Raw genomic sequence first — 557,233 nt, forward strand, 5'->3', positions numbered from 1 at the left:
AAAATTCCTCAATTGTTATCTGTCTGGAAGTAGAAAATGCGACCTGACATGGCAACGAAAACTCTCCAAATCGATTGTGACCGCTCAGCAGTCAATGGGGCCCACCATTATAATGAAAATTCCCAACTCGTTTGCGAATGGCAATAGACAAGTGGATTTACCTTTATCGTCACAACTCCGCAACTCGCACTTTACATTGGAATCAACGTATGTGGACCTCCCTATGGAATTAAAAAATCTTATTCACTGCATGTACAGTAATTTACTTCGATATCCGTATACAATATAGAATACCGTAGCGAAGCACGGGTACATTTGCTAGTATTTTGCATACAAATTGCATCTTTAAAAAATTAATATCTTTGGTTCCTTTGTATCTTATTTCTGCTTCAGGACACATTGGTAGTATACAAAAGTCAGCTGTAAAAATTTAAGAGTCTTATCTTCATTGGTCCCAAACATAAAAGAACATAAACTTGGCTTATTTAACACTGTCCGGATAGGCCTTTCAATCTCCCCATAATTCACATTTTCCAGGGAAGGGCCCACCAATCCCACCTTTCTTGGGCGCTACACCAGCCCCTCCCCCTCTATCCACCGCCCTGTTGGGGTAGCCAGCACGCCCGTGCCCTTGTCGCAGGGTCGCCTCAAAATTGATAGCTGCCGTTCATTGAGGATCTTTACAAGAATGTCACCAAGTAATTTCAAGCTACTCTTACAACTGAACAGATAATACTTAAAAAAAAAAAATTAAAAAAAAAAAAGAACACGACAGAAACTGTTTGAACACGAATGTGTTTATCTGTGACTGCTATTTTTACTCTCTGATCCTGGCACTTATGCACATGTTTAAGGTATCACTCTCCATATTTAGTGAAATAAAACGTGTTAAATATAAGTGCATTTTTTACTCTTTACACTGTAAGTCCAATCAAAAGAAAAGATGCGTAACTTCAATCACAAACAAAGAACTTGTTGCACAAAATAACCGCATGCTTCAGTCCATTCCTCCCTGCAAGTCTCTTTAGCAGGGCCTCTCAAACGCCCAAAGTCTCACGCGTGCAAACAGCGGCGCAGAGTTCCTGTGCACAGTGCATCGGTCCCGCTCGGCACGGACCAACGCTTTGTCTCTGGGCTACTCGGCTAAGCTCGGCTCAACTCAGCTCGGATTTGGAGCGCTACGGAGCAAGTGAGGAAAAGGGAGACAGTGGGGGAGCGAGCGAGACAGGCGTGGGGAAAGAGAGAGACGGCGCTATTGCTCCAAATCGAGGAGTGGGGGTCTGCACTCTGGTCAACCAAGCGAAGTCGTCTTTTGCACCGTGCACAGTGCATGCACCAGGCGCATGCACCCTGAGAGGCCCTGTTCTATAGCAGCGAGAAAAGATGCACCATCTAAGTGTAGCACAAGGAGTATTACATTTTTACACTCTTTGTGACAATCCTTTTCTTTTGCCGCTAAATTCGTTTCTTCGAAGGGTTTCTCGTAATTTAGTTGAATAAACCCTTTTAAAAAACCTCTGGGCAGGGGCGGTAGAGTACAGCCACGATATTACCTGCGTATTGGAAGGGGCGACTAAAAGGGGCCCCGGGGGCGGTTAACTTGGCAGTGTGGGTTGGTAAGCACGAGGTCCTTACCTGAGTCCTGGCATTGCTTCCACTTACTAGGCAGACTCCTCATTTTCATCTATCCCATCCGACCTCCCTTGGTCAACTGTTGCTCTTTTCTGACTCCGACGATGTCAAGATTGTGAGTCCTAGGGAGTCTTTCATTTCCACGCCCTTCTTTTCCCCTGTCTTTCTTTGGCCGATACCTTCATTTTTCGAAGTGTCGGCCCCTTTCCACTTCTACCTAAGATTACAGAAGTGTTGACAGAATATGGTTGCCCAGTTGTACTTCCTCTTAAAACAATAATCGCCACCACCTCACCTTAAAACAATAATGAACGGCTAAGTGGTTCAGATGGCAGCAACACTGCCGGGCTCGATTCCCGCTCAGTCCGGTGGCATTCGAAGATCAGGGGCGTAACGCCTGCCAAAATAAAATTCGGGCGCCCTCAAATAAAATGTAAAACCTACGAACAACCAACATAAATTTCATTACAGCAGGTTAGGGATTATTCACAATTATAAGATTATTAAAAATTAATGTGTAATAGGCTTTGTTCGACGGCCTCCGTGGTTTAACCGCTAAGCTGCTGAACCATAAACACTTAGTTGTTCCTACTAAAAATTTGTTTCTATTTTAGTAACTGCGGAAATACAGAGTTTCAGTTATAATAGTTGATTCGATTACAACATAGAAAAATATACGAACAAAATTAAATCAAAAAGTGTTCAAAAAAGTTTTAAAAATATAAAACAGACAACTGATAAACTTATTATTACCTTCGAGCGAAAAGAGCTCGTTCGAATCGAAACTGAATTGACTGAGTGTTGTTGCTACACCTACTTCTTATTGGAATTATACATTCTTGTCCAATAAATGTGTGATAAAAGTTAAATGTTCAGCAAAACTTGTGCGTAATACGACCTTAGATGGATTACCATCATAAAAGTATCATTTTATAACTAACATACTATATTTTGCTATCAATTTTCATTGCTGTAATAATTTTTATATAATTTGGTGCAGATCTTTTGTGAGAAGCGTGTCGGAAAGTTGCGAGAGACTGCAAAGGCAAGCAAGCATTGTGTTCACCTCTGCTGTATTACACTCAACATAGTTATAATACATGCTGTTAGTTGCAACCAAATGACAATTCCTCTACGTACAAATATTGTATTACAAATTATTTAGACTGATTCTACAAAACTGTCCTAACCAACTCCGTGCAGAGTGGTAATGTTCATTCTTTTCTGCGAGCAGTCTGCGGGGCCCCTAAAGGCTCGGGCCCATCTCCATTACAGGTCCTGCAGGCCTTTACGTTACGCCCCTGTCGAAGGTGTTCAAATTCACCAGCCTTGCTTCAGTAGGTTTACGGTACCATCCGTAAAAGAACTAATGTGGGGCAACATTCCGGCACCTCGGTGTCTCCAAAATCGTAAAAATAGTTAATGGGATGTAAAGCCAATAATAAACATTAATGACTACCACCACCACCACCACAATAATATTGCAACTGTTCCAGGATATGCTTCCAATCCGTCTCCAGATGGGGGTACGGGTGACGCCCTCTCTTTGGCCAGGGAATATGTTGCATTGATATGAGGTGTGGAGAAGGTCAGGTCGATTTAAGCCACAGCCTAAAATAAGAACTGTCCCGGCATTCATTCTCAGTGCAGCCACCTGTGGCTGTGGGGACCAGCCTCTCCACTTCCCGAGTGGTCGGGTGAGGGGAGAAGTTTTGTTTCAGTACCCGGGGAGGGTATGATGGTCCTCCTAGGTGGTAACACCGTCTCTCAAGCAAGGGAGATTTAAACTGGTAATGTAATTTGTGGAGAATGAGATAAGGCTTTTTGCGGACGATGTTATTCTGTATAGAGTAATAAACACGTTACAAGATTGTGAGCAACTGCTAAAAGACCTCGACAATGATGTGAGATGGACAGTAGGTAATGGTATGATGATAAACGGGGTTAAAAGTCAGGTTGTGAGTTTCACTAATAGGAAAAATCCTCTCTATTTTAATTACTGCGTTGATGGGGTGAAACTTCCTTATAAGAATCACTGTCCCTAAGTACTTAGGTGTTAATATAAGGAAATATCTTCATTGGGACAATCACATAACTGAAATTGCAAATAAAGGGTACATGATTATGAGGGTATTTAGGTATTGTAGTAAGTATGTAAAGGGCAGGGCATATAAGTCTCTGGTAAGACCCCAATTAGAGTATGGCTCCAGTGTATGGGACCCTCACCAGGGTTTCTTGATTCGAGAACGGGAAAAAATCCGAAGAAAATCAGCTCGATTTATTCTGGATGATTTTCGACAAAAGAGTAGCGTTACGAAAATGCTGCCAAGTTTTGGCTGGAAAGACTTGAGTGAAAGGAGACGAGTTGCTCGTCTGAGTGGTTTGTTCCGTGCTGTGAGTGGAGAGATGGCGTGAATGGCATTCGCAAACGAATAAGTTTGAAAAGTGTTTTTAAAAGTAGGAAATATCACAATGTGAAGATAAAGTTGGAATTCAAGAGGACAAATTGGGGTAAATATTCGTTTATAGGAAGAAGATTAGGGACTGAAATTACTTACTAAGGGAGATGTTCAATACATTTTCAAATTCTTTGCAATTATTTAAGAAAAGGCTAGGAAAACAATAGACATAGTATCTGCCACCTGGGCGACTGCCCTAAATGCAGATCAATGTTGATTGATTGATTGATTGATTGATTGATTGATTGATTGATTGATTGATTGATTGATCGTGAGGTGGGTGTGACCGTGGCCTATAATAGGATCTGTACCGGCATTCGCCTTAGTGAAGGAGAATGGAAACCCACGGAAAACCATTCTCAGTACAGCCGAAGATGGGGACCAGCCCCTCCACCTCCCGAATACTGAGCTGCCAAGCTGTAAAACTAGCCGCTATTAAGTCGAAGCATATTCTGCTCGATGTGGTGGTTCAAGAGTAGAAGCTAACGATAGTCACACTGGGAGGCGTCGACTACGAGGGTGCTACGGTGCCCCAGCATCCCCTAAAATATGTGTTGAGGTGTTCAAAAACTGGGAAAGAAGGATTTAGAAAGAGATTAGAAAGAAAGAAAGAAAGAAAGAAAGAAAGGGGAATCTTAATTTTTTCTCGTGATCACTGCTATACCAAAGTATTTTTGTTCCGTGCACTACCAACGGCGGGGTCTGAGGAGCCCACTAACAAATGTGTGTTTACTTTATTCTCAATCACAAGTGAAGCATACTGTATTTGCCGATCTATCGGCAGCATATGACACTGTGAACCACCAGCTTCTAACCGTCAAGATCTATATGAAAATTCGACCGGGTCAGGAATGAAATGAATGAAGCCCCCATCTAGCGGCGAGGACAGGAATTGTGCCGGCTGCCGAAGCTTGTCGCCCTCCTCTGGAGCAGTGATTAATGAATGACAGATGAAATGAAATGTAATTGGAGAGTTTTGCTGGAATGAAATATGACAGGGAAAACCGGAGTACCCGGAGAGAAACCTCTCCCGCCTCCGCTTTGTCTAGCACAAATCTCATATGGAATGACCGGGATTTGAACCACGGAACCCAGCGGTGAGAGGCCGGCGCGCTGTCACCCGAGCCACGGAGGCTCTTTTAAGATCTATAACCTGACCAGTAATTTTAGCCTAACCAGTCTCATCGCCACTCTTTTCTTTTTTTAAAAAAAATGCAGGTAATTTGTCGAATTCCAACAACATTTTTCTCGATGGAGACTACAGGAGAAGTGAAGTGTACTGGCTCCTATCCTTTTCAATACATATACGAACGACCAACCCGCAGCTCCTAATAGCAGGAGTTTCATGGATGCTGATGACCTTGCTCTAGCAACGCTAAGACTGCAAATCAGTGGAGAATACCCTAACGAATACCCTTGGATATCTCTCCAGATACTGCATTATAAACGAGCTTAAACCAAACCCCTCAAAGAAGCAAGTATGCGCTTTTCATCTGAGAAACAGGGAAGCTCTCGTAAGTTGAAGAGTATGGTCAGGGGTCGAACTGGAACACTGCGACACTCCAAAATGTCTAGGAGTGACGCTCGACAGATACCTTACTTTTAAGAAGCACTGCATGAACTGCAAGTCAAAGGTGTCCACCAGGAAAAATCTCCTCAAGAAATTGGTCGGATGGCTTTTAGTGGCGGGAGTGTCCGAGGACATGTTCGGCTCGCCAGGTGCAGGTCTTTTGATGTGACTCCCGTAGGCGACCTGCGCGTCGTGATGAGGATGAAATGATGACGAAGACAACACATACACCCAGCCCCCGTGCCAGCGAAATTAACCAATGATGGTTAAAACTCCCGACCCTGCCGGGAATCGAACCCGGGGCCCTTGTGGCCAAAGACCAGCACGCTAACCATTTAGCCATGGAGCCGGACATTGGTCGGATCACAGTTAGGAAGTCATCCTGACACCATCCGTGCCTCTGCAATAGCGCTTGAAATCCACTCCTGTTGAATGGCTTTACCACCTCGCAGTAATAGCACCACCTCCTATTCGAAGAGAAATAGTTGCCAATAAGGAAAGAAGGAAATAAAGAAAGAAAGTAAGCGGAGCAGGAAAGAACCCATCTTTTGCATGGGTATGAACCACATCCGTAACGAATGAAATCAAGGAAGAGATTCCTTAGAACAACGAAGGAACTTAGAGCCACCGCCGAAAATGCTAGGCTACAGCTATGGAAGACTACGATCTACTTTCCCCCTGGTTGGAGAAGAATTTCGGAAACTTTGTCTCCTGGCCATGACGAGGAATGGCTGACTTGGGAGTCCCTGAATAGATTGAGATCTTGAGTGGGTAGATCAAAGGTTAATTCAGCCAGATGGGGATACTCTGATAAGAATGGTATTCAGTGTGAATGTGGAGCAGTCCAGAATGTACAACATTTGCTGCGTCCAGCCTCCTGTACTCAAGAAGAGCTTCTTTACTCCACAGCAAATGCACCGGAAGTAGACAAGTTCTGGTCACAAATAATACAATATTTGAACTGTGCCTTATATGTATATCTTTCTGACACCATAATAAATACATACATTTTATTAATTAGATCTGATTCATCCAAAACTTCATCAAGATATTAATTTTAGAGATAGAAGTTACTAAAGTCCGCCTCTGTGGTGTAGTGGTTAGTGTGATTAGCTGCCAACCCCGAAGGACCGGGTTCGATTCCCGGCTCTGCCACGAAATTTGAAAAGTGGTACGAAAGCTGCAACGGCGTCCACTCAGCCTTGGGAGGTCAACTGAGTAGAGGTGGGTTCGATTCCCACATCAGCCATCCTGGAACTGGTTTACCGTGGTTTCCCCCTTCTCCTCCAGGCAAATGCCGGGATGGTTCCTAACTTAAGGCCACGGCCGCTTCCTTTCCTCTTCCTTGTCTATCCCTTCCAATCTTCCCATCCCCCTGCAAGGCCCCTGTTCAACATAGCAGGTGAGGCCGCTTGGGCGAGATATTGGTCATCCTCCCCAGTTGTATCCCCGACCCAGAGTCTGAAGCTCCAGGACACTGCCCTTGAGGCGGGTAGAGGTGGGATCCCTCGCTGAGTCCGAGGGAAAAAACCGACCCTGGAGGTTAAACAGGTAAAGAAGACGAAGAAGATGAAGTTACGAAATATCGTTCAACTACACGTTCTTTTACATGTGCATCAGAACGTCGTTTCTCCGCCCTGAGAAGATCTAATAATAATAATAATAATAATAATAATAATAATAATAATAATAATAATAATAATGTTATTGGCTTTACGTCCTACTAACTACTTTAACGGTTTTCGGAGACGCCGTGGTGCCGGAATTCAGTCCAGCAGCAGTCTTTTACGTGCTAGTAAATCTACCGACACGAGGCTGACGTATTTGAGCATCTTCAAATACCATCGGACTGAACCAGGGTCGAACCTGCCAACTGGGGTCAGAAAGCCAGCGCCTCAACCGTCTGAGCCACTTTAAAAACATTGTTTAGACTATTTACTGATATTTTTCGTTCTTGCTTCTTTCTTTGTTATCGTTTTATTTTCTATTTACGGACGACACGCACACCCAGTCCCCGAGTCAGTGGAAATAACCAATTAAGTTTTAAATCCCCGACCCGGCCTGGAATCGAACCCGGGGCCCCTTGAACCAAAGACCAGCACGCTAAGTTTAGGTATGGAGCCGGACGCCACTCAGCCCGGCTGAGAAGATCTTACCTGCGCAGTGCCACGACGCAAGGAAAATTCAACAACACATTCATGGTCATAAAGTTTCCCTTTTATTACACTAACAATAAGCGCCAAATTTGAGGCAATTCACTTTTTCTTGAACTCAGTTCGGCATCATTCTAAGAGAAAACTAAACTACTATGTTTCTTTACCTTAAGATTTGAGAGACACAGTTTGTCTTTAGCTTCTGTCTTTCTACTTGTCTGATTCCATGGCTAAATGGTTAGCGTACTGGCCGTTGGTCACAGGGGTCCCGAGTTCGATTGCGTGCAGGCTCCGGAATTTGAACCATAATTGGTTAATTCCGCTGGCATTGGGACTGGGTGTAAGTATCGTCTTTATCATAATTTCTTCATCATCACTTCGCGCAGGTCGCCTACGGGAGTCAATTCAAAGGACATGCACTTGGTAAGCCGAACATATCCTCGGACACTCCCGGCACTAAAAACCATACGCCATTTCATTTATTCTTGTAACTATTATTAAATTATTCATTATGCGAAATGTACAAATCTCTCACTTTTTCATTATGAAGGTAAGGTAAGGTAAGGGTGTATTCTGCCCGAAGGAAGGTCCGAACCTCCGCAGAGGTGTGCCTAAGCCGGAGTTTACGTATGGTAGGGTGGCCAGTTCCTTTCTGCTCCTCCATTCCCTTACCCCCCTCGCCCCTCACCAACAGCGCGTGGCAACCCATCCAAATCTTGACCACGCCCAATGTTGCTTAACTTCGGAGATCTCACGGGATCCGGTGTTTCAACACGGCTACGGCCGTTGGTTTCATTATGAAAACACACCTTTACTTTTTATGTGAATTAATGTGGGCTTGTGTTTGTACTCATTCATTATTGTTGAAACAGTGACTAATAACTGTTTTCTGGCAAGTATTATTCCTCATTTAAGCCTCTGTGGTGTAGTGGTTAGCGTGATTAGCTGCCACCCCCGGAGGTCCGGGTTCGATTCCCGGCTCTGCCACGAAATTTGAAAAGTGGTACGAGGGCTGGAACGGGGTCCACTCAGCCTCGAGAGGTCAACTGAGTAGAGGTGGGTTCGATTCCCACCTCAGCCATCCTGGAAGTGGTTTTCCGTGGTTTCCCACTTCTCCTCCAGGCGAATGCCGGGATGGTACCTAACTTAAGGCCACGGCCGCTTCCTTCCCTCTTCCTTGCCTATCCCTTCCAATCTTCCCATCCCTCCACAAGGCCCCTGTTCAGCATAGCAGGTGAGGCCGCCTGGGCGAGGTACTGGTCATACTCCCCAGTTGTATCCCCCGACCAAGAGTCTGAAGCTCCAGGACACTGCCCTTGAGGCGGTAGAGGTGGGATCCCTCGCTAAGTCCGAGGGAAAAACCGAACCTGGAGGGTAAACAGATGATGATGATGATTATTCCTCATTTAAAACACATAAAACTGATTTTTCATGAGGGTTAAATTTCGACATTTGTTCGGGACCTTCTATCCCCCTTTTTGGACTGTGGGTTAGAGCACCCCCACTAATTTTCAAAACCCGGCGCCATTGGACAAGAATCTCGAGTTTCCAGTGTTAGCACTCGAGGTTCTCTACGGAGAGGAGTCAGGTAGGAACATTCTCCACACAGCTCAAGTCTTGTGGGCGTACCGCAGAGCGCAACATATCTGGAGTTCATCACGGGATTATGTCGTCTATTTTAGTCCGGCCGAGTGAGTAAGTGCTTAGCGAGTCCTCTGGCGGCCGGGACGGGAACTGACCGACGGATAAAACCTGCTGTACGGAGTGGCGGGCGTCAGTAGGGAATTTGAATAACGAAAGCGTGTGACATGGGCAAGGTACCGGCTGTGGGAATCGATCTCGGGACCACGTACTCGTGCGTGGGTGTGTGGCAGCATGGTAAAGTGGAGATCATCGCAAATGACCAGGGAAACCGCACCACGCCCAGCTACGTGGCCTTTACGGACACGGAGCGACTTATTGGAGACGCCGCCAAAAGTCAGGTACGCTTCCTTGTGTGCTCCTAGAACCAGATGGCATTTTCAGGAAAATAACATGTTTAAAGAAAATACCAACATAAACGTAATTCCATGAATATTTTTCAATTTGCTTTACGTGGTACCGACACAGATAGGTCTTAGGCGACGATGGGATAGAAAAGGGCTAGGAGTGGAAAGGGAGCGGCCATGGTCTTAATTAAGGTACAGCACCAGGATTTGCCAGGTGTGAAAATGGGGAAGTATGGAAAACCACTTTCAAAGCTGCCGACAGTGGAGTTCGAACCCATTATCTCCCGAATGCAAGTTCACAGCTGCGCGACCCTAACCGCACGGTCACTTGCTCGATATATATATTTTGTCTTCCTCTGTGGTGGAGTGGTTAGCATGATTAGCTATTACCCCCGGAGGACCGGGTTCTATTCCCGGCTCTGCCACGAAATTTAAAAAGTAGTACGAGGACTGGAAGGAGGTCCGCTCAGCCTCGAAGTGATTTTCCGTGGTTTCCCACCCTCTTCTCCAGGCAAATATCGGGATGGTACCTAACTTAAGGCCACGGCCGCTTCCTTCCCTCTTCCTTGTCTGTCCCTTCCAATCTTCCCATCCCACACAAGGCCGCTGTTCAGCATAGCAGGTGAGGCCGCCTGGGCGAGGTACTTATTCTCTTCTCCAGTTGTATCCCCGACCCGAAGTTTCACGCTCTATGACACTGCCCTTTAGGCGGTAGAGGTGGGATCCCTCGCTGAGTCCGGGGGAAAAACGAACCCTGCAGGGAAAATGGCTCAAATAAAAATAAAATAAATATGATTTTGTAATTATCAGGAATTCTCAATGTGTTTCTAGTCGACTAGGTGAGGTCGGGTTTTAATTTTTTTGTTTCAAAAGCTAGTTTTAGTAGAAGAAGCTAACATCTTACATGTGCGATATTGTGAGAAATAGTGTTTGTATATTGTATTCATTCCTCCTTATTGCCAACCATTACGGCTCTATGTCTAAATCGTTAGCGTGCTGCACTTTGGTCCAGGGAGTGCCAGGTTCATTTCCTCATCGGGTTGGGTATGTTTAACCTTGACTGATTAATTCTCATGGCTCGGGGCTGAGTGTCTTCAATATTAGAATTCATCTTCACAGACGCGCCGGTCGTTATACGGCGTCAACTCGTAAGACCTGCACCAGGCCTCTCCGGAGGCCACACGCCATTATTAGAGTGGGTGAGAGGAGAGCTGTTATATTTCTTGAAAAATGGCTCGGTATTTGTTTTAAAAAATATTTCTTTCCTTCTTTCTTTCTTAATCTGACCCTCCAGGGTTGGTTTTTCTCCCGAACTCAGCGAAGGATCCCAACTCTACCGTCTCAAGGGCAGTGCCCTGGAGTGTGAGACTTTGGGTCGGAGATACAACTGAGAAGGAGGACCAGCACCTCGCCCAGGTGGCTTCGCCGACTATGCTGAACAGTGGCCTTTTGGGGAGGATGGGAAGATTGGAATGGATTGATAAGGAGGAGGGAAGGAAGCGGCCGTAGCCTTTTGTTAGGTGCCATCTCGGCATTTGCCTGGAAGAGAAGTGGGAAATCACGGAAAACCACTTCGAGGATGGATGAGGTGGGAATCGAACCTACCTCTACTCAGTTGACCTCCCGAGGCTGAGTGAACCCCGTTTCAGCCCTCGTACCACTTTTCAAATTTCGTGGCAGATCCGGGAATAGAACCCGAGCCTCTGCGGGTGGCAGCTAATCACGCTAACCACTACTCCACAGAGGCGGATTGTTTTAAAAAATACGGAGAGTAATACCAAAATACATGGGCCCCAAAAGATGGAAGGGGAAGGCTCCCGAAAATGTCGAAGTTTAACTCTCATGAAAATGCCGTTTCAGATGTTTTTGAATGAGCAATATTTGTCGGAAAACACAAACAATTGTTTTATTAGCCGCTTTAAAAATAATAATGAATGAGTGCAAATGGAAATCCAGATAAATCCACATAAAATCCAGACAAAAGTTAAAGGTGTGTTTTAATCATGAAAGAGTAAAAGGTTTCTATGTTTTAAACATATGTCAATTAAAAAGAATGGAAGCTAAAGAAATACAACTTGTGTTCTCAAATATTGAGGTAAAACATATAATAGCCTAGTTTTCTCTTAGAATGATGCCAAACTGAGTTTAAATTGCTTCAAACTTGGTGCTTATTGTTAGTATAATAATAAAAAGAGAGAAACTGAAAGCCTTAAGTATTCAATACAAAAATTAAATTCTTTGCGAATTTCTAATTCTCACTCATAAAGAGTGTTCCTGCGAACAGTGGATCGTTTGATGAAAATGTTCGCCAAAGTTTCGAACTTTAATTTACTTTTTATTTCTTGATTTTTGGACATGCATGATTGCGTTGTCGTTCAGTTTTCTTTGCGTCATGTTTTAAGAGGAAGTACAAGTACTTCGCAGGTAAGAGGGCTGAAAAAGAATGTTAATGCAATCTTTAGCAACTTAACTACCTCTAGAATCAATTAACTTTGATGAAGTTTTGGATGAATCAGATCCAATTAATAAAATACCCATATATCACACTTGTCACTCAGAATAAAGTAACAACTTTTTTAACTGGCTCCTCAGTCCCGCCGTTGGTAATGCACGAGACAGAAAGTACCATGGTATTGCTAGGGTTAAGAACGTCAACGAAAAATTAAGATTCCTCCTTTTTTCTTTCTTTATCTTGTTTCTTTCTTCTTTCTTAATCCATTTGTTCTCCAGGGTTAGTTTTTCCCTGGGACTCGGCGTGCGATCCCACCTCTACCGTCTCAAAAGCAATGTCCTGGAGCGTGGAACTTTTGCGTCGGGGAATGAAACTGGGGAGGACGACCAGTATCCCGCCGAGGCTAACTCACCTGCTATGCTGAACAGGGGCGTTGTCTGGGATGGAAAGATCGGAACGGATAGACAGGAAGAGGAAAGGAAGCAGCCGTGGCCTTAAGTTAGGTACCATCCCAGCATTTGCCTGGAGAAAAAGTAGGAAACCACGAAAACCACTTTGAGGATGGCTGAGGAGGGAATCGAATCTCCCTGTACTCAAATGACCTCCCGAGGCTGAGTGTATCCCGTTGCAGCCTTCGTACCACTTTTTAAATTTCGTGGAAGAGCCGGCAATGGAACCCGAGCCTCCCAGGTTGGCAGCTAATCACACCAACAACTACAAAATGTCGGCGGGGTTGAAGATTCGCTATCATTTGTAATCAAAGTAAATATAGATAGTGAATCTGCTACCTAGGCGACAGCCCTAAATGCAGATCAGCGGTTGACTGATTGATTTATTGATTGATTGATCGATCGATCGATTGATTTATTGATTGATTGATTGACTGATTGGTCCATCGACCTATCGATCGATTGATTGATCGATTGATTGATTGACTGATTGGTCGATCGACCGATCGATCAATTTATTTATTTATTTATTTATTTATTTATTTATTGATCGATTGATTGATCGATCGATTGATTGATTGATTGATTGATTGATTGATTGATTGATTGATTGACCAGTCTTTTTTAATGATTTCAAAGAACTTGAAAATATGTCCATCATCTCCCTTGATAAATTATGATTCTAATTCCTCTTCCTATTTCCTCCAATTCGTCCTCCTGAATTTCAACTCTATCTACACTTAACCTTATTCGTCATACCACACAGTCTTTCTACTGACAGCTCGGAACATACCGCTTAGTCGAGCAGCTCATCTCCTTACTTCCAAGTCTTTCCAGCCCAAAGTTTGCAACCTTTTCGTAACACTACTCCTTTGTCGGAAATCACCAAGAACCAATCGTACTGTTTTCCTTTGGATCTTTTCCAGTTCTCGTATCAAGTAGTCCTGGTGAGAGTCCCATACACTGGAACCTTACTTTAATTGGGGTCTTACTAAGACGCTTAAATACTTCAAGAATAATATTATTGGTTTTACGCCGCACTAACAACTTTCACGGTTTTCAGAGACGCCAAAGTGCCGGAATTTTGTCCCGCAGAATTTTTTTTACGTTGCGGTAAATATACCAACACCTGGCTGGCGTATTCGAGCACCTTCAAATATCACCGTACTGAGCCACGATAGAACCTGCGAACTTGGAGCCAGAAGGCCAGCGCTTTTTCGTCTGAGCTACTCAGCCTGGCCCTAAATACCCTCTTAACCATATTAGTGTTAATAGAGGATGATAGACCCTGTTGTGCTTCCTCTAAAGGACACATCGCCCAGTTAGGAATAGAACTAAGCACAGCAATACATGTTTCGCAGAATGTGGCCCAGAGAGAGCAACTAAACTTCACAGACATACAAATATTAAACTTGAACCATCATATTTTGATATATTATTTTTTTATTTAATATTTGTTGTGATCAACATTATACTTATTTTCAAGATATATATCTTACCTATTATATAGCTACTAAGCCTTTGGAGACCATCAACAAATATTACTTCAGTTGGTCTAGTGGTTTTAGAGAAGTGTACCTTTAGAGAAAAACAATATTTTACGCATAAAAATATTTTTTGGAAATGAATGCATAAATCACGCCATATTTTCTTCTGGGTCAAAGAAGAACTATGTAATGAATGTATAAAATTTGAGTATTTTATGTGTAATAGGATGGGAATAAGATGGCATCATCTATCTAGCTATCTATATATTAAAGAAGTTTACTAAAAACAACTTAGACATTGTCTATCGAGGGATAACCTAGCTACACTAGAAAGAGTTAAGGCTATATATCTTAAAAAAGTTCTCTGTCTGGCAAAAACACTCCTTCGAGACTAACTTATGAGCTCAAGACAACCGTTCTATATAGAAGAAATGCGATTAAAATCTACGAAACAATACCAAACTTTACATCAAGAACTGTAGGCTAGACAAGCGAATATATGGATAGATTTTTACCAAACAGACGGCATGGTGACGTCAGAATGGATGAATTCTGGGTACGAACTGTGGCATACCGCACTTCTTATTAAATACTCATAAAACTACTGAAAAGGGCAGACAAAACAATATGACTACGACAGGCATATCAAGACGAGATATCTGACCTACTTATAATGAATGCTGCGGAGCAACGCGGGTCCTCTGGTAGAAACATGCTTTATTGTGGTCAGCTCTATTCCGAACTCTACCGCGTGTCCTTAAAACAATTATCGCCAGCACAGTCTGATCATCCTACCATGCTAGGTATGAGACCTGTCTGAGTCAGTTCGACGTAAAACGTAGATAGGATTATGTAATATAAGAATTAACTGGCACGGAAGGAGGTGGGTTCAATTCTCCGTCAGGAAGTCGTAAATTTAATAAACGAGATTTCTACTTCCAGAGGTTCATATGGCCCCGAAGTTCATTCGGCCTTCAAATAGCAGATTTCCACTTCCAGAGGTTCATATGGCCCTGAGGTTCACTCGGCCTTCAAATAGCAGCTTGATTCCTGGAGGCAAAGGCGGCTGGGCGCAGAGCTAGCCACTCTACCTCACCAAGTGCCGAGGTTACGGATAATGGAAGCCTTTACCTTCCACCCGTTCCAGGGGCTTCATGGCCTTGCTTTGCTTTTATGAGACAGGGCAGTTCATCAGGTATCGTATCGTCTGACGGGCTTTCTCGAAAGAAATACCATTCCTTCAGGTTTTCCTTGGATCTTCCGATCCTAGTCGTAGTGTACATGTCATCAAAGGGTAGGTCTTCTTCGATTTTCACAACTCGCGTGCTTGGGGAATTTAGGATTCCATACATCAGCCTCGATTTTCTTTATTCAAGACATTGAAGAGTGTAGGAAACCACTTCTGAGCTTTCATCGAATTGTCCTGAAATAATAATAATAATAATAATAATAATAATAATAATAATAATAATAATAATAATAATAATAATAATAATAATAATAATAATAATAATAATAATAATAATAATAATAATAATAATAATAATTTCGTCTGGCTATTTCTAGCCGAGTGCAGCCCTTGTAAGGCAGACCCTCCGATGAAGGTGGGCGGCATCTGCAATGTGTAGATAACTGCGTGTTATTGTGGTGAAGGATAGTGTTATGTGTGGTGTGTGTGTTGCGGGGATGTTGGGGACAGCACCAACACCCAGCCCCCGGGCCATTGGAATTAACCAATGTAGGTTAAAATCCCCAACCCGACCGGGAATCGAACCCGGGACCCTCTGAACCGAAGGGCAGTATGCTGACCATTCAGCCAACGAGTCGGACATCTTGAAATCAAAATAAGGTTTTCTTGAATTCCTTGGCTGATTCTATCCTGCGCCTACTAGTCTGAGATTTACAGTAGCTAAATTCCGTACAATTCTGTAGGGAACCTTCAAAGCTCGGAACGATGAAATGCAAGAGGTGGGTTATCTTTTTTCAGTGCTTGAACGGAACAATTCGTCGTCAGAGTGAAGGTTAAAATCTGATTTCATTTTTCTCAGCAGGCACAACGAAATTGCAGAGAGAAGGATGCTCAGATGAAAGGTTTCAGAACACACTCTTCAAACTATGCCTTATCATCACAGCTAACAAAGAGTAGGTTCACCAGCATGGCTAATGCAAGGCTCTTCTAGCGCCAGATATTTGAAGATGTTTTAGTGTACAACAGACGACTAATACATGCTCTCGCCAAAAGTAACACTGAATGGCTGCGCTGGTGATTATCGTCTTAAGAACTGGCAACCAACCTCTGTTAACACTGGTAAGAGGGACGAACTCTTCTCCTGTCCGCTTTCAAGAATGGCGGTATACGCAGAATCATCACAGAACCACATGTTAGATAGAAGGAGCTTGGTGAATTATGGTTGAGAACCCTAGAGAAAAGAGCACTCTCCATCGAGGAGGATATTGAGCGATGTGTTTACCTCGGCTGAAGTCTTGCGGACAGAACCACTTTGAGGTAGAAATCCAAGGTTGGTTGGAAGATGGAGTCGACATCAACATATCCACAAGGATATGCAAGTTAAACTTCCATTGTGGATCTCAACAATCACTGATCTGCATTTACAGCTGTCTCCCAGGTGGCAGATTTCCCATCAACTGTCTACCTAATCTTTTCTTGAATGACTTCAAACGACCTGGAAATGTATCGAGCATGTTCTCGTGCTGAATGGCGCAAACGTAATTCATATCACTACAGCTGAGGATGGAGAGATTCACCAACTGTGTCAGCGGTGAGGTGGCGCAGACAATTCTGTTGTGCAAGAATACTCACGGCCTGCCTTATCTGGGCCCTTGGAGCCTTTACAGGAAGCTTGCCCCGAAGCTGTGTTTTGGATACAAAACCTGGCCATTGATCTATAGGCTTTCTTACATCTACTTTATTAGTTCTGTTTTCATAGATTTCTCTTTTCGAGAACTGGAAAAATCCAAAGAAAAGCAGCTCGATTTGTTCTGTGTGATTTCCGGCAAAAGAGTAGCGTTACGAAAATGTTGCAAAGTTTGGACTTAGAAGACCTGGGAGAAATGAGAAGAGCTGCTCGACTAAGTGGTATGTTCCGAGCTGACAGTCGAGAGATGGGCGAAGAATGACATTAGTAGATGAATAAATATGAGTGGTGCTTTTAAAAGTAGGAAAGATCACAATATGAAGATGAAGCTGAAATTCAAGAGGAGGGGAAAATTTTCGTTTATAGAAAGAGGAGTAGTCCGCCCCTGTGGTATAGTGGTTAGTGTTATTAGCTGCCACCTCCGGTGGCCCGGGTTCGATTCCCGGCTCTGCCACGAAATTTGAAATGTGGTACGAGGGCTGGAACGGGGTCTGTTCAGCCTCGGAGGTCAACTGAATAGAGGTGGGTTCGATTCCCACTTCAGCCATCCTGGAAGTGGTTTTCCGTGGTTTCCTACTTCTCCAGGCAAATGCCGGGATGGTACCTAACTTAAAGCCACGGCCGCTTCCTTCCCTCTTCATTGCCTATTCCTTTCAATCTTACCATCCCCTATAAGGTCCTTGTTCAGCATAGCAGGTGAGGCCACCTGGGCGAGGTACTGGTCATCCTCCCCAGTTGTATCCCCGGCCCAATGTCTCACGCTGCAGGACACTGCCCTTGAGGCGGTAGAGGTGGGATTCCTCGCCGAGTCCGAGGGAAAACCAACCCTGGAGTGTAAACAGATAAAGAAGAAGAAAGGAAGAGGAGTAAGGGATTCGAATAATTTACCAAGGGAGATGTTCAAAATATTTCCAAATTCTTTGAATGTATTTAAGAAAATTCTAGGTAAACAACAGATAGGGAGTCTGCCACCTGGGCGACTGTCCTAAGTCCAGGTCAGTGGTGACTGATGGATTGATTGAGGAAACACTTCCTAATTCGAGGGAGTGACGAGCTACTCTCGCCATGGGTGTAAAGCAGGCTACACATTCCAGCACTTCAAATGATCTGCACCTCACTATACAGTCGGTCCTTGAAATCGAACCCCACCATGAGGAAAACGCTGGAACATCATCTGCCCTGAGGAGATGCACTAAGTATCAAGTGTTCGAAATAAATGTTCTCATTGCTGTCAACACTATTGTTTCTGTGCCTTTAGACAGTGCCCTGCATTGTTTCTTAGTGATAATTAATATAGAGTGTGATTCAGCAGTTCCAATATCGTTTGCTGCAGCCCAACTAACATGCATATATTTATAGGGGTGCTATTCCCCTGGAGGCGCACTGTATGGTACTAATGTTCAATTGGCACATTTTGCACACGGTTCTGAACCCTAGCGAAATATTATATCATCCGTTCGCAAAACATGACGACTTGAAATCATGTAGCAACGTCCTTTCACCAAGTAACTATGTTAATGTGTCGTGCCTCGTGACCGGGTGTAACGAAGAGGTGAATCAATGCATAAAACTAGGTAAGAGTGCAGTAATTAAAGTCTGAAGTACCGAACCGGATGGCGCATGTAGTCTGCTCTGGTCGTTCTAGCAACAAGTTTCCAGCAGTGAAGCGTAGCGGATGTGGTTGCGGCTGTTCGAATCTTGCATGGTTCAATTATTTTCCATCGGTATGATATTTGTATACGTAAACACAGGCTGACGTTTGCCACATTCAAACAGTAGAATGGCGCTGTTATTCATCTTGTTCCCTGCGCATACTCCACTGGTTGGGGCCTGAATGTACTGTAATTTCTGCTGTAATTCGGCATGTTTTCCACAGAGGAATACGTTGACATGCTTCTCGTTTATGGGGAAGCAAGACAACACGCGTGCGAGGCACTACGTCTATACCAGGAACGGTATCCCGACAGGCGACACCCGGCTGCTACGACATTCCGCCATGTTTAAAGACGCCTAAGGACAACAGGCGTGATTTCCAACCAGCCACCAGTCCACGATAGGCCCGTTACATCGGGTGAAACAGAAGAGGCCATTCTGGAGGCAGCTCGTAATAATCCACACGTCAGTACAAGGGCGATTGCATGACAGGTAAACACCAGCCAGCCGTCCGTCTGACGACTACTGCATTAACATAAATTTCACCCATACCATCTTGAGCTACACAAGAGCTTCATGGGCTGGGTTTCGAAACTCAAATGAAGTTCTGTCGGTGGCTTTTAGGCAGGCTGGACAATGATGCAACATTTGTATCGCATATATTGTTCTCGTACGAATAGCGCTTCCACAATAATGGGAACGTCAATCGCTACAACATGCACTATTGGAGTCCGGACAATCCTCACTGGGTGCGACAGGCGACCCATCAAGTACGATGGGGAGTGAATGTTTGCTGTGGAATATTGGGGAATCGCCTGATTAGACCTTATTGCTTTGAGGGCCATTGGACGGGCCCACGCTATCTGCATTTTCTGCGTCAGGAACTCCCACTGCTGCTGGAGGATGTGCCCTTGCACGATCGTTTGACGACGTAGTTGCAACAGGATGAAGCTCCACCACATTCGACTTTGACCGTTCGTAACCATCTGAACGAGGAACTGCCAGGGAAATGGATAGGACGAGGAGGCCCTGTTTCTTGGCCTGCCAGATCACTGGATTTAATGTCGTTAGACTTCGTCTTGTGGGGAAATTAGAAGAACGTCGTTTACACTCAAGCACCGGAAAACTCCGACCAGCTCTGGCAACTCATCACGGACGCCTGCCGAGCAGTTACACCTGGAATACTTCAGCGCGCGAGACGGTCTATTGGACACCGGGCCCGAATGTGCATAAACCAAACCGGTCATCACATCGAGCATTTGCTGTGATAAAACATTGTCAGGGCAGTTGTGTTCCTATTATTTCCGGTCTGTATGTGTCCGACCTGCTAACTAATCGGCCCTTCTTAGGGCCACAAACACATTCATTCACACGCAGTTTGCATGAAAGCGGGTATTGAACTTACACTGTGTGCGGTACGTACTAAAGAAATATTTCAAAAATTTGTAATCTTCGCCCCGGACTCGAACCTCCCACGCCTCCGCAACGCCTTTACCTACTACACTACGGTACCGAACGGCACACTGGGCAGCTTATAGCAAGTATTAGGTTTACTGCGGCCACAATATCAATTTAGTGTTTGCCGGTGTGTCAGGTTCATATGATCTAGGAGGCACACGTATGTCTTCCAGTGTTTAATACAAGTATAACATTACGGCGTCCTATCATGGTGAGGCGGCAAATACCAAGATATCCGGTTGTGTTGTCTGAGCATAACGGCAGGGCAGATGTTTTCAGGACGGAATGAATATTGTGGGTTGCATAAAACTACATTGCAAGGGGCGGCTGAATCACGCTGTACAGTAAAACGTCGTTGCCAAATTTTCCTTACTTTTGTCATGTAAAAATAACGAACGTTTGTGAAATGAGATAATTGAAGAAGGTTTGTTAAACATGCCCAGGGAAAGTCATATTAAGTTGTAAAAGTAATCATCCATTTATAAACAAGTGATTTAGTGAGTGCAGTCATTATTAGCTTAACTGTATTTTTCTGAATATTGTCTTCCTTAAAACACTTCCCCCTGTAGGTGGGGGCGGTAGAATAACACCCACGGTATCCCCTGCCTGTCGTAAGAGGCGAATGAAAGGGGCCTCAGGGGCTCTGAACTTTGGAGCGTGGGTTGGCGACCACAGAGCCCTTAGCTGAGTCCTGGCATTGCATCCACTTACTTGTGCCAGGCTCCTCACTTTCATCTATCCTATCCGACCTCTCTTGGTCAACTCTTGTTCTTTTCCGACCCCGACGCTATTAGTTTTGCGAGGGCTAGAGAGTTTTACAATTCCACGCCCTTCGTGGCCCTAGTCTTCCTTTGGCCGATATCTTCATTTTTCGAAGTGTCGGACCCCTTCCATTTTTTCCCTCTGATTAGTGTTAAATAGAGGATGGTTGCCTAGCTGTACTTCCTCTTAAAACAATAATCACCACCACCACCACCACAACCACCACCTTAAAACACTTTGTTGACTTTAGAATAGATGGATTTTTTTTTACAATTTTGCTTTACGTCACTTCGACACAAATGGGTTATATGGCGACGATGGGATATAAAAGGGGTAGGAGTTGAAAGGAAGCGACCGTGGCCTTAATTAAGGTACAGCTGGTGTGAAAATGGGAAACCACGGAAAATCATATTCAGGGCTGTCGACAGTGGGGTTCGATCCTACTATTTCCCGAATGAAAACTGGTAGCTACATGACCCAAACCGCGCGGCCGCTTGCTCGGTATATACTTCTGAAAATTCCTCCCGCTCGCCGGACAGAAGGTTACAATGTAGGGAATGTCCGGGAAAAGGAGGACATCTAGTCGCTCTCACAGGAAACAAATATCTCCCTGCACGGCCGACTGGATCCCTCGTTGCGCTCCTTATACCGGCCTTGACAATCGCTTGTGAAGCCCAGAATAAAGCTGTAATTGGAAAGTTTCACCGTAATGCCGCTGGAGCGCTGGCCTACTACCTACTGACAGGAAGCCATATACCGCAAATTGCCGCATTTCCAGTTTTATTTATATGGTTTTGCTGTCCTAAATGTTGGCAATGTGTTCGCAATGAGGTGCTTGTTGGCTTGATATGCGCTAGTGAGTTTATTTGTTATTGTGTAGTGTGGTGATTATATTTTTTAAATTGTGTTTACAAATCTTGGAATTTGTGACATTCTTGTGCACCTTTTCGTACTTCGAGCAGAAATTTTATGGAAACAAGAACAAAGTGATTTCTCGCTGTAACTTCGTCCTAAACAAGGATTTATGCGCTAAATCGTTTTTTAATGGTGTGGTGATTTGCTTTTCTTTAACTGTGTTAGGAAATATTCGAATATATATTGCTGTGTGCCTTTCTTGTATTCCGAACAGGGAAAAAAAAGCAAAGGGACACTATCATTTCACGAATTCTCTGTAGACCAGGACAAAACTACGGAGTGGCTAAAAGCAGGTAGCACCCTCATGTTGGTTTTCCGTTGCTGTTTCGGGTATTTACCTTCGTACTTTCTTTCTTTCTTACTCTGTTTACCCCTCCAGGGTTGGCTTTTCTTTCGGACTCAGTGAGGGATCCCACCTCTACCACCTCAAGGGTAGTGTCCTGGAGCGTGAGACTGCGGGTCGGGGTATACAACTGGGAAGGATGACCAGTACCTCGCCCAAGCGGCCGCAACTTCTATGCTGAACAGGGGCCTTGTGTTGGGGATGGGAAGATTGGAAGGCATAGACAAGGAAGAGGGAAGGAAGCAGCCGTGGCCTTAAGTTAGTTAAGTTAGTTACAATCCCGGCATTTGCTTGGAAGAGAAATGGGGAAACAATGGAAAACCACTTCGAGGATGTCTGAGGTGGGAATCGATACCACCCTCTACACAGTTGACCTCCCAAGGCTGAGTGGACCCCGGTCCAGCCTTCGTACCAATTTTGAAATTTCGTGACAGGGCCAGGAATCGAACCCGGGCCTCTGGGAGTGGCAGCTAATCACGCTAATCAGGTATTTTTACCCATGAATTTTCTTTAATAGAATAATACTTTAGGCTGTGTCGTATTTGCAACACAACACATTTTTATCCAAGATAATCTGAACTTGGCAAGTAAGAATCACTACTGCTATCACGGTAAGGCCAACGTATGAAGTGTTGTTACCTGAGCAATGGGGCCGATGACCTAGATGTTAGGCCCCTTTAGACAACAAGCATAATCATTAACGAGCAGAGAACAGTTTACAATTTATTTACTCAAAATACTTTTCTCTCACTGAATTTTTATTTAAAATTGTCCTGCTTCTTCTTATTCTTATTCTTTTTTCGCTATTTGTTTTACGTCGCACAGACACAGATAGGTCTTATGACACCGGTGGAATAGGAAAGGGCTAGCAGTGGGAAGGAACCGGCCGTGGTCTTAATTAAGGTACAACCTGATGTGAAAATGGGAAACCACGGAAAACCATCTCCAGGGCTGCCGACAGTGGGGTTCGAACCCACTATCTCCCGGATGCAAGCTCACAACTCACAGCTGCACGCCGCTCGGCCAACTTGTTCCACCCTACTGCATTTCAAGTAAAAATTATTGTCTGAATTTAGCACGGCCAACTTGCCCGGTATTTAATATTCTAGTGAAAGGTATGAATGAAATGTAATCTGAAACTATATATATTGAAATTTAAATTTAAACATGTTTGGGTCAAAATATTTATGTTATGCATAGGCCTACAACGAATATGGAAAAAGTAAGACTTTTATGTTTTGTCCAACGCCGTTCCTGAGAGCAGCGCTTAAAAAATTTTAAAACTCTAATTAAACAATGACTCTTAATCTCAATATTAACATCAGCAGACAGGCGTATTGTGGTAAGTTCTGCTCAGGGGCATAGCCAGGGGGGGGTTACTGGGGGTTAGAACCCCCTCCCCCCATTGAACTTTCACAAAAATAAAATAAATAGAAACTGACAGTAAACAATAAACTTCTTTTATGTGATCAAGATAAACTCCCTGCAATCTACTGCTTGTTGAGAGTGTTTGCCACCCTACCTGTCACCACTGCAGCCAGTGAGAGATCATTTTCAACATTAAGACGCCTTAAAACCTACCTCAGAAATACCACAAGTGAAAGTCGACTCAACGGGTTGGCTCCCTTGAACATTCACAGAGACACAGTTGTAAAACCAACAGATGTGTTAAATTTATTTTCTAGGAAGCCTCGAAAATTAGATTTTAGATTGTAAACTGAACATACCGTTTGAGATAAAACTGCTGACCTCGATCATATTGTTCTTGTTCTGTATTTTAAAGTAAGAATTTTGTAGTGTATTGCAATCTGAATATCACATACAGTAATTCACTCTTGTATCAGTATCCTTATGACAGTCATGCATGCGCGTACCAGACACGCACAAGCACAAGCACTTTCATTATGTTATATCTTAATTTTGTAACTGTAACCCCCCCCCCCCCCCCCCATTGGCCGATCCTGGCTACGCTACTGGTTCTGCTATGTATCTAAATGCCATGATAATGAAAACGATTGCTGTTATTCCTCACAGTTAAAGAACGTCAGTTGGACTACAGTTTCATTTCACGACATTATTTTGGCACATATCAATGAATGTAGCCTTTAGGATTAATCATTTTAACAATATTAGTCAATGTAACATTCTCCATAAATCTAAATTACGATAAATCGGCAATCAAAGTTAATATATTTTCAATAAAGAAGTATGCAGTTCTACCGCAAATAGGTCGGCCGCCAGCGCCCCGTGTCGAGCTGTGTAACTACTCCGATTACAGTGCGTGGACCCGATTGTCAAGGCCGGTAAGGAGCTAGCTAGAGCGACGCATCAAGTCGGCCGTGCTCCCTGTTTAAATACCACTACATGGCGACAATGCCATCTTCACTTGACGAGGTCATTATTGAAAACGAGTGGAAAGTGTCTTGTAGAAGAGATCGTATCGCTTTGGTTTGCAGCAAAGCTACCTTAATATCGCGCATCGCAGAGATCATGCGATTAATATCTTATTTTCCTGGTGAGCAGGCTGAAGTGTCCAAACTCTTTTGTGCAGCTCCCTGTTGTTTCTCCGCGAGCTCAGCGGCTGCGCTGGTCGAGAAGGGAATTATCATTTTACACTGGTATATTTAAAGAAATGCTAAAAGTCAGACGGATTCAAAAGAAATATTTAGAGTAAGCTGGACCGGAAGACAGGCGTGGTGACGCAAGCCATAGTCCTGGCAGCGAGCCTGCTGTGGTGTAACATGTTCTCCATCTCATGTCCACTTACTGAAGAAAAGTTCAATCCTGTCGACAAGCGCTAGTTGCAGGAAACAGTACAGAACTGTTAACCTGGAAACAAGTTCCCCGTTTTGGTGATGTCAAGTGTTCGAGGTGGACCACTTCAAAAAGTTAAGTTTTGTGTTCTAACACAATAAAGGCATATTTTCAAAATATGACTCAGTGTGTAGAAACTACAAGGTAGGTTTTAAACGAATGTCCTGTGAGCTTGCATCCGGGAGATAGTGGGTTCGAACCCCACTGTCGGCAGCACTGAGGATGGTTTTCCATAGTTTCCCATTTTCAAACCATGCAAATTAAGGCCACGACCGCTTCCTTCCCACTCCTAGTCGTTTCCTATCCCATCGTCACCATAAGACCTATCTGTGTCGGTGCGACGTAAAACAAATTGTTATAAAAAAGAAAAATATAGAATATCCCTAGTATTATTTATTTTTATTTAGGCCGCCTGATGGCCATGATCGTTAAGGCGTGAAGTCTATACGGTCTGACACCGTGGTTTGCCGGTTCGAGTCCCATTGGTCGAAAAAAATGTAACCATCAGAATGTATTTAAATAGGAAATGCAGTGCTGAGACTTTTCTTCCTTTTCCTCCACCGCTTTTACCACTTGCTGCTAGGTAATGTAACTTTAAAGCTATTCTGTCGACACTACAAAGTGTTGAAAATGAAAATCCACAGCCTGTTTCCAGTTAGTCCACCGGGTCAAGAATGGAATGAATGAAGCCCCATCTAGTAGCTAGGATTGCGCCGGCTGCCGAAGCCTGTTACACTCCTCTGGGGCAATGATTAATGACTGACAGATGAAATGAAATGGCATTTGAGACTGTTGCTGAAATGAAAGATGACAGAGAAAACCGGAGTACTCGGAGAAAAACCTGTTCCGCCTCGCTTTGTCCAGCACAAATCTCACATTGAGGGATCGGGATTTGAACCACGGAACCAAGCGGTCATAGCCCAGCGCGCTGCCACCCGAGCCACGGAAGCTCTGCCAGGAAGTACGTGTGGGTTGTACGCGTGGACAGCGCGTACCTTTCTTATGTGCAGGGGTGTGTTCGCTGTGGTAATGTTGTGAGAATGAGGAAACACAAACACCCAGTCTCTGAGACAGGGGAATTATATAAGGAATGGACCAGACGTGGTAAAATGAACAAACCAGCCAAGAATCGAACTGAGGACCCTCTGAACCAACGGACGCCACGTTTACAATTCAGCCAATTGTTACTGAGACAATACATGTTTCTAGCTGTTTCCCTTGTTAAATTGGGATTTTCTCAATTTATTTTACGTTCGCACTTAGTTCTAGTGTATTTATAGAGATCAATCAATCAATCAATCAATCAATCAATCAATCAATCAATCAATCAATCAATCAATCAATCAATCAATCAATCAATCAATCAATCAATCAATCAATCAATCAATCAATCAATCAATCAATCAATCAATCACAACTGATCTACATTTAGGGCAGTCGCCCCAGTGGCAGATTCCGTATCAATTGCTTACCTTTTCTTCTCTTAAATAATATCATTTCCCTTGGTAAATTATTCCAATCCATTACTCACCTTGCTACAAACGAAACGAAACCAAACCAAACCCAACCCCATGCCACTACAGCCCTTGAAGGGCCTTGGCCTACCAAGCGACCGCTGCTCAGTCCGAAGGCCTGCAGATTATGAGGTGTCGTGGGATCAGTACGACGAATCCTCTCAGTCGTTATTCTTGGCTTTCTTTAGGCCGAGGCCGCTATCTCACCGTCAGATAGCTCCTCAATTCTAATCACGTAGGCTGAGTGGACCTCGAACCAGTCCTCAGGTCCAGGTAAATATCCCTGACCTGGCCGGGAATCGAACCCGGGGCCTCCAGGTAAGAGGCAATCACGCTACCCCTACACCACGGGGCCGGCTTCCTACAAAAGAATGAAAATCCACAGACTGTTTTCAATAATTCGACCGGGTCAGGAATGGAATGAATGAATATTTGTCCAAATTCCTCCTCTTGAATTACAACTTTACTTTCAAATAAATGCGATCTTTATTATACATTATTATACATCTTAATTTTAAACTGTCGTGGTTTCCCATTTTCACACCAGGCAAATGCTGGGGCTGTACCTTAATTAAGGCCACGGCCGCTTCCTTCCAACTCCTAGGCTTTTCCTATCCCATCGTCGCCATAAGACCTATCTGTGTCGATGCGACGTAAAGCCCCTAGCAAAAAAAAAAAAAAAAAAAGAGAGACTGTTAAGCCTTTCACCATTCAGCCTCTGTGAATTTACTAAACGCCTCCACAATCCTCCATTTGTAACTAGCTCTGTGGCCACGTTTAATTTATATCTTATATTGAAATGATTTGAATCTGAGTCTGCGTCTGTAGTTTAGTGGTTTCCCATTTTCACACCAGGCAAATGCTGGGGCTGTACCTTAATTAAGACCACGGCCGCTTCCTTCCAACTCCTATGCCTTTCCTATCCCATCGTCGCCATAAGACCTATCTGTGTCGGTGCGACGTAAAGCCCCTAGCAAAAAAAAAAAAGTTTAGTGGTTAGTGTGATTAGCTGCCACCCCTGGAGGCCCGGCTTCAATTCCCGGCTCTGCCACGAAATTTGAAAAGTGGTATGAGGGCTGGAACGGGATTCACTCAGCCTCGGGAAGTCAACTGAGTAGAGGGGGTTTCGATTCCCTCCTCAGCCATCCCCGAAGTGGTTTTCCATGGTTTCCCATTTCTCCTCCAGGCAAACTTAAGGCCATGGCTGCTTCCTTCCCTCTTCCTTGTATATCCCTTCCAATCTTCCCATCCCCCTGCAAGACCCCTGTTCAGCATAGCAGATGAGGGCGCCTGGACGAGATACTGGTCCTCCTCTCCAGTCTTATTCCCCGACCCAAAGTCTCACGCTCCAGGACACTGCTCTTGAGGCGGTAAAGGTGGGATCTCTCGCTGAGTCCGAGGCAAAAACCAACCCTGGAGGGTAAACGGATTAAGAGGAGGAAGAAGAAGAAGAACCCGAGTCTAACCATTATCATCTTGGTATCTATTTGTCTCATCCTCCACGACCGACTCCATTCTTCTCCTAGATAACCTATCCTCCTCCATGACCTGACATGACACAACCACCAAAGCCGATTTATGCGTACAGCCTCATCGATAGAGTTAATTCCTAACTTAACCTTCATCTCCTCATTCCTGTCATTATTCCCACCTGTCTGTACCAGCGATCATTCTCGATACTTTCGTGTCTGTTACTTCTAACTTATGAATACGATATCCTGAGTCCACCCAGCTTTCACTTTCGTACAGCAAAGTTTGTCTGAAAACAGATCGGTGTAAAGATAGTTTCGTCTGGAGTTGACTTCCTTCGTACAAAATACTGTTGATCGGAACTGCGAGCTCAGTTCTTCTTCTTATCATCATCACCATCATCCGAAGGCAATTTTCCCAATGTGTTGGGCCGACGATGCTTGTTATAAAATATATTACTTAGTTCATAGGCAGTCCTGTTTGGATCTTAGAACCTTAAACTGTAATACTGAACACTTGAACTTACCGTTCCATCGTCGGTCGTCTGCCTCGGCTACTTCGGTAGAACAATATTGATTCTTAGATCTTGAGGTCGCGTCGGATTCTTTTCAGTCACATCATTGATCGACCGACAGGGTTCAGAGGAGAGCATGACTACTTCAAATGTGGCGCAAAAATGTGCTTACTAAAAAGTTATTGAACAAAATCACGATAATCATATTTACTGAATAACCCAAGGGGAAAAAAATTACATTTGTCATAAAATGTTATAACGCAGTCACATTGCACAACGTGAATGGTGAAGGTATCCGGAAATTATTTACTTTAGTGTCTTCCAAACATGCATCACCCCAAACAGATGTTCGGAATGAACCAACAACACTTGATCCGAGGGACTTTTACGTTACATCGTTCTGAAGGAACAAAACTACGAAATGCAGGGAGCATTAATTCACTACGCGTTTAGAAGAAACGCCAAACACTGAAGTTAAATAAAAGTGATAAATCACTCGAAAAGTCTTCTTACAAAACCAACTTTCATTTTATGAAACAGGTAGGTCGTTAAATTAGTTAAAGTACAAGTCCAAAATATAAAACAACATGAAATCTTTCCAATTCTACATAACTACAACTACAATCACAAATCTGTCTACCTACACTTGTCCCCTTAAACTAAACTACAAAGTGATCGGTAGACAACGTCTTACCTAAGTAATGTAAATATAACGTAAAATAAAATATTATAACAGCTTACGAATCGAAACAACATTCGTGTAAATTCCTCAATACAAAACAAAATTAACTGAGTGTCAACGCACTGCACTACCGTAACATACCGTACACCCAACAATAAATCTCGAAGTGAAAGTAAAACAATATCAAATAGAAACGAAAGTTCATCGAACTTGAACGCACGCGGTTAAATAGTAGGGACCAGTCTCTATTAGCCAGGTTTCCACGTGGGAGAACCCTTACATTTAAGCCACTACTGATACAACGCTATTATCGGAGCATCTTCCAGCCAGTAAAGGTTATGCCGAAACGTAGCCTAAATTGTACCTGCTAATATCTTCCATATTTGCATCCACTACTGCAGACACTATCATCGTTCAAGTCGATTCAAAAAAATACCTAACCTATGACTTGGCTATGTACAAACGGCGTCCTGATCCTATCGTTGAGCCAACGCTACAGTGTCTACACACCTCTAACAATAATAATGTACATGCGGCATCCCGAACTTATCGTTGAGCTAGCGCTAAAGCGTATGCACATCACTAACAGTGATCTTTTACATGCGGCATCCCGAACCTTTCGTTGAGCCAACGCTAAAGCGTATACACGTCACTAACAGTAATCATGTACGTGCGGCATCCCGAACCTAACGTTGAGCCAACGCTATGGTATCTACACATCACTGATACTGTTGGGCGAAATCGAAAATTGAAAATAATGTCCGGATATTTTAATCTAATTCTCATTGAAATTCAAACACGTGAAGTAAAATCCGCTACCGAAATTGAACTCGAATCTATATATATATAAAATAAGAGTTTTGTCTGTACATTGCTCAGAATTTGAAAATAACGGTATTTCTGTATCGGTCATGTCCATAGTAACAAGAAAATGCACTTTTTACTTTTCCGTAATTTCTGTCTGTCTGTCTGTCTGTCTGTCTGTCTGTCTGTCTGTCTGTCTGTCTGTATGTATGTATGTACATGCATCACGAGAAAACGGTTGAAGAGAATTTAATGAAAATCAGTATGTGAAGTCAGGGTATGAGCCTCTACAATCTAGGCTATAAATCATTTTACTCGCGCTGAGTGAAATGGTAGTTTAGGGGAAGGCCTAAAATTGAATTCTCAACTATTTATGCTATTAGTGGTCTAATGAAAATCGGTATGTGAAGTCGGGGGATGAGCCTCTACAATCTAGGCTATAAAACATTTTACTCACGCTGACTGAAATGGTAGTTTAGGGGAAGGCCTAAAATTGAATTCTCAACTATTTATGCTATTAGTGGTCGTATTTTAAAGAAAATGGGTATGCAAAGTTGGGGACTAAATTGCTACAATCTAGGCTGTCAATGATTGTATTCACGCTTAGAAAAATGGTAGTTTAGGGGAAGGCCTAAAATTTAATTCTCAAATATTGTTGTTATTAGTAGTCCTATCGTGACGAAAATCGGTATGCAAAGTCAGGAAATAAGTCGCTATAGTCTAGGCTGTAAATTATTTTATTCACGCTGAGTGTAATGGTAGTTTAGGGGAAGGCCTAAAATGTAATTCTCAAATATTTCTTATTAGAGGTGTAATCGATGAATGCTACATAACTAAGGTTATACAGTATTAAATTTCCTATTATTCATGTCTCATACATTGTTACCGTACTGGCTACGATCATAAAGATATTCATGAATTTGGAGTTTTGTTACTACAGTAAGTCCATATCAGCGTCGAGTAACGAGAAAATGGGTAAACCGTATTTAATGAAAATCGGTATGTAAAGTCGGAGAATAAGAAACTACAGTTTATGGTATAAAATATTTTACAAATCAGAGTCGAAAGAAAACTAAATGTGTAGGCCTACAATATAGAAAACTCATAACATTGATCAACAATAACATTACATTGATCATTGTTTGTCGTGATGTGCTTTGTGTCTTCTGTTGCCCCTCATCTCCAGTAGATAGGATTACTGCTGCGTACAGAGTATTTTTATTTGATTTACGTCGCACCGACATAGATTGGTTTTATGGCGACGATGGGTTAGGAAAGGACTAGGAGTGCCTTAGGCCTTAATTAAGGTATAGGCCCAGCATTTGACTGGTGTGAAAGTGGGAAACCACTGAATACCATCTTCAGCGCTCCCGACAATGGGGTTCGAATGCACTATCTCTCGGATGCAAGCTCACAGCTGCGCACCGCTAACCACACGGTCAACTCGCCCAGTCATACAGAGTGTAACAGCCTGCCTGAATATTGATGGAAAGTAACTGGGGAGTTAGATAACGTTCTTCTTTAGCATGCCATTCCCCTGGTTTATAAATTTTCTGATACTACTGGTATGTAACACACTGGATCATCATAGCATTTGGGCTATTCAATCCCTACTCTGAGGCACTGATTGGAATGAACAGTGTGCATATTTAGCGGAATAATGGCAGATGAGTGTTCATGGCAATCTGCGACCTGGTCATCCCAGCTCTGGAAATTTGGACTATTAGATTGGCACCGCAATCTAACCGCAGCACTGTTCGTTAAAAGTGATAAAACGTGCGGCTTTCCATTTGATCGAGTATTTTATATGATAGCATTGCTTTTAATCGCTACATTCATACTTACGTTTTTGTAATGACCTATGTTGATTTCAGTTAGGAAAACCACAAAGTCAGTCTTTCTGAGAATCCCGTAGCGAAGCACGGGTACATCAGCTAGTCTGGAATAATATTACTATGCCCATTTTCTATGATAAAGTGTGAAATCGAAATTAAATAACGGATTTGAATAGTTCAATCTATCATTCATTAAAATTTAATCAAAGGCAGTGAATTTCGCTAAATAAAAGTAAACTCAAATCTCGTATGATATTACGTGATATTACTAAAAACGATAATCACAACCACCACGATATTCGCGGCATAGCTTAGAGTGTGAGACTCCAAATAACCTGCAATATCAACACTCCAAGCATGTGTCATTGTAAACTATCCAGTGGAGTAAACTCTCATCAACATACGCAGGATAAACTCTCAGTCTGATAAATTCATTCTCTCACCCGCAACGTTTCCAATTCGCGATGTTTTTCGCCTCGTAAAGACACAGAATAAAATTAAATCTCCAATAAGACCGTGTACGAGAATGTATTTTGTTCGTGAGGTCGGCTATAACAAAAATCCACTTCGCTGGTATCAAATAGAATCATCAACTTGACTTAACTGACGTTATCTACAGTCGTACGTAAAATAATAATCATGGGAGACTTCTCTTGTACTTAAAATATGCGTTACAACGTACTCACTTGGATTTGACAACCCTTAAACTTTTCAATCGCTCTGGATCGCTACAGGATGTCGCTTCTCTTGTACAGCCTGTCTCGGAAATGTAACATATCAACATATACACCCTGTCACAAAAATTCCTTTCCATCAAACTACAGGGCTTTTTCTTCCCACTCATAAAATACAGGGCTTACTCTACCTCAAACTTTCTTCCTAACTATTCTCATAAATATTTCCTTTCTCATTCCGATACATATCTGCTTGCTTGATCAAATTTTAGTACAAGATATCTCATAACCAAACAACTTCATAATGATTTCAAAGTAGCTTCTCTAAATTTTTCCAGACCTCAGGAGCAAAATAACACGCCGAGATTAAATCTCTCCAATACACGGTGTCATAAAATTAAATTTCCAAATGCCAAAATTATCTTGATTCACTGGATTTCGATATAAAACTGTGAACATCGCTCAGACAACTGCTGAATATATTATTATTAGTATCATCTCAATTTACTCCTAACGCGAATATTATTATCATTGTTATTATTTGACTTTATTACACTTATAAGTATCGTCTTTACTTTATTATTATTATTATTTTAACTTTTACCGGCACGAACATATTTTAACTGATTATCATTGTAATATTTAACTTCACATTTTAAGAAACACAGTTTAACGCCTCGCGACAAAAATAACAGACAATCGCACCTCCATTGTTTCCTGGAATACCGACATGACACAAAATCATCATTGCAACACACTTAATTCTACACACGCCACATATATAAAGCAGCGTCATGTTTTACCAACTAATTTAAAGGGACAAGCATTTGCATTTCTAACTACAAAGACATAATATTGGAATTAGACAGACCGATAATTGTGCTGATGGATGTGGTGACATTTTAGCTGCATTCAGCAAGCCAGCAACCTCCGACTTAGCCCCTCATAATGATATGTGGCATTCTTCATTTAAATACTACCTTATCAAATACACTGACTCTGCACTTGTCTTGACGCAACACGAACATGTTTTCTTGACCATGAACTAATAGAATAACAAATTTTATTATGCACATAACACAAAATGAACCACACCGCTCCATTATAGGCCAGTCAACTGACGAAATCATGGAAAACTCCTACCTCCTTTTGCCAGGTGTTCACCAAACGTGAATGTTCGTGGGACAATGATGCTTTCTCTCACAAGAAACCAACTGTTATCCCTTACAGATTGTCAGAATAACCGTATTAATAATAATTTCAAAGAACTCTCTAGGACTTCATTGTCTTCCTCGCAGAATTTCATAAATTTACATATAGCCACTATGATTATTTCCACTTACCAGGATGAATTGTCGTAACTAAAATGTTTAAAAATCAGAGTCGTCTCTATTCCTCGTTAATACTTTACACATTTCCTGTCTCTCAAGCCAACTGCCTTTTGAGATTTCCAAGTCTAGCTTCTAACACTTAATTTCGGTAAGTCCTCTTCTTGATGTCGACCGCTGCAGATTTGTCCTCCCGGAACGATACCAAGTGAGTGAGTCTCTCGTTTTGAGAATGGGTATTTATACGCATTCTAGAGACGCGGTACAACGGATTATCTATTATTGTGTAATCATTCCATCCGTTAACCGCTGGACCGATTTATCTGATACTTACACCAGAGATTCCACCAATTTTTTTAATCATAATGGTGTTGTTCGGTGAATTCTCCTGCTTCTTTCACGGGCGTAATTAGTTAATTAATTAATTAATTAATTCCATGAACGATATTCACGCGTATTTTGGTTGGATGGCCTTGACACGTGTAAATTCCACTCTGTCGATAGACAGGCGAACTTCTATATGGGCATAATTAAACATATTTCTCCCTGTAAAGCGAGCTTCATCAAATCATTCCACAATTCTTAATTAATTACTTCCTCGCTAATGACAGTGCGGACATCTCTCATGCCAGAATTGTATTATTAATTTCCCTAGGTCTCCCGAAATGTTGTGATCTCGCTCTTGATGTGATTAACAAGCCACGGACATGAGGCTAGCCAAATTACAAGGATAGATGCGCATTTGTTTCCTCTCGCAGTCGGCCCTACATATCCGTGCGGCGGTTCTTGCAACAATGTAAAATATGGGCTCAATACGATTTCAGAATCCGTTTACCGTCCAGGGTTGGCTTTTCCCTCGGACTCAGCGACGGATCGCACCTCTGCCACCTCAAGGGCAGTGTCCTGGAGCGTGAGACTTTGGGTCGGGAGGATACAACTGGGAATGAGGACCAGTACCTCGCTCAAGTGGCCTCATCTGCAATGCTGAGCTGGGACCTTGTGGGGAGATGTGAAGATCGGAAGAACTCCGGTGTGATTCCCGGCCAGGTAAGAGAATTTTACCTGGATCTGAGGGCTGGCTCCAGGTCCACTCAGCCTACATGAGAACAACCGAGGAGCTATCTGATAGTAAGATATTATCGGCACACTTTATCTTGGTGCATTTACACCCTAGTGCTGAATCGGTCGATCTCGGCAATCTTCGAGATTCGTACTGGCAACCTTTGAAACACAAACTATGAATCGCTTAAGCATCGTTGTGCGACATCTGGCGTACACTTTACGTACTAGTACTGTTGTTGTTTACACAGCAAAGCCAAACTATAGAATTCATGCTAGGAACAAAATTCGCATCGAGAAATGTTATATAATGTTATATAGTATGTATGTGACATAGTTGTTGGCTTAAGATAATAGCGGTTTAGCAACTTCATATCGATTGATCATATTCTCGATTCAATTCAGATTTCATTTTCATTCAGTTGGCAGCACTATCGGAACGGGGACAGCTCCCTCCTTACTCCTCACCCCCGTACACAAATGCACCAAGATAAAGTGTGCCGATAATACATGCTCGGGTCTAGAGAGGATTCTTCGCAGTATCCATGCAGGCCTTCGCGATGAGCAGCGGTCGCTTCGTTCGCCTAGGCCTGTAAGGGCTATAGCACCACAGGCAATGGGTTTATTTATAGCAGAGAAGTAATACATACAATTAAACAAATAACGAGATCTTATTCAGGCCACATGCGAAATGCTTCAACTCCTCATAATGGAACTACTACTACTCAAAACTTTTAATTCCCCACCCTGAAGGAGTGAGGCGGGCTACCTAGAGGATTACGCCCTCTCTCTGGCCAAGATATGCGGGTGGGTTAAGGAGTTGTGATGGAGAAGGAAAGGAAGTGACAAATGAAGTAGATGGAGGGGGGATTTTGCCCCTTGGGTGGAGGGTTTTTTGACTTTATTTATTTCTTACGGTAACAATAGGGATGATAGAGATTAGTATTATACATAGTTTGTAATATTATGGACATTTTTGTCAATATATAATATATCAACAACATATTTTTGGGCTGGTTTGTAAGTTTTTTAAGTATGGGAGTAATGAATGCGAATATATACCAACACAGATCTACACATATACTACACTAAAAAAAATGAGGTTTGGAAAGATCTTCGGTAGTTTGTACTCTGGTGAATTATTCAGGTCCCACTCAATAATCTTGATGTGAATTGTCCATTCTCGTAGACGCTATTTGCGGAAAGTGTAGCACTGTCTCACGCACTGAGGAGTTGAAGTCTGTGAGGGAGGTAGGTCAATCTGCATTATACTTGAGTTTCTAAATGATGAAGGTGGAAATGTGCGTTTAATCCTGTGTGAATGACCTGAAAATGAAGATTGTTTGCCTGATTGGCCGCTGTTTTGAGGTCGGATAAGGGGCGATGGTATGGAAAGAAGTTCATCAAGGATAGTGTTAAAAACCAGAAAAGTTCCTCTATGGTTGGTGCTGAGCAGATAGAATCTGACTGAGATGTGGGGATATCTAGTGTTCGGATATCGTAGTGGAAGTGGCTAAGTCGTTGTTTAATTCGAGGGCGAACGTATCAACGCATGAAGGAGAGAAACTCTTGACCAGGTGCTGACTTCACATCGATGTTCAAGTGTAAATGGTACTCGTACTCATTTCTTTTGAGGGCGAGTTCCTGAGAGTCCCGGGGTGAATATGGGTTACTCATGTGTTTCCGAGAAATGCCGATGAGTCGCAAAAGTCTCTGGTTCTAACTGGCGGAGAAAAACGATCTAGCTGAGAGGCGGTATTTGCCTCTCGTGAGAGAAGAAAGAATTAAATTTGGTGTCGGAGAGCTCCGAGGTGGGGGGTGAACTTCCCTTCTTAATAAACGGCCCCTTACAGTTATTTAGTGAGAGAAATGTTCAAAAATTTGGAAAAGTCCGAAACAGATTCCTATTTCATGTTGAACAGGTCGTAAGTGAGCCAAGAGCCGCGGTGTTTGAAACGTGTGTTCGGTTTCTTGGTTCTTACGACCTGTTTTAGGAGTAGGATGCCATGGTCGGTTGAATAGCTAGCTAGGATTCTAGACTTGATCATCTTCAATATTTTGTTTATCTGAGATCTAACAGTCAGAATACGAAGTTCTGTTCGTATCTTCCTGTTAGATTTCAGTATTGGTGCTTTAGTCATCATACTGAGTGTCTTATTTGGGAAAACTTGTAATTTAGAAAGCGGAGTTTTAGCAATGTAGCCTCACAACCACACAGCAGGATGGGCCTGTTACATGCCAGGTAAATATTTATCTTAATCAGATTTATTTATTTCCCAACAGAGGTCTCCAGGATTTCACTGGTGCCGTGGAATGCTGTAAGGCTTGTTTTATATAATAATAATAATAATAATAATAATAATAATAATAATAATAATAATAATAATAATCGTATGGCCTGAACTACCGTGTGCAGACATTTCAATTTGACGTCGTCTGGCTGTCTGCTCATCAATTTCGACGTTCTCCTTTGCTCTAGGCCTACTAGATTGTTCTATATTGTATCTCCAGGACATACTTCTGTCCATAGTTAGGCTGATGTATTTAATTTTGTTTGTCCAAGAAAAGGGGACATTATTTATAGTAAGTTGACGAAATCTAGACCGACGCTTGGTGGAAACAATTCTTGCCTGAGTTTTGGTAGGATTTATTTTCACCTTGTTTCGAACGTACCACTCCCAGAAGGATAGATTCTTTGTTGCAGCGCGCGGACAGCATAGTAATTTTTCTTCATACTACACGAAGCCTACGTTCTTATAACAGCGTACAGATGACGCTACTGACCTAGAATACGTATTCGTAGTTGACGAACACTGGTTGCCATAGTAACAATGGGACACTGATGACGCAAAAACATATCCATGTTCACAATCACGATCATCATTATCCGGTCAGCTCAGTGAGGTCAACTCCACATACGGACCGTATTAGTCAGTCACTCGCTGTTCAGAGTGACTCATCCCGCACGGCCTTCACCTTCCTGCCTCATATGTTAAAATTTGGGGCGATGCACTCTTTATAATTTGGAGATAAAATGAGCAATAGACGGCAGTGAAGTTTTCGAGTGCAATTATCAATTTACAAGCGATACGGCTTCTCGGCTAGATGATCAGCGTACTGGGGTTCGACTCCTCGCCACGCTGGAAAGCTCAACTTCCTTTGGTTGATTCCTGCAAGCTCGGGGGCTGGGTTTTTGTGTTTGTCTTCATTTAAATACAATGTCCGTCTTAACTCAAATGCTTTCATAATGCTGAATGGGCCGGACTGAGTGGCTCAGACCCCAACTTGGCAGCTTCTAACCTGGCTCAGTCCGGTGGTATTTGAAGGTGCTCAAATACGTCAGCCTCGTGTCGGTAGTTTTACTGGCACGTACAAGAACTCCTGCGGGACTAAATTCGAGCACCTCGGCGTCCGAAAAACGTAAAAGTACTTAGTAGGACGTAAAGCATATAATATAATATAATATAATATAATATAATATAATATAATATAATATAATATAATATAATATAATATAATATAATATAATATAATATAATATAATATAATATAATATAATATAATATAATATAATATAATATAATATAATATAATATAATATAATATAATTATTATTATTATTATTATTATATTGTTAATGCTGAATGGAGAAGTTACATAGGTTTTTTCTTTACTATTTGCTTTACGTCGCACCGACACAGATAAGTCTTATGGCGATGATGGGATAGGAAAGGCCTAGGAATAGGAAGGAAGCGGCCTGGCCTTAATTACTGTAAGGTTCAGCCCCAGCATTTTTCTGATGTGAAAATCGGAAATCACGGGAAACCATCTTTAGGGCTGCCGACAGTGGGTGGGGTTCGAACCCACTATCTCCCGGATGGAAGCTCCCAGCTTCGTACCCTTAAACTCGGCCGGTGTTATATAGGTTTGAATCCAAGCGTAGGCATTCTTAATAAGTAGGCATATCTGTAGTATTCCATTTGCAATAACAGAAAATTTTCCCAAAGCAACAGGTACTTCCTTCCCAACCCTGGCTCAAATCATCTCTCCCATACAGACAGCACAATAGCACGGCTTCCAAACATTGCGTGCCAACAAGGACAGAGTCATTCTGCTGTAGAAAACGCACAATAACTGCATCTCAGTCTTCTGTTTCCAATATACAGTATTCTAATTCCATCGCGTCTGTGATCACAGACATTCAGCGATGTTTAGCCTCCCTGCGGGTGGGAGCAGTCGTCCTAATAGGCCACTGAAAGGGAAACACTCTGAGTGTTTTATCTCGAGAAACCGAGTGAGTTCATCATGCGGTTAGGGTCGCATGCATTTGTGAGATAGTGAGTTAAAATACCACCGTCGACAGTCCTGAAAATGATGTACCTTAAGTAAGTCCCAGCCGTTTCTCTTCTTTGATTTGCCATAAGACCTACCTGTGTTAGCGACGTAAAGCAATTTGTAAAACAAAAACAAAAGAAAGACAATATGAAGTAATATTGCTCACACATGCAAATAGGCATATTAGACAACCATCAACTAGGTATGTATATACAAGATAAACACTCACAGAACCGATGACCTAGATGTTAGTCCTCTTTATGCAATAAGCGAACACTCCCAGTCCTTCGCCATTCACACACTCAGCTGTAGAGTGGAGCACGCGTCATTTGGTAGCTTTGAACGGGTGATCTCGGCAAGATCTCTTGAATTTAGTTAACGAATAAGTGTCCCTAACACTGACTGGTAGATAAGAAGTTCCAAAGTCTGGAACCGGGCACAGTAGATCGAATGGTGAAGAGGAATTGCAAGGATAGAGCCAGCGCGAGTATTACAGTTAGGAAAGAAGGAAAGTGAAATTGTTATTATTATTATTATTACCAGTGGCGTATCCTGGAATCTCCACTGAGGCATGCAACTAGTAACCATGCAGTTAACACAATGTATTAAGTAAATTTCAATTCTACTCACCCTAATTACATGTAGGTGAACTCGAGCCAAACAGTTTTACTGTAAGTTTCTGGATTGAACGTGCGTACACAATTCTTGTTTTCTCTTTTTAAATTTACGAGGGTCCGCCTCTGTGGTGTAGTAGTTAATGTAATTAGCTGCCACCCCCGGAGGCCCGGGTTCGCTTCCCGGCTCTGCCACGAAGTTTGAAAAGTGGTACGAGGGCTGGAACGGCGTCCACTCAGCCTCGGGAGGTCAACTGAGTAGAGGTGGGTTCGATTCCCACCTCAGCCATCCTCGAAGTGGTTTTCCGTGGTTTCCCACTTCTCCTCCAGGCAAATGCCGGGATGGTACCTAACTTCAGGCCACGGCCGCTTCCTTCCCTCTTCCTTGTCTATCCCTTCCAATCTTCCCATCCCCCGCAAGGCCCCTGTTCAGCATAGCAGGTGAGGCAGCCTGGGCGAGGTACTGGTCATCCTCCCCAGTTGTATCCCCCGACCCAGAGTCTGAAGCTCCAGGACACTGCCCTTGAGGCGGTAGAGGAGGGATCCCTCGCTGAGTCCGAGGGAAAAGCCAACCCTGGAGGATAAACATGTTAAGAAGAAGAAGAAGACATTTACGAGGGAAGGTAGAGGTCTCGCGGCTTTAACTATTTGCATCTTTTCATCAAACGAACGGCCAGTAAATGGCTTTTCAAACTGATTTACAATTATATCCGTTTTAGACTCATCCATCGTTAATACCACATTGCGCAAAATATAATAAAACTCCGAAAACGACGAATAGCACAGGAACAGCACACACAGAATGAACTCACTAATCAGCAAAACACACAATGAATTAACTCACTAGTTAGCCACAACTCAAGCACTGGAAATAAGTCACCCCAGTGGCATTGGTCAGTTTCGTCACGTTGGGTTCTCGCTAGGGGGTAATCTGTGTGTCCCGTTCGCTGTAAACATGTCGACTTTCTCCAAGTTGCTAACAGATGGCAGAGGGTAGCACGGGTATGGGGTGACAAATTCTGACCAAGTTTCAATTGCAGCGACATCGTTCGGAGGGTTTCAGAACTACGTCTGCCACTGAATGCAATTTTAAGATTGAATGCCTTACGCCGTTAACTCCTCCATTTGCTGTCTCTTTCTTCCGAGAGTGGAGTAGACGGCGAGACTACACCAGCACCACACGTAATCAAGCAACGGAACTAGTACAGTTGCGCGGACCTTTTGAACTTCTGAGAGATGAAATCGTTAATATTTGACCTGAAAAACCTAAAATCATAAATCAGACAGTTCTTTGTGTTATCATAACACATGCAATGAATGCCTTGCGTTCAAGGAGAATACGCCCCTGATTATTACTATTTTTATTAGCGAATTTTCCCAATATTGGAAGACGTTAAGCAAATAACTCAATCAATTTTTCTGTGGGTTCTTCTTCTTCTTGTTCCAATAGGCTTTCATTCTTTCCCAGAAGGCTTGTTTATGTTCTGCCAACCACTTTGGTCTGTACTGTCTTTGTTGTGCTTGCTCTGATGAAGCTTACCAGTTGTTTACTTTGTGTATAAAGAAGCCTCTTTTTCTAGGCCCTTTCGAGGTTCGTTAAGCCAGGGTGTTCAGTTATTAAGCGATGTTTCATAACCTATTATCCTTTTTGTCAGTTGATTTTCTGGTAATCTAGTGAGATGACCGAAGAATTTCATTTGTCTTTTCCTAACGTCAATTTCCATGTTTGAGAACTTTCCTGTTGTTTTGATTGATTGTAACCTGTAGTCGTCTTTGATGTATCTTGCTGCTAAGAGTTTCCTATTGATCTTCCTCTCTTCATTTTTGATTTCAAGTTCTTGCTTTCTGTTGAGTGCCAGTGGTTCACTTGCGTCAAGGACTGTTGGTTTTATGACTGTGTTGTAATGCCGAATGTTTGTATGTTTTGACATGGATTTTTTGTTTGTTTTGGACTAATCATAATGTTATTTTAATTTTTTGAAGACGAGCTTATTATGAGACCTTTACAAGGCTTGTCGGTTCGATAAATTCTCCGAGGTATTTAAAGAAAGGGACCCTGTCAATTGTACCATATTTTGTTCTCAGGCTCTTGATATGTATTTGAACACAATAATTTACTTTTCTCGAACGATAACTGTAGTCCCAACTTTGCACTTTCTTTAAGTATCTGAGCTGTTTAACGGCAGTCTCCTCATCCTCTGGTAGTATAGCCGGATCATCTGCAAAAGCAAGGTATGGTATGTAGAGGTTATCTTTGGGAAAGCCCAGTGGGATTGGCTTCCAAAACTCAGATTTCTTAAGTTCTTTCTCCCATTCTTCCACAACCTTGTCTAGAACGACGTTGAACAGAATAGGAGAGAGTCCATCACCTTGTCATTCTTCTTCTGCTTCTTCTTCGAATAACCCTTTTGAGGGTACGATAAATCAACTTTGGTTACTTTTCTTTGCATTTAACTTTCTTCGTTTCCAAACTTCATTCATTTTCTGAGATTGTTGTTCCTTTTCCTCTTGAGTCCATTTTCTTCCAGTTGTTATTTGCTTTCTCTCCTGAAATCCTGCCTTTTGTGTTACTTCTCTGAAACGTGTTCTGTTTTCTATCGTATCTATTTTAATTCCAGCGTTTTTCATATCCTTTTCAATTTCATTGAACCACGTTGACTTGGATTAGTAACTGTTCAATAAGTTGAAGATTTGTTTAGTTATTGTTATTCATGCTATAAATGTGTCCAAAAAACTGGAGTCTTCTTTTCCTCTTTAGAGTTGTCAGTCTTCAGCTTTTAAATATAGCTCTCTGATCGTAGTCTAAAATTCGGCATTGTTGTTTCTTATAGGTTCCAGTATTTTTCTCAAAATTCTTCTTTCAACTTTTTCTAATTTCTCAAGATCCCCAGTTGTTGTAAGTTTAAGAGTTTCTGCTGCATATAAAATTTCTGACCGGGCCACTGTTTGATAATGTCTTAATTTCAAGTTGCAGGATAGAGATTTCTTATTGTAGATATTTTTTGTCTTATGAAACATCCTTTCCATTTTGTTTACTCTTTTATCAATAGCTACCATTTCTTTTGTGTTGTTTGTTATCCATTCTCCCAGCTATTTAAAGCAATCTGTCCGAGATATTATGTTATTGTTAATTGTGATATTTTGAGGGACATTGACGATGTTTGTCATGAACTTGGTTTTCTCAAATGATATTTGCAATGCTATTTTGGCCGCTTGTTTCTGTAATTCTCCTATTTGTTCTTGAGCATTACCTAATGAGTCTGTAATTAGCGCCATGTCATCTGCGAAAGGCTTTCCTCCATTCTCGAACTACCTTCTCCGATGCACAGTTGAAGAGTACAGGTGAAAAACTATCTCCCTGTCGTACACCTGATCTTAATCAAATGGTTTTGAGAGTTCTTATTCTTATTCACTATATTATTATTATTATTATTATTATTATTATTATTATTATTATTATTATTATTATTATTATAGCTCGCGTGGTAGCCGTGATCATTTAGGCGTCAAGTGTATATAGTGTGATAGCATCGTTAGCCTGTTCGAGTCATATTGGTGGGGAAAACAAGTCACCATCAGAATATTGGCTGGCAGGATAGGGGAGGTGGTAGTATACAATTTATAATCACTAGGTTGCATGCCAAGAGCCTGGATTAAATTCCAAACCTCTCCGCGGTGTTCATATGGAGTCAGGCTGTCGATGGTGCTATTCGACAGGAGTAGGCTATGTGCCGATACCGCGTTTCACCCTCTCTGTATCTCATTATTATTATCATCATGTCTAGGGCTAGGATGTTGATGACATGCCATCTTTTTATTGATTGTTCAGGTCCAATGCTCCAATGTATACAAACTGTGTTCATGACACTTCGATTACAAATATTTACCTTTTATTTTGCATTATTTGTATTTATTTTGCATTGTTGGAATTTTTATATTTTAAGAGCATTTTCTTTGATTTTGGAGAAAACTTCGGTCATATTTTGGAGATTTTTGTCTCTTTAAGTCATTTTGTCTCTTTTTTCAAGTTACTATATTATTTTGTGAAATTACGTCTGAAAGCCTTATACAAAAATTTAAATAAAATATTTCAGTATAATATTAAGTAGTCTTATTCTTGTTTTTTCTAGTCTTTGTTTCTGAATCATATTTATATTTTGTGGTAATTAATTTCTCGAGTTGTTTCTTGTAAATTTTAAATTTCACAAATCGTGATTTATTATTTCGAGTTCTTTTCAAACTGTTTCTTTCTCAACCAATATTCATTGTGTTGTATGTGTTTTATCTTCAAGCAGCTTCCAGATAAAAGGCCTATATTATGTACTTTCTAATTTTGTGTCCAACCTATTATTTTCTGAAGGGTTTTTAAACATCCATTTTTAACATAATGTTTTTACATTTTATAGTGCATTTTCTTTATTCTTTACGTCATCATCTGGGTCTTAATCATCACTATCCTATATCCAGACGCGCAGGTCGCCCATGAGCGTCAAACAGAAAGACCTGCACCAGAATAAGTTAATAAATACATACATTCGTAAATAAATACATAAATAGACCGCTTCTGTGGTGTAGTGGTTAGCGTGATTAGGCCCGGGTTCGATTCCCGGCTCTGCCACGAAATTTGAAAACTGGAACGAAGGCTGGAACGGGGTCCACTCAGTCTCGGGAAGTCAACTGAGTAGGGGGGGATTAATTCCCACCTCAGCCATCCTCGAAGTGGTTTTCCCCACTTTTCTTCCAAGAAAATGCTGGGATGGTATCTAACTTAAGGCCACGACAGCTTTCTTACTTATCTGGGCAAGTTACTGGTCCTACTTCCCAGTTGTATCCTCATATCCAAAGTCTTACGCTCCAAGACACTGCCCTTGAGGCGGTAGAGGTGGAATACCTCGCTGAGTCTGAGGGAAAAACCAACCCTGGAGGATAAACAGATTAAGAAAGAAAGAAAGAAAGCAATCATTAAATAAATAAATAAATAAATAAATAAATAAATAAATAAATAAATAAATAAATAAATAAATACGTAAATAAATAAATAAATAAATAAATAATTCATTTGTTTTGCTACTGGTTTAACGTCGCTGTAGCACATCGAAGATTTTCGGCGACGGAAGGACAGGAAAGGGGTGGGATTGTGAAGTTAGCGGCCGTGGTCTTAATTAAGGTACAGCCCCAGCATTTGCCTAGTGTGAAAATGGAAAACCATGCAAAACATTTTCAGGACTGCTGATACTGGGGTTCGATCTCACTACCTGCGGAGTGCAAGTTCACAGCAACGTTACGCCGTATGGGCAGCTAACTCGCTCCCTCCTGAGTTAAGTGAGGATGGTGCCTAGTTGTACCGAGATCTAACATGACCTGGTTACTCTGGTGACCGCTGTGTGCTGCACACGTCATCAGCCGGTCGGTCACGCCGCCAAACATTTATGGAAGTGAAGTATTGGTGCCAAGGTGTACGATCTGCGTACTGATGTTGCCTGTAGTGCTTCAAGCACTCACCATCTATGGACAAGAGCAATTCCTCTCGATCACGGTTTAAAGCTACTTAATGGGTAAGGTAACTTCAGGTCATTTGTCTCAATGGAATTTGATTAATTAGTCATCCAAAGCCTTCGAACTAGTTCCAACTTATTGAATTCCAAACCTCTCCGCACTGCTCATATGGACTGAGGGCGTATGACGTTGTTGATGGTGATTCATCCATCGGATTGGGCGGCAGAATAACATCCACGGTATCCCCTGCCTGTCGTAAGAGGCGACTAAAACGGGCCCCAGTGGCTCTTAAATTGGGAGCGTGGTTTGGCGAGCACAGGGCACTTAACTGAGTCCTGATATTACTTCTAATTTTCATCTATCCTATCCGACCTCCCTTGGTCAACTCGTGTTCTTTTCTGTCCCCAACGGTATTAGGTTTTCATTTTCACTCCCTTCGTGTCTCTTGTCTTTCTTTGGCCGATACCTTCATTTTTTCGAAGCGTCAGTCCCCTTTCCGCTTGTGGGTGAGGGCGGTAGAATAACACCCTGTCGTAAGAGGCGGCTAAAAAAGGACTCTGGGACTCTTAACTTCGAAGCGTAAATTGGCGACCACGGGGCCTTTAGCTGAGTCCTGGCATTGCTTCCACTCCTCACTTTCATCTATTCTATCCTACCTCCCTTGATCAACTCTTGTTCTTTTCCGACCCCAATGTTATTAGATTACGAGGGCTAGGGAGTCTTTCATTTTCACGCCCTTCGTGTCTTTCTTTGACCGATACCTTCATTTTTCGAAGTGTCCTTTTCAATTTTTTTCTCTGATTAGTGTTAATAGAGGACGATTGCTCAGTTGTATTTCCTATTACAACAATAATCACCACCACCATCTTCTCGTTTATTCTGCTTGACAGGCCAGCTGCGAGGGACGGCCATGTTCTTCCTAACCAACAGGAAAGGTAAGGAAGAGATGATGGTTTGAGTACCGCAGCATTCTATGTGTCAATATTATTTGTAAATCAGTTGCTCGCCTGGTGAGATCCTTAAAGAGTAAACTATATATGGTTTGACACCATGGTTAACTGGTTTGACTCCTGTTGGTGAAAAAGAAAAAAAAGAAAAGAAAAGAATTCACCGGCAGGGTAGGAGAGGTGGTGGTATACAACAGTGGCGACTGGTGGTATCTGAAGCTGGGTGTTGCATCAAAATTTTCAGTATCATATTTTTATAGCTTACAGAAGTAACAAGAAACTTTATTATCGTTAAGTAATGAACTACAACCCTCCTAAAACTGAAATATATCTGGCAATTATAACTCAGGAAATAAGAGTCTTATTATATACTATAACTACAGTCACACTCAGCCTCGCACAGTTACTGTTGCCTCACATGAATTGAAAATTTGCCGTACTGTTTTTCATTGAAGCTAGATGTTGGTAATATTGTGGGTGGTCTGGTATGGCGTGGATAAGAAATTACCCAGCAAGTTGGCCGTGCGGTTAGGGTCGCGTAGCTGTGATAGTGGGTTCGAACACCACTGCCGGAATCCCTGAAGATGGTTTCCTGCGGTTTCCTATTTTCACACCAGGCAAATGCTGTGGCTGTGCCTTAATTAAAGCCAAGGTCGCTTCCTTCCAACTCCTAGCCCTTTTCTATCCCATCGTCGCCGTAAGACCTATCTTTGTCGGTGCAAGGTAAAGCAAAAATTGTAAATTAAAAAAAAAAAATGGAAATGAATTACCTTTGCGAGATGAAAGTAGGAATTAAGTAATCTCCGCAGAGTGGTGCAATCTAACGGGGACATTTAGAACTGTTTCTCGATAGGGGCCTTGTTAGTCTCGTGCAACTCCCTGAGACCGATACTGGCGAGCATGCTACCTGATGCTATGCAGAGGTACATTGCGCCGCGCTGTCCGCTAGGGAGTTGCCGTAGAAAAGCAAACCCCCTGAATTTGATTCGAAGCCAGCAGCGTTACGAAGCATTAGTACAGCGAACGACCAAAGATGGTTGATTTTAACATGTTTTCAAATATATGTCAGGTTTATTAAACTAAAACATCAGAAGAAAAGGCGGCAAATGAAATGTAAAATTATTGGGAGTTGTGCACCCGTGCAGCAATACCACGCATCGCCCCTGGTATACAATTTCCAATTACTGGATTGCGTGCGAAAAGCCTGTATTCACTTCCAAACCTTTCCGTAGTGTTCATATCGAGTGAGGGCATATGACGTTGTTGATGGTGATTCGTCCGTCGGATGGAGACGTTGAGCCTTGAGCAGACAACTTCATGTTATACGGCAGGAGTATGCTACGTGTCGACACCTAGGTTCATCCTCTCCCTGCGTCATCATCATCATCATCATCATCATCATCCACATCCAGATGCGCAGGTCACCCATGGAAGTCAAATAAAAAGACGAGCCGAACATGTCCTCGGACACTCCTGCACTAATGCCTAGTTTAGACGATGTCAGTTGATGACACACTTGTCCCCTAATTATTGCGGGACAATCGCTGGCCAGTCCAGTCGAACGCGCTATTGTCACACCAGTAGATGACGAGAAATGGCTGAGTGCGCAGCGTTTGTAGTGTCCAGTGAGGAATTACATTTATATGAGTCGGGAATTCATTGCTCAGTCATGCAAAGTTTTGAGCTCAGTCACACTGAATCATTGAATTAATTTTACTGATAATCTCAGAACGTGCCGCTTGATGAGCATTTTTGTCTTTGTACAGGTCTTCGTGCTGGTCCCACAAAAATCATTGTTCCCTATACAGTTCAACGAATTTTACGTTAGTATCGTCACCCTGGTTCAAGGGAGGAAATTTTGTTTAGAGAAATCAAGAAATCGAATTTTGAGTAATGGAGAAATAAATACACGTGAAGAGTAGGACAAGCGACTGGGAAATTTAGGTTACTTCGAGATCCTGAAAAGTCCAGTCAAGACCAACTACAATATTTCAGACCTTAACCGACCTATCGAAACTGTCCATAATGGCGGCAGCTGGAGTGCTAGCATGCGTTTGTTTTGATTTGTGTAAGCCATGTTACCAAATATTTACGGAAATTTGAATATTATTAATCGTACATTATATTTATTTATGGTCTTAAGAAGATTATAGATCCTCTTTCAGTGCCGTAAGAAGCTGTTTGTTTTCAAAGAACTTATTTATTCCAACAATGTCGGTGGTGATTAGGTTAATTTTGATTCTCGTGTTCTTCTCCGAAAGTACTTTCTTTATTTTTAGTTACCTATGCAATATGTTTATAGTTCAATGTGCTGTGTGCCTGGATGTAAGAAAGAGCTCAGTGTTCCCGTTTCCAATAGACCTAGTATTAAGGCAAAATTGGGTTAAGAGCATTCGTAAGGAAAACTTTGAAACGAATCTCAGGACTAATAATGTTGTGTGCATTAATGATTTTATCATTTTTGAAATCAAATGTATTCTGAGGGAAGACATATACCTATAGAAGGTGGTGATCTAATTCCAGTGCCGCGCAAACTTCTGAAGTTAAAACTAATGATGCCTATCCTAGCATTTACCCTATCAGCTAACGTACCTTACTACAAAGAAAATTAAATCAGTCCCAGAAAGATCCGGAAAATCATGACCAAGATTTATGATTTAGAGACTAAATTAATCTTAAACGGTGGTGCAAGAATGGTGTAACACGTTTTACAGTGAACATAAGTAAACTAAACCTAACCCCATTTCCCGTGAGTTAACGTGAGGATTATGTTCTTTTTTTTATATAAAATATAATTATGCCATCAATTCTCATAAGTCTTAAGGTGACTAGTGCTTTAGACGGTCAAGTTTATCATACAAATATCGCTTGTACCTACTCAACAATACAGGTGGATTTTGGAGGGTTGAAATTTTGTTGGGGAAATTTGTTTGCGTGTTTTACACAATGGGCTGTGGTTAATGGTGGCGTTACATAGTATTTCATGGAAGGTTAATGATGTACTTTGTTGACATCTACATATCGTATTTGCTGACCGGAGATTCATATGTGAAATATTTTTATACTCTGTGTTTCAACCTGACGTTGATACAATAATTCTCCCTTCGTTTTTTCCCCTCTGAAATTTCCTTTAGACTTACAATACGCGATAACGCTACGTATGGTGTTTAATTATTCATATTTTGAGTTAGTGAGTTGCATTTCATGAGGTTTGACTTGTGATATTTTCTTTAGGTTACTCGGAATAAACATGCATAACCTTTCCCTCAACCTCTCATGTCGCACGCCGATGTCCGCCATGTTTTTTTCTGCATTAGGGTCTGATGTAATTGTAGTTGGTCTTGGTCCAGTAATGGAGGTTCGAGCTATCGAGGTTCGACTGTAATATACTGCATATGTACTCTGCCCGGAAACACATTTTTCTTTAAAATTTGTGCATAGAGGAATTGCCACTTGATTGCATCTAGCAGAAGTTTATTGTGTTGAGCGTAACACAGCTCAGTTGTAAACAAAATAAACTGTTTTCAACTGAAACAGACAGAGCTGGAAACACTGCAAATATTTGACAGGGCAGCCAAGAAACAGACAGACATTAGTACTACTGCATTGCATAGTTTGGTGTTTGTATAGAAACAGCGTAGTAGAACGTGGTCAGTCTCAGATAACTTATGCGGCAGCTAAGAAGAAGAAATAGTTGAATTTGGTAATGGATAAAGCCTAAATAAGTACAACATGGAGTGATGCAATTCTTGTACAAAGAAAGTGCTTCAACAATGCTTACACTATGTTAATGCAACAATGGACAATATGCACCTATTTTCCTGCAGTCTTCAGGATCACCTGGCTTAGAGCTAAGTTCTGTACCCTGACGACTATCACATATTTACTCCGCTGAAGAAGGTCCTGAAGATCAAGCATTTTCCCACCCATCAAGCAGTTCATGATGCTGTTGAAGTGTGTTTCAACCTGCAACCAGCATCATCCTTTGTGGAGGGTATAAAGAAACTTGTTCAACATTGGGACAGTCATATGAATGGTGGGGGCGATTATCTGTAGACTCTCGCACTGTCATCGGTATGCTGCCATTGTGATACAGTTTATGCTGACTAATACAATACACCATACGTTTCTAGACATCAGTCGTTGCCGTCTCTTGCAACACCGCGACACGATCCTCTGAAAAGACCTGAACCAAATTATTGAACAGTAACTGAAGCAGAGAAAATTGATACCAAAATATAATACGTTAGTTAGAAAATGATACTTTCTTGATGTGTGGTGCACCTGAGATCGTATTACGCATATATTTTGCAGAGCATTTAACTGTTGTCACATATTTATTCGATAACAGTGTCTAATACCAATAAGAAGCAGGTGTAGTAACAATCGTTCAACTCCGTTTCGAACGCGCATTCTTTGCGCGAAGGCTTATCAGTTGTGCGGTCTGATATTTTTCAAAACTATTTAAGCAAATTATGTTGTTGCTTGAAAGGATGATCCGTTCACACGGAAAGAACGAAATAGTCAACTACAGGGAAGAATATTCTGGATGTGGTGCTTGTAAAACCAGATGAGCTCTATAGAGAAACCGGAGTAATAGATGGCATTAGTGATCACGAAGCTCTTTTTGTGGTAATTAAAAATAAATCTGAAAGGAAGAGATTAAAATTAGGACTGTGAGGCAGTACCATATGGCTGATGAAACAGGCATGAGGGAGTTTTTAATAAGTAACTATGATCGGTGGAAAACGGTAAATAAGAATGTAAACAGACTCTGGGATGGGTTTAAAGCAATTGTTGAGGAATGTGAAAATAGGTTTGTACCTTTGAAGGTGGCAAGGAATGGTAAAAATCCACTATATTATAACAGGGAAGTAAAGAGACTAACAAGGAGGTGCAGGCTGGAAGGAAATAGAGTTAGAAATGGCTGTGGAAGTAAGGAGAAATTGAAGGAACTTACTAGGAAATTGAATCTAGCAAAGAAGTAAGCTAAGGATAACATGATGGCAAGCATAATTGGTGACCACACTAATTTTAGTGAAAAATGGAAGGTACTTTAAAGCAGAAACATGTTCCAAGGAGGACATTCCAGAAATCATTAATGAACAAGGGGAGTGTGTATGCGAGGATCTTCAAAAGGCAGAAGTATTCAGTCAGCAGTATGTAAAGATTGTTGGTTACAAGGATAATGTCCAGATAGTGGAGGTGAGTAATACTAAAGAAGTATTCAAATTTACCTATGACAGCAATGACATTTACAGTAAGATACAAAAGTTGAAAACCAGAAAAGCAGCTGGAATTGATAAGGTTTCGGGGGATATACTAAAGACAATGGGTTGGGATATAGTACCATATCTGAAGTACTTGTTTGATTATTGTTTGCATGAAGGAACTTTACCAAATGAATGCAGAGTATATAAAGGAGAGGGTGATAGACATAAAGCTGAAAATTACAGGCCAATCATTTTGACATGCATTGTGTGTAAGCTTTGGGAAAGCATTCTTTCTTATTATACCGGTATAAGACATGTTTTTAAAATCAATAACTGATTTGATAGAAGGCAGTTTGGGTTTAGGAAAGGTTATTCCACTGAAGCCCAACTTGTAGGATTCCAGCAAGATATAGCAGATATCCTGGATTCAGGAGGTCAATTGGACTATATCGCGATTACCTGTCTATGGCATTTGATAAGGTAGATCATGGGAGTCTACTGGCAAAAATGAGTGCAAATGGACTTGACAAAAGAGTGACTGAATGGGTGGCTCTGTTTCTAGAAAATATAACTCAGAGAATTAGAGTAGGTGAAGCTTTATCTGTCCCTGTAAAAATTAAGAGGAGAATTTCTCAAGGCAGTATTATTGGACATGTATGTTTTCTTATATATATATATATATATATATATATCAATGATATGTGTAAAGAAGTGGAATCAGAGATAAGGCTTTTCGCAGATGATGTAATTCTGTACAGAGTACTAAATAAGTTACAAGATTGTGAGCAACTGCAAAATGACCTCGATAATGTTGTGAGGTGGACAGTAGGCAATGGTATGATGATAAACGGGGATAAAAGTCAGGTTGTGAGTTTCACCAATAGGAAAAGTCCTCTCAGTTTTAATTACTGCGTTGATGGGGTGAAATTACCGTTTGGAGATCATTGTAAATACCTAGGTATTAATATAAGGAAAGATCTTGATTGAGGTAATCACATAAATATGATTGTAAATAAAGGGTACAGATCTCTACACATGGTTATGAGAGTATTTAGGGGTTGTAGTAAGGATGTAAAGGAGAGAGCATATGTCTCTGGTGATATCCCAACTAGAGTATGCTTCCAGTGTATGGGACCCTTACCAGGATTACTTGATTCAGGAACTGGAAGAAATCCAAAGAAAAGCAGCTCGATTTGTTCTGGGCGATTTCCGACAAAGGAGTAGCGTTACAAAAATGTTGCAAAGTTTGGGCTGGGAAGACGAGAGAAAGGAGACGAGCTGCTCGACTAAGTGGTATGTTCCGAGCTGTCAGTGGAGAGATGCCGTGGGAAATTTAAGAGGACAAATTGGGGCAAATATTCGTTTATAGGAAGGGGAGTTAGGGATTGGAATTACTTACCAAGGGAGATGTTCAATAAATTTCCAATTTCTTTGCAATCATTTAAGTAAAGGCTAGGAAAACAACAGATAGGGAATCTGCCACCTGGGTGACTGCCCTAAATGCAGATCAATAGTGATTGATTGATTAGATTACCATGGAATCTGTCGAGATGTGGCCATGGACGAGTTAGTTGCTGAAGGATGATTGGTTATGTGTTCAGTTTTAGCGAATGAAGTTTTCCGTATCCTGCAGCGAAGAAAAAGCAGTCGAAGGAGATGATGGGTAAGGCAGTGGATATTGCAGTGTGAGTGAGTTTCCCTCTGTTGTACGTAACGTCGAATGAAAATAGTTCATTTTCATAAACCAAACAACTTTAGGGTTGTAGATTTCATCGGTAGACTTTCCTGATCTTTCGCTATTGTAAATTTTCTTCAGTTCCTGTCAAAAAGAACTTAACTTTTTATATTTCACTATCACTTCCTTTGGTCCAAACCCTGATATGCTTAGGGTATCATATAATCGTTTAGCCACTGCTGCCCGCTTATCACGATCTCGATACTCTTCTAATGGTGGATTGTAGAGAACAGTTTCTTTTTGGTACATTTTCAAAAATCGTACAGTGTCATTGTTACTAAATCTAAAAATAAGCTTACTAGACATCTTGCTTCACCGAAGCCAGGTGGCTCACGACTGAAAATCAAACATGTTTGATTCCTTCACGACTGAATCGTGAGATGTTTGACGTCATAGGCAAGCTTACTAGACCCAGTTCACACGGGTAGTGGCTTACGAAAGCGTAATCCACTCAAGCGTGTCACGCCCAGTGGAAATGCTGCGTTAGTATCGTCATCCTACTTAGGAGCCTACAAATAATTTTAAAATTAAAGTATTTAAAATATCAAGTCGACGCAGGCGGCTGCACCTCCCGGTTGACACAAGCGAACTGGCACAAAATAAAATCTGGCCTGTCGCGTTCACACGGCGCCAACTGTCCCGATAATACTGAGCTGGGTGGTGTTGGTTGTCCTCAGTGTACTCCTGGAGGCAACTGATTGCCTGGAAAGTTGTGAGGACAATTGCCTAGACAACTGGACCGAAATGTTCACACGTAGCCAGTCAACTGTCTCCTAACAATTGTGTCATCAATTAGCATCGTGTAACCTAGGCATAAAAGCAATACGATGAATAACTTGTAAATCTGTTCAATGCTTAGATATTAGATAGCAAATGAGCTGTCCAACGAAGGGTAAAATATATAACTTAGTGGTTAGACCAGCAATGCTGCATAGCTCAGAGATATAACCAATTATAAAGCCTCAGAAATGGACAGCTGAAGTTGCGGAAATGAGGATGCCGAGTTGGATTGCTGGGCCCTGTTTCATAAAACATTTTGTCTTTTTTTGCGATTTGTTTTACGTCGCACCGACACAGATATGTCTTATGGCGACGATGAGATAAGAAAGGCCTAGGAATGGGAAGGAAGCGGCCGTGGCCTTAATTAAGGTACAGCCCAGCATTTGCCTGATGTGAAAATGGGAAACCACGGAAAACTATCTTCAGGGCTGCTGACAGTGGGGTTTGAACCCACTATCTCCCGGATGCAAGCTCACAGCTGCGCGCTCCTAACCGCACGGCCAACTCGCCCGGTCATAAAACATCTTTCACTAATATTTCCGACACTGACGGTATTAGGTTGTGAGGCCTAGAGTGTCTTTCATTTTCACGCCTTCGTGGCCCTTCTCTTTCTTTGGCCGATACTTGCATTTTTCGAAGAGTCAGATTCCTTCCATTTTTCCATCTGATTAGTTATTAGAGGATGGTTGCCTATTTGTACTTCCTCTTAAAATAATCATCACCACCATCTTGGCATACTGTTATAAGCCAAGATTTTAAAGGATGGCTGGAGTCTCCAAGCAGAACTGCACTAGGGAAACACAAAGATTCTGTGTATCACTATCAACCTTGGAGTGCAATGTGAAGCTGCTGTTTTGAGGTTATGCTTCATTCCTTCCAGTGGAACATTCTATTACCAATCCTATCAAGCAAATACTCAAAAGTTATGTAATCTAACCTAAATTTCTCATTGTATTCATATGTTTGTTACGTACCAGTACAGGCTGTTTTTGGTCTAACATTTATTGAACGGTGAATACCTACACTCGTTCCTTATCACTATTTGAATCAGAGTCGACTATTTCAGTAATCTTAACGATTATGCCAAAATATTAAAATACCACTCATTTTGGGTTCGCTAATTATATGGATTATGAGTCAAAATAGACTCATGGAAATAATCTCAATAATATGAGTAAATTTTATTAGTTATATTGTCTATGAAACAATTTACTAATATTATTAGGAATATTTACTAATAATTTTGACTCATAAACTAATTACTAATATTATTAGCTAATAATTCTATGAAACATAATACTAATATTATTAGTTAATATTATTGGTTTCTTAGACCTCAGTCACACCGAATCATTGAATGTTAATTTTATTGGTAATCTCAGAAAGTGCCGCTTTCGCGAGGAGCCGCATTGCAGGCCCTAAGGTTTGTAATTAAATCCAGGCTTTTAGTATACGATCTAGGGATTAGGAATTGTATACCGCCACCTCTCGTATCCTCCTCACCAATATTCTGATTGTGAACATTTTCCCACCAACAGGACTCGACCACGGTGTCAGGCCAGATAGAATTGCAGGCGGGCCCGGGCCTTTAAGGGGCCCCGCAGACCCCTCGCAAAACGATAAACATAAAATTGATTTCGTCTAATGTCACTCTGCACGGAAATGATTTGGGCGGTTTTGTAGAATCAGTCGAAATCCCCCCCCCCCCTTTTACGTGGATGAATTGCCACTTATTAGTTGCACCTAGCAGGAATTTATTGTGTTGTGAGTGTAACACAGTGGAACTGTAAATAACGCTTGCCCTTGCCAACTCTCTCCACAAAAGGCCTGTAACAAAGCACTGAACTGTTATTACAACAATGAAAATGATATCGACATATCATATTTTAATTGGAAAATGATACTTTGTTGATGAGTAGTAGATCGTATTTTGCACAAATCTTGCTGAACATTTAACTTTTGTCACAATGCAAACATAACGTAACGTAAACTTAAAATTACCGTTAACTTATAAGTTTGCGGCCATGTTGTCTGATGGAACCATTCACAATGCGCCGACGTAAACTTAACTGCGAGTCTGTAAAATTAAGGGATTGCAAACTTTAAGCACTTGCGGTTGATTTTACGTTAAGTTGAAGAACCAGTTAATCTGAGCAGACGTAAACATTGTATTTTGTGCGCGATAAATTACTTCTTTCGACGAAATACTTGTAATTCTATTTCAAAAATCCTTGTTTGTATGTATGATAAGAGGAAATAGAATTACGAAGTTACTGTACCGAAAGATAATGCGTGGAAATAAATATGCTGTAGCAATGAAATCTGACGGTAAATGGCGAGAGACAAGTTCGCAGCGATGGCGACCGGGCGAGTGACAATCCCCGTCATAGATAAAACAGTGTCCTTGTATATTTCTTAACATTATGGCAGATTACTAATTTACAAAAACGATATCATACGAAAACATCTCAACGGAGTGTGATAGCTAGGCCATAGATGTCGGTAAAGAAGACCTTACACTTCTTTTTTTTATTAGAAAAGGGGGCTCAAATCGTAAGATAGTGTCAAGCAGTTCAGGTTTCATCCGCGTGTACAAAACGAACTGATGATCATTCCTTGCAGTAGACCACTGAAATCGCTCTGGGATAACCTTTTCTGATTCAAGGGATGAATCCATTTTCTGCACCGTTATTTACTTCGCCTTCAGGTACACAGATCCTAGGAGCAAAGCAAGAGATGTTTAGAGTAATATGAATTCCGCTACCACGTTGTTTGGTTCCATTGAGGTATTAAAATATAAAACTGCGAGATAGCTTAAAATCCGACTTCCGTGTAAATAACTTGGCAATGTTTTGATCGGCTGCTGTGTACTCTTTACGTTCATGTTACGTTCTGTCACTGTGAATACCACAGATTTTACGTTAATTTACCGTTACGTTACGTCGTTAAGTTTACGGTTACGTTTAGATAGTGAACAATGTATAATGCCAATAACAATTTAGTGTAGTAGGAATCACTCAACGCAGTTTCTAACGAGCGTACTCTGCGTGAAGTTAATGTGCCCTGCACTATGCGAACCTGCAGTTTACAACAAAGATTACTATATGTAATCTGTACTATCCGGCAGATCTGGGCACGATGGGCACCGAGGAATAAATATCCGGAAAAAGCACAACACATATATAGGCAGAAAGATAATCAAAGATGAAAACAATAAAAAAACATCAGTGGAAGCTCAAATCAACCAGAGGTAACGGGGCGGTACATAAATACTTCCCTATGATGTTCACATGGACCGGGTGGAAAATGACTAGAGAGGAAGTCATGAACTGAACTCGAGCCTATTAAATTAAAAGGGTAAAATTTAAAAATCTACCCCTCCTATTCCAACAATAATAACGCCGATTAAAAAGGCAAAAGGGGTTTATTAAATAATAATTAAATAATAGTTCGAGAAGAAGCCAAACAACATGGAGATCACCTAACAAATTATTGGGTGAATTCCAGATTGACCATGTTGCGATCAGCTATGACAATTCCAGGGAAATTCAAGATCTACATGTGGCCCGAGGGGCCATCTTCGAGTCTGACCACTACCTAACAAAAGTTAAGGTGAAACTAACACCAGAAAAGAGAAAAAATGGTGGAACAAGAATTGCAAGATACATAATAGAGGATCTGAAGCTCAATCAGCAGATCTTGGACGAATACCAAAGCAAAATAAACAGGATTCAAAGCCACAGTTGGTCTGACATGGCAACATCAATACAAGAAGCCGCGGAACAAACGATCTTACTGAGTAAAAAGAAGAAACATCCGTGGTGGAACGAAGTTTGCGAGGAAACACTACAAAAAAGAGTTCAAACATGGAAGAAATGGAATGCAACAAAAAAGACAGAAGACTGGGAGGCATTCAAAGCACAAAGGAAAACAACGTCCACAATCATAGGACGCGAAAAGAAATACTACGATACACAACAGCTAAAGAAAATAGAAGACGATTTCATGAAAAATAATACACGTAATTTCTACCAAACATTCAGGAACCAATTAACGAAATACAAACCACCAGCTCTATGCTTCAAATATGACAAAGGGAATCTAATCATTGGAAATGAAGAGAATTGTCAGCACGTTGAAAATTATTTCCAGAAACATCTGAATTGTAAAAAAACCTGAAGAAACTCTGACATTTGAGAAACCCAAGAACAAAATATTGGACTCAAAACCACCCAACAAAGATGAAATCAGGGGAATAATAAAAGGACTGAAAAACAACAAGACGTCAGGTGATGATTCAACAGTCGCAGAGTTATTTAAGTATACTGGAGAACACATAGTGACTCATCTAGAAGCACTGTTTGAGGAAATTTGACGGACAGAGAGTATCCCAAATGAATGGAAAACGGCGTTAATACACCAGCTGCACAAAAAAGGAGACAGAACAACTGTTAATAATTACAGAGGAATATCATTACCACCAGTCGCTTCAAAGATCATATCTAAGGCATTAAAATAGGATTGAGGAGATAATCGAAAAAGAACTGGGCGAATACCAGATAGGATTCCGGAAAGAAAGATCATGCAGTGAACAAATACTTTATTTGAACTCCATAATGCAACTGCGCGCACTCACAGCCAAGAACTTAGTGATTGTTTTTGTTGACATCAAGAAAGCGTATGATTCGGCCGACAGAACAACCTTGATAAGCACTTTGGGGTAGATGAAAAACTAAAAATTTAATCAAGGAAACCATCACTGACACTACATTAAAAGTAAAGTTTATGGGTACGTTGTCAAAACCGTTTAAAATTGAAACAGGTGTCCGACAAGGGGACGGGATTTCACCACTCTTGTTCAATGTTATACTTGAAAAAGTGGTCAGAGTGACAGAATTAGGGGTGAAAATGGAATAATACTGAGGAGATCTGGATTCAAAATTGACTGTCTAGCCTTAGCAGATGATATGGCAATTCTGGCAGAAGGCGCAGAAACTGCTAAGGTACAGATTGAAACGCTTCAAAAGATTGCTGTAAGGAAAGAACTTCAGATATCGTTTAAAAAAACAGAACTAATGATTCAAAGCAAAAATGACCCGACAAAGTATGGAACAGTTAAAAGAGTGCAGAAGTTTAAATACCTAGGAGAGCGGATAACCCCAACAGGACTACCAGGAATAGCGTTACAGAACAGGGCAAGAAAGATGGAAAAAGCATACCATTTATGTCGAAATGTCTATAACAAAAAAATCAATCTCAATCACTGTGAAACTCAGACATTACAACACTGTGATAAAGCCAGAAATTTTGTATGCAATCGAATGCATTCCACTGAACAGGAAAGGAGTACTAGAGAACATTGAGAAAAAGAGAGAAAAATCTTGAGGAGGATACTAGGACCAAATGAGGAACTATACAAAAGGACTGGGAAAATCACAACATCCTTTAAAAAGAGAAGACTTTACTTCTATGGACACATTAAAAGAATGCCAACAGAGAAGACAGCCAAGAGAATTCTGGGGTACATGGAGAGCAGGAAGACGCAAACTAACTGGCTTAAAGGAGTCAAGGAGGGCCTGGAAGAAAAGAACATAACACAGGAGGCAGTATACAATAGACAAGAATACAGGATGGTATTCGACGAAATTAAGGGATTCCAAGATAGAATGAGCAGAAAACGGACCGGCAACACCTGGTCGCTAGAACGCAAAGCAGCCCATTCCGAAAGGATGAAGAAGTACTGGGCTGATCGGAGGAAGAAGAACCGGAAATGAACGATGCTTAACGTGATCCATAGTAGACCTATCTGAATACAAGAAGAAGAAAATAATAGATGGCCACAAGAAAAACAGAAAAAGATAAAATAATTAAAGGCAAAACAGGCCCAGATGGAAACAATACATAAGCTCAAAAGGGTAATCAATATCCTCATGGCATCGCGCCGCCTCATAACTTGAATCAGCCAACAGGATCAATCACACATAGAATACAATATTAATTAGAAAATAATAAAATAAATTGTTACCTGGGAACAAAATACAATGAATGTGTTACCGCATAGCTCAGCGCAAAGTAATAAATCATTATTGTACGCGAACCTTTTCTTGAGGCCTGAACTCCATAGTGCTGACTGGAAACTAGGGCTCAAGAAAAAGTTCGCGTACTATACTTATCTCCATATCAACAGGATGAGTCTTTTAACGGTCGCGATACACGGCCATTCAATGGGATGCCACTCAACATCGTTTCCAACGAATACAAAAAGAAGAAAGTTCAAATATGGCCGAACCAAATATCAAGGGGAAAAGAAGGCGCGCGCAGACATAGCGACCGGGATCAGTTATAAACAAAGCGTAACAAAGGGAACATACACACACCAAAAATGCCAGGGGCCCCAAAAGCAAAATTAAGAATAAACTACACAACTAGACAATATGCGCCCTACAGACCTCACATTCGAACACTTGCACAATAGGTTAAAGGAGTCCAAGAAACAGGGAGCACATAAAAGATAACAGTGGTTAGTAGGACCCAAATGTAGAAGTACGGATCATAAATAACGTCTCATGCGGATATTCAAGGCCAAACCCACATAAGTTCGGAGGCCCACATCACTATCAATACGTCTCTCATGTTTGAGTTGTTGTTGTTTGAGTCATCAGTCCATAGACTGGTTTGATGCAGCTCTCCATGCCACCCTATCCTGTGCTAACCTTTTCATTTCTACGTAACTATTGCATCCTACATCTGCTCTAATCTGTTTGTCATATTCATACCTTGGTCTACCCCTACCGTTCTTGCCACCTACACTTCCTTCAAAAACCAACTGAACAAGTCCTGGGTGTCTTAAGATGTGTCCTATCATTCTATCTCTTCTTCTCGTCAAATTTAGCCAAATCGATCTCCTCTCACCAATTCGATTCAGTATCTCTTCATTCGTGATTCGATCTATCCATCTCACCTTCAGCATTCTTCTATAACACCACATTTCAAAAGCTTCTATTCTCTTTCTTTCTGAGCTAGTTATCGTCCATGTTTCACTTCCATACAATGCCACGCTCCACACAAAAGTCTTCAATAACATCTTTCTAATTCCGATATCAATGTTTGAAGTGAGCAAATTTCTTTTCTTAAGAAAGCTCTTCCTTGCTTGTGCTAGTCTGCATTTTATATCCTCCTTACTTCTGCCATCGTTGGTTATTTTACTACCCAAGTAACAATATTCATCTACTTCCTTTAAGACTTCGTTTCCTAATCTAATATTTCCTATATCACCTGCCTTCGTTCGACTGCACTCCATTACTTTTGTTTTGGACTTATTTATTTTCATCTTGTACTCCTTACCTAAGACTTCATCCATACCATTCAGCAACTTCTCGAGATCTTCTGCAGTCTCAGATAAAATAACAATATCATCGGCAAATCTCAAGGTTTTGATTTCCTCTCCTTGGACTGTGATTCCCTTTCCAAATTTCTCTTTGATTTCCTTTACTGCCTGTTCTATGTAAACATTGAAAAGGAGAGGGGACAAACTGCAGCCTTGCCTCACTCCTTTCTGGATTGCTGCTTCTTTTTCAAAGCCCTCGATTCTTATCACTGCAGACTGATTTTTATACAGGTTGTAGATAATTCTTCGTTCTCGGTATCTGATCCCTATCATCTTCAGAATCATAAATAGCCTGGTCCAATCAACATTATCGAATGCCTTTTCTAGATCTACGAATGCCATGTACGTGGGCTTGTCCTTCTTGATTCGATCCTCTAAGATCAGACGTAAAGTCAGGATTGCTTCACGTGTTCCTACATTTCTTCTGAAGCCAAATTGATCTTCCCCCAACTCAGCTTCAACTTGTTTTTCCATTCTTCTGTAAATAATACGTGTTAAAATTTTGCAGGGATGAGATACTAAACTAATAGTGCGGTAGTTTTCACACCTGTCAGCACCGGCTTTCTTGGGAATAGGTATAACAACATTCTGCCGAAAATCGGATGGGACTTCTCCTGTCTCATACATCTTGCACACTAAATGAAGTAACCTTACCATGCTGGTTTCTCCTAAGGCAGTCAGTAATTCAGAGGGAATATCATCAATTCCAGGTGCCTTGTTCCTATTTAGGTCACTCACAGCTCTGTCAAACTCTGACCTCAAAATTGGGTCTCCCATTTCATCAGCATCAACAGCCTCTTCATGTTCCAGAACGAAATTATCTACATCGTTACCTTGATACAACTGTTGGATATGCTCCTGCCATCTTTCTGCTTTGTCTTCTTTCCCTAGAAGTGGCTTTCCATCTGAGCTCTTAATATTCATGCACCTAGATTTCCTTTCTCCAAAGGTTTCCTTGATTTACCTTGTATGCAGCATCTACCTTTCCCAGGACCATACAGCCTTCGACATCCTTGCACTTCTCCTTCAGCCATTCTTCCTTAGCTACCTTGCACTTTCTATCCACTTGATTCTTTAATCGCCTGTATTCTTTTCTGCCCTCTTCATTTCTAGCATTCTTGTATTTTCGTCGTTCATCAATCAGGTCTAGTATCTCCTGAGTTATCCACTGATTCTTAGTTGATCTTTTCTTCCTTCCTAACATTTCTTCAGCAGCCCTACTGACTTCATTTTTTCATGACTCTCCACTCTTCCTCTACTGTGTTTCTTTCGGCCTTTTCATTTAGTCCTTGTGCAACATGTTCCTTGAAACGATCCATCACACTCTTTTCTTTCAACTTGTCTAGATCCCATCTTTTTGCATTCTTTCCTTTCTTCAATTTCTTCAACTTCAGATGGCATTTCATGACCAACAAGTTGTGGTCAGAGTCCACGTCTGCTCCTGGGAAAGTTTTGCAATCCAACACCTGGTTTCTGAATCTCTGCCTAATCATAATGAAGTCTATTTGATACCTTCCAGTGTCTCCAGGTCTCGTCCACGTATACAGCCGTCGTTTGTGGTGTTTGAACCAAGTATTGGCGAGGACTAAATTATGGTCAGTGCAGAATTCAACCAGCCGACTTCCTCTTTCGTTCCTTTGTCCCAATCCAAATTCTCCTACTGTGCTACCTTCTCTTCCTTGGCCTACCACTGCGTTCCAGTCTCCCATCACAATTAGATTCTCGTCACCTTTGACATATTGTATTAAATCTTCTATCTCCTCATATATTCTTTCAATTTCTTCATCATCCGCTGAACTAGTAGGCATATAGACCTGCACTATTGTGGTGGGCATTGGTTTGGTGTCTATCTGGCGACAATAATTCTTTCACTATGCTGGTCGTAGTAGCTTATCCGCTGCCCTATTTTCTTATTCATTATTAAACCAACTCCTGCATTACCCCTGTTTGATTTCGTGTTGATAATTCGGTAGTCGCCTGACCAAAAATCCTGTTCTTCCTGCCAACGTACTTCACTTATACCAACTACATCTAACTTTAGCCTATCCATCTCCCTTTTCAGATTCTCTAACCTACCACAACGATTCAAACTCCTAACATTCCACGCTCCGACTCGCAGAATGTCAGTATCCATCTTCCTGATGATCGCCCCCTCTCGTGTAGTCCCCACCCGGAGATCCGAATGGGGGACTAGTTTACCTCCGGAATATTTTACCCGGGAGGAAGCCATCATCAGTACATCTTTCATACAGAGAGAGCTGCATATCCTCGGGAGGTGGTTACGGCTGTAGTTTCCCGTTGCTTTCAGCCGTGTAGCAGTATCAACACAGCTAAGCCATGTTGAGTATTATTACAAGGCCGTATCAGTCAATCATCTAGATTGCCGCCCTTGCAACAACCGAAAGGCTGCTACCCCCCTTTCGATGAACCATTCGTTAGTCTGGTCTCTCAACAGATACCCATCCGATATGGTTGCACCTGCGGCTCGGCTATCTGCATCATTGGGACACGCAAGCCTCCCCACCGCGGCAAGGTCACATGGTTCGCAGAGGAGGACGTCTCTCATATACAATTCAAATGCCAAAACAGCACAAACCATCCATGTACAGGCCCTTCCGATACACGGTAACATAGTGGGGAAACCGGAGAGCAATTTAGTACATAAATAATAATAATACAGAGACTTCCACACATGAACCGTAGAATACAATCGACTTAAAACAAATCCAAGGTACAACATAGCTCATTCACGCAATACAGGCACTCAATTATAGTAAGACGCAACTCAATGTACCGAATTGTAACACGAAGAAAAAATAGTTGATATGAATAACTTTATATGGGCAACAAGAGAAAGAGAAAAACGACCCACCAAATAAATAAATAAATAAATAAATAAATAAATAAATAAATAAATAAATAAATAAATAAATAAATAAATAAATAAATAAATACCACATTCTAATTTCTAATTTATATGAAATCTCTAATTTTAATTTGACTTTCGAATCCAAAATTATTTGGGAAAATATGGAATACATTACCTACACGTGGTTACATGAAAGGTGGTTACATTACCTTAATCAGGCCATACATATATGTGCCAAGGCAAGTTAGAAACCTCTGAGACAAAATGCATATTCTTAAAGCGTTTAAAATAACGCTTGTAAAAACAAGCGTTTACGAACATTGTGTCGCCCGTCATAACCCTTCACCAATGAAGATTTTGAAAAAGACCCATGGAGAAAACTAGATAGACAAGATCAGGAACAAACGTCGTAAAGTCACAGGACGACAAAGGCGACATCTGTGATCACCTTGGGCTAAGTTTGCGTGTACAATAAATTTCATAGAGTCGGCCATGATACCGAAATAAATTACACAAGTAGTTCGTCCGTAAACCGAACCAGATAAAGACAGAAGTGGCCACGATATGGCACATTAATAATAGACTATTCTTATCAGTTACGCGGTTTGATATTTTTGAAATTTCATTTGAACAATTCTTGATGTAATTTTGTTCCTTTTTAATTTTTGGTAATTGAATACATTGTTATAACCGAGACTTCGGTAGGGGTTATTAGTTACAGAGTATAGTTCAGTAGTTCCTGAAAAAAGAAACCAATTAAAGTTAAGTGCGAAGATCTAAGTGGTTCATGGTTGGCAGCTCAGCCATTAAACCGCGGAGGCAGTGAATAAAACCTATTAAACATTACTTTTCATAATCGCGCAATAACGAATAATTCCTTTGTTTATATGACTTGGCAATATATTACATTACTTCTACCTGCTGTAATTTATATTAGAGGGAATCGTGTAATATGGAATAGTCGGTCAATAAGGAATACCATAATACCTTGCCTGTGAGGTACTGCTCTTAGGTGGAAAGTCGTAGAATCACTGTATATGCTCCCATAATGCTTTGTAGTCAGTTTGGACATGCTCGTGAGTACGGTTAATGCATGGCGCAAGAATATTCGTTTTTCATCTTTGAAACGTTTTTGCAGGTAATTCTTTTTAAGCCTGGATTAATTACCATAACTAAGTTTAGTGCTCTGAAATCCAATGTTATAAATTGTACAAGAGTTGCTTTATTGCCATACCAGTGTAACTTCCTTGTTGTGCTAAGTTTATGGCATGACGAATCCTTTAATTCAAACATGGCGTGTCGTGATATGGATATCCTCCAACGTGTAGGTAATGTATTCCATATTTTCCCAAATAATTTTGGATTCGAAAGTCAAAGAGATTTCATATAAATTAGAAATTAGAATGTCATATAAATTAGAAATTGCTAAGCATTTTTTATTTAAGTGGCAGATGTTACGTGATGAGTGATTTTGTTTCAGTGGGAAATATTGTTTTATTTTCAGAGTAAAGTGAAATTTAAATTAATTAAAATTTAAAATTAATTGCATTAAGCCTAGTGTATAAAATTTAATTATGGATCTCAGTTTCTGCATCTGTGACTTTTATTGCTGAATGAACAAGTGGCTGTAAAAAGTGAACTCATTTGATTAATTAGTGAATACAGATTATCATTTAATTACCAATTTTATTCTTTCAATTTTTAAATTTCTGTACGTCCATCTGTAAGAATGTTCCTTAAATATAGCTGAAAGAAGTTCCTGAAGTTTTATTTTACTTTACATATTATTTACCCTACTATTTCATTTTACCCGACTATTCCGTATTACCCGCCAAGTGCAACTTATAGAAAGATACAGTTTTGACGAGTTGATATGAACAATTTATAATTTAAAAAATATAGAGAATTTTGGCTAATTATTTGTAGTTTCAAACCATATTTATTTATATTGCATAACTGATTTCGGTAAGAAGTTATACTGCCACAATTAAGTGGTATTCCGTATCATACGATTCTCCTCTACTTATGCATAGGTTTTCACGTTTTATTTGACGCGGGCCCGTACCGCATTACGCCCCTGTAGACTTGACACCTTAACGACCTTGGCTATTAGGCGGGCGGTTGCCCAGTAGCACCTCCACCACCGCCACAAAATGAGTAGGAGATTGTTGTGGGACATCTGACGTAAAATAGAAGAGTCTGTCAAGTATCCGACTACAAACCTCGTGGTTTTCATTCTCGACTCACAGACTGTTACTTCCGAGGATGCAGGAGTATGGATGTATATCAGGTTTTCAGCAATTTCGTCAGCTTTTGCTAAAATTTAAAACTGGCTGTGAGGCGGAAAGTTCATGCCGTCTATGCGAGCCGCTAGATGACGCCCTCTGTGGGTGTAACCGATTCTATATATAGTTCATATGATGCAGCACTTTATATTGTGAGTAGTGCATTCTTAAAACCCACGAGCAGCCTTAACAGGAGAAGGCTCTTTGTGACATCACGCGCACTGCTAAACAGGACTATTGTAGACTACTGTAGACTCTCACACTGAAAATACGCTATCCATGTCTAACACGAAAGCGATATTAGCTAGGAAGAAGAATGTCAGGTGTAACACGCAGACCATTTCTTCTTGCACGGTAGTGTACAGTGAGTTATAGACTCAAGGGATGAGTCTACATGAAGTTATTTTTACAATTAGTTTTACGTCGCATCGACACAGATAGGTCTTATGGCTACGACGAGGTAGGAAAGGCCTAGGAGTGGGAAGGAAGCGGCCGTGGCCTTAATTAAGGTACAGCCCCAGCATTTGCCTGGTGTGAAAATGGGAAAGCACGGAAAGCCATCTTCAGGGCTGTCGACAGTGGCGCTCGAACCCACATCTCCCGGATGCAAACTCACAGCTACGCACCCCTAAGCGCACGGCCAACTCGCCCGGTCATGAGGTTATTTAAGAAGGTAACGAGTAGAGGCAGGAAATTAGGCAAAATGCCTTTTTCTTATATCCGGGTGGATATATCGAAGTGTCACGTAGAAACGAACATGTTTCTGTACGTTTAGGAAACTTAGGGCCAGTTATTATTTTGCCTTTATTTTTGCCTATTTTAGCTTCCGTGGCCTATTTGATAGTTTAATGCTTTTTTGTCTTTTTAAGTTGTTGTGGATATTTTCTGCTGCTGTTATTTATGTATTAAAGTTAATCAATGGAAAGCAGACATATAATTCCAATGGTGTTCTGTATTAATAATGAAGAAACATTTGTTTTAACTTAATAGATAAAAATAACACATGAACGATATTTCCATATTACACAAATCTCTACTGTAAACTCCAGAAGCAAAATGGTTGAGAGGGTTGGCAGGTCTCGTCCTTGCTACGTAAAATTAAGTGCTGGTGGTGATTATAGTCTTAAGAGGCAGAACAACTTGGTAAACATCCTCTATTAACACTAATCAGAAGGAAAACGGAAGAGGTTCGATACTTCGAACAATGAAGGTATCTCCAAAAGAAAGAGAAGGGCCACGAAGAGCGTGAAAATGAAAGACTCCGCAGGCCTCGCAAATCTACTACTATCGGGGTCGGAAAAAACAAGAGTTGACCAAGAGAGGTCGGACAGGAAAGGTAAGAGCGAGGAACCTGATACAAGTAAGTGGAAGCAACGCCAGACTCAGCTGAGGTAACCGTCGTCGCCAGCCCACATTCCCATGTTGAGAGGCTCATGTCCCCCTTTTAGTCGCCTCATCTTATGACAGACAGGGGATATCGTTGACGTTATTCAGTCATTCCCATCGACAGGGGGATGTAACACTGAGTACTAAAATGTGATGCAGATATGTGTTACATAACTTACATTAAAGCATGTTTAACATTTTAGTGCTGATTTTTGTCATTATAAAGGGCTATTTTAATTATTGCTATTGGTTTTAGCAAAGTTAAATGGCTGAACTTCCGGGCTCTAGTAATGAGTCTGGAGACAGAGGTAACAGAGATGCAAGTTGCTAGAATCACTGATCTGCTATTATGCATGTCGCCCAGATGGCAGATTCCCTATGAATTGTTTATGTCGTCTTTTCTTAAATGCTTTCAAAGAACTTTGTATCTATCGAGCGTCTCCCTTAATAAATCATTCCAGTCCCCAATTCCTCCTCCTAGATCGAATATTTGCCCCCAACTTGTCATCTTGAATTCCAGCATTGTCATATTATGATCCTTCCTAGTTTTAAAAACCCATTCAAGTTTATTCACCTAATAATGTCATTCCACGCCATCTCTCCACTGACAGCTCGGAACACACCGCTTAGTCCATCAGCTCGTCTCCTTACTCCCAAGACTTCCCAACCCGAAGTTTTCAACATTTTCCTCACACTACTGTTTTGTCGGAAATGGCCCGGAATAAATCGTGCTGCTTTCCTTTGAAGTAATCCTGGTGTGGTCCGGCCCAGCGGAGTAGGAGGCAACGCGTCCGCCTGTCACCCGGTGGCCCCGGGTTCTATTCCCGGCCGGGCCAGGTGTTTTTAATTGTAATGATTAATATCCCTGGCCTGGGGACTGGGTGTTTGTGACGTCCTTAATCTTCCTTTCCTCACACACAACAATCCACACTACCGCCATTCCAATTACACGCAGGTTCATACAATGTGGTGCCAGTAGGGGCAAAAGATCCACATGGGTCGACTCCCCGAACAAATAGAATTTAAAAAAAAAATCCTGGTGTGAATCACATACACTGTAGCCACACTCTAATTGGAGTGTTACCAGTGACTTACCCGCCCTCTGCTTTACATCCTTACTACAACCCCTAAATACCCTCATAACTACAGTACATGAAGAGATATCTGTAAGAATTTTTTACATCTTCGTTAACGTGATTACCCCCAATGAAGATTCCTCCTTGGTACTTAGTACCCCATGAGGTACTTTTACCCCAACAGCACAGCAATTAAAAGTGAGAGAACTTCTCCCCTTGGTAAAACGTACAACCGGACGTTTCATCCAGTTTACTATCATACCACTATTATTTTACTGTCCACCTCACAACATTGTTTTTATTTATGTTTTACATTTTCCTTAAAATGTTTATTAAAAGCAATCAAAAGCATTTATGTTGACAATTGGGCTGCAGTGAGAACTTATGGTAGAATGAGTTCTTGGTTCTGGGTACCTACAGGGGTTAGACAAGACTGTAATCTTTCACCTTTCTTGTTGGGAGTTTTCATGGATCATCGGCTGAAATGTATAACGTGGCAGGGAGGGATTCAATTAGGTGAAAATGTAGTAAGCAGTCTGGCCTATGCTGACGACTTGGTCTTAATGGCAGTTTGTGCCGAAAGCCTGCAGTTTAATTAATCTTGGAACTTGAAAATGGGTGCAATGAGTATAGTATGAAAATCAGCCTTTCGAAGACTAGATTGATGTCAGTAGGTAAGAAATCCAAGAGATCTGAAGGTCAGATTGGTAATACAAAGCTGGAACAGGCATATATTTCAAGTATTTAGGATGTGTATCCTTCCAGGATAGCAAAACAGTAAGTGAGATTGAATCAAGGAGTAGTAAGCTCGCAGTTGCGATCAACAGTTTTCTGTAAAAAGGAAGTCAGCTTCCGGGCGAAACTATCTTTACATCAGTCTGTTTTCAGACCAACTTTGCTTTATGGGAGTGAAAGCTGGGTGGACTCAGGATATCTTATTCATACGTTAGAAGTAACAGACATGAAAGTAGCGAGAATGATTGCTGGTACAAACGGGTGGGAACAATGGCAGGAAGGTACTCGGAATGAGGAGATAAAGGCTAATTTAGGAATGAACTCGATGGATGAAGCTGTACGCATAAACCGGCTTCGGTGGTGGGGTCATGTGAGGCGAATGGAGGAGGATAGGTTACCTAGGAGAATAATGGACTCTTATGGAGGGTAGGAGAAACAGAGGGAGACCAAGACGACGATGATTGCACTCAGTTTCTAACGATTTATAGATAACAGGTATAGAACTAAAAATTTTGCTTTCCATTTAGTCGTGACTATTAACACTGTTAAAATTATGATTACGGTTATCATAACTATATTATTATTATTATTATTATTATTAAATTCGCATTACAGGTATCTTTATGAAATGAGTTAGTTCTTAAAATTATTCCTAGTCAGTTCAATTGCATATAGTGAGTACTTCAGATATGGTACTATTTCCGAACCCTTTGCATTTAGCATATCCCAGCTTCTTTTCTGGCTTCCAATTTTTGCATATTAAAAATATATATATATCATAGGTAAATTTCAGTACTTCGCCAGTATTAGTCACCTCGTCTACCAGGACATTATCCTTATATCCAACTACCTTGACATACTGCTCGTTGAATACGTTTCCCTTCTATAAGGCCTCACACATGCATTCCCCTTGTCCATTAATGATCCCTGGATTGTCCTTCCTAAAACCTGTTTATGCCTAAAAATATACTACCTATAGGCCTACATACCGTTCCATTTTCACTAAAATTCATATGATTGCCAATTAAGTTTACCATTATGTTGAGAATGATTGGTAATACGAAACATGGGACTTAGGAAAGATTTTGTTGGATAATCTTGTGCATGTGAACTACCTACGATGTTGGGCCATGTCATGCGGATGGCGAACCTGTGACACACGTGTCCTAAGTGACATGCGAAGACGACTTCTGTCGCAAGCCGCACAACATACCAAAATATTTTAATGTTTTTAATGTGTAATAAACTGGTCGAAAATCTATCAATATAGCTTATTTTAATATTACGCTTTAATAGAGAAGTATGTCACAATTCTATGTCCATATTTTTTACAAATGTTATTAGGTTAAAGCAAAAAAATACTGTATCGTGTATCTTACTCTTAAAATTTCCCTGTTTTGTTGAAATGTAATTTTCAGTGATATTTGCAAAATAAATCATGAAACATCCAGTCGAATGGATTTATATATAATGTAATCTAATACCTAAATCAGGACCTCTCAAACGCCCAAAATCTCACGCGTGCAAACCGAAGCGCAGAGGGTCTGTTCACAGTGCATAGGTCCGACTCGGCTCGGTTCGGACCAGCGTTTTGTCTCGTGGCGACTCGGCTAAGCTCAGCTCAACTCTTCTCGGATGGTGGAGCGCTGCCGAGCAAGTGATGAAGTGGGAGATAGGCGGAGCGAGCGAGACAGGCGTAGCGAAAGAGTGAGACAGCGCTATTGCTTAAATTCCTGGAATGGGATCTGCACTCTGGTCAAGCTAGCGAAGTCATTTTATACACCGGTGCGTTGCGCGGTGCATGCACCCTGAGAGGAGCTGACCTAAATGAGAGGGGTTTCAGGATATTTTAGAAAGAAAATAACTGATGAAAGACTAGATAGTAAAAACCAATAAACAAAACCTTAATTGACACACTAGTTGATAAATGTTTAATGGAGGTGTGAGAGCTTGCAGTGGGCCCGGTGTTCAGTGATCTTTGGATAGGTACTGTTGCTGTTGGTTGTTGTTGATGTGAGGGGAAATAGTACAGGTAACCATCCAACCTTCCGGCCAACATTCTGGTGGTGAATTTTCCCACCAATCCAACCGCTTAGCCAACTCGCTCTGTGCATTTCCCCCTCTGATTAGCAGTAAGAGAGGATGGTGGAATGTGGCGCTCCACCCACTGCAGTTCAACCTGTGCCAGCGGTCTCTTTCTCTCTCTCTGCACCTCTTAAAATAACTTCCCTGAATGAAGCACCGCGTTATGAAATAGTAGGGAGAACTAGAATAGCTGCACTTTCCAGAATGTGCCCACTGGTCATCTCTCACACTCACACGACTCGTAAAGCCCCTCATACTTCAAACGTTTGTCTCACACTTCTCGAATTAGGTATGCAAAAGTCGAAAGTTGATTCAGTGGACAAACATGAATTATGCCCCAAACCATGGCTGCTGGAAAGGATCATAAAGAGAATGTCAGTCCTCGAGTATGAATTCAGCCCCGACCCCAACAACTAGTTTCAGAAGGTCAAATGGACTGTATCTCTATAGACCTATCCAAGGCTTTTGATAGGGTAGATCATGGGAGATTACTGAAGAAATTGAGGGCTATTGGACTAGACAAAAGAGTGGTTGAATGGGTGGCTACATTTCTAGAAAATTGAACTCAGAGAATTACAGTAGTGAAGCGTTATCTGATCCTGTAATGATTCAGAGGGGGTTGCGCAGGGCAGTACTATTGGACCTTTATGTTTTCTTATATACGTGAACTGGGTATATGAGCGTTAGGGCGTTCATCATAACGATGAGTCATTTGAAAAAGTACGTGGTTATCTCGCGCCATTGTCAGTTTATCAGGTGCCCAAGTTAGCCAATCAGATCGCTTCGCGGGCGAATTCAAATGGGCTTTGAGAGGTGGTGTTGCTAAATCTGTACGTGGCTTATGACCGGCTTGATAGCGCCAATAGAAGAAATGAACTTCTCCAGGGGAGGGACTTGAATAAGGACCTCCCTGCTGATAGACTCGGCCCATAGCAAGCACACTGTGGTGACATTGGCTGTTAGTGTTTGATGCTCATCTCTCGGCATGACTCTCAAACCGACCACGCTGCGTCTCGAAACACCGCTATGTGACAATGTTGAGGGGAGAAATACTGACCCGCAGCAAATGTCACTCAACGAAAATTCCTCGATACAGTTCATGCACTACTGAACCCTCTTGGTCAGAGTTCTAAGCTGAAATAGTATCATACATAGCGGTTGTTCTAGGCGCAATGACGATATAAATGATATGAGTAAAGAACTGGAATCACAGATAAGGCTATTTGCGGATGATGTTATACTGTATAGAGTAGTAAATGAGTTGCAGGATTGTAAGCGACTGCAGGGGGCTTAAATAATGTAGTGAGATGGACAGCAGACAATGGAATGATCGTAAATGGGATGATTATTGTTTTAAGAGGAAGTACAACAGGGCAACCATCCTCTATATCACACTAATCACAGAGAAAAAATGGAAGGGATCCGATACTTCGAAAAATGAAGGTATCGGCCAAAGAAAGACAAGAGCCACGAAGGGCTTGAAAATGAAAGACACCCTAGCCTCGGAAACCTAATACCGTCAGGGTCGGAAAACAACAAGAGTTGACCAAGGAAGGTCGGATAGGATAGATGAAAGTGAGGAGTTGGCACAAGTAAGTGGAAGCATTGCCAGGACCCAGCTGAGGGCCTCGTGGTCGCCAACCAACGCTCCCAAGTTGAGATCCCCTGGGGTTCCTCTTAGTTGCCTCTTAAGACAGGCAGGGGATACCGTGGGTGTTATTCTACCGCTCCCACCCACAGGGGTAAATAGGACAAAAAGTCAGGTTGTAAGTTTCAGCAAGAGGGAAAGTCCTCACAGTTTTAATTATTGTTGATGGGGTGACAGTACCTCATGGCGAATACTGCAAGTACCTAGGTATTAAAATAAACAATGATCTTTATTGGGGTAATCGTATTAAGCAGATTATTAAGAAAGGTTAGAGGTCTCCTCACATCGTTATGAGAGTATTTAACGGTTGTAGTAAGGATGTAAAGGAGAGGACGTATAAGTCTCTAGTAAGAGCGCAGTTAGAGTATGGCTCCAGTGTATGGGACTCCCACCAGGACTACTTGATACGATAACTGGAAAAAAAAAAAAAATCAAAGTAAAGCAGCACGATTTGTTCTGGGTAATTTTCGATAAACGAGTAGCGTTACGAAAATGTTGCAAACTTTGGGCTGGGAGGACTTGGGAATAAGGAGACGAGATGCTAGACTATGTGGTATGATTCGAGCTGTCAGTGGTCAGTTGGCGTGGAATGACATAAGTAGAAGAATAAGCTTGAATGGAACTTTTAAAAGTGGAAAACATCATGAAGATAAAGTTGGAATTCAAGAGGACAGATTGAGACAAATATTCATTTATAGGACGAAGAACAATGGATTAGAATAAACTATCAAGGAAAATGTTCCATACTTTTCCAAGTTTGAAAATGTTTAAGAAAAAGCTAGGTAAACAATTGACAGGGAAGCTGCCATCTGGGCGACGACCATAAATGCAGATGATTGATTGATTGATTGATTGATTGATTGATTGATTGATTGATTGATTGAGGAAAGGTCTATTGTATACTTGGGGACAAAACATGACGGCTTCAGTTCCTGGAAGCGAGCCGTCAATCACACCTCGCACCTTGCTGAGTTAATGAGTTCTAAGTGATCCTTGTTTGGTGTGCAGAGGTTGCCAAACCACTTCCTTTCACATTCTCGTCAGTCTTTACCTTTTCTTCGTGTCGAGTGCAGTAGACGATTTGGCAATTCCGGCTACTGTAGAGGCAGTAAATCCTATAAGCCGCTAATAGACACAGGACTGCCGCTGAAGACTAGTGGTGTGAGACGAGGTCGTCATGTTTTGTTCCCAAGTATACAATATTTTACAGTACGATGTATGGGAAATTGGAGTGTAGATGTTGTGTATCGGTTATTTCTGTCTTGGATGGTGTTCATTAATCAGAGTAGGTTATAGAGATAACATGGGAACTTATTATAAAATATCTTGTGCAATAGTGAGCTGCGTACGTTGTGAATTTCTTTTTTTTTTTTCTACAATTGGTTTTCACGTCATACCTGACACATTGACCATTGCAGAGAGTTCAGATGTCCGTGTTTCTTACATTTTGGATGTTAGATGCGGTGAACACATTACACTTTATATACGTACAGCTCCAGCAACTAAAACTTCGACCGAGCGAACTGGCCGTGCGGTTAGGGGCGCGCAGCTGTGAGCTTGCATTCGGGAGACAGTGGGTTCGAACCCCACAGTCGGCAGCATTGAAGGTGGTTTTTCCGTCGTTTCCCATTTTTACACTAGGCTGTTGCGCCGTGCGATTTTTACAAATTTATGGGACATAGTAGCAATTTAATGTTGCCACATGTCAGTACTTTTAAAAGAGTAGGCTCCGGTCTGAATGGTAGTCCAATATTAGGACAGAAACTTACATACTTTCTGGAATACATAGAACATAAAGTTCAAGGTTTCGAACAGAATGACAAATTTGTAACATCGATGGTAGGTGAAATTCTCATTAAACCATACATGAACTTCAAGGGAGGAAACATTGTAGGCTCATGTGCAAATACTGCCAGTGATGCTACGTCAGCTTAGATGTTAGGCCTATGCTAATATTATACGTGCTAGTTTTCTTTTAAGATCATGTAATGCCTATTTAAATTGAAATATATTTGTAACATCCTGTTGTGCTGTTAGCAATTCGGCCTAAGTAAGTTAACATTGCAAGATGCTGTCGTGTTTTACAATTGTTTGCTGTTTATCTTTAATGGCAGAGTCGCTAAAATACGGCGATAACGACAGTATAATTCAGCATACTTTAAAATTTAAACGCTATTTGTTAGTAAATAAATTATTCCATTGGCAAAAAATATTAAAATCATGTCCGTGTTTAACCATGTTCCGCGTTTCTCTGCATTGCCATCGCCTCCGTAGCGTGACGTCACCACGCTGTTGTTAGGCCTTATTATCTAGGAGGTGTTGGTCTACAGCGATATAGTCGCCGTAGTTACGTACCTATACTTTTCTCTAGTAATAATGGTATTTAGTAATTTACCGCAAATGCTACTGTTGATTTGTCTGAAAGCAGTTATTATCCTCAATTTAGGACAAAAATTACAATGAAATTTCGTGGATACGATTCGTTCACATAACCCTATACGTGGTTACAATCCCCGACCGGGGACTTCTGAACCGCTGACCGTTCAGCAAGAAACCGGTCATTCTCAAAATGCACCATAATATAGCCCAGTCTCCCCTATAGAGCACCACTTCCTCCCTCTGAGGAAAGCTGGCATTATTAATTGTAATTAGTTTACGTACAGGTCCAGACACTGGGTCGATGAACTCCATGATAACGTCTTTCAAAACGAATTATTAACTGAAGATAGAAAGGGATGTCTGATGGAAGAATCTACAGCCCCGATCTTATGCAAACAAGTAGGGTATCCCATTTGGCACGTATGACCGAGCGATGACCTCAGGAAAATTTATGAACGCAGTTCATCATGAAGACGCTCATGTATGTAATTGGCGACATGAGGAGATGAAGAGTCAGATAGAAGTGAGTAATAGAGTGGCTTACTGTATGGTCTAGAAGTGGAACGTACAGAACAAGACCTCATTAGATAACTCACATACTGCTGAGTTATCCCAATCCCTAACTTTATCTTCATATTGTGACCTTTTATACTTTTAAAGACATCACTCAAACTTATTCGTCTTATGTGAAGACTCCACTTCCAAAACTTCCTACATCCTTAATAGACGACATATTTGTTCACAACGTGTACACTACCTAGCCTAGAATTCTGTATACAATATAGACTTCTGTAGCGAAGCACGGGTACATCAGCTAGTATCAAAATAAAGGCAGAAATGTTTAACATTAAACTGAGTGAGGATGAGAATATGTGTTTCTTTCCTTAATTTTTCATTGAGCTCCAAAACAAACTTGATTATGAAAATCTATTTATATATTAAGGCCCCACTTCCACTTTTTTTAAAAAAAATCAGTGAGGTAATGGCGGTTTCAAACTCTCAATAAACTCTTCTAACAAACCTGTTACCCACTGCATGGCTAAACTTGTTCTTTCCCTGCGTAACTTAGCTTCAAAGATGAGGTAATTTTTAAAAACTCTTTCCTTCCACCACGTGTACTCCTCCAAAACTCTCTCGTTCCCTACATGTATTATTTCCTGAACTTCTTCAGTCCAAAGCAAGCAAGATTTCTATTATTTGTTTGGGTTCCAAAATTCTCTCCATCCTTCTTTTACATTTTCCTACAAGGTCAATTGAAATTCATGTTTTCAACACTGGCGGCGGAAAAGTCTATCTGACTTGGAGGCAAATTTTTACTCCAAACCATTTGGAATAATTTGGAATAAAATGAATATAGAATTTAATAAAAGTGAACAGGAAGAAACTTTTCTTAAGAAACGGCTCTTTTCAGGGGTGAATTTTGAGTCATTTAGTGAAGTGTAGTGCTATAATTTGGAATAGGCCTAAATTGTAATTCTAGACCAGGTCATACTACCATTACTAAGTGAGCCTCTGCCAAACCTGAACACTGCTCATTCAAAACAGCGCGTCAGAGTAGGGAACGAATAGCTGGAATACTGATGAACCAGTGTGTTACGTACCAGCAGTATGTATGTATGAACCAGAGGAATGGCATGCTAAAGAAAAAAGTTTTCTAACTCCCCAGCTCTTTCCCGCCAATATTGAGTGAGGCTGTTATACTCGGCACGCAGCAGTAATCCCATCTATTGGAGATGAGTGGCAGCAGAAGACACAACGCACATCACAAAAATCAATGGTCAATGTAATGTTATTGTTGATCAATTTTATGAGCTTTATATATTGTAGGCTTTCATATTTAGTTTTCTTCCGACTCTGTGATATGAAGCCATCTAATGTAAAGTGAATCATCCTTTCTTTCGTGACTCCCTCTTGTCTTATTATTCAAGCGATCGTTCCTCTACGGTGTTTTCACATTTTTGTGAACATCTTCACAATTTCCCTTGTTCATGAGTCCTGGAAATGCTTCCACTACTTGTGCCAGGTCCCTCACTTTCATCTGTCCTATCCGACCTCCCTCGGTCAACGCTTGTCCTTTTCTGACCCCGACAGTATTACGTATGGAGGCCTAGGGAGTCCTTCATTTTCACGCCCTTCGCGGCCCTTGTCTTCTTAGGTCGATACATTCGTTCTTCGAAGTGTCGGACCCCTTCCATTTGTTCTCTCTGATCAGTGTTATATGATCGGAAATTGTATTCTCTATAAAATTCGTTATGTAGTACTTTTCAATAGGACCAATATTATAGGTAAATCTATATACATAAAATAAGAGTTTTGTCTGTACATTGCTCAGAATTTGAAAATAATGGTATTTCTGTAGCGGTCATGTCCATAGTAACAAGAAAATGCACTTTTTACTTTTCCGTAATTTCTGTCTGTCTGTCTGTCTGTCTGTCTGTCTGTCTGTCTGTCTGTCTGTCTGTCTGTCTGTCTGTCTGTCTGTATGTATGTATGTACACGCATCACGAGAAAACGGTTGAAGAGAATTTAATGAAAATCGGTATGTGAAGTCGGGGGATGAGCCTCTACAATCTAGGCTATAAATCATTTTACTCACGCTGAGTGAAATGGTAGTTTAGGGGAAGGCCTAAAATTGAATTCTCAACTATTCATGTTATTAGTGGTCTAATGAAAATCGGTATGTGAAGTCGGGGGATGAGCCTCTACAATTTAAGCTATAAATCATTTTACTCACACTGAGTGAAATGGTAGTTTAGGGGAAGGCCTAAAATTGAATTCTCAAATATTTATGTTATTATTGGTCGTATTTTAAAGAAAATGGGTATGCAAAGTCGGGGAATAAATTGCTACAATCTAGGCTGTCAATAATTGTATTTACACTGAAAAAATGGTAGTTTAGGGAAGGCCTAAAATTTAATTCTCAAATATTGTTGTTATTAGTAGTCCTATCTTGATGAAAATCGGTATACAAAGTCAGGAAATAAGTCGCTATAGTATAGGCTGTAAATTATTTTATTCACGCTCAGTGAAATGGTAGTTTAGGGGGAGGCGTAAAATGTAATTCTCAAATATTTCTTATTAGAGGTGTAATCGATGAATGCTACATAACTAAGGTTATATAGTATTAAATTTCCTATTATTCATGTCTTATACATTGTTACCGTACTGGCTATGATCACCAAGATATTCATGAATTTGGATTTTTGTTACTAAGTCCATATCAGCGCCGAGTAACGAGAAAATGGGTAAACAGTATTTAATGAAAATCGATATGTAAAGTCGGAGAATAAGAAACTACAGTTTACGGTGTAAAATATTTTACAAATCACAGAGTCGAAAGAAAACTAAATGTGTAGGCCTACAATATAGAAAGCTCATAACATTGATCAACCATAACATTACATTGACCATTGTTTGTCGTGATGTGCTTTGTGTCTTCTGTTGCCCCTCATCTCCGGTAGATAGGATTACTGCTGCGTACAGAATATTTTTTATTTGATTTACGCCGCACCGACATAGATATATTTTTTATGGCGACGATGGGATAGGAAAGGGCTAGGAGTGCCTTAGGCCTTAATTAAGGTACAGGCCCAGCATTTGACTGGTGTGAAAGTGAGAAACCATGGAATACCATCTTCAGCGCTGCCGACAATGGGGGTTCGAATCCACTATCTCTCGGATGCAAGCTCGCTGCTGCGCATCGCTAACCATACGGTCAACTCGCCCAGTCGTACAGAGTGTAACAGCCTGCCTGAATATTGATGGGAAGTAGCTGGGGAGTTAGATAACTGTCTTCTTTTGCCATTCCCCTGGTTTATAAATTTTCTGATACTACTGGTACGTAACACACTGGATCATCATAGCATTCGGGCTATTCAATCCCTACTCTGAGGCACTGATTGGAATGAACAGTGTGCATATTTAGCGGAATAATGACAGATGAGTGTTCATGGCAATCTGCGGCCTGGTCATCCCAGTTCTGGAACTTTGGACTATTAGATTGGCACCGCAATCTAACCGCAGCACTGTTCGTTAAAAGTGATAAAACGTGCGGCTTTCCACTTGATCGGGTATTTTATATGATAGCATTGCTTTTAATCGCTACATTCATACTTACGTTTTTGTAATGACCTATGTTGATTTCAGTAAGGAAAACCACAAAGTCAGTCTTTCTGAGAATCCCGTAGCGAAGCACGGGTACATCAGCTAGTAAAAATTAAATGTTAAGCGCCTTCCCCTAAACTACCATTTAAACCAGGCTGAATAATATTATTTATAGCGTAGACTATAGTTCCATATTGCCCGACTTTACATACCGATTTCCATTAAATTCTGTTTACCTATTTTCTCGTGGCTCGGCGTTGATATGGACTTAGGAACAAACATGAACATTCATGAATATCTCTGTTATCATAGCCGGTACGGTAAAAATATATATTTCTCTATAATTTAAGTTATGTAGTATGTATCACTAGAGCCACTAATAACACAAATATTTCAGAACTAAACATTAGGCCTTCCCCTAAAGTACCATTTCACTCAGCGTCAATAACATTATTTATAGCCTAAATTGTAGTGGCTCATTCCCAGACTCTTAATACCGATTTTCATTAAAATCTCTTCAGCCGTTTTCTCGTGATGCGCGTACATACATACATACATACATACATACATACATACATACATACATACATACATACATACATACATACATACATACATATAACCGAGCTCGATAGCTGCAGTCGCTTAAGTGCGGCCAGTATCCAGTAATCGGGAGATAGTGGGTTCGAGCCCCACTATCGGCAGCCTGAAGATGGTTTTCCGTAGTTTCCCATTTTCACACCAAGCAAATGCCGGGGCTGTACCTTAATTAAGGCCACGGCCGCTTCCTTCCACTTCTTAGGCCTTTCCTATCCCATCATCGTCATAAAACATATCTGTGTCGGTGCGACATAAAGCAAATAGCAAAAAAGTAGCATACATACATCCATCATACATACAGAAATTACGGAAAAGTAAAAAGTGCATTTCCATGTTACTGTGAACATGACCGATACATAAATACCATTATTTTTTTAAAATTCTGAGCAATGTACAGACAAAACTCTTATTTTATATTGGCCTATATATAGATTTACTACTACATAGATAGACGATAGTGGTGGTGATAATTGCGCAATGAACAGTACTTCACAACTTTTGGATACTGTTTGCAAGCTCTTTTACTCCTACTATGTGTTATGCACTATGGATCACCTTAAACAAACTGTGTACTAATATCAAGACCTGCCTCTGGATGACGTGGTTCGCAAGCAGCATCTGGGAGATCATCTTGTACATTTCCTATCTCTCCATCCACCACACATTTGTAATATGACAAATCAGGGGCATCACTCCATGAATCCCCAAATTTTTTTATTTTTTTCAGTAGCACCTTGACGTCCTCGATTTTTGCTGCTGAAACAGAAATTCCAATGCGGGATCTCTTCGACGACATGCACGTAAAATTCTCTCCTTTCTTAAACATTTTGCGCTACCTCGAGATGGCCATGATAGGTGCTTTCCGCTCTGACAAGAATGGATTTTCTTTCTCGCGCGAATAATATTATTTTGCACTTAGATAATCGGAAAGACAAAGCTGAAGGATTTTTGATGACATTGTTTCTGCCCTCCAATCATAAGGAAACCATCCCTTGGCCATTTCTCGTACAGTTCCAAAACGTTTTATCACATCTGTATAGTCTTCAGGCTTTATTATTTCATCCATCTTCTGTACTTCCTTCTCTATATTCCCAAGAAACCTATCAGGTGGACTATAGGAGTGTAAATGTTGAGCAGTGCTTTAATTTAGGCCATGGTCGCTACCTTCCCATTCCTCGCCCTTTCCCATCCTTACGTCGTGGAAAACCTCCGATGTGTCAGTGCGATGGTAAATAGCCAACAACAACAACAAAAAAGAACATCTTTCTATCATGGCCTGTTCCTAATTGGGTGGGCCCACCATTAATGTGGATTAAGCGGTTTTACGATGAGATTCCCTTCCTATGTGGAGGGACATGTTTCTGCGATGGTTTGTCATATGATGGCTGACAATCTCGGCCTGGCAAGGAATCGAACCCGGGGCCTAATAGGAGATCACCACGCCGATTATTCGGTCACAGAGCCATGAATGAGCTGTTGTTCTCACAACCTACACAAATGGGAGAACTCTACATGATCCTGATAAAGCAAAAGGCTAGTGAAATACTGAGAGTTAAGATCCTTTCTTCTTGACATTCCTCAGTTCGACCTAATTAAAACTACACAATTTAGTATATGGAAGACGTAAAGCCAACATGATGTGTAACTGTAATAGCAGTGCTCATCGTGACGAAATTTATTGCTGCCTAACAGCGTTCTTGATCGTAAACCAGAGGAAAGTAATTTTTGGCTGTGATGTCACAGATAATTTTAGTATCTCACATCCGCTTGTCGGAAGAAATGGTCAGGGCTTGATGCCATGCATGAGCATTTATTGGTTCTTGACTGTCGAGCAAACTACATCTCGTACGTCCCGTTTTAATTGATTTTACAGAAGCCCAAACATTTTTTTTTTTTTACATTTCCAAGTCTCTCAATAGGTTTATTGATAATTATGCTGCAGATATCACATAATTGCAACTGTACATTCACTGCTGACTGGATTACATCTTAGAAACAAGAGAAACATTAAATTTAGTTCTCGAATCAGTAAACAACCGGGCAGTAAAGCACGGGCTGTTTCTAAACCCTGACTCCTCATAGCCAACCCGCGACTATTATCGGAAGCAAATTGAGCAACTCTTCCAGTGATACCGATACAGAACAAAGTCATACCTGTAAAGAATCTTGGAATCACACTAGATGAACACCTATCCTAGTCCGCGCATTCGGTATCAACTTGCAGGCGAGTATTTGCGTCACTGCACACCCTCAGCAAGTTCAAATTTACATTTTCCTTTAAAATCAAGAAAATGTTAAATGAAATTATGCCAATTTTTTAAGGTTCGATATGGCCTACTAGGAAGAAGTCTCCGTGGTTCAGGCACCAGCACGTCGGCCTCTCACCTCTGGGTTCCGTGGTTCAAATCCCGGTCACTCCATGTGAGATTTGTGCTAGACAAAGCGGAGGCGGGACAGGTTTCTCCCCGCGTACTCCGTTTTTTCCTCTCATCTTCCATTCCAGCAACACTCTCGAGTATCATTTCATTTCATCTGTCAGTCATTAATCATTTGCCCCAGAGGAGTGCGACAGGCTTCGGCAGCCGGCACAATTCCTATCCTCGCCGCAAGATGGGGACTTCATTCATTCCATCCCTGACCCAGTCAATGACTGGAAAACAGGTTGTAGGTCTTCATTTGGCCTCTTAGGGACCACGGGGCTCGTATTAACTCTTAGCTGTGGTCTTCTGCTTTTCCTTGGTCCACTACATTTTCATTTTCTGGCTGTGTGTCCGCTTCCTCCCATCCGTCCACTTAGGTCTGGTTGTCCCTGTACTCTTTTCTGCTTCTGAGGGACAGTGGGAAGACTCCATGTAGGATGGCCTGTCGGTACTGAGATCGGTTCTCTATGGTTTCTAATGGGATCTGTAGTTCCTCTAGATCTGATTTTACTGAAGTGATCCACTTGGTCTTGGAAGAAGCCTTTCCCCTACTTGTCACAGTGAGGGTTCTGTAGGTGAGCCTGCAGGGTTTCAGGCGGGTCATATGCCCGTGGAAGCTCAGTCGCCTTTTCCTCATACATGTGACTATGTCTCCCCGATGTTCGTATAGCTCGTTCTTGTGCCTAATCCTGTAGGTACCATCCTCCTCTCTTATGGGTCCTAGTATGCTCCTCAGGATATTCCTCTATTTAATTTCTAGTTTCGTGAGTGGACCGTTTCGATTCATCAAGAGGCACTCAGAGGCGTAGAGAACAGAGAGTCCTACAACTGAGTTGTAGTGCTTCAGCTTTAGGTTCTTGGACAGGTACTTGGAGGTGTAGATGCGTTTGCAGGAATGATAGGTCCTCTGTAACTTGCTGCACCTGGTGTCTATGGCCAAAGTTTCACTCTCGCTTGCTGAGATTCATTCTCCTAAATACTTGAATGCAGTAACTTTACTTATGGTGTTGTTTCCTAGTGGGATTGTAGAAGAAGCTTGCTTTATATTCGTGATATACTCCGTCATCTGTAAGTTGACCCTCAAGCCAATTATTTACTTAAATGCACAAATCATGACGTGACATTGTCCTTCACCAAACTTGGCTGACTCCGGCTACAAGACAGACGTAATCTTCACTGCGTTACCTTATTGCAACGAACTATGAATCTCAATTATCCTTCGTAACTTACCTTAATCTCTCTACACCACGGAAAAAGAAATCAAAAGAGCACAGAACATCCATATTCTTACCACACCAATCGCAAGTTCTCAGTATATGGGAATTCCTTCACAATTGCTGCAATTAATGAATGGAACAATCTGCCGCAAGACGTCAGAGGAATATCAGAGTCCAAGAAATTTAAACGAGCATGCACAAAATATCTGACGGAAAGACACAAATCGCAAAGCAGCAAGATATTAATACTTCCCAACTCCCTCGTCCTCTTCTATACGTGAAGCAAGAGTGAACGCACAACGCCTGTACCTCGAGAGACGGCACTCAACCGCAAATACGTTTAGGCGTGGAGCGAGGTTTGTGTACAACAGCGACACTTTCCTGAATACTTCCTGTTAGAGAGGCGCCATTAATACTGCCGAGATTGTTTCTGACGCTATTCAACGGAATTCTCACACGAGTATCACATTCTGTAATGATTAAGAGGGGGGTCCCACAGGGCAATAGTAATGAACCTTTATGTTGTTTTTTACGTATTTAAGTGATATGACCAAAGAACTGGAATCATAGACAAGGCTCTTTGCGGATGATGTTATAGAGTAGTAAATGACTACAAAAGAACCTGGACAATGTTGTGAGTTGGACAGCGGACAATGATATGATGATAAGTCAGCGCTTTAGGAACAAGTTTACCGCGTACGAGCTCAGGCTGGAGTGATTTTATGCACAGTTGATTTACATTACCATCTTTATTTGAACTATCTCCATTGACACGTCATATTCACTTGTCCCGATATATCCTAACCCTATTATTATTATTATTATTATTATTATTATTATTATTCTTTTATCGATTTTGGCCATCTGTGGACCACGTAAATAACTCCTCATGATTTAAACTTTCTTTGGCGCCAGTACTCCTTCATCCTCCTGCTTGTTGCTTCTTTGCTTTCAGCCGTCCATTGTTGTTTCTTCTTGGTCGCTGTTTCTGGCTCTAGGAAACCCTTAAATGAGTGTAGCTTTTTTCTGAAGGTGGTTCTATTGCGGATGTCTTAATGTGTGATGTTCATTTCTTGCAAATCCTTCTTCGTATTAACAAACCATTTTTCATAAGAGCTGCCTTTCCTATTGGGCTTATTGAAGTGGTTAAAGATTTTCTTGGCAAGTCTGTCATCAGGCATTCTTGAAATATGTCCGAAAAATTTAACTCTTCGCTTTCGAATGACATCTGAGATCCTACTGCATGTTTTATATATTTCTTTGTTACTGCGTAATCAATATTATTATTATTATTATGTTTTTGGCTTTTCGTCCCCCAAATTGCATTTACGGTTTTCGGAGACGCCGAGGTACAGGAATTTTTTCCCGCAGTTCTTTTAAGTGCCAGTAAATCTACCGACACGAGGCTGACGTATTTGAGCACCTTCAAATAACACCGGACTGAGCCAGGATCGAACCTAGTTATTCCAATTCATTCAAAGAGCGCGTTTGAACTTGTTCATTGGCTTGATGATTTTCACTTTCTTATCCTCCCAAAATCTCTCCATGAATGCACTTAGTTGCATCTTGCGTTCTGTGGACCACTCCCTACCAGTTTTCTTCTCCACGAATTTTTGTTTGGCGACTATTGTACTAAAGGCTCCACGATCTTCTATGATGTCCGTGATATTCATTTCTTGGAGGTCCGCCTTAGTTCCTTCCAGCCAGTTTATTTTGACCGTTCTTAAGTTGATTACTTTAAATAATATGTTGGTGAGTCTGTCTCTGTCCATGCTATAGATATGGCTATAGAATTTCAGGCGTCTCTTGCGTACGGCATCAGTGAACCTCCCAGCTAATGAGTGGAGGTCCGCTGTTCTCCTCTTAATCCATATTTCATTTTCTTTCGTGGGACCATACGTTTTCCGGACAATTTTCCTTTCTTGCTTTTCAATTTCCATCATTTTAGGGTGACCTCCAACGGATATGGTTTATGAGGCGTATAAAGTTTCCGGCAAAACAACTGTCTTGTAGGGTCGTAATTTTGCATTACGTGATAATTATGACTCTTTTGTTGTAGTAATTCCACGTTAGTCTGCATACCTTATAGTGTTTGGTGGCTCTTTCTACGTTGGCCCTACTGTCTAGACCCGATGATGGTATGATTCTCCAAGGTATTTGAAGGAGGACACCTGTGAAATTGTGTCCTTTTCCACCTCTAGCGGAGTTTTTTTGCTATGTTGATGTAAACTTTCCATGGACTGGTTTTTTCGTACAGTATCTGGAGGCCTGCCTTTGATGCTATAGGCCTATTGTGTATTCTCTGTACAGCGTATCTGGTTTCATCTCTGGTCTTAGTAATGATTGCTAGATCATCAGCAAAGGCTAAACATTTCACCTTGACTTTGCTTCCTAAATTTCCGATGCTCACGCCTTTGACGTCGCTTTCCCATTCTGTAATAATTTCGTCTAGAGCTAAGTTAAACAGAATAGGGGAGATGCCATCACCTTCAACGTCCGTGCGTATTTCAAAAGGCTGAGAAATTTCCTCCAGGAATTTCACTTTAGATGTTGTACTGGTGAGAGTTTTCTTGATTAGTTCTCTGGTCTTCCTGTCCACTCAGAGTTTTTCTAGACTATCAAAAAACGGTCTGTCTGCCTTCTTAAAGTCCACAAAAGTGAGGATCGTGCTGGTACCTCGGTGGATCCTTAATATCGTCTACAAATTCTCTATTTGTTTAGCATATGATCGACCTTTCCTGATTATTATTATTATTATTATTATTATTATTATTATTATTATTATTATTGTTCCGAGGTATCTGTGGAACAGCAGAGGTGAAAGAAGGTGCGGGGGTGAACGGGCCTCAAAATACGAAATTAAAGTTAAGATAAAATTTAACAAGGTTATATTTTCTTTTCAAAATCAAGAAACAACAAGCATGGCAGGTACAGAGTAGCAAGGCAACAAAAGTACAATTACAGTATTTACAGGATTTGGGCTTCGAGCCCCGAACTCGCAATTCTTGGGCAACTAGCCCAACTTTACCCCAAAACAAGTTTTAACAGAGGGGCAGAAAACCCCATTCATGCCCAGGAGCACTTGCTCCAAATTACACAGTAAAACCTCCTTGAGGCGCGCAGAAAACAAAATTTTCAAGAAAGAGCAACTCGCTCTCAAAATTTAAGCCTGTCAAAGGCCACACCAAATTCCACCTTCAAGCTGTCCTCTAAGGACATAAACACAGGGGTAAAATACCCAACCTACTGAGGCCTATTAAGTGAAAAAAGGTTAATTACATGGCCTCTAAAATACCAATTTGAGAGGAGGCGATCTGCACTCCTAATACATTTTGTTTAAAATCTAATCTGGCTCTAGGCCGCTAATGCAAGGGCTAATCCCATACTAAAGAGGTGACTTATAGAAGGAAACAATTTACATTACGTTAAGGAAGAAAAGGTTGTGAAAATAAGTTCACCTCAATGCAATATGAGTGGGAGCTCGAGAGGGTTAAGCACTCTCTATCCCGATTTGTAATTTAAAAAGATAGAATAGATACCAAGTGTTTTTACATTTTAAGGGAAGTTACATGGTAAAAGGCTTCGGACCTGCCCCGAGAGTTAAACTGCTGAGCTAGCAAGAAAAGAAGTTATTAAACGGCCATTACCTTGTGGATGAACTTCTGCCCGAAGAAAGAGGCGCTTCCCGCCCCCTGCTACGTACTTTACACACTGAAAGATGTTACTGAAGTGGCGCGGAGACCCGAAAATCAGCAGTTTATATACTCTCGCGGAAAGTTCGAGGCGTTTCAGGAATGAGTACACCCGCCCACAATCATTTTATTGGCTAGGGTTAAGCAACATATCCCCTTTGGGGAAGATACACCTGATTGGTCATAAATTAACTAAAGAAATTCGGGATTGGCTAAATTCAAAACAAGGGGAAAGAAAGGGTTAATATTGCCAACTTAAACCATGACTGCAAGAAATTTAACAAAGAACAAACTTATGAATTCAAATTTTCTCCAAAAAACAGTTCTTTCACTTCGCACTAGGGTGCACCATTGTAGTTCTTCAGTAGTGTCCTCTAGAAGAGAAAGTTCACACTTCTTACTACAGGTAAAACAAAAATACATCGAAAACGACCCATTTCAGAAACTTCAAAATTTCCAAGTAGTGACATCTTCTGAGAAACTTGAAAATTAACACCTTAGATAAAGTTCAGACTTCCTCCAGTAGGGGAGTTTCAACTGGCGCAAAGTTTGAATTAGCGACGTGGAGGTGTACCGCCCGGTACAATTATTATTATTATTATTATTATTATTATTATTATTATTATTATTATTATTATTATTATTATTATTATTATTATTATTATTATTATTATTATTATTATTGGGCGTTGTAGCCTGTAAACATAGAACCGGCTCCGTTCTCTCCTTCATAATCACATGTCCAACAATAGACTATTGTTACTCCATGTTACACTGGTACCAGGAAGTTGGTGCAATCAGTTTCGGATGAGCTCTCCTTGTGGGAAATGATACCAAGTCATGAGCTGTGATGTCATCTCAAACATTACTTATTGGCAACCAAGTAATTATATAGATTTACAGATAGATTGTGCAGTATATCTGCAGATAAATATTTGATGTGGAGAGATAAGATGATGTCAAGCGCTACGTTTCTAGACGCTCTGAACCTACCGAGATCAATCCCTCGCACAGCCCAAAACCGACGTCAAGCACAGTGGCGTCACACACTCCAATATAATGAGAACTGCGGCAGAAGGCTTCAATAGGAAATACTTCCTTAAATATATTCTAAATGATGAATCTGCAAATCTTTTATAGGAAGTAATCAGTCTTAAGACTTCCCACCTGGTGGCCATAACCGTTAAGGCACCAAGTCTGTATGATCTGACACCGTAGTTATCCGGTTCGAGTTCTGTGGGTGGGTAATGTTGACCGCCAATCAGTAGATTGTGTGACAAAAGTCTGGATTCAATTGCAAACCTCTCCGCAGTCTTCACATCAGGTGCAAGAAAAACAAAACAAAACAAAAAACCAGATAGGTCTAAGTCACCTTCCTGTCGTAATCAAGTTAGCGGTGATACAGGCTTAAATCAGTTTACTACCAGTCTTACTAATAAAATACAAGGTTTATACACTGTTTATGTGCAATTTGTTACTAATAAACCGTGTATAAGGCTCCTGTGTATGCATCTGTTATAGTTATTCACTGAATTGCTTATACAGACCAGGACTCTTGTATAAGCGTTGTATAGCAGCTAGTGATGAAAAAGAAACAACGAGCGATCAGTTTATTTTAGTGGTATTTACTGTCTGCAGTCCGACTCGTTGGCTGAATGGTCAGCGTACTGGCCTTCGGTTCAGAGGGTCCCGGGTTCGATTCCCGGCCGGTTCGGGGATTTTAACCTTCATTGGTTAATTCGAATGTCTCGGGGGCTGGGTGTTTGTGCTGTCCCCAACATCCCTGCAACTTACATACCACACATAACACTATCCTCCACCACAATAACACGCAGTTACTTACACATGGCAGATGCCGCGCACCCTCATTGGAGGGTCTGCCTTACAAGGGCTGCACTCGGCTAGAAATAGCCACACGAAATTATTATTATTATTATTATTATTATTATTATTATTATTATTATTATTATTATTATTATTATTATTATTATTATTATTATTATTGTCTGCAGTAATATAATCGTGTTAAAACATCCGACTCACCCACATTAAAGGAATGGAAAATAACGTTGATGATCTTCACGATATTTGTAACACAGAAGGCATAGAACATTTAGAAGTTCTTTTTCCTTTTTTTTTTCTTTTCCTGCTAATTGCTTTACGTCGCACCGACACACATAGGTCTTATGGCGACGATGGGACAGGAAAGGGCTAGGAGTGGGAAGGAAGCGGCCGTGGCCTTAATTAAGCTACAGCCCCAGCATTTGCCTGGTGTGAAAATGGGAAACCACGGAAAAACATTTTCAGGGCTGCCGACAGTGGGGTTCGAACCTACTATCTCCCGAATACTATATACTGGCCGCACTTAAGCGACTGCAGCTATCGAGCTTGGTATATTCAGAAGTTATGGAGGATGGACGTGTTCGTAAAATAAAACGTATATAAGAGGTAGCTCTATATCTTGCGAACTCCATGTTCTCACAGCACGACGGAGATGAACGCGCGAACTCCATGTTCTCACAGCACGACGGAGATGAACGCGGTTATGTGGTTAGTAATTATTAACAGTGACATATTTATTACTAGCGAGAATAAGATACCGCTGAAATATATGTATTACTGTTTTGTTCTTGTTTATTCGAGCAATCTATTCTATTCTATTCGTGCTACCACGCGGCTCCTTGAAAGATTTTGTTCCTTGATAACCAGGAAAAGCTATTATAAAGGCGGTGAAGGTGAATAAATACGCCAGTGAAATGGAGGAAGGGATTCCTACGGCTTGATAGATAGATAATGCCTTTATTGGTGGCGAAGTTAGGGCTCAAGGCCCTCTCTTACACTTAACCACTAGATGAGTATACATATACATAACTTATAATTTCGAATACAAATAAAACAAATAATACTAATAGCAATAATAATAATAATAATAATAATAATAATAATAATAATAATAATAATAATAATAATAATAATAATGAAAGAATCCTTAATTTTAAAATACACAAAATAACGTACACTTAAATTATTTAACTGCAGTAATCCATTCATTCATCCCATTCATTTCTTCATTCACTCAACAATTATCCAGCAAGTCAGCGGGATCTACCCAGCAAATGATCCCGGCAAGCCACTTTAAACTTGCGATGAGAAGGATTTTCTCTAATGTTCGCAGGTAGCGAATTCCATGACCTAGACACAGAGATTATGAAGGAGCGGTTGTACACAGCAGTACGGTTTATAGGTATGGCAAGAGAGGAACCAGATCTTGTATTGTGTTCATGATAGGACGAGAGGTAAGAAAAAGATGAAGACAGATAGTGGGGAGTATTAGTGGAAAGAACTTTGTGCAGAAGCGATAGCATGTGAAGTTCACGGCGCTGGTGCACTCGAAGCCACGACAGCTCCTTATAATAAGGTGATATATGAGCATCATATCGCAGATTAAAGATATATCTTATGCAGCTGTTCAGGGTCCGGTCCAGTTTCTTGTTACTGTCCCAGGTTATTCCAGTCAACACAGTGTCACAGTAGTCAAATATAGGTAGTATAAGAGAGCGAATTATTTGTACTTTAAGTCGAACAGAGAATATATTAGCGAACCGTTTCAGGGGATATAAGCTTTTATGTACTTTATTGCATGTGCTTATCACCTGTTGAGTCCAGTTTAGAGTCTCAGTCATGATAATTCCTAAGTTGGTCACTGAAGTAGAGTAGGGTATGATTTTATTGTTTAAAATTATTGGGGGGAATGTTCTGTTGCTTTAGGGAATAAAGGTTTTTACTGGTACCGATAATAATAACTTGAGTCTTATTTGGATTCATTAATAAACTGTTTTTATTTGCATAGTCACTAAGATGTTGAAGGTCAGAATTTATTTTAGTAATTGCAGTATCAATATCACTCGGTTTTGAATGATAGTAAATCTGTATATCATCCGCGTACACTTGCAATTTGCAGAATTTAAGAGCTTTTGATATATCATTAATTTGGATGATAAATAGCAGTGGTCCAAGAACCGACCCCTGAGGGACGCCGAGGGTCTTCCTTTGCCATCCTGAACTCAAATTTCCAACTGTTACACGTTGCCGGCGATTTTCAAGATAAGATAAAAAGAAACGAAGTGATACACTGTCAAAATTTAGCTCTCGAAGTTTCTGCAGTAGTAACTGAGGATTAACAGTGTCGAAGGCACTACTGAGATCTAATAATGTCAATACAATCACGTCCCGTTGGTCCATTGCACGTCTGATATCATCTGTCACTCGTAGTAAAGCTGTCGCAGTGCTATGTCCTTTCCTGAAGCCGGATTGAAAGGGATTCAAGAGGGAATGCTTGGTAAGGTATTCAGTAACTTGTGTATGAACTAGACGTTCAAGCACCTTGGATAAGGGTGGTAGAATGGATACTGGACGATAATCTGAAGGAGAATCCAACTTGGAGCTCTTCGGGATGGGTCTAATTAGTGCATCTTTCCAAACATCTGGGAAAACTCCGTTTGTCAGGCAGTAGTTAAATATATGAGTTAGTATTGGCAGAACAGCTCCTAAAATATCCTTAATAAGCGATATAGGAATGTCATCATTACCTGTGGCATTAGATGTTATAGCGTATATCACACGTTTAACTTCATTCGAGCTGACATTTCTAAAAGAGAATTGCTCATACACAGGCTGCTCTTGTAACAAGGGTAGTGAATTTTCTGGGAAGGAGGTAGAGGCTATTCTTGGCCGTGCGAAATGATCATTTAAAACATCTAGCGATATGCTTGGCACATGTTGCTCTACGGCTTTACCTATACCTAACGTGCGTAATTTATTCCATTTTTGTCTCGGGCTGTTATTGTTCATCAGTTCCTGAAAGTATTTATATTTAGCATTCCTAATTAACTGCTTTGTTCTGTTTCTCAGAATCTTGTATTGCTGGAAATCATCTGTGTCATGCGTCTGTCTGTATTGTCTGTACAGTTTGTCACGACTGGTCATAGCAGATCTTATCTCGGCCGTTAGCCAAGCGGAAGAATGGCGGGTGATTCTTACCTGTTTCTTTGGTGCGTGCTTGTCAAATATTTCCAGTACCAGTGAATTGAATTTGTTTACTTTAGAGTTAATGTTCTGAAAATTACGTATACTATCCCAAGGCAAGTTATATGCATCGTAGCGTAGTTTATTCCGGTCCATATGTCGTAAGTCCCGTATTGTAATGTAGCGTGGTTTGTATAGTACGCGCACTTTTTCTTGAGCCCTAGTTCCCATTCGTTACTATGGAGATCCGGGCTCAAGATAAAGTGCGCGTATAGTACTTAGGTATTCGAGTAGAATAACACACGTACAGTAGGTCATGTAAAGAGATGCCAGGAGCAGGGATCTGTCCGTGCTTAATTACTTTTTGAGGTTGATTTGTCACAAGAAGATCAATTAAGGTATGACTTGTGCGGTCAGAGTAATGAACATGATTAGTAGCGTTGAGGGGTAAAATTGTCATGTTTGTAGCGATAAATAAATTCAGTAGATTGTTCGCGTCACTAGTCTGCTTCGAAAGGTCAGTGTTAAAGTCGCCCATGATTATAATGTCATCGTATGCCGAGATAAGATTTGCTAATGCCTCTTCAAAATCATCAGTCTGTCTTATTTTAGGCGGCTTGTATACAATCCCTATCAATATCTTTTTATGTCAGTCTAATTCTACAAACATAAATTCCGGTCGCAGTGTAAGTCGTGGGTCAGAAGTGGAAATTATCTTACATTTCAGGTCATTTCTGTAATAAAGTAGAAGTCCACCGCCTATTTTGTCAGTGCGGTCATGGCGTAATATTGAGTATCTGTCAAGGTTAGCTGCCGATGACGGCATGTCTGTACGCATCCAGCTTTCACTGATTCCAATAATATGTACATTGTTCACTTCAAAAATAGCCTGTACCTCCTCCATATGAGCTAATAATGACTGGCCATTTAGGTGGCAACAATGTAACGATCGCGGGTGGCTACTGAGCTGCTCTTGCAACACAAGTCCTGTTGAAGGTGGTAGGGACGAAAGAGAAGGGGAGGGTGAGGGCTGTGGAGAGGAATGCAGGTCAAGTGTATTACCGTTATACTGGTCAACAATCAGCAGTATGAAAAACAAAAGTTAAGTAAGATGTAAAATAAGCTTACCCCAGCAACCTGGTGAGTAGATTCACTGACTTTCACAAGCACACACATACACACACACAAATATAAATTAATTATCGGTACTACACACATAATTTCTTTCTCTTAATTTCACGAGTTCATCCTACTCCCTGCAATGTTTTTTAACTGTGCCATCGTGGATATCTGAGATTTGGTTCCATCTTCTCTTAATACACAAATGCGTCCATCTTGAGTCCAGCATTTCTGCAGTCCCCATAAATCCCTTGCCTGATTAAGTATATGTTTTCTCGCACTTGTGAGGGACTCAGCATGAGCCCACTGCCCTTCAAAGCTCGCTTTGCACGCCACACTCGATCACGATCATGGTATCGTAGGAACTTTATAATGATAGGCCGATTTCCCTGTGAGACCACTTCAGCAGACGTTCTATTTCGGCGGCCTAGCCTGTGGCAGCGATCCACATCAAGAATTGAAAGTTCAACCGAAAGTTTATTTTTCAGTGTGTCCAGCATTTTAATGTAGACGTCCTCGGACGGCTGTTCCGGGACACCATGCAATAATAGGCAGTTCCGGCGACTGTACTGTTCGGCCTCGTCGAACGCGTCGTCTTGTTTCTGGATCCGATCTTCAAGAGCCTTCAACTCCCCTTTAAGCATGGAGATGTCCTCGCTGGCCTGTTTCTTGAATTCCTGGAACTCGGCACCAAGCGCTTGAAGCACGTTCGGTGGGTTAGCGGCACTGACTGCTGAGTCTAGGCGAGCTTGAAAGTCTTTCATGCTATCTTCGAAAGCCGATATCTTCTTAGCTACTTCCTTTACCGACATGATGATTATTTTTTTTAAGAAGAAGGCACTTAAATATATCACTTTTTTAACACGGATTAGCACTTTCAGCTGATTAACTTGCAATTTAAACAGGGTATAGCAAGAGCAACTTTACTCTACCGTCTCATTCGGCGCCATCTTATTGCTTGGAATGAGTGTATACGTGCAGTATAGTAATACAATACGTATACCATGTTTATTATTAAGAATTTTTTTTTGTTAGTTGTTTTACGTCGCACCAACACAGATAGGTCTTATGGCGACGATGGGACAGGGAAGAGCTAGGAATGAGAAGGAAGCGGCCGTGGCCTAAATTAAGGTACAGCCCCAGCATTTGCCTGGTGTGAAAATGGGAATCCACGGAAAACCATTTTCAGGGCTGCCGACAGTGAGGTTCGAACCTACTATCTCCCGAATACTGGACACTGGCCGCACTTAAGCGACTGCAGCTATCGAGCTCGGTTTATTAGTACGAAAAATATGCAACGCTTATACGAGGTTTGTTCAATGTATAACTATACAAGTGTTAAACAACTGTATAAGGATTTGTTATTAGTAATGCTGTCCGCTTCCATGGCTAAATAGTTAGCGTGCTGGCCTTTGGTTACAGGGGTCCCGGGTTCGATTGCCGGCAGGGTCGGTAATTTTAACCATCATTGGTTACTTTCGCTGCCCCGGGGGCTGGGTGTATGTGTTGTCTTCATCATCATTTCATCATCATCATCATCACGACGCGCAGGTCGCCTACGGGAATCAAATAGAAAGACCTACACCTGGCGAGCCGAACTTGTCCTCGGACACTTCCGGCACTAAAAGCCATACGCCATTTCATATCAGTACCTCTATTTTACTAAATAAATTGGTACACTGTCTGAGCTTAATAGCCGTTTCGCGTAATATAAGAACTAACGTGGGGAGGTTAAGTTCCCTTAATAAAGACAAAATTTCTCGTATACCGGAGAGTTCACTTATCGTCCCTCCTCGAGCCCTTAATAGGTAAGGGTTATTCTGCCCGAAGGCAGGTCCGGACCTCCGCAGAGGTGTTCCTGAACCGGAGTTTACGTGCGGTAGGGTGGCCAGTTCCTTTCCGCTCCTCCATTCCCTTACCCCCACCAACAGCGCGTGGCAACCCATCCAACTCCTGACCACCCCCAATGTTGCTTAACTTCGGAGATCTCACGGGATCGGGTGTTTCAACACGGCTACGGCCGTTGAGCCCTTAATAAAGACAAAATTTCTCGTATACCGGAGAGTTCACTTATCGTCCCTCCTCGAGCAGAGAAGGCAGGAGGGACGTCTCCTCCTGCAGCATTCGCAAAAGAAAAGTCACTAGTGACCTGTCCAGCTTGCTGGATAATCGTGCGCTTTTGCGCAGGTGATTTCCGTTTCTTAGCCTCCATCTGCTTAACAAATAACTGACATCCTTTCCAGGAGGCAGGATGATCGCCAGCACAGTTTACACAGTGTGCCTTTTCCTCGGGTTTAAGGGGACACTGATTTGGAACATGTGCGCAACCACACTTTACACACCTCAAAGGCATGTAGCAGTAGTTAGCAGATTGACCTAACCGCTGGCACTTATGATATTGTACTGGGATGTTACTACTTCGGGACTAACATATCTAAATACAGTCGAAAGTTGTGTTCTGTTGGAAATGTCTGTATTTTCATTCACAATAACGGAAATAAAATTTGCTTTCTTAACATCGTCTTTAATTTCGCTGGTCATGAAAGTAGTTATGGCTTCAATAATATAATTTTGTATATCAGATTAAAGTCCTGAGAAAACTGTAGATGTTTCTAAGTGGCACCGAAATACGTCATCTTTCTTAGAATTAACGCTGGTAACTCCCTGTAATTACCTCTGTTATCGGATTCTTCAGTTTCTCGATAACTCCTGAAAGGTAATCCTTGCTTTGAAACGAAACACACAGTAGCCTATATATTAAAGTGCTAACAATATACCTGTTATTTTTACTAGGTTATTATGCTCGTCAATTTTCTTTCTGTAAGCTGTACTCTAACAGAACTCTATTCTGGATCTTCCGAACTGAATCATATCGGCAACAACGTTGATGTGTACTTGAGACACCTCACGGCGTCTCTTTAAAACTCTGAAACTATCTAAATTATCCACACCATCTTTATTCCAAGCATTATTTTCTGAGGAAAATAGAATACATGGCCAACAGTACAGTTTATTCATTTTTGCACAACCACATAATCAGTCCAGATCTATGTACGATGAATCATGAAAATATCGTACTGTTCGTACTAAAGGCGTGGGTCTACCTTTTTCAATTATGTTTTTCTTTTCTTCAAAAGTTCTTAACGAAAATGGCGTGTTCATTAAGCTTTCTATTATACCCGAACATTCTGGGCCAGCCAACTCACTTATTTTCGAGGTAGAATCGACAGCAATCATTTTAATGTTTAATAATGTTATTTGCTTTACGTCCCACTAACTACTTTTACGGTTTTCGGAGACGCTGAGGTGCCAGAATTTTGTCCCGCAGGAGTTCTTTTACGTGTCAGTAAACCTACCGACACGAGGCTGACGTATTTGAGCACCTTCAAATACCACCGGGCTGAGCCAGGATCGAACCTGACAAGTTGGGGTCAGAAAGCCAGCGCCTCAAACGTCTGAGCCACTCAACCCGGCATTTTTTTAAAATGTTTAATGCGTTGTGCAGTCCTATAGGCTATCCTTACCCATAGGCGCCCATATGAAAGTTTGTAGGGGAAGGGGGGGGGGGGGTAGACCTTGGGGTATGTAGTATTTTTAATATTTTGGAAGATGAATGGAAATTTGTATTCCGCGCTAGAATAACACCCACAGTATCGCCTGCCTATTGGTCGGGGCGATACTGCCACTTCTATGTAATACTGATTTTTAAATCATTTTCTTGAAAGAAAAATACCTGGCTACATTATACACATTATATTTCTGCCTTTCCCTGAGAGCGAGAGGGGGGCCACGGCCCTCCCCCTCCCCTTGCTCCCGGGCATGGGTACCCTTGTCCTTACCTAACATAAATTAAATATAAATTCACAATTTAACAAGATAAGTCATATCGTATTATAATAGAAAACAATAACTACAGGTACGGTACTACGACTGGTATACTGTTGAGCGCGGCGGTAATATTGTCTGACCATCCACCCATACCTTACATCACAGCCTGCATGGTTGCTAGGTAACATTGTCTGATCATCCACCCATACCTTACACCACATCCTGCACGGTTGCTAGGTAACATTGTCTGATCATCCACCCATACCTTACATCACAGCCTGCACGGTTGCTAGGTAATATTGTCTGACCATCCACCCATACGTTACATCACAGCCTGCACGGTTGCTAGGTAACACTGTCTGATCATCCACCCACACCTTACATCACAGCCTGCACGGTTGCTAGGTAACATTGTCTGATCATCCACCCATACCTTACATCACAGCCTGCACGGTTGCTAGGTAACACTGTCTGACCATCCACCCATACCTTACATCATAGCCTGCACGGTTGCTAGGTAACATTGTCTGATCATCCACCCATACCTTACATCACAGCCTGCACGGTTGCTGGGTAACATTGTCTGACCATCCACCCATACCTTACATCACAGCCTGCACGGTTGCTAGGTAACATTGTCTGATCATCCACCCACACCTTACATCACAGCCTGCACGGTTGCTGGGTAACATTGTCTGACCATCCACCCATACCTTACATCACAGCCTGCACGGTTGCTAGGTAACATTGTCTGATCATCCACCCACACCTTACATCACAGCCTGCACGGTTGCTAGGTAACATTGTCTGATCATCCACCCATACCTTACATCATAGCCTGCACGGTTGCTAGGTAACATTGTCTGATCATCCACCCACACCTTACATCACAGCCTGCACGGTTGCTAGGTAACATTGTCTGATCATCCACCCATACCTTACATCACAGCCTGCACGGTTGCTAGGTAACATTGTCTGACCATCCACCCATACCTTACATCATAGCCTGCACGGTTGCTATGGTTACACTTCCGTCACACATTTTTTCGCGTCACGTTACACAAATTTTCGGATGACCCCCGGCCATAAGACATATTTATATCAACAAGATTATTGTATTATAGGTCAAATATTACTTAACGATAAAATATAGTGAAATATGGATTTATATGACCAACAGAAACCAAGCCATCGTGTTGTAAACAGCAAGATGTGATTAATTTATTTTGTGTTAAAAGAGACCTGGTTAAAATATAACATGGGCCCTAGCAATAAGAGTGTTTAATAAACTCACCACTGGGCGAGTTGGCAGAGTGGTTAAGCTGTGAGCTTGCATTCGGGAGATAGTGGGTTCGAGCTCCACTGTCAGCAGCCCTGAATATGGTTTCCCATTTTCACACTAGGAAAATGCTGGAGTTGTATCTTAATTAAGGCCACGGCCGCTTCCTTCCCACTCCTAGGCCTCTCCTATTTCATCATCGCCATAAGACCCATTTGTGTCGGTGCGACGTAAAGCAAATTGCAATAAATAAATAAATAAATAAATAAATAAATAAATAAATAAATAAATAAATAAATAAATAAATAAATAAATAAATAAATAAATAAATAAACTCGCCTCTCGCTCTGTTGTAGTAGTGCGAGTGAAGTTGAAGCTTCGCTACTTTTTGTCCCTATGCGCTAGTTTTACTATGTTGTAGTAATGTCAATCTTAGCGTGTTCTATTGGATGCAAAATCTCCACTAAACCAGTTCACGCGGAAATTCTTCTTCTTGCCTTTGCACATCGAAAGGATTTGGAAAAAATAAATCAAGAACGCTGGGTAAGAAAAGGAGGCAAAAATGTTGCTTCCAATACTTTACGAAAGAGTAAAAAGACTGTATTACGGCTGGCATTGTACGTCTGTCGGATTAAGAGAGAAGTAGGATAACCCAGAATATGCATGTTCGATGACACACCTAACATTTGGGCCCGTATGTCTCCATCAAGACGTTCATCAACACAATAAATCCAGAAACTGGGCCGTGTTTGTCGTCTTTCTCTTTGGTACAACGCCAGATAGAAAAATAAAACAGCGGTTCATTGACCCAAAATGTTCCCGTTTCGTTCTGCGGTCAGTCATTGAGAAAAATGGAGGGATTTTCCCCAGAAGAATGTTCGTAATGGATCCTTGTCATCAGACCTCCTTAGGAGTAGTCTCCTAACCTGTAATGTAAACTCTGTAATAGCTGTATAGAGAGAACCTCCTTGTCTGTGCACTCCAAATTATACTTCTTTGAAGGCCATTTAAGAAAAGACAAAGTAAACAACAAATCAATCAATCAATCAATCAATCAATCAATCAATCAATCAATCAATCAATCAATCAATCAATCAATCAATCAATCAATCAATCAATCAATCAATCAATCAATCAGTGATCCGCATTTACGGCAGTTTCCCAAGTGGCAGATTCCCTATCAATTGTTTACCTCATATTTACATTTATTGTTTACCTAGATTATCCTGAAATATTTTCAACGAACTTTGAAATTTATCGAACATTTCCCTTGATAATTTATTCCAATCCCTTAATCCTCGTCCTATAAATGAATATTTGCCTCAATTTTTCCTCTTGAATTCCAACTTTATCATATTATGATCTGTCCTACTTTTAAAGGCTCCACTCAAGGTTATTCTTCTACTTAAGTCATTCCACGCCAACTCAACAGTATTATTTATTATTATTATTATTTAGCGCATGGCATACAAATACATTATTACAAATGAACAACAATAACCAATGAACAAAACTACAAACAAATATCTAGATCTTGTATGTACTCAACAGTGACAGCTCGAAATATACCACATAGTCAAGTGTCTCATCTCCTTACTCCCAGCCCAAAGTTTGCAACATTTTCGTAACACTACTCCTTTGTCGGAAATCACCAAGAACAAATCGTGCTGCCTTCCTTTGATTTTTTTCCAGTTCTCGTATAACGTAGTTTTGGTGACGGCCCCAAACACTGGAGCCATACTCTAACTGAGGTCTTACCAGAGACTTATACGCCCTCTCCTTTACATCCTTACCAAACTCTCCTAACCATGTGGAGAGATCTGTAACCTTTCTTAACTACTTCGTTGATATGATCACCCCAATGAAGATCAGTCGTTATATTAACACCTAGCTAGTTACAGTATTCGCCATGAGGTACCATTACCCCATCAACACAATAATTAAAACTGAGAAGACTTTTTTTTCTTGGTGAAACTTACACTTTGACTTTTCATCCCATTAACATTCACACCATTGTCTGTTGTCCACCTCATTACATTGTTTTAAGTACCCCTGCAGTTGCTCATAATCTTGAAACTCATTTACTACTCTCTACAGTATAACACCATCCGCAAATAGCCTTATCTGTGATTCCAGATCTGTACTCGTATCTTTTATACATATAAGAAAACATGAAAGTCCAATAACACTGCCCTGCGGGATCCCAGATGGGGACATACCACCTGGGGGCCATCCTGAAATACAGATCGGTGGTCATTGACTGACTGACAATAATTACGGTTGGTGTAGCGTTATTTTGAGTCTTAATCCTTGGTATCTTTAGTTCGGACTGACGATCCTGCGAGAGAATAATGATATTACTTTGGCACAACACTTGGCAAAACGTGAAGCTGCTCTTGTTTATCAAGAGTATTTATTAATATATGACGGCCTATTTGGCTGCACGAAAGGTTCTAATTTCATCAACGCTTGTCGAAAATAACCCTTACGGAATGACATAAACTTGACACAGTTTAGGAAGAAGTTGGAAAAAATTCACTTGCAGCCATTCCACTGATTATTCACTAGTTTTTCTTTCTTCACAGAGCTCTTTGCTATTCCTTTCATCCTTGGTCTCTTGCAACTCCGACGATATGCGAGGTCTAGTGAGTTTTTCATGTTCATGCCCTTCATCAGTCACCACTGATATGCATTTAGGGCAGTCGCTCAGGTGACAGATTCCCTGTCTGTTGTTTACCTAATCTTTTCTTAAATAATTGCGAATAATTTGGAAATTTATTGAACATCTTCCTCAGTAAATTATTTCATTACCTAACTCTTCTTCCTCTGCCCCAATTTTTCCTCTTGAATTCCAATTTTATCTTCATAATATGATCTTTCCTACCTTTAAAAACACCACTAATAATTATTTGTCTACTAATGTCATTCCACGCCAACTCTCCACTGACAGCTCGGAAGATACCACCTAGTCGAGCAGCTCGTCTCTTTTCTCCCAAGTCTTCCCAGCCCAGGCCCTTTCCTTTCTTTTGTCGAAAGCGAAGGGTTAGACTTCTTCCATTTTTCCCTATCATTCTATTCATCTATTAATAGAGGAATTGTCAGCATTGAGGCCTTCGGATCGATGGATCAGGCTTCGATTCTCGACCAGGTCTTGGATGTTTTTAACTGCTTCTGGTTAATATCCCTGCCTTGGTGACTGAGTGGTTGAGTTTCTCCCCGTACACTTATTTTCGAATACACACAACACAACTCACTACCGACCACCTCAGAAACCCACAATAGTGAATACCTACGTACCTCCACACACACACACACACACACACACACACACACACACACACACACACACACACACACACACACAGAGAGAGAGAGAGAGAGAGAGAGAGAGAGAGAGAGAGAGAGAGAGAGAGAGAGAGAGAGAGAGAGAGAGAGATGGCGTCAGGAAGGGCATCCGGCCATAAAACAGGGCCAAGTCAGCGTATGGCATCAATAAGAATTTTTACAAGTAATTCTTATATAAACATCTTAAAATAAGGCAATAGAATACAGTGGTTACAGTAGAATGTCTTTACACAAGTGACAGTCTAGTTTAGATAGAGTGGAAGTACTAGAAAAAAGAATCATGACAAAAATCTTAGGTCCAATGAAAATATCAGAACAATGGAAATTAAGAAGTAATAAGGAAATATTCCAGAACATAGAAAATATGATGGAAACAATAAGAGAAAAGGAGAGATGTATATAGAAAGGATTATAACAGATTGGCAAAACGGATATTGGGAGAAAAAGTCAACAACAAGCTGGATACAAGAAGTCAATGAAGATTTAGGAAGATTTAAAATAAGAAAAGAGGAAACTATAGAAAGAGAGATTTTGAAAAGTAAGTTTCAAGAATAGAAGTATTCCAAGGAAGAATGAAAAGGAAACACGGTCCAAAGTGGTCTAAGGAGAGAAGAATAGAGTATAGTGCAATGACGAAGGAATACTGGGAAGAACAGGAGACGAAGCAACAAGGAAGGATGAATTGAAATTTACATGTGGTTTCCAGCAGGTCTCATCGTAAATAATATATATATATATATATATATTTTTTGCCAGTTGCTTTACGTCGCACCGACACAGATAGGTCTTGTGGCGACGATGGGACAGGAAAGGGCTAGGAATGGGAAGGAAGCGACAGTGGCCTTAATTAAGGTACAACCCCATTTGCCTGGTGTTAAAATGGGAAACCACGGAAAACCATCTTCAGTGCTGCCGACAGTGGGGTTTGAACCTACTATCTCCCGAATACTGGACACTGGCCACACTTAAGCGACTGCAGCTATCGAGCTCGGTAATAATAATAATAATAATAATAATAATAATAATAATAATAATAATAATAATAATAATAATAATAATCTTCCACCGCTTTTCCCACATATGTGAGTTTTTGGGTGTGAACTGTGTCGCACGTATGGATTTGTCCCTGTCGTATGGCCAGATACTCTTCCTGACGCCTATCCGCTATGTGGAGGGATGCAACCATTATCGCGTGTTTCTATGGTGTGTTGTCTGAATATGAAGAGGAGAGTATCGGGACAAATACCCAGTCTCCGAGTCAGAAGAATTAATCACACGCGATTAAAATCCCGACCTGGCAGAGAATCTAACCCGGGACCCTGTGGACTGAAGGTCTCAAAGCTGACTATTCAGCCAAGGAGTCAGATAATAATAATAATAATAATAATAATAATAATAATAATAATAATAATAATAATAATAATAATAATAAGGAATGGCTGCCCAGAGTAATCCGTGCCACCACTGTCAGTTATCCTCACAGTTGTATGTCACTTCTCAAGTATACTCATTCAGCTGGTGGGGATTGCTTGAAACAGTGCGCGCAGTTTATTTCGTACCATGAAGAACTGTACTTGGTAGTAGCTGATGTTTACAAGCACACAGCAACCGACAGCCTCCAACACAAAATAAAGAACAAAGAAATGAGCACAATACGCTTTAAAACACACACACCATACAAAAGCGGGGAGGGAACTACAGTACATTGCCTCATCTCAGTAAATTACAGCTTCAGGCAGGTTCTACAGCAACATTGATACCACACAAGAACACGAAGCTGATCGCCAAAGATGTCCTAGGCTTCTAAAAATGAACGAGCAACTTCGTGTAATGCCTGTATTCAGTAATGTTTGATATACAAAGATGAGGTTAGGATGGAATGCAATTTTCGCATGAATATTATTATCTTAATACTGTAATAATAAATAAACACATTTGAGTGTCATTTTAACTCAAGCGTTAGCCCATCGAGGTGAGGTTCAACGTAGTCATCATGTTATCGGAATATGAAAGTTGCAGTAGGCTATGTAGGGGACACGACTGCAAGTTAAAAAAAAAAAAAAAAGAAAATACAGCAGGCACTTTCCTTTGAATCGACCGACAGAATTTCATTGCTTTTCTTACTTAACAAATATCTACAAAGTAGGGGAGGGGAAAAGCATACATAAACCTTAAAAATATGAACTTTAAACAAAACATGAATAATATGTCTTACGGCTGGGGCTCATCCGAAAATTAGTGTAACGTGACAAAATGTGTGTCGGAATTGGCGTCGCATTAGTCGTTACCGTAAGTGTTGGTTGCCAAAGATGCTGCGGCTGTGGATTTGTATAAATAGACTGTGTTAAAGTACAAAGTGCACCGTCAGTGACGTCACATTAATCGCGACCATAGGCCTTCGTTCCCGGTCTAGAGAGCCAAGAATAACGGCCATAAGGATTCCTCGTGCTGACCACACGACACCTCGTAATCTGCAGGCCTTCGGGCTGAGCAGCGGTCGCTTGGTAGGCCATGGGGTGTGTATAGGCCTTGGTTGCGAAAGATGCTGCAGCTATCGTCACCAATATTTGAGTTTCATTTATTGAAAGACGTATTCATGATCATTAGTTTTTCGCAAAGTGAAAAGTTTCTTCTTTTTACATTAAAGAGCTATTGCGTCATACAAAGTTATGTAACTTACCAAAAAAATGTAGAAAAAGATTTTAATAAATCAGCATAGCTTTCACAGTTTCTACAGATAACCTATTATTTTAGTTTGTCCGTAAGGAGGTAATTTAGGAAAACAACATTTCACTGCTAGCCTTTCTGCCAGGAATGCAGCAGCAGAACTCAAGAACCTTCTTTAAATTTAAGAATTCATTAATTCCAACATTACTGAATAATTCGAACCAAATTTCTCCTGTAGATTTTGTTTTTATTTCCCAATAATTGCTTTTCTAACATCAGTACCTCATCAGATATTTCAATGCTCCTAATAGTAGTCTACTGATTCATTGTTTCCTGTGTTGGGGTAGACCTCTTCAATAGTTGTTATACTTCTTTGCACATTTTCTCAAGTGAGGTTGGAAGTACAACTGCACAACCATCCTCTATATAACACTAGTCAGAGAGAAAAAAGCTGGAAAGGATCCGACACTTCGAAAAATGAAGGTATCGGTCAAAGAAAGAAAATGGCCACAAAGGGCGTGAAAATGAGACTCCTAGGTCTCGAGTGCTCTAATACCGTCGGGGTCGAAAAAGAGTCAGTGGCTTTAGGGAATACATGAAAGTGTATGTTTCGTTCCTTTGCGTGCCTGATCTGTCATGTCAGTTTCCTTTTCTCTGTTATTTTGATTTCGGTCAGCTATGTCGATTTCTTCTTGCGTGTATGTATTTTCATTTTGTTGGATACGATTGACTGGTTCAATTTCACCACAGAATTGGAATTCATTGATTTATCATTATCTTCTTTCATCTTCTTCCAAACCAGAAACAACGAAATGTGAGCTGGTCTGTCCCCCACACATCACATCTCCAGAAGAGGAAGGCATTGGCGATGGCCAGATGTACCAGGAAGTAGAAAATTCTATGCCACCATTTCTCTGACCTACCTACCATAATACCGTTCTCTTCGTTGATCGAAACGATCAACTCCACCCATGACCTTGGTATACCCCGGTACAACAATTGGACAATATACTTCCGATTGGGAACAGTCTTTATTCTTCCTCTTCACTGTTGTTACTTCCTTTGGGTTATGAGCAGAACTTAGCATTGTCGCAGTCCTATTGTAATGCCATTTGATAGCTGACACACTCTGCCTTGTCGCAAAGGTGAACTCTCACCTCTTCAACTTATCTTTCTTTTTTAGCATCTGCGGAAGTTCTTTTCGACAAGGACGAACTGTTCCACAGCTATATATTTCTTCTCGCAGTAATGTTTTCACTAATTTGAAAGTAGTGAAAAAATTATTAAACGCCACTAAACAAGACTTCACTGCCAGAACTTTGCTCAAATCGAGAACTACCCTTTCAGAAAGTGAAAAGTTGTCGCTGGGTGAAACACTTTCACACTTACCAGTGTATATATCAAACTTTACACTATAGTCTATACCTACTTTATATCCACGTTTTACAGGTTTCATGGGCATGTACTGTTTTATGCTTGATTTTCCTTTGAAGGAAATCATTGACTCGTCCACTACAAAATTTGAACTTGGCTCATATGCATCAATAATTGATTTATTCAGTGAGTCGAAAAGAGGGCGAACTCTGTGAAGTTTGTCGTAACCAGGCTGCCCTTTAGGAATCGTGGTCTGGTTAACACTGCAGTGTAAATACTCTGTGATTTGCTTGAATCTTGTTCTAGTCATGATATCTGCAACAACTTCCACTCTAAAATTGGATCAGAACTCCAGTAATTTTCCACTTGTGGAACTGATGAATGCCCATAATAATCAGTATACCATGCCAAGCTTTGAGTTCTTCCATAGTTAAATATTTCCAGTTATTGATGGTTGTGGTAACCCACTTCCCTTCCCTTTTAACTTTCCTTTCCTGATAGGCATACCTATTCGTTTCTATAACCTTTTTAACAATATCTTCCTCTTTGAATATTTGTGAAAAGTAGGCTAATTCATTGTTATTATCAAGGAATAGTTTCTTGGACTTCGGAGTGATATCATTGAGCGATATCGACTCGAACACTGCGACATTACCCCCATTCCTATTCTTCCTCTTCCTATTCACTTTATTCATCTTCATTATTACAGTCATGACCTGAGGACAGAGGCACATCGGTTTCAGCAGTGTCGTTGGTGCCAATTTCCTCTTGAAACACTTCACTGACGTTCATGGAAGATGCTGATGACCTTCGAGTTGAGCTGCAATCCATAGCACTAAACTGCTCCGTAGCCCCTTCGTCTACCTCTGCTTCAGAATCTTCATCAGATAATCCGTACAAAGCCTCCAATATTTCTTCAGGTGAAAGATCTTCCATTGGTATAGACTACAAAAAAAGTGTATAAACAAATTGTAGGGTGGCTTGTGTATGCATAACTCAAATATGATATGTTCGAACTTGTCTGTAATATTCATAACAACACTAGTAATAACTGTGTAATATAATAAAATTACAAAAATTATGCTCAATCTATGTCTGAAGCACTACAGAATAATTTGTGATAACGTAAATAGCTTAGAATTACATACATTCATCTTTCTGGTGCAAAAAATCAATCCACTTCCCAAAAATGCGCGTTCTTGGCAGCCATTACACTACACACATGTAAACAAACATGTTCACCAACCTAGAAACTTAAAATATACCGGAGCAGAATTTTTTCTAGATTTTCTAATGTCCACACCAGGTAGCAGGGTGGGAATCGGGTTACCCAATGGCCCAATAGCGGAAGAAAGTTAGTGGGAATTATATCACTCACTGGCCACGAAAAGGTTCAAGGGCTCAAAAATCATGGTCGTAAAGGTACCATTTGGCTTCACACGACATAGACAAGCCGCCGAGACAGGTCGCTTTTGATCTGCTCCCCGTTGAACTATATGAAGTACATCTGAGAGCGTGAGACAAAGCACAGGAGACCGCTCTCAGACCAGTAGTTTTTCGCGACAATCTGACACAGCATGTGCTTTCTGAAGCGATACATTGTCGAAAATTAAATTTAGTGCTGAAAAAGGCAGGCTATTAGAATAATTAGTTGGAGAAAAACCACCGCTGTTCGATCCTGAATTTGAGTCGTACAAAGATGGGAATGTTCGTAATAACATCTGGAAGGATAATGCCGGTAAATTAAAAAAAGTGTTAAGTTGTGTACGTTTGTCGCGTTTGTCTTAATACGTTATAATATTCATAATACATTGATTACACATATTGGAACAAATGGAATATTACTAGCTCTATTGGTTAGTTTCTTTTGTTTATGCGATCTGCTTGCCAGAAAACTGTACCGTACTGAAATGAAATGAAATGTCGTATGGCTTTTAGTGCCGGGATATCCCAGGACGGGTTCGGCTCGCCAGGTGCAGGTCTTTCTATTTGGCGCCCGTAGGCGACCTGCGCGTCGTGATGAGGATGAAATGATGATGAAGACAACACATACACCCAGCCCCCGGGCCATTGGAATTAACCAATCAAGGTTAAAATCCCCGACCCGGCCGGGAATCGAACCCGAGACCCTCTGAACCGAAGGCCAGTACGCTGACCGTTCAGCTACCGAGTCGGACTGTACCGTACTGATATCTGTCATGAAATATTCTCAAGTACCTAGCCTTTTTATTAGAATAATTTTAGTAGTTATTCTTCAAAAAAATTTGTGCACGCACATCTAGACAAACACCTATGTCTAGGATGTCGTCTGTCTCGGTCGTCATCAAAAAGTGTGTGGCGATATGTCGCCGTCATCTGTCTCCGTCGCTTGTCTCTGTCGTGCGCAGTCAAATGGTACCTTAAGAGATTCATTGTATTTTTCTTGTAAACGGGAGGCAATACACTATACCTGGTGGCACTTTCAACTACAAAAACGTTATCGTTTTCTCAATCTCACTGTGAAAGACAGACACAAGTAAGGATTTTAAATGCAGAAAATAGATACGGTAATTTTCATTCGGTAATCTCGTGTCGACTGATGATCGTGATAATGCCATTAAATCCTTCATTCTCTTTCTGTTGCAGGTGGCCATGAACCCGAAGAACACGGTGTTTGACGCTAAGCGGCTGATCGGCCGCCGCTTTGACGACCCCAAGATCCAGCAGGACATGAAGCACTGGCCGTTCACGGTGGTGAACGAGGCGGGAAAGCCCAAGATCCAGGTAGAATACAAGGGTGAGCTGAAGAAGTTCGCCCCAGAGGAGATCAGCTCCATGGTCCTCACCAAGATGCGCGAGATCGCGGAGATGTACCTGGGCGGCAAGGTGAGCGACGCCGTCATCACGGTACCCGCCTACTTCAACGACTCTCAGCGCCAGGCCACCAAGGACGCCGGCGCCATCGCAGGGATGAACGTGCTGCGTATCATTAATGAACCGACCGCCGCGGCGCTGGCGTACGGGCTGGACAAGAACCTCAAAGGGGAGAAGAACGTACTCATCTTTGATCTGGGTGGCGGCACGTTCGACGTGTCGATCCTCTCCATCGACGAGGGATCACTCTTTGAGGTGAAGTCCACAGCAGGAGACACTCACCTGGGCGGCGAGGACTTCGACAACAGACTCGTAACATTCTTTGCGGACGAGTTCCAGCGCAAGTACAAGAAAGATCTGCGGGCTAACTCCCGAGCCCTGCGGAGGCTCAGGACTGCGTGCGAGCGTGCAAAGAGGACGCTGTCGTCTAGCACAGAGGCGAGTCTCGAGATCGACGCTCTCCACGAGGGGGTCGACTTCTACTCTAAGATCACCCGCGCTCGCTTTGAGGAGCTCTGTATGGACCTGTTCCGGTCCACCCTGGCCCCAGTGGAGCGCGCTCTCACGGACGCTAAACTCGACAAGGGCAGCATCCATGATGTTGTCCTTGTCGGAGGATCTATTCGCATCCCCAAGATCCAGAAAATGCTCCAGGTAAGAGACTAATTGTATTTACAATTTTAAAGGGCCGATATGAATATATACATAGTGCACTTAACATGGCGATCCTGTCTTGAGCAGTTCAGTCAAACATCATGAATAAGCATGACGAAAATCAAATACTGAAAAGGAGTCGAGATATTAATTTGTAAATTTCTGTCTGGTGGACTGGATGGTAGTGATCTTGCCATATACTAGTGACTGGAAGAGCTGTGCTTTCATGCACACATCAGTGATGGTCAGATGATGGCTCATCCACCCCTCTTCCTTTGAGGGTATCATAGGATGATTATAGATTTTCTAATTATTATGAATGTTATTTTACCACCTCTGCTGTGTCCAGCACAAATCTAACATGGAGTGACCGGGGACCCAAGGGGTGAGGTGATGACTGAGATGTGGAGAGACAAAAGAGGAGGGAACAGGAAGGTCCACAAAGTGTGTGACAATGGAAGATACCCTAGTCTCGTAAACCTAATACCATTGGGATCGGAAAAGAACAAGAGTTACCCAAGGGTGGTCAGATAGGAAAGGTAAAAGCGAGAAGCCTGACACAAGTAAGTGGAAGCAATGCCAGAATCAGCTAGGGGCTTTGTTTTCGCCAGAATACACTAACAAACCTAAAAGTCCATGATTATCAACCCCTGTTAGCAAAGCAAAGAGGAAAGAAAAAAGTATGAAAGCAAACCACTATTGAATTTGAAAGATACAAATAAGAAATATAATATCAATTTAATACTGAATTTCAGGTAAACACGCCAAGAGAACACTTAAAGCCAATGCAGTATTCTTGTCATCAGCCGGTATGAGATCTAGTGTTTCCACCAGGCCAAGGTTTTGTCTTATGTCAGAAAGATTCACACACTCAGTGAGGAAGAGGGCCGCAGTGAAACTGACTACAGGCACTGAGAGGTCTTTCCTTGCAATGAGGTAAGAGTTGGCACACAACAGACTCAGCTTTGATGATCCCAAGATCCAGCAGGACATGAAGCACTGGCCCTTCACGGAAGTTAATGACACTATTCATAAGCACATAAAATAAACTCCAGAAATGTTAGCAATTCTGGTAAGTAAAGGTAACTCTGTTGCCAATTTATATTGCCATAATGAAACAGGGAAAAATCCATTGCAAAATGCCCAGGTAATTACATTACAAATAGAGGAAGATTTATTTCTGTCAATAATATGAGTTTTAAAAATATCATCGGGTATCTATTTTAATACAAGAGATCTAAGAATACCATGTAACTAAAATATATATAATAGTCTTCAGGTACTAGTGACAAAATTGCTATATTGGTGACGCTGGGTGTTGTCTACATTGTGCTTGCCATATGCTGTACTGTAGTGGTAGAAATATAAAGCAGTTTTGATTCGTGCTTGCTACATACTACACTCTAGTGGATGAAATTGAAGCGCTGCTTCATGCGGCCACTGGCACTCCCTCAGCCCTTAAGAACACAAACAAACCCAAGCCAAATACTCTTTCGTACAGTCTTATGCTCGGAAACGGTGCCCTTGAAATCTGGCACACACATTCTGGCAAGCACCACCAGAGCAAATGTTGTTGTGATGGTGGTGGTGGTGATTATTGTTTTAAGAGGAAGTACAAGTAGGCAACCATCCTCTATATAACACTAATCAGAGAGAAAAAATGGAAGGGATCCGACACTTTGAAAACTGAATGTATCGGCCAAAGGAAGACAAGGGCCATGAAAGGCATGAAAATGAAAGATTCCTTAGGCCTTGAGTGCTTTAATATCGTTGGGTTCGGAAAAAACAAGAGTTGACCAAGGGAGGTCAGATAAGATAAGTTAGGAGCCTGGCTCAAGTAAGTGGAAGCAGTGTCAAGATTCAGCTGAGGGCCGCGTGGTCGCCAACCCACTCTCCCAAGTTAAGACCCCCTGAGGCCTCTTTCAGTCACCTCTTACGACAGGCAGTGGATACCGTGGGTGTTATTCTAGCACCCACACCTACAGAGGGAGAGCACATGTCAATTTGCGTGCTCATTGAAATGAAGGTAGAATACAATATGTGCACATTTTGTTGAAATTTAATATAAATTGTTCCAGAGAGGAAAAAGTCTCATATTCTTTCTTCATTATATTGATGGTTCCATGGTATAACAGCATTACCTTACGAGCCACCCCTGGTATATCATTGTTTTATTAGAAGAGGTAGAAGAAGTAGAAGAGATAATTCATTCTCAACTCCCAGTCTTAAACTTCCTTAACATCTGGGCTAAAAGAGACACTCTTACTCGCCAGGCATGTTGCAGCAGGGCTCAAGGGCATAATGTCAGGGCCTGCAGGGACTGAAATGCAGGCAGGCTCAGGCCTACAAGACTCCTCGCAAAATATATGTGTATAGCCTAATGCCACTCTGCACGGAAATGGTCAGAGGATCACATCACGACGAAATGGTTTGTGTTTACAATTTATACATAGAGGATTTGCCACTTGGTTACATCTAGCAACAATTTATTGTGTTGAGTGGAACACAGTATAGCTGTCTCTCGCAACACAGCGACAGGCTCCCCATAAAAGTCCTGCATCAAATTATTCAAAAATAATTACAGAAATGAAAATTGATACCAAAATCTACCTTAGTTAGAAGATACTTTCTTGATGTGTACTGCATCTGAGAGTGTATTATGGACAAAATTTGCATGAAGATAATAACATGGTGAACTTACACCAGCTTTTCAGTTGTGGGGTTTGATATTTTTCAAACTTTATTTGAACAGTTTTTGATTTTATTTTCTTCATTTAATTTTTTCTGGGTTTTAATTGAATAAATGATTATAACTGTAACTTCAGCATCGGTTACGGAGTATAGTTATGTAGTTACTAAAAAATGAAACCAATTTTGAGTACAAACACTAAACTAACTGGTGTATGGTTCAGCAGCTTAATCATTAAACCACAGAAGCAGTGAAATAAAACCTGTTAAAATCCCTTTGTTCATACAATTTTACAATCTACTTATTGCATTAGTTCTCCTTGTAATTACACTTATATTAGTTACTCTTTTAGTTTTTACAATTGAAGCGATGCGCCAAAAAGGGATCTAACCAACCTTTATTTTCCGAAAGTGAGGTTTCATCGGAATAAGGATCTATATGGACATTCCTGCATAGTGGCGTAGTTATGTGGAAGAATTCAGAACTTGTTGCTGTGCTAGAGGGTGGGGAACCTCTGTCTTGCGCAGAAAAGGGATCTAACTCCAGTCCAAGAAGGTGTTTTTTGCAATTAACTCATAATAGAGATTTTGGTGGTTAGACCCCTATTCAGCACATTGCTTCAATTCATTTGAGGGGGCCCGAAGTTTTATTTCACCAAATGGGCTCGTATCACATTGGTTACACTCCTGCCAGGGCTCTAGGTTACCTGTCTCAAGATGAACGTACATTGTGAATAAACATAGTGAAGGCTAGTTCAGAATGAGAGGATGTTAGCCCTAATATCAGACAATTTACCTTCTAATCTAGATAAGGATAACCAGAAAGCTCATTCGTTCATGTAATATACATAACATTACAGTTCATTTGGAATTAAGATATAAAACATTTTTAGCTTCCTTTAAGGGTCTCCTCCTATCTTTCATGCATCATCAGCCATTTATGATTTTACTGCCCTCTTTGGCTTATAGCTGTGCCTAACAAGAAGTCCACAGCTCGGTTCAGTGACATAATCACGTGTATCTGTTTTTCTAGGACTTCTTCTGCGGCAAGGCTCTGAACCTGTCTATCAACCCTGATGAGGCTGTGGCGTACGGTGCTGCGGTGCAGGCAGCTATCCTGAGTGGAGATACCAGCTCTCAGATTCAGGATGTCCTGCTTGTAGATGTTGCACCACTGTCTCTGGGCATCGAGACAGCAGGTGGCGTTATGACCAAGATCGTGGAACGCAATTCGCGCATCCCTTGTAAACAGACACAGACCTTCACTACGTACTCGGACAATCAGCCGGCTGTAACCATTCAGGTAAGTAAGTAAAAAAAGAGAAACCATGAAAACTATCTTCAAGGCTACCAACAGTGGGATTCACACCCAGCATCTCTTGAATGAAAGCCATGTGATTGTAACCATAAAAACCATTATCAAACCAACATTTTGATGAGAGGTGGGGGAATGTTGAGTGTTGAGACCAGAGTGGGATTGAAAATGCATGTTGAGGGTCTGATTAGCAGCCGCTTAGAGTTGGTTAAGGACCAAGGGACAATGATCGTGGTGGATATTGACAATAAAATTGTGATAAATCAAATTATGTCCTCAAGAGTCAGAGGTGGAAGAGGAAGTTGATGGGTTGGGTGGAGATATCGGCAGTACAGTTGGGCGTTATGTGTTCTGGTTGTTCTCAGGAGAAGTGGCACATGGCTTACGATGACAATAGTAGGTTGCAAGTGATTTCCCACAGTTGTACCATTTAGGGGGACATTGAACATTGGGACAGCAGGAGATGAGATTTGGTTCAGAGCAGTGACCGCACACCGGATTTTTGGCAGTGCAGTGCGTGGTGGTGTGCTAGTTATAAACGAGACACCCTTTGCAGCTGATAGGCTGAAAGTCTGGAACACGGGAAGGTTCCACCTTATGGTGGTGACAGCAGATTGAAATGCTACTATTAAGGATGTGATCCATATCATCAGTGGTGGGAAGGAGGATCCTCACTATGAAGGTAGATCTACTAGCGTTCGTGATTAGAACACCTTCCACATTCAGTTTGGCGATGATGGCTTCCTCCGGGATGTCTGTGTCAGCTCTGCAGATAACATAGCTTAAGAGGCTGTGACGGAGGGAGGAGAAGGAGTTTGTAGTGGGGAAAAAAGGGGTTTGAGGGGCGAGGATGATCCTAGCTGTGCAGCACCAATAGAGTGAGTCGGTGTGCAGTGTCCTTCCCATTTATCTTAATTCTTATCCCGTTAGCAGTGGGATGAATATCAGCTATTTCATGTTGTTGCAACTTGAACCTGAGTATGGTATTCAAGATGTTGCTAGGTGAATGGAATTCAGATCTGGGGTTTAGGAGAAGGTAACTGTGAGTGTCGATTGGGGGTTTCTGGAGGGTAGAGAGGTTGGTGAGAGGACGACATGCTTTGGAGATGGGGAAATTCAGTGGTTGAATTGGTGTTCGGGGGTGAAGGGATTGTATCCATATCGGTGATTTCATGGTCGGCGGCCCGTTTTCTAGAAGAGTAATAGCTGGATTCGAATAAGAGTGCTTGACTGCTATCCTGGAAGTTGTTCTTTGTGGTGCTGGAGATCGCAGGAGGTGATGTTAAATAGTTGGTACTGGGGTAGGGGATGCCCGTGATGTGTGCTGGAGTGGTGATTATGAGCTGGTCGATGAGGCTGATACAATGGTGGTGGTGTTAGTTGTGGCAGTTTATGACATTGTGGGTATTTACACCAAAACACAAACACACACTCTTTTTTGAGGGAAAGTAAATGAGAGTCCAAGGACAAAGACTATGCCCTTTTAGTCATCTGTTTCCAAGAATACCTGATTAAAGTAATAAGCTAAAACTTGAATACCAAAAACACTTTATTATAGAACTTTGAGCCAATATTGTCTAGGATGAACAACAACAACAACAACAACAACAACAACAACACCTGCTACTGATAACATGCTTGTGATTATTGCTCTCTTTTGCTAAGAGAAAAAAAGACATCAAGATAATAAAAAGAATTGAATGATGGTGCTGTCTTGGAGAACTTGACTAAACACTTAAAACTAGATACTTTAACACTTTCCATTGTTAAATAAAAATTCAAATAAAATACAAACTCCAATTAAATACCTAAAAGAAAATAATAAAACTAAAAAAACACACTCTATATAAGTACCATTTTGTCACACAAAATCTGCAAAATCTGCAAATGAGTGGCTTGGTTATGCTATCTGCAACTTGATGCTCTGAAGTAACTTTAGCAACAGCCAATCTACACTCTGCTACATGCTCTCAAATGAAGAAGTGCTTCTTTGGATTTGCTTGGTTCTGCAATGATTTTCTGGATTTTCTGCAAGTCTAACAGCCGAATATGCAGATTTTGTGTGACAAAATTGGACTTATATAGAGTGTGTTCTTTTAGTTTTATTATTTTCTTTTAGGTATTTAATTAGAGTTTGTATTTTATTTGAATTTTTTTTAACAAGTTTTAAGTGTTTACGGTAGTAAAATTCTCCAAGATAGCGCCATCATACAATTCTTTTTACTATCTCGATGTCTTTTTTCTCTTAGCAAAAGAGAGCAATAACCTCAAGCGTGTTATCAGTAGCAATTAGTCCATCTGTAGAATTGGAACTTCTTTCAATTTGCTCATTTGGCTCAATAAACAACTAAGACAAATTATTTCTTTTGAGGCTTCACTTGTATTGACAACTACTCCTTCTGCAGTAGAAACAATAACTGATCCCTGACATTGACTGAGCCATGACACAGCAGCACCTGCATAAGTTATTACAACACCTGTTGTTGATCTGCCTGGAGAGCAACTTTAGGGAAAGAAGGAAGGTACAAAGATGGCAGGGACATATCCAACAGTTGTATCAAGGTAAAGACATAAATCATATGGTTCTGGAAAAAGAAGAGGCTGTTGATGCTGTTGAAATGATAAACCCAATTTTGAGGTCAGAATTTGACAGAGCTTCAAGTGACCTAAGTACAGTAGGAACAAGGCACCTGGAATTGATGACATTCCCTCTGAATTACTGACTGCCTTAGGAAAAACCAGCATGGTGAGGTTATTCCATTTAGTGCGTAAGATGTATGATACAGGAGAAGTGCCATCGAGTTTTGGCCGAATGTTGTTATGCCTATTCCCAAGAAAACCGATTCTGACAAGTGTGATAACTACTGCATCATTAGTTTAGTATTCTCGTGCCTGCAAAATTTTAACACGTATTATTAACAGAAAAATGGAAAGACAAGGTGAAACTGAGTTGGTAGAAGATCAATTTGGCTTCAGAAGAAATGTAGGAACATGTGAAATAATCCTGACTATACATTTGATATTAGAGGACCGAATTAAGAAGGACCAGCCCATGTACATGGTGTTCATAGATCTAGAAAAGGCATTTGATAATGTTGATTGGACAAAGATATTTGAGATCCTGAAGGTGACTGGGATCAGATACCAAGAACGAAGAATTATCTACAATCTGTATAAAAAGCAGTCTGTGATGATAAGAATAGAGGGCTTTGAGAAAGAAGCAGCAATCCAGAAAGGATTGAGCAAAGCTGCAGTTTGTCCCCCCTCCTTTTCGATGTCTATATAGAACAGGTGGTAAAGGAAATCAAAGAGGAATTTGGTAAAGGAAATCAAAGAGAAATTTGGAAAGGGAATGACAATCCAAGGAGAGGAAATCAAAACTCTGAGATTTGCCAATGATATTGTTATTTTATCTGAGACTGCAGAAAATTTGGAGAACTTGCTAAATGGTATGGGCATTCTATATAAGGAGCATGCTGATTCCCAATAATTATTTAAAGCTCTGACATTTAATAAATCATTGTTGGAAATGGTTGGAGCACCCAAGATTGAAGGGTTTTAAGAAGTTCCAATGTTTGATTATGAATTTAAAATTATTTTAGTGAATGGCACAGTAACTGGGAGAAATATTAATTTATGAATAGGAAAGGAATATAATGTGACAGCTAATAAAGATACATATATATATTATTTCAAAGGTAGACTGAGGTCATGGCAGCAAAAAGTAAGGGTACAGCAGGATGCAATAGCGTGAGAAATTTTAGATTTATGTCATGGTTTATCCAAATACGTACTAGCAAATGTTCCTTGCTTCACTGCAATATTCTACATTTTATATGGATTTCTATACAAATTACTGTACACACACTGAATAAGATTTTATTAAATTGAATGTCTCTTAGCTTTACCAGAGAAACACCACAGAGAGATCTCCATATGTTGTTTCTCATGTAAAGTGTGATTTGGGAAGTTAGCAGGGCCCCTTTCCTACTGCCAGTAGTGGACAAGTTTGAGAGTTTTGATTTCAGTGCCAGGACCCCTTGCCTACTGCCATTCACTATCGAGTTCAGGAATTTCTACTGTAATGGCAGACTTGCTTGCCTACTGCCAGTCACAATTGATTTGGGGAGTTTTCATTACAATGGCAGGCTCCCATTCCTACTTCCAGACACATTCCAGTGAGGAGTTTTCATTATAATGGCAGGCCTCTTCCCCTACTGCCAGTCAAATTTGAGTTGTGGTGTTATTATTTTAATGGCAAGTCCACTTAATGCCAGTCACAGTCAAGATGGGGAGTTTTGTTTATAATGGCAGCCTCCTTTCCTACTGCCAGTCACAATCAAATTGGGGTGTCTTCATTATAATGACAGGGCATCTTCCCTTCTGCCACTCACAGTCGAGTTGCATACTTGTGTGGCAGCAAGAATCATCAAATTTGGCTTTCATATGGCCACTGGTCATGCCAATGTACATGTCGAATTTGATGATTCCATCTTTCCTATAAATGTGTCAAACTATAAATTATACATCTAAAATGTACAAAATTTACCTAAAATCGATAAATACATTCCATCTAATGTAGGGTAGTGGCACTATATATCGAACACTTAAGGTTATGTCTATGAATTATTGATCAGTATTTTTTTCCAGTGAAGAAAGGACCTCTGAAATAGTTATAGAACCTTAACGGAACATCCCCTGGTTGCAACTGGCTTGTTCAGACTTTTAAAATGTACAATTTGTAGGCTCCAGGTGCCTTTAAATGCAACGGTTGTATTCCTTCATATATCGAACGGTTTGCATTATATATCGATCAGCGAGGTCTTATTTATCGAACACGATTTTTATATATCGAACAGTAAGGTTTTAAATACCGAACAGAAATATTTATTTTAAATAACTTTATTTTAGACATTATATGATTGTAATAACATGAGCAAAATAGAATGATTCTTAAATATAAATCACAAAAGTAGAGGAAGCAATATTAATACACATTAAAATATCCCGAGAAACACAAAAAACAGTTTCTTATCTCTATCATTCCACAGAGAGCAGAACATGTCTTTAGACTTCCTTGTTTCTTTTCTTTCTTCTCAATTCTTCCCGGTACTCCTTTGAAGATATCGCGTATGTTTTCCTTAATCTAAACTGATGAGGTTTTTCTGGTACTTGAAGAACTTTGAGAAAATCTTTGAAAGAATCTTCGCTACTACTTGAGGTGGGTGAGCAAGCGAGTTCTGAAGCAATTTCATGCTCATTCAATATTTTCGGCTTGTGAACTTTTACTCCACTCTTCAAAATGACGGCACCAGGAAGATCTTTCTTGGGAGAAGGTACATACACCTCTAAACATTCATCATTCCACGTGAAATCATCTCTTCGCTGATCACCATCATCTTCTGATGAACTGTCTGTCATCGTTTCATTCTGATTAGTCGATATTGTTTCACATGTTGCATTGTACCGAGTTGTAACACTTTTCCAATAAGCATACAAATTTGGTTCACCATCATTCTGTTTTTCTCCAACACGTCTTAGTTTGTCATTGAAGTTGTCGGGAATGCGAGAAGGCAAGAATTCCTCCAGGTCATCAAGAACAAACTTTAACTTCTGATTGGAAGTGGAAAGGGATGATGGGCTGCCTTCATCACTCTTTTGCTATTGCCTTCCCACTGAGAATTTCAAAATATCTGAAACACATTTTGTGTAGTCCACAGCGTTGGGATCTAGTGGATAGATACCACACTTACGAGAGGCGCTTTTCACTATATCTGGCCGAACAGCATCATCCCAAACTTTCTTTAACATGGGTGCAAAATTTACCTTGGTAACTGATGCACCGAGAGTTTGTATTTTCTTGTCTTGAAGAGCATTTTCTCATGCTCTCTTTAAAGGTGCAAATACCCCCCCATCTGCTGGTTGCAGGAGATGGGTGGCGTTACGGAAAAGGCAGTACAATATTATTCCATTGTCATGACAATATTCACTGACTTGAAGGGATAAGTGACTCCTGTGTCCATCAAGAAATAAAATGACAGGAAGTGTAATTTTCTCTACCTCTAGCCATTACCTAAAGTGTTGAAGGTAGTTCAGAAACATTGGGGCCTTCATCCAGCCACTTTCAGTTCTCTTGTAGATCCAAGGCTCTGGTACACTATCTTTGATAATTTGCTGAAGTCGTATGTTGCTGTAGACGATCATTGTTGGGGCACAATGCCCGTCGGTACAGAAATTTCCGAGCACTGTTATGCCTTCTTTCTCTTTAGAGTTTGCCGTAATTTGAAGCTGTTCCCCTCTGACTCCAAGGTACTTTCCTGAAACCTTATGGAACAGAAATGTCTTATCTGTATTGAAGATCCTGCTTGGGTCTTCCATAATTGAACTTACATCCTCAGATTCAAGGTAGCACGACAGTCCAGCAAACCAACCACGTATTCTCTCTTCAGACACAGCAGCCCTGCCCTTGCTAATGGTTTCAGCCTTCTTCTGAGACAGAGAAGGATGCCGTCCCATAAAACATTTGAACCAGGTTTTACCAGGTCTTCCATACTTAAACGGTGTGCTCCTTCCTGATGACTGCACAATTTGCTGAACAGTGTCAAGTAAATTCTTTTTCTTCAACGGGAATCCTCTCTTAGCCATGTTGATTACCCATTCACTAATGCCCTCTTCTTCTCGTGGACTCAGGAACAGCTTCCGCCCAAGGGCAGTCTGAATCTTCTGACGTCCAGATAGTTTATCGTTTAACGTTGTTAAAGGGACCTGGTATGTTTTAGATACCTGCCTTTGCGACATCATACCGGACTTAACCTGTTGAACAGCTTCAGTCAAGGCAGATAGTGAATACTGACACCGCTTCATTTTTTCAACAGGTTTAACTTTGGCTTTTGGGACAGTTCCCCCACTGGGCACTAGTTAAGGAAATTAGCAAGAACTGCTAAAATAATTATTTTCTGCTTTCTAGTTTTAAATAGCTAAAAAATATTAATTTTTTTGCAAAGAGTACGGGGTAACTGCCAGCACACACTCCCTCTTGTCGACGCCACTTTCTTTGCCGACGATGAGAAACCTTGGATAGTGACAGGATTGTTAAATAAAGTGATTAAAACAACGTACGGCATCAGACAGACACAAGACATCGTAAAGAAAATCTAATTATACCCGATGAAGTTCAAAATTCAGGCCCTCTCAAATTACAGATAGACGCCTCAGCAGTTACGATCACAGAAATCCGGACTTTGGCGCCAAATAAAACAATACTACAAATTAAAATCATAAACAGCCCATTCATTTTCAGTGGTGTTCAATATTAAGGGTTGTTTTTGTATTAAATGAACCTCATTTATCGAACGTCCTTTCGATATGGGAGTCAAATATCGAACAGTATTTTATTTTAGAAATAAATATGAAGATAGGTGAAAACTCACAATACAAGAAACATGTATATATGTTAATACAACCTATTATTTAAAGGATACCTTCTGAAGACACTATTTTACTGACAAAAACAGATAATCACAGGGACACTGCACCTTAGTAACAATACAACAATCTCATCAAAATCCCGCCAGCTCCAAAGTTCTGAGACTTTCCCGCGCTCGCCAATACGGTAACGACTTCGACTTATCAATTGACATAAAGCTAAGTTTGGAAGGGTGAATTTAGAAATCTCACATGTTATGTAAACTTTTCCAAATCCTTATTTTGCAACGGGATGTATAAACTGTTCGATATTTAAAGGGTGTTCGATATATAGTACCATTATCCTATAAGGGATCAAGATATGAATAAAAGTCATAGGACTATAGATCTCTCCAAACTGGGCGAGATTGTGTTATCTATTTTGTGATATGACTAACCATTAAGCCACCAAATACCTTGAAACAAAGGTCTGCAATGTCATTAAAATTGCCTCTATATTTGATATTTTTGAGGGGTAAACATTTTTAAAACATTTGAACATCTTGGTATATTTCTATCGATTGCAGGCTATAACTTTGCCAAATTTCAATTTTTTAGCTCATCTGGCAGAGATTGTGTCCACCATCTTGACCTGGAGGGAGAGCAGGGTAAAAATAAGGTCTTTCAGAAAACTTTCAAGCCTATGAAAACTATTATTTATTTATTTAGCGTATGGCTTATACAGACATAATCAGTAATATATATACATTTTTACAGCTGAGAAACAAAGTAATTTGTGCTTCACAATTGAATATCTAATTCTTCAATCCAGCGTGCAGCATCTGGAGTTAGCAGCAGGAAGTCATCTTCATTACCATGATAGGCTCGAATCTTACATTCCCTGACGATATGACGAACAGTCTGGTGTGGAGCTCCGCAGTCACAGTCTGGATTAGGTAGCTTTTTCCACTTATGGAGAGTGGCTCTGAAAACTATAGGTCATTCCTTTAGAAAATATATCCCACTGGGTGAAAGAAATGCTTACCATAGTGTTCTTGCGCTGAGCCCTAATATTGAAAACCCCTAGCCCGGCCTCTTGGGAAATTTTGGAACTTTTTGATTTTTCTAGGAATTCTGAGGTCATCAGCTTCTCTGGTAGTGAGTTTTAAGTTTCTAAGATGCCTCAAAGTGCCTCATTAATTCATGTCTATTTTTCTTTTTATATCTTTATAGATAGCTCCAAATTGACTTCCATTTCACACACACACACACACACACACACACACACACACACACACACACACACACACACACACACACACACACACACACACACACACACACACACACACACACACACACACACACACACACACACACACACACACACACACACACACACACACACACACACACACACACACACACACACACACACACACACACACACACACACACACACACACACACACACACACACACACACACACACACACACACACACACACACACACACACACACACACACACACACACACACACACACACACACACACACACACACACACACACACACACACACACACACACACACACACACACACACACACACACACACACACACACACACACACACACACACACACACACACACACACACACACACACACACACACACACACACACACACACACACACACACACACACACACACACACACACACACACACACACACACACACACACACACACACACACACACACACACACACACACACACACACACACACACACACACACACACACACACACACACACACACACACACACACACACACACACACACACACACACACACACACACACACACACACACACACACACACACACACACACACACACACACACACACACACACACACACACACACACACACACACACACACACACACACACACACACACACACACACACACACACACACACACACACACACACACACACACACACACACACACACACACACACACACACACACACACACACACACACACACACACACACACACACACACACACACACACACACACACACACTCTCTCTCTCTCTCTCTCTGTCATTATTTGTTTGCAATTTCTTATGATTTTATTACCAAGGAAAATACCAAATTGAAAAACATGTATTTTATTTAATTCCAAATCTCTTCAATTCCAAACGTTGGTGTTTGCAGGTGTTTGAGGGCGAACGTGCTATGACTCGTGACAACAACCTGTTGGGGACCTTCAACCTCACGGGGATCCCACCAGCACCTCGTGGAGTACCCAAGATCGAGGTGACATTTGACCTGGATGCAAATGGCATCCTGAATGTCTCAGCGAAGGAGGGCAGCACTGGCAAGTCCGAGCGCATCACGATCCAGAACGACAAAGGACGGCTCTCAAAGGAGGAGATAGACCGCATGCTGGCGGAGGCTGAAAAGTACCGGGAGGAAGACGAGAAACAGAAGGAGAAGGTGTCGGCTAGAAATCAGCTCGAGGCTTACACCTTCGGTGTGAAGCAGGCGGTCGAGGACGCTGCCGCGGGCAAACTGACCGAGGAGGACAAGAAGTTGGTGCAAGAGAAGTGTGCAGCCACTCTGTCCTGGCTTGACAGCAACACGCTAGCAGAGAAGGAGGAATACGAGGACAAGCTGAAGGCTCTGCAGAAAGGGTGCGGACCTATCATGATGAAACTACATGGAGGAGCACAGCAGGGAGCCAGCGGTGGCAAGGGACCCACAGTCGAAGAGGTCGACTAAGTACCACTCACTTGCAGGGGACTGTGGACATGTGCATCACCCACTCACAGAAATATAGTCTCACAAGTTATTACCTGCCCAGTGTTAGTGCTAGAAGAGGAAGTGTTACCTGCTCTACCAGTGCCATAATGTCTTCCCCTTGCACCCCTCAGCTCGTTATTTCCACCATGTCTCTGAATATAAGCACTCTGATGGAATTTCAAAGTAATTTCATATATATATTTTTTCATGGCTGGTGGTCTATCTCCTTTCACTGAAAGCTGTATTTGGCATTTGTTTCTTTACAAAGGTCAGCACTCGAAAAGTGTACAATAGAGAAGGAACTCAAAGAGAACAAATGCGGCAAAGCTGGACAGTGCTTCTATAGAGCATTCCAGAGGAAATACAATATATTAGCCATTAATTTACAATAAATGTAAAGCAGGGGATTTAGTAAAGATAATGGTCACAGTAAACAAAATGGGGAATGTGAGGAAGTTTAAGCTGGATGATTTCTTTCATTGTAGGAATATAAAGAAGGTTTGAAGGAAATGTTGAAGAACTTTCATAACTACAACAAATACAGGACCTTCTTTTCTTGTATTGTACACTAATCTTGGTGTTACAAGTATAATTTTAACAGATCAAACATCATTCCAATCAAATTGCAACAATACTAGAGTCACTGGTACAGCAGAATGAGATGAGACTCATTTTCTGAAGTGGGTGAACACAATAATTTCCGTGGAGAGTTCTAGAATACAAGGCCTACGAGGAGAGGATTTTCATTTTGGTCCGCACAGCTTTTCTACAACAAGCTTGTTCTGTTGTGTACTGTGCCCAGTCTGGCTGGCTAACCATCAAAGCATTTGTTCAACACTGGCTATGAACTTGAGGAAGGACTGCTATGAAGTTTCCTCTTCATATCATAGTTTGGCCTTAGCTTCATTTAGTTTTGAAGTGGAGGAATTTCTTATTTGAAACTGTTGTGTTACAAAGTGCCATTCAGGTATTTCCAACATATATATAGTGCTTACTCTACTAAGGCTACAATCATTGTCTGTCCCTCATTAAATTTCCTTCCTTTGATGTCTTTGTTTGCTTGTAAGAAATACTGGAGTGGCACTGATAGTAAGTTAGTAGGGATAGGATTTATGTCTACTGAGAGATTAAATTGCAATATTCTTGAGTGAGACCTTGAAGGCCTGTTGCCTGCACAACAGTTCTGTAGGGTGAGTTTCATAGACTGCAGGGTTTATTCCATCAAAAACCATGTTGTTTATGGAAATTTCCTTGCAGCAAGTGAGAGTTCTTGAAGAAGATTGTAATCCAATCTAACAGTGAAGAAAAATACTCTTCCTACTGATTATTTAAGATATGTTGTGATATATTATGCTCTTAATTAACCTTCAGTCATTTTATACACTTAGGGGTGCTTTATCATGCTTAACATCTTTCAGTTTTAGCTGCTTGCATATGGATAAGTGTGTGATAACTCCCCGATCAGGGCGCACATGTTTAGGACTAAGTGACGTGTTGTGTTGCAAGAAATGTTCATTTCTATGAACTGCTGGCCAACTGTAGCATCAATTGACCTTCACTTCGTTCACCTCCTGCTGAAGGGGAAGTTTAACTCTTTATTCATCTCAACTTACTTTCATTGTACAGACGTGTAGTTTGAGATAAAAAGCCAATGCTCTTCAGCTCACTCTTCTGATCCAGTGGACCACATTAAACCAATGGGATCAATCAATCAATCAATCAATCAATCAATCAATCAATCAATCAATCAATCAATCAATCAATCAATCAATCAATCAATCAATCAATCAATCAATCAATCAATCAATCAATCAATCAATCAATCAATCAATCAATCAATCAATCAATCAATCAATCAATCAATCAATCAATCAATCAATCAATGCCACTGATTTGCATTTACTGCCACCACCCAGGTGGCAGATTCCCTATCTGTTGTTTACCTAGTATTTTCTTAAATAATCGCAAAGAAGTTGGAAATTTATTGAACATCTCCCTGGGTAAATTATTATAATACCTAATTTCTCTTCCTATAAACCAATATTTATCCCAGTTTGTCCTCTACTTTTAAAATCTCCACTCAAGCTTATTTGTCTACTAATGTCATTCCACGCCACCTCTACTCTGACAGATCGAAACATACCACATAGTTGAGCATCTCGTCTCCTTACTCTGAAGTCTTTCCAACCCAAAGTTTGCGATATTTTCATATTTTGTTGGAAATCACCCAGAATAAATCATGCTGCTTTTCTCTGGATTTATTCAGTTCTCAAATCACGTAATCCTGGTGTGGGTCCCATGTACTGGAACCATACTCTAGTTGGGGTCTTACCAGAGACTTGTACGCTCTCTCCTTTACATCCTTACTACAACCCATAAATACTCCAATAACCGCGTGCAGAGATCTGTACCCTTTATTTACAAACCCGTTTATGTGATTACCCCAGTGAAGATCTTTCCTTACCCTTTATTTACAAACCTGTTTATGTTAATACCCCAATACAGATCTTTCCTTACATTAACATCTAAGTACTTACATTGATTCCCATGAGGTAATTTCACTCCATCTTCCACACATGTTAGTAATGTTTATATCATATTCCATTATGTTGATTCACAAGGAAAACTAAGTTCTTTCAATAATGTGTCATTTACAACAATTTACCTTCCTGATCTAACATTTTGCAAAGGATACAATAAATACACTACTTGTCTTGTTTGGCAATAAATAGCAACATGTATGTGCTACACATGGTACCTAACACACTACAACTACAGACTAAAAACAGGACACGGAAATAACAAAAGCAACACTGACTTCAGTTTGAGTAATTTAAAATGTTGTAGAAGCTCCATGATCACAGTTTTATCACAGTTTAGTGGAGAAATACATAAACTACTAACAGTTCTGTCTGATATCTATTGACACAAATGTTTTTCTGCATTACTATGATAAGCATCTCCAACTTAAATGGCAAAAATTTTTAAAGAAATCACATTTGAAAATTTCAGAAATTATGAGTTTGTGGACTTCTCCCAGGAAAGAGGGACATGTGGTAACATTACATTAAGTCCAGGAATCATCCTACCATAGGGCAAGTTGCACAGTAGCATCCACACTCAGTCATTCACAGGGGTCAATCACAAAGCAACATGAAGATAGAGTTGGAGAGCACTGGTTAGCTGTTTGATATGTCTTGTATTATAACACTGTAAAGATTCTATATGTAAACTATGTATTTATTTTTAAAATATACAATGTATTACTGTACGACACAGTGTTCTCTGCTTGATGTTATGAGATAAGAATACCAGAAAGAACACTAGGGGCTAGTGCAGAAGAATATTATATTTCTGTATAGTCTTCATTATAGTTTTCTGTCGGTAAAGGAAAGGAAAAAGCAGGTGATAAAGCAAGTAATATATTGACGCTTCAGAGCAATACTATCATAACTAGCATTTCTCACATCGGCAAAACTTGTGTATCGGCTGATCAGCATTAACCCTCAATTACTCGCACAGGGTCACAGAGACTCGAGTGAATTCGATATATGGTAATATAAATTATCACCAGCACCATGCAATTTCATCTTCTGTTGACTTATTTGACATAGTGCAGTAGAGGTCATTGTTGACAATAATTCCTAGAGTATCTGCTATTGTTATGAGATTTGATCCAACGCGAATGTGTGTGTTCCGCTAGAAGATATACTGTACGTAGAAATGATTCGAAAATTAGTGAGCGGCTAAACAAATTTCTTATTTTATGAGTAAGTGTTATGTTATAGTGTGGCTCCATGGTTGAACCGGTTAGCATGCTGGCCTTTAGTGCAAGAGTTCTTGGGTTTAATTCTTGGCTGGGTCGGAGATTTTGACCTTAATTGGTTATTGCCTCCAGCTTGGGACTGGGTGTTTGTGCCCCCTTCAAGATTAAATTTCATTGGTTATTGCCTCCAGCTTGAGACTGGGTGTTTGTGCCCCCTTCAACATTAAATTTCATTGGTTTTTGCCTCCAGCTTGGGACTGGGTGTTCATGCCCCCTTCAAGATTAAATTTCATTGGTTATTGCCTCCAGCTCGGGACTGGATGTTTGTGCCCCCTTCAAGATTAAATTTCATTGGTTATTGCCTCCAGCTTGGGACTGGGTGTTTGTGCCCCCTTCAACATTAAATTTCTTTGATTATTGCCTCCAGCTTGGGACTGGTCATTTGTACCTCCTTCAAGATTAAATTTCATTGGTTATTGCCTCCAGCTTGGGACTGGATGTTTGTGTCCCCTTCAACATTAAATTTTATTGGATATTTCCTCCAGCTTGGGATGGGTGTTTTTGCTCGCTTCAACATTAAATTTCATTGGATATTTCCTCCAGCTTGGGTCTGGGTGTTTGTGCCCCCTTCAAAATTAAATTTTAATGCATGTATTGCTGCATTCTCACAAGTGTAGTGTGTGTTAAGACAGACATCCAGTCCCCGATTAAAAGGAATCAACCATACGAATTTAACATCCTAAGCCCGGCCAAGAATCAAACCAGGCCCTTTGAACTGAAGGCCACTACGGCGATCATTCAGCCAAGGATCAAGACTACATACTTTTTATAAGAATTTATAGTTTCCCTCATATTACACTTATACTTTTTCATTTGCAATTGTGGGTCTAAAAGGCCTGATGCGAGTGTTTATGTACCTCTCTGTCACGCAAGTACTTAAGGGTTAACGCTAGTATTCACCACTTGTATGTATGGAAGAGCACATTGTTAGGTTCCTTGTGTCTGTTGTTTATTCATTACCTCTGTTGGAGCTCCTTTTTTTTGGTGTGGTCATGTTAGCAATTTAACAATTAACCCATATGCATCCAGCAGCCATGTTCATTGACACTGATAGGAATCTGCCAACTTTCTAGTGTGCAGCATTGTTGTTATAGACTGGAGTGAAAATGCCTTCAGCAGGACTGTTCGGAAATGCCACGAACAAGTCTGTAATTGCATTAAATGCAACAAATTAGGTACTGCAATAATAATAATAATAATCATAATAAGAAAATAAGAAAAAGAAGAAGCCATATTTGATCAAGTAAGCTATCAGCAACTGTTCTTTTTCTGTCCCTCCACCAATTTTCCTAAAAAAGAAGCAGAAGAAAGAAAAAGTAATAGGTCATATTTGATTCAGTAATCCCTCAGCCATTGCTCTTTTCCTTCCCCCTCGCTTTTCTTAAAAGAGAAGAACTGGAAGAAGAAGGGAAGAAGGATCGAGTAAGCCCTCAGCAACTGTTATATTTCTTTCTTTCTCCACAGCTTTCTCTAAGGGAGATTATGAAGTATACGAAGGAAAGAAAAAGAAAAATGAGAGGAGGAAAAGAAGAAACCATATTTGATCAAGTAAGCCATCAGTAATTGTTTTCTCTTTCTTTCTCCACTGCTTCACCTAAAGGAGAGGGAAAGAAGAAGAAGAAAATAAGGAGGAAAAAAGAAAATGATCAGTAACTGTTACCTTTCTTTGCTTTTCAACTCCTTTTTCCCAATGAAGAAGAAGAAAACAAGAGAAAGTAGAAGAGGATGAGAAAAGAAGAAAAAAGAAGCCATATTTGATCAAGTAAGGCCTCAGCCATTGTTGTTTTTCTTCCTTTCTCCACAGCTTTTCCAGTACTTTAATGGGGTTACTGTTGCGGACCAGTACATTTATGGATGTTTACCTCGTAAGACAGAGTGTGTACCAGTCTGCTTACAGGTGTGTTTGGGTTAATTTTATTAGTTTTATCAATGTCATGAGTTGATTTAAATAGGTTACCCGAGCTTGTGAAAGGTGCATAGTGTAAAATTAAGTTTGAACAATAATCTCATAGTTTTTACTTGTTATCACCAAGTTGAAGGTGGTGGTCAATGCCACTGGTATGTCAGTGACAAAAAACATTGGTCTGGATAGGTTAGGTCTAGTAAGTGACAAGACCATTGGGTTAGGGGCAAGCAAAGGGGGTCTGGGGGCTTGTAATAAAGTAATTAACAGGGAAATCACTAACGTTATCACACAAAAAAAGGAAACCAACAGCGCAATAACCAACAGAGGTAATGGATAAACAGCAGACACAGGAGAATTAAAAATATGCTGCTCTATACATACAAGAGGTGAATACTGGTGTTAATGCTGATCAACTGATACAGAAGTTTTGCTGATGCGAGAAATGATAGTTACGATAATATTGCTCTGAAACGTCATATAAGGTTCTTTCCAACAGAGTCGCTGTATTAGTATATGGTCTCTTTGATCATACGCAACATGAAAAATCCTCTCCAACACTGTCAAAATTGCATTAGCATATTTGCCTGTGTACAAATGTCCAACTTATCAACTAACACATTGGCATCTATCATTGAAGACTTTTACCCACTGTTCCTTGGCAATGCAGATTCACGTCATGCCTCACGAAGACCTAAAAATAGGTGAAACAGCAGCACTTCATGGCCAGGGCACATTATATCTTTATCCAGCTGCACTGTTCCTCTTTTGAGAACATCGTGACTACTCATCTTTAGACCATCAACTCATAGGTGAGACTCCTCTTTGCAGCATGGCACACACAAGGAACACTGGATGGGAGAGTCCATGTGCTGTGAGGTAAGTTATGTAATGACCAAATGCATGTATAGGATTAATTTCCTGGTGTACATACAAAATTATTGCCATTATTAAAGTACCGGCTGCCATGGGAAGACAGGAACATGAAAATAAACATTATAATAGAACAAGCACAATGACAGTGAGCATGGGAGAGGGAGCCACAGAAAGAAGAGACAAAGACAAACAGGAAATCACGACAATAATAATAATAATAATAATAATAATAATAATAATAATAATAATAATAATAATAATAATAATAATAATAATAATAATAATAATAATAATAATAATAATAATAATAATAATAATAATAATAATAATAATAACCTGTGTGGGGATTTACCGGTTACCTCCATCGGGCGCGTCCCATTGGAACTGGGGAAGCTTGCTGGCTCTGCCGCCAGCAGAGTCAGAGGTTAGTAGGGAAATAAAATACCACCCTGAAAAAAAAACTGGTCCCTTGCCAGGGTTACAGCGAAGACTGGTAAATGACCAGAAGCCAGAAAACATCTTGAGGCAACCTCTAGGGCTAAGGATGGGTACCCGTCCAAAGCAAAGTCAAGTCAAAAAGCATGATGGCACAACATTTCAAGAAACATACCCCAGAGGGTAAATCTTCGGATAAATCCCTCGCCGTGAACGCCACGGCGCACGAGTCTCGTTCGGATTCTGGGGGAGACTCGACATCATGCAAGAGACGAGTCGGAGCATCTTGGTGTACACCGAAGAGTCAAAACCTCAGGCCAAAATCTAAAACCTTTCTAGCAACTTTCAACATAAATTCACTTACACAAACTGGCAAGCTGAAAACCCTCACCAAAGCTCTTCACGAAAATCAGATATCCATAATGGCCCTACAGGAAACAAGGTACCCAGATGAAGAGATTTTTGAATCCGAAGGCTACCGATTTTTCAAGAGCAAAGCGCAAAGAGGAATCCTCAAGGGAGCTGTGATGCTTGGAACCACGTTTGCTGTTAGAACCAAGATCCTTAAATCGGTTGCAAATTTCGAACCTGTGAATGACAGATTGTCTATACTCACAATTAAATGCGCGAACAAAACCTACGCCCTAGTTAACGCACATGCTCCTACAAACGATAAGAACAAGTCTGATCCAGACAAAGTTGATAATTTCTGGGACCTACTGGATGAAAAATTAAACAAAATCCCCAAACACCATGTCAAGCTTCTTTTGGGTGATTTCAATGCCCAACTAGGTCGTGAACAGAAGTACAAGAAAGTTATAGGAAATTACCCTGCTCACAAAAGAACCAATCCCAACGTCAAAAGAATGGTGTCCATTTGCGAAAATCACAACCTGCAGGTCATGTCGACCCACTTTCACCATCTACCCAGAAAGCAAATGACTTGGCGTTCTCCCGTCCAAGCTCTTGGAGAGTTCCAAATTGATCATGTTGCAATCTCCAGGAGAAACAGCCCTGAGATTATGAATGTCAAGGTAAAGAAAGGCATCAAATGGCCTCAGATCATTATATGTCTCTTATCAAATTCAAACCAATTCCCGCAAACACAAGGAAGACAACCAAACAGATCACATGCTTCGACAATGATAAACTTCGGCAAAGGGTCAAGGAGTTCCAGGAGAAGGCTAGACCAAATGACTGTGACTTTAACAACGCCAAAAGTCTCCTTGTTGAGGCCGCCAAAGACGTTGCAGAAATCAAGAGAAGCAAAAAGCATGCCTGGTGGAATAGTACCTGCGAATCAGTCCTCCAAGAAAGACTCAATGCGTGGAAACAGTACTACTCTATGAAATCAGAAAATGATTGGGAAACCTACAAAATCCAGCGTGCCCAAGCAGCTAGGGTGTTCAGAACTGAGTAACGTAAATATGAAAAATCTCTCATTGAAAAGATAGAACAAAACTTTAGGAAGAATGAAAGCAGAGAGTACTACAGAGCCTTCAAACGCAAACTCACTGGCTATAAACCACCATCTCTATGCTTTGAGCGAAAGGACGGCACACTGGCGATGTCAAATGAAGAAAATTGCAGCATTCTGGCAGATTACTTCAAGAATTTACTTAATTGCTCTAAACCGCAAAGCCTCGTTGAGACCAAGGAACCCTTACTCAGGTACCCAGATTCCAGACCACCCGACAGAGATGAAATCAAGCACCACATTGCCCGTCTCAAAAATAACAAAGCACCGGGGGAAGACTCAGTAGTAGCAGAACTATGGAAATATGCCCCAGAGGAATCACTTGATATCTTGCAAAAGCAAATAGAAGAAATTTGGAACCAGGAGACCCTACCCGAAGATTGGAAAATAGCTTTGATCCATCCATTACACAAAAAAGGCAACATGAAGAACATCAACAACTACAGAGGAATATATTTGCTACCCATGACTTACAAAATTCTATCACTTGCCATCCTGGAGCGTTTGGAAGCACAAGTCGAACATCAAATAGGTGAATACCAAGGAGGGTTCAGAAAAGGTCGCTCAACAGCTGAACAGATCCAAAATCTCAAAACGATCATCAAATATTGTACACTAAGGTCCAAGCAGTATGTGTCTGTCTTTGTGGACTTTAAGAAAGCATATGACTCCATTGACCAGGAAGTCCTGCTAAACATCTTAAATGAATTTGGAGTTGATTTGAAACTGCTGGCATTAATTAGAGCCACCCTGACCGATACAAAATCAAAGGTGAAGTTCCACGGATGTCTCTCGCATTCTTTTGACATCAAAACAGGAGTCCGACAAGGTGATGGGCTATCCCCGATACTCTTCAACTGTGTTCTTGAAAAGATCATCAGAACCTGGCGGCTGAAATTACAGGAAACCAACTACAGTCCATTGAGAATAGGAACCAAATCCAAGGGGATCGCAACAGACTGCTTAGCATTTGCCGATGATATTGCTGTTCTCTCAAATGACATAGAAACCGCTAGAGCTCAAGTTGAAATTTTAAAGGAAATTGCCGAACAAACTGGTTTGCAGATATCATTTGAGAAAACAGAAGTAATGACTAACATCAAAGAGGCTCCACCAAAACTCCATACAAAATGCGGGGACATCATCTGAGTAGACAAATTAAAATACTTGGGTGAGATCATCATGAAAAATGGACTGGACAAAGAAGCACTTCAGGAGCGAGTACGCAAACTGGAAATAGCCTACCAAACATCCCACAATCTACAACAAAAAATGCCTTTCCCAAAACACCAAGATACGTCACTATGAAACAGTTCTAAAGCCAGTAGTTCTATATGCAGCCGAAATCCTGTCTCTAAATGTCAACAAAGGACTCCTTGAAGAACTGGAGAAAAGAGAACGCAAAATTGTGAGAGGAATCTTGGGATCAAAGTACAGAAATGGAATCCATCAAAAGAGATCCAACAAGGAAGTCTACAGCAAAATAGAGAAAATTACCGACACAATCAGAAAAAGACGGGCACGATTTTACGGTCGTCTGAAAAGAATGGACGGAAGAAAGTTAACTAAAGAAATCTTTCACTTTTTTGATTCAAACCCCAAAACCACAATTCCCTGGTTTAGAAATACCAAAGAAGACCTGCAAATGCTACATATCTCAGCTGAAGACGCCCTTAACAGAGATCTCTTCCGCAAGAAAATATTGACGAACAGGCTAAACCGAGACGAGCAACCGAAGAGAAGACACGGTGCCCCTTGGACAGAGGAGCGTAAGCAGGCCCACTCACAAAGAATGAGAGAAATTTGGGCTCTAAAGAAGGCCAAGTTCAGTGTCAAATGCAACAAGACTTAACGTGGTCCTTGATGGCCCCAGCGAATTATATATATATATATAATAATAATAATAATAATAATAATAATAATAATAATAATAATAATAATAATATGGTACTTTAGTATGGTGACAAAAAAAATAGCTTAGAAATTCAAGTACCTAGATGAGATTTTGACTCCAAACATCAATGAAAAGGCAGCAATTGAAGAACGGGCGAGGTGGATGCAGAGTGGGTTTTGGCCCACAAGGCTGGTCTGTGGTCCAACAGCTCTGCACCCCGACTAGCCAACCGAGCAGAGGAGGGGTGGCCGCGGCACTACTGTGGCTGTACACCTTCGTATTCGGGAGATGGAGAGGGCCTGGTCCCCACCGTTGGCTGTGCTGAGAATGGTTTTCCATGGTTTTCCATTCTTCTGCACTAAGGCAAATGCCGAGAGAGTTCCTAGTATAGGTCACGGCCGCCAACTCTCTCACCTTCTCTGATACAAAGTTCTTGGCCTGAGAGACGGCGTCACCGTCTAGGAGGCCCGTCTCTCCCTTCAGGGAAGGAATGAACACATTTAGTAGTAGTAGAAGAATGGGCGAGAAAGATGAAGGTGGCATTCAGGCCATGTCAGAACACATACAAATCAAAATCACTCTCCTGTCAGGTCAAATTCAGGCATTACTGTACTGTAGTCAAACCTTAATGCTTATAGGCAGCTGAGACAATAGCCAGCAAGGGATCCTCAGATGTACAAAAGAAAGAAAGGAAGCTCGTTAGAAAGATTCTTGGGCCCAGGAAACCAAAAGATGAATATACTTCCTGCTTAAGGACAAACAAAGAACTATACCAAAGATCTGAAAATACTGCAACCAAAATGAAAGAAAAAAAATTTTTAAAAAATAGGAAATTGGCTTTCTACGTACATATTAAAAGGATGGAACCAGAAAGAGTTACTAGCAGGATTCTCACTTTCCAGGAGAATTGGAAAATTCAGGTTCCATGGGTGAAAGAATTCTATCAGGATATAAAACGTGTGGAAATGAGGCAGAAGGCATATGAAACAAAGAAGTCTTCAGGTTGCGGAGGTGAAGGATCTGTCTGATGAGAAAATGAGAAAGACAGAGTATTCTAGGCAGAAGAATGAGCATGAGTAAGCCAACGGATGTCCGGCCCCGGGGTGTAGGAGGCAACACGTCCGCTTGTCACCCGGCGGCTCTGGGTTCGATTCCCGTCCGGGTCAGGGGTTTTAAATTGTAAATGATTAATATCCCTGGCCCGGGGACTGGGTGTTTGCATTGTCCTTGATGTTCCTTTCCTCACATTCAACACTTTACACTTCTGCCTTTTACATAACACACACGCAGGTTCCTTACATACGGTGCAGGTAGGAGCAAAAGATCTTCATAGGTCAACACCCCAAACAAATAGCATTTTAAAGAAGAAAAAAGTGCCAACGGATGAAGGAGAACTGGCGAAAGAGGAAAGAGACAGAGAATTTGAGAAAATGATGGAAGTTGAGTAATCGCAACCCATAGCTGGTCGAAACGAAACTAATAATAATAATAATAGTAATGCCTCAGCTTCTGTAGTACCTTCTGACACAGTGCCATTTAGGCAGGCTGTGTACTAATTTTGACATTCTGATTGTGTTGCTATCTAGCTATTAAAGTGGAATTCTACTGGAAGGTTCCTATGGCTGAGTTAACCTTTTCACTCTGGTTGACTCTTGTAGTTGTCGTGTGTTGTTCAGCTTTTCTGTGCTTTGCTACGGTAGATTGCTGGAGAAGTTTGATCTTTACAATATCTAGCAGTTGTCTTGCGAGTCCATAGTTACTGGTAGAGTCCCCAGATGTCAGGGGCAGTTAGTTAGAAGGTTAGGGTTAAAGTAACCTTCACGCTCATCATTTGCAGAGTAACTGCTGTTCACTGCCAACATATTAGCATTTTTGTTAGTAGATTCAACACACTGTGGTACCATAATCTTATAATGTATGAGAAATTTTATACCATGGATGAAGCTCTTGTCCTCATATTGGATAGTGACTTTGAAGAAAATGAAGATTGTTACTGCTGCATGCAACTCCACAGATCTAAAAGAAGGATGGGAAGTTTTACATGAATGAAAATGTAACTTAAAAGCTTTTCAGTCTATCGAACATGCTAGTTCAAAATATAATATACAGAGTGTATCAGAACTATACCAACAAAGAAATCGGGGAGCTCTTCGTGTTATGTTAAGAACAATGATGCAATCAGATTGACAGGAAAAATAATCTTTTCGACAAAATAAGGGTAATTTCTTACTTCCGGGTGCGCAATTCAAATGAACGAACTTGCTGCATTTACTAATCCAGAGAGACAGCCACTGCCATGCTTCATGGAAGAGATGGCGAAGGAGGGGAAGTGGAGTGTATGATGGAGACAGAGATAATACTCCGTGTGTATGCACAAGTTTCTTCATTCGATTTGCACAGGATTGTCCTTGTCTCTTACAGGCAATATCCACAGTTCGTTTATTAAACAGCCGTAGCTGCACACACAGTACAAGAACATACTGTACTAACACACACTTGTCAGTCAAGGAAAGCACCAGATCCTCTTCTCATCTGTTGGTTGCAGTAACATTATTTATCATTTAACACGATCGAAGAGGTAACGTTGTTGACCCATGAGTGTATTCCTTCACTCACAACAGTGTAAATACAATTAAATATTGAAGAAAGGGAACAATACACCCAATAGTTTGATTACAGTAGATGTTCAATATGCCCCCCTCCTACTTCGATGCACAGTTCACAAAAGTGTAGTAGTGACCTTCAGACTCTATTCACAGTGTGTGATGTGTCGTGCAATACCCCTGCCTCCCACTTTCCCTCCCTTCCGTTCACTCTTCTGACACACAGCAACATGCAGTGGCTGGCTCTCTGGCATAGCAAATATGGCAAGTTCGTCAGTCTGAATCGCGCACCTGGAAGTAACAAAGTAACCTAATTTTCTTAAAAAGAAAAATTTTCTTTGCCAATCCCACTGCACCATAATTTTTAACATAACACAACGAGCATCTCTGTTTTTTTGTTGTTGTTGATATAGTTCTAATACACCCTGTTTGTACAACATTGTTTATGTTGTGTAAACTAGTCAATGCTTAAGAATCGGTCATGTTATGAACAAATATGAGCAAAGAATGTATTATTAGTTCTCTAATGGCACTTACATAAACTATGGACATTTTTCTGTACCTAATAATAATGTTATTTGCTTTACGTCCCACTAACTTCTTTTATGGTTTTTGGAGATGCCGAGGCGCCAAAATTTTGTCTCGCAGGAGTTCTTTTACGTGCCAGTAGGCTGATATTCTTTGAGTACCTTCAAATACCACCAGACTGAGCCAGGATCAAACCTGCCAAGTTGAGGTCAGAAGGCCAGCACCTCAACTGTCTGAGCCACTCAGTCTGGCATTTTTTTATCAATACCTTCAGCAACTATGTTTGACTGAGCTATATATATTTAACAAAAAAGAGTCAACCTGTCTCGTCTTTACAACATGAACAAATGTTAGCAAGAAAGCAGAGAGCATAACGTATTCTGTACAGCAGACACAGCCACCACCATAACTACAAACCCGTGTGTCCACTCTCGCTTCACCGGAGTGAAATGGTTAATTTAATTTTCTTAGGTGACACTGATTGTGCTACCAGAGATCTTTTAACATTTTTTGATGGGCCCTTAGACCCTCCTTTATCCTGAGAAGAGTTGGACGTAGAAGAACAGCAACTGATAAGCCCATCTATTTGAAGACAGCAGTGCCATGATTTACCTTATACCTGTGTGTTCTCATATTTATTCTTATCTCCTTTTTCTCTTGATCCCTCTTGTCACACTGGAGAAACATAATCATGTGGCCTTTCAGACTTGGAAAAAATTCTCAAAGATTCTTGCTAAATAGAACAAAAACTGAAGCTGTAATAAAATACTTGGGAAAACAAAATGAAAAGATGAGGCACCATTTGTAGCAAGAACTTCGACAACAGCAAACCACTACTTACTTTGTATACAGGGTGTTTAAAAAAATTAATTTTGTGTGGCTATTTCTAACTGGATGCAACCCTTGTAAGGCAGACCCTTCGATGAGGGTGGGCGCATCTGCCATGTGTAGGTAACTGCGTGTTATTGTGCTGGAGGATAGTGTTATGTGTGGAGTGTGAGTTGCAGGGATTTTGGGCACAGCACAAACCCCCAGCCCCCGAGCAACTGGAATTAACCGATGTTAAAATCCCTGACCCGCCCGGGAAGAGAACCTGGGAGCCTTTGAACCGATGGCCAGTACGCTGACCATTCAGTCAATGAGTCGGACTATACAGGGTGTAATAATAAGGTACAGCATAACTTTCAGGACACATTGCTCAAACGAAGAAGAAGGAAATATATTATATGGGCATGAGTCCAGAAATGCTTTATTTCATTGTTAGAACTCATTTACTACAACTCTACATAGTACATTAATCATGGGAAAACACACAGGAACAGAACTACCACATGGAACTGTTCAAAATGTCCTCTGTTAACACTGATACAAGCATGTGCAATACTCCAGGGATACATCGGTGCATCCGAGATTCATTGTCCAGGTATCAGTGCTAATGTTGTGGTAGTTCTGTTCCTGTGTTTCCCCTTGATTAATGTACAAGGCATGTTTATTAAGTAAGTACTATTTTGATATACAAAGAGGGATCAAATATAAACAGGATTTTATTTTTTATTTAAATTCATTTATTGAAAAACACAAGGCAACTACAATTTATTTTTCCACATAGTTTCCTGCTTTGGAAATGCATTTGTCCAGTGTATGGGTAGCTTTTTGATGCCCTCATCGTAAAAAGAACAGGGTCGTGTCACCAGCCAGTTGAGCAAGAAGTCTTCCACACACTTGCCATCTTCAAATCGTTGCCCTCCTAGAGCTTCTTTATGCTGTCCAAACAAATGGAAATCACAGGGTGATAAGTCTGGGCTATAAGGAGGATAATCAAGTGTAGTCTTATGCATTTCCTGTAGCTTGGATCCAGTTCAATCTGCAGTATGGGGTGGCACATTGTCAAATAGGTTGGTCTCGTCTTTTGTGGTATGCAACCTTCGCCTTGTTCAACAGCTCGCAGTAGTAAGCAACATTGATTGTACGTCGCTCATGCAAACAATCAATCAGCAAAATGCCTCGCTGATCAAAAAAAACTGTTACAACAACCTTGGCAGCTGACAGTCAAGTCTTGGCTTTCACTGGTACTGCCTCCCCTTTCCTCCGCCACTCCTTACTTACACGCGTCCTTGACAATGTTCGATCACCAAACTATGCAGTCAATCCATGGCAAATTTCCAGCACTGTAACTGCTCTATGAGCAAGAAATTTTATAATTATGCATTGTGCAGTGGAGGGGTGCATCTGTTGTTCCAACATCGTGAGTGTTACCGATGAAACCGTGAGAAATATCTAACAGCACACTCTCCTCACTCCTAATGGTCCCGCCTAAGCTTAGCAGAAGCACGGGGCCAGTCCTGCCAACTGTTATTTTAGCCAGGGTCACCCACTTGCCGCGCGCATTCGTCGATCTGGCCGTTCCACTCAGTCAATGTGTCTGCTCAGTTCTACCTAATGTGCATATTACTTAGTGTGTACTCAAATACTAAATTATTTTTAATTGTATAGTCATGCCCTATTTCTATTTAATACATGTGTAATTATTGTTCCTTTGGTGAAAGTTTTATTGTATAATACTATTATTACTGCACTTAAGTTGGTAGACTGTCAACGCTCTACCAAAATTTGCTCCATTCCATTGCAATTTCTTTCAATTTTGATGTTCCCCCTGCTTGGACCCAGGAATTTCTTGCTGTTTATAAAGTTTTGTGCCCCCCAACTTCTAATTCCCAACCGCCGCTACTGCTGTCCACCCATGTAAGCAGGATGTAGAGAGTGCTGCAATAATGCACACTGTCTCAGAAAACAAGATATAAAAAAAATCAAAATCTCTTTATTTGCAAATGAGGTGTCTACCTCGGTGGCAAATGGTACACTAAAATACATTATTGTCAAGCACTAAATATTAAATTAACAAGAGAAGAAAATTTTTCCTATAATACAATATTATACAATTTACGCTAACAATGTTTTCTATTAAACACACAGCTCATCCTTAATAAATTTATATTGTTTACAAAATTCTACTTATAATGTATCCTGTCCTACTTACAAATATAGTCAACTGATATACAGTATGTGGAATTACTTCAAATGATACTATACAACTGGTATAACATTAATATTTACATTGCATTTATTTATTTACTTTTTTTTTTTTTTTTTTTTTACCCGTTCTGGATCCTAAGTAGCATAACGACCTGCTGCGTCTTAACCAGAGCCCCTTTTGCCACCACTTTTCAGAGTTCCTGAAGGGCCTTCACAGCTACCGTAGCGGTCCCAGGGCCCTCGAAGTCCCCACTGTACTTCACCCCTACAGGCAGTCCCCTACTTTGGCTGTCCAAACTCCTTAGACCAGGGGATGGAATTAATTTATTCACACACATTTTTTTTATATACAATAACCTGCACTGGTCGAATGCCCTCTAACATTTCATTTATTTTCTCTGTTGCTGTTTATTCTCTTCTTGAATATCTGTACAGATTTTGGAAAAGGATCAAACACTACCCCTGGTAAACTGTTCCACTCCTTCACACCCTTCCCAATGAATGAAAATTTACCCCAATCGCTTCTGCTAAAATTCCTTCTAATTTTATATTTGTGGTCAGTCCTGCCGATATAATTATTTTCCAACTGAAGCCTCTCACGGATATCTCCCCATGCTGCTTCTCCTGTATAGGCTCTATATAATCCTATTAGTCTAGTTTTCTCCCTTCTCTTACTTAAAGTTTCCCACCCAAGTTCCTTTAACATTTCTGATACACTACTCTTTCTCCTGAAATCCCCTGTTACAAATCTTGCTGCTTTCCTCTGCACACTATCTATTTCTTTTATTAGGTATTCTTGGTGAGGATCCCAAACACTGTTTGCATATTCCAATAATGGACGAACCATACTCAAGTAACTTTTTTCGTTTAATTCTTTGTTGCATCCTTTAAGTAGCCTCATTATGACATGTAATGATCTGTATGCTTTCCCAACAATGTCATCAATATGACCCTTCCAGTGCAAATTACTTTCAAATCTCACACCTAAGTATTTGCACTTGCCATCTTTTGGGATAACTACCTCATCCAAAGTATATTCAAATTCAGTTTTAAAGCTCCTGTTTGTAAAAGTTGTAACAGTTGATTTGCCTCCATTAACCTTCATATTATTTTCTTCAACCCATTGTTGGATACTTTCAAGGTCTCTTTGTAATTCTGAACAATCCTCAATGTTGTTTATTTCTCTATAAACAATTATGTCATCTGCATACAATCTTATTTTTGATGTTATATTGTTCCCTAAATCATTTGCGTATATTAAGAAAAGTAACGGACCGATTATACTACCCTGTGCAATTCCCTTCCAAACTTTCTCTTCCTGCGATACATTATTTCCTACTTTGACTTTCTGAACCCTTGAATTTAGAAATGCTTTTATCCAACGTGTAACCCTTACGTCCAATCCTATTCCCTCCAATTTCTTTAATAATATTCCATGTTCCACTCTATCAAAGGCTTTGGAAAGATCTATGGCTATGCAATCTAACTGGCCTCCTGAATCCAACTGATCTGATATGTCCTGCTGAAATCCCACCAGTTGTGCCTCACAAGAAAATTTCTTTCTAAATCCATACTGGCTCCTCATGAACCAATTTTTATCATCACATATCCCTCTGATGTACTTCGATATTAAACTCTCCAGAATTTTACAAACTATACTGGTCAGGCTGATTGGTCTGTAGTTCTCTGGTTTCCTTTTATCACCTTTTCCTTTATAAATTGGTATTATTATAGATTCCTTCCATTCCTTTGGTATTACACTATTATTTATGACATAGTCAAAGAGAAATTTTAAATAAGGCACTATGTACCACCCCATTGTCTTTAATACCTCCCCAGTAATTTGATCACTCCCTGCTGCTTTTCCTTGCTGAAGCAGTTGGATTTCTCTGAAAATATCTTCGTTTGTGAATGAGAAGCTTCTTGTTTCCCTCTGTCTCTCTCCCTCTCTATCTTCTGTTTCGGTTTCCAACTCTTGACAATCATCTACTGAATCTCTAAATTCCCTACTAAAGAGGTTTGCTTTCTCAGTATCTGTTAAATAGTGTTCACCCCCTTCTCCCACCATTGTAGGAATTTGGATTCCTTTTCCTTTTTGATTCCTGATATATGAATACAGCTTTTTCCATTTCCCTTTGTGGTCATTACCCTCTTGAAGTATGCCATTCATATAATTCTCTTTTGCTTCCTTTTTCACTCTATTCAGTTCCCTCATTAGCTGTTTTCTAGTTTCTCTACTCTCCCTACCCTCTTTGATTTTCCTGTTTACTATTCTACATTTTCTTTTTAATTTTCTTATTTCCCTTGTATAATAAACAGGGTCTGAGGTCATTTTACCCTTCTTAACAGGTACAAATCTCTTCTCTCCTTCCCAAATAATTCCTTTAAATTTAGCCCAAAGTGTATCCACGTTACTCCCTTCACTTATCCAACAACTGAATTGTGAGTTAAGGTAAGTCCCAAATTCATCAACTTTAGTTTTTCTGTACAATTTCTTGTCTTGTGTAACCCTCTTATTAAGCCTTTTTGGTACGAGTCCTACATCCATTATTACAGCCTTATGGTCTCCTATTCCTTCAATTACCTCAGTTTTATCAACAATTTCCCATGGTTTAACCAAGAATACATCTAGTAAGTTATTGAGACGAGTCGGTTCTTGTACTACTTGAGTAAATCCTCCCTCCCAAATTAACTTATTTGCCAGTTTCTGTTCATGGGCTTCACTTGCAGCTCCTTTCCATTCAACTTCAGGCAAATTTAGATCTCCCCCAATTATTACCATATCATTATTATTGTTTTTACAAGTATAATCTATTATTTTTTCAAAGATTTCCATGTCTCTTTCCTCTCTTCCAGGCCTGTATGTTCCTATAATTCCCACCTCCTTCATATTATCACAAACTAATTTTATCCCTAATATTTCATCCCTTTCATCGGTAAACCATTCATGTGAACAGTAAGTTTCCTTCACCAGAATAAACACCCCCCCTCCCTTTTTATCTCCTCGGTCTCTACGATAGACTGTGTACCCTTCTGGAAATACTTCTCTATTACCCACCCCTTCTTTCAACCACGATTCCACTCCTATCACCACATCAGTCTCATAAGATTCCATCAATGTACCGAATTTTAATTGTTTATTTACTACACTTTGACAGTTTACCAAGAGCAATCTCAGACCCCCTTCCTCCCTAAAACTTGACTGTTGCAATTGGGTAACTTGAAATTCCTTACTATCCTGAGTTTCTTTTTCTAGTTGACTGAGCCAGCTTGAAGTATAGCTGGCTCTTTCTGCTAGTTTTCCTGGTCAGTATTATAACTCAAGGGAGTTGCCTGTTTTACAGTACATATCTTAAGATTAATAAAATCTAGAACAATATTTCCTTTCTTTCGTTTACCTGAATTGTTTAGATGGAGGCCATGTTTTGTATAACAGTATCTCTCAAAACTGCTGCATTCAATAACCTGAGTATTCCGAAAATGTTTACAAATTTTAACAATATCTGTATTGACCTTGTCCACTTCAATGTTCACACACGAATCTCTACTCAAATCATGCCTGTGGGGCACGTTCACTACAAAAACGTTAGTGTGGGTCAGCTTCCCTAGTGTATGTTTAAGTTGTGATCTTACATTCTTGGCGTCGTCGCGAGCTACGTCGTTCGTCCCACCGATGATAAGCACTGCATCGCCGCTCCCGAAGTTCCTAGTTGCTGCTTCTACGTTTTCCACAACCCTGCTGATAGAAGCTCCTGGATATATTTCTCCGGTTGCTGCTATATTCTCGTCGTTAATCACTCCCGCAATTCCCCTTCCTTGGCTATCACCAAACACAGCTACCTTCGCTGATTTAGGCCTAACTGGGTCTTGAATCTGAATTCTAGGCCTAAATTTCAAACTCGGCACGGCAACGGATCGCGATGATTTGGTTTCACGCGCGCGATCACTTTCTTCCAGGATTAAATTATTTAGGGCAGAAAACCTATTTCTAATGTTTATTTCCGGAAATTCAGTTGTAGATTTCTTCTTAGCCGGCCATCCACGAACTACTTGACACCACGTGCTCGAGTTTGTTACTTGTACCGGTATATCACTCGAAGAATGGTCAGTCCCAAATTCTAGCGATCGCAGTCTTTCTTTTAATTCTTGATTTTCAACTTTAAGAGTCTCATTGTCCTTTTTTAGAATGTTTATAATTTCTAATGCACTTTTATATTCCTCATCGACTGTTTTCGGTGCTTCGTCAACGCCGTCCCCAACAACAACATTCCGAACACACTGCTCACAAATCCAGTCAACATTTTCATTAGTTTTTACGTCTCTAGGGCAATTTCCGCACTTATAATGCCACCATCGATCACATGAATCACACAACATTCCATTTTTCACTAATTTTCGACATTTTCCGCACTTTTCGTCACATTTTACGGTTAATTTACTCGGAGAATAAAACACTACGTCGTCATTACCGGGCGCCATTTTGAAAAAAAAAATCACACTCGATCCGACTACCAAGACAGTCAAAATCAGCCATGACTAAAAACAGTCCAGATAGCACAAGGTGACCAGGATATGAAGAGGTAAGACCAACAGAGCAGTAGTGAGATTCACAGACTACCATTCCTAGATAGATGCCTTCCCTTGTCCTCCATCATCTTATATAGTCGGAATCCCCTCCCTAAATGCTACTGTATCGTGAGGCCATGGCTTCCATGATTTGAATGCAGGGCTGTCCAGTCCTGTGAGATAACTCTTACGCATTTCCTGTACAGCTTGCTGTGGGGACCCTTCCATGAACTCGCCACACCCAAGAATCGGCGAGCTATTGCATCCTCCTGTATGACTCATACAAATTTCCACTGGTTTTTCTTTTAATTTTATGAAATACTTCCTCTCATGCAGAGTCTGCCTTGTGACAAAGTATACTTTTACATTCATTTTTAGAAGAGAAATAGATATACTTGAGAAATTTTGATGGAAACCTAATTGTAACAATGATTTCTTAAAATTATCAACGAACACCTTAAGAATATTATAGCAATCTCTCCTAACATTGTAACTGGCAGAGACATATGTTTCCAAAAATTGGCGGCAACAAACGGGAATTCTTCCCCTTGCTTCAATCATCAGACTATGTTGATTTCCTCTAGCTGGTATTTCTCCCTGTAGTAAAGAATTGTTATTACGTAAATATTCCTCTTCACGAGGTTGACATCTGAGGGCTACGACTTATGGCTTTCAAAGTGGACAGTGGGGTTGATGATGTAGCCATGAACCTTTTCAAATAACTGGAAACCATGGTCTTTCAGCATTATTGCAATTAACGAGCAGATGTTATGATGAAGTGGATACCTTAAAAGTTCACCATGAGGACAAGATCCCAGAACATGTGCAAGAGTTTCATTCTCCTTGAGGCAGCATCTACAAAGGGAATTGTTCTGAAATCTTCCTGGTACCGATCTAACTGCTGAAATGTTTGCTGTCATCTTAATTGCCTCACGCTATTCACTACATGACAAGCCTTGATGATTTGGAATCGAGGAGTTGGCAGGAGTATATTCATTGTATAATCAAACACCTCTTCCTTTCTGCTGCAGTTACACCACTCACGGAATGCCCTTTCTCTCAGTACTCTTCTCACTTCCCTAGCGTCAGTTATTTCTTAGCGAGGATGTAGCACATTGTCAGATGGAAGGACATTGAAGGATTATAGTGAGAGAGTTATTTCTTCTTTCAGATTTCTTGTAGCATGGATGCATTCATCACCTGAGCTTGAAGTACCTTACAGATGTTAATAAGCTGAAGTTGTGCTTCCCAAGTAGCGCAGAAGATTCCCAACCCCTTATATTTTTTTCTCAATGTTGACCATTCCAGTAGGAATGTCTGCAGGTATTTGAAGAATTTCCTTAAGAGCACTTTACATTAGTATGTCCATATCAGGAAGGAACATTTTCAGAATTTTCTCTGGCTTGATAGTTTGGAATGAGATATAATTGTGTTTATTACATTAAATTTCTGATCAGCATATTTTAAATTTTTCTTTCCCAAGTAAGTACTATACAATATATAACATACTAGACCAAATATACTGTATTTTAATATATTTCTCATATTTATAACTTTAAATTTTCATTTGCCTATTGTACACTTTGTATTTTGCTGGCAGCCCATACATACGGGAAATTGATGGTTTTAATATATCATATTTCTCTCTTCAATAAAAAATATAATGCAGGTGTGTGATATACTGTATGTCCTATGACATCACACCCCCTTGTTTAGTCAATGATATCACATATTACAAACCCTACTTTAATAACCCCAACATGAAATTCATTACTTAATCAAATGTCTATGCCCTGAAAACTGCCAAAATGTGCATCTACATACACAGTTATATCTGTCAAAATATGCAGTTATTTATTTAATACATTTTATAGTGTCCTGACTTGAAACACCTTTATTATATTTAACCATTCACCCACACACACACACACCAAGCAAGTTGGTCACGCAGTTAGAGGCACACTGCTGTGAGCTTGCATTTGGAAGATAATGGGTTTGAACCCCACTGACGGCAGCCTTGAAGATGGATTTCTGTGGTTTTCTGTGGTTTTTTTCTGTGGTTTCCCATTTTCACACCAAACACATGCTGGGGCTGTACCTTAATGAAGGTCATTGCCACTTCCTTCCCACTTCTAGCCCTTTCCTATCCCACTGTCACCATAAGACCTGTCTGTGTCATTGCGACGTAAAGCAAATTGCAAACAATCGCCACACCCGCATACGTATGTACAAATCATGTTGAAACAAACAGGAAACACGACAATCAAAAAGTTGTAGATATTCTGTTAGCAGAAAGTACCTGGTGCACGATGCATAAAATATTTTTATTCTTCAGTGTTCACTATTAAGATATGCATGAAATTTCATGGGCGAAAACAAACCGTACACAATGTAGTTGGTTCAGAAATATACGCGTAGATGATCATGTACGCAGACAGAGTCGATGGTTGGCAAAAGCAAACTTCTGTTCACACTTTTTTCACTCTCACCATATGACTACTGGAATTTTAAGTACACTATATAGTGCTGTCATATATCACAGTGAAAATTATACTTAATTAATAACATTTTACCTGCAGTGAAGATGAATTCATAACCAATCATTGGTCAATATTTTGACATAAATATGTCTTATGAAAAATTACCGCCATGAAATGTGTAACGGAAGTGTAACCATAGCAACCATGCAGGCTGTGATGTAAGGTATGGTTGGATGGCCAGACAGTATTACCTACCAACCGTTGATGGATGGCCATGACCAAGAGACATATTCATGATCATTTAATTTTTTCAAAGGGAAATTTGACACCATTCTTAAAAATTGAATTTTGTGGCAAGACAATCTCTAACCTCTGCTGCCTGGTACTAAAGAAGAGCTGCCAGAATTCCTACAATGCACTGATCAATCAATCAAACAATCACTACTGATCTGCATTTAGGGCAGTCGCCCAGGTGGCAGATTCCCTATCTGTTGTTTTCCTAGCCTTTTCTTAAATGATTGCAAAGAAACTGAAAATTTATTGAACATCTCCCTTGGTAAGTTATTCCAATCCCTAACTCCCCTTCTTATAAACAAATATTTGCCCCAATTTGTCCTCTTGAATTGGAGCTTTATCTTCATATTGTGATCTTTCCTACTTTTAAAGACACTATTCAAACTTATTTGTCTACTGATGTCATTCCACGCCATCTCTCCACTGAGAGCTTAATTGGGCAGCTCGTTTCCTTTCTCCCAAGTCTTCCCAGCCCAAAATTTGCAACATATTTGTAATGCTACTCTTGTGTCAGAAATCACCCAGAACAAATTGAGCTGCTTTTCTTTGGATTTTTTTCCAGTTCTTGAATCAAGTAATTGTGGTGAGGGTCTCATACACTGGAACCATACTCTAGTTGGGATCTTACCAGAGACTTATGTGCCCTCTCCTTTACATTCTTACTCCAACCCATAAATGCCCTCATAACCATGTGTAGAGATCTGTATCCTTTGTTTACAATCACATTTATGTGATTACCCCAATGAAGATCTCTCTGTTGAGTAGCTCTGTTGAGTAGCTCTGTTGAGTAGAGCCACAACAGACAATAGTTACAGTAACGCAATAAGGTCCACAAGATTCTGTAGCAGCAGACAAAGGGATGCTTCTTCCATTCTATAAATCAAAAGAAACATAATCAGATACTCAAAATTTGGATTGAAGCCCCTTTTAACCATAACTTACATCAAAACAATCAACTTCCAACGGAGAGTCTGGTCGCTACAAACAAGAATTAAATATGTCAATACTTCCTCTGATCAAAGCGCTAAACTGCAGCAGCAAGCCTCATCAAATCTAGAAGCCATTTTCCAACGAACCCAAGACTTCAATTCTAGATTATCATCATACTAATCACGCATAATGCAAAATTACAGTCTTTTTAAATAACATTATTTAGAGAGCACAATTCTTAACTAAAATTCTCAATACTGAAATGTTACTGTATTCTAGAAACCAACGCACTTCAGAAACGATGGCTCCTATATATTAACATCCAATATTTATATTTATGACTCAAATTTTAATGCCAAATTATAGTTGAATCAATTTTATTTTAACATTGCAAACAATTTTTAGCCAAATTTTCAAATTGTAAAAACTGTGTTTTGGACGTCAATGTGTTTTAAAATTAAGAGTTACTCCATTTTAACATTGCAAATCATATTGTCATAATTTTTAATGTGTATATTATTCTTGTGTTTTAAATATTGTTATCACTGAAATTAGATTTACATTCAATGTAATGAAATTTGTAACAACAATCCAAATATGACAAACCTTGAGGCAATTGTATAGGCTGATGATGCTAGTGAATAAAAGCGAAACATGTCCCGGTAAATTAGTGTGGTAACATTACAACTTAGCAATGCAAACTGTAATTTGTATTGAAAAGGTGGATCAAAATAACCAACAAATTGTTAGTATATCATAGCATAGTTCAATACGGGTCTAATAATGAGATTAGTTACATGTAACATACCACTTAGTCGAGCAGCTCTTCTTCTTTCTCTCAATTCTTCCCAACCCAAACTTTGCAACATTTTTGTAACGTTACTCTTTTGTCGGAAATCACCCAGAACAAATCAAGCTGCTTTTCTTTGGATTTTTTCCAGTTCTTGAATCAGGTAATCCTGGTGAGGGTCCCATACACTGGAACCATACTCTAGTTGGGGTCTTACCAGAGACTTATATGCCCTCTCCTTTACATCCTTACTACAACCCCTAAACACCCTCATAACCATGTGCAGAGATCTGTACCCTTTATTTACAATCATATTTATGTGATTACCTCAATGAAGATCTTTCCTTATATTAACACCTAGATACTTACAATGATCCCCAAAAGGAACTTTCACCCCAGCAACGCAGTAATTAAAACTCAGAGGACTTTTCCTATTTGTGAAACTCACAACCTGACTTTTAACCCTGTTTATCAACATACCATTGCCTGCTGTCCATCTCACAACATTTTCCATGTCACGTTGCAGTTGCTCACAATCTTGTAACTTATTTATCACTCTATAGAGAATAACATCATCCGCAAAAAGCCTTACCTCCGATTCCACTCCTTTACTCATATCATTTATATATATAAGAAAACATAAAGGTCCGATAATACTGCCTTGAGGAATTCCCCTCTTAATTATTACAGGGTCAGATAGAGCTTCACCTACTCTAATTCTCTGAGATCTATTTTCTAGAAATATAGCAACCCATTCAGTCACTCTTTTGTCTAGTCCAATTGCAATCATTTTTGCCAGTAGTCTTCCATGATCCACCCTATCAAATGATTTAGACAGGTCAATCGCAATACAGTCCATTTGACCTCCAGAATCCAAGATATCTGCTATATCTTGCTGGAATCCTACAAGTTGAGCTTCAGTGGAATAACCTTTCCTAAAACCGAATTGCCTTCTATCGAACCAGTTATTAATTTCACAAACATGTCTAATATAATCAGAAAGAATGCCTTCCCAAAGCTTACATACAATGCATGTCAAACTTACTGGCCTGTACTTTTCAGCTTTATGTCTATCACCCTTTCCTTTATACACAAGGGCTACTATAGCAACTCTCCATTCATCTGGTGTAGCTCCTCCGACCAAACAATAATCAAATAAGTACTTCAAATATGGTACTATATCTCAACCCATTGTCTTAAGTATATCCCCAGAAATCTGATCAATTCCAGCCGCTTTTCTAGTTTTCAACTTTTGTAACTTATTGTAAATGTCATTGTTATCATATGTAAATTTTATTACTTCTTTGGCCTTAGTCTCCTCCTCTATTTCGACATTATCTTTGTAACGAACAATCTTTACATACTGCTGACTGAATAACTGATTAATTTATCAAATAATTCTGAATCAGCGTCAGCACTACTCTTTCCTGGCCTGTACACTCGAAAGACATCAAGCTGCCTATTATCTTTAGAGATGAGCCTTACCCCTAGAATTTTGTGTTTGTCATCTTTAACTTTTTCGTAGCTTACAAATTTTCTTTCACCAGAAAGAATACTCCCCCTCCTTCTATCTCTATGATACACACTCCAGTTCCATGAGAATATTTCTGCATCCATTATATCATTTCTCAGCCACGATTCGACTCCTATTTCAATATCTGGTAAGTATATGGTATCTGTTCAGTTACTTAATTCTATTCCCTTCTTTACAATACTTCTACAGTTAAGCACTAACATTTTTATATCATCCCTACTTGACTTCCAGTTTCCTGTACCTTTATTACTGCTACCTAGGCCACCCCGTTTCCTCGAATGTACCTCCCTATAAGCCTTCTAAACAAATTTCCTAAGAGGATCAGTGAAGAAGTAGGCCTTAAATTAAACTGAACCAAGTGTTACTTGATGTTAGTGGACAGAAAGAGTGCATTACCTTGTCCCTTCCAATTTATACAGGATATAGAAATCAAGGAAGAAATATTCTACTTAGGAGTTTGCATTTCCACTTGAGGCAAAATTAAGGAATAGGTATGGTTAAGAATGCACTAACCAGCCTAGTTTAATTACCAGGAAATAAAGGAGCAACTGGTGCAAGCTTTCATCATATTTCCTATCGCCACATATGGCTCTGAGTTCTGAACTATAAATGCTGCGTGTCGTAGGAGAATCGACGCCTGCGAGATGACATGCTATCGAAAAGTGCTACCAGTGCGGATATTGTAGGTACGGTAGTAAGGAGAATAAATTACTCTATTCTGAAGGAGCTAAGAATTGTCCTAGTGCACGGCACTTCCAAACATCCAAAGGCAAATACTGAAATTTTATGGTCATAGCGAAGCACTTCATTCAAGGCGAAGTTGATGGAAAATGGCAGAGAGAACATGTTGTGAACCAGTACATTGACCAGATAAGAAATTGACGAGTCCACCACCTGACGGTATAAAACACACGACCATGATGAAGTAAAGAAAGGAATACAATTATTTTGATAAATATACAGTATATCAGATATTGTAATGAGAATCGAATCATGGCTGTGAAGTGATATTATGGATGCGGAAATTTTCTCACAGAACTGGAGTGTTTACTGTAGAGACAGGTTATGAACGATAGATGATATTTTTGTTTGAGTAAGAATGAACATGTACAAAAAAGGTTAAAGAAACTGCAGGGTTTCATACCAGGAGGAAAAATGGACGGTTATATAACAATGAAGGGAAGGTCAACATCGAACATGAAGAAAAAATGAACAGCTGGAAAGTCTATGTGACTAATCTTTCCCATGATGATTAGGGGACCATGTCCTTTTATTTGTGATATGGATGAAGGAGCACTAATAAATCGCCATGAAGTAGAATATGCCCTCAAGAACTGCAAAAACAGAAAAGTGCCTGGCCAGATGGTAATACCTGCAGAAATATTAAAAATTCTTCAAGAAGACCAATGACTAGATATCCTGATAGAGTTATTCAATCTGGTATACACCAATGGATCAATCCCTTCTGACTGGTTGACATCACCTTTCATCCCTATTCCAAAGAAAACAATGGCTAAATCTCATGGAGATTACAAAATCATAAGCCTAATGAGCTATGTTCCCAAATCTTCTTAAAAGTAATACATGGAAGAATATACAGCAAATGGGAATCCTACATAGGCCCTAGGTGGCACTCAGTTTGGTTTCTGTAATGGATTTGGCACCAGAGATTCATTGCTGGGGATGCAGGTTTTGGTACAAAGATGCATAGATTTTTCTGTGGATGTATATGCTTGTTTTACTGATTATGAAAAATCTTTCAACCATGTGAAACATGAAACATTGCTGCATATCCTACATGATATCCGCATGGATGGTAGAGATATCTGAATTATTGCCAACCTGTATTGGAATCAGACTGCATAAGTTGACAGCACAAACACCTGTGCTATTGAAATAAAGCAAGGAGTGAGGCAAACTGTGTTCTATCTCCGCTCCTCTTCAATATTTATTCTCAAAGGGTATTTTCTGAAGCACTAGAAGGAAAACAGGAAGGCATCACAGTTGATGGGAACACAATAAATAATCTGCGATATGCAGATGATACTGTCCTGCTTGCAACAAGTGCTGAAGATCTGCATACATTACTAAACTGTGTAGTCGAACACATGCTGCAGCAGGTCTATATTTAAACACAAAAAAGACCAAAGTAATGGTCATGTCATTCAACCCGTTAACTTGACAGTAGCTGGCACATCACTGGAGCAAGTACAATGCTTTAAGTATCTAGTAGTTGATCACAACTGGAACAATGCTGTTGAAATTAAGTCCTGGATTGAAGAGGCAAGGACTGCATTCAAGAGAATACGCAAACTTCTCGGTAACAGAGACTTTAAGATCAATCACCATCTCCATTTACTTCAGTGTTATGTATTTTCTGTCTTATTTTATGGTGCCGAGACATGGACCCTAACAGAGAACACCACAAAAAATAATCCGATCTTTTGAGATGTGGTGCTACTGATGCCTGCTCAGAATATCATGGGTTGGCAGAATACGTTACACTGAAGTACTCTAATGCCTGAACAACATCAAAAATAGGAAACTTCAGTACTTTGGCAATATAATTCAAAATGATAAATATAGACTCCTTCAGCTTATGTTATAAGGTGAAATTGAAGGAAGAGGAAGGAGGAGAATATCTTGGCTATATAATCTACGAGAACGGTATGGGCTCATTACCCCCACTCTCTTCTGAGTTGCTGAGGAAAAGAACCAGATCGCCCTGATGACAACCGACATCCAATGAGGATATGGTACAAGAAGAAGAAGAAGAAGAAGAACAATTAAGTTCAGAAACATAGGTGTACCTATGTGCAATATGAAATCTATACTAATATTATAAAGAGGAAAAATTTGTATGTTTGTTTGTAACGAATAGACTCAAAAATTACTGAACCGATTTTAAAAATTACTTCACTTATAGAAAGCTACATTGCCATGAGTAACATGGGCTGTATTTTATTCTCAAAACAATTCGAGGTGGGGGGCACAGGGGGGAGATATAAAAATAATAGACCAATATAGGCAAAATATCAAATTTGTCGTATAAGGACAAGACAAAGCTCAAATCCTCTTGATGCAAAGAACAAAACTCGGTAAGCCCTATGGGCCGGAAAACCATGTTTTAAGGCCCTTTTTTTTTATGCTAGTTGCTTTACGTCACACTGACACAGATAGGTCTTATGGCAATGATGGGACAGGAAAGGGCTAGGAGTTGGAAGGAAGCGGCCGTGGCCTTAATTAAGGTACAGCCCCAGCATTTGCCTGGTGTGAAAATGGGAAACCACGGAAAACCATTTTCAGGGCTGCCAACAGTGGGGTTTGAACCTACTATCTCCCGAATACTGGATACTGGCCGAACTTAGGCGACTGCAGCTATCGAGCTCGGTTTTAAGGCCCTAAAACCAACCATTATGGAGATATTGGCACCACACTACCCCTACTCTAGAAATTGGATAAAGTAATGAACTGCTGTAACCATGTCAACGTCAGCTCCAGGATTATACAGCAGCGAAATTATCTACAATAAATCACAAAAACCTAACATGTTACAGACATGGAGTGCATGATGATGAACTTGTATTTATATGAGGAAACATATATCTCAAAAAATGAAAATGTTACAGACTTTAAAATTGGTACTTGGAATCTTCCTTAAAAATGAACACACTTTTTTTTTTGAAAATCCACTTAAGGGGGTGAAAAGAATAAAAAAGCAGGTGAATTTTAAAAATGAGTATCTTTTTTTATCGCTTTATCCACACCTATGGGGTTGTGGGTGCGAACTGTGGCGCACATGTGGATTTGACCCTGTTTTACGGCTGGATGCCCTTCCTGACGGCAACCGTATGTATAGGGATGTAATCTATACTTCTATACTAATATTATAAAGAGGAAAAATTTGTATACGGTAATTGTTTGTAACGGATGGACTCAAAAACTACTGAACCGATTTTAAAAATTACTTCACCTATAGAAAGCTACATTGCCAGTGAGTAACGTGGGCTGTATTTTATTTTCAAAACAATTCGAGAGGGGGGAGACAGGGGAGATATAAAAATATTAAAATAATAGGCTAATATGGGCGAAATCGAATTTATCGTACAAGGACGAGACAAAGCTCATTTTAAGCCCCTTTACGCAAAGAACAAAACTCGGTAAACTCTTCGGGCTCGAAAACATTTTTTAAGGCCCTGAAACCAACCGGGAAACTAATAACATCAGTGATCCTAATACTCCATTATTAGGTAGAAAATAATTTAAACTATAGGTAATAGACTCCGCAAAATGCTGAAACCTAAGCCAGTATGTAAAAACGGAGGCCCGTCGGCAACCGCTGGTCGGCAGCCCTGAAGATGGCTTTCCGTGGTTTCCCATTTTCACACTAGGCTAATGCTGGAACTATATCTTAATTAAGGCAACAGCCGCTTTCTTCCCAGTCCTAGGCCTTTCCTATTCCATCTTCGCCAAAATACCTACAGTTACTCCCATAAATATTCGGCCAGTCTGATTTTTCACACACTTTTATTGGGTAGTTATTCTTACACTATAATGATAACGTTAAATACAACGAAACATGTAGGAAAACATAGTAACACGTTCTACAAACATTGTGATGTCATTCAAAATCTTCTGACAGTCATTAGTACGCCCTCTGTCGTACATTAAATAAAAGCAATAAATCCAGTGCCACCTCAAAAATATTCGACCACTATACTAAAAGCAACATAAACTCGCACAATTCACAACAATGTTACATATTCAGTACTTTGTAGTTCCACCTTGATGTTTTAGGACCTATTCCAGTCGATTCGGCATACTGGCGATAATTTTCTTGATATAATCAGGGCTTAATGTCGCCCATTCTTGTAGCAGTCTCCTCTTCAAGTCCCTGATGGAACTTGGCGGCCGCAATTGCAGAGCTGCCTTCATTCGACTCCATACCTTCTCGATGGAGTTCAGGTCGGGTGGAGTTTCAAGACCTTCGGGCAGTTGTACAACAGCCACTCCCTGACAAGTTACGACTTGTGCTTGAGGTCGATATCTTGGTAGAACTTGAAAGTACTCTGTATACCAAGTTGTTCCGCAAATTGTCGCAAATTGTTTTTGAGGATAGCCAAATACCCCCTTTTTTTTGTCAAAGTATCTTCAATGAAACTCAGTGCACCAACCCCGTTCGATGCTACACATCCCTACACGATTGCTCTTCCACCACAATTTTTTTTTTACCTTTGCTTGTAAATTGCTTGTTCTCAGTTCCTCGTGACGTTTCCGCCACACAAATTGCTTTCCATGAGACCCGAAGACGTTGAACTTTGACTCATCAACAAATAACACATCCTCCCACCAAGCACTGGATTTGCGTACGAAGGTTTTTGCGAAATCTAGCCGCTTGTTTTTATTTACTGCACTAATGTATGGTTTCCTCCTAGCTCTTCTCCGAAAGAACTCATTCCTTCGCAGTGCTCTTCGCATGGTATCAGTACCCACTTTCTATCCACACTCCTCTAAAACAGGTGCTGCCAGTTTCGGAGCACTAATTTTCGGATTTCGTTTTCCATTCTGAAGCACAACCGCTCCTCTCGTTGTGTCAGCCTTCTTGGTTTGCCTGTCTGGGGAATTGAATCAATTCTGTCTTCATTTTTGCATCGTCTTATTATCACTCCAATTGTTGTTCTGGTTATGTTAAGCATCTGCGATATCTTTCTATGCGATTTACCTCGAGCACGATGGAATATCACGAGCTGGCGTTCTTCAAAAGTGGTATTGTGTTGTCTTTTCACCCCATTTGATACCATTCCGCAACACTGCAGCAAATGATTTCGGCACGACGTGTCTAGCGGCACCGCACTCCTGAACTGAACGTTTTGCAACGCTCTGCCCTGTCTCCGTCAATGAACACAACGGCAATCCCGGTCTTTTCAGGTGACCGAATATATTTGAGGCGTGTCATTTCACCCATGTCCAATATGGCCTTTCTTTTACGGCATACTGTACATCCAGGGGCGTAGCCAGGGGGGGGTTACTGGGGGTTAGAACCCCCCCCCCATTGAACTTTCACAAAAAGAAAATAAATAGAAACTGACAGTAAACAATTAACTTCTTTTATGTGATCAAGATAAACTCCCTGCAATCTACTGCTTGTTGAGAGTGTTTGCCACCCTACCTGTCACCACTGCAGCCAGTGAGAGATCATTTTCAACATTAAGACGCCTTAAAACCTACCTCAGAAATACCACAAGTGAAAGTCGACTCAACGGGTTGGCTCCCTTGAACATTCACAGAGACATAGTTGTAAAACCAACAGATGTGTTAAATTTATTATTTAGGAAGCCTCGAAAATTAGATTTTAGATTGTAAACTGAACATACCGTTTGAGATAAAACTGCTGACCTCGATCATATTGTTCTTGTTCTGTATTTTAAAGTAAGAATTTTGTAGTGTATTGCAATCTGAATATCACATACAGTAATTCACTCCTGTATCAGTATCCTTATGACAGTCATGCATGCGCGTACCAGACACGCACAAGCACAAGCACTTTCATTATGTTATATCTTAATTTTGTATTCGGGAGATAGTAGGTTCGAACCCCACTATCGGCAGCCCTGAAAATGGTTTTCCGTGGTTTCCCATTTTCACCCAGGCAAATGCTGGGGCTGTACCTTAATTAAGGCCACGGCCGCTTCCTTCCCACTCCTAGCCCTTCCCTGTCCCATCGTCGCCATAAGACCTATATGTGTCGGTGCGACGTAAAACAACTAGCAAAAAAAAAATCTTAATTTTGTAACTGTAACCACCCCCCCATTGGCCGATCCTGGCTACGCTACTGTGTACATCAATGTTCCGTGATTCCTCTTCGGCCTAAGCAACCAAATGTAGTTTCATAACTTGGACACATTTGGTTTCACATTCGGTTCATGAGTGCGTTATTGTCATCACTTTTTCGCGGATTTTATCAGTGGCCGAATATTTATGGGAGTGACTGTATCTGTGTCGGTGCGAAGTAAAGCCACTAGCAAAAAAAAAAAAAGTACAACCAAACTTTCAGTGTTTTTTGTTTTATTTGACCGAAGGTAATGCTGATATGTGATTCACGTCATTAATTGTGTTCCGGGATCAGTCTCCACGGAAAGACGAAAGAAAAAGAGTTCATAATTATCCAGAATTCACTGCTTTTTCGTGAAGCGTAGAAAATGTACGCGTGTCTGTACTAGAGAACAGGAGTATAGAGGTTCAATTAAGAATTTTTCGCGAAGGGAAAATACAGTTCTGATAGAATGAAACACGTATATATACAGGGGCATTCACCTAACAAGTTACACGCAAATAACTTCTAAATCATTAAAGATATCAGCATTCTGTTTTCATATTCGAAAATGGTATGCAGGGTATTGTAAAACAACGTGCTACTTAGTCTCATGGGGTGATAAACAACCGAGATATTGATACTAACTCCATATTTTTAAATGGAACGGCACAAATTTATATAGCTGATATAAGAGTTCATCTGCGCACAAGTTCAAATATGTAAGTATTTTCAAAATCGGACAAGTACCTTTTGAGATATAAGTAAGAACAGCATGCGCTGTTTTGCATGCCGCATCAGACGGCGTGAAGTCGGGCAAGGACATATTGAGGCGCAAGCAGTTTCCTGGGAGTGAGTTCAGCCGCAGAATGGGTACGAGGCATGTAAGCACCTCGTACACGTGTGATGGGTTTGCAAAGTGTGTATGACTGGCGAACACATGACAGGACAGAAAGAGTTGATGTGTTTAAAACGAATAAAATAAGTACTTTGCCTTGAAAGGAACATAACGAAAGCTATAATTGTCACTGGTTTTAGCGTACAGTTCATTACTACTCCATGAGTTGAGAAATAAACATAACACGAAACACCGGAAGAACTCCTTCTAGAAAAGCAAATGTTCAGAGCTGATCGTAGTGAGATGGCGGCAACACTATTATTTATGTTTTATTTTACACGCATTAATCTCCGCAGAGCTCCAGCGCGACTGTAGTAGCGTGCATTCGGGAGGGCGTAGGTTTGAGTCCTGCCTCGCCCAACCTGACATTGATTTTCATGGTGCCCCATGTTCAACACCAGGCAAATAACGGATAGGTACCTTTGTGATAGGCCACGGCCGACTTTCTTTCCAAATCCTTTCCATTCCCATCCGTCAGAAAAAACGCTAAACTGCGCGCAGCCTATTACATGTCAAAACAAAACAATGCAACTTTAATCTCCCTTCCCCGTTGTGTGTTCGCCAGTCATACAATAACGTTACACACCCAGGGTATGTTACGGTACATCACATTATATTTACAGTACATGCCTGGTATCCGTTCTGTGGCTGGAATCAAGGCCAGGAAGGAGCTTGCGCCTCAATATGTCCTTGCCCGACTTCACGTCGTCTGATGCGGCATGCAAAACCGCGCATGCTGTTCTTATTTATATCTCAAAAACCAATTGTCCGATTTTGAAAATACTAACATATTTGAACTTGTACGCAGTTGATCTTTTAGGCCAGCTGTATGAATTTGTGCCGTTAAGCCCTGTAAAGTTAGATCCCTCCACGATGGCGTCGAGTAGTGCATCTGACAAGATGGCGTCGGGAAGGGCATGTTACAAGATGCGTCGGGTAGGGCATCTGCCCGTAAAACTAAGCCCTGTGAGGTTAGGCCCCTCCCAGATGGGGTCGGGAAGGGGATATGGCGAGATGGCGTTGGGAAGTGCGTCTGGCCGAAAAACTAGGCTCTTTGAGGTTAGGCCCCTTCAAGATGGCGTTGGGAAGGTCATCTGACCGTAAAAGTGAAGTTAGGCCCCTCTAAGATGGTGACTGTGAGGTTAGGCTTTCTCTCGTACGCAAAATATGGTGTCGGGAAGGGCATCTGGCCGTAAAACTAGGCCATGTGAGGTTAGGCCCTTCAAGATAGCGACTGTAAGGTTAGACCGGCCAAGATGGCGACTGTAAGGTTAGGCTTGCTCTCTTATGCAAAATCCGCGAATCCCCATTGCCCTACTACTATACTAGGGGTCAATTACCTCAGAGCCCCGTTTCCCCACTACTAGGGGTCAATAACCTCGGGTGCTGACCCAGCAAAAAATGCTGACGCAATGATCTAGAACCGGCCTTGCCCCACTACTCGCCAGGTAATTGAAAAATGCTACGAGAGGAATAGACAGTTGTGTTTATGTTTCGTAGATCTAGAGAAAGCATATGCCAGGGTAGCGAGGGAAAATATGTTCGCCATACTGGGGGACTATGGAATAAATGGTAGATTATTAAAAACATTCAAAGGCATTAATGTAGACAATTGGGCTATAGTGAGAATTGATGGTAGAAATAGTTCTTGATTCAGGGTACTTACTGGGGTTAGATAAGGCTGTAATCTTTCACCCTTGTTGTTCGTAGTTTACATGGATCATCTGCTGAAAGGTATAAAGTGGCACGGAGGGCTTCAGTTAGGTGAAAATGTAGTAAGCAGTCTGGCCTATGCTGACGACTTGGTCTTAATGGCAGATTGTGCCGAAAGCCTGGAGTCTAATATCCTGGAACTTGAAAATAGGTGCAATGAGTATGGTATGAAAATTAGCTTTTCGAAGACTAAATTGATGTCAGTAGGTAAGAAATTCAACAGAACTGAATGTCAGATTGGTGATACAAAGCTGGAACAGGTAGATAATTTCAAGTATTTAGGATGTGTGTTCTCCCAGGATGGTAATACAGTAAGTGAGATCGAATCAAGGTGCAGTAAAGCTAATGCAGTGAGCTCGCAGTTGCGATCAACAGTATTCTTAAAAAAGGAAGTCAGCTCCCGGACGAAACTATTTTTACATACGTCTGTTTTCAGACCAACTTTGCTTTATGGGAGCGAAAGCTGGGTGGACTCAGGATATCTTATTCATAAGTTAGAAGTAACAGACATGAAAGTAGCGAGAATGATTGCTGGTAAAAACAGGTGGGAACAATGGCAGGAGGGTATTCGGAATGAGGAGATAAAGGCTAAGTTAGGAATGAACTCGATGGATAAAGCTGTTCGCATAAACCGGCTTCGGTGGTGGGGTCATGTGAGGCGATTGGAGGATAGGTTACCTAGGAGAATAATGGACTCTGTTATGGAGGGTAAGAGAAGTAGAGGGAGGCCAAGACGACGATGGTTAGACCCAGGTTCTAACTATTTAAAGATAAAAGGTATAGAACTAAACGAGGCTACAGCACTAGTTGCAATTAGAGGATTGTGGCGACGTTTAGTAAATTCACAGAGACTTGCAGACTGAACGCTGAAAGGCATAACGGTCTATAATGATAATGTGTGTATGTATGTATGTATGTATGTATGTATGTATGTATGTATGTATGTATGTATGTATTAGGTTAAAGCAAAAATATTACCGGGCGAGTTGGCCATGCGGTAGGAGGCGCGCAGCTGTGAGCTCGCATCCGGGAGGTAGTGGGTTCGAATCCCACTGTCGGCAGTCCTGAAGATGGTTTTCCGTGGTTTCCCATTTTCACACCAGGCAAATGCTGGGGCTCTACCTTAATTAAGGCCACGGCCGCTTCCTTCCCATGCCTAGGCCTTTCCTGTCCCAGCATCGCCATAAGACCTATCTGTGTCGGTGCGACGTAAAACAAATAGCAAAAAAAAAAAAAAAAAAAAAAAATATATCTTATTCTTAAAATTTGATGATGATCAGGTGCCAACAATTCGACGTCGATTTCTGGCGACTGCATGGATGGACTGCCTCCATAAGTTTCGATCTTCTACCATATACTTCAGATCCTTCAGTGCCATGTTCATGCTGGATTTTATGGCGTCTATCCATCTCAATGCTGGCCGCCCTCGTCTCCGAGTCCCCTGCACCTTCCCAAGCACAATACCGATACCAGGTGAATGCATAAGTCTTTTCCGGTTTCACTAAGAGATGATGGCGCCAGCGAACAGTACGCAGCGTATGAATTTGACACATACGTCAGTTTGTTGGTCTGACACACAAAAGTTAAGCCCGCCAAACACTAACGTCTGCGTTATATCATTCAGTGATCATGTCGACGTTTGTGTCTGTAAAAGATCATTTGCCCCATGCATTGCTTTTCTTATTTAATCAAAAGGAAAAGGCTGTGGAAAGTCATCGTTTGACATTAGAAACACGCTCCATCGATTAAACGTGGTGATTTCAATGTGAAAGACAGTACGCTCTGGTAGACCACAAAAGTGCGAAGACGAGCAATTGCAGGCGTTACCGGATGATGGCCCAACTCAAACTCAAACAGCAATTGGCACAAGCATTGAATGTGTCACGAGGAACAATCAGCAGACGTGTACGAGCAATGGGGAAGATCAGTAAACTCGGTAAATGGGTCCCACACGATTGAGTGAGCAGCAAATGGAAAATCGCAAAGTCACTTGTGAAATGCTGCTTCAACGCCACGAAAGATAATAATTTCTGTACCGAATTGTGACGGGTGACGAAAAATGATTTATTTTGAAAACCCGAAGCGGAGAAAATCGTGGCTGTCGCCTGGCGAAGCCGTCCTTCAACACCAAGGCCAAATCGCTTCGGCAAGAAGACCATGCTTTGTGTCTGGTGGGACCAGAGCGGTATTGCGTATTATGAACTCTTGAAGCCCGCCGAAACCGTTAATGCACAACGCCATCGCCTACAAATTTAAATCACGCATTGATTTCAAGACGATCGGAATGGGCCAGAAAACATGGCAAAGTGATTTTGTACCCGACAATGCGTCGTCTCATACAGCAACACCACTGAAAGATACCTTTAAATCGCTTGGATGGGACATCCTTCCGCAACCGCAGTACTCGCCCGACCTGGCGTCATCTGACTATAATCTCTTCGCATCAATGGGGCATGCGCTCGCAGAGCAGCACTTCAACAATTTCGAGGAAGTTGGAAAATGGCTCGACGAATGGTTTTCCGCAAAAGACAAGCAGTTTTTCTGGCATGGTATTCATAACTTACCTGAAAGATGGGCGAAGTGTGTAGAAGCCGATAGGCAATATTTTAAATAAACAAAGCATGAATTTCCCTTGAAAATTACGTGTTTTCTTTACCACAAAAATCGGCAAAAACTTATGCATCCACCTAGTAGTCTTTTCCAATGAATCAGAGCGTCTCATAGCTGTAATCTTGTAATGAATGCCGCAAGAGACAGATCCCGTTTCATCTTTTGAATGACCCATGCATTTGTCTTCTTGGCTGTCCAAGAGATACGTAATATTCTTCTCCAACACCAGAGCTCAAATGCATTAATATGCTTTCTACCTCGCTTCCTTATGGGCCAGCTTTCACAACTATATGTAGCTATGGGAAAGACTAAAGCCTTACCTATTCTGACTTTAGTATGCATATTTACCCGTTTTAAACATTTATATTTCAGAGATGTTTGCAAAATAAAATCATGAAACATCCAGTCGAATGAATTTATATGTAATGCAATCTAATACCTAATTGAAGTCAAATGAGCCGTTTCACGATGGTTTTAAAGAAAAATAACCCATTGCACATTAGAAAGTAAAACGTAATAAACAAGAGCTTAATTGACACGCTAGTTGGAAAAGGTTTACCATCCCTCTTGTAGACCATCACACTATGTTGACGTTAAACGTCTTTGAAATTCGGGTTGGGGTGGTGAGGTGGAGGTGATTATTGTTTTAATAGGCAACCATCCTCTATTAACACTAATCAGAGGGGTGAAATGGAAGTGGTCCGACACTTCAAAATGAAGATATCGGCTAAAGTAAGGCATTGCCGATTAAGGGCGTGAAAATTAAAGACTCCCTAGGCCTCGAATAGCGCCGGGGTAGGAAAAGAACAAGAGTTGACCAAGGGATGTCAGATAGGATCCATGAAAATGAGGAGCCTGACACAAGTGGGTGGAAGCAATGTCAGTACTAGAGCCCTGCATTGTCGTGTTTCGCTCGAGCGTGAGCAAGGGATCAGTTTGTTGGCTACTCCACCGCTAGACAGAGCGAGTGTGCGAGGCTTTTTCGCCTGCCAGCGAACTAGGGGCGAGTGATGTTCGTGACTATCACTCGTGGTGATAGTTGCCTAGACAACACGGAACGGGAAACTACAGAGTTGGTGAAAGATAAACTTTTAAGTCACGGATACAGTTTAAGGAAGCCAGTAGGCTTCAAAAGTGATGTGTGGGAAAAGTTTTCTATAGCAATTAATCATGATGGTAAGCAGATAGACTTTGTATCTTGTAAACAGTGTTCTTCATTGTTCATCCCTCTTCGTACGTCGCATGTCCACTGCTGCAGCTCAGTCGGCCCAAGAATAATCTAACGGGCAGACGCCTAGTTGGCAGTCGCCTCCCCTGACCATGCCGTCTTACTCCTGCCTCATCAATAATGTGGACACCACTTATTCCCCATCTGAGATTCGCCAGGAACTTCGCCAACGTGGAATTGCAGTTAAAGCGGTTCTCCGCCTCCAATGTGCTTCATCTGGACAACCCTCTCTGGACATTGTAGCATTCTTTTGTTATCCAGAAGTACCTGCGACATACATCAAGTATGGTATCTTACTCTATGGGGATGTCCGTGAAGCAGTCCCTACTCCTGAACATCTCTTACAGCAAATGGCTTCCCTTCCTGACTTCCCTCTCACTGCTCCTATGACTAATACCTTCACCACCCCTGTCCATCATTCATCGTCTACTATCACTACTACTACCACCACCGTCACCACTTCTGTCCATCCTTTCCCGTCTACTTCTACCTTCAATCTTACGTCTAGTCACTCTTCTCCTATTATGTCTACACCCGCCACCTCCCTATCAGCCAGTCCCCAGCAGCCCCTTGCCAATGTCATGGATGCCACCGTCGCAGCTCCGCCCGTCTCCCATGGCAATGAAGACTCCTCCACACCTACGCATCAACAGTTTTCATTACCGAGCTGTGTCGTTCGTGGGCTTGACCCTGCCATCACCGAACGGGATATCCTACAGGAACTGCAACTGGCAGGCGTCCCCGTCCGCCGGGCGTTTCGAATCTTCATGGTACGCTTCCAACTTTCATCACTAGGCGACGTAGACCATCTCATCACTACAGGCGTTCGTTTTCGCAGGCGAACCTATAGAGTGGAGCGCTCTCGCTCTCCACCCTGCCCCGACCGCTCCCCCGTCCTACACCCTCTCATAGCCGCCCTACCCCCCTCTAACGCCGCAAGCTGTCAATCTACCCGCTCCCCAACCGAACTTCATCATATCGCCCCTCCAGACACTAGACCTTCTTCGCCTCCTTGCCACTTCAATTACCAATATTACCACAACCCTTTACTACCTTCTCTTACAACACTACCCTACTCCTTACTCCAACTTCCTTCCAGCTCAATTCATGTAATGTAATTATCTGTGACCCTCTGTCAATTTCTGTAACTTCTCTTCCGGATTGCGCGCCCGAGATACATCGATAAAATAAATTTTTGTCCCCTCTCCCTCTGGTGTTTGTAGGGGTCTGCTTGTGCGGGGTGCTTTGCGGGTCCTCCCCTGGTCCCGGCTTATTGTGCCACCTACATACAATGTCTTCGCCCTCAGGTATGTACGACACATACCCCCGTTGACTTTAATCTTCTTCATTAACTTCTTCCTTCATCTCTGGCCGAAGAGCTCCTTTGTTGAGCTGATGGCCCGCCCCTCCTCGTATGAGGTGAGGGAATGAAATAACTTATTTTCGCTTCGCTTCATTGTGAACGTAAAAGACTACAAGACCACATCTGAGGTCACACGTCTGTAAAGTAAACACAGAGTACTGTGCCACAAGCTGTTAAAAATTGTTTATGCAAAAATGTGTAAATATGTGCACTTCTGATCAACGTGTCGGGTGACGGCTTTCATGAGATGTCCCAAGAACTAATACATACTAGTGCACAGTATGGATGAGGATGATATTTACCTTTACCCCCCCCCCCACTTCTAAATCCATCTTTCATAATACAAACAAAGGCCACTGAAATAAGGGTGAAGATGCTCATTAGGTTGATCCTAAATGGAGGGTGAAAAACTTTATGTTAGCGACGTCCGTTTTACCAGACAAGAGAAGAAACTAGATAAAATATCAGGCTCATCGAACTGGGAATAGAGCTAAACATACACCACATATGTTTCACGTCTGATCAAGGATCAAATATCTTGATGTCTCTTCAACTTTACCTAGTGTAAGCATTTTTTTTTTTTTTTTTTTTTGCCATTTGTCTTATGGTCTTATGGCGACGGTGGGAGAGGAAAGGGCTAGGAGTGGGAAGGAAGTGGCCGTGAAGGCGTAGTCCCAGCATTTGCTTCGTGTGGAAATGGGGAAACCACGGGAAACTATCTTCAGGGCTGCCAACAGTGGGGTTCGAACCCACTATCTCCCGAATACAAGCCCACAGCTGTGCGACCCTAACTGCACGGCCAACTTGCTCGGTTAAATTATATTTAAAAGTGTCTTTATTGTATATCATTGTTCACTTTTACCCCAAGGCAAAATCTAATTTACGTTCGGTCTAGTGTACAAGAATATATATATATATATATATATATATATATATATATATATATATTTGCTAGGGGCTTTACGTCGCACCGACACAGATAGGTCTTATGGCGACGATGGGATAGGAAAGGCCTAGGAGTTGGAAGGAAGCGGCCGTGGCCTTAATTAAGGTACAGCCCCAGCATTTGCCTGGTGTGAAAATGGGAAACCACGGAAAACCATCTTCAGGGCTACCGATAGTGGGATTCGAACCTACTATCTCCCGGATGCAAGCTCACAGCCGCGCGCCTCTACGCGCATGGCCAACTCGCCCGGTGAACGTGTACAAGAATAAAAACACATAGTATATATGAGTAGGGTAGTATCAAAGTCGGATGTGCCACATTTCGATTTTTTCAGGAGAGACGAAAAACTGGTTGAGGGGTTTCTGGATGAGAAACAGTATTGGAAATTTTTCTTGAGGTGTGTTAGGCCTTCAGGATTGGATTTTAATGATACATTTTATACTTATGTAAAAAAACACGTTTTAAAAGTGGACTTGGCCGGTTTTGATACCAATATTTGGACTTGACAGGTTTTGAAACCAAGTGCCTTCCATCTTGATTTTCATCCTGTCCGTTTTTGAAATTAACTTTTAGGAGTTCAGCTTCAGATATGGACTATTAAGGAAAAAGAGGAGGAGATTAGGGAAAGAAAATAAAATATTTACAAAACTTTCATAATTTAAATTTTAATATACTCTATAGTACTCTAAAAACTCAGTCCAGAAACATTTGACCAGTAAAACTGTTTATCATAAAAATCTATATAAATAAAGTTGTAGGGAGTCCGCTGTCTGTAATTTCTTTTGTTTTGCCAATTTTTCAGATATTTATCCGTTTTAGGTCAACTCAAGACCGAATCGGTGGTTTTTACTTTTCGTGTCTGTTTGTCTGTTCCACCATCACGTCGAAACGGCTGGATAGATCTCAACCAAACTTCATATTTGGGGTATACTCATCCCTGGGAAGGTTTCGATATGCATGTCATTTTAAAATCTTTGAATAGACATGGGGTTTATAGGAAAACCAGAACGGTTTTCCACCATTTTCTCTTATACTATCGATTTTCTGTAAACTTCGTGGACCGTACGTGAAACGTCTCTTAATTATAAACAACTTTCGTTATGTTCATAATTTACCTTACTCTTCACATGACGGAGAAATTTACTATTTACTATTTTCTGCGGGTATCTTGCTCTGCATTGAGTGACCGACAGACCGACAACGAACCTACAGGTTACCATGGCAACGTGTCTGACTGCTTGCCAGCAGGGAAGTAACGTATTGCCATTTTCCTCATCATGCTTTTAAATTCGTGGTTGTTCCTTGGATAGAAGGCAAGAGAGGCATCAATCGGCCTATCTGCGGGATATTAAAGGAATATCGTTTGAGGTTATAACCGTCCTCGAATAGATTAAGTAATAACACCATTAGTCATCTTCTTATGATTGTCAATAAAGGGTACAGATCTCTGCACATGGTTATGAGAGTATTTAGGGGTTGTAGTAAGGATGTAAAGGAGAGAGCATATTTGTCTCTGGTGAGACCTCAACTTGAGTATGGTTCCAGTGTACGGGACCCTTACCAGGATTACTTGATTCAGGAACTGGAAAAAATCCAAAGAAAAGCAGCTCAATTTGTTCTGGGCAATTTCCGACAAAAGAGTAGCGTTACAAAAATGTTGCAAAGTTTGGGCTGGGAAGACTTGGGAGAAAGGAGACGAGCTGCTCGACTAAGTGGTATGTTCCGAGCTCCCAGTGGAGAGATGGCGTGGGAGGACGTCAGTAGCCGAATAAGTTTGGATGGTATCTTTAAAAGTAGGAAAGATCACAATATGAAGATAAAGTTGGAATTCAAAAGGACAAATTGGGGCAAATATTCGTTTATAGAAAGGGGAGTTAGGGATTGGAATAACTTACCAAGGGAGATGTTCAATAAATTTCCAATTTCTTTGCAATCATTTAAGAAAAGGCTAGGAAAACAACAGATAGGGAATCTGCCACCTGGGCGACTGCCCTAAATGCAGATCAGTAGTGAGTGATTGATTAATTGATTGATCAGTTTACCTAAGAAACACTGCGCCTAAATTTCTCCTCTGTTACCGCTTTCTTATATCCATAACTCACATCAGCATAATTTATTGAGGGGCATTTGATTTTCCAATACATTCACTTGGCATTTACGTATTTGTCGTTATCCGGCTGTCCTCAGTTGTAATCCATTTTGTATTAATTTCAACTTTCTTAACTGTATTATTTTCTTCCTTAATTACTCCTATGTACGCGAGTGCTAGAATCTACTGGATATATTTCCACCAAACTTCATATTTAGAATCCACCTGTCCTTGGGTAGGTTTTAGGGCAAATATTGTTTCTAAATCCCTGAACTCACTGGGGGGTTTATACGAAACCGAAACCGTGATTTCGCACTCCCACAAAACATACACAAGCAAAGTTAATGGAAATCTACCTGCCTTAATGGAAATTAATTTTTAAACTTTTTTTCTCATGTACATCATTTCGATACGAGGATTAATAAGGGAGATATCATTAACGGACCGTTTTTCGGTACAAGTCCCATCGGACTTAACTCAAGAGTGGGTGCGTGTAGAGCGTATTTCTTACAACTTGAAAACTACCGAAAATTTTCGAACCAAACTTTATATTTAGCATCCACCTGTCTAAAGGTAGGTTTTAAAGGTCAATAACATTTCATGTTCCCGGAATGGACTGGCGGTTTATATATATACTAGCACTTTGCCCGCGGCTTCGCTCGCGTCATACTTGAGTTAAGTTCCATTATATTCTTGATTTCAAATTTTCTTTTGAAGGCCACCGAACCAATACCGTGCGTTCATCAACTTCCGTAAGAAATGTAAGACGTAAATGATGTGTTTTCCCGTCCCGGCTTCGGCCGGAATTAAAAAGTTTCACGTGTATTCCGAGTTCGCTATTAAATGACATTTAAAATTCCCTGTGATCTCGAAATATAAATATATTAATATTTTACATACTTCGTTTGTAACAATTTCTTTGCCTGCTTTGTGAATGGAATGAAACAAAAATGAAATATTAAACATATGAGTGAGCTTATTTAAATTGGCTTAATCTTAAAAGTTAACTTTGATTTATGAAATAAAAATACAGAGTTAAAATACAAATATTTGCTATCGAACTAAATTATAATTTTAAAGATTTAAAGAAACGAATTATCATCATCATCATCATCATCATCTGTTTACCCTCCAGGTTCGGCTGTTCCCTCGGACTCAGCGAGGGATCCCACCTCTACCGCCACAAGGGCAGTGTCCTGGAGCTTCAGACTCTTGGTCGGGGGATACAACTGGGGAGTATGACCAGTACCTCGCCCAGGCGGCCTCACCTGGTATGGTGAACAGGGGCCTTGTAAGGGGATGGGAAGATTGGAAGGGATAGGCAAGGATGAGAGAAGGAAGCGGCCGTGGCCTTAAGTTAGGTACCATCCCGGCATTCGCCTGGAGGTGAAGTGGGAAACCACGGAAAACCACTTCGAGGATGGCTGAGGTGGGAATCGAACCCACCTCTACTCAGTTGACCTCCCGAGGCTGAGTGGACCCCGTTCCAGCCCTCGTACCACTTTTCAAATTTCGTGGCAGAGCCGGGAATCGAACCCGAACCTCCGGGGGTGGCAGCTAATCACGCTAACCACTACACCACAGAGGCGGCGAAACGAATTATAATTAACTATATCTAAAACCTAAGTATCAAATAACTTAAATATCTTTAGAAAACATGAACTTTAATATACTTAATCAACGAATAAGTAACGTAAAATCGTAACGTATCACATAAAAAGAAACAAAAGAAGAATTTTAAATATAATTATTCAGTTTAGAACTTCTTTATATACAATATTGGCAGTTCTTCCTTCTGGTGCAAAGATAAGCTACTTGGAGAACTTACTCTGGAACAGTCAACATAAAATTGTCCGTGGGAAAAACAGTCTTCGCGCAGTTCGATTTTATGGATCATTGTACCAATGGTTATCACGCTGTTGTCTTTGTAATTCTTTTCAGGATCGTAAGACATCCTGGAACGAAACTTAATTTTCTATGGACGCAATCGTCTTTCTTTTCGGACCCCAGGGCGATGTTGCTCATATCGCGTTTGAATTGTCCTGTGATTTTCGCGATTACTTTGCTGATATGTAGCTGCCTCTGCTCTGTGTACATCAGGATTATTTTTCTGGTATGTCGATGCTTTCGCCTAGACTGCTTTACCAGTTGTACGGATGAAATAATTCGTTTAAACTCTAAGCGGCTGCATAACTTACTAACAAAGGGGTAATAATTCTCCTTAATAAAACAATACTCTTGTGTTAAAAAAAGCCGTCAAGGCTCAGATTCGAACCTGCAGTATTGCAGTCTGCAACACGTTGACTTAACCGTTGCGCCAACATCGATGCGTAGAGCAGGTACTCATTAATTCACTCACAAACATTCTTATATGCAAGTAGGCCTATATCGTCGTTGCCGAGACAAAACCTCCTATGTGAAATATTATAGCTTAGAAATTTGGCCGGTAAGGTTCTGTCATCTAAGGTGCAATATTGTGTGAATAGTGTCAAGGCATTCTCGCTCTTCATAATGTATGTGCTGTGGGCCAGTATATCTCCAAAAGTATTAACACATAGGAGGTTTCGTCCCGGCAACGACGATATACTCTAAATTGTATTTTATTTCCATTAAGGACTTGGTTGATTACCGTCTTGAAATACACGGAAGCGGAGTGAATTAACGCGTACACTTATATGTTGGAAAGTGCCGCGGCCATTTTGGATTGGCAAAAGCCAAAATTCATGCGCACAAGGGAATTATTTCATGTGTAAAATCTTGAAAAGAAATATATTTCCGTTGACTTTTCAAGAAATGCAAGATGTTTTATGTACTATTGAGACGACTTCGAAGATTAAATGAATATATATGCACAATATTTTCCACAAAAACGGAGATATTGAACACAAATGTAAAACCACATTTCACCCCTTTTCACCCCTTTAAAATGTCCGACTCGTTGGCTGAACGGTCAGCGTACTGGCCTTCGGTTCAGAGAGTCCCGGGTTCGATTCCAGGCCGGGTCGGGGATTTTAACCTTCATTGGTTAATTCCAATGGCCCGGGAGCTGGGTGTTTGTGCAGTCCCCAACATCCCTGCAAGTCACACACCACACATAACACTATCCTCCACCACAATTACACGCAGTTGCCTACACATGGCAGATGCCGCCCACCCTCATCGGAGGGTCTGCCTTACAAGGGCTGCACTCGGCTAGAAATAGCCACACGAAAACAAAAATTTGATGCAATTATCTCCAAAAGGTTTTGCTGTGCGTTGATTATCGATCAGTCAGGACATCTTGCTTTATATATATAGATATACAGTACGAGACCAACCTGACTGGAAATCGACCAAACATGATGGAATTCAATCTCTAAAGCTTCATTTTCATGTGCATTTTTTCGTCAGGAGGATTAATAAGGGAGATATCATGGTCAGTTTTGCAGGTTAAGTCCAGCGGACATAGCCCAAAAGGTGTTGTACGTGGAGCAGATTCCTTATCTATATAAATAAAATCGTAACGACTGTGTGCCTGTACATTGACCATTTTGGCGAAATTTTCGCACAGCTACCCGTTTAAGGGGTAATAATGACCATCTGTATACTTTTTTGGTTTAGTTTTCTGAAAGTCCTAATTTATACCCTCCTCGGCCAAAATCAATATTGCGGCATAATCTGCCAGACGAGAAAGAAAATAAATTTGACAAAATTATACGTTTTTGCCTGTAATGGACGGAAAACTTCCAAGATCTTTAAATATTTCACTTTTTATCCCCAAAGAATATCGAAATATGGAGGCAAATTTAATGATGGTGCAGACCTTCGGGAAGTCCTATCACATAACGGATTGCACAATCTCCGTTCAATTTGGAATGATCTACAACCTTGGTCTTAAGACTTTTTGTCGTATCTGTATCCCTTTTACGTTTCATTTTTCTCTATTAATTGATGTTAAGTAAATTTGAACTTTTCACATGCATAATTAATACTTTCAATCACTTATAGGAATTAATAATCATCAAACTCTTCACGAAAATTGGCCCACCCAGTAGCCATAATTTTATGTGAGCCAAATGCTACGTATGTAGCTGTCCCATAATTATCCGACAAGTAATGCAATGTGAGATAATCTTACAAAAACATTACCCTGTTCAACGTTTCTAACTCAATCTGACCCAAAAATAGATGAGATATCATAGGACCAGCCATTTAGGCCACTACATCCGGCCTCTTATGGTACAATCCTTTGTCAATATGACGTACGTTTAGCAGCAGTTAATCTGTAAATGAAGGTCTGCAGTATTGTAAACATGCATATACTTTCGTATGTCGATCTATATATATTCACTGATGTCGATTGTAGCGATCGAGAAAGGGTGTGTCTGCTATTGTAATCAGTGCTCCCCACACCGACTTTGACTGGCAGTAGGAACGGGGTCCTTCTCCAACTCCTGTATAACTGGCATAGTAAGGAAGGCCTACCATTGTAATGATTTGACTTTCAGAAGGCAAGGGAACATATAGTTTTGTTTAAAACTCCCCTACCCGATTGTGTTTGGCAGTAGGCAACGGTGCCCGCCATTATAAACAAATGTACTCATCTAAAATGTGACTGACATTAGGCATAGTGGCCTGCTATTTTGATGGAAACTCACCAACTTGGTGTGACTGGCAGTAAGCTGGCTGGCAGTAGGAAAAGGGGCCTGACATTATAATGATAACTGCACAACTCAATTTCGACTGATAGTAGGGTAGTTGCCTGCCATTATAATAAAAACTCCTCAACTGTTATCTGTCTCTGGAAGTAGGAAAGGGGGCTGCCATAGTAACGAAAACTCCCCAAATCGATTGTGACCGCGCAGTAGGCAATGGGACCTGCAATTATAATATAAACTTCCCAACTCGATTGTGAATGGCAGTAGGCAAGTGAGCCTGCCGTTATATCACAAATCCGTAACAAGCACTTTACGTTGGAAACAACGTATGGGGACCTCCCCATGCTGTTTCTTGGGTAACGCTAAGAGACATGCAATTTTAAAACATTTCTTTTTTACTTGCATGTACAGTATTTACTTCGATGTTTGAATACAATATTGCACCCATAAGCGTAGCGAAGCACGGGTACATTTGCTAGTAAAAGAATAAAATATAATAATAATAATAATAATAATAATAATAATAATAATTTCGTTTGGCTATTTCTAGCAGAGTGCAGCCCTTGTAAGGCAGACCCTCTGATGAGGGTGGGCGGCATCTGCCATATGTAATTATAACTGCGTGTTATGCTGGTGGAGGACAGTGTTATGTGTGGTGTGTGAGTTGCAGGGATGTTGGGGACAGCACAAACACCCAGCCCCCGAGCCAATGGAATTAACCAATTAAGGTTAAAATCCCCGACCCGGCCGGGAATCGAACCCGGGACCCTCTCAACCGAATTCCAGTACGCTGACCATTCAGCCAACGAGTCGGACAAAGAATAACATGTAAATACGTCTTCTCTCATGTTACTTAACTGAAGAACGGTAAAAATGGAAAAATACGAAATTAAACTGGGACAAACTTTAAAACAAACTTTGGAAAAACAACCATGTGGGGAGAAAATCAATGAGTTAGAAAATAGTTTTAGATGTTCAAGTTGTGCACTCTGCAACAAAGATTTCTTCGTAACTAGCACAGTTACTACTTTCACATTTACACTCTGCTTTCATAGATTCTACCACTGAAGTAGCATTATTTTTGACAGCTCTGGTGAATCCTTCTCCTCATTATTTTTGATTCGTCGGGTGACGTCACAACTTTACCATCGCACCCAGCCGACCCAACAAGCATATCGGCCAGACGCCTAGTTGGAAGTCGGCTATAGACAATGTTCTCCTGTATTGTCCTGGACGTCCACCATTCCATCTCGGAAGAAACCATCCTCTCCGACCTCCGCAAGACGGGAGTGTACAGCGCAACCAGACTCTACGAAGGCTCCGCTCCAGCACCAGAGGTCCTTCTATTTCTCACCTCTCCGACCGACCGTGACCATCTTCTCGCCACTGGTGCCCATATTCGCAGCCGTCTTCATCGCGTGGAACCCACTCCTAGCCAAGTTCTTGAACAATTACCGGACTACTCATCTGATCTTCCTGCATCTGATGCTTCTACGTCATCTCCCTACCCCACCCCGCCACAACCATTGTCCTCTCTCTGCATCACTTCTACTGCCACGATCACCACCACCACTATTACCACCACCATCTCCTCTGTTCACAACCCCATCACAAACTCTCTCACCACTTCGGTTACTACCCATCCCACCCCTATAATGATTACTGTCACCTCCCCTCCCAACCTTACCCCATCAAGCCAACAAGCAGCATCTGAAACTGCCACCGACACGACGCCACCATTATCGCCAGCTTACACCTGCGTCATTCGAGGAGTGGACCCGCTCTTATCCACGCATACCATCGTCCAAGCCCTTCGTCAGACCGGAACACCAGTGCGCCGAGCAACCCGGATCTTCAATGCCTCAGGACCTACGCACCTTGTTCGACTTCATCTACCAACTCCGGACACCACCCAACACCTCATCGACAACGGAATTCAATCCCTCCATGCATCCTGAACCAAATAAAAGCCGACCCTTATCTCATCCCCATCATCCAGGTGCCCCCATCGCCTCTACCAACCTTACCCACCTTCGGAACAACAACAACAACAACAACTACCCTCACGACCATAACTCCGTCAACTTGTACCCCCTCCCCAGACATATTCACCACCGTCACAACTTCCCACCCATCCCCAGTAATGTCATCATCCTGCCTGATGTCATCATGCCAGCAGACCCCAGCCACCCCATCACTGCAATTTCGGCCGGACGCCGCAGTCTCACCACCAGCAAACCAACAACAGACGCCCCCCACCAGCCGTCTTCAGCTGCGTACTACGTGGGATATCTCCAGAAGTCACCGAGCAAGACATAATCCAAGAACTACGGGAAACTGGAGTCAATGTACTTAGAGCCATAAGAATTTACAACAGCCATGGACCTATTTTCATGATGCGCCTCCAGATGCCCAGTAAAGAAGACGCCCAGCACCTCATCAGTACCGGCGCACAAGTCTATGGCCGCCGCCATCGAGTAGAGCCCTCCCACTCCTCACCCCTACCCCCACGAAACCGCCAACCATCGAACAATTCACACCGCCGCCCCCAGCCAACCCTCCCCTGTGTTCCCCCATATCCACAACAAACTCCGTTCCCTCTCCCAACTGGACCCATCCCTCTACCTCTCCAAACATACGACCTTCTTCGCCTCCTCATTCTATCTCTCCATAACATCACCACCACCCTCCAGTTCCTAACCTCCCATAGCTACCCCGGACCCTACTTCCGACCGACTTAGGCACATCATACTCATCATTAAGAATTGTATCACCTCATCTATCACTCTGAATTGTAAAACTCACTAAAATATCAATAAAGTCTTCTATACAAGCACTTAGACAAGACGCAAATCCTCTCCCATCTCCTACTTCTTCAAGTCCTTATCCACCTCCTTCTTCCCTCACATCTCCCCAACCTGCCCGCATCTCTTGGCCAGACAGAGGGCGACACCCTCTAGGTGGCCCGCCCCACCCCTTCAGGGTGGGGAATTAAAGCATTTGATTGATAGATAGATAGATAGCATTATTCATAATATTAGTGTCTCTTTCCACTTTTCTCCAAAATTAACTTTTAGCAGGTTTCTTATGTCTTCCAATTTCTTTGGGTTAACTTCACACCCAGCTGGTATTGGAATAAGATGAACCATAGCAAATGATTTTCCTCTCTTCAAAATTGATCTTGCCACACTAGCATCCACATTGTAGGCGACCTCCCCGCGAACGATAACAGATTGTCCATTTCTTGATTTTTTTAATTTTTTTTTTTTTTTGCTAGAGGCTTTACGTCGCACCGACACAGATAGGTCTTATGGCGACGATGGGATAGAAAAGGCCTAGGAGTTGGAAGGAAGCGGGCGTGGCCTTAATTAAGGTACAGCCCCAGCATTTGCCTGGTGTGAACATGGGAAACCACGGAAAACCATATTCAGGGCTGCCGATAGTGGGAATCGAACCTAATATCTCCCGGATGCAAGCTCACAGCCGCGCGCCTCTACGCACACGGCCAACTCGCCCGGTTTTCTTGATTTTTGAAAGATGAAGCGTTTACATTTTGACTGGGGAAAATGAAGACTCCGAGTTGCCTTTACCACTTCCTGCGCTCTGTGTTTCCAGTTGTAAGCATTCCAGTGCCTACCAAGAACTTTCAGTGTTCCATATCGAGCAAGTTCTTTTTCCAACACACCGAACACACGATCAGCAGCAAAGAAGGAATGCCCTGTAACCGGGAAAATCATCTGGACAGTTCGCACATTTTTAGGAGCATTATTCTGCAACCACGCAGCTACCATAGTCATAACAATTACGTTTTTGTTTTGACCAGCGCAACCGTCGGCCACTAGTCTGATTGTTGTAATTCCTGTGAGCTGTCCTGAGGGTTTCTTCTCTGTAAGTTCCTTAAAAATAGCAGATGCTACCTGATTTAGATGACCTATGATTTTCATGTTCCCCCCATGTGTAAATGGAGACATTCTTCTGTTTCAGTGAAGCTGTGGATGACTTTGTAATGACTGCCAGGTTGTAGCAATACAGCTGGCAGCTGTAATACGCACGCTGGTCAGGTATTGTCGGTAGTGGCAGATGTTTTTGGATGTCAAAAGGAACGGTAATTAAGTCATTGCGAGTTTCTCTCAAGTAATGAAAAAACTCATAGCCTTCTTCTTGCGGAGAATTTTTGTGCTGTTTAGTTAATGTTTCAGAGTTTCATTTCCGGCCTTTTCAGCACCTTTAATTCTCTCATCAAGCTCCAGACATGTAGAACAGGCATCGTCTAATGGTGCTGCAAAACTGATGTTGAATTTCCTACGAAGAATACACAAGAAATATGATTTTTTCACTTTCAAGGCTCTTCCCTGTGCTACTGCGGTTTGATAAAGTCGGAACATTTTGTTCTGATTTAAATCAAAAGAGAGGTAAATTCGCTTGCTTTGCGATCTCCCATAGTGATATTCCACACCCTTGAATTTCTGTATAAATGTTATGATAGATTCCTTACGATCCCGGAATAGGGGCTCTTTTCTATCACCTCCTCGGGTCTCCACTGGTACCAGATGCATTATTAACCTTTGATTTGTGCTGCATAGTTAAAGCAATAGTATTAATGGTTTTCAACGACGCAAGGTTTTACTAGCTATAATAATCTACAGAAAGCTGATAGTTGATGTGTATGATGACAGTTTCTTACCTAGCAACTTTGGCTCTGGTTACTTTCCAGTTGTTTCTGTCGCTGGAACGTTTCCTAGCATCTTGAGGGGCACAATGCAAACAGCACTTTCCATTATAAAAAATTTCCTTTGCAAAAACAAAATATCACAGCTAACAGTCGAAACAGCTTCACTAACAAAAGTACCAGCACGTAATATCTGTTTGTTAGTTTGTGCATTGCATCATGGGTAGGCTATACGAATACTCCGCTCTGATTCGCTGTTGGCGGACTTGGCCGTGTTTTGATCCCAATGTCCAACTATAAACTCAATTTTGAAGTACTTCTGTCCGTTTTTGAAACAAACAGGTTTCATACTTGAATTCAGCATGAAAATTCATACAATAATCGATTAAAACATCCCTTTCGAGAAAAATGGACATGTCCGACTTTGATACTACCCGACTCATTATGTTTAAAGAATCGCAACGGCAAACAAAATGCAAGAAAGTGAATTAAAAGAACAGAAGGAACACAATTTACTATTTTATTTCGTTTTTCAGAGTTCTAATGCATCCGAACGTATTGTTTAAAGATAATTATATTTTATGTTGTTTACAAGATTAAAAATACCTATGAGGCGCGCGGCTCTGAGCTTGCATCCGGGAGATAGTAGGTTCGAATCCCACTATCGGCAGCCCTGAAGATGGTTTTCCGTGGTTTCCCATTTTCACACCAGGCAAATGCTGGGGCTGTACCTTAATTAAGGCCACGGCCGCTTCCTTCCAACTCCTAGGCCTTTCCTATCCCATCGTCGCCATAAGACCTATCTGTGTCGGTGCGACGTAAAGCCCCTAGCAAAAAAAAAAAAAATACCTATTTAATTTTCATTGAATCAGTGTCTGCAATACGAGGATGGCACCGGGTATAAATTATAAGTAACAAAATGACAGATCAGAACAATCGTAAAAATTAAGGCATTATTTTATCGTTTTCTAATAAAATTTTAAATTATTGCCTGTTGTTTTCTGCAGTTGTCCTTCTCGCGACCCTAGTTCGCACGTCAACATAGTTTCAAGCGCTGTCCGCTGGGGGAAACCCGTTCCAGTCCAGGACCCCCGGGCCTTCGAGCGAATACGATGGAGTGAAAAACATACATTGCAGCGCTCTACTAAGGACCCCGTGGTCGCCAAAGCAAGCTTCCAAGTTAAGAGCCCCTGTGACCCTTTCAGTCGCCTCTTACGACAAGCAGGGGATACGTGGGTGTTATTCTATCGCTCCCGCCAACAGCAGAAGAATGATACGAGAGTTCTTGTAATGAGGAGATAAAGGATAAGTCACGAAATAATTTGTTGAATAAAAGTTAATGCATAAACCGGCTTCGGTAGTGGTATCATGTGAGATGAGTGGAGAAAGATAATGGAGAACAACGGACTCGGTCATGAAGGGTAAGACAAGTAGAGGGAGAAAAAGGTGCCCACGGTTAGACTCAGTTTCTATTGGTTAAAGTGTAAGAGGAGCGGAACTAAACAAAGCCACAGAGCAAGTAGCAAGCAGAGAATTATATCCCTTACTCCTCGTCCTATAAATGGATATTTGCCTCAGTATGAGATTTGAATTTCAACTACTTTGTGGGGCCGATCACCTTCGATGTTAGGCCCCTTAAAACAAGCATCATCATCAGCAGCATCAACTACTTTGTCTTCATATTGTGATCTTCCGCACTTTTAAAAGCTCTACTCAAGCGTATTCGTCCACTAACGCCACTCCACGTCAACTCTCCACTGACAGCTCGGAACACACCTCTTAGTCGAGCATCTCGTCTCCTTACTCTCGAGTCTTCCAAGCCCAAATTTTGTAACATTTTCGTAACATTGCTCTTCTGTCGGAAATCACTCAGAACAAAGCGTGCTGCTTTCCTTTGGATCTCTCGAGTTCTCGTATCAAGTAGTACTGGTATGGTCCGGCTCCATGGCTAAATGGTTAGCGTGCTGGCCTTTGATCCAGAGGGTCCCGAGTTCGATTCCCGGCCGGGTTGGGGATTTAAACCTTAATGCTTAATTCGCTCCGGGACTGGGTGTTTGTGATGTCCCCACCATCCCCGCAACTCACACATCACACATAACTCTATCCTCCACCACAATAACACGCAGTTACCTACAAATGGCAGATGCAGTCCACCGTCATCGGAGGGTCTGCTTTACAAGGGCTGCACTCGGCTAGAAATAGCCACACGAAATTATTATTATTATTATTATTATTATTATTATTATTATTATTATTATTATTATTATTATTATTATACCAGAGACGTCCTGTCCTTTACATCCTTACTACAACCCCTAAATACCCTCGTAACCACTGATGTGATCTGTAATCTTTCCTAACAACCTCATTAATATGATTACCCCAATGAAGATCATTCCTTACGAGGGAACGGTACGAAGTCGGACGGTGAATTTCGATTTGATTTTTACATATTTGTGAAGGTCTTTTTAAGCTGAAACAGATAGTGGAAGTCTAATTTTTCGCTGGTCCTTTTTAAGTTGCCATTTGGGAGCTCAAAGTTGGCGGTGCGCGCAATGAATTGTACAGTACATGCCGGCACGCGTCAGCGCTCACAGCCAGCGGCTGTCTTGCCTCGCCTTGCCTCTCCGCTCCTTCGGTTCTCCTCTCTTCCCCACCACATACGGCTGCCTACAGTTGTAAACAGGGGATTGCAGGTGAAGACTGACGTTAGTTGGGACATTTTATTTACAAAGATGAATTCATTATGGAATAAATAAACAATAAAATTGTTTACAAATCACTACTTAACATACAAATAATACATAATCAAATATCATCTGCATCATCATGACATTCAAAGTGTTAAGAAATGACTTTATTCTAACACAGTCTGGCATTGGTTCATTGTTCATGGCATGATAGTGAAAATCTAACACATGTGAATAACAAAACACAAGACAACAATGTGCGCACCTTATAAACGAAAACATTGGTACAATCATTTCCAGCACACTTTGTATCAGTCAAATCATGAAAATTCTTTTGTGAGACAGTATGAAATTGTGGTATATTGTCAGTACTGGAATAACCACCCGCTTTCCAAGCATATTTCAGCATTGGTACAAAACAATCACCTTGTAATTGGTTATGCGCTAGTATTTGACTAGTTATAATGAAAAGTCTGTTTTGGGATTTTAATTTTGACTGGCCGTGTAAATTCCTTACCCGGCAAATGTTTTCCATTCGACGGACTAAACATTTTAGTTGTCGGAAGAGTCCAAGATCACACGGCTGGCAAAGATACGTAGTTCCTTTCGGTATGTATTCAATTTGTACATGTTTGTTCGTCAGGGATTCAAGATGTGCATTTTTGCCCTGGCCACTGAATGAATCTATGAGAAGAGGATTTCTTCCGTCTTCCTGTAATTGCGGATGGAGAACGTTTTGAAACCAGTCACGTACATGCCCTTTCCCCATTTTCCCGGAAGATGAGCAATCAATTACGACATATTTAAAGGCATCCATGTAGGCTTTGATACTTTCTTGTACTCTAGGTCCAAACTTTCCATTAATTTCTTGGAAAACGATCAAGAACAAATGTCTCATTTCTCCGGCTTTAGAAATGTGATATTGAGTTGTGTGGGAGTGCGTAAAACTATTTCGACAAACAAGCGTAGCAAGAACGTCTTTCACACTAAGAAAATCATAACTTCTCTGTGTTGCCATTTCGTACTCAACTCGGGACTGGTCCGAATTCCAGATATTGGCATCCAGGATCTCTTTCTTTTCTTGCAATTCATTAATGAATGTTACAAACTTTTTATCCGCTTCGTGTCGTACTTCGTCTGTTTTAAACGTTTGGTTACTTTTCGTAACCGAATTTTCAAACGCCTTTTAAGGTTTGTCAAGTATGACTCGCTTTGGAGAGAGTGTTTGGGGCAAAACAACTCCCTACCCTCACCAATCCAACGCTCAATGTCCGATTTTGTGACATATAAATGACGCATCCTTGCCTTGGTGAACTCTTCTTTCACATAAGCTCGAACCATCGCACATTTCCTATTTCTCCATTGTGTTCAACGTGGTTGACTATTCCATAAATTTGTCTCCGAGTCTTCTTATACTTCCGTACGGCGTACATAGGTCCTCGTTCCTTTATTTTTTCATACATGTCCAAGAATGATTCGGAATCATAATCTTCCGCTGACTTATAGGGCCTTCCTCGGCCATCACACGACTTGTTATTCGTTAAACTCATCTCTGTGTTTGGATTTTTTCGGTGTTGTTGCCCCCTCCTCAACGCCATCTTTGTCTTCTGAATCAACGAAAACGGCTTCTTCCTCCTATATAAATTCGCATTTTCCCTCCAAAATCGCATCAAACGTTGTCTTTATTTGTTTATACGTGATTTGTTCTTTATCAGAAAGCTCTGTAGGCATTAATAAGAGCTGCAATAATGTTGCAAGCGGCCATAACAAAGTAAAGAAATGAATGCGATCTCCTGTATGTGGAATAGCCATTAGTCGTGGAGAACTTGACCGAATAGAATAGGACTCGTCTCATATACACAACTGTTGGCAGCCGTATGTAGTGGGGGACAGAGGAGAACCGAAGGAGTGGAGAGGGAAGGCGAGGCAGGGCAGCCGCTGGCCGTGAGCGCTGACGTGTGCCAGCATGTACTGTACAATTCAGGGCGCGCACCGCCAACTTTGAGCCTCCAAATGCCCCCTTTAAAAAGACCAGCGAAAAATTAGACTTACACTACCTGTTTCAGCTTAAAAAGACCTTCACGAATATGTAAAAATCAAATCGAAATTCGCCATCCGCTTCGTACCGTTCCCTCATTAGTCTATATTAAAACCTAGATACTTACAGTAATCCCAATGAGATACTATCTCCCCATCAACACAGTACTTAAAATTGAGAGGACTTTTCCTCTTGGTGAAACTTACAACTTGAATTTTCGTCCCAATATTACCATTATACCATTGACCGCTGTCAATCACACAACATTGTCTAGATTCCCCTGCATTCGCTCACAATCCTGCAACTCATTTACTACTCCTCACAGTAAACATCATCCACAGATTTATATCTGTGATTCCAGTCCTTTACTCATATCATTTATAACTTATACAGTTATATAAGAAAACATAAATGTCCTATAATACAGTACTGCCCTGCGGGACTCCGCTCAGGATCAGATAACACTTCAGCTTCTCTAAGACTGATGACACACGGAGCGCTGTTTTCCGAGTCGGCCTTCGAGTCGGTGCATGTTTCTATTGTTTCAGACGGAATGGAACGGACACAAGCGGAACACGCCGACAGGCGGCAGATTTGCCGACTCGGCCTGCCGTTTACTGGCGGTGCAGCGAGCGTTTTGAAGACTTTGTGCGCGCTCTAGCGCCATAGATTGAATACATACTGTACATTCAGCTGAATTTAGGCGGCATCATTGGTAAGTACCAATTCATACATTACTTCTCGCTATGTCAGTCTTGTAGTTTTTCTTGCCTCATCTAACGCCGCGCTCGCTCCTGTGTTTTGTCACAGTCGACAAAAGCCGCCCTGTGTATCAGTAACGGGCGGGGCAGACTCGGCGGCCGACTCGGCAAAAACCGCTCCGTGTGTCACCAGCCTAATTCTTTTAGTTCCTTTCTCTAGAATTGTAGCGATCCATTTAGACACTCTTTTGTCTAGTCACTCATTTCTATACTATTCTCTTCCTAACTACAAAGGTGAATGACCAGAATTTCACATTTTTTTTCTATCTGTCACACTTCAAGAGTCTCTCATGATCTACCCTATCAAGAGCCTTCGATAGGACAAGACCAACTAAAAAAACTCGGACAGAAAAGAACATGGCTGCCGTACCGGGCCAAAGCTGACGTGGCGAGGAATAATCTAATAATGGTCGTGAGTATGTTGTAGTAAACTTACGAAAACGTTTATCAGAGATTTGCATAAAACTTAGCATTTGATACGTAAAAGAGAAATAGTAATTTTACGTGCTCTATGTCTAGGAGATTTCTTTAGTTGTTTGACGTCGCTCTAACAACATTGAAGGTTTTCCGCGACGGGAAGAAGGGACAGTGCTAGGATTGGGAAGGAAGCGGACATGGCCTTAGCTAAGGTACAGCCCCGGAATTTGCCTGGTGTTATAACGGGAAACAACGGAAAACCATCTTCAGGGCTGCCGATAGTGGAGTTTATTTTTCAATAACTTCCCCAAAATACTCTTGTCACTCATTTCTATACTACTCTCTTCCTAACTACAAAGGTGAATGACCAGAATTTCACATTTTTTTCTATCTGTCACACTTCAGTTCGTCTTGTCCTTAACATCCTATTATCAACTTAAATTTTTTTGCTAGTGAAGCAAAAATATTAAAATACATTTGCACTTCTAGGTCACTCGTCACTTTCCTATTGATGGAATATCTACATGGGTATTGGAAACACTGTAACCTTTTCGCAATCACATTGAATGGACTCACATTTATGTCGTAAAAGGCTGAAAATATCTGTCTTATGTTCTTCACACCAACGTTTAATGCGTCTTCGTCTCTCAGTGGCAGTTGCTGTTCACTTTCTTCCTCTAGGTAAATAAAATTTATGCGAAAGCTGATTGTAGAATACGGTTAGACAGGTCTCAGGTGACAATTTAAGATATTTCCTAGGGATGCGAATAGGTTCACTATTCTCAACGGGAAAATATAATATCTTTGCGGACAATAAACTTATTAAAATATTTGATACACACGACAATTACATTATTTAGAGCAAAGTTCTCCCTATCAATGCACCAAATCCAATCCTCTCGAAGACTTTACTTCGGTGAGCGCAGGCATACCCGAAGAATTTCCGTAATTTCACCTGCAGAGAGTTACACAACACGATCTATCCATGTTAGCCTAATATATTGAAACGGGAACGCCCTACGAGCATTCACGTTTCATTCATTTATTAAGAGGAACTCGCTAACACCCGGCCGTAAGCATTTAAAACTTGCGCCGAGCGCACAGGCATTGTGGGAACTGCAAGCAAGCTCGCGCTGTTCCAGAACACCGGCCAAGGTCAAGCGACGTCACGCAGAAGGTTCTTTCGTGTTCCATAGCATTGCAGCATGAACGAAATGTGATATCAATATTTCAATAACGTCACCTTGCAGGCAGGAATATTGAACGCTGCTAGCCGAAATTTCGTGTCAATCAGTGTAAAGATGGCCAAGATGTAAAATTTTCTTGGGGCCCACATGTGTAGCCACGCCCACCGACTTTCGGTAATATAAGCGAATCGCCAGCCTGGGGTAAGGCAGAGAGTGTGCAGTGTGGGCAGTGTGCAGCTGCAGTGTGCCGTAGGCAGAGAGAGTGAGAGGAGTCGGCAGTAAGCCGTGAGCTCAGTGTGTGTGCAAGTAAGCACGTCGCGATATAATTCGTCACTCGGTCCGGCTGTGTACTTGAGTTCGGAAACGTTAGTGTTGGAAGCTTTCTCCGTGGGCTTGAACTTTGTGCATGAACAAAAACGTAATTTCGTTTTTATCAGTCTGTACGACTGGGCGATTATATTTCGTTTGTGGACTATGAATGTTTCTAGCATAAACTGTGCCAACCTTGATTTCATTTAAAGACTGTGCTTCTAGCATAAACTGTGCCAAACTTGATTTCATTTAAAGACTGTGTGAAAACAGCGATAACGTTTCTAACATAAACTGTGCCAGCCTTCATTTCATTTAAAGACTGTGTCTATCCATTGAACTGTGTTCGTAATAAACTGTGCCAACATTCCCTCTTAAAGACAGTATTAACTTGTGGAATACGGTATCGTAATTTCTTTCCGAGGGACCATGCCAATTCCCATCATAATCTGTTCTGAATCACGTATGATCTTAGGTGTCAGTGATAATCTTCTGAAAATTACGACGTAACAGAACTTGGACTGTCGTTTATTTCAACAAGTGTGTGAATATTGTGCTCATGGTGTACAGTGCAGAGACTATAAACGGTGAATTTAATTTTCTTTGTGAAGTGCTTAATCACTGCACCTCGGAAGGTCCTAGATTGTTTTCGTTTGTTTATTATTCCAAATACGATGATTCCTTCCATCTTATTCTCATGGAACTGTGACTCTGACTTTATCCTTGCTGCTAAAGTGCGTTCAACATCATTGACTGTGGGAACTATTTCGGTGTGCTTCGCCTTAGAAAGGTGTCACACCAGAGTCCCATGACGTCCGATGCGGAAGCTCCACATTTCCCCGTTCCTGCCTCAGGTTCGAGTCACCATCAACACTAATACAGAGAAAACACCAACGACGGAAGACAACGCCGACGCCGACCGCAATAGGCCGCAGACGCCGCAGGACGACGTCCCCTCCACGCCTTCAAGGACAACCCCACGATTCAGCTGTAAAAGGTGACATAATTCTTTGCATATCTATTGAATAAACTGAAGGATCCACTTAATCCTAATTTTTTTTTCACTACCCTTCTCTCTCACTCTCTTAGCATCGGCCGTACACGCCTTGTCGTTTCTCATGCTCTCCGATAAACTGAAGTACGGGCGTTCCTGTTTCAGAGAGAAGGTAGTGCATAGTAAAGTGGCACCCGTGACGTTGGGGCCCGATTAAAGAGAGTAAAGTGATAAAAATTAACTTTGAAATCAGTGATATCTTAATTCAAATAAAAGTGCATAGTACATACGTTAATTCCAGTTCAGTGAATGTGTTAAAATTTTACGAAGTTCAATTCAATGACTTTGGCGAAATTTTGAACTTTTGGCACAGAACTCTGATTAAGTTTATGGCACAAGTGATTTTTTTCTCTTTCTCTTGCAGTTTTTCGACCCTCCTTTGCCGGAGCAAGAACTTATTCAGGTCATAACGCTGCAATTTCCACCAAATGTTCAGGAAATATTGGTGGCAGCAAACGCCCAGGACTTGGAGCAGCTCGATGATGTCCTGAGGAGACTCGATACTGCGCACACTCAGAGCGCAACAAAAGCAGGTCGAACCAAAGAAACTACGACCAACTTTACGGAAATGAAGACTCCGGTTCAAGTAAATCCAGAACCGCGAGAAGAAAGAGAAACTCGCCGAGATATTCCGTTTCGGTACAGAAGATCTAGGAATCGTCCCTACGAAGGGAGGGCTAAGTTTCAACCTGGGCCTTCATGGAGACAGGCAGTTAACCAACCCAATGATAATAGGAACTCCCAGCGGGAAGAATTAGAGAAACGTTGGAGAGAGACTACGGAATACGTAAGGAATAAGAACAGGGAAGAGGGCTTACCTGGAGCAGCTTCCTTGGAATACCAGACAGAGATGCAGAGAAGAAATGAGAGAACAGAAATGGATCCCAGAGCTACGGGTACAAAAAAAGAAACTTTGACGAAGCAATAAAGAGATTGCCTGAAAACCCGGAGGGAGGAGAAGTAGTATGTAGCGCACTCATTAACCATTGGTATTTAGAGGATGCAGATTTACTGTATGAGGATTCAACACCACGACAGCCTCAGATACAACGCGGCTTACCGATCATTATCATTAAGTTAAGCAATATGATTGTCCACTCTTTAGTAGACTCGGGATCACAAGCCTCACTAATTTCGCAGAAATTAATAGATGTGGCGCAGGAGACGACCTACATCTCCATCTTTCCTGTTGCTCAAGTTAAAATTAAAGGCATAGTTCCTGACAAAGCTATTAAATGTAAATTCCAAGCGTTTCTTGAGTTAGAAATTGGTGGTGTTAAGTTCCAACATCTATTTTTGATTTTGACGCAAATGAAATTTGACTTAATCCTTGGATCAGACTTTCTCATTCAACATGGGGGAATCATTGATTATCCCGCTAATGTGATTAAATTTTTCCACGTCGAATCTGTAGAGCTACAGTTGGTTACTTATAATGACGTGAAGAATCCGGAATGTGAGACCCCGGTGGACATAGTAGAAGACAAGATGAGCGAGGCTCCGCCTGTCGAAGAAAGCGTCCACGAAGAGGGGAGACCCGTAGAGGACCAGATGGCGCCCATCATCGATGATGAGTTGAACGAGGACCACTACAACTTCACGCTTTACGCCAATGTAGCTGAAAGCCCAGATTACGATGATGATGAAGTAACAAAGGCAATCCAAGAGCTTTTCAAGAAGTTTCCAGGGTTTCAAGCACCACTTAGATGTTACTGACACTTCACCTTATAAGAAACGGCCTTATCCGATACCCATGAAGTACTTGGAAGAAGCTCGGGTCATCATTAAACAGATGGTGAATGATGGAATCATATCAAAATGCGTCACACCTTACATTAATCCTCTGGCTATAGTGAGAAAACCAAATGGTAATCTGCGCATATGCCTCCATGCGAGGGCTTTGAACGATAGGCTTGTGCTAGAATATGACCACCCTCCCCTACTCCGGGATGTAATTAGGAGATTTCATAACATGAAAGTATTTTCTGCTATGGACATGGCTTCTTCATATTTTCACATTTTATTGGATGAAGATAGTCGGAAATTTACCGGATTCATCTTTGATAACGTCACTTATGCCTTTAATAGACTCCCTTTTGGCGTTAAGAACTCTGGTGCAGTTCTTATCAGAGCCTTAGAGGAACAACTCTCCGATGAAGTAAAGGCAATCACCACCATTTATGTGGACGATATTATCATCGCGTCCGAGTCCCTGGAACAACATGTACGAGATGTTCATAAGGTATTGGAGGAATTACAGACCAAGAACTTTAAAATTAACGCCAAGAAAAGCCAGTTTTTTAAAACTGAAGTTTTGTTTTTAGGCCATCATATTGGAGGGAATGGGATCAAGCCCAATCCGGCTAAGATTCAATGTATTCTAGAATTTCCCAAACCCACCAGAATGAAGCACATCAGGCAATTCTTAGGCCTCTGCCAGTTCTTCACGCAGCATTGCCCTAATTTTACTGAAAGGGTAGCACCCCTGCAGCAGTTATTGAAGAAGAACAACAGGTGGAAGTGGACTGATGTCTGCGATAAAGCATTTGTGGCGACAAAACAAATGTTGAAAGACAGTGTTCAACTGGCCTATCCTAATTATGAGCTACCCTTTTATATTGAATGTGACGCCAGCCGCATAGGGATCGGTGCAGCTCTTTTCCAAATTGATCCAAGGGAACCTGAAGTTCGCATCTTTCTCTCATTCATGAGCCGCAAGTTGAGACCCCATGAAAAGGCTTATACGATAACAGAGTTAGAAGCCCTTGCCGTAGTACATTCTCTCATTTACTGGAAGAAGATAATCTTTGGATATCCGGTGATTATTTGCACAGATCATCAAGCACTGACATTTATTCTCAAATCAGACATTACAAGCGAACGGATAACCCGATGGGCGCTGTTTATACAGCAATTTGATATCACTGTCGTTCACAGGCCCGGAAGGAAAAAATATCCTAGCCGACGCATTAAGTCGGAATCCGACAGATGAGGTTTCGATCCATGCGATTGAAGTCATGAATGATGAAGATGAAGAGTTCTTGCGACGACTAAAGTACCTAGCACAAGCTCAAGGGAGAGATCCTCTAAGCCATGAGCTGATTCGTTTTTTTAAAGGATTTATCCCTCCAGACGACGACGAGTATCCTCGTATATCTAGGATAGCTCAAAAATTTTGCTACCATGGTGGCCTACTTCACAAGTACATCGACCTCGCTAGAACAACAAATCGTATTTATGCTCCTCCTCGAATAAGGACCGCTATTATATGGCATTGCCATTCCATTTCTGGACACGCCGGTACGGACAAGGTCCTAAACCTGATTAGAGAAAGGTTTACGTGGGAATACTTACGCCGTGACATCCGTAACACCATTAGGACTTGTGATATTTGTCAAAGGATCAAGCCCAATAACAAGCTCCTCCGGGAATATCCACGACCTTTAATACCTGAAAAACCTGGCCAGATCTTCGCAATGGACCTATATGGACCTTTGCCCAAGGCGTTACGTGCCAACAGATACCTTCTTGTCACCATAGATGCATTTTCTAAATACACTATGTTGCTTCCAATTCAGAAGGCAAACACCGGGAACATTCTCCGCAGGATTCGTCGAAACATCATTCCCGAGATGGGCAAGCCGGAATTTCTCTTAACAGACCATGGAAGTCAGTTTACCTCCATGGAATTCCAAGTTGCACTGGAAGAACTTGAGATAAGGCATATCATGAACTCCATCCGACACCCGGAAGCCAACCCAGCCGAACGGGTTATGCGAGAAATTGCCAGATTCTGTAGATTGTATTGTGGCCAACAGCATTGGAAGTGGGTTGAAGTTCTCCCTATTATGCAAAGGACCGTCAATACCACCATGCATGAGTCTATTCAGGACATCCCTTTGAGTGTACATAAAGGCCACACTCCTGACAGACCTTGGGATCGAACTTTGCCTGATCAATCTGATGCAGCGGTGAGCCAACAAGCTCGCATTACCAAGGCACTTCGGCAATTACGACATGCTGCTCAAATCCGAGAAAGGAAGTTACGACATCAAAAGTTTCGACAACCCTTACAGGTGGGTGACCTGGTATTAATACGCAAGCCTGCAGTTTCGCACCCTGAACCAGGGAATTTACGCCAAATTATGTCCCTTATTCATAGGACCCTTCAGGATACTTACCGCACTAGATAATGGTGCCTACGAAGTAGGAAGGGCAGATAGCGACGTTGAGGGAATCTTCAACTCGGCCAACCTCAAGAAATACTTTACTAGGAGATGAGCGAAAAGAAAATGGCCCAGCAATTTTCTTTTTCCTGAGCAGGGGGGGAGATGAAACGGGAACGCCCTACAAGCATTCACGTTTCATTCATTTATTAAGAGGAACTCGCTAACACCCGGCCGTAAGCATTTAAAACTTGCGCCGAGCGCACAGGCATTGTGGGAACTGCAAGCAAGCTCGCGCTGTTCCAGAACACCGGCCAAGGTCAAGCGACGTCACGCAGAAGGTTCTTTCGTGTTCCATAGCATTGCAGCATGAACGAAATGTGATATCAATATTTCAATAACGTCACCTTGCAGGCAGGAATATTGAACGCTGCTAGCCGAAATTTCGTGTCAATCAGTGTAAAGATGGCCAAGATGTAAAATTTTCTTGGGGCCCACATGTGTAGCCACGCCCACCGACTTTCGGTAATATAAGCGAATCGCCAGCCTGGGGTAAGGCAGAGAGTGTGCAGTGTGGGCAGTGTGCAGCTGCAGTGTGCCGTAGGCAGAGAGAGTGAGAGGAGTCGGCAGTAAGCCGTGAGCTCAGTGTGTGTGCAAGTAAGCACGTCGCGATATAATTCGTCACTCGGTCCGGCTGTGTACTTGAGTTCGGAAACGTTAGTGTTGGAAGCTTTCTCCGTGGGCTTGAACTTTGTGCATGAACAAAAACGTAATTTCGTTTTTATCAGTCTGTACGACTGGGCGATTATATTTCGTTTGTGGACTATGAATGTTTCTAGCATAAACTGTGCCAACCTTGATTTCATTTAAAGACTGTGTTTCTAGCATAAACTGTGCCAACCTTGATTTCATTTAAAGACTGTGTGAAAACAGCGATAACGTTTCTAACATAAACTGTGCCAGCCTTCATTTCATTTAAAGACTGTGTCTATCCATTGAACTGTGTTCGTAATAAAACTGTGCCGACCTTCATTTCATTTAAAGACTGCGTCTATCCATTGAACTGTGTTCGTAATAAAACTGTGCCAGCCTTCATTTCATTTAAAGACTGTGTCTATCCATTGAACTGTGTTCGTAATAAACTGTGCCAACATTCCCTCTTAAAGACAGTATTAACTTGTGGAATACGGTATCGTAATTTCTTTCCGAGGGACCATGCCAATTCCCATCATAATCTGTTCTGAATCACGTATGATCTTAGGTGTCAGTGATAATCTTCTGAAAATTACGACGTAACAGAACTTGGACTGTCGTTTATTTCAACAAGTGTGTGAATATTGTGCTCATGGTGTACAGTGCAGAGACTATAAACGGTGAATTTAATTTTCTTTGTGAAGTGCTTAATCACTGCACCTCGGAAGGTCCTAGATTGTTTTCGTTTGTTTATTATTCCAAATACGATGATTCCTTCCATCTTATTCTCATGGAACTGTGACTCTGACTTTATCCTTGCTGCTAAAGTGCGTTCAACATCATTGACTGTGGGAACTATTTCGGTGTGCTTCGCCTTAGAAAGGTGTCACACCAGAGTCCCATGACGTCCGATGCGGAAGCTCCACATTTCCCCGTTCCTGCCTCAGGTTCGAGTCGCCATCAACACTAATACAGAGAAAACACCAACGACGGAAGACAACGCCGACGCCGACCGCAATAGGCCGCAGACGCCGCAGGACGACGTCCCCTCCACGCCTTCAAGGACAACCCCACGATTCAGCTGTAAATGGTGACATAATTCTTTGCATATCTATTGAATAACTGAAGGATCCACTTAATCCTAAACATTTTTTTTTCACTACCCTTCTCTCTCTCTCTCTCTTAGCATGGGCCGTACACGCCTTGTCGTTTCTCATGCTCTCCGATAAACTGAAGTACTGGCGTTCCTGTTTCAATATGCACACTACATTCTAAGTAAACACCAATAGTTATAACACCACCTCTCAAATACAATGGAAAACAAACACATAACCTATAAGGTACCATGTTCAAACACGACATAATTAATCAACGGGTATTTTAAGCTTCCACGTAAAAGCAACTGGCGATAAAATTACTTCATTTTCAGCAATGAAAATCACGAACTACGATCACATGCGGACTCGAAATACCTATTTACATTTATTATTTTAATCTCGTATCCACGATCACCCACGGCCATATTGACATTAATCGAAACCTGCCTTGAGGTCTGAGGTACTATACGCGAACTTTTTCTTGAGCCCTATTTTTACGGGGTGAGGGGTAAGGAGGGAGCACTGACGTTTCCGGTTATACAGCTAACTGGATGGAAATGAAATCTGAATTGAATCGATAATATGATCGATCGATATGAATTTTCTAAACATTTATTATCTTACGCCAACAACTCTGTCACACATACATTATTTAACATTATATAACATTTCTCGCTGCGAATCTTGTTCCTAGCATTAATTTGGCTTTGCTGTGCAAACAACATCATTACTAGTGCGTAAAGTGTACGCCAGATGTCGTACAGCGATCCAGGGTTTGTTTGTTTTTGTTGTTTTTTTTTTTTTTTTTGCTTTACGTCGCACTGACACAGATAGGTCTTATGGCGACAATGGGATAGGAAAGGCCTAGGATTTGGAAGGAAGCGGCCGTGGCCTTAATTATGGTACAGTCCCGTCATTTGCCTGGTGTGAAAATGGGAAACCACGGAAAACCATCTTCAAGGCTGCCGATAATGGGACTCGAACCCACTATCTCCCGATTACTGGATACTGGTCGCACTTAAGCGACTGCAGCCATCGAGCTCGGTGCATAGTTTGTGTTTCAAAGGTTGCCAATATGGATGTCGAAGATAACCGAGGTCTAGCGATTCAGCACTAGGGAGCTCAGGACTCAAGAAAAGGTTCGCGTATAGTAGTGACAGGCAAATTGGAATACTTTCTAGAATCGATTACTATGCATTCGAGAACATTTAAGAATCGAAACTTGCATTCGAAACCAAGTTCTCGTATCTTATATAACTCGAGTAACTGAAACGTAAGTGAGCTCTGGACATCAGGAACAATTTAGTGTTCAGGAAGCACTTCAATAAAGGCTATTCTTGTACGGTGTACATATTATTTGACGAACATATAAGGAATTTTAAATTGCAGCTATTTTATATAATTTTGATATGACACCATTGGTCGTTGTCAAAATGTCCGACTCTACTGTGTACTTTCATTCATGTATTATATATCAACTGGGCAAACTAACTCTTCATTTCACCGAGAGAGAGGCCGCGTGGTACGGGGCACGAAGCTGTCCGTTTGCATTCGGGAGAGAGTGGGTTCGAATCCTACTGTCGTCAGACCTGAACATGGGTTTCCGTGTTTCCTATTTTCACACCAGGCAAATGCTGGGGCTGAAGCTTAACTAAGGCCACGGCTACTTCCTTCCCGTTCCTAGCCGTTGCATATCCTACCGTCGTAATAAGACTTACGTGTGTCCGTGCGACGTAAAGCAAATTCAAAGAAAAGTAACGTTTGACTTCTCCTTATAAGAAATATAAAGAAAGCAAACAATTGATTTTGAGTGATTTGCGTTCAGATAGTACCTCAGTGGCTCAGACAGCAGCGCGCCGGCCTCTCACCGCTGGGTTCTGTGGTTCAAATCCCGGTCACTCCATGTGAGATTTGTGTTGGACAAAGCGGAGGTGGGACAGGTTTTTCTCTAGGTACTCTGGTTTTCCCTGTCATATTTAATTCCAGCAACACTCTCCAGTATCATTCCATTTCATTAATCATTCATTAATAATTGCTCCAGAGGAGTGCAACAGGCTTCGGCAGCTGGCACAGTTCCTATCCTCGCCGCAAGATGGGGGCTTCATTTATTCCATTCCTGACACGTTCGAATGACTAGAAACAGGCTGTGGATTTTCATAGTCATGTATAGCCATAATTACTACTTGGTATTGGCGTAAAAGCACAGTCAGTAGGATTATACAGTATTCGAAAACTTCTCGTTGTTCCGTCTGAAAGAAACATTCCATCATGAATACAGACATAATTCTCAGTTACGTCCAGGGAAAGCGCTGCTATCCTCGCTGTTCTCGGATATTCCATAAAGAGAGAACAATGTCGTCCCGCTTCGGGATTATCATTAGTGAATATTTCAAGCGGAAGTATTCGAATACTTTTTATCAGGATTCGAGATATTTCGAGAACCTTTAAGAATCTAATTCTTCGACATTTTTTTGCTAGTTGCTTTACGTCGCACCGACACAGATAGGTCTTATGGCGACGATAGGATAGGAAAGGTCTAGGAGTTGGAATTTGCCTGGTGTGAAAATGGGAAACCATGGAAAACCATTTTCTGGGCTGCCGACAGTGGGGTTTGAACCTACTATCTCCCAAATACTGGATACTGGCCGCACTTAAGCGACTGCAGCTATCGAGCTCGGTCTTCGACATTTTAGTCTCGAATATTCCCATCACCAGTCTGAGGACTGTAGTTGGTCTCGGATAGGCCAGTAGCGATACTGCCCATCTGGCCTCCTTAATCTAAAGTATCTACTATATCTTGCTACAGTCCTAAAAGTAGAACCTCAGTGGGATAACTTTTCCTAAACCCGAGCTGCCTTGTATCAAACCAGTTAGTAATTTCGCAAACGTGTCTAATATAATCAAACAGAATACTTTCCCAGAGTTTACCTAACCTCTTACTCGGCAGTTGTTCTTCAACAATACAGGTTATCAGTGTCCCCCACAGGGTTGCACTAAATTACAAAGATAGCGGTGTCGTCCTTGCAGTGGCGATATGAACAGCAGGTCAGTCATTTGACGCCATGGCAGCGTTGAGCAAGTTCCCGGACGCGAGCACCATGATTGGGCAGCAGCGAGCTTGCTGGGAATTAGCTCACCCATGGACTCGTAGCTGCACCCTTGCGACCATCGGCATGGCTTTCGATTGCTTCGCAGGAACGTTCCGCTTCTTCCTGCCTCTCTATGTGGTAAGAAAAACATTATCATATTTTGTGTAGAACGGAAGTGTTCACGCTGGGTATTTCGCCCCGCAGGCGCACAGCATTGAAAGCAGGTGGGCAGGCAGGCGATGAGTGGGTGCTGTTCAGCCTCAGTGACGTTATGGCTACGTCACAGACCGTGAAGTTCGGGCGAAGTTCTCCCACTCACTCTCGATCTTCTCGCAAGTCTTCCTAGCCAAAAATTTGCAAGACTGTAGAAAATCACCAAGAACTATATTTTCTTTTTTACAATTTGCTTTATTTCGCACCAATACAGATAGGTCTTATGGCGGCAATGGGAGAGGAAAGGGATAGAAATGGGAAGGAAGCGGCCGTGGCCTTAATTAAGGTACAGCCCCGGCATTTGCCTGGTTTGAAAATGGGAGACCACAGAAAACAATCTTCAGGGCTGCCGAGAGTGGGATTCGAACCCACTATCTCCCAAATGTGTGACCCAAACCGCGCAACCACTCGCTCAGTCACCCACAACAAATCATGCTGCTTTCCTTTGGACTGTTTCCAGTTCACGGATCAAGTAATCCTGGTGAGGGTCCCATACACTAGAGCCATACTCTGACTGCAGTCTTACCAGAAACTTATACGCCCACTCCTTTAGATCCTTACTACAATCCCCGAAATACCCTCATAACCATACGAAGAGATCTGTAAACGTTCTTTACATCCTTGTTAATATGGTTACCCCAATGAAGATAACACCTAGATACTTACCGTGATCCCCATGATGTACTATCACCCCATTAGTACAGTAACTAAAACTGAGTGGACTTTTCCTCTTGGTGGAACTTACAACCTGACTTTTCATCCCGTTTATCACATACCATTGTCCGCTGTCCTTCTCACAACATTGTTTAAGCCCCGCTGCAGTCGCTCACAATCCTGCAACTCAAGTATAACATAATCCGCAAACAGCCTTAACTGTGTTTCCGGTTCTTTATTCATATAATTCATACAGGCCATGTATCTCATCGTAGCTAAAGCTGCAGTGTAGATTAAATTTCCTCAAAATGATAGAAAATGTGATGTTACAATACAAGAGCGGAAGGAAAAGTCTAATTTTCCCGCAGCATATGTGTTCTTGACTGCACTCATGTTATGGTGATCAGCATATACAGTAAACGGGAAATACTGTATTACCATACAGTACATGTTTGGGAAAACGTCACAATTTTCTTTCACTTTAATTTTCTTATTACACATTTCTTTTCTTTGTTATCGTACACGTTTCTAAAGTTTTCCCGTAGGCTTGATGGCTTGTGATTTGATTTGAATGACACAATGAGTGTGCAAATGAAATAAGCTGTGGCCCTCATAGACACATCGTACCAGGTTAAAGACCACCACAACAGAAAGCTAAGCTAAACCACGCTATGCTACGCAACCCAACGAAAAAAGTCGCTCCAATGAAGTTATGTGGAATGGCACACACAGAAAGCCAAGCTAAACCACGCTGTGCTAGGCAACCCAACGAAAAACGTCACTCAAATGTTATATGGAATAGCACACACAGAAATATAAGCTAAACCACGCTATGCTACGCAACCCAACGAAAAAATTCGCTCCAATGAAGTTATATGGATTGGCGCACACAGAAAACTAAGCTAAACCACGCTATGCTACGCAACCCAACGAAAAAAAGTCGCTCCAATGAAGTTATATGGCATAGCACACACAGAAAGCTAAGCTAAACCACGTTATGCTACGCAAACCAACGAAAAAAAGTCGCTCCAATGAAGTTATATGGAATGGCACACACAGACTGCTACGCTAAGTTACGCTAACGAAAGCAATGCCGAGCTAAATTTTGCAGATGACCAAGGAGGCGATTTTCATAGCTGTAGGTGGCTTCGCGCATGCGCACAATCACTTTTTTGCCCGGCGTCTATCAAACATTCGTTTTATGTGTGCGGCTTTCGTGAATTAGTTAAAAACAGTAGCTATTAAATTGCTTAACTGTTTCTGTGTTTGTTAATTGTCATGGAAGGTAGATCAAAGGATAAAAGACTGATTGAAGAGATACAAATATATACTTATCTGTCAAATTATTAAAGGGATATAACCACGAAAGAAAAGTGATGGCAACTAATAAACGAACCTCTGGAAATTGATTGTACGTATCATTTATTGCATTTACATACATTTTTACCCTACATTCTATAATTTTTATTCATTTTTTAAAAATATCATCCTCAGTAACAGATATAAGTTCATGAAGCTGTTCCTGATTTAGACGAAAGCGATTTTTAATTCTTCATCATTCCCACGCAATATTTGTATCAAATTATGGAATTCACCATGAATTATTCTCCCTGCAATTTCACCTATACAGAATCTTCTCCTATTTCTGTTTCTTTCTCTTAATTCATCTTCCGCCACAGCAGCCAATAAAAGAGCCTCCCCTTCAATTAATCCGCCATTTTTATTCGGCTGCCTAGCAGTGTTTAGTTAAGGTTTTCATTCGTGACATAGCACAACATAGCTTAGCATAGCAGAGCTTAACGTAGCTTAGCTTTCTCTGTGTGGCGGCCTTAATTCCTGGGGGTTAAAGGCGGCAGGACCAAGAGCTAACTACTCAACTCCAAGGGCCAAGAGCTAACCACTCAACTCTAAGGGCCTTCACCGCCTGAACTCTTATTACGAGTATGTTCGCGGCCCAGCTAGTTTGTACGGTACTCATTTTTGTTAGAAATAATAATTCTCCTTCGGCTGAGAAAATACTCCAGCGTATCGCCATTTGAATCATTTAACATTGACTTATTCCTCATGCTGTCCACGATCCTCGGCTGTTCATATTTTAACATAACCTCTGCTGCTGTTGTCCGATTTCCGACGCGTCTGGACGCAACTTAGGTTGTATTTATCTCTTCACAACGGAAAATAAAAAATCTACAATCTGTTTTCCAGTCAGTGACCGGGCCAGGGATTATTGAATGAAGCCCCCATCTTGCGGCGAGAATAGGATTTTTTCTTTTTTTTTGCTAGTTGCTTTACGTCGCACCTACACAGATAGGTCTTATGGCGACGATGGGACAGGGAAGGGCTAGGAGTGGGAAGGAAGCGGCCGTGGCCTTAATTAAGGTACAGCCCCAGCATTTGCCTGGTGTGAAAATGGGAAACCACGGAAAATCATTTTCAGGGCTGCCGACAGTGGGGTTCGAACCTACTATCTTCCGAATACTGGATACTGGCCGCACTTAAGCGACTGAAGCTATCGAGCTCGGTTGAGAAGAAAAGGAATTGTGCCGGCTGCCGAAGCCTGTCGCACTCCTCTGGGGCAATGATTAATGACTGATAGATGAAATGAAATGATAATGGAGAGTGTTGCTGGAATGAAAGATGACAGGGAAAACCGGAGTACCCCGAGAAAAACCTGTCCCGCCTCCGCTTTATCCGGCACAAATCTCACATGGACCGACCGGGATTTAAACCACGGAACCCAGCGGTGAGAGGCCGATGCGCTACCGCCTGAGCCACGGAGGCTTCACAAGGGAATATACTCCGCCAATAACGTTCGCAAATATTTTTCGGGGGCCATTTTGTCCTGCTTAACTTAAGACTTTAACATGTGTTTCATCCATTACACTGACTTTCAAATGCAACATAGCCTAGCTTTCATGATTTCTTCACTACGTACTGGGTTTAATACTGGACAGGTAGATGTTATTAACTGTTCTGAACTCAGGATACTGTGGAAAGGAGACTGATGAAAGTAACTGGCAAAAGCATCTGATATATAATTTATAGGTCCGAGATATGGACTGCTTTCTCCGACTTCGTAGTTGTCGGTATCTGACAACTCATCTGTTGCCGCCTGATGGCCATAATCGTTAAGGCCGCAAGTCCTTTTGGTCTCACACCGGGGTTAGCCGATTCAATTCCCGTTGGTCGAAAAAAATTTACCATCAGAATGTTGGTGGGCACGGTTCACAATTTCTAATCACTACACTGTGTGCCAAAAATCTGGATTAAATTTCCAACTAGTCCGCACCGTTCATATGGAGTGAGGGCATATGACGCTGTTGATGTTCATTTGTCCGTCGGATGGGGACTTTAAGCCTTGTGTAGAACCGCTGGTACTGTTCGACAGCAGTAGGGTATTGCCGGCTCGAGTTTTACTCTCCCCCGTCCTACTATCATATGTCACGTCATTCAGTTCATCTCGCAAAAACTTGCAACGAAAATTCATCTCACTTCATACTCAACCCCGTAGAGAAAAGGGACACGGGTTGGACACATACACCCACGATTTTCCTCTGCTTTGAATAAATTTATAATCTCTTTACTAAACCAACATCGAGAAGATGTTTTAACGTTGCGTGTTTTTAAGGGAACCACTGACCGGTTCTATGGCTAAATGGTTAGTGTGCTGGCTTTTGGTCACAGGGGTCCCGGGTTCTATCCGGCAGGGTCGGGATATTTAAAAATCCCGACCCTGCCGAGTAGAACCATATTTGGTTATTTCCGCTGTCACGGGCGCTAGGTCTTTGTGTCGTCTTCGTCATCATTTAATCACCTTCACGACGTGCAGGTCGCCTAAGGGCGTCAGGTCAAAAGTCCTGCATCTGGCCAGCCAAACTTGTCCTCGGACCCTCTCGGCACTAAAAGCCATACGCCATTTCAAGGGAACACTTATCCAATAAACTAGACATATACTTCTCTGCAGTGGTAGAGTGTCGAACTCTGGAAGTCAAAAACGTGGATTGGAACCCGACAGAGGCAGTCAGATTTTTGGAGGGCGGAAAAAGTCCATTAGATAATCCATGTCGTACGATCCCGACGTGTAAAAGATGCCTTGTGTCACATTTGGTGTTTATCCTAAAACTCAGCCACAGGACACGCAAGGGAGATCCGTGTTTTTAACTCTCTCATCTGGTACAGTAAAACGGTACGTCGAAATTGATGAACATGCAGCCAAGATGGCGTCAAATGACAAAATTGCCTACACACGATAGCTGATGCCATAAATTGTTATTACCACGGTATTTATTTATTTATTTATTTATTTATTTATTTATTTATTTATTTATTTATTTATTTATTTATTTATTTATTTATTTATTTATTTATTTATTTATTTATTTATTTATTTATTTATTTATTTATTTATTTATTTATTTGCTGGGGCTATCGAGAACCACGTTCAGTCTTGTTACATTTGGCAGTGAACTTTGCTTTCTTTTGAGCCCAGAATTCCCTCATTCTTTCTCAGTGGGTCTGCTTGTGTTCCTCTGTCCAAGGGATACCGTGTCTTCTTTTGGGTTGTTCGTCTCGGTTTAGCCCGTTCGTCACTATCTTTTTTCGGAAAAGACCTCATTCAAAGGCATCTTCTGGTTTGATCTGTAGCACTTGAAGATCTTCTTTGGTGTTTCTAAACCAAGGCATCGTGGTTTTAGGTTTTGAATCAAATAGTTGAAAGATCAGTTTGGTCAACCTGATTCCGTCCATTCGTTTGAGGTGACCATAAAATCATGCCCGTCTTTTGTGGATCGTGTCCATAATTCTCTCTATTTTGTTATAGACTTCATTATTAGATCTTTGTTGGTGGATGCCATTCTTGTAGTTGGATCCCATGATTCCCCTAATTATGCCGCGCTCCTTTCTCTTCCGTTCTCCGAGGAGTCCTTTATTGGCATTTAGGAATAGGGTTTCGGCTGCATACATAATTACTGACTTCAAAACCGTTTTATAGTGATGCGTGACGTTTGGTAGGCTATTTTAAGTTTGCATATTCGTTCCCTAAGTGCTTCTTTGTCCAGTCCATTTTTCATGATGATCTCAGCCAGGTACTTACATTTTTCTACTCGCCTGATGTCGCCGTATTTCGTCGGAAGTTTTGGTAGTGCGTATTTTATTATTATTATTATTATTATTATTATTATTATTATTATTATTATTAAAGGACCTGTTTTATCTTGAATGTTATTAAATATTATATTAATTTGGTGCCTAATTAGGATTATCATATATCTCCTAGTCTTTTCAATTTGTTTGTTGCAATAGTCTGTATAATTTTCGCGAATGAAGAGCTACCAACGACTAGACATGAGCCTCATAATTGAGAATCTTGAGAATCTTTGTTAATTTCACTCGAAGTGCTCGAACAGCGGTGTAGCAGGCGAAATATTGCTCGACTGATAGCTTATCGTTCGGCTGTAACCTTCGAAAAAATACAATATATCACAATTGGTTCTTAAACCATTCTACTGGCATGTAAACTGTAAGCTATAATTTCTTAGCCTAAAGGAAGTAGATAAATACATTTCTCCAGGGGTTCTTCGCTTGGAACCCTGGATGGGTGATCACAGGGCACCTAGTCGGATCTGCTGGTGCTGGGCTACTTAGTTTCATCTTTACTATTCGACCTCCCTTGGTCAACTCTCATTTCACCCAACGCGTAACCTTTCTGATAGAATATATCTACGGTATATCCTGTGTGTTTCCTCCGTGGGTGGAGGCGGTAGAATAACACCAATGGTATCCCCTGCCCGTCGTAAGACGCAAAAAATTTTCGTTCAGACCATTTTTCTATGCGCGTTTGCAAAGGAAAATGAACCTTAAATACATCATACTACAGGAGTGGGTACGCAAACATACTGTACATTCCTGCAGTACGGTACAGTAAATTTCATTTCCCTTTACATTTAGCATAGGGAAATGCTCAACGAAAATTGTTCTGATGGACTGCATATCCACATGTGACTAGGAGGCGTGACCATTTATTTATTTATTTATTTATTTATTTATTTATTTATTTATTTATTTATTTATTTATTTATTTATTTATTTATTTATTTATTTATTTATTTATTTATTTATTTATTTATTTTATACGTTTACCCTCCAGGGTTGGTTTTCCTCTGGACTCAGCGGGGGATATCACCACTACCACCTCAGGGGCGTGAGACTTTGGGTTGGGGATACAACTGGGGAGGAGGATGCGTACCTCGCCCAGGGGGCTGCACCTTCTATGCTGAACAGGGGCCTGGTGAGGGATGGGAAGATTGGAAGGGATAGGCAAGGGAGAGGAAAGGAAGTGATCGTGACTTTAAGTTAGGTACCATCCCGGCATTTTCCTGGAAAAGAAGTCGGAAACCACGGAAAACCACTTCGAGGATGGCTGAGGTGGGAATCGAACCCCCTCCTCCACTCAGTTGACTTTCTGAGGCTGAGTGGACTTCGTTCCAGTCGTACCACTTTTCATATTTCGTGACAGAACCGGGAATCGAACCCGACCCTTCGGGGGTGGCAGCTAATCACACTAACTGCTATACCATATATGCGGACTATAGATGATGGTATACTAAGTAAAATTAAATTAAGATATATTGAGCTCACGTGGCAATCAACAGTATTCTGTAAGAAAGAAGTCAGCTACCGGATGAAACTTTCTCTACCGAGCTCCATAGCTGCAGTCTCTTAAGTGCGGCCAGTATCCAGTATTCGGGAGATAGTAGGTTCGAACCCCACTGTCGGCAGCCCTGAAAATGGTTTTCCGTACCAGGCAAATGCTGGGGCTGTACCTTAATTAAGGCCACGGCCGCTTCCTTCCCACTCCTAGCCCTTCCCTGTCCCATCGTCGCCATAAGACCTATCTGAGTCGGTGCGACGTAAAGCAAAAAAAAAAAAAACTTTCTCTACATCCGGACTGTTTTCAGACCAACTGTACTGTACGGGAGTGTAATCTGGGTAGACTCACGATATCTTATTCGTAAGTTAGAAGTAACAAACATGAAAGTAGCGATAATGACCGCTGCTACAAACAGTTCAAAACAATGGCAGGAGGTTACTCGCACTGAGGAGAAGTAGTGTGACCAATGCATGTTCTAAAACGATGGGAGCAGAATCAGCATTTTCCCACGAGGTCATTGACCCCTGGCAAGGCCATTGACCCCTCCAAGATAGTGTCGGGAAGGCCATCTAGCCTCAAAACTACAGCCCTGTGAGATTATGCTCCCCAAAATGGTGTCGAGAAAGGGATCTGCAAAGATGGCGTTGGGAAGGGCATCTAGCCTTAAAACTAGGTTCTGTGTATTAAGGCCCTCAGTCGACGTGGCTAAGTCCCGTCAAGATGACAGCAGTGAGATTAGGGTTCGTTCTCTTTTTCAAAATTCCACCTGTCTAAAGCACGTGGCTAAGTCCCGTCAAGATGACGGCAGTGAGGTTAGTCATTCCCTTTCTCAAAATTCCGCGCCACACACTTGTCAAAAAGCACGTGGCTAAGTCCCGTCAAGATGACAACATTGAAGTTAGGGATCGTTCACTTTTTTGAAAATTCTGCGCCTCATATCTGTCAAAAGCACGTGGCTAAGTCCCGACAAGATGACAGCAGTGAGGTTAGGGATCGTTCTCTTTTTCAAAATTTCGCACCCACGTGGCCAAAGAGTCAGATTAGGACCTATCAAGATGACGGCTGTGAGGTTAGCCATGCGCACTTATTCAAACTACGCGCCAAATAAGTGCACATGGTTAGGATTTGTCAAGGTTAGCCACGTTCACTTGTTCAAATTCTGCACCCACGTGGCGAAAATGTAAGGTTAGGACCTGTCAAGATGGCAGCAGTGAGGTTAACCTTGCCCACGTGCTCAAAACGTGAGGTTAGGACCCGTCAAAATGACAGCTGTCACGACCACGTGGTCTTGTTTGTAAACAATAGCACGTGGCCGTGATGTCATGGGGTCAGTGACCTTGCCAGAGGTCAATGGCCTCGTGGGAAAATGCTGATTCAGCTGCCATTGTTTTAGAACATACATTGCTCATACTACTAGGAGATATAGGCTAAGTTAGGAACGAACTCGATGGATGTATATGTACGTATAAACCGGCTTCGTTGGTTGGGTCGTGTGACGAAAATGGAGGATGATAGGCTATCAAGGGGAATAATGGAGGCTAAGAGTGGTGGTGGTGGTGATTATTGTTTTAAGAGCAAGTGCAACTAGGCAACCATTCCCTATATAACATTAATCAGAGAGAACAAAATGGAAGGGATATCCGACACGTCAAAATGAAGATATCGGCCAAGAAAAGAGAAGGGTCACGAAGGGCGTTAAAATGAAAGACTCCCTAGCCCTCGAGTGCTCTACTAGCGCCGGGATTGGAAAAGAACAAGAGTTGACCAAAGGAGGTCGGATAGGATAGATGAAAGTGAGGAGCCTGGCACAAGTGGAAGCAATGCCAGAGTCAGCTGAGGTCCCCTGGTCGCTAACCCACGCTGACAATTAGAGAGCCCCCGGGCCCCTTATAGTCACGTGTTAAGATAGGCAGGGCAGAACGTGGGTGTTATTGTATCGCCCCCACACACAGGGGGAATGGAGGGTCACAGGAGTAGAGGATAGTTATACTCAGATTTTAAAGATTTGATCCTTAGAGATGTTGAAGTAAACGAGGTCACAGATCTTGTTAATTCACACAGGCTTGCAGACTGAACGCTGACAGGCATAACAAGCTATAATGATGTATAGAAGATAGTTACAGACAAGTGTGTAAATATTAACCCGAAGAAAAGACAAATTACTAACGCAAATAGATTTAACATGAGGTTGAATACTTCGAAGGGCGTGTAAATGAAAGACTCTAGGTCTCCAGGTCCAAAAGAGAAGGGAAGAGGAGGTGCAAGTATCGGAGCCGCTGGAGGCAGACACCCTCCATGTGCAACGTTCAGTTCGACACTACCCACCGAGCGAACTGGCTGCGCGCTTTGGGTCACGAAGCTGTTAGCTTACATTCGGGAGACTGTAGGTTTGAACCCCACTGTCGGCAGCCCTGATCTCCACACTAGGCAAATGCTGGGGTCTCACATGCATACAGATTACGAGGTGTCGTGTGGTCAGTACGAAGAATCCTCTCGGCCGTTATTCTTGGCTTTCTAGACCGGGGCAGACATCTCACCGTCAGAAAGCTCCTCAATTGTAATCGCGTAGGCTGAGTGAACCTCGAACCAGCCCTCAGATCCAGGTAAAAAGCCTGTCCGGTTACCCTATTGATAGGAGGTTTTATGAGGTTTTTATTGAAAGGAAAAGCCTGGAAACCGAACCCGGAGCCTTCGCCTAAGAGGCAGGGACGCTGCTCCTACATCACGGAGTCGAAATATCAGGCTTAACAAGCTGATATTTTTCAAATGAAATTACCTCTTAAACTGAGCAATATTCATTATAGAATGCATCCATGTTAGGAACTTCCAGTTTTCATTTTATTACAGCTGATGATAAGATATGAAATGAAGGAAGCTGGTTTCTTAAGGAAAATGTTCGATCAATCAATCAATCAATCAATCAATCAATCAATCAATCAATCAATCAATCAATCAATCAATCAATCAATCAATCAATCAATCAATCAATCAATCACTGATCTGCATTTAGGGCAGTCACCCAGGTGGCAGATTCTCTATCAGTTGTTTCCCTAGTATTTTCGTAATTGCAAAGAATTTGGAAATTTATCGAACATCTTCCTTGGTAAATCATTCCAATCCCTAAATGAATATTTGCCTCAGTTTGTCCTCTTGAATTCCAATTTTATCTCCATATTGTGATCTTTCTTACTTTTAAAAGTGCAACTCAAGCTTATTCGTCTACCAACGCCATCTCGCCATTGATGACTCGGAACATACCACTTAGTCGAGCAGCTCGTCTCCTTCCTCCAGTCTTCCCAGTCTAAACTTTGCAACATTTCCTTAACTCTACTCGTTTGTCAGAAATCACTTAGAACAAATCGAATTGCAAATTATTTTAAAATATTGCGTTCACTCACTGTACGTCATATCTGTGTAAGGCCGGCTACACACCAGTACGATACGATATATATAAATAGTGCCCTGAACGGACGCGGATTTAACCGAATCAAAAGAGTTATTTCAACTCCTAACTCAGTAGGGCTAGGCGGGCCATCAGCCGAACGAGCGGCTTTTAGGCCATAGAAGTAGAAAAAGAAATTAGTAAAACATTTTATGTGTTGGAGTATGCGTTGTGCATACATGTAAGGAAAGGAAGGAATAGTGTAAACTGGCGCAGAGCCCATCGCGACCCCAGAGCGTGCCCGCATCCCACCCGCCATAGTTGTCCCCAGAAAAGTACCCCGTTTATTGAGTAAAAAGAAACAATACATCATGAGTACAAGATATACAGAGCTACAGGAAATAAATAATTGTCTCTTCTGTGACAATATTTTAAGAGTCTTTGTGAGTGTCGCATTATAATCAAACACAGAAAACGAACGCTGAAAGTCTCTTGCGTCTGGACTTAGCACACAATATAACCTAAATAATAAAGAAACATGATAAAGAACAAGTAACACTGATCGGCAAAAAATATTAAAGAGCCTTACGGCTTAAATATAGTTCATATAGTCTGTTTCTTGACGCGCTGAAGATTGCTAGGACAGTAGCTAGAGACAATGCAACGGTTACATTTACAAAAAAAAAAAAAAAAACAACAAAACATTTACAGCCAAAGAAAGAACATATAGCCTAGACTATAGAATTCAAGAGAATGCAGTTAATATGAGTAATTAAAAGTGAAAACACGCATGAGAAACTTAATCAGCACCATTAAGGACACTTATCAAAACAGAATTAAACAGGGGAAGAACGAAGTAAGGAACAACACTGCGATAAAGAGCGTGAGCACTAACATTGCACTTGGAGCACACGAGTCACAGATGGCACTTGCGGTGCCGTAGTTATATGTCGGTGGAAGGTGATGTACCACCGCAGCCAGGAGCATACAGAAATGACAACATGAGCAAAAAATGTATTAAACTATATAGGGCGGTGGGGAGAGGGGTGGTTGGAAATTAATAAGGAGTGGGGAAAAGATGAGCATGGGGAGGGGTTCGAGTGTCATCGAGAATAACATTAGCAAGAGGGGATTGGGGAAGTGCTTCTGTAATAAGTGGATTATTATAACGAATGCCATTTGTACGGTAATTGGAACGGAGAGAATGGAGATGTCTAAGGATAGTAGGAAAGGTATACAGTGGTTGAAAGTTGGCAAAGGGAGTGTCAAGTTTCAGTCGGTAAGCGATGCGAAGTGCATGTCAGTCGTATTTCAGTAAGTTACAGTAGTAGTCTAAGGGCCATTTTCTCCAAATCGAGTTAAACCTGGTATAAATTAAACCCGTTTAAAGTTGCGTCCATTTTCTCCACCAATTTCTGACACTCGTTTAGTTTAAACGGGCGAGCTGTCGTTGGCGCTAAGGTTGGCTGCACTGAAGGAATAGTCGAAGGCATGGTCGATTGGAATTGGCCAATCAGAGCCAAGTAATTCAATGACCGACATTTTTGTAATAATATCAGCTGTTTGTGGCGAATTAATGCTATCGTGCGTAGTGAATAAAGAACAAATTCGGCGGGATATTAGCTTTACTGATAAATAAATTGTTTACATTTGTGCGAAGTGTTGTGTCATATAATTCTACCTATTGCTGTCTACAATTTATTGGAACGCACTTTTATTTCTTATTTTTCTCTGTCATGCTTTACCATAAACAAGTACCGTGGGCCTAATACGTGTCTATTGATGTCTGTATTGTCTTACGGAACACACGGGAACGTTTAAAATTTTAAAATCCTGGTCTTTCAGGAATAGGCCTACGGTATTCCTTTCCTCAGAAAATCAACATTTATGTGAATTTCAAGTAAACAAATTCCAAGCATGCTCGGGATCTATCTTCTATCAAAATCCATCGCCCTCGGCCGGGATCAATCTCACAAACCTTGGATCCAGCAGACAGACCACTGAGGATGTATTACTTGATTCCATATTCGTTTATAACATAACCAAGTTCGCGATATGTCGTATTGTATGCATAATACTCTTCTCCCTATAGCATTAATATTTCTATTGCTGGTATGCTGGCAATAGATAGGCTACGATGAAACATTCTTAACTATAATCTATTCTATTACAAGTTTACTAGCAAGCATGAAATACTTTATTGTTTTTTTCTGATCCTATAAATATATAATCTAGCGATTAGAAATTGTATACCACCGCCTCTCCTACCGTGCCGGTCAACATTCTGATGGTAAAAATGTTTTCGACAAATTAGACTCGAACCGCCTTGTCACGGACTCCGACGATGCTGACTTCACGCTTTAGCGACCAGAGCCACCAGGTACCGCATGAAGAGCGGACGTATTACACGACTTATGTAGGAATATTTTTATGCTTCACATTACAGTATTCATACCACGAACAGTATTTTACAGTATATAATATTATAAGGAGACTGCAATTTAAGGTCTGTGGTCCCCGTTGTTAATGAAAAAAATGCCTGCTGCATCATATCTTAAAGCAACCAGAATCATTGCTTCTAGCGAAATAGCATTATTTGGTGCAGTTGACGTTTTAAATGAATCCTTCTTCGATACTAGACAATCCTTGCTGTTCGCTTATGAATTATAAATCCATCAAAGAACTCCGTTACATCCGATTTTCCAAGATTGTAAACTTTTGTTGGAACGCGGCTTCTTAACCTCTCTTGCACATCAAAATTATTTCCTATTTAACCAAAAACTTCAATAAATTCTCCCATTTTTCTAATGCTAATACTAGGTTATAATTTTAGTACGTTTTTCATTAAAGTGCTGCAGTACTGGTAGTCAAAACTAACCCTTCTATTAGGAAAATCACAGATACGTTAATAAAATGTCAAGAAAGTTGAATATAAACAGCAGTTTAAACCAACAATATAGAAGGTTTAACTCTGAGCCAGGGATAGGTATTAATCCAGGTCAGGGAGGCGTAAGTGACAACAGGGCGGATAAAAGAAAGGTAGACACGTAGGATTTCGGCGGGTTTTAATCCCCAGGAATGACTAGTAAGGGAGCGGAGGGCACGGAAACGACTTAACGCTTTACGATGTATTGAAGAAAGATGAAGATATCATTTAAGGTTATTTTGAAATTTTATGCCTAAGTACGTTAGTTGGTTAGTTTCGGTGAAAGGTTGATTATACATTGTTAAGTGGACTTTGTTAGTGGGGCGACAGATGCGGGATTTTGAGAGGAATAACATGAATTGGGTTTTACTGGGATTAACAGATAAATGCCAAGAGTTGAGCCAACATTCCAAAGTATTCAGATATTTTTGGAGCTTAGATTGAAGGGAAATATAGGTGTGGCAAAGAGCTAAAACAGCAAGGTCGTCCGCATATTGATATAGACGTAGGGGAACGGAGGGGTGGGGAATGTTATACATAAACAGGGAGTAGAGGAGAGGGGAGAGAGGGTGCCACGGTTTACTATATCAGCGCTACGAGAATGGAGGTAGTTATAAAGAAGGCGAAGAACAGTGGTAGGCAACGGTAAATAGCTGAGTTTATAGAAGAGGCCTGGATGCCACACGCTATCAAAGGCCTTATCAACATCCAGACATATTAAAGCGGCAGGTCGATGGGTGTGGAGATATGTAGTGAGAGAAGAGGTAATATGGAAAAGATGGTCCTGAGTACAGATATGAGGGCGAAAACCAGCTTGAGAGGAGGGAATAAGATGTAAAGAGTGTAAATATTGAGACATCCGGCGAGTGAGAATACCTTCAAATATTTTAGAGAGAACTACTAGAAGAGATATGGGACGGTAGGAGCGAAGGTCAGACGGAGGTTTGTTGGGTTTAAGGAAAAGTGAGATGGTTTTAATTTAATTTCGTGTGGCTATCTCTAGCCGAGTGCAGCCCTTACAAAGCAGACCCTCCGATGAGGGTGGGCGGCATCTGCCGTGTGTAGGTAACTGCGTGTTATTGTGGTGGAGGATAGTGTTATGTGTGGTGTGTGAGTTGCAGTGATGTTGGGGACAGCACAAACACCCAGCCCCCGGGCCACTGGAATTAACCAATGAAGATTAAAATCCCCGACCCGGCCGAGAATCGAACCCGGGACCCTCTGAACCAAAGGCCAGTACGCTGACCATTCAGCCAACGAGTCGGACAAAGTAAGATAGTGGCTTTACCCCAGTGTCGAGAATAAACACCATTGTTAAGCATAGTGATGTATATACTGGAAAGAAGGTGAATTAAGAGCATGGGGGCTTCGCGAATATGTCGATATGTAATACGATCACTACGAGGGGCTGTGTTACGGCGATTACGGAGGAAGTTGAGAATTTCAGTAGGGGCAATAGGAGCATTGAGGGGATGAGTGTAATGTACAGTAGGAAAATGAAGAAAAGAGGGCTGTAAGTGAGGGAGAGTAGGTTGGTAAAGTAAACTCGTGTCCTCATCCTGAGGTTGTGCAGCTATTTTCAGGCACACTCCCGTTGGAGGTGAGCTGCATGTACCATCTTAACCACATACCAGCCCTCCTGCCATTCTTAAATTCCTGGCAATACCGGGAATCGAACCCAGGCCCCCGAGGACGGCAGCTAATAACACTAACCGTTACGCTACGGAGGCGGACAGTAGGTTGGTAGTACTGATAGATGGTAGGTTCATCAGGATGTTCATGAAGAGGGTTGGTAGAAGGGGAAAAAATGATGGTGTAATGAACAGCAAAGGCATCAGCTTTATCTTTATCAGTCAGAGGAGGGGAAGATGAAGTACGGATCGGATAAGTAGGAAGGGGAGGGCGGGTTTGCGTCAAGCGTCGGAAAGTAGCCCAGAAAGTTCGAGAGTCATGTAAGTTAAGAGAGGGCAGTACAAGCAGTCGTCCAATGTTTATGTTTAATAGCTTTAATGTAAGAGCGGGCGTGTCGAAGTGTCTGGCGATGTTGTCGTAAGGTATTAGGGTCCCGAGTTCGAATATAAGAATGATACAGATCATGAGAAAGTTTAAGTAAGGAAAGGGCTTTAGGCGGTATAGGAGGTTTGGTAGGACGGTAGGAATGGCGAGGGATGTGGAGTTTGTCTGCCTTAATAAGAGCTTATTCTGCCCTATTGATTAAAGAAAGGAGATCGGGCAAGGAAGTAGGAAGAGGACAGTCAGTTAATAAGTCAGTTATGGTTTGTCGGTAATTTGTCCAGTTCGTTTGTGAATATCGTCGCGTGGGAGGGGGTCGGGGGCTAGGGAAACGAGGGTGGTATGAAAGGTTAGGGAGGATTAGAAGCGTGGGGGAGTGGTCAGAGCCAAGTTCTAAACATTTGGTGATGGTAGGAGAAAGAGCCAGGGAAGGAGATAACATAAGGGCATCAGGAGTGGTATTGGAAATTGGACGGGTAGGGAAAGGGAAGGGGATCTGTACGCCCCGAAGGCGAGAAAGTAGATCCTGAAAAACGGTAGTTTGAGTTACAGTATAAGAATGGATATTAATATCAGCAATAAAAACGTAATTTTGGAACGTATTATCAATATACGTAAGAAAATCAAGAAGGGGCGGTGTGCGAGGGGTGAGATAAAGAGTAACAAAGACCAGAAATGAATTATTAGGTATAAAAATTTCAATTATTAAATATTCCGAAAAATAATTTGGAAAGTGATAAAAATGCTGTTTAGTAGTAGTATGTTTTTAACCCCAATAGCGACTCCTCCACGAGCTGCAACAAGGTCATCAGCGCGATAGAGATTATATTGAGAGAAATGAGGGTGGAGTTTAGGAGTCAAAAAAGTTTCATTTAAAATGAAAACTTCGGGGTCGTACAGAGAGAGGGAAGTGTCCAATGGAGCGCGATTGGCTGAGACTGATCGGATATTACCACTAGCTAATCAAGGGAACTGCATTCAGGGGAAAAAATGCAAAATGCATTTTGTTCCCTGAATAAGCTACATCAAGATGGGTATTAAATACCAATCGCGCGGCCAGTTGGATCTGGGTAAGGACGTGGGGTCGGTTGAAAGGAAGGACGTTCTGAAGCACCATCGCAACAAAGCGGATGGTGTTTTCAAAACTCGGGGGCAGGAGGGTGGAAGAGGAGGCAGGGGTAGGGAGATCTTGGGAAATGACAGGTACTACTGATTCAGGCTGAGTAGGATCAGGGTAGGTTTGGCCTTGCATTTATAGGAAAAGGCCGGGTGAGCGAGGGAACAGGTAATACACACTTAGGTTGAGCCCTATTTGAACAAGTTGAAGTAGGATGGTCCTGACTGCATATGGCGCATACCTGGTGCTGAATGCATGGGGTGCCGGATGGATGATCATAGCGGTGGCACCTGTCGCAGCGGATCCTCTGCGGCGGCGCCGAGCGGGAAGGCTCCACCCGGTGGCTACGACCATAGAGAACAGCGCCATCTCGAAGAAGGACGTCCACGGTGGTCACATCCTTAGACAGAATCCGAATGAGTGACGTAGGTCCCCTCTCGTTGCGGATACGGATGATTTTGAAGATTTGGTGGCCCTCGAGCTGTAGTTGAGCGGCCACTTCATCATCCGTCCAGTCGCGATCCACACCGTAGGCGACCACGGACATGATAGGAGATGGGCGAGACGGCGGCGGTGGGCGTCATGCTGGCTGCTGCTGTGTGAGCCAAACTGTGCCACCCCAATAGCCGTTACTAGGTGGTTATAGAACGGCTTGCTCGTTTTGATGTTGAAATAGCCGTCACGAGTGCGCTGGATTTCAATTTCCTGGTAGTTGGGAGTGAATCTTGTGAGCAGTTGATAAATCGCTCTGGTATTGGCCTTCGCTGGATCAATGTGCATTAGCCGTACAACATAGAAAAGCGCAGGTGGAAGCAGTGATGGGTGAACAACACTTCGTTGCCGAATGTGCGGTGCCAAGGCCGGATTTTTCGCCACAGTGGCGAAACTCCTCACATTAGTAGGCATGTAAAGATTAGCTGGAGGCGGCGGCGGTGATATGAACGCGGCGGAAGGTGGAAATCTGTCACAACATTTCTGCTCAATAACTGCTGAATGCCTGACACCGAGGCATCCTCAGAACCATCCGGAAGTTCACTAGGTGAAGTATAGACCGAGCCAGAACTGATAGAAGCCGGTGGGGCACAGACTTTCTTCCTGTCGCCTGCTGGAGTTGGCGATTCCACATTTTGAATACTGCGAGCTTGCTTCGGCTGAAGATCAATTTCCATGTTCAGTTTATAACGTTCTGGAGACCCAGCTGGAGGCGTCAACGGCTGACTCATGATGACGAGCGAAGATTCTCGATGATACTAGAAGAGTCCAGAAGCTTCTAGAAAACCGTGGAGTAGAGAACAAAATGGCGTCCCGATATTGCCAACGATATATATAGTAACAGGTGCGGATTTATCCGCAGATATCCGCGAAGTTAGTGTCTTGGCGGATGCAAACTGTATAGCAGTGCGGATAATTTTGCTGATAATTTCTAAATAATGAAGTTTATTGATTTTCACTCAGGTATACTTTTATTTTTGCTTGTGGTTAGGCGACCCTTGACACTGGAATTGTAGAATGGGAATTTATAAAGAGCCTTGAGACCATAAAGCCGTAAATCTGATGTAAGCGTAACTGGCTCCTGCCCGCAATTAGTGGAAGCAAGGAACAATCCCCCATGAACCTGTGGCTGTAGGGTTTCTGGTGCCCTGTATCAGGCCTATTGTATTATACGTCTCAATACCTGTAGTTAAATATTGACAATATCCGCGGATAACCAATAGCGGCTGCGGTTGCAAATGCGGCTGCAGCTGCGGATGCGGATAATATTTCGTATATCCGCGCAGGGCTCTATATATAAGTAGTAAGCGGTACACGATACTTATCTTAACCTCGTAAGGTCCCGAAAATGAATTCCTATTATTATTATTATTATTATTATTATTATTATTATTATTATTATTATTATTATTATTATTATTATTATTATTATTATTATTATTATTATTATTATTTGGGTGAAGGTGAGGAGTGGGGAGTTAAATCCCACAAAAAAAATTTTAATATCATATAGGACACTAATATTTACGAAAACAAATAGCAAAAGAGTCTTGTCCTCTTAATTTGGCTTACTTCACGTAGGCATCCTCTGTATTTATTGTCGTTTACCGCAATATACTGATGTTTTCTGAAATTATATTACACACATCATTTAATCATTTAAACATTAAAAAAGCCTTCTAATTAGCGGGAATATAACCTTACCTGAGGGCTTCAAGTTTAACGATGTAATTTCTAGCGAGTCTACCTTGTTTGTAACTCATTGGCGGGAAAGAGTGACGTCATAATCAAACCATATCAGGGTATGTGACTTTCCCACCAAATAAAAACAAAATGTGTATATTCAATTGTTGTTCTTGAGCGGGGATTCGAACTTTTAAACTTCGAAACCTTTAAAAGGACTCACGGTCTCAATAGGCTAAGATAACTTATTTTCACATTTACAATTTGGTTTACGTCACACCGACACAGATACGTTTTGTGGCGACGATGAGATAGGAAAGGCCTGGGAGTGGTAAGGAAGTGACCGTGGACTTAATTAAGGTACAGCCTCAGCGTTTGCCTGGTGTGAAAATGGGAAACCACGCAGAACCATCTTCAGGGCTGCCGACAGTGGGGTTCGAGCCCGCTATCTCTGGAATGCAAGTAACTTTGCTACACCCCAAAACCACACATAAGATCTCTGCTACAAGACAAACTTTTCACTCAGTTTCAAAACGGGTCATCCACGTCCAAATAAATTAACCCCCTCCTTTGTCTGGGAAATCGTAAAAACCAATAAAAAATACTGAGACGTAGTGCCAACAAAAACTAATGAGCGAATTCTAGGCACATGACTTTAATGATGCTTTCGATGTGCGTTCGGAAATCTTCTTAACGAACTGTTAGGTTTTATGCAGTACAGGTATTATGGACAACGTATAACGCAAACTGGTGCGAATTTACTAACGAACGAAATTGTAAAGATAAATGTACATCAATTTTATTCTTCATCATTTATTCGAATTTTTGTTAGTTGCTTTACGTCGCACCGACACAGATAGGTCTTGTGGCGACGATGGGACAGGATAGGGCTAGGAGTGGGAAGGAAGCGTCCGTGGCCATGACCGCTTCCTTGTCTATCCCTTCCAATCTCTCTATCCCCCACAATGCCCCTGTTCATCATAGCAGCTGAGGCCGCCTGGGCGAGGTACTGGTCCTCCTTCCCAGATGTATTCGCAATCAAAAATGTCTCACACTCCAGGCACTCCCCTTGAGAGAGAATCCCTCGCTGAGTCCGGGGGGGAAAGCAACCATGGAGGGTAAAGGGATTAAATAATAAATTAAGGAAATTAAGAATGTAGTAGTAGTAGTAGTAGTAGTAGTAGTAGTAGTAGTAGTAGTAGTAGTAGTAGTTTATTGAACCTCACAGGTTTCCACCCAATACATGGTTCAAATTTGGAATAGCCTAAGCGAGTTACAGGATGCAAAAGAACAGTACATTAGAATCTAGTAAACGACATAAAATAAAAAATCTGCAAAATGAAATAAAATTAGACTAAAATAAAATAAAAGGCAATCGGACAAATACTCCTTGGACATGCCATGAAGTCCGTCGGATACTCCGGAAACGTGACCCCCAAAGTGAGGGTCACCACAGCAGCCATCCTCGGTCTTTTCATGCCACGTCCAACTTCTCCCCTGAATTCTATTGTCTTCCAGAATATGCTATTTAAATAAAGTATAGTTAAAAGGCATATAATCAGATGGCCCACGGTCAACTCGCTTCCGGAGAGCCGTTAGCCCTGGCGAAAGGCAAATACATAATTAAAAATAAAATTAGAATACCACATATGCAAGCTATAAAAAGAACTACACCTTCCACCTGACCGGCCTCGCCGACGCGGCACATTCTATCACAGCTATTGTCATAACTCCTGACTTCGTTACTCTGTTGAACCAGCCCCCACGAACACTTTAACTACCTCCTCGTCCAACCAAATCATTAAATTTGCTTAACAACCACACAAATAATCTAAATCATCATCAAACTTTCCAATCTCATGCCACCAACTCCAACTTTTATACTTCGCCACTTACAGACACCTACCTCCAACTCCATCGTATAACACACACCACTATTCCATTCTCATCCCTCTGAACACTTCCACCAAACCAACATTTACAAACAAACACCAATTCTCAATTCTCAATTCTCATTCCTCTCAACACTTAAATTCAGCCATTACATATACCACCATTTCTCTATCTACACATTTCAACAATAAATTACCAACCGAAGACTCCATCCAACTCCGCAATAATTCGCTTACATTTAACATTCCCAATCAACTCTAAATTATCTTACTATATACCACTTACAACTTACTCCATTATTACCCTATACCTATTATACCAACACATACCACCATCACCATCAAGTTCACTATACAGACACACCAATTATAACTTCAACTCCACCTCATAAAACACATCAAGACAATTACTCAAACAAACGCCACTTCTCAGTTCTCATCCCTCTCAACACTTAAATTCTGCCATTACATATACCACCACTTCTCCATCTCCAAATTTCAGCAATAAATAAAAATACCAAGCCATATTCCACATTTAATTTGCCATCACGCCCACCAAACCAAAATTTACAAACGAACACCACTTCTCAATTCTCATCCCTCTCAACACTTACATTCTACCATTACATATACCACCACTTCTTCATCTCCACATTTCAACAATAAATAAACACACTTCATTACCTACCGAAAACTCCATCCAACTCCGCAATAATTCACTTACACTTAACAACCCCAATCAACTCTAATTATCTTACTATAATAATTCACTTACACTTAACATTCCCAATCAACTCTAAATTATCTAACTATATACCACTTACAACTTACTCCATTATTACCCTATACCTATTATACCAATACATACCACCATCACCATCAAGTTCACTATATAGACACACCAATTATAACTTCAACTCCACCTCATAAAACACCTCAAGACAATTATTCAAACACAACTTCTCAGTTCTCATCCCTCTCAACACTTAAATTCTGCCATTACACACTACATACCAATTACTATACCTATCATACCAACACACAAATCAATTACAACGTCAGCAATAAACACACTTCACTACCTGCCAAATACTACCTCCATCACCGTATACTACCTATCATCAACTCCATCTCTTACTCATCACTTTTCAGTTCTCATCCCTCTCAACAATTCATTTACTTACAGACAGTCCAATACACTCCAGATATTACCATTAACTTCACTATACAAACACCATCTTCATCCCTTACACATACATTTCAATTACAACATCAGCAATAAATAAGCACATTTCATTACCTACCAAAAACTACCACCATCACCGTAACAATTCTCTTACTTCTTGCTAACTTTATTAGCGTTTTTATTTTTTGTAGCAGTACCCTCATTATTTCCTCCTGTTTCCCGCATGCCTCTTAGGTTTCTACTTCTTAAATTTCTGCTCCACCCTTCGTTCCAGCTCTGCTCTACTCTCTTCCAGGTTGCCTCCGAGCATTCCCTTTCCCTCTGAGCCGCAATTTCTTCACTGTTTCCACTCTGATGACTTCCTTTGACTCTAGCTGTGACTGCGTCTGTGACCCTAGGCCTACCTTCTCTCACCCCATTATCATCTGCTCCTTCCTTATCGGTGTTTATGGTCGCATTTTCACTTGGCACCACTCCCTGTCTCTTTTCGCACAGCACATTGTTTCTTTTGGTATTAACATTACTATCTTCCCCCTCTTCTCTCATATCACTATCTTTCACTTGCCTATCTTCCCCACTAATCGCTACAGTTCTCTCTGTTTCTTCGTTTTGTTTTATCTTCATTTCTAGGTCCATCAATCTATTCACAGACCAGATTCTACTCCAGTTGTTGCTTGACACCACTAGTTCTTGTCCTCTGATAGTTGCTCTCAGCCCTTGAAATTTTGCTCGTATCATGAGTTTTCTAAGTAGTCTTTCGTTCCTGATCGCCTCCATTCCCACGTCCCTCTTGTTCCATATTTTTTCCCTCTGCATGTTACTTGCATTGCCAACCACAATATCAGCCATCAGCGTAGTAAACAGTCGTACTTTGATAGGCCTGTTGGCTCTAAATCTTCCCACTCTCTGCACATCGTCTATGTTCACTTCACTAAAATTAACTTTCATTTTCCCCTGGATTAAGTCCACTACTTTATAGGTTGTAAGCACTTTGTCCTCTCTCATATCCTCAGGCACACCATATATAAATAGGCACTTCTTCCTGCAATATGAAGTGTTGGCTTCCACTTCCGTTTTCAGTTTCAGCGACTCCTCTTCTAATCGTCTTATTTTCTCCCTTAATGCTACAACTTCTTCGGCATTTTTCCTCACTTGAGATATTGTGTCGTCTGCTCTTTCTCGGAACCATCCCTTCATTTTTTCAAACTCCCTCGTCTGTTCTTCTATACTTCTATACTTTAATATTATAAAGAGGAAAAATGTGTTTGTTTGTAACGAATAAGCTCAAAAACTACTGCACCGATTTTAAAAATTATTCACCTATAGAAAGCTACATTGCCAGTGAGTAACATGGGCTGTATTTTATTTTCAAAACAATTCGAGGTGGGGGGGCACGGGGGGACATATAAAAATAATAGGCTAATATAGGTAAAACATCGAATTTGTCGTATAAGGACGAAACAAAGCTCAATTTAATCCTCTTGACGCAAAGAATGAAACTCGCTAAGCCCTACGGGCCCGAAAACCATGTTTTAAGGCCCTAAAATCAACCGTTACGGAGATATTGGCATCACACTACCCCTGCTCCAGGAATCGGATAAAGTAATGAACTGCCGTAACCATGGCAACGTCAGCTCCAGGATTCTACAGCAGCGAAATTATCTACAACTAGCAGAAGTACCCGTTCTTCGTACGGGTTATCAGAAACTGGCTTTAGTTACTCTTAATATCGGTGTGACTGGATTCATTAGATATTTATATCACTGGTGTATTTATTAAGTACGTAGAAATTATTTGTCTTGTTTGGAATTATAGTGTATCTTCTTCTTCTTCTTTTCTTCATGGGGGCCTCTAAATATTAGTTCCTAACTAGCGTCGACCTCTAAGATCTTTTGCTACCATGTTTTTCCTTCAGTCCCACCTGCTCCCTTCACAAAGCTGTAGGTTTAGTGTAAGTATACTTCCGCTAGATAGTACCACAAATATAAATATTATTGAATGTATTTGTTTGATCCGACATTTCGTAACTATTACAAATGATCAAGTAAATACGCGATGCATAAAAGAAACGACTATAATTACCGAGAATTGTAACTCTCTGGGCTTGTCACTCATGTCGCACGTCATATAATGAATCTGAGTATAAATGTTGACAATTGGGTACAGTATATAGGTTGTTTTCATGGTTACGATGATCGTAAAAGTGGACAAAAATATCGGCACTAATAACATCAGTTATCCTACTACTCCATGATTTGATAGAAAATAGTTTAAACTATAGGTAACAGACTCCGCAAAATGCTGAAACCTAAGCCAGTATGTAAAAACGGAGGCCCGTCGGCAACCGCTGGTCGCTGTACTACGGAGATCTCCGGGGCTATTATTTTTATACTTCACTCCCTTTCCATCCCCGCCCAAAGGAGTGCTATGAGCGTCTTACACAGCAGTTTATTTTTTCCAGATAGTAAGTCATATGTGTATCAATTTTTGTTGGCAGCTATGCCCAAACGTACATGCATAATCTAGCTGCTGTAGAATCCTGGAGCTGACGTTGCCATGGTTACGGCCGTTCGTTTCTTTATCCGATTCCTAGAGCAGGGGTAGTGTGGTTCCAATATCTTCATTACGGTTGGTTTTAGGGCCTTAAAACATGGTTTTCGGGCCCGAAGGATTTACCCAGTTTTGTTCTTAGCGTCAAGGGGCTTAAAATGAGCTTTGTCTCGTCCTTGTATCGCAAATTCGATTTCGCCTATATTAGCCTATTAATTTAATATTTTTATATCACCCCCCATCGCCGCCCCCCCCTTCGAATTGTTTTGAAAATAAAATACAGGCCATGTTACTCACTAGCAATATAGTTTTCTATAGGTGAAGTAATTTTTAAAATCGGTTCAGTATTTTTGAGTCTATCCGTTACAAACAAATATACACATTTTTCCTCTTTATATATTAGTATAAGTATAGATTACATTTCTACGCATACGGTTGCCGCCAGGAAGGGCATCCAGCCGTAAAACAGGGTCAAATCCACATGTGCTACACACTTCGCACACGCAAACACACAGGTGTGGGTAAAGCGATAGAAGAAGAGGATGCTCATTTTAAAAATTCACCGGCTTTTTTTAAAATTGTTTTCACCCCCTTAAGTGGATTTTCCAAAAAGAGAGTGTTCATTTTTAAAGGAAATTGCAAGCACCAGTTTTAAAGTCTGTAACATCTTTATTTTTGAGATATATGTATCATCATATAAATCATTCACCTCCTTCCTCACTTCTTTTCAACCCGCTCCCTTAAGTGGATTTTCTGAAAACGAATTTGTGTATTCTTTTATTTTTAAAGGGGATTCCAAATATCAATTTTCATGTCTGTAACATGTTATGTTTCTGTGATTTATTGTAGATATTCATCTCAGAGACCCTGAAATCAATGGATTCGAAACTGTTTTTAATTATTTCTATATCTCACCCCCCCCCCCCCCTTTGCTCTCCACCTAAAAGGAGGCTGGACTTGGACTTCAAAAAATTCTAGGGTATTACTTTTCAACTCAGCGACCCTGAAAACTATGAAATCGACACTATTCTCGATTATTATTATTATAACTACCCCCTCATCCCCCTCCCTTAAGGGCGCTAGGGATGGCTTACTCCCACAGTGATCGTCTCCCGATAGTAAGTAATACGTGTACCAAGTTTGGTTGAAATTGCTCCAGTTTAGGAGGAGATGTGTCATTTACACACACACACACACACACACACACACTTCCATTTCTATACATAGTAAGATTTTTATACTCGTACTTCACCACCTTTCCATCCTCGCCCAAAGGAGGCCTATGAGTGCATTACACAACAGTATATTTTTTCCAGATATTAAGTCTTATTTGTACCAATTTTTGTTGGCAGCTATGCCCAAACGTACATACAAAATCTCACTGCTCTAGAATCCTGGAGCTGACGTTGCCATGGTTACGGCAGTTCATTTCTTTATCCGATTCCTAGAGCAGGGGTAGTGTGGTGCCAATATCTCCGTAACGGTTGGTTTTAGGGCATTAAAACATTGTTTTCGGGCCCGTATGGCTTACCGAGTTTTGTTCTTTGCGTCAAGAGGATTAAATTGAGCTTTGTCTCGTCCTTATACGACAAATTCGATATTTTGCCTATATTAGCCTATTATTTTTATATTTCTCCCCCGTGCCCCCACATCGAATTGTTTTGAAAATAAAATACAGCCCATGTTACTCAATGACAATGTATCTTTCTCTAGGCGAAGAAAATTTTAAAATCGGTTCAGTAATTTTTGAGCCTATTCGTTACAAACAAACACATTTTTCCTCTTTATAATATTAGTAAGTATAGATAAATAAAAAAAAACTAGCATGTTACAGACATGAAAATTGATATTTGGAATCTCCTTTAAAAATAAAAGAACACACATATTCGTTTTCAGAAAATCCACTTAAGGGGGCGGGTTGAAAAGAAGTGAGGAAGGATTTGAATTATTTATATGAGGATACATATATCTCAAAAATGAAGATGTTACAGACTTTAAAACTGGTGCTTGCAATTTCCTTTAAAAATGAACACACTCTTTCTGGAAAATCCACTTAAGGGGGTGAAAACAAAGAAAAAAAAGCCGGTGAATTTTTAAAATGAGCATCTTCTTCTTCTATCGCTTTACCCACACCTGTGGGGTTGCGGGTGCGAAGTGTGTCGTACATGTGGATTTGACCCTTTTTATGGCTGGATGCCCTTCCTGACGGCAACCGCATGTGTAGGGATGCAATCTATACTTATATACTAATATTATAAAGAGGAAAAATTTGTGTATTTGTTTGTAACGGATAGACTAGAAAACTACTGAACCAGTTTTAAAAATTACTACACCTATAGAAAGCTACATTGTCAGTGAGTAACATGTGCTGTATTTTATTTTCTAAACAATTCGAGGCGGGGTGGATATAAAAGTATTAAAATAATGGGGTAATATAGGCGAAATCGAATTTGTCGTACAAGGATGATACAAAGCTCATTTTAAGCCCCTTGACGCTAAGAACAAAACTCGGTAAACCCTTCGGGCCCGAAAACCATGTTTTAAGGTCCTAAAACCAACCGTAATGAAGATATTGGAACCACACTACCCCTGCTCTAGGAATCGGATAAAGAAACGAACGGACGTAACCATGGCAACGTCAGCTCCAGGATTCTACAGCAGCTAGATTATGCATGTACGTTTGGGCATAGCTGCCAACCAAAATTGATACACGTATGACTTACTATCTGGAAAAAATAAACTGTTGTGTAAGACGCTCATAGCACTCCTTTGGGCGGAGATGGAAAGGGAGTGAAGTATAAAAATAATAGCCCCGGAGATCTCCGTAGTACAGCGACCAGCGGTTGCCGACGGGCCTCCGTTTTTACATACTGGCTTAGGTTTCAGCATTTTGCGGAGTCTATTACCTATAGTTTAAATTATTTTCTACCTAATAATGGAGTATTAGGATCACTGATGTTATTAGTGCCGATATTTTGGTCCAATTTTACGATCATTGTAACCATGAATACAACCTATATACTGTACACAGTTGTCAAGATGGTGCGCCAATGACTTGAAAAAAATTATCAATATTTGTACTCAGATTCATTATATGATGTGCGACATGAATGACAAGCACTGAGAATTATAATTCTCGATAATTATAGTAGTTTTTTATGCATCGCGTATTTCCTTGATCATTTGTAATAGTTACGAATTGTCGGATCAAACAAATACATTCAATAATATTTATATTTTTGGTACTAGCTAGCGGAAGTATACTTACACTAAACCTGCAGTTTTGTGAAGGGTGCAGGTATATCTAGGTGGGAATGAAGGAAAAACATGGAAGCAAAATATTTTAGAGGTCGACGCTAATTACGAACAATATTTAGAAGCCCCCATGAAGAAAAGAAGAAGAAGGTACACTATAATTCCAAACATGAAAAATAATTTCTACGTACTTAAGCAAATACAGCAATGATGTAAATATCTAATGAAGTCGCTCACACCGATAGCATGAGTAACTAAAACCAGTTTCTGATAACCCGCACGAAGAACGGGTACTTCTGCTAGTGAATCATATTTTTGAGTTGCTCAAAGGGGCAGACTTCTACAACCACCTCTTTTACTACTCTTCTGATTCCTTCCATGTCTTCCCAGCTCACATTTCCGCTAGATGTCGGGCCTGGGTTCAGCTCGACCGTCCAATCCATAGCAATATTATAATCACCGCCGCTGATAACATTAATTCTCCTTTAATTTCCATTTCCATTTTACACCCTCCTGATTTCACTTCTTTCTTCCCTGCCATCCTCCTATTGTAACCCTTTGATGATTACCAATAAATAAAATCATGAATAAAGTATGTAAATAAAAAATATTGCTCAAAACTTCATAAAATACTTGAAATAAATTAAATTAATAAAATAGTTAATCGAAATGTCCGTAGTATGGGCGCCAGAGTTCACCAGAATGGATCCCTCGAATTTGGATAGAGCATGATAAACTTTATATCCCAGGGCGTGTACATAATGCTGCGTACTGGTATATCTGCTGCAGGCCTTACCTAACCTCCTGAAAACGACTAAATAGGTAGGAACTGCACCTAGGTTCATCAATAACTCCACTGATTCTAAAATAGCTAACTATATTCTTAACAAAATCCGTGCATGAGCACCTCATCAACACACACACAAAACATTGCTGGATGACTCCATATTTACAACAACAACAATAATGAAAACCGTGGGAAAACGAAAGCGAGAACTAAGCTACCATTTGTAGATAGTCCGATGAACAATGTACATATATGTAGATAAATACCCTTCACTGTCTCTGTATCAATACTACTTGCTGATTCTCAAAATCGGTACTTCTAACATCACACAGATACTGTACCTCGTAATACTATGTTCACATACTTTAACACTTGTTGTAAAGATATATACATTTAAGTAACACACGCTTATCGATCCTGAACATAAATTATGGAAAGTCTGAGATAGCTTTCATTAACATATAATGCCAGACCGACACAAGTGCTACAATACTTAATGCGCAAGCACTCCACAATCAGTCACTTTCCACGAACATAACAAGACTACGCTCCACGAACGTTTGAAGTCCAGTCCATTGCAGCCGTGTCACTCCAGTACCGTGTATCAGCACCACTTCCTTCCCGTACAGTGTGTCAGTACTCCTTCTTGTCCGTACCGAGTGTCTGTTGTAGTTCTCTCATACAGTGTATCAAACTATATAAAGACCTCAGCAATCCCCTTCCTCTCACATGATACGTCTGGATTGGTCCTTGCCAGCCAATCATCAGTGATCCTCTTAACAAGACCAAGCCCTGAACTTCCCCTTGGTGCCAGGACATAAACAAACGCTCGGGTTTATTACATGAGTCATCGAACTTCCCTAGTACAACAACAAGCTCATCTCATCAGGCTGGGATATATACATGACTCATAGAACTTTCCTAGTGCAATAACATCAACAAACACATTTCATCAGACACTGGGATACCAGCATGAGTCATCCAAATTACCAGAGTCCAATATAGCAATGTTTTCCCACTCGTGCAAAACAAATTACTCATACCTACATATGTGGATATCTCCCAGCTTATAAATATAAATGACAAAACATACAAATGAAATACCAATAATAATAATAATAATAATAATAATAATAATAATAATAATAATAATAATAATAATAAATCGAATACTGACAATAATATCTCTAACTTCTACATACAATTCGAGGGTGTGATATACGTACTATCACACTATAATCGCCCTGTATTGTTCCACACCAATCATTGTCGGTAAACTCCTCAGTACCTTCCCGCACTCAACACCTGCACTCCCTTCTCCCACTCCACGGACTCTCCACTCAATACGTCTGCACTCGTCAGTGGCTTAGGCTGTACTGAATGTTGTATCTTCAGCCTTGTTTGCAGCACCGTTATACACGTCATTTACTTGATATATCGTACGTTACTGAACAAAGAGACTGACAGACCACGTGTCCTTCGATCCATCGTTCATCGTACTGGTGTACACCAATTTATTAATTTCCATATATGGTACTGTTGTTTGCAAGGGCACGAGGGAAGTGATGCTACAAGCAGGGATCGGATGGGGAAGGGGGTGGAATCGCAGGGCAGGGTGCGAAATCGCGAGGGAGGCGGAGAAGGGAGGGTTTAAACTCTATCGACGATTTCATCTCCAAAGCCCCCCCCCCCCTAAAATTGCCCAGGGGGATTCTTTCATTATTACGTGAGGACAATCTAGAACAAATATATTACTCAAATTAATGTTTTTTACTGTGCATATTTTCATAAAATCATCAGCAATAATACACATAATAATAGAAAGACTGCCAGACCTTGAGCAATAAAACAGCGTAGCGGTGAAAACTCTGCACATGCGGCTTATTTTTCAGGTTTTAGTCTGGCAACTCCATCTGAAATCTCCAGGACACTGCCCTTAAGGCGGTAGAGGTGGGATCCCTCGCTAAGTCCGAGGGAAAAACCGACCCTGGAGGGTAAACAGATTACGAACGAACGAACTCCATCTGGAACTCGGGAATAATTTTCCAATTTTTATCATTCTTGTTATAACAACAGGATTCAAACAAAAAAGATTTAAAATATACCCCCTCCTCCCACCGAGTGTTGCTTGAAATAAACACTAATAGTTAAACCCTATGATCCTTCTCTCCCCCACCATTTCCTTCCGATTTCGCACCCTGTCCTAGGGGCGAGTATGAGACGCAATGTTGCTAAATTTACAAAACTAAGGAGTCAGTGCTAAAATACGATACTTTATCTCTTCTTCAATACTAATTTATAGGTACTTTGAAAACTTGTTCGACTTCATTTTCAAACAATTATTGTGAAAACATGAACTCGTACTAAGGTGGATGTCAGACTGTCCAGCTACCCTCGTGGTAAGAGATTTTATGAGGTTTTTATTGAGGTGAAGAGGTTGTAGTTGAAGGAGAGGAGCCTAGTATAAGTTTGTTGACATAGTGATCATAGTCAGCGAACGTTCATTGTTATGCGAAATCCTAACCGCTGGGGTGCGACACATTGGCCAGCTAGGCTCCATGATCACCACTCCACTGCGTGTTTCTTAAGAGGAGTCACAACTGAGCAACCATTCTCTATTAAGACTAACTATAGGGAAAAAAATAAGAGGTCCTATTCATCAAAGAGTGAAGGTATCGGCTAGACAAAGACAAGGTCAATGAAGGGCGTGAAAACGAAAAACACCCTAGGCTTTGCAACGTAGTACCGTCGGGGTCGGAAAAGAACAAGAGTTGACCAACGGAGGTCGGATAGGAAGGATGAAAGTGAAGAGCGTGGCACGAGTAAGTGGAAGCGCTGTCAGATTCGGCCACGGGCACCGTGGTCGTCATCCTGCTCTACCTCTTACAACAGGCAGCAGATACCGTGGACTGGAGGAAGTGCGTAAGACCCGAATCGGACACGTTGAATCACCTCTTTTCAAAACCCACCCCTTGCGGGTGAAGGCGGTATCCCCTGGCTCTCACCTTGGGAGCGTGGGTTGTCGACCACCAGTAGCGTTACCATACTTGAAAATGAAAAACACCATGGGGTTAGCATACTGTTAAGTTTAAAAACGGGAGGAATTTTGTCTTTCTTTTTTCCTTTCTTAGTCCCTTTTCCCTCCAGGCTTGGTTTTTCCCGCGGACTCAGCGAGGGATCCCACCTCTACCGCCTCAAGGGCAATGTCCTGGAGCTGGGAACTTTGGGTCGGGCGTGGCGCCCAGGTGGCCTCACTTGTTATGCTGAACAGGGACTTGTGGGGGATGGAAACATTGGAAGGGATAAACAAGGAAGAGGAAAAGGAGCGGCCGTGGCCTTAAGTTAGGTACCATTCCGGCATTTGCCTAGGGAAGAAGTGGGAAACCACTTCGAAGATGGCTGAAGTGGGAATCGAGCTCCCCTTTACTCAGTCGACCTCCCGAGGCCGACTGGATCCCGTTCCAGCCCTTATGTGGTGAAGTGTAAGAGAGGGCCAAGAGCCCTAATTTCGCCACAAGTAAATACGTTAAATAAATAAATAAATAAATAAATAAATAAATAAATAAATAAATAAATAAATAAATAATACCGTCGGGGTCAGAAAGGAATTAGAGTTGACCAAGGGAGGTCGAGTAGTATATATGAATGTGACGAGCCGGGCACAAGTAAGTCAAAGCAACGCCAGGACTCAGCTAAGGGCTTCGTCGTCCCCAACCTACGCTCCCATGTGAAGAGCCCCTGAGGCCCCCTTTTAGTTGCCTTTTTAGGACAGGCAGGGGATACCGTGGATGTTATTGTACCGTCCCCGCCGATAGGGGGGGGTATAACCACAAGGCCTCAAGCTTTGTCTAGCATTGCCTCTACTTACCTATGGGACCTCTTGCATTATAATTTCCAATCGGTGTTAAGACACGTACACACCTTGACCTTAGTACGGAAGGCGAGTAGCGGCCGCGCGCGCTTACACAGCAGTCTTGCACCACGTGGCTAGCAAAAAGGATGGCGGTGTTGAGCAAGGCGCTGGCCAACCGCCACTGTCAACAGCTCATCCACCCCTGGACCAGCAGCTGTACCCTGGCTGCAGTCGACATGTGTCTTCAGTGCTACTGCGGGGCTCTCAGCTTCTTCTGGATCCTCTACCTGGTAAGTACATGCACTTTTCCTCAGTCCAAAGAAGCAACATACACAGGGCCGAACTGAATTACTGCAACACCTCTGCACCCCCCACTTACTTAAACTTGATAAGACAAATTGCAATTAAGTTACTATTAGTATAATATAATGAGTAAAATAATATAGATCGTCGCCATAAGACCTATCTGTGTCGGTGCGACGTAAAGCCCCTAGCAAAAAAATAGAATACTTCCAAGGTAAAATATCAATTAAATAATAATAATAATAATAATAATAATAATAATAATAATAATAATAATAATAATAATAATAATAATAATAATAATAATAATAATAATAATAATAATAATAATTCAGTTGTGATGATATTTATAATATTACTAGCTAAACCTGGCCACGCTTCGCTGTGTTCCAGTCTGATATATAATTAATGGGTATGTATGTATGTATGTATGTATGTATGTATGTATGTATGTATGTATGTATGTATGTATGTATGTATGTATGTATGTATGTATGTATGTTTAGTCCTCAGCCCGAAGGCTGGTTGGATCCTCAACAGTTCCGCCATCAGCTGTCATAGATGGCCTAGGCATCACTGAAGAGGCGTACTAGGGAAATGAGGAGTGAGGTAGTTTCGCGTTGCTTTCCTCACCGAGCCAGAAGTTGCTATTACATATCAGTCTGCCAAGCCCACTGAAATGCATATACCAACCGACCCTATGAGCAACATTTTCACACCATTCATAGCAGGGACTGGCTGCAGAAGGAACGGCATTACTAGCATCACTCATACCTCAGTCACTTTCATTTTGTCAAAGCCAAGGATAAAGCTAAGACAGATCAATGAAAGTAACAAAATTGCTCTAGCCCATACCAGAAGACATAGTGTACTGTAAACACTAGGTCCCACCAGCAAAGGCATAATGGGTAAATAAATAAATAAATAAATAAATAAATAAATAAATAAATAAATAAATAAATAAATAAATAAATAAATAAATGTATTCTAGCGAACAGGAGACCAGTCACACTTTTGAATATCCGAAGGATTTGTAATTTATGTTTTTGAGGAAATGTTTTGTATCATCAGTAATTCCTTTTAACACACTTTTCAGTGGTTCCTTTGGCTGCTCAAGTTCAAGTAGCACATTCCAGGGGGTTTCTCTTTTAAATTTCATTGCTGTGCAGTGTGGATAAACTTTGTCCAATTTTTCCGATTTGAACGAGTTTACATATTGAATATCCGGTTCGTATGAAAAAGCAGCTCGATAGCTGCAGTCGCTTAAGTGCGACCAGTATCCAGTATTCGGGAGATCGTGGGTTCGAACACCACTGTCGGCAGCCCTGACGATGGTTTTCCATGGTTTCCCATTTTCACACCAGGCAAATGCTGGGGCTGTATCTTAATTAAGGCCACGGCCGCTTCCTTCCCATTCCTAGCCCTTTCCTGTCCCATCGTCGCCATAAGACCTATCTGTGTTGGTGCGACGTAAAGCAACTTGCAATTGCTAGTTTATATATATAAAGACTAGCAAATGTACCTGTGCTTCGCTACGGTATTCTACATTGTATACGGATATCAAAATAAATTACTGTACACGCAGTGAATAAAACTTTTTAAACTGCGTGTCTCTTAGCGTTACTCAAGATACAGCATGGGGATGTTTCCACACGTTGTTTCTAATGTAAAGTGCGAGTTGCAGAGTTGTGATGGATGATAAGGGCAGACTCACTTGCCTACTGCCATTCACAATCAAGTCGAGAAGTTTTCATTATAATAGAAGGCGCCCTTGTCTATTGTGCGATCACAATCGATTTGGATAGTTTCGTTACAATGGCAGGTCCCCTTTTCTACTTCCAGACACAATCCGCTACGGAGTTTTGAAGAAAATTGCATGCTCCCTTGCCTTCGGCCAGTCAAATCGAGAAGAGAATTATTCATTAAAACGGTAGGCGCTCCTTACTAATGCCAGTTACACGGAAGTTGGAGAAGGACTCCATTCCTTCTGCCAGTGAATATCGATATGGGGAGTGTTTTTACAAGATGGCGCCAACTGCTGCTGTTAGCTGTTGTGTGAAACGCCTCTCCAGTAAATCTCGTCAATTAGCAAGATTAACAGCCAACAAGTGCCATTTGTGACATTCTCAGTGTAACTAATCTGTCATTGACCTGAAGCATCTTTCAGTATGTCCGCTAAAGAAGCTATTCGTCGTGTAGCGTCTATTGAAGATGTTATGAAGAACTTCCAAGGCCGCTTGGAACATAGAGTTAGTAAATCAAACACTAGAGGTAGCATTGGCGCTGCAGTCGCGTGCGAAGTTGAACGAGCGCGCTGTTTGGCAAAAGCTGGATTGTTTGACACTGTCACTGCTAGAGCTTCCAGATAAAATGAAGTATATACTTCTCTGAAGGAAAATACCAGTCTCCTGTGCAGCTTATGACTGCATAGAGAAGTTCACATATGGCCATGGCATATCATTTCACAGGTATTTTCCTTGAAATTCATTTCCGTACGTATAAAATAATACTTTGCATTACACTTGTCATGTGAATTGGCCTACTTGGGCTGACTTCGCGACTGATTCCCTTATCTTGAAGACTGAAGTTAATGTTTTGCGAAATATAAGGGATGGCATTTTCCTTTACTGAATGGCCATGTGCATGATACCGAGCGAGTGGCTGCAGGCTTTAGGTCACGTAGCTGTCAGCTTGCATTCAGGAGATAGTGGGTTTGAACCTCACTGTCGGGAGCCCTGAAGATGGTTTCCAACTTATGCACGGACAAATGCTGGGGCTGTACCTTAATTAAGGTCACAGTCGTTTCCTTCCCACTCCGAGCCCTTTCCTGCCCCATAGTCGTCGTAAGACCTAGGTATATCGGTGCGACATAAAGCAAAGTGGTACAAAAAATAAAATAAGAAAAGATGTGCATAATAGTCTGGAATTGTGGTCCGTTTTTTCACTTTCTGTGTGTATTTATAGTAGGCCTATTAAAAGCTATTGAATATATTTTCTGTATACACAGTTTGTTGCTTTCCCTTCATACAATACGTGTAGCAGTCCCCGTTCATTTCTTACCAGATTTTACAGTTTAGAGACTAGATGTGCAACGCCGTTTAAACATTCCTTTACTTCCATCAATATTATTATTCCTTTAAATGTCATATAGGACTATATACAAGCATAATGTATTATTGACCGAGCGAGTTGGCCGTGCGTTTAGGGCCACGCAGATCTAATCTCGCTTTCGGGAAATAGTGGGTTCAAACCCCACTCTCGGCAGTCACGAAGATGGTTTTCCGTGGTTTTCCATTGTACACCAGGCAAATGCTGTGGCTGTACCTTAATTAAGCCCACGGGTGCTTTCTTCTCACTCTTAGTCCTTTCCTAACCCATCATCGCCGTAAGGCCTATCTGTGTCGGTATGATGCAAAGCAAATTGTAAACAATATTGTAAGCATTTTTTCAATTCTCTTCAGTCATATAATTTACCACTCTCCCTTTCCATTATCGGAAATCATTTTACAAGTCAAAATCTTAAAGCAAATCATACATTTCAGGAAAAGCTATATAAAAACTCCATAATAGGCCGAAACCTCAACCGAGTGTCATGTTTTCACTTTTAATCACGTTTAGAAAACATCGACAATAATAATAATAATAATAATAATAATAATAATAATAATAATAATAATAATAATAATAATTTCGTGTTTTTTATTATTATTATTATTATTATTATTATTATTATTATTATGCAGAAGGTTTCGGACAGGAACGACAACATTATGTTTGAATATTTGTTTTATCCAAATAATAATAATAATAATAATAATAATAAAATAATAATAATAATAATAATAATAATAATAATAATGATAATAATAATAGTAATAATGGCTTTACATCCCACTAAGTACTGGCACGGTTTTCGGAGACGCTGAGGTGTCAGAAGTTTTTCCGACGGGAGTTCTTTCATGTGCCGCTAAATCTATCTATTCACAAGAGGCTGACTTATTTGAGCACCTTCAAGTATCACCGGACTGAGCCAGGCTCGAACCTGCGAACTTGGGTTCAGAAAGCTAGGGTCTAAACCGGCGATGATAATGTTTTGTCTTCTTTACCCCAAAATCTCGCCAACGTTTTAGGCCTAAAAATTCGCTCATCCTCCTCGTACGAGAGAGGATATTTTCGGTCGTTGGGCAGAATTATACCAAATTTCTGGTCATTTACACGAAAAATAGTGAAATATACGAGCCCTCCTTCTAAACGTATGTTGTTAGAAGACTTAATATGAACAGTAAATTGTTTTTTTGTTACTTAACTTCACCTGAACACCGCCCTCTTTAATTACGCTTTTAGTCCTGTATTCATGCTTTATGGGCTTTCTTTTTTTCTGGAGGGAAGCATCGTAAGTATACTGTAGTATCTGAGAATATTTACATACCAGTATAATAATTTTAAACCTTATGTGTATCCACACAGGTTTAAAAGGCCCCGATTTACATTGATGAGTACAGCGGAGCGAGCTTTTTGCCAAACAGCTGCGATTTCAACATGCTCCGCTCGCTACAGTGATTATCTCGTAGACGGTGGCGCCAATGCTACCTCTAGTAACTCTATGGCTTGGAACACGTCGCAAGCTGCACCTGCCGCGCGTAAGAGCTGCAGCGGCTAAAGGCTGAGTTCTCCCTGTTCCAAGAAAGGGTGTCTAGTGAGCTGAAAGACATAACAAAAAAACTGGAATATACTGAACAGTGCCTCGAACAACAGGCTGAACTGCTTGATGAAGATGAACAGTACAGCCGGTGGAACTGCTTAGTGCTGCATGGTATTCCAGAGGAGGCGGCAGAGAACGTTTACGATAAAGTTATCGGCACGATGTAGGGCAAGTTAAATGTAAATATAACTATGTCTGATATAGATCGTTGCCATCGATTAGGGTTGCTAAAACGAACCAAAGCTCAGGTTGTTGCTACGGGTAAGCGACCTATAATCATAAAGTTCGTGCGTTATCATGACCGGGACAGAGTTTGGAGGGCTAAGCGGCTGTTAAAAGGAACTGGCCTTCTACTGACAGAATCCCTGACAGGTATCAGAAAAACTGTTTTAAACAGGGCACGTGAGTAGTATAATTGGGTGGTTCTGCCGCCTCCTCCTCCGCCCGCGGCGCGGGAAATTGAATTTTGGCGGGAAATTTGAATTTTGGCGGGAAATTTGAATTTTGGCGGGAGATTTGAATTTGTAAACAAAGCCACGTGCTGTTTGACAGCTGTCATCGACAACAACGCATCGCTAACCTCACTGCTGCCATCTTGACGGGCCTAAACCTCACTAGTGCCAACTTAACCTAACTAGCAGGAGGTAAACAAACCCACGTGTTTTTTGACAGCCACGTGCTTTTTGACAGACAACAACGCATCGCTAACCTCAGTACTGCCATCTTGACGGGCCTAAACCTCAGTAGTGCCAACTTAACCTCACTAGCGCGAGGTAAACAAAGCCACGTGTTTTTTGACAGCCACGTGCTTTTTGACAGATTTGTAAACAAAGCCACGTGCTTTTTGACAGCTGTCATCGACAACAACGCATCGCTAACCTCAGTACTGCCATCTTGACGGGAATAAACCTCGGTGATACCAACTTAACCTAACTAGCTCGAGATAAACAAAGCCACGTGCTTTTTGACAGCTGTCATCCGCCATCTTTAAACTACAGAGCGTTGTGCTGCCCTCTTTAGATGTAAAATTCCTCACCTGTCATCGGCAGTGCTGCCATCTTGGCGGGCCTAAACCTTAGTGCTACCAACTTAACCTCACTAGCTCGAGATAAACAAATCCACGTGCTTTTTGACAGCTGTCATCCGCCATCTTTAATCCATAGAGCACAGTGCTGCCCTCTTTAGCTACTTACCTTTGAAATGTGGTGGCGGATAATTTGAAAAATGCTTTTTGATAGCAGCCATCTTGCATCGCAAACCTCAGTGCTGCCCTCTTTAGCTAGATACCTGTGGTGGCAGACAATTCCACGTGACAGCAGCCATCTTTAATCAAGAGAGCACCGTGCTGCCCTCTATGTGGTGGCGGCAAATTGAAAAATTCCACGTGCTCTTGTTTGAAAACAAACTCACGTGCTTTTTTGACAGCTGTCATCTGCCATCTTTAATCTATAGAGCACAGTGCTGCCCTCTTTAGTTTGAAATGTGGTGGCGGCAAATTCCACGTGCTCTTGTTTGGAAACAAAGCCATGTGCAGCTGTCATCCGCCATCTTTAATCAACAGAGCACCGTGCTGCTATCATGCGGGCAGTTTCATCACCTGTCATCCGCCATCTTTAATCCACAGAACACCGTGCTGCCCTCTTTATGGCTACTACCTTAAGCACGTAGTAGCGGGCAATTTGAAAAGTTCTGCTAGCTATCATCCACCATCTTTAATCAAGAGAGCACCGTGCTGCCATCTTTAGCTAGATACCTTTGAAATGTGGTGGCGGCAAATTGAAAAATTCCACATGCTCTTGTTTGGAAACAAACTCACATGCTTTTTTGACAGCTACCATCCGCCATCTTTAATCAACAGAGCATAGCGCTGCCCTCTTTAGTTTGAAATGTGGTGGTAGCAAATTCTACGTGCTCTTGTTTGGTAAACATAGCCACGTGCTTTTTTTGACAGCTGTCATCCACCATCTTTAATCCAGAGAGCACCGTGCTGCCCTCTTTATCGTAGTAGATGTAAATTCATCACCTGTCATCCGCAGTGCTGCCATCTTTAGCTAGATACCTTTGAAATGTGGTGGTGGATAATTTAAAAAGAGAAATTCTACAGCGGCCCTCTCTCGACGCTAATTGCATAAGATGGCGGCTATACATGACTCCTTAAGGGTGCTTACGCAAGATGGCTGCTATACACAGGTTCTTATGAGACGCCCTTGGGATGCTTGCTCAAGATGGTAGTTATACATGGCTCCTTATGAGATGCCCTAGGGATGCTTGCTCAAGATAGCGACTGCTCTTATGGGACGGCTTAAGTGTCCTTGCACAAGATGGCTTGAGACGCCCTAAGGATGCTTGCGCAAGATGGCGGACACAAGATGGCGGCTATACACGTCTCCTTATGAGACGCCTTAAGGGTGCTTGCGCAAGATGGCTGCTGCTCTTAGCTTAGAGGCTAACGTGTCGTGCTAGTTCGATTCATTAAATTTGGGGCTTAAATGCATAATGTTAAATATCTCGAAAACGGTGCATCGTAGAGCAAAACGGACAAAATTTTTCTACCCAATACCTCGGTTCGCAGTATGGGGGGCAAGTAAAACATAGTCTAATGATGAGATCAACGGTTCGGTTCCTACTTAGGCCCTTTGGCATTCGCTCTGTTTTAGCTTGTATTGAAGCAAGTATTCGTAACATGATCAGGTTTAGCTATGGTAGAGAGTATAACGTGCCGTGCAGGTTCGATTCATTAAATTTGGGGCTTAAATGCAAAATGTTAAATATCTCGAAAACGGTGCATCGTAGAGCAAAACCTGATACCTAGGTTTGCAGTATCAGGAACAAGAAAATAACATAGTCTAATGATGAGATCGACGGTTCGATCCCTACTTAGGCCCTTTGGCATTGGCAGCTATCTAATTCTACAAGATGGGGGCTATACATAGCTTCTTATGAGGCAGCTTAAGAGCGCTTGCACAAGATGGCTGCTGCTCTTATGAGACGCCCTAGGGGTGCTTGCGCAAGGTAGCAGCGACAAGACGGTGACTATACACAGCTCCTTATGATACGGTCTAGAGGTGCTCACACAAGATGGTGGCTGCTCTGATGAAGAAAGCTAGCTTTGCATCGTGCAGGTATCTTTACTTCACTAAACCTCATACCTTTGAAAAGTAATTTGAAAAATTCTACGTGCTTTTTCTTAACAGCAGCTACCTTTAAACAATAGCGGCTATACATAAGCTGTTAAGGCCTCCTCTTATGTCAAGGCATAAACCTGCATCGGGATAGCTAGAGTAAGCACGTGCTGCAGTGATGACGTCATTATGGATGTTTAGACTTGCAAATCACTAAAGAAACATAACAAGACTAGGGCCTAAGTAGGGATCGAACCGTCGATCTCATCATTAGACTATGTTATTTTCTTGTTCCTGATACTGCAAACCTAGGTATCAGGTTTTGCTCTACGATGCACCGTTTTCGAGATATTTAACATTTTGCATTTAAGCCCCAAATTTAATGAATCGAACCTGCACGGCACGTTATACTCTCTACCATAGCTAAACCTGATCATGTTACGAATACTTGCTTCAATACAAGCTAAAACAGAGCGAATGCCAAAGGGCCTAAGTAGGAACCGAACCGTTGATCTCATCATTAGACTATGTTTTACTTGCCCCCCATACTGCGAACCGAGGTATTGGGTAGAAAAATTTTGTCCGTTTTGCTCTACGATGCACCGTTTTCGAGATATTTAACATTATGCATTTAAGCCTCAAATTTAATGAATCGAACTAGCACGACACGTTAGCCTCTAAGCTAAGAGCAGCAGCCATCTTGCGCAAGCACCCTTAAGGCGTCTCATAAGGAGACGTGTATAGCCGCCATCTTGTGTCCGCCATCTTGCGCAAGCATCCTTAGGGCGTGTCAAGCCATCTTGTGCAAGGACACTTAAACCGTCCCATAAGAGCAGTCGCTATCTTGAGCAAGCATCCCTAGGGCATCTCATAAGGAGCCATGTATAACTACCATCTTGAGCAAGCATCCCAAGGGCGTCTCATAAGAACCTGTGTATAGCAGCCATCTTGCGTAAGCACCCTTAAGGAGTCATGTATAGCCGCCATCTTATGCAATTAGCGTCGAGAGAGGGCCGCTGTAGAATTTCTCTTTTTAAATTATCCACCACCACATTTCAAAGGTATCTAGCTAAAGATGGCAGCACTGCGGATGACAGGTGATGAATTTACATCTACTACGATAAAGAGGGCAGCACGGTGCTCTCTGGATTAAAGATGGTGGATGACAGCTGTCAAAAAAAGCACGTGGCTATGTTTACCAAACAAGAGCACGTAGAATTTGCTACCACCACATTTCAAACTAAAGAGGGCAGCGCTATGCTCTGTTGATTAAAGATGGCGGATGGTAGCTGTCAAAAAAGCATGTGAGTTTGTTTCCAAACAAGAGCATGTGGAATTTTTCAATTTGCCGCCACCACATTTCAAAGGTATCTAGCTAAAGATGGCAGCACGGTGCTCTCTTGATTAAAGATGGTGGATGATAGCTAGCAGAACTTTTCAAATTGCCCGCTACTACGTGCTTAAGGTAGTAGCCATAAAGAGGGCAGCACGGTGTTCTGTGGATTAAAGATGGCGGATGACAGGTGATGAAACTGCCCGCATGATAGCAGCACGGTGCTCTGTTGATTAAAGATGGCGGATGACAGCTGCACATGGCTTTGTTTCCAAACAAGAGCACGTGGAATTTGCCGCCACCACATTTCAAACTAAAGAGGGCAGCACTGTGCTCTATAGATTAAAGATGGCAGATGACAGCTGTCAAAAAAGCATGTGAGTTTGTTTCCAAACAAGAGCACGTGGAATTTTTCAATTTGCCGCCACCACATAGAGGGCAGCACGGTGCTCTCTTGATTAAAGATGGCTGCTGTCACGTGGAATTGTCTGCCACCACAGGTATCTAGCTAAAGAGGGCAGCACTGAGGTTTGCGATGCAAGATGGCTGCTGTCAAAAAGCATTTTTCAAATTATCCGCCACCACATTTCAAAGGTAAGTAGCTAAAGAGGGCAGCACTGTGCTCTATGGATTAAAGATGGCGGATGACAGCTGTCAAAAAGCACGTGGATTTGTTTATCTCGAGCTAGTGAGGTTAAGTTGGTAGCACTAAGGTTTAGGCCCGCCAAGATGGCAGCACTGCCGATGACAGGTGAGGAATTTTACATCTAAAGAGGGCAGCACAGCGCTCTGTAGTTTAAAGATGGCGGATGACAGCTGTCAAAAAGCACGTGGCTTTGTTTATCTCGAGCTAGTTAGGTTAAGTTGGTATCACCGAGGTTTATTCCCGTCAAGATGGCAGTACTGAGGTTAGCGATGCGTTGTTGTCGATGACAGCTGTCAAAAAGCACGTGGCTTTGTTTACAAATCTGTCAAAAAGCACGTGGCTGTCAAAAAACACGTGGCTTTGTTTACCTCGCGCTAGTGAGGTTAAGTTGGCACTACTGAGGTTTAGGCCCGTCAAGATGGCAGTACTGAGGTTAGCGATGCGTTGTTGTCTGTCAAAAAGCACGTGGCTGTCAAAAAACACGTGGGTTTGTTTACCTCCTGCTAGTTAGGTTAAGTTGGCACTAGTGAGGTTTAGGCCCGTCAAGATGGCAGCAGTGAGGTTAGCGATGCGTTGTTGTCGATGACAGCTGTCAAACAGCACGTGGCTTTGTTTACAAATTCAAATCTCCCGCCAAAATTCAAATTTCCCGCCAAAATTCAAATTTCCCGCCAGAATTCAAATTTCTCGCCAGAATTCAAATTTCCCGCCAGAATTCAAATTTCCCGCGCCGCGGGCGGCGGAGGAGGCGGCAGAACCACCCAATTATACTACTCACGTGATCACTTTGGGCTCCGACGGGTGTGGACACAGGACGGCTGCATTGTTGTTTTGAAAGACAATGGACAGAAAATGTTTGTTAGCAGCATGGCACAATTAATAAGCCTTATGTGAGCGACGGGATTGATTGGGAAAATAACAATGAGTGATATAATAGCGTATACTCTTTGTGTATGTGAAAGTGATAGTGTGTGCGAGAGTGATTGTGTAAATATTTCTGGAGGTGCTTACGAAACAACTAGGGTGAGTAGTTGGAATTTTTCTGTTGACAATGGCTAACGTAAATGAGTCAATTATTTATACCGAAGCTGCCTCTGTGGATCAGTGGTAGAGTGTCGGCCTCCGGATCCCAAGATAGCGGGTTCAAACCCGGCAGAGCTAGTCGGATTTTTGAAGGGCGGAAAAAGTCCATTCGACACTCCATGTCGTACGATGTCGGCATGTAAACGATCTCTGATGACACATTTCGTGTTTACCCGACAAAATTAAAATAAATCTCAGCCATAGACGCCCAAGAGAGTTTCCGTTTACTCGGTCTGCCATCTAGTGGGCCTAGAGTAAAACGGAACGTCGAAATTGACGAGCAGACCGCCAGATGGTGTCAACTTGAAATGTCTGCACAAGGTAGCTGAGGCCATACGATTATTATTATTATTATTATTATTATTATTATTATTATTATTATTATTATTATTATTATTATTATTATTACCGAACAGCATGTCCATGATGTTATTGACCCTATCCCTCTTCATTGTCGACCGCCTTCACCCGTACCTTCCCCTTCATCAGCTGTGGCAGGAGATATTCTTAAGGAAAGGTTAGCTCCCCACCAACAATATTTTCAGTGTTGTCACATCAATGCACAATCGCTTCTTTGTCACTTTGACGAAATACAGGCTTTATTTAGAAACAGTAACTTGCATTGTATTTGTGTAACAGAGACAATGTTACAGCAGTCACTCAAATCTGATCTCGTTAAACTGAATACCTTGACGTTACATAGCCTAGATCGTTTAAATCGTGTAGGGGGCGGTTGCGCTATATATTGTCGTAGCGACTTTAAAAGTAAAATAATTATGACCTCGGATCCTAAGATTCCATTTCGACCTGAATTCATGTTTGTTGAACTCTTGGTTAATAATCAAAAACTGCTGATCGGAGTGGTATACAAGGCGCCGGACATACGACACATATCTGACCTAGAAGTGACATTATCGAAGTTAACTCCGCAATACGAAAATATAATCATTCTTGGTGACTTCAATACTAACATCCTAGTTACAAGTAACGAATCAACATACTAACAAAACTTATTCCATGGCATGGATTACAATATACTGACACTAGACGCGACTAACCACGTTCACAAAATAAACCACACGTCTCACACACTGATTGACATTATAACAAACAATCCGCAGAAAGTGGTAAAACATGGACAGCTTGCTGTGCCAGGTATTTCGACCCACGATCTCATATACTTATGTTACTTTCTCAAGGTACCAAAGTACAAAACCAGGTGCATAATGCGAAGGGACTTCAAGCATTTTAACACTGAGATAATACGAAATGAAGTATATCAACTGCCGTGAAATGACATTCTACTGACTAATGACATTGATGATAAGGTTGACAGACTGAACTCTTTAATATTAGGACTGTATGACAAACACGCTCCGAAGAAGCAAATTCGAGTTTCCCACCCTTCGTCCCCTTGGCTAACAAATGAAATTAAGTCGGTCGTGGCAAATCGTGATGCATGGTATAGGCGATTTGTATGTATGTACAGTCCGTCAGCGATGCCGTTTGTGGGGTCCTCAACAGCTCTGCCATCAGCTGTCATAGATGGCCTAGGCATCACTGAAGAGGCGTACTAGGAAAATGAGGAGTGAGGTAGTTTCCCGTTGCTTTCCTCACCGAGCCAGAGTTGCTATTACATATCAGTCTGCCAAGCCCACTGAAATACATACACCAACCGACCCTATGAGCAACATTTTCACACCATTCATAGCAGGGACTGGCTGCATAAGGATTGGCATTACTAGCATCGCTCATACCTCAGTCACTTTCATATTGTCAAAGCCAAGGATGACAGAAAGTAACAAAATTGCTCTAGCCTATACCAGAAGACATAGTGCACTGTGAACACTAGGTCCTGCCAGCAAAGGCATATAGGCGACTTAGGCGAACTGAAAGTACTAGTGATTTCGAAAATTACCGCATTCTGCGAAATCAAGTTATGCAATTAATTCGTAACAGCAAGTATAAATATATTCAAGTGATAACAAACAGACGAAGTTCAGCACTGCACCGCTCCCGCGTCCAGGTGGGGATACATTAGTTTCCTGACTAGCTCTGAAGTGTAAATGGTCTGGCCTCTGTAACAATTCGGGTTGTGAGTTCCGCTTGAGAAAGTGTGCCGACGGGTTAAAGTTCAAATCAACCTAGGCTGAAGGACGTCTCCTACACGCTATCAGTTGAATTTCTAAGTACCTCTGTGTTGCCGAAGTAATCGCAAATGAATATTGCCAATGTAGTACCATGACTGGTTCTTACAAGTCGCTATCGCATTCGCAAGTAGAATAAAAAGCTTAAAATATTCTTACATCTAGCTCTTATGCTAACTAGACATAAAAAAAATTGTTAATTTTTTTGTTTCATATTTATTAAATAATTACTCTGAATAATAAATGAATTAATTCGCTATGATCACATTGGGATGTTCCACACTGTCCTGTTGACATTATACAACCATATGGGTTCCTCCCCTCGTCATTGAAATGAAAGTAAAAGAAAAATATAAAAGTATTCCTCTTAAGAACTTGCCGATAATGACAAAATCCTGGCCATGAATGTCCATATTAGTGCTTTGGCCTCGTTGGTAATTCAATTAATATCAAGTAAAATTAAAATAATTGGTTGAAATGAGTAGAAATGTTAATAAAGAAAAAATATAAATTCACTAGAGTTAAAGGTATTAGATGCATCTAATCGATTATGAATAAAAGTAGAATTACATTTACTATCATACAGTGTCACATCATATCAGATTGAAAAACGCAAAGTTTGTTCAGATAAATATTTGATTAAGTTTTGGAATCTCTTTCTCTGTAGCTATAATGCTTCCTTAAAATAATTCAAAGTCCAATGCTTTAATTACAAGCTCAAATGTGACTAATAAAATGAACGTCACCTTGTCCTAAATTTAGTATCTGTGTCAGTATACACAGTGAAAATGTGGGAAACGATTTAACTCACTCAGAAAAACAACAGTTATTCAATAAGATTAAAAGGTGTTCTCATTATCAATTACAATTTCATTTTTACTTTGTCATTCAGATCTTCACGTTTCATCTTACTTGGTCTCAAAATAAGCAACGTTAAGTCCGCTGTATGTCGTAATGGTTTATATCATAACATTTGTATGGCTAATACGGTTAATATGAAAAATTAGCATCTCAATATTAGGTTAAAGATTCAATTTAAGTGTGCTTCTGGCTGAATATTACGTTACCATATGTATTTCATCCAATTTTTAACAAATTTATCCATAGGCAGAAAAATCTCTATGTTAGAAGACTCTACCCTCACTTAGAAACTCAAATATGAATGACTAATTCACCAATGGTATACCAATTTGTTCTTATAAATTCGGCAATTAACTTATTATGTGCGAGAATTCTCTAATGTGGTTAAATATATTTCATTGATGGCCTATTTATTAGCATAACTAGCTTCATGGCACTTTAGATGACCTTAAGTACTCCAAAACCAGGTTATACTGATGGCTTCGAGATCGTATCCTATACTACTCTACATATCAATGGGATAAAACAATCATTTGAAAACGGTACGCTTCATATATACCGCATAATGCATATCCAACACATAATAACATCGCACAGAAGACTATTATGACCGATCTCTCAAATAAAATAATCATCATCATCATCTACTAACACGTGCCTGCCATTACTACTATTCAACCATTAACCTTCAATATTTCGCGTAGCAACCGTATCAAAACTCAGTAGGCACTCCATTTCCATAAATACATAACATATCTACCATAACCTTCTCATCTTTGCCGTCTTTCCTTCTGTCGTAGTATTAAATCATAATATATCGCAATCCTAAGCTGTGCTATATCATATCTTGTCATATACATTCCCTACATACGATCTCTTTATCTGATATTATGAATAAAGCCATCACACATAATATAAACATTACCACTCGCAACTTACCACTTCACTGATAACAAAATAAACATGCTTATTGCCTTTTAAACACCGCATTGGATAATATTGCGAACGAGTTTCACTGGTGAGTTGCGCCTACATATGGAATTAACATTGATTACAGATGAATACCTGTATCCACATAACCATATTTCATTACGTTAACACGCACGCACACATTATCACAGCACAAAATATTAATATATATCCGAAGGTTAAAATACATTACGGTACTTACGTATATACGACTTAAAGAGAACTTAACTTGCTTATTTGGACTCTTCCTGTTGTTCTCCCTCAGGTCATCGGAACTAGTAGGTCTGGCTCCTCGGTTTTGTTTAGGTCAACGGGTCCATGTGTTCCTCTCTCAGCTGACTTTCATCCGTATTGGGTCGTCACAGCATAGCTCCGCCAAGTCTAAGTAGTCGTGCCTCTCAGCTGCTCACACCATCATGGTAACGTGTTGAACTCTCGGAAAAGAAAATTGCAATACAGGGTTTAGTGTCGTCATCTTATAGTTAGGGTTTTATCTCTATAATACTTGCAATATTAAAAATGATTCTGTTTGGAATAATCAGTTTTAGTATGGTTTGAAAACTGCTAACTGTTGAGGATAATAAATTTGGTAATCGGGTAAATATGTTTTTCTGGTTCCCTTATCGAAGAATACGTAGTAACTAGTTGGTCAGTGCTTCTCAGAACAAGCAGTATCGTGCAAAATATCCGTCCACTGAGTCGAGTCGTGACGTAATTGCTATTACACTCTTCTGGTGTTTCCTTATTGCTTCAATTAGTAAAGCGACGTATATTACTTGGTATTTCGAACTCTATAGCCAACAAATATGTTGCTTTCGAAGTAAAAAGCTGCTTCTTTCTTCTCTTGCTCGTGCCAGTTAAGCTTAGTATGTAGATTGACGAAATTTTCTAATGGAGGTTCCTTTTTTTTAAAAAATAATAGATTTGAATAATCTGCATTTGTCATTCTTTTCTTACCGCCTTCTAAACGTGGTTCTTTCGGTAATTGCCTGTTGACAAGATATATAATTTCGGTATATTGGCGTTATTCCTTTCTAGATCGACGTTTTACTAGCTTGAACTCCATTTTTGTTCCTATTTATGCAGATACAGAAAGTGAAATGTCACAGCACTAATATGGAAACATTTGCATCAGATGGCTATAGGTCGCAACCTGACCAAGCAGGCACCCAGTATACCACTTGATGATCTAAATTCTCATTTTACGAAAGTAGCATACGCTAATAATGATATTACTAACAATAATGAATATGATAATAACTATCCTAATAATGATAATAATAATAATCATCATCTACCAGTTGATGACCTAACTGATTATGATGATATTAACGCCATAAATGCTCATTCCCGAGTAAATCAAGTAAAATTCACATTCAAAAAAGTTGGTGCGAACGATGTGAAGCGTGTAATTTACTCCCTCAAGTCAGATGCTCCGGGTAATGACGACATACCATTATATTTCATAAAAATTATCATTGGTGCAATATTACCTATTCTGACGCATATATTTAATCATTGCCTCGTACAGGGAGTATTCGCAACTGTGTGGAAATACGGTATCGTCATTCCCATTCCTAAGAAGAATTCTCCTAGTTTACCATCAGATTAACGCCCTATATCCGTTCTCCCACCCCTTTCCAAAGTACTAGAACGCTTGGTACACGAACAAGTCCTCACTTACTTGACTAACTACTCACTGCTTGACCCTTACCAATCTGGTTTCAAGAAAGGACACAGTACAACGACTGCCCTACTGAAAGTAACTGATGATATCCGACACGCAATCGACACTCGACAAGTGACTGTACTGGTACTACTTGATTTTTCTAGTGCTTTTGATACTGTTGTTCCTCAACTGCTACTTTCAAAATTGGATTCATTAAATTTCAGCAAGACGGCAATACACTTTTTCAGTTCGTACCTCAAAAATCGCCGTCAGTGTGTCAAAGTAAATTATAGCAGATCTGAGTGGCTTAACAAACACCTCGTTGTCCCCCAAGGGTCTGTACTTGGACCATTGCTGTTTGCAATTTACTTACACGATGTTGCCAAATCGATTACACATTGCAAGTATCATCTTTATGCTGATGATCTGCAGATCTACTACCACTCAAGAACTGATAAAATTCATAGTGCTGTACAACAAGTTAACGCAGGTTTAAGTCTCATAAGTAATTTTGCAATGAGTAAAAATCTCAAAATTAATCCTCTTAAGACGCAAGCGTGCCTTTGCTGACGGGACCTAGTGTTTACAGTGCACTATGTCTTCTGGTATGGGCTAGAGCAATTTTGTTACTTTCGTTGATCTGTCTCAGCTTTATCCTTGGCTTTGACAAAATGAAAGTGACTGAGGTATGAGTGATGCTAGTAATGCCGTTCCTTCTGCAGCCAGTCCCTACTATGAATGGTGTGAAAATATTGCTCATAGGGTTGGTTGGAGCGTGCATTTCAGTGAACTTGGCAGACTGATATGTAATAGCAACTTCTGGCTCGGTGAGGAAAGCAACGGGAAACTACCTCACTCCTCATTTCCCTAGCACGCCTCTTCAGTGATGCCTAGGCCATCTATGACAGCTGATGGCGGAGCTGTTGAGGATCAAACCAGCCTTCGAGCTGAGGACTAAACATACACAAAACGCAAGCAATGGTCATTGGTACTTCGAAAAAGTTACACGTCTTAAAACAGTACGAATTTCCTCCTGTAGCACTAAACAATACCATTATTCCATATTGTGAAACAGTTATGAATCTTGGTGTGGCTATAAGCAAAACATTGAACTGGCCGCAACAAGTGATGAAAGTGTGCCAAAAGATATATCAAAGCCAGCATCCCCTGAAGCGGTTTAAAAATATATTTCCTTGGTCCCTGAAAATAAAGCTCATTCAATCACTTTTGTTTCCAATTCTCGAATACTGTGGTACAGTTTTTATTGATATGAATAACGAGAAAGGCATGAGACTGCAACGTGCCCAAAATGCATGCATCAGGTGTGCATTTGACATACGACCATATGCCCACGTATCCCCATACTGTAGACAATTATCTTGGTTATGACTGAATGACAGACGTAGACTCCATGCAACTACTTTGGTGTATCAAATGCTTTCTGAAAACACTCCTCCTTACCTATCCACCAGATTTCGTTACCTTAGTTCCCTACACCTGTTCAATACCCGGCCAGGCTGTACGCTAGAAATTCCTGTGCATCGAACTGCAATCTACAACAGATCGTTCACGATCACCGCCACGAGCTGGTGGAATGAACTCCCCAATGACATCAGGGAAGCTAAATCTAAGACAAAATTTAAAATCCTTTGCCAGCGTCATCTTATAAGCACTTCCAGTCTTTCTTGAGTGTGACTGGGATGCATGAATGAGAGTGAATATGGTTGTTTATTGTAATGTGTTCCTGCTTATACTTTAGTTATACTTTACTCACTTTAGTTAGTTTAGTTAGTGACACTTTAGTTGCTTTAGTTATACTTTAGGTTGTAAAGATTTCATATGTTTAAATTTTATGTAAAATTATATTGTATATACATGAAGTGGTTTAGTGTAAGAAAGGGCCGGGAGCCCTAACTTCGCCACAATAAAGACGCTTTAATAATAATAATAATAATAATAATAATAATAATAATAATAATAATAATAATAATATGGGGAGTATTTATTAGAGTAGCAGACGCCAGTTTACTTGATGGTTGTTCGTCCTATTAAAACAATAATCACCACCACCACCACTCCAAAATATGTAGTAAGCAATGTTGCTATGCGCAGTTTGGTGATTTATTGCGCATTCCCCGAAAGCAGGGCCACTCAGGGTGCATGCGCCTGGTGCATGCACTGTGCACGGTGAAAAAGAGGACTTCGCTTGGTTGACCAGAGTGCAGACCCCCCACTCCTCTATTTGGAGCAATAGCGCTGTCTCTCTCTTTCCTCGCGCCCGTCTCGCTCGCTCCCCCTGTCTCCCTCTTCCACACTTGCTTCGTTGCGCTCCAAATTAGTGATGGTCATTTCTGCTGTTTTAGGAAAACGCCAACGAACTGTTTGTTTGTTAAAAATAACTGTTTTCCCAAACAGTTTGAATACAACAGGTCATTCGTTCATAACGAGAAAGTGAAGGACGAGTGAGTCACATGCACAAGGGGGCTGCGGGATAGGAAATGAGATACACTGACTGACAGAGCAAATGCGACACCAAGAAGGAGTGGTCAGAACTTTATGCCAATTGCAGGGTAGACTGACGTCACTGAGGTATGCTCATGATGTGAAATGCGCCGCTGTACTGCGCACGTAGCGAACGATAAATGGGACACAGCGTTGGCGAATGGCCCACTTCGTACCGTGATTTCTCAGCCGACAATCATTGTAGAACGTGTTGTCGTGTGCCACAGGACACGTGTATAGCTAAGAATGCCAGGCCGCCGTCAACGGAGGCATTTCCAGCAGACAGACGACTTTACGAGGGGTATGGTGATCGGGCTGAGAAGGGCAGGTTGGTCGCTTCGTCAAATCGCAGCCGATACCCATAGGGATGTGTCCACGGTGCAGCGCCTGTGGCGAAGATGGTTGGCGCAGGGACATGTGGCACGTGCGAGGGGTCCAGGCGCAGCCCGAGTGACGTCAGCACGCGAGGATCGGCGCATCCGCCGCCAAGCGGTGGCAGCCCCGCACGCCACGTCAACCGCCATTCTTCAGCATGTGCAAGACACCCTGGCTGTTCCAATATCGACCAGAACAATTTCCCGTCGATTGGTTGAAGGAGGCCTGCACTCCCGGCGTCCGCTCAGAAGACTACCATTGACTCCACAGCATAGACGTGCACGCCTGGCATGGTGCCGGGCTAGAGCGACTTGGATGAGGGAATGGCGGAACGTCGTGTTCTCCGATGAGTCACGCTTCTGTTCTGTCAGTGATAGTCACCGCAGACGAGTGTGGCGTCGGCGTGGAGAAAGGTCAAATCCGGCAGTAACTGTGGAGCGCCCTACCGCTAGACAACGCGGCATCATGGTTTGGGGCGCTATTGCGTATGATTCCACGTCACCTCTAGTGCGTATTCAAGGCACGTTAAATACCCACCGCTACGTGCAGCATGTGCTGCGGCCAGTGGCACTCCCGTACCTTCAGCGCCTGCCCAATGCTCTGTTTCAGCAGGATAATGCCCGCCCACCCACTGCTCGCATCTCCCAACAGGCTCTACGAGGTGTACAGATGCTTCCGTGGCCAGCGTACTCTCCGGATCTCTCACCAATCGAACACGTGTGGGATCTCATTGGACGCCGTTTGCAAACTCTGCCCCAGCCTCGTACGGACGACCAACTGTGGCAAATGGTTGACAGAGAATGGAGAACCATCCCTCAGGACACCATCCGCACTCTTATTGACTCTGTACCTCGACGTGTTTCTGCGTGCATCGCCGCTCGCGGTGGTCCTACATCCTACTGAGTCGATGCCTTGCGCATTGTGTAACCTGCATATCGGTTTGAAATAAACATCAATTATTCGTCCGTGCCGTCTCTGTTTTTTTCCCAACTTTCATCCCTTTCGAACCACTCCTTCTTGGTGTTGCATTTGCTCTGTCAGTCAGTGTATTTCACCACCTTTCAATCTAACTTGTTTCGTAATGTCTAAGCAGACAGCACAAGCTGAAGGCTGACGAAATACCTGTATGAAGGATATAGCGAAGAACGATAAGACGAGTGAAGACTCCATTGTTAAGCAAAGGATATAGTCTGTAAAGACATTTACTTATCATTAGGCTATCAACTGACATTAGGGTTTTGTGATCGCGGCGGTCTGCTCATCGATACGGTTCCACACACCCGGAGTTTTTGTTAACCAGTCTGTTATTAGTGAAGTATCTATAGCAGTATTATTATACAGTGTCTATGTTCATCATATACCATTATAAGATTATTGTTCAACGAGAACTACTTTAAAAAATAGAAGTTACAGAATGTTATAGATAACAGTGATAAATACACACACAAAAAACGAGAGTATTCATAAGATGCACAATATTAGGAAAACACTTAAAAATTAATTATTCATATTTACATTAACGAACATTAATATTTCGACCTCTTTTTGTGAGAGCTTTGCATTAATTACCAATCCAATTTGGGAAAGTAGGTCTTCAATATGGCACTGATGTGATCACTATGCTACACTTTATTATTCTGTTCACATGGTACCCGTTATGAAAAATACTCAAGCCCTAACTCTTCGTATTTACATTGAGGAACATCAACATTTCTACCTTTCTTGATGACAGCCTTGTTCTCCTTTCATTAATAATCAGTCCAGTTCGGGAAAAAAGTCTTTCACAGGGCACTGAAGTGGCCACTATGTTACACTTTGTTATGAATATTTGTGCTAAATTGGGATACACATGTTGGTGATTTTTCCACCAATCTAAGGGGCAATTAGATTCCCCTGCTTCATTTACACGAGGTAAAATGTCATCTTTCAAATACAATTCCAGTTCCTTGTTGGCTCGTGACAGAGGGCTGGTTTGAGGACGTTTATCTCCAATAATGTCGTTGAAAATGCTCCAAGCGCTTATTGGACAAGATGGCTGAAATGCACCAGTTGTAGATGGAAGTAAGGAGGACGGAATGTCAATATTCTGTTTCTCGCTGGTCTGGACGTTTCTCTCTATTAAGTCTACTACTAAATTACGCACCCTCTTTTTGACGTTATCTAGTGCCGCAGGGTCCTGAAAAACGTGGTCTTTATAGCGTGGATCTAATAAAGTGCATAAGGCGAAGGTGCTGTTGTGTTCAACGTTCTTGAACCTTTCTCCTAACCCTTTAATAAGGCTAGCAATTACGGCCCTCACTCCTTCTGTGAACTCGGCTGATTGCTCGAGTTTTTCGCAAATACCTTTCAGGCACCTGACGACCACAATCACAGAACTTCCAGTCATATATGCTTCTCCACTCAGAGAATTAGTCATTTCTTCAAACGGAGCTAGCACATTGCAAAGTGGACGACAAGCTTGCCACTCTTCGCCAGTTATTACGGGCAGATGTTTATCTAGCAGAGCAATAGTGGCCCTGATAGCTTCTTCGAGTTCTACAAATCGACGCAACATATAAAAACTTGAATTCCAGCGCGTCGTGACGTCTTGGGAAAGGCGTTTAGGCACTGTACGTCCACTTGATATCTGGTACTTCAGTAGTTTTCTGCTTGCTAGTGAACTTCTCCTGAAGTAGCTGACAACTTTTTTGATTTTCTCAATGGTGACTTGCATGTCCTGAAGAGAACCCTGGACAATCAAATTTAATTTATGAGCAAAACAGCCATAGTGTTCCCACTTCAGAATTTCCTCAAACGCGTTTGTTATATTACTAGCGTTATCAGAAATTGAAAAATTCACTTTGTCATGCAGCTTCCAATCGGATAGTATGCACTTAATTTCGTTTGCCAACGCAACAGACGTATGGCTTCCAGAAAAACTAGAACACTTCAGTAAAACCGTCTTGAAGGAAAACTCTTTCGTAATGTAATGCGCTGTTACGGCAATGTAACTCTCTGCAACTAACGATGTCCACAAATCAGTTGTTATGCACACACTCACTGCTTTATTCTTCACTGTCTCTCTTATTAAAGAAAACTGTTGATGATAGAGTGCTGGAACCATCACATTTGAAATAGTCTTTCTACCAGGTAATTCATAGCCAGGGATCCACTTCATAAGTTTAGAAAACCCTCTATCCTCAACAATACTAAAGGGCTGATAATCTAAAATAAAGAAATCAAGTAAGTCACGATCAATTAATTTCTTTTGGGCAGATGAAACATTTTTAGTGACGTAAGACCTAATTAATCTTTGTCTTTTAGGCGCAACACATGAATCAGCAGTCGAGGCTTCGCTATCAGGCCTGCTAGTGCTAATACTAGGTTCCTCTCTATCTTCTGTAGGCCTAGTTGGTCGTTTTTCTACTGAAGGTATTTCCTTAACACTATGACACGTTAGCTCAGTATATATTGCTATATGTTTTCTTTGCAAATGTCCTTTCAAATTTGTAATAGTTGACTTGTAAGAAATAAGTTGCTTGCAGATAGTGCAAAGCGCCTTATCATTGTCACTTTTCGTGAAATAATTCCACACCTCGCTTCGTTTTGACATGTTGTAAAACAACTCGCCTCGCTCAGCACTCGGCAAACTTAACACCGTTCCGTTTTAAAACGGGCTTGAGAACACCGGTACATCACCCGCCAACAGCCCGCAACCAGCAATAAGCAAAAACGTTGAAGGACTGTTCAACGGCTAAAAATTGCTTTTCCAAACAGCTCTTGGCTCACTGCCAACTAAATACGAGACAAACAGTCGATTTGACAGCGAGGGAATGGGAGTGGTTAAGTACCGAGCAATGCCGATTTCAGGCCGAATAGCTCCGAACGCGCGGGTAGGTTCAAGGTTACATCAGTGTCTACTCACTAGCGAACAGTGAAAGACAAACTGTGGACTGTATTGAAGGAAAAACTGTTTGGTGGAACTTTTAAAAACAGTTCGTTCGTTTTCCACTCGAAAACTGTTTTCTCCAAAGAGTTGGGCGTTTTTCTGTCCATCACTACTCCAAATCCGAGCTGAGTTGCGACGAGTAGAGCCGAGATTAGCCGAATAGCCCAGAGACGAAGCGTTGGTCCGAGCCAAGCCGAGCGGGATCGATGCACAGTGCAGGGAGCTCTTGCTCCTCGATTTGCACGCGTGAGATTTCGGGCGTTTGAAAGGCTCTGCCCTACAGCATTCAGATTACGGTATTCTCTTATTAATAGCCTACTTCTTTTCTTTACTGATATCTGGTGAAGGTTTGCATCTCCTGTTTTTAAGATACTCGGTTTATAGTACCGATAGTCAACTAGCGAGAGAGTAGATTTAAGATTGGGGGTCATGAGAAACGCTTCCTTAGAGCTCAGTAAGAAAAGCATTAATGCGTCTGTTTGCCAGAAAATTTTGTTACAGTTAATCGCCGTGTTATTTTGAAAACGATTGTACTTCTGAGTTTCCCTACTGCTGAGAAAATGTCTTAGTTTGTATTTATCCACAACCAAAAAATAAACATGTTTTACTAACCACGGGGCGGGGGGGGGGTGGGGGGGGGGCGTGGCCGTTGGCTTCAAGCGATAGCCATAGAGAGTAGTGTAGTGGGCAGCTCTCTGTATTATTTACTCCCTGTAATATACAGTACATATGATTATTCTATGCATGGCTTGTACTGTGATAATAGATGCTATTTACCACTCTGTATACTGCATGCTTCCCTCTCAGCAATACACCGTCAAAACACTGCTATGTTAATACGTGCAAGTAACAGGAGATAACCGGGATTTGAAGCAAGCCTGTTTTATTCCTTAAATGCACGGCATTGTATGATATGCAATGCCGTGCACATATTACAGTATGTGCAGAAGGGAAATTTACTTATTCCTTGTATTTGCCTACGAGTTTACAAGCGTGCATTTACTTCTAGTTGCAGACGACGTTGCTAGGAGTCGCTAGTGTATTCAAAATGAACTATCTTTTATATTATTATTTTTGTTGCTAATCAGCTGGAGTGAAGTGTAAACTTTAAATAGTTACAGTAAAATAAATAACATTAGTTTACCTCAAAGAATTCGTGAGATTGAATTGTGGCAATACAGATTTGCATATAACGATACGTAAAACATTCTAAACTCTTAACAGTTTGACTGGTCTAAATAAATAAATAAATAAATAAATAAATAAATAAATAAATAAATAAATAAATAAATAAATAAATAAATAAATACAGATTTTGGCAAATATATTTTTAATTTTTTGATAATAATGTATTACTTTGGAATGAAAAAACACCATATTTAAAATAAGAAATGAATTGCGCATTTAAAGGTTAAATGGATGACGGCTGACGCTGAAAGTAATATTTATTGTTGTGATGGCTTTCAAATTGATGATGTGAAATATTTTGATCTGCTCTGCAATTTCAGACAATTCCTGAATGAGAGTAGTAATGACCTTGAATATAACAAGTTACCTTGTAGTCAGAAATGGGCTAAGTTATGGTCTACTTTGTCACATTTAGGTAGCCTAACATTGTAAGAAATACAGATAAATAAAACTGTAAAAAATCTTGTAACGGTGCAATATAATCTAAAGGAATTTACACGTGTAACTTTCTATAAGTATATGCTAGACCCACCAGAATTCCGAAAAGCAAATTAATTTTCAAAAAAGTACAAGCAAGCCGTGTAAATTCGTTTCATTTCTTTACATTTTGTAACAATCTATATATATAAAATAAGAGTGTTGTCTGTACATTGCTCAGAATTTGAAAAAAAAAAAAAAAAAAAAGGTATTTCTGTATCGTTCATGTCCACAGTAACAAGGAAATGCATTTTTTCCTTTTCCGCAATTTCTGTCTGTCTGTCTGTCTGTCTGTCTGTCTGTCTGTCTGTCTGTCTGTCTGTCTGTCTGTCTGTCTGTCTGTATGTATGTATGTATATATGTACACGCATCAGTTGAACACGGCTGAAGATAATTTAATGAAAATCGGTATGTAAAGTCGGGGGATGAGCCACTACAATCTAGGCTATAGATCATTTTATTCACGCTGAGTGAAATGGTAGTTTAGGGGAAGGCCTAAAATTTAATTCTCAAATATTTGTATTTTAAGTGGTCCTGTCGATAAATACTACATAACTAAAGTTACGTAGAGTTAAATTTCCGATCATTTATGTCTAATACAATTTTACCGTACCGGCTATGATAACAATGATATTCATGAATTTCGATTTTTGTTGCTAAGTCCTACATCAACGCCGAGCCACGAGAAAATGGGTGAACAGAATTTAATGAAAATCGGTATATAGAGTTGGGAAGAAAAAACTGTAGTCTAAGCTATAAACAGTTTTACTGAACCTGGGTGAAATGGTAGTTTAGGGGTAGGCGCCTAAAATTTAATTTTTAAATACCTTCGTTATGGCTCCTATAGAAAAGTACTACATAACAAAAGTTATAGAGAATACAATTTCCGGTCTTTTATGTTATATTCAGTTTTACTGTACCGACTGTGATAAGAGTAGTATTTCAGAGTCGGAAGAAAACTAAATGCGAAGGCCTACAATATCGAAAGTGCATAACATTGATCAACAATAACATTACATTGACCATTGTTTGTTGTGATGTTCTTTGCCTCTTATCGTGCCTTCAACTCCGATAGATGGGATTACTGTTGCGTGCCGAGTATAACAGCCTCACTCAATATTGGCGGGAAAGAGCTGGGGAGTTAGAAAACTTTTTTCTTTAGCATGCCATTCCTCTGGTTCATACATTGTCTGATACTGCTGGTACGTAACACACTGGTTCATCAGTATTCCAGCTATTCGTTCCCTACTCTGACGCGCTGTTTTGAATGAGCAGTGTGCAGATTTGGCAGAGGCTCACTTAGTAATGGTAGTATGACCTGGTCTAGAATTACAATTTAGGCCTATTCCAAATTATAGCACTACACTTCACTAAATCATTCAAAATTCAAACCTGAAAAGAGACGTTACTTAAGAAAAGCGTCTTCCTCTTCACTTTTATTAAATTCTACACTCATTTTGTTCCAAATTAGCAGTGAAGAGGGGTTTTCTCTTCTGGTTTGGAGGAAAAATTTGCCTCCAAATCAGTTAGATTTTTCCGCCACCATTGTAGTGAAATGAGATTTTCCGACTCAACGGGTACTCCTAGGAAAGAGATTAGTGAAAGGGCATAGATTTGTCCTCCTGGGAGACCCCGCTATTCGACTCCCTCCCCCCCCCCCCCCCGACGAAAAAAGTGTGTTCACGGATCAAGGCTGTGCGGCTTGGCCATTCCAGCTCTGGAACTTTGGACTGTTAGATCGGCAGCGTAGTACTGTTCGTTTAAAGTGAGAAAATGCGTGTTTTTTCATTTGAGCGAGTATTTCATATTGCTTTTAATCGCGCCATTCCTACTGACGTCATTGTAATGACCCATGTTCATTTCACTTGGGAAAACCACTAAGGCAGTCTTTCTGAGAATGTAAATAAGCAGGGTGAGAGTGAGTATCTGCTATTATAATGAAAACTCCCCAGCCTGATTGTGACCGATAGTAGGCAAGCAACCGAGCTCGATAGCTGCAGTCGCTTAAGTGAGGCCAGTATCCAGTAATCGGGAGATAGTGAGTTCGAGCCCCACTGTCGGCAGCCCTGAAGATGGTTTCTGTGGTTTCCCATTTTCACAATACGCAAATGCCAGAGCTGTACCTTAATTAAAGTCGCGGCCGCTTCCTTCCACTTCCTAGGCCTTTCCTATCCCATCGTCGCCATAAGACCTATCTGTGTCGGTGCGACGTAAAACAAATAGCAAAAAAATGTAGGCAAGCAGACCTACCATCAGAATGAAAATTCCCTAACCCAGTCTTCATATGAGAAAAGACGTTTGGTGACTTCCCCGTTGCGTTTCTAGGGTAACATTTCTATGCAATATAATACAATCTTGCTCACAAGGTGTACACTACTTAACATAGAATTCTGTACACAGTGTAAAATTCCGTAGCGAAGCACGGGTACGTCAACTTGTTTACTGTATAATTTGCTATTTGCCTGGTGTGAAAATGGGAAACCACGGAAAACCATCTTCAGGGCTGCCGACAGTGGGGTTCGAACCCATTATCTCCCGAATGCAAGCTCTTAACCGCACGGCCAACTCGCCCGGTTGTATAATTTAGAAAAGGGATAAATTTTGTTTATGTGTGTGAAAATTAGAATATATAAGTCTAAATTCAGACTCTCAATGGAGGATTTTTATGTCCTTTTATTGGCATTATCCTCCTTTTTAAATAGTTTTGTCTACTTTAAAAAATCTATTTGCATCTGGTCACCCTACGTTTGGCGCTACTTCTTGCGAGTGCTGGGGCTTCAGAGTTGCCGAACTCTGGATGAGATGTAGCGTATATCTATTACTAGTACCTCGCCCAGGAGGCCTCACCTGGTATACTGATTAGTCCGCCCCTATGGTATAGTGGTTAGTGCGATTAGTTGCCAACTCCGTAGGCCCGCGTTCAATTCCCGGCTCTGCGACAAAATTTGAAAAGTGGTACGAGGACTGGAATGGGGTCCACTCAGCCTCGGGAGGTCAACTGAGTAGAGGGGGTCCTATTCCCCCCTCAGCCATCCTGGAAGTGGTTTTCTGTGGTTTCCCACTTCACCTCCAGGCAAATGCCGGGATGGTACCTAACTTAAGGCCACAGCCGCTTCCTTCCCTCTTCCTTGTCTATCCCTTCCGATCTTCTCAGCCCCCACCCCAAGGCCCCTGTTCAGCATAGCAGGTGAGGCCGCCTTGGCGATGTACTGGTCTTCCTCCCCAGTTGTATCCCCCACCCAATATCTCACGCTCAGGACACTGCCCTTGAGGCGATAGAGGTGAGATCCCACGCTGAGTCCGAGAGAAATCCGACCCTGGAGGGCAAACAGGTTAAGAATAATAATAAGAAGAAGAGTACATTTTAACTCCTAATTCTTCTTCTACTACTACTTCTTGAAAAGTAACGATTACGAGTAAACCTTATTTAAAAAAGTAATTGTTACAAGTAATTCAACTACTTTGCAACTCCCCCCACCGTTGTGAGACTATTACTAGTGAAGTAATTGTAAGTGTAACATTCCCACTAATACACTGCCTATGCAGGAAATGGTTGCAAACTGGAATTAGCGCTTTGCAGCAATAATTGTCTGCCAGCACCCAGACAACCTCGATAGTTATCCGTAAGAAAAGAGGTAAAACTTGTCAGCCTTGACAAAGCTTACTGCAACCATGGCGAAATGTCTCCTGTCTACGCATTTCAGCCCCAACCACCACGAACAGCACAAGCAGTGAACGTCTACGGAATATGATCCTTTCTTTCTGTCCTTGGAGAACACGGAGTATTTTTATAGTCCTGAGGAGGGAAATTTCTTTGCACAGCTATGAGCCATCATAACCAAGGAATATGAAAGCTGTACCACACTGGCTACTTAACAGACTTTATACCTGCAGCAACCTTCTCTCCTTTAAATTCCAGGTTCGATTCCTAGCGCAGCTGACAGGGATGTAACTGTAACATATTACTGTAGTAAAAGATTCCATAGATTTCATAAAGGTGAAGCATTATCTGATCCTGTAACCATTAAAACGAGGGGAACCGAGCTCGATAGCTGCAGTCGCTTAAGTGAGGCCAGTATCCAGTATTCGGGAGATAGTAGGTTCAAAACCCACTGTCGGCAGCCATGAAATGGTTTTCCGTGGTTTCCCATTTTCATACCAGGCAAATGCTGTGGCTGTACCTTAATTAAGGCTACGGTCGCTTCCTTCCCACTGCTAGCCCTTCCCTGTTCAATCGTCGCCATAAGACCTATCTATGTCGGTGCGACGTAAAGCAAGTAAAAAAGAGAGAGAGAGAGAGAGAGAGAGAGAGAGAGGGGAAATCCTCAAGGGAGTATTACTGGACCTTTATGTTTCCTTGTATATAAATGACAGTCTATGAGTAAAGAAGTGGAATCAAAGATAAGGCTTTTTGCGGATGATGTTATACTGTACAGGGTGATAAATTACAAGATTGTGAGCAGCTGCAAAATGATCTCGATAATGTCATGAGGTGGACAGTAGGCAATGGTATGATGATAAACGGGGTTAAAAGTCAGGTTGTGAGTTTCACTAATTGGAAAACTCCTCTCAGGTTTAATTACTGTGTTGCTATTTGCTTTACGTCACACAGACACAAATAGGTCTTATGGCGACGATGGGATATGAAAGGCCTAGGAATGAAAAGGAAGCGGCTGTGGTCTTGATTAAGGTACAGCCACAGCATTTGCCTGGTGTGAAAATGGGAAACCACGGAAAACCAGGGCTGCCGACATTTGGGTTCAAACCCACTATCTCCCGATGCAAGCTCACAGCCGCGTGCCCCTAACCGCACGGCCAACTCGCCCGGTAATTACTGTGTTGATGGGCTGAAAGTTCCTTATTGGGACCACTGTAAGTACCTAGGTATTTGGGGTATTCACATAAACGGCATTGTAAATAAAGGGTACAGATCTCTGCATATAGTTATGAGGATATTTAGGGGTTGTAGTAAGGATGTAAAGGAGATGGCGTATAAGTCTCTGGTAAGACCACAACTAGAGTATGGTTCCAATGTATGGGACCCTCACAAGGATTACTTGATTCGAAAACTGAAAAGAAAAAGAAAGAAAGAAAGAAAGAAAGAAAGAAAGAAAGAAAGAAAGAAAGAAAAGCAGCTCGATTTTTTCTGGGTAATTTCCGACAAAAGAGTGGCGTTACGCAAATGGTGCAAAGTTTGGGATGGAATGACTTGGGAGAAAGGAGACGAGCTGCTCGACTAAGTGGTATGTTCCGAGCTGTCAGTGGAGAGATAGCGAGGAATGACATTAGTAGAAGTATAAAGTTTGAGTTGAGTTTTTAAAAGTAGATATCACAATCTATATATATGAAATAAGAGTTTTGTCTGTACATTGCTCAGAATTTGAAAAAAAATGATATTTCTGTATCGTTCATGTCCACAGTAACACGATAAATACTACATAACTAAAGTTACGTAGAATTAAATTTCCGATCATTTATGTCTTATACAATTTTACCGTACCGGCTATGATAACACTGATATTCATGAATTTCGATTTTTGTTGCTAAGTCCTACATCAACGCCGAGCCACGAGAAAATGGGTGAACAGAATTTAATGAAAATCGGTATATAGAGTTGGGAAGAAAAAACTGTAGTCTAAGCTATAAACAATTTTACTGAACCTGGGTGAAATGGTAGTTTAGGGGTAGGCGCCTAAAATTTAATTTTTAAATACCTTCGTTATGGCTCCTATAGAAAAGTACTACATAACAAAAGTTATAGAGAATACAATTTCCTGTCATTTATGTTATATTCAGTTTTACTGTACCGACTGTGATAAGAGTAGTATTTCAGAGTCGGAAGAAAACTAAATGCGAAGGCCTACAATATCGAAAGTGCATAACATTGATCAACAATAACATTACATTGACCATTGTTTGTTGTGATGTTCTTTGCCTCTTATCGTGCCTTCAACTCCGATAGATGGGATTACTGTTGCGTACCGAGTATAACAGCCTCACTCAATATTGGCGGGAAAGAGCTGGGGAGTTAGAAAACTTTTTTCTTTAGCATGCCATTCTTCTGGTTCATACATTGTCTGATACTGCTGGTACGTAACACACTGGTTCATCAGTATTCCAGCTATTCGTTCCCTACTCTGACGCGCTGTTTTCAATGAGCAGTGTTCAGATTTGGCAGAGGCTCACTTAGTAATGGTAGTATGACCTGGTCTAGAATTACAATTTAGGCCTATTCCAAATTATAGCACTACACTTCACTAAATCATTCAAAATTCAAACCTGAAAAGAGACGTTACTTAAGAAAAGCGTCTTCCTCTTCACTTTTATTAAATTCTACATTCATTTTGTTCCAAATTAGCAGTGAAGAGGGGTTTTCTCTTCTGGTTTGGAGGAAAAATTTGCCTCCAAGTCAGTTAGATTTTTCCGCCACCATTGTAGTGAAATGAGATTTTCCGACTCAACGGGTACTCCTAGGAAAGAGATTAGTGAAAGGGCATAGATTTGTCCTCCTGGGACTCCCCGCTATTCGACTCCCTCCCCCCCCCCCCCGACGAAAAAAGAGTGTTCACGGATCAAGGCTGTGCGGCTTGGCCATTCCAGCTCTGGAACTTTGGACTGTTAGATCGGCAGCGTAGTACTGTTCTTTTAAAGTGAGAAAATGCGTGTTTTTTCATTTGAGCGAGTATTTCATATTGCTTTTAATCGCGCCATTCCTACTGACGTCATTGTAATGACCCATGTTCATTTCACTTGGGAAAACCACTAAGGCAGTCTTTCTGAGAATGTAAATAAGCAGGGTGAGAGTGAGTATCTGCTATTATAATGAAAACTCCCCAGCCTGATTGTGACCGATAGTAGGCAAGCAACCGAGCTCGATAGCTGCAGTCGCTTAAGTGAGGCCAGTATCCAGTAATCGGGAGATAGTGAGTTCGAGCCCCACTGTCGGCAGCCCTGAAGATCGTTTTCTGTGGTTTCCCATTTTCACAATAGGTAAATGCCAGAGCTGTACCTTAAATAAAGCCGCGGCCGATTCCTTCCACTTCCTAGGCCTTTCCTATCCCATCGTCGCCATAAGACCTATCTGTGTCGGTGCGACGTAAAACAAATAGCAAAAAAAAGTAGGCAAGCAGACCTACCATCACAATGAAAATTCCCTAACCCAGTCTTCATATGAGAAAAGACGTTTGGTGACTTCCCCGTCGCGTTTCTAGGGTAACGTTTCTATGGAATATAATACAATCTTGCTCACAAGGTGTACACTACTCAACATAGAGTTCTGTATACAGTGTAGAATTCCGTAGCGAAGCACGGGTACATAAAATAGTATGAAGATAAAGTTGGAATTCAAAGGGACAAATTGGGGCAAATATTCGTTTATAGGAAGAAGAGTTAGGAATTGGAATAATTTACCAAGGGATATGTTCAATACATTTCCAAATTATTTGCAATGATTTAACGAAAGACTAGGTAATAAAACAGATAGGGAATCTGCCACCTGGGCGACTGCCCTAAATGCCCAGGTGGCAACTGCCCTAAATATAGATCAGCGGTGATTGATTGATTGATTGATTGATTGATTGATTTATTGATTTGATTGATTGGTGTGGTAACAACACACCCAGTGAAAATTCTGGCGTTTCCAAATCTCTATGAATGTATAGGAGCCGAGTTGAGTGGCTCAGACTGTTAAGGCGCTGGCTTTCTAAGCGCAAGTTAGCAGGTTCGATTCTGACCCAGTCCTGTGGTATTTGAAGGTGCTGAAATATTTATCAGGCCCCTATCGGTAGATTTACCGGCGTCTAAAATAACTCCCACGAGAGAAAATTCCGGCACCTCGGGGTCTTCGAAAATTGTAAAAGCAGTTTTTTTTAAATTTCGTATGGCTATTTCAAGCCGAGTGCAGCCCTTGTAAGGCAGACCCTCCGATGAGGGTGGGCGGCATCTGCCATTTGTACTGTAGGTAACTGCGTGTTGTGATGGAGGATAGTGTTATGTGTGGTGTGTGAGTTGCAGGGATGTTGGGGACAGCACAAACACCCAGCCCCCAGGCCATTGGAATTAACCAATTCAGGTTAAAATCCCCAACCCGGACGGGAATCGAACCCGTGACCCTCTGAACCGTAGGCCAGTACGCTGACCATTCAGCCAACAAGTCGGACATAAAAGCAGTTAAGTTAGTGGGACGTAAAACCAATAATAATATTATTGACTACCTGATGTACCCGTGCTTCGCTACGGAATTCTCAGAAAGACTGTCTTTGTGGTTTTCCTACCTGAAGTCGTCAGAAGGAATGTAGTGATTAAAAGCAATGTTATGTATAAAACTCGATCAAATTAATAAACCGCACATTTTTTCACTTTTAACGAACAGTACTACAGTGCTGACCTAACAGTCCAAAGTTCCAGTGCTGCAATGATCAGACCGCAGACAGCCGTGAACACTTCTCTGGCATTGTTCCGTTACATATGCACACTGCTCATTCCAATCAGTGCCTCAGAGTAGGAATTGAATAGCTCGAATGCTATGGTGAACCAGTTTGTTACGTATCAGTAGTATCTAACTCCCCAGCTACTTCGCGCCAATTTTCAGACAGGCTGTTATACTCGGTACGACCGGGTGAGTTGGCTGTGCGGTTAGGAGCGCATAGCTGTGAGGTTGCATCCGGGAGGTAGTGGGTTCGAACTCCACTGTCGACAGCCCTGAGGATGGTTTTCCGTGGTCTCCCATTTTCACACCAGGAAAATGCTGGGGCTGTAATGTAATTAAAGTCAGGACTGCTTCCTTCCCACTCCTAGCCCTTTCGTATCCCATCGTCGCCATGAGTCCTGTGTCGGCGCGACGTAGAGCAAATTAAAAAAAACTCGATATACAGCAGTAATCCCATCTATCGGAGATGAATGGCAGCAGACACAAAGCAAATCACAACAAACAATGGTCAATGTAATGTTATTATTGATCAATGTTATGAGCTTTCTATATTGTAGGCCTTCACATTCAGTTTTCTTTCGACACTGTTATATTATAAAATTAATTACAGCGTAGACTGTAGTTCCTTATTCCCCGACTTTACATACCGATTTTCATTCAATTCTGGTCACCCATTTTCTCGTGACGGCGCTGATGTGATCTTAGCAACAAACATCCATATTCATGAATATCTCCGTCATCATGGCCGCTACACTCAAAATGTATGACATAAATGATCGGAAATTTAATACTATGTAACTTTATTTATATAGTATTTGTCAATAAGACCACTAATAACACAAATATTCGAGAATTAAATTTTGGGCCTTTCCCTAAACTACCAATTCGCTCAGCGTAAATAAAGTTATTTATGGCCTGGATTGTAGCGACTTATTCCCCGACTTTGCATACCGATTTTCTTTACGATAGGACAACTAGTAACAATTATTTGAGAATTAAATTTTAGGCCCTCCCCTAAACTACCATTTCTCTCAGCGTGAATAAGATTATTTGTGGCGTAGACTGTAGCAACTTATTCGGCGACTTTGCATACCTATTCTAATTAAGATAGGACCACTAATAACAAATATTTGCGAATAAAATTTTAGGCCTTCCCCTAAACTACCATTTCTTTCAGAGTGAATAACATTATTTATAGTTTATATTGTAGCGACTTATTTTAGAACTTTACATACCGATTTTCATTAAGATAGGACCACTAATAACAAATATTTGAGAATTAAATTTTAGGCCTTCCCCTAAACTACCATTTCTCTAAGCGTAATAAAGATTACATACGGCCTAGATTGTAGCGACTTATTCCCGGACGTTAAATACCGATTTTCATTAAATTCTCTTCAGCCGTTTTCACGTGATGCCTGTACATACATACATACAGACAGACAGACAGACAGACAGACAGACAGACAGACAGACAGACAGACAGACAGACAGACAGACAGACAGAAATTACGGAAAATTAAAAAGTGCATTTCCTTGTTACTATGGACATGACTGGTACAGAAATACCATCCTTTTAAAATTTTGATCAATGTACAGACAAAACTCTTATTTTATATATATAGATGTATAGGGATAGAATGGGCGTTGAAACTTCTTCTTGTTATTATTATTATTATTATTATTATTATTATTATTATTATTATTAAACAAGCAAACTTACAGTTTTACATGTCTGTTGATATCGCGAACCTAACTACAAGACTTCCAGTTTAACTTGGAATCCTAACTGCAAGGACGGGACTTATGATTTCAAAAATCCCACGTGCACCGACCGGGATTTGAAACGCCTTAGCAGGAAGTCACCGACAACGTGAGTCGGCTATCGCGCCCCCACCCCCTCCTTTAAGAGTCGAACTGCATCTCTTTTCTACTCCGATTAATGTTAAGAGAGAATGGTTGCCTAATTGTACTTCCTCTTAAAAACAACTATCACCTCTAGTCATACAACTGGCACACACAATACTCGCACGTTCCACTAAACATTGCCCCTCCTCTACGATTAGCGTTTTGTTTGCTGTTCCCGACCAACAATGGGCAGCGGAAAGAGAATTCCCACGTGTTATTATCGACACTATTTAACGAGCGATTTCTTACTTATCGATGTTTATATGGATTTTATAGTTTTTCAACCGCTGTTGATGGCTGCCTGGTCTGAATCCGCCGTGAAGGCCACGTCTTCTCCCAGGGGGTGACCCAAACATGTCCACATCCCCGCAATGCTCGGTATATCTGACAGGTTATCCTGCATCAATCTCTCCACTGCTAATAATCAGGCACCAATACAGGAACTGACTTAACCCTAGATGTGCCGAGTGCTTTCCCTAAATGCCAAACGATTAATAATAACAATAATGTCATTTGCTTTACGTCTCAGTAACTACTTTTACGGTTTTGGAGACGCCGAGGTGCCGGAATTTAGTCCCGCATGAGCTCTTTTACGTGCCGGTATATCTATTGACAGGGACTATCATAACTGAGCACGTTCAAATACCACTAGACTGAGACAGGATCGAACCTGCCAAGTTGGGCTCAGAAAGCCAGTGCCTCAACTGTCTTAGCCACTCAGCGCAGCTCTCTGGTTGTGATTACTGTTTTATGAGAAAGTACAGTAGGCAGCCATCCTCTATATAACACTAATCAAAGGGAAATGGAAGGGGTTCGATACTTCGAAGAATGAAGGAATCGGCCAAAGAAAGACAAGGGCCAAAAAGGGCGTTGAAAATGAAAGACTCCCTGGGATTCCCAACCTATTACTATCGGGGTCGGAAAAGAACAAGAGTTGATAGAGGGACGTCGGATAGGAATAGGGTTGCCAGGTTTTTGAAATGCCAATAAGGGACACGCCATTGACATTTACTAAAAAAACAACTTAAAAAACAAACTCTGAGATATACGCAGAGTAGCTAAAAGTCACGGGAAGGGGTGTCCCATTAGAAAACGAGCCGCGGATGACTCCTGAGCGTTGCGCCTAGCTGCGGCATAGCTGAGCAGCCTGTCACAGACACCAATGTTGTGAAAATGACAAGTCGCGAGTTAACCGACTTTGAACGTGGGATGATCATCGGCGCACGGCGCATGGGTCATAGCATTGCGGAGATTACATGTGAATTCGGGTGGGGCTTCAATATCGCAGAAAGAATCTAAACCGCCGCACGGGAAAACCACATGTGTTTAACGAAAGGACATCACGTCGCCTCCGCAGAACCATACTGGGCGCTCGACGGGCTACTGTGAGTCAGATCACCACCCAGTTGAATGTTGGGAGTCAGGAAACCATTTTGACTAGGACTGTAAGGAGACAACTGCACCACATAGGCTTCACCAGCCGACGACCAATTCGAGTCCCTTTGCTGACACCTCAACACAGAGCTCAACGACGTGCATGAACCCGCGAATATCGGCAATGGACCGTGGAACAGCGGCGCCGATAAATCCGGGTTCCCGTTGAATCGAGCTGAGAGTGGGGTGTATGCCCCATGAAGCTATGGATCCTGCGTGTCAACAAGATTGTGTCCAGGCGGTAGGTGGCTCAGTTCTGGTCGGGACGGCGTTCTCATGGTCGCAATTAGGTCCCGTTGTCCAGCTGCAGGGAGCGCTGACAGGTGTACGTTATGTGGACATTCTTTCAGACCATCTGCATCCCTTTCTGGCCCTAGAGTATCCTGATGAAGATGCCGTGTTTCAACGGGACAATGCGCCATGCCACCGCTCTGTGGTGGCACGCAGGTGGTTGGAGGAGCACTCCAGTGAAGTTACGACCATGGATTGGCCCTCCAGATTCCTCGATCTTAATCCAATCGAGCATTTATGGGATGCTTTCGATGCTGGTGTACGGTCTATGAACCCCGCACCAACTACACAAGACCAATTGTGGGTAGCAGTGCAAACGTAACATGACTTTACTAGACACACGCGATTCACCCACACCAATATATAATCTCATGATCATGAATAAACAGCTGAATAAAAACTTAAAAATCAGCTGCGGCTGCTCCACTAGTACAAACATAGTTTGTGAGACGTATCAATTTATCAGTATTCTGTTAAAACAATATGAAAACTTCTCCTTGATAAGACACAGTGTTAATTAAAACGGAAGACAAATAAATGAGTAAGTTTTTAAGAAAACCGTGTAAAAAACCACAATCACGAGGAAACAAACTTAAATACATTTTCCTCTTTCATTTTACACTGCACACTCTACCTTTCCTGTCCATAATTTGCTCTGCAGTACACTACAACAGTCATCGTCAAGATTTCTGTTTAAAATCTGTGGCGTTTATCTGTTAAAACTAGCTTCAGTGCGGAGAATGCTCTCTCTACCGGTACATCTACAGAGCGAATGTAGGTGTTATAAACATTCAGGTAGATCCACATTAACAGTACCAGCCAAATATTTGTTTATAACTATCATGATGTCGTAACCCGGATACGACACCACGATATTTTGTTTGCAGACGAAGTCCGAGGTTTTCTGGGATCTTCCAGTTCACGTTCTCCACAATGTCCAGCGAATCACAAAAACGCAATCTACATCTTTCTAGCTTCTTGACTGATTCTGGTATGATTTGGAAATGTGTCTTGATAAGTGCCAGTTCTCTTTGAACTTTTCATTGCCGAAAGAGTTCATAGTATTAATTACCTTACATATTGTTAAAGCCTGCTTGTAAAACAAGTTAAGATATGCACAGAGGCATGATTTTTTCGCGTTAACGATAAACGCGACAAAAAAATATTTTTAAGCGATTTTGAAAAATCTTAACGAATCATACGATTCTGGTTAAGAAATTAGTGATTTCGCTTTCGCGAATTACAGCGAATTTAAGCGACAAGACAGGTTTAACGAAATTTACTTATTTTGCGATAAGTGCGAAACTGCAGCGAAATTCATGGAAAATAACGATCTTGAAATTGTATTCCAATATCACGTGTGTAAAGGGAAACAGAAGACGGAATAAGGATTTCTCATTTCGACAGAAGTATCTCTTCGTATTAATATTTATAAAATCCCTTAATATAGGCCACATAGGGTGAAAGCTATGGCCATGTGCGGTGAAAGGGTAATTTCTTATGTAATCTTGATTAGGGCTATATTATAGTTCTCACCTAGATTACGTAAGGAATAATGAATGATTATCAATATTGCTTCTCTCTATTTAGCTATCTTTCACATAAATAATTCACAAATTTTACGAGTTAAAGTGTTTATGAATAACTTAAGGAAAGGTTTAAAACGAAATTAAAGCGATGGGGACAGCCCTATTTCAGGAAATAACGCGAAAAATTGTTTCCTTTTCGCGAAGTCGAACATAAATGAATGCGAGAAAATCATGCCTCTAGATATGCATAATAACGGTAGAAAACATCTACATATATACAAATAAATACAATCGAAATGTATGTTTGTAATTTCAAAATAACAGCATTTGACTAATTTTATATTAAACTATACACGGTACTTATAATGAAAAGCAAGTTTTACCATTTTTGTCTGTCTGTCTGTCTGTCTGTCTGTCTGTCTGTCTGTCTGTCTGTCTGTCTGTCTGTCTGTCTGTCTGTCTGTCTGTCTGTTCCGGCTAATCTCCGATTTTGACGGGATTTCCACTGGCAGATAGCTGATGATATAAGGAGTAACTTAGGCTACTTTTAAATTTTCAAACCAATTGGGGGGAGGAGCGACGGAGGAATATAAAAATAATAGGCGAAATATCGAATTTGTCGTACAGGGACGAGACAAATCTCATTTTAAGCCCCTTGACGCAAAGAACAAAACTCGATAAGCCCTGCGGGCTCGAAAACCATGTTTTAAGGCCCTAAAACTAACCGTTATGGAGATATTGGCACCACACTACCCCTGCTCTAGGAATCCGATAAAGTAACGACCAGCCGTAACCATGGCAACGTCAACTCGGGGATTCTACAGCAGCGAGATTTGCCACCCCAAATTGGTACACATTTGTAATGGCCTAGTTACGAAATGTCGGATTAAACAAGTACATTCAATAACATTTATATTTGTGGTAGGTACTATCTAGCGGCAGTGTACTTACACTATAATTTCAAACACGAAAAATAATTTCTGCGTACTTAAAGTAAGTACAGCAATGATATAAATATCTAATGAAGTCACTCACACCGATAGAATGAGTAACTAAGGCCAGTTTCTGTTAACCGGCACGAAGAACGGGTACTTCTGGTAGTACACAATAAATCCTAAATTTGAAATGTATGCACTAATCTCAAATGTATGCAAATACGCATATATATTATATATATATATATGCACTATTAAACTTAATAATTTGTCCAATTTCACGTTCAAACGCACTTCATTGTCGGTTTTTAAGGTCTACACATCGATAAACAAAATATGCATTTGCATTCAAATCCGACGTATAATAATAAGCCACCCCAGAGGACTGACATTCAAACATATCGTCCTGGTTTCATTTCGGTGACTCAAGGACGGGATAGATAGCGGCCGTCGACTTAAGGTACAGCCCCAGCGTTTGCCTGTTCCAACTTCAAGGCTGCCGACAGTGGGGTTCGAATCCACCGTCTCTCGAATGCAACCTCACTCGCTCAGTCCATTCTGAAGATGGGCCTCACAAAACTGATAACAGTTGACCAACTGGTGACTTGGGTTTAGGAGGGGCAATCAGCAGGTAGTGGGAGGCCAATCTCAAGGACTACCTTGCTTCCCATGACGGCAGCGCTTGGCTCGGTTCAGTCTTGTGCGAGTGTGATGGCGGTGATGAGCAAGATAGTGCCAGAACTGGCGCCCCTCATAGGTCCCATGCATTGCCAGGAGCTGATTCACCCCAACACGAGATACTGCTCCCTCGCCGCGCTCGATGTGGCGAACAGTTGTTTCCAGGGAGGGCTACGCTTCTACCTCGTCTTGTCCTTGGTGAGAATCTTACTATTCCTTTTGTGTGTCTGTCTCCGAGAACGGCATTTTTTGAGCTCATTCCTGCCCCTGTGTGAAGCATATATCGAAGTAATTTCCATGCCTGTGTGAACGATGTATCGGGATATATCTGTCGCTGTGTGAACCATATATCGGGGTTCTCTCTATCGCTGTGTGAACGATATATCGGGGTTATTTCTCTCTCGTGTAGCTGCCTAACTTCTTAGAACTCCCATAGTTGTGCTGTCAGGCTCCTTGGCTAAATGGTCAGAGTATTAATCTTCGGTCCAGGGGGACCTTGATTCGATTTCTGGCCGGGTTGGTGATTTTAAACTTAAGAGGAATTGGCTCGGGCTCTGGGTGTTTGTGAGGTCCCCAACATCCTTGCTACTCACAAAGCAGTTTACCCACCCTTGTCGTAGGGTCTGCCTTGCAAGGGCTTGTTGCCGCAGTAAATAGGGTATGTTGATGTAGTAAACGGGGCTTTATCTTTCTGTCTTCCAAACTAATACTGTATGTTGTAAAAACTTTTTACAATTTTCGGAGAGACCGAGGTGCCGAAATTTAGTCCTACGGGAGTTCTTTTACGTGCCAGTAAATCTACCAACACGAGGCTGACGTATTTGCGCACCTTCAAACACCGAAACTGCCAAGCTGGGATCAGAAGGCCAGCGCCTCAACCGTCTGAGCCATTCAGTTCGGCTTGTAAGTTGTTTCACGACGTCTAACATAGCCGAGGTCTCAAAGCGTATTTTTCTGTTTTACAACAGGAAAACAGTCCCGTGTTTTGGTGCAAGATAATGACTCGTAAGCCCCACAAACCTGTTTCGAGTAATAAACAAAACAAAACAAAACTGAAAGTACGCCGAGAATCAGATTTTTAAAATTTTGGTTGTCCTAACATTGTTATAGCAACCCTTGTCCCGTTTCTCTGCGGGGTCAGGTATGACGTAGCAAGTTTCTACGACCGGATGCCCTTCCTGATATCAACGTCGTCAGAGGAGTTAATGAGAGGAGAGGAATGGCGTGATATATGATAGTAGGAAGGGAGAGGGAGAAACCCGGTGCAAGCACACAGCCTTCTCCTGTCGAATAATACCAAGGGGTCTGCGCAAAGCAGACGGACGAATCACTATTAACAGTGTCATATGCCCTCACTGCGAATAGGTTTGGAATTTAATGCAAGCTTTTGGGACGCAATCTAGTGATTAGAAATTGTATACCACAACCTCTCCTACACTGCCGGCCAACATTCTGATGGTGACTTTTTTCCCACCCCTGGGACTCGAACCAGGCGGATTTCTTATAGGATACAAAATAGAGCGCACTGCCAGCTGATCAAATAGTCACGAGCTAATAATATGAGTAAGTTATCTGTTAATCAACAAGTGTGAGAGTTGCTTCTTATTGAGTTACCATTTTATTGACCCACAGAGAAGAACTTGGTAAAACAAAGGGCTGTAGGCCTATAAGTAACCTGAAATAATGTACTATTGCAAACATTCACAATCAAAGGAAAAATATAATTCTATGTGGCTATTAATTATGAGATACGGCTATCAGTTCTTCAAAATGAAGCCTTAGAATAAGTAAAATGGCATCAAACATAACGAAGTTTTATCTTATAGTAAGACTAGCTGCAGTAGCCGTCCTTGGCGGGACAATCATAAACTAGCAGGATACCCGTGCTTCGCTACGGTATTATACTGAAAATTATAATTGAATGCTTAACATTTTATATATAATCCGACAAAATTCGCGAAACGACGGCAAAGTTCCTCCCATTCTTCAATCTTTCTTTCCAGCAATCGATTTCGTATTTCGCGGGCTAGGTCCAGGTATTCCGCCCGGTCAGTTGGGTCCCTAAATCTTTGCCACCTTTTCCTATGAGCATTTGTAATATGCAACAAATCATTGAAGAGATCTGGCGTGGTGTCGTCTTGGGTGCCATGGCGGTACTGAAGCCGCGGCCGGACTGCATTCGTAGTCATTACCCGGTCAGTACCCGTTCTCGGCGCGGTCCGCACATTTGGACGACGGTCCAGAAAATAATATTAGTTGAATTATTATTATTATTATTATTATTATTATTATTATTATTATTATTATTATTATTATTATTATTATTATTGATATTCTGGACGCCACAGCTAAGATGCAAGACCGCTACTTGGCGGTAAATTACATCTGCTGTCATTGTCATTGCTGACAAGGTGACCAGCACCATTGTCGCGCATAGGCAAGTACGCGGGATTTCTGGCGATACGAATGATATACTTCAGTGCGTTATTGACTTTATTATAGAGGTGAACAATTGCACGGTCAATATCATTCCTATTGTTTATTTCAAACTAGCTTATGTACCTGTGCTTCGCTACGGAATTCTACGTTGTATACAGAATTGTAGGTTAGGTAGAGTACACGTTGTCAGCAAGACTGTATTAAATTGCATAGCTCTTACTGTTACCTTAGAAACGCGACGGAGAAATCACCAAACGTATTTTCTCATATGAAGACTGCGTTAGGGAATTTTCATTGCAATGGTAGGCCCGCTTACCCACTATCATTAACAATCAGCTTGGGGAGTTTTCATTACAATGGCAGACACTCACTCTCCATCTGCCTTTTTAAATCCTCAGAAAGACTGTGTTTTCCCAACTGAAATGAACATAGGTCATTACAATGATGTCAGTAGGAATGGCGCGAGTAAAAGCAACGATTTCACTTGAAATACTCGATCAAATGAAAAACCATACATTTGCTCACTTTTAACGAACAGTACTACGCTGCCGATCTAACAGTCCAAAGTTCCAGAGCTGGAATGACCAGGCCGCAGAAAGCCGTGATCCGTGAACACTCTTAGTCTTTTTTCGGAGGGATGTCGAATAGTGAAGAGTCCAAGGGCAAAACCCATTCCCCTTTACTAATCTGTTTCCCAGGAGTACCCGATGAGTCGGAAAATCTCAATTCACTACACTGGCGGCGGAAAAACCTATCTGACTTGGAGGCAAATTATTCCTCCAAGCCAGAGGAAAAACCCACTCTTCACTGCTAATTTGCAGAATTTAATAAAAGTGAAGAAGCTCTTTTTAAGAAAGGGCTCTTTTCTGGGTTTAATTCTGAATTGTTTAGTGAATTGTGGTGCTGTAATTTGGAATATGCCTAAACTATAATTCTATTTTTATTTTATTTTTGCTAGTTGCTTTACGTCCCACCGACTCAGATAGGTCTTATGGCGACGATGGGACAGGGAAGGGCTGGGAGTGGGAAGGAAGCGGCCGTAGCCTTAATTAAGGTACAGCCCCAACATTTGCCTGGTGTGAAAATGGGAAACCACGGAAAACCATTTTCAGGGCTACCGACAATGGGGTTCGAACCTACTATCTCCCTCCCGAATACTGGCCGCACTTAAGCGACTGCAGTTATCGAGCTCGGTAAACTGTAATTCTAGACCAGGTCATACTACTACTACTACTACTACTACTACTACTACTAAGTGAGCCTTTGCGTTAAGAGTGCACCCTGCTCATTCGAAACAGCGCGTCAGAGTAGGGATCGAACACCTGGAATACTATGATGAACCAGTGAGTTACGTACCAGCAGAACGGTATCAGAAAATGTATGAACCAGAGGAATGACATGCTAAAGAAAAAAGTTTCTAACTCCCCACCTATTTCCCGCCAGTATTCAGTCAGGCTGTTATATTCGGTATGCAGCAGTAATCCCATCTATCCGAGTTGAGCGGCAGCATAGGAGGCAAAGAACATCACCACAAACAATGGTCAATGTAATGTTATTGTTGATCAATGTTATGCGCTTTCAATATTGTAGGCATTCACATTTAGTTTTCTTCCCACTCTGAAATACCACTGTTATCATAGTCGGTACGGTAAAATTGAATAAAACATAAATGGTCGGAAATTGTATTCTCTATAACTTTTGTTATGTAGTAGTTTTTGATAGGACCAATAACATAGGTATTTAAAAATTAAATTTTACGCGCCTTCCCCTAAACTACAATTTCATACAGGGCGAATAAAATTGTTTATAACTTAGTCCATAGTTTCTTATTCCCCTACTCTATATACTGACTTTCATTAAATTCTGTTAACCCATTTTCTCGCGGCTCAGCGTTGATATGGACTTGGCAACAAAAATACAAATTCATGAATATCTCTGTTATCAAAGCTGGTACGGTAACAATGTATGACATAGATGATCGGAGATTTAATTCTATATAACTTTAGTTATTTAGTATTTATCGACAGGACCACTAATTATATAAATATTTAAGAATTACATTTTAGGCTTTCCCCTAAACTACCATTATTACTCAGCGTGAGTAAAATTATTTATAGCCTAGATTATAGCGGCTCATCCCTCATCTTTACATACCGATTTTCATTCAATTCTCTTCAGCCGTTTTCTCGTGATGCGTGTACATACATACATACATACATACATACATACATACATACATATTATCTGCGCACTTTTTAGTGATAGGTTTACACCCTAGTGCTGAAGTGGTCGACTTCGGTTATCTTCGAGATTCGTATTGGCAACCTTTGAAACACAAACTAAGAATCGCTTATCATCGCTGTGCGACATCTGGCGTACACTTTAAGTACTCGTACTGTTGTTGTTTACACAGCAAAGCCAAACTATAGAATTCATGCTAGGAACACGTTTCGCAACGGGAAATGTTATATAGTATTATATATTGTGTGTGTGACACAGTTGTTTGCTTAAAATAATAAAGGTTTATAAAATTCATATCGATCGATCATATTATCGATTCAATTCAGATTTCATTTCCATTCAGTTGGCAGTATTAACGGAACCCTTCGTACTTCTCCAACGAGTACAAAAATCTATCACTAAAAAGTGCGCATACTATACGTACATACATACAGACAGATAGACAGACAGACAGGCAGACAGACAGACAGACAGACAGACAGACAGACAGACAGGAATTACGGGAAAGTAAAAATTGCATTTCCTTGTTACTATGGACATGACCGATATAGAAATACCATTCATTTCGAATTCTGAGCAATGTACAGACAAAACAGACGTATTTAAATTTTTATTAACGTGCCAGGCGAATCTACTGTAATCTAACTTTAAGTTTTTCAAAGGAAAATAATGCTCTTGAAAACGAACCCAGGAAAGATTAAAAATTGTCGGTTTATGATCAGAATCAAGTACATTATAAACAGTAAAATCAATTGGGCTCAACTCCTTTTCCACCCCACCGCCGTTAAGTTGATTCTCCCCCGCCCCTCCCAAAGAAAGATTCCGAATACCAATGTTCATGTATGATACCTTCAGTTTTGAGATATAAGTTAACCCATTCACCTTTTTCACTTCCTTTCACCCCCCCCCCCATTAAGACAATTTTCCGGAAAAATACTTGTTTCTTTATTAGTAAAGGATCTTCTAAATACCAATTATCACGACTGTAACATATTCAGTTTTTAAGATATGCGTCCTCATAAAAGTAATTCAACTCCTTTTTACCCCCGCCCCTCAAGATGACATTCCCCCCAAAATGCGTTTTTTTTTTTCAAACGAGATCCAAATACCATTTTTCATGTCTGTAACAACTTTAGTGTCTATTAGATGTAAGTATCCTCATACATAATTTTTAAAATCATTCACCCCACCTTTATTGGATTTTCCGAAATCAAAGGAATACGTGTTTATTTACACTTAAAGCAGATTCCAAATACCAATTTTCACGTCTGCAACATATTTCGTTTTTGAGATAATAGTATCTTCATACATATAATTCAAATAACTTTTCAGTTCTACCCCCACCCTCTCCTTTAAGTGGATTTCCGGAAACAAAAAAAAAAAGGTATTTATTTATTTTTAAAGGAGATTCCAAATACCAAATTTCACGTCTGTAACATCTTCAGTTTTTGAGATATCAGAATTCTAATAAAAAGAATTCAACCCTATTTTCAGTCATTTTTAGCCCCACCCAAGTGGCTTTTCCGGAAACGAAAATTACACGTTTCTTTATTTTAATAGAGGTAAAAATACCATTTTTCACTTCTGCAACATATTAAGTTTTTGAGATATACTGTAGACATGCTCATTTTAAAATTTCACTTCTTTTTTAGTTCCCCTTAAGTGGAGTTTCCGAAAACAAATTACCTACGCTACTTTACTTTTACAAGTACCAAATACCAATTTTTATGTCTGTAACATTTTACGTTTCTGAGATATGCTGTATACATAGTCTTTCAAAAAATTCACCCCATTTGTCACTTTTGTTCAACCCCCATTAATTGGATTTTCCGAAAACAAAAAAAACAAAAAAACGTGTTTCTTGATTTTTAAAGGAGATTCCAAATACCAATTTTCAGGTCTGTAATATCTTCAATTTCTGAAATTTAAGTATCATTAAAGGCATTCAACCCCTTTTTCACCATTTTTCACCCCTCTTGGTGGAATTTTCCGAAAGAAATACGCGATTTTAAATTTTTAAAGGAGATTCTAATAAGAAATTTTTACATCTGTAAACTTTTAAAGTTTCGGGAAAGGTCCGAATCCCGTTTACAATGTAAACTATCTTTCCGACATGTAAATTTTCTTTGCCGTTTGATGTAAAAACTTCATTAAAATCTGTAACTGCAATTCGGGGATAGAGAGTGCTTTACCCTCTCGAGCTCCCCTTCATATTGATTGGAGGTGACTACGTTTTGTAACTGGTTTTCTTCCTTTCTGTAATGTCTTATAATTTTCTTATACGAGTCACCTCCATAGTTTGGGAATAGCCCCTGTTTCATCGGCCTAGTGCCGCGTAGGTTTTAAAAGGTTTCATGTAGGAGTGCAAGTACACGCCTCCATTCTACTTGGTGTTGCGGGCCATTTACTTAACCTGTTCTTTTCTACTAAGGCCCAGTAGGTTGGGTACAAGATACCCCCGTTTCCTTGTAACTTGTGCCTTGAGGGTAATTAATGCTAAGGTCTGTTATGGCCTTTAATAGGCCCAGAAAAGTGAGAGCGGGGTCAGCTCTTTAATGTATTGTAAACGTGCCTCTGGGAGGCCGGATAGTGTAATGAGGAGCAAGGGCTCCGCGTATTATGGTATATCTGCTCTTGAAACAAATTTTGGTTTTTGAGCTACCCCTAAATTGTAAAACTAAGGTCTTGTAACCGAAATATGTTAAAGATTTAAAATCTTGAATTCCTTTCTTTGCCGAATCTTGTATTTTTTTAAATTGCTATGTTATTGTTATGTCACTAAGTGAGAATTTGTTAAATATTGAAATTCTATGTGAAAATTGTTAAGTTTTGCTATTTTCGAAAATATAACCATTAATGCAATTTTAATTCATATCTCGGCGTTGCAGTTAGACCCATTCACCCAGGCACCTTCTTTCACCTCTGCTGTTCCACAGTAATTTCCGGAATAATAATAATAATAATAATAATAATAATAATAATAATAATAATAATAATAATAATGATACAGTTATTTTGAAACTGTTCCGGACTCGGAACTGTTCTTAAAATAAACAGTACGTCACAGTATCCTGTTCCGAAATAACAGTGTACCGTACCGCCTGCACCCGAGCGGAATTGTAGTAGCAACATCCTGTTCCGGAATAACAGTGTTCAGAATCGCCAGTACTCCAGCGCGATTGCAGTAGCAACATCCTGTTCCGAAATAACAGTGTTCAGAATCGCCAGTACTCCAGCGGAATTGTACTAGCAAGATCCTGTTCCGAAATAACACTGTTCCATATCGCCATAACCGCAGCGGAATTGTACTAGCAACATCCCGTTCCGAAACAACAGTGTTTCTAATTGCCTGATCTCCAGCGGAATTGTACTAGCAATACCCTGTTCCAATCAGTGTTCAGAATTACCTGCTCTCGAGCGGAACTGTACTAACAACATCCTGTTCCGAAATAACAGTGTTTCGAATTGCCTGATCTCCAGCGGAATTGTACTAGCAACATCCTGTTCCGAAATAACAGTGTTTCGAGTTGCCTGCTCTCCAGCGGAATTGTACTAGCAACATCCTGTTCCGAAATAACAGTGTTTCGAATTGCCTGATCTCGAGCGGAATTGTATTAGCAATACCCTGTTCCATTCAGTGTTCAGAATTGCCTGCTCTCGAGCAGAATTGTACTAGCAACAACCTGTTCCGAAATAACAGTATTTCGAATTGCCTGATCTCCAGCGGAATTGTACTAGCAATACCCTGTTCCAATCAGTGCAGGGCCGGATTACGTGGGGGCTAAAGGGGCTGCAGGCCCGGACCCCGCGTGCCAAGGGGCCCCGGACCTTGGCCGAACCTAAAATTGTATTAAAAGGCTCGCAAAATATCGAACACGCACTCTTCCTTCCTTCTTATCAGCTGTCCGCGTTAGTATTTCATCACTGCTAGAATCAGATACCGTCCGGAGACACGAATCCTCGCTACTTAAGCACTGTAATTATCGTAAAGGTTATTGTCACTGATCTCTATACATGGATCGCTGATGGCAGGTCTCCGCTGCAGGAGAAAGTACGCCAAGTTGAGTGCGCGGTTCGCCATGTTGGCGTACCCAACCTAGAGCTCTCCTTATGGGGAAGCAATGATAATATAGTCAATTTTAAGTCGCAGTTAATGGCGCATTGGAATAATTAAAAATATAGAGACATGTTTACTCAAAGCATAAGGTCATTGGGATCACTGACACGTCATTCCGAGGTCACTAAATCTCCGGGATAGCAATAAACATGAGTGTATAATAACGGCCGACAAATATTAACTTAGGTGCTGAATACATGCAATTAGCGATCGGTAACACAATACAAGTGAAAACCAGTTTCTGGAAACATTGCTGTAAATTGTATTCATGCATGCCACGAAATTATGCATTCTTAAAATGATGTACCTATAAAGTAGCTCACTATACAGGCCTAGATTCGACATACCATAATCGGTGCTTGATAATGAATTTCTGTTTCCTGTTTCCATAAAATAACGCGCAGTTTATCAAATTAAAATATAATTGAAGCAAATGCACACGTTTATAAAACCAGCAAATATTCAAAACTTGTCAATATATCACATTACCTGCAGCTTAATTTACTATTACAGATCTCTTTAATTAAATTCAGCTAGCAAAACGATATTGATAGTCATCATCATATATATGTAACACCAGTTAAAAGAGTCCCAAATACCACGAATTGTATATGGGATAGCCCCAAACACCCACCACACTTTCCCTTCTCCCACCCATAATACTGATGTAAATAAGGTCTAAAATTCCCCCAGACTTCATTTTCTAAGATTGTTATTTCAATTATTTCATCGAAACCGTCAGTTTAATTACGAGAAATTAAAAAAAAATAAGTAAATTTTTACTTGCAGTTAATGTTCAGTAAAATTGAAAACAGTTGGCTGTACATCACTTCTAAGGTGTACAGTTTGTCCATTTCTATCAAAACAGTCTTCCTCTAAGTGATCCGAGCAGAGAACAGCTGTTTTCGAAGGCTCCCAATTCTCCCGCCTGATACTCCTAATCGATGATCTTAGATGTTCGGGTCTCGAGAAAGGAAACCTACAAAAATTAATTGCCATTTTGCTCCAGGAATATGCGAAATATGATACAATAAAACTAAAACTCAAAACACTACCCTAGGAAGATTCTTATGTACAGTATAAAACTCCCCGATGAAATGATTTCTCCTTCTACTGATCGGTTCTGTTTGTACATCCATATGTATGTTAATACCCCGTAGAATGTTTCTTCATTCATATTTCAGTTAAACACATCATCATCATCTGTCGGCTTTTTCCCTCGGACACGGCGAGGGATCCCACCTCTACTGCCTCAAGGGCAGTGTCCTAGAGCTTCAGACTCTTGATCGGGGATACAACTGGGGAGAATGACCAGTACCTCGCCCAGGCGGCCTCACCTGTTATGCTGAACAGGGGCCTTGTGAAGGGATGGGAAGATTGGAAGGGATAGGCAAGGAAGAGGGAAGGAAGCGGCCGTGGCCTTATGTTAGGTACCATCCCGGCATTCGCCTGGAGGAGAAGTGGGAAACCACGGAAAACCACTTCCAGGATGGCTGAGGTGGAAATCGAACCCACCTATACTCAGTTGACCTCCCGAGGCTGAGTGGACCCCGTTCCAGCCCTCATACCACTTTTCAAATTTCGTGGCAGAGCCGGGAATCGAACCCGGGCCTCCGGGGGTGGCAGCTAATCACGCTAACCACTGCACCACTGCAGCACAGAGGCGGACTCAGATAAACACATATTTAAATTGAATCTTTTAATCCACAAGTATACTACAAGGCAACGAACCTAAATTCGTAAAATACACTACTATTTACTTTGCAATAACAAAGCACAGAACACTCGTGGAACTACAATCAAGAGGCCTGGCGTCACTGAACTAAGCATAAACAAAGCAAGCGCGCTCCTCGTGGTCTACTGCACCGTGCGCTCACTGCCATCTTACTGCGCCAGTCATCTTCTATTCGGCTTACTGCTACCCAAGCTACCAGCCATCCAGGTATAGAGATCAGTGCCAGAGCCTCAACCCTACCCACCTCCTTTGATCCCCTCCCCTCCTGGTCAGCCATGTCTTCCTGATAGCTGCAGAAGCTACTTCCTCCTCCCTTATTTCCCTCCCATGACCCTGTTCCAACTGTCTTTTCCTATCCTCTACATTTTCATTTCCTACTTTTTCCCTTCCTGCTACTTCCACCCATCTCAGCAACAGTTCCCTGTTCTTCATATTCCCTCTGTTGCTCTACCTGGAGTGGCTCGTACCGATTTCTCACAGACACCTGTCCTAAGTACAATCCCGCTGAGAGCAGGCAATACTGAACACTGTTATTTCGGAACAGGATGTTGCTAGTACAATTCCGCTGGAGAGCAGGCAGTTCTAAACATAGTTATTTCGGAACAGGATGTTGCTAGTACAATTCCGCTTGAGAGAGGCAATTCTGAACACTGATTGGAGCAGCATATTGCTAGAACAATCCCGCTGGAGAGCAGGCAATTCTGAACACTGATATTTCGGAACAGGATATTGCTAGTACAATTCCGCTGGAGATCAGGCAATTCAAAACACTGTTATTTAGGAGCAGAATGTTGCTAGTACAATGCCGCTCGAGAGCAGGCAATTCTGAACAGTGATATTTCGGAACAGAATATTGCTAGTACAATTCCGCTAGAGATCAGGCAATACTGAACACTGATTCAGTGCCGGATTAAGATGTTTGGGGGCCCTGGGCTATTTTAAAATGTTGGGCCCCTTCTTCGTAACACCACGTAAGACTACCATACTGAAGTCTTTATAGAACTACTTCCACTTAAATTGATGAATAGGGAAGTGTTAAAATAGACTACAATTTTTCTCTACTTTTTCGTGTTAATATTTCTTAATGCCAGAACATATTTTGCCAATCGCCCCCCCCCCTAGGCTGCGCCGGGGAAGGTACCTGAGTCTTCGGGGGTGGCAGTCATCATTGCTACCACTACACCAACGACTCCGAATATTCCTTACAATGTGACTGAAGTTTAAAATACACATTAGGATTCGCTTTCATTGTTCCTAAAACCATCTTCCTAATGCACACGCTTTCCAATTACGTAAAGACCTAATCTCTCTTAAAACAGCAGACTATTACACTATTCGCTTACCGTACCTGTAGAAGATTCCAATTCACCAGTCAAAAAGTGTTGATATTTTCGGCAACTTTTATATTTCTTTCAAATGTTGTTCTTTTAATTTACGTTTTTTGGCACCACTGGGATATTTTCCATCCATTTTACAAGAACATTACAGTTGTAACTTACGAATGGTTCAATAATCAGAGGTGAACTGAAGTTCTCTTCCTGATGCAAAGATATAGTATAGCATGCGCATTCCACCGTGCTTCCCCTGTCCTCTCCCGCTCACTTCCTAGGCCCCTCCCCCCTTTCTCCCTCTGCCCGTACTCGCAAGCTGTCAGATTTAAATTTTCATCAACAATAACCACTGATTTCTGTACCTGGATGGCTGGTAGCTTGGGTAGCAGTAAGCCGAATAGAAGATGACTGGCGCAGTAAGATGGCAGTGAGCGCACGGTGCAGTAGACCACGAGGAGCGCGCTTGCTTTGTTTATGCTTAGTTCAGTGACGCCAGGCCTCTTGATTGTAGTTCCACGAGTGTTCTGTGCTTTGTTATTGCAAAGTAAATAGTAGTGTATTTTACGAATTTAGGTTCGTTGCCTTGTAGTATACTTGTGGATTAAAAGATTCAATTTAAATATGTGTTTATCTGAGTCCGCCTCTGTGCTGCAGTGGTGCAGTGGTTAGCGTGATTAGCTGCCACCCCCGGAGGCCCGGGTTCGATTCCCGGCTCTGCCACGAAATTTGAAAAGTGGTATGAGGGCTGGAACGGGGTCCACTCAGCCTCGGGAGGTCAACTGAGTATAGGTGGGTTCGATTTCCACCTCAGCCATCCTGGAAGTGGTTTTCCGTGGTTTCCCACTTCTCCTCCAGGCGAATGCCGGGATGGTTCCTAACATAAGGCCACGGCCGCTTCCTTCCCTCTTCCTTGCCTATCCCTTCCAATCTTCCCATCCCTTCACAAGGCCCCTGTTCAGCATAACAGGTGAGGCCGCCTGGGCGAGGTACTGGTCATTCTCCCCAGTTGTATCCCCGATCAAGAGTCTGAAGCTCTAGGACACTGCCCTTGAGGCAGTAGAGGTGGGATCCTCGCCGTGTCCGAGGGAAAAAGCCGACAGATGATGATGATGTGTTTAACTGAAATATGAATGAAGAAACATTCTACGGGGTATTAACATACATATGGATGTACAAACAGAACCGATCAGTAGAAGGAGAAATCATTTCATCGGGGAGTTTTATACTGTACATAAGAATCTTCCTAGGGTAGTGTTTTGAGTTTTAGTTTTATTGTATCATATTTCGCATATTCCTGGAGCAAAATGGCAATTAATTTTTGTAGGTTTCCTTTCTCGAGACCCGAACATCTAAGATCATCGATTAGGAGTATCAGGCGGGAGAATTGGGAGCCTTCGAAAACAGCTGTTCTCTGCTCGGATCACTTAGAGGAAGACTGTTTTGATAGAAATGGACAAACTGTACACCTTAGAAGTGATGTACAGCCAACTGTTTTCAATTTTACTGAACATTAACTGCAAGTAAAAATTTACTTATATTTTTTTAATTTCTCGTAATTAAACTGACGGTTTCGATGAAATAATTGAAATAACAATCTTAGAAAATGAAGTCTGGGGGAATTTTAGACCTTATATACATCAGTATTATGGGTGGGAGAAGGGAAAGTGTGGTGGGTGTTTGGGGCTATCCCATATACAATTCGTGGTATTTGGGACTCTTTTAACTGGTGTTACATATATATGATGATGACTATCAATATCGTTTTGCTAGCTGAATTTAATTAAAGAGGTCTGTAATAGTAAATTAAGCTGCAGGTAATGTGATATATTGACAAGTTTTGAATATTTGCTGGTTTTATAAACGTGTGCATTTGCTTCAATTATATTTTAATTTGATAAACTGCGCGTTATTTTATGGAAACAGGAAACAGAAATTCATTATCAAGCACCGATTATGGTATGTCGAATCTAGGCCTGTATAGTGAGCTACTTTATAGGTACATCATTTTAAGAATGCATAATTTCATGGCATGCATGTATACAATTTACAGCAATGTTTCCAGAAACTGGTTTTCACTTGTATTGTGTTACCGATCGCTAATTGCATGTATTCAGCACCTAAGTTAATATTTGTCGGCCGTTATTATACACTCATGTTTATTGCTATCCCGGAGATTTAGTGACCTCGGAATGACGTGTCAGTGATCCCAATGTCTTTATGCTTTGAGTAAACTGTCTCTATATTTTTAATTATTCCAATGCGCCATTAACTGCGACTTAAAATTGACTATATTATCATTGCTTCCCCATAAGGAGAGCTCTAGGTTGGGTACGCCAACATGGCGAACCGCGCACTCAACTTGGCGTACTTTCTCCTGCAGCGGAGACCTGCCATCAGCGATCCATGTATAGAGATCAGTGGGCTCTGGTCATGGGGGATTACATCGCTAGACACGTAGGGAAAGTGTGTAGAGGAAAGGGAACCAGGGTAGAGTGTTATCCAGGAATTAGGTTGAGGCAGATGCTGAGAAAAGTAGAAGAGAAGGATGAAGGGAAGGAGAAGGTGGTAGTTCTTCACGTTGGTACCAACAACGTAAGGCAAGCTAATATAAGTACCAACATAGTTGGGTGTGTGGGGGATCTGGTAAATGCAGCACGGGTGAAGTTTAAGAAAGCGGAGATTGTTATCACTGGAATACTGTGTAGGAGGGATACTGACTGGAAGGTGATTGGGGATTTAAATGAGACTACGGAGTGGGTGTGTGGGAAACTGGGAGTGAAATTTCTAGACCCTAATGGATGGGTAGGAGATAGCAAACTGCGCTCAGATGGCCTTCAGTTGGTACATATAAGTTAGGAAATTTGTTTAGAAGGGTAACAGGGAGGCACATTCAGGGAAACGGTGTTGTCTAGGGAGCGGTGATGAGGGTACAGAGATCTGGAAGTCAAGTAGGGATGACATAAAAATGTTAGTGTTGAACTGTAGAAGTATTGTAAAGAAAGGAATATAATTAAGTAACTTAATAGATATATATTTACCAGATATTGTAATGGGAGTTGAATCATGGCTGAGAAATGATATAATGGATGCAGAAATTTTCTCACGGAACTGGAGTGTGTATCGTAGAGATAGGATAGGAATGGTGGGAGGGGGAGTATTCATTCTGATGAAAGAAGAATTTGTAAGCTACGAAAAAGTTAAAGATGAGAAACATGAAATACTAGGTGTAAGGCTCATTTCTAAAGATAATAGGCAACTTGATGTCTTTGGAGTGTACAAACAGGGAAAGGGTAGTGCTGACACGGATTCAGAATTATTTGATAAGATAATCAGCTATGTGGGAAACGACATGGAAAGGAATGTGACTGTAGCGGGAGATCTTAATTTATTGTATGTAGTATATTTGTTTGTGAGTATTATTACAGCATGGTTTCATTTCAGTCCAAAGAATAATAACAAATTTCATGAAGGGGTCATACACATACGTACCGTATGGTGCTAATAATAGTGAAACATTTCAGATGTTTATGAATTTCTCTTGATGTGCCCTGCGGGAGAAACAAGCCGCTGCCTATGAAGCTTTAATCATCGAAGGTAAATGACTATTCACTGCTTACATCAGGTCTCACAATGTTCATGGGCGAGTGGCAGTACTTGAGATCTTAATTTACCAAATGTAATTGGGAAGGAAATGCGAACGACAGGAACCATGACCAACAAATGGCAAATAAGCTAATATGGGAAGGACAGCTGATTCAGAAAGTGACGGAACCAATTAGAAGGAAAAATATCCTGGACATGGTGCTGATAAAACCAGATGAGCTCTATAGAGAAACCGAAGTAATAGATGGTATTAGTGATCACGAAGCTGTTTTTATCGTAGTTAAAAATAAATGTGATAGAAAGGAAGGTTTTAAAAGTAGGACTATTAGGCAGTATCATATGGCTGATAAAGCAGGCTTGAGGCAGTTTTTAAGAAGTAATTATGATCGGCGGAAAACGGTAAATAAGAATGTAAACAGACTCTGGGATGGGTTTAAAGCAATTGTTGAGGAATGTGAAAACAGTTTTGTACCTTTAAAGGTGGTAAGGAATGGTAAAGACCCACCTTATTATAATAGAGAAATAAAGGGACTAACAAGGAGGTGCAGATTGGAAAGAAATAGAGTTAGAAATGGTTGTGGAAGTAAGGAGAAAGTGAAGGAACTTACTAGGAAATTATATCTAGCAAAAAAGGCAGCTAAGGATAACATGATGGTAAGGATAATTGGCAGTCATGCTAATTTTAGTGAAAAATGGAAGGGTATGTATAGGTATTTTAAGGCAGAAACAGGTTCCAAGGACATTCCAGAAATAATTAATGAAATGGAGAGTGTGTATGTGAGGATCTTCAAAAGGCAGAAGTATTCAGTCAGCAGTATGTGAAGATTGTCGGTTACAAGGAAAATGTCCAGATAGAGGAGGTGACTAATGCTAAAGAAGTATTACAATTTACATATGATAACAATGCTATTTACAATAAGATACATAAGTTGAAAACTAGAAAAGCGGCTGGAATTGGTAAGATTTCTGGGGATATACTAAAGGTAATGGGTTGGTATATAGTACCATATCTGAAGTATTTATTTGATTATTGTTTGGTTGAAGGAGCTATACCAAATGAATGGAGAGTTGCTATAGTAGCCCCTGTACATAAAGGAAAGAGTGATAGACATAAAGCTGAAAATTACAGGCCAGTAAGTTTGACATGCGTTGCATGTAAGATTTGGGAAAGCATTCTTTCTGATTACATTAGACATGTTTGCGAAATTAATATCTTGTTCGATAGAGGGCAATTCGGTTTTAGGAAAGGTTATTCCACTGAAGCTCAACTTGTAGGATTCCAGCAAGATATAGCAGATATCTTGGATTCTGGAGGTCAGATGGACTGTATCGCGATTGACCTATCTAAAGCATTTGATAGGGTGGATCATGGGAGACTACTGGCAAAAATGTGTGCAATTGGTCTAGACAAAAGAGTGAATGAATGGGTTGCTATATTTCTAAAAAAATAGATCTCAGAGAATTAGAGTAGGCGAAGCTTTATCTGACCCTGTAATAATTAAGAGGGGAATTCCTCAAGGCAGTATTATTGGACCTTCATGTTTTCTTATATATATAAATGATTTGAGTAAAGGAGTGGAATCAGGGGTAAGGCTTTTTGCGGATGATGTTATTCTCTATAGAGTGATAAATAAGTTACAAGATTGTGAGCAACTGCAAAACGACTTCGATAATGTTGTGAGATGGACAGTAGGCAATGGTATGATGATAAACGGGGTTAAAAGTCAGGTTGTGAGTTTCAAAAATAGGAAAAGTCCTCTGAGTTTTAATCACTGCGTTGATGGGGTGAAAGTTCCTTTTGAGGATCATTGTAAGTATCTGGGTGTTTTGGGGTAATCACATAAATGGGATTGTAAATAAAGGATACAGATCTCTGTACATGGTTATGAGGGTGTTTAGGGGTTGTAGTAACGATGTAAAGGAGAGGGCTTATAAATCTCCGGTAAGACCCCAACTAGAGTATGGTTCCAGTGTATGGGACCCTCACCAGGATTACTTGATTCAAGAACTGGAAAAAATCCCAAAAAAAAAAAGCAGCTCGATTTGTTCTGGGTGATTTCCGACAAAAGAGTAGCGTTACAAAAATGTTGCAAAGTTTGGGCTGGGAAGAACTGGGAGAAAGGAGACGAGCTGCTCGACCGAAGGGCACATTCCGAGCTGTCCGCGGAGAAATGGCGTGGAATGACATTAGTAGACGAATGAGTTTGAGTGGCATCTTTAAAAGTAAGAAAGATCACAATAGGAAGATAAATTTGGAATACAAAAGGACAAATAGGGGCAAATAATCATTTATACGAAGGGGAGTTAGGGATTGGAATAACTTACCAAGGGAGATGTTCAATAAATTTCCAATGTCATTGAAATCATTTAAGAAAAGGCTAGGAAAATACCAGATAGGGAATCTGCCACATGGGCGACTGCCCTAAATTCAGATCAGTATTGATTGATTCCAGCAGAATTGTACTAGCAACATCCTGTTCCGAAATAACAGTGTTCTGGATTGCCTGCACTCCAGCGGGATTGTACTAGCAACATCCTGTTCCGAAATAACAGTTTCAGAATTGCCTGCATTCCAGCGGAATTGTACTAGTAACATCCTGTTCCGAAATAACAGTGTTCTGGATTGCCTGCTCTCCAGCGGGATTGGACTAGCAATATGCTGTTCCGAAATAACAGTGTTTCGAATTGCCTGATTCGAGTGGAATTGTACTAGCAACATCCTGTTCCGAAATAACAGTGTTCGGAATTGCTTGCTCTCCAGCGGGATTGTACTAGCAACATCCTGTTCCGAAATAACAGTGTTCGGAATTGCCTGCTCTCCAGCGGGATTGGACTAGCAATATGCTGTTCCGAAATAACAGTGTTTCGAATTGCCTGTTTCGAGTGGAATTGTACTAGCAACATCCTGTGCCGAAATAACAGTGTTCGGAATTGCCTGCTCTCCAGCGGGATTGGACTAGCAATATGCTGTTCCGAAATAACAGTGTTTCGAATTGCCTGATTCGAGTGGAATTGTACTAGCAACATCCTGTTCCGAAATAACAGTGTTCGGAATTGCCTGCTCTCCAGCGGGATTGTACTAGCAACATCCTGCTCCGAAATAACAGTGTTCGGAATTGCCTGCTCTCCAGCGGGATTGTACTAGCAACATCCTGTTCCGAAATAACAGTGTTTCGAAATGCCTGATTCGAGTGGAATTGTACTAGCAACATCCTGTTCCGAAATAACAGTGTTCGGAATTGCCTGCTCTCCAGCGGGATTGTACTAGCAACATCCTGTTCCGAAATAACAGTGTTCGGAATTGCCTGCTCTCCAGCGGAATTGTACTAGTAACATCTTGTTCCGAAAGAACAGTGTTCGGAATTGCCTGCTCTCCAGCGGAATTGTACTAGTAACATCTTGTTCCGAAATAACAGTGTTCGGAATTGCCTGTTCTCCAGCGGGATTGGACTAGCAATATGCTGTTCCGAAATAACAGTGTTTCGAATTGCCTGATTCCAGCGGGATTGTACCAGCAACATCCTGTTCCGAAATAACAGTGTTCTCTAGAATGAATGATGCATATTCGGCACGTATTGCAATAGAGAGAACAGATCATATTTTTGCTTCGTTAAGGATGTGGAAGTCTCTGATTTCTCTGGACAGTCACTTAGTAACATGCTGGTTTTTCCTCTGTGTCTTCTGAATGAAACATCGTGCCAAGTCTGAATCGCACTTAATATCAGAAATCATTGCTGGCACAGTGCTTTCCAGTTCTGCTTCAAATAGCAACCTCTCAGGCATTGTGATGGTATTTACGATCTTGCACTAAACAAATGCAAGCAGTCATTTTTGTAATGGTTTCAGAAATAACTCGTAGGAGCCAACTACGGACAGTTTTTCAGCGTACATAGAGTACATGCAGAAAACACCAGTAACTCGAAATCCCGCGCCAAGGGCAGATTGCCAGTAGGCTTTGATTTCGCTACCCCTATCAACTGAATAGATGTCACCGCAGTCAATTTGGGCCTTTTATCTAAATGTAAAAACGCATAAAAATTTATCTTATCATTGTGAATCTGATAAACGTCTCAGTGTGTTTGAAAATCTGTTTTCTGTTACAAGATCAAAAGGTAGGCATTTGTAAAAGATGAACTACTATTACAGTCAGCCCGTCTTTTAGCCCTGACCATTAAGGCGTCAAGTACACAGGGTCTGACTCCGTCGTTAGCCGATCCGTTGGAGGAAGAGATTTTCACCATCGAAATATTGGCCGGTAGGGTAGGAGAGCTGGTGGTATACAATTCATAACCAATAGATTTCTGGATTCATTCGCAAACCTCTCCACAGTTTTCATAACAATAAAGTGTGGACGTATGACGTTGTTCATGGTGATTCGTCCGTCGGATGGAGACGTTAAGCCTTGAGCACCCATTGGTGCTATTCGACAGGAGTAGTCTATGTGTCGGCACCGGGTTTCAACCTCTCCCTTGCTACTATCATACATCATGTCATTCATTTCATCTCCTTAACTTCTCTGATAAGTTTGTCGTCATTTGTTAAGGAGGAGGCCATATGTTCCATTGTCGTCTCAGTTAAATGTAACTTAAAAGATTTCCAGTCCTGCTGATAACACAAGTTAAATATAAATATTGCAGAAAGCAAAGTAAAGTCCTCTCCGTGCAGGCCATGAAGGCCCTTGGAGGGGTGAAAGGTAAAGGCTTCCACTATCCGTAACCTCGGCACTTGGTGGGGTGGTTATCTGGCTTCAATCAAAAATCATTCACTACTGTTCTGTGTTTAGGACAGTCGCCCAGGTGGCAGATTCCCTATCTGTTGCTTTCCTAGCCTTTTCTTAAATGATTTCAAAGAAGCTGGAAATTTATTGAACATCTCTCTCAGTAAGTTATTCCAATCCCTAACTCCCTTCCCTACAAACGAATATTTGCCCCAATTTGTACTCTTGAATTCCAACTTTATCTTCATGTTGTGATCTTGACTACTTTTAAAAACACCACTCAAATTTATTCGTCTACTAATGTCGTTCCATGCCATCTCTCCACTGACAGTTCGGAACATACCACTTAGTCAAGCAGCTCGTTTCCTTTCTCCCAAGTTTTCCCAGCCCAAACTTTGCAACATTTTTCGTAACGCTACGTTGTGTCGGAAATCACCCAGAACAAATCGAGCTGATTTTCTTTGGATTTTTTCCGATTCTCGAATCAAGTAATCCTGGTGAGGGTCCCATACACTGGAACCATACTCTAATCGGGGTCTTACCAGAGAATTACATGCCCTCTCCTTTACATCCTTACTACAACCCCTACACACCCCCATAACCATGTGCAGAGATCTGTACCCTTTATTTACAATCCCATTTATGTCATTACTCCAATGAAGATATATCCTTATATTAAAAGATATATCCTTATATTAACACCTAGGAACTTATAATGATTCCCATAAGGAGCTTTCACTCCATCAACGCACTAATTAAAACTGACAGGTCTTCTCCTATTTGTGAAGCTCACAACCTGACTTTTAACCCAGTTTATCATCATACCATTGATACTGTCCATCTCACAACATTATCGAGGTCATTTTGCTGTTGCTCACAATCTTGTAACTTATTTATTACTCTATACAGAATAACATCATCCGCAAAAAGCCTTACCTCTGATTCCACTTCTTTACTCATATCATTTATATATATATAAAGGTACAATTGAATCGCTAATTGCAGAAACCACCTAAGTGCACTTTTTCAAACTGTTGGGAAAATGAAAAAAACTGTGTGGGAGTATAAGTTGAAGTCTGATCTCCTTTTAAATTTTTAAAATTAAACTTTAATGTGCTAGAAAAGTGTAGTAAACAAGAAATAAGTTTTTTAAAAATTTTAATGCCATAAACATTTTTTTTAACATTTCACTTAGGTTGTTTCTGAAATAAACCACTTTTCCTGTTAATTTTTGTAGCAATTCTGAAAAAAAACAGCTAATTGATTAATCTATGCAGTTTTTAAGATGAAAGGTTACGTAAATAACACCGTTCTATTCAAACAAAATTTAACAGACATCAGTTAATGAACCACAAAATACAAATTAGAACAGTAAAACCCTTTCTGGCTTTATTCAGCCTCTGGCATATCCTCAGGAGGTTCTCTCTCGGTTGTTGGCCACTGAATGATGCTGTCATAAAAGTCTTCATAACCAACGGTGTAGTCCATTAAATTTTTCAAGTCGTCTTCTTTATTTTTGTTGATTGGAAACTAAAATCAAAAACTGCGTTGTGCAGAACCCATTAAAAGTTTATAAAGTTATTATAGACTACAAAATATTTTTACTTGCTCAATAATTGTATGTCCCTTTAATAATACTATTGTTATCAACTTACCTTTCCCAAAGGATAAGCCTTCTCGGAAGGTAGCTCAGGTGGGCTGTCAGTTTTCAGTTGTGCGAAAGTAGATGAAAATCCTCCAATAAACGCCTTTGTCACAACTTGTTCTGAAGTATCTTTATAGTACAGAAACTGTTTGTAACTAGAAACCTTGAATGGCTTCTTACGTTCTCATGGTACTTCCCAGCCTGATGTTTCATTAGAGTTTGTTGTTCTCCTGTACTATATAGACCACCAATGTTTAAAACTTAAGACATCGTCCGAGGTAAGATGATAAACGGTTAAACGTCCTGACACACTTGCCTTGCTCAGTATACTCATCTAGAATATAAATTCTGACCACCTTCCTCAAGAGCCGTTTAATACTTCCAAAATCCCTGTCACAAGGCAAAAAAGAGTGGCCACGGACAGGAAAGTTATGTGTAATCGTCTCAAACTGACCTCTATCACAGAGATTCAATAAGAAACGCACAACTGTGTGATTCTGTGTGAGTCACGAAACAGGTTATCCTAACAGGGCCACCAACCGTCATGAGTGGAGGAATGAATTTACCGCAACGGCGCTTAGGTTCTTTCCGAAATAAACACATTATTTACACAGCTGCCTAACAGCATTGCTTGTATGGAATATGGGTTCTGCTAAAAACAATGTATTTATCTCCAAATAGTACAATCCCGTCAAAAACTCAATTTTGATAAAAGTGTCACTTAGGTGGTTTCTGAAATAAACGATTCAATTATACTGCCTTGAGCAATTCTCCTCTTAATTATTATAGGGTCAGATAAAGCTTCGCCTACTCTAATTCTCTGAGATCTATATTCTAGAAATATAGCCACACACTCAGTCACTCTTTTGTCTAGAACTCTAGACATTTTTGTCAGCAATCTCCCATGGTCCACCCTATCAAATGCCTTACACAAGTCAATCGCGATACAATCCATTTGACCTCCTGAATCCAAGATATATTCTATATCTTGCAGGAATACTACAATTGAGCTTCAGTAGAATAACCTTTCCTAAACCCGAACTGCCTTCTATCGAACCAGTATTTCTTTCGCAAACATGTCTAATATAATTAGAAAGAATGCTTTCCCAATGCTTACATGCATGTCAAGCTGACTGGCCTGTAATGTTCAGCTTTATTTTGTGCATAGGCCCTAGTGCTGTGTTAATGACGGCTACGGTTTGATTCTCACAATGAGCAATTATCCTAGTCACGAGGTATTTGTATTCAGGACTCGGTTACCGACCACCCGCGGTTCTATCCCCGTGATGTGCGACTAATTCTGTACCTGGTTCGATTAGGACTGGTAGATATCCGTTGTATTTTAAACATTCTATTTGCAACTATCTGTTTTGCTAATACTGTACATTGTCATTATTGTTATCTTCTTCTTATTATTCTAGTACCGCTCTTCCCAGAACTGTGGGGTTGCGGGCGCGAACTGCGTCTCACATGCGGATTTGGGCCTGTTTTACGGCCGGATGCCCTTTTGACCTCGATTCTATGTGGAGGGATGTAGGCCTGAGTGTCTGTGCTGGTTAGTAGCGTGATGTGTTGTCTGAATATGAAGAGGAGAGTGTTGAGACAAACACAGGCACTCAGTCCCCGAGCCTGAAGAATTAATCAGAAGCAATTAAAATCACCGACCGATCCGGAAATCGAACCCGGTACCCTCTAAACCGAATTTCAGTACACTGTCCATTCAGTCAAGGAGTCAGACTATTATTGTTACCATTATTGTTACGAGGTTGTATGGGAAAACTCAACTTGATGCTAGGTGGCACTTATAACCTGGTCCTTTAAGAGATGAACAGCCATAAAAGCTTGAATTCGAGAATATCCATCATGACAGCTCATACGGTGAAAATGAATGAGACATAAATGATCGAAAGTGACCTTTCTTGTAACTTTTGTTATGTACAGGTATTAGATAAAACAGATATTTTTGTGGATATTTGGAAATTTGTGAAAAATATTATAATCGTGAAAATCTCCATTATTTTTCCACACATGGTAAGATCACACGAAATGTAAAAGATGGGGAATGTTATTCTAAACAACTTTCGTTATGTACAGGTTTTCGATACGGCGAGTATTAGCGGAGAAATCCGACATTTACTGCCTTAAAATTACTAACCCATTTTGTTATTATTGTTACCACTATAATGCATGAGACAACTCTACTTGTTGCTAGGTGCGTCTTATAATGTGCTAATTTCAGAGCTATAAACAAGCAATTGTCCAATATCATTTTAAAACAATTTCCGAATCTGTTTCTGCATCCATAAGCACACCAGCCCGGCGTAATTTTCTTCAAAAGTCAGACCTCAGCAATGCGTACATTCACACACATTTCAGTACTAATAATCTATATACAGTATATAAAAGAACCTGTCCTGACTGACTGACTGACTGACTGACTGACTGACTGACTGACTGACTGACTGACTGACTGACTGACTGATTCATCATCGCCGAGCCGAAACTACTGGACATAAAGAAATGAAATTTTGGGGATACATTCATATTAACATGTAGGTGCTCGCCAAGAGAGGATTTTTGGCTATTCTGTCGCTAAGGGGGTTAAAAGGGGGGTGAATTTTTAAAATGAGTGTATCTATATCTCAAAACTTTGAAAGTTTACAGATCTAAAAATTGGTATTTAGAATCTCTTCTAAAAATAAAGAACTACGTATTTTTTTGTTTACGGAAAATCCCAATAGGAGGTGTGAAAAAGGGTGAAAAACGCGTTGAATGCTTTTAATAAGGATACTTATAACTCATAAACTGAAGACATTACAGATCTGAAAATTTGTATTTGGGATCTCCTTTAAAAATAAAGAAATACGTATTTTTTTGTTTTTGGAAAATCCAATTAATGGAGGGTGAAAAGGGGAGTGAATTTTTAAATAGAGCGTATCTATATCTCAAAACTTCAAAAGTGTACAGATGTAAAAATTGGTATTTTGAATTTCCATGAAAAATAAAGAAACATGTATTTTTTGTTTTCGGAAAATCCCAATCGGAGGGGCGAAAAAGGGGTTGAATGCCTTTAATGAGGATACTTATATCTCAGAAACTGAAGATATTACAGACCTCAAAATTGGTATTTGGGATCTTCTTTAAAATAAAGGAACACGTATTTTTTGAAAAATCCATATAGTGGGGGGTGAAAAGGGGGCGTAAATTTTTAAAATTAGTGTATCCAATTCTCAAAACTTTAAAAGTTTACATAGGTTAAAATTGATATTTAGAATCTCCATTAAAAACGAAGAAGAAACACGTATTTGTTGTTTTCTGAAAATCCCAATAGGAGGGGTGAAAAAGGGTGAAAAATGGTGAAAAATGGGTTGAAAGCCTTTAATGAGGATACTTATATCTCAGAAACTGAAGATATTACAGAGCTGAAAATTGGTATCTGGGATCTCCTTTAAAAATAAAGAAACACGTATTTTTTGTTTTTGGAAAATCCAATAAATGGGGGTTAAACAGGAGTGATAAATTGGGGTGAATTTTTGGAAAGATTATGTCTACAGTATATCAGATAAATGCAAAATGTTACAGACGTAAACACTGGTGTTTGGAATCTAATGTAAAAGTAAAGAAACACAGGTGAATTGTTTTTGGAAACTCCACTTAAGGGGAACTAAAAAGTGGGTGACATTTTAAAATGAGAATTTCTACAATATACCTCAAAAACTTAACACGTTACAGAAGTGAAAAATGGTATTTTTTTATCTCTATTAAAAATAAAGAAACGTGTATTTTGTGTTTTCGGGAAAACCACTTGGGTGGGGGTGGGGGGGTGGGGTAAAAGTGACTGAAAATGAGGTTGAATTCTTTTGATTTCGATACTGGTATCTCAAAAACTGAAGATGTTACAGACGTGAAATTTGGTATTTGGAATCTGCTTTAAAAGTAAAGAAACACGTATTCTCGGAAAATCCAATGAGGGGGGAGGGGTTGAAAAAATTGAAAAATTAATTGAATTAATTGTATGAGGATACGTACATCTAATGTAAACTAAAGTTGTTACAGACGTCAAAAATTGGTATTTGGATCTCCTTTGAAAACAAAGAAAAACGCGTTTTGGGAGGGGGGGGGGGGAAATCATCTTGGGGATCGGGAGTGAAAGGGAGTTGAATTCCTTTTATGAGGACACATATCTCAAAAACTGAAGATGCTAGAGTCGTGATAATTGGTATTTAGAAGATCCTTTACTATTAAAGAAACAATAATTTTTTCCAGGAGAATTCACTTGGGGGGGGGGGGGTGGCAGTGTGTGAAAGGGGGTGAAAACAGAGTGAATTATTTTCATGGGGATACTTATATCTCAAAACTAAAGGTAACAGACGTGAACATTGGTATTTGGCATCTCCTTTAACCAGAAAGAAACACGCCTTCTTTCTTTTTGGCTGGGGGGGGGGGGGAGTAAATCAACTTAACGGCCGCGGGGTGAAAAAGGAGTTGAGAGCGATTGATTTTACTGTTCATAATGAACTTATTAGGATCCTCTGTGGCTCAGGCGGCAGCGCGCTGGCCTCTCACCGCTAGGTTCCGTGGTTCAAATCCCGGTCACTCCATGTGATGTTTGTGCTGGACAAAGCGGAGGCGTGAAATATTTTTCTTCGGGTACTCCGGATTTCACTGTCATCATTCATTCCAGCAACACTCTCCAATATCATTTCATTTCATTTGTCATTTACGTATTAATCATTGCCCCAGAAGAGTGTGACAGGCTTCGGCAGCCGGCAAAATTCCTATCTTCGTCGCTAGATTGGGGCTTCATTCATTCCATTCCTGACCCGGTCGAATGACTGGAAACAGGCTGTGGATTTTCAGTGTACTTATTCTGATCATAAACCGATCATTTTAAATCTTTCCTGGGTTCGTTTTCAAGAGCCACCTTTTCCTTTGGAGAACGTTCTTAGATTACAGTAGATTCTCCTGGCATAAAAAGAAATAAACGATAGGAATGGTATTGACCGTGCAATTCTTCACCTCTATATCATTCGTATCGTCAGAAATCCCGCGCACTTGCCTACGCGCGACAATGGTGCTGGTCACATTTTCAGCAATGACAATGGCAGCAGATATAATTTACCGCCAAGCAGCGGTCTTGCATCTTGCTGTGGGGTCCAGAACATCAATAATAATAATAATAATAATAATAATAATAATAATAATAATAATAATAATAATAATAATAATGTTCTGGACCGTCGTCATAATGTGCGGACCGCGCTGGAAATGGGTCCTGGCCGGGTAATGACTATGAATGCAGTCCGGCCGTGGGTTCAGTACCGCCAAGGCATCCAAGACGACACCACGCCGGATCTCCTCAAGGATTTGATCCATATTTAAAATGCTTATAAGAAAAGGTGGCAAAGATTTAGGGAGCCAACTGACCGGGTGGAATACCTGGACCTAGCCCGTGAAGTACGAAATCGATTGCTTCAAAGAATGATTGAAAAATGTGAGGAAATTTGCCGTAATATCTCAGAAGACAATTCAGATCGCGAATTATGGTGGGTTCTCTCAGGAAACGACTCAGATCGTGAATTTCGGCGGATTATATATAAAACGTAAAGCATTCATCAATTATAAAATTCAGTATAATACCGTAGCGAAGCACTACATAATCTCCCGTGTTTAATAAAAACATATTTTAGGTAGTATTAAAATTAAAACAGGTAGCCTACACTTCACTGAAATTGAATAAAGAGTAACCTTACCCTGTGCAGAATACATGTGTTTAAATCAGCTGACGTGACATTTGGCTAAAAGATGGCCGAGCCAATCAGAATGAAGTACTCGTTGGCCACACTGTGTCATTGTATTCCATTCCTAGCCCGGTCGAATGACTGGAAACAGGCTGTGCATTTACATTTTCATCTTAATGAAGCCCTTCTTTTTCACCACTCCAGCATACAATGCAGATTAAAATTTATATTGAAACTAGCTGTATTACCCGGCGTTGCCCGGGCATTTTATTGGTTTCTTTAGGTATTTTATTACGTGTTAATTATGTGTGAACATTTTTGTAGATTTCGTTATTGTGTTGTTGACTGATTAAGAACTATTTTGTAGTTTAGAAGTTATTCTTGAGTTTAATTTCAAACCTTATAGATTATTTTCTTTCTCGTTAATCAAACTAATCTCGGCAAGTTTGGGCATTTTCTTCATCACCATCTTTCGCCATGCCTGCGCAGCTGAAGTGGTACTTAAACGGCATCCAGAGTGCCCCACTACAATTCAGCGACCACGAAAACTGTGGATTCGACGCTAATATTGGTCATTTTCGATTATTCTTGTACGTCATTCCCTCCCTTACTGTAGTTTTGCTAGAAGATGTTTTACTCCTCCAGTATCTTTTCGAGATAGTAATTCGTATTTGTACGAATTTTGGTTGAGAGCTATTCTGGAAGATATTGCACAATGTTGGTAATTTCTTCTTTCACACCTTTACTTTTAGGATTTGTATTACTTATTTCATGTTTTTTTAATTGTGACGTTGATTGATTGTTTATGAACTCTTTTGTAAATTTTTAAACTGAAACATTATTATGTGTATAATTTTGCGTTTTAGCTTGAAATTATTATTATTATTATTATTATTATTATTATTATTATTATTATTATTATTACTGCCTTAAAGTGTTTCCTTGAAGGCAGCCTAGATTGTCTAGGAAGTAGTTGTACCTTTCAAACAATAATAAAAATAAGTTATAACGTAATGTATTTACGCGTCGCATTATATGATGTACACGATTCCAACTGTCGTCACCAGTCAGCCGTGCGACACCGAAAACTGTGTAAACAACATTAATCTCGGTGAATTTGGACATTTTCTTTATCACCTCATCTGAATCAACATACCAATGAATGCTGAACTTGTTGAAAGAAAAACGACATCCGGAGTGTCACTATTCATCTCAGTGACCCCGGAAACTATGGATTCGACACTAACATCGGCTGTTATCGATTATTTTACATGTCATCCCCTCCCCCAGGGGTGTCTTATCCCTACGGTATATTTTCGAGATAGTAACTCATATCCGTACCGTGTTTTGTTCAGGGCTGTGATGGGGTTTGACCTTAAACTTAAAGGCATCCGGAGTGTCTTGACAGTAATATTCGTCGTTTTCGATTACGTTTTAGTATCATCCCCTCCGCTAGGGGTGACTTACCCCATGTGATTTTTTTTAGATAGTATAGTCATGTGTGCACTAGTTTTATTTGAGAGATATGCTTGAATATAACACATACATCCATAATCTCGGTCATTTTGGACATTCGTTCTTCGCCTCTTCTCAACCTTCATTCCAACGGGGCCTGAAGTATGAGTTAAACGGCATCCAAAGAGTCACGGAGTTAGGGGAGTCCTGCACCTACAGTCATATTTGTTTGTTTGTTTGAAAGCTCTGCTGGAAACATTCATCCATAATCTCGGTTATTTTGGATATTTTCTTTTTCACCCCTGCTCAACCCCATGCCGATGCTGGTGAACTTGGTCTTAAACGACATCTGGAGTATCAATATTCATCTCAGCGATGCCGAAAACTATGGATTCTATTTTAATATTGGTCGTTTCCTATTACTTTTATTCTTAATCCAATTTCCACTCCCGCTCAGAGGGGTGCACACACACACACACACACATAAATCCATAAATTGGGCCATTTTGGAACTTTTTTCAGCCCTTCTCACTCCCATACCCTTAGGAACTAAACTTGGACTTAAACGACATGCGGAGTGTCACTGTTCATCTCAGCGACCCCGAAACCTATGGCTTCGACACTATTTTCGATTATTTGTATATATGCCACCCCTTACCGACCGCAATCCGCAGGAGTGGCTTATCCCACACTGCTTTTCTCGAGACAGTCATCTGTGTAGCAGAATCTCTCCTTGGCCTACCCTACATTTACGCACGTGCCTACTTCGAACACCAGGCCTGCATTCTACTGTCGAATCTTTGAACTGACGTTGCCATGGTTACTGCTCGTCATTTCTTCATTGTCCGGCTACATGGCTAAATGGTTAGCATGCCGGCCTTTGGTCGTAGGAGTCCCGGGTTCTATTCCCGGCAGGGTCAGGAATTTTAACCAAAATTGGTTAATTCCCCTGGCACGGGGACTGGGTGTATGTGTCGTCTTCATCATCATTTCATCCCCGTCCCGACGCGCAGGTCACCTACGGTAGTCAAATCAAAAGACCTGCACCTGGCGAGCCGAAGTCCTCGGACACATCCCAGCACTAAAAGCCATACCGGTACGCCATTTTTTAATTTCATTCAATCCTTATCGCGAGCTCGATAGCTGCAGTCGCTTATTTGCAGCCAGTATCCAGTATTCGGGAGATAGTAGGTTCGAACCCCACTGTCGGCAGCCCTGAAAATGGTTTTCTGTGGTTTCCCATTTTCATACCAGGCAAATGCTGGGTCTGTACCTTAATTAAGGCCACGACCGCTTCCTTCCCACTCCTAGCCCTTTCATGTCCCATCGTCGCCATAAGACCTATCTGTGTCGGTGCGACGTAAATCAACTAGCAAAATAAAAAATAGGCCCTTAAAACACGGTTTTCGTGGCCCGTGGGGCCTTACATAGTTTTTTCTACGCGTCATGAGGATTAAAATGAGCTTTGTCCTGTCCTTGTACGACAAATTGGATATATGATGTGATGTGATGTGATGTAATGTGATGTGATGTGATGTGATGTGATGTGATGTGATGTGATGTGATGTGATGTGATGTGATGTGATGTGATGTGATGTGATGTGATGTGATACTTTATTATTTTTCTCCAGATCTACAGTAACAAATACCCATTTGATCCGTTAAATGAGAAAAATAACAATGTCCAGCCTAAGCTAAAATTCACTCTTTCAAACTCCACATACTGTACACAAAAATGAAAAGAAAAATAATACACGCAATAAACAGAAATGAACAAAACAAAATAATAATAATAATAATAATAATAATAATAATAATAATAATAATAATCAAACGTACTCCTTGAACATGCCATGAAATCCCTCGGATACTCCGGAAACGTGACCCCCCAAAGTGAGGGTCACCACGGCAGTCAAACTCGGCCCCTTCATGCCACGCCCAACGTCTCGCCTGAATATTTCTATTGTCTTTCTAGAATATGCAATTTAAATAAAATATAATCAAAAGACATAATAAAGTTGAAATAAAATAAGCGGTATTGTGAATGCCAAAGACCTTCGAGCCCCTCCTGACTAGACACGCAAAGCTTTGCATATTCCATTGCTCCTACCTTTCTTCTACTTGACCCACTCGGAGTTGCTGAGTCCAGACTTACGTTACATCACCAGCCGGGTATGTGTACCTTATCTTATCATAATGTCTTCGCTACACTTACATTCTGCCGTTACGTATTCTGCTCACGATGCAACTTTATCCTTGTACGAATTATCTGTTCCTGCTCATCATATCCAACCATGCTTAATCTAATTTAAATACCAAGCCATACTCCACATTAAATTTGCCATCACGTCCACCAAACCAAAATTTACCAACCCTGCCTAATTAATATACATACTCACTCTTCATATGCCACCAGACGTCAATTTTCCAATCTCATACAGCCATTTACAGACACCTACCTCCAACTCCACCTCATAACACACCTCAAGACATTACATCCCTCCACATATCATTTCACCACATACATTTAACACTGAAACAAATACCACTTCTCAATTCTCATCCCTCTCAACACTTAAATTCTGCCATTACATATACCACCACTTCTCCATCTCCACACTTCAGCAATAAATAAACACACTTCATTACCTACCGAAAACTCCATCCAACTCCACAATCATTCACTTACACTTAACACTCCCAATCAACTCTAAATTATCTTACTATATGCCAATTACAACTTACTCCATTAATTCACTATACCTATTATACCAACACATACCACCATCACCATCAAATTCACTATACAGACACCTACCTCCAACTCCACCTCGTAACACTACATCTCCACGCTTAGATTCTGCCATTATGTATACCATGCACCTCCAAACACAGTTTACCATTAAAATACAAACACATGCCGTACTTCATTATCTACCAAAAACTCCATCCAACTCCACAATCATTCATTTACACTCCAAATCCACTACACAGACACCAATACTACATCAACTTGCCAATCTCATACCGCCACTTCAATTCATCATCAATCTCATACCGCCACCTCACTCTCTTCAACATACAAACACATACCTCCATACTATATATAATTACAACTTACTCCATTAATTCATTAATTCATTATACCTACTATACCATACATACCACCATCACCATCAAATTCACTATACTGTACTTCATTACCTACCAAAAGAACTCCATCCAGCTCCACAATCATTCACTTACACTTACACTTAACACTCCAAATCTATTCCAAATTACCTTACTACATACCAATTACAACTTACTCCATTAATTGACTATACCTATTATACCAACACATCCTACCATCACCATAAAATTCACTATACTCTCATCCCTCTCAACACTTAAATTCTGCCATTATGTATTCCACCACTTCTCCATTTCCACACTTAAATTACATTTTACCATTAACTTCACTATACAAACACATACCTCCATATACCATCAACTCCATCTCGTACTCATACATTTCAGTTACAACATCATTACCTACCAAAAACTCCATTCAACTCCACAATCTTTCACTTACACTTAACACTCCAAATCTATTCCAAATTACCTTACTACATACCAATTACAACTTACTCCATTAATTCTCTATACCTACTATACGAACACATACCACCATCACGCTCTTCTTTTCACCCATCATAACAAACCATCAAAACCATCTTACCATTCTATATACATCAAGAACAGCAATACAAACAAAACACTAGCCCTAAATTACTTACTAGATTTACTTAGTTTTTGACTCCTAGTTACTATACTTTCTTCTCTTTTATCTATCTTTCCCCATAAATCTTTTAGGCTCCTACTTCTCTCTTTATGTAGAACCTTATTTTTATTGACTTCCTCACTCTTATTAACTTTCTCACTCTGCACAACACATTCACTCACAATTGGGCTTAAACAGCCCTCCTCACCGGACCCTTCTCTTATTTCTCTACCTAATTCTCTGGCCCACATTTTCCTTTTCTCACTGTTAGACCAAAACTCGTAGAAACTTTGTTGTCTTCTCTTCTCTTTCTTTCCTCCGGACTCAATTCCACATTAAGATCACTCAACTCACTGTTTCCCTTGTTCGCACTGGTTCCTGGACTTGCCTTTTCATAATATCTGTCTTCTCCGGCACTCGTTCCAACCTGTTTTAAACACTGTTCCAAGGACTGAAGTTTCGGCACCGTCCAATTGCGGGTCCACTTACCATTGGACACCACCAGTGACTGACCCTTAATATGTGCCCGCAGATCTTGCATTCTTGCCTTAACCATATGTTTCTCCAGGAGTTAAAAATTTGTATTCCCCTCTCTTCCTAAGTCCAGCTTAATCCATATTTTTTCCTTCTGCAAGTTCCGGCGTTTCTGATTACTATGTCCGCCATTAGTGATGATAGGAGCGTCACCTTTATAGGTCTGCCCCCCTTCCTATCTTGCCTACCCTCTCAATGTTGTCTATATCTACCCCACTAAAGTTAATTTTCATTATTTTTTGTACGACATCTACCATCTTATAGATAATGTCCACTATGTATGGTTTTCTTCCTCCGTTCTAGATTGTGGGCTGCTATTTCTTTCTTCAAATACATTACTTCCTCTTCCATATTTTTATTTTCTCCCTTAGCAATGCCATTTCTCCCTCACTTTTCCCCACTCTTCCTTTAACTTCGTTCGAATTTTCCTGGATCCACAGTCTCGTCTTCTCGTGTTCTTGGCTTGCTCTTGAATCATCTGCTTTAACTGTTCCAACGGACAGAGTTCCTCTACTACATCATTTACCACTTTCTTTATCACCTCTATGTCCTCCCAATTCATATTTCCACTGCTCTGAAGGCCTGGATTCACTTCCACCCCCCCCCCCCCCTCCCAATCACCAAGAGCACCGAGACCACCGTTACCACCAATATCATTTCACCCTTCAATCCCAGTTTCACACTCCCTATCTTGCTTCTGGTTGTATTCTTCTTCATTCTTCCCTGCCATCTACCTATGACGGCCCTATATTGTTCTACGTCGACCATCTTCCTTGTCACAATCCACTCGCCCCGTCGGCTCCCCACTCTTGCTCCGCTCACCCGGCACACTCCACACAGCGCGACCGTTCGTTCCTCTTGCGTAGGCTCGATAGCTGAGAAATTGGATATTTCGCCTATATTAGCCTATGTTAATGTGCCAAAGGGCCTAAATCTAGAGAATGGAGAGGGATGTTAAAATTTATTGTAGATGGGGTTACCCGCAGGGTACTGAAAGGCAAGTATACAAAATTTGGTTCAGATTGGTGGAACGGTATGGATTTGAATAAGGAACAGACAGACAGACAGACAGACAGACAGACAGACAGACAGACAGACAGACAGACAGACAGACAGACAGACATTCTGCGTTATATAGATTGCGTGTTCGACACACTGAAAAGCTTTTAAGTTACCAGGTCGACGTCAGGAAGGGCATGCGGTCGTAAAGACTCGCTATCAAGATTCATCTCACTTCATATCCGACCCCGTAGAGAAACGGGACAAGGGTTGATCTCCAACAACTACTATTGTAGTCATTCTTACAACTTTTACCAGGAGCCGAGTTTTAAAGAACGCTTTGTTTATGAAGGGGAAGTATCGCGTTATCGAGCTCTATATTTGGGTACACTGGGATATATAAACTCAGCTAGCTGGTTCACCAGAGTCAAAGACAGCTGACCAGACTGACTGCCATGCTTCTCATAGCCGTCATGACCTACAAGGCTGTGATTTTCTCAAGCGATCAGTGAGCGGTGTCTCAAAATTACTCCATTGACATACTCATATCTTGCTTGAAAAAAGATCCTAGCAATACGTTTCTGTACCTGTGGGCAGAGGTAGTGGGTTTTTCGTTTTAAAATTCGAAATGTTGCATTTTGATTTGTATATTCAAGATTTTGTAACGTTTATATTTGCAGCATGACGAATAGAACACCTAGTGGGATCTGTCCGCTCTCTTAACATTGTCGTTGGTGGTCCCACCGGAGTGTGGCGCTGGAGTCACAACGAACCAGCTGAAACATGCGTGCCAATATCGACGAAGGTAATAATAATAATAATAATAATAATAATAATAATAATAATAATAATAATAATAATAATTGCTTTACGTCCCACTAAAAGGTGCCGGAATTCAATCCCGCAGGAGTTCTTTTACGTGCCAGTAAATCTACCGACACGAGGCTGACGTATTTGAGCACCTTCAAATACTCCCTGACTGAGTCAGGATCGAGCCTGCCACGTTGGGGTCAGAAGGCCAGCGCCTCAACTGTCTGAGACACTCAGCCCGGCTCAACGAAGGTAATAGCGTACGTGCGTGAAGTTTTAACGCCTATCGAGGGAATATTTTTGTTTCGATATTTTCGGAAAGTCTGTATTAAGATCTGTGCAGTGCTTTGTGTGTGCAAGCAACTAGTTTTCTATTATTACGAGAAAATGTACTGATTCGTTCCTGATTGTAAATCGGGTTACGGAAGGAAGCCTGATGATAGACGATTTCTTATACCGCCAAAAGGAAATAATCTGTTTGCGAAATGGACAAGAGTTATTTCGCGGAAAGGTAAGCAATTGTCAGCCGAAAGCAGAATATGTGACCTGCATTTTTCCGCAGTTTTAATTAACTTATAAAGGCGGACTGTTTCGTTGTGAACGTTAAAAACGTTGAACCTCCTCTTGTGAGGTGAAAATTAAACCCAGGTGCGGTCCCTCATATTTTTCCAAATTTACCGACATAGGCTACTTATCCACTGAGGTAAAATTGCGAAAGGCACCCAGTAGGAAAAGGAATGAATACAGTATCAAGGTACAACGTCGGTAGATGCAGAGTAGGTCTTGGCCCATAAGTGGCCACGGCTGGTCCGTGGTCCAACAGCTCTGCACTCTGACCGGCCAACCAAGCAGAGGAAGGGTGGCTACGGCTCTACCGTGGCTCTACGCCACAGGGACAGAGCTGGACCTCACGGCTGGCCCCACTCATCGGCTGTCCTGAGAATGGTTTTCAGTAGTTTTCCATTCTCCTGCATTAAGGCGAATGCCGGGACATTTCTTAGTATAGGCCACGGCCGCCAACTCCCTCACCTTCTCCGAGCTTCTCCCTCACAATAATAAATCTCCTGGCCTGAGAGACGGCGTTACCGTCTAAGAGGCCCTTCAGGGGAGGAACGGAAACATTTTAGTAGTAGTAATAAGGAACGAGAGAGCCTCCGTGGCTCAGGCGGCAGAGCATCGGCCACTCACCGCTGGACACCGTGGTTCAAATCCCTGTCACTCCATGTGAGATTTGTGCTGGACAAAGCGGAGGCGGGACAGGCTTTTCTCCGGGTACTCCGGATTTCCCTGTCATTTTTCATTCCAGCAACACTCTCCATTCTCATTTCATAGCATCTATCAGTCATTAATAAAATCTCTTTGGGAGTGGCGACCCCATCGTACTAATAGCCTATATATGATTCATTCATTTCATTCCTTATCCGGTCAATGACAAGAAAACAGATTGTAGGTTTTCATTTTCAATAAGGAACGAGAATCACGATTTGAGTGAAGCAGTCATGGCAACAATGAGCGGTAATGTTCAAGGTCAGCCTAGTTGTAGTCAAATTCACGGCCAGTCTCCAATTCTCTTACCGATGCCCAAAACCCAATAGTGTCTCTCAAAAGGCGACTTAAGAACGCCACTCGTGCGAGCTAAATGTCTCTTTCTTCAGTCAAAGATAGGGTTAGTTTCCTACAGGGGCAGATTAAGAACACGGAATGTTTGAATGTTTTATGTGCTCTGTTTAAAAAGTTTTATCTTTAGGTATGCAAAGCACAATATTGCTTTCGCTTTTCGTAATGTTCCATTTTATCTCGTATGTTATCTTAAAAGTCCTAAGATATTTCTTCGTGGGGACTGAGAATATTACTTACAACTCTCTGACGATATTATTCATGTCTAAACAACTGGGTGTTGTATTTAGTTATTTGCGTATCAATGTGACTTCCACTAAAACAACCGTGTAGCGTTGGTGATTGGCTCCACTAGCGCCGCTCTGCGGGAGCGCGCTTGAACTCTGTGAGTGATCTCACTAGGTGTTCTATTCGTCATGCTTGCAGTTTAGTTTTATAGTGTTCTCAAGAAAAAAACCTACAGATAGGGTTAATTCTGCTAAGTAGGTATTATTAAAATATTAATCATCATCATCATCATCATCATCATCATCTGTTTACCCTCCAGGTTCGGTTTTTCCCTCGGACTTAGCGAGGGATCCCACCTCTACCGCCTCAAGGGCAGTGTCCTAGAGCTTCAGACTCTTGGTCGGGGGATACAACTGGGGAGTATGACCAGTACCTCGCCCAGGCGGCCTCACCTGCTATGCTGAACAGGGGCCTTGTGGAGGGATGGGAAGATTGGAAGGGATAGGCAAGGAAGGAAGGAAGCGGCCGTGGCCTTAAGTTAGGTACCATCCCGGCATTCGCCTGGATGAGAAGTGGGAAACCACAGAAAACCACTTCCAGGATGGCTGAGGTGGGAATCGAACCCACCTCTACTCAGTTAACCTCCCGAGGCTGAGTGGACCCCGTTCCAGCCCTCGTACTACTGTTCAAATTTCGTGGCAGAGCCGGGAATCGAACCCGGGCCTCCGGGGGTGGCAGTTAATCACGCTAACCACTACAACACAGAGGCGGATTAAAATATTAATGAGGAATTAAAATCAGCCCGCCTGGTGGGTATGATCGTTAGGACATCAAGTCAGTATGGTCTGACACCGTGGTAGCCGCTGGCAGGTTCGATCCCGGCTCAGTTCCGTGCTATTTGAAGCAGGGATGCAATGGTACCGGAACTCACCGGAGCTGGAACGGAGTCTGAAATCTATTCCCCTTTAAATTGACTGAAGTTTCTTTGTTTTTATAACATTTTAATGTTTTAAATCCGTGGTGTAGGGGTAGCGTGTCTGCCTCTTACCCGGAGGCCCCGGGATCGATTCTCAGACAGATCAGGGATTTTTACCTGGACCTGAGGGCTGGTTAGAGGTCCACTCAGCCTACGTGATTACAATTATCTGACGGTGAGATAGCGGCCCCAGTCTAGAAAGCCAAGAATAACGGCCGAGAGGAGTCGTCGTGCTGACCACACAACACCTCGTAATCTTCAGGTCTTCGGGCTGAGCAGCAGTCGCTTGGTAGGCCAAGGCCCTTCAAGGGCTGTAGTGCCATGGGGGTTTGGTTTGTTTCTGGTTTATTTCAAAGTATTTTAAAGGCCAAGAGCGAAGAACTTCTGTATCAAATCACTACTGGCAACTGTATTTCTACTTAAACTGCTTCCTCAAATGTCTGAAATGTGTGATATTGAATATAACCTGCTTCACATTTCTAAACGTGGCAGAAATATCAAATTAACAGCAAAAGTTACTACCCGTTTTCAGAACTATATTTCATTCATTCTTTCTTTCTTTCTTTCTTTCTTTCTTTCTTTCTTTCTTTCTTTCTTTTTTCTTTCTTTCTTTCCTTTTGTTTTATTTCTTGATACCGCTTGGGTCGATTTATGCTCAATCAATCAATCAATCAATCAATCAATCAATCAACCAATCAATCAATCAATCAATCAATCAATCAATCAATCAATCAATCAATCAATCAATCAATCAATCAATCAATCAATCAATCAATCAATCAATCAATCAATCAATCAATCAATCAATCAATCAATCAATCAATCAATCAATCAATCAATCAATCAATCAATCAATCAATCAATCCTGATCTGCATTTAGGGCAGTCGCCCAGGTGGCAGATCCCTATCTGTTGTTATCCTAGCCTTTTCTTAAATGATCGCAAAGAAATTGGAAAATTATTGAACATTTCCCTTGGTAAGTTATTCCACTCCCTAACTCCCATTCCTATAAACGAACATTTGCCCCCATTTGTCCTCTTGAATTCCAACTTTATCTTCATATTGTGATCTTTCCTACTTTTAAAGACACCACTCAAAGTTATTCGTCTACCGATGTCCTCCCACGCCATCTCTCCACTGACAGCTCGGAACATACCACTTAATCGAGCAGCTCGTCTCCTTTCTCCCAAGTCTTCCCAGCTCAAACTAGCAACTTTTTTTAACGCTTCTCTTTTATCGGAAATCACCCAGGACATATCGAGCTGATTTTCTTTGAATTTTTTTCCAGTTCTTGAATCAAGTAATCCTGATGAGGGTCCCATACACTGCAACCATACTCTAGTTGGGGTTTTACCAGAGACTTATATGCCCTCTCCTTTACATCCTTACTACAACCTCTAAATACCCTCATAACCATGCGCAGAGATCTGTATCCTTTATTAGCAATAATATTTATGTGATTACCCCAATGAAGGTCTTTTCTTATATTAACACCTAGGTACTTACAATGATCCCCAAAAGCAACTTTCACCCCATCAACACAGTAATTAAAACTGAGAGGACTTTTCCTATTTGTGAAATTCACAACCTGACTTTTAACCCCGTTTATCATCAAACCAATGCTCACCGTCCATCTCATAATACTATTGAGGTCACCCTGCAGCCGCTCAAAATCTTGTAACTTTTTTATTACTCTGTACAAAATAATATCATCTGCAAACAGCCTTATCTCTGATTCCACTTCTTTACACATATCATTGATATATATATATATTGAACCCATGACCTTTGTGCCCTAAGAACATTATGCATAAATCGACAATCTTTTAAAAGTTGGATTCTTGATAGCATGGATTTGACACGTGACGAGGAGGTGATTACCTTCGGTCCCACGCTCTGGGGTACGTGACGTCAGCCACACGTGTCAACGGCGGAAGAATCTCAAGTCATTTTTGTGAACTATTTCAAAGCGCGTGTACATGGCGTGACCCAAGCCAAGTCAAAAAATATAGTGCCTATCAAAGGGGGTCAATCATCTCGCAAATCGAACCCGTATAAATTTTAAATGTCCATGAACACTACCGCCAGAAATGTAGCAAGCATGTAGTCACTTTCAAAACTCTTGAAATTACAGTTTAGGTAAGTCAGAAAATTTATAGAAATTTTCTTGGCGGCAAAGGGAGATATCCGAAGAGAGGGGGTAACTGCTATAAATATGAAGGGACGCCATGACGAAGTCTCCTTCTCCGGCATTTGTGATACAAAGCGGACGAAAAATTGTTGAGCTGCTCTGCGAAATCAAACCAACGAAAGTAGACTGAGTTCAACTGCAGATTTTAGCCATTGCGGCTAGGTCTTGACTCCATGAGGAGATAGTTTTCTTGAGTGAAATAATTGTACCAGATAGGACGGTCAAAGTACTGAATAAATTCTAATGTGATTAAGAATTCGTGTGCGGAAATAATTATAGTCCATCGTGTGCACTCAGCAAACAAGTGAAGGGTATTTTCTTTTTTTAAATGCTTTATTCCAGGAAACCTGAAGATATTAAAAATGGTTTGTAAAGCCATGAATGTAAAAATGGCTAAATAAAATGCCAGGGTCGCAGGTGAGCCCTATGACTACATGAGGTAGGTGACTTTCCATCTTACTATCTCTTATATCTTGTCTCATGATCTCAAAAGGTGTATTTAAATGGGGATATACGACGCAGTGCTCACCCTACTAAGTTTTGTAAATGTGAGAATACAACTAAAAAAGAGTCATTTGTTTTATTTTCCACTTGGATAAATTTTTTGAAGTCTTGCGAGTGCCGTATGATATTGTAAAAAGTTATTGAATAGGGTTCCGAAGTGATATCACGTCCAATGTAGATCGTCATCCGGGAGTGTACTGCCTATATTTTGTGATGCCAAATTAAGATGTTCATTCGACGTAAAATTTTTCTGTCTGCAATTTGACGTTAATAATAATAATCCATGGTCACTCATTTTCAATCGAGTGGAAGCGCGCTGTCGGGTGAGAACCTAGGGTGATGAATTTGGTCACGGAGAGAAACGTTTTTCTATGCCCATTTTAAACTGTGTCTGACTGACAATAAAAAGATCTAGTAGAATGTTTGTCATTTTGTTCGTAAAAATCAAGTTATTAAATACGATCTCATTTATGCGAAGTTATTCATGAGTAATGCATTGTGCCATATTAGACGTCGAGATTTCTAGTAAGGATTTTATTCCAGTTCTTTGTCGATGATAATTGTGGAGCTGGGAAACAGGGGTTAGTTTTGTTGTTATGAGATTTGTGAATCAGGTTGGACCTGTCATTGAAGCCGGGACACGGAAGCCCGAGGAATGTTTTATATGAGTTGAGATGAGATGTGCGAATCAGGTTAGAGTCCTGTCATTGAAGCCGGGACATGGAAGCCCGAGGAATGTTTTATGTTGGGAATGGAAAGAAATTCATAGAAATCCATAGCGGTATTAATTGGCGTCGCGTATAATTAGTGTGGGCATCTTGAAGCATAATCTGTGCATTTTGTTGGTTAGAATATCGTATTTGTTTAATTATGTCGGCAAAGTTTAAAGGGAGCATTTTGAGAAGTCAGTCAGGTAGAACGAACCGGGTGTTTCATGTAACTGCCAAGCGAACTTGGGGGGTGAGAGGCCTCAACTGTGATAACGGGACAGGCGTGGAATTGAGATTGTACTGTATTCTCGGCCAGGGAAAACGTTAAAAATGCTGGATTTAGTTGAAATTCATAGCCGGTAATGATCTGAGTATTGTGAAATACTGTAATTGGGGACGTAATGAACATTTGAAATCACGAACTTTGAGTATAAGGAACAGAGTAACCAAATTCAGGGTTGTCCAAAATATAGAGCGATGGTTGTGATGATCGGTTTGTCTGTGAGGGGTGTGCAAAATTCATAAATGGTAATGACGAGATATGACATCGTAATTATATGGCGGGTTGTTTGGTTTGTACGTAGATTATTAGGATATCCAAGTGTTAATAACGGTTAGGACTAGATTAGATTTTAAAAGTGTGAGATCACGAGACAAGATATATAACTGGACATGAATTATGTAACAATTCTTTTCCAGCCAGATAAACATCGCAATATTGAATTTACATCACAGCTGCGTAGGAATTTGTGAAGAAACCAGAGTCCGCGGAAATAAAATTTACTGATCTTTAACATTTCGTTTTTTTTCCTACCGCTTTTCCCACACCTGTGGGGTCGCGGGTGCGATCTGTGTTGCACATGTGGATTTGGCCCTGTTTTACGGCCGGATGCCCTTCCTGACGCCAACCCTATATGGAGGGATGTTATCACTATTGCGTGTTTCTGTGGTGGTTGGTAGTGTAGTGTGTTGTGTGAATATGAAGAGGAAAGTGTTGGGACGGACACAAACACCCAGTCCCCGAGCCAGAAGAATTAATCAGAAGCGATTAAAATCCCCGACCCGGCCGGGAATCGAACCCGGGACCCTCTGAACCGAAGGTCAGGACGCTGACCATTCAGCCAACGAGTCGGACGATCTTTAACATTTCGTTAAATCATTTAAATTTATTTAATTATTAAATTCAGTGAAACCGCATTTTGAAATAACTTTAATCAAGCGAATAACTTGGAGATGCATTCTGGAAATTTTAGTTTGTTTTTTTCTGGGGGAATATTAAAATAGAAAGTAACGATTAAAGGGACATATCCGAAGGAAATGGATTTTACTGCCACAAAGTTTGTGAGCATTGCTATTGTTGTAATTATTGAACTTTGATTGATTGAGCAGTGAATGTGCTGGGGATAGTAAAGTGGAAACTTTGGTCATCAACCGATGTAACTTAATTGTGTTTAGCCTTCAGCCTAGAAACTTGGATGGTCAGGGGGTAATCAACCTCAGTGACTTAGATTAGGGCCATATGCCATTGTAGCATCATTTCCTTGCGGTCATCATCCACAATGACTTTAAAGTAACTTAGAAGATTAGATGTCGGTCCATGACATAGACGCAGGTCACATCGATTCAATTAAGGGTCCATGCCGTAGAACCACTGTGTGGCACACACCGATTGGACGGCCTTAATTATGCCCAGAGTCCAGAGTTCGTGTTACGAGGGCTGGACCATAACGAATCACTATGATGGTACATGTGGTCTCACATGGAAGCCGAATTTAAGGATTTCCAGACTTTCCTTTCTTAAATGATTAATAATTGAGACAATGGTTTCTAGTATGAATGCCCGTCAGGCAGTTACGTTAAAGTCTCACACCAGTGTTCTGACGTTTATGTAAAAATGATTGTGGTGTCCAGTGGACCCAATTGACTTCTATGATACCATTGATATATAAGAATGCTTCAGAATTTTCCTGAATAAATAGGAATCTTTTAAACAGACCTTTCATTCCAGTAGATAGATTAGAATTACTGAACCCTACCTTTACCTCAGCAAGTGACGAAGAACCCGATACGACCCAAGAGACAGATCTCATGAACTTTGCTGATAGGTAAGAAAGGTAGGTATCCCTCTATATGGACCTAAAGGGTTCAATATATATATAAGAAAACATAAAGGTCCAATAATAATGCCTTGAGGAATTCCCCTCTTAATTATTACACGGACAGATAAAGCTTCGCCTACTCTAATTCTCTGAGTTCTATTTTCTAGAAATATGGCCACCCATTCAGTCACTTTTTTTTCTAGTCCATTAGCACTCATTTTTGCTAGTAGTCTTCCATGATCTACCCTATCAAATGCCTTAGATAGGTTAATCGCAATACAGTCCATTTGGCCTCCTGAATGCAGGATATCTGCTATATCTTGCTGAAATCCTACAAGCTGAGCTTCAGTGAAATAACCTTTCCTAAACCCAAACTGCCTTCTGTCAAACCAGTTATTAATTTCGCAAACATGTCTAATATAATCAGAAAGAATGCTTTTCCAAAGCTTACATGCAATGCATGTCAAACTGACTGGCCTGTAATTTTCAGTTTTATGTCCATCACCCTTTCCTTTATACACAGGGGCTACTATAGCAACTCTCCATTCATTTGGTATAGCTTCTTCAACCAAACAATAATCAAATAAGTATTTCAGATATGGTACTGCAACCTGCGGCAACAGTGTTTTTCTCTTCACTTTGCCCCATGTATGGGCAACATATTTAATGCAACCTGCGGCAACAGTGTTTTTCTCTTCACTTTGCCCCATGTATGGGCAACAAATTTAATGCAACCTATTGGTGGCCTCATAGTCCTAATTCTTACCAAGGTCCAGGTTGGACTGATAAAAATATAGGTATCACCATCGCGCTGTACTTCCTCATACTTCACCTCAAGTTGTAGTACTAATTTAATATGATGTTGCCCGTGCAATATTTCCACTAACATGTTGCTAATTAACTATGCGAAATCGGGGATGGATATACCAATCAAACGCGGTGGTTGCATGTCCATATTAAGTCAATATCTCAGGGTAAAAACATCTATATATATTCAACAATACTATTTACCTTCGCAAGTTCCGTTGAAGAGGGTGTATAGTTCAATGTGTTACTCATTTACTCCGAAATCCTACCGTAGAATTAATATAAGCCTTTAAATATCATGACTCCGAAATATCAGCCTAAATGTATCCTTACAACTAATCTTCCTATCTCTACCTTAGAAAATAAACGCTAGAATAAACTTAAAACTAATTTATTAGCATGCCAATATTATAATTAACAAAATAATGATCATCTTTGGTAATAGAGGAAAGTAAATAAAAAAAATCACATATTATTTTTCTTGACAACTATGACGAATTGACATAATTAAAATTGGGCAGGTATCTTTAATTCATCTGGGCAATTATTATTTTGTTGCGTGACCACACTTCATCACTTTATTTCAATATGGGGACAACTAGGATTTACTCTTTATTAAAGGAGGGAGTGGTCTTTCTTTCCTTTAGGTCTATTTGCACTACTCTTTGGAATTGGTTTGGGAATTTGCGTATTGACTTGTTTATGGCATGAGATAAGTAACTCTTTCCAATGATGGCTTCAAAATGCCATTTTAAGTATCTAAAAGAAATTAATCCTAACCATAAATATAAATTCCAACATCCTATATATATTAAAAATGTGTGCCAAAAATAAAATTAAATATCTTCATTTACGAATGCCATCGCCATGTTCTTCAACCGTCATGACCTGTCAGAATCGTACCGACCGATTAATTATTATGTGTATTTTCAATTAAAATTACTCCTTCTACTGCCTACTAATTTTACCATTTTGAGGTTAACGCGTGCTCCACTGCTATATATTCATTATATGAGACGAATATATTACTAGGCGACTATATTCTATATGCACTTCAAATACATGTAAATTACGATCCATCTATCTCCATATTCCATATAAGTTCGACCAATAGACCATTTAATCTCACTGCTTCACTTAATATATTCACGTATCTAGGCCTTAATTTCACTGCTTGCCTCATTTTCAATCGCAACATAACTGTAGCTAAGAATAAATTCGCACCTATTTCCATCAATCATTTACTTACACAATACCTAATCAACATCTCAAATCTCCAACAACATATTATCATTTATGCATTTAATTACTGCGATTCCTCCGCATACAACAATATCTCTACTCAGATTCCACGTAATGTCTACCACGTCGCAGTAAAACATTCCTTTTACTTAAATATCTACTCAAAACACCGCAAGCTGCTACTGTTTATTTCAACTCATCGTAAATGTAGACGATATTGGCCTAGTTATTCAATCTGGTCATTGGGTAGCCTAGGTTTATTATTATTATACTGCACTTCACTATCTTAGCCTTGCCTAGTTTAATATATATGACGTTCTCGTAAGCATATAGGTTCAAAAACATCAATTCTCTTCCCGATACTGCTCACATTAACCTCATATCAAACTTATGAGCACGGCAGTATATTACTACACATAAATAATACGTATCTGTGGTTATTTTCTCCGGCATATGCCTTAGAATTCACACAATGGCACAAACAGGTCATATATTTGGCACTACAGCATTCCTACAATTATACTACACCAAATGAAATACTTTATAGTTAAATTTACTAGAACGTTACTTATCTCTGGCCATGTTATGTCCGACTCTGCTTTCTTCTTCGTCGTCACGGCATCTCGGAACGCTTAGCCTTGCACTGGATCACGTCATGCTGGATCTCTAGGTCTTCAGGCTTGAGCTTACGATGATCTGGTCAGCCTCCCTCCATCGCTTTAGGCTAGCTCCATTTCGTGTCCAATTTCCATGCAACGAAAAGACAATATTAAATTGATAGAATACATCTTAATTTTCAGTATATAAAGCTTTTCCAAGTACTTTCTCTAATTGTATATATATTTCTTTTCCTCTAAAGATACTGCTCAGATTCAATTTTTATTTTCATAAACTGGCTCTTCCTTGGTCTTTTTTATGTTGTCTGAATAATGTTCTTTAAATCTTATCAATGGGCAATACGTATAATTTGATGAAAATTTGGCCGTTTATTAAGTCAGTGTAGGCCTTATTTACGAATGCCGTATCCCAACACCTCTTCTTCCGTACAGTATTTGAAATCTTTTATGCGTGTTTCCCTGCCGTTTTTATGTATTTTCCAGTGGTTTGTTTCTGGATTCTTCCTTCGTATGGCTCCTATTATGGTTATATTGATTATGTCAGCTAATCTTCTGGTCAAGTAATCGCAATTCACAGTCCGTTTACGACGAAAACTCTTCTTGCCAAAGTAGATAATAATAGACCGTTTTTCAATTTTTTTTTACGTATAATGGTTCATTTCTCATAGAGTTTCCTTTCCATCTCGCCAGGCACTGCCTCCTAATTGCGGTCAACTTGTCACAAAAAGTTATTCCGTGCATTCTTAACGTTTGAAGCTGATCTGCGCCATTTTTCTTCCGATGTATATTCATGTAAACTGACGTCAATCGTAACGTAATGGTACAGTACTATATCCCAACCCATTGCCTTTCCACTTATAAATCTTATCAATTCCAGCTGCTTTTCTAGTTTACAACATTTGTATCTTACTGTAAATGTCATTTTCATTATAGGTAAATTTTAATACTTCCTTAGTATTACTCACATCCCCTATCTGGACATTATCCTTGTAACCAACAATCTTCACATACTGCTGACTGAATACTTCTGCCTTTTGAAGATCCTCACATACACACTCTCCATTTCATTAATTATTTCTGGAATGTCCTTGGAACCTGTTTCTGCCTTAAAGTACCTATTCATACCCTTCCACTTTTCACTAAAATTTGTATGACCACCAATTATGCTTGCCATCATGTTATCCTTAGCTGACTTCTTTGCTAGATTCAATTTCCTAGTAAGTACCTTCAATTTCTCCTTACTTCCATAACCATTTCTAACTCTATTTCGTTCCAACCTACACCTCCTTCTTAGTCTCTTTACTTCTCTGTTATAATATAGCGGGTCTTTACCATTCCTTACCACCTTTAAAGGTACAAACCTATTTTCACATTCCTCAACAATTGCTTTAAACCCACCCCAGAGTCTGTTTACATTTTTATTTACCATTTTCCAGCGATCGTAGTTACTTTTTAAAAACTCCCTCATGCCTCTTTTATCAGCCATATGGTACTGCGTAATAGTCCTAATTTTAATATCTTTCTTTCTTTCACATTTATTTTTAACTACGACAAAAACAGCTTCGTGATCAATAATACCATCTATTCCTTCGGTTTCTCTATGGAGCTCATCTGGTTTTATCAGCACCACATCCAAAATATTCTTTCCTCTAGTTGGTTCCATCACTTTCTGAATCAGGTGCCCTTCCCATATTAACTTATTTGCCATTTGTTGTTCATGCTTCCTGCCATTCTCATTACCTTGAGATCACCCGCTACAATCACGTTCCTTACCTTATCGTTTCCCACATAACATATTATCTTATCAAATAATTCTGAATCAGCGTCAGCGCTACACTTTCCGGGTCTGTACACTCCAAAGACATCAAGTTGTCTATTATCTTTAGAGATGTGCCTTACACACAGAATTTCATGTGTTTCATCCTTATCTTTTTCGTAGCTTACAAATTTTTCTTTCACCAGAATGAATACTCCCCCTCCCACCATTCCTATCCTATCTCGACGTTACACACCCCAGTTCCGTGAGAATATTTCTGCATCCATTATATCATTTTTCAGCCATGATTCAACTCCTATTATAATATCTGGTAAGTATATATCTATCAAATTACTTAATTCGATTCCTTTGTTTACCGAGCTCGATAGCTGCAGACGCGTAAGTGCGGCCAGTATCCAGTAATCGGGAGATAGTGGGTTCGAGCCCCACTGTCGGCAGCCCTGAAGATGGCTTTCCGTGGTTTCCCATTTTCACACCAGGCAAATGCCGGAGCTGTACCTTAATTAAGGCCACGGCCGCTTCCTTCCAATTCCAGGCCTTTCCTATTCCATCGTCGTCATACGACCTGTGTCAGTGCGACGTAAAGCAAATAGCAAAAATTCCTTTGTTTACAATGCTTCTACAGTTGAGCACTAACATTTGTATGTCATCCCTACTTGATTTTCAGTTTCCTGTTCGCTTAACACCGCTCCCTAGGCTACCCCGTTTCCCTGAATGTACCTGCCTCTAACCCTTCTAAACAAGTTTCCTAACTTATATATACCACTGCTGTTTAAGTGAAGGCCATCTGAGAGCAGATTCCTGTCTCCTACCCACCCATTAGGATCCAGAAATCTCACTCCCAGTTTCCCACATACCCACTCTATAGTCTCATTTAAATCCCCATTCACCTTCCAGTCAGTATCCCTCCTACACAGTATTCCACTGATAACAATCTCCGCTTCCTTAAATTTCACCCGTGCTGCATTTACCAGATCCCACACATCCCCAACTATGGTGGTACTTACACCTGCTTGTCTTACGTTGTTAGTACCAACGTGAAACACTACCACCTTCTCCTTTCCCTCTTCCTTCTCTTCTACTTTCTTCAACATCTGCCTCAACCTAATTCCTGCCTTTCCTCCACAGACTTTCCCCACATGTTTAACTATGGAATCCCCCATGACCGAAACCTCAACCCTACTCACCTCATTTGAACCCCTCCCCTCCTGGTAAGCCCTATCTTCTCTCACTGCTGCAGAAGCTACTTCCTCCTCCCTTTTCTCCCTCCTATGACCCTGTTCCACCTGTCTTTTCCTTTCCACTACACAACATTTCCCTTTTGTACCTTTTCCCTTCCTCCTACTTCCACACATATCAGCAATAGTTCTCTGTTCCTCATCTTCCCTCCGGTTGTTCTACCTGCAGTGACTCATACCGATTTCTCACAGACAACTGTCCTGAATTCTGATCCTGAACAGAGCCCTTAGCCTGCAATCTCATTCCCCTTAAAACATTAGACCACCTGTCTTCTACAATCCCCCCCCCCCCCTATTTCCTTCCCATCCCTCCTTTACATCTACTGTAACCTGTACATTATTTGAGGGAGGCCTACTTTCGTTCCTGTCCTCTGAGAGAATCCTAATTATCTCTCTCAAACTCTCCAACTCCTCCCACATACTCCTTACTACCTCGCCACACCCACAGTTCCTACACTTGCACTGCGTAGCCATTATTTACGGAATAATGGAAAGAAAAGGAAAAATAAAATAACTTATTTTGTGCAAATAAAAATGAAAGGAAAGACACATGCCTATAAAAATGAAAGGAAAAAAATATTGTCTAGGATAGTTCACAAAGATCACACAACAACAAGGTAATTAATATAAGCTACTACTACACTACAATACTACTTAGTTGTACGATTTTTTTTTCTTGTCAGTTAAGTGGATATTGAACTTTTATGTGAATTTGAAAAATACCTTTGAAAAATACCTTGCTTGAAAACCTTGCTTGAGTCTTGATCAATTTCATAAAGTATATAAAAAGTTAACTTAAATAAACAGCGAATATCTATTTCACGAAGATGAAGAACTTATTCAGTTATTTTGAACAAACGGATGGGCTGTGAAGAAGCTGGAGAATGTACTCACAAAAAGGAAGTTAGAGTTGATGGCCACGTGATTGTTGGAAGTGATTTAAGTTCAGATGACAGTAGCAATTCTACCTGTGCAGCATGTGTAAGCGAAAGTTTGCCTTCATATCAAAAATACTGGACTGCTTTAACAATCAGAAAACGTCTTGAATACATACGCTTGGTTAGTTATTGCAGATCAGGAAATGTCTTGTATGGTTGTTCAAAGGGACTGAAACTGGTTTGGGTGTTGAAAGAATCAGAGCTCTATATTTCAAAAGAATGGGAAAACATTGAGGTTTCGTATTACGGAAGTAAGATAGGAAAATAAAATATTTTAATCATAGAAGGTCAAGGCAAACAGGGCAATCTCAGATGAAGTTAATCTTGCAGAGAAGCAGCAATTGCAACATATAACTGGTCAACAACTCAATAAACAGTATGCAAATACCAATAAGGTTTTTTGTACAGCATACTGTGTAACAACAAATTGCATTTCACATAACAAACACACTGATTTAATAGATCTACAGGTGTCCAGTGAAATACGTAAAGGTATAGGCTTCCAGAGTCGTACATGAGCATCCAGTATAATTAATTGTATTAATATTACCAAGGAAATATTTGCAGCTGATTCTAAATTGCCGGTTATTATATATGAATCGACAACAATATCATAAAAATAGGTAAGATGAGGAATGAGGTAGTTTGCCATCGCCTTCCGCAGTGAGCCAGAAAGTGCTATTGCAGCACTGGTTAGGCTCAGCACAATCCATACCGCAGCAGCTTCCATACGGTCAGAGCCATAAATGGGGCCGAGACTTCGGCGGAAGCTATATTTTTATGTTGCCTGTGCCAGGGGACAGATGAAAAAGTACTGCATCCATCACAAACAGCAACGGGCGATATTTTATGTTATGTAGAACTATATTATAGGTCAGTTAAGTGGATATTGAACTTTTATGTGAATTTGAAAAATACCTGCACTAAAGTTTTGCTATTATTATATTATTTACCGTCATATTTATACATACATCATCATTATAGACCGTTATGCCTTTTAGCGTTCAGTCTGCAAGTCTCTGTGAAGTTACTAATTTTCGCCACAATCCTCTACTTGCAACTAGTGTTGTGGCCTCATTTAGTTCTATACCTCTTATATTTAAATCGTTAGAAACTGAATCTAACCATTGTCGTCTTGGTCTCCCTCTACTTCTCTTACCCTCCATAACAGAGTCCATTATTCTCCTAGGTAACCATTCCTCCTCCATTCGCCTCACATAACCCCACCATCGAAGGCGGCTTATGCGTACAGCTTCATCCATCGAGGTCATTTCTAACAGCCTTTATCTTCTCACTCCGAGTATCCTCCTGCCATTGTTCCTACCTGTTTGTACCGGCAATCATTCTCGCTACTTTAATGTTTGTTACTTCTAACTTGTGGATAAGATACCCTGAGTCCACCCAGCTTTCGCTCCCGTAAAACAAAGTTGGTCTGAAAACAGACCGATGTAAAGATAGTTTCCTTCTTGCAGAATACTGTTGATCGCAACTGGGAGCTCACTGCATTAGCTTTACTGCACCTTGATTCAATCTCACATCTTCTTCTTCTTTTTCTTCTTCTTCTTATTATTATTCCGGGCATTCCGTGGTTTACAGAGGTGTAAGAAGGTGTTGGGGTGAATGGGTGGACAGTAAAATGATCAGAGTATTAGTTAAAGCACTACATTTTGAAATGTTATTTCTTTCCTTTTTTAGGTTTGTCAAAAATCAGGTACAATAGAGGAAATTATTGACACAATAACTTGCAAGGGTTGAGCAATCTAGCTCAAAACACATACACTTTTACAAGAGCATGTTTGCTCCACTCATTTCCATTCTAGGAGACCGTCCTTCTAACGGAATTACACCGTATAAACTTCAGAAACAGTATTTACTGTCGTTTTTGCTCGACAGTTTGTTACACACTCATCTATAAATGATGACAATTTAAACAGGCATAATAAGTGCCCATTCTAAACGGCCTTAGTTTACATAAAAGACTTAAGACGATCGGCCATGAACAAAAGGCTAGGAGGCTGATCATTTGCACTCCATTTTGAAAGACACTTAAAATTATAAATGGGCTTATGGCCCGAAGTTTGCAGAAGGGTGACTAGATGCGAAATATGATGTACCAAAGTAGTGAGAAGAATTTGAAGGTTTAGAAAATCTTAGTCATCCCCAAACCAAGTTGAATGGGAATTAACAGAGGGTGAACACTCTTTGTTCCCTTAAATTGCATGTTTCCCAGCAGGGATTTGAACAGAGTCCTCAGACTTACCGAAAATTTATATTTAAACAGTTGTCTTAGTACTTTACATTAAGAAAAGGAGCTTGGAATATTCCCCTCAAATTCTCTCCCTGGATCTATCACATGTTAAGAGATTTCTGCCATTGCATTGAGGTTTTTGGGCCTTCAGACGTCGGCAAGCCTACCCCTGCCTCCTAAAATACGCCGTACACACACACTAGGCTGGAGCGATGAAGATGACAATAAGGCTCTAAAGTGTCCAGCTTTTATAGCATCTCAGAGGGGAAGTTCCAGAACTCTCTTGAGCTAGACAGAATGACTGTACACACCCCCAGTGTTAATTGGCTAGAGAAATATAAACAAAAAATCCCGAATGGTTAATAACAAAGGAAGAAGGAAGCTGTAGAAGTGCTGATAACCTTAGCACATAAAAAAGCAATCTACAAACACTTAAGATTTACAAACATTGAAAATTCCCTTAAAAGGTAATTATCCGTAATCCCGTCAGAGGGGACACATAGGCCGATAGTAGAGACATTTAAATGTTAAAAGTCCAAGTATCTAGTGATACATAGTTTAGGATTCACAGCACAGATGGCCTTCTAGAAAGCGCGCAATTCAACGGGACTTAGAAAGTGTACCCCCGGTACAATTATTATTATTATTATTATTATTATTATTATTATTATTATTATTATTATTATTATTATTATTATTATTATTGTACCGGCTGGTACACCTACACGCCGCACATTTGAATTTTCCGCCTTACAGTACTTCTCTACCGGAGAAACTCTGAACTTAACAACTGAATTAACTCAACAGTTCCTCAGAAGATGCCACTGTGTGTATTTCGATTTTTTTTTTTTTTGGGTTGATCAAGAAGTGTGGGCCTTATCTGACAGATGTCTCTACTAAAAAACTATGATCATGCACCCTGGTGCGAAGGGAAGGAACTTTTTGAAGAAATTTTGTATTCGAAAGTTTGTCTTTACTAAATTTTGTTCTTTCATTTTTTGGGTTGGCAATATTAATCTTTCTTTCCGCCAGTTTTGAACTCAGCCAATCCAGAATTTCTTTAATTCATTTTTGACCAATAGTGTCTTTCTTCTTCGATGTTGATGTATAACTTTTAGCTACCCAATAAAGTTGAGTGGGCGTGTCTTAATTATTCATTAAAGGTCTCGAAGCTTCCACGAGGGTTTAAAAACTGCTGATTTTCACGGCTCTTGGCCACTCGAACAACATCTAACTCAGTGTGTGGATATGTAGCAGGGGGCGGGAAGCGCCTCTTTCTTCAGGCAGCCGTTCTTCAACAAGGTAATGGCCGTTTAACATCTTTATTTCTTGCTAGCTCAGCAGTTTAACCCTCGGGGCAGGTCCGAAACCTTTAATATGTAAACAGCCCATTGAAACATGTAAAATCTTTCCGGTCTTTGTAAAATTTTCATATAACGTTTTCTGTAAATCGGGGATAGAGAGAGCCTTACCCTCTCGAGCTCCCCTTCATCTTGAATTTGAGGTGACTACGTTTTTGTAAACTTTCTTCTATTCCTTCTTAATGTGTTAAATTTATTCTGTATACGTGTCACCTCCATAGTATGGGAATAGCCCCTGCTTATCGGCCTAGCGCCACTTAGGTTTTAACAAGCTTCATGTAGGAGTGCAAGTTCACGCCTCCATTCATCTTGGTATTTTGGGGCCATTTAATTAATTTGTTCTTTTTCCACGAAGGCCCATTAGATTGGGTACGAGATACCCCTGTTTATATTTGTAAGTGGTGCCTTGATGGCAGTGGATTCTGAAGTCTAGGTAAAGCCTTTAAGAGGCTTGGAAAATTGAGAGCGGCTCAGCTCTTTCTTGGGTTTGAAAAGTGCCTCCGGGAGGCTTAAGGTTGAAAGTGGGGAGCTCCAGGTAATGAGGGGTTTTCTGCCCTTTGGTAATTTGTGGTTGTGAGCTGAGGGCTCAGGAATTGTAACTTGGAGCACGAAGCCCAGAATTTGTAAAGACCTCTTAACTTGTTCTTTATTTATAAAACTACTATCGTACCTGAATTTTCATTGTTATTTCACCTAGTGAAAAGTTGTTAAATTTTGTTGTCTGTTGAAAATATAACCTTTATTTAAATTTTTAAATTCATCTTTCGGACTTGTAGTTAGACCCATTCCAGCCCGCACCTTCTTTCACCTCTGCTGATCCACCAAAACACGGTAACAATTATTATTATTATTATTATTATTATTATTATTATTATTATTATTATTATTATTATTATTATTATTATTATTATTATTATTATTATTATTATTATTACATAATGCGTTTTGCCTTCTGAGGAGCACTTAGAACCATTGTTTAGCACTGGTATTCTCGTTATTCTTATCTTCCCAAAACTTCCTCATCCTTCCACTATGGGCTTGTCTTCTCTCTTGTGTTCAAGCATTTTTGAGTTTCAAGTTCTTGGCTGTTGGGTTCTTGGACGTGTACTTATGTGAACTGATTTTCTGTCTGACTGTGACCCGTGTAGTAGCCAGTGGGTCAATATTAATTTCTGCAAGGTCGCTTTGAGTGTCTACCAATCAGCGAATTTGGTTTGTCGGGATCCGTTAATGATGGAAACAAATTTTTAGGTCAGTTGAGTGTCGTCCATTCGTGATACGTGTCCGTCAAATTCCATACGCCTCTTCCGTGCAACTGAGGAGAATCACTTGGTCATGGAATACAGTTCTTCAGAGCTTTTACGCATCCAGATACCGTCTTGTAACTTGGGTCCAAATAATCTTCCTGAGTATCTGCCGTCCTATTTTCTTATTTCCTTGATGTTGATGGTTAAGGATGACGTCTCAATTGGGTAGAGTGCTTCTGGGAGAACAACTGTGGGGTAGTGACGGAGTCTGACTTTGGTGGAAAGCGATTTATTATTGTACATATTCCGAGTGATTGTGTAGGCTTTGCATATTTTCTCTGGACGTGTTTAGTTATTTTTTTAACTTCCAGGGTTCCCAATAATTTCACCTGAGTACTTGAAGTGTTTAATTTGTGTGATGTTGCCATATTTGGTTGCAAGTGATGTCAGGCTTTGGTTGTTGGTGTCCATGTATTGTGTTTTCTCTTAAGAGATTTAAAGGTCAGTTTTGATGGCGATTTCATGAAGTTTCTCGATGACATATTTGGCTTCCTCAGGAGTCCGGGCAATTACTGCTAGATCGTCAGCAAAGGCAAGGCAATTTACGTTGATTCATTTACCTTTGGTTCCCATAATTATTCCAGGTACTTTCTTCTCCCAGGTTTTGATGATATCCAGTACCAGATTATTATTATTTACCAGATAATCTAGAAAATTAGTAAGATGTATAATAACTAATTGAGAGTGCTAGTGGCAAATATGACTTAATATGGAATCCAACTGACAAAGCTATTTTAAATAATTGATCAACCCTTGAGTTACGGTAACACAGCAAAATAATTGTAATGTTTTGCTATAGCTCTAGTGTACAGCTTTCTTGCCTCCTGATATTGCATTTTCTTAATATATACAGTGGTATATTGAGCCATTTAAATACTTGCAACTAATTTACTGTAATTACTTTCCTGTTTTAATTGGCGAAAATTTCGTTCGTCTTTGTCTTTCACGAGTGAGTCTGAAACCTATTTCTATTCTATTTGAAGGTGTTCACATACGTCAGCCTTGTGTTGGTAGATTTATTGGAACGTAAAAGAACTCCCATGAAACAAAATCTCGCCTCGACGTCTCCGAAAACCGTAAAGTAGTTAGTGAGCTTAAAACTAACAATATTATTATTATAATCACGGGAATAGAACCAGCTTTTGGGTGGTTAGGCCGTGAAAGCCTTTTTTGATAATATTATTATTATTAATTACATTGTAAAATGCTCGTATACGTACCTCTTCAAATGTCACAACTCACTGTTTCAGTTATCCTTATTTTTAAATTACGTAACAACCACTAACCTAAAGTCAATCAATCAATCAATCAATCAATCAATCAATCAATCAATCAATCAATCAATCAATCAATCAATCAATCAATCAATCAATCAATCAATCAATCAATCAATCAATCAATCAATCAATCAATCAATCAATCAATCAATCAATCAATCAATCAATCAATCAATCAATCAATCAATCAATCAATCAATCAATCAATCGATCGATCGATCAATCAATCAATCAATCAATCAATCAATCAATCAATCAATCAATCAATCAATCAATCAATCAATCAATCAATCAATCAATCAATCAATCAATCAATCAATCAATCAATCAATCTCTACAAAACGGTTGGTTTTAGGCTCTTAAAATATGATTTCGAGTTTTGTTCTACACGAAGTGAGGCTCAAAATGAGCTTCGTCTCGTCCTTGTACGGCAAACTGAATATTTCGCCTATATTAGCCTATGTTAATGTGCCAAAGGGCCTAATTCTAGGGAATGGAGAGGTATGTTAAAATTTCTTGCAGATGGGGTTACCCGGAGGGTCCTAAAAGTTAAGTGTACAAAATTTGGTTCAAATTGGTGGAACGGTATAGATTAGTATAAGGTATAGACAGACAGACAGACAGACAGACAGACAGACAGACAGACAGACAGACAGACAGACAGACAGACAGACAGACAGACAGACAGACAGACAGACAGACAGACAGACAGACAGACAGACCGACAGACAGACAGACAGACAGACAGACATTCTGCTTTATATAATATAGATCTCCCTCTGTAAGTTATTCCAATCCATAACTCCCCTTCGTATAAACGAATATTTGCCCCAATTTGTCCTCTTGAATTCCAACTTTATCTTCATATCGTGATCTTTCCTACTTTTAAAGACACCACTCAAACTTATATTTTGTCTTCTAATTGTCCTCTTTTCCGGGGTCGCTCAGTCGGCGGAACGAGAAGCCCAACGGGTGGAACGTTCGCAGGGCCGTCTTTACTATTTCGGGATAGACCTTATGAAATTTATATTTGCAGGGCTATATGTGATTGGATAGGTGACATAGCATAATGCAAATCAGAACAAAACAACAATAACATTTATTAATAAAATGACAGTCAGGACATGCAAAAAAACCGAATACTATTTACTTATATACAATTGCAACATAATATGACTGCTTCTGGTTTGTTAATGTGAACGTATGTACACTGCATGCTTATGGTTCCATTCATTACAATCCTTGTCTGTAACCATGCTTCTGGTCTAAACCGTTGATTTACGAACTGTAACATTGAACAGACCACAATGTTAGCGAAAATGTCCTTATAACCAATATTGCTACATTAGATCATTTAATTATACAATATTTCCTTGACGAATACATTCTTTACCAACACTTTCAACTCCTTTTACAAATTCTTGGCTAATTCCTATAAATTAATTCACAAATTAATTAACGTAGGTTTTCGTGGCTCATAGTATTAACGTAAATAAATAAATAAATAAAAACTGCATTAAAGCCACTATATTTATTTAATGAAGCCGAGCTTTCAGCCAAATTGCATTGGCCTTCATCAAGGCATGTTAAGTTCTGCTTCCGACAGTGAGCAAAGAAATTCTAAGATACGTGGAAGTCATGACCGTACTATCCACGGCCTACCCCCCCTCACTGGAGTCAAGGATCGTCGTGCTGTAATTCACCGCCCTCTGTCGATGGTTTCGTGAGTGCGTCTCGCTGTTCCATGGTGGTGTTATGCTTGTATTTCTGCAGTACAGGTCTCCATGTATTTGATAACTTGAAGACATCTTCCCTATTGATGTTATTTGGGCGCAGCTCTATCTCTATGGCTTCTCTTACCAGTCGAGTATAGAAGTCTTTTACAGGCGCGATGACCTTCGCCTGGTCAAAGAGGATTTCATGGTCTGTACTGTAGAAATGTTCTGCTATGGCAGACTGGCTTATGGTATTCTCCGTGGAGGATGAAAGAGCGACATTCTTTACCGACCTAATGTGTTCTTTCACCCTGGTGCTGACAAGCCTTTTCGTCATGCCAATATATGAGCAACCACAACCACACGGAACTTCATACACGCCCGGTGTTTCAAGATGTGGCTTTTCTTTTGCACCGTTCCCGCGTCCAGGTGAGGATACATGAGATCCAGACTAGCTCTTGATAAATGATTCTATCTGATTAATGTTGCTGGGTTGTGGGTTCCGCTTGAGAAAGTACGCCGATGGCCTATGGTAAATCTCAACCTACGCAGAAGGACGTCTCCAACACGCTATCAGTCGGATACCATACTCGCATGTCGCCAAAATTAATCGCAAATTTCAGGTTACTACGATATTTCAACTGATTCGCATGTGTCGCCAACGAAATCGCAATCAAAAAATGAGTTATTACAGTCTTACATGTAGTTCTTATACTAAGTAGGCATTAAAAGAATTATGGAGTTTCACTACTCAACTTTTATTGACTATTCAGTCCAAATATTAAGGAAATGTTACCTAACATATCATTGGAAATGCCTCACACAACGTAGATAGCTTCGTAATATTATAAATATCCCAATCAGTTACAGTTAAGTTGAGATAAAGAAAAATAAGTTTTGAAAAACTCGTAATAAGTAGCTGAAATCTAGGCCCTAATTATCGATTCATTAACCCTGGACTGTTGAAAATCTAAGTCATATATAAATAATGTTCGAAGAATCAATTGAAAAATTAAAATATATTAATCAAATAAAACATACTAAATAGAGTTGTAAGAATTAGATGCATCCAATTGGTTAAAAATGAAAAGAAAAGTATACTCATTACTATATACATCATTTCAGATTATAGTTTTAAAACAGAATGTAGAACGCAGTGAAAATAGCCAAATAAATAATTCATTAAGATCTGGAATCTCTTCTCTCTGAGCTGAATTGCTCCTCAAAGTAACTTAAAGTTCTGTCACTTAACCTTTAACTCAAATATGACTGGTGAAACGAATGTCACTTTGTGCTAAACCTAATATCTGTGTTCATACACAGTAGAAAATCATATGGGAAAGCAATATCTGTTTTCTAAGGACTTCAGTTAAATAATATGCTTGAAAGTTCACTTTGTTTTTCATGTTTCATAAGATTTGATCTCCATATAAGCAAATTCAGGTCCGCTCTAAGTCGTAATTGATTTCAAATTAATACTATCATATGGCTTATGTGGTTAATTCACATAATAATATCTTAATCCATGGTTAAAATTCAATTTAAGTGCGTGTCTGGCTGAATGTAGCATTGCCAAGTGTATTTAATTAACTTTCTAACAAATTATACCACAAGTGGAAAACCTGGCATGTTAGAAGACTCTACCTTCATTTAAAAATCCATACATGAATGACTAAGCCACCAGTGATGTGTCAACATACTCACATAAAATCAGGAATTAGGTTACCATGCGTGAGAGTACTTGAAAATGGTCATAAATAACTCAGTGAAGGCCTAAATATTATCGTTATTAGCCTCTTGGCTCATCTGATGATCCTACATACTCAAACAACACTGTGTTGATGGCATTGAGATCGTATCCTAACCTACTTTGTGTATCTGGGAATAAAAACAGCAATTGAAAGCAGTACATTTCAATATATATCTTAGAATGCATAATTTGCACGTACAATCATCTCACAGAAAACTACTATGACCAACCTCTCAAATAAAAATAAATATCACCATCACAACTTAACATCCGCTTATATTATTACTTCATTCACCATTTACCATTTCAAATATCACGTAATATCCATATCAATGCATTTCAAGCACCCATCTCATTAAATACGATGCATATGTGCCATAACCTTCACATATAAAAACATTACCCTTACCGTGATAGTGTCAAAGAGTAGTGTATCATAATACTAAGCTGTACTACTATATTTCGTCGTAAACATTCCCTAAATACGATCTCTAAGCTTGCTATTTTGATAAAGCCATCACACATGTATATTGACATTCATATTACACTTTAACACTTCACTGTTAATGATTAAAACATATCTATTACTTTCTCTCACACCACATTGATGACTTTGCGAACGGCTTTCACTGGTATATTACGCCTACATATGGGATTGGCAGTAACATCAGATGAATACCTACACCCATGTAATTACACTTCAATATATTATACGCACGCACAATGTCACAAAACATATCAACACATAGCCAAAAATAAAGGTTTATACTTACGAAAAACGACTCATAGGGGACTTAACTTTGCTTATTGGGCCCTGTTTGCCATCTCGCTGCTGGTCTTCGGGAATGGTAGGCCTCGCTCCATGGTTCTGCTTTAGGTAATCGGGTCCATCTCGTCTTCTCAGCTGACTTTCAATCCTCCTGGGTTATCAACCTCATAAAGCGCCACCATAGTCGGAGTAGTCTTTGCCTTGGTCTTTTACAACATCATAGTGGTCTCTGGTACGTTAGGAACAGAATAATACAATGTATTAGTTAATGTTGTCATCTTGCAATTTATCTTCGTTTCGTAATGCCTATGATATCAGAATAAAATGTGCTCTGGGACGATTAGTTTCGATATAGTAGTTCTAACTGTGCTACTATTTGTAAAAACTCTCTCGCTTGCCGAGCGAATGCGATTTCTCCGTGTTTATTAAAAATGCACTTGACAGCTGGTTGGACTCTGCTGTCTACGATATGCAGTATCAGACAAATATAAAACTTCTAAGTCCAGCCGTGACGTATTTGTTGTACCAGACTTGCTAACTCCTTTTTGCTGGTCTTTATATTTCACGCAGTTATTCAATCTCTAAAGTTGACGTTGAGCGGGCTGCCGCGGATTTTTATTCTCCATCAATATTTGATCTTAAAATCTGATAAGTCGGCTTCTTTCTTTGCTCGACTCCGTCTTACTTGCCGTAGTACTGAATTGTGACGAATGTTCTAATGGAAGTCTCTTTTTTCTTAATAATTGGTTTAAATAATCCGCTTATGTCATTCTTTCCTCACAGCCTTCTAAGTATGCTTCTTTCGGTGACTACCGGTTGAAAGGATTATCATTTCGGTTCGTACCGATGTTAGTTGCTTTCACATTGACCTTTTAATGGCTTGAACTCCATTTTTGTTCCTACTGATGCAAATATAGAACGGTGAAATGGCACACTTTGAATGGTCGAAACAGGGATTTGAGCTGCCGGTCTGTGGTGAAAACTGGAATTATATTTTGCTTCCTAAGACTGCGCCCTATTCTGTCAGTTATACCTGCCACGTAATGAAGGAATACTTTCTTCTTTTTCCTGTAGTCCTAGTTGGTACTATCCCTGTTAGGCTCCTTGATCTTCACAGCTTGTGCTATGTCTCCTGACGTATAGCCGTTTCTCTTCATGGATGTTGTCAGTTCTCTTAATGCAATTGAGCGGTTATCAGCGTCTGCAACGTTATTCACTCTAGTAAATAACGATGAAGGAGAGCTGCTTTTTGGCACGGGTGGTGATGTGAGGATTTATGAAGGTATCTTTCAGAATGTGTAGGTTTCTTGTACATTGCACGGACAAGTGTGCCGTCATTTTTCTTGTATACTAGCACATCAAGAAAAGGTAATTTACCTTCATTTTCTACTTCCATCGTGAATTTGATCTTACTGTTAATGGAATTTAGCTCAACACTTCCAGAAAAATTGCAGAAGAAATTACTAAATTCAGATCCGGTACCTCCAGTCATTTATGGCCCTTGAAAACTACACGAGAATGACGTGCCACTAAGACCAATCGTGAGTGTCATTGGTTCTGCGACCCATGAGTTAGTCCGCTATATTTCATCACTGTTCATCATCATCATCATCATCATCTGTTTACCCTCCAGGTTCGGCTTTTCCCTCGGACTCAGCGAGGGATCCCACCTCTACCACCTCAAGGGCAGTGTCCTGGAGCTTCAGACTCTTGGTCGGGGATACAACTGAGGAGAATGACCAGTACCTCGCCCAGGCGGCCTCACCTGCTATGCTGAACAGGGGCCTTGTGGAGGGATGGGAAGATTGGAAAGGATAGACAAGGAAGAGGGAAGGAAGCGGCCGTGGCCTTAAGTTAGGTACCATCCCGGCATTCGCCTGGAGGAGAAGTGGGAAACCACGGAAAACCACTTCGAGGATGGCTGAGGTGGGAATCGAACCCACCTCTACTCAGTTGACCTCCCGAGGCTGAGTGGACCCCGTTCCAGCCCTCGTACCACTTTTCAAATTTTCGTGGCAGAGCCGGGAATCGAACCCGGACCTCCGGGGGTGGCAGCTAATCACGCTAACCACTACACCACAGAGGCGGACTTCATCACTGTTACAGTCAGAAACAGGGAAGACAGAACATCACGTTAAAGATTCGAAACACTTCTTGCAGAAGTTATGAGAGCTACGAGTGGACGAAGGTGCATCCTGGTAAGCTTTGATGTTACGTCATTTTTTACTAATATACAAGTAGAAGAAACGCTTGCTTACATCAGACAGTACCTGTCTGAGGACGCGACCAATCTGGCAGCAGTTTGTTTGAAGTCTACTTACTTCTACTACAAAGGGGATTATTACGAACAGACAGAAGGAGCAGCAATGGGTTCACCTCTGTCACCAGTGGCTGCTAATACTTTTATGGAACACTTTGAGTAGGCTGCATTAACTACAGCGCCACTGAAACCTAAGTGCTTCTATCGTTACGTGGATGACACATTTTCGGTCTCGCCACATGGAAGGGAAACATTAAATGAATTTTTGGAACACCTAAATTCCATTAACAGTAAGATCAAATTCACGATGGAAGTAGAAAATGAAGGTAAATTACCTTTTCTTGATGTGCTAGTATACAAGAAAAATGATGGCACACTTGTCCGTGCACTGTACAAGAAACCTACACATTCTGAAAGATACCTTCATAAATCCTCACATCACCACCCGTGCCAAAAAGCAGCTCTCCTTCATCGTTATTTACTAGAGTGAATAACGTTGCAGACGCTGATAACCGCTCAATTGCATTAAGAGAACTGACAACATCCATGAAGAGAAACGGCTATACGTCAGGAGACATAGCACAAGCTGTGAAGATCAAGGAGCCTAACAGGGATAGTACCAACTAGGACTACAGGAAAAAGAAGAAAGTATTCCTTCCTTACGTGGCAGGTATAACTGACAGAATAGGGCGCAGTCTTAGGAAGCAAAAGATAATTCCAGTTTTCACCACAGACCGGAAGCTCAAATCCCTGTTTCGACCATTCAAAGAAAAGCCACATCTTGAAACACCGGGCGTGTATGAAGTTCCGTGTGGTTGTGGTTGCTCATATATTGGCATGACGAAAAGGCTTGTCAGCACCAGGGTGAAAGAACACATTAGGTCGGTAAAGAATGTCGCTCTTTCATCCTCCACGGAGAATACCATAAGCCAGTCTGCCATAGCAAAATATTTCTACAGTACAGACTATGAAATCCTCTTTGACCAGGCGAAGGTCATCGCGCCTGTAAAAGACTTCTATACTCGACTGGTAAGAGAAGCCATAGAGTTAGAGCTGCGCCCAAACAACATCAATAGAGAAGACGGCTTCAAGTTATCAAATACATGGAGACCTGTACTGCAGAAATACAAGCATAACACCACCATGGAACAGCGAGACGCACTCACGAAACCATCGACAGAGGACGGTGAATTACAGCACGACGATCCTTGACTCCAGTGAGGGGGGTAGGCCGTGGATAGTACGGTCATGACTTCCACGTTTCTTAGAATTTCTTTGCTCATTGTCGGAAGCAGAACTTAACATGCCTTGATGAAGGCCAATGCAATTTGGCTGAAAGCTCGGCTTCATTAAATAAATATAGTGGCTTTAATCCAGTTTTCATTGATTTATTTACGTTAATTCACAAATTCTTCACGAACTGTTTAAAAAGTTCTTCGATTAATCCTCTGGAAAATTCTTTAGGTAACACTTCGAAAAATTCTTGAAAAATTCTTTTACAAATTCATTATCAAGTTTCTTTAGAAAATTCCTTTACAAATTCTTGAAAATTCCTATAAATTGATTCGCAAATCCTTCACGAACTCTTTTAAAATTCTTTGGATAATTCTTTTACAAACAATTTGGAAAATTCTTGGAAAAATTATTTTACATATTCATTGACAAGTTTCTTTGGAAAACTCTTTTACAAATTCTTGGAAAATTCCTACAAATTAAATCACAAATTCTTTACGAACTCTTTAGAAATTTCTTCAATTAATTATTTGGTATATTCTTTAGGAAACACTTTGAAAAATTATTGAAAAATTATTTTACAAATTCATTGACAAGTTTATTTGGAAAATTCTTTTACAAATTCTTGACAAATTTCTTTGGAAAATTATTATTTGGCATGTTTTTCCTCCTTTTAAGATTACGTCCAACTGTATTCCCATATTCAAACTTTCAAACAATCATCCACATTCTAAGTTACTTATAGCTGGATAGTAGCGTATCACATAAATAAACGCGCAACAAACTGAATCAAAACTTCACATGACAAGAATCTATGAAAAATCACCAAAATAAATTCTACGGTTTGAAATACACTGATAAACTGTCACGCAATTGCACAATCTCCCCCAATTATTTATCAGCAGATTTTATCATAGCATCATGATCATTATTATTATTACTATTTTTATTATATCTCCCTTCTGGATTCACAAATCATAGCAATGAATAACACCGTGACATGCAATAAATGACCAAAATTGGAAGAACAAAAATCATCACCACCATCGGTTAGGGATACTTCGAAGAATGCACTCATTTAACCTCATGGAAAAAATACTAAGTCTCTACTTTACATAATACAAGTTGTTGAGCCGTATTTTATTATTATAGCCTGAATGACTAATCATATCACTATAATTACGAATAGCTTCACGACTAACATGTACCCTAGCGGTCTTCATGTTGTAAATTATATTCATAAAAAGATCATCACACAATCGTCACTTGTATTTATCTCTCAGTAACAACTTTAAATTATTCCTACTCACTATTTTTATTTCCATTATTATTATTCCAAAGTGTATCATCTCAATGAACTGCCCACTGACCAACAACTATCACCTTCCCTTCTAAGGTCAGAATTATTTCACAAGTCATTCTCTACCAATGCTTCGGTTAAATCATTGCTTTAATATTGACTGATAAATTATTACTATCGTCATGACTTTTAATGAAATCTTTCTTCATCCTTATTATTATTATTGCCTTCGTTTCCCCGTAATCTGTTTTGAAGATCTTATTACTCTCGTACCGTCAAGAAATTCACCAACAAATGGGAATTAACCAATGAATCAACACAGCAACAATTCAAGAAATCAATAAAATGAGATCAACGAATCAATAAATCAATGTCTACTCTACCATCACCACAAGTGAAATTCTACTTCTTTAACTAAATTCAACGTTTTCTTGATATAAGAATACAATCCAACTAGCAATCTACAGAAAGGATAATGTTACAAGAGTACTTATTATTCCGATGCACTGTATGTCTCCGGCGTCTTGAATACAGGTGCAGATGTAGGTCCTTCCTCCGGATTATGGTGGATTATAGATGAACAAGTTCATCGTGCTGCTTCACACACGTCGGCTTAACAACTATTGATTCCTGTTCAGCCAGATAGTATGGAATCTTTCCAGCGATGTTTTAGAATTCCTCAGGACTTCCTTCTTGGTCGGTCCATGATGACAACTGGCTCTCGTAGATTTTGCTGAAACGAAAATTTTATATTAGAATTGGATCCTCACTCGTTGTATGCCGATAGTTTGCCTTACAATACTTAACTGGCGCGATGATGTACAATGTGGTTCAACACTTATTAAAGCTTCAAATCTTGACCCTATTATCAGTTTACAGCACTTCATTGAGTCGCCATAATCTGGAATACTCCACTACAATACTTTTGAAAACGACGTTCCTCGGCAAGGTTTACTCTCGAAGCTTCCAGTTCGATGATTAATTTGCCTCGTGGTGCCTACTAGAACATTCCATAAGTTACTGCGATAAAAAAATCGGCGTGACGTCTTGCTGTGACTGTCCGTGGCTTGAAATATTACACCCAGTCGAATATACGGTACTGCGATGAGATGTCGTACTAGGCTGATTCGTCTATACGGAAAATTAACACAAGCATACTCGAATACTACAACGCCGCGCAGTACTGTCTCATAGTCAACCGAATTCTTCAGTAGCATTAGTAGTGACTATCGTATTCCATCCGTCGCTCAGCCTCACGCTAAAGACACTGTTACTCTTCCTTCCAGAATGATTTCTGCCTGTAGAGCGGCTCCATTCCTTCTCATTGGTCGACAGCTATTCTGCGACGTGATACGTTGTTTCATATTTGGTGTAGATGTGTTTGGAATCCTTCTCCCTTCGTCTCCGGCGCTCGCTATATGACGTAAGCCGTATGACGTATCTATGTCCTTGACCGCCTGCCCCAGTTTAGCTCGCCCGCAGCGGAACGACCTGGTAACCAGCTGATGCTTTTTCGTGTGCATATCCGTATTACATTACGAGAATTGAACCAACCTCTATAAATCCTATAAAATACCATTTGGACGGGTACATAAAGTCATTCCACGCCGTCTCTCCACTGATAGCTCGGAACATACCACTTAGTCGAGCAGCTCGTCTCCTTTTTCCCAAGTCTTCCCAGCTCAAACTTTGCAACATTTTTGTAACGCTAATCTTTTTTCGGAAATCATCCAGAACAACTCGAGCTGATTTTCTTTGGATTTTTTCCATTTCTTGAATCAGTAATCTTGGTGATGGTCCCATACACTGGAAAGAAACCGTACAACGATATGGCACAAAATTTAGTCTTAACTAAAACAGTACATTATGATGTAAATAATATACCTCCAAAATAGGGGTTAATATAAATAAATTAAAATATCCTTTTGGCATATTATTAAGACTACGATTTTCTTAAAAAAGAAAGTGACACATAAGTGTTGGACGCATGTGCAAGAGACATCAATTTTAAAGGACTCATGTGTAACCACAACATATTTTATCAATGTTTCGCTATTTGCTTTACGTCGCACCGACACAGATATGTCTTATGTAGACGATGGGATGGGCAAGGCCTAGGAAGAGGAAGGAAGCGGCAGTGGCCTTAATTAAGGTACAGCCCCAGCATTTGCCTGGTGTGGAAATGGGAAACCACGGAACACCATCTTCAGGTCTGCCGACAGTGGGGCTCGAACGATACTGGCCGCACTTAAGCGACTGCAGCTATCGAGCTCGGTTATCAATGTTTCAAGACATGGCAATAGTATTGTGATCCCTTGATTGCTTTCCACATCCTTTTCTTTCCAAGGTTTCAAACACCTTTTTCCCTATTTACACTAACTTCATACAATTTAAGCTGAGAAAAATTTACCACTTAGATTTGAACTTAGATCAAGGTGAAATGGCAGTGGATTATTTTTTGTAAACCAAAATTTCAAGTTCATTTTCACTGACGTTTATTTCATTGACTGAATTCGGATTAACATTTTATACAATGAGCCTTTAGAAATCCATTTCCACTATGACTGCACATTAGCCGTTGTACAGGAACGGATTAAAATGTCGAATAGGAAACTTCCTTTACAAACTAACATAATAATTTAAGTGGCACAAATGTATAATTTATCCTCTTTATAGCTTTCGTTTTTTTCACTCAAGTATTGCTTCGATTTTCTGTTGCAGTAGATACAAAAGAATGTACTGTAAATACTAGACCACACTGTGAAAACAATTGTTTTACAAGTATTTATCCAACAGCTACTGTACTAACACCGTCCTTTTCAGGTTCATATACAGCATATAGTTATCTGTCTATTATGCACAGTGTTCAGTACTGTGCGGACTGTACGACTAGTAGGGCGAAAAGCTAAAAAAAAAAAAAAAAAAAAGAAAGCATAATAACTTACAGTTATTTGCGTGGAAGCTAACAATCTGTTACATAATTGGATGTAAAAAGTTATTTATTTAGCTCACAAAGTTGCTCGTGTGATTTCGTTTCCACTCTAGTGAGCAATATTCCAGCAATGCAGTAGTCAGTCATTTAACACGCCAGAAACCAATAACACAGAAGTGTCTCGTTCGAAAACCCTTCAATAGTACATACCACAAAACTACGATCTTGGTAACAGAAGAACAAGGACTCAACAAGGACTGCGTTGAAAAGTTATCCGTTATTATTATTATTATTATTATTATTATTATTATTATTATTATTATTATTATTATTATCATTATGAATGCTGCTGCTTTTTCATGGAAAATGTAATCAAAAGCCTTTTGCAGGGCTATAATTTCGTGTGGCTATTTCTAGTGTGTGAGTTGCAGAGGTGCTGGGGACAGCACAAACTCCCAGCCCCTGGGCCACTGGAATTAACCAATGAAGGTTAAAATCCCCGACCCGGCCTGGAATCGAACTTGGGACCCTCTGAACCGAAGACCAGTACGCTGACTATTCAGCCAACGAGTCGGACTCTGCAGGGCTGCCAACTCTATAGAGCCAAGAATACCGCGACAAATTTGAATGGTGAACAGCGGACAATGGTATGGTGGTAAACGGGATTAAAAAAGGCAGGTTGTAAGTTTCACCAGGAAGAAAAGTCCTCTCAGTTTTAATTACTGGGTTGATGGGGGTGGAAGTTGCACATGGGCATCACGGTTAGTACCGTATCTACGTGTTACGGGGGGACTACACCCAAACATTTAACTTTTCTTCTACTTGGTCCATTTCAACCAAATTTTGAAATCACATTTGTCATGTAAATGTGTAGCAATGCCTAAATTTTTGAGTCCAGAAATTCAATAGTTCTTGAATTTTGAGTTTTTATTATGAATTTTAATGATATTTTTGAAAACCAACTTATGAAATTCAGACCTCAGTTTTTCATTCCAGATTGTTTTGGTACATTGCCACGATATAGTGAAACAGTTCTATGCATCACTGAACTCGATAGCTGCAGTCACTTAAGTGCGTCCAGTATCCAGAATTCGGGAAGATTATTTCCCGTGGTCCCTCATTTACACACCAGGCAACTGCTGGGGTTGTACCTTAATTAAGGCCACGGCCGCTTCCTTCCCACTCCTCGGCCTTTCCTATCCCATCGTCGCTGTAAGACCTAGCTGTGTCGGCGCGACGTAAACCAAGTTGTAAAATAAAAAAACTATGCATTAATTTCATAATATGGGCCGATGACCTCAGATGTTAGCCCCCTTTAAACAATAAGCATCATCATCATCATCATTTCATGAGAAATTTTATTTTACTTTCAGGTTTTCTTCAAATTTCAAACTTAAATTTTCTTTAACTATCTCCACAAAAATATCATAATAAAATAGAAAACTGCATTTCCTATCATATTAAGTTAATGCACATAAGAACGCAAATACCTCATGACTACTTCCTGGAAAAGTTTCACTGAGACTGGTTAATATTTAGGTTTAAAAAGTTGCCATAAAAATTAGAAAACAAAACTTACGGGAAAATGGACTTTGGTAAAATTTTATTAAATGAATGCTACTTCAAGACAAATGCCCATTACAAATCTCCAGCACCATATGTTTTCCCATCCTGCTTTTGTAGGCTATATTACAGGGTCAGCCAACTGCGTGTACATCTGATGTCAGGTAACAAGTCCCACACTCTGCTCGGGCAGCGAAACGAAGTACTTAGTAGTGATGTGCGCGAGTGACGCTTGGGCTCACGAGAATCGAGTCTGACGAGTCCAAGCCTCGCCGAGTAACCCGTGCGAAGTACTCGAGTCTCCACGGTGACGCCACGATCCGTAACTGCGACCTGTTGCCGAACAGTCGCAATAAATGCCCCTATCATTAAGTACTATTACAACAGCTACGTAAATGATGACCATAACGAGAAACACGCGAGTGTAAGACCGTAACATATTTGTTTCGAAGTGCCATTCGTTTAGTTTGTCACACAATGACATTCTTCCTTTTCTCGTCCATTACAGCGCCTATGTAGCGTAACGGGTAGTGTTATTATCTCCCATCGTTGGAAGCCTGGGTTCGATTCCCGGTACCGCCAGAAATTTTAGAATGTCAGGAAGGCTGGTATGTGATTGAAATGGTATATGCAGCTCACCTGCAATGGGGGTATTCCCGAAAGGAGCTGCACCACCTCGATATGAGGATATGAGTTTGCATATTTGCATTATATCGCCCAGTAGGTTAGCCTTTGGTAACTTGAGATACGGAGTGAAGATTAGGAACATAATTTAACTATTCATTGTAGGCTTCCTCTCCTCTTCCTTGTCTATCCCTTCCAATCTTACCATCCCCTACGAAGGCCCCTGTTCAGCATAGCAGGTGAGGCCGCCTAGGCAAGGTACTGGTCATTCTCCCCAGTTGTAACCCCGACCCAATGTCTCACGCTCTAGGACACTGCCCTTGAGGCGGTAGAGGTGGGATCCCTGGCTGAGTCCGAGAAAAAACCAACCCTGGAGGGTGAGCAGATTAAGAAAGAAAGAAAGATAACAATCTAGCTGTATCCCTATTTCACATTTAAAATATCTTAACACAGTCGCTAGTTACGTAGATTCATCTGAACACACAGTGCGAGACGCAAGGTTCGGTAAGGGGCGCAATGTTCACACAATTGTGAGATCAGATATACCACACCCAGCTTTAAAAGCTTTGCGGTCAGGTAATCTTGGTATAGTCACGAGCGTACAATAATGCCCTCTGTAATATAAATAGATTAGTCGAAAATATACGTTTGTCTTGCCTGATCTCTGCAATTTCACACTGCGCCGGTAAAATGAAATGGCGTATGGCTTTTAGTGCCGGGAGTGTCTGAGGACGTGTTCGGCTGACCAGATGCAGGTCTTTCGATTTGACACCCGCAGGCGCCCTGCGCGTCATAATGAGGATGAAATTATGTTGAAGACAACACACACACCCAGCCCCCGTGTCGGCAAAATTAACCAATGATGGTTAAAATTCGCTACCCTGCGTATCGTACCCGCGACCCCTGTGACCAAAGACCAGCATGCTAACCATTTAGCCATGGAGCCGGACTGTGGTTCATAAGCACCTGTGTCCACACCTTCCTTAATTTACGTTACAATATTGTTTTGTTGTGTAGGTCTATACATTCATGTAAATACGGCATAATGTACATGTTCGGTTGTATATATTGTTGTGCAGTAAAACAACGAATGCCCTAGTTAAAAGTCCACAACGTTCAATTGAGTGAGGGAATGCTCTGGGCATTTGGTGAGGTATCCAAGAATAACAATTATATTGTTCCCACCTCCGGTATTTTGTCCTGCCGTATAATATCGTACTTATTTTTTTGGTAAGGTATGTGTGTATGCTTTGGGATTAACGACTGTTTCAAAGGGTGACTGTGAACACACTTCTTTAAAGTGATGTTAAGTACCGCATCGCAACATCAGTTTGTACATTATATCACTGTGCATTATTGGGAAATGGACCCAATACTTGTCTTTGGCCTACCTACAACATTAAGCATCGTGTTGTTTCCATACACAGCTCGCAGATAACGCTGCCAGCGTCCTCGGCCTCGAGTCCGGACTCGAGCACCTCGAGTTTTACGATCCCAGACTCGAGTCTTCGCGAGTCCATTCATCATCATCATCAAAAAGTTATTTCATTCACACCTGCAAAGGAGGTGGGCGGGCCACAGCTAAACTAGTAGCTCTTAGGCCAAGTGGAAATGAAAAGAATTGAGAAGAGTAGGTTATAGCGGGTAGGTGTCGTACATACCGGGAAAGAAGACGGTAATTGAAGAGGCTCAAGGATACCGTGACAACAAGCCGGGGCCCAGGGGCGACCCACAAAGCACTCCACCCGGGCAGGACCCCTACGAACACCAGGGGAGACGGGAGGAGAAATTTATTGATATGACAATGTATCTCGGGCGCGCATATGAGAAGAGTGAATACAGAGAGTTGCTACAAGTGCATGAACAAGTTAATAAATTACATGAATGGAGACGGTAAATTGGGGGGGGGGGGGGTGGAGGAAAAAAGGTGGATACGGATTAGGGTAATGCTGTAAGAGAAGGTAATAGAGGGTAGTGGTCATATTGGTGAAGGAAGTTGCGTAGAGACGAAGAAGGTCCAATATCTGGAGAGGCGGAAGTATGGTGGTTGGTTGTGAGGCAAAGAGATTAACTGCTGGCGAAGGGGGGTGTGGGGGGGGGGGGGGTCTGGGACTGGCGAGGAAAAGGATCAGGTGGTGGTGGGAGGGTAGGACGGGGTGGGGAACGGGAACGTTCCACACGATATGTCCGCCTTCGGAAGAGAACTCCATCGGTGACGAGACGTTCCACTTCAGCGGCGGAGGTGAGTTGAAGGCGAACCATATAGGTCGGGCCATCTTCATTGTAAATCCGGAACGCCCTATGAACGGAGACGCCGGCCAGTCGTAGTTCTTGCAAGACAACCTGGTCAGAGATGGTAGGGTCCAAGCCACGGATCACACAACTGTGAGTGGGAGACTGTTGGTGAGCGAGAGAAGCAGCAGTCTGGCCTGGCGAAGCAATAACCGTAGTAGCAACAGAACTGGCAGGAAGCAAAGGATGATTAGGTAGGGAGGTAGAAGGGGAGGTGGAAGTAGTAGACATAATAGGAGACGGGTGACTAGTGGTAGAGAGGACAATCGTAGTGGTCAAGGGAGGAGATGCGGACGTGGAGCAGGTGGTAATAGTAGTTGTGGTGGTAGTAATAGTAGAAGTAGTAGTGGTGGTAGGCGTGGTGGTGGTGGTGGTGGTGTGGGTAGACGTAGATGAAACGGAGGGTGGGGAGGACTGCTTGGGTTCTTGAGAAGGAAGGGTCGGGATAGGTTTGAGTGGTTCAGGGAGAGTGCGATAGTCTTCCATAACTTCGTCTGGAGGATATGCCACTTTATGTCGACGACCATTGATGTAGGCACCGTTGTTCGTCCGATCCAATGCCTCACGCCAGTTAAGGTAGAAGACCAGGATATCCGGGGAAGGCTGGCCTGAAGAGCGGTCTTGAAGTCGAACAACGTCACGTATGGAACAGGCACCAATATCAAGTTCTTGGAAAATGAAGGAATCCGAGTAGTTGACGTCCACGCCCTTGACTAGGACCACGTACATAGTGAAGCAGGGAAGGCGACAGCCAACTAGGCGTCTGCCTAATTATTGTTGATTGGGCCGACTGAGTCAGCGATGAGAAAGGCCACCCAGCCGAAAAAAAGAGCGTGGAAGTGAAAAGAGTATGTGCTAACGACACCCCATCTGCCAATATAGAGTCTTGTGGATGAGTCCATTCGCAGCCCATCACTAGTACTTAGTACTGTAACTGAGAAGTGAAGGCTGGAGGGGCGAGGGGAAACACAACGTCAATCGTAGGGGGAGGCCCAAGTGCTGCAGGTACAATGCGGTATGTATAGTACATATTTCTCTCTAACTATTTTATTGTAACGTCACTTTGTTATGAAGTAGCGTAAGAGTTATAAAGCAATTTTATTTCTACATATACAAACAAAACATTTAGCTGTAGCATTCCTATCATTTTCAACAAGTAAATATAGATCTTCCCATAAAGATAAAAAGATCGGAGGGGTAGGTAGCTTGTCGCACCGTGATGTGCCCGGTTCATCTATACGTACTGTACCACTACCACCACCACTACGTATGGCACTGCACGTGTTTACTACAAAGCGAGGCTGTCTCTTCGTCTCACTCTACGACAGCGTCTCCCCACCTTCTGCGCTCATACGTCACACGGGCCCTCTTACACCACACCCCAACCAGTTGGCTGACCCTGCTCTACAGTAATAATTTTGCAAGCACTGTCAAATGAAGAACTGATATATTTTGCAGCAAAATATACACGGATATCAAATCTGGACGCAAGAAAATAAGATGTAGGAAGCGAATCTTCACTAAGAACTTTGTTTCACTTGAAGACATACTCTTTTACTGAAATATCAAACCAATCTTTTTCTTAATATAACTATGGGAAATGGGAGAGAAATTAAATGGGATAAAATGGCGTATAAAAATAGGAGACAGAGACAATGCTTATATTTAAAAGACACGTAGATGAAGAATATTATTCACAATAAAAGTAATAATGATGGGTGAGTTGTAATAAGTAAAAATAAAATATTCTCATAATATCATAGTAAAATGTCATTGGGCCGATGACCTGGATGTTAGGCCCCTTTAAACAACAAGAATCATCATCATCATCAGTAAAATGTCTTAAAGTAACAAAGGAGTGCATTTTGGAAGAGAATGCGTAAATAAATAAAATGAACGCTTCGTGCACACGAGAATAATTGTAATTATCTTAAACAGTGCAGTAGTTTTCCACAAAAATAATAATTTTCTAGCCATCCAGATGATTGGAGGAAACTAATCAGGGAAAAACGGAAACTGAATGGTCCTTCATTACTTTGTTAATAGGAAAGAATTTTCATTTCCGGCTTCTAAAAGAGCTAACTTGCCCTCTAGTTGTCTCCTCACGTTGCCCCAATTTTCTGCGAGTTTTAAGGCCCTCCGCGCCCTCTTCCTGGTATCTTCTTATCTAAAATCAAACTGTGTGTTCCAGTAAGAACATAGAGTAAAAGCACTGGAAACTTATAACAGTCACCTACTACCAAAGAATGTTTAAGTCTGTATGCAATTCCGTTGTTTTAGCTGATTGGAAACACTGTATTAGATGAGATATCTGTATTCATGCGAGCTTCATCATGATCAGTATTCGAATGGGTCGAGGTGCTGTGTGCTATTCTATATTGCCAAAAATACACTACAGGTCATAAGTTATTCACAGGGAAAAACGTGCTGTCACGTAGTATAGAAATATTCCTTCTTATTATGACCATTTTTCTACCATTATGAAGTCGTTGAATTTTTAACTGGTGATTTTATTTTCCATGGCGTAATAATAATCTTCTTCTTCTTTTCCTACCGCTTTTTCCCCACACCTGTGGGGTCGCGGGTGCGAACTGTGTCGTACATGTGGATATGGTCATATTTTACAGCTGGATGCCCTTCCAGACGCCAACCCTATATGGAGGGATGTAATCACTATTGCGTGTTTCTGTGGTGATTGATATTGTGGTATGTTGTCTGAATATGATAAAGAGAGTGTCGGGACGGACACATACAACCAGTCCCCGAGCCAGAAGAATTAATCAGAAGCTATTAAAACCCCCGGCCCGACCGGGAATCGAACCCGGGACCCTCTGAACCGAGGGCCAGTACGCTGACCATTCAGCCAACGAGTCGGACAATGGGATAATAATAATAATAATAATAATAATAATAATAATAATAATAATAATAATAATAATATATTTTATCATCAACAACCAAAGTACAAATAACCTATCTTTAAATAATTATGAATGTTCATCGGAGACGCAGGGGTGTTGGAAAACTGTTCCTATGGAGTTATTGTCAGCACTGCTCAAACACTTAAATGCCATACGTATTGGGGCGGCATTATATCGTGCACATTTCTTCATAATGACATTACAGTTAATTGATTGTTTTACTTGGTTAGGAGAAGCCAGTATACCCAGAATGTTTAACAATAGAAACATCTTAATCAGTTCCCGAGAAAATGGTGTTGGGAGTGACCTCTGAGTGCATAACGCCACAGGCCACACCTCCTGGAAGACGAACACATGACGTTGCCTCGCTTACTTCCTGTTCATCCTCAGGGTTAGTTAAAATCTACGCCCAAACGTCACCTGTTTTCATTTCCACCTGAAATTTTTATGATCACGAGTCTACCAACGTGGAAAAATACCACCTTATCTTTCCCCTCCTCCCTCCTTCCATTAATCTCAACATCGGCCTTAACCTAATTCTTGGATAACACTCCACTCTGGTTTCCCTTTCCTGCACATACTTTCCTCTCCTGCTCTCCCTTAACTTCCCTGACGCCTGCAGAATCCACTGCCTCCTCCCTTTTCTCCCTTTTACTACCCTATTCCACCTCCTTCCTATCCTCTACTCTACGTTTCCCTTTCCTCTTACCTCGCCCCTCCTCTGTAACACAATCTCCATCTTCCCTCTGCGGGTCTACCTGCAGTGGCTTATACCGATTCCTTGCCGATACCTCTCCTGGGCCACTGCCCGAGGAAAAGCTTTAGCCGTCGTTTTCTTTGGCCTTGAAACATTAGCCCACTTCCCTTCCACAACTTCTCGCCTTCCATCACCTCCCTCTTGCCTACTTACTGTATCAGTGGCAGCAAAAAGGACACCGCAGACCCCTCGGGGGGGGGGGGGGGGCGGAGGAGGGGCATGGCTTGGGAGGGGCCCATGACTCTTAATTCAATAGCTGAAGAGTGATTTTACATATCGATAAAGCTACAGCACACAGTACATTATTATTTGTATTACAGAGGGTTATTCCAGACTTAGGCCATCGTAGTGCAGAACTTTCTTCATCGATAGGAGTATGGTAGTTGTTTCTGAAAGTATGTGGGTTTCCCAACCTGTTCCACTAATAACCATCCCTTCCTGCCACTCACAACAATCAACAAGGCTTTTGAAGTAATTGGCCAGTTCTGAGAACCCAGTAGACAGTACAAAGACATCCTCCTTATCTAAACGCTAAATACTGAAGTTTCCAGCCTGTTTATAACTCTCGGCAGTCAGTGTAGCTAAGTAGGCCTATGATGAACGGTTGAGTTATAAATTATTTTGGTCCCAGGAACGAGATTATTTCATAATATTATGACGGTCAGCGTGTTTTGCTTACTATAATTGGAATATGCATTTCTTGTGTGTATCTTCGTACCATATACAGTAAGTGTATTATTTTAATTCCTTCGGATTTGAAAACTAAATTATGTAATTATTATTATTATTATCATCATCGTTGCATCGTTGTTCATTGTAATAATATACAACCCTGTACTACGAAATAAACTTGTAACTTTCCTTATCAGGAAACGGGGGCCCATTTTCAATTATTGCGGGGGGGGGGGGGCGGCGAGCTTCTTAGGGCCGCGCTACTGTACCGTATCTTGTACACCGACTGAGAGAGACCTATCTTAATTCCTGTCTTTCGTTACAAGTCTAATTACCTCCCTCAAACTTGCTCTCTTTTCCCTCATCTGCCTTAGTCCCCACTCACACCTACAGTCCTTATAACTACCTCTCTCAAGCATTCTTTTATCTCTTCAATGTGAAATAATATGGAAGTATCAACAGAAATAAAATAGCGTGTTCTACAAATAGAAGTAGGTATATCTGTCAGAGGAAGGAAACAGGGTTGTAATGTAATCAGGAAACCATCTGATAGAACAACTACACTATAATTATACCAGTTCAACGTAAACTGATTGGATTATAAATTACTAGGAATAAGAGGCTAAGTATAGAAATGTATAGTTATAGACGGATTTTATTATTATTATTATTATTATTATTATTATTATTATTATTATTATTATTATTATTATTATTATTATTATTATTATTATTATTATTATTATTAAACAGAACAAGCAAACAAGATACTGTCTAATAAAAATTATAATTATGCTACAATTCTATACTACAGTTTAGCCTATCGTAATTACAACAATAGAATTCTAGAAAGAGCTAAATTTCTAGAAAGCTATTTCCCCTACTACATAAATATTTCACATGAATAAAATACGCACGCTAATTTCTAATAAAATAACTATACAATAATTCTAAACTGTGTTCAGAAGTATCCTAATAATTAGGCTACAAAAGGTTATTACAGAAATGAAAATTGCCGTTAAAAGTTGAAATTCGGAAGAACTACATAAGGACTACACAACAAAGCTAAATACGTAGACAGAATATTATTACTATTTTACCCTAATATGCTCTAATAGAAATGAAAACTGACGTTTATTTAAATGCTGAAATATCGAAACTGTTACAGTACACAAAGATACACACGAATATAGCAGGCAAGATACTATCTAGTCCGCCTCTGTGATGTAGTGGTTAGTGTGATTAGCTGCCACCCCCGGAGGCCCGGGTTCGATTCCCGGCTCTGCCACGAAATTTTAAAAGTGGTACGAGGGCTGGAACGGGGTCCACTCAGCATCGGGAGGTCAACTGAGTAGAGGTGGGTTCGATTCCCACCTCAGCCATGCTAGAAGTGGTTTTCCGTGGTTTCCCACTTCTCCTCCAGGCAAATGCCGCGATGGTACGTAACTTAAGGCCACGGCCGCTTCCTTCCCTCTTCCTTGTCTATCCCTTCCCATCTTTACATCTCCCCGCAAGACCCTTGTTCAGCAGAGCAGGTGAGGCCGCCTGGGCGAGGTACTGGTTATCCTCCCCAGTTGTATCCCCCGACCAAGAGGCTGAAGATCCAGGACACTGCCCTTGAGGCGGTAGAGGTGGGTTCCTCGCTGAGTCCGAGGGAAAAGCCGACCCTGGAGGGGGGGGGGGGCAGCTAATCACACTAACCACTACACCACAGAGGCGGACAAATAATATAACTACACTACAATCATTCTAAAACTGCATTTAAACGTTTCCTGATTATAGTTGGTTAACTGAAACAACAAATACGTAGTTAACACTAAATCCTTATCAGAAAGTATTTTCGTTGTTTTCGAACAAGCTAACGGAAATTCATACTCCGTTTGAAATTAAGTGGGAATGTGATATCTCCATCGTTTCCATCACATCTTCTGGGTGTTTTCAGGCTTCATTGGCTAGTCGTAGACGAAGTCTGGTACACATAAGGATTTTTACCGAGGGGCCCAGTGCTGTAGTAAACCGTTCACACAAAAATATCGGCTGTCCTGTTCATCAGCGGTCGCTTGCAGGACAGTGCGTGTCAGGCAAGGTCAGGGAGTAGCGGTTTAACATTGCTAGCTTTGGATTACTAATGGAGGTACACTTACATAAAGGCTTCGCACAACTCTTGCATAATACAAATTCATTCAGTCACAATGATTGTACTTACTGAGAATATCGCACACGAGAACAATCCGATTGTTTTTATGTCCATAAACTTCCCATTCGCGTCCCGTTTCAACACTAACAAAAGTAGGTTGCATATCTGTCTGTCTGTTTACACACACGCCACCGTAAAAACAGCTGAACTATAACAGGGGTAACTTAAAGAAAACATGGAATATGAGCGGCAATATCCTGAAACATATAGAAATTTAGTCAATTCTCTTATTTTATTTCATATTTTGTTTTTAAATACAGAGATAAGCATAGGTTAAATCGTTAGTTATGAAAACTTGCTTATAGATCTCAACATGCAAAATGTTGCGTTAATATGGTCTAAATTACAACACTATAATTGCACAATTATAGAAATATTGCGTTAGTTAATATTTAAATAAAATATTGTGTTATAACTGGGGGTTAAATTCAGTGGCGCCGACTTTTGGGAGGGGGGCAAGGCGTTTTCTGCCCCTCAAAAATGATCTTAGTGGGGGCAGAGTGCAATTCCCCCCCCCCCCAGACGTGGAGTTTGGTAGTCTTCGGAGGCTGCTAAGACGTTAAATCTGGAGAAGGTGGTAGATGGTTTTATATCAAGAAATGAGATTAGAAAGCGGGCGTTCCTTCGGAGAACTACATTTCCCAATGGAGACGGTTCAGGCAGTACATCAGGTGGTAGAGCTTTTCAGATTAATCATGATATGCATAATATACAGTTATGGGACATTTATTAAGAAAATGTATTTATGAAGCAAGTTCAATGTTTTTTACTTGTGATTATTTTTGATAGCTCCGTGCAAAAAACTTTGCTTCAAAATGTTTATTTATGAATCAAGTTCTGTTTTTCTGTTTACTTGTGAATATTATTGAAAAGTCCGCAAATAAGACTCGTTCAAAAATGTATTTGAGAAACAAGCTCAATTATTATTCTGTTTGTTTGTGAATATTGTTATCATATGGGAATGTTTGCATTAATATGTGTTCCTCATTTCACATGCCTGTGTTCATGTTAATCATGCCCCCCCCCCCCCCAAATGATTACCCGAAGTTGGCGCGCCTGAGGCTCTTATCAAGGAAACTTGGTATCCTACTTCTTTCTCCTGCCGTTCAGATTTCAGCTTTTGTTGGACTGTGTTACTCCAGTTCCATGGAGAAAGAAGGTTTTCCTCAATGCCAGTTCATTCCAATAGAACCCAAACATGTATTAATTCAGTAACCGACACGAAGTCAGCGCATATGGCAATATCCGTGCACACCGGCAACGAAGTGCGTGTTCGAAAGAATGTGATCTTAGACCTGAATGCAGAACCCAACATGGCGGAAACATTGGTCTAAGGTCTCCGGCGAAATCCTACCGTCTGCTGTGAGACGCAGCTAACGATGGAAATTAATTACAAACTAATATAACAACCTTTATGGCTTAATGAGGTTCGCAAGCACCTTAAAGAAGTGGGGATCCAGCAGGGAGATATACAGGAAACAAACCTTAGGAAAAAAACAGCAGAAATGAGGGGCGCGCCGGATTAATTCGTCAAGTCATGCAACACCTTGGTTGCAGAGCGACAAAGAGGAAATCAAAGACTTAGGAACATCTGTAAGGAGCGCGAAGAAATGGTAGTAAGTTTGAGAGATAGAAGATCTGGTGGATTGCGTAAAAATGGTTCACAGATGACCGTGACAAATAAATAAATAAATAAATAAATAAATAAATAAATAAATAAATAAATAAATAAATAAATAAATAAATAAATAAATACCGCCAATGACATTCATAATTTTCGTGAAGAAGATTGATTATATTTAATATAAATCATATTTCTTCCTTTCATTCATTCATTCATTCATTCATTCATTCATTCATTCATTCTTTATCGTAACGACCGTGTGTCTGTACTTCGAATATTTTGGCGAAATTTTCGTACAGTTATCCGTTTCACATGTAATATCTACATATTTTTCAGCTTTGGTGTCTGTTTGTCTGAGTTCTTTCAACTGGAAAACTACTAGATATATTTCTACCAAACTTCATATTTAGAATCTACTTGTCCTTGGGTAGGTTTTAGTGCCAATGAAAAATGAAAATCTTGAAAACCTTCAGCCTGCTTCCAGTTGTTTGAGGGGGTCGGGAATGAAATGAATGAAGCCCCATCTAGAAGCGAGGGGAGGAATTGTGCCGGCTGCCGAGGCCTGTCGCACTCCGCTGGGGCAATGATTAATGACTGACAGAGGAAATGATACTGGAGAGTGTTGCTAGAATGAAAGATGACAGAGAAACAGGGAAAACAGGAGTACCCGGAGAGAAATCTGCCCCGCCTCCGCTTTGTCCAGCACAAATCTCACATGGAGTGACCAGGATTTGAACCACGGAACTCATCGGTGAGAGGCCGGCGCGCTGCCACCTGAGCCACGATTTAGTGCCAATATTATTTCTAAATTGCTGAAATGACTGGGGCTTTATGGGAAGATCGAAACAGTAATTTTACACTCCCACAAAATATGCATGTCCAGCCTTAATTTAAATCAACCAGCTTTATGGAAAATCAATTTCTAAAGATCTTTTCCTCTGCGCATCATTTCGATAGGAGGATTAATAAGGGAGATATCATTAACGAACGGTTTTACAGTCTAAGTCCCAGCGGACTTAGCTCAAAAGTGGGTGCGTGCAAAGCATATTTCTTATAACTGGAAAACTACTCGAAATATTTTAACCAAACTTCATATCCATACCATTTCAAATTTTGGGAAATGACTGGGGGTTTATAGGAAACCGAAACAGTGATTTTAATCTCCAACAAAATATACAAGACCAACCTGAATGGAAATCTACTAACCTTAATGAAATCTATTTCTAAAACTTTTTTCTCATGTGCACCTTTTCGATAGGAGGATTGATAGGGAGATGTCACTAACGGATGGTTCTAGTCCCAATGGACTTAGCCCAAAAGCGGGCGCAAATTGTAAGTTACTCATTCAGAATTGTGTTTTATCAGGTGTATATTACGTCAACCTATCACTTATAGTTAGCGTTTATAGGTCCGGCTCCATGGGTAAATGGTTAGCGTGCTGGCCTTTGGCCACAGGGGTCCCGGGTTCGATTCCCGGAAGGGTCGGGATTTTAACCATAATTGGTTAATTCCGCTGGCACTGGGGCTGGGTGTATGTGTCGTCCTCATCATCAATTCATCCTCATCACGACGCGCGGGTCGCCTACGGGCGTCAAATCAAAAGACCTGCATCTGGCGAGCCGAACTTGTCCTAGGGCACTCCCGGCACAAAAAGCCATACGCCATTTCATTTCATTTCATTTCATTTCATTTCATTTCATTTCAGCGTTTATAGACAGATTATTCCCAAAATATATTCGTCAAATTAGGTCTCTCAAAGAAATGTTTTTTTTTGCTAGGGGCTTTACGTCGCACCGACACAGATAGGTCTTATAGCGACGATGGGATAGGAAAGGTCTAGGAGTTGGAAGGAAGCGGCCGTGGCCTTAATTAAGGTACAGCCCCAGCATTTGCCTGGTGTGAAAATGGGAAACCACGGAAAACCATTTTCAGGGCTGCCGATAGTGGGATTCGAACCTACTATCTCCCGGATGCAAGCTCACAGCCGCGCGCCTCTACGCGCACGGCCAACTCGCCCGGTAAAGAAATGTTTAAGAATATGTTATTTCCATTATTTTTTGCCGTATGCGTATTTATCGTACGACGGATATTAGCGGAGATGCTTGGATTTTTAGTCCAAGTCCCGTGGAACACTTGGTCCTTGTCACTTTAAGGTGGGTTAACGGGAAGAACTAAAGAGTCATTTTATTATTTTCAATAGAACAGATTGTACAGAGGATATCATGAGTGTTCGGCCACAGCGCCACTCCAGGGGTCAGAGAGACAATACATAACCGAGAAGTAGGGACTTCGGACTAGGAACTGTACCGTACAATAATCTTTGTAATCATCCTCGTTCTCTTTCGAGTTAGTTCAGCTTTATCCTACTTCACGTCACGTGCTTTCGAAGAAAGATGTCAGTTGATTATGCCCTACTAAACATTTGAATGCAGGCATGTAACTTCGCATAAATTCACAAAGGGGACATGTAATCCATTACAAATTCCCGTGCGTAGAACGGGTATAAATGCTAGTTATCTATTTAATTACATTATGGCGATTGTTATAGACATTTAACGCAAAGTCTTTCAAAGAAAATTGACCCAGTTTTGCAGACCTCATCTGCAATACACTTAAGACTTTTGAGTCATATTTCAAACTCAAGACTTTGTTCCTCAAAATCATTGCAAGTGCAACCATTCAATCTTTTGCACGCGCCAAATTCAGGTATGTACGGAAATGTGACAAAATGGCCTCGAGCTCTGGACATGCGTTGCGACGGTATCTGATCTTGTTTACATCATATATTTGGTTTACAGTACATTGCGCGTGTGCGGAAGAGATCATCTTGTTGCTTGATTTCGCGATTTTACTATCTGTTGATAAGTTTGTGTGTGTTCACTAATGTTAGGGATTTTTAAAAAAGTCAGACTAGCCAATTCGCATGGCATACTATTTGGAAAAGAGAAATTAAAAATTATAAATGACTTTAAATACTTGGGGGTGTACAACTACAAACTACAGGAACATCCTTCAGGATACATATCAAGGAAAGAGCAATAGCAGCTATGCGAAGCTTTCAAGATATCAGTAAGCCGTACCTCCTCCTTCTTAATCCTCTACCCTTGACAGGACATGGCGGCGTTTATGATTTTAGAGTCCTGGCCGTCTGTCGATATAAGCGTGGAAAACTTTCCCCACCAGAGGCTGCAGCTGGTCCACCCATCTGACTGAATGTCTTCCTCGCGATCTGAGCCTGGCTGATCCGCTCGAGAAGTATGGTCTGGATGTCTAGTTCTTCCAGCATGGGCGCATTAGTTCGGTGTTCAGTCCAAGAAATTCGGAGAATTTTGAAGCTCTACATTTTCCTCTTATCTGCCTGTTTGATTGTCCAGGTCTCAGCTGTATAGGTGGCAATGGGGAATACGAGGGAGTGAGCTAGTTACAGTTTTGTGTTCTTTGTAACAGTACGATCCTTCCATATCCTACTCAGCTTTGTGGTGGCTGCCCTAGTCAAGGCCGTTCTAGCCGGAACTACTAGACCAGAGGTGCTGCGGCTTGGCTGGACTGACGTAGGGTTGCCACCTGTCCCGTATTGTACGGGACATCCCATATTTGAGATGAAAAATTTGCGTCCCATATTATGAACTGTTGTCCCGTAAACAACGAGCGTTTGTTTTTAGTCGTCTCTAAATATCTTAAAATCCGTATTTGATTTGAAGTTCAAAGTAGCTCCATTATTTTTTCTCCCTTTGAAACCTTAGAAGAAGGAAATCTATTTCTAATAACGTTTTTTCTGCATGTTTTGTCATACCTAATGCATTGCACTGTATGTACTGTTACCGGGCGAGTTGGTCGTGCAGTTAGGGGCACGCAGCTGTGAGCTTGCATCCGGGAGATAGTGGGTTCGAACCTCACTGTCGGCAGCCTTGAAGATGGATTTCCGTCGTTTCCCATTTTCACATCGGGCACATGCTGGGGCTTACCTTAATTAAGGTCACGGCCGCTTCATTCCCACTCCTAGTCTTTTCCTAATCCATCGTCGCCATGAGACCTGTCTGTGTCGGTGCGACGTAAAAGCCACTAGCAAAAAAAAATGTATGTAGGCTACTGTTAAGAGGGTGTAAGTTAGTCTCTTTTATGAATTTCAATAATTACCTTATTCTGTTAATGAAACTAATTATAATCTAATTTAAATTGGTACCTTGCATTGCGGAGGTAGTGGATTCGAACCCCACTGTCGGCAGTCCTGAAGATGGTTTCCCATTTTCATATCAGGCAAACGCCTGAGTAGAAATTAGCTTCTTATTCTTCTTATGACGCCGTCTCCCTCCGAAGGTTGGCGATCCAATTGATTATGATTACACGCGAAACGGCAGCACGGAAGATTTCTATCGACGTATTGTACCATTCTGTTAGTTATAAGAATGGATATTTCACGCTGATAAAATAATGCGCAATAGGACGCTAACTGTGAGGGCGTGATGCTATACGGAGAGCGGGAATCGAGAAGGGGATTCCCGAGGCAAGGCGTGGTCATGTGCGATGAAGAAAGAATATGTGAGGAAGAAAGAAAGAGAGAAGGGATTTTGTCTGGGGGAGAGACCTGCCACCTTAACAGAGATTTTCAGCGGGAACAGACAGGCTCACCACGCTATGGAAATTGAGTCATAATTCCTATATTTGAAGGTTTTACAGGAAAGTAATAGGATGGGAATCGGTGCCAGAATTTTACGAAGCGGTAGATACCTCTAAGTTTATTAACATATGATTAGATCAATAAATATGTACCAAGCAGAACCACCGTGGGAAGCTCTGTAGTGGCCACATTCCAGACTCAAGTTGTCTCTCGGGGCTTTCCCGGGCGTCCTTTGGTGTGTTGTCTCATATAAAAGTTGAGTGATATGGGGGGAGATCATCCAGTTGACTATCATCTTGCTGCCGGCCTGCGTCGCACGTCTGCTTAGATTGCTCCAGAAACCCTTTGTTCAGAACAAAGACAGTGTGTAATTATTACAGTGCGATTAATTATTACAGTGGATAGGAGACTTACGGAGGCAGGTGTGGATCTGTAAGTGGCGCTATATTCAGATACCTATCAATGAGATCGCGTGTGTTTAATGCTATCAGTAACAATAGAAAGCTGTACTTGCAGACTCGAATAATTAGCGGTAGGGGCGAAGCTCCCGAGGTGCCGAGGAAGTGTGGACAATAGACTGAGGAGGTCTATATTTATTCTCTGATAGAATGTTGAATCCAAATTAAGCGGGCGTAAAAACAATAACTGAGTGGATAGTTTCTAGAACAGAAAATAGTTTGTGGTACAGTACACAAGTTAGCGAGTATGCAGCTATACGTGAAGGGAGGACGAGGAGTGTGCATTGCAAAGTGTTAGCGCTGTGTGCTAGCTCAACCTAAGTAAATGTCCAGAATGTGGCGTAGTGGTTAAAGTGAATCTTTCATTATAGTAAGAAGTCGAGGTATTCCGAGGGGAGTGAGCGGCTAGAACTTCAGAACGTGGCTTCGAAGACGCCACCTTGAACGAGGCATCCCTCAAGAAGAAGGCGGCACTATGGACCAGCGGGGCAGGAAGAATGGACTCCAAGAATCGAACCTGGATGAGACATCTATCATGATGGGCTAAATCATGCTAGCCATACCCGGAGGGAGAGACGAGGAGATTAATTAAGATAAGTGGACCAATGAATTATTAGACGTATGGTAGAGTTAAGGTATCACGCAGAGATAGTAGAATTAAACGTGTAAATATTCATATAGGATTTGATGGTGGCCCATCAGGCTGCATATTAAGATTGTTTGATATATCTACGGGTAAGAGTAGTTAGATTTGTTTTCTTGTATCTTTATATAAAGCGGACAATGAGGTAATATTTGTTATCGCGGCAAGATGTAGTGTGCCTTGTGATACATATTTGTTTGCGTACTATAGACCGGATATTTTTCCTTTGGGGTCGGTCGTGAAATACATTTTACATGTAGGATTTGGCAATATATGTAATTCCCATTATATTCCAGGGGAAGGGCAGATATACCTGCGGTGTGTAAGGTATGCAGGCTGATGACAGTTATTTAGTTAAGGGGCTCTACTTACGTGTGTTAGACGGGCGTAAACTATAGCGGAGGCGCAGGTTTTAACGCTATTCGACTCTGTGCTACTCTGCCAAACGTGGGGTTTGAACCTCTGACTCCCTAGGTTACTGTTGTCGCGCCGCATATTGGCGGTGATAGTTTGATATGATTGAATTGTAGAACACTTCATGTGATTCGACTGCGACCCGAGTGGGTGGTTAATTGAAGTCAGGAGCGTGATGTGAGATGTGTTTTTCCTCACTTATTTTATGCCATTGGCTGGTATGTGTAGAAGCTTGAAAGTCCCTTTGTGAAAGAATGTAGGGTAAGACGTCTAGTGGGAGTTTGTTTACAAGTTTCTTTTTGTTGTGGAAGGGGGCTCCAGACCCGACTTCAGGTCAATGTTCGCCTGCTCCGTATTGGGGTGAGCTCGGCCATTTTTAAATTGCTCTGGAGGTCGGTCATTCTCCTTTGGCAGGGAGGTTTTTTTTTTTGCAAAACTGTGCATCATTTATTTTTATCCATTTTACCTTGTATTTCCTTTCTTGTTGGATTCGCGATCTTAGGGTTTTGTATTCTACTAAGGTGATCTTGGCACTATGCTACTGGTATGATTGCCCTGTTGGCACATGTTTCTGCCTGGTGGACGTGGGTTCACGTCCGTGTAAATATGTAATTGAGGGCGCTAGAGTAGGTTATTTTAGTTTAGTTTCATTTACCTATTGTGCTGCTAATTTTTGTGTATATAAATATCCCGGTATGGGAGGAAACTTTCATCATAGCGGTAATCTCTGCAGGTATCCTTAATTCTACCATTATATCATTTTATGTCGCAGACATAGGGATGCAGTTTCCATGTGGGAGAACACATCCGGTTTTATTTTCTTGGTTCACAGATCGACAAATTTCAGCATAACGTCATTATCCAGATTGTATTTTCTTTGCTTTCCTTTTAATTTGTAGATGTGAGCCTTTGGCGCACTTGTTTTGGGCACTACCGGTGCAATCTTTGTAATTAACTTGTGTTGTGAATACAAACTTATGCTCAAAATTCTGATCACAGCGAAAGTGTTCCTCATTTCGTAGTTTAATGTAGTATTGAGTTCCCCATGATCCTCTCGTCATAAGAACCCAAATTATCGACCATTTCTGCCGATTGCAGCTGAGCTGGTGTCCGTATGCAAGAACAGAAGAGCAGGTAGGTATCATCCTGCAGTATTAATGTGCCCTGTAGGGTACATAAGAGTGTCGCCCAATAGCGCGTGGCGAGAGTATCCATGGGGAGGAGAATAATATCCACTATAATGTAGTAATTTGCCTTTAATTGGGTATGGCGAGAGCATGATGCAGACGCTATGAATATCCAAGTTAGGATAAAAAAACGTGTCTGAATGACGGTGGATTATTAGTTAGGAGTTTTTCTTTGATAAATGAGGAACTGAAACAGAGAAGCCAGTAGTTTGGCATTGAATCTGTTCAAATTTTAGTGTGTTATTTATAACAGTGAATATTGTACATGTCTTGGTGTCGATATTCTGTCTTATATTTCGTAATCATGTGAGGATGATATTTTTCAGGACTGTGATCTGGTAATTAACCATTGCTATGCAACACACTGTTATTTAGGTTTTAAATTATAGTGTGTTATGTTATTTGTTTTTTCAAAATTTCTGACATGTGTGGTTCATATATGATCAGACAGAGCATAAGTGTATAGGTAGAAATTTAACGAAATCTAGGATGATGACGGTGTGCGGGTAAGACCTCTAAGTCTCTCTTGACGGGTTAGCGTATTCTCATTGTAATAAAATGTCGTTGACATTAGAGGAGATAAGCGAGCTATTGAAGGCAGGATTAGAGACACAGATGTCCGAAATCAGGGCGCAGATAGCTGCTGTAAAATCACAGGTTAATGATGTAAGTGAAAAACAGATGAGTAAAATTGAGGAGCAGAAAGTCGAGTTAGAGACTCAGGTAGCTGCGATAAAATCACAGGTTATTGACGTAAGTGAAAAACAGATAAATAAAACTGAGGAGCAGTTAATAGGACTAGAAGCCCGTACGAAAGAACAATTAACGGCTTTAGAATAGCACACGAATGCTAAATTAGACCGGTTAATGGCGGACAATCAGTAGACGCAGACACGGCTCGGGGAATTAGATGAGAAAATAGAAAAGGTGCGCATTTGTTGCCTGGAGAACACAGAGGAATTGAGGAGGCAGGTGTCAAACATGGAAAACGTAACAGGGGAACAAATTGCTACATTGAAAGAAGTAGTGGGGACGCTAGAAGAAAGGACCCTTAATAATGAAGTTCTGGTAGAGAAGAAGTTAAAAGCGTACACTGTGGACATAGATGAAATAAAGAGGGAGATAGATGAAACTAGCTCTGGCCTGGTATTGTTGGAAAAGAATATGGATTCTAGGATAGGAGCAGTAAATGAGAAGGTAGCTGACAGGATGGAACGAATTGAAGAAAAGACGAGAGCAAAAATGATTAGTCTTGAAGCTCAAGTAGGACAAACCGAGACGCAAATCACCGCCAGGACGTCAGGATCAGAACTACCAGCAGGTCAGAAAATTGAGAACGCGCGTCCAAGCAGTGAGGCCAGTGTGAGGAATGTTGAGAGCATAGTTGAGATGGAAAGGCAAAGCGGAGCGACCCTAGCTTCTCAGATAACCAACAAGGGGGAGAACAGCGCCAGTACGTCTGAAGCGACTAATGCTGCAACGATGACAGATGAAGGTGACAGCCTCCAAGGGGCAAAATTGGAAGGGAAGTTGAAGGCCGACAGAGTTGAGTTAAGGCGTGAAGGAAGTCCAGCTGAACAGCGTACCCAACAAATGACGGCAGACTTGAAAGCGAATCCAAATCGACCCACACTACACAAAAATGCCAGCCGACGGAAGAAAGAGAAGAAAGGTCTGCAACTTACGATGAAAGAATTTTACTCTAAATCGTACCGAGGGTCAAGTAAGAAGATGAGACAGCAAAGAAGAGAAAGGCGACTCTATAGAAGAAGAAGGAGATGGTTACTGGTACCGCGCGCGAGACATAGGACCAAACTACGGAGCAAGAAAGACCGGTATTATTATGGGAATTCCGGTAGAAAGCGGAAGAAGAAAAGGGGAACTTTGAACTCTAAGCTCAAGAAAACGGAGCTAGGGATAATAAAGTGTATCCCTCATTATAGACTACAATGGCCACAAGGAGAATCGAAAACAGATTAGACCAAGAGCACTGGGATCGAGGATAAGTTGTATCATATGTAAATGAAATTTCACCATAGATATAATTACCTGTAAATACTCTATAACTGAATGCAAGAAACTTAGAAATTACTCCAACACGAGACTGCTACCAGAGAGGGAGAAGAGGACGATGAAGTAGAAGAAGAAGAAGACGTAGTAGGCGCAGAAGAATTCGCAGAGACACAAGACGGAGAAAATTCAAACCTTGGAAATGACCGGAATGAAACGTCTCTAAGTATGGTAGAAGCAGAAGAAATGGAGACCTCGACCACAATCCGAATGAAGTATCCCTAAATGTAGGAAAGTTAGAAGAAGTTTCGCCGCAATGTAACGCAATAATAGGAAGGGCTGAAGTGGAGTGCACGGAATGCTCGGGGAATAATAGAAAATTCTTGGCTTTGTTGGATACATACTACAGAATTCGAAAGGAGCGTGAGGAACTATTGGAGCAAGTTCCGAAAACGCCACATGATGGCTCGGAATGAAAGAAAAAGCCACGCGAGCGTTAAATATCAGATACAAAGAAAAATACAAAAAAATAAGTTTTTCATATTTTTCTTTAGTGTGTGGGGACGCAAATGTACCATTCTGTTAGTTATAAGAATGGATATTTAACGCTGATAAAATAATGCGCAATAGGACGCTAACTGTGAGGGCGTGATGCTATACGGAGAGCGGGAATCGAGAAGGGGATTCCCGAGGCAAGGCGTGGTCATGTGCGATGAAGAAAGAATATGTGAGGAAGAAAGAAAGAGAGAAGGGATTTTGTCTGGGGGAGAGACCTGCCACCTTAACAGAGATTTTCAGCGGGAACAGACAGGCTCACCACGCTATGGAAATTGAGTCATAATTCCTATATTTGAAGGTTTTACAGGAAAGTAATAGGATGGGAATCGGTGCCAGAATTTTACGAAGCGGTAGATACCTCTAAGTTTATTAACATATGATTAGATCAATAAATATGTACCAAGCAGAACCACCGTGGGAAGCTCTGTAGTGGCCACATTCCAGACTCAAGTTGTCTCTCGGGGCTTTCCCGGGCGTCCTTTGGTGTGTTGTCTCATATAAAAGTTGAGTGATATGGGGGGAGATCATCCAGTTGACTATCATCTTGCTGCCGGCCTGCGTCGCACGTCTGCTTAGATTGCTCTAGAAACCCTTTGTTCAGAACAAAGACAGTGTGTAATTATTACAGTGCGATTAATTATTACAGTGGATAGGAGACTTACGGAGGCAGGTGTGGATCTGTAAGTGGCGCTATATTCAGATACCTATCAATGAGATCGCGTGTGTTTAATGCTATCAGTAACAATAGAAAGCTGTACTTGCAGACTCGAATAAATAGCGGTAGGGGCGAAGCTCCCGAGGTGCCGAGGAAGTGTGGACAATAGACTGAGGAGGTCTATATTTATTCTCTGATAGAATGTTGAATCCAAATTAAGCGGGCGTAAAAACAATAACTGAGTGGATAGTTTCTAGAACAGAAAATAGTTTGTGGTACAGTACACAAGTTAGCGAGTATGCAGCTATACGTGAAGGGAGGACGAGGAGTGTGCATTGCAAAGTGTTAGCGCTGTGTGCTAGCTCAACCTAAGTAAATGTCCAGAATGTGGCGTAGTGGTTAAAGTGAATCTTTCATTATAGTAAGAAGTCGAGGTATTCCGAGGGAAGTGAGCGGCTAGAACTTCAGAACGTGGCTTCGAAGACGCCACCTTGAACGAGGCATCCCTCAAGAAGAAGGCGGCACTATGGACCAGCGGGGCAGGAAGAATGGACTCCAAGAATCGAACCTGGATGAGACATCTATCATGATGGGCTAAATCATGCTAGCCATACCCGGAGGGAGAGACGAGGAGATTAATTAAGATAAGTGGACCAATGAATTATTAGACGTATGGTAGAGTTAAGGTATCACGCAGAGATAGTAGAATTAAACGTGTAAATATTCATATAGGATTTGATGGTGGCCCATCAGGCTGCATATTAAGATTGTTTGATATATCTACGGGTAAGAGTAGTTAGATTTGTTTTCTTGTATCTTTATATAAAGCGGACAATGAGGTAATATTTGTTATCGCGGCAAGATGTAGTGTGCCTTGTGATACATATTTGTTTGCGTACTATAGACCGGATATTTTTCCTTTGGGGTCGGTCGTGAAATACATTTTACTTGTAGCATTTGGCAATGTATGTAATTCCCATTATATTCCAGGGGAAGGGCAGATATACCTGCGGTGTGTAAGGTATGCAGGCTGATGACAGTTATTTAGTTAAGGGGCTCTACTTACGTGTGTTAGACGGGCGTAAACTATAGCGGAGGCGCAGGTTTTAACGCTATTCGACTCTGTGCTACTCTGCCAAACGTGGGGTTTGAACCTCTGACTCCCTAGGTTACTGTTGTCGCGCCGCATATTGGCGGTGATGGTTTGATATGATTGAATTGTAGAACACTTCATGTGATTCGACTGCGACCCGAGTGGGTGGTTAATTGAAGTCAGGAGCGTGATGTGAGATGTGTTTTTCCTCACTTATTTTATGCCATTGGCTGGTATGTGTAGAAGCTTGAAAGTCCCTTTGTGAAAGAATGTAGGGTAAGACGTCTAGTGGGAGTTTGTTTACAAGTTTCTTTTTGTTGTGGAAGGGGGCTCCAGACCCGACTTCAGGTCAATGTTCGCCTGCTCCGTATTGGGGTGAGCTCGGCCATTTTTAAATTGCTCTGGAGGTCGGTCATTCTCCTTTGGCAGGGAGGTTTTTTTTTTTGCAAAACTGTGCATCATTTATTTTTATCCATTTTACCTTGTATTTCCTTTCTTGTTGGATTCGCGATCTTAGGGTTGTGTATTCTACTAAGGTGATCTTGGCACTATGCTACTGGTATGATTGCCCTGTTGGCACATGTTTCTGCCTGGTGGACGTGGGTTCACGTCCGTGTAAATATGTAATTGAGGGCGCTAGAGTAGGTTATTTTAGTTTAGTTTCATTTACCTATTGTGCTGCTAATTTTTGTGTATATAAATATCCCGGTATGGGAGGAAACTTTCATCATAGCGGTAATCTCTGCAGGTATCCTTAATTCTACCATTATATCATTTTATGTCGCAGACATAGGGATGCAGTTTCCATGTGGGAGAACACATCCGGTTTTATTTTCTTGGTTCACAGATCGACAAATTTCAGCATAACGTCATTATCCAGATTGTATTTTCTTTGCTTTCCTTTTAATTTGTAGATGTGAGCCTTTGGCGCACTTGTTTTGGGCACTACCGGTGCAATCTTTGTAATTAACTTGTGTTGTGAATACAAACTTATGCTCAAAATTCTGATCACAGCGAAAGTGTTCCTCATTTCGTAGTTTAATGTAGTATTGAGTTCCCCATGATCCTCTCGTCATAAGAACCCAAATTATCGACCATTTCTGCCGATTGCAGCTGAGCTGGTGTCCGTATGCAAGAACAGAAGAGCAGGTAGGTATCATCCTGCAGTATTAATGTGCCCTGTAGGGTACAGTATGTCCATACCACCGCCGCAAGTCTTTCAGCCAGGAATTTCTCCGTCTTCCGATAGATCTTTTGCCATCAATCTTCCCTTGAATGATCATTCGGAGTTCATATCGTTCACCTCTCATGATGTGCCCGAGGTAGCTGAGCTTACGCTCCTTAATGGTTATGAGAAGCTCTTTCTTCTTGTTCAAGATGTTGAGGACTTCTTCATTTGTCTTGTTGTCTACCCATGATATTCGGAGTATTCTTCTGTATAAGTACACTTCAAAAGATTCAGTCCGCTACTAAGATTCAATTAGCTACTAAGGCTTAAAAAATTATCGCCTTTATTTATAGCTTAAACCTTAAAGCATGGTGTAGACGACGAGGATAAAATGTGACCCCGATGTTGAATTTCCTACTAAAGTACAATAGGAGATAATGTAGAGTTAAGAGAGTTGAATTAAGTTAACGCCATAAGCTGTGTCGGTGCGACGTAAAGCAAATTGTGAAAAAAGATGGTACGTAACGTTTTTCAAGTTTTTATGGACTGTCCCTTATTTTTGTGAAAAATCCCGTATTTTTAGTTAAATGTCCCTTATTTCTTATATCAAAACGTGGCAACCATAGACTGACATAAATGCAGGCATGTTACGTAGCAAGCATACGTCACAGTGAAGCGAGCAGCGAGAGAGCGAGCACACTTTGCAGGGAAGCGAGGGAACATTGACGTTCGACTGTGATTACGAAGCTCTCCACTACTCAGCGAAGTGCTGACTGGTAAAACTCTATAAGTTTAATCGCAAAGAAACGACTTTTCAATATATTCTTTTCGATTTATACTGTGCTAGATATAAACAGTCAGTTTCATTTTCTTATATTTATTCATTCAAAGAAATCTACAATCTACAAAGGTTTAAGCGTACAAGCTACGATTTACAATTCCTTGGATGGAAATTACAGTGTTTCCATTAAAAAATATTCCTGTTAATTATTAAGAAAAATCTAATATAATTACATAATGAAACAATGACTTTGCGCAGTGTCGTAGTGTTGTTTGACTTTCCCTGTTCACTGAATTTCTGAAAATAGTATTTAAAATGTAACAGGCGTCCGGTGATAATAGCTAGCCTATAAGTAAAGCAGATGGTGTCTGCCATGCTTATTGTCACAGAATTCACAAATGCACTTATTTTTATCAGGTAAACGAAAAGCCTTTGTTTTATATAATCAGTGATGAAACCCGTGTCACCGTGTGTCTGAGAGTATAGTTCGTTATTCATTTCATCAATGCAATACAAATCTTCCCAGATGCTTGCACGTGTTTTCTTCTTCTTTCAATCCGATCTTTCTCCGATGCGTTGCTTTTTGTTGGATGCATTTTAAATTTAAATTCCTGTACGAAGTAGGGCTCCCTTGTGACTTCATAAACTAGTCTTGCAGGAGTGAATTTTGAGACCGCCAGTCTTCTTTCAAAGAAGCTTGTTGTAATACTGCGAGGTCTATAGTCGTAAGCTGAGGCCATATTAATTGTATGCCATAGATTGCGATTGGTACTATTTTTGTGTGGAATAAGTATACAGCTGTTTTAATGTCTAGTACAGAGGTGCTCGCGCTGGGCATTCCATCCCGCGGGCGCCCAGCTCTGTTAAGTGGGCGGGCAGGCAGGCGATGAGCGTATGCTATTCAATCACAGTTATGTACGTGGATCGAATGTGTGTTCGAGTCTTAAAAATTTCTTCAGGCGATAAATAACATTATTTCGTAGTTATTAACTTTGTAAAAGCAGCTGATGTTGAAACTATCAGCATTCATTATTTTATCTAGAACATACGCTCATCGCTTTCCTCTTGTTCCACATCAGACAAAAAATCTACGCCAAGGGCAATGGCCCAAGACAACCACCATGTTGGATTCTGCATTAATTGCACTTAGTTTGTCTTGATTGGACCTTAATACAAATTCAACATGGCCGAAGCATCGGTTGAATGTGAACAAGTCTGTGATATAATATAAACATAACCTTCTGAATAGCTATGTCGTTAATAATTATGTATAAATTCAAACGTATCCTGAAAACAACAAAATAAAGATATCCATCTGAATATCGCATACAGAGCACTTTGACCTATATATCGGCAGTGGAGACACATAACTTCTGCTTGTAGGATACATATTTCTGCTCTGTAAGTAATTATGGCATTACATACAACAGCGATATTGAAGATTTTGTCACATGTCCTTCTGTTTGGACGCATTCAGTAGTATAAACCCATTCTGGGCACCAAGATATCTTGAACATAACAAGTGAATATATAATACCAACGAACACTGTCCTGTTGGGATTCGGATCATTTTGTTATGCGAACGTAAGATGTGAAATGCTCTGTTAGACATCTTGTTAAAATTCGTATGTCTTTTTTTATTAGTCGTAAACCACAAGTCGTCAGTTTTCTTAAAGCACCCCACTCCATGTTTTAACTGTCTCTGACGAACTACATCAGCAATCAAACGGTACCTCAACCATTTAGATCGGAACTATGAACCCCTAGTCATTAAACAAGGTTCGAATGTTTGCCGCCTGATTTTACAGCCGTTACGAGTCAAAACCTTTGGTTGGCATTGCTAATGCTGTAGTCCCCTGAGTGTGTGTTATTAAAGAACTAGTGCGGCTCGAGCAACGGCGTGTAAGTCTCAGTGTCTCTGTCGAAAGTCCATTAATATTAAAACATGAACCATATCCGCTGTCACCGTGGGAAAACATAGAATGATCACGCAATCTGGTCATTGTCTAAATGCCCGTCCCTCGAGTTAATAAATGAAAAGAGAAGCAGGTATGATAAACCCTTAGGTTACCATACTTCGGTTATGGCTTCCGGAAAAAGACAATACTGCTGTGATACGTCATAGGTCCGCTAACTTTCAACATCGAGCGGAAGACGGCAGTAGTTGTTTAAGAAACACACCTATCATTATGGAATATACAGGGTGAATCAAAAGTCCGTTAACATTTGACGAGGCAATACTTTACGGAATATTGGAGACAGATACGTAATAATTGACACACTGATTGGCATGACAATACATTAGAAGGCCTACCGCTTACCGGGATGCCCGGGTTATTCTAGGCTAGGTCAGGGATTCTTACCCGGATCTGAGGTCTGGGTCAGTGTCTACTCAGCTTATGTGACAACAGTCTGACATTGAGACAACGTCCCCGGTCTAGCGAGCGAAGAATATTAGCCGAAAAAATAACCCGTGTTACTTGATGAAGCCACTGTATGGAACTGATTAGCCTATAAATTAAATAAAATATCCACCACCGCGGTGTAGTGGTTAGTGTGATTAGCTACCACACCCGCAGCCCGGGTTCGATTCCCGGCTCTACCACGAAATTTGAGAGGTTGTACGAGGGGTGGAACGGGTTCACTCAGCCTCGGAGGTCAACTGAGTAGAGGGGTGTTCCCACTTGATCCATCCTCGAAGTGGTTTTCCGTGGTTTCCCGCTTCTCTTCCTGGCAAATGGCGGGATGGTACCTAACTTAAGGGCATGGCCGCTTCCTTCCCTCTTCCTTCTCTATCCCTCCCAATCTTCCCATCCCCCGACAAGGCCCTTGTTCAGCATAGCAGGTGAGGCCGCCTGGGCGACGTACTTGTCCTCCTCCCCGTTTTTATCCCTCGACCCAAAGACTCACGCTCCAGGACACTGCCCTTGTGGCGGTAGAGGTGAGATCCTTCACTCAGTCCGAGGGAAAATCCAACCCTGAACAAATGGATTAAGAAAGAAAGTAAATGCATTTTTAAAATATAAAAATAATTGGAATTGTCAAAAAGGGTCACATAGTAGGCGATAAAAAGCCTTAGAACACGCCATTCGTACTACAAATTTAAAATTTCCTTGACACCGAGCTGCACCCTCGTGCTGGCGCTCAACCATTACAATAAAACTCCCTTATTTTGTGAGAACCAATCATATTTACTGATGAATGTGCGAAATTTCCACATTATTATTATTATTATTATTATTATTATTATTATTATTATTATTATTATTATTATTATTATTATTATTATTATTATTATATAATTTGCTGGGGCCATCAAGGACCACGTTAAGTCTTGTTGCATTTGACACTGAACTTGGCCTTCTTTAGAGCCCAAATTTCTCTCATTCTTTGTGAGTGGGCCTGCTTACGCTCCTCTGTCCAAGGGGCACCGTGTCTTCTCTTCGGTTGCTCGTCTCGGTTTAGCCCGTTCTTCAATATTTTCTTGCGGAAGAGATCTCTGTTAAGGGCGTCTTCAGCTGAGATATGTAGCATTTGCAGGTCTTCTTTGGTATTTCTAAACCAGGGAATTGTGGTTTTGGGGTTTGAATAAAAAAAGTGAAAGATTTCTTTAATTAACTTTCTTCCGTCCATTCTTTTCAGATGACCGTAAAATCGTGCCCGTCTTTTTCTGATTGTGTCGGTAATTTTCTCTATTTTGCTGTAGACTTCCTTGTTGGATCTCTTTTGATGGATTCCATTTCTGTACTTTGATCCCAAGATTCCTCTCACAATTTTGCGTTCTCTTTTCTCCAGTTCGTCAAGGAGTCCTTTGTTGGCATTTAGAGACAAGGTTCCGGCTACATATAGAACTACTGGCTTCATAACTGTTTCATAGTGACGTATCTTGGTGTTTTGGGAAAGGCATTTTTTGTTGTAGATTGTGCGGGATGTTTGGAAGGCTATTTCCAGTTTGCGTACTCGCTCCTGAAGTGCTTCTTTGTCCAGTCCATTTTTCATGATGATCTCACCCAGGTATTTGAATTTGTCTACTCGGGTGATGTCCCCGTATTTTGTATGGAGTTTTGGTGGAGCCTCTTTGATGTTAGTCATTACTTTTGTTTTCTCAAACGATATCTGCAAACCAGTTTGTTCGGCAATTTCCTTTAAAATTTCAACTTGAGCTCTAGCGATTTCTATGTCGTTTGAGAGAACAGCAATATCATCGGCAAATGCTAAGCAGTCTGTTGCGATCCCCTTGGATTTGGTTCCTATTCTCAATGGATTGTAGTTGGTTTCATGTAATCTCACCCGCCAGGTTCTGATGATCTTTTCAAGAACACAGTTGAAGAGTATCGGGAATAGCCCATCACCTTGTCGGACTCCTGTTTTGATGTCAAAGGAATGCGAGAGACATCCGTGGAACTTCACCTTGGATTTTGTATCGGTCAGGGTGGCTCTAATTAATGCCATCAGTTTCAAATCAACTCCAATTTAATTTAAGATGTTTAGCAGGACTTCCCGGTCAATGGAGTCGTACGCTTTCTTAAAGTCCACAAAGACAGACACATACTGGTTGGACCTTAGTGTACAATATCTGATGATCGTTTTGAGTTTTTGGATCTGTTCAGCTGTTGAGCGACCTTTTCTGAACCCTCCTTGGTATTCACCTATTTGCTGTTCGACTTGTGCTTCCAAACGCTCCAGGATGGCAAGAGATAGAATTTTTTAAGTCACAGGTAGCAAAGATATTCCTCTGTAGTTGTTGATGTTCTTCATGCTGCCTTTTTTGTGTAATGGATGGATTAAAGCTATTTTCCAATCTTCGGGTAGGGTCTCCTGGTTCCAAATTTCTTCTATTTGTTTTTGCAAGATATCAAGTGATTCCTCTGGGGCATATTTCCATTGTTCTGCTACTACTGAGTCTTCCCCCGGCGCTTTGTTATTTTTGAGACGGGCAATGTGGCGCTTGATTTCGTCTCTGTCGGGTGATCTGGAATCTGGGTACCTGAGTAAGGGTTCCTTGGTCTCAATGACACTTTGCGGTTTAGAGCAATTAAGTGAATTCTTGAAGTAATCTGCCAGAATGCTGCAATTTTCTTCATTTGACGTCACGAGTGTGCCGTTCTTTCGCTCAAAGCATAGAGATGGTGGTTTATAGCCAGCGAGTTTGCGTTTGAAGGCTCTGTAGTACTCTCTGCTTTCATTCTTCCTAAAGTTTTGTTCTATCTTTTCAATGAGAGATTTTTCGTATTTACGTTTCTCGGTTCTGAACACCCTAGCTGCTTGGGCACGTTGTGTTTTGTAGGTTTACAATCATTTTCCGATTTCGTAGAGTAGTACTGTTTCCACGCATTGAGTCTTTCTTGGAGGACTGGTTCGCAGGTACCATTCCACTAGGCATGCTTTTTGCTTCTCTTGATTTCTGCAACGTCTTTGGCGGCCTCAACAAGGAAACTTTTGGCGTTGTTAAAGTCACAGTCATTTGGTCTAGCCTTCTCCTGGAACTCCTCGACCCTTTGCCGAAGTTTATCATTGTCGAAGCGTGTGATCTGTTTGGTTGTCTTCCTTGTGTTTGCGGGAATTGGTTTGAATTTGATTAGAGACATATAATGATCTGAGGCCACATTGATGCCTTTCTTTACCTTGACATTCATAATCTCAGGGCTGTTTCTCCTGGAGATTGCAACATGATCAATTTGGAACTCTCCGAGAGCTTGGACGGGAGAACGCCAAGTCATTTGCTTTTTCTGGGTAGATGGCGAAAGTGGGTCGACATGACCTGCAGGTTGTGATTTTCGCAAATGGACACCAGTCTTTTGCCGTTGGGATTGGTTCTTTTGTGAGCAGGGTAATTTCCTATAACATTCTTGTACTTCTCTTCACGACCTAGTTGGGCATTGAAGTCACCCAAAAGAAGCTTGACATGGTGTTTGGGGATTTTGTTTAATTTTTCATCCAGTAGGTCCCAGAAATTATCAACTTCGTCTGGACCAGACTTGTTCTTATCGTTTGTAGGAGCATGTGCGTTAACTAGGGCGTAGGTTTTGTTCGCGCATTTAATTGTGAGTATAGACAATCTGTCATTCACAGGTTCGAAATTTGCAACCAATTTAAGGATCTTGGTTCTAACAGCAAACGCGGTTCCAAGCATCACAGCTCCATTGAGAATTCCTCTTTGCGCTTTGCTCTTGAAAAATCGGTAGCCTTCGGATTCAAAAATCTCTTCATCTGGGTACCTTGTTTCCTGTAGGGCCATTATGGATATCTGATTTTCGTGAAGAGCTTTGGTGAGGGTTTTCAGCTTGCCAGTTTGTGTAAGTGAATTTATGTTGAAAGTTGCTGGAAAGGTTTTAGATTTTGGCCTTTGTTTTTGACTCTTCGGGGTACACCGAGACGCTCCGACTCGTCTCTTGCATGATGTCGAGTCTCCCCCAGAATCCGAACGAGACTCGTGCGCCGTGGCGTTCACGACGAGGGATTTATCCGAAGATTTACCCCCTGGGGTATGTTTCTTGAAATGTTGTGCCATCATGCTTTTTGACTTGACTTTGCTTTCGACGGGTACCCATCCTTTTACAACTAGGGCTGTTAGCCCTAGAGGTTGCCTCAAGATGTTTTCTGGCTTCTGGTCATTTACCAGTCATCGCCGTAACCCTGGCAAGGGACCAGTTTTTTTTCACGGTGGTATTTTATTTCCCTACTACCCTCTGACTCTGCTGGCGGCAGAGCCAGCGAGCTTCCCCAATTCCAATGGGACGCGTCCGATGGAGGTAACCGGTAAAGCCCCACACGGGTATTATTATTATTATTATTATTATTATTATTATTATTATTATTATTATTATTATTATTATTATTATTATTATTATTATTATGTGCCTCTGCGGTGTAGTGGTTAGTGTCATTAGCTGCCATCCCCGGAGGACCGAGTTCGTTTTCCGACTCTGCCACGAAAATTTGAAAAGTGGTACGAGGACCGGAACGGGGTCCACGCAGCTTCAGGAGGTCAACTTAGTAGAGGGGGTTCGATCCCCTCCTCAGCCATCCTAGAAGCGGTTTTCCGTGGCTTACCACTTCTCCTCCAGGCAAATGCCGGGACGGTACCTAACTTAAGGCCACGGCCGCTTCCTTCCCTCTTCTTCATCTATCCCTTCCAATCTTCCCATCTCCACAGAAGATCCCTGTTCAGCATAGCAGGTGAGGCCGCCTGGGGGAGGTACTGATCCTTCTTTCCAGTAGTATCCCCCGACACAAAGTCTCATGCTTACACCAGCTACCTACATACCTGTTTACTCTGGATCGCTCGAAACTGGCTAGAGACTGCCAGGAACTGAATCCGGGCCCCTTAGACTAGAGAAACAAAGTGTAAAGGCGTATCCCCAAAGCAGAGAGACAGTAACGTAGAGCAGAGGTTAGTTAAAACGAACAAGGTTTATTAACATAAGCTTACCAAGAAAAGATTAAGATATGGACATAGAACAAGCAAAATGGGGAAACACAGGGAGTCGAATACTCACATACATAGTTTGTGAAGATACATCAATCGCAATCGAGTCGTTTGACTCATCAAACTGGATCTCATGAAATTTTACACTGTCGCAACTGAGATATCATTAAAACTGTTACAAAATATTCAATCATCACCTGGCAGCGGTAATTAAAACGTGATCCAAAGTATTTCTTTCTTAGGGACCAGATGTCATAAAGTGGTGAAAGTAGCAGCTTTCACACAAGAAAATATTATCACGGCTTCCCAGATAAAGTCAAGGCTTTTATATAATAAAAAGCATGTTTCCAAACAATCTCCATAGAGACTGTATCCCCAGAAATCGAATACGCCAGTGAAGCAATGCTGGCAGAAAAGAAAACGAATATGGAACACAAGGGGGTTAAAATGGAGTTGCCATAGTTACGGAAACAAGTATACATGAGTCAGATGAAACAAGTAAAATGAGAGTAAAATCCCGAAATAAGTATGTAAATTGGCTGAGCAAACCGGAAACAATAGCGAGATAAAACAAGAATAATGATAAAAGCAAATATCCATGAGAAACCGAAAAACAACACAGGTCCGATAGCCATACTACACCCCCCCCCCCACACACACACAAAGAGACCAAATATGCGAACCAGAATGAATAAATAATATAATATCAAGACACGTTACGATAAGAATCGTAACAGCATGACAAGAATCAGTCGATGGATAGCGAGCTTGATCTGAGAGCACAGATTAGATATCTGGGCCTGGCTCACCCAGTCGACACCATAACCAAAATAACTTACACGCCGCATGCCACGCATTCACATCGCACATCAAAGCGAACATGAATCGTACAGCATCAGCGTTAAACAATACGAAGTACAGTCATTAAGTTCTGAGACTCGACGCCTGGAGGATAGGCATCCGCACGACTCTGTATGTTACACACGATGCAGCATTACACGGTGTACATCTACACAGAACCACATACACCCTCAAAATAGTCGCCGTTGGCCGTTAACCACTTAAATAGAACCACATCCACCCTCAAAATTGTCGTTGTTAGCCGTTATGCACGTTTGCCAATGTTGTTATAGCTGCTAGAAGCACCACTGAAAGCAGTTGGCAGGAAGGTCCCGTATGGCTTCTCTTATGGCCATCATGGCCTCTTCGGACGACTGAAATCTGCGCCCACGTAAGAGTGCTTTCAGGCGTGGAAAGAGAAAAAATCGCATGGTGCGAGATCAGATGAGTATGGAGGGTGTGGCAAAACTGTCACCTGTTGCCTTGTAAGTTCCTCGTGGACAAGGACAGAGCAATGTGCAGGGGCGTTGTCGTGTAGCAACAGCCAATTCTTTGCACGCCGAAGCCCAGGTTGCTTACGGCGAATTGCATCGCGTAAACGGCCAAGGATCTCCTTGTAGCGGGTTTTATTTACCGTTGACCCTCTGGGAGGAATTCCATGTGAACGATTCCATTTGAATCAAAAAACAGTTCCAGCATCACCTTGCCTTTTGACCTGTCTTGTCGTGGTTTTTCCTGTCGTGGTGATGATGGCGTTTTCCAGGTGGCGGATTGTGGTTTCAGTTGCGGATCGTAAAGGAAACACGATATTTCGTCTGCAGTTATTATCCGATTGAGAAACATCGCATCATCGTCATACTACTGATGGGGTCACCACAAATCGCGACAGGATTCGTGACACACTGTCCTGGGTAACACGAGACAAATTGAAGTCATCCGTCAGAATTTTGTGGCAAGTACCATGGCTGACCCTTAATGCTGCTGCGAGATCGTCTAACGATTGGAAGCGGTTAGCACGCACCAACGTTGCTACTTCTTGAATCTTGCGTTCCGTTCGAACTGTTTGTGGCCGACCAGAACGCACATCATCTTCCAAATTTTCCCGTCCTTGCCCAGAACGTCGGTGTCACCTAAACACAACACTGCGACTCAATGCGTCCTCGCCGTAAACTTGCTGCATCATTTCAAACGTTTCGGCAGCGGTTTTGCCTATTTTCTGGCGTAACTTGATGTTTGCCCGTTGCTCAAACTGTGACATGTCAAGGTCCGACTGGCGCATTCAAATCATCGTGACAATAACGACCGTACGTCTGCTTCCATTGCATGCACTCAGTTGTCTCCTGCAGGGACGAGAGACTAACTGACAAGGTACCATACCACGGCGCCACCTATGCGCTATAGTGCACCACAGCGCCATTATGCGGTCAGTTCCAGAACTTAATGACTGTACTACGTATTACAGAACACAAGATCAAGCCAGACGTCGAAGCCGAAGAGCAATAAAATGTCTCCAATCAAAAACCACAAACAAACTCATCACACACACGAAACAAAAGGATCAGTGCTACCTTTCGCTCAGCGTAGGAACGATAACATAATAAGCAGACATGAAGAGAAAGGAAGGACACTGAAATAAGTCTGCAGCAAATAAATAAAAGAATAATACACAAAACAGGGAACTCTTAGTAAACAAAACCAGCATAACTATGGCAAGCCAAGGAAGGATAAATAGGATAAATACCTGGAGATTGAAGAAATCAATTGCATTGATTCTAAGTAATCACATTCATTGACTGTGAAGTGAGAGAGCCATGCAAAGTGAAGTATGAATCTTTTTGAAATACCATTTATATGAGATGAAAATCATCTCGTAGACTGACGTCTCCATCTTTTTACCCAAGCCATTATTGTCCTCATATCAGAGATCACATAAATCAAAGATAAGTTATAAATAAATGCTTTGGCAATCCTCCGTTACATGAGGTGCCGTCTGTCTAATCGGGATGAACTGCACACGTCAAGTTAGGCATAGAGAATACAAACCAGTCACAACTGACTGATCTATGACATCGTACAGAATGAGATATCAGTAAAGTAAAATATGAAGGTAATGAGGTGCGGCACACGCTCCAGGACACTGCCCTTGAGGCGGTAGAGGTGGGATACCTCTCTGAGTCCGAGGGGAAAAACCAACCCTGAACGGTAAATAGATTAAGAAAGAAAGAAAGAAAGAAAGAAAGAAAGAAAGAAAGAAAGAAAGAAAGAAAGAAAGATACTGTATCTTACAATAACATAGTAGTTCGACAAGAAATAAATAAAAAATGCAAACAACTTAATTCCTGGTTTAGCAATAATGATTAATAAAATATTAAACATTGAAAAATCTAGACCCCCTTCAGTGTAATTATGCAATAAGAAAATTAACATAATGTCGGAAATAATGTTTTTGGCTTTCTGGTTGCAAACTGACTTAAAATGGAAAGTGGAATAAGAATATTAAAAGCAAATACCATTATAGGAACCCTCTATGCCTACCTTCAGTCCACGGGGGACTGCAAGGGGAACCCCCAGGTCTCTCAACTTGGGAGCATGGGATAGAGAATACAGGTCCACTAGCTGAGTCGGGTATTAGTTACATTTACTTGCGTCTTTCCTATCTGATCTCCCTTGGTCAACTTCTTTTCCCGACCCCAACGGTAATACGCTTGGGAGATCTGGGGAGTCTTTCATTTCCAAGCCCTTCGTGGCCCTTGTCTTTCTTTTCCCGATAATTTCATTTTCCGAAAGACTGGACCTCTTCCGTTTTTCCTTTGATAAGAGGATGACTTCCCAGTTGTACAGTGTCTCTCTCTCTCTAAAAAAAAAAAAAAAAAAAAAAAAAAGAATAGCGCAGAGTTTATGTAAGTCCCACGTGGGTAACAATTAAACATATAGTCTGTTGTGGGTACGCACGCTGTGTGCATCTATATAGGAGGTAAATTATACGCATTGTTGGGAAGTAATTGAGTAAAAATAGTAGAATTATTTGTAATGATTACATTCATAGTAATTTTAATTGTAATTGTTACCTTATACAAAATATAATCTTTGCTGTAATTCACTTCTTTAAATGAAGTTGTAATCGTTAGGTATATTCTAGTAATTGATATGTTTTTTTTAAACGACTTTGCAAGTTGCTTTACGTCGCACCGACACAGATAGGTCTTATGGCGACGATGGGATAGGAAAGAGCTGGAAGTGGGAAGGACGCGGCCCTGGCCTTATTTAAGGTACAGCCATTTGCCTGGTGTGAAAATGGGAAACCACGGAAAACCATCTTCAGGGCTGCCGACAGTGGGGCTCGAACCCACTATCTTCCGAATACTGGATATTGGCCGCACTTAAGTGACTGCAGCTATCGAGCTCGGTAATTGATATGTTTATGTGATTACCCCAAAGAAGATCTTTCCTTATATTAACACTAGGTACTTACTGTACAGTGATCCCGTGAGCCGCTTTCACCCCATCAACACAGTAACTGAGAGGACTTTCCCTCTTACTGAAATTCACAGCCTGACGTTTCATCCCCGTTTATCATGATACCATTGTCTCCTGTCCATCTTACAACTTCGTGCGACAGTATATTTAAGATAGAAGAAGAGGTAACAGGGATATAAGAGGGGCTTCTCCCGAGCGAGGTGGAGCTGTCGGTTGCCCTCATGTTGGTTTTCTGTGGTTTCCCCACTTTCACACCACGCAAATATTGGGACCACGGACGCTTCCTTCCAGCTTCTATCCCTTTCCTATCCCATCGTCGCCATAAGACCTATCTGTGTCGGTGCGACGTAAAACAACTTGAAAAAAAAAGAGGGGGTGGCTCAAAGATTACGAACACGGAGACCACTGGGCCTATTAGAAATGATGGCACAAGCGGAAAGGATGGAACGCACACGTTAGGAGAAGCAAAAACGCCTCAGTGGACAAGGGGTCGTAATCGAACTATTCATGAGATAATGGTGGACGTATGATGACATGATTGCTTGTATACATGGGCGCATCGTGAGCTTTACCTGTTTGTACACCCGACATTGCCAAGCAACCGAAACACATCTTACTCGTGAATTCAGTGTCTGGTGAAGAAGAACGATGTTACATGGTGTTCAGGCCAGGCGCTGCTGTCCCCTCCTGTCGTATTGTAACGTGGCAGGGGGTGATAAAGAAACGCACAACTGGTAGCGTTTAACTCTACTAGACACAGTCATTCTCTCTACTCACCCTAACTCAGTCTCATCGGTTGTTCACTTACACGTTGAAATGGAATGAAATTTAATGAAATGAAATGGCTTTTAGTGCCGGGAGTGTCCGAGGACAAGTTCGGCTCGCCAAATGCAGGTCTTTTGATTTGAAGCCCGTAGGTGACCTGCGCGTCGTGATGAGGATAAAATGATGATGAAGACGACACATACACCCAACCCCCGTGCCAGCGAAATTAACCAATTAAGGTTAAAATTCTCGACCCTGCCGGGAATCGAACCAGGGACCCCCAGGCTAACCATTTAGCCATGGAGCCGGACACTTACACGCTAGTTCCACTTGTACTCCACACACTTTCACAATTATACACGCCGTGCACTGTCTGTCTTCACGGCCACCAGCACTCTTCGTCAGAGGTACACACTAACAATCCTCGTTTGATGTCGCTGCAAATCAGAGTCACTACGCTCACTTCACTGCAGCCACACACGAGAGATCCGACTCCACGACACTACAAAACTTCACGACAGACCCAGCACACACGGGACTCCGCGGCGACTGGCAGTCTGATATCTCCACGGTAGTACTCTCTCTCTCTCTCTCTCTCTCTCTCACACACACACACACACACACACACACAAACACACACCGTCAGTACTCCACGGCAGTACACACAACTCACTCGACTGTACACACGACAGTCAGCTCCACAGCAACACTGATTGTACGAGTATTAGCTCTGACTGGCTCCCTGACTGCCTTCTATGGGCCAGACCTAGCAGCCGAGATGTTTCCCCCGAGAGTAGGAGGGTTCCAGAATTATCCAGAGGGTAGATACATCGAGAATACTCTCAGTGCTGAACCGTCTGGGCTGCCGATCTAGGTACTCCGTTTCTCTTTTCATCCTACGTGATTGGCCGCGCAGGAGGGATGGGGTGAGGACGGAGCCAATAACTCGGTGACGTCGCTCGCGAGCGGGGCCAGACTAACTTGCTCCTCACACCTTGGAATCAACATGGTGGCCGAACCACCACAGTATTATAAGATAAGCCTACAATAATAACACTTAATATTTAAGGATATAGGGTACCTGACCATTGATTTGGGTAAATTATGAAGTGAATAAATTGGTACAAGCATTTCTTCTTACATTTTTAGTATAATAATAGCAGACAGATAGCGAATTCAGGTAACAAAAAATTAAATAATGATAATAAAAGAAAAAAATATAAAACAAATCGAATACATAGGTATCCATGATCTATACATTTTCTTAAATCTCCCCTAAAGAGCTGCATGTCACAGGACCTAAACCTGGACTCCTTACGTGTAGGTATCTGATGATTTAGAAATTCACCTAAGGTAAGCTTCTAGTGGTCTTAAAGAATTCGCTTTCAGGAGAAATCATATCCGGTCATGTATAAAATACCCCCTGTGTTTTATCTTTTGTACATTAGCCACGGTCCTTGGGTTTTACGCCTAGTAGGCAATTTTGACATTTGAAAAGTCTTCTAGTCATGTTCATGTTACGATCTTTAGCAACGTCAGCGATCCGACTTAACACACCTAGAGCTGTCTTGTCCATAAACCTGTGTATCGTCGGAATTTGTCTGGAGCTGAGTAATCTTCGTAGATTCGTGAATCTTGGGAAGTTGATCGTAAGACACAATATGAAGATAAAGTTGGAATTCAGGAGGACAAATTGGGGCAAATATTCGTTTATGGGATGAGGAGTTGGGAATTGGAAGAATTTATCAAATGAGATTTCCAGTACATTTCCAAATTCTTTGCAATTATTTAAGAAAATACTAGGTACTAGGTAAACAAGAGATAGGAAGTCTGCCACCTGAGCGACTGTCCTAAATGCAGATCAGTGTTGATTGATTGATTGATTGATTGGTTGATTGATTGATTGATTGATTGATTGATTGATTGATTGATTGATTGATTGATTGATTGATTGATTGATTGATTGATTGATTGATTGATTGATTTATTTATTTATTTATTTATTTATTTATTTATTTATTTATTTATTATTTATTTATTTATTTATTTATTGATTAATTGATTGAACAGAAGAAAGAAACTGTTAACACTAACATCTATGAGTACATTACAACATGCAAAAGAGAGTTAGTCTCATACGCTCATTCAAAATCAAACTAAATTCCTTTCATGGGTAGCGAGTGGGTGAAACCTGATGTCGACCCATAGCCTACTTGTTTCGAGCATCATCAAGGGGTCTGCTCGAGATTTAACGTAGCCATCCAATTCACGAATCAGCATCAAGAGCGTCACATGCCCTCATTTCATATCAGCACTGGGAGAGATTTGTAATTTAATCCAGACTTTTGCACATGGGCTCCCGCAGGATCTTTTCCAGGGGGGGGGGGCACATTAACAATTTTCTTGAATATAAAAACCAATATAACATCAGCAACATTAAATTGTTTACATAAACTTCCAGTTATAACATATGCTAGATGACTGTCAGAAATTTCAGTTTATGAAATAATCTGGTATGATATTAAACAATTGAACATCAACATCTTTAGAATTCCAGGGGGGGAGGCAAGTGCCCCCCCTTGCCCCCCCCCTTGCGGGCGCCCATGCTTTTGCACGCAATCTAGTTATTAGAAATTTATATACCGCCACCACAACAATGTCAGACCTTAAAGACTTGACTCCTTAACGATTATGGCCACCAGGCGGTCTACTCTTCCCTATACTATGTATAATTCACTGTATTGTACGATATCAGTCCGAGATGATGAATCGATTGACCATCGCCACTCAATTGTAAACACAACGAGCAAGTTAGCCCTGCGGTTAGGGGCACGCAGCTGTGAGCTTGCATTCGGCAGATAGTGGGTTCGAACCCTACCGTCGGCAGCCCTGAATATGGTTTTACGTGGTTTCCCATTTTGATACCAAGCAAATGCTGGGGCTGTGCCTTAATTAAGGCCACGGTCGCTTCCTTCCAACTCCTAGCACTTTCCTATCCCATCATCTCAATGAGACCTATCTAGTCGGTGCGACGTAAAGCCAAGTGTAAGAATTGTAACCAAAGTATTAAGTTGTCATTCAGTACAGCCACAGTGTTTTCTCTGCTTGTAGATTCCTCTGATTTTAAAATACCGTGACATAGACTAGCCCATGGATTACTACAGTGTTTTCTCTGCTTGTAGATTGCTCTGATCTTCAAATACCATGACATCGACCAGCCCATGGATTACCACAGTGTTTTCTCTGCTTGTAGATTCCTCTGATCTTCAAATACCGTGACATCGACCAGGCCATGCTGCTCTCCACACTGAAGTACCTACTGAGGAGCGCCTTCTTTGTCAGCATATTTGGCTCCAGCATCTACTACTTCCACTGCTTATTCAGGTACATTTAGCTTTTCTGGATAATTCAAAACTAGAATAAAGAGATTTTATAGAGCGATGAAGTTGATCGCCTAGCAAACATTCCACCACTGGATATCAGACCTAGAGCAGCTGTGTCATAAGCGCACCCATACTACGAATATCAGCCAGACCACCAGTGGTTCAAGTCTAGGAGAAGTTTCCTGCATGCGATCGAATGTCTTCTGGATTCACCTCTGATTACAGGGAACTGGAATTTAAGTAAGGATGATGTAAAGTCGCTAGTTAAACTGTAGAATTATTGTAAAGTAAGGAATAGAACTAAGTAATTTAATACACACACATTTATCAGATATTAAAATAGGAGTTGAATCATGGCTGAGAAGTGATATTATGGATGCGAAATTGGAGTGTTTATCTTAGAGATAGGATAGGAACGGTAGGAGGGAGAGTTTCCATACTAGTGAAATAATATTTGCAAGCTACGAAAAAGTTAAGGATGAAAAACATAAACTTCTATGTATAAGGCTTATTTATAAAGATAATTGCTGTGTACAGACCTGTTAAGGGTGGCAGTGACGCTGGTGTGGAATTATTTGACAAGATACTCAGCTATTTGTGAGACGACACAGAAAGGAACGTTATTGTAGCAGGTGAGCTGAATTTACCACATGTTAATTGGGAAGATAATGCGAATGACCGGAAATATGTCCAACAAATGGTGATAAGTTAATCAGGAAAGAACAGACGACTCAGAACGTGATGGAACTATTAAAGGGAAGAATATTTTGGGTTTGGTGGATAAAACCAGATGAGCCCTATATAAAAAATGAAGTCGTAGTTGGTATAAGTGATCACGAAGTATTTTGTCGTAGTTAAAATAAATGTGATAGGAAGGTTGTGAAACTATGATTATTAGGCAATACCATATGATTAATAAGAAAGCATAGGAGATTTAAAATATAAAATGTGATCAGTGGAGAATAGTAAATAAAGGTATAAACAGCCTATGGGATGGGTTTAAATACCTGCTGAGGAGTATGAAAAAAGGTATGTACATTTAAATGTAGTAAAGAGTGGGAAAGACCCAGTTTATTATAGCAGAGAAATAAAGAGCAGACGAATGAGCTGAAGGTTAGAAAGAAATAGGGTTATGAATATGTGTGGAAATAAGGATACACTGAAGGAACTTCCTAAAAAACTGAACTTATCTCAAGGTCAACTAAGATTAACATGATGGAAAACATCGTTGACAGTCATATGAATTTTATAAAAAGAATAAAGTTATCTGTAGGTCCTTTGGGGCATAAACAGGTTCCACGAAATGAGATTTCATGGATCATTAAAGAACAAGAGAAGTGTATATGCGAGGACTTAGGGAAGGCAGAATTGTTTAGTCAGCAGTATGTAGAGGTAGTTGGATATAAACAAATATCCAGGTAGAGGAGGTTACAAATAACGACGAAGTACTGAATTTTACCTCTTACAATAAAGTTATTTAAAAAAAAGGTACAAAAGTTGAAAGCTAGAAACGCATCTGGGATTGATAAGATTTCTTGGGATATAATGAAGGCAATGGATTGGGATATAGTGCCGTGTCTGAAATATGTATTTGATTACTGCTTGCATGAAGAAGTTATACCAAATGAATCGAGAGTAGATATAGTAGCCCAACTGTACAAGGGAAAGTGTGTTTAAAGACCGGATAATTACAGGCCAGTGAGCTTGACATGTGTTGCGATTAAGATCTGGAAAAGCATTCTTTCTGATTATATTAGACACGTCGTGTAATTAACAGCTGGTATGATAGAAGGTAGTTCCGGTTTCGGAAAAAGTTATTCCTGTGGTGCTCAACTTTTAGGATTCCAACAAGATATAGCAGATATTTTAGATTCAGGAGGTAAAATGGATTGTATTGCTATTGGACTATCTAAGGCTTTCGATAGGGTAGGTTATGGGAGACTACAGAACAAAGTGAGGACTATTGGAGTAGACGAAAAAGTGGTTGAATAGGTGCCTCACTTTCTAAGGTTAGGAGAGGATCCCGCAGGGCATTATTATTTGACATTTATGTTTTTCAATGTATAAAAATTATATGAGTAAAGAACTATAATCACAGACAAGACTTTTTGCAGATGATGCTATTATTATTCACTTTATAGGCTACATTGGACTATTTGAGTCTTCCATGTACAATTTTTCTATGGAGGTTGTACTGTTTGATTCTTCTTATCTGCCCAACACTTCTTAATTCGTTCTGATCGCAGTGTTCTTAATTCGTCTGAAATCTCTATAGACCTTCTGTGCACCATTTCAGTTGAAAACGTTTGATTCTTAAGAAGGGAATTTTATTCTTATTCCCAGCATCTGTAATTTTGAGTCCACTGTTTTGAGATCCTCTTGAAAGATCACAATATAAAGATAAAGCTGGAATTCAAGAGGACAAATTGGGACAAACATTCGTTTACAGAAGGAGCAGTTAGGGATTGGAATAACTTACCAAGGGAGGTGTTAAATAAATTTCCAATTTCTTTGCAATCCCAGATTTCTCATCACTAGTTGTAAAATCATGTTTTATGGTAATCGTAAGATGTGAAAGAAATAAGAGATTCTTTTCTTCTTTATCGTGCTGGTAACTGGGTCAATCTCTCAATAGACAGTTTCATTTTGGAGTATTTTTCAGACTCCTTCAACCTGGTAATTTTTATTTATACAAGTACTGATAATTCTTCTTTCAGTTTTTTTGCTAGTTGCTTTACGTCGCACCGACATAGATACGTCTTATGGCGACGATGGGACAGGGAAGGGCTAGGAGTGGGAAGGAAGCGGCCGTGGCCTTAATTAAGGTGTGAAAATGGGAAACCACGGAAAACCATTTTCAGGGCTGCCGACAGTGGGGTTCGAACCTACTATCTTCCGAATACTGGATACTGGCCGCACTTAAGCGACTGCAGCTATCGAGCTCGGTACTTTCAGTTTATGGGAGATTATCAGTTCTTCTTTCAATTTTAATTTGGAACAAGGTTTCGCAAGCGTAAGTGGCTTCGGACAAAGTTACAGTTTTGTAGTCCATTGACGAGCTTTTTTTGTTATAAGTATACCAGGTTAGTAATTGAGCTTTTTTCATTTTGTTGGTTTTATTTATCCACGTTGCTGTCTTGCTTAAGTCGTGCATAACGATTTCTCCAAGGTATTTTAATTGTAAGACTATGTTAATTTTTTGATCATTTATGATGACTTCGTTTATGTCAAGGGGTTTCATTGGCATAATCTCAGTTTTCCCAAAGGATATTTGTAATCCTATTTTTAATGCAATTTTCTGGAGACTGGTGATCTGAGTATGGACTACTTCCATGTCAATGGCTAAGAGAGCTAAAACATCTGCAAACCCTAGGCAGTTTGTCCTTATTGAGGGTTTTGTTCCAATTTTGATTTTAGGTGGGTTTTTGTTGCCAAATTTGTATGATATAATCTAGAGTCACATTAAAAAGCAGTGGGAATAATCCGTCACCTTGTCTGAAGCCTTTATTTATTGTAAAAGCATTTGACGTTTCTCCCCTGAACGTTGCTTTTGAAATTGTGTTGGTTAGTTCAATAATTTTTGTTAATTTAGGATGAAGGCCATATAATCTGAGAATTTTTAAAAGAGTGGGTCTGTGTATACTATCATAATGAAATAAACAGCCGTTTATTTCTGTATTTGTAATATTCCATCATTAGTTTCAGGCTGAGATGTTGTACTGTATAGAGTAGTATATACATTACAGGATTGTGAGCAACTCTAAAAAGTCCTGGGTAATGGACAGTGGATGATAGTAAACGGGATGAAAAGTCAAGTTGCAAGTTTCACCAAAAGGAAACGTCTTTCAATTTTAAGTAATGTGTTGATGGGGAACACTGTATGTCATCATCATCATCATCATCAGCCATTTCTATCATTACATGATGTGGCCTCTCCAAGTCGTGAACGCAGTCAAGTCTTTGGCAGAACTCTCTAGGTGGAACGGTCTGGAGTAGTTCTCTGTCAGCTATTCTCTTGATGTCTTTGTCCTGTCTGGTGGTCTTCCTCTAGGCTTGTGTTGATCTCTTGGACTCCATTCTAACACTAGCTTCCTCCATCTTCCCTTCGAGCAATATGTGAGCCCATTGCCATTTTAAGGTGGCTATTCTCTCAAGAATGGCATTAACTTCAATGACTGATCTGATGTCATCTGCTTACTTCCTATTTTTCTTTGACCTCTCCATGCCTCTCTGCGCTGTCCTAAGTTTTCCTTTCGCAAATTCGTTCAGTGTCCAGGTCTCACAACCATAAGTCAGTACAGGTAGAATGCACTGATCATAAACTATATTCTTCAGATTTACTGGCATATTTTATCTGAAGACAGTTGAGTTTCTTCCAAACGCCTGCCATCCTAGCTTAATGCGTTCGAAAAATTTCCGGTTTTGTATCACCTTTCACATTCATCAACTTGCCCACATAGATATATTCATTGACATTCTGTAACGGCGTGTTGTTGATGTTCACATTTCCTGCTGTGACCCACTTGCTGGACATGACTTTTGTTCGGGAAAGGTTCATCTTCAAGCCGACTGACTCACATTCTACGGCAAGATCAGTAACTAATGTCTGGAGTTCGTCATTGTCGTTTGCCAGTAATGCAATGTCATCAGCAAATCTCAAGTTGTTAAGCCTTCTGCCCATTGATCCTTATACCCTTTCCTTCCCAATTTAACTCCGAGATTACCATCTCCAAAACATCTAAGAAGAGCTTTGGGGAGATTGGATCACCTTAACACCTCTGAAGTTGAAGTTCTGCAGTTGCTCTACCGATATTAAAAAAAGGCTGTAGACGTCTTGTAGATGTTATTGAGAACTCTGATATAAGCCACTTCAACGCCCTGCTCATCTAGGGCTTGTAAGATAGCTGAATTGTTGATTGAATCAAATGCCTTTTCAAAATCGACAAAGGCTATGCACAGAAGCATCTGGTAAGCTCTGTAAGTACACTGACTTAGCAAATGTCATGGGATAGTCACCTAATAGCGTGTGGGGCCTCCTCTGGCCCTGCGAACTGCAACGAGACGCCGGTGAAGTGAGTCGACAAGTCCCTGGTAGTCCTCTGGACGCAGCTGACACCAAATCGTTTGCAGAGCGGCCGCCAATGCTGATCTGTTCGTAGGTGCAGGATCCATGGCACGGAGCTGCGTTCCAGGACATCCCAGATATGCTCGATAGGGTTCATATCGGGGCTCCTGGATGGCCATGGCAGTCGTTGGACCTCCGCTGCATGTTCCTGGAAGCATTCCCGGGCGACGTGGGAGCGATGTGGTGGCGCATTATCATTTTGAAACACCGCAGAACCGTCTGGGCGCTGGAAGGCCAAAAATGGGTGGAGATGGTCTCCGAGCAGCTCAAAACACCGCGTACCATTCAAAGTCTCTTCCAGAACAACTAGGCGGACCATTCCACACCAGAAAAATTCACCCCAGACCATAACAGAGACACCAGCGCCCTGGACCACACCTTCGAGGCAGTCGGGGTCCATCGCTTCATGTGGTCTGTGCCATACACGGTGCCTCCCATCGGCATGGTGCAGTTGAAATCGTGATTCGTCCGACCATATCACGTTACGCCATTGTTCCAGTGTCCATCCCTGGTGACTGGCGAAAAATGCGCGTCGTTGTGCCCGATGACGTTGGCTTAACAGTGGCACCCGTGTGCGGCGCCGGCTCCCATACCCCATAGAACCCATGTTCCTACGGATTGTCCACTGGGGGACGTGTCTAGCACGGCCTGTGCTGAACTGAGCCGTGATTTGTTGCACGGTTGCCCATCTGTCAATATTGACAATCCGTCTCAGATGTCGCCGGTCACGGTCATCGAGGGTGGCTGGACGGCCGGTCGTTCGTCTGTTGTAGACGGTGACACCCGCATTCAACCATTCGCAATACACCCTGGACACGGTTGATCGTGTGAAACCGAATTCCCGCACCACTTCCGAAATAGCACTTCCCATCCGTCGGGCACCGACCACAATACACCGTTCGAACGGTGTCAGCTCTCGACGACGTTGCATGTTACACCTGTCACATGCACAGCCACTGCTCACAAGGTATCCTATACAACTGCCGCTGGCACAGGTGGCGTGTGGTGCGCAGACAACACACCTGCGCATCAGTGCTCCGCTATCCCATGACATTTGCTCAGTCAGTCTTCTTAGATGTTAATATAACAAAATATATTTTTTCTAGTGGTTTAACATCTCACCAACACACCGAAGGTTGTCGGCGACACAAGGATGGGAAAGGACTAGAATTGCGAAGGCAGTGTCCCAGCGTTTGCCTGGTGTGAAAATGGGAAACTACGGAGTCTCGTTGGTCGAAAATAACTGCACCATCGAATGGTGGCCGGCAGGGTAGGAGAGGAGGTGGTTTACAATTTGTAATCACTAGATTGCATGCCAAAGGTCTGGGTTAAATTCCAAACCTCTCCGCAAACGCTGTTGATGGTGATTCATCCACCGGAAGGAGACGTTCAACCTTGAGCAGACCCTTTGATGCTATTCGACAGGTGTAGGCTATGTGCCGGCATCGGATTTCACTCTCTATCTATTAGCTTATATCACGTTATTCAATTCATCTCATTAACTACAGTGATGAAGTTGCAATCAAGTTGGCATCCGGTCATAAAATCTCGCTACGAAGATACATCTCACTATCCACCCGACCCCGTAGAGAAACGGTACAAGGACTGAACACACACACACATTTCTAGAAGGCATGTGAAACAATACCAAGGGAAAGTATGTAAGCCGTATTGAGGGATTAGGCGTAGGTTATTAAAGGCAATCAAAGATATTTGAAGGCTGACACGGAAAACGATGTAAGTGCCAAAAAGTATTTTTTTGAAGACGAACGATAAGCGTACTTGGGATCTCAAAAATGCTTTATTTGTGTATTTTGCATGCACAATCAGTGTTGTTTTGTGTTTAGAACTAGTATCAGTAATACTATTATCAATAATTTGTATTAAAATAATAAGGATAATTATTGTCCTGAACAATATAAAATTAGGAAGAACAGATTTCCTTGAAGAAGTCATGATGATGTGCATCCATGTAATCCAGCATCTCCAATGGCCTTTCTTCTTGCCATCACTTATGGATTTTACCTGTGTATCATTTCTGAAGGCCTTTGTGTCCCTGTATTCTGCATATTTTCTCTTCTTGAAGACAGCATGATCCTTCCACTCTTCCATTTCACTTAAATATTTCTTTGCTTTAATGTTTGGTAAATCTGTCACTGTAACTTTGATCCACGATTTTTTAGTGATCTGAAATTACGTTGTGTTTATAAATACATCAGTTGCACGGGAGGAATAGAAGAAATCAGATTTTTCCATTGTCCCCACACGAAATGGATGTTGAGGTGCTGTTCTCACTATATTCTGAATTTCTTCAGGCACCATGGCTTTTTAAACCCGTTTTCGTTTCTCAATAACGCTAAAGTCGCGATCACAAGGTGTGTAAGAATGGCTGGAGACCATAATTTCAGTTCAGTGGAATCATAGTATTCTACAACCACCAGATACATGTTATTTGACACTGCACAAGTCCGCAGAAAATGTAACAGTGATTAAGGTAAACAAAGAATGTAACATAGAACGTTCAACAGCGTTGCTTCAACTAACACGACATGGCATTTGCTTCCTTCTCCATGCCAATAACCGTGGAGTTCCATCAGATACGCGGCACTCCCATCTCTTCCCAGGCCATTGGCGATGGTACATAGAAGTTGTCCATGCTAAATTTGATTTTTGACAAATTTGGCACTTACATCCTTCACCATGTCAAGTCCTCATTTATGATTACAATCGGGCCGCAGAGAGAAATGATTGTAGAATGAGTTCTTGACTCGAAGTAGAAATACTTTATCTTTTTGTTTATCTATAGTTTATGTTGATTCTCTACTAAAATATGTAAAATGTGGGGAGCGATTGATTGGGTGTAAACGTAGCTCGCAGGTTTATCTTGACTTGATCTTAATGGAAGACTGTGTTGAGAGCCTGCAATCTAATATCTTAGAACTTGAAAAGATGTACAGTGAGTGTGATATGAAAATTATCATTTCCAAATCTAAAGTCGGTTAGAGAGTAATGTAAGAATTTTACGAATATTTGTGGGTGCTTGCCATCACACTGCGAGAGCGCTGTAAATGTGACTAACAGAGGACAGTGTTGGAGCTAAATACACCGGCTGAGGTTTCACATGGCATAAATTAAATTATGGATACCGCGTGTCCATAATTAAACTGACGATGTTCAGCGTGGCACAGCATGGGCTGTGAAGATCGCAGGAGTCTGAAATTCCGTAAAAATACTAACTACAGTACCGATCAAAAGTTTAGGACCATATAAAAATCATGAAATGTCATCTAGAACCTAAAATTGTGCTACTAGAAATCGCTTTTTTTCCCCTCAACTCTCGCATCTAATATGATATACGTGACCTGATTTTATTGAGTTGTAAAAGTTGTACACTTTTGACTGTTGGAAGGTCACATCAGAAAGTCAACATTTTTGGAAATATTATGTACTACATACTCTAATTGGTTGTAAGTATCACCACCAAGATTATTTTATAGAATTATCAATAGGAGGGATTTGTTTTAGTATAAATATAAACATTCAGAAAAAATGCGGCACAGATTTTTTTGTGTTTACTTTTTTTAAACTAGCGCTGACATGGTCAATTTTTCCTTGTTCATGTCATAGATCCCAGTGTGAGCTATCGGTATCAGAAATGTATTCTTGGATGCCATCTGCAAAGTGCAAATTAAACTATCAGGGCAGATAAGTCTGACGCCGATAGCTTGCCCCGAGACCTTGGGCCATAGATTACAAAGACAAAGAAAAAACAACCATCTTGGCGCTGCTTTGAAAAAAAAAAACACGCAAAAAACGGTGCCGTATATTTTCGGAATTTTTATATTTATACTAAAATGGCCCACACCAATTGCTAAGTGTACAAAAAATCTTGGTGATGATACTTGCAACCAATTAGAGTATACAGTAAATTACATTACCAAAATTTTTGATTTTTGGTATGACCTTCCAAGAATTAAAAATTTATAACTCCTACAGTACCTGGATTAACTCAATAAAATCAGGTGACATATTAGATGTGAAAGTTCAGAAAGAAAATTACAGAGGTCTAGTGGCACTATTTCAGGCTCTACAAGACATTTTGTGATTTCCTCACGTGGTCCTAAAGTTTCGACTGGTACTGTAAGTAATGCACTCCCGAATTATTGTGCTAAAATATTAGTTCCAAGTGTTGCCACCAGGCGAAAATATAGCGCTGTATGCAGTGGTAGGGTCGCAGAAAAAAGGCAGGAAAGATCAAACACATGATAACGGTGGTCTGGCGCGTTTATTACGATTTTTGGTTACAAAAATGTTCAATATGGCCTCGCAACTCAGCAACATGCTGCATCCCTTACACGGCATGGTCGACAGTTGCCCGCAGCGTATCGGTTGAAATCAGAGCGACATGTCGTTGTATGCTAGCGTTTAAATCAGACAGAGGCCGAATATGTGCCTGATTGGCACGATCCATCAAATATTCCCACAACCAGAAGTCACATGGATTTAGGCCGGGGGATCTGAAGGCCACGCAGCTGAAAAATGTCTAGAGATGTGCTATCGTTACTGAAGGTTTCTCGCGGCAAAGAGGAATGAACATGCGTCACCAACGAATTGACGTCAGAGTTACGGAATAATCCACGTTCTGACTGGTTACAGCGCTATATTTTGGCCTGGTGACAAGACTTGGGACTAATAACTTTTATGGCATAATTCGCGAGCTGGGTTTCCTTGCCGGCGCAAAAGAGAGCTACCCCAGTGAAATTTAAGGTCGCTTGGGTGACGCATGCACTTGAATCTTCCTTGTCCTGGGGGCTAGGCGGAGCTGTAGGCCCTCCCCGACAGCAATTTAAGGCGACAGGCCAGCTAGCTTAGGTAAGGTAACGTTAGTTTTAATACTTGACACTCGAAGTGTTCAGCGCCACACACTAGAGACTGAAAGAAACACATCAACATCTTAACAGTATAGCCACTTTCACATCGTATTGCTAATATAAATAGAGTCAGTATATGAAATAAATTGTAATATAGAAGAATATGTTTTAGTCTTCGGTTTCGGCATGTATACAGTTTCTTCGAGCAATTCATTGATGGCACGTGTAGAGTATGTGTTCCGATAGCCGCAGAAAAATATTGAGGTTGTCCAGCATGAACACAGAGTTAAGCGCGAATGGTTGTCTGTGATGGTGGTATATAGTGAATTTTTGTAGTGTTCCTCTTGGATTATAGGTGAAGGTTTCGCGAGTTCTGTGCCATTCTTCATGAATATAACGTGTGTTATACGTCGTGACAAATATTTTCCCTCGTTTGTCGTTGATGCGACTTCAGCGACGATAAAATACCAGTTAAATTTTGTTGATTAGATTAGGCTTTTTAAGTAAAAAAACAAATAGTCCCAGTGTATTTTTGTGAAGACCATGACTGTGCTATCACGAAGCGTCACCGGATGAAACTGTAAGTAACCGGGCGAGTTGGCCGTGCGCGTAGAAGCGCGCGGCTGTGAGCTTGCATCCGGGAGATAGTAGGTTCGAATCCCACTATCGGCAGCCCTGAAGATGGTTTTCCGTGGTTTCCCATTTTCACACCAGGCAAATGCTGGGGCTGTACCTTAATTAAGGCCACGACCGCTTCCTTCCAACTCCTAGGCCTTTCCTATCCCATCGTCGCCATAAGACCTATCTGTGTCGGTGCGACGTAAAGCCCATAGCAAAAAAAAACTGTAAGTACATTGTTTAAAATCTGCTATTGATAGGGTTGCCATACGTCCTGAAAAATCGGGATTGTTCTGAATTCGAGCATGTGTCCCAACGTCCTGACTGAATTTTAAAAGTCCCTAAATGTTCTTAATTTAAAAAATCAGAGCAAATTATTTAAAATTTTGCTCAAATGTTTTTGAAAAGGAGTGTCTCATCTGTTACTTAAAAATCTTTGCAAATAACATTGAATATTATATAATTTTGGAGTGATCTGTGAAGTAGTTATTTTATTTAAAGTATGATTTCTTATTCTTTATCTATTTGATTTTTAACATTAACATCATATAACAAGTGCGTCTTTTGGTAATGGATGGGACAGTTTACATGGAATTAACCAAATACACTCATTGTAACCATAGGCGCCAATTGTTGATCTTGAGCACGGCGCCAAAGATGAATATATCAAATATTTTTACGGGAGCAAAAACACGAATGCGTCCCCGTACCACTACATGCATGGGGCAAGTGCTGTCGTGGAGTCGGCGCCTATGTTTGGAACTTGTCGATGTTGGTGTCCTGCATCCTGAACCTTATGGCAACCCTAGCTATAGATTAAGTTATGATGGTATCGTCACTGCGAGCGTGTGGTTGAAAATATTCTTGAAAGGTCTTTCTCAGGTAGACCTTTCAACGAAAACCGCAGCCTTATAAAATGGTAATGTTGACTTTAGAGAGTGTAGTGGGGCTACGACTGTTTATATTTAAAACACCTTTTTGCGGCTGGGCTAATGAATATGTTCACCGCAGGCCACTGCTCCTATGATTATTACAGCCTGTACTGTGCTGAGCCGCCTTTGCTGGCAGGACCTAATGTTTACAGTGCACTATCTCTTCTAGTATAGGCTACTTTCATTGATCTGTCCCAGTCTTATCCTTGGCTTTGACAAAATGAAAGTGACTGAGGTATGAGCGATGCTAGTAACGCCATTCCTTATGCAGCCAGTCCATGCTATGAATGGTGTGAAAATGTTGCTCATAGAGTCGGTTGGTGCATGCATTTTAGTGGGCTTGGCAGACTGATGGGTATTAGCAACTTCTGGCTCGGTGAGGAAAGCAACGGGAAACTACCTCACTCCTCATTTCCGTAGTACGCCTCTTCATTGATGCCTAGGCCTTCTATGACAGCTGATAGTAGAACTTTGAGGATCCAACCAGCTTTCAGTCTGAGGACTAAACATACATACTGTGCTGGGCTGAACACCATCAGTTTATTGTGGACACCCGGTATATGTAGATAGCCCTTTTTCCGGAGGATGAACAAGATCTGGACCTCACCATCCCTACCACTGAAGGTGGAACTCCATATGTTCTCCTCCATTGTGATCCCAGCTGCCGTTTACGCCTGCGAGATTTGGAAGACACCTTTACGTCTTCCACTTCGTTGAAACTTGAAGATTCGATATTTCGTTCATGTCACAAACGAAGAGGTACTATGGAGAGGTGGGTCACATAAACTTCATACTATCGACGCACCCAGAAGACACATTTAGTGCGTGGATGACGACAGAATTCCAAACGTAGCAATAAAACGGATTCCACCAGTGCCAGATGACAGAATGACCATCCCCGAATCATACGGCGAAAAACTTTTGTTCGAGATATAAAAGTCTTGAGCTGCTCGTGGGAAGAAGCGAAAGCGCTTGCAAGAGAGATTGGAGGAAATCTGCTGCCCAATTTGCGATTAAGTATGGGAAGATCGACTGTGTGTATATGCGTGTGTGTATGTATGTATGTATGTATGTATGTATGTATGTATGTATGTATGTATGTATGTATGTATGTATGTATGTATGTATGTATGTATGTATGTACCAGGTGTATGCATAAGTCCTATCCGGTTTCACTAAGAGATGGCGCCAGCGTTTGAATTCGACGCATACGTTAGTTTGTTCGTCTGACATTAACCTATCAACACACACAAGTTGAGTCCGCCAAAACCTAGCGTCTGTTTTGTATCGTTCAGTGATCATGTCGACGTTTGTGCCTGAAAAAGAACATTTGGGGAACGCATTGCTTTCTTATTTAAACAAAAGAAAAAGGCTGCGGAAAGTCATCGTTTAATGGTAGAAACGTATGGTGAACACGCTCCATCCATTAGAACATATGAGACATGGTTTCAACAAGTTAAACGTGATGATTTCAATGTGAAAGACAGTGCGTGCTCGGGTAGACCATAAAAGTGCAAAGACTATTGCAGCCCGGGGAAACTGATAATGCACAACACTATCGCCAAAATATTATTAATTTAAATCACGCATTGATCTAAGGACGACCGGAATGGGCCAGAAAATATGGCAAAGTGATTTTGTTACACGATAATGCGCCGTCGCACACAGCAAAACCAGTGGAAAATATCTTGAAATCGCTTGGATGGGACATCCTTCCGCACCCGCCGTACTGCCCCGACCTGGCGCAATCGACTCTTCTCATCAATAGGGCACGCGCTTCAGCACTTCAGCAATTTCGAGGAAGTTGGAAAATGGCTCGATGAATGGTTTGCCGCAAAAGAGAAGCAGTTTCTTCTGGCATGATATTCATAACTTACCTGAAAAGATGGGCGAAGTGTGTAGAAGCCGATGGCCAATATTTTGAATAAACAAAAAATGCATTTCCCTTTAAAATTACGTGTTTTCTTTACCATAAAAATCGGAAAAATTTATGCATACACCTGGTATGTGTGTATGATAGTTCTCTGTGTCTCTGTTTCAATTAAACTACTTGTTTCTGTCACCAAACAATTCGTATGTTTGCTCCCACAGGAGAATTCTCGGGAGATACACCAACGTGACGCCCGTCATGATCCCCTCTATGATCGGCGGGCTCGCACTCTTCATAGAAGACCCCGACAAGTGGACGATCGATCTGTTCGCCTTCTTCAACGCGGTAAGTTGATATATATAACACTTTGTGAATCAGTGGTAGAGAGTCGGCCTCCAGTTTCGAAGATCTATGATTCAAATCCCGCAGAAACAGTCGGATTTTTGAAGGGCAGGAAAAAGTCCAATCGGCACTCCGCGTCGGACAATGTAAGCATGCAAGACATCTCTGGTGATAAATGTGATATGAAGCATGCTTTTAAAGTTAGTACCGTTTTTAATATGGCCGCTGCAACGCTTCGATCGTCGTTCAGAACATGTGCGCTCAGTACGTACATCTGTAAGTTGGCCACAAACGCCATTGCGGAAGCATCCGCCCGTATTTACGTTTGTTTGAGCGTATTGAAAATGCATCTGACAATTAACGGCCCCAACGAGTGTGAAGTTCGCGTTTTGATTCGATTTTTAAATGGAAAAGGCGTGAAAGCTGTTGAAATGCATCGGCAGATTAGTGAAGTGAATGGAGAACACACTATGAGCAAAGGAATGGTAAGACCTGGCGAGTTGGTCGTGCGGTTTGGAGCGCGTAGTTGTGAGCTTGCATCTGGAGATAGTGGGGAGATACTGCACCGCACCCAGGGGTAAATACCCTCTAGGACGATGCCTCCATTCCTGTATGAACATCCGACTAACTCAGGGTTGGGCAGAGAGTGGGTTGGTCGTCAATTGGGTCAGGCTAAAAGTGGAAGTTCTACACTTAAATATAAGTAAATGACAGGAAAATGGAGGTATAACTCGAATGAGAAACAATAATATGGGGTAGGATGAGTTTATTCATGAATATCCCCGAATCATACTACTCAAAATCAAATAAATCAAATAATAAAATGTCATTACAAAAATCTCAAAATTAAAGAAATAACTGGACATTAACAACATTAATTATTCAAAGAAACAAAAGTGAAATGAAGTATCAAGCACAACATTGAATACTTGCATACTTTCAGAAATAATCTTCTTCTGTTCGTCCATTGTTCATGATATATGGTAACATATGTACGCATACACTGATACGTAGTTATTTCGAATGGAGTCACCCTTGAAATCATCACAACGATACGGAATACGAATTTAATTTAAAGTGAGAGCCGTCACAAAATTAAACGTTAAAAGGAAAAATTACAATATAAAGAAAAGTTACGATGAAAAGAAAAACTAAGACGCAATGGGACATAATATGAATTATGAAAAATACTAGTGGCATTTCCTTACGCTATATTTACTATGAACAAAATGAGCAAAATAACACATCCATTTACATCGGATAAAGAGAAAGTGTCTTACATACTACACAGATTTCTACGCGAATCGCGGTTCACCACAAAGGATCTAGTGAGAACTAGATTGACCATCAATATAACTCAGCACTCGGGCTGTTCCCCATTAACAACGAGACAAGATATTCAAACAACATGAAACATCATAAAACATCATCCTGTAAGGGAAAAACATATAATTCTGCATCATTATCATGTAGAAATCAATGGGCAACATTGCCTTCTTCTGCTGCATTTGAGCGCTCAACAGCGCGGTCATCCGTCAAGTATTTCCTGGTGGGCTGTGAGCTGAAAGGAAATGTTGAACTCAACACTGTACTAAGGCTTGGATTCTGTCTCCCAAGATTGTAACACGGAAATACCATCTCATTCGCGCCGTCTAAGAAACACGGCCCATATATCACCTTGCAATGAGATATCATCTCTCGTCAGCGACACGGAAACTCACGTGTAATCGTATTCCTTCCTAGCATGCTTTTACAATTTAACACACGTCAGATTCATTGGTCTGGAATCAATTCCGTCAATTCTGATAATAATATTCTCTCAGAAGACAATAGCATGTACATATCCACTGCACATTATTCTTTCACATATCAGGCATGCAATCGGCCTGCATAATTATAACTCCGCATGCATCTCATATCTCTCACAAATCACATCAGCCTTTTACATTATGAGACCCGGTTCGTTTCCTGTGCAAATCATTGGGCAAAAACAGATTCCAACCTAAATTCGAAGATCCTATTCTTTCAACGTCGTTATGCAGCTCCTTACGTACAGCTTCTGAAATACCATGCGTCATGCAATTAACTATTACTGTCTCTCTAAATGACCAAAATAAAATAACGTAGCAAGTATTTAACTTTGAACTTGGATGAACTTGTCAATCTAATCCTCCTAGCACTAATATACAAGGAAAAATCAGAATAATCTACACTAATTTATCATGCATAAATGAACAACAAATAATCCTACCAAATCCTCATTATCCCAATTATCTAGTCATAAATAAAAATATAGAGAACATGCATTTCTCTTTTATCCGTATATACAACAAGATCAAAGTGAAATAAGCACATGCCGTCAGGCTTACTTTACGTAAAATAAAATCCCTATTCTAAACCACTAGTATTTTAACACAACCCATATAACATTCCATAATTAACACATGCGTCTTATCTTAACTTGGACGACTCTCTCGATACATGGCAGCAGTTCACATCTCTGCCTTATTGGGCTTCTACTCCATGTCGATCACTGCTTCAACACGTAGAAATACACTTCCTTCTTCCACAGGCGAAGCCATTTTCTTGCTGAAAGTTATTTAACACTGCAACACAGAAGGCTTTGGATGAATAGCTCTTCACCGCTCAATTCTGCACATGCCGAATAACCCTTGCTTGGCTACACACTCAGCCAACACACTGACATAAAATAAATACACTACAAATTTTACACATAAGGGTTTATGTACACAGTTATTGAGAGCGGCACGCAGTACGGATCGAGAGTTCCTCGCGAAACGCGACCGACACGAAAATATGAGACAATGGCACGTCTCTCCTGTACTTTCTACACTGCGGCTAATTTTCACCGTCTATATATTGGTAATGAACTTTGCGATAATATGATCTGCAATTAACTCTGCATCAGTTACTTTATCCAACTGCACGACTGAAACACTGTTTAAAACCATATACTGTTACTGATATATACTTGTGGCAACTTTTAAGTATAATTTTCAGAGCACACCGAACAACTTCACATCACCTCGGCTACCGCGATCAGAATGATGCTCTCCAGAGCTTGGAGTGCTCAGGACGCTTAGGTAGCGCCGTTTCAACTATGGGATTCCCGCTTGTCTATACAAACCACCAATCAGAATGCTTGCCGTTGATAATAACACAATATTAATTATGACATATTAATAAAACACAGTTCAAATCATATCAAATCTCTTCCAATAATTTTTATATCGTATTCCTGATTATATTTCACTTATAGACCTGTGAAAATCCGACAAAATGACAGAATTTAACTTAAGCAACTGTACACGTTGGTCAACCTGGGATAATAACTTCCCGCGATGTAGACTCCATGTTTGCCATATCCTCACGTGCTCATTGGCTGAATATTTAGCTTGGTCAGCACCTTTTACACGTGCCGATCTGTGCCAACGCTTGGTGACGCTAAACTATTCTCACGGCCCCGAGGAAGTGTTGGGCAATATCCAGCGACTTGATGGCTCCATAGATTTCCGGTCTCAGCTCTCTTGGGATTCATTACTCTACCATATATGACTGATATTTATATGAATAAAATGTATATATTATGTCAAATAATAATCTGAATATCTCTTTTGGGCCGGCATGATACGGCTCAACGTTTTTAATATGGCCGCTGCAACGCTTCGATCGTCGTTCAGAACATGTGCGCTCAGTACGTACATCTGTAAGTTGGCCACAAACGCCATTGCGGAAGCATTCGCCCGTATTTACGTTTGTTTGAGCGTATTGAAAATGCATCTGACAATTAACGGCCCCGACGAGTGTGAAGTTCGCGCTTTGATTCGATTTTTAAATGGAAAAGGCGTGAAAGCTATTGAAATTCATCGGCAGATTAGTGAAGTGAATGGAGAACACACTATGAGCAAAGGAATTGTAAGACCTGGCGAGTTGGCCGTGCGGTTTGGAGTGCGTAGTTGTGAGCTTGCATCTGGGAGATAGTGGGGAGATACTGCCGGCAGTCCTGAAGATGGTTTTCCGTGGTTTTCCATTTTCATACCAGGCTGTACCTTAATTAAGGCCACGGCCGCTTCCTTCCCACTTTTAGGCCTTTCCTGTCCCATCGTCGCCAAAAGATCTATCTGTGTCGGTGCGACGTAAAGCAAATTGTAAAATAAAAAAGGAATGGTAAGAAAATGGGTCTGAGCATTTAAAGAAGGCCGTACTAATGTCTACGACGAGAAGCGTAGTGGGCGACCGTCTGTCAGTACTGAAGACTTGGTGCAATGGTTCGAGAAAACAGATGCTTTAAGATTTTGTCATTAAGTTATGAGTTGCCTGAAATTTCAAGGAGTGTTCTTTATGAAATTGTGTCAGTATGCTTAGATGGTCGGAAGTTGTGCTCACGCAACCCAAAACAAACGGCTTGTCATGCTCACAAGGGGGATTCTTTCGCTTCATGACAATGTGCGATGTCACACGGCTAATCGAATCCGAGACCTCATCGATTCAAATGGCTGGGGACAATCTGATCATCCTCCGTATAGTCGTGACCGAGTGTCTAGTGACTAGCACTTGTTCCTGCGCCTGAAAAAAACATTTAGGAAGTCAACGTCACGTCGACGATGATGACCTAAAAAGCACCGCACGGCAGTGGCTGACACACCAGGTGGCAGATTACTATGCCGATGGAATTCAGAAGCTGCCTTCACGGTAATACAAGTGCCTTAATACGCCTGGAATTTACGTTGAGAAGTAGTTTAAGGTACAGGCTTACATGTAAAAAATGTTTAAAAAATTGTATTACATTTTGCTATAACAAAACGGTACTTACTTAGAAAACACGCCTTGTATTTACCCGACAAACTTAATTAACACTGACAAGGAGGTCGTGACAAAATATCCCCACCCATCTGATCAATTTTGAAAACACGCACAGCCAAGGCGAGGTAATGGAACATGCAGTGATGTAGTCATTGTCAATTGCGATCACACGTACGCTGTATTGTGCGTCGAACTCTCATTAAAAACTCGCATCTTCGTTTTGATATTGACTGAAAATTTACGGAAACGCGTCTCGTCCATGTCAAAAATTTAAGGCAAGCAGGAATAAGTACCATCACACTTGGGAATGTGTGGGATCTAGTTAATTCAATCAGGGAGAAGTTTAAGAGAGTGGAGATCGTTTTAGTCGAATATTGTGTACGAGGGATATTGCCAAGAAGGTGACGGAGTGGGTGTGCGGAAAACTGACAGTGAGATTTGTACATTCTAAGGGGTAGGTAGTAGATAGGGACATGCACTTGGCTGACCTTCACTTAAATTGCAGTATGTATAAGTTAGGACGTTTGTTTAGAAGGTTTACAGGGGGGTACATTCAGGGAAAGGGGTGGACTAGGGAGCGGTGATGAGAATGCAGCGAACTAGAAGTCAAATAACGATGACATAAAGTTGTTAGTGTTAAACTGTAGAAGTGCTGTAAGGAAAGAATTAATTTCAAGATGCTGTAGTTTAATCATGGCTAAGAAGTAATACTGTCGATGCGGAAATATTCTCCCAGAACTGGAGTGTTTATCATAGAGTGGAAACGATAGGAGGGGGAGTATTCATACTGGTAAAAGGGGAATTTCTAAGCTACGAAATAATTAATATATCTGATGATCTCATCTTAATCAAAAGTTAAGTTGGGAGGTAATGTGAATGACAGAAAGCATTACCAAAAATTGTAAATAAGACCATGTGCGAAGGACAGCTGAATCAGAAAGCGATGGAACCATCTAGAGGGAATAATATTGTAGACATGAAGAAATCTATACTAATATTATAAAGAGGAAACATTTGTATGTTTGTTTGTAACGAATAGACTCAAAAACTACTGAACCGATTTTAAAAATTAGGCCTACTTCACCTATAGAAAGCTACATTGTCAGTGAGTAACATGGGCTGTATTTTATTTTCAAAACAATTCGAGGTGGGGGGCTCGGGGGGTAGATATAAAAATAATAGGCTAATATAGGCAAAATATCGAATTTGTCGTATAAGGACGAGACAAAGCTCAATTTAATCCTCTCGACGCAAATAACAAAACTCGGTAAGCCCCACGGGCCCGTAAACCATGTCTTAAGGCCCTAAAACCAACCGTTACGGAGATATTGGCACCACACTACCCCTGCTCTAGGAATCGGATAAAGTAATGAACTGCTGTAACCATGGCAACGTCAGCTCCAGGATTCTACAGCAGCGAAATTATCTAAAATCGCAAAAGCCTGACATGTTACATACATGAAAATTGATAGTTGGAATCCCCCTTTAAAAATAAAAGAACACAAATATTCGTTTTCAGAAAATCCACTTAAGGGGTGGGGGGTGGGGGAGAAGTGAGGAAGGAGTTGAATTATTTATATGAGGATACATATATCTCAAAAAATGATGTTACAGACTTTAAAATTGGTACTTGGAATCTCCTTTAAAAATGAACACACTCTTTTTGGAAAATACACTTAAGGGGGTGAAAAGAATAAAAAAGCGAGTGAATTTTTAAAATGAGTATCTTCTTCTTCTTCTATCGCTTTACCCACACCTGTGGGGTTGCGGGTGCGAACTGTGTCGTACATGTGGATTTGACCCTGTTTTACGGCTGGATGCCCTTTCTGACGGCAAACGCATGTGTAGGGATCTAATGTATACTTCTATACTGATATTATAAAGAGGAAAAATGCGTATATTTGTTTGTAACGGATAGACTCAAAAACTACTGAACCGATTTTAAAAATTACTTCACCTATAGAAAGCTACATTGCCGGTGAGTAACATGGGCTGTATTTTATTTTCAAAACAATTCGAGGGGGAGCGACAGATAAGGAATTTTCCACCCGAACGACTGCTCTAAATGCAGATCAGTAGTGATTGATTGATTGATTGATTGATTGATTGATTGATTGATTGATTGATTGATTGATTGATTGATTGATTGATTGATTGATTGATTGATTGATTGATTGATTGATTGATTGATTGATTGATTGATTGATTGCAGTAATAGCATTTGGTTCCTGATTGCAGATGCTGGAGTGGCTGTTCAACCTGGCACAGAGGGAGGCTCGAGTCAAGCTGTCATCAGGACAGAGAACTGGCGTCTTCATGGTGTTCAGTAGCACCTTGATGTACATGCTGCGGACCAGAAAGTTCCGGGAACACGTGGCTAAATCTGGTCTCTGGTAAGTTCTGTGACGGTTCATGGTATGAGTTATAGGTTTCTTTATTTATTTAGCTTATGGTACAAGATAACCCGCGCACAAATTGATTAACATGCGAACGCAACAAATAATGTACAAAATAGAATAAATATGAAAAGTCAAGGTAAAACCTAAAGTAAAAACCGAGAGAGTTATGTACAATACAGAAAAATAGAAAGAAGAAGTACAAAAATACAAAAATGATATAAAATATAAGTAAATACATAAATTAACAAATTAAAAATGAAATCGAAATTAGGATGTCCAGTTGTTGCAGCCATTGAATAGCCGTTGTTGAAGCTGTCAGGAGGTCGTCGAGAGTTCCGCGGAAGGCTCTATGTGGGCACCTGAAGGTGATGTGCTGCATTGTCAAGAGTTCTTCACCACAGTCACAGATTGGAGACGGTCGCGGACCCCAAGAATACATTGTAGAGCCGCTTCTTCCATGCCCAGTGCGCACTCTGTTTAGTATGGCACATACACTCCACGGGAGATGAAACACGGGCGGGGGCTGCCCAGGGTCAAAGATCGATCTCCATTCGTCGGGGGCCTTAGCAGTCCATTTTCCATTCCAAGTTCGCAGTCCACAGTAGTTTCTTTCATCAGTTTTTGAGCCAGCAGCAAAGGAGAGTGTCTGGATTTCAGTCGGGTTGAAGCGATTATTGGCCTGTACTTTACTTGCTTCTCGGGTGAGATTGTTCATGCGGCGTGGAAGGATGTTGCTAAGGACTGGAAGCTAGTGCGGAGGGGTTGTTTTAATGTCACAGCTGATAATCAACATCGTCTGATACAGGACGGTGTCAATTTTCTTGGTGTGGGCGCTATTCAGTTATAGGTGATTGCAATTTATTTTGATTGTGTAAGGGTAAATGTTACCATAGACGCAGACGATATTGTGATCTGGGGAACGAACAGCAAAAAAAAGTACAAGAACAGCTTGATGCACTGACAAAAAAAAAAAAAAAAAAAACTGAAAAATATGGTATGAAAATCGGAGCACAATAAAGCAAGACCATGGTGATATCAAGAGGAGACCGAGCTCGATAGCTGCAGTCGCTTAAGTGCGGCCAGTATCCAGTATTCGGGAGATAATAGGTTCGAACCCCACTGTCGGCAGCCTTGAAGATGGTTTTCCGTGGTTTCCCATTTTCACACCAGGGGCTGTACCTTAATTAAGGCCACGACCGCTTCCTTCCCACTCCTAGCCCTTCCTTTTCCCATCGTCGCCATAAGACCTATCTGTGTCGGTGCGACGTAAAGCAACTAGCAATATATATATATATATATATATATATGTATGTATATTATGAAGAGGAGAAAGACAAGGGAAAGGTGTTGTGAAAATTGATGGTCAAGTCCTTGAAATTGTGGACTGTTTCAAATACCTATGGAGTAAATTAATGCAGAATACAAAGCCAGTAGTGGCGATCGGGAATTAGAATTGAGGGGGGGGGGGTGTACAGCCAACAATAAGTACCGGGATTTGTGGGAGATAGCGAGCATCAAAACTGAAAAAGTTACAAAATGGTAAGTTTTTTATGCTCCCTGAGCGAATTTCGACAGAGGTTGACAGTTTACCAAATTATGTGCGGTAATAATAGTTATTTGAGATTTTTATTCAATACCATACAAAAAACTTTCACCAAAGGAACAATATTAAACATTTATTGCGATTCAAGAGAAGTACGGCGTGATAATACAATTAAAAATCTTTTAGTATTTGACTACACACTAACAAGCTAACAGGCACTAAAGAGACTGCCAGACTGACGAATGCGCGCGGCAAGCGGGTGAGTCATACTCATATCTCAGTGTCCATGACCTTGGCAAAAAATATACTTCTGCCACCCTTGCTCACAGCACATGCAAAGTGTCCACTACTTGCTGTGTAGCTAAACAAATCGGTTAGCCGCGACTAACGACATTTTGTGCGTATTTCCGCTGATAATTGTGTTAATAATTAAGGAAAATAAAGAAAAGAATTAGCCGTTAAGACAACAGGCCTCCCCTGCGAACCATGTGACCTTGCCGCGGTGGGGAGGCTTGCATGTCTCAATGAAACAGATAGCAGAGCCGCAGGTGCAACCATATCGGATGGGTATCTGTCGAGAGACCAGACTAACGAATGGTTCATCGAAAGGGGGATAGCAGCCTTTCGGAAGATACAAGGGTGGCAGTCTAGATGATTGACTGATATGGTATTGTAATAATACTCAGCATGGCTTAGCTGTGTTGATACTGCTCTGAAAGCAACGGGAAACTTTTTTTTTCTAGGGGCTTTACGTCGCACCGACACAGATAGGTCTTATGGCGACGATGGGATGGGAAAGGCCTAGGACTTGGAAGGAAGCGGCCGTGGCCTTGATTAAGGTACAGCCCCAGCATTTGCCTGGTGTGAAAATGGGAAACCACGGAAAACCATTTTCGGGGCTGCCGATAGTGGGATTCGAACCTACTATCTCCCGGATGCAAGCTCACAGCCGCGCGCCTCTACGCGCACGGCCAACTCGCCCGGTCAACGGGAAACTACAGTCGTAACTAACTCCCGAGGACATGCAGCTCTCTCTGTATGTATGATGTACTGATGATGGCTTCCTTCCGGTTAACCCCCTCTAGGGACACCATGACCTTGACGTCGGTGTGGGGGCTTGTGTGCTTGTCGATCCCGAGGGCTGTGCCAGCTCAGGGTTTCCCATGCTGGATTGGCCTCGGTGTAGGGCCAGACTAACAAGGTGTCCCCCGAGTTGCTTGAGAGGTTTCTGTGCTCTTTATTCTTCATCACTATTTCTACCCTTCTATTCTCACCTTCTTTAATTTCATTCCTCTTCCTGTCTGGCCACCCCCTCTGCCTCGGGTAGATTAGGTTAGAACGGAGGTTTTATCCTCCCCCAATCACAAGTTTCGGGTCGTGGCGAGGTGATACATGGCTACTGGGTGAGTAGTTCCTAGCGACCCCCTCCAGATACCGGGCACCCTCTGGAGTATATAGCCTTGTCTCCGGTAAATCTCCTTGGCTCTGCCGGAGGTCGACCTCATATTTCCGTGAGTACTCGTGGGACCAAGAAACGGAACCTCTCTCTTCTTTTTCAACAAATTCAAAGGGTGGCACCCTTCAAAAAACGGCGTCAAAAATAGGCAAGAAACGCAAGCAGTATACTCCAGTTCCAGTAGATTATGTAAGTGACGAACGTCTTCCTCGATTCCTGGTTGCTTCCAGGGTCGATGGTAAGAGTTTCCTTGATGAATGTCCTTTCATAATCAGCAATTCCATCGAAGAAATTGTTGCTGGTGAAGTCGACGAGATGCGCAAGCTCCGTGATGGATCCGTACTTATCAAGATATTTACGGCTGAACAGTCCAGACGGCTACTTAAAGCCAAGTTATTCGGAAAGGTAGAGGTGAAAATCGAGAAGCACCAAACCCTTAACTCCTGCAATGGAGTTATATTCCACAGGGATTTGGTTAAGTCTTCCGATGATACGATGATCCGGTACCTAGCACGTCGGGGTGTAACCGACGCGAAGAGGTTGAAGAGGCGTGTGGGTGATAAGCTACTCGATACGGGTGCTTTCATCCTTACCTTCGACGCCGAGACCATACCTGAACGGATAAAAGTGGCAATGTATCGCTTGACTGTTCGTCCATATATTCCGGCACCAATGAGGTGCTACAACTGTCAAAAGTTTGGCCACACCTCATTGCGATGTACAGGTTCGACGACCTGCAAAATGTGTGGGAAGTGTGAGCATGCTGGGGTTGAACGCACACCACCACCTGTGTGCGTCAACTGCCCGGGTGCGCATGCTCCTATCTCGAAGGAGTGCCCCACATTCAAGCAGGAGAAGAAGATCCAGGAGGTAAAAACGCTGGATAAGCTATCTTATCCAGACGCCCGGAGGAAGTTCAAATCCATGGCTGCTCCGGAGTTCTCCATCTCCTTTGCTGAAAAGGTCGCAAATGTGCGGATCACTCCACAGAGTTTTATACAGAACAGCAGTATTGAAAACGCATCAAGAAGTCAAAGCCAGCAACAAAAGAAAATCGCTAAGGAAACTGGAGTTTTAACAGCTGAAGGAACGAAAAGTGCGTTATTGCCTACGTTGCCTGGGGAGGCTGTTTCCCAGGAACGCTCGGCTGGGAAGTCCTCCCCCAACAGGGCGGGGGGAAAGACTTCCCCAAATACGGCTGAAAATTCCAGCCCTCCTTCCAATGCCCAGATTACAAAGGAGGAGAAAGGGAAGCCACAGAGCTCCCTTAAGAAATTGGAGAAGAAGCCTTCTCCAACTCAGTCGGGGTCCATTGGATCCCCGAAGAAATCCGGCAAGCCATCTGCCTTCTCTCCTCCAAAAAAGAGAGAAACGGTGGGCAAGAGCGAGAGGCCCCGACGCCCTCTTGTTCGTTCACTTTCTGGAGAACCTACTTCTCCCAGGAAGAAGGCCCACTATTCCCGAACAGTGAGATCACCGTCCGCGGAGTGTCCAGTTACCGTGCCTCCTTCTTCTGAGGAGATAATGGAGACTGTACCACTCATTGTCGTTGATGGTGATTGTGACAATAAAGATACCGACAAAGACGGCGGAACCTGGCAGGTAATAGACCGATCGAAGGGCAAGAAATTGCTCTGAATTCTAGGCTTTACCTATCCACACAATGGCACTATTGCAGTGGAACTGCAGTAGTTATCACTGTCGCCTAGCTGAGTTACGTCAATTGATATCCGTCTACGCGGCCTCCATAGTCTGTCTACAGGCATCTCGTTTGAAACCTGGACACGACACGACTATGAGAGGATATCGTCTTTATTCCAAAGACAGATTAGCTGTGGATGGCGCAGCAACTGGGGGCGTTTGTACCCTAGTTCGTTCCGACATCTTCAGCGAAGAAGTACCGCTCCGTACTCAGCTAGATGCAGTTGCAGTTCGCACTCCGTTGCCAGTAATGACAACGGTTTGCAACGTGTACTTTCCACCGGATTATAACCTCGACATTCGTGCACTACAAGATTTGATCAGTCAGCTGCCTCCTCCTTTCCTCATGCTGGGAGACGTGAACGCCCGTAACATACTGTGGGGTTCTCCGTCCTCCTGTTCTAGGGGGAGGATGCTCGAGCGAATGATCAATCTATTCAATCTTTGCGTGCTTAATACAGGGGAACCGACACATTTCAGCAGCGCGCATGGCAGATTCTCAAACCTGGATGTCACTCTGTGCAGCCGTGCGCTAGTTCCCCTGCTACGGTGGCAAGTACACGACGACCTCTGTGATAGTGACCACTTCCCGATAATTCTGTCTCTCTTGAATCAAAGACAGTTCGAAGTACCCAAGCGCTGGTTACTTCGGCGGGAAAACTGGCCAGAATTTACAAAATGCGCAGTGATGGCTGATGATATGCTGGAGTCTGTTGACGACCACGTTTCTTCCATTACTACTGGAATTTTGGCTGCTGCAGAGGAAACAATTCCTTCCTCACCCGATATTCATCGCCGGAAACAGGTCCCATGGTGGACGGACGAAATTGCAGCAGCCATACGTGATCGCCGACGGGCTTTTAAGCATTATCGTCGGAATCCTACGATGGCCAATCATATCACATTTAAGCGTCTGCGTGCGAAGGCCCGTTTTTTGATTCAAGAAAGTAAGAAATCTACGTGGGAAAAGTATGTGTCATCCATCACGGCACATACTCCGTCATCACAAGTGTGGACAAAACTCCGCCGTATTGTCGGAGTACAGAATGTGCCCTCAGTACCCGGAATCTACATTAATGGAGATATAGTTACGATTCCTTCAGTCATTGCCGACCACATCGCGTCACATTTCGCAGATACGTCCAGCTCTAGGAGATACGACCCTCCATTTCTCCCAATTAAGCGCGAAGCAGAGGCACACCATCTCTCTTTTGCCTCTAGTGCTTCGCATCCCTACAACGTGCCCTTCACGGAGTGGGAGTTGCGGAGTGCACTCGCGCTATGCAGAGATACGGCTCCTGGACCGGACAAAATCCATATAATCAAATGCTTAAGCATTTGAGTGGCAGATGTCTCAAGGATATCCTCACCCTATTCAACAGAATATGGAGTGAGGGAGTGTTTCCATCTCAATGGCGTGAGGGAATTGTGATACCTATTCCCAAGCCAGGTAAAGATCCAAAACTTCTGGATAGTCATAGGCCAATATGCCTTACAAATGGCCTCTGTAAGCTATTTGAACGGATGGTTAACCAGCGTCTTGTGTGGGCCATGGAAAAGGGGGGGTCTCTTGTCTAACTACCAGTGTGGTTTTCGCTCTCATCGGTCTGCCACTGATCACCTGGTCAGACTGGAGAGCGCCATTCAGGAGGCCTTTCTCCGGAAGGAACACCTAGTCGCCGTGTTTTTTGACCTGGAGAAAGCTTACGACACTACATGGCGATATGGGATTCTCTCCAGACAACACCAGTGGGGATTTCGGAGAAATTTGCCAACGTTTATTGAGAACTTCATGTCCCTCCGTCTCTTTCGAGTCCGAGTAGGGACCGCATTTTCTCAATATTACGTTCAGGAAAATGGAGTACCTCAGGGACCGGTACTGAGTGTCACGCTGTTCGCAATCGCCATCAACGGCATAGTTGCCGCTGCTGGGCCCGCAGTCGTTCCTTCGCTGTATGTAGACGACTTAGCTCTACATTACAGCTCCGGAAGGGTGGCGTTTGCGGAGAGACAGCTACAGCAAGCTATTAACCGAGTCGACAGATGGGCCCTGCAACACGGTTTTCGATTTTCAGCAGCGAAAACCTCTGTTGTACACTTCTGTCGATGTCGGCCAGTGCATCCCGAACCAGAGCTCCGCTTGCGAAACAGTGTCTTACCAGTGTTTGACACCTGCAGATTCCTGGGTCTCCATTTTGATAAGAGTCTTACGTGGCAGCCCCACATCCGTCAGTTGAAGGTTGCCTGCATGAAGGGACTTACCATGCTTAAGTTTCTCAGCGGCACTTCGTGGGGGGCTGACCGTGCGGTACTGCTGCGATTTTACACGGCTACGGTCCTCTCCCGGATTGACTATGGAAGTGCGGCTTATGGCTCAGCATCAAAATCTACGCTGAGCCTTTTAGACAGTATTCACCATAGTGGAGTAAGGTTGGCAACGGGTGCTTTCCGTACTAGCCCCATTTCCAGCCTACTCGCTGAAATGGGAGTTCCACCCTTACGGATAAGGAGGCAGGAGTTACTCCTCACGTACGCTGCCAAAATTTGTGAAATGCCGCTACACCCAAGCTATCAATGCATCTATCGTACGCAATACCACCAGCGGTACCAAGACCGGCCGAATGCCACACGGCCGGTTGGGTTTCGGATTGATAGCTTGTGTCATGATTTGAATATTGATATCGGTGGTTGCCTTGAAAGAACTCTTAGCGAGGTAGCTCCGTGGTTGGTTCCGAGACCGGATATACGTCTAGATCTGCTACGTGGACCCAAGGTGAACACGGATTCCTCCGTTTATCGGAGGTATTTCCAGGACTTTGTTCACCAATATCCGGCTGCGAGACTTATCTTCACGGATGGTTCAAATATCGGAGATAATGTTGGTTGCTTTTTCGTCATTGATGATATCAGCACGAAGATCTCGCTCCCGAAAGTATGTAGCGTGTATACTGCAGAGCTATACGCCATCTTAAAGGCTCTGCAGTTTGCACTGCGTGACGAAAGAAGCCACTTTCTGTTGTGTACCGATTCGTTAAGGTCTCTGTAGTCTATTGAAACCTGTTTCTCGCAACACCCACTGGTGCGGCAGATACATGACCTTTTAGCCAGGTTATGGGATGCTGGCACCAGAATCACTTTCGCGTGGCTTCCAAGCCACGTTGGGATTGCGGGAAACGAACTTGTGGATGAAGCTGCAAAGGAAGCTGTACTTTTACCTCCGAGACCAGTCAGTGTACCTACTATTGGTTCTCAGCTACGTCGAACCATCTTGGCGTCCTGGGAATCGGAGAGGCTAGATATCCGAACTCCCAACAAACTGAGAGCAATTAAGAAGACAACTACCGTGTGGCGGTTCTCTTTCCGACCTTCACGGAGAGAGGCCATAGTACTATGCAGGCTGAGGATAGGTCATTTACGATCCACGCACTCTTATCTCCTAAAGAGGGAAGACCCCCCCCAGTGTGTTCTTGTGGTGCCGACTTCACCGTGGCCCACATCCTCACAGAGTGCGCCGATCTCTCTGGCCTAAGACGGAGCCTCGGCCTGCAGGAAACACTCGAACGCATACTAGCCGATGACGCGACTACTGCTGATCTCGTCATCCGCTTTATGTGCGACAGTGGACTTATCAAGGGAATATAAATTACAAGTGTACTGTTACTCAGGGAACGTACGTTCCCTTTTGATACGTTAGTAATCCTTTCGGCCTAATTCTATAATTGTTTTTTGTTGTATTTTGTACTGCGTTCCCAAATTACTTTATTGAATAAATACTTTCGTTTTTATATTTTAAAATTCTCTTCCACTTATTTGTTCAGAGAGGATGATTACCTCATTATACTTCCTCTTAAAACAAAAATCACCACCACCACCTTCCAGGTAAAATATTCCGGAGGTAAAATAGTCCCCCAATCGGATCTCCGGGTGGGGACTACACGGGAGGGGGCGGTCATCAGGAAGATGGATACTGACATTCTGCGAGTCGGAGCGTGGAATGTTAGAAGTTTGAATCGTTGTGGTAGGTTAGAGAATCTGAAAAGGGAGATGGATAGACTAAAGTTAGATCTAGTTGGTATAAGTGAAGTACGTTGGCAGGAAGAGCAGGATTTTTGGTCAGACGACTACAGAATCATCAACACAAAATCAAACAGAGGAAACGTAAGAGTTGGTTTAATAATTAATAAGAAAATATGGCAGTAAGCTACTATGAACAGAATAGTGAAAGGATTATTGTTGTCAAGATATGCACCAAACCAATGTCTACTACAATAGTACAGATCTGTATGCCTATTAGTTCAGCAGATGATGAAGGAATCGAAAGAATATATGAAAAGATAGAAGATTTAGTACAATATGTGAAAGGAGACGAGAATCTAATTGTGATGGGAGACCGGAATGCAGTGGTAGGCCAAGGAAGAGAAGGTAATACAGTAGGAGAATTTGGATTGGGACAAATGAATGAAAGAGGAAGTCGGCTGGCTGAATTCTGTACCGATCATAATTTAGTCCTTGCTAATACTTGGTTCAAACACCACAAAAAAGAGGGCTGTATACGTGAACGAGACCTGCAGTCTATAAGTACGGGCCATGAAAGTACCAATGGCAACTTTAACACGTAAGTTATTATTTACAGAAGAATGGAAAGACAAGTTGAAACTGATTTGGGAGAAGGTCAATTTGGCTTCAGAAGAAATGTAGGAACATGTGAAGCAATCCTGACTTTACGTCATATCTTAGAGGATCGAATTAAGAAGGACAAGCCCACACACATGGCGTTTGTAGATCTTGAAAAGGCATTCGATAATGTTGATTGCACCAAGCTATTTGAGATTCTGAAGGGGATCGGGATCAGATACCGAGAACGAAGAATTATCTACAATCTGTATAAAAATCAGTCTGCAGTGATAAGAATCGAGAGCTTTGAGAAAGAAGCAGCATTACATAAAGGAGTGAGGCAAGGTTGCATTTTGTCCCCTCTACTTTCCAGTGTCTATAAAGAACAGTCAGTAAAGGAAATCAAAGATACATTTGGGAAGGGAATCACAATCCAAGGAGAGGAAATCAAAACCCTGAGATTTGCTGATGATATTGTTATTTTATCTGAGACTGAAGAAGATCTCGAGAAATTGCTGAATGGTATGGACAGAGTCGTGGGTAAGGAGTACGAGATGAAAATAAATCAGTCCAATACAAAAGTAATGGAGTGCAATCAAACGAAGTCAGGTGATGCAGGAAGTATTAATGAGGAAATGAAGTCTTACAGGAAGTAGACGAATATTGTAACTTAAGTAGTAAAATAACTCTTTTTTTTTTTTGCTATTTGCTTTACGTCGCACCGACACAGATAGGTCTTATGGCGACGATGGGATAGGAAAGGCCTAGGAAGTGGAAGGAAACGGCCGTGGCCATAATTAAGGTACAGCCCCGGCATTTGCCTGGTGTGAAAATGGGAAACTACGGAAAACCATCTTCAGGGCTGCCGATAGTGGGATTCGAACCGGGAGATAGTAGCTAAAGAGGGCAGCACTGTGCTCTGTTGATTAAAGATGGCGGATGACGGCTGTCAAAAAAGCACGTGAGTTTGTTTCCAAACAAGAGCATGTAGAATTTTCAAATTGCCGCCACCACATAGAGTGCAGCACGGTGCTCTCTTGATTAAAGATGGCGGATGACAGCTGTCAAGAAAGCACGTGGATTTATTTACCGATTTAAATCTCGCGCCAGTGAGGTTAAGTTGGTAGCACTGAGGTTTAGGTCCGTCAAGATGGCTGCACTGAGGTTTGCGATACGTTGTTGTCTGTCAAAAAGCACGTGGCTGTCAAAAAACACGTGGATTTGTTTACAAATTCAAATCTCGCCCTAGTTAGGTTAAGTTGGTACTACTGAGGTTTAGTCCCGTCAAGATGGCAGCAGTGAGGATAGCGATGCGTTGTTGTCTGTCAAAAAGCACGTGGCTGCCAAAAAGCACGTGGCTTTGTTTACTAATTCAAATTTCGCGCTAGTTAGGTTAAGTTGGTACCACTGAGGTTTAGGCCCGTCAAGATGGCAGGAGTGAGGTTAGCGATGCGTTGTTGTCGATGACAGCTGTCAAAAAGCACGTGGCTTTTTTACAAATTCAAATCTCGCGCCAAAATTCAATATTCCCGCCAAAATTCAAATTTCCCGCGGGAGGTGGAGGCCTCTCCCGAGAGCCGGAGGAGGTGGCCGCCGAACTGTCCTATTATACTACTGTCATCTGTCATCTGCCATCTTTAATCAACGAAGCATCGTACTGCTATCTTTAGCTACATACATTTAACATGTGGTGGCGGATAATTTGAAAAAACTTCCGTTAGCTATCATCCGCCATCTTTATTCAACAGAGCATCGTGCTGCTATCTCTAGCTACATACATTGAACATGTGGTGGCGGTAATTTGAAATTCTATCTAGATGCCATCTTTAATCAACAGAGCACCGTGCTGCTATCCCTTTGAATTGTGGTGACGGATAATTTGAAATTCCGTTAGCTATCATCATTAAACATTAGTGCATTCGCTAACCTAACCTCTCATCTACTATCTTGAAGGAGACTATACGACACCTCCTCTACCTCCTGTTCTTCCTCCTCCTCCTCCTCCCCTACCACCTCCGCCTCCTCCTCCTCTGTCAAGGCATAGCCTTATCGAACACGCATCGCGAAGGCAAGAGTGTGCAGCGATAACATTATTATGCATGTTTAGACTTGCGGATTACGAAAGAAACATTACAAGACTAAAATCGATGTTGTTATCTTCAACCTATGATTAGAACGTTGATTGATGTGTTCAGATCACTAAACAAGTGATCAAGACTAGAATCGAACACGGTACTCGATACAACATGTGTTTAGAACATGCCAGGGGATACCTTTGTTCTAAGAAAATCAGATTGAAACATAACAAGACTAGAATCGATGCCGTTAACTTCAACATGTGACTAGAACATTGATTGATGCGTTCAGATCACCAAACAAGTGATCAAGGCTAGAATCGAACACGGTACTCGATACAGCATGTCAGGGGATACCTTTGTTCTAAAAAAATCAGATTGAAACATGACTAGAATCAATGCCGTTAGCTTCAACATGTAACTAGAACATTGATTGATGTGTTCAGATCGCTAAACAAGTGATCAAGACTAGAATCGAACACGGTACTCGATACAACATGTCAGGGGACACCTTTGTTCTAAGAAGATCAGATTGAAACCTAGCAAGACTAAAATCGATGCCGTTAACTTCAACATGTGATTAGAACATTTAATCAGATTGAAACATAACAAGACTAGAATCGAACACTGCACTCGATGTTGTTAACCTCAACATGTGATCAGAACATTAATTGATGTGTTCAGATCACTAAACAAGTAGAACCGAACACTGTACTCGATACAACATGTCAGGGAATACCTTTGTTCTAAGAAGATCAGATTGAAACATAACAAGTCTTGAATCGAACACTGCACTCGAAGTCGTTAACCTTAACATGTGATCAGAACACTACATAAGTGATTCAGAACATTGATTGATGTGTTCAGATCACTAAACAACTAGAATCGAACACTGTTCTCGATGTTGTTAACTTCAACATGTGATTAGAACATTGTCTGATGTGTTCAGATCACGAAATAAGTGATCAAGACTAGAATTGAACACTGTACTCAATACAACACGTGAGGGGATACCTTTGTTCTAAGAAAATTAGATTGAAACATAACAAGACTAGAATCGAACACTGTTGATCTGTTGATTAAAGATGGCTGCTGGATACAATTTTAAATTGCCGCCACCACATTTCTAAGGTATCTAGCTAAAGGGTGCAGCACTGTGCTCTCTTGATTGAAGAGGGCAGCACGGTGCTCTCTAGATTAAAGATGGCGGATGACAGCTGTCAAAAAAGCACGTAGCTTTGTTTCCAAACAAGAGAACGTGGAATTTGCCACCACCACATTTCAAAGGTATCTAGCTAAAGATAGCAGCACGGCGCTCTCTTGATTAAAGATGGCGGATGACAGCTGTCAGAAAAAGCACGTGAGTTTGTTTCCAAACAAGAGCACGTGGAATTTGCCACCGCCACAAAGAGGGCAGCACGGTCCTCTCTGGATTAAAGATGGCGGATGACAAAAGCACGTGAGTTTGTAAAGCACTTCGAATTTGCCGCCACCACATAGAGTGCAGCACGGCGCTCTCTTGATTAAAGATGGCGGATGACAGCTGTCAAAATTTCACGGGGCTTTGTTTACCGATTCAAATCTCACGCTAGTGAGTTTATGTTGGTAGCACTAAGGTTTAGGCCCGTTAAGATGGCAGCACTGCGGATGATAGGTGACGAATTTGAAGCTACTGCGATAAAGAGGGCAGCACGGTGCTCTGTAGTTTAAAGATGGCGGATGACAGCTGTCAAAAAAGCACGTGGATTTGTTTACCAATTTAAATCTCGCGCTAGTGAGGTTAAGTTGGTACCACTAAGGTTTAGGTCCGTCAATATGGCTGCACTGAGGTTTGCGATACGTTGTTGTCAAAAAGCACGTGGCTGTCAAAAAACACGTGGATTTGTTTACAAATTCAAATCTCGCGCTAGTGAGGTTAAGTTGGTAGCACTAAGGTTTAGCCCGTTAATATGGCAGCAGTGAGGTTAGCGATGCGTTGTTGTAGATGACAGCTGTCAAAATGCACGTGGCTTTGTTTACAAATTCAAATCTCGCGCCAAAATTCAAATTTCCCGCCAAAATTCAAATTTCCCGCGGGAGGTGGAGGCCTCTCCCGAGAGCCGGAGGAGGAGGTGGCCGCCGAATCCGCCTATTATATTACTAAATGAATAAATGAATTAAAGAAGAAAAATTATCACCTGGCAGAAGCCCCTAAAATAAACAATTTTTCCAGCAGATTAATTTCAAATTTTTTACAGGTTTTCTTGCTTTTCAGTTTATTACCAGTCTTAATAATGAGAGGCCACGAAATTCTCCCGAAGGAACCAGATCTCAAGGGGACTACAGGAAGGGTAAAAGGAACGTAGACCGAACGCCAGTACAAAAACGAAAAGAGACACAAAGGTTAACTTTAAACAGGTCACCAAGACGACCCTAACTTGGGGGACAACCCGCACAAATTAATCATCAAACACCAAAATTTAAGAGTCACACACTCAATCACAAGGACCACGCCCACCTCAACACAATTACATTTATCATTAATACAGAGCGAATGCACTCCAATCACTGGGGCCACGCCCATTTCAACACAATTACATATATCATTAATACAGAGCGAATGCACTCCAATAAATTAATAAACGAAAAGGTAAGAGAAAAACAGCTCAAACTTCAGGCTACTCCCAAGTCAACTCTTCAAATCTTAGGTTTTTTTAAAAATAAACATCCCAACAACTCGTCCCCATGGGTGACGGTTGCCATGGAGACAACAAAACAAGAGCTACAGAACCATAAAAGAAACATCAGAGATGGAAAATTAAAAGAATAAGGAAATTCTGATTTCCTGAGAAAATCGCGTGGTCTCAATTTTTACAGCGGACGACTACACATTAGCAAAATTATGTCCTGGCTTATTAATAACATGTCATTTACATGATCCAAAACAGAAATAAGATTTACAACGAAGCCATTTCTCGCACAAAAATGCAGAGGCATAAACAGGTTTTGGGAGAATTCTTCCTGCGGTACGGAGGTTGAAAAGTGCAATCAGTAAGCCGAATACTTTTCACGTTACGAAATTTCCAAGTGAATTTGAAATGAAGATCTATCAGAATTGGTACTCGTAGGACGGAATAATATCCGCTAATTTAATTAAGATTTTGAGACGAGGCAATCCAACTCCAGGAGGAAAAGAAAATAATAACAATCTTGAAGTAAATAACTTACATTTTTGTCCTTGAGTAGAAGCTGACGCATGGCGTCAGCCGGGATCTTATACTCACAACTTTTGAAAAGGTAGAATTAGTAAATAAGTTGCGGACGTCCACTACCAGAAGAATAATTAATAACCATTGAGGGCATTAGCCCCCATACTTTATGAATTACAGCGGCATGCTGTGGTATTTTGATGCTCTAGAAATGAGCCATCGCAAGACACATCCAACATCCATGATGGACAACAATGCACTGGCTTCACGCCAACAAGCTACGCGAAGCAAAACCTGGCTGGACAGCGAACGAGCCTCGGGAAAGAGACTCGCTCTACAGCTGGTCCAACACCGGACCAGAAAATAACAGAGATAGGACCATAATACATCGTATATGAACGGTGGAATATAACACCGCGGACGGAGAAGATGCAATTAAATTTAGCGACATAAGTCGCACAGGAAATAAAATTAGAAGCGAGTTGGAATAAAATTCCTAAGTGATACAGATTTCAATGGCGAGTCAGCCGGGCCTAAAATGTGGTGGCGAAAGGCTAAAAACGTGCCCAAAACGAGGACATACCTGAGTTCCTGAAATACATAGCGATGGAAGCAGGTTATTGAACAAGGGGACTGCAGTATGGGTTGGACCAAATTGATTGCAACGAAACTTGGTAAGATGATCAATGAAGACATCAGAACATCACTCAACGTCTGCCGTCCATAACATAACACAACGGTTAGCGTGCTGACCTTTGGTCACTGGGGTCCCGGGTTCGATTCCCGGCAGGGTCAGGAATTTTAACCATAAATTGTTATTTTCTCTGGCACGGGGACTGGGTGTATGTGTCGTCTTCATCATCATTTCTCCTCATCAGGACGCGCAGGTCGCCTACGGGTGTCAAATCGAAAGACCTGCATCTGTCCTCGGAGACTCTTGGCACTAAAAGCCATAAGCTATTTCATTTTTCTACGGGAATTCTGAACAAGAATTGAACGGTTTCCTCGTTTCTAGCTTCGTTATGAACGGTAAGAAAGTATTAAATCCTTATTACATATCCATTCCTTATCCCGTATCCTGATACGGAGTCGGGAATCAGGATAGATGTGTGGTAGTGGTGATTACTGTTTTAAGAGGAAGTACAGCTAGGCAACCATCCTCTATTAACACTAATCAGAGAGAAAATACGGAAGGGATCCGACACTTCGAAAAATGAAAGTATCGGTAAAATAAAGACAAGAGCCACGAAAGCGTGAAAATACAATACTCCCTAAGATTCGCAACCTAGTACCGTCGGGGTCGGAAAAGAGCAAGAGTTGACTGAGAGAGGTCGGATAGGATAGACGAAAGTGAGGAGCCTGGCACAAGTGAGTGGAAGCAATGTCAAGACTCAGCTAAGGGCCCCGTGGTCGCCAACCAACGGTCCCACGTAAGAGCTCATGGGGCCCCTTTTAGTCGCCTCTTACGACAGGCAGGGGATACCGTGGGTTCTACCGCAACCACCCACAGGGGGATCAGGAGAGATAGAATTATATAGCATGTGTTTACAGGTGGTGGTGGTGATTATTGTTTTACAAGGAAGTACAATTAGGCAACCATCCTCTGTATAACACTGTGCCCGTTTACATCTCGTAGACAGCTTTCAAAATGGCGCCGAAGGAAGGTATGGCCTATCCGATCTATGAGATACAAGGAATATATATGTAGTGCGATATTATAGAAGGCCATGCATGTCTGAGAACGGACAAATATTGAAGGCACTACGGGACAGTAGAGAGTCAAGTGAACTGTTTTACAAAAAAAAATAGAAGCGAAGGGATTGTTAAAAAACTTCATCTTAAAAATCTGCATCGCAAGAGTGAAGACGTAACCGGTAAACGAGCTATGTATTGAAAGACGATACAAGAATTTAGAGGAGATTCTTGGAGAAAAGGGATCGTCGTTGTAAGACAAATAATATAATTCACCGGCCGACAAACCAGAGTTAATTAAAATATTAAAAAATAAGCAAGATACGGTGATATACGCCTAGAAGGATCCCGAGAGCAATCGCGTCGTATTCTGTAAGGAGGGACCAATTGAAACCCAAGAGAAATACTTTCATACGGCAAGAAGACTACCTTGGTCTAATTCAAGAAAGAAGAAGAATAAATTTTCGAGATTTTCCCAGAAAGAGCTGATATATATACGGAGAACTTAATCCCGACGAGATCAAAGTTATATCTCAGAGAGCAAGAAAAGGGAATAACAACTGGAGAATTATTATTGTCAGATGGATCGTATCATGACAATTTTCTGCTCCGAAATGTATATTTTTGTTATCAGCAGAAGTAATATGATGTGTGCTTGCTAAGCATGCATGATGGACCAAACTGGGGAGCGGTACATCCTAACCAGATGACAACCCATAATGAGGAAGGCAACGGCCAACCAGATGACCAACCCATGATGAGGGAGGCAACGGCTAACCAGATGGCCAACCCACAATAAGGAAGGCAACGGCCAACCAGATGATCAACCCATGATGAGGAAAGAAACGGCCAACCAGATGACTAACCCACATCCTGACCGCAGAGCTAACGACATCCGAGTGGAGGAGGAACAACTGGACCAGATGTAACGACAAGCGAGCTAAGTCTTTACATTTTTAATTACGTAGTTTTTGATTTGCGTATACATTTACTTTTGGCATGTGCTGATAAGCTGGTTATATAAACCATTGAATTAAGAATGCAAGTGAAGAATGGAAGTGAAGTGTAAGGTATTTAAGTCTATAGTAATACGACCAAGCAGTGTAGAATAAGATTCTAGTACATTACATACACGTCACCGCATTTTTTGGTCAGAATAACTAATGAGTTACGAGAATTTGAAGGAAGTGTCTTTTATAACAGCTGATAGCAATGATTTGACACATTGTGGAATTTTGATAAATCTCGTATTGGTTATACTAAATGTTTACGTCATGTTTGGTCCGCGCGTCTGAGATGAATGTGTAGAATCACGTACTCTTTGCTCCGCAACATAAGAGTATGGAACTCAATTTGAGGTTATGATATATAACGTTATTGAGATGTGTTTGTAAGAAAGGCAATTGTGACATATTTGGCATGATAATATAAGAGCAATCGCGACATGTTGTAGTGGAGGTTATAATAATGAAGTTGTTAGTTGAATGTTGAAATCATGTTACAATATTGGTAACTCGGCGAAATAAATCAATGTATAATGAAATGCGGATGTTTATTTATATGTTACGGAGAGGGCAAGGATTGCCTGCATCTGAGGAAATGCCATGTCACATTTATAAGAGGTAAGGATTTGTGTGAAATGATACATGTACGTGAAACTGAGCACACCGCGAGAATGACCTAAACTAAGGTATGAGTGATATACATTGAAGTAGAATTGGGATTTTGATGGGATTATATGACAATAGTAGATGCTGTATTTCAAGTACGAGAATATTATGATGTATTCTATAACGGTGTTCATGGCCAAATGCAAATATGATATTTATAAATGCGGTAATATATTTCCGAGCATAAATGCGTAGTATTTACATTCTGACTGTCCAAATGACTTGAGTAACTTGCGAAGATGAGAAATGTTACGGAATATGACAAAGGGAGAGCACATAGAGCCTGAAATAGATGTGTATGTGAATCAAAAATTATGTGGAAAGCTAGATAGATAACTTATTTATTCTGACACAGAGTTTATTTGAATTTACATTCTTTAAGAGAATAATGGATAGGGAAATGTTAGGCTAGGAGCCAGATTTAATATGCATTAGGGAAATGTGCCTTAGCCCGTAAGTCGTTACCGAAGCGCATCATAGAAGAAAGACCAAATTAAATGAGTTCAGATTTATGTCCGAATTTATGTTCAAGTTTATGTTCAGATTTACGATTAGATTCATATTTATATTCATATTCAAACTCAGATCCATTTATTTATTTTACATTTCATTCTGCTAAACTGTACATTTTTTTCAGATCTATTTATATGATAATGAGCAATCTAAACATCATAACGGTATTTGCGTCAACTCAATGACTTGCTTCCAATGAAGACTGTGGATGTCCAGTGATCAATTGTAAATAGTAATCTCCATTTTTGACTTCATTTCGGAATTGGTGTAAATAGCTTAACATTGCATTTATTTTTCTTCTTACAAGCCACCGGTGACGTTGAGTTATTATCTGTACATAGTAACAAAGCAAATACTACCCTAAATTACATTACTTTTTCCTAGGGCAATCTTTTATTCAAATAAATATTATTATTTTTTCTAGAATTTGTGTGTGGTGAATTATTTCCCTTGTACGTAGTTGATAAGCTAGTTGGTAAGCCAAGAAAGTAATTGACTGAGTTGATGCCTGATTTGAATTTATCAAGGACTTACATCATTGGTACTTTAGTCAGGTGAATTAATTATTTGGTATTACATCCTCGGTGAACCGGCATTCTCTTCGAACTCACGTTAAGCGAGACCTAATGTAAAATCTTCAGATTTTACTTGAGAGATGGATACCCTGAGAAGAAATTGAGCCGCTGGGAATTATCTGCCTACCCTTTTCCTACATGGGGGCACAACACTAATCATAGGGGAGAATGGAAGAGATCCGATATTTCTAAAAATGAAGGTACCGGCCAAAAAAGACAAGACCCTCGAAGGGCGTGAAAAGGAAAGACTCCCTGGACCTCGAATGCCTATATTTATATCGGAAAAGAACAAGAGTTGACCAAGGGAGGTCGGTTGGATTGATGAAAGTGAGGAACCTGGACAAGTAAGCGGAAGCAATGTCAGGATTCAGTTAAGGGCCACGTGGTCGCCAAGCCACGCTCCCAAGTTGAGAGTCCCCGGGGCCCATTTTAGTCGCCTCTTACGACAGGCAGATGATACTGTGAGTTTTATTTTACTGCCCCCACCCACAGGGGGAGATATTTTTACAACCGGATTTCCTCCCTGAGGCCAACCTCAGTTGAGGAGCTAATGAAGATGAAGTGAATCAAATCATGTGAGGCAGTCTGGGCGATGTACTGGTCCTCCTCCGCAGTTGTATACCTAACCAAAAGTCTCACACTCCAGGACATTGCCCTTGAGGCGGTAGAGGTGAGATCCTTCGCTGAATCGGAGGGAAAAATCAACCCTGGAGAGTAAACGGAAAAAATAAAATTTAAAAAAGGGCAAACTAAAGAGGCCCTATGTATGTTCAGTCCGTCAGCGATTCCGCTGATGGGATCCTCAATAGCTCTGCCATCAGCTGTCATAGATGGCCTAGGCATCACTGAAGAGGCGTACTAGGGAATGAGGAGTGAGGTTGTTTCCTGTTGCTTTCCTCACCGAGCCAGAGTTGCTATTACATATCAGTCTGCCAAGCCCACTGAAATGCATACACCAACCGACCCTATGAGCAACATTTTCACACCATTCATAGCAGGGACTGGCTGCATAAAGATTGGCATTACTAGCATCGCTCATACCTCAGTCACTTTCATATTGTCAAAGCCAAGGATAAGACAGAGACAGATCTATGAAAGTAACAAAATTTCTCTAGCCTATACCAGAAGACATAGTGCACTGTAAACACTAGGCCCTGCCAGCAAAGGCGGAAAGAGCCCCTCCATCTTACAAAACGCAGCAAAGGGGGAAATAGACAAAATAAACATTGGGCCTGTCATTGCCAAATATACCAAACTACTTCACATATGAAGCCAGTAAAAAGTTATACGTCCGGGCTGTAGTCGAAACTTTTGAAGCTAGCCAAGGCAGTTTGTTGTGAGAACTAAATCTCGGATGGACACCGAGGCGACCTTAGTACCAACCCAAACTATATTTTTGTTATTTGAGTCATCAGTCCATAGATTGTTTTGATACAGCCTTCCATCCCACCCTATCCTGTGCTAACCTTTTCATTTCTACACAACTACTGCATCCTACGTCTGCTCTAATCCGCTTGTCATATTCGTATCTTGGTCTAACCCTACCGTTCTTACCACCTATACTTCCCTCAAAAACCAACTATACAAGTCCTGGCTGTCTTAAGATGTGCCCTATATTTCTATCTCTTCTTCAGGTCAAATTTAGCCAAATCGATCTCCTCTTACCAATTCGATTCAGTATTTCTTCATTCGTGATTAGATCTGTCCACCTCACCGTCAGCATTCTTCTGTAACACCACATTTTGAAGGCTTGTATTATCTTTCTTTCTGAGCTAGTTATCGCCCATGTTTCACTTCCATACAATGCCACGCTCCAGACGAAAGTCTCCAAAAACACGTTTCTAATTCCTATATCAGTGTTCGAGGTGAACAAATTTCTTTTCTTAAGAAAGGCCTTCCTCTGTGCTGGTCTGCATTCTTCTTCTCCTTCTTCTTCTTCTTCTTCTTATTATTATTATTATTGAAAATATAATCCACTGGCCTGTAAGACACTCCATGTTGTGTTTTTTTCCTCAGGTTCTACTTCCCTCCAAGAGTGAGAGATCCGCAGGACGAGGGCGGCAAACACAAGGTCCCTCCGTGTCTACATGAGGGCACTTGTATCTCCAGCATCGCCAAGGTTAGTTATCGCATGTAATTCGAGGCTTGTGAAAATAACAACAGTGCAGACTGTTACAAGTGACAAAGAGGTGGCACAGTGGTGGTAGTGATTGTTGTTTTAAGAGGAGGTACAACTAGGCAACCATCCTCTACATAACACTAATCAGAGAGAAAGAATTTGAAGGGATCCGACACTTCGAAAAATGAAATATTGGACAAGGGCCACGAAGGGCATGCAAATGAAAAACTCCCTAGGTCTTGAGTGCTCTTATACCGTAAGAAAAGAACATGAGTTGACTAAGGGAGGTCGGATAGGATAGATGAAAGTGAGGAACTTGGCACAAGTAAGTGAAAGCATGTCATGACTCAGTTAAGGGCCCCGTGGACGCCAGCCCTCGCTCCAAGTTGGAAGCACCTGGGGGCCCTTTTAGTGGCAGGGGACACCATGGGTGTTACTTTACCGCCTCCACCCACAGGTGGAAAAAAGTATATTAGAATACATCAAGTTGGGGTCGGTCGTGATGTTGTTAGCCGGGATACAGCGTTACGACCAAGCACCAAGGAGATTACCCTAACATGATCAAAATGCTACCCTAAATTACCCTAGTTTGAAAGAAGTGCTAGAACATGAAAAAATCTTCCAACTATTACAGTAGCCAGTGCTTTAATGTCAACAACGTAGCCGTCTAGAAACAGCGGATCGCGTGAAATTTCCTAAATTAAAACAACATCGTGTGTGGTCGCCTAAGTGCTGTTGGCTAGAGGAGGAATGGAAAGGAACTGACCAGCCTAATCATGTAACTCTGGCGCCGGAACTACAATGTCGGTCTGTAGGAATCATTTCAGAGAGCTGACGTGGTTGGCAGAATGAAACGTTGTATGTGCCTTTAAAAATATAATTGAGTGCTGCATGCCCGAATTTTCACATACATACATACATACATACATACATACATACATACATACACACACACATACATACATACATACATACATGCTGTAACCGTACAACAGGGTTACAGATTCCATTCAGTATTTATTATTATTATTATTATTATTATTATTATTATTATTATTATTATTAACCCGATTCATTAGATTTTATATTCTGTTTCTCATCATTTAGACTGTAATAATTAGGTATCACGCAAATTATTTTATTTAATCATAGGTTAAGGGAATTTGTTTGTAATTATGCTGTATATTAGTAAGTGAGATTTGTCGGTTTGATATAGTCATGCTGTGGCTTGTATCTCTGGTCAGATGAGCTGGCAGAGTATTTTGCAATAGAGGCTATGTTTAATGAGAATGTTATGTGCAAGGAGGTTTCCCGGTGACGCATGCAGCATAGGCATCTGCAATCCGCTTGGGCACGCTTAGACGACACATGATTGATGACATCAGTGCGTGGGCAAGTGATTGCGACCAAGTGTCTGTATTCGCCAGCTACTGTATGTTGAGGTGGAAGGGATGACACGAGAGTAGGGAAACGAGTGGTCATCACGAGGTTATAAAAGTCGATGCAACGGTGGTGAGAGGTATCAGATCATATGTATCAGTCAGATGTATCAAATGGAAGAAGTGGTCTTAGAGTGATGGTCAGAGCTAAGAGTTGTGTTTGAAGAGGTCTTGTAATAATCGAGGAGGTCTACAAGTGGTGGTTGTATCCGAGCAGAGACGGGTACTATGCTGATAAAGAAACACCATCTTCTTGTGAGGATGGACTTCACAAGATGTTTCAATAATATTTTCCAATTTCTTATAATATATTGAGTGGACGTAACTACATTGGAGCTTACTACACGCGTACATGGCATGTAGGTCCACTCCTGGTTACATAAGAAGATAACAGCAGACAGCTACCGACTTCAGCTCATAGGTTTTTCCAGGAATTTCAAGTTCATCAGCGGTATATGCAGACATCAGGTAATTAAAGCATCAGACATGTTATGCATTCATAACATGAAGAAGAATGTAATCAGCGGCGATATCACATTTCACTTCAAGTTCATGCCAATAGCTTTCTTTGTTTAGATTAAATTTTCTTTTTAAATGTTACCGCAAATCTCACTACATATATATTTTTGTTAAATTAAAACACGTCAGTGCTTTTCATTGTGACGTAAATTATAGTCATAAACTCAGTTTTATTTTAATTATAATAAGTGATTCTAGTTCCATGTACAATCCTCAATTGTGGAAATGCAAACGTAATCTAATATTGTCCAGATCCATATCCCTGTATATTGCCAGATGTGTGAGTTTATCACCTCACGCCTTGAGATAATTGATATAAGAGGTATATTCTCTACCAAATTTTGTTGTTTTTTCTTAAAAAGCAACTGGCGCTCAAACAAGTGTTATGTACATTGTGTGAAGGAGATGAAGGTATAAGAGTAGTGGTTGGAGGAGCCACAGTACATACATACATACATACATGCATACATACACACACACACACACACACACACACACACACACACACACACACACACACACACACATACATACATACATACATACTGTAACCGTTCATAAGTAATTCTGATTAATGTTTCGAAGAAGTGTTGTGGGTGTGCCTCGACTTTTTCTCAACGGAGACCCATGAAAATCCACTCGCGGGCCTGCAGATTCATTTGAGTACCGGTTACAACTCATAGTTTTTATCATCATGTTTTTGTCGACGCCATGAAATTTTGCATCTTATGAGTATTTGAGGCTATACTAACACTTAGTCTAAAAATGACAAAACCGAAAATTTATTTTATTTAGAAGGATGTTCCGATGTAATCAAATCAATTCTATGATGAAATATAACAAACAATAACAATTGAAACCTGACAACATGATTGGATGAACAAAAATTGAATGTGATCATTAACGCAGTTAAAATATATATTAATATGCTTTTGTTGGTTGTTGTACCTTTCGCTTGTAAAGCGCTCCAATGTTTGATAATCAAATGGATATGTTGGCAATCAATCTAACATTAATTTAACAGATCAGAAAATTCGTTAATTTCAACATGAAAATTGCTGAGGGCTTAACTATTTAATTCACAATGTGATTATTTACATTATTCATTTATGTCCGCCGACATGAAAATAAAGAAAAGACTCGTTCGTTCACATCCAATCATTTGTTGATCAAAACCTTGTCCTCCGATATTCTATTAAAATAATGTCGAAATCGTCGCGTAAATAAGCGAAACCCTGATTAACAACTTGAATGTTCATCAATACAACGTGTACAACGCCGTGGAACTTAGAATGAAATAATCATGGACATTCAAAACAAAATTCGTAGTTGGTCTCTAATAAATAATAGCCATAAAATCCACAAATCGCTAAACCTAAATAAAACAAACATCAGACTACGTAATACCACTGAAAGCAATCAAGATTTAGGATTTTCATGACTCCTTAGCACTTGGATCCGCCTGTAGATTCTCCTTCAAAGACCCGAAATTCTAATAATATCTATAAGACATGCGCACTACAACAACGTCCAACTCGTTGGCTGAATGGTTAGCGTACTGGCCTTCGGTTCAGAGGGTCCCGGGTTGGATTCCCGGCTGGGTCGGGGATTTTAACCTTCATTGGTTAATTCCAATGGCCCGGGGGCTGGGTGTTTGTGCTGTCCCCAACATCCCTGCAACTCACACACCACACATAACACTATCCTCCACCACAATAACACGCAGTTTCCTACACATGGCAGTTGCCGCCCACCCTCATCGGAGGGTCCCCCTTGCAAGGGCTGCACTCGGCTAGAATTAGCCACACGAAATTATTATATATACTACAACAACTACTACTTAATAGGAAATGCTAAGTTCTACATTACACAATATAACTCTGATTTTATTCCCAAACATAATATGTTTCGCATATATCATTAATATCACTTGGGGTCGAAGATCTTCCTACTGCAATAATCTATCCAACTAAGTAACATTCGTTTAATAATCGTATTTCGGGTTAATACTACCGATGATAGCGGGCGAGTTGGCTGTGCAGTTAGAGGCGCGCGGCTGTGAGCCTGCATCCGGGAGATAGTGGGTTCGAATCCCACTGTTGGCAGCCCTGAAGATGGTTTTCCGTGGTTTCCCATTTTCACACCGGGCAAATCCTGGGGATATACCTTAATTAAGGCCACGGCCGCTTCCTTCCACTTACTAGCCCTTCCCTGTCCCATCGTCGCCATAAGACCTATCTGAGTCGGTGCGACGTAAAACCACTAGCAAAAAAGAAACTACTCATGACAATTCACATGTCCAATATGCAGGTACTTTTCGGGAAATATTATCTTTGAACATACAATTATCAACCTTTAAGAGCTTGTCTATATCTTAAAATCATTTCAATATATTAGCATGAAGAGCGCTTATTTCAATTCCTTCACCATTAACATTGTTAGGATTCTTTGAGCACTACATTATATTGCTCGCAATGCTTATTTCCCAACAAAATTATATATACCATAACCATCGCACATACGGTACTATAATTTCCACAGATATCATGAATTGCTTAGTGATGATCTTATGATGTCGCTCAAGTTATATTTTATAAATACGTCACATTAAAAATGTGAAAGAAAATGTACACTAATGTAATGTACACACTTAATAGAATAAAGGAAAGAGACAGGTTCTTGGGTACTCATCGTGCTTAACGGACTCTTGAAGGCATAGCTCCATCGTCTGTTCGTTGGAACCTCGTGGTTTATTTATTTCGGCACACTTCCAGGTCCGGTTCCAACCCAGTTTAGACCTGCATGACCACACTGGTTGATATTTTACAACAGCAATTCTCCATACAGCCAGGCATCATGACACCTGAAACTTGCACAATACAATTAAACACCAAAATAAATATGTTAGCGTTTTTTACGACACTCGCCTTATTATTTCAGTATTAAACGCTGTACTTCGTGTCTTTATAATTTACTTCGCGAATTACCATACAATAATTATTCAATTTCACACAATCTGTGACTAACTTCTTTATTAAGGTGTATGTGTGTCTTAATCGATGCTCAATCTCTTCTTTCATTTTTTAATAACATTGTTTTTGATAAAGCGAAACCTTGGTCTATAATAACGATAATATGTTGGCACGCGTTTTTATAATTAATAACAAATCATTGGCATATAACCTCCTTTTATATGTTTTTGACGTTTGAGGAACATTCTCCTTGACAAAAGTCACTCTCACTATCGGGAACTCTATTAAGGAACACGCTTAACAATTTCACGTCGCCTTCTTCAACTATGCTCCAATCGAATGCTTCATAAGCGAATTCTCGATCACTCGTACTGTAGATGTTTATAATAGTTACATAATGCATAGCCAGCGCAGATGAATTTGAACTTGAGGTGTGTCATTTAATCCATTCTATGGAACTAAACGTCACATATAAAGAATAATTTTACACTCCCGTCGAATATAACATTTTTATTTGACATGAATTGCTTGTACTTCGATATCACATTTCTTGACGTACATTACTTAGATACCACGGAGTTCTGAGATTATGGGTTCCTATATATTCCGTTTTTATTAAACTTATCACTCAGTCGAGAAAATTATTTCGAGTTGTCCATGTGCCTGGACGTAAACCGACTGGACGTATCTTTTCACATGATTCCCGTTAACTTCCTTACTATCATAAACTTCAATGGTTCCTTTATCTTCCATCCGGAATCCATTGTGAGGATATAATACATACATACACACATACATTCATACATACATGCATACATACTTGCACACATATATATACATGCACGTATACGTACATACACACATAAATACATTCACACGTACATAGATATACACATACATACATACTTAATTAACCCATGACCTTTGTGTCATAAGGAATCAGAGTCCTAAAGTTACCACACGAGGACCCATATTAATCGAAATGAGGAGCTCAGATACATTATTTTCTTCTCACCGGAACGACACGTGGCAGGGGGAAGAATGGCTCTCTTTCTCACGCTAAGAAAAATGACGTCACCTGCACTTGTAAATGGAGCATCGACACTATGAAAGTGTAGGTTTGATAAATATATTGTATAAAAAGAATTAGCAGCGAAACATACAGGTAAATGTCCTGTAGAACAATTGGTCTTTAGTAATACAGACTTTAGATTGCTAATCTGTTTCCAAGGGACAACTGGCAAAAGACGCGCGTGTCTGTTCAAACTACGTCATGTCATAAAAATACAGTGCCTATCAAACGAGGTCATTTAACCTGTCAATTTGTTACGAGATAATCGTAAATATTCATAAACAACGTCACTATAAAATTAGCAAGTACTGGGTTACTGTAAAACCTGCCTTCAATACATTTCCACAAGGTCGGAAAATATATGTAATATTCTTGGCAGCAAAAGGAAAAATGCCTAACAGTGGGGGTACAGACTATAAAATAGGAGCGCCATCTTGAAATTAACCGCATTGTGTCATTTGAGCTAGAGGAGGAATCTCGTACCGTTGTACAATTTATCGGCGATTATTAGACTAAGTCCAATTGAGAACTTAGATTTTGGCCGATGTGGCTGGAGTATCGTCTCTAAGTGGAGATATTTTTTTGTTGTAACGTGTATTTAATAAACATGTGAAAGGAAGGTCATTGTAGGCCGCAGTCTTATAAGTGAAATTTTAATAATATCGTGTTGAAAGTATTGCGTGTGGGATCGATATTACAACAGTCGTGTACGGTCCGCGAAAATATCGAGTGAAGGGTATTTTTATGTGCCTTTATTTCAGGTGAATCAATATGAATGAAATTACCTGTGAAGAAAAAAGTGTTAAAATGGCTAAATAAATACCAGAGAGTTACTGGTGAACACACACGATGGAAGCTGGCTTACGTCCAAGGTAGATGAATGAAAACCGTGACCACCTGTTTATTTGTTTCATGATGTCACCGTTTATTTTGTATGTGTAATTGTGACGCAGTTTGGTCACCCATTTATTTCGTGAAATGTCAGAAATATGACGAAAAGTCATTGGTTTTTAACGCTTGGATAAATTAGGAATTTTTGCGAAGTACCGTGTGAAGTGTTGTAAAATAGTCAAGTGATGGTTATGAAACAATATAATGTCTGAAGTAGATTGTCATTTCCGTGCGTTTATTTTTCTGTATTTGTGGTGTCAAGTTAAAATATTTAATCTGATGTGAAATTTTTCTGCTTGAAATTATGACGATATTTGTATAAGAAATCCGTAGTTACTCATTTCCAGTTGGATGAAGGCACGATGTCGTGTGGAGCAATGTAAATTTTTTATTAAGGAAAGTTACGAGGCGAGATCGATAAATATCTGTCACGAAGGGATTGCTATGTCCGTTTTAAACTGTGTATAACTGACGATGAAAATAACGGTAAAGTTTGTCAGTCATTTGTGTGAAATCCAGTTCAGAAATACGAGGTCACGTTATGCGGAGATGTTTCATTATCAGAGTATTTGTGTGTGTACAACATTATGGATCCTAAGAGTTATATTCCATTTTAATGTCGTCGAGATTTTTGTCGTGTGTAAGCAAGTGGTCAAGTCTTGCTAAATGTGAGTTGAGGTAGGATTTTGTGAATCAGGTGGTTAGTAGCCTGTAAATGATGCCGGGAGATTCTGTGCGAACCCGAGAGATTTATTTGTCTAATGTTTTGAGATGGAAATTGTGATGGATTCCACGTAAAAGTGTATGTTCGTGATATGTATGAATACTGGGTGACATCTTAAAGTAAATCTCTGCGTATAATCTGTTTGGGCCAGGAGTGTCGGATTTGTGATTTTATCAGCGAGATCGTATATATCATTCTTTAAAGACCAGTCAAAACGTGAATAGAACATATGGTTTTTGTTAAGCGAAGACAGGAGGATTGCCCGCTCCGCTGGACAGCTGATCACGTAGACCGCTGCTTGGAAGATAACTGTAATTTGCGGGTCTTTTTATTCAACGTGTTGAAAATCAGATTGTACTCCTTAGAATGGAGCTCGTAATTTTGAAAGAAACTAATTGAATTTCTTATCATTGAGTAATGTGTATGTTATTAGATCGCATGTTTTAATATTAACTTGTTTAACCGAGATTTGGACGTGTATTTAAAGCCACGGAAATTAAACAATAATGAGCGGATTTAACCATTTCCAGGTATAGTATTGGTGGTAGTTATTGATTTTATTTTTGAGGGATGCACAAAGCTTTATTTTAAATGCCTGTTGGGAGGTGACATAGCGTTGGCTTATTTTATGTTGAGTACACTTGTGCAGATCTGAGGACTTATAATTAGGGGTATCAAAGCGAGTGTTAATGATTGTTAGTGTTAAATTAAACTTGTGGTGTGTCGTCATGTAAAAAATTATTAGGAAATAAATGTAATTTTCCAGTCTCCACGACGCGAGTGACGATAAATGTTATAGTAAAATTACGTCAATAAAATTGAGTAGGGACTTGTTAAAGAAATCATTCGTCCGGGGAGATGGAATTTGTTGTTAATTAGGATTTACAAAAATCATTTTAATTTAACTCAGTGGAAACCGTATTTTAGAAATAACTTAAACCAAGTGATTAACTTAAAATGTTTTCTGGAAATCTTAGTTTATTTTGCTGTGAAACTTCAATTTTAACGTAACGATTAAGGGAACATGTCAGAATGTAAAGGATTTTTAATGCCACAAAGGTTGTGAGCATTATTGCTGTTGTATTATTTGACTTTGATTGGTTGAGCATTAAATGCGATGGGATTAGTAAAGTGGAAACCTTGGCCATCAACTACTGTAACTTAATTGTGTTAAGCCTTCAGCTTAGAAAGTTGGATGGTCATGGGGTCGTCAACCTCAGTGACTCAGATTAAGGCCATCTGCAATTGTAGCATCATTTTCCTTGCGGTCATCATCCACAATGACTTTAAAGTAAATCACAAAGTTAGATGTCGGTCCATGACATAGTCGCAGGTTACATCGATTCATTAAGGGTCCATGCGATACAACCACTGTGTGGCACATACCGATTGGACTGCCTTAATTATACCAAGAGTTCAGAGTTCGTGTTACAAGGGCTGGATCATCACGAATCATTATGATGGCTCATGTAGTCTCACAAGGAAGCCGAATTTAAGGATTTCCAGACTTTCTTTTCTTCACTCTTGTGATAGTGGTTTCTAGTAAGGATGCCCATCAGGCAGTTGAGTTAAAACTTCTAAAACCAGTACATCTCTCCTCTGCATTGTAATTATCAGTGTTGATTTTGTTGATCGAACAAGTAAGAGTTCGACTTATACTGTCTTGTTTAAAATTCACATTCAAATTATTTCTTGAATAAACCACGAATTTTTAGATTTGATTTCTAATTTCGTAGATAGTTTAAATTTTACTGAAACCCGCCTAATATCTAAGCAGATGACGTAGAACCCGTAAACGACCCAGGAGACAGTTCTCATGTCGATTGCTAATAGGTAAGGAAGGTACTATCTGCGCACTTTTTAGTGATAGATTTACAGCCTAGTGCTGAATCGGTCGACTTCGGTTATCTTTGGAGATTCGTATTGGCAACCTATGAAACACAAACTAAGAATCGCTTATCATCGCTGTGCGACATCTGGCGTACAATTTAAGTACTCGTACTGTTGTTGTTTACACAGCAAAGCCAAACTATAGAATTCATGCTAGGAACACGTTTCGCAGCGGGAAATATTATATAGTATTATATATTGTGTGTGTGACACAGTTGTTGGCGTTAAGATAATAAAGGTTTAGAAAATTCATATCGATCGATCATATTATCGATTCAATTCAGATTTCATTTCCATTCAGTTGGCAGTATTTACCGGAACCGGCAGTGCTCCCTTCTTATTCCTCACCGAATACAAAAATCTATCACTAAAAAGTGCGCGTACAGTAGGTATCCTTTATGGACCTTAAAGGGTTCAATACATATACACATACATATACACATACATTCATACACACATATATACATACATACATATATACATACATACATACACACACTGCCCCTATTTCCCGGGCAGGCTCAGCCAGTGAACGAGAGTCCCAGAGGTGAACCGTTCGTTAACTGGCGTCGCTTATTTTTTCAGAGGCAGCTAATGAGACAAGGACTGACGACAATGGAAAAACAAATAATTCTAAAACAAAGGCTTGACATTTATTAATAACAGTACATTTTAAAACATAATTACACAGAATTTTACAAACATTCTTGATGTCGTTTCGCATTTCTCATAAGACTGATTTACAAAATTCTGACATTGTGGTTCTTCCATATCGAAGCCTGAATTACACTGAAATATAAATAAAAACCAAAATTAGCCTTTATCTGCCTTGATGAAAATCAAAATTGTAGAGAGTGAACCTCGTCTAAACTTCTCTGAACCATAATATTAACAGAAACTGGCTATCGCTGTAGCACGTTTACAACTCAAGAAAAATGAAAAATTTATCCTAATAACATCTTTAATAGCGTCGTGAAAATTCTCAAAAATAATATCGAAAGCATTTGCATCGTCATCACGTCTTAATCGTTGATAAATTTCAATGATACAGTTGAAATAATTTCTAAGGAAACTTGAATAATTCACATTCTCGATCATATTATAATTAATGTAATATCAAATAATAATGTCGATTTAAGACTTCACGAGTATTATCACGACTTCAAAGAAGCAATTTTTTCTCTAAAATCACTCAAAAAGTGTTTGAAAATAATTTACAACATTTACAATTTAACGTTACAAACATCTTATAAATTTTACACTGATTAAATTGGATTTTACAAAACCATGTTTGTGCGAGGTTAAAACAGTACGGGCCTATTCATTTTTAAGATCATGACAATGTAGAACTTTACTTAAATATGCTATAAAATTTACTAAACTATTATTTCCACAAGATATATTAGCGCAAACAACGCCGAAATAACCTGAGCCCACTGTGGTAAACATGCAGTCAGGTCGAAACCACACTTCAATAAATCACATAAGAAAAATATTTCTAAGTACATTATTCGTTCCACATTCACACATATGATGAAAGTATTTTATTTGTACTATTTACAGAAGAATTCTGGAATTTAATTTTACATTGTGATTTTTATCCTAATATGACTTTATCTGGTAAGTCATTACGTTCGACAATCAGTGACATTTGATCGAATATTGGCAATCACTTTTAAAGAAAATAGCAGTATTACAACGTCGATCAATAGAAATTCAACAGTTTTATAATCAGAAAAACTGGTCCACAATCATCAAGCACATCAATAGGGTTAGACATCAATGTCACCGGACACGTGATCAATGAGTCACGATAAATTGTTATTACCCCTAAATCTCACTTAACACGTGCTCAAAATTCACAGAACTTATGGTAACCCAAGACACATGCTTCTCCAAAATAATCCACAAATTAATCCCGCAGGATCGCCATATTCCAGGTTCATAATTCATTAACAGAGCACACATTAAATATCTCACAAGAACAACAAATATTGTTTATCACTCATGGCCGTTAATCTTTTGTTTAACCCCGTCTTGACATTTATTATTATTATTATTATGGGTGATTTTAGTTCTACCGTAAATCTGAATTTAACTCTGAATTCGATGGCACTATCCTGCATAAATCCATAGAAATGCATGAAATGAAATGCACACTGAAATTCATCATATAGGACACAACGCGAATTCTGTCGCACACGAATTCATAAATCTGAAATTAACTAAATTATATTTTATCCGTGAGGTCCATTACTTTTAAATATTAAGTTTAAATATTTGCATGGAAATTAGGAATAATCTCGGAAGACATTCTAGAACAAACTACCCCAATGGACTCCAAATTACGTTCACACTCAATGTACCAACATTACCATGACAGCAGAATAGGAAATTGTGAAAATATTGCAAAATTGCACTAATCTAATAGAAATATTAATGCAAATGAAGAGATTCCTAATATTTCTACATAGATGAACGGTAATAATATTATAAAATTGTACTTAAATTTGCGATATAACTCGATCTCTCCTTGGTGGATGAATCTGCTCACATGATGCAGGTCGCCCGGATCGCTTTTCCCTCGTGTTAGAAGATGCCTACATTTAGCAGGGCATGATGACGGCTAAGTCCACTTCCATCGATGAATTATCAGCTCCTCCTGATGATAGGCGAAGCTTCCTGGTGTAGACGAATATCCCGAATTGTAGAGGTCTTTTTCCTTCTTGAGTTTCGATGATGGCTGAAACTAACACAAACGAAGACACTTAACTCGAAACTAACGAAAATCTGTAGCGATACGATAACTAAAAAAAAGGGATTTATTCATTGTGTTCCTGAGCTTATATGTCCTCAGCTGTGGAGGTGTGGCGCTTTACGAACACATAATTGGTCATCTTGATATTCTGTGATAGGTTGTAATCCTTCTATAAATTACTGGGCTCAGAGCGAGCTTCGACACGCGTAGCGTACAGTCGGAATCAACCTTGAAAATTTCCTCGTTGGTCACGTGACTAGCATATGGCATCGATCAACAGGCTAAAATATTCAATAGTCTGCACTTGCACAAAACCGGTAAAACTACTTTTCTGACTGAATACACAGCTATTCTTGAATAAAATTTAACACTGCACTCCCAATGAAATGAATGTTTCTAGCCATTGAAGACACATAATAAAATACTTACTCTGACCCAAATTTGAAAGGGACAATACATACACGCATACATACACATACATACATACATACATACATACATACATACATACATACATACATACATACATACATACATACATACATACATATATACATACATACATACATACATACATACATACATAATTACTTACATACATGCATGCATACACACATTCACTCAACATACATATATACAATCATACGTACATACATACACATACATACATACGTACATGCATACACATACATACATACATACATACATACATACATACATACATACATACATACATACATACATACATACATACATACATACATACATACATACATACATACATACATACATACATCTTCATTATAATCAGCTGAGTGGCTCAGACCTCAACATGGCAGGTTGAGGTGGTATTTGAAGGTGTTCAAATACGTCAGTCACGCACGTTAAAATTCTCCTTGGAGACAATATTTCGGCACCTCAGCATCTCCGAAAGACGTGAAAGTACTAGTTAGCGGAACGCAAGCCAAGAACATTCTTATTATTATTATTATTATTATTATTATTATTATTATTATTATTATTATTATTATTATTATTATTATTTGCCCGGTTTAATTCTGGAGCACTGTTAGGGTTGCCTGCCACTTTCCGTAAATGATCCTCACTAAATACAACGATGGGGATAACCCTCTTCACACGTCATCAGCTGAAAAACATGCAATAATACTACAGCCTGCATAGCCTGTCTATAGATTAGTTCTACATATCTCTAAGTTCCCCTTCGAATCTCGAGAGGTTCCGTTCCCTCTAATCTGTATAGATGAACATGATATCGCTTATACTTTAGTGTCTGCATGACACGCGTGAGAATATCTAAACATACACCTAAACACTACTACATCTCCTAACATAGCCCTCGTATCCCAACTCCAAATAACACTAAAATAAAACTGGAGTATAGTATGCATTCATCAACAAACATTATTTACTACAAAAATGAAAACAAACCAACGCCACTTTGGCTTACATTACAATTACTAACCAATGCCACTCTGGCGTACATTACAATTACTATTTACATTTAACGAAAGGGCGACACATGAATCTGATCACTATATAACATGCTTAAAAAGCAGTTCAACTCATATTTATCTCCTTCTCTGTCCTTGGGACCGCTCGACCTGCCTGAGTTAGCACATGGCAGCGGTGCTGTCTAAAGGTAGAAGTCTGCTGGTTCGGTCCTCGTCGGTCCATGGTTTGATGTCTTCGTTCTCGTACTGCTGTTGGGTGCCTGCAACCTGGTAACTGTGGTCGCTCCGAATCCTCTTCACCGCTTCTTTTGTGCTCGAATACACTGTCGTAACCTTGGTAAGGATACAATTGTCAATATCCTCTATCGAGACATTCGTCCGGTCACCTATAGTAACCAAATTAAGCGTTATTTTCCCGGTTGCGATCTAGTCTCTAACAGCGGTAAGTCGTCATTAGCCGCACTCAATTATTTACACCGCGCGAACTCGTACTAAACATTTATAAACTAAGCAAATGTTGCTCGGGTGAGCTTACACAGATAGTTATTAAGTCCGCAGTATTACTGATACATTACTGTAAGCTTTGTTGATCACGTCTCGAATATCACTTAGCTACCGAAATGAGTCTAAGAAAATAAGCGATTGAGTTAGTCAGCGAATTAATAAGTGAGTAACTGAGAGCTTGCTCTGATGCTATCGGCCTTTTATAGTCGGAGGGTAGGGCAGCTCCCTCTAGTACTTCCCCGGGATAAACTAACCTTCTTTTCGTGATCGGTCAGCTATCTCACAACGGATCTTTCAAAGAAGTCGGAAATAAACAAAACAGGCACATTAGATCATTTTAATGGTTTACGGTACTTCGAATATATAACAAGGAATTATCCTTATCTTGGATCTGTGGGATATGGCTCTGTGACTAAGAAACGGGATCGAATTCAAATGACTCCATGCCTGGATATTTCGTGTTAGATGGCAACCTGACGTTGTTCAGTTGTTCCCCGCTTTCAAACCACTCGCTCTGTCTCTAGCATGCTGCGTGCTGACTCTCTCTTCTATTCGCGTACCCACGCCATCGACGGAGTTCACACCAGTAAAGTCACGGCATCCTGCCTTGGTTCGTCTGAGGGAAAAGCGCCGCTGCTTGGTTGTTACGTGTTCGACACGTATAACCACACGGTCACCCAACGTTCCTAAGCGGTAAATTTAAAATGTTCCACAGTGTTAAATTAATTTAATTGTACCCTGATATGATACGGTTCAATATATAGTTTCAGATTACATTTCATTCATCCTATAATTGTAAATAAAAATTTAGTGAGAGAAAAGTATTTTGAGTTAATACTTGGAAAACTGATCATTGAACAGGTAACAAAGCTGCATACGTTGGCCTTACAGTCATAACAGTAATGGTTCCTACTTCGCAGTGTTTACATGTTAAAGTTCAGATTGCGTTGGTGTCATGTGACAAAAATGACTCCACCTTAAGGATTATTCAATGAAAGAAATTTAGGGGTAATACACACCCGAAAATAGAAACAGAAAACTAAGATGAAAGTGCTAATTCAAGGGTGGTTGTAGGGAGCTATAATACAAACTTGGGTGTTTCAGTCATCCTTGGGCTTGTAATTTTATTTCTGCTTCAGGAATATCTTCACTTTATGCTAGTTGTTCTATAGTACAGTGAAACTGACATTTGAAAATGAATTTGCAAGTAAATCTCAACAATATCAGGATTCATCAGCTTATATTTTCATAGATTTCAACGTAGAGTTCTCAGCTTTGTCAGCTTGTTATTTGTAGTGGGAGGCAATAAATGATTACTGAAAAATACAAAACCATTGAAATGATTTCCTGAAATGAAAGCTACAGACAACACAGAAGCAGAATTAGTGTTAGGGACAAAGTTATCGCGAGAAATTACTTTGAGCCACTCCTTACTTTTGTCTTGGTCTACAGGGAATTTGTGAAATGATAGTGTCCCTTTGCTCTTTTTCCTGTTCGAAGTACAAAAAGGCACACCGCAGTACATGTTCGAATATTTCCAAACACAGTTGTTAACCAAACCTACGAGTCACGTCATTAGTTCGCCTCCTCCAAGGGAAAACCGTCTGAGGTTTGGTTGGCGTTCCTCGTAGCGAAGTTGGGTTGACACGCCATAAAATCAACTACCATTCACCTGACCGATTGGACTCCTCCAAGAGGAGCCTGTGTGTGAGATTAGGTTAGCGTTCGTCCGCAAGGTTAGGTTAACACTTCATAATGACGTTTTAATCTCATCTGCAAATAACCTAGCCGATTTGTGGCTCCTTCATGGGCGCCCGATCGATTCGGCTCCTCCAGAGGGGTCCGTGACCTTTCCAACTCGGCCCTTGCAAGGGGGCCCGTCCGATTCCGTTCCTCCAAAGTGGCCCGTGAAGTTAGCATTGCCCTCCTACGTAAGGGTACCATGTCACGATGGCCAGTTAGGTTAGAATGCCCACGTACGTATGTGTATGACGTCATAACCTCACCTAGGGGGTCTAAAGCGCCGCAGATCATTCCCTCACCAATTAGGCCCCTCCAATGGAGTCTGTGAGGTTAGGCTTGATCTCGTACGCAAGGTTATGACGTTATTCCGCGTCCAGTGGTCTAGAATCTACATAGCCTTACTACTCAACTAGGGGTCAATAACCTCGTGAGAAAATACTGACTAAGTACCCATTGTTTTAGTCATACGTTGCTCATACTACTATAGTTGTTCCTCATTTCACATGCCTGTGTTCACGTTAAGCATGCCCCCTCACCCCCTTCCCCAGTAATTACCCGAAGTCGGCGCACCTGGACCGGGAATAGGCCTATATAGATTTCTATCTTCTTCACGCCAGTGAGATCCACCACGGCGGCTTTCTGCACTATACACAAACAACCCCGGATCGATGTATAAGGAATTGCACATTAAAGGTGAGTGTTCACCTCCGATAAAAATTGAGATAGTAAATTAGAAGTTTGAGGTCCGGCTCCATGGCTAAATGGTTAGCGTGCTGGCCTTTGGTCACAGGGGTCCCGGGTTCGATTCCCGGCAGGATCGGGAATTTTAACCATAATTGGTTCATTTCTTTGGCACGGGGGCTGGGTGTATGTGTCGTCTTCATCATCATTGCATGCTCATCACGAGGCGCAGGTCGCGTCAAATCAAAAGACCTGCACCTGGTGAGCCGAACTTGTCCTCGGACACTTCCAGCACCAAAAGTCATACGCCGCTTCAGCAGTCTGCGCGTGGGATGTGGTACAAGACACGAAGTTTGTGAAGGAAGTGGGAAAGTTGTACCTAACATAGGATACAGAATTCGTTTACGGGTTGATTCGTGAATAGGACATTTGAATATGTTTAGTGTATCAATTTCGAGTGCACAAGGACATACATTCGAATCGACTAATTTCACACGACAAAGTTGGGAACGGGTGCAGGAATGATGTAATCTCATACGAATGATAACTGATATGTGTCGATGTGTGTATTGTTCTGAAGGAACCAAGGTTATAAAGAGATGGAGGGTAATAGGGTAAATAAATGTCGTCCCCTCGAGACTATGTTTATCTCAAGAGAGTGCAGTAATTTGATATTTTTAACAAAGATACCAATCAATTATCTAGAGGCGTGTTTCTATTCTTTTGAAGCAAAAATAGGGAGTTATAAAAGTCGAAGAGATTGCACTCACCGTTCTTTCACCGCAAGTACAAATCGTAACATTCCATTCGCTTAGATCGCGCCTTAATCGGTCGGATGATGGGCTTGGCGCGCTTTCTGCGGTTCGGCCTTCACACCGCTAAAGCAGAGATTACTATGTTAAATATTGCATTTGATGTTGTACATAATAATATAGTATAAAGCCGATTAAAAAATGGTGTGTGGTCTCCGGAGAGGCCTGATGCAGGTTTTTCGAGTTGACTCCATACAGGCGACCTGCACTTCTGTGAGGATGGGACCCTGCCTAAGATGAATTCTAATGATGAACAAGGCACACACACCGTCCTCGAGCTACTGCAGTTAACCAATGAAGGTTAAAACCTCCGACCCGGCCGGGAATCGAACCGGGACCTTCTAGACCGAAGGCCAGCACGCTAACCATTTAGCCATGGAGCCGGACAAACTCGTGTCCTCATCACGAGGTAGTGCAGCTCTTTTCAGGCACAACCCCAATGGAGGTGAGCTGCACATACCAACCCTCCTGCCATTCTTAAATTTCCAGCAGTACCGAGAATAGAACCCGGGCCCCCGAGGGCGCCAGCTAATAACACTAACAGTTACGCTACGGAGGCGGACAACAAATAAATGAATCCGGAAATGTAATTGATAGACAGCCTTTATAGAAAATATTCTTCTTCTTCTCCTTCCACTTGGTATTCTCCCATTTCTTGAGGTGCAAATGGATTAAGGCTAGTTTTACGGCTGAATACCCTTCCTGATATCATCTCTATATGCAGAGAAAAATTCACTAGGCATATTGCGTGTTTCTAAGTGTCCGACACGTTGGCCGAATGCTCAGCGTGTTGGCCTTTGCTTCAGAAGGTCCCGGGTTCGATTCCCGGCCGGGTCGGAGATTTTAATCGCTTCTGATTAATTCTTCTGGCTCGGGGACTGGGAGTATGTGTCCGTCCCAACACTCCCCTCATCATATTTAGACATCATACCACAATACCAATCACCACAGAAACACGCAATAGTGATTACATCCCTCCATATAGTGTTGCGTCAGGAAGGGCATCCAGCCGTAAAACAGGGTCAAATCCACATGTGCGACGCAGTTCGCACCGCGACCCCACAGGTGTGGGAAAAGCGGTAAGAAAAGAAGAAGAATTGCGTGTTTCTAAGTACAATGAGTTGAGCGTGAATGAAAATGTTCTTAAGTCCGGGTCTTCAATTAATCTCCAATGATTTGTATTTAGATCAGTCCCCGAAGTGGCAGATTCCCTATCAATTGTTTAACTAGCCTTTTTTAAAAAATAATTTCAAACAAGTTGGGAATTTATCGAACCTCCTCCTGGGTAAATTATTCCAAACACTAACTCCTCTTCCTATAAACGAATAGTTGCCCCAATTTGTCCTCCTGAATTCCAACTTTATCTTGATCACTTCTACCTTTAAAAACACATCTCAAACATATTCGTATCTCCACTGACAGCTCGGAACATAGTCTACTGCTTACTCGGGAAGCTTGTCTCCTCACTTCCAAGTCTTCCCAGGCCAAAGTTTGCAAGCGATTCCTAATACTTGAAGGAAATCATCCGGAACTATTCGTTACTGCTTTCCTTCGGATCTTTTCCTGTTCTCGCATCAAGTAGTCCTGCTGCGGGTCCCATACACTGGAACCCCATTCTAAATGGTGTCTTACCGGAGATCGATACGCCCCCTCCTTTACACCCTTTCTACGACCCCTAAATACCCTCATAACCAAGTGCAGAGATCTGAACTCTTTCAAAACCCGTATGAAGATATTTCCTTACTAACTGATGTACCCGTGCTTCGCTATGGAATTCTACATTGTATACAGAATTTTAGGTCAGGTAGAGTACACGTTGTGAACAAGACTGTATTAAATTGCATAGCTCTTAACGTTACCCTAGAAACTCGACGGAGAAATCACCAAACGTATTTTCTCATATGAGGCCTGGGTAATGGAATTTTCATTGTAACGGAAGGCTCGCTTGCATACCATCAGTCACAATCAGGTTGAAGAATTTCATTATAATGGCAGATACTCACTCTCCACCAGCTTGTTTACATTCTCAGAAAGACTGTCTTAGTGGTTTTCCCAACTGAAATGAACATAGGTCATTACAGTGACGTCAGTAGGAAAGGCGCGAGTAAAAGCAATGCTTTCACATAAAATACTCGATCAAATGAAAAACCACACATTTTCTCACTTTTAACGAAGAGTACGACGCTGCCGATCTAACAGTCCAAATTTCCATAGTTGGAATGACCAGGCCGCAGACAGCCGAGATCCGTGAGCATTCTTCTTTTTTTTAGGTGGGGGCGGGGGGGGGATGTTCGAATAGTGGAGAGTCCCTGGGCAAAAACTATGCCTTTTCACTAATCTTTTTCCTAGGAGTACGCGATGAATCGGAAAATCTCAATTCACTACACTGGTGGCGGAAAAATCTGACTTGGAGGCTCTTTTCAGGGTTGAATTTTGAGTTATGTGGTGAATTGTGGTGCTATAATCTTGGATATGCCTAAATTGTAATGCTAGACCTGATCATACTACCACTACTACAACAACTAAGTGATCCTCTGCCTTAAGTGTGCACACTGCTCATTCAAAACAGCGTGTCAGATTAGGGATCGAATGGCTGGAATACTGTGATGAACCAGTGTGTTACGTACCAGCAGAATCAGAAAATGTATGAACCAGAGGAATGACATCCTAAAGAAGAAAGTTTTCTAACTCCCCAGCTATTTCCCGCCAATATTCAGTCAGGCTGTTATACTCGGTCCGCAGCAGTAATCCCATTTATCGGAGTTGAGCGGAAGCATAAGAGACAAAGAACATCACAACAATGGTCAATGTAATGTTACTGACCCATGTTATGCGCTTTCGATATTGTAGGCCTTCACATTTAGCTTTCTTCCGACTCTGAAATATCACTCTTATCATAGTCGGTACTGTAAAACTGAATAGAAAATAAATGTTAGGAGATTGTATTCTCTATAACTTTTTTATGTAGTAGCCTACTTTTCGATAGGACCAATAACATAAGTATTTGAAAATTAAATTTTAGGTGCCTTCCCCTAAACTACAATTACATCCAGGGTGAATAAAATTGTTCATAACTTAGACTGTAGTTTCTTATTCCCCGACTCTATATACCGATTTTCATCAGATTCTGTTAACCCGTTTTCTCGTCGTTTGGCGTTGATCTGGGCTTAGCAACAAACATACAAATTCTTGAATATCTGAAGAGATGGCGTGGAATGACATTAGTAGACAAATCAGTTTGAGTGGTGTTTTTAAAAGTAGGAATCCAAGAGAACAAATTGGGCAAATATTCGTTTATAGGTAGGGGAGTTAGGGATTGGAATAATTTATCATGAGAGATGTTCAAAAAATGTCTAAGTTCTTTTGAACAATTTAAGAAAAGGCTAGGAAAACAACCCATAGGAAATCTGCTACCTGGGCGACTGCCCTAAATGCAGATCAATGTTGATTGATTGATTGATTGATTGATTGATTGATTGATTGATTGATTGATTGATTGATTGATTGATTGATTGATTGATTGATTGATTGATTGATTGATTGAAGGTGGTACGGTAACAATGTATGACATAAATGATCGGAAATTTAATTCGATATAACTTTACATACGTAGTATTTATCGATAGGACCACTGATAATATAAATATTTAAGAATTAAATTTTAGGCCTTCCCCTAAACTACCATTTTACTCAGCGTGAGTAAAATTATGTACAGCCTAGATTGTAATGGCTCATCCCCCGACTTCACATACCGATTATCATTAAATTCTCTTCAGCCGTTTGCTCGTGATATGTGTACATACATACATACATACATACAGACAGACAGACAGACAGACAGACAGACAGACAGACAGACAGACAGACAGACATTACGGAAAAGTAAAAAGTGCATTTCCTTGTTACAATGGACATGACCGATACAGAAATACCATTCTTTTCAAATTTTGAGCAATGTACAGACAAAACTCTAAATATTAACACCTAGGTACTTACAGTGTTCCAGATGAGGTACTTTCACCCCATCAACACAGTAATTAAAAACTGAGAGGACTTTTCCTCTTGGTGAAATTTATAACCTATCGTTCTTTGTTCAGAAGATCCCGGGATCCCGGGCTCGATTACCTGTCAGACTGCGATTTTTAGCAGTGTCTCGTTTATTCATCTGGCTCGGGGACTGGGCGTTTCTGTTCGACCTAACATACATCTTCATATTCACAACACAACACAACACAGAAGTACGCTGTAATGAATGCGTTCCTCCAAATAGGGTTGACGTCAGGATGGGCATCCGGCCGTAACATTGGGCCAAATCCCCATCAGTGCGGACCCCAATAAAAGTACTGAGGTAAACACAAATTTCTAGTCCCTGAGCGAGTGCAGTAAATTAGATGCGGCTCAAAAACCCGACCCCGAACCCCAAGGCCCTGTGAACCTAGAGCGCTACACAGCCGATATAGCCTAACAAAATGTTACAATTTTGATTTTTTTTTTCTAGTGGCTTACGTCGCACCGACACAGATAGGTCTTATGGCGACGATGGGATAGGAAAGGCCTATGAGTTGGAAGAAAGCGGCCGTGGCCTTAATCAAGGTACAGTCCCAGCATTTGCCTGGTGTGAAAATGGGAAACCACGAAAACCATCTTCAGGACTACCGACAGTGGAATTCGAACCAAGTATATCCCGGATGCAAGTTCACAGCCGGGCGCTCCTAACCGCACGGCCAACTCACCCGGTTGAAACCGCCGCAAGTTTCAAATCTCACCGTCCTCAAGACACAGCTCATGTTGTCTTTGGGAAGACATGAATGGAACCATGGTGTGTGGCGCAAGTAACTGGCCACTCGCCCGCAGTAACTTCTACTGTCTCAAGTTTTGGCGACGTTCAGCTCTCACTGTACTCTGGGGCACACACTAATCACGAACACTTTATAAGTTGATGATCGTTGGTTTAAACGTTATCACAATTCGTGTTAAAGATGAACATGGTGACACTGGGAAGCTGTTGGGGAGTGTGACTTCTAGTTCACTTGTGTCTCGAGATGTTCCAGTAAAAAAGAAATCAAGAAAATATTGTGATCAGTATCTGCAGTACGGATTACTGCCTTCACCAACTGACTTCGTAGGCATCTTGAAAGAAAGACATCCCGATAATTCTGGTTGGTCAATTTTTTGACATAAATAAGTCTTATGGCTGGGGGTCATATAAAAATTACCGTTACGGAAGATAGCGCAAAAAATGTGTGACGGAAATGTAACCCTATACCAGGGATTGCAAACCTTTCCCGACCAGCGTATCAATTAAGGTCTTGTTTACTACTTTTTACTGTCTGCTGTGCCATCGGTTATTTTCTTTTAAAATCATCCTGAAACCCCTCATTTGACTTCATTTAGGAGGTGTTAGTTCGCATTACATATAAATCCATCCGTCTGAATGTTTCATGATTTTATTTTGCAAACATCACTGAAAATTACATTTCAAAAACCTGGTAAATATTTTTGTTTAACCTAACAACATTTGTAAAAAATGTGGTCATACAATTAATTGATATATATCGTACTTCTTTATTAAAGCGAAATGTTAAAATATGCTATGATGCTAGATTTTCGACCTAGTTATTACATGTTAAAAAATAAATATGTTAGTATGTTGTGCGGCGAGTCACACGTCGTATTTGTGTGTCACCTATACGCGTGTCAAAGGTTCGCCATCCCTGCTCTAGACGGACGGACTGACTTCCGTTGTCTTCCGTCAATACGCTTCCAAAATAACAAAATTTCCTCACTTGACCTATGCTTGAAGTTCTTACAATTAAATCATTAGTTTGCCTATAGTTCTTGCTCAGGAAAAGAGATTTGTTTTTCTCAACGTTTTTCCCAATTTTGATTTGTTCAAGGAAGATGACAATATCTCCAACATTCTGTTCATAACCTTCTCTTGACTCTTGCCATGGCCGCTACATCATCAACGAACCTTATAGAGTGTATCTAGAGCATGGGAAGGATCTCAGATAGTGTTCGGTTGATTTTAGAACAGGTACAGAGACGGATAGTATCGCAGGGCGAATAATAGATGGTAAATCTTTATGATAGAGTTTATTAACAATATCCACAGAAATATCACCCTGCAATTGGAACTGTAAACTCAAATTTCTAGCTAATATTTGCCAAAAAGTGCAAAATAAAAGATTTATATTACGATCTTCTGTGACGTCTATTTGCTTGAGGATGTCCAAAATAATTATTACCCTTTCATAGATCATGTACAACCTACAGTTCATCTGATTTAAATGCAAACACAAAATATCACTTAGCACCTTGAATATTATCCAGTACATCACTTATGGTGCTGACCTACAGTCTTTCTAATTTTTAGAGTATAAAATGAACACACACTGTCATGAAAATGTTGATTAATTAAATAAAGTATTTGGTCACTTGCTGTATGTCTCTACAGCTCATTTGAATTGAAAAATAAAATTAATAGAGCACTTGTAAATCCTAAAATTCATCTAGGTAAAGTGAATTCAAGTAATTAATGACTTTGAAAAGAACTTTATAGTTTAAAAGCAAAGTATGAACTTCTTAAAAATGATGATATTTTACGAGTTGATATTCACAGGAAGCACTTGTTACAGCACTGTAATGAACTAACTGCTTTGTAAAAAGTCAGTCAGTTGTGATTACTCACTCAGAATACGAGAAGATTCGCTTACAAGTGTTGGAGTTGTGCTGTACGGCGACTTGGTGTCTGGAACATTCCGGAGAGTGCGTCCGAGGCTCGAACTCAGCACCGGCGGCATTCAGTGAAGATACCACGTCTATCTCCCTCGTCGACGTCCCTCGATGGGTACCATAACTGGAGAAACCACGTAAATCCCTCGTTGGAAGCGATGTTCGATGTAGCAGGATCTCGTAGCACTTTGCCAAGATTTCCGTTGTTCTTGGAGGCAATGTCGGAACACGGAAAGTTCAATTGGCACTATTGAATTCACAAATATCATGGATGTTAATACTACACGCCGACATAAATTGTAATGCACAGTTCTATTCATAAATTAATTTTACGGTGTTGAATTAGCATTCACAGTCCATGCTACGGAAAACACAGTTTTTATATACACAGTTCATGGGTTTGAGATTTAGCACAGTTCATAATTGTCAATAATTATTTGAGATTCGACTGTAAAGTAATGAACACAGTCCATAAGCTCTTGAAAAATGTTATTTATAACAGTCTCTACCACAGTCTCTGAAATAATATTATTCACACATTAAGGCGTTTTTATGGCTGGATTTACACCACACTAGTCAGTACTACTTAATATAGTCATAAAAAGTCCTTAATGTTCACTGGGTTTCTCACAGTGGTGATCGAAAGATCGAGAAAGTACACACAAAAATAGTTACTTTTAGCCCTGTTATGGGACGAATGTCGAGTGAAATAATGTCTCATACAGTTCACTGTTATACTATCGTAAGAGAAATATGTCTTAGATGGATTGAAATGGTCTTAAATTAGGGCTTCAGTTGACCACACGCAATGACATAGATTATTATCACGTGAAATTGGTAAAGTTCACGATGTCGTATACTGATCAGTAAAATATTGGGCACTTCAATTCTCACTTCCAATTATAGCTTCACTCGGTTAATAAAATTACAAGTATCATATTACGACAATTCAGTTGGAGAAATATCTAGAATATTTACGTCGTCGCGGCGCGTCAAAAACTTTACGTACGACTTTGTTGTATTATTTTAACAGCGTTCGAGTGTGGCCACGACTATGTCCTCGCGAATCGCGACGGAACATACTGTCCTTACGGCACACTTACTGCACACACTGTACACTGCACACTGTACTCTCTGCACACTGGTTATGGCCTTGGCCCAGTGACCTATTTATATAAGTCTTGCGAGCAGCGCTCGGAATCAGGTGATGAAGGGGCGAGAATTCCTTTCAAATTTTAAATTATTATATTTCGAAAACCACTGGACGGATTTACTTCAAATTTGCAGGGTTTTACTCCCAGAATATTAGCTACAATTCAGCGTTGGTCTCGTGTTGATCGGTCCAGGCGTTAACAAGTTCATTAAAACAATCGAGAAAATTCCGAAGGGGAGGTAAGCTACAGGCAGCGGTGACGTCACTTGACCTTGCTCGACTTGCGTTCTCCTTTGTGCTGCGTAGTGAAACGAGAACATTCTCCCACACAGCTGTTCATGCATCGGAACTTAATTGTATGCTCATAAATAAAATTTATAACTCGTATGTGCCAGGGCCTATGCCTTCCTGGTACAATAGACTGTACATTGCTCAAAATCTAAAAAGGATGGTATTTCTGTATCGGACGGATCTATAGTAACAAGGAAATGCACTTTTTAATTTTCCGTAACTTCTGTCTGTCTGTCTGTCTGTCTGTCTGTCTGTCTGTCTGTCTGTCTGTCTGTCTGTCTGTCTGTCTGTCTGTCTGTCTGTCTGTCTGTCTGTATGTATGTACGTACACGCATCACAAGAAAACGGTTGAGGAGAATTTAATAGAGATCGGTATGTAAAGTCCGGGAAAAGGTCGCTACAATCTAGGCCATAAATAATATTTTTCACGCTGACAGAAATGGTAGTTTAGGGGAAGGTCTAAAATTTAATTCTCAAATATTTATGTTAGTAGTGGTCCTATCTTAATGAAAATCGGTGTGTAAAATCCGGGAATAAGTCTCCCTAGTCTAGGATATAACTAATTTTATTCACGCTGAGTGAAATGGTAGTTTAGGGGAAGGCCTAAAATTTAATTCCCAAATATTTGTTATTATTTTTCCTTTATTAATGAAAATCGGTATATGAAGTCCAGGAATAAGTCGCTACAACGTAGGGCATAAATAATTTTATTCGCGCTGAGTGAAATGGCAGTTTAGGGAAGGCCTAAAATAAAATTATCAAATAGTTGTGTTATTAGTGGTCCTATTGACAAATAGTATACAACTAAATTACATATTATTAAATTTCTGATCATTTATGTCTTATACATTTTTACTGTACCGGCTACGGTAACGGAGATATTCATGAATTTGGTTTTTTGTTGCTAAGTCCATATCAGCGCCGCCACCAGAAAATGAGTTAACAGAATTTCATTAAAATCCGTATGTGAAGTCGAGGAATAAGGAACTACAGTCTACGCTATAATTGATTTTATAAGATGCCCTAATATTAGAGTCGAAAGAAAACTGTATGTGAAGGCCTACAATACAGAAAGCTCATAACACTGATCAACAATAACATTACATTGACCATTGTTTGTTGTGATGTGGTTTGTGTCTCTGTTGCCTCTCATCTCCGATAGATGGGATTACTGCTGTATACCGACAGTTTTTAAAATTTGCTTTACGTCGCGGCGACACAGATAGGACTCATGGCGACGATGGGATAGGAAAGGGCTAGGAGTAGGAAGGAAGCTGCCCTGGCCTTAATTATGTTACAGCTCCAGCATTTGCCTGGTGTGAAAATGGGAGACCACGGAAAACCAACTTAAGGGCTGTCGACAGTGGAGTTCGAACACACTACCTCCCGGATGCAAGCTCACAGCTGCGCGCCCCTAACTGCACGGCCATCTCGCCCGGTCGTACTGAGTATAACAGCCTGCCTGAATATTGGCGGGAGGTAGCTGAGGAGTTAGATAACTTTATTCTTTAGCATGCCGTTCCTCTGGTTCATACATTTTCTGATACTGCCGATATGTAACAAAGTGGTTCATCATAACACACTAACAAATCAATTCCTGATTGGAATGAGCAGTATGCATATTTAACGGAATAATGGCAGAGGAGTGTTCACGGCTGTCTGCGGTGTGGCCATTCCAGCACTGGAACTTTGGATTGTTAGATCGGCACCGTAGTACTGTTCGTTAAAAGTGAGAAAATGTGCGGTTTTTCATTTGATCGAGTATTTTATATGATAACATTGCTTTTAATCGCTACATTCCTACTGATGACTTCAGGTAGGAAAACCAAAAAGACAGTCTCTGAGAATCCCTAGCGAAGCACGGGTACAACAGCTAGTATATACTAGTATATATATATATATATAAAATAAGAGTTTTGTCTGTGCGTTCCCCAAATTTAAAAATAATGTTATTTTCGTATCGGTCATGTCCACGGTAACAAGGAAATGCCCTTTTTTATTTTTCCGTAATGTCTGTCTGTCTGTCTGTCTGTCTGTCTGTCTGTCTGTCTGTCTGTCTGTCTGTCTGTCTGTCTGTCTGTCTGTCTGTCTGTCTGTCTGTCTGTCTGTCTGTCTGTCTGTCTGTCTGTCTGTCTGTCTGTCTGTCTGTCTGTCTGTGTATGTATGTGTGTATTTATGTATGTATGTATGTATGTATGTATGTATGTATGTATGTATGTATGTATGTATGTATGTATGTATGTATGTATGTATGTATGTATGTATGTATGTATGTATGTATGTATGTATGTATGTATGTATGTACACGCATCACGAAAAACGGCTAAAGAGATTTCAATGAAAATCGGTATGTAAGGTCGGGGATTAAGCCACTACAATTTAGGCTGTAAATCATTTCATTCACGCTGAGGGAAGTGGTGGTTTAGGGGAAGGCATAACATTAAATTCTCAAATATTTATGTTATTATTGGTCCTATCGATAAATTTCACATAACTAAAGTTATATAGAATTAAATTTACGATCATTTATGTCTTACACAGTTTTACCGTACCGGCTATGATAACAGAGATATTCATGAATTTGTATTTTTGTTGCCAAGTCCATATCAACGCCGAGCCACGAGAAAATGGGTAAACAGAACTTAATGAAAATCGGTATATAGAGTCGGGGAATATGAAACTGCAGTCTAAGCTATAAGCAATTTTATTCACCTTGGTAGTTCAGGGGAAGGCACCTACAATTGAATTTTTAAATGCCCATGTTGTTGTTCCTATCGAAAAGTACTACATAACGAAGGTTATGGAGAATATAATTTCGGATCATTTATGTTTTATTCAGTTTTAAGGTACCGACTATGATAAGAGTGGTATTTCAGAGTCGGAAGAAAACTAAATGTGAAGGCCGACAATATCGAAACCTCATAAAATAGATCAACAATAACATCACAGTGACCATTGTGTGTTGTGATATTCTTTGTCTCCTATACCGCCACTCATGTCCGATAAATGGGATTACTGCTGAGTACCGAGTATAACAGCCTGCCTGAATATTGGCGGGAAATAGATGGGGAGTTAGACAACTTTCTTCTTTAGCATGCCATTCCTCTGGTTCATACATTTTCTGATACTGCTGGTACGTAACACACTGGTTCGTCATAGTATTCCAGCTATTCGATCCCTACTCTGACACGCTGATTAAGATGATCAGTGTGCGCATTTAACGGAATAATGGCTGAGACTCGTTTATGATCTGGTCTAGAATTACAATTTCCGCCTGTTCCAAATTATAGCACCACAATTCACTTAATAACTCAAAATTCAATTCTGAAAAGAGCCGATTCTTAAGAAAAGCTTTTTTCTCTTTCACGCTTATTCAGTTTTACATTCATGTTGTTAGAAATCAGCAGCGGATAGGTTTCTCCTCTGGCTTGGAGGAAAAATTTACCTCCAAGTCAGATAGACCCCCCCCCCGCCAGTGTAGTGAACTGAGATTCTCCGACTCATCGGGTACTCCTATTGAACAGACGAGTAAAAGGGCATAGATTTTGCCTTGGGATTCTACACTATCTCCCCCTACCCCCACCCGAAATTAAAGAGTGTTTACGGCTCACGGCTGTCTGCGGTCTGGTTATTCCAGCTTAGAACTTTGGACGGTTAGATCGGCAGCGTAGTAACTTACTGTTCGTTAAAAGTGAGATATTGCGTGGTTTTTAATTTTATCGAGTATTTCATATGATAGCATTTCTTATAATCGTGTTATTCCTACTGGGGTCATTGTAATAACCTATGTTGATTTCAGTTGGGAAAAACACTAAGGCAGTCTTTCTGAGGATATAAAAAGGCAGGTGGAGAGTGAGTGTCTGCCATTATAATGAAAACTCCTCAACCTGAGTGTGACTGATGGTAGGCAAGAGGGCCTACCATTACAATGAACATTCCCTAAAGTAATCTTCACATAAGAAAAGACGTTCGGTGACTTGCCTGTCGCGTTTCTAGGGAAACGTTCAGAGCGATGCAGTTTAATACAATCTTACTCACAACGTGTACACTACCTAATCAAGAATTCTGTATGCAATGTAGAATTCCGTAGCGAAGCACGGCTACATCGGCTAGTATTCAATACGGAGACAGACGGCATTGCTGCATTACCCCTTTACTAATATTTGTCTCTATTTTCCATCCACTTATAACTATTTTTGTTCTTTGACAGTTGTAAAGATTTAAAATCGTCCGTCTTTGCACGTAATCTATCAGAGCGTAGCCAAAGGGAAAGGGGCGGTACTGGGGTTACAACACCCCCAGGGTTTTTACAAAAGAAAATAAACAAATGAAAGTCGACTCAATGGGTTTGAAGATTCACAAAGAGATAATTGTAAAACCAACAGATCTCTTGAATCTAGTTTCCAAGAAGCCTCGAAAGTTGGATTTTAGATTGTAATCCGAACGCACCATTCGCCGTAAAACTATTCACCGTGATCGTATTATTCTTGTTCTGTATTTTAATGTAAGATTTTGTAATGTAGTGCAATCTGAATATCAACATAATTCACTTGTATCAGTGTCCTTATGCGCTAACCATAACACCCACTATCGGTCGCTACTGTAATCTATACCAGTGCCGGGCTGAGTGGCTCAGACGGTTGAGGCGCTGGTCTTCTGACCCCAACGTGGCAGGTTCGATCCTGGATCAGTCCGGTGATATTTCGAGGTGCTCAAATACGTCAGCCTCGTGTCGGCAGATTTACTGGCACTTAAAAGAATTCCAGGGGGACTAAATTCCGGCATCTCGGCGTCTCCGAAAACTGAAAAAGTAGTTAGTGGGACGTAAAGCAAATAAGATGATTAATCTATACCAGCATGTTTCATCATTGGAGCATGAGTAACATTTCCACGTCAATAAATGACAAATATGCTCTTCATCTCTAATCTTCTTTTTCATTATGAATCGTAAAGCTACACTGGCGTCCTTGGTTCCTCTGTCTGCTCTGATGTTTCTCATTATCGAATTATACTGTACAGAAAACTCTGTAGCGAAGCTTGCTCATGGCGTCCATTATTGTGTTTTACAGGAAGCTGGAAAACTTATGGGCTTAGGCTTGGCTGTCCAGTCACTACGACTATGTGCGAAGTACATCACGGCGGGGCCGATCGTCCTCCTGCGCCAACTGTTCAGCCGGGACAACTTCCTACTCGGAGCCTTCCTCGGCTCTTATGTCGCCATCTTCAAGGTAGGCTGCGGTTTGTCACAAAGGGATACAAGTCTATTGTTATGTTATGTAAGCCTCCAGAACGCAGGGTAGTAGGCGACCACATGACTGTAAAATTTGATCCTCTTACGAATATTTGTATCATAGGATAACGTGGTAAAGGAAACAAGGTAGTCTACAGTTTGTGTAAATGGCAAGCTGTTTCCGTTGCGGAAGAAAACATGCAACATCTTCAAGGACAAGCTCATTTTTTAAATTCTTTACTTCTTTTTTAAATCACTGATGTTTTCTTATTTCTCTCATCCTTTCCTTGTTTTCCTTTTATTTTCTATTTAAGGACGATACACATACACCCAGTTCCCAGTCCAATGGAAATGACCAATTACGGTTAAAATCCCCGACCCGGCCTGGAATCGAACCCGGGCCCCCTTGAACCAAAGGCCAGTACACCATGGACCGGACTATTCACAAGCAATATGACAGGTAGTTCATCAATGATTACAAGTTCAGACCAAATGAAACACACGTACCACAGTAAAGTTCTCCGAACAGTCGCAGCAATACACAGTGTACCCTCGTCTGGCGTCAATGCAGGCGTGTATCCGCGCATGCAAACGACCATAAAGGTTCCGAGTGGCACCCTGCGATAGATTGACCCTAGCATCTTGCATCCTTTGACGCAATTCGGCAATGGTTCTTGCAAGCTCTGGAGAACGCGGAAGTTCCCGCTTCATCATGTCCCATACGTGTCCCAATGGCAGAGAGATACGGTGATCTTGCTGGCAAGGGAAGTTGTTGTACACCACGTAGAGCACGTTGCATCTCAGCAGCTGTATGTGGACGTGCATTGTCCTGCTGATAAAGCAATTCGCCTTCTTGTCGAAAAAATAGCAGTAGCACGGGGATAACAACCCATGCAATGTAGCGGGCACTGGTTATATTACCCTGTAGAAACACCAACTGTGACCGCGAGCTGTAACTGATGCCCCCCACACCGTGAAGCCTGGGGTGGGACCTGAGTATGTGGACGAATGCCCTCTGGAATAGACCGCTCACCAGGTCTACGCCGTACAAGTGTACGTCAATCATTTGCATACAGACAGAACCTACTTTCGTCACTAAAGGTAACAGAGCGTTATTCCCCTCTCCAGTCGACTCTTTCACGACACCAAAGTAGCCGTACTTGGCACTGTCGTGGTGTCAGTGGTAGCCTGGCCAGAGGCTCACGTGATGGTAATCCTGCTTCAAGAAGACGGTTCCCAATGGCCCTTAGTGACACAGCAGGTGTAACATTGTGACCGGATTTTGTTCCTGAATGTTGTTCGGTCAACCACCCCTGCTCGCACAATGCGTCGATCTTGACGTGCGTCTGTACTACGTGGACGTCCGGAGGCTGGTCTACGGGTGTGGGAATGTTTCACAGACCACTGCTAAAAGCAGCGACACACCACCGATACATTGTGCCCAACACATCCAGCAATCCGTCGATACGTCCATCCAGCTTCCTGCAGGCCCACAACGCGACCCCGTTCAAGTGGCTGCAGTTGTTCAACAGGAGCACGTACTCGTCGAGGGGACATGGTTGTACCCTAGAATGAACGTTGCAAACATTGTTCACCTCTAACCTCAGCACAATTACTGCCTGCAGTCAAAACCGAGTGCGCACGGGCAGGCATCCTGAGCGCCATTTTATCCGTGACAAACGAAACACTAACATAACAACCCCTCAGCATGCACATATTTTACCCTGGTGCCAATGAACACTGTCCTTAAGGATGTTGCATGTTTGTTTGTTTGTTTGTTTGTTTGTTTGTTTGTTTCGGCAGTGTATACTCGAGTTTGTAATCGTTTCTCTAGATGGGAGGTATGATAATTCCAATTCAGATGGTTGTCAATCAATCACCATTGATCCGTCACTGATGAAATTACGGCTCCTTTGACACTAGTTTCTGAATGCCGAGTCTCTCGGTCAATCGACCCTCCGTAAGTGTAACAAGAGAAGCACGCTGAGAATAAGCTCCCCGAGCCTTAGCTAGCAACTTCTCTTTATCTTACAAAAATGTCAGTTCTTGGAATTCTGTCTTTTGGTATGGCATGGAATTCGATCTTGAATATTCTCAACGAAGGAGGGGAGGTTGATAGGTTGATAGAACAGTACATGTTCTCACAGAATAATGATGAAACTCGAGGAAGTATTAAGTGGATATTTATGGATTGTAGTAACGGTGTAAAATGGAGCGGGCGTGTAAATCTCTGGTGGGACTACTTGGTATGAGAACTGGAAAAGATGCAAAGGAAAGAACTCGGATATTTATCAAATATCTTCTATTACAAACTTTGGGCTGCGAAGACTTGCAAGAAAGGAGACAATTTGTTCGATTTAGTGGTGCCGGGCTGAGTGGCTTAGACGGTTGAAGCGCTGACCATATGAACCCAGCTTGGCAGGTTCCATCCTGGCTTAGTCCGGTGGTATTTGAAGGTGCTCAAATACTTCAGCCCCGTGTCGGTAAATTAACTGGCCCGTAAGAAAGTCCTGTTGGACTAAATTTCGGCACATCGGCGTCTCCGAAAACCGTAAAATTAATTACTGGGACATAACATCAATAACATTATTATTATTATTATTATTATTATTATTATTATTATTATTATTATTATTATTATTATTACGAAATTAAGTCGTATATACCGAGTTGTCAATGGAGAGATGGTGTGGAATGGTATTAGTTGACAAATAAGCTTAATCGGAGCTGTTAAAAGTAGGGAAGATCAAGATATGAAGATACATTTGAAATTCAAGAGAACAAATTGGGTAAATGTTCATTTATAGGACGAGGAGTAAGGGATTGGAATAATTTACCAAGGAAGATATTTGATAAATATCCGAGTTCTTTGAAATTATTTAAGAAATGGGTAGGAAAACAGCTGATAGGGAATCTGTAACCTAAATACCACTGAAACACTACAACGCTGAGCTCACTCCACGTCGAGTAGACATGAGCTGCGCATTACTACTATTGGACAGTTAGTTAGAAGCACGCACATTATTTTTGAACTGCGGAGAAATAAATTCTGCTTCAGCGCTGACATTGCCACTTGCTGGTCTTTAATGAGGATAGTGCGCCTATAGTAAGTGGTTATCCAGTAAGTTGTTCTAGTGACAAACAGCATCCAGATTTGTTATTGTTCTCCACAGGGGGTCACCTGCCTTCTGTGCAGACTTCGCGGCCATGACTCGGAACTGCACGCTGTTCCGGCCGGTGTCCTGGCGGGAGCTGCCTTCAGGCTACATCCAGACAACACTATCGGATTTTCAGCTCTCACCACCATCATTCAGGTAATGCCATGAACTTCACCTTCCGACTATCAGTGGTGGCGATTAGTTGGTGGAGGTGGGGGGCAGTCGCTCCTCAACTCTGTGGGGAAAACAATATATTTTTGTTCCATTATAGCCGCCTAAAACTAAGAATTATAAAAAACTAACACTGTTGTATTATAGCCTAATTATTTTCTTTAATTTCTTTAATTATTAAAACAACGCTTAGCGGAAATACGCAAAAATGTCATGCGTCGCGGCTAACCGATTGTTCAGCGCCACAGCAAGCAGGGGAGACTGGCGCAGCTGCGTGCAGCACGAGTTGTGAAGAAGGATAGCAGGGGTATATTTTTTCTATATAGCCTAGGATGGTGGGGAATAACGTGAACCGAGCATGTGAGCGTTAGAGCGTTGGTCACACTGCCTGACAAAAAAGTTAAGCACCCAGAAGGAGTGCTTCAAAGTGAATGAAACTACGTATGCTTAACGACCATGCGCTTTTATTGAACTGATTACAATATGGGATGGAAGAGACAAGGTCGTTGTCAGTTACAGGTGGAATATTGGCGCTAGGTCAGTAGGCTGTCACAACCTCCAATGCATGCTCTTATGCGGTTCAGAATTAGTGCCAAACAGCCTTTGGACCCTCTCCTGAGGCAAGTTCGTCCATAGTTGTTGCAACTGTCCCTCCAGATCCTCCTGGTTGGTTCTGGGCAGAGTCCCCTTACAATGTCATCCCACACGTGTTCAATGATGGAGAGGTCAGGGGATCTCGCTGGCCACGGAAGGACGTCAACATGCTCTAGACAGTCCATAGACGCACGTGTTGTCTGTGGACGTACATTATCTTGTTTGAACACTGCCCCAGGGTGCTGCACAATAAGGGGTAGGACGTGCGGACGCAGAATGTCAGTGACGTATGGCTGTGCCGTCAAAGTCTACTGAAGCACTATTAGAAATGACCTGAATGCATATCCTATGGCTCCCCACACCAAGATGCCAGGGATTACGCCCGTGTGTCTTTCAACAATATGAACAGAATCTTCCATCTAACCTCGACGCCGCCAAATCCGCACGCGATGGTCAACGGAGGTTACGCAGAAGCGGGACTCATCACTGAACATGATGCGATGCCAATCGTCCTCTGCCCATGCCTCCCGGGCAAGGCACCACTTCAAACGTAGGCGTTGGTGTTCTGGTGTCAATGGCAACTGACGCAAGGGGCGGTAGGACACCAATCCAGCGGATGCGAGTCGTCGAGACACTGTGCAGGAACTCACAGGATGTTGTAGAGTCTCCAGTATGTTTGCGGATGGCGGGTGCCGAATTTATGTGATCCTGTAATGCTTGGCGCACCATACGACGGTCCGCCCTCGGGGTGGTGTTTCTTGGTCGACCCGAACCTGCACGTAGTGATTGGGTGCCCTCATGTACCCATTGAGTCAAACAGCGGGCCGCAGTGACATCTGAATGGCCCACATGCCCTGCAATTGCACGATACGACCAACCAGCCTCATGCAGTCCCACAATGCGGCCTCTGACAAATGCTATCATTTGGTGGATTGGCTGTCTAACGCGTCTGCGAGGCATCGCGGGTGCTTCGTACTGTACGCAGTCCTCTCTGCACGTCTTGTTTAACTGTGTGACTCACTGGTAACAACTTAACAACAGGACGGTGCTATCTGGTGGGCGTTCTATACATTACAGATCTTTGTAAATCTAATCATTTACTTACACATCAATGGTACGCACGTACTGTATGCTGAAATGGGATAATATTGGACCACTCCTTCTGGGCGCTTAACTTTGTTTGTCAGGCAGTGAAATTTGAAAGAAAAAAAAAATACAACATGCGCCGTTGTCATTTTATGTGCTGCTGAATTTAACAAATCAGATCGCTTCGCAGCGAACTCAAATGAAATTTACGAGGCGGTGTTGCTAAATCTGCACGTGGCTTGGTCGGGCTTGAGAACCATGCTGAGAAATGAGCATCAAACACTAACATACCGTGGGTTTCGTCAATGCCACCGTAGCGTGGTTGCTGTGGGGTTAGTCTATCAGCAGGGAGGTCCTTGTTCAAGTCCCTCCCCTGAATTAGTGTATGTCTTCTATTGGCGCTCTCAAGCTTGTTATAAGCCACGTGCAGATTTAGCAACACCGCCTCGCAAAGCCATCTGAAGTCGCCCGCGAAGCGATTTTATTGGCTAACTTCAGCAGCTTATAAAATGACAACTGCGCGAGACATCTACTTTTCTTTCCAATTATTTATCTGTATGACCAACCCTCTAAAGCTTATACCGGGTTGTTCAGCAGCCCCTTAGTTTGAGGAGATAGGCAACCCAAATAACGCGTATAACCTAAAGATCCTTATAATTTAGTTCTTTGAACACCAAATGACATGAAATTTCTCCTTATGGTCAATAAGGCTCTCCCCCACCTGTGTGTCATCACTTTAAATTGATCCGTGGACCTGGCGAAGGAAAAACTACTATCCACAACACAGCGCCAAATACTAAGGACCATTCTGCAAACGTGTGATTTATTGCGCATTGAAATAACACAGGTACCCGTAATACGATCGAATTAATGAATTATGCCACGTGCTCTGTAACGTAAGAAAGTTAACCCTTTCTATCCTGAATTATTTTTCTTTGCAAAAGAGATATTTCACTGTTCTTACTGTGTTATTTAGCTTTCAAATAAGATAATATGACCATTCTTAAAGAAATTCCCATTGTAATTATTGAAGTAATTATTATAGCCATATGGCAACTTTGGGACATGGAGTCAAAGTAATAGGCACTCACAAAATTTCATATTCTTATTGCACAATTGGTATACATCACAATAAACACATCAATTGATATTGTAAAACAGTGAAAAAGTTAAAATTAAAATTACAGTTGAATATATCACAATAAACACATCACTTAATATAGTAAAACAGTGAAAAAATTGCAATTATTGTTGAATACTAAATATGATGTGGGCCTAGTTCTTCTAAATTTTAACTAATGATTGTGAAATGGCAAGAAGCAGTCATTATTCCCATGCAATCATAAGCCAACCTTGCATTTCTTACACATCAGCCTGTTGAAACCCACTTTACAGTTCCTACACTTCTGTTTTTTGGAATATAAACTGGCCAGTGGCACAAACCATCAAACCTCACATCAGAAACTGGCATGGCTACTTTTCGCCTTCTTTTCACAGTAGAATGCAACTCTGAGCTCGGTTCACCTCTTTTCCTAATTAGTGACTTTTATGCAGTTGTGAGTGAATTCGCAATCACAGTCTGAAATTTCAACAATGAAAGTGCAAGGAGAATCAAAATCGACTTTTCTCCACTTTGGATAAACTTTAATTTTATCAATTGATGTTGATGCTGTGTCTCTGGATGTTTGTTGCAGTTGTGTGGGTGAACCGTTGGTACCAGAAATGTCTATTACAGCAGAATTATCTACTGCAGGAAGATTGGGCCTATGAGTCAGTGCAGTCATATCTACTGTATTTGGTGGTTCATCAGTTGTAACGCCCCTGCGAACAATATTCTCTTCTACTGTTTTAGGGTCATCGTCATCAATACCAACATCTATAAAATCCCCATCAGGAATTACTACCTCATTCAGATAAAGTCCAAATCTTCATATGACAGTAGGAGGTGGGGATCCTACCAAGAAAACATCTCTTGTTAGGTTATGTGACTACGTTAGAAAATAACTCGTAATTAGTTTTAATATGAATGACCTATCTGTACTAATAAAGAAATAATAATACAGTACAGTACATAGTACATTCATCAAGAAACATGAATCGTATGAGATGAGGGTATGAAAATCCAGGAGTAAACAAACGTGTACTACCGAACCTCCAATGACTGTGGTTGCCATATGGCAATAATTATAATGGGAACAAATTACCGTAAAATACATTAGGGATATGACTTCATTCATGGTAAAAATATAATTTAGAGCCATTTACTGACATGTATCTAATATTATTTAATGACTCATGCTTCAAATCAACTTTCTACTCCCAGCTGAAAACGAAGCCCGCCATTCAGATTCCAGATTTGAAGCAGCTGTTGAGACTTAAACCGAAGACATGGAGCTCTAACAGTGTTACCAATTTCAGAAACACAATTATTTCGAAGAAAATATATCCAAGTGGCTAATATGGGCTAAACTAGCACGGTGTTCAGTCGTTTCTGTAAAGGATAAAAGTAATTGTTGCCATATGGTAGGTATGGGTAACAAAGGGTTAAATGAACACTGAAGAACTTGACACGAATGTTAACTTTCGGGGTGGAACGGCCGTACTTAAGTACGAAACCTCTAGCAAGCACCAAGTATGTAGACTTCGTGACTGAATCGGTTAAGGGCTGTAGCAGAAGACCTGTGAGTATCGGTAGCGCAGCAGTTCGAATCCAGCAAAAGGCAAAGATTTTCGAACGACAGGGGTGGTCCATTTTAGCGCGGATACAAATATAATCTATATATTTTTGCTATTGGTTTGTCTGAGTTGTCGTCTTTCCCCTAAGGATGGGTGGGGGAAGAATTGGGAAGGAAATCGGCATTGGTCTTTTATTAAGGTACCGTCCCGACATTCACCTAGTGGTGAAAGTGGGAAACCGAGGAAAACCGTTTCTAGGACGGACAGTATGGGATTCGAATCCACAACCTACCGAATCCAACACATGGAAATAATAATCCACACCCACCAGGTCACATCACAACACTTCTCCATTTCCTCACGATGTGTTCCTACGAAGAGTACATTCAATTGTTGCTCATTTATAGAGAAAGTATGGTCGAATTAAAATGTATGCCACGTGCTCCGTAATGGTAACAAGTTGTATGAACACCGTAGAGTGGTCAACACTGCGAACACTTGTTACTCTGAATGTTCACGGTACCATACTTCCTACCTACAGACCATCACGTCGTAGTATAACCTGGTTACTTAACATCGGATGAAAACGGTCCTCTTCAGGACCAAATAAAAGTTCACTCTTTGGAACACGATGATATGTGCCCATATTACAGTCACTGTGTGCGCCTCTGTGGTGTAGTGGTTAGTGTGATTAGCTGCCACCCCCAGAGGTCCGGGTTCGATTCCCGGCTCTGCCACGAAATTTGAAAAGTGGTACGAGGGCTTGAACGGGGTCCACTCAGCCTCGGGAGGTCAACTGAGTAGGGGTAGGTTCGATTCCCACCCCACCCATCCTAGAAGTGGTTTTGCGTGGTTTCCCACTTCTCCTCCACGTAAATACCGGGATGGTACCTAACTTAAGGCCACGGCCGCTTCCTTCCATCTTCCTTGCATGTTCCATCCAATCTTCCCATCCCTCCACAAGGCCCCTGTTGAGCATAGCAGGTGAGGCCGCCTGGGCGAGGTACTGGTAATTCTCCCGAGTTGTATCCCCCGACCCAAAGTCTGAAGCTCCAGGACACTGCCCTTGAGGCGGTAGAAGTGGAATCCCTCTCTGAGTCCGAGGGAAAAACCAAGTCTGGAGGGTAAGCAGATTAAGAAGAAGTAGAAGAAGAAGAGGAAGATTACAGTCACTGTAAACGGCGCTAATCGAGAAAAAAGTGTACCAGCCTGTGATTAGAACCTACTACCACACAGCTTGGCTGTTGTAAAAGCCGTGATGCGTAATTTAGCCACCTTAGTTACCGCGATCCTCGGTGAATTGCTGGCACGTTGTCCTTTTAGACACTTCCTGTCCAAACGTAAGATAGTGTTATTCGCAGCTGTGATCGTTTTCCATACTCATTATAGTTTACGTAATAGAAATTGTACCGGTTGGTACACCTATACGCCGCACATTTGAATTTTCCGCCTTAAATTACCCCTCTACAGCTGAAACTCTGAACTTTAAAACTGAATTAATTCAACCGTTTATCTGAAGATGTCACTGTGTTAATTTCGAATTGTTTTTGTTTACTAATTATCGAGAAGTGTGGACATTCTCTCACAGATGTCTCTACCAAAAACTATGATCATCCACCCTGGTACGAAGTGATGGAAGATATTTTATACTCATAAGTTTTTCTATAACTAAATTTCGTTATTTCATTTGTAGGTTGGCAATATAAATCTTTCTTTCCGCCAGTTTTGAACTTAGCCAATCCCGAATTTCTTTAATTAATCTTGGACCAATAGTGCCCTTCTTCCTCAATTTTTGCTCTGTAACTTTTGGGGAACCAATAAAATCCTGTGGGTGTGTCTTAATCATTCATGAAAGGTCTCGAATCTTCCATGAGGGTTTAAAAACTGGTGATTTTCATGGCTCGTAGCCACTTCAACAACATCTTGCTTAGTGTATGGAAGAATAGCAGGGGGCGGGTTGCGCCTCTTCCTTCGAGCAGCAGCTCTTCAGCAAAGGTAATGGCCTTTTAACATCTTTATTTCTTTCTTGGTCAGCAGTTTAACCCCCGGGGGAGGTTCGAAACCTTTTCAAAGTATCCTACCTTTTCAAAAATGTAACTTTGTGCCGGCTTATGTAAACATTTTCTTATTACTTTAACTGTAAATCGGGGATAGAGAGTGTCTTACCCTCTCGAGCTCCCCTTCAATTTGGATTTGAGGTGACTACGTTTTCATAACCGATTTTCTTCTCTTCATTAATGTGTTAAATTATTTTCTTATACGAGTCACCTCTATAGTATGGGAATAGCCCCTGTGTATCGGCTTAACGCCACGTAGGTTTTAACAAGCTTTTATGTAGGAGTGCAAGTTCACGCCTCCATTCATCTTGTTTTTTTTTTTTTTGGGCCATTTAATTAATCTGTTCCTTTTCCACGAAGGCCCAGTAGAATGGGTACTAGATACCCCTGTTTTTTATAGGTGTGCCTTGAGGGCAGTTGATAGTAATATTGGTTGTTGCCTTTGATGGGCTTGATTGAGAGCGGTCAGCTCTTTCTGGTATTTTGAAAGGTGCCTCTAGGAGGCTTGATATTACTAGGCGGGAGCAAGGGCTCCATGTTATGAGAGGTTTTCTGCCCTTTGGTAATATGTTGGTTATGAGCTGAGAGCTCAGGAATTGTAAAAAATAAGGGCTTGTGGCCCAGATTGTTAAAGTCTATCTAAATCTCGGCTTTCTTGGTCTTGTACCTGATTTGACTTGTTGTGCTCGTTAAGTTTTCAAATTCTATGTAAAAATTTGTTAAATTTTGTTGTCTGTTGAAAATATAACCTTTATTTAAATTTTAAATTCATCTTTCGGACTTGTAGTTAGACCCATTCCAGCCCGCACCTTCTTTCACCTCTGCTGATCCACCAAAACACGGTAACAGAAATAACACTGCCGCTAATGATTTCTACCATATTCGCGAGCATTATATAAACGGTATAGTTGTTCTAAGACTATGACTACGATACACGCGTTACCTGGGTTACCTACCTCCGGAAAAAATAAGGGGCTGGTGAACCACCCGGTATAATGGTTAACAGTTTCTCTACAACCCTCTATTTGCCACTTGCCACAAACATTCATAAGTCTGCCATTTTCATTCTGTCAATGTGTCTGCGCAGTTCTATCTAGTGTCTGTTACTTTCTTAGTGTACTAAATGATTTTTATTATATAATCACGTCGTACTTCTATTTAGTTGCAGGCGTAATACATGTGTATTGGACAGTATTTAATCAAAATCTCAAAAAAGTATTATTACCGCAGTTAAGTCGGCAGACTGTCAAGCTTTACTTCCCTATCAAAATTCGCCCAGAGAGCATTAAAAACTCACGATTTTAATCAGTTTTTTCAATGTTGTTGTCTCATCCCCACTCCTATATCCTTCAGACCCGCGGTATATCTATAAATTTCTGTGCTTCCCTCCCACTCCCACACCTCCCGCTTCTAGTCCCTAATTGCCAGCACTGCCCACAATGGCTACGAGGGTGATTGAACAAGTAAAAATAAAAAAAAAGACCTGTCAACTTCTATCAATACGTACACTGCCCGACAATTGCTAAGGAGCAGAGACATGATTAGAAGGAATAATCACAGGCAAGGACGGAAGACATGAAACACAGTACATACGTAATAGAGGTGGAGCGGTATATTGATAATGAAAAATGGTACATAATTCACTTCATAGGAAAGCAGAATATCAGACAAAGAAATCAATAAATAATGTTCTTGTTTGAAACAGTTCAGACTCACAAAAGAAAGGTCGATATCAGTCTCTTGGTAATGAATATGCCATCCTCAGACACCAATACACATTTTGCACCTGTTATTCATGCTATCTAATAAACTGTCGAGGAGTCCGTGGGGGATTTTGTCCCACTCTTCTCTCAAGGTGGTTTTCAGTTCTTGCGCGGTTCGGAGAAGAGGAGTTCATTGAGAAACACGTCTGCCTAGAGCAGGGCCTCTCAGGGTGCATGCGCCTGGTGCATGCATTGTGCACGGTACACAGACTTCGCTTGGTTGACCAGAGTGCAGACCCCCATTCCTCGATTTGGAGCAATAGCGCTGTCTCTATCGTTCTCCACGCCTGTCTCGTTCGCTCCCCCTGTCTCCCTCTTCCTCACTTGCTCCGTAGCCCTCCAAATCCGAGCTGAGTTGAGCCGAGTAGCCCAGAGACGAAGCGTTGGTCCGAGCCGAGCCGAGCGGGACCGATGCACTGTGCACAGTAACTCTGCACCGCTGTTTGCGCGCGTGCGATTTTGGGCGTTTGAGAGGCGCTGGCCTAGAGTACCCTATAGCTCATTCCATGTTAAGAAAACAGTATTGCTCTTATGACAACAGGGTCGCCATATCGAACACCTCTGCTCAACACCATCACGGGAAATCGACGGCACATAAGTTTGTGAAATTCAGTGTTTAAGTTCAAGACAAAAACTGGAAGAAACTAAGCTGCAAATTATTTTATGAACTAAAGGGGACGGGGTTTACATGGGCTATTTCTGTTTTGTGCAGAATCAGAGGTAAACTACGTCTTCTTCTTCTTCTTCTTCTTCTTCTTCTTAATCTGTTTACCCTCCAGGGTTGGTTTTCCCTCGGACTCAGCGAGGGATCCCACCTCTACCGCCTCAAGGGCAGTGTCCTGGAACTTCAGACTCTGGGTCAGGGGATACAACTGGGGAGGATGACCAGTACCTCGCCCAGGCGGCCTCACCTGCTATGCTGAACAGGGGCCTTGTGGGGGAATGGGAAGATTGTAAGGGGTAGACAAGGAAGAGGGAAGGAAGCGACCGTGGCCTTAAGTTAGGTACCGTCCCGGCATTTGCTTGGAAGAGACGTGGGAAACCACGGAAAACCACTTCCAGGATGGCTGAGGTTGGAATCGAACCCACCTCTACTCATTTGACCTCCCGAGGCTGAGTGGACCCAGTTCCAGCCCTCGTACAATTTTTAAAATTTCGTAGCAGAGCCTGGAATCGAACCCGGGCCTCCGGGGGTGGCAGCTAATCATACTAACCACTACAGCACAGAGGCGGACATCAGAGGTAAACTAAGGCACATGAAAAAACCTCAGCATTGAAGTGTAAGGCAAAATGGGGAGAAAATAGACATATAATATTTTTATGGGCTTGAGGTGTGAGGGATGCATTTAATTTCATGTAATATATGTCTCCAGACATCGCGGGTTACTACAGTACTGTGCTTTCGTATCGTAACGTTCTAAGCCATAACGCAAATAAATCACTGTATTAGTGTTAAAAGAAAGAAATCACACACATAGACTTATCGCATAACTCTCACTCAACACAAGACCATTACGCACTGATTTAAAGCCTAAAACACACACACGTAACAAATACCGGTAAAAACTGCAGATGACTTCCCTACAGAAGGGAGCTGCCGGCGGTTCACAGAGTGAGGGACTACACGAGGCCTGTACCAGAGCAACACAGAAGAAGGAAACTGAAGGAAGCCAACGAAGCGATGGCTGTTTCCGCCATTGTGCTTCCTCCCTATGAAAGTATTTATAAAAAAGTAAATGTTATGTAGTTATTTTAATAACTCGCAGACAAAAATACCCCATCCTTTTTATCTGTCTTTTTTAATACATTACAAAGTACAGTATAACATCCCTTAATCACGAGGAATTATGGGCATCTCAGAGGGGGGTGTTTACTCGTTGTAGGTCCACAAGAGCAATACTGTTTCCTTAACGTGGAATGAGCTACAGGCATGCTCTATAGGATTTAAGTTTTAAGTCCGGGGAGTACGCAGGCCATTCCATACGTTCAATATTTTCACTTTCCAGTCTGTCCGATACAGCAGCGGCCCTGCGTGGACGGGCACTGTCGTCCATAAACAGAAAGTTAGGAGCTACCGCACCCCTAAAATGACGAACATGGTCCAGAATAATCTCTCTGTAATACTGCTGTGCTGTAACGGTGCCTCGCTCAAAGATATGCAGTATTGTTCGGCCATTGTGCAGGAAGCCTGCCTCACCATAACGCCTATGACACTCATGAACATTCTGTGGCTTGTAACGTGTTCTCCTCTCTCTCCACACTAAACGGTGGCCAGAATCAATTGTCACAGTGAACCGGGATTCGTCGGGGAACATCACTCTGGACCACTATTGCTGACTCCTACCAATATATTCCTTACAACAACGAACTCTTTCTCGACGATGGCGTGGTTGAAGTGGGATGCATTTAGCAGGCTTCCGAACATACAAATCAGCATGATTTAATCGCCGCGAAATGGTTCTGGCAGATACACGTGTGCCGGTAACGGTTGCAAGGTCTGCAGGTACGAAGAGTGAGATGTCTGTTCCTTTTCGCCACTAAGGCTCTTGCGGTGTGATGGTGCTTCTACGACCACCGGCAAGCTTTCGCATAGCATTTCCACCTTCAGGAGGCTTTTTAAAATCGCGAAATGACACCCATTACTGTGGCCACAGTAGTGACACTTTGACCGGCTTCAAGCCGTCTACTCAAATGATTTCCTACAGCCATTCCTTTCACAGTTAAGGCACCTATTTCCATACCACACGGACGTTTGTGCGACAATAACCTTCGTCAAACGCCGCACAGCATAAACTGTCGAATGAATACAGAGCTTTCGTGCACTGGCTTTGCCCTCTCCATTGCGTTTTACTCTCATTCGTCGGTTCTTGCTGATCAATTGTCAGTTGTTCCTTAGCAATGTCAAGGCAGTGTATAATACTTGGCTAGGCCATTTGACTCGGCAGAGAAAACATCGGGGCAAACGGCTACTTGAACTTCGTCTTCGCTTTCTAAGCATATTCTCCTCAGTGGTAGTGGTGATTACCGTTTAAAAGGTAGTTCAAATGGGCAGCCATCCTCTCTCACGCTGATGATTTTCAGGCGTACATGCATTGTAGTCGCAGTACAGCACATCAGCATAAATAGTATTTGAATGAAGTCACCGTCCGTCTTAGACAATGGACCAACAATCATAATCTACAGTTAAATATTTCAAAGACCAAGCTTCTAGTGGCTATAACAAACTACTAAGCGCTGTAGATTTTAATGCTCTTCCACTAGTAAATGGCTAGACATTGACAACCCGTACAGCAGTGGTTCTCAAACTATGGTAGGCACCCCTAGAGGTACGCCTCAGACTTTTAGTGGGGTACGCAAGTAGCCTTCAGGGGGAAAATGAAGAAAAAATGAAATATAGAAATAAATAATATGAAAGTCAAATATTTATATATGAAGCCAGGCTTCGTTTGAAAATTTCACCTGGACTACGACACATCAGAAAACTGTGTCACGCTATGCAGGCACACATATCACATTGATATTCTGATAGTTCACAATGTCTGAATTCCAGAATTAAGATAGAACATTTTTCATCCTTATTTATTAATTTGATATTGAGGTTAAAATCTAGTGTTTTGTGAAACTTTCATAGAAATCGCGTAACCTGTGTTACTTTATTATCAATGTATCATTGATACAGACACAAACACTTAAAATTTTGTGACGTGTTTTAAAAATATATTTCATTTCCCAATCTCGTCTTATTTACGATGTGCATTTAAATCGATGGTTTATAATCAATACAAATGTCTTAATAATTAGCCAGATACTCATATATTTTAATGCAATTATTTAGGAATTAGGGATGAGTGAGGGGTACAATTTCATAATAGTTTGAGAACCTCTGCCCTACAGTAATACAATCAACAAGTTAGGAATGATTTTCGACAGAACTTTGTTTTGGTCGGACCACACAAAAGCTATGTGTGAAAAAAAGATACAATGTCATCGATGCATGCCATGAAGTGAAATATTCACTATACCAGGTGGCTCACGGACGCCGTACTTTCTACTTATAAATGTCCCGCATGCGCAAGCGATTTTAACAGGAGAACTACTGCCAGCGGGCAAGTTACGTCAGAATATGAAGAGATAAGAAACAGAGTCACACTCGCAGCATGTTACTCAGCGCTGCCGGTCGAATGCACCCCTTGCATTAGTAAACATTGTTTTCGACCGCATAGTTCTAGGCTGGTGTATGGTACAGCTGCTCTATATTTGCTGTCTGCATATCGGCAATGGCTAGTGTGATCAGCTGCGGTGAATACATAGACATTATTTTAAGCTGGACAACCTGGTCGGAATACAACAGAAGCTCCAAACAGACGTACGCCTTCTACACACATATTTCGCCGAACAGTATTCGTTTTTGTTCCAGGCAATCATCTCTTTTATCGAGTTGAATGTCTACACGTGTCTAAATTAATAAGTTATTAGATTTCATTTACTGCATCGTTGGCGTGTCTACAAACAGTAGCGGCGGTTAGGGGGTGGGATGAGGAGGAACAGTCGCTCCCATCCGCACTTTGTAGAGTAAATATGACATTTATTCCATTTTAGCCAGCTGGAACTAGGAATTATTTTTAAAAAGCTATTTGTACAAGCCTTGTTGTCTTATATGCTTTATGCTTTATTGTATAGCGCTAGGGCAAGTAGTGGAGACGTTGCATGTGCTGTGAGGAAGGGTAGTAGGGGTACAAATTTTTGCCGAGGTCGTGGCCACGGAGTTAAAATTCACCCGCTTGCCGCGCGCATTCGTCAGTCTGGCAGTCTCTTTATTGTCTGTTAGTTTCTTAGTGTGTATACAAATACTAAATGATTATTAATTGCATAATCATGCCGTACATCTACTGTATGTAATTGTACAGGGCGATCTGGCCGCGGGGTTACGGACGCGCAGCTGTGAGCTTGCACTCGGGAGATAGTGGTTTCAAATCCCATTGTCGACACCACTGAAGATGGTTTTCCGTGGTATCCCATTTTCATACCAGGCAAACGCTGAGGCTGCACCTTAATTACGGCCACGGTTGCTTCCTTCCCATAAGTTCTATCTGTGTCGGTGCGACATAAAGTCAATTGTAAAAACAGATATATTTAATTGTAATTGTAATTTCAACGCGAGAGAATACCAACCTTACATTCACCGGACTAAATTATTTCGTTTGTATTATGCTTTTTTATAAGTAAATGTAATCAATCAGCCCCGTGGATTAGGCCTATTCGTAATAATAGGTTTTTGAGATTTTGATTCAATGCTGTATAATAAAATTTTCACCAGGTCTCACAAACATACTACGGGGCATTTACTTAATAAATAACATAACAAAAAGAAATAACTTAGGAACGTTGGTAGTAGCTCCTGTTGAAATACGATTACAACTGAATATATTTTTTTTACAACTGGCTTTACGTCGCACCGACATAGATAGGATTTATGGCGACGATGAGACAGAAAAGGGCTACGCGTGGAAAGGAAGCGACCGTGGCCTTAAATAAGGTACAGCCCCAGCACTTGCCTGGTGTGAAAATGGGAAACCACGGACAACCATCTTCAGGGCTACTGACAGTGGGATTCGAAACTACTATCTCCCGAGTTCAAACTCAGAGCTGCACGCCCGTAACCACACCGCCACCTCGCCCGGTATAATTACATTGAAGTACGTCATGATTATGCAATTAAAAATAATATAGTATTTGAATACTCACTAAGAAACTAACAGACACTAAAGAGACTGCCAGACTGATGAATGCGCGCGACAAGTGGGTGAATTATAACTCAGTGGCCACGACCTCGGCAAACAATATATACCCCTACTACCCTTCCTCACAGCACAGGCAAAGTCTCCATTACTTGCCGTAGTGCTATACAAATTGGTTAGCGGCGACGAACAGCATTTTGTGCGTATTTCCGTCAATAATTATGTTAATAATTAAAGAAAATAAACGAAGGAATTAGCAGATAAGATAACAAGGTTTGTACAAACAGCTTTTTAAAATAATTCATAGTTCCAGCTGGCTAAAGTGGAATGAAAATGTAATGTGTACTCCACAAAGTGGAAGGGGGGGGAGCGACTGTCCCTCCTCGCCGCACCCCGTAACCGCCACTACTGTTTGTAGATACGCCAAAGGTGTAGAAACGGAAATCTAATAACTTTGCACATGTAGACATTCCACTCGATGGAAGAGTTGCATGTATGAAACAAAAACTAATACTGTTCGGTGAAGTACGTATGTAGAAGGCATACGTCTGTTTGGAGCTTCTGTTGCATTCCGACTAGATTGTCTAGATTAAAATAATGTTTGTGTATTCACCTCTGCTGATCACACTAGCTACTACCGATATGCAGACAGCAAATATACATACAGCATACATCACCCTAAAACTATGCGGTCGAAAACTATGTTTACTAATGCAAGGGGTGCATTCGACCGGCAGCGCTGAGTAACATGCTGCGAGTGTGACTCTGTTTCTTATCTCTTCATATTCTGACGTAACCTGCCCGCTGGCAGTAGTTCCCCTGTTAAAATCAGTTGGTAGACACCCCACATATCACTTGTGCATGCGGGACATTTATAAGTAGAAAGTACGGCGTCCGTGAGCCACCTGGTATTCCTCCCAGTAATCATGGCGGACATTCACAACACCTTTAAAGCCTTCCTCGCACTCCTTATGCCAAGTAAAACACGAGGCCTTGAGAGTGTTGATTAACGAACTGTGCTTTCGATCTCCATAAAACTTCCGCCAGTTTCACGCCTTCATTACTGTGAGCTTACCCGCGTTATTCCCATGCTCTCCTTCAGCTGAGTGTTATGTGTGTTACAGATGCTGGTGAGTCGACTACTAGCATCAGTGGGACTCGGTGACATCCCACAGCTCAAACCCATTGCCTTCTCGCTCTGCACAGGGATCCTCGTGAACGCCTACCTCATAGACCCTACGAGCACCCCGCGCATCTTTAAATCAACTCTGGACAAAACAACCAATGGAAGGTAAATGAGTATTAATGAATGAATAGAATAGAACAGAATACCCTTTTCTGACTTTTTTTGGTTCACTGCATTATTTTAATAGATGTGTCATATCTGCTGATTTTCCTAGGTTTTTTGTCGTACGGCCTTATTCTCATACTCATATCAACCTTCCCATTTCACCTCTATCGGTACTGTCATATGTTATTACCTATTTTACATCAACAGTACAGTGGTTAATGAAATCACTCCAATAGAGTAATCTGGCTTCAGACCGAACTGTAGTTGTGTTGATCAAGTGGTGTCCCTCATGACAAGAACTGAAGCTGGTTCCCAAAGACGCACAAAGACCTGTGCGGTATGTGTTGATTTGTAAGTAGCTTATGGCACTGTTTGTAGACAAGGACTAATATTTAAACTATTGCAAGTCGTCCCATGCTTATGCTTGGCAAAGCTGGTCAACAGGATGCTGTCCAATAGATACTTTTGCGCCGTCATAAATGACGGTATGAGTCGTCATAGAAAGCTTAACAATGGTCTACCAAAAGGGTCCGTACTGGCTCCTTTGTTGTTCAATTTACTGTATATACATTTGATCTTTCTCCAACTGCGTCTCGTAAATTTGCTTATGCCGATGACTTAGCAATTGCCTTTCAAAATACCGATATGAAGTCTGCCGAGGTCACCTTAACCATGGATATGCGTGTAGTGGTGTCGTGTTTCCATAAATAGACACTACAGCCAAGTATGAAAAAGACAAGATCAGCCCGTCTCCATCTCAGTTACAAGATGGCAGACACAGTTGGAAGTGTTTCTCAACGGTACCATGCTTCGTCACAATCCTCATCCAAAATATGTGTATAATTTTTGAACACACAGTTTCCTATGAAAGGTATTTAGAAAATCTTACATATAAGCTTAAAACAAACAAAAAAGACCATCCTCCATAAACTGTATGGAAGCTTATGGGGTGCTTCAGCTGATGCTTTGTGATCTTCTGCCTTAGAATTCAACTACTAAATACTGCTCCTCGGCGTGGTTACATAGAGCATATACGATGAAGGTAGATGTCCAAATGAACAATTCAATGAGGATAATCTGTCAAACAATTCAGACTACCCCAACACACTGCCTACCATTTCTCTCTCATATTTCTCAACCAGATCTGTGGCGTTCAAACGTATTGCATCGGGAGTACAGTAAGATCTCATCCACGCTCTTCTACCTATTCAGAGGAACATCAAGGACCTTTGCAGCCGTAGACTAAAATCCCGCCATCCTTCAATGATCACAGGCAAGGAGCAGTCAGAAACAGAGTTTAGTTTAAGTGAGAGATGTCAAAACCAATGGACACATGAAGTTCCGGGCCGATTGAGACTGCTCAAACAAAATCATGGTCTAAGAGGCTTTGATGCAGGACTTGGTTGGCACTGAATTGGTTTCGCGCAACACATGGCCGATGTGCATACTCTCTTCATGCGTAGAGTTTCCGAGATCCCGTGACTATGATTGTGAAACTTCCCATCATACTCTGGAACAAATCTTTTTAGAATGTCCACTGTGATCATATAAAGGACCACAGGCAGTCCTTGTAAATTGCCCACCATAATTAATACAGTGCCTGAATGAACTTGATGTTCAAGTCTAAAGCAGCATTCTTCATCTTTCTGATGACTTCACTGCTGTACGCATTGTACATAGTATCATGTGTTGGCAGTGTAGTTCAATAAACGACACTGAAGTTCTAAAATGTATTGACTAATCGCTGCCGCTATCACAGTCCTCAGTTCACAGACTACGCATGACGCCACAGCTCAGAATGATGTACGCTGTCCCAACACCACATTGACTTCGTTCCTTGTCCGATGCCGATACGCACTGTCCTCTTCCACGCTGCACAAGAACACGACGTTTGTTACACGGCGTCTGGCCAAAAAGACTCGGAACTTCACGATAATAGACACACAGAACGAAAACTCAGTTTCACGGACAGGACACTTCACAGGTGGTGGTGGTGATTATTGTTTTAAGAGGACGTACTTATCTCCTCAACCTCAGGCTGTCACCGTCCACAGCGACACTCATTCACACTCAGACTGAATGCATTCGCTCACCGACAGAGCTCAACTCACACACTGGACCGCAGTCAGAGTATCTGGTGCAATAGCCTACATTCGTATTATCAGAATATATGGCCCTTAGAAGAACTTCCGTGGCTCAGGCGGTAGCGCGCCGGCCTCTCGCCGCTGGATTCCGTGGTTCAAATCCCGGTCACTCCATGTAAGATTTGTGCTGGACAAAGTGGAGGCTGGACAGGTTTTTCTCCAGGTACTCCGGTTTTCCCGGTCATCTTTCATTCCAGTAAAACTCTCCAATATCATTTCATTGCGTCTGTCAGTCATGAATTATTGCAGCAGAGGAGTGTGACAGGCTTCGGCAGCCGGAAAAATTCCTATCCTCGCCGCTAGATAGCGGTTTCATTCATTCCATCTCTGATCCGTTAGAATGACTGAAAACAGGTTGTAGATTTTCATTTTTTATAGCCCATAAAGACCACAAGTACAGGTGCAGGTTATTTATTGTCAAAGTTTACATGGGGTGATCTATTTAATGTTGAAAGTGGAATTCTACAAAGGAACAAGAGTGATGATATTCTATTTCCTTGCAGGACAGCGTTTCTGCAGAACGTGGTGTTACAGCAGTTCAAGAGGTACCACTTGGAGCGGTTCCCCATCGCACTCGCCGGTATCTGATATCACAGCCTGTGTGGATTCGTCTGTAAAACAAGAAACGTGGTTTCAGTCTAGTCCCGTGTTCGAACTCCTACTCCTGTGAACGCCCTACGCATAGAACTTGTACAACGAAAATGTATAATAAATCAAATCAGCAGTTTGTTGTTTTCACATAACTTTCTACTCATCCTCCGCCCCTTCCATGTCCCACGTGAGCCATCAGATTGTCCTGAAGGATCAAGTGACACAGACAGATGTTGTTAGGAAAAGAAACAAAAGCTAAGTTTCTGTTTAAAGCACATGTCAAACAATTGTAGTATTAATTCAGTTTTCTTAATAAAATATACTTTCATCTTTAAACTGAAAAAATGAATTTCCAGGTTTTCAAGATGTACAGGATGTGTCAGAACTATAGCGACAAAAAATCAGGGATCCTCCTGTTATGAAGATCGATGGTGCAATCGGATTGGCGGAGAAAATTTTTCTTTTCGAGAAAATGAAGTTGCTTTGTCACAGAGTGCGCGATGCAAATTGGTGAACTCGCCGTATTTCCTATGTCAGAGCACAAGTCGCTGTCGTGCTTCAGGGAAGAAAAGGGGAGGGAGGGGAAGTGAGGGTGTATGATGGAGACAGAGATAATGCCCCGCGCGTATGCACAAGTTTCCTCGTTCGACTCGCACAGGATTATCCTTGTCTCTTACAGACAATATCCACAATTCGTTTACTGAACAGCTGTAACTGCACACACAGTACAAGAACACACTGTAATTATGACACACTTGCGAGTTAAGGAATGCACCAGATCGTTTCCCCTCTCGTCTGTTGGTCGCAGTAACGTTCTTTATTACTTAACATGCTCGAAGATGCAACGCTGCCGCCCCACAATTGTGTATTCCTTCACTCACAACATTGTAAATGGAATGAAATACTGAAAAAGAAAACATTACACCCAAAGGTTTGACTAAAGTAGATGTTCAATATGCCCTCTTCCTACTTCGATGCACAGTTCACAGCGGTGTAATAGTGACCTTTGGACTCTGTTCAGGATGTGTGGTGTGTCTCGAACGACCTGGAAATCTGCCTGTATTCGTCGTACAAGTTCATCTTCTCTTTATACGGGGTTCACATAGTAGTCAATTTGTGCAGAACAAACTGTACACTGCGTACTGGGGCTGGAAAGCGACTATGCGAAACGAATGAGAAACTTGTACATTCGCACAGAGAATTACCTCTGTCTTCTCCTTCCCACTTTTCCTCTCTTCCCTTCCCTCCTCTGACGCACAGCAACAGGCAGCGGCTGGCTCTCTGGCATAGCAAATACCGCGAGTTATCAATTTGAGTCGTGCGCCCGGAAGTAACCAAGCAACCACATTTTCTCGAAAAGAAACATTATCTCCGCCAATCCGACTGCACCATTGTTCTTAACATAACACAAAGAGCATACCTGACTTTTTTGTCGGCATAGTTCTGACACAGGTATGTGTGCGCGCATTTATTGGAAGATCCTGAAATAACGTAGAAGGATAAAACAGACAGAGTTCTATTCGTAACGATATACATTACTACCGATGCTGCAAGTCACATGCTGAAAGCAAGCAACGAACTTCAGACTCTCCATTTGACCCGTTTAACGCAACTATTATGGTGATGTAGTGGCGTCCGTTGACAAGGAGCATATTTTCGGTCACACTACGGACTGCACATTTTCAAAAAAATGAGCAAAAATTACTACTATGCTAAGTGGAGGTCGCGTCACGATACTTTTTTAGTGAACAAATGTATTAAATATTTTTCTGTTCAAAACTGAAATATATGACTCACTTATTTAGAGACAAAATCCATTCTCCTTTCATTTCTAGCAGCAAATTCATCAAAATGCACGGAAAACAAAACAAAGCATTTTGGCATCACTACTGCACAACCATCCATGTTCTTCACACACATTATCATTGAAAGTTCTCTTAAAATTTACAATAGTTTGTGGCAGATTAATAGCCGCGTAACGTTCCATATTCATCTTTGTATTTTAACATAGCTGAGATGTTATTTATCCTGGAGGTTTAAAATAAGCTCACCGGACAAAAAATTACTCACCCTAGTGCGCATGCACAGATGGATCTTAAGCCTGTACACATGGTGCACCGGACGAGTCCCGTGCTCAGCCGCACGCGCACTGCCTCTACGTGAGCATAAGGCAGTAGCGATCAGTGAGACGTTGATGTTTCAAGTGGACAATGTACGTCAGCAAGGGTAGGTGTAAGGATGTGACAGAGTGGCAAAAGGGACAATCGCGCTGGGCCGTGCTCATAGCCGTACGATGTGTGAAGTTGCTGGAATTGTTGGTGTTGCTGTTCAACGTGTCTACAAGCAGTGGTGTACTGCACATGGCCACGAAACACAACGTCAGAATTGTTGTCGAAAAAAAAAAATCCTGCCTGGGAGGGACCGGAGTTGCGTTTCACGGCTTGCGTATTAAAATCGCTTCCAAACCTGACAGAAAATGCTGCAGTCAGTGAATGAAGGCCTATCCCAATCTGTTAGTAAGAAAATATTCCGACGGGAACTGCATGAAATGAACATTTGTAGTCGGTCACGTCACAAGAGGCCATTGCTCACACAGGCACAAAATGCTACGTGTCTTCAGTGGGCTAGAAATCATCGAACGTGGACAATATCTCACTGGCGGAACGTAATGTGGTCTGACGAATCACGTTTTTGCCCGTATTCCAATGACGCACGTCGTCGAGTGCACCAAAGGCCAAATGAAGCATTTGATTCTGGATGTGTGCATGGTCAGGTTTAAGCCGGAGGTGGTCTTGATGTTTTGGGGGTGTTTTTAGTATCACTGATTGCGCCCGCTCACAGAGGTGACCACTAACATGAACGAGCATGTTAACATTCTAGGTGATCAGGTGTTGCCTTTCAGTCAACGTCTGTATGATGAGTATGTTATTAATACACCGATTTTTCAAAGCGAAAACAGCAAAGTTCATCTGGCTGGACGCATATGTGACTGGTTTTATGAACACTCCCCCAACCTGTTAAATTTCGATTGGCCTACAAAATCACCTGACTTGAAACCCATTGAAAATCTGTGGGACATGTTCGAGCAGCCGGTAAAACTCAGATATCAGTATCCCCGCAATTTGGTGGAATTGCGCGATCAAATCCTCAGCGGGGGGGCTTAACCTGGATGCGACGTACCTGTACAACCTTGTGGACTCACTTACTAACCGAATTCAGGTGGTTAGCAAGTCCAGAGGCGGAGTTACACGGTATTAAATGATGTTTGTAATGATTTCTCCAGGGGTTACTATTTTTTGTCCGGTGAACTTATCATTGCGCATGTTGTGGCGATTGTCGTGTATGTAGCATGCAGTTCTACAATATTACATATGCCTAGTTGTACCGCAGACCACTACAGATGGCAGGCACACTAATAATAGTTGTTGAGACAGGTCTGTCATTAAGGGGATCAGTGACCGTGATTGGTCATACTCCTAGACACAACATCAGTCTTGCTGTTAGCACTCACATCTTCAGCACTAACCTCTCCTAATACACACATCAAGAAAAGTTTTGCATCGCTCCTCCGTGCCATTTTACTGTGTAGCTACCTTGGCTTGTCCTATGCAGACCGGAAACACAACTGCACATACCCCAACGCACAGGCAGAACGCCACGATCAAATGGGTATGTATAGTAGGCCTAAGAGATGGTGAAGACCCATTATATTATCATAGATAAATAAAGAGACCAAGAAGGAGGTGTAGGTTGGAAACAAATTGAGGTTCTTTTTACGATTTGCTTTACATCGCACCGACACAGGTAGCTCTTATGGCGAGCATGGGATAGGAAAGGGCTAGAAGTAAGAAGGAAGCGGCCGACGCCGTAATTAAGGTACAGCTCCAGCATTCGCCTGGTGTGAAAATGGGAAACCACTGAAATAGAGTTAGTAATAGTCCTGGAAATAAGGAGAAATTGAAGGAATTTACTGGGAAATGCAACCTAGTGAAGAAGTCGGCTAAGGATAACGTGACGGCAGGCATATTTGGCAGTCGTATGAGATTTAGTGATAAATGGAAGGGTATGTATAGGTAATTTAAGAAGGAAACAGCTTCCAAGAAGGACATTCCAGGAATCATTTACGAAGAAGGCGGATGTATACATATGTATGAACAGAAGGCAGACTTATTCCAGTCAGCATTATGTAAAGATTTTTGGATATAAGGACAATGTCCAGGTCGAGAAGGTGACTAATATTAATGAAGCTGAAATTTACCTACTATAATAAAAGTATTTACAATAAGATAGAAAAGTTAAGAACTAGAAAAGCAACGGGAATCGATAAGATTTCTGCGGATATACTAAATAGTACCGGTACCATATTTGGAGTACTTAATTACCGGAACTACTTGTATGAAGGAGCTACATCAAATGGAAGGAGAGTTGCTACAGAAGCCCCAATGTGTTAAACACTAAAGACGATAATGGCAGGCCAGTCAGCTTGGCATGTGTTGCTTTGAGAAACTTCTTTCTGATTATATTAAACATGTTTACAAAATTACTAACTGGTTTGATAGAAAGAAGTTTGGGTTTAGCAAAAGTTATCCCGCTGAGGCTCTACTTATAGGATTCTAGAAGATACAGTACCGTATATGAGATATTTTAGACTTTTTAGATTCAAGGAGGTCAAATGGACTGTAATGCTAGTAACATCTCCAAGGCTTTTGATAGGGTAGAACGTGGGAGGTTATTGACGAAAATGAGGTCAATATTGGACTAGACAAAAGAGTGACTTCATCTACTCTAATTCTCTGAGTTTTATTTTCTAGAAATGTAGCGACTCAGAGAATTAGAAAAGGTGAAGTATTACCCGATCCTGTAATCATAAAGAAGAGAATTCCTCAAGAAAGTATTATTAGACTTTTATGTTTTCTTATATATGATTATTCTGTATAGAGTAATAAATAAGTTCCAGGATAATGAGCGATTGCTAAAAGACCCCAACAATGTTGTAAGATGGGCAGCAGATGATGATTGAAAAAGGGGGGTGAAAAGTCAGGTTGTAAGTTCCACCAAGAGGAAAAGTCCTCTCAGTTTTATTTGCTGTTTTGATGCGTTGAAAGTACCACATGGGGATCATTGTAAGCACCTCGGTGTTAATATAAGGAAAGATCCTAATTGGGGTAGTCACAGTTTTCCAGGTAGAATACTGTACTGTATTTTGGTGAATGCTTTGTCCTATGAAAACCAAATAACGGGTACACTCTTTGTCTAACAAACAAAAGCAGAAAACATGCTAGATTTAGAATTAAGTTCAATCAATCACCATTGATGTTTTTTTAGGGTTAGTCTGTTCTTAAATGATTTCAAAGAAGTTAGAAATTTATCAAACATCTCCTTTGATAATATATTCTAATCCCTAATTCCTCTTCTTACAAACGAATATTTATCCCCAATTTGTCCATTTGAATCCCTATACACATACTTATATACTGGTACGTTTCTTTCATAACTATAATGATCTTTTTCTTTCTTTCTTTCTTTCTTCCTTTATTTCTTTCTTTCTCAATCCGTTTGCCCGCCAGGGTTTGTTTTTCCCTCGGACACAGCGAGGGATCCCACCCCTACCGCCTCAAGGGCAGTGTCCTGGACAGTGAGACTTTGGATCGGGGTTAAAACTGGGAAGGAGGACCAGTACCTCGCCCAGGTGGCCTCATCTGCTATGCTGAACAGCGGCCTTGTGAGGGGATGGAAAGATCGGAAGGGACAGGCAAGGAACATGGAAGGAAGCGGCCGTGGCCTTAAACTAGGTACTATCCTGGCATTTGCCTGAAGGAAAAGTGGGAAACCACGGAAAACCACCTCGAGTATGGCTGAAGTGGGAATCGGACTCCCCGCTACTCAGTTCACCTCCCGAGGCTGAGCGGACCCGTTCCAGCCCTCGTACCACTTTTCAAATTTCGTGGCAGAGCCGGGAATTGAACCTGGACCTCCAACGGTGGCAACTAATCACACCAACCACTACACCACAGCGGCGGACAACTCTAATGATTTGCCAGAAAATGGTGCTCTTTTTACGTGTTGAAGGAGTATTTCGAGCATGCGACCAAGGGCGCTCAACTAAAATACATGAACTCAAGGTAACTAGAATAAAAGGTAGGCTACTCCCGTCTTCACACAGCTGTATGGGGTGACTGGACTTGAGGAAGTGAAAGTAAGGATTAAGCGTCCCTAGGTAGAGCAACGGGCTGGACCGCCTGCTGCGCCATAAGGAAGAGCAATTTGTAAATAGACAGTAATTAGTATGTGTGGCCATTCATAGCTGATTAGAATAGGGATGTAGGCAGAGGAAGTTCGCGCCAGATAGCGCTCGTGTACTACTGGGTAAGCGCAAGGCGATCGTCTTACGTTTCCCCCAGGTGGTGGTGGTGGTGATTATTGTTTTAAGAGGAAGTACAACTAGGCAACCATCCTCTATATAACACTAATCAGAGGGAAAAATGGAAGGGATCCGACACTTCGAAAAATGAAGATATCGGTCAAAGAAAGACAAGGGCCACGAAGGGCGTGAAAATGAAAGACTCCCTAGCCCTCGCAAACCTAATAGCGGCGGGGTCAGAAAAGAACAAGAGTTGACCAAGAGAGGTCGGATAGGATAGATGAAAGTGAGGAGCCTGACACAAGTAAGTGGAAGCAATGCCAGGGCTCAGCTAAGGGCCCCGTGGTCGCCAACCCACGCTCCAAAGTTCAGAGCCCCTGGGGCGTTTCCCCCAGTCAGCTGCGAGTAATGTATAGAATGTGGCCGAGTTTTCTGAGCTAAAGCCGATTGTATCTTCTCTAATTTTACTCCAAGACTATATTAATTAATTGTATAGGTATATCCCCTAGAATATTACGGACGATTTTCAGCGTTTAAGCCTTAAACAGATGCAAAATGAGCTACGGACCAGAGACGCTAAAACTAGCGGGAGGAAGGAAGAATTAGTACAGCGGTAGTTAGAAAATTCTAACACGCTTTCTTCTTCTTCTTCGTTTAGGCCTACGATGGACCACGTGGTTCTTAACTCTGGTGAGCCCTTTTCTTCCTCTTAGCCCAATATTCCTTCATTCTAGCGCTATGGATGTCTTTCCTTTCTTGAGTCCATTTCACTCCTACTCCTGGACGCAGTGATTTAGTTGTTAGTGACTGGAGAGAGTCAGATGTCTTGACTAACTTTCTGAATTTATCTCGGTTGTAAATGTCAACGTGATCAATGTTTAGGTATTGTAGGTCTTTCCGCACTAAATTCGTCCATTTGGCATTTGTTGCTTTCCCTCTAGATACAGTGTTGAAGATTCTTGAAGTGAGTCTCTGGCTGTCCATCCTGACTACGTGACCATAGAAGATTAGTCTTCTCTTCCTCATAGCTGTTGTAATGCTCTCTATTTTACTGTACAGTTCCTTGTTGTGCCTGATTCTGTAGCCATCTCCTTCTTTAATGGGACCCATAATCCTTCTGAGGATCTTTCGCTCTTTCAGTTCTAGTTTTCTGAGTTGTCCTTTCCGGGTCATGTTTAGGCATTCTGAGGCGTACAGTACAGATGGTCTTACTACGGTGTTGTAGTGTCTAAGTTTAAGATTCAAGGAGAGGGATTTAGACTTGTATATATTTTTACAAAGATGATAAGCTCTTTCGAATTTAGTGCATCTACTCTTCATTGCAAGATCCTCATTAACATTTGGGGTTATCCACTCTCCAAGATATTTGAATGAGTTGGCCTTGTGTATTATTTTGTCCCCCAAAGAAATGAAGTTGGGTGCTTCTCTGATGTTGGTCAGAAATTTTGTTTTATTGACAGCGATCTTTAGCCCTGCCTTAGCTGCTATGCGTTCTAGGGAGGATAGCTGGTACGTAGCTTCTTCCATACTTGAAGCTAAGAGTGTGAGGTCATCTGCGAAGGCTAAGCAAGTAACTGTTAACTTGTCTTTTTTGTAGCCGATTTTTAATCCAGAGTTGTCAGCTAGTGTGTTCGTCCATTCCCGAATGACCTTCTCCAGCAGACAGTTAAACAGGATAGGGGACAAACCATCTCCCTGTCTAACACCTGTTTTGATCTCGAAACTTTTTGATAATACCCCTCTGAATTTGACTTTGGACATGGTGTTTGTCAGGGTAGCCTTCACAAGATTCAGAGTCTTCTTATCCGGTCCCATTTCAGTCAACGTCTCAAAGAGGGACTGTCTGTCTACCGAGTCGTAAGCCCTCTGGAAGTCAACGAAAATTGTTACATACGGTGACGTGCTGAGGTTTTTGTAGGTAAAGATAGTTTTGAGGTTCAGAATCTGCTCTGTGCATGATCTTGACTTCCTAAATCCAGCTTGGTACTCTCCTATGCAGGAATCTAATTGTGCCTCCACTCTTTTAAGCAATGCTTTGGAGAAGATTTTGTACGTCATTGATAGGAGAGAGACCCCTCTGTAGTTGTTAGGGTCTAACTTGTCTCCTTTCTTGTGCAGCGGGTGGATGATAGCTGAAGTCCAATCCCTTGGTAGTGTTTCTGTTGTCCAGATGTCAGTTATGATTCTATGGATACTGTCAATTGACTCTTCATCTGCATGATTCCATAATTCTGCAATGATGCCATCTTCGCCTGCTGCTCTGTTAGATTTCAGTTCAGAGATAATCTGTTTGATTTCTTCTTTGGTAGGAGGAAGGGAGTCAGGGTTAATCACATTCTTAGGTTGAAATTGTAGTTTTTCCTGTGGTTCTTCTGCATTGAGGAGGCCATCAAAATATTTTGCAAGGGCTGTAGTACAATCTTCATTGTTCATTTTCAGTTCTCCGTCTGGTCCTCGAAGGTGGAGTGTAGGGGCTGAGTAAGCGTTTGTCTGAGATTTTAGAGTTTTGTACAAGTTACTGGTGTTGTTCCTTTGAAAGTCTTTCTCTGCCTGATCTATGATGTCGTTGTTATATTGCCTCTTAGCATTTCTAATGGTCTTGGCCGTGTTTTTTCTGACTGTTAGGAAGACTGTATGATTTTCCGTGTTTTTGTTGCAGTTCCATTTCACCCATGCCTGTCTTCTCTCCTTTATTGCCCTATCACATGTTGGTGTCCACCATGGGTGTTTACTCCTTCTGGTTGCAAGGATGGTTTCTGTTGCTGCATCTATCAGTGCCTTCTGAAGTTAGGCCAGTCTGTTTTATTCTGATTATTGCTTAGTACCTTAGTAAAGTTGTTGTTCTCTTTCAGCTGGGCTGGATTAAATTTTGGGATTCTGGACCTGGTGTAATTGTTACCCCTGTACTTTGTGAGTGGAATGACATTTGCTTTGACCAAAGATAGGTAGTGGTCTGAATCAATATTGGCACCTCTCAATACCTTGACGTTCATTATTTCCTTGCTATTCCTTCTACTGATGGCAACGTGATCTAACTGGTACTCTCCAAGCAAGGGATTGGGACATCTCCAGGTCTTGGCTTTTCGGGGGAGGTGTCTGAATGCTGTAGATTTAAGAACAAGGTTGTGATTTTTACACCGATTGATCAGCCTCTCACCATTACAATTGGTTCTCTTGTGGGCCGGGTATTCTCCGACTATGTTCTTAAACCTGCGCTCCTTACCAATCTGGGCATTAAAGTCACCCATTAAGATGATCACGTGCTGTTCTGGAATTTTATCGATTGTCTCTTCCAGTTCTTCCCAGAAGTATTCAACACTTTCAATATCACTCTTATTAGTATCATTGGTAGGTGCATGGAAGTTAACAATCGTGTAGGCTTTGTTGAGACTTCTGAAGGCTATAGTGGACGTTCTACCATTTGGTGATGAGAAGGAGATAATAGAGTTGATCATTTTGTTGTTGACTATGAAGCCTGTACCCAGGTGAGGCATATTCTTCATCACTCTCTGACCTGGCTGTCCCTTGTAAATCCTGAAGCCTTGTGACTCAAAAGGTTCTTCGTCCGTAAATCTTGTCTCCTGTAAAGCCGTTATAAGGATGTTGTGTTTTGTTAGGACGTCCAATGTATATTTCAGTTTTCCCGTTTGTAGGAGGGAATTGATATTTATTGTTGCCAGATAGTTGATGTGTTTCTTCCTCTTACATGAAGATGCAGGCTCCCCACGCTTTATTATCCAAATAATAAATAGGATTCAGCATGCCTTTTTCTGAAGATTACAATTACTTGAGTATTGTACTTTGATAAATATATAAATGTACCTCCACAAGACTTAAATCATAAATAGATATTTAAGCACGCACTTGCTCCCGTGGCTCATAGACTTCGAATCATGCATTTTTTTTAAAACGTTGATGGCTTACATGAAACTGAAGATACAGCCTTTGTCCACCACCAAAGGCATGTGAATATTCTTGTGTTTCCCAGTGCCGGTTCCTTTGAATATTTAACCATCAGCCATAAGGTGAAGATCACTATCACAAATTTGCATCTGATGGATTATTTCGTATTCAGAAAATCGGAAATAGATGGAACACCTGTTTCCAACTACAAATCATTGAGTTATGTTAGATACAGACTTTTCAGTGAAAAGTTTGTTTTGTTTATAAAAGGTTAATTTCAATCGGGTGAAATTATAAAATGCAGTGCTGTGAAATCCGAGTACACAAAACATAAGACCTATAATGTGAAGCTTATTTTAGGAGTATCTGGTGACATTACAGGAGGGGAATGTGAACGTTTTTCTGGAGCAGGCCCTAAGGCATGTTGTAAGAATATTGCTGCTGTAAGCTACGCATTAGAGCACTTCCCCAAGACTGGTATTATTCAGTGTTCAGAAACATGCAACCAAAATGTATAAACTTTTCAGCATCCCCCTGCCAAACAGTTGAGGCCAGTTAGCCCTATGAAAGTGGAATGTTTGCCCTTGGAACAAGTTTTGCTATGTATAATCTCAGTTGCACCAGTTATAACTCTAGTCGAGGAGTATTTCTGTCTAAAAGCAAAGGGGCTGTTTTAGTCGAGGGGTATTTCTGTCTAAAAGCAAGGGGGCTGTTTTCAAGGACATTTTCTCTATCAGACCAAATGTTCAACTCTTTAAATTGGCAGTACATGAAATTAATCCAAACGTTAAATGCCGGGCTGAGTGGCTCAGACGGTTGAGACGCTGGCCTTGTAACCCCAACTTGGCAGGTTCGATCCTGGCTCAGTCCGGTGGTATTTGAAGGTGCTCAAATACAACAGCCTCGTGTCGGTAGATTTACTGGCACGTAAAAGAACTCCTGCGGAACTAAATTCCGGCACCTCGGCGTCTCCGAAGACCGTAAAAGTAGTTAGTGGGACGCAAAGCAAATAACATTATTATTTCAAACATTAAATATTCTCCCAACAGTAGTTTTATTGATTCCGAATTTAAGGCCTAGATCAGGGCCTCTCAAACGCCCAAAATCTCACGCGTGCAGAGCGAGGCGCAAGAGCTCCGTGCACTGTGAATCGGTGCCGCTCGGATCAACGCTTCGTCTCTGGGCTACTCGGCTATGCTCGGCTCTACTCGGCTCAACTCAGCCCGGATTTGGAGCGCTACGGCGCAAGTGGGTAAGAGGGAGACAGGCGGAGCGAGCGAGAGAGGCGTATTGCTCTATTGCTCTATTGCGTATTGCGCTATTGCTCCAAATCGAGGAGTGGGGGTCTGCACTCTGGTCAACCAAGCCAAGTCGTCTTTTGCATCGTGCACAGTGCATGCACCACGCGCATGCACCCTGAGAGGCCCTGGCCTAGATCTTCGTCAGATTTGTTGGTCCTTAGCTTCATAACTGTCAAGAAGAAACACAGTCCGTTTTCTCCCAGAACAGCAAACACCATATTACAATGTTGGACGTCTACAAACCCTGTATAAAGCAATATGACATCACGATTACGCATTGTTTACTCAACAACCAAATTACCTGTAGTATTTTTTTGATTGCTGATGTCTTTGAAAATGGGAGTCACAAATGTAACATTCACTTCTTCGGGTATATTTACGATTTCTTCCCGTACTTCAAAGGCCATTTCTGCATATTCCGATAGTTTAGGCTTATCGTGGTAATCCGGCAATTTTCTGGTGTATGGCCTCTTCTTTGTTTTTGTTGTGTTCGTGGTCCATGGACAAAGCGATGGAACAGCGCCCGGTTTTAATCTTGCTCTCTCACCTTTAAATACAAACGCATAAATTCGCTGGTTATCAAAATGCCTAATCAGTTTATAGGTAGGAAATAGGAATTATTTCCCTTCGTAAATCGCACTTACCCTTCAAAGTTTTCGTGAAGTCACCGGGTTTTAAATAATGGGAACACACTTTAATATTTTCAGTCAGATTCTTCTCACCGAAATTTTTCCTTCTAATAGTATATAACAATTTCTTCCTCATTTCTATATTTTGTGGAAACTGGTGAAACGAAAAAATGGGCTTCCCTGATTTTTTCAAAGAGGAACATTGCAACAGCTCGGCATAGTCACCAAAATAACAACTTAAGCAACTTAAATTCGTGGATATTTAGCGGCATGAGTACACAGGAGACAAATGAAGAGCGCATTGCGCTTACCCAGTACAACAGCAGTGCGCTCTATCGGTGCTAGTTCTATACATCCCTATTGTGTGTATATGTGTGTGTGCATTTATTGGGTCATCCTGAAATAAATTAGACTAATGAAGCAGACGGAGTTTTATTCGTAATAAAGTGGTGTCAGAAGATGGAATAGACTCCATGTGTGATACATCATTGTAATCAGCGGAATCAGCGGACCAAATACTGTAGGTTTCGACCGCCATCGGGAACATTCCAGAACGTCGGTGTATAGTTATGCACACTCATATAAATCCTTTTCTTTTCAACTTGTATTAATTACTGGATGCCAGTTGAGACCAAAGGCCACACGAAAATGGAGGCTCAGTTAAATGCGCTCTTCGATAAGATGATGAAAATGATGGAGGAGAAGATGGAAGAAAATCAAAAGAAGGTGGAGAAGAAGAGGGAAGAAAATCAAAAGAAGATGGAGGAGAAGATGGAAAACTATCGAAAGGATATTAAAGACGGGCAAAAAAAGACAGAAGAAGGCCAGAAAATACGATGGAGACATTGGATGCAGGCTACAGAAAGATGAAAGAAAGTCAGAAGAAGATAGTAGAAAACTGGGAGGGGTTGAGAAGGAAGATGAAAGACGGTCAGAAGAAAACGGAAGATGGCCAGAAGAAGACGGCCAGAAGAAAACGGAGGACGGCCAGGAAAAGACGGAGAACGACCCGAAGAAGACGGAAGGCGGCCAGGAGGAGACGGAAGATGGCCATAAGATAACGGAAGACGGCCGAAAGAAGAGTGAAGACGGTCAGAATAAAATGCAGAACGGCCGGATGAACCGCCAGGGGAAGAAAGAAGATGGTCATAAGACGATGGAAGGCAACCAAGAAATGATGGATGACAGGAAACAAACGGAAGATAGCCAGGAGGAGGCGGTAGACGGACAGAAGATGCTGAAAGGCGGTCGAAAGAAGACTGAATAACCTGAATAAGATGGAGGACAGCCAAGAGAAGTCGGAAGACCACCCGGAGAAGACGGAAGACGGCCAGAAGTAGATGGAAGACAACCAGAAGAATATAGAGGACGGCCAGAAGAAGATGGGTGACGGACAGAGTAATATCGACGAGGGTCTACACGAGATAAAGCATGTTCCGCAGGCCGATGCTCTGTCCCGTAGACCTTGTCCAGAGGATTGCGAGTTCTGTTCCAGGACGGAAGCTGAGCACGAAATTCCCTGCTGAGTGATCACCATGGAGTTCGAAGGAAACTGGAGCCGTAACGCCTGGATGGAAACGCAGAGGGACGGGGACTGTCACCTTCGCCTGATTCCTCTGGCTTACCAGTCCGTAGTGCAACGAGGCCACGGGATCTATTCCAGCGAGGAAGCCGTCTGAAAGAAAGCTGCGCCTTCCGGTGGATTTATGGTTCGGCCAGCCTGAGGACCATCCTACCCCGACCGATAGATACTGTCTGGATCTGACAAGGAGACCGGAGGATGTGGGCGCCACTATCAAGAAGAGTTCGAGCATAGAGAGTGACCGGATGAAGGTGCGGCACGGCCAACGAGCGTACACCACGGGAAATCACGAAGGCGACCTAGGATGGCTATATAATCCCGTAAGGAAGAAATGCTTGTCTTTCAAGCTCCAGAGGACGTGGAATAGCTCTTACCACGTTCTGAGAGGAATAAACGGCGTCAGCTGCCGAGTACGACGGAGGCCAAGGTGCAAGAGGAAGATAATAATAATTTCGTATGGCTATTTCTAGCCGAGTGCAGCCCTTACAAAGCAGACCCTTCGATGGGGGTGGGCGGCATCTGGCGTGCGTAGGTAACTGCGCGTTATTGTGGTGGAGGATAGTGTTATCTGTGGTGTGCGAGTTGCAGGAATGTTGGGGACAGCACAAACACGCAGCCCCCGGGCCATTGGAATTAACCAATCAAGGTTAAAATCCCCGACCCGGCCGGGAATCGAACCCGGGACCCTCTGAACCGAAGGCCAGTACGCTGACCATTCAGCCAACGAGTCGGACAAGAGGAAGGTAGTATAGACCGACGGGAGCCATACCGAAGAACAGCTGAGAAGGTAACTGATCGGGACGAGCAGCTCTCGAAGGGGGGAAATGTTACGTGCCAGCCCCGTACTTCCAGCAAGGGGCATGTGATTCAGACGACCGGGGATCTCCCAGCCGTCTTGTGGGGTGGGGCCAGCCCTTCCGTGTATTTTTCTCGTCGGCTGGTCTACCTGTGAGTTTCTTGGAGATTCAACGGGAATGTTCTGGCTCTAATCACCCGAGCTATAAAAAGGGAGGCTAGCCGCGTTTAGTCAGTGTTGGACTCGGAGTCAAAGTTGGGCTCCGTGGTGGTGTCGCGGTCAGCGTTTGACCCCGTGGTAGAGTCATTGAGAGACTCATAGTGTATTAGGACTCAGTGGCTGGGCTGAGGGCGACAGAGGTGTTGGCCGTCGCTAGTGTCCCACCGAGGTCTGTACAAGGAACGGTTGCTGTGGTGTCGGAGAGACCTGTAAGTAGATGAGCTGGAGACGACGGAACGGAAGACGTGTACTACCTGAGAATACTGTGCGCTTGTGTATTTCTGTGGACTGAGGATCGTCGTGAGTCAGCGAGGAAACCCGCTATCGTGAGTGCGAGGATAAATGGACCTGTGTTAATGTTCGCTGTCGTGAGTATCGTCCTGCTGTTGAATACTGTTGAGCTGTTTAGTTGCTCGCTGCATGTGACTTTGTGAATTACTGGACTGTCTGTGCAGTCGAACCAACGACCAGCCGTCGTGTGTCGAGTGTGGCCCGTAGCCCTGTGGTCTACACACAGCTGCTGTATGGGGTGATTGGACTTGGGGAAGTGAAAGTAAGGATTAAGAGTCCCCAGGTAGAGCAACGGGCTGGACCGCCTGCTGCGCCATAAAGAAGAGCAATTTTTAAATAGACAGTAATTAGTAAGTGTGGACATTCATAGCTGATTAGAACTGGGTGTGTGTGCATTTATTGGGTCATACTGAAAGAAATTAGAGTAATCAAATAGGCGGAGTTTTTTTCGTAACAATAATATTGTTTTTGTTCTGTATTTTAATTTAAATTGTTGTAATGTACCTGTACTACAGTTTGAATAACAACGTAATTTACTTGTATCGTGTCCTTATAATGGCGCACGCACAAGCACCTTCATAATGTGCTACGCTACTGGCTGTGAGCTCGTATTCGGGAGATGGTGGGTTCGAATCCCGCCGTCGGAAGCCCTGGTATTTGAAGGTGCTCAACGCCAGCCTCGTGTCGGTAGAGTAACTGGCACATGAAAGAACTCCTGTGGGATACAACTCCGGCACCTCGGCGTCTCCGTAAACCGTCAAGAAATATTTAGTGGGACGTAAAAGCAATAACATTACTATTGTTGAAGGGAAGAAGGAGGTTCAAACATTTGATGGGTTAAGCGACACAGCCTATCCAGTAGAATAAGGCTATGATTTTTGAGGAATTGAGCACATTACTTTCGAGACTTACCAAACCTCAGCCTACCCTACAAAAAATATCACGCCTCGCCACTCATAGGCCTTGGTCGTGAAAGATGCTGCGGCTACATGTTCCTTTGACGCAGAGTTGCAGTTCAGTATTTTTCATTTACCGAAAGACATATTCATGATTAGGGCCCGGATGTTTATGACCTAAAAATTTTAGAAATATGTAAGCATTTATGACCTAAAATGTGTTAAAATATGACTTAAATGTTTTGGTCACTTTTTCGAAATCTTCAAAATCTTGCCACTGTTTAAATTAACATTATATTGAAAATATACATTAAAATATAGAACATTCAATAATAATAAATAATAATATTAATTTTATTATTATATTATTTTGAATTTATTTAATTACTCATTCCGGAGGTAACTCTCGACTCTGCACAGAATGAAATAAATGTCACATTTTGATGGGCTATCGGAAAGAATTACAATAGCAAATTACATTAGAGTTCAAGTGAGGCTCACTCTTCTGTCGCTTTATACGCATCTGTCTCTTTCTCTACAGCTTACCCTCCTTATTCACATAAATAAATGTTTCTAAGAAAGATAATGTAAGAAATTGCAGACAACAATTAGGAGATGTGAAACATCCGGTTTTTTTTTTTCAATTTGCTTTACGTCGCACCGACACAGATAGGTCTTATGGCGACGATGGGACAGGAAAGGCCTAGGAGTGGGAAGGAAGCGGCGGTGGCCTAAATTAAGGTTTGTTTAATACAAACATTTTACACAATCCATCCACCTTCCCTTCATTTCCTTATTATTATTGGTCGTAAATAAATATTGCATTAGGTAAATCAATTCATTTAGGGTTCACTCTTACTGACTTTGGTGTTAAGTTCATAAAACTAAATATGAGGTATTCTGCCAGGAATATAATTACAGTATATTGATTATATGACTTGCGAGTAAGTTGCTTTGGGAGGGAGCAGCTATCGCAGCGTAGTTCCCGTTGCCATAGTGATGTCAGGTAACATCTGAGTGGAAGTTGGTAGGAATCACGTAGTGTACGATTTCTGTTGTTGTTCTGGAAATATGTGTCGCGGACTTCATTGCAACTTGTTTAATGCGGTATAGATGGCTGAAGATAATGGAAAGAAAAAGAACAAAGCACCAAAAGCAACCAAGAAATCGGAAGGCCGTTGTACTGTCGATATTTTCAATGAGCACGCCATGGAGAACGCATATTACACTTGCCATAACGTCATGGATTTGTTAAGATATCGAGGATTTCCATGGCCGGATGCTAAAAAGAAAAAGGGGAAAAAACGATAAGGTAAAGTAGGTACCGATTGCTCGTGTCAAATTTAATTACCGTATTAGTTGCTATGAGAGAAGTAGTAGAGGGAGACCAAGATGACGATGGTTATTTTTATTTCGTGTCAGAGTGTTGAAAAAACTTAAAATTTAAATAAGGTATTATATAAAAACCAAACAAAATACACTTATGTCACAAACATATTTCGCACAAAGTCTGCCCAGAAATGAGCCACAGCAATTCCCTCTTCCGTGGCTTGAGTCAAATCTTGAAGTGTACAACGAACAGGGCAGGACTGACAGTCATAAAGGTGTTGAGTAGTTTGTTGCTCCCCGCAATTGCAGAAGTTTAATAATAAACTCTTGTTTCTAGTGATTTAAAGACAACAGGTGTGGAACTGAGCTAGTTATAAACAAAGAATTGTGGAGGCACTTAGTGCATTCACATAGAATTGCAGACTGAACGCAAAAAGGTACAAGGTATAATGAAGGCACACGTATGGTATGTAATATACGTCCGTATTTTTCACGGACATGTTGTAACTTTACTGTTAATATTAATAAAATAATCATAAATGATCACACAGAAAATTACTCGAAAACTTAATAAAATACTTGAAATAAATTAAATTAATAAACATAATTAACCGAAATGTCCGTAGTATGGGCACCAGAGTTCACCAGAATGGATCCCTCGAATTTAGATAGAGCATGATAATTCTTTATATCCCAGGGCGTGTACATAATGCTGCGTACTGGTACATCTGCTACAGGCCTTACTTAACCTTCTGAAAACGACTAAATAGGTAGGAACTGCACCTAGGTTCATCAATAACTCCACTGATTCTAAAATATCTAACTATATTCTCAATAAAATCCGTGCATGAGCACCTCATCAACACACCAAAATACACTTATAATACACAAACAAAATATTACTGGAAGACTCCATATTTACAACAACAACAAAGAAAACAGTGGGAAAACGAAAGCGAGAACTGAGCCACCATTTGTAGCTAGTCCGTTAAACAATGTACTTATATGTAGATAAGAACCCTTCACTGTCTCTGTGTCAACACGACTTGCCGATTCTCATAATCGGCACTTATTATATCACACCGATACTGTACCTCATAATTCTATGTTCACTGAGTCTAATACTTGTTTTAAACATAAATTCACTTGAGCAACACACGCTTGTCGATCCTCCTGAATATAAATTACGGAAAGTATGAGATAGCTTTCACCAACATATAATGCCAGACCGCCACAAGTGCTACAATACATAGTTGCATGTCAGTCACTTTTTCCAAACATAAAAAGACTACGTTCCATAAACGTTTGAAGTCCAGTCCAGTATAGTGCAGCAGTCTCATTCCAGTACCGTATATCCAGTTTCACTCCCGTATGTGTGTCAGCATTACTTCATTCCCGTACAGTGTCTCTTTCCGCCGTTTGATCACATGCTAAATAAACATCAGCATTCCCCTTCCTCTGACATAATACGCCAAGATTGATCCTGGCCAGCCAATCATGGTTGATCCTCTTGTCAAGACCACGCCCTGAACTTCTTCCAGTGTCCCAAGGCAATAACACACTCTGGGGTGTTTCACATGAGTCATAGAACTGCCCGACTACAACAAGCAGTCCATCTCATCAAACACTGGGATGCCCGCATGAGTCATACAAATTTTCCAAGTTCAATATAGCAATGTTTTCCCAGCCGTTGTACAAAACAAATTACTCATACCACATATGGAGACCTTCCAGCTTACAAATATTAATGACAAAATGTACAACTGAAATACTGATGATAATAATAAAATTAATAATAATAACACCTCTCACTTCTACATATACTCCGAGGGTGTGATATATGTATTATCACAATGTCATTTTGATTTGACTTGTGTATCCGTGACCGTAACGTACTAACGGGGAAATCTGGAAAAGTATGAACTTCCGGTTTTGTACGGTGCGATTTAATTCCTTTCAACTATTTTATTATGTTTATGTATTAGAACACGAGTTGATGTAATTTGTTTACCCACGAAACATATTTTGATCGTTATTATGTTGCGATTCTATTTCAAATCTCAAGCATTTACCGATAGTAGCCTACCGTACATTTGTTTTCACTATACTTGGACACTGATTTGGTTCATCATCATCATCATCATCATCATCATCTCTTTTTTTTACATAAATACGTCTTATGGCTGGGGGTCATCTCAAAATTTGCGATACGGAAGTGTAACACTAGCAACCGTGCAGGCTGTGATGTAAGGTATGGATGGATGGCCTGACAATGTTACCTATAGCTCATTCCATGTTAAGAAAACAGTATTGCTCTTATGACAAAAGGGTTGCAATATCAAATGGCTCTGCTCAACGCCATCACGGGTAAACGGCGGCACATACATTTGTGAAATTCAGTATTGAAGTTCAAGGCAAAAAGCGGAAGAAAACAAGCTACAAGTTAATTTTATGAACTAAAGGGGACGGGAGGATTACATATTTTTGGTTTGTACATAATCTGAGGTAAACTACGGCAAAAAAAAAAAAAACCCTCAGCATTGAAGTGTAAGGCCAATTGGGGAGAAAATAGACAAATAATTTTTATGGGCTCGAGGGGTGAGGGATGCATTTAATTGCATTTAATCATTTTTTTCCAGGTAATAAAGGCAAGAAAACAGACGCAACAAATAAATACTGTAGATCACTCTACGAAAGATCACAGTATTAATGTTAAAGAAAGAAATCACACATGTAGGCTTATCGCATAACTCTCACCCAACACAAGGCAATTACGCACTGATTAAAAGCCTAAAAACACACACGCAACAAATAAATACTGTAGATGACTTCACTACAGAAGTGAGCTGCCGGTAGTTCAGAGACGGACTACACGAGGCTTGTACCAGAACAACACGGAAGAAAGAGAATGAAGGAAGGCAACGAAGTGATGGCTGTTTCCACCATTATGCTTCTTCCCTACGAATGTATTTATGAAAAATAAAATGTTATGTAGTTATTTTAATAACTCACGGGCAAAAGTGCCGCATACATTTTACCTATCTTTCAAAATACATTACAAAGTGCAGTATAAAATCCCTTAATTACGAGGAATTATGGGTATCTCAGAGGGGGTGTGTTCACTCCTTGTAGGTCCATAAAAGCAATGCTATTTCCTTAACGTGGAATGAGCTATAGCAACCGTACAGGCTATGTCTTATCACTGGTGGGCATCTGAAATTAGCAGCTGTTGATGAATGGACATGACCGAGAGACATATTTATGATCATTTGATTTTCGCAAAAGGAAAAGTGACTTCTTTTTGACATGAATATGTCTTATGCTGAGGGTCATCCAAAAATGTGTGTAACGCAACAAAATATGTGACGGAAGTATCGTCACATTAGTCGTTATCGTACGCCTTAGTCGCCAAAAATCGTTATCAATATTTGAGTTTCATTTATTGGAAGACATATTCATGATTATTAGCTTTTCGCAAAGGAAAACGTTTCTTTTCTTTCTTACTATCAATTTAGCGTGGTACTAACATATCGAAAATTTTTGGTGACGCAAGAATGGGAAAGGGCTAGGATTGGGAAGGTAGCGGCCGTATCATTAAGGTACAGCCGCAGCACTAACTGGTGTGAAAATGAGAAGTACTGAAAACCATCTCCACGGCTGCCGACGGTGGGATTCGAACACACCATCTCCCGAATGCAAGCTCACAGCTACGCGACCCTAACCGCACGGCCAACCCGCTCAGTTCCATCACCATCATCACCAAAAGTAAGTAGATAATTAATGTTATTACATATTAAAAATAACGGGTTAACTCACTACTGGCATGAAGGCCCTAATCCATCCATCCATCCATCCATCCATCCATCCATCCATCCATCCATCCATCCATCCATCCGTCCGTCCGTCCGTCCATCCATCCATCCATCCGTCCGTCCGTCCGTCCGTCCGTCCACCCACCCACCCACTCCCTGTTAATCTTCTTCAGAATCACATTTCCGCAGCTTCTAGTCTTGATTGTGCTTGTCTTCCCATAGTCCAGGTCTCACAACCGTACGTTAGCACACTCCAAACAAAGGTTTTAACAAATTTCTTCCTGATTTCAATCCCTATATGGTTATTTAACAATAGATTTTTCCTGCTTTGAAATACTTGTTTTTCCCTAGCAATTATTTTTTTGACTTCTGTCAGCCACTGATTATCATTGGTAATAACACAACCAGATAACAAAATTCTTTAACCGGATCTATTTTTGCACAGCCTAATTTAATGTTTGTTTTCAATTCAGTCTTCTTCTTTTGAACGACCATCATTTTCGTTTTCTTTGTGTTTATTTTTAACTTGAACTTCTCTAACGCGTTGTTTAGTATACCGAGCATCCTAGTTATTTTGTACTCTGAATCAGCTATCAATGCAATATCATCTGCAAAGCGAATACTATGAATTTGTTTAACATTACAATATCCCTTTGGTTTTTTCTTTTACTATTTAATAGCGAATTCTATGAAGATATTAAACATATAAGGCGATAAGGGACAGCCTTGCCGCACTCCTCTTCTTATTCTTGCTTCTCTTGTCGTTTCATTGATGTTTCCATTTCTGTGCTTTGGGCTTTATACAAGTTAAAAAGCGAACATCTGTCCTTCCAATCAAGACCCAACGTTCTCAGAGTTTGAAATAATAACTTCCAGTCAACCTTATCGAATGCCTTTTCTAAATCAATGAAAGCTACCTAAGTTTTCCTGTTAATTTCCCGTCTTCTTTCCAGTCATTGCATACCGGTATTAAAATTAACGAGTAACTCACTATTGACATGTAGACCCTAGTGAATTTTTTGGTCAATGAATGGAAACGATAACGTTTTCAAAGATATATTAGGTTCATTTTTCTGTAATGATCAGAAATTGTTTATTTTTCTGCGGCCTACAATTTTCTGTCCCATCTGTTGCTATTTCTTCGCACAGGCTAGAATAAAATGTAGCTTCCACCGAAATCTCAGACTCGTTTCTAACTGTGACAGAATGGAAACTGCTGAGGTATGAGTATGCTACTCGTAAGGCAGGTTGTGCTGCAATACTACTTTCTGGCATAGAGAAGAAAGCAACAGCAAACTACCACACTCCTCTGCATGCCTTGTTTACTTTTTATTTGCCTTATTTTGCTTGGCGTTGTTAAGGCTATGAATCCTTCTCTTGCACTAAACCAAGATGAACAAATACGTGAAACTAATACAGTAAGCGAGAAATATTTTTTTAATAACCCATAACATAATTCCAACTGTATTAGGAATTTGATAATACTAAGTTACTAGTCATATAAAATTTTAAAGGTAATAACAGTTCCAACCAAACAGAGAGTAAATATTTTTATAGTGGCTTTTGAAGGAGGAGCTCGACGTCCGGTATGGAGTTCCAGGCCCGCACTGCGCCTACCACGAAGGAGTGGGTGCCGAAGCCTAACTAATCTGATACGGACCCACCTACAGTAAGCAAAATTGGGTCCCCTGAAAAATACTGTATAAAAACCTATAAATGGCACAATATAAAAATTTAACTAAAGCAGATACAAGCGTAACTTTAATTCAGCATATGTCCATCTACAGCATACAGTCGAAATCGTTTATTGTGACATCGCTTTTTAAGACGTACTGGATATAACGGCGAAATCTAACGGTACCGTCTAAATCCTATATAAACACTGTATGTAAAAGATCGGTTAGTACGCCATCCTTTATTACGACATATAGTATAAAACGGCGTATTTTGATCACATTTCCCAAGAAATGTATCAACTATAACGCCCAGTGTTGAATTTTGTTTGTTACGCGTTCGGGGATTGCTGACGACAATGTAAAGCTAATTTTCAAACTCTTGTTTTCAGTAGACTGTAGATTTCAAGTCAGTCTATATGTTAAATAGTCGAGGGAAACATCACAGTGAAGATGTCGCAAAAGAAAGGGAAAGTGTTTAATATTGAAAAAAGTCTCAAATAATATGGCGATTAGAAAATGGGCAAACAAACGTCAGCATGACGAAAGAATTGGATGTATCACACTCAATTATTTCTACAATATTGAAGGACAGAGAGAACGTCTCATTCATTACCCAAGAACCTGTGCGACATTACTGATCAGCTTATATTGTTGTCACTTTCTTCCTCACTTATTATTTTATATTTTGCTGGCATATTATTGCTGCACGTACTGAGTAAACATTAGAAGAAACATTCCAGTCCCACTCCACAAATACAGTACTTATATCACTTATGTTTCTTGAAGTTTTAACTTTTCTGTTACTTAACCATGTAAGTGTGCAGCCTAAAATTTAAGGATATGCCTTCTTAGCAACATTTTTTAAACCGCTTTGTGCGACTATCGCTTAAAACGACCGATAATTGGCGGCCCCTTTGGAGTCGTTATAACCGGTTTCGACTGTATATATTTTACCCGTAACTGACACGCACTCACTGACGCGTGTAACTGAGCAAGAGGGTTTCGCAGGGCGTGTGCGGTCTTATGTGAGGAGATTGTACAGAGAGGGAATAAACGATTGCATATTCTGGCCACATAAGCTTTATTAAAATCAGTCAAAGTAAACGAATGCCTATCATTTCCTTGAATATTTGTCAAAATGAATCTCATCCACACTTAATACTCATTAAACTGGTAATGGATTTTGTCAATCTTATTAGCAACAAATATTTAGAATGAAGTTCACCAATGAAAATAAAATATCTTCTTGATATAATTATCTTAGATAAAGAAAGTTCATCATTGAATTTTATAAATAACAACATTAATTAAGATCACCTTGAAATAATTAGTTACTTTAAATGAATGTCAATTCTTGAAGCTCATAAATAACGACATTAAGTTCGCTTTGAAAAATAAAGACCACTCTTGAAATTAATTAATTAATGCTACTAGCTTTACGTCCCACTAACTACTTTTACGGTTTTCAGAGACGCCGAGGTGCCGGAATTTTGCCCCGCAGGAGTTCTTTTACGTGCCAGTAAATCTACCGACACGAGGCTGACATATTTGAGCACCTTCAAATATCACCGGACTGAGCCAGGATCGAACCTGGCAAGTTGGGGTCAGAAGGCCAGCGCCTCAACCGTCTGAGCCACTCAGCCCGGCACTCTTGAAATTGAAACTAAACGAAATGAATTAGAGTTCCTTTCTGAAATGATTAATTGGTGCGAGCAAATAAAGTTCAATCTTGATATCCCTATCAAATTTCGAGCTAAAGTTCATTCTTCAGTTCGCTAACTAACTAACGTAATATGGAGATAAACAAAGTTCTAATTGAATATTGAATTTTCACGACCGCATTGTAATCGAAGCAGACTTTCAACGTATTAGGTCGTGTACCGACGCGAAATCGGGAGGTTGTGGGTTCGGATCCCACTGGTGTCCGGCTGGCCATTTTTGTTCTGTACTTAACATCTCTTCAACACGTACTACATGTACGTAACACGACCTAATAAGTTGAAAGTCTGCTTCGAAAGTTCTAATTCGTAGAAATGTTAACGAAGTGACTAAGTTTCAAAGTTCCCAATCGTTAGCAAGTTCGTTGGTGAAAATGAAAATCCACAGCCTGTTTTCAGTCATTCGACCTGGTCAGGAATGGAATGAATGAAGCCCCTATCTAACGGCGAGAATAGGAATCGTGCCGGCTGCCGAAGCCTGTCGCAGTCCTCTGGGGCAATGATTAATGAATGACAGATGAAATGAAATGATATTGTAGAGTGTTGCTGGAATGAAATATGACAGGGAAAACCGGAGTACCCGGAGAAAAACCTGTCTCGCCTCCGCTTTGTCAAGCACAAATCTCACATGGAGTGACCGGGATTTGAACCACGGAACCCAGCGGTGAGAGGCCGGCGCGCTGCCGCCTGAGCCACGAGGCTTCACGTTCGTCGGTACGACTTAATATTACACTGGCTTTAAGAAATAGCAAGTCATTTGAAAAACTGGAATGTATGAGTTCGAAATTATATTAAATGAGAATTAAAGTTGGTCCGCCTCTGTGGTGTAGTGGTTAGCGTGATTAGCTGCCACCCCCGGAGGCCCGGGTTCGATTCCCGGCTCTGCCACGAAATTTGAAAAGTGGTACGAGGGCTGGAACGGGGTCCACTCAGCCTCGGGAGGTCAACTGAGTAGAGGTGGGTTCGATTCCCACCTCAGCCATCCTGGAAGTGGTTTTCCGTGGTTTCCCACTTCTCTTCCAGGCGAATGCCGGGATGGTACCTAACTTAAGGCCACGGCCGCTTCCTTCCCTCTTCCTTCCCTATCCCTTCCAATCTTCCCATCCCTCCACAAGGCCCCTGTTCAGCATAGCAGGTGAGGCCGCCTGGGCGAGGTACTGGTCATACTCCCCAGTTGTATCCCCCGACCAAGAGTCTGACGCTCCAGGACACTGCCCTTGAGGCGGTAGAGGTGGGATCCCTCGCTAAGTCCGAGGGAAAAACCGAACCTGGAGGGTAAACAGATGATGATGATGATGATGATGATGAGAATTAAAGTTGCTGGAAGTTTAAAGTGACTTGCTGAATTGAAAGTTACTTGATAAGACACAGTTCACACTATTCTTTAATGACACAGATGCATATCACCTTATTGAAGAACTGGCTCCGTTTGACTGTGTCCTCACAGACTGTAGTACCATGTCTGCCATGGATCAGGAACACCATCACCGGAACACCATCACCCCGTCCCTCGAAGTTATCACGTCCACCATAGACCGGAACACCATTACCACGTCCCTCGAAGTTACCACGTCCACCATAGATCAGGAACCCCATTACCACGTATCCCTCGGAGTTACCACGTCTCCATCGGCGGGAGTTCACATGACTATAAGGGTGGTCGGAGTATGCATGGGGCGTTGGTTTACACACACTACTTCGAGTGATATTGCACTGTTCGTTCCAAGTAGGAGCCGATGACCTTAGATGTTATGCCCCTTTAAACAACAGGCATCATCATCATCATCGTCCCAAGTAGCACGTCTAATATGCGCAGTAATTTGCAGCAAGTCCACTAATAAGGTGATTGACTTGCATGAGACACTGAATTTACGAAGTTCCACTTGCCAGTTTAATGCAATTAAATAAGTTTCAAACGAAGTCTATGCTAAGATAATTGAACCTTCACAGTACCCTCCCTGACTTCACTAAGTTCTGACTGTCTGACTCACTTACGACAGAGAGGACAGTTGGGAATAGGAAACCACGGAAGGATTAGACACACACAGTAACAGAGGCCAATGTAAGGGAGACACCCAGTGTTAGAGACTTAGAGTTGTCAGAGCTGCATTCTCTTATAGTCGAAGCGTGTGAAGTGTTCAAGCCTAGCGAGTGTCAGTAAGTGTCAATGAATTTGTAGGAGGAAAAAAGAAGACGTCACAGGAAGCTCCTACAGCGCGGAAGATAAGTATTAACCAGAACTATCTCTTGAAGGAAAACAGGGAACCAAAGACATTAGTCGCTTGAATGTAAATAGGTTAGGAAGTTTCCTAATACGGATAAGAGAAGTTATATCACTCATAACTGTACACACTTGTATATATCTGTGTAACTTTTAGTAAACTTTCAATATATTCGGTTCGGCGTAAGGCCACTTAACTTGGCGTTGTTCTTGTAAAATCAGTTGTGATTTAGTACCCTATCCAGTCCCCAGCCTGATCTGTCCTCTAAGATATGATACACTCGAGTACAAAGTTGAACTTTACTGCAGGCATAACCTCGGGCAGCATGTCTCTACTATGCTGTACTGTGTCTATACTGTTTTTTGGAGGGGAGGGGGGGCGAAGCCCGCTCCCCCCGCGTGACCATCGACTCAATCTACATGGTCTCCGCCATGCTATTAATTTCTAAGAAGAAAAGAGATAGCAGGGAAGAGTGAAAAGTGATACAAGGAGTATCTGCTGTTTGCATGTTAGACACGTTACCAGGCAAGTTTGTGTTGGTAAGGTGGGGTTAAGACAGAGCTCGATAGCTGTAGTCGCTTAATTGCGGCCAGTATTCTTTTTATGCGGATACATATATCTCAAAACCTGAAGATGTTACAGATGTGGAAATTTGTATTTGTAATCTCCTTTAAAAATTAAGAAACTTTTTTTTTACTTGAGAGAGGACGTCCTCACGTGTACAGTTCTATGTCACATGGTCATCTCAGCCCCAAAAGGCAATACCACACACTTGGTTTACAAAGAGTTTCTGGGGTAAATGAAACTCAGTTCTTCAGTGATTTTCAGATGTCTTAGTACAGTACTGAGGAACGATTACTTTTATCAAATTACGAAATCCACGCGAGAAGCCGCGGGTAACTGCTAGTGTGTACATAAAGTTCACTGCAGATCGTACAGCACACAAAATTAACGTCTTTCGCATCACCGTCAACTGCAGGCTTGAATACCAACCAAATACGACTTTTAAGTGTAGGATCCGGTTCAGAAGTCTTGTATTGTGCGGTTTTTAGTTCATTTGTTCCTTCCTTTCTTTACTTCACGATTTTTTGCCACGGTTTCCTTTCTTTTGGAACTACAGTCCACATTCGTGTCCGATAACAGGATAAACAGAGAAGTCAAATTGAAAAGCACAGCAAATTTGATCGGCTCCACTCGACCGTACTGCAAAGCACTCCGCTGACACGCAGTACACTGTACACATTGAAGCAGTCAGCCCATAGAACTACCACAGCGCTGTCCTTGGCTCACCGCGTACGAATGGCATAGCGCTGGCCCAGACCAGCCCGTGCGATGACGTCACGGGCTTCTTATGTTCGAGCCTTTCAAAGCCCATTGCAGCCTACTGCCGAAACAGCTCATGGGCTGGGCTTCTCTGCAGGACTCTGCTCCTTAGGTGTTGCGCAGGCCGTGTAGTGGTGATCACCCCCACAACGGTTGCAGCTCACTAGAAGCCCACACCTCTCCTGCCGGTGGCCCCAACTCAAGCAGCGGAAACACTGCAAGAGCTGCTGAGGGGGGCGTTTCAGTCTCACCCACTGATCTCTATACATGGATCGCTGATGGCAGCTCTCCGCTGCAGGAGAAAGTACGCCAAGTTGAGCGCGCGGTCCGCCATGTTGGTGTACCCATACTAGAACTCTCCTTATGGGGAAGCAATGATAATATAATCAATTTTAAATCGCAATTAATAGCGCATTGGAATAATTAAAAATATAGGGATATGTTCACTCAAAGCATAAGGACACTGGGAACACCGACATGTTATTCCGAGGTCAGTAAATCTCCGGGATAGCAATAAAAATGAGTGTATAATAACGGCCGACAAATATTAACTTAGGCCTAGGTGCTGAATACATGCAATTAGCGATCGGTAATACGATAGGAGTGACAAACAGTTTCTGGAAGCATTGTTGTCAATGTTATACACGTTTCCCACGAAATTATGTATTCTTAAGGGGAGGTATGACTGAATTTTTCGTATTTTGAGCCAAAAACTCGGGTTTTCTTTTTATTAATACAAAAATAGCCCTATTCTTCCTCTTTCAGAAAATGTTTTTATTTTAGTAATTCCTGCTTGTTTAAAGCTTGTAGAAGTCATTTAATATGAGCCCGCAGGACATTTAAAAGCCCAGAACCACACCCACTTCTCATTTAACGGCATAATGATAGTTTACTGTATGTTTTTCGCTGGATATTCAAGTACTTCGCGGCATATTTGCCGCAGAAGTACACTTCGGCATGCTAACAGCCACTTGTTTACTACGTAATCAATACAATTACGTTATGTTAGGAAATATTGTAATTTGAACTGACGGAGAGAATGTTGTACCTCTTACAAATAGTACTCAATTTATATCTGCCACACATGTATACTTTGATAGCTGAAATATGTTACGGTATGTATGTGTATTATTTACATTTAGGAATTCGTATTTGTGTTAATCGTAGTAGTACAAGCATGGCTCCCTTGTTTGTTTATATTTTACTAACATGCAGAAGTAACATGTGGTTTAAATTCAGCGAGTGAAATAACTAGTGATTTTTCATTGATGTATTTCATCTGAATTCCTTTGTAAATGTGTGGGGTATTGCAATAACACAGCACAGAACACCCGTGGAACTACAATCAGGAGGCCTGGCGTCACTGAACTAAGCATGAACAAAGCGCGCTCCTCGTGGTCTATTGCACCGTGCGCTCGCTGCCATCTTACTACGCCAGTCAACTTCTATTCGGCTTACTGCTACCCAAGCTACCAGCCATCCATGTATAGAAATCAGTGGTCTCACCTGATTGCCTCTACCCGCTGAGGTCCTCTCCTGGTTGGCTCCTCGGACTACTGCCGTCCTGGTGGGCCTGCGTCTTCTTCTTTCTCCTCGTCTGGGGGCGGCGTCTTCTTCCCGGGGATCTCATCTCGGCAGGGAAAGAGGCCTTGTCCGGTGGTCCTCCTCCCGGCCTGGTGACCCCGAGGTAGCAGGTGGCTCCGCTGCATCGCCGTCTTCTCCCTCCTCCTGGCTGGCGGCGGTGGCGTCGGTCTGCGCTGACACCCGACTGCTTTCCCTGCCCTGTGGGGCGCACATCGATGTCTGCAGCTCGAAAGACACGCTGGCAGGCTGGGCCTGGACAGCAGCCCCTAAACGCCAAGGGGCGTCCTCCTCCAATGCTGTGTTGCCTCGGTCCTCGGCTCCGTCTGGGTGGCTGCCTGAGGGCCATTTTCTCCAAATCGAGTTAAACCTGGTATAAATTAAACCCGTTTAACTTTAGTACCTAGTTTAAAGTTGCGTCCATTTTCTCCACCAATTTCTGACACTCGTTTAGTTTAAACGGGCGAGCTGTCGTTGGCGCTAACGTTGGCTGCACTGAAGGAATAGTCGAAGGCATGGTCGATTGGAATTGGCCAATCAGAGCCAAGTAATTCAATGACCGACATTTTTGTAATAACATCAGCTGTTTGTGGCGAGTTAATGCTATCGTACGTAGTGAATAAAGAACAAATTCGGCGGGATATTAGCTTTACTGATAAATAAATTGTTTACATTTGTGCGAAGTGTTGTGTCGTATAATTCTACCTATTGCTGTCTACAATTTATTGGAACGCACTTTTATATCTTATTTTTCTGTGTCATGCTTTACCATAAACAAGTACCGTGGGCCTAATACGTGTCTTTTGATGTCTATTGTCTTACGGAACACACGGGAACGTTGAAATATTAAAATCCTGGTCTTTCAGCAATAGGCCTACGGTATTCCTTTCCTCAGAAAATCAACATTTATGTGAATTTCAAGTAAACAAATTCCAAGCATGCTCGGGATCTATCTCCTATCAAAATCCATCGCCCTCGGCCGGGATCAATCTCACAAACCTTGGATCCAGCAGACAGACCACTGAGGATGTATTATTTGGAGATGTATTACTTGATTCCATATTCGTTTATAACATAACCAAGTTCGCGATATGTCGTACTGTATGCATAATACTCTTCTCCCTATAGCTTTAATATTTCTATTGCTGGTATGCTGGCAATAGATACGATGAAACATTCTTAACTATAATCTATTCTATTACAAGTTTACTAGCAAGCATGAAATACTTTATTGTTTTTCTGATCCTATAAATATATAATCTAGCGATTAGAAATTGTATACCACCGCCTCTCCTACCGTGCCGGTCAACATTCTGATGGTAAAAATATTTTCGACAAATTAGATTCGAACCGTCTTGTCACGGATTCGGACGATGCTGACTTCACGCTTTAGCGACCATAGCCACCACGTGCCGCATGAAGAACGGACGTATTACACGACTTATATAGGAATATTTTTATGCTTCACATTACAGTATTCATACCACGAACAGTATTTTACAGTATATAATATTATAAGGAGACTGCAATTTAAGGTCTGTGGTCCCCGTTGTTAATGAAAAAAATGCCTGCGCATCATATCTTAAAGCAACCAGAATCATTGCTTCTAGCGAAATAGCATTATTTCGTGCAGTTGACGTTTTAAATGAATCCTCCTTCGATACTAGACAATCCTTGCTGTTCGCTTATGAATTATAAATCCATCAAAGAACTCCGTTACATCCGATTTTCCAAGATTGTAAACTTTTGTTGGAACGCGGCTTCTTAACCTCTCTTGCACATCAAAATTATTTCCTATTTAACCAAAGACTTCAATAAATTCTCCCATTTTTCTAATGCTAATACTAGGTTATAATTTTAGTACGTTTTTCATTAAAGTGCTGCAGTACTGGTAGTCAAAACTAACCCTTCTATTAGGAAAATCACAGATGCATTAATAAAATGTCAAGAAGGTTGAATATAAACAGCAGTTTAAACCAACAATATAGAAGGTTTAATTCTGAGCCAGGTTTAAACTTGATACAAAGTTTAAACCAATATGGGGAAAATGAATGTTAGTTTAAACTCAGACTTAAACCAGATTAAAATAAACCTAGTTTAAACTCATTTGGGGAAAACGGCCCTGAGACATCCAGCTGTTCCTTGAGTCCTGGTAGCCGGGTAACCTGGTATTGTTTCTTCAAAATATTTCCGCACAATACCAAGACTTATGCAATTTCGCATCCTTTAAACTGCATCATTTCGTGTACAGTGTTGCCGTTGTTTCTTGCTTCCCTAGTCCACTCCAGAACTTTTATGTACACATTTTCGAATTCTCCTTTCTGCACGCTGCAGAAGGGATTAGACTTTTCCTCCCCCCCCCCCCCCCTCCCGCTTCCAATAATATTCGTCTTTCTCTCTGGTTAGCCGAAAACGAATCATTCACGGCTGTATTTCACATTTGTAACTTGCCGCTCTGAGTCCATTTTCTGCAACATTTTCTAACACATTTGATTTGAAGGATGCAGTAAAACTTGTCTTGCTCATTTTCACTCCTGCATGTGTACTGGATGCTGCCACGCAGGACACGGAGTGGGAAGCTGGAAGGACATTGAGAAATGCAGAGTAGGTTGAGAGAAGGCCAAGACAAATGCAGAGGTGGTGGAGAAGTGTGCGTTTTACCATTAACTGAAATGTTGCACTTGACAGATTTTTCTGCATATTCTCATGTTTTTTAATTTTTTTCGGTAATAGTTGAAAATTAATGGAGGGTATCATAGGAAAGTAAATACAGTAAATGAAGAATGAAATTTTATTCTTGAAACCTATGATGATTGCCAGAAGTAGGGGAGAAAGAAATGCATCATCTTAATCTGAGATATCCAGTTGCTTTTCATTTTTATATTGGAGAATTTGTTCTAATACGCATTTATATTTTCCTTGCAGGAAGACGAACAAGGCAGAATATGTCTGCATACCATTCATGCGTTGCTGCACTAACAAGGGGGCAGTCATTCATAACTCATCACTAAAAACAAAATCAAGACAAGAATACATCATTTATCTTACGGACCATGAGTTGTGATGTAAAACACAGTACTAAATTAAGATGAAAGTAATATATTAAAAGCAGCAAACTGATATTTTACCTCCTGTATTGATCTTCATCTTTTTTGTCTCTCCCCTTTTCCTGTATTAATCTAGCTTTCTTCTTGCCACACTCTTCTCACATCGAGACTGAAGATTTGTTAAGATGACCCCTCAGTGAGTGTTTAGCCCTCATTCATGATTAAGCTGAGAAGAACTGGCTTTGATGAGGAGATTATCCTTGTCCTTTTGTGTTTTCATGTTTATTCTTGTCTCCCCTTTCTGTATTCCCCTATTTCCACGCTGAACTGTCATTGTATTTATCCTGTCTTTCTACACAATGTATTACTAAACTTGTTTCATGAGACTGTTGATATCGTGATCATAGCCGCAGTATCTCGTTTTACAATACATGGAATGCAAACCAAAGGGTTAAGATTTTTCATTGCCGGGCTGAGTGGCTCAGACGGTTAAGGCGCTGGCCTTCTAACCCCAACTTGGCAGGTTCGATCCTGGCTCAGTTCGGTGGTATTTGAAGGTGCTCAAATACGACAGCCTCGTGTCGGTAGATTTACTGGCATGTAAAAGAACTCCTGCGAGACTAAATTCCGGCACCTCGACGTCTCCGAAGACCGTAAAAGTAGTTAGTGGGACGTAAAAAAAATAACATTATTATAACACTATTAGATTTTTCATTTCAGAAATCCGACATGCATTGGCCGGGAGGGAACAATTCATACACGAGGGATATATCTGAGTTTACTGTGGGTGCATCATCACAAGACATTTTGAACATACAATAAAGTTTAAGGGCTTCTAATGTGAGATTATGGTCAATATTGTTTGTGGCTTCAGAATGTTGATGTTATCTACTGAAACACTTTGCTGGTCCAAGGAAACGTAAGTTTATAGTCCACATACAAACGGCTATAAGTCAGTATTTGTACAGTGGGGTTAAAAAGAAGACCTGAGACTAGAACAAACTAACACTCGCTGCTGGCAGGCCATGGCATACAGTACAGCAACTCCAAAGTACTGTGAACTACTGCGTCTTATCATGTCCGGCTACAAAGGGAAGCCATTGAAATCCTGAAGCACACTAAGAGCTTCAACCGTAAGGAGGAATCTGAACGGGTCAACAAAGCCTTGTTTCCAGCCCAGAAAGCTTTAAATATGGAGGACACGTTGGCCGCGGCAGACCAGAAAAAGTAACAGGTGATCAGTTGCCTGTCTCCGCCAAGGCAGATCGACCTACATTGGGCTCCTTAATCCTTCAATTGTGGGTCGAAGAACCGCCGATCAGTGACCGTCCCTCCAGCACGGCGGAACAACAGGTGAGCAGCATACCGTAGCCTGCATTATTTAATGACGTGGAATTGCAACACCACTCCATGCCACTGTGAGCTTCGCAGCCATCAAAGACAGTCGGAACCCTTGGTAATGCTGAATGCAGTCTTCGGTGAAACGTCGGGACCATCACATGCTCCTGGACCATGGTCTACAAGCCCAGAAAATACAGACATGATTTGTCATGCCGGCCGTGAAAGCCTTAACTGCTCAACTTTATTGGCCTGACGAACAAGCAGCATTCAGCAAGGGCTGCAGTACAACTGACAATATTCTAGCAGTGTGCGCACTAACTGAAAATACAGAGTACAACACCCCTCTTCATGTGGCTTTCGTGGATTATGACAAAGCATTTGATACAATAGAGACGTGAGCAGGGCTCAAAGCGATGGACAACACACATACTGACTGCAGGTCATTTATGAACATGCTAGTCTGCATGTGAAAATTGAAAGAGACTCGGTGATTGGGAAAATTCCTTCAATAGTAGCGTAAGAAATGGTGATACAGTTTCAATTAAGCTATTCACCCTGGCATTAGAAATGTATTCACGAGACTGTCTGGGATCAAAAAGGCATTAACACTGATAATGCGCTTTGTCGATGACATCTTCCTTATCAGGAGTAGTCCTGCGGAACTGGAATCAGTGTTGCACGAATTCGAAATTAGTCTGGTGGTGATAGTGATCATTGTTTCAAGAGGAAGTACAATTAGGCAACCATCCTCTATATAACATTAATCAGAGAGAAAAAATGGAAGGGATCCAACACTTCGAAAAATGAAGGCCTCGGCCAAAGAAAGACAAGGGCCATGAAAGGCGTGAGAATGAAAGACTTCCTAGGTCTCGAATGCTCTAACACTGTTGGGGTCAGAAAAGATCAAGAGTTGACCAAGGGAGGTCAGATAGGAAAGATGAAAGCGAGGGGCTTGGCACAAGTAAGTGGGAACAATTTCAGGACCCAGCTCCACCTATTCACCTAAGCTACTAACGAAATATCGTGGACCGGTCGAAACTGATTATAGACAGCCAGGAACTGAATCCGGGCCTCTTACACTAATGCCTAAAAGTATAAAAGGCGTGAACCCAACGCAGAGTTCAGGTTAAGATAAATAGGATTTATCATAAGGTCGCCCGAACAAATAAAAGATGAGCACAAAATAAACAAAGAGGAGACATAAGGGAAACAGTTACTCACCTACACAGTCTTTGAAATATTCTAAAATGCATACGAGTCTTTCGCCTCTTTAATAACCATCTCATAAAATTCTTGCATTTATCTTATTCAACAGAGGCATAGGGAAGGGCAATACCAACTGGTTCAGTTAATACCAGACACTGGTACATAAGGTTTGTTGCAAAAGATTTCTTTCATTAGAACGAAACAACAATTAGAGATAATATAGTAGCTTTTAAAGAAAGAAATATTGTCGCTGCTCCAGATAAAACAAAAGTAATCCAACAACCCATTAAAGCTTCTCAAAACACAAGACCGACTCCAATCGTCAGACAGTAATATTAAAAAAACATGGCGGCCGAAGTAGCCGGATTGCTGGTATTGGCTAACACGAAAATATCGCGTACATATTATACAAACGGCGGTAATTTAACATGATAAATGTAACATCATAGGAGAAATCACTTTCACACGTATGAAAACGCTTCGCCAGCAAGTACGCACCACATATAATCAACTAGAATCGCATATATTCTACTAGAAAAGAGACCAACCAGCTGATTATTTCGAAATTTCAATTAGTCAAATAACGTTTCTCTTAGATTTCACTTCGCTGGATAGATGAAAATGCATGATAAAACTCTTAAATGCTATTTCTAATATCATTTTGAATGTTTCAAAATAAATTAAGGTGCGAAATTCCTCAATTTATTCGCTCTCATAAGAACCGTGAAACATAATTTGTTGCCTTAGTTTCGAAGTGGTGGACAATTTCTTAAATTTAGCACACAATGAATGGGAAGTACACCCGAAATAATGTTATTGGCTTTACGTCCCACTTGCTCCATTTTTACGGTTTCCGGAGACGTCGAAGTGCCGAAATTTAGTCCTGCAGTAGTTCTTTTACGTGCCAGTAAATCTACCGGCACGAGGCTGACATATTTGAGCACCTTCATATACCACCGGACTGAGCCAGGATCGAATCTGCCAACATGGGGTCAGAAGGCCAGCGCCTTAGCCGTCTGAGTCACTCAGCCCAAGTACACCCGAAATGATTGTGTTAACCCAATGAACGGACGGGCCTGGTAATGTTAACATAATGTTGACATATGGCATAACAGCACTTCACACAATGATAGTAATCTTAGTAATGAAACGTTCAGACACTAAAGATATAATAGGTTTTTACCCATTAAAGAACATGAGTGCGAAAACTCTATTGACTAAACATTGATATTTAACCACATGGACGAGCTTCAGTTCGGCGCAGTCTGCTTGATAACAGATAACCACAGCATGTACCGTTACAAACCCAGCTAATCCCTCTAAGTCACTATTTCTTCTGTGTAACAGTATACAGTACAGATTGCTCCCTCTGTCACACTTTTAAGTTTTGTTACGCTCCAAGATCCAGCCAAACATTTCCGCAGGCAAAGCACAGATTATTGTAAAATACACTTGCATCTAAATCACTCGACACATTGAAGCACATGGACACTAAAAGAATAACAAAATATCAATTATATTCTATCTAAATTAATATTTTTCGAGGAACACGAATAGTTTGGAAGTAGGGAAATAGCTTCCCTAACCTCAGAGTTAATCTAATCTCAAAATGATGTATTCACGCTACAGTTTTTTCATGGATTTCAAAATAATCACGATGTATATTCCTAATCCATTTCTCTCCTAATGTTCTATTCCGCAGTTGTATGAGAGGCATTGCCATAGACTAAAACCTGATCTACCTAGTGCACTCATGTTCTTTAATGGGTACAAACACGACCAAAACAAAACATTACTGCGTATAATTACAGATCCTATGTGTCCACTGGCTCATATAAATACACTCGCATACTTATATTCTACAAAGAAACTAACATTTATCGTCAACTTTCATAAAATGACACCGACTACATACGATAACAACAAACCAAAACAAACCCACATGTCCAACAATTCCGGCTACTCGATTCGCCATCTGTGAACGATCGAGAGTAGCATTAAGGTCTGAGGATTGGAGTCAGTCTTGACTCTACAATCAAGACCGACTCCAATCCTCAGACCGTCATATTAAACATGGCAGCCGAAGTAGCCGGATTGCTGGTATTGGCTAACACGAAATAATCACGAACATACTACATAACAGGCGGTAATTTATAACGATAAGTGTAAGATTATAGGGAAAATTACTTTTTCACGTATGAAAACGCTTCGCCAATAAGTACGCAGCACATATAGCGGTAATCAACTAGAATACCACATATTCTACTAGAAAAGAGAACAGCAAGCTGATTATTTAGAAATTCAACTAATCAAATAACGTTTCCTCTTATATTTCACTTCGCTGGATAAATGAAAATACATCATAAAACGGTTAAACTGGCATTTATAACATCATTTTGAATGTTCCAAAATAAATTAAGGTGCGGAATTCCTCAACTCATTCGCTCTCATGAGAACTATGAAACATAATTTGTTGCCTTAGTTTTGAAGTGGTGGACAATTTCTTATATTCAGCACCCAATGAAAGAGAAGTACACCCGATATAATAAAGTTATTGGCTTTACGTTCCACTAACTACTTTTTTTTTACAGTTTGCAGAATTTAGTCCCGCGGGAGTTCTTTTACGTGCCAGTAAATCTACTGACACGAGGCTGACGTATTTGAGCACCGGACTGAGCCAGTTGGGGTCAGAAGGCCAGTGCCTTAACCGTCTGAGCAACTCAGCCGAAGTAGACCCGAAATGATTACGTTACCCCAATGAACGGTCCTGTAATACTAATATAATGTTAACATATGGCATAGCAGCACCTCACACAATGTTGCTAACCATAATAATGAAACGTTCAGACACTAAAGACAACCCCTTAAAGAATATGGGTGCAAAACCTCTACTGACTCTAAACTAGGACGAGTTTCAGTTCGGTGTAGTCTGCTTGATAACAGATAACCACAGCATGAATCGGAAGGTGTTGGTAGTATAAAACCCTGCGTTACAAACCCAGCTAATTCCTCCTAGTCACTATTTCTTCTGTGTAACAGTATACCGATTGCTTCATCTGTTACACTTATACGTTTCGTTATACTCCAAGATCCAGCCAAACATTTCCGCAGGTAAGCACAGATTACTGTAAAATATACTTGCATCTAAATCACTCGACACCTTGAAGCACATAGACGCTGACGGAATACCACAATACAATTATATTCTATCTAAATTCATATTTTTCGAGGAACACGAATAGGTTCACCGTTTGAAATTAGAGAAAAGTCTTCTCTAACCTCAGACTTTGTCTCAAAATGATGTATGCACATTACAGTTTTGTCATCGACTTCAAAATAATTACGATGTATATTCCTAATCCATTTCTCTCTCAATGTTTTATCTGTAGAAAACTTAAGAATAGTTCTATGATAGACATTGCCATTGTTAAACTTACGCCTGGTTCACAACAAGATCAAAACAAAAACATTCTCACATTACTACGTATAATTACAGATCGTAAGTGTGCACTGACCCATATAAATACACTCGCATACTTATATTCTACAAAGAAACTGACATTTATCTTCAAATTTCATGAAATTATACAGACTACATACCATTACAACAAACCAAAACAAACCCACATTTCCGACATGTCCGGCTACTCGATTCGCCATCTTTGAACGATCGAGAGTAGCATTAAGGTCTGAGGATTGGAGTTGGTCTTATAAAAGCATCCAACAATTTCCAAAGAGTCCGAATCTCTCAGAAATTAAAGTAGTAGAAGCAAAGTGGGCAGAAAAGAATAATTATAGAACATCAGGAGGTTATAAGAAGGATAAAATGTCGCTGCGATAGTTACCAAAGCAAAATAAACATGAGTCTAAGATGATAATCTGAATAGAAAATAAGATCCCAAAATAGGTAAATAAAATGGCTGAGCAAGCCAGAAACATCGACAAGATAATCACACAATAATAATAATAATAAAGGCAAACATTCATAAGGCACGAAAAAATAACACCGATCCGACAATCACACAAGGCACATGCACATACACCGGTACACATAGAGACCAAATGTGCAAAGTAGAATAAAATGCAGTATCAAGGCACATTACGATAATGACCATAACAGCATTATAAAAGTCAGTCGATGGCTTATGAGCTTGATCCGAGAGTACAGATTAAATTATCTGGGTGGCCGCTACGTAGGCAAGGCTCACCCAGTCACCACAATAACCAAACACCACATAATCTATGAAACCTATTCATATCGCATGAAATGTCAAACATGAATCGCACAGCATTAGCGTTTCAAACATGTTACACAACATGAGCTCAAGCCAGACGTTGCAGTAGAAGAGAATGTGAACAGGTCTCAAATGTAAAAGAATCCACAAACAACCAACAACCCCCTCCCCACACACACCCTATCAGAATGGATCAGTGTTACCTTTTATCCCTACGTAGGAACGAATATATATCAAGTAAACATAAAGAAAAAGGGAAGACACGTAAATAGGTCCGCCACAATAAACATAAAGAACAGAATACAGAACATGGATCACATAGTACACTAGCCTAGCATAACTGTGGCAAGCCAAGGAAAAGGAAATTTAAACTAATACCTGGAGTTCAAAGGATAAGAATCCAAACATTAAGAAATCATGAACGTCGACTCCAAGCAGAGAGTCACGTACGGAAAATTATAAATCTTTTTGTAGTACCATTTAAAAGATACGAGCATCATCTCGTAGCCTTGCATCTCCATCTTTTTTACCCAAGCCTTCTTCTTTTCTTATAGTCATAGAGTATACAAAGCAAGTTTTAGATTGAAAGGAATGCTTTGGCAATTCATATTCGTAATTACATGTGGTGCCATCTAACACGTCGGGAAGAAGTAGACGTCAAGTTAGAGAACATTTACCATTTTGACTTATGACATCGATATCAGAGAATACAATATAAAGACAATTAGATGTGGGTGTGGCATACAGCTCAGGGCCTTGTGGTCGCCAACCCATGCTCCCACTCCCAAGATGAGAGCCCCTGGGGCCCCTTTTAGTTGCCTTTTACAACAGGCAGGGGATACCGTGGGTGTTATTCTACCGCCCTCATCCACCGGGGGTCAAGGAAGGCTTCTCAAGCTGTCGGTCTGAGGATGAATCTCAGTACAACAAATGGTATGAGTCCAAACAACATAGATATCAACAATGACATTTCAATACCTAATTGAAAATGTTGTGGGGGTACAGCATTAAACTAGGGAGGACCGAGCGAGTTGGCCATGCAGTTAGGGTCACGTAACTGAGAGCTTGCATTTGGCACATAGTGGGTTCGAATCCCACTGTTGGCAGCCCTGAGGATGATTTCCTATTTTCACAGCAGGAAAATGCTGTGGCTGTACCTCAATTGCCAATACCTTTTCAATCCTAGCCCTCTCCCATGCTTGCATCACCATAAACCTTCAATATGTTAAACCACTAGCAAAAAAAAGATAATAATAAAGTATAAATAAACTAGGGAGGAACAATCAGAGAGCAGAGATCACCAGAAGAATTGGCTTGACATGGGCAGCTGATGTGATGGAGCAAGTGGCAAGACTGAAGAGGAGGTGGGAAGTGGTGGTGGTGATTATTGTTTTAAGAGGCAATACAACTGAGCAACCGTCCTCTATATAACACTAATCAGAGAGAAAAAATGGAAGGGGTCCAACACTTCGAAAAATGAAGGTATCGGCCAAAGGAAAACGAGGGCCACGAAGGGCGTGAAAATGAAAGACTCCCTAGGCCTCCATACGTAATACCGCCGGGGTCAGAAAAGAACAAGAGTTGACCAAGGGAGGTCGATAAGGATAGATGAAAGTGAGGAGCCTGGCACAAGTAAGTGGAAGCAATGCCAGGACTCAGCTGAGGGCCCCATGGTCGCCAACTCACGCTCCAAAGTTCAGAGCCCCTTTTAGTTGCCTCTTATGACAGGCATGTAGCGAGGAGCATTTCAAAATGGACCAAGGCTCTGAAGGAGTGGTGACAACAGGAGTCGAGTGTGTTGACATACCACCTACTAGATATGGAAAGTTGACATCCTACACGACAAAGGAAGAAACTGGATTCTCACTGTCCACTGTCCATACTTCTGACACTACTTCACGGAGAAACTGAACTATGTTCAGAATGAAAAATGTGAAGTGTTTGTTAGTTTCATGATCTGGATCCCCACGGTAGCCTAGAAAACAAATTCCTAAAACCAAGTTGACTCAACCCAGAAAATGAGGTTCATTCGACCACTGCCTTAAAGTACAGGCAAATAGTAGCGGTGATTGGAGGGGGGGGGGCAGTTGACCCCACCACCACTCTGTAGAGAAAAAATAAAATATTTATTTCATATTAGCTACCATTTTGAAACCCCAATGTCGGCAGCCCTGAAGATGGTTTTCCGTGGTTTCGCTTTTCACCTTAATTCAGGCCATGGCTGCTACATTTCCCATTCTTGCATCACCGGAAATCTTTGATGTGTCAGTGCGATGTTAAAACAAGTAACAAACAAAAAAGTCTCGAAGAATTCTTGATCTTCTCATGATTTGGAAATGTACCACTCCATGGTCAACTGCAGTGGAGGAGGATCTGAGACAATAGATCTCTTTAGTGACACCTGGGTTGCTTATGACAGCTGATGGTGGATCTGTTTGGGGATTCAACCAGCCAATGGGCTGAGGATTCAACACAGATGTTACTTCTATGTGCATGACATCACTTGTATACACTAGCACAGTTACGGGATCACCGTTGAACTGAGAACAAGATGTCTATTCTTATTCCAGTGCTGTCAAACTATCTAGAAGCGATTGAGTTTTTTGCATACTTCTGACACTATTTCACAGAGAAATTGGACTGTGTTCAGAATGAAACATGTGAAGTTTCACGTTCTGAATTCCCACAGCAGCCTAGGAAACAAATTCCTGAGACGAAGTCGACTGAACCAAGCAAATGACTGCTTTAAAGTACAAGCAAACAGTAGTGGTGATGAAGGGGGGGGAAGTTGACTTCCCCCCACTTTGTGGAGGAAAAATTTTATTTCATTTTATCCACCTAAAATTAGGAATTATTAAAAAAAATATTTTATGCAAACCCTGTTGTCTATCATCTTGTTATTTTCCCAAATATCTTTACATAGCATAAATACACACATAATTACACACAAAATGTCATTCGGTGATTCGTACAGTGCTACAGCAAGTAGTGGAGACTCGCACAACAACGTCTAGATTACTAGCGAATGGTAAGTCCATGTGTTGCAGCGAGTGAGAGGGGAGGAGTGTTCACATTGGCTCCTGGTGACTACGTTAGGGTGACGGTTTTATTTCACTCCAAATAACCCAGCAGTAGTTACCCCTCCACTACCTTCCTTCCCCTGCTTTCCCCTCCAAGCTTGGGGCTTCGCACAGGTTTATGCCATCAGATAGTAATCGCACTTTTAGAATATGCTGCAAGGAAGGGAAACAGGGCTATATTTTTGCCAAAGTCATGGAGAATTAGATATAATTCACCCACTTGCTGCGCGCATTTATCAGTCTGACAGTCTCACTCAGTCAATGTGTCTGTGTAGTTATCTAGTGTTGTTATTTTCTAACTGTATATTAAAATAGTAAATGGTTTCCTTATTGTATAATATGCCATACTTCTATTTAATTGTAATGTAATTGTTCTTTTGCTGAAAGTTTTATTGTACAAAAATCTCAAAAAACTATTACCCCTGCAGTTATCTGTCAAAATTTACTCAAAGAACATCCATATATTTATGTATTTTTAAAAATTTTGTTGTCCTCTCCCCCACTATATCCTGCAGAATCCTGGTACTTTTTTCTGCAGCAGCCCCCCCCCCCCCCAAATTCTAATTCCCAATCACCCCTACTGCAGGCGAATGAAGTCTCTCTCATATCTGGTTGGTCTCGGCCACCTTATTTGATTGCTCATGTTTATCATCACTATGTAAGGTACGGTATCTTAAGATGTGAAAATTTGAGGTTAAACAAATTTCAACATTTAATAAGTAATTTTTTCTCATTCTTCTTCTTTCTCTGCTTTTATGGCCTCACTGGACCACTACATAAATAATTTTCTGGTCATCTACTTCGATAAGTTTTTCTTCTGAATTGCCCAGTTGCTTTTCATTCCTTCTGATCTTTTCTGTTGTTCCTTATCTGTAAATACCCTCTGTTGTTCCTTATCTGTAAATACCCTTTTCATTGTATGTCGTTTGTCTATTTTTGGTTTAAATCTTATTTTTATGCTTTTCAGTTTCTTTACATTTTTGGTTTTGCTGTGCAAATCGTCCAGAGTTATTTCTAGTTCTTCCATATCTTGTCTAATTTTCTTAATCCACCTTACTCGTTGCTTCAAATTTCAGAGTTTCTCAATAATTTTTCTTGGTAATCAGCCAAAAAAAAAAAAAAAAAAAAAAAAAAAAAAAAAAAAAAAAAATCCTCTTCTTTTGTATAGTATCTGTGATGGGATCAAGTTATCTGTACACAACTTCATTTGGCACTACCCATCTTTTTTTTATATTTCTTCTCTCTACCTTTTTTATTGACAGACTTTCTTGTTGTATGCAGATTATGTCAATTTTCAAGCTTACTTTAATTTTACTAGTTCTGTCTTGCCATGCAGATTCCTCGTCCAAGTTCTCCTAGGTATTCGATTCTTTCACTAGTTTTACAATCCTGTTGTTTACTGTTATGTCGTTTTTTACTAGTGGATCGGCTACCATAATCACAGTCTTTTCAAATAATATCTGGAATCCTATTTATTGTGCTATATTTTATAAACTTATTTGATTTCTGGCTTCTTAAAAATTATTAGCTAGCAATGCCGATCAATTTAATTTTATTTGATCTTTCTAAGTACCAATTTTTATGCCATTAGGATATTCCTTGAAGCACTCCCTCATCAGAGATGAAACAGAATGTGCCTCTATTAATTCACAAGTTTAATGGAATATTTTCTTTCAATTAAATGCCTGGCATAAAATTAAATGAAAGACCATCTAAATATCAACTCTGATCTATCACGTAGGGTAGTGCTAAAAGAAAGTGGTCTCCAAGCATGATGATGGTTGCCCCGAAAGAGAAATACATTTTTATTTTTGTCTGCCTGGAATTGCAGGTCACCTCAGCATCCAGAATACTGTGCCAAATTGTGTTACATAATTCTTGATCTTGTCAATGTTAAATTCAGAAAATTCAGTGCCTCTTTCCTAAAAACTATAGGTCCTACAACACTAATTTTTAATACTTTGTAATATGGATGCCAAGCAATATTTTGATGATGATGATGCTTGTTAAAAGAAGCCAACCATCTAGGTCATCAGCCCCTAATAATTAATGTTTTAAATACAGCAGTTTTGTTTTACTGATACATCTGATACATTTTTGCACATTTTCCACCCTTTTTTGTTATGCAACTTATAAACAAATCAAGAAATTAATAAAGCCCATGTTAAAAGATAACTAGTTATCATAACAAGTGATAAAAGTTTGTGCCACTTTTACTAATAGTTTCTGAAAAAAAAGTGCACTGAATTTTAACAAGAAAGAAAAGAAACTTTCTGGAAACTAAGTTCAAAGAAAACAATAACTTTCACGTGCATTCCTGGATCATCCTCCATGTTATTAGCTCTTCTCCTCTTGCTCCTAGCAGTCTTCTCTACCTACCTTTACGCCCTTTTTGCACCTCGAAGCCTCTCCACGTCAGTCTTCTGAAAGGCTATCACAGCGTTCTTTCCAGGTTCAATTCCCAGTTTCCGTAGAGTTTCACATTTCACCTTATGTCCCTTACTGTAGGAAGCTATAGCATCATAGATCCCAACGTGAAAAGTTTTAATGACAACAAATACATTTTTTGGAATACGTCTCCATATTACATCATTCATGCTTTCATTGGGGCTCTGCGTTTTTCCATGCCTGCATTTCTCCAAGAGAGCAGGGTCAGACAAGGCTTTAAAAAATCGATCTTACCTCTTCCATAACAGCAGCTGGAAAACTTGATCTGTTCCTTTGTATCAGTCAATGGTTTGGTGCTTCATCTGTCAAACATGTCTTCAACCACTCCCAGACATTGGGAGCAGAATGCAGTTCAAAAATGTATTTTGTATGTTTCCAAAAGCATATTCTGTACAAATTATATATAAAATTATCCATGAAATTTGGCACATATTTTTAACCAAAGAAACAGAAATTCTCTTTTCCCCTCATATTTTCCAAGGCTAGCTCCCCTTAAGAAGAAGGCTGATAGAATATACACTGGTTGGTGTTTCAATATGATAATCTTTAAGTTCCAAAGTTGAGAGCTACAAATAGAGTCATTTATCACAGCTAAGATCATGCTGCTGAAGATGTCAGATCTGATTCCTTCAGGATCCTTTAGACAAAATTAGTTAGAGCAACTCTGGTTCTGAAGAGTAAGCTGTGAAAGCATTATTACTGATTATTATTAGACATGTTTGCAAAACTAATAAAAAGGCAGTTCAGATTTAGGAAAGGTTATTCCTCTGAAGCTCAACTTGTAGGATTCTAGCAGGATATAGCAGATATCTCAGATTCAGGAGGTCAAATGAACTGAATTGCAATTGACCATCTAAGGCATTTAATAGGGTAGATCATGGGAGACTACTAGCAAAAATTAGTGTAATTTGACTAGACAAAACTGACTGAATAGGTGGCTATATTTTTAGAATTAGAGTAGGTGAAGCATTATCTGATCCTGTAATCATCAAGGCAGTATTATTGGACCTTTATGTTTTCTTATATACCAAATGATAAGAGTAAAGAACTGGAATTAAAGATAGGTTCTTTGCTGATGATGTTTTACTGTATAGAGTAATAAATAAGTTATACTGTAAGATTGTGAGCAACTACAAAGAAGACCTCAACAATTTTGTGAGATGGATATCAGGCAATGGTATGATGATAAACAGGGTTAAAAGTCAGGTTGTGAGTTTCTTTAATAGGAAAAGTCCTCTCAATTTTAATTACTGTATTTTGTTGATGGGGTGAAAGTTATTTATGAAGATCACTGTAAGTACCTAGATGTTAATATAAGGGAAGATCTTCAATGGGGTAATTACATAAATGGGATTGTACATAAAGGGTGCAGGTATCTGCACATGGTTATGAGAGTATTTAGGGGTTATAGTACGGATGTACACGAGAAGGGATATAAGTCTCTGGTAAGACCCCCACTAGAATATGGTTCCAGTGTATAGGACCCTCACCAGGATTACTTGATTCGAGAACTGGAAAAAATCCAAAGAAAAGCACCTCGATTTGTTCTGGGTGATTTCCGAGAAAAGAGTAGCATTACAAAAATGTTGCAAAGATTGGGCAGGGAAGACTTGGCAGAAAGGAGACAAGCTGCTCAAGTAAATGGTATCTTCCGATCTCTCAGTGGAGACAGGGCATGGAATGACATTAGTAAGCGAATAAGATTGAGTGGTGTTTTTAAAAGTAGGTACGATTAAAAGAATGAAATTGAACCCATCAAAAATAGTAGGTTTAAAAATCAGCAGAAATAATACAGAGTGCAATATAAAAATACAGGACCACCAAGTTGAAGTAGTACACGAATTTGGATACTTAGGAAGCGTAATGGCTAGTAATAATAGAGCTGAGATAGAATTAACAAACAGAGTAACCAAAGGTTCTAACTTTTACAGTTAGACACCTACTATGGGATGAGAAGGTTCCACAAAGAACAAAAATGATCCTGTACAAGTCATATTTCATTCCCATCCTTACATTTTCTCTGGAAACCTGCACACTAACATCAAAGGATTGTAGTAGAATTCAATCCTGTGAAATGAAATTTCTTAGAACTGCCCTACAAAAGACATGATCATATGAAAAATGATGAGATCCAATCTAACCTAGGTCTAAATGAATCAATCTAGACTTAAATGGTTTGGGCATGTTAAACGAATGGATAGCACAAGGTTACCATGTGTTTATTTGGAAAAGAGAATAACAGGTAGAAGACCAGCTGGAAGACCAAGCATAAGATGGATGGATCAACTGAGAGAAAACGTGGAGAGAAGAGGATGGAACTAGGAATCTGTCATGGACAACAAAATCTTTTTGAATAGGCAACTTTGGAAAATGCTCGTTTTCAAACTCCCTACCCGGTTCGCTGGGAGGCAAACTGATGATGATGATGATGTAAGATCAAAATATGAAGATAAAGTTGGAATTTAAAAGGAAAAATTGGGACAAATATTATTTAAAGGAAGAGGAGTTAGGGATTGGAATAATTTACCAGGGGAGATTTTCAATAAATTTCCAAATTCATTGCAATTTTTTTTTGCTAGTTGCTTTTTGTCGCACCAACACAGATAGGTCTTATGGCGATGATGGGATAGGAAATGCCTAGGAATGGGAAGGAAGCAGCCTTAATTAAGGTACAGCCCCAGCAGCATTTGTCCAGTGTGAAAATGGGAAACCACGGAAAACCATCTTCAGGGCTGCCGACAGTGGGGTTCAAACCCACTATCTCCTGGATGCAAGCTCATAGCTGCGCGCCCCTAATCGCATGGCCAACTCGCCCGATGCAATTATTTAAGAAAAGATTAGGTAAACAACAGATAGGGAATCTGCCACCTGGGGGACTGCCCTAAATGGAGATCGGTGGTGATTGATTAACTGATTGTGAATTTTCTATTTATTTAATGGGATGTTGTAGTGGTGACAAAGATGAGGCAAGAGAGGCCATTCCAGTCCATTCTGTATTATGTCTGCTGATTTTCAATGCTACTGTTTTTGATGGGTTCAATTTCATTCCAATTTTTCCTGGTCGGCCATCTTTGCCCACTCTGTGTTCATCTATGCCTTCTGCATTTCATATTAATTCTGCTGTGTGACTTTCCCTCTTCACTGAAATTCTGAAAATAGTATTTAAAACTTATCAGGCGTCCAATGGTAATAGATAGCCTCTAAATGGCAAGGGAGTTTCATCACGAGTGAGGACATAGATAATTACTATCCAAACTTAAGTACAACAACAACAACAACAACGATAAGCATCAACCAAATAGATATACAATATGCTTTAAAATAAACAACCTAACTGATGTTATTCCCGGCAATGATGATTGGATTGTTGGCGAGTTTATCAGATAATTTAAACCCAAGCAGCCACAACCCACAGCTTGTCCACCTTAACTCTGTATTATATTAGAAATGTTTCTAAAGCACCTCTTAAAATATAATAGTGGAAACTGTAATTCATTACATACAGTGCAAAAATATTTGAGGTTGTAGCCCAACTCTTTATTGTATCTGGTCAACATACATATACTGCAATGAACATAAATAACTTATTTCCCACAATGTAAACTGAAAATGACATGGATATATGCCCCCTTTCTTCAATTATTTTCTGCCTCCATTTTGAACTTGGGAGTGGCCACAGTGATCGAGAGTGACTGGGAGAACTTCGCCCTATCTTCACTGCCCGTGACGTAGTCATAACGTCACTGTGGCTGAATAGCATATGCTCATCAGCTGCCTGTGCGCCCGCGGGACGAAATTCCCAGCGTCTATAGGAATATCACTTGTATTTACCAGCACAAGCAAGCAATGTATCCCCTATCAATTTAATTCATGAGAAGAGATGACAGACATGACATCATACACACACAGTTTGCATAATGGACTATGGCTACTATCAGGAAGTAGATAAGGAAATGTTAAAGCGGGAATGACAATAGAGTCAAATGTTTTGAGGTAAAACAGAAAATAACCTTTTCACACTGTCTCATGTATTTGGTTAGCATTATACAAAAGAAAATATATCGATCCCTTCCTTCTCTTGACTAACAGAACCCAAGAGTTTCTTTTTAATTCGTATTTTTGATAAGGCAATTCAAGAGCACTGTACATTTATGACAGGAATACAAGGTAAAGTAACAAAGCATAAAATAGACCACTCACACATCTTCACATCATGTTCACCTACAATGTTATATGTAATTACAAAAGCTGGAAGATATTACAATATATACATGTTATAGCTAACACTTTGGCTGACTTTCAATGTTACTTAGTCCACATTTAAGCCAATACGTATTAAAAAACACTTCACAGTACATTATTCCTGAAAGAAACAAAACTTAACTTTCATAGCCAGAAAGAGAAAACCTAGAAGCTAACTATGACAGAGTCTGAGAGAGCAACCAGCAAGGAGTTTAGCATTTCCATTCACTCATGATGTAACTACTGCCATTATTCTTAAAACTATATTTTACAACATTCAATTCTACATTTCACAGCATTACTTGAAGAATCCTGCAACAAAAAAGTCTGGGAAGAAACAAGATGAACATAAATGCCAAAAATGTAAAGAGTGCACTTTTTCTAGTTCTTGTAATTATCTAGACACAGGTGTACTTATGGAATAATACTATCTACGAGGTTTAGTCATGAAATTCCTGGACTGTACTTGCTGTACTCGTATGGTACATTGTCATAATCGTTACCTGCCAAAAGCAGTACCGCCATGCTAATAAAATCCAGTGTGTTGAAAAATAACTTGTTCTGTGCATCAGACGTGACGCTACCTGCGACACTTTAGCCGGTATGGGAGTGTTGCAGCACAGGTGGATTGCGGAAAAATTTGTTTTGTTCCCGAGTGGCAGGGATAGAGTGCGCATACAAGCAGGGGAGCAAGTCAGCTGTAAGCGTACAGAATGAATATTTAGTTCATGAGTGGAGTTCTTGTTGAGCGCATGGTATTAGTGTTGCATTCCTGTACTTGTTGAACATTATTTGTGTTATCTATCGGTACAGTGATGTACAGTATTGGACAATGGCTCGAGACATTTCTCCTAAAAAAAATAATATTAATAAGAAAAAAGAAATCATACAACAGAACCATTTGTAAATGTTTTATGTTGCTTCCGTGGGACTGCAATGCCTTCAAGAGAATACATAAGAGAGTTATTCAGTAAAAGGCGAGAAACAGTGCCTGTTTTTAACAAAAATTTAAACCAGAAAGTGTATAAAAACAATCCACGTACTCTGGAAATCCTGCAGAAGGAAATCAGACGACTGATACAAGAAAATTCAGAAGCGGAGATACGAGTGTTTTGTAATTTTTTATGCTGATGGAACGTTTGTAGGAAGAATGATGGACATAATTTTCAACAGCAGCTTTAATGAAAGATAAGATCACCAACTTCATTCATCATTCTCTTAACTAATAATTTAGGTGTACCATAATGAAAATGAACATCAGCCTGTGTGCTACAATTTCAAAATGTTACAAAATGCTGAAGACAGCTTTTGGGTAACAAACTGTGGGGCATTCCCAAACATTTGAGTGGTTTTCCTGCTTTAAAAGGCATAGAACCAATTGATGATGGCATGCATCCTGGTTGCCCACTTCAACTCCAGAAATGATCGCAGAAGTTGGTCACATTATCTGTGAAGACAGCTAAGCATTTAATGCTGCTTTCGACATCAACGTATTGAAGCATCTACAGGATATGAGGAGGAAGCGATCTGATCGAGCAACATGTGGCTCAGTCAACATGATAACGCAATGACCTTGGTAACACATCATATCCCATTTCCTCTTCTTTGCACCCTGCAACTTCTTCCTTTTCCCAAAACTAAAAATGCAGCTGAAAGGGTGAATGGTGAAGGAAATTCAAACTGAATAGCAATCCATTTCGAACATGCTGCAAGAAAATTACTTCCTGGAATGCTTTCAACTGTGGCAGTGTTACTGGAAGAGACGTTTAGGATTGGGGACCAATAATGTCCAAGATACACAACTAAGTATTCAGTCCGGGAATTTATTGACTTGACCTCACACACTCATCTAGCAGCCAAGCAATGCATACTGATGTAGAATTAACATGCTATCAGTAAATATTATGACTAGAGTTTGCATTAATAGCAACCATATGCGTGTGCTTCAAGTACTTCCATACCATCAACAATGGAAGACTTTTAAACAAGACTATTATAAAAATACAATGCTTTAGAGATAAAATACGGAGAAATTTTCACTGGTACAGCATAGCTTGTAACCAATGCATTAACAGTCATGTTCACTCACTTTAAAAATAGTGACAACAGTTGCCCATCAACTTTCAAGAATGAAGTGAAACCTTTTCACAGGTTTCTTGACAATTGGTTGTGTTGTATGACACTTGTTAAAATAACAGACACAATTCCACTCAGTCTCTGATGATCCACTTTCAACTTACCCCTCGTCCTATTACTCTTAACCATAACTCAAAATTTTCCAACCAGTGCAAACTGACTTATCCAAAAAGTTATGAGGAACTTCTGAATTAAATACCGTACTGTTAAGACTTACTGTAAACTCACACAGTCAAAAAAGAGCTGTCACTATAAATCATACATCTTTCTCCTTAGAAGGTTTCTAATTGGCTGCCTGGGAAATCATTTAAAAATAACTTAATTTAATCTCCCAGTACCGGTATACATTTTTGTTAATAAAGTATAGGTAGCAAAACCAAAATGATGAGCTCTGGTTTGACACTGTGGAGAAAGAATTATCACAGGTCGATTTGAGTTTGCAGTCACTAATAAAATAAATGGAAACATGTTTTTGGAAAGTTCTTTGAAAATATTTAAGAAAAAGCTGGTAAACAACTAATAGGGAACCTGCCACCTGGGTGGCAGCCCTAATGCAGATCATTGATGACCAATTGATTGATTGATTGATTGATTTGATGGCTGTTACTTGTCTTTGAGAATATCATTTACCTGCTTAACAACTTGGTTTCATCACATTATCCCTGTATTGCCTCACATCTTCATTATCTGGCTCTATGGCTAAATTGTTAGTGTGCTGGCTTTTGATCCAGGGTGTCGCCAGTTCGATTCCTGGCTGGGTTGGGGATTTTAACCTTCATTGGTTAATTCTAATGGCTCGGGGGCAGTGTGTGCGTGTGTGCACATGCACAGTCTTCGTCATTAAAATTCATCACAGGTAGGGCCCCATCCTCACAGATGCACAGGTCACCTATTCGGTATCAACTTGAAAGACCTGCTCCAGGCCTCTTCGGAGGCTACGTACCATTATTATTATTATTATTATTATTATTATTATTATTACCCCTTCATTAGGTGGAATTAACTTGTCCAGCTCTGCTGTGGAATTCTTTTCGTAAGTTTCTGAATTTAAAATTTATTTACAAGTTTTTAACTATTCATTAATACACGACTATTTTTATGAAAAAAGTTTCCAATTTTGCAGTTTGAAATGCAATTGGTTTTCCTATCTATGTATTAATTTTAGGGATTTAGGTCAATCTAAAATGGCCACGTGTACTTTTTTTCTTCTGAAATACTGGTACAGTCTTTTCTTAAATGTGAAATCCTTACTAATATAAATCTGAATGTCTGTCATGGTTTTTTTATCATATAAAATGTACCTGACCAATCACGATCAAAGTGAAATTTCATAAGCTAACAGTTAACACATATGCTACTAACTACACTGTCTCTCAAGGAAGTCGTGCAGCAAGAGAAAATGTGAATTTTTTTTTTTTTTTTTACAAGTTGCTTTACATCGCACCGACACAGATAGGTCTTATGGCGATGATGGGATAGAAAAGGGCTAGGAGTGGGAAGGAAGCAGCCATAGCCTTAATTAAGGTACATACCCAGCATTTGCCTGATATGAAAATGAAAAACCACAGAAAACCATCTCCCAATTGCAAGCTTTCAGCTGCGTGCCCCTAACCACATGGTCAACTCCCAAATAGCTCAGTAAAAAAATGTGAATCAAGTCAAATGAAAATGTATGCCTGGGACCTTTAAAGTGTGTACGAGTCTAATAAGGGCACTTAGAATACAGTTTCCTAGGAAAAAAACAAAAAAAAAACCTCTGATGTACGTTTTCTTTTCAACCCTTCACAGATATGCTGAGGAGAAAAGGTGCATTTCTATGTTTTGGAGCTTGCTTTGTTTGATTTCTTGCAAAGAAATGGAGTGTTCATGCTATATTTAGCATTACATTTCCTATATAAATGCTTATATATGTTTTCATGATTTTTCAAAAAGTATGCTTTTCTTGCATGTTAAAGGAGCATTTTGAGCATGCAGTCTAGGGCATTCACACACCCAGCATTAAGTTGGAAAAACTATAGATAAATGCATGGATCAATGTTGTAAACACCTCTGAGATCTTCAGAAAATGAACTACACAGTAAGGCAAAGAATTTAATAACGATCAATAATATATGTTAGAAAATGTATTTTTAATCAGTAATATCATTTTAGGAAGTGATTCTATGATAGATTCAGCTCACTTGTGTGGGAATAAGGAAGGGAGGCAAGACGAAGGGATCACCCCTCCTACTTGCGCAGTGACGAAGACGAAGGTAACCGGCTACCACAAAGTCCAGACGTTTGAGTTTGGTCGTGATACTGTTCACATGGAATGCTGCCAACGTCTCACATCTCACAGGCATGAGCTACTATTGGTTGAAATTCACATCAAACTGCTTAGACTTTCACACATGTAAAGATGTGGGTAAATGCTTGTGTATCTATAAATTTTTTATTTATTTTCTGTTCGTAATTTACTATCTTGTCTCATTACGAGATAATCAAATAATATTTGCAGCCTGTCACTCAGTTCCTGGATACAGCTGAGGCCCTCTGATATTGGAAACCCCTGATCCTGTCATGAAGAAAGGCATTTATATTACAGCTTGATGGTCTAAGAGCAGCAGACTGCATTTATTGAGCATGAAGAAGAATGAATATAAGCAGTGAGAGGAAAGAACAAATTTGATGCATTGTAATGTTGTCTGGATCATTAATCCATAGACTGATTTGATGCAGCTCCCATGCCACTCTACCTTGTGTTAACTTTTTAATTTCTACGTAACTACTACATCCTACATCTATTCTAGTCTGTTAGCCATTTTCATACCTTGGTCTACCCCTGTCATTTTTACCACCTACACTTCCCTAAAAATCTAATTGAACAAGTCCTGTAATATACACACACTTTAAGGTCCCCGACATTGACAAAGCAATCCACCATATGAACTCGACTTTAAATTCAATTAGCTTGTATACTAAAGAGAACTGCCTATTAATTAACCCGAAGAAAACGCAAGCAATCATAATAGGACAATCTAGACTTTTAAATATGCTAAACATCATACAACAGCCTAACCTCATGCTCTGTGGTGAAGCTATACCTTTTCAGAAGTCTGTAAAAAACCTAGGCGTTGTCATGAATGACACATTAAACTGGAATGACCATATAACAAGTGTCTGCAGAAAAGTATATGCATCTCTTTACCCCCTAAAAATGAAACAATCCATTCTTCCACACAGCATGAAAATAAAACTTATTCAAACTCTCATTTTTCCAATAATTTATTACTGTGATGTCATATTATCCGATCCAACTGCAGAACAAACTATGAAACTTCAAAGGGCAAATTAACTCTTGCATACGATTCATATTTTCTTTGAACTTTAGGACACATATTTCCCCTGGCTGAAAATTGATCAACTAAGGAATTTACATACTGCGACACTAATTTTTCGACTTCTGAACGAATCTACACCTGAATACCTATCCTCACATTTTAACTTCCTCTCATCTATCCATGGACATAACACCAGATCGACTTCTACCCTTATGATACCGGTTAATCATTCATCTGTATACAGCCACTCTTTCCAAGTGTCTGGGGCAAGGCTATGGAACACACTCCCTGTCGTATACGTAATAGCACTTCAACAGTCTCATTTAAACGGTCTTGTTGAGATTTCCTCTTAAATACGTGACCAGCTTGTATGAATGTCAGTGTGTACGAGTGCAAGCGTGATTTAGAACTATTTTTAGGTGATGTAGATGTAGATAGGCTAGATAATATTAATGATTAAAAATAACAATTATAATCTGTTATAATATTACTCCATAAATTTAGGTAGCTCCTAGGGACTGTTAATGTTATTTTACCAAAGTATGTGATTATGTACTGTACGTAGTGGTTAAGTGTAAGAGAGGGCCGTGAGCCCTAACTTCGCCACATACAAAGGCATAAAATAAATAAATAAATAAATAAATAAATAAATAAATAAATAAATAAATAAATAAATAAATAAATAAATAAATAAATAAATAAATAAATAAATACATGTAATAAAACCAAACCACATGACGCAACAGCCCCGAAGGGCCATGGCCTACCAAGCGACTGCTGCTCAGCCTGAAGGCCTGCAGATTATAACGTGCCGTGTGGTCAGCACGACAAATCCTCTCGGCTGTTATTCTTGGCTTTCTAGACCGGGGCTGCCATTTCACCGTCAGATGGCTCCTCAATTGTAATCATGTAGGCTGAGTAGACCTCAAACCAGCCCTCAGATGCAGGTAAAAATCCCTGACCTAGCCGGGAATAGAACCTGGGCCCTCCGGGTAAGAGGCAGGCATGCTACCCCTACACCGCGGGGCCAACAAATAATTAATATAAAATCAAAATCTTTGTTCATGGAAAAGGGTCAGCTTGACCACCCTCTTCAAAGCTAATTCATTGTTCTAAGGATTTCTTGGACCTATGCCATTAGGTTTTAACACTACACACCAAACAAAAGAGTTTAAAAAGATGTGAAGAAACCAGTAATATTCTCAAAACCTGCAAGTTATTAATGGTGTTTATGGGTATGGCAGAGTTATTTACAAGAACTCTTCATTTTTTAATACTGTTGTTCTGTAAATCAGAGACTGACTGGAACAAGCTGTGTATAAAATTCTCGTATGGATTAAGGACCTGAGAAGATGTAAACACTCAAAAAAAAAAAAAAAAAAAAAAGAGAGAGAGAGAGAGAGTATAGGAGGAAATAATTACGGTTTGTTATGAGTAATATATTATGTAATTTTATAGTTACAGGTAACTTTTCCTATATCATGTTTCCTATTTTGATTCCTTTTCATTAATACTCCAATAAGGACAGCCTCATTAAATGGCTTATAAAGCGGATAATTTACTAAGTGTACAACAGTTACACAGGGCAGTCCACCTAAGTCTCCGAGACTAGTTGAGGGTGGGTGGTATTCACCAAGCTAATTAACATAAAGGGGCACAGTATGTGTCCTGTACTTTAAGCCACTGGCTTACTCATTTTCGAAGGCAAAATATCTTCTTGAATACTGTTCACATTTTGTTGCAATAACCTCAGCATCTCCCTGTTTATTTCTCCCAAATCTTTTCACTTACTCCATTCTTAACCACATCAGTCACACTCATCAATAGTTATGTATCATCCTACGCAGGTACATTGACAATAGGTCTACTTGCAGCTTCCGTTCTACTCGCGGCATCATCTTAACTATTACGGCTCCTACTTTCACACTGATATGAACATGCAGTCTAATCATTGTCCGTGGTATCACTACAACTAACCAACAAGCATAGATTTGTTTTAGATCTTTCACCACAAATTCCTGCCAAGTTCATGCAAAGGCTCTGCTGCTGGTCGCTAGTGAACGCGCACACATGGAAGCAGTACAAAACAACATACTTACATGAGTACCGGTTTCACTGTTAAACATTTCAGTAAATTCCTCCCACATTATTGTTAAAGTCCAAAATTTAATGACAGAAGACTTTGCAAGTTCCACCCATCAAAGTAGCTAACGGCCGAATGGCATTCGTCGAAATAAGCCAATGTATTAATATGCACTGAGGCGATGTTTAACAACAAAGTTATTTTCTTTAAATGGAACTATGCCCATCTGTGACACATACACAATTGGTCATAGCCATATTCATGGATGCAACTGTTTCCATGTCTGAATTATTGGCTAAATGGTCAGCGTACTTGCCTCCGGTTCAGAGGGTCCCGGGTCCAATTCCCGGGGATTTTAACCTTCATTGGTTAATTCTAATGGCTCGGGGGCTGGGTGTTTGTGCTGTCCCCAATACCCTTGCAACTCACGCACCACTCATAACACTATCCTCCACCACAATAACACGTGGTTACACATGGCATATGCCACCCACCCTCATGGGAGGGTCTGCCTTACAAGGGCTCCACCTTGCTAAAATTAGCCACACAAAATTATTATAACCGTTTCCATAATCAGACTTGTGATACTGGCTAAAAGTATTGAAGTGTGCATGTTTCCAAATATGGTGCCATTAGGAGTTGTTTACCTCTAGATCAAGGAGATGGGGATTACGTACCACTGATACTTTGTGTTGATGTCACTGGGGAGTGTGACGCATGCCTCCACTGTTCAGAATGTTGTGCCACATATGAGAACGTGCATAATTCAATACTCCTTTTAGCCAGAGTCACATGTCTGACTGTGGAAATAACTGCATCCCTGAATGTACCTGTCTGCAATTAACTGTGCATGTAATAGAAATGGGTAGAAAAAAATATCCAAGCTCTTCACACCTTTTCAAAAGTGAAATTACCAGCATTTGGCCTAAAGAGCTTGAATGCTTTTTAAGATTTTCAATCAATGAAAATAAATTATGTCTTCCTTCTGGGAACTTAATTTTTGATAGAAATGGGTAGCTTATTGAGAAGGAACCCATTATTTTTCAGTGTCGACTCAGTTAATACACCTTTAAGTTCTGCAGTCTGTCAAAACATGAATTTGAAACACTATAACATACCTGTAAAAAGCACACAATGAATAATGAATGATATATTGCATTCTACAAGAACATCCTCAGATTTTATCAAATCACTTTTAACCGTTCATATATTTGTACAATATTGATTATGTTGTCTGATTATGAATTGGCGATGTTATGAACCAGTGAGACAAATATGAATGTAAAAGTCTGTTAATCCATTAGTTCATTAAGTTACTTTTTGTGTTTTATTCCAATTTATCTACACATGTCTACTCTTAACAATCACAGAAACACATTCCAACAATCGTAATGTTTATACAAGTTATAGTTTTATTTATAACTATAAATATATCGGACGCTATGCACTCAGGTCAGTACAACAACTCTATAGTTACTCAGCATTACAATGTACTGGTACAATAATGTTGCAAGCTAGGCAGTGTTATCTTATCCAATTTACACTGCAAAGTGGACCTACAATTTCCATTACAGACTTTATCACAATACTGTATATGCTACTCTATTTATGTTAATGTATTTACTGATTATGATATCCACAGATTATGAAATTGGTCAAGCTGATCTACTCTTCGGATGTCGTTATTTTAGGACTTGAACAGCTTTCATTGTGGTACAGACGCTTTGCATTTCTTAATGCTAGACCACTTCAGTGCATCGCTTATCTCCATCTGTTTGTAATTCGTACCAGCAGTGACAACACTGCTGTCATTCCAGCGCATCAGCAACACACCACCACAACTCCTGCAGTCATGATTCCCTTTCTTCTTTTTACTGTCCACCTTTCTTTGAAGAGGGCATTTCTTGGCCTGATTTTCTTGAAATGTCCCTGATGCACTTATTTCCCTTAAAGCCAGATGTCTTAGGAATTTCAGAGATGTAAAGTCAAAGAATATTGTATGCCCCCTGTTTGATTTAGTTCCACCTGCATCAGGACTACATTTCCATCACTAAGACCAAATTCTTTTGGCCTTTCATTTTATAGGTGCTTGCTGACCGATTTAAGGACATTGCCCTTCACATTTACTCAAAAGTAGGTTTCTATCAAGGTAATTTAGATCACCCTCATATTCATCTGTCATTATCATCATCCATTTCACATCACTCATCAGGAGGCTTGATGTACTGCTCCTCCCCTAAATGTTGGTTCATCCTGCAAAACTTCCAATATTTCACTTACCATCAAACAGTTAATACAAATGTTTGAGACAACAGGACACCCTGTGCACAGCATCCAATTTTCAGAACAGCTATATTTACAAGCCACTGTCACCTCAATCATAAGACATAATTGACATCTTTGTGTGTTGGTAGATTCACAGGAGTATCATCAGTATGAACCATCCCAAAGTTTACAATTATTGAAAATTGTTAATTCATAAATAAAAATCTTGCCTGTTGCAAAAAACTTGGTACTATCTTGCCGCCATGCTCGCAATAAGTGTGATTCAGCAAAGAATGGTAGGGCTGAAGAATAATGTATTCTTGGTTTCTGTTAGCTACAGCCATTCTGAAGCACAGGGAAGTATCATGGGCTTAAAATCATGCATAAATATTGCACACTTATTTTTTTATGACGTCCGATTTTTTGGACGCTATGCACTAATGGGTTTTAATGCCACTTAGATAAAGTTTATTAAATGCAGGGCTGTAGTCGAGGGTACCGGTATACGCAAGGATACGCCGTATGCCCTCTGGTTAACTCCACTCATTAGAGTGTGCCTTCTGATTTCTTGCATATACCTTCTACTTTGGCTTCTTTCCTTTGTCATTTTCCCATTCTGTCAGTGAGTTTTAACTCTCCAGCTATGCTCATAATCGTGAACGTCAAAGGTTTAGCTTAAGGAATAACATTATCAGCCATCACTTATTTAAGGTCACCACTGTTCGATGCTTCTGTCTCCGGCCATATATTCATACATTCAAATGCCTCACCAGTTGACTGATTTAGGCCTGAGAGATATATGAAGAAGAAGCTGCAAAACCACTGTACTACAACATACACCAATTCAAGAGTTTGTTCCAGTGAAAAGTGTGATCGCAAACGAAAATAAGCACTTTGGATAGCTTTTTAATAAATAGCTAGAAGTAGGTCCAGTAGAAAACTGCTGTGTAAGCAAATTAAGATTAACTGGTGCATGCAAATGTGGATTTCTTCTTCGTCATCATAAAATGTCTTCAATATGCCTGATTTATACCAAATTGAGGGATGTTTGTTGTAACTAGCTGTAACCCACTATTTTTAATGTCAGAATGATCTTTGCATTTGGGATTTGTCATGTCCTATCCTGGAGTATACCCTGTGAGAATTTTGGTACTATAGCACTGACTATATGTATTTATCTTAGCCAGCTTCTCGTGGTTTACTTCCAGCGACAACATTTGGACTCCTTAGAGTCATTCGTATTTGTCTCACTGGTTCATAATATCACCAATTCACAATCACTGACAAGTTTATACAACATAAACAATACTGTATGTATATATGAGCATGGTTAAAAGCGATTTGATAGAATCTGATGATGTTCTTGCCATTTATTGTACATTTAGTGTGTGTTTTTTGTTTTAGTGTTATAATTTGTGTTTTGACAGATTGGAAAAGTTAAAAGTTTACTAAAAAATGGGTAATGTTCCATTAAAGAAAGGACAACTTGATAATTGTTGCCTCGGTACTTATTAAAGCATGGGCCATATACTGCACATTCTTTCATGTACCTTTTTTTTGTTATTCATCTACTATAGGTGTAAACCACCTATCACTACCTTCAACGAGTGGGAAAATATTTGAGGTGAAATCTTACGTGGACTACCCTGTATTCACATCTTTATCAAGCTACTACATCAGGCAAGTGCAAGAATGAATGATTTCTCATTTCTGATGGTGCAAAACCAGGTTCACTATAACAGAAACTAAAGATATGGTTTTATGACCTTTATCGTCATTAGTTCTAACAAAAAAACTCTTCATTATATATTCCTCAGCAAATAGAATACGTTTTAGAGTATTCACCCTGTATAACACTTTTTTTGAACCCTATAATTTAATTAAAATTAAAATCATTAGAAAGATTTTCAAGTTTTAAAAATTTACTGTGCGTTTTTAAACATACAAACATACTTTTCTTTTAAATATGTTCTTAAACATTTTACTTACAAAAAGAAACTGCATTAAATGGAGTACTTTCAACATATTTCAACCATTATTTCTATTAGTTATAAGAAAATAATCATATAGATGCAGAATGTAGTTAATATAATCATATCAGAAAAGTTTTAAAACACAGAAATGAGAATGATGAAAACATAAACAAAAAAACAAATGCTGCCAAGTTATATTTCACAATTTATGAAAAAGCTGGATAATTTGTCACAATATTTCTAGTAATGGTTCTCAAAATCCTTTTGTCATCATTCAGCAGCTTCAAACTGATTAACCAAGCCATTAATTTCTCCAACTATTCTTTCCCCTGCTCCTTGGCAGTGCTCTTACTTTGGGGAATCTCCATAACACATCACTTAATTTTGGAGTCACATCTTCCTGCCAACATTGTGTAAATAGTTTGAGGGTTAGGGATGAGAATTCTTTTTGAGGCTGGGAGTCAAATCTGAAGAATTTCATCAACCCTGCACTAGCATGAGTGAAACATGCTGTAAACATTTTGTCACGGCTGTTTTAAAGGAACACATTTTTGGTCAATCAGACATCCTTTTAAAATTTGTCTTCAGATATTCTTTGTTAATATCAACATAACTGTTGATTTCCACACACAAAAAACCCAGTTTTTAGCCTTCAAAAACAGACAAAACATCATTTTCAAATCAATAAAAGTTTAATGTATATTATTTGCTTGTTTCTAAAATAAAAAAATCTCCATATTGAGCTGTAATTCACAAAATGGAATGAAGAAGGGTAGAATGTCATTTAAGCTACACACACAGCGCACAAAGCAGAAGAGCTACTACCTCATGCTCGCCTGCCTTGAAAGGTCTCATGCCTCTATGGATTTTTGCTTTCACAACTAACAAATATTACATTGCACTTTATTTTCTGAGACCTCCATCAAATACTAACGGGCCTGATTTAGTTTTGGTAGCCACTAATATATGCTTAAAAACATTACATTCTATACATTATGAGCAGAAGGGTGCAGAGCTCTTCCATCCACCATAAAGCGAAAGCTCAGTTTCAATTATGCTATCCACCTCATGGGTTAACTACGGTAAATCAGCCTTCTTACCAACTTCCTTCCCACTTGCTCATTCGTCTGTGTTATTTGCCGTGAATGTCCACTTGACTGACACATCACAGTGTGTTATCAGAAGGTAGGTCTAGGCTGGGCCAGAAACTTAGTAGACTTATCAGTTAACATATCCTAAATTTAGTGAATTAATGGTGGTGTTATAATTAAGAATAAGCTGGGCAGCTCGGAGCACTTAGCTGCTGCTGATGATGATATATGCACTGTAGAAATATACCAATAGTTCTATTTTGAAGTTATATTAAATACCTATACCGAAAATGAGATTTTGATAACAATAGAATTTCACCCTCTACAAACCTATTTTACTAACATGTACAGTACAGTACATATATATATCAAAATATTAAGGTTTTAATACTAGTGTATCCTTAATAATGTTATGTAGTACAAAATCTTGGTCATCTATTCTTATAATATTTTCTTAGCGAAAATGAGGAAACTGCAGAATTCTTGTTCAGAATCATCACTTTTTCATGTTATGGACAGCCAATATAGCAATGGTAAATGTGCAGCGATGTTTTGATGTCTTATCTGGTCATCCCACCCAGTCTTATTGCAACCGATACCTTTGATACACCATGTAGCATTTAAAACTGTGGCAACAAATTACTATATTGAATTTTCAAGACCGCATTATAATCAAAATAAACTTTCAACCTATTAGGTCGTGTTCAGTAGATATAGTACGTGTGGGATCAATGATAGAGCAACCGACGCAAGATCCCACTGGTGTACGGTTGGTCATTTTTGTTCTGTACTTAAAATCTCTTAAACACGTACTATGAAGGGAGTTCAATATATAATGCAACACTTTTCTTTTTTTCTTTCTTTCTAAAAGCAGGTTGGTTTAATTGAAGATTCAAATACACCATGTTACTCCCCAATCCATACCGAGCTCGATAGCTGCAGTTGCTTAAGTGCAGCCAGTATCCCGTATTCGGGAGATAGTGGGCTCGAACCCCACTGTCGGTAGCCCAGAAGATGGTTTTCCATCATTTCCCATTTTCACACCAGGCAAATGCTGGGACTGTACCTTAATTAAGGCCATGGACGCTCCTTCCCACTCCTAGCCCTCTCCTGTCCTATTGTCGCCATAAGACCTATCTGTGTTGGTGAAAAAAAAAAGGAAACTCCCCAATCCTTTAGCTACAATAACCTATTTTTCAACATAATCTCCATTCAGTACTACAGCCTTACGCGACCGCAATGTGAGGGTCTGCATGCCTGCATGGTACCACTCGACTGGTTGATGTCGGAGCCAACATTGTGCTGCACCGATAACTTCCCCATCATCCATGTAGTGCTTCCCGCGGAATGCATCTTTCATTGATGCAAACAGATAGAAGTCAGAAGGCACGAGATCAGGGCTGTAGGGTGGATGAGGAAGAATAATTCACTGAAGTTTTATGAGCTCCTGTTGGGTGTGCAGACTTGTGTGAGGTCTGGCGCTGTCATGGAGAAGAAGTTCATTTGCATTTTTGTGGCTATGAACATGTTGAAGTTGTCTCTTCAATTTCCTAAGAGTAGCACAATACACGTCACAGTTGATCATTTCACCACAAAGGAGGACATCGAACAGAATAACCCGTTCAGATTCCCTTCAGTGTGATGATGAAACACACCTCACCATGCTTTTGTCCACTGCCAGATCCCCGTAGACATTCTGCAAGTGCCTATGAATATCTGTGATGCCCTTGGTTTTCTGCTAAGAGAAACTCAATAACTGCTCTCTGCTTGGTATGCACCTCCATTACAGATGCCATTTTGAAAGCTAGTTATAGCTCTGCTTCCTACTGGAAATTAATGAAACTCTATGAGATGAAGCGGGAATATTCAAAGACGTCCCAAACAAAATTCCAATATTTTAAAACCGAAATTGGCTGATAAATAAAATGTGTTGCATTATATATTGAACGCCTCTCGTGTATGTAATGAACATGACCTAATAGGTTGAAAGTTTATTTTGAGTACGTAAATATTATTTTACGGCAGAAGTTTATAATGCCTTAATTGATCACCCTACCAAGTTTCTGGTCCAACGCGAACAGTTCCCTCATCTGTGTAGTGAGTGATACTTACTCTTCTTGAGACATGCACTCTTGTTTCCCATCCCCACTGAGACCACAATAATAGACTAGTATACTTTTGATAGTTATGGAGGCTAGCCAACTAATAGAAATATTGATTGAAAATGTTTCAGGAGCTCTTACAAGTGGTAAGACTTTTATATTAAAATCTTTGCTCTGCTTTAATTTTCATATAAAGTTAACACTATACAAATGATAAAAATGTGGATGCAATCAATTGCCTTCCAAAGTCATAAAATAAGACTGTCTCTATTTGATGAGCAAGTTATTACTGAAATATTACATATTGACTTGGTTGTGAAGTCTTCCAACTGAGTGTACAATCAACACATACTGCAGAAAAAACATTTTAAAATCACTTTCACTGTTTTCATAGCACTTTAAGAAAAGGTATAAAGGAAAACAGAGAGGGAGAGGAGGATACATACATGAAAACAAGAGAAGTGATTAATACACATGGCAAAATTCTCCCACAAAGGATTCACTGAACACAAAATCATAAACATCTTTCTCTCACTGTAACAGAAGTATAAGAGAAAATATTTCCTAAATAAACTTTAGGAAATACAACACTTTTAAACAACAATTGTCCCCCATTCTCCAGAAAAATCAAACACTATAATCCTCTCGGATGTGAAGCTTCCACGGTCTGTTAAAATACCATTAGTTCTTTCTCTGGGTTAAACCATATCTACCATATGTACAGGTTGCTGAATGCAATGCAGTATTCTTTATTATTATTATTATTATTTTGGCTATTTGCTTTAAGTCCCACCGACACAGATAGGTATGGCGACGATGGGACAGGAAGGGCCTAGGAATGGGAAGGAAGTGGCATTGGCCTTAATTAAGGTACAGCTCCAGCATTTGCCTGGTGTGAAAATGGGAAACCACGGAAAACCATCTTCAGGGCTACCGACAGTGGAGTTCGAACCCACTATCTCCCGGATGCGAGCTCAAAGATGCGCGCTCCTAACCGCACAGCCAACTCGCCCGGTGTATTCTTTATCAAGGCAAATGATGTACCCCTACATAATCTGACATAATCGGCCTCCCCAGGTTGTCATTATGCCTTGCTTTATACCGTATCTCAATCCCTGGGCTCCTGCAAGCTCCAAGGACATCTTTTAAGACATCTGGAAATTATTTTGGACTTGGATGGCAAATTTCAGTTAGGTTTTTTCATGGTCTGAAATGGTGGAATGAACATGACAAGAGAAACAAAAATGCCTCAATGAACACAGGGTTGAAATCAAACAACTTGCGAGATAATGGCAGACATATAGCGGCACTCTGCCACTGATATGATTGCTTGTATATGTAACTGGCATTGTCTAAAATCTGGTATTTTACAGAATTCTTAGGAACTGTATTATTATTCTTGAACCATATCTTCATTGGATGTCTGCTGTCAACATGGCAATCTGATTCTTGTTCTCAGCAAGTTGGGAAAGATTGGGGTAATGAGTCCATAGCATTCTCATAAATTCCATAGCCAAGATATTCTCCTTTTTCCCCTACTTCTCCTGCCTTCAATTTTACCTTGTACGATAAGCTGAAGGAGTCTACACTTACAATTTCAAATGATATGGCCAAAGTCCTCAAGTTTCTTCTTTTTGATGTTGTGCATGACCTCTAGCTCTTCGTTCAGTTGTTGGGAGTACTTCAGTGTTGTGTGTTACGTGCCAGTAGCGTCACATGTTGAAGGATCAGAGTTTTTTGGGAGTGTTCTCTGTAGGGCCCAGGTCTCAGCATCATAAAGTATAACAGAGAATACATAACCATCAAAGTAAACGGAGGTGGAGATTAATATTTAAGTCCTTGTTACAGATAATTTTACTTATTCTCTTGAATGCAGTCCTTGTCTGTTCAATCTGGGACCCAATTTCAACAACATTGATCCAACTGTGGTCAAGTATTCAGCGAGAAATTTAAAGCATTGGACTTGCTCCAGTGATGTGCCAGATAAAATCAAGTTAACAGGTTGAATGACATATTTGCTTACGACCTTTACTTTGGTCTTTTTTGTGTTTAATCACAGACCTACTGGAGCACTATGTCTGTCCAGACAGTTTAATAATGTTTGTAGATCTTCAGCACTTGTTGCAAGCAGAATAGGATCATCTGCATCATATCACCGATTATTTATTGTGGTCCCATTAACAATGATGCCGTAGAATTCAACGTCTATATCGGCGTGTTTCCTTAGAATTTTCTTCTGAAGAGCTTGGAATGTGCTGCTAGATTGATTCGTAGATCATCAATGAAATAGATTTCATGGGCCTGAATATAAACGAGTCAGGAACGTGCTGATTTACCTACTCCTAAGGCCTATTTGAGGAATCTTGCTTCGACTAACTTTTCTAGGTCACTAATTGTCAGGTTGTCCAATATTATTTCGATTCTGTATGTGACAACTGGAGCTACTGTAGTCTTGAATAATGTCACTGTTGTGTTGAGTGATAGCATAGACAGGTTTTTGATATTGTGAATGGCCCTGATTGCTACTGTCTTCTGTCTAGAACATGGCTATTGAAGGATGTTATGGTCGTTTGAAAGGTGATGCCCAAGTATTTGAATTTTTTAATTTCTAGTGGATTATTTTTTTAGCGTTATAGATTCTCCATGGCCATTTGCCACTTTTCTTTTAATTCTGCGGCAGTAATGCTATGACTGAACGTAACTGGACCAAAGAACTTCAAGAATAGACATCTTATAACTAGATATGTGGATACATGGCTTCCACCACAAAATATGTGCAAAGACAAAATTCCACAACCCAATGAATGACTGTGTTGGTACACTGTGTAATGACACTTGTTACAACATTCTAAAATGTAAAAAGAGACCAAAAACACTGACTGAATACAGCAAAATGTGAATTCACCAAAACTCAATACCCATCCAAGTGCTCCTTATCGTAACTATTCTTATTAAAAATGATACCCTCCTGTTTTCCTCCCAGTACATCAGAGCCTCACTCCTTGCTTTATTTCAATAACACAGGTGTTGGTGCTATCAACCTTAACTGATGAAGTCTAATTCCAATACAGGTTGGCAATAATTTGGCTGTCTCTACTATCCATGCCATTATCATGTACGATATGCAGCATGTGAACTTAAGCATGACTTTTTAACTTGCAAAAAGAAAGGTTAAATAAGCTGCAGGGTTACATACTAGGACTAATGTACTCTTTATATAACAACCAAGGGAAGATCATCATAGAACTTGAAGGAAAATTGAACAGCCGGAAAGTCTATGTGACTGATCTTTTCCATAGTAAGGGACCATGTTGCCCTGTTTGTGATACAGATGGAGGACCATTAACAGCTTGTCAGGAAGTAGAATATGCACTCAAGAGTGCAAAAATGAAAAGCCTATGAACCTGATGGTATACCTGTAGAAATTCTTCAAGAAGACCAATTATTGGACATCCTGATGGATCTATTCAAGCTACCATACACCAATGGATCAATTCCTTCGGACTGGTTGACATCAACTTTCATTCCTATTCCAAGAAAACAATGAATTAATCTCATGGAGATTGTAGAATCATAAGCTTATGTGAATCATATATAGGAAATGTACAGAATGCCTAAATTAAATAGCTAAGTATGAAATACAAATCATTCTACTTATTTCCAAGGTATTTTATAGAATGATGAAATCGAAGCAGGGAAAGTACAATATTGTGTGTTTAAATTCAAACTCCCCTATTGTTGTGTAGCATACTGGCTCGCCTAACTACAAAGATTGTTTATGACGTCACAACAGATTGCTACACCTGACTTGCAAACTCTACAAGATAGGACTAATTCGATGAAAAGTCAATTTTATGATGAACTCTCTTAGATTAGAAGTAATACTGCTAAAAATAGTGTTCTTTTCATAAATGAAAGTTATCATAGGCTGGTAGAGGATGTGTTAAAGGCTATGGCATTCCACAGAAGGAACATCAGTAGAGCCCTGCACGGATATACAAAATAATATCCGCATCCGCACTTCCTTCATCCGCATCCGCAAAATGGTTATCTGCGGATAATTCAAATATTTAACTACAGTATATTACACCCAAGGTATTGAAATGGGTAGATCTGTTAACATAATACAACAGGCCTGACACCTAGCCCCAGAACCCGTACAGTCGCAAGTTTATGAGGGATTTCCTCTAGCAACAACTACCGACATATTGACGTAGGTTCCTTCCTTCCATTAATTGCGGGCAGGAGCCAGTCAGGCTTAGGTCACATTTACGGCTGTATGGTCTCAAGGCTATGGCTATTCTCCAATACCAAAGTCAAGGGTCACCTAACCACAAGCAAAAACTACCTGAGTGAAAATCAATAAACGTCATTACTTATAAATTATCCACACTGTCATACAGTTTGTATCCGCCAAGACACAAACTTTGCGGATATCTGCGGATTTATCCATTAAGGACTCTAAACATCGGGGCTACTGGCTGCTGAAGAGGAATGATGTCTTATTTGTTGAGAAAGAAGCAAACTAATTTATCAACTTACAGTGGGAGCCAGTAATTTTCAGTACTATGTTGAAGATCCTCACCTATTTCATGTATTTCACAAGGCTTACTTTGTAAATGGTCATGGAGGTCAAGACAAAATGTTGAAGGAACAGTCGTGTAAGTACAAGAGAACCTATGTGAGCCATGCCAGTGAAAACAGAAGGGAGTGTTAAAAATGTATTACAGTGAAACCCATAGTTTTTGAGATTTGTATTAATTTTCAGTCCCAGCCTGATAGAGAATAGGAAGTTACAATGGTGCATCAGAACTACCTCACGAAATCTGTTGCTCTACGGCCTCTTAAATCCAAGAAGGTAGCCTACCACCCCCTTGGACATATTCATAACTTACAATCTGATAATGGGGGGAGAATATGCCAACAAGGTGATTAGCATACTGGCCCTCATGATAAGCCATGCCAGTCACAAAGTCATGGGAGTGTTCAAAGAGCTAACTGAGATACTGAAAATATGATTCTGTCTTGGATGCAGGATGAACAAATTAACTACTAGAGTGATGGGTTATGTTTAATTCAGCTCATGAAGAGCCAGATCTTGCATTCTTGAATTAAGAGAGCACCATATGAAGCTCTTTTCACCGGGCGAGTTGGCCGTGCGCTTACGGGTGTGCGGCTGTGAGCTTGCATCCGGGAGATAGTAGGTTCGAATCCCACTGTTGGCAGCCCTGAAGATGGTTTTCCGTGGTTTTTCATTTTCACGCCAGGCAAATGCTAGGGCTGTACCTTAATTAAGGCCACGACCGCTTCTTTCCAACTCCTTCATTTGATCTCTGAACATGCTCACAGAGATCACGGGGATAAACAATAGAAGGTTACAGCACCAAGGTTAATGCAATATGGAGAAAGCTGTTGAAAGAAGAAGAGATTCTAAATCAAATCGCAACATCAGGCAAAAAAACAAAAAAAAGTTAAATTTTCCTGTCCATTTAGCAGCTACAGCTAATGTTCGAGTTCCTATTCATGATTTCGACAAGGGAACATGCTGGCAGTTGTGATGAAACCAACTGAAGATGGCTTCTACCAACTCGGGGAGTGAAGGGGATCCTGAATCATCCTTATTTGAGATTTGTTATTATTTTTTTCATAATTTCAGGAACTCTCGATCACCAACAAGTTTATGCAACGTAAAAAAATATTGTACATATTTGATTTGAAGTGAATCTGAGGATGCTTTTGTATAATGAAACATGTCATTCTTTGTTTAATAGTGTGTATTTTTACAGGTATATTATAGTGTAATAATTATATGATAATTAGTGTTTTCAACAGACTGAAAAACTTTAAAGTTACATTAACTAAGCTGACTCTGGAAAATATGGCTTCCTTCTTAAAAAACTGAAGGAAGTAGATGAATATTGTTACTTTGGTAGTAGTAACTAACGATGGCATAAGTACAGAGGACATAAAATGCAGACTAACACAAGCAAGGAAGGCCTTTCAAAGAAAAGAAAGTTGCTCACTTAGAACACTTATATAGGAATTAGAAAGATGTTTCTGAAGACTTTCGTCTGGAGCGTGGAATTGTATGGAAGTGAAACATGGATAATAACTAGCTCAGAAAGAATATAAGCTTTTGAAATGTGGTGTTACAGAAGAATGCTGAAGATGAGATGGGTAGATCAAACCATGAATGAAGAGATACTGAATCAAATTGGTGAGAGGAGAATGATTTGACTGAATTTAACCAGAAGAGATAGAATGATGGGACAAATCATAAGACACCCAGGACTTGTTCAGTTGATTTTTGAGAGAAGTGTAGGCAGTAAGAATGGCAGGGATAGACCAAGGTACGAATATTACAAACAGATTAGAGTAGATGTAGTAGTTACATAGAAATGAAAAAGTTAGCACAGGATAGGGTGGCATGAAAAGCTGCATCAAACTAGTATATGGACCACCGATAACCCAAACACGATCTCCATATTTAATTAATAGTGTTTTTAAACACCCTTTGAGAAATGTAAGACTCTTTTTAGGAACCCTGTATTACTGGTATTTTTATAACAGCTTTTAAATAATGATTTTCTTTTTTTTTTTACAGAAATCTCCATATTTAATTATTAGTATTTTAAAACATTCTATACAACTGTACAAAAATTAAATTTTTATATGTGATGTTTAGTTAGTTTACTGGTTTTTTTACAATAAAAAGGTGTTACTGCTTAGAAAAGATGTTTTCTTCCCTTCAAATTTTTTTGTTCCTTTCATTTTTATACTTAACCGCAGCAGCTTTTGACCTTCTTTACAATGCCTTGGTAATATATACAATGCCTAGGAAAAGTATAAAATTCTGTTTTTTAAAATACATACTAGAACAAAAATTGCCTTGTATTCTACAAAATGACTGAATTAATCACTGTGAATTTAAAAAAAGGAAGATATATAAACCATGCCTGTTGCACCTGAGTTATCATCATACAATTGCAATACACAATGAGAACACTCATACACATGTCTATCATCACATTTCTGGCTTAACTAGATATATTAGCTTATGTGCTTGAGAGGTATCATTTCAGATGCGATTAATATCTTTAATCCATTTTTTCATTTATTTAATAAGTATCTGAATGAGTAAAAATGAAAAAAAAAAAGGGTTACTCAATTTTCAGATAGATGAAATTAAAAGAGTAAAAGTTTCTTTTTAAAACTGGTTTTACGTCGCACCGACACAGATAGATTTTATGGCAACGATGGGACAGGAAAGGGCTAGGAGTGGGAAAGAAAGTGGCTATGGCCTTAATTAGGTACAGCCCCAGCATTTGTCTGGTGTGAAAACGGGAAACCACAGAAAAACATCTTCAGAGCTACCAAGAGTGGGATTCAAAACCACTATCTTCTGAATGCAAGCTCACAGCTGCACATCCCTAACTGCACGGCCAACTCTCTCGGTGAGTAAAAGTCTTTGTGATTGAGCTGCGAGAGACAAAACTCCGATGACGAAACAAGTTTCTAGAGGCACAATTTCTATTAAAGGACAAATCAGAAGTTTGTTAATTTACCCAGGATAAACATTTCAAATGCTGCCCTAATCTTCATAAAACTTGCACGTAGCATATTTTTTATTGTAATTAGCTAAGATATAAGAAGACAATTTCCTTTTCCTAGAATATGGTACTTCTTTTTATTTCTACTGGAAATTAAGAAGCACCTTTCTTCTCGTTCAACTGAAATTAAGTTCTATTACAATAAACATTGGAGAATATGAATAAATCTGGCTTTAACAGCAACTTGAGCTTGAAAAGGAAAGAACTCATTACCGGTATAATGGCAATTATTCTCTGAAGCTCTTCATAAGTGCCGTCAACAGCAGCGTATGCTGGGATCAAGACGTGGGCTACCACTAGACTTAGGATATCCCGGCTGTGTTGTTAAAGCTTTTTCACAAGCTACCCCTGCCCTCTGCCACTGCCAATACTCAACATCTGATCAGTGGAAATGGTGCGCCTAAGGTTTAGCAAATTAAAGTCCGGCTTTGTGGCTAAATGGATAGAATGACTGCCTTTGGTCCGATGGCCCCGATTCAATTTTCAGAATGAATCCCTTGTACTCTTAATTCCCCTGGCTTGGGGACTGGGTGTTTATGACGTCTTCGCCCATCGTTTCAATCTCATTAGGTCACCACCAAGCCTATACAGATGCGGTGCACCATTATTATTATTATTATTATTAAATTAAAATTTTGAATTTTACAGCATTACCAACAGTCGTACCCATCTTTCACTGGTTGATTAGCTTCCTCGAAAGATCAGTGGTGGTGTCCAACCCATGCTCATGGGTTATATTCCAAACAACAAAAGAGAACACTAAACCTGAAAGTTTGCATTTCATTTGAGCAGAACTACCTATAAACAGAAAACTATATTACTCTTATAACAGCAGCCTAGAAGTAAACAAGAGTGAAATACCAGCACTCTGTTATCTATATGACTAGCTGATGCACCTGTGCTTCACTATGGAATTCTACATTGTATACAGAAATCTAGGCTGGGTAATGTACACGTTGTGAGTAGGGTTGGGCACTATGTCCCTGTTTCGGCACACTGTGCCGGTGCACAGTTATGTTCCACTGTTCCCGAACACCGAGTGTCAATTGTTCTGAAACATTCTCAAGCAAGACCGAGACAGTGACTCGCTGTCCCGTGAGAAGCGCCACGGCAGTGTGCCGCCATGTGCCGAAGTGTTCCGTGTGTCGTCATATCCTCTTTGTTCTGTGAGTTCTGTTGCACCGGTGACTGGCCTTCGGTACATGCGAACAATGTATTGTGTTTTCTGTTTTGTTTTCATCAGTTTTGTAAGAGTGTTTTCATTGAAACCTAGTAATATAACGTACGAAAGACAGTAAACTTAGAATAATGTTGCATCAGAGTCCTGTTCAGGACTTTTTTACTAGAATAAAACCGGACAGAGTGAAATGCAATTTTTGTTGTTCTATTTTGTCTGCAAAGGGATCTTTAACCGGCACAATGACAAGACATTTCAAACACATCCCACAGTTTTTATTTTCGTGTTCTACTTGTATAATTTTAATTTAAATCTCCTGGCCCACTTGTATATAGTGTTTAATGTTTATCTTCGTATTTTGCTTGTATGGGTTAATTTTTATTTTGTTTTGTTCCGCTTGTACATTATGTGCTTAAATAGAGTACTGACAAATGTTTCTTCAACTGTGCAAGTATATTTTATTGGTGAAAATAACATTGTGACATTTCTAAACACGTGTACTGCCAGGGTGATTGTGACAGGTGTATTTCAGAATGAATGAAAAAATTCTTATCCTAAAAACAACATTTAGACATGATTTTTTGGGTGCATATTTTTTTCAGATTTCCAACTGCTTTTTCACATGCCGTGAGGTTATCCTGGCCCTAATTACTCGCAATACAGACCGATACATTCAAATGATGAAAATATCCTTGGATTAGTTACTTTTAAACACCTGTACTGCCATTGTAACCGTGTTACTTGTATTTCATATTGACCGAAAAATCTTAACCTAAAAGCAGCCTTTAAATGCGATTATTGGGCGCGAATTTCAGTGTTCCAACTATTCCTTCACATTCAGTGCAGCTTTATGCTGGCCATAACCATACACAGCACGTCCGGTACAGCAGCACTTTCCCAATGACGCAGAGCATGTCAAGTTGCCTCACGAAGTTCTCTCTCCTGCACAGTTACAGTCCCGTGTGCAATCACTCTGTACCAAAACACTCCACCTCAAGCTCCTAATGTTCCGGAACAACCGGCTGTTCCGGTCTGCCCAACCCTGGTTGTGAGCAAGATTGTATTAAATTGCATAGCTCTTAACGTTACCCTAGAAACGTGACAGGTAAGTCACCACACGTCTTTTCTCATATGAAGACTGGGTTAGGGAATTTTCATTGTAATTAAATTAGCCACAATTAGGTTGGGGAGTTTTCATTATAATGGCGGACACACACTCTCCACCTGCCTTTTTTATATCCTCAGACTGTCTTAGTGGTTTTCCCAACCACAATGACAGCAGTAGGAATGGCGCGATTAAAAGCAATGCTTTCATATAAAATACTTGATCAAATGAAAAACCACACATTTTCTCACTTTCAACGAACAGTAATACGCTGCTGATCTGACAATCCAAAGATCCAGAGCTGGAATGACCAAGCCACAGACAGCCGTGATACGTGAATAGTCTTCGTTTTTTTTCGGCAGGGGAGGGGTCTAATAGTGGAGAGTCCCAAGTCAAAAACTATTCCCTTTTACTAATCTGTTTCCTATGAGTACCTGATGAGTCAGAAAATCTCAAATCACTACACTGGCGGTGGAAAAATCTAACTTGGAGGCAAATTTATCCCCCAAGCCAGAAGAGAAACCCCCTCTTCATTGTTAATTTGTAATAAAATGAATGTAGAATTTAATAAAAGTAAAGAGGAAGATGCCTTTCTTAAGAAACGGCTCTTTTCAGGGTGGAATTTTGAGTTATTCAGTGAATTGTGGTGCTATAATTTGGAATAGGCCTAAATTGTAATTCTAGACCAGGTCATACTACTGCTACCACTAAGTGAGCCTCTGCCTGAAGTGTGCACACTGCTCATTCAAAACAGCACCTCAGAACAGGCTTCGAATAGCTGGAATACTATAATGAATCAGTGTGTTACGTACCAGCAGTATCAGAAAATGTATGAACCAGAGGAATGGCATACTAAAGAAAAAAGTTTTCTAACTCCCCAGCTATTTCCCACCAATATTCAGTCAGGCTGTTATACTCTTAAGTAAAGTGGCAACATAAGAGACAAAGAACATCACAAAAAACAATGATCAATGTAATGTTATTGTTGATCAATGCACTTTTGATATTGTAGGCCTTCTTCACATTTAGTGTTCTTCAGACTCTGAAATACCACTCTTATCACAGTCGGTTCGGTAAAACTGAATAAAACGTAAATGATCAGAAATTGTATTCTCTATAACTTTTGTTATGTAGTACTTTTCGATAGGACCAATTACATAGGTATTTAAAAATTTAATTTTAGGCGCCTTCCCTTAAGCTACAATTTCATTGAAGGTGAATAAAATTGTTTATAGCTTAGACTGTAGTTTCTTATTCTCGTCGCCGTAAGACCTATCTGTGTCGGTGCGACGTAAAACAACTAGAAGAAAAAAAAAAAAAAAAAAAAAAGTTTCTTATTCCCGACTCTATATACTGATTTTCATTAAATTCTGTTAACCCATTTTCTTGTGGCTTGGCGTTGATATGGACTTAGCAACAAAAATACTAATTTATGAATATCTGTGTTATCATAGCCGGTACGATAAAATGTATAAGATATAAATGATCAGAAATTTAATTCTATATAACTTTACTTATATAGTATGATGAGGTTGACGTCAGGAAGGACATCCGGTCATAGAAACCGCCACAACAGATTCATCTCACCTCACACCCGACCCCGTAGGGAAACGGGACAAGGGTTGGACAAACAACGTATAGTATTTATCAATAGGAGCATTAATAATATAAATATGTGAGGATTAAATTATAGGCCTTTCCCTAAACTACCATTTCACTAGCGTAAATAGAATTATTTACACCCTAGATTTTAGTGGCTCATCCCCCGACTTTACATACTGATTTTCATTAAATTCTCTTCAGCTGTTTTCTCGTGATGCGTAGGCCTATACATACATACATACATACATACATACATACAAACAGACAGACAGACTGACTGACAGGCAGAAATTACGCAAAAGAAAAAAAAGTGCATTTCCTTGTAATGTTACTGTGGACATGACCAATACAGAAATACTATTATTTTCAAAGTCTGAGCAGTGTACAGACAAAACTCTTATTTTATATATATAGATTAAGTCAGAAGTATGAGGTGAGGAAGAATATACGATGAGTAACGCATGGTTCCTCATATTAAGCAGTGGCGATCTGACGGGGTGAAGCCTTGCCAACCTATCCCCCCGGGCCCCGCACCTATCGGACATACAGAAGCAAGTTGTGCGAGGTGGGTCGAAGGGAGAGGGACGTAGCGCTTGGACTGCAATATCATTCTCCGATGCCTCGCTCTCAAAAATACGTGCAACATTTTTTCTCATAGCTTTCAAGTTTTGTAAATGGAAGAAAGTGTCAGATGCTTACATTATAATGTGCCCTAGATTTTCATCATTCCCATTTAAGGTTTGGGCTTCACGGATAGCCTTGGTAGCCCTCAGTATACGCCACTGGCCAATCAATGATGATGCACATGCAAAGCCTATTGTCTTTACAAGGTGTACTCTCTCAGTCAACACAAGGGTATCCCTTCCAGTAAATATTGATTTAAATGCTTCATGGCAAGAAATAATGAAAGGGCTCACTCTTCATTCCAGTATGAAGGGATTATATGCAATGCGTGTAAGAACCATAATGTGATATTATTCAGTTACTATCAGTCATACAAGATTTGCCAGCAGATCTCCTGACACACTCACATTCTTAAATGCCAATTGACTATCGCCGTACAGGCAACTTGCGCGTCTCTGATGATAGGGTCTTACCTAGGATGATTTCTAATGCAGACAACACACACACCCAGCCCCTGACCCATTGGAATTAACCAATTAAGATTAAAATCCTAGACTCTGCCGAGAATCAAACCCGGGGCCCCCTGGACCAAGACAGTACGTCTTCCCAGCAAAATCTGTGGTGCAGAGTTTGGCACTGGCCTGTAAATGTGTTTGCTATGCTTACAGTAATGCATGTCAGTTTCTTATCAGCAGCCATAAGAAGTTACTCAATAAAGTTAGGATTGTGCAGGATGGAAAAGGACTGAATATAAATAATGCAACTCACTGGAAAGAAAGAGTCAATTTTTCAGGAATTTCTTAAGCTTGGGTCAAAATCCTCAAAACGTATAACAGATGACTTTAAGACATCCGCAGGATGGCAGCAGGGGTTCTAGGATCACCATAGTATATCAGGAAGGATGATTTGTGGAGAGCTGAAAGCCAGCAACACTTGATGAAGGAGATTCTGTTACAACTTATACACACCTGATAATATGTACAATTGTGACAACACCAGTCTCTTCTACAATGTGCTACCAAGTAAAACACTTGTTGAGAAAAGAGACCCATGTCACAGAGAGAAAAGGAGTTAAGGTTTGGTCTATTTTCTGCTGGTTACAAATTATGATGGATTGCACTAGCTCTGACCCTTTGTTATAGGATAATTGTAATCCACGGAGCTTCAAGAACATCAAAACAAAGCCAGTGGATTATAAAGCAAATAAAATAACTATGGCTTTAATGGCAATGAAGAATTAGTGCAACCATGAAAAACAGAAAAGGGAAGATTTTTATTTTTATGGATCGTTGTGTTGCGAATCCACCTACAATTTCTCTAAAGAATGTTTCACTACAGTTTTTTCCAGCCAACTGTACCAGTGTGTTTCAGCCTCTTGACTTGGGCATCAATGCCAATTTCAAAATCAATTACAAGAAAATGCTCGTACAGTACAACACACCACTGCTGAGACTGATACAAAAAAAGAGAATCCCATGATCAACATTCTTGAGATAATTATGGCCTTTATTTCATTTATTTTCTAAAATCACAAATCTACTGCATCTACTGTAACATCAATATGCTGGTAATGTGATTTATTCATTTTATCTTTGCAGGCAATGAATTTCATCTCAACTGCATGAAAACAGGTATCTTGTCAACCAATATGAATTACTTTTGTGAAGCAGAGACTGCAAAAGATGGTGGAAGACAAGAGCTCCAAGGATGAAACTAATTCAAAACTCACAGATGCAGATGTAAACTTCAATTCTTACATACATTCTGATGACAACCTTGATGTCTGTGGATAATAATCAGATGAGGAAATAGTTGAAGCATGTATGCTTGGAAATGAGGACGATGATCGTAACCAAGAAAATATTTCCAAATACTGAATGTAATTTGGTAGAATCTGATGATGTTCTTTTAGGAATAAAACATGTCATTCTTTGTTTAATAGCGTATATTTTTATTCTTTACTTAATGTGTTCTTTTGAATTTTTTCTTTTTACAGGTATGTTAAAGTATAATATTTATATTTAACTTGTGCATTCGACAGCTGACAAGCCTTTACATTACATTTAACCGAGCCAACACTGGAAAGTACAGCTTCCTCCTTAACCTTTTCCGGTCCAACATCAAGGTGACCTCGACATCATGGTTTATTGCAACGGGTCCAATGTCGAGGTCACCTCGACATTATGTATTGTTCTACTTGAGAAGTTATTAATTGAAGTTCTTTGATCTGATTGAGGTCGATCGATATCCCTGGAGTTTCTAAAGCAAATTTTTGTGCACAAAGGAAGCCGTTCTGTTATCTGCATGGAAATAATACGAGATACATGTAGCCGTGTATCGTCATGGTTACCCGTGGCCTGTCAGCTGTGTTCATATTAAGTAGTGCTGCACGCGTGTTGGACTAGGCATTTTCATCTGTGAATGCGAATTGTCTCTGTTGAATTTGCTATATAAAAGCGACAAGTATGAATGAAGAAGAAATACGTATGCACGTTTATTTAGACAGCAGTGACGATGATTATTTATTTGAATTATGAAGAGTTTAGAGAACTGTCAAGTGAAGACGAAGGTGTAGTGAACTCCAGCACTGTAAGTGAAACTTCAGCGACTGGACCTGTGCGTAAAAAAGAATGGAATGATCCTGGACTATCGTATGCTATTTCTGAAGATTCAGAAGAGGAAGTTCCAGTGACTGTTACAAAAGCAAGAAGATGTGCGAAGGTAATGGGCCGGACGGGGAGGGGGCACAGCACATGGTAATGACGACGCTTCTCAGGTCAGTGTTGAAAATTTGAGTAACAGTGATGCTAAAAATACTTCCGCACATACAAATGGGAATGTAAACGACAATAGTGTTTACTGGAATGTAACATTTCATGACAGTGAGCCTCCTAGACTGAGTTATTCATCAGGTCAGAAAACTAGAGGACGGCAGGTCCCTCCTAGCTGCATCACTCCACTTCAGATTTTTTTGTTATTTTTCACTCCTACACTGATGACTTTTGTGTAAAACTGTAAATAACTCACTAGACTCATGTTCATAGAATAAAATAATAATAATAATAATAATAATAATAATAATAATAATAATAATAATAATAATAATAATAATAATAATAATAATAATAATAATAAAAGTTCTGAGTTTAATCTGACTAGGTCAAAATGTGCAAAATTATTTTGGACCAGACTGTTGGAACATGTGATAGAAAATTGGACTGCAAAGGGTTAACAAATTAACATAAAATTTTCACTCAACATTAAAATATTATTTTAATCTCTTATTCTGTATGATTAAAGTGCTGCATTTACTAGGTGATTCAATTCTCCTTCCATCATTCCCAACCAGGTAGCTCCTGGGTTGGTTAGTAGAACAATAGCATTCATTTCATCCCAACTCTTTTATAAATATTTCTTCCAACTTCACATAGCATCTCGGTTCTTCCTCGCAAATCTCTGCTTTATACTCTCTCAGGATTGCATTCCTTCTACTAAGCTTTTATACACCCAAATTTCCTCTCAACTCCTCGTTTATAATGCCTGGAATTGCCTCTCTTCCATGACTTAGAAACACAGGTTAACAGTGATGTTGTGTTTGTTTACTTGCTTGATGTATTCTTTCACATTTCTCTTTTGATAGTCTTATTATTCAATGTCAAACATATGCTTTTAACCAGTCCTTCTTCTGTGTAATTGCTCACCTTCTGATCCTATTTTCCACAGTAATGACCAAGATTACCTCTTACCTCCACACTTTTCTAGGGGATGCCTGGCCGAGGTGGTAAAGATGTACTCGGTTCACCCGGACGGACGTGCAATCAATTCTCTGTCGGAAAGTTGATAAATTTAAGAAACAAGATTTATGCTTCCAGAGGTGCACATGGCCCTGAGGTCACTCAGCCTACATAAAAAATGAGTACCAGGTTAATTCCTGGGGACAAAGATAGCTGGGCGTAGAGCTGACCATTCTACCCCACTCGATGCCGAGGTTATGGATGGTTATGGCCTTCACCTTCCACCCCTCCAAGGGCTCTCATTGCTTATACGGAGATGACTTTGCTTTGCTTTGCTTCTGCACTTCTCTAATGCCTCATTCCAAACATACAGTGAAATGTAACTTCATCATCTCCAAGAATCAAAATATCAGATATAAAAATACATATTAATTGGAAAGGGCAACTGACGCATGCAGATTATAAAAGAATAAGACTGCAAAGACACCAAAATGGGAGTGGTTGGGCTGAGTGGTTCAGACAGTAAAGCACTGAACTTCTCAGCCCGAGTTCGTAGATTAGATCCCAGCTCGGTCTGCTGGTACTGAATACACCAGCCTCGTGTTGGTAGATTCATCAGCATGTAAAAAAGATGTCCCATGCGACAATGTTCCAGCACCTAGGCCTTCTGAAAACCGTAAAAGTACTTAGTGGGACATAGAACCAATAACATTATAAACAAAATGTCATTGATGATTCATATTTCTTTCAGTCATGTACATATGGGCAAATCGATTTAAACTTGACAATCTATGCAACAGTGATCTGCAGCTGGACTTTATAATCAGCGATGCAGTGGTGCCGGAACACAACAGAATGGAGTCTGAAACCTATTTGGAAAGACGGAATTCAGTCTGAAACCTGTTTCCCTTTGAACTAACTGAAGTTTCTTTGTTTTATAAGATGTTAATGTTTTAAATACCGGCAAGCTGGCCGTGCGGTTAGGGGCGCGCAGCTGTGAGCCTGCACTTAACAAGGGACAACACTGTCATCTAGTGGTTTGGGTCGCACAGCTGAGAGTTTGCTTTCAAGAGACAGTGTGTTCGAACCTCACTAAAGATAGTTTTGCGTGGTTTTCCATTTTTACACCAGACAAATGCTGGGACTGTATTTTAGTTAAGGCCAGGATTTGCTTCCCTTTATGTCCTATCCCTTCATGGCTTTAGGCATATCTACAAAGGTGAAGCGAAAAAGAAAAAAACACTGTCCGAATTTCGCCCTGGAAAAGTGTCCTGTACTGTACCAGTAAATCTACTCTGATATTGGTTCCACACTTTTCAGCAATCCTAAATGCCAATCGAGGATTAGGTTCTGCTATCATGAGGCAATACTGACCACAATGAATCTGAACACCTTATTATTCTTAAAGATGTACAGTTATCTCCAAACTTATAATGAAATGTATCAAATCCCTCACTACAACAATTCCTAGCCCCAGTCTACAGGTAGCATGGCTGCTTCTAACGCAGAGGCCCTGAGTTCGATTCTCAAGCAGGCCAGGGGTTTTGATTGGGATCCGAGGGCTGGTTCAAGGAGCTATGTGAGCATGGCCCTGGTCTAGCGAGCCAAGAATACTGGCCGAGAGGATTCATCATGCTGACCATGTGTCACCTTATAATCTTCAGGACCTCATTTATTGACTTAACAATTGCGGTTTAATTTGTTTTGGTCTGTACTGACTTCAATCATTTCACCACTGAAAATCATTGTTATATATCTAAATCAGCCTTGTCAATACTACTAAAAAATGTAATTATTTATTTCAATCACTAATCGCCATACATGTTCTCTTCTTCAGTGGCCCACAAAAACTACCAAACATTTCTTGGACTTAACCTATCATCACCTCACATTCAACAACAATCAAGCTATTATTATATGACATGTCCTCTGTACAACATATTAAAACTTTTGCACAAAACAACTCAGTATTAAAATATTAGATATGACAATCAAATAAACTCTAAACTTACAATATTCTACATAAAATTCTGTTCAAATAACAGACTTGTCCAGTAAATAAAACATTTAAAACTACATAAAAATATTTTAAATTAAGCTTCTTTCACTTAAAATACTAATAAAATCCTTCAAATCAAAGTTTTCGTTGTGGCTTCTTCCATTCAACAGCACCTGCCCGCGAACAATCTCTTACTGGTATGTTAGCCTTTGTTTTCACTTCACTAAAAAAAAAAAAAAAAAAGCCAGTCTTATAATCCAGAAGCCAAGAAACTACTCAAATTTACTCTGAAAAATTTATAGAAGACTTACTCAATAGTCTATTTGCACATACATAAATATGGTTGACCTTGAACTCAGATTGATTTCTTGCAGAAAACATGCAAGTCAGTTCAAAACATATTCTTTGTCCTTTGAGACCAGAAACCATTCAACTCCATTTGTCTATTGGAACCATGAGTCCGATTAACATATACTTGTCACCTAAACCGGAAAAACAGAAATAATAACCTAATCAACGTATTCTGTAGTATTAAGAAAAGAAGACATATACACGCAGAGTCGGACTCATTGTATGGCTCTGCCAACTGATACATGAAACTCTGTACTGCCACATGTCAACTTCCGTCAGGTCGCAAGAGATAGGCACAAGCCTGAGCAAAATTAAGCTCTCACTGAAGACTGTGGAAGCATCTGAGGTATGAGAGGTGCCGAGTGATGGCTTTCGGAATGCAAGTAGTGAGTCTGAGTCTTATGCAAAGTGTTAATCACAGGGTGAGTTATGCTGCAATAGTCATTTCTGGCTCGGTGAGGAATATTCGGACAGAGTTGCATTAATTATGTTTTCTGTTCGTTTTAGGTTGCACTGTCGTGAACAGCCATGAAGGGATAGGACAGGGAAGGAAACAACCCTGGCCTTAATTAATGTGTAGTCCCAGCATCTGTCTGGAGTGAAAATGGAAAACCACAGAAAACTATCTTCAGTGAGGTTCGAACTCGCTATCTCTCGAGAGACGAGCTGACGGAAGTTGACACGTGGCAGCAGAGCTATACAATGAGTCTGACGTGTATATGTAAGTCTTCTTTTCTTAATACCGGACAAGTCTGTTATATTAATAGAATTTAATGTAGAAGACTAAGTTCAGAGTTTATCTGATTGTCATATCTAATATTTTAATTTTGAGTTGCTTAGTACAGAAATTTTAATGTTATACAGAGGACGTGTCTTATAATAATAGATTGACTGTTGTTAAATATTAGGTGATGATAGGTTAAGTCCAAGAAATGCTTGATAGATTTTGTTAGTCCCTGAAGAAGAAAACATGTTAAGTTCTTGAAACATATGGCGTTTAGTGATTGAAATAAATAATCAACATTTTTGTAGTATTGACAAGGCTGATTTAGATATAAAACAGTGATTTTCAATGGTGAATATCTTCAGGCCCTCGCGCTGAGCAGTGGTTGCTTGGTACAACCAGCCC

At 40.9% G+C, this 557,233-nt stretch overlaps 2 protein-coding genes across 5 annotated transcripts; both read left to right on the forward strand.

Moving 5' to 3' along the window:
- Positions 1–9,570: 9,570 nt before the first annotated feature.
- On the forward strand, positions 9,571–127,534 carry LOC136857527 (heat shock 70 kDa protein cognate 2). The gene is made up of 4 exons (XM_067136254.2): positions 9,571–9,796; positions 109,157–110,038; positions 113,760–114,029; positions 123,676–127,534. Exons 1-4 carry the CDS (start codon positions 9,623–9,625, stop codon positions 124,240–124,242), a joined length of 1,893 nt encoding a protein of 630 aa, XP_066992355.2. The 5' UTR covers positions 9,571–9,622; the 3' UTR covers positions 124,243–127,534.
- A 68,346-nt stretch (positions 127,535–195,880) lies between these two features.
- LOC136873501 (transmembrane protein 135) lies at positions 195,881–473,856 on the forward strand. Of its 4 annotated transcripts, none has more exons than XM_067146708.2 (9): positions 195,881–196,035; positions 379,283–379,413; positions 393,050–393,173; positions 400,233–400,387; positions 421,437–421,539; positions 452,265–452,423; positions 455,599–455,739; positions 470,793–470,959; positions 473,607–473,856. In XM_067146708.2, the coding sequence occupies exons 1-9, from the start codon at positions 195,907–195,909 to the stop codon at positions 473,689–473,691; spliced, it is 1,194 nt and encodes a 397-aa protein (XP_067002809.2). In that variant the 5' UTR covers positions 195,881–195,906; the 3' UTR covers positions 473,692–473,856. The 4 variants fall into 4 exon arrangements, with proteins under 4 accessions (XP_067002809.2, XP_067002808.2, XP_067002807.2 ...); XM_067146707.2 differs by lacking the exon at positions 195,881–196,035 and adding an exon at positions 228,683–228,839; XM_067146706.2 differs by lacking the exon at positions 195,881–196,035 and adding an exon at positions 269,086–269,255.
- The last annotated feature ends 83,377 nt before the right edge of the window (positions 473,857–557,233 follow it).

Source organism: Anabrus simplex, chromosome 1 (assembly GCF_040414725.1).
Source record: "Anabrus simplex isolate iqAnaSimp1 chromosome 1, ASM4041472v1, whole genome shotgun sequence".
Lineage (NCBI taxonomy): Eukaryota > Metazoa > Arthropoda > Insecta > Orthoptera > Tettigoniidae > Anabrus > Anabrus simplex.

What these genes read in the sequence shown, in the direction of transcription:
- LOC136857527 (XM_067136254.2), top strand. Translation starts at nt 9,623, where the DNA reads ATGGGCAAGGTACCGGCTGTGGGAATCGATCTCGGGACCACGTACTCG. An exon ending in AGATCCAGAAAATGCTCCAG is followed by an intron (nt 110,039 to 113,759) that starts GTAAGAGACTAA and finishes CTGTTTTTCTAG; the next exon opens with GACTTCTTCTGCGGCAAGGC. An exon ending in AGCCGGCTGTAACCATTCAG is followed by an intron (nt 114,030 to 123,675) that starts GTAAGTAAGTAA and finishes TGGTGTTTGCAG; the next exon opens with GTGTTTGAGGGCGAACGTGC.
- LOC136873501 (XM_067146706.2), top strand. Translation starts at nt 269,091, where the DNA reads ATGGCGGTGATGAGCAAGATAGTGCCAGAACTGGCGCCCCTCATAGGT. An exon ending in GTATCTCCAGCATCGCCAAG is followed by an intron (nt 421,540 to 452,264) that starts GTTAGTTATCGC and finishes TGTGTTTTACAG; the next exon opens with GAAGCTGGAAAACTTATGGG. An exon ending in GACAAAACAACCAATGGAAG is followed by an intron (nt 470,960 to 473,606) that starts GTAAATGAGTAT and finishes ATTTCCTTGCAG; the next exon opens with GACAGCGTTTCTGCAGAACG.